At 38.6% G+C, this 518,868-nt stretch overlaps 2 protein-coding genes, 2 non-coding genes and 2 pseudogenes across 4 annotated transcripts; 4 read left to right on the top strand and 2 right to left on the bottom strand.

The window, feature by feature from the left end:
• The first annotated feature begins 54,476 nt into the window (after window positions 1-54,476).
• On the top strand, window positions 54,477-491,446 carry Ncl-ps2 (nucleolin, pseudogene 2; annotated as a pseudogene).
• Window positions 54,923-55,645, top strand: LOC134485279 (nucleolin-like; annotated as a pseudogene).
• Window positions 71,688-73,892, top strand: LOC120099767 (signal recognition particle subunit SRP72-like). Its single transcript, XM_039100814.2, is given in 2 exon segments — window positions 71,688-71,723; window positions 71,726-73,892. Coding segments are annotated over 2 exon segments (2,013 nt in total). The 3' UTR covers window positions 73,703-73,892.
• Window positions 79,578-146,592, top strand: Sult2a2 (sulfotransferase family 2A, dehydroepiandrosterone (DHEA)-preferring, member 2). The gene is made up of 6 exons (NM_001025131.2): window positions 79,578-79,742; window positions 81,090-81,298; window positions 94,880-95,006; window positions 134,503-134,597; window positions 139,197-139,374; window positions 146,375-146,592. Exons 1-6 carry the CDS (start codon window positions 79,607-79,609, stop codon window positions 146,485-146,487), a joined length of 858 nt encoding a protein of 285 aa, NP_001020302.1. The 5' UTR covers window positions 79,578-79,606; the 3' UTR covers window positions 146,488-146,592.
• On the bottom strand, window positions 117,636-117,742 carry LOC120100123 (U6 spliceosomal RNA). The gene has a single exon (XR_005499916.2). It is a non-coding gene; the product is annotated as a U6 spliceosomal RNA (small nuclear RNA).
• Trnag-acc2 (transfer RNA glycine (anticodon ACC) 2) lies at window positions 121,953-122,025 on the bottom strand. The gene has a single exon. It is a non-coding gene; the product is annotated as a tRNA-Gly (tRNA).
• Window positions 491,447-518,868: the final 27,422 nt, after the last annotated feature.

Raw genomic sequence — 518,868 nt, 5'->3', positions numbered from 1 at the left:
GTTTTTGGGCTGTCTGCCTCTCTCAAATCTGAAGAGTATGAATCTTTGAAGTTTCCAGACCTAATCACACTTTTTAAAAACACAAAATCAAAATATTTTCCCCAGAATACTGTGCTCCTCCGTCTGTAATGAGAAAAGCTTGTGTCTTGTACTCTCTCCCAGAGTAATAATATAACCAGAAAACTCAAAGTCACACCCATTATGAAGATTAAGCTGTTAGCTAGATTCCCTTAAGAAAAGGAAGTAAGCTAAACAATAGTGTTAAACAATGAGCCTGATAGACTTTTGTCACCTGTCTTATCAGGAAATTAACCCAAAATTCCCATGGAGTCCACATTAAGAGAACTTGAGCTTCCTGTTGTGATGAATATAAAAAATAACTTCAAACCTTCACTAGCTACATCAAGGTGCCAAATGGGCTTTGGTGTGATAATTTATGAAACAAACTAAACACCTTCTACCAATTCCAAAATCAATAAGCAACTTATCAAACCAGAATTTTAGCCCAAAATATATCAATCTGTCAAGCTCTCTTCCCCAAGCCACAGATTTTTATTTAATCCTAATAACTTGTAAATATCACAATAATCTACTTGGAGTCTGACTAATTCTCCTTATCTAAGTTGGTAACCCTGGGGAAAAAAATCTCTGTATGATCTAGCTAATCACTGTACTCTCTTCTCAAAAAGAAACTTAAATCACATTGTAATAATACCTGCCATTAAGAAGTAGCTTGTCTAACTAGGATTTCAACTAAAAATTCCCATGGAGTCCATGTTAAGAGGAATATGAGTGTCCTGAAAGGCTATTTAAAAAGCAGTTTTTATCTCTAACTCTCTGAGCTGTAACTACTTATCACACAGCAGGGAACCTACAACCTTCTAACCCAGGCTGTTTCCATTTCTTTATGTTCCCACTCTGGAGACATCACATGACTCAACATGGTGCTGGCATCCTCTTAGAAATTAAAACTTTCTCTCAACTCTTAGGATTACTAGTGGATTCTTGCCCAACATTTTGACACGCTGTCTTTTGAAAAATTGTAAAAAAAAAAAAAAAAAGGATGTCTTTTACCCCCACTAGGTCCAGCATTGCAGTGCCCCTAGATATCTTGCCAGAAACACATATCCCAAATCTGAGGCAGCCCAGTGTTTCTGCCAGCACACACTCTTCCAAACTCAATTCTCCACAAGAAAGAGCACACAACACAAAAATCTCTGATCCAATTGATAAGATATGATTGCCCACCTAAATATATAAAGCCCTGTACACATCCATGCCTTAAGAATATTCATAAATACCTATAAATACACAGAGTGGAAACTTAACCTCAGCCTCCATGTCCTCCCCGCGGCTTCTCTTCCAGTCTCCCCCAGTTTTCCACCCCTTCCGTTACATTCTCCTCTTCCCTCAAAGTATTCTCTTGTCCATCCTTACTTCACGTTCAATAATAGGCCTGTTCTATCTTGTATCTGCCTATACTTATGTGATGACATCATCCCACCAGGTGGGTGTCAAGTTGGCCAGTTGTTGGCTGGCCATGCCATTGAACTTTGTTCTATCTGTAACTTTTCATGACATGTAGGCAGGGAAAAATTTGGGTTGAAGGTATAGTGGGTGGGTTGGTATCCCACACCCTTCATTGGAATACTTGCCTGGCTATAGGAGGTAGCCACTCCAAGCTCCATGCCCCCTCTGGAAGGAGACTCAGATAGAGTCACCCTCGCATCCTCCCAAGAACCTCTCCAATTCCACGTCACCAGCTTGTTGCAGAGATGTCCCATTACCACCAATTTCACTTTTTCCTCTCAGGCGTCTACCTCAAACCCTAAACCCCCCATTTCTTTCTTTTTTTTTTATTAACTTGAGTATTTCTTATATACATTTCGAGTGTTATTCCCTTTCCCGGTTTCCGGGCAAACATCCCCCTCCCCCCTCCCCTTCCTTATGGGTATTCCCCTCCCAAACCTCCCCCCATTGCCGCCCTCCCCCCCCACAGTCTAGTTCACTGGGGGTCTAGGGTAATTCAAGCATTTGGGCTAATAGCCACTTATCAATGAGTGCATACCATGTATGTCTTTCTGTGATTGGGTTAGCTCACTCAGGATGATATTTTCCGGTTCCAACCATTTGCCTACGAATTTCATAAACTCGTTGTTTTTGATAGCTGAGTAATATTCCATTGTGTAGATGTACCACATTTTCTGTATCCATTCCTCTGTTGAAGGGCATCTCGGTTCTTTCCATTTTCTGGCTATTATAAATAAGGCTGCGATGAACATAGTGGAGCACGTGTCTCTTTTATATGTTGAGGCATCTTTTGGGTATATGCCCAAGAGAGGGATAGCTGGATCCTCAGGCAGTTCAATGTCCAATTTTCTGAGGAACCTCCAGACTGGTTTCCAGAATGGTTGTACCAGTCTGCAATCCCACCAACAATGGAGGAGTGTTCCTCTTTCTCCACATCCTTGCCAGCATCTGCTGTCACCTGAGTTTTTGATCTTAGCCATTCTCACTGGTGTGAGGTGAAATCTCAGGGTTGTTTTGATTTGCATTTCCCTTATGACTAAAGATGTTGAACATTTCTTTAGGTGTCTCTCAGCCATTTGGCATTCCTCAGCTGTGAATTCTTTGTTTAGCTCTGAACCCCATTTTTTTTTATTAACTTGAGTATTTCTTATATACATTTCAAGTGTTATTCCCTTTCCCGGTTTCCGGGCAAAATCCCCCTACCCCCTCCCCTTCCTTATGGGTGTTCCCCTCCCAACCCTCCCCCCATTGCCGCCCTCCCCCCATAGTCTAGTTCACTGGGGGTTCAGTCTTAGCAGGACCCAGGGCTTCCCCTTCCACTGGTGCTCTTACTAGGATATTCATTGCTACCTATGGGGTCAGAGTCCAGGGTCAGTCCATATATAGTCTTTAGGTAGTGGCTTAGTCCCTGGAAGCTCTGGTTGCTTGACATTGTTGTACTTTTGGGGTCTCGAGCCCCTTCAAGCTCTTCCAGTTCTTTCTCTGATTCCTTCAACGGGGGACCTATTCTCAGTTCAGTGGTTTGCTGCTGGCATTCGCCTCTGTATTTGCTGTATTCTGGCTGTGTCTCTCAGGAGCGATCTATATCCGGCTCCTGTCGGTCTGCACTTCTTTGCTTCATCCATCTTGTCCAATTGGGTGGCTGTATATGTATGGGCCACCTGTGGGGCAGGCTCTGAATGGGTGTTCCTTCAGTCTCTGTTTTAATCTTTGCCTCTCCCTTCCCAGCCAAGGGTATTCTTTTTCCTCATTTAAAGAAGGAGTGAAGCATTCACATTTTGATCATCCGTCTTGAGTTTCGTTTGTTCTAGGGATCTAGGGTAATTCAAGCATTTGGGCTAATAGCCACTTATCAATGAGTGCATACCATGTATGTCTTTCTGTGATTGGGTTAGCTCACTCAGGATGATATTTTCCAGTTCCAACCATTTGCCTACGAATTTCATAGACTCGTTGTTTTTGATAGCTGAGTAATAATCCATTGTGTAGATGTACCACATTTTCTGTATCCATTCCTCTGTTGAAGGGCATCTGGGTTCTTTCCATTTTCTGGCTATTATAAATAAGGCTGCGATGAACATAGTGGAGCACGTGTCTCTTTTATATGTTGAGGCATCTTTTGGGTATATGCCCAAGAGAGGTATAGCTGGATCCTCAGGCAGTTCAATGTCCAATTTTCTGAGGAACCTCCAGACTGATTTCCAGAATGGTTTTACCAGTCTGCAATCCCACCAACAATGGAGGAGTGTTCCTCTTTCTCCACATCCTCGCCAGCATCTGCTGTCACCTGAGTTTTTGATCTTAGCCATTCTCACTGGTGTGAGGTGAAATCTCAGGGTTGTTTTGATTTGCATTTCCCTTATGACTAAAGATGTTGAACATTTCTTTAGGTGTTTCTCAGCCATTCGGCATTCCTCAGCTGTGAATTCTTTGTTTAGCTCTGAACCCCATTTTTTAATAGGGTTATTTGTTTCCCTGCGGTCTAACTTCTTGAGTTATTTGTATATTTTGGATATAAGGCCTCTATCTGTTGTAGGATTGGTAAAGATCTTTTCCCAATCTGTTGGTTGCCGTTTTGTCCTAACCACCGTGTCCTTTCCCTTACAGAAGCTTTGCAGTTTTATGAGATCCCATTTGTCGATTCTTGATCTTAGAGCATAAGCCATTGGTGTTTTGTTCAGGAAATTTTTTCCAGTGCCCATGTGTTCCAGATGCTTCCCTAGTTTTTCTTCTATAAGTTTGAGTGTGTCTGGTTTGATGTGGAGGTCCTTGATCCACTTGGACTTAAGCTTTGTACAGGGTGATAAGCATGGATCGATCTGCATTCTTCTACATGTTGCCCTCCAGTTGAACCAGCACCATTTGCTGAAAATGCTATCTTTTTTCCATTGGATGGTTTTGGCTCCTTTGTCAAAAATCAAGTGACCATAGGTGTGTGGGTTCATTTCTGGGTCTTCAATTCTATTCCATTGGTCTATCTGTCTGTCTCTGTACCAATACCATGCAGTTTTTATCACTATTGCTCTGTAATACTGCTTGAGTTCAGGGATAGTGATTCCCCCTGAAGTCCTTTTATTGTTGAGGATAGCTTTAGCTATCCTGGGTTTTTTGTTATTCCAGATGAATTTGCAAATTGTTCTGTCTAACTCTTTGAAGAATTGGATTGGTATTTTGATGGGGATTGCATTGAATCTGTAGATTGCTTTTGGTAAAATGGCCATTTTTACTATATTAATCCTGCCAATCCATGAGCATGGGAGATCTTTCCATCTTCTGAGGTCTTCTTCAATTTCTTTCCTCAGTGTCTTGAAGTTCTTATTGTACAGATCTTTTACTTGCTTGGTTAAAGTCACACCGAGGTACTTTATATTATTTGGGTCTATTATGAAGGGTGTCGTTTCCCTAATTTCTTTCTCGGCTTGTTTCTCTTTTGTATAGAGGAAGGCTACTGATTTATTTGAGTTAATTTTATACCCAGCCACTTTGCTGAAGTTGTTTATCAGCTTTAGTAGTTCTCTGGTGGAACTTTTGGGATCACTTAAATATACTATCATGTCATCTGCAAATAGTGATATTTTGACTTCTTCTTTCCGATCTGTATCCCCTTGATCTCCTTTTGTTGTCTGATTGCTCTGGCTAGAACTTCAAGAACTATATTGAATAAGTAGGGAGAGAGTGGGCAGCCTTGTCTAGTCCCTGATTTTAGTGGGATTGCTTCAAGTTTCTCTCCATTTAGTTTAATGTTAGCAACTGGTTTGCTGTATATGGCTTTTACTATGTTTAGGTATGGGCCTTGAATTCCTATTCTTTCCAGGACTTTTATCATGAAGGGGTGTTGAATTTTGTCAAATGCTTTCTCAGCATCTAATGAAATGATCATGTGGTTTTGTTCTTTCAGTTTGTTTATATGATGGATCACGTTGATGGTTTTCCGTATATTAAACCATCCCTGCATGCCTGGGATGAAGCCTACTTGATCATGGTGGATGATTGTTTTGATGTGCTCTTGAATTCCGTTTGCCAGAATTTTATTGAGTATTTTTGCGTCGATATTCATAAGGGAAATTGGTCTGAAGTTCTCTTTCTTTGTTGTGTCTTTGTGTGGTTTAGGTATAAGAGTAATTGTGGCTTCGTAGAAGGAATTCGGTAGTGCTCCATCTGTTTCAATTTTGTCGAATAGTTTGGATAATATTGGTATGAGGTCTTCTATGAAGGTTTGATAGAATTCTGCACTAAACCCGTCTGGACCTGGGCTCTTTTTGGTTGGAAGAACTTTAATGACTGCTTCTATTTCCTTAGGAGTTATGGGGTTGTTTAACTGGTTTATCTGTTCCTGATTTAACTTCGATACCTGGTATCTGTCCAAGAAATTGTCCATTTCCTGAAGATTTTCAAATTTTGTTGAATATAGGTTTTTATAGTAAGATCTGATGATTTTTTGAATTTCCTCTGAATCTGTAGTTATGTCTCCCTTTTCATTTCTAATTTTGTTAATTTGGACGCACTCTCTGTGTCCTCTCGTTAGTCTGGCTAAGGGTTTATCTATCTTGTTGATTTTCTCAAAGTACCAACTTTTGGTTTTGTTGATTCTTTCTATGGTCCTTTTTGTTTCTACTTGGTTGATTTCAGCTCTGAGTTTGATTATTTCCTGCCTTCTACTCCTCCTGGGTGTATTTGCTTCTTTTTGTTCTAGAGCTTTTAGGTGTGCTGTCAAGCTGCTGACATATGCTCTTTCCTGTGTCTTTCTGCAGGCACTCAGCGCTATGAGTTTTCCTCTTAGCACAGCTTTCATTGTGTCCCATAAGTTTGGGTATGTTGTATCTTCATTTTCATTAAATTCTAAAAAGTTTTTAATTTCTTTCTTTATTTCTTCCTTGACCAGGTTATCATTGAGTAGAGCATTGTTCAATTTCCACGTATATGTGGGCATTCTTCCCTTATTGTTATTGAAGACCAGTTTTAGGCCGTGGTGGTCCGATAGCATGCATGGGATTATCTCTATCTTTCTGTACCTGTTGAGGCCCGTTTTTTGACCAATTATATGGTCAATTTTGGAGAAAGTACCATGAGGAGCTGAGAAGAAGGTATATCCTTTTGCTTTAGGATAGAATGTTCTATAAATATCCGTTAAGTCCATTTGGCTCATGACTTCTCTTAGTCTGTCGACATCACTGTTTAATTTCTGTTTCCATGATCTGTCCATTGATGAGAGTGGGGTGTTGAAGTCTCCCACTATTATTGTGTGAGGTGCAATGTGTGTTTTGAGCTTTAGTAAGGTTTCTTTTACATATGTAGGTGCCCTTGTATTTGGGGCATAGATATTTAGGATTGAGAGTTCATCTTGGTGGATTTTTCCTTTGATGAATATGAAGTGTCCTTCCTTATCTTTTTTGATGACTTTTAGTTGGAAATTGATTTTATTTGATATTAGAATGGCTACTCCAGCTTGCTTCTTCTGACCATTTGCTTGGAAAGTTGTTTTCCAGCCTTTCACTCTGAGGTAGTGTCTGTCTTTGTCTCTGAGGTGTGTTTCCTGTAGGCAGCAGAATGCAGGGTCCTCATTGCGTATCCAGTTTGTTAATCTATGTCTTTTTATTGGGGAGTTGAGGCCATTGATATTGAGAGATATTAAGGAATAGTGATTATTGCTTCCCTTTATATTCATATTTGGATGTGAGGTTATGTTTGTGTGCTTTCATTCTCTTTGTTTTGTTGCCAAGACGATTAGTTTCTTGCTTCTTCTAGGGTATAGCTTGCCTCCTTATGTTGGGCTTTACCATTTATTATCCTTTGTAGTGCTGGATTTGTAGAAAGATATTGTGTAAATTTGGTTTTGTCATGGAATATCTTGGTTTCTCCATCAATGTTAATTGAGAGTTTTGCTGGATACAGTAACCTGGGCTGGCATTTGTGTTCTCTTAGGGTCTGTATGACATCAGTCCAGGATCTTCTGGCCTTCATAGTTTCTGGCGAGAAGTCTGGTGTGATTCTGATAGGTCTCCCTTTATATGTTACTTGACCTTTTTCCCTTACTGCTTTTAATATTCTTTCTTTATTTTGTGCGTTTGGTGTTTTGACAATTATGTGACGGGAGGTGTTTCTTTTCTGGTCCAATCTATTTGGAGTTCTGTAGGCTTCTTGTATGTCTATGGGTATCTCTTTTTTTAGGTTAGGGAAGTTTTCTTCTATGATTTTGTTGAAGATATTTACTGGTCCTTTGAGCTGGGAGTCTTCACTCTCTTCTATACCTATTATCCTTAGGTTTGATCTTCTCATTGAGTCCTGGATTTCCTGTATGATTTGGACCAGTAGCTTTTTCCGCTTTACATTATCTTTGACAGTTGAGTCAATGATTTCTATGGAATCTTCTGCTCCTGAGATTCTCTCTTCCATCTCTTGAATTCTGTTGGTGAGGCTTGTATCTACAGCTCCTTGTCTCTTCTTTTGGTTTTCGTAATCCAGGGTTGTTTCCATGTGTTCTTTCTTGATTGCTTCTATTTCCATTTTTAATTCCTTCAACTGTTTGATTGTGTTTTCCTGGAATTCTTTCAGGGATTTTTGCGATTCCTCTCTGTAGGCTTTTACTTGTTTATTAATGTTTTCCTGTGCTTCCCTAAGTGTGTTCATGTCTTTCTTGAAGTCCTCCAGCATCATGATCAAATATGATTTTGTAACTAGATCTTGCTTTTCTGGTGTGTTTGGATATTCCATGTTTGTTTTGGTGGGAGAATTGGGCTCTGATGATGGCATGTAGTCTTGGTTTCTGTTGCTTGGGTTCCTGCGCTTGCCTCTCGCCATCAGATTATCTCTAGTGTTACTTTGTTCTGCTATTTCTGACAGTGGCTAGACTGTCCTATAAGCCTGTGTGACAGGAGTGCTGTAGACCTGTTTTCCTTTCTTTCAGTCAGTTATGGGGACAGAGTGTTCTGCTTTCTGGCGTGTAGTTTTTCCTCTCTACAGGTCTTCAGCTGTTCCTGTGGGCCTGTGTCTTGAGTTCACCAGGCAGCTTTCTTGCAGCAGAAAAGTTGGTCTTACCTGTGGTCCCGAGGCTCAGGTTCGCTCGTGGGGTGCTGCCCACGGGCTCTCTGCAGCGGCAGCAACCAGGAAGACCTGTGCCGCCCCTTCCAGGAACTTCAGTGCACCAGGGTTCCAGATGGTCTTTGGCTTTTTCCTCTGGCGTCCGAGATGTGTGTGCAGGGAGCAGTCACTTCTGGTTTCCCAGGCTTGTCTGCCTCTCTGAAGGTTTAGCTCTCCCTCCCACGGGATTTGGGTGCAGAGAACTGTTTATCCGGTCTGTTTCTTTCAGGTTCCGGCGGTGTCTCAGGCACAGGGGTCCTGCCGCTCCTGGGCCCTTCCCCACGGGAGCCCAGAGGCCTTATACAGTTTCCTCTTGGGCCAGGGATGTGGGCAGGGGTGAGCAGAGTTGGTGGTCTCTTCTGCTCTGCAGCCTCAGGAGTGCCCACCTGACCAGGCGGTTGGGTCTCTCTCTCACCGGGTCTGGGAGCAGAGAGCTGCTGCGGGCCGGGATCCACGGGTGTGGGACTTCTGGTAAACACAGAACGTGCCCGGTCCTAGAGAAATTCTGCTTTCTTGTGTCCCAAGCTCACCAGGCAGCTTTCTTGCAGCAGAAAATTTGGTCTTACCTGTGGTCCCGAGGCTCAGGTTCGCTCGTGGGGTGCTCCCCACGGGCTCTCTGCAGCCGCAGCAACCAGGAAGACCTGTGCCGCCCCTTCCGGGAGCTTCAGTGCACCAGGGTTCCAGATGGTCTTTGGCTTTTTCCTCTGGCGTCTGAGATGTGTGTGCAGGGAGCAGTCACTTCTGGTTTCCCTGGCTTGTCTGCCTCTCTGAAGGTTTAGTTCTCCCTCCCACGGGATTTGGGTGCAGAGAACTTGAACCCCATTTTTTAATAGGGTTATTTGTTTCCCTGCGGTCTAACTTCTTGAGTTCTTTGTATATTTTGAATATAAGGCCTCTATCTGTTGTAGGATTGGTAAAGATCTTTTCCCAATCTGTTGGTTGCCGTTTTGTCCAAACCACAGTGTCCTTTGCCTTACAGAAGCTTTGCAGTTTTATGAGATCCCGTTTGTCTATTCTTGATCTTAGAGCATAAGCCATTGGTGTTTTTTTCAGGAAATTTTTTCGAGTGCCCCTGTGTTCCAGATGCTTCTGTAGTTTTTCTTCTATTAGTTTGAGTGTGTCTGGTTTGATGTGGAGGTCCTTGATCCACTTGGACTTAAGCTTTGTACAGGGTGATAAGCATGGATCGATCTGCATTCTTCTACATGTTGACCTCCAGTTGAACCAGCACCATTTGCTGAAAATGCTATCTTTTTTCCATTGGATGGTTTTGGCTCCTTTGTCAAAAATCAAGTGACCATAGGTGTGTGGGTTCATTTCTGAAACCCCCCATTCTTGATTTCCTCCCCATACCTAAGCCTCGCCTCCTGTCCCATACAGTTTCCTCTTTTCATCCACTTTCTATGTCTATTTTATTTCCCCCTCTGACTGAGAATCCAACATCCTCTTTTCAGTCCTTCCTGTTAATTAGATTTTTGAGAATCTGTGAATCATAACATTCTTATCATGAACTTTAGGATTAAAATCACCTTACAAGGAAGTACATACCATTTTGGTATTTCTAGGTCTGGATTACCTCACTTAGGATGATCTTTGCCAATTACATCTATTTGCATGCAAACTGCATAATGTGTTTGTCATTAATAGCTGAATAGCATTCCATTGTTTAAATGTACAACATTTTTGTTATCCATTCTTCTATTGAGGAACATCTAGGTTGTTTTGACTTTCTGGCTATTATGAAATAATGCACCTATAAATATAATTGAACAAATGTTCTTGTCATATGGTGGAGCATCTTATAGATATCTGCCCAGGAGTGGTGAATCTGCATCTTGAGATAGAACTATTCCAAAATTTCTGAGAAACTGGCAAATTGATTTTCAAAGTGGTGGTGGAAGTTTGTAGTCTCCCAAGAAATGAAGAAGCATTCCCTTTGTCCTACTTTCTCACAAGCACTTGTTTTCCCTGGAGTTTTTGAACTTAGCAATTCTAATGAGTGTAAAATGGAATCTCAGAATCCTTTTGATTTGCATTTTCTTGATGATGTTGAACATTTGTTTAAGTGCCTTTTGAGATTCTTCTGTAGAGAATTATCTGTTTATGTAGGTACACCATTTTTTCCATCTTTATTAAATTGGGTATTTCTTATTTACATTTCAAATGTTATTCCCTTTCCTGCTTTCCAGGCCAACATCACTGTAAGCCCTCTCCATCACTTTCTATATGGGTATTCCTCTTCCTAATCTCCTCCCCACTCCGTTACAGCATTCCCCCAAAGAATACTGTTCACTGGGGATCCAGCTTTGGCAGGACCAAAGGATTCCCCTTCCACTGGTGCCCTTACTAGGCTATTCATTGCTACCTATGGAGTTGGAGCCCAGGGTCAGGCCATGTATAGTCTTTGGGTAGTGGCTTAGTCCCTGGAAGCTCGGGTTGGTTGGCATTGTTGTTCATATGGGGTCTCAATCCCCTACAGCTCTTTCAGTCCTTTCTCTGAGTCCTTCAATGGTGGTCCCGATCTCAGTTCAGTGGTTTGCTGCTGGCATTCGCCAATGTATTTGCTGTATTCAGGCTGTGTCTCTTAGGAGAGATCTCCATCCCATTCCTGTCAGTCTGCACTTCTTTGCTTCATCCATCGTCTCAAGTTTGGTGGTTGTATATGTGTGGGTCACATGTAGGGAAAGGTTTGAATGGGTGTTCCATCAGTCTCTGTTCTAAACTTTGCTTCCCTATTCGTCCCAAGGGTATTCTTGTTCCCCTTTTAAAGAAGGAGTGAAACATCCACATTTTGGTCATCATTCTTGAGTTTCATGTGTTCTGTGCATCTAGGGTAGTTCGAGCATTTGGGCTAGTATCCATTTATCAATGAGTGCATACAACGAGTGTTTTTCTGTGATTGTGTTACATAACTCAGGAAGATATTTTTCAGTTCCATTCACTTGCCTATGAATTCCATGAAGTCATTGTTTTGGATAGCAGAGTAGTATTCCATTGTGTAGATGTACCACGTTTTCTGTATCCATTCCTCTGTTGAAGGGCATCTGGGTTCTTTCCAGCTTCTGGCTATTATAAATAAGGGTGCTATGAACATAGTGGAGCATGAATCTTTGTTTTCTGTTGGGGCATCTTTTGGGTATATGCCCAAGAGAGGTATAGCTGGGTCCATGGGTAGTACAATGTCCAATTTTCTGAGGAACCTCCAGACTGATTTCCAGAATGGTAGTACCAGTTTTCAATCCCACCAAAAATGGAGGAGTGTTCCTCTCTCTCCATATCCTCGCTAGCATTTGCTGTAGCCAGACTTTTTGATCTGTTTGATCTTAGCCATTCTGACTGGTGTGAGGTAGAATCTCAGGGTTGTTTTGATTTGCATTTCCCTCATGACTAATGATGTTGAACATTTCTTTAGGTGCTTCTCAGCCATTTGATATTCCTCAGCAGTGAATTCCTTCTTTAGCTTGGAACCCCATTTTTTAATTAGGTTATCTGACTCCCTGCAGTCTAACTTCATGAGTTCTTTGTATATTTTGGATATAAACCCTCTATCAGTTGTAGGATTGGTAACAAACTTTTGCCAATCTGTTGGTTGCACTTTTGTCCTAACAACAGTGTACTTTGCCTTACAGAATCTTTGTAGTTTTATGAGATCCCTTGTTTTGATTCTTAAGCAATTGGTGTTTTGTTCAGGAAATTTTCTCCAGTGCCCTTGTGTTCTACATTGTTCCCCACCTTTTCTTCTCTTAGTTTGAGTGTATCTGGATTGATGTAGAGGTCCTTGATCCACTCGGACTTAAGCTTTGTACATGTTGATAAGCATGGATCGATCTGCATTACATGCTGACATTCAGTTGAACCAGCAACATTTGCTGAAAATGCTATCTTTTTTTCCATCAGATGGTTTTGGCACCTTTGTCAAAAGTCAAGTGACCATAGGTGTGTAGGTTCATTTCTGGGTCTTCAATTCTATTCCACTGGTCTATCTGTCTTTCTCTGTACCAATACCTTGCAGTTTTTATCACTATTGCTCAGTAATACAGCTTGAGATCAGGGATAGTGATTCCCCCAGAAGTTCTTTTATTGTTGATAATAGTTTTAGCTATCATGGGTTTTTTGTTATTCCAGATGAATTTGCACATTTTTCTGTCTAACTCTATGAAGAATTGGATTGGAATTTTGATGGGGATTCCATTGAATCTGTAGATCGCTTTTTGTAAAATGACGATTTTTGCTATATTAATCCTGCCAATCCATGAGCATGGGAGATCTTTCCATCTTCTGAGGTCTTCTTCAATTTCTTTCTTCAGAGTCTTGAAGTTCTTTTTTGTTTCTTTTTTCTTTTCTTTTCTTTTTTTTTTTTTTCGGAGCTGGGGACTGAACCCAGGGCCTTGCGGTTGCTAGGCAAGCACTCTACCACTGAGCTAAATCCCCAGCCCCTGAAGTTCTTATCATACAGGTCTTTCATTTGCTTGGTTAAAGTCACACCGAGGTATTTTATATTATTTGGGACTATTATGAAGGGTGTCGTTTCCCTAATTTCTTTCTCGGCTTGTTTCTCTTTTGTGTAGAGGAAGGCTACTGATTTATTTGAGTTATTTTTATACCCAGCCATTTCGCTGAAGGTGTTTATAAAGTTTAATAGTTCTTTGGTGGAACTTTTGGAACCACTTAAATATACTATCATATCATCTGCAAATAGTGATATTTTGACTTATTTCTTTCCAATCAGTATCGCTTTGATCTCCTTTTGTTGTCTGATTGCTCTGGCTAGAACTTCAAGAACTATATTGAATAAGTAGGGAGAGAGTGGGCAGCCTTGTCTAGTCCCTGATTTTAGTGGGATTGCTTCAAGTTTCTCTCCATTTAGTTTAATGTTAACTACTGGTTTGCTGTATACAGCTTTTACTCAGTTTAGGTATGGGCCTTGAATTTCTGTTCTTTCCAGGACTTTTATCCTGAAGGGTGTTAAATTTTGTCAAATGCTTTCTCAGCATCTACTGAAATGATTATGTGGTTTTTATCTTTCAGCTTATTTATATTGTGGATTACACTGATGGTTTTCAGTTTATTAAAACTGGGATGAAGCCTACTTAATCATGATGGATGATTGTTTTGATGCGTTCTTGGATTCTGTTTGCTATAATTTTATTGAGTATGTTTGTGTTAATATTCATAAGGGAAATTGGTCTGAAATTCTCTTTCTTTGTCGAGTCTTTCTGTGGTTTAGGTATAAGAGTAATTGTAGCTTCATAGAAGGAATTCAGTAGTGTTCTGTCTGATTCAGTTTTGTGGAAGAGTTTGGATAGGGTTGGTATGGGGTCTTTTATGAAGGTCTGATAGAATTTGGCACTGAACTAGCTTTTGATTCTGTTGATTCTTTGTATAGTCCTTTTTGTTTCTACTTGGTAGATTTTCAGCTATGAGTTTGATTATTTCCTGCCTTCTACTCCTACTGGGTGTATTTGATTCTTTCTGTTCTAGAGCTTTTAGGTGTGCTGTCAAGCAGCTGATATTTGCTCGCTCCTGTTTCTTTCTGCAGGTACTCAGATCTATGAGTTTTCCTCTTAGCAGAGCTTTCATTGTGTCCCATAAATTTGGATATGTTGTACCTTCATTTTCATTAAATTCTAAGAAGTCTTTAATTTTTTTATTTCTTCCTTGGCCAGGTTATCATTGAGTAGAGCACTGTTCAACTTCCATGTATAAGTGGGCCTTCTTTCCTTACTAAAGACCAGCTTTAGGCCATGGTTGTCTGGTAGGATGCATGGGATTATTTCTACCTTTCTGAATCTGTCGAGTCCTGTCCTACTACCTATTATATGGTCAAATTTGGAGAAAGTCCCTCGAGGTGGTGAGAAGAATGTATATCCTTTTGTTTGAGGATAGAATGTTCTATAAATATCTGTTAAGTCCATTTGGTTCATGACTTCTCTTGTCTGTCTATATCTCTGTTTAATTTCTCTTTCCATGATCTGTCCATTGATGAGAGTGGGGTGTTGAAATCTCCTACTATTATTGTGTGAGTTGCAATGTGTGTTTTGAGCTTTAGTAAGTTTTTTTTTTTTTAATGTATGTAGTTGTCCTTGTATTTGGAGCATAGATATTTAGGATTGACAGTTTATCTTCGTGGATTTTTCCTTTGATGAATATGAAGTGTCCTTCCTTATCTTTTTTGATGACTTTTGATTGAAAATCGATTTTAGTCGATAATGGAATGGCTACTCTAGCTTGCTTCTTCAGACCATTTTCTTGGAAAATTGTTTTCCAGCCTTTTACTCTGAGGTAGTGTCTGTCTTTGTCTCTGAGGTGTGTTTCTTGTAGGCAGCAAAATGCTGGGTTCTCATTGCATATCCAGTTTGTTAAACTGATTCTTTTTTTGAGGGAATTGAGTCAATTCATGTTGAGAGATATTAAGGAATAGTGACTGTTGCTTCCTGTTATCTTCATATTTGGAAGTGAGATTTTTTTGTGTGCTTGTCTTCTCTTTGTTTTGTTGCAAAACTATTTGCTTTTTGCATTTTCTAGGGTATAGCTTCCCTCCTTGTGTTGGGCTGTACCATTTATTATCCTTTGTAGGTCTGGATTTGTAGAAAGATAATGTGTAAATTTGGTTTTGTCATAGAATATCTTGGTTTCTCTATCTATGTTATTTGAGAGTTTTGCTGGATACAGTAACCTGGGCTAGCATTTGTGTTCTCTTATGGTCTATATGACATCTGTCCAGGATCTTCTAGCTTTCATAGTCTCTGGTGAGAAGTCTGGTTTAATTCTGATAGGTCTGCCTTTATATGTTACTTGACTTTTTCCCTTACTGCTTTTAATATTTTTCTTTGTTTTGTGCATTTTGTGTTTTTTTTACTATTATGTAATGAGAGGAGTTTCTTTTCTGGTCCAATCTATTTGGAGTTCTGTAGGCTTCTTGTATGTTTATGGGAATCTCTTTCTTTCAGCTAGGGAAGTTTTCTTCTGTGATTTTGTTGATGATATTTACTGGTATTTTGAGTTTGGAGTCTTCACTCTCTTCTATTCCTATTATCCTTAGGTTTGATCTTCTCATTGTCCCCTGGATTTCCTGTATGTTTTGGGCCAGGAGCCTTTTCTCATTTTACATTATCTTTGACAGTTGTGTCGATGATTTCTATGTATTCTTCTGCTCCTGAGAGTCTCTCTTCTATCTCTTGTATTCTGTTGGATATACTTATATCTACAGCTCCTTCTCTTTTCCTTTGGTTTTCAATATCCAGGGTTGTCTCCCTTTGTGCTTTCTTTATTGCTTCTATTTCCATTTTTAATTCCTTCACCTGTTTGATTGTGTTTTCCTGGAATTCTTTCAGGGATTTTTATGTTTCCTCTCTAAGGGCTTCTACTTGTTTACTTGTGTTTTCCTGCATTTCTCTAAGGGAGTTCTTTATGTCTTTCTTAAAGTCCTCGTTCATCATAATCTAAGGTGATTTAAAATCTAGATCTTGCTTTTCTGGTGTGTTTGGATATTCAGTGGTTGCTTTGGTGGGAGAATTGGGCTCTGATGATGCCATGTATACTTAATTTCTTTTGCTTGGGTTCCTGCGCTTGCCTCTCACCATCAGGTTGTCTCCGGCATTACCTTGTTTTGCTATTTCTGATGGTGGCTAGACTGTCCTATAGGCCTGTGTGTCAGTAGGGCTATAGACCTGTTTTCTTGTTTTCTTTCAGTCAGTTTGGGAACAGAGTGTTCTGCTTTCAGGTGTGTAGCCATTCCTGTCCACTGGCTTTCAGCTGTCTCAGTGGGTGGGAACCAGAAGGTCCTGCCCCTTCATCTCCTGGGTCCCTGTGTGTAGGGGACCCAGATAGTGCTAGATGTTTTCCTCTAGAGTTAGAAATGTGGACAGAGTGTAGTCTCCTCTGGTTACTCAGGTGTGTCTGATCCTCTGAAGGTCTAGTTCTCCCTTTCATGGGATTTGGGTGCAGGGAGCTGTTTGACCAGGTCCATTTAGTTCCTAGCGCAGTCTGGACTGCAGGGCTCCTGCAGCTTGACTGACCCTCTCTTCCTGTGCCCAGCAGCCATATACAGTTCCCTCTTGTGCCAGGGATGTGGTCAAAGGTGAACAGATGTGGCAGTCTCTCCTGCCCTGAAGTCTTAGGATTGCCCACACATCTGGGTTATCAGCTCTCTCTCCCACAGGGTTTGGGAGCAGGGAGCTGTGTGCAGGTATCAGCAAGGTTTGGGTGCCAGCTAGATATTGGACATGTATGGTCCCAGAGGAATTTTGCCTTTGTGTGTCCTTAGTCCACCAGGCAGGTCACTTGGAGCAGAAAAGTTGGTCTTACTTATGGTCTCAAGCCTGAAGTCGCTCCTCAGGGCTGGGTTTCAGCTCTCCATGAGGGCAGCAACCAGAAGGGCCTGCCCCTACTTCTCCTGGGTCCGTGTGCACAGGGGGCCCAGATGGTGCTAGGCATTTTCCTCCAGAGTCAGAAATGTGGGCAGAGATTAATCTCCTCTGGTTTCCTAGGCATGTCTGCCCCTCTGAAGGTCTGGCTCTATTTTTTAAATTTGCTTATGTGGTTTGTTGATGTTCAATTCTTGAGTTATATATGTATTTTGGATATAAGCTCTTTGTCAGGTTTTGGGTTGATGAATATACTTTCCTATTCAGTAGGCTGCCACTTTGTCTTTGTGATGCTGTCCTATGCCTAATAGAAACTTTTCTGACTTCATGAGGTTCCATCTATTAATTGTTTATACTAGTGCCTGGGCTGTCGAGGTATTTTGAAGAAGTCCTCTCCTATTCCAACTTGTTCAAGGAATTTGCTCATATTCTTTCCTATCAGATTTAGCATATCCAGTTTTACATTGAGGTCTTTGATCCACTTGGACATTCATTTTGTGTGAGGTGATAGATATGGGTCTATTTGCATTGTCCTACATACAGACTTCCGGTTATACCAGCACCACCTTCTTGGAGGTCCTTTCTTTTTTTATTGTATCATTTTGGATTCTATATCAAAAACCTAGTATCTGTCTCTGCGTAGGTTTACTTTTGGGTAAACAACTTATTCAACTTCAGTGAATTACTTGTTTGTTCTTATGTAGTGCCATGTGGTCTTTATTACTATTCCTTTGTAATAGAGATTGAAAGCAGGTGATACTTCCAGAAGTTCTTTAATTGTACATGACTGTTTAGCTATCCTGATACTTCTTTTAGCACATAGAGTGAAAAAATATGCTTTCGACGTGTGTAAAGAACTATGTTGGAATTTTGATGGGAATCACAGTGAATACATAGATTGCTTTTGGTAAGATCACCATTTTTACTAAGTTAATCCTACTGATACATGAGCAAGGTAGATGATGCCATCTTTGGATTTCTTCAATTTCTTTGCAGGCAGTTATAGTCGTTCATATAGATTTTTGAATTGCTTGGTTGCGGTTACATCAAGATATTTTATATTATTTGTGGTTATTGTGAGGGTTGTTGTTACCTAACTTCTTTCTCAGCCCATTTAACTTTTGTGTAAGGAAAGGTTGCTGATTTTTTGACTTAATTTTACATCCAGCCCCTTTGTTGAAGATGTTTATCAGCTGTAGGAGTTCTCTGATACTATTTTAGGGGTCACTTAAGTATACACTCATATTATCTACAAATAGTGATATTTTGACTTTTTCCTTTCCAACTTGTATCACCTTGTTGTCTTATTGCTCTATCAAGAAATTTGAGTACTACATTGAATAAATATGGAGAGCATGGATAGTATTATCTTGTATCTGATTTTAGTGGAATTGTTTAAGTTTTCTCTCATTTAATTTGATGATGGCTATTGGCTTGGTGTATATTACCTTCATTTTGTTTAAGTATGTGCTTTGTATCCCTGATAACTCTAAGACTTTTAAGATGAAGAATGGATGTTAGAGTTTGTCAAAGGCTTTTCAACATCTAATGAGGTGATCACGTATTTTTTTTCTATTCCCTTTGTTTATGTGGTAGAGTACATTGGTGGACTTTTGTATGTTGAACATCCCTGCATTTTTGCGATGTATAGGACTTGATCATGATCAATTATGGTTTTGATATGGTCTTTGATTGGTTTTGCTAATATTGTGTTGAGTACTTTTGCATCAATGATTATTAGGGAAATTAGTCTCTAATTCTCTTTCTTGGTTGAGTCTTTGTGTTGTATGGGAATCAGGGTAACTTTTGACTCATGAAATGAATTTGGCAGTATGCTGTCTGTTTCTCTTTTGTAGAATAATTTGAGAGAGTATCACTATTGCTCTTCTTTGGAAGTCTGGTAGAATTCTGTGCTAAAACCATCTCTTCTGGAGCTAGTGTGTTGTGGTACAAATAAAAAAGAGCATGACTGGTTCCCTCACTCTTTACTACTCCATGCTGTTCCCTTGGTATTCTCGGACCCAAGCGTTCAGTCAATGGCAGTAATTCTGGCAACATAGGGCCATATAAAGCTAATTTTCATTTATCTCAAAATCGGCTGGCTTCAGTGTGATACCATGCCATGTTATCCTAACTATCTTCTGGCCTCAGCAGTCTCTCCACTCCTACTGCTGGTCACACTGTCCAGCCTTAGCCAGCCTCCAGTCCCAGTTACCCAGTAATATCAACATTCAACATACTTTAACCTAACAACCAGATTTATATATTTAATACTCAATATACAATACATCTGCACGATAAACTTACAACCAATTGATAAGGATATAAACCACCCACCCAGATAAGATAAATTTGTCTACAGAAATTCATCCCAGCTACCTTGGCAATCGAGGATCACTAAGATGTGTATCATCCTTCTCTGTCTCTATTTTGATTCTCTCTCCTTTTCTCCCTCTCTACAAAACGTTTGTCTCCACCGTATTTTTTATTGTAAAATCAAGGCCTTGATCTAGATTGTATCAGTCTTCACCTGCATAATGACATCAACCTACAATTGTCTGTCCTATTTTGTAGCACAGAAGAGCTTAATGGCTGCTTTTGTTTCTATAGGGGTTATAAGTCTATTTAAATTGTTTACCTGATCTAAAGTTTCCTAAGTGTTATCTATCAAGATAATAATTGATTTTACTTTTATATTCCAATTTTTAAAGTAGATGTTTTTAAAGTAAGACTTAATGATTTTTTTGTATTTCCTAGGTATCTGTTGTTCTTTCCCTTTTCATTTCTGATTTTAATTTAAATATTCTTTCTCCATCTTTTAATTTGTCTGAGAACTTGTCTATTTTATAGATTTCCTCAAAGAATCAATTCTTTGCTTCATTGAGCCTTTTTATTGTACTCTTTGTTTCTAATTTATTGATTTCATCTTTGAGTTTGATTTTTTCCTCCCATCCTCTCCTTTTCAGTTCATTTGCTTCTTTATGTTTTAGTTCTTTCAGGTGTGCTCTTAAGTAGCAAGCATGAGACCTCTTCAATTTCTTTATCAAAGCATTTAGTGCTATGAATTTTCCTCCTAGCACTGCTTTCATTGGTTCTCATGAGCTTTGGTATGTTGTAGTTTCCTTTTTAAATAATTCTAGAATTTCTTTAATTTATTTTTTTATTCCTCCATGACCTAGTAGTCATTCAATAGAGAGTTTTCTGTCTCCTTGAGTTTGTAGGTTTTCTACTGTTTCTCTTGTTTTCGTTGAAGTCCAGCCTTAACCCACAGGGTTCTGATACCAGAGGTTATTTTAATATTTATGTATCTGTTGAGATTTGCTTTGTAACTGAATATATGGTTAATTTTTAAGAAAATTCTTTAATAGGATGAGAAGACAATATATTCTTTCATGTTTGAAAAAATGTTCTGTTGATATCTGTTAGGTACACTTGATTTAAGACGTCCGTTTGTTACATTATTCCTCTGTTTAGTTTCCGTCTACATAGCCAGCACATTGGTAAGAGTAAAGTGATGAAATCTTCCACTATTAATATGTGGGGTTCAGTGTGTGATTTAAGTTTTGGGAGTGTTGGGCTGGAGAGATGGCTCAGCCGTTAAAGGCTAGGCTCACAACCAAAAATATAAGTTTTGGGAGTGTTTCTTCTATAATTGTAATGCCCTTGTATTTGGGGAATGGAGATCCTTGATGGGTTTTTTTTTTTGATGACTATGAAGAGTACTTTCAATCTCTATATACATTTTGGTTGGGAGTCTATTTTATTAGATATTAGAATGGCTGTTTCAGTTTGATTCTTGGGTACATTTGCTTGAAAAACATTTTCCCTGCCCATTTTCCCCCTGAGTTAATGTCTACCTTTGTTGCTGAGGTGTGATTCTGTTGTATAACTGATTGATGGATCTTGTTTTAAAATGCATTGTGTTGGCCTGTGACTTTCTATTGGGCAGACAAATACATTGACTTTGAGAGACATTAAATATCAATGATTGTTTATTTATGTTGCAGTAAATTCACAGTCCCCATAAGCCCATGAATAAAACACACAACTCATTTACTAACTCATTAATCTAATTTGTACACTTAGATTGGACTGATCTACTACTATACTAATCTATTTCCCAGCTATGAGATCCCTAGCTACTTGTACCTTCTCCAGGTCATGTGTTTCTGTTCCATCTTCCTTCTTCCTCTTCTTCATCATCCTTCTTCATCATCCCACTACCCTTCTTCTATTCTCTAATCCTCTAGCCCACCTTCCATTCTACTGCCCAATCATAGGCTCCACCCTTTATTTGAGCAGGTACAATGGGGAGAATGTTCACATAAAATCACCTGAATCTTTGATCTTCTACTCATTGAGGTAGCCCCTCTTGAGTAAGCAAAATTAACATCAGAATACAAACAGAAAAAGGGCTACCCACAACATATTCCCCATTTGGTTCAACTAAAAGGCTCTTTTCTCTCAGAAATAAATAGAAAACAGCCATTACAATTACATAAATTATAAAGTATAAGATCTCTCAGTCCACTATATCTGTCAAATTCGATAAAGTACTCTACTATCTATTTTTAACTTAAAGAGCTTACAATTTTATACCTGAAATATATTTTGGTTTTGGCTTGTATTATCACCTGAATACTATCCCCTCACATCTGTATCATGGTATCATGAGATTGTAACTAGTCTTCTCCAGTGTCAGAATATTTGGAAAAATTAAACTTTTCCTGAAATAACCAATTTGTTGAAACTGCCGATTTCGTGGACAATTTCCGAAATGTTGGAAAATCAGTCTTCAGGGTTCTAGTCCAGGATCATCTGAAAGAACTTGTTAAAGAAGTGTTATGATGGACTTGTTTCTCTCTTTTGGCAGAGCTATCAGTCAACTATTTGACATAGTAGGTCCTTGTCCCAGTCAGTATTTTTTTCAGTAGATGAATTAAGATGATTTTTACTTAATAGATAACTTGCTATAACTGCACAACTCCATTACCACCCACATTTTCTTTTACACCAAGAAAAGGGTATTGTCAGGAACAGACATGTCTCTAGTTGAATGATTTTTAGTAACGAAATGGCCTGAAATATCATATTCTGTGGGGATCTGACAATTTTAAGACTATCTTTCTACATAAAGTATATCTGAATGTTTTTATTGGATTTTTTAAATTTATATTTCAAATGTTATTCCCTTTCCAGGTTTCCTATCCACAAGCACCCTATCACATCCTCATCCTCCATTTTTTATATGGCTGTTCCCTCACCCCAAACATGCTCCCCCTCTCCTGCCTCCCTGTACTAACATTCCCCTACAATGACAGGTCTGGCCTTTGCAGGACAAGAGGCTTCTCCTCTCATTGGTGCGCAACAAGGCAATTCTCTGCTACATACGCAGCTGGAGCCATAGGTCTGTCCGTGTGTACTCTTTGGGTAGTAGTTTAGTCCCCAGGAGTTGTTGTTGGTTGGTATTGCTGTTCTGATGGGGTTGCAAGCTCCTACGGCTACATCAGTCCTTTTTCTAACTCATCCAATGAGGACCCCATTCTCAGTTCAATGGATTGATGCATGCATTTGCCTCTGTATTTGTCATGTTCTGGCTGAGCCTTTCAGGAAACACCTATATCAGGGTCCTATCAACATGAACTACTTGGCTTCATCAAAATTGTTGAGATTTGGTGGCTGTGTGTAGATAGATAGATAGATAGATAGATAGATAGATAGATAAATAGATAGATAGGTTGGATGCTCAGTCTTAGAAGGACTTTTTAAGTACTTTTCAGAAAGACCGAAGCATCCAAACTTTGTTCATCCTTCTTCTTGAGCTTCATGTGCTCTGTGGATTGTGTCTTGGATACTTTGCGTTTTGGGCTAATATCCACTTATCTCTGAGTGTGTGTTCTTGTGATTGGGTTACCTCACTCAGGATGATATTTTCTAATTCTGTCCATTTGCCCAAGAATTTCATGAAGGCACTGTTTTTGATAGCTGAGTAGTACTCCATTGTGTAGATGTACCACACTTTTTGTATCCATTCCTCTATTGTATATTGTAGGGCATTTGGGTTCCTTCCTGCTTCTGGTTATTATAAATGAGACTGCTATGCACATAGAGGACTATGTGTCTTTGTTATATGATGGAGCATCATTTGAATATGTCCAAAGGAGAGGTATAGCTGGGTCCTCAGGTAGTACCATGTCTAATTTTCTGTGGAAACTCCAGACTGTTTTCCAGAGTCGTTGTACCAGCATGCAATTCCACCAACAATGGAGAAGTATTCTTCTTTGTCCACATTCTTGCCTGCATCTTCTGTCACTTGAGTTTTTAAATTTGTCCATTTGGATTGGTATGAGGTGGAATCTCAGGTTTGTTTTGTTTTGCATTTTACTCGTAAGAGTTTTTCCTATATTGTTGATTTTTAAAAAAGAACCAGCTCCTGTTCTTGTTGACTCTTTGTATACTTCATTTGGTTTTACATTTTTGATGTCAGTCTTGGTTTTAATTATTTCCTGCGATCTATTCGTCCTGGGTATATTTACATTTTTTGTTCTAGAAATTTTAGGTATGTTGTTAAGCTGCTAATTTATGCTCTGTCCAGTTTCTTTTTGGAAGCACTCAGAATTATGAGTTTCACTCTTAGAACAGCTTTCTTTGTGTCCCATACGTTTGTTTATGTTGCGCCTTCATTTTCACTGAATTCTAAAATGTCTTTAACTTCTTTCTTTATTTCATTTTTCCTCCACCAAGTTATCATGAGTGAGTCATTGCTCAATTTCCATGTCTATGTGTGCTTAGTTTTGTTTTTATTGTTATTGAAGACCCGCCTTAGTCTGTGTAATATGATAGGATGAATGAGATTATTTCAATCTTCTTGTATATGTAGAGGCCCATTTTGTGACTTATTGTGTGCTCAATATTGAAGAAGGTACCATGAGGTGCTTAGAAAAAGATATGTTCTTTTGTTTTAGGATGAAACATTCTATAAGTATCTGTTAAATCCCTTTTTTTCCAAACTTTTGTTAGTTTCTCTGTGTCTCTGTTAAGTTTGTGTTTCTATGTCTCTTCATTGATGAGAGTTGGGTGTTGAAAACTCCCACTATTATTGTGTGAGATGCAGTGTGTACTTTGGCACATATATATTCAGGATTGACAGTTCATCTTGTTGGATTTTTCCTTTGATGAACATGAAGTGTCCTTCCTTATCTTTTTTGATAACTTTTGGTTGTAAGTTGATATTATTCAATATTAAAATGGTTCCTCCAGGTTGTTAATTGGATCATTTGCTTAAAAATTTGTTTTCCAGCCTTATACTCTGAGGTAATGCCTGTCTTTGTAACTGTGTGTTTCTTGAATGTAGCATAATATTGTGTCCTCCTAATATATTCAGTATGTTTGTCAATGTCTTTATATTGGAAATGTTTATCCATTGATGCTAAGAGATATAAAGAAACAGTGATTGTTGTTTCCTGTTATTTTTGTTGTTAGAGAAAAAATGTTTGATTGGCTATCTTCTTTTGGTTTTGTTGTAAGGAGATTACTTTCTTGCTTTTTCTAGTATATATTTTCCCTTCTTGTGCTGGAGTTCCATCTATTAGCCTTCTGTAGGGCTAGATTTGTGGAACAATATTGTGTAAATTTGTTTTTGTCATGGAATATCTTGGTTTCTACATCTTTGTTAATTGAAAGTTTTGCTGGATACAGTGACCTAGGCTGGCATTTGTGTTCTCTTAAGGTCTGTATGACATCTGCCCAGGATCTCCTGGCCTTCATGGTCTATGGTGAGAAGTGTGATGTAATTCTGATAGGTCTGTTTTACATGTTTCTTTCCTTTTTCCCTTACTGCATATAATATTCTTTATTTGTTTTGTGTGTTTGGTGTTTTGACTATTATGTTGCAGGGGTGATTTCTTTTCTGGTCCAATCTACTTGGAGTTCTGTAGGCTTCTTGAATGATTATGAGCATCTCTTTCTTTAGTTGAGGGTATTTTCTTCTATAATTTTGTTGAAGATATTTACTATCCCTTTAGGTTGGGAATCTTTCCTCCCTTCTATAACTATTATATTTAGGTTTCATGTTCTCATTGTGTTCTGGATTGCATGGATGGTTTTAGTTTGGAGCCTGTTGTGTCTTACATTCTCATAAATGTTTGTATCAATAATTTATATGATATCTTCTATCCCTGAAATTCTCTCTTCTATCTCTTTTATTCTGTTGGTGATACTTGTGTCTATGACTCCTTGGTCTCTTTCCTAGTTTTTTCTATCTGCATCTTAGTCTATTTTTGTGATTTCTTCATTATTTTTATTTATGTTTTTAAATTTTGGATGGATTTGTTCAATTCTGTCACTTGTTTGGTTATGTTTTCCTGTAAGTCTTTAAGAGATTTTTGTGTTTCCTCTTTATGGCTTCAACTTGTTGACCAGTGTTGTCCTGTGTGTTTTAAAGGGCATTATATATGTTTTTCTTAAAGTCCTCTATTATCACCATGAGATGTTATGTTATATCCAAATGTTGCTTTTCTAGTATGTATGGATATCCAGTATTGTTTTGGTGGGAGAATTGGGCCTTGATAATGCCAAGTAGTTTTGGTTTCTGTTGCTCAGGTTCCCGTGCTTGCCTCCACCATCAGGTTGCCTCTGGTGTTTTCTTGCTTTTTCTGACAGTCGCTTGACCATCCTTTAAGCCTGTTTCAGCACTCCCATTGACCTGCTTTCAGCCAGATCTGTTTATAGAGTGTTGTGGGACCCAGTCAGCTCCAGAAGCTGGCAGAAATGGGAAGCGTCCAGTCCCAGACTGCTCCCAGGTTTATGTTTCCTGAGGCTTCAAGGAGGGTCACTTGGAGCAGAAGAGTTGGTCTTACTTACCTCATCTCTCAGGTGTATTAGTCATCCTAGTTATTGGCTTTCAGCTCCAAGTATAGGCAGAAAGCAGATGAGTCCTGCACCTGACTGCTCTTAGTTTCCTGTGCCTAGAGGGCATAGAGGGTACTAGGTGGGTTCTTCTTGGGCCAGAAATGTGAGCAGAAGTAGTTGTCTCCTCTGAGCTCTCAGGATTTTCCACACTTCTAAAAGTCTAACTTTCTCCCCCACATGATTTGGGTATAGAGAGCTGTGGACCTGAACTCTTAAACATAATTATTCTTAGTCATTTCTCTTTGAGTACATTTAAAACTCTTTAATATAATTAACTCATAATTAACTCAGAATCTAATGTAACCATGAGTTTACTATATGACCCTTGAATTGTGTTATTTAATTTTCCTAAAAATTTGTAATTGCAGTTATTAGAAAAATTGGATGTAAACCTTGTGTTCTCAAAGGAATTGTATAGACACAATACCTATCCAAGTGTAACAATGTTAATTTGAAATTGTATATCAATATTAGAAATTTGCACCAATGAAAACCTTACATCTGTATCAATCTATAAATTATGTACCAATGCAAAATTATAACTTCATTTTACATTAATTACAAAGATTTATGTCTATGTAAGATATCTCTATAAGATATTGTGTTCGGCAAGGGAAGCTCAGGAGAGAGTATGCAAGGAGATGCAAACCAAGTCCAAATTGTGAGGCACACCAAAGAAGTCAATAAGAGAAGGAGTTCCATGGAGGAAGGTTAAAGGTCCTCAGGTCCTTCTCATAGCCCATGGTTTCAGCATGAAATCTGGAACTTCCTGCAAGAGTGGTAAGTTGTTGCATATCAAATCAGTCACCCAGGCATGAAGATCAGCAAGAAGCTCAATTCCCTGTGCAAGTGCTTTGATCAGCGGGATCTAAGAAAGAGCTGGGATAGTTGCCTTCAACTTATGCTGAACATGAGGGTCCTGCACATAGCTCTGTGTAATGAGAGGCAAAAGAATGAACACTTGCTTTTTCCTTATGCAAAGGACATGACAAGCTCTTGGGCCTCAGTGTCCAAGTCCCAGTTGCTCAATATGATTGCTCTCATAACCCCCTGTTTTTCATGTACTCTGAAACTACAATAGTGACGCCATCTCCAATACACTACCCTTGGGATTCTGGTGTATCTGCAACTTCTGGACAGCTTCATAGGAACCATCACCAACAACACATCCTATTTGGAGAGTTTTTTCACTAAAATTCTTAGAATCATACAGCATTTAATGGATACTTAATTTCTCTATGTCAATAGAAAGGAATATATGAAATGAAATAAAATTACATGAATTAAAAAAGGAAAATTTAATAACCTACCCCTATTTTTATTCCTCTAATTTCTATGACAGTACTATATCCTCTTTTCTCTTCCATCCCCACTTCCTTTATGTAAGAAAGAAGGATAGAGAAGCAGAAAGGAAAGTTAGAAATCTCTGAGTCTATGCTCTTCAATTTCCTACCTGTCCAAAGCTACATTTGTGAATTATCCATTAAAATGACAACATATTTATAATTTATAAAATAGTAAGAATCATCCTCCCCAAGCTAAGGGACTGGAACAATGATATTCTTTTGCTTGCTTTTAGTTGAATTGGGGAGAATAATTCCCTGCTGCGGGCCCAAAGAGAAATAGAATTGGTTTTGCCAAAGGAGGGTTCATTTTACTTCCAGTTTCCATGTGTTGAGAAACTTCACAGCTTAGCTGACATTCTGACTATAACATCTGAAAGGTGCCTTGGGAAATGTCCTGGAAGCAAATCTTTAGATAAAACATCTTCAGTGTAGTTGAGGTAGAATCAAGCAAGGAGTAGGAATGAAAAGTCCTAGAATCTCTTCATTTTGGAGTGTGAATCTTGTCAGGCCTGTGTTCTTCTCTTTGATTCTGCAATAAATAAACCTTATACTAACACATCACTCTGTAAAGACATTCACATGGAATGTGTAGGATGCACAGATCAGTTAACGAAGATCAATAAAGAAAGCCAACTGTCTTTCTTTAGTGCTTATTTTGATCACACAGTCAAACTAAAATATAAATTTCTATTCATGTCATCCTAAAAGATTGTATGTAATAACAACTCCTGAGAATTTTGTCCCCAGTAGGTTTTTCTTTCTTCTTGTCTGTAGCTAAGATCTAAAGGAAGGTTCTTTTTGTCATATATGATTTTTACCAATTTGGAAGAAACTCATAGCTTTTTCTTTCCTTGTGGAAATACAGGCATAACACCTCCCCCAGCACAACATATTTCCCATTTACCATTCTGATGTTACAACATCCTTAAAATAAGCTGGGTGTTTTAGTTTAGCAGATTTTCTCTACAATCCAATGTTCTTTTGTAGCCATATATTTTGTTCACTAATGCTTAAAAATGTAAGGTTAATAAAGAACTATGTAATCTATCTCTGGGGATTTTTTGTTGTCCTCTTTTGTCTGTTGAGCATGTCCTTTAGAGTTTGATTAGATCTTTCTACAATTTCTTGTCTTGTAGGATTATGTGAAATGACTGCAACTTGTTTTATCTAATAATATGTAAAAAACAATCCATCTTTCATCTTATTAGAGATATGTTGGTCCATTGTCCATTTTAATTTATATGGGTATTCCCATGATTGTCACAAATTCTAACAAATATGTAAAAAATGTCCAAAGATATCCTGAATGTGTCTGTAGTATGGTGCACATATTTCAGTTTATCAAACTCTGTAAAATAGAACATATTCCTTTGCCTAATTTCATTTCTGTGGATACATTTAAGGTTAATTCCTGTAGGTAATAGAGTTTGGTTACATAATGAATGAGTAGGACAGAGCCTCACATTTTCCTTGGATTTTTGCCAAACAATAGAGTATTCTTTCTTTAGGCCTTTTCTGCTAACATGGTGTTTTTTTTTATTGAACTTTGAAGCCTCTCATATACTTCCTATCAATAGATGGTCAATTTCATTACGACATTTTCCTAGATGGCCTTGAAGAACTGCATGGGATATTATGTGTGTTATACATACTGGATGACTCTTACATCTGATAATTCGTCGAAGTTAAGTAAATAGTGAAGTCAGTTCAGACTCATCATGAATAAGTTCAGACATCTCTATGTGTAAAACAACCCTTTCTGCATATTGAGAGCCAATTAGTATATTAAGAGACTCTTGAAAATCTGACAACTCTGTGAATAATATATATAATTCAGATTCTTGAACCAACTTACAGGGAGTTTCTGCCACCTTACTTACATCTTTCTATTTATATTTTGTCTTTCTTGATTTATTTGCATCAGTGTAAAATGTAGGGGGCCCAGAAATTGGAGTTCATTTGATTATATGAAGGAGAATCCAATTAGTTCTTTAATGAACTGAAGAAACTTTTTTAAAATCTTCTTTTGTTAATCACTCCCAAGAAATTACTTCACACTATTTGCAATATTCATCTTGTGCCCACAATGAGACAATCTCTGTGTCAGTAAAAGGTACCATAGTTTCAGCTCTATCTATTCCAGATTAGTGTTAAAGTCTCATATTTTCCTTTTACTATCAATTTATAGACCTTCTCTATATAGGCTTTTAATATCTTACTCTGTTTATGTGCTAAAATATCTATTCTAAGCTATAATCTTCCTGATGTATGAGAATTCATGTAGTGGATTAGTAGAAGGTAAGATAACTAAAATGTAGGCTAATTTCAATTAATACAATATAGATGTGTATCCTGTAATTTTCTTTCTAGTAGAATTAACTCCTCAGCCTCAGCTGATAATTTCCTCTGGCTCTTTAAATCTTTATCACCTTGTAACGTATGAAATAAACTGTTTAACTCTTGAGTAGTCAAGGTAATAACAGGCTACACCCAGTTAATATATCCTAGTAACTTCTGAAACTTAGTTGGATTCTTATGATTTGTACCTTTTGTAGCCTAACCTTTTGTAGTTACCTTTTGTAACTTATTCTATATCCTAGATAATTAATAGAATTCCCTCTTTGTATTTGCTTCAGTAGTGATTAATAATCCCCAGGAAGGCAAGTATGTTTTTGCACTCCATCAAAAATCTTTCCAGGATATTTATATCTGAATCAGCAATAGGGTATCATCCATATAATGATAAACATTGGATTGCGGAAAATATTCATGAGGTCCCATGACTGGCAAACCTAAAATTCCACCTATGTCTTTCCTCCCCAGCTATTGACTGTGGGCATCCTTATCTACCAATTGCAATTAACTGGGTTCAGGTTCCTAGAGGTAATGTGCTGACTCCAAATCTTAACATTAGAATACAAGCAGCATTAGGCTAAGCTACTACAAATATGTGTCTATTTTCACTTTTCTATGTGAAGACATACAGTTAGAACAGCACCATGTGTTGGAGATTCTTTTCTTTTTACCAGTGTATGGATTTGGTTTCCTTGTCCCAAACCAAGTGTCCATAGGCCTGTTGATCTCTTTCTGGATTTTTTAGTTCTATTCTATTGATCAACCTCTATGATATTGGTATAAAATCAGACACATTTATCAATGAATAGTGGCTATAAGGGCCACATTGCCAGGACAGGACTGGGAGGAGTAGAGGGAGGGGCTGCAATTTGAATATTAAAAAAATAAATAATGAGTAAAAAAAGGAAACTTCCATATCCGGTGCTGTATTTCTCTCCTCACACCAATCCAATGAGGGAATTCAGACATTAAACCGGTAGGATTTAGAAAATGCAAAAGCTCTGACACACTCTCAAAATGTGGATGGAATCTTATTCATAATCCTAGCCTGAACTGAAGGTATTAGTTATGCTCTGAAGATCCCAAGAAATCAAATTTGCTATCCTTCTAATATCCTGTGTGTACTTCTCTGGCACCAACACATCAGTACTTTGCCAAAACCCTCAAACTGAGGGCATACTTTTCATTTCTCTTCAACTATAATTGTATATGAGTAAAGTGGCATTTGCTAGTACCACTAATTAGCCAATGTGATCCTGAGACCACCAAAATGATCTCCTCATATGACTTTGCAAAGTGCCCTTCTTCAATTTTGAGTAAGACCGGTGTGTGTGTGTATGTGTGTGTGTGTGTGTGTGTGTGTGTGTGTTTGTGTGTGTGTGTGTTTGTGTGTGTGTGTGTGTGTGTGTGTGTGTGTGTGTTTGTGAGGCCTGGTATTTATCTCCCATTTAAAACACTCCAAATGCTCAGATACATTTTACATCTTGATTATGTGTAACTATTTAATCATGTGCTTTTTCAAAAGTCATAAAACTCCATAGGTAATATAGCTAGGGTTTGTTTCATATAAATTATGCTTCAATAAACCTCACTTAAAGTTTTAAACATTAAAGTGTTTTTCCACATTTTTGATTCATTTAGTTACTTTTTACTTTATACCCTTCCCCACTCTCCTCCAAATCCTTCTCTCTTCTTCATTCTCCCCATCCTCCAGCCCCCCCTTTCTACTAAGAAGGTGGGAGACCTCCCATGGATATCAAGTTGCAGTAGGACACAACAAATCTCCTATCTTGGCTAGACAAGGCAAGCCAGTTAGGGAAACAGGAACCAAGCACAGGCATCAGAGTCAGACAGTCCATTTTCCTTCTGGTAGGAATCTCATATTAAGGTCAAGATATGTAACTGTTACATATGTGCAGACAGTCTAGATCTGTCCCCATCGGTGCTCCCTGTTTGTAAATTCTCTTACTCTGGGCCCCTGTGGACTCAGGTTAGTTGATTCTCTCAGTTTTCTTGTGGTGTCTTGGGCTCCTTCAATCCTTTCTCCCCCTCTTTCATAGAATTTTCCAAGTTCCATCTAATATTTGGCTTGGGGGATTTCCACATCAGTTTCCATCTGTTGTTGCATTAAACTTCTCAGATGCTAGGAACCTGTCTGAAAATATAGAAGAATATCATTTACTTTGTCAGTGGTGGTGATTCTGCTTTCATTACATCAGTCAGAAGCTCAGCTTCTCCCTCAATTTCAGGTCCTTCATTATCCTGCACCTTTTATAGGCAGGACACTTGCAGATCAAATTTCTTGTCACAGAGTTGGTGTTCTAATCCCTCCATTTTAAGTCTTTTCTGGATATGAGAATTGGCCATCATCTATGGTGATTGTGGCGGTTGGAATATGTTAGGCCCGAATAATCAAATCCACATTCTCCTAAATAAAAGCCTAGCGAGGCTAATTACATTAATATTGTAGTCCCTGGTACTATTTTCTGTCTTAGTTAAGATTTCCACTTTTGTGAGCAAGGCAATTCTTATAATGGACATTTAATTTTGAATACCTTACAGTTTCAGAGTCTTAGTCCATTTTCAGTGTGTTGAGAAGCATGGCAGTGTACAGGCACGTGTGTTGCTGAAGGAGGAGATGAGTGTTCTACACCTTGATTGGAACACAGCCAGGAGAAGACCGTCTTCCAGGAAGCTAGGCAGGCAGTCCCAATATCCATCCTTACAGTGACAATTCCTCCAACAATGCCACACCTTCTCCAACAAGAACATATCTCCTAAAGCACATACAAACCACAAAGGGGATTGAAATTTTTACTGGGTATAGTAGTCTGGGATGAAACTTGTGATATCTTAGAAACTGCAGCACATCTGTCCTGGCCCTTCTGTCTCTCAGAATCTCCATTGATAAGTCAGGTGTAGTTATAATAGGTCTGCCTTTATATGGTTGCCATGGACTAGCTTCATCGTGGAGAGGGAGTCCTGAAGAAGGGGTGTTCTGCAATGGCAAAGGAAATGAGTCAAAGTCAATAATGGGTGCATGCTGAGTCTTCTACCTGAGATGGTCGTCCAGATAAATATTCAGACAGCTTAGCTCTTGCAGAACAAATCCTAGACTTTTATTTGCATACTGATTAAATCATCTAGCCCAAGTTCCCTTTTGATTCTACCATGAATCAGCATTTTATTGACTAAACAACCTTGATTTTTAGAAAAGACAGTAAGTACATTTTTATAACATAGAAATTGAACTCATAGGTCCCCCTGCTTTTGTAAATACAAACAATACATTTAGCTGAGTGGGATATGGTCCTGAGATCACCATTTCCATGATGCCTGGACCTAAATTTGCTCTGTTTTGGGCAGAACTTAAACTCAGAAATCTGGCTGACTTTGTATTTTTCTGACAGGCTGGCACATTATTATAGTTGTCTTTGTTATTTCAGGTCCATAAAGCCTCTCATGCAATTTGTCTTGCACCCTTACATTTTGCCTCATTGAGAATATACATATTTTTGAACTAGTGTTTTTAGATTTCTTTCCTATACATTTAAGGACTTTCCTGAAGGTCACAGCATTCACAAGCTTGCAGAACACCAGACACACTCTGGCATCCTGGACTCATGGTATTTCTAATATCATGAAGTTATTAACCATGGCAGGAAGAATATTTTCAGAAGGAGGACATTTAAATTAAATTATGTACATTACTATATACAAAGAAGTCTTATACCTATAGAAAACATCAACAGTCATAAAGGTCCATGCCCTACTTGTTCTTATACAGGTATAGGACCATGTCTCACTGACCTTCCATGGCCATCATGAAGGACTCAGCATATCTTACTTTTTCCTTTCCCCTTGCAGTTTTTAATATTCTTTCTTGGTTCTTTTTTTTGTTGTTTTGTTTTTGTTTTTTTATTAACTTGAGTATTTCTTATATACATTTCAAGTGTTATTCCCTTTCCCAGTTTCCGGGCAAACATCCCCCTCCCCCCTCCCCTTCTTTATGGGTGTTCCCCTCCCAACCCTCCCACCATTGCCGCCCTCCCCCCATAGTCTAGTTCACTGGGGGTTCAGTCTAAGCAGGACCCAGGGCTTCCCCTTCCACTGGTGCTCTTACTAGGATATTCATTGCTACCTATGGGGTCAGAGTCCAGGGTCAGTCGATGTATAGTCTTTAGGTAGTGGCTTAGTCCCTGGAAGCTCTGGTTGCTTGACATTGTACTTTTGGGGTCTCGAGCCCCTTCAAGCTCTTCCAGTTCTTTCTCTGATTCCTTCAACGGGGGACCTATTCTCAGTTCAGTGGTTTGCTGCTGGCATTCGCCTCTGTATTTGCTGTATTCTGGCTGTGTCTCTCAGGAGCGATCTACATCCGGCTCCTGTCGGTCTGCACTTCTTTGCTTCATCCATCTTGTCTAATTGGGTGGCTGTATATGTATGGGCCAAATGTGGGGCAGGCTCTGAATGGGTGTTCCTTCTGTGTCTGTTTTAATCTTTGCCTCTCGCTTCCCTGCCAAGGGTATTCTTTTTCCTCATTTAAAGAAGGAGTGAAGCATTCACATTTTGATCATCCGTCTTGAGTTTCGTTTGTTCTAGGCATCTAGGGTAATTCAAGCAATTCGGCTAATAGCCACTTATCAATGAGTGCATACCATGTATGTCTTTCTGTGAATGGGTTAGCTCACTCAGGAAGATATTTTCCAGTTCCAACCATTTGCCTACGAATTTCATAAACTCGTTGTTTTTGATAGCTGAGTAATATTCCATTGTGTAGATGTACCACATTTTCTGTATCCATTCCTCTGTTAAAGGGCATCTGGGTTCTTTCCAGTTTCTGGCTATTATAAATAAGGCTGCGATGAACATAGTGGAGCACGTGTCTCTTTTATATGTTGAGGCATCTTTTGGGTATATGCCCAAGAGAGGTATAGCTGGATCCTCAGGCAGTTCAATGTCCAATTTTCTGAGGAACCTCCAGACTGATTTCCAGAATGGTTTTACCAGTCTGCAATCCCACCAACAATGGAGGAGTGTTCCTCTTTCTCCACATCCTCGCCAGCATCTGCTATCACCTGAGTTTTTGATCTTAGCCATTCTCACTGGTGTGAGGTGAAATCTCAGGGTTGTTTTGATTTGCATTTCCCTTATGACTAAAGATGTTGAACATTTCTTTAGGTGTTTCTCAGCCATTTGGCATTCCTCAGCTGTGAATTCTTTGTTTAGCTCTGAACCCCATTTTTTAATAGGGTTATTTGTTTCCCTGCGGTCTAACTTCTTGAGTTCTTTGTATATTTTGGATATAAGGCCTCTATCTGTTGTAGGATTGGTAAAGATCTTTTCCCAATCTGTTAGTTGCCGTTTTGTCCTAACCACAGTGTCCTTTGCCTTACAGAAGCTTTGCAGTTTTATGAGATCCCATTTGTCACTTCTTGATCTTAGAGCATAAGCCATTGGTGTTTTGTTCAGGAAATTTTTTCCAGTGCCCATGTGTTCCAGATGCTTCCCTAGTTTTTCTTCTATTAGTTTGAGTGTGTCTGGTTTGATGTGGAGGTCCTTGATCCACTTGGACTTAAGCTTTGTACAGGGTGATAAGCATGGATCGATCTGCATTCTTCTACATGTTGCCCTCCAGTTGAACCAGCACCATTTGCTGAAAATGCTATCTTTTTTCCATTGGATGGTTTTGGCTCCTTTGTCAAAAATCAAGTGACTATAGGTGTGTGGGTTCATTTCTGGGTCTTCAATTCTATTCCATTGGTCTATCTGTCTGTCTCTGTACCAATACCATGCAGTTTTTACCACTATTGCTCTGTAATACTGCTTGAGTTCAGGGATAGTGATTCCCCCTGAAGTCCTTTTATTGTTGAGGATAGCTTTAGCTATCCTGGGTTTTTTGTTATTCCAGATGAATTTGCAAATTTTTCTGTCTAACTCTTTGAAGAATTGGATTGGTATTTTGATGGGGATTGCATTGAATCTGTAGATTGCTTTTGGTAAAATGGCCATTTTTACTATATTAATCCTGCCAATCCATGAGCATGGGAGATCTTTGGATCTTCTGAGGTCTTCTTCAATTTCTTTCCTCAGTGTCTTGAAGTTCTTATTGTACAGATCTTTTACTTGCTTGGATAAAGTCACAACGAGGTACTTTATATTATTTGGGTCTATTATGAAGGGTGTCGTTTCCCTAATTTCTTTCTCGGCTTGTTTCTCTTTTGTGTACAGGAAGGCTACTGATTTATTTGAGTTAATTTTATACCCAGCCACTTTGCTGAAGTTGTTTATCAGCTTTAGTAGTTCTCTGGTGGAACTTTTGGGATCACTTAAATATACTATCATATCATCTGCAAATAGTGATATTTTGACCTCTCCTTTCCGATCTGTATCCCCTTGATCTCCTTTTGTTGTCTGATTGCTCTGGCTAGAACTTCAAGAACTATATTGAATAAGTAGGGAGAGAGTGGGCAGCCTTGTCTAGTCCCTGATTTTAGTGGGATTGCTTCAAGTTTCTCTCCATTTAGTTTAATGTTAGCAACTGGTTTGCTGTATATGGCTTTTACTATGTTTAGGTATGGGCCTTGAATTCCTATACTTTCCAGGACTTTTATCATGAAGGGGTGTTGAATTTTGTCAAATGCTTTCTCAGCATCTAATGAAATGATCATGTGGTTCTGTTCTTTCAGTTTTTTTATATGATGGATCACGTTGATGGTTTTCCGTATATTAAACCATCCCTGCATGCCTGGGATGAAGCCTACTTGATCATGGTGGATGATTGTTTTGATGTGCTCTTGAATTCGGTTTGCCAGAATTTTATTGAGTATTTTTGCGTCAATATTCATAAGGGAAATTGGTCTGAAGTTCTCTTTCTTTGTTGTGTCTTTGTGTGGTTTAGGTATAAGAGTAATTGTGGCTTCGTAGAAGGAATTCGGTAGTGCTCCATCTGTTTCAATTTTGTGGAATAGTTTGGATAATATTGGTATGAGGTCTTCTATGAAGGTTTGATAGAATTCTGCACTAAACCCGTCTGGACCTGGGCTCTTTTTGGTTGGGAGACCTTTAATGACTGCTTCTACTTCCTTAGGAGTTATGGGGTTGTTTAACTGGTTTATCTGTTCCTGATTTAACTTCGATACCTAGTATCTGTCTAGGAAATTGTCCATTTCCTGAAGATTTTCAAGTTTTGTTGAATATAGGTTTTTATAGTAAGATCTGATGATTTTTTGAATTTCCTCTGAATCTGTAGTTATGTCTCCCTTTTCATTTCTGATTTTGTTAATTTGGACGCACTCTCTGTGTCCTCTCGTTAGTCTGGCTAAGGGTTTATCTATCTTGTTGATTTTCTCAAAGAACCAACTTTTGGTTCTGTTGATTCTTTCTATGGTCCTTTTTGTTTCTACTTGGTTGATTTCAGCTCTGAGTTTGATTATTTCCTGCCTTCTACTCCTCCTGGGTGTATTTGCTTCTTTTTGTTCTAGAGCTTTTAGGTGTGCTGTCGAGCTGCTGACATATGCTCTTTCCTGTTTCTTTCTTTCTTTCTTTCTTTTTTTTTTTTTTAATTAACTTGAGTATTTCTTATATACATTTCGAGTGTTATTCCCTTTCCCGGTTTCCGGGCAAACATCCCCCTCCCCCCTCCCCTTCCTTATGTGTGTTCCCCTCCCAACCCTCCCACCATTGCCGCCCTCCCCCCATAGACTAGTTCACTGGGGGTTCAGTCTTAGCAGGACCCAGGGCTTCCCCTTCCACTGGTGCTCTTACTAGGATATTCATTGCTACCTATGGGGTCAGAGTCCAGGGTCAGTCCATGTATAGTCTTTAGGTAGTGGCTTAGTCCCTGGAAGCTCTGGTTGCTTGGCATTGTTGTACTTTTGGGGTCTCGAGCCCCTTCAAGCTCTTCCAGTTCTTTCTCTGATTCCTTCAATAGGGGACCTATTCTCAGTTCAGTGGTTTGCTGCTGGCATTCGCCTCTGTATTTGCTGTATTCTGGCTGTGTCTCTCAGGAGCGATCTACATCCGGCTCCTGTCGGTCTGCACTTCTTTGCTTCATCCATCTAGTCCAATTGGGTGGCTGTATATGTATGGGCCAAATGTGGGAAAGGCTCTGAATGGGTGTTCCTTCAGTCTCTGTTTTAATCTTTGCCTCTCCCTTCCCTGCCAAGGGTATTCTTTTTCCTCATTTAAAGAAGGAGTGAAGCATTCACATTTTGATCATCCGTCTTGAGTTTCGTTTGACCTAGGGATCTAGGGTAATTCAAGCATTTGGGCTAATAGCCACTTATCAATGAGTGCATACCATGTATGTCTTTCTGTGATTGGGTTAGTTCACTCAGGATGATATTTTCCAGTTCCAACCATTTGCCTACGAATTTCATAAACTCGTTGTTTTTGATAGCTGAGTAGTGTTCCATTGTGTAGATGTACCACATTTTCTGTATCCATTCCTCTGTTGAAGGGCATCTGGGTTCTTTCCATTTTCTGGCTATTATAAATAAGGCTGCGATGAACATAGTGGAGCACGTGTCTCTTTTATATGTTGAGGCATCTTTTGGGTATATGCCCAAGAGAGGTATAGCTGGATCCTCAGGCAGTTCAATGTCCAATTTTCTGAGGAACCTCCAGACTGATTTCCAGAATGGTTTTACCAGTCTGCAATCCCACCAACAATGGAGGAGTGTTCCTCTTTCTCCACATCCTCGCCAGCATCTGCTGTCACCTGAGTTTTTGATCTTAGCCATTCTCACTGGTGTGAGGTGAAATCTCAGGGTTGTTTTGATTTGCATTTCCCTTATGACTAAAGATGTTGAACATTTCTTTAGGTGTTTCTCAGCCATTCGGCATTCCTCAGCTGTGAATTCTTTGTTTAGCTCTGAACCCCATTTTTTAATAGGGTTATTTGTTTCCCTGCGGTCTAACTTCTTGAGTTCTTTGTATATTTTGGATATAAGGCCTCTATCTGTTGTAGGGTTGGTAAAGATCTTTTCCCAATCTGTTGGTTGCCGTTTTGTCCTAACCACAGTGTCCTTTGCCTTACAGAAGCTTTGCAGTTTTATGAGATCCCATTTGTCAATTCTTGATCTTAGAGCATAAGCCATTGGTGTTTTGTTCAGGAAATTTTTTCCAGTGCCCATGTGTTCCAGATGCTTCCCTAGTTTTTCTTCTATTAGTTTGAGTGTGTCTGGTTTGATGTGGAGGTCCTTGATCCACTTCGACTTAAGCTTTGTACAGGGTGATAAGCATGGATCGATCTGCATTCTTCTACATGTTGCCCTCCAGTTGAACCAGCACCATTTGCTGAAAATGCTATCTTTTTTCCATTGGATGGTTTTGGCTCCTTTGTCAAAAATCAAGTGACCATAGGTGTGTGGGTTCATTTCTGGGTCTTCAATTCTATTCCATTGGTCTATCTGTCTGTCTCTGTACCAATACCATGCAGTTTTTATCACTATTGCTCTGTAATACTGCTTGAGTTCAGGGATAGTGATTCCCCCTGAAGTCCTTTTATTGTTGAGGATAGCTTTAGCTATCCTGGGTTTTTTGTTATTCCAGATGAATTTGCAAATTTTTCTGTCTAACTCTTTGAAGAATTGGATTGGTATTTTGATGGGGATTGCATTGAATCTGTAGATCGCTTTTGGTAAAATGGCTATTTTTACTATATTAATCCTGCCAATCCATGAGCATGGGAGATCTTTCCATCTTCTGAGGTCTTCTTCAATTTCTTTCTTCAGTGTCTTGAAGTTCTTATTGTACAGATCTTTTACTTGCTTGGTTAAAGTCACACCGAGGTACTTTATATTATTTGGGTCTATTATGAAGGGTGTCGTTTCCCTAATTTCTTTCTCGGCTTGTTTCTCTTTTGTATAGAGGAAGGCAACTGATTTATTTGAGTTAATTTTATACCCAGCCACTTTGCTGAAGTTGTTTATCAGCTTTAGTAGTTCTCTGGTGGAACTTTTGGGATCACTTAAATATACTATCATATCATCTGCAAATAGTGATATTTTGACCTCTTCTTTTCCGATCTGTATCCCTTTGATCTCCTTTTGTTGTCTGATTGCTCTGGCTAGAACTTCAAGAACTATATTGAATAAGTAGGGAGAGAGTGGGCAGCCTTGTCTAGTCCCTGATTTTAGTGGGATTGCTTCAAGTTTCTCTCCATTTAGTTTAATGTTAGCAACTGGTTTGCTGTATATGGCTTTTACTATGTTTAGGTATGGGCCTTGAATTCCTATTCTTTCCAGGACTTTTATCATGAAGGGGTGTTGAATTTTGTCAAATGCTTTCTCAGCATCTAATGAAATGATCATGTGGTTCTGTTCTTTCAGTTTGTTTATATAATGGATCACGTTGATGGTTTTCCGTATATTAAACCATCCCTGCATGCCTGGGATGAAGCCTACTTGATCATGGTGGATGATTGTTTTGATGTGCTCTTGAATTCGGTTTGCCAGAATTTTATTGAGTATTTTTGCGTCAATATTCATAAGGGAAATTGGTCTGAAGTTCTCTTTCTTTGTTGTGTCTTTGTGTGGTTTAGGTATAAGAGTAATTGTAGATTCGTAGAAGGAATTCGGTAGGGCTCCATCTGTTTCAATTTTGTGGAATAGTTTGGATAATATTGGTATGAGGTCTTCTATGAAGGTTTGATAGAATTCTGCACTAAACCCATCTGGACCTGAGCTCTTTTTGGTTGGGAGACCTTTAATGACTGCTTCTATTTCCTTAGGAGTTATGGGGTTGTTTAACTGGTTTATCTGTTCCTGATTTAACTTTGATACCTGGTATCTGTCTAGGAAATTGTCCATTTCCTGAAGATTTTCAAATTTTGTTGAATATAGGTTTTTATAGTAAGATCTGATGATTTTTTGAATTTCCTCTGAATCTGTAGTTATGTCTCCCTTTTCATTTCTGATTTTGTTAATTTGGACGCACTCTCTGTGTCCTCTCGTTAGTCTGGCTAAGGGTTTATCTATCTTGTTGATTTTCTCAAAGAACCAACTTTTGGTCCTGTTGATTCTTTCTATGGTCCTTTTTGTTTCTACTTGGTTGATTTCAGCTCTGAGTTTGATTATTTCCTGCCTTCTACTCCTCCTGGGTGTATTTGCTTCTTTTTGTTCTAGAGCTTTTAGGTGTGCTGTCAAGCTGCTGACATATGCTCTTTCCTGTTTCTTTCTGCAGGCACTCAGCGCTATGAGTTTTCCTCTTAGCACAGCTTTCATTGTGTCCCATAAGTTTGGGTATGTTGTACCTTCATTTTCATTAAATTCTAAAAAGTTTTTAATTTCTTTCTTTATTTCTTCCTTGACCAGGTTATCATTGAGTAGAGCATTGTTCAATTTCCACGTATATGTGGGCATTCTTCCCTTATTGTTATTGAAGACCAGTTTTAGGCCGTGGTGGTCCGATAGCATGCATGGGATTATTTCTATCTTTCTGTACCTGTTGAGGCCCGTTTTTTGACCAATTATATGGTCAATTTTGTAGAAAGTTCCATGAGGAGCTGAGAAGAAGGTATATGCTTTTGCTTTAGGATAGAATGTTCTATAAATATACGTTAAGTCCATTTGGCTCATGACTTCTCTTAGTCTGTCGACATCACTGTTTAATTTCTGTTTCCATGATCTGTCCATTGATGAGAGTGGGGTGTTGAAATCTCCCACTGCTATTGTGTGAGGTGCAATGTGTGTTTTGAGCTTTAGTAAGGTTTCTTTTACGTATGTAGGTGCCCTTGTATTTGGGGCATAGATATTTAGGATTGAGAGTTCATCTTGGTGGATTTTTCCTTTGATGAATATGAAGGGTCCTTCCTTATCTTTTTTGATGACTTTTAGTTGGAAATTGATTTTATTTGATATTAGAATGGCTACTCCAGCTTGCTTCTTCTGACCATTTGCTTGGAAAGTTGTTTTCCAGCCTTTCACTCTGAGGTAGTGTCTGTCTTTGTCTCTGAGGTGTGTTTCCTGTAGGCAGCAGAATGCAGGGTCCTCGTTGCGTATCCAGTTTGTTAATCTATGTCTTTTTATTGGGGAGTTGAGGCCATTGATATTGAGAGATATTAAGGAATAGTGATTATTGCTTCCCGTTATATTCATATTTGGATGTGAGGTTATGTTTGTGTGCTTTCATTCTCCTTGTTTCGTTGCCAAGATGATTAGTTTCCTGCTTCTTCTAGGGTATAGCTTGCCTCCTTATGTTGGGCTTTACCATTTATTATCCTTTGTAGTGCTGGATTTGTAGAAAGATATTGTGTTAATTTGGTTTTGTCATGGAATATCTTGGTTTCTCCATCAATGTTAATTGAGAGTTTTGCTGGATACAGTAACCTGGGCTGGCATTTGTGTTCTCTTAGGGTCTGTATGACATCAGTCCAGGATCTTCTGGCCTTCATAGTTTCTGGCGAGAAGTCTGGTGTGATTCTGATAGGTCTGCCTTTATATGTTACTTGACCTTTTTCCCTTACTGCTTTTAATATTCTTTCTTTATTTTGTGCGTTTGGTGTTTTGACTATTATGTGACGGGAGGTGTTTCTTTTCTGGTCCAATCTATTTGGAGTTCTGTAGGCTTCTTGTATGTCTATGGGTATCTCTTTTTTTAGGTTAGGGAAGTTTTCTTCTATGATTTTGTTGAAGATATTTACTGGTCCTTTGAGCTGGGAGTCTTCACTCTCTTCTATACCTATTATCCTTAGGTTTGATCTTCTCATTGATTCTTGGATTTCCTGTATGTTTTGGACCAGTAGCTTTTTCCGCTTTACATTATCTTTGACAGTTGAGTCAATGATTTCTATGGAATCTTCTGCTCCTGAGATTCTCTCTTCCATCTCTTGTATTCTGTTGGTGAAGCTTGTATCTACAGCTCCTTGTCTCTTCTTTTGGTTTTCTATATCCAGGGTTGTTTCCATGTGTTCTTCCTTGATTGCTTCTATTTCCATTTTTAATTCCTTCAACTGTTTTATTGTGTTTTCCTGGAATTCTTTCAGGGATTTTTGTGTCTCCTCTCTATGGGCTTCTACTTGTTTATTTATGTTTTCCTGGAATTCTTTCAGGGATTTTTGTGTCTCCTCTCTATGGGGTTCTACTTGTTCTCTAAGGGAGTTCTTCACGTCTTTCTTGAAGTCCTCCAGCATCATGATCAAAAATGATTTTGAAACTAGATCTTGCTTTTCTGGTGTGTTTGGATATTCCATGTTTGTTTTGATGGGAGAATTGGGCTCCGATGGTGCCATGTAGTCTTGGTTTCTGTTGCTTGGGTTCCTGCGCTTGCCTCTCGCCATCAGATTATCTCTAGTGTTACTTTGTTCTGCTATTTCTGACAGTGGCTAGACTGTCGTATAAGCCTGTGTGTCAGGAGTGCTGTAGACCTGTTTTCCTCTCTTTCAGTCAGTTATGGGGACAGAGTGTTCTGCTTTCGGACGTGTAGTTTTTCCTCTCTACAGGTCTTCAGCTATTCCTGTGGGCCTGTGTCTTGAGTTCACCAGGCAGCTTTCTTGCAGCAGAAAATTTGGTCTTACCTGTGGTCCGAGGCTCAAGTTCGCTCGTGGGGTGCTGCCCACGGGCTCTCTGCAGCGGCAGCAACCTGGAAGACCTGTGCTGCCCCTTCTGGGAGCTTCAGTGCACCAGGGTTCCAGATGGTCTTTGGCTTTTTCCTCTGGCGTCCGAGATGTGTGTGCAGGGAGCAGTCTCTTCTGGTTTCCCAGGCTTGTCTGCCTCTCTGAAGGTTTAGCTCTCCCTCCCACGGGATTTGGGTGCAGAGAACTGTTTATCTGGTCTGTTTCCTTCAGGTTCCGGAGGTGTCTCAGGCAGGGGTCCTGCTGCTCCTGGGCCCTCCCCCACGGGAGCCCAGAGGCCTTACACAGTTTCTTCTTGGGCCAGGGATGTGGGCAGGGGTGAGCAGTGTTGGTGGTCTCTTCCGCTCTGCAGCCTCAGGAGTGCCCACCTGACCAGGCGGTTGGGTCTCTCTCTCACGGGGTCTGGGAGCAGAGAGCTGCTGCGGGCCGGGATCCTCGGGTGTGGGACTTCCGGTAAATACAGAACGTGCCCGGTCCTAGAGGAATTCTGCTTCCGTGAGTCCCAAGCTCACCAGGCAGCTTTCTTGCAGCAGAAAAGTTGGTCTTACCTGTGGTCCCGAGGCTCAAGTTCGCTCGTGGGGTGCTGCCCATGGGCTCTCTGCAGCGGCAGCAACCAGGAAGACCTGTGCCGCCCCTTCCGGGAGCTTCAGTGCACCAGGGTTCCAGATGGTCTTTGGCTTTTTCCTCTGGCGTCCGAGATGTGTGTGCAGAGAGCAGTCTCTTCTGGTTTCCCAGGCTTGTCTGCCTCTCTGAAGGTTTAGCTCTCCCTCCCACGGGATTTGGGTGCAGAGAACTGTTTATCTGGTCTGTTTCCTTCAGGTTCCGGCGGTGTCTCAGGCACGGTCCTGCCGCTCCTGGGCCCTCCCCCACGGGAGCCCAGAGGCCTTATACAGTTTCCTCTTGGGCCAGGGATGTGGGCAGGGGTGAGCAGTGTTGGTGGTCTCTTCCGCTCTGCAGCCTCAGGAGTGCCCACCTGACCAGGCAGTTGGGTCTCTCTCTCACGGGGTCTGGGAGCAGAGAGCTGCTGCGGGCCGGGATCCGCGGGTCCTTTCTTGGTTCTTTATGCTTAGAGTTTTGATTTTATGTGGCATGGGCCTCTCTTTTCTTGTCCAATCTATTTGGTGTTCTGTGTGCTTCTTGAACTTTTTTAGACATCTTCTTTAAATTAGGAGACTATTCTTCTATTATTTTACTGAAATTATTTTATGGGCCTTTGAGCTACCTTTCTTCATTTTTTTCTATTCTAGTATTCTTTTTTTTTTTTTGGTTCTTTTTTTCAGAGCTGGGGATCGAACCCAGGGCCTTGCGCTTCCTAGGCAAGCGCTCTACCACTGAGCTAAATCCCCAACCCCTATTCTAGTATTCTTACACTTGGTCTTTATATGCTGTCCTAGATTTCCTGGATAATTTGTGTCAGGAAATTTTTAGATTTGACAATTTTTTGACTGATGTATTCTTTTCTTTATCCTATCTTCAACTCCTGAGATTCTATCTTTCATTTCTTGTATTCTGTTCATAAAGTTCACCCCTATAATTCCTCTTCATATTTCTAAATTTTTCATTCCATTATTTCTTATGTTGGGTTTTTTTTATTAATTTTATTCCCAGTTTCATGGCTTGTTTAATTTTATTCACTTCCTTTCACTGTATAGATCTGTGTGTGTGTGTGTGTGTGTGTGTGTGTGTGTGTTTGTCTGTGTCTATCCGTCTGTCTTTTGGTCTATGTTTGTGCTTCACCAATGTTGGAATATTCAGCGCCTGCTCTGGTATAATATCTAGGCTCTAATAGAGATATGTTTCAATGGATGTTTTTGATTGTATTTGTGTGCTGTTATCTAGGCATCTGGGTTTGGTATGATTATATATTTAGATGTTGGTTTCTGGATATGCCTCTTTTGGATGATGTTTTGTTCCTTGATTTTTGCTTTTTCTCTGAATTTTGGAGAATGGGATGGCTGTGTGTTGTCTGTTTTCTTGGCAAGTTCTGATGGTGTGTTCAGAAGGAAGGCCCGCTATTGTTAGAGGCTATGATACTGGAATGTGTTAAGGAAAGAAAATTGGAGGTCACTGTGTTCCTTTAACAAGAAGGTCAGAAATAAATTTCAGACCACAGTATATTTCCTCTTATGGAGCTGGGCATATGACAGGGTTGATCAGATCTCAGGAAGAGTAGAAAATGTGTGGACCTTCCTATTTCCCACTTGTTTCCCTGGGAGAAACAGCCCTAAGTTAGGAAGCAGTATCTGCTGGAGTTGGGTTTTGGGGTCAAAGCAACAAGCCAGGTTGGAAAAGTTAGAAGGGAGATCTGTGGGCGTCTAAGGAGATGAAAGCAGGCTGGCAGGGAAAGCTGCCACAGGTGTTTTTCTGCAGAGCTGGGGATGCATCTGAGTAGTTAGATCTGAATGAACAATGGAAGATGGAAAGTACCGTGTGTAATGTTACTTGTTTTCTGGTAGGTCTGGCTAATGGGTCAACAAGGAAAGCATGCTGGATTTGGGGACTGAGCAAAAGCAAAAAATGTGGAAAAAGGGAAACATTGTGGTTAGAAAAGGAAGATTTGCCCTCCACAATAGATAGGGGGAAGGAAAGACTGCCACAAAGTATTCTGCTCCAGAATTTGAAATCATACTCAGTTAAGCTTCTGACTTGTGAAACAAAATTAAAGAAAAGCTTAGGTCCAGGTATGGCAGTAGATTCCTTTAATCTCAACACTCAGAATGTAGAGGCATGCAGATGTCTCAATTCAAGTCCAGCCAGGTCTGCAGAGCATGTTCCAGAACAGCCAAACTTAGGTGGAGAAGATAACTACCAAAAACAGAAAGCTAGTGAACAAGTACTTAAACACCATCTGTGTTCCAGCCCCAGGAAGCAGAAGAAATGGACAGCCTTGGTTACATGTTTCTAGCTTTTAAGTCAAAGATAGAAGAAAGGAATTACAGAATCTTCTTTCATAACTAAGGAAGTCTGCTGAGGCCAGGTGTGTGGCAGGAGTGATCTAGCATAAAAAGGTCATCATGTGAAGTTGTGAAGGTGAATCCTGGATTACTTTGCAGACCCCAGGATAAGAGAATTGTCAGATTCTTGGAATGCCTGCTAAGGTAAGATTATAACAGGTAGTGAAACCAACCCAAGAGAAAGAATTCTTCTGAAGCCAACAAAGATGAAAGGAGTTGAGACCTAAAGAGTATTTTGATATTGGATTCACATATGTAGAGTTTGGAGTTTACAATGCTAGTTTTTGGTCTTGCATTGGTGCAGTACATGTTTATTATCCCCCTTTCCTCCCTTTTGAAATGATAATATATTTCCTGTGTCATTATATGTTGGAAGTATGTAATCTGCTTTTTGACTTATATTTAATAGGACATTACAGTTAAGAGGTTGTATGAATCTCAAAAGTTATTTTGAACTTTGAACTTTTAATTATTGTTGAGACTCTGGTAGCCTATGGGGACTTTTAAAGTTAGACTAAGTGCACTTTGTAGTATTAAGTTATAATTATAAGCCTATGAGGAGTGGAATGTGGTGGTTTGAATAGGTATGGCCTATTTATGTGTTTGAAAGCTTGGTCCATAATCAGTGGTGCTATTAGGACATATGGTCTTTTTGGAGAATGTGTGGTATTGTTGGAGGATTTCATGCTCTTCTCCAGCACTATTTCACTTGCTTTCTTCCTGTAAGCCAACCCCATTAAACTTTTTTCCTTTACCATTACCATGGCCATAGTGTCTCTTTACATGAATAAAACTGTAACTAAGACAGTAAGGAAGCCTTTCTCTGAACCTAGCATTATAATAGCCCAAGTTTAATGTATTACTTATTCATTTTAAAGGCTTCCTAGGAAAATTGTTTCATGCCACTGATATCAAATAATCAGTTTCGTAGATGCGTATTACAGAAACAAATATCTTTCAAACAAACTAAGTAAGCAAATTGTTAAATCTCTACAACGAAAGAGTACATGGTAAAGAGTAATGAGTTCTGTCATTGCAGATGCTTTAGTGGTTCTGCTAAAGGTGTCAAGTGAGTAGCTCTAAGGACTCATGTCTTAAAGACTTTGAGAAAGAACAGAGACTTGATTCCAGACTACACACACACACACACACACACACACACACACACACACACACCATAAACACATGCAATGCTCATCTCTTCACTTACTCTCCTTTTGGGATAAGTATTATAATGAAGATACAAGAGTTAAAATGAGTATCATCATCCTGAGAATTTAAAAAAAGAGGCTAGTTTGTTATTGTAACAGTATCTAGAGTCAAGGGAAGCTGAGTGTTGGGAATAATTTGCCAAGGGATAAAAGTTTGCATTATACTACAATGCAGTGTATTGGTTCATTTCTGTTGCTATGATAAAATATGATGACTAAAAGTACACTAGAGGAGGAAGTTGTTTATTGTAAGTTATACTTCAGAAAACGATACAATCCAACATCAGGAGGAATGATCTTAGTGTGAAAGAAAGAATGCACAGTGATCATATTGCTTCTACACATGGGAAGAAGAAACAAGGAAATGGACATGGGGCCATAATATAAAATACATAAATTCTGTTCCCAGTGATATGTTTTCTCCAGCAAGACTACTCTCTCTAAAGCTTCCATAGGTTCCTCAAAAGGACCACCAATTGGGGGGTCAAGTTTTCCAATACAAGTTTCCATAGATGACAATTCTTTTTCATATCATATTCTGTCCCTATATAGGGAATGAGCCTATGTTGCCTTATAACAGAAAAATGCATTTAACCCAACTTTGAAGTAACCCTGGTCCTTAATAATCTTTCAAATGTTCAAATACATGTCTGAGATGATAGATTTGCCTGAAAAAACCTGATTAATGCTAGTTCTTAAGTATTGAAATGCCCAAAAACTTAATAAGAATGTAAAATACTGTAGGTCAATCTATAACACTTATCTATTTTTTAAAAGTCAGATCTCTCAATTTTGTGCATATATGTATTGCCACCGTGGAGAGGTAGATTTAGGGGGATCAAGAATTCAGGCTGTCATCAGCTACTTGATGTGATGTGATGGCCTCCCTGAGACACAGTCTCAAAAACAAATGCATATTGAGCATGGAATGATTTTTGCATGCAGAGATCTTTAAAGAATATAAACAACAGAAATATGTGTATTATGAGGTCATTACAATAGACATCGTCCTCTGACTATTATCCTCTAAGAAAGAAAAAATAAGATTGACACAGGTTTTGTCCTTCATACACACACATACACACACACACACACACACAAACTTTCTATTATTTTACTTTTGGTATGGCTCTGAAATCTCTTATATTCTCAGTCACTGTCTCTCTAACATGCATGTCTTCCATGTGTGTGAGCAAAAAATAGTGTAGGAGGTCACAAACATGCTATTATTACAGTGTGTGACTGATAAACACAGATACTAAGTGTCGTCTGCCACAGATAGAGATTTTAGAACAATCCCCACTGATTACCACTTGGTAGTTCTGTGATTTGGACATTCATCCCAGTAATGTGAAGATATTTTAAACAAATTATGGACCCACCTTCTTAATAAAGAGTAAAATGCAAATATGTTGCTATATTTATTCATTTTATGTGTTTTACATATACAACTCAACATTTTATACGGTCTATGTGTATTAGAATCGCTACTACCTTGAAATGTGGTATTCATATAAAAACTTTGTGATTCAATTTCAGCTCTGCCATTTTGTTAGTTTTACTTTGGTTAAAATTATTCTTTTAGCATTGGTTCAATCTACCTAATATGGTTGATTAAAAATATGAGTCCTGGTCCTGAGAAAATTATTAAACATCATGTTTAGTACAAGCAACCAGAGCCTCAGGACATATTAACTCTCCAGTTGAGCAAGAAAATAATAATGAGTTCCTCCGATACTTGTCACAGCTTTTACACAGGGTGAGATATTCTGGCTTCAGATCAAAATGTCCTTTAGCATGTAACACAAAGCAAATCTTTTTAGCATGCCTCACTCATTATGTACATGTTTAACATAATTTACATAGCTTCATGAATATTAAGGAACATAGCTTCCTGGTCTTTGGATAAAGACTCCAGTGGAGTCTGTGTGACACGAAGTTCTTGTGCTTCATTTCTATACAGAATAGAGGCATGTGCCTGAAATGGCTTGGCCTCCTGGAGGTCCCTGGGAGTCTCCCTACAAAAAGATGATGACTAGGGTCTATGATTGCCATGGAGGTGCCTTCTATGTTCTAGCCTTGGTGATCTTGGCAACTTTAAGCGTGTCAGCAATATCTGATTTTAAGAATATAGCAATGTGGGAAGATGGTCATGTACCTTTAAATGTTTCAGTAGCTGAAAGTTCAGAGAGGGAAACATCTCACACCACCATGATCCTGATGAACTCAACGGCTGCGATGAACTCAACTGTTGCACCCATTATTTCCCAGTAAATAGGAGAGAAATTAATTGCAGCTATTAAGAACATGACTGTTCCAGAAAAGTCTTTCCCCCCTTTTGGGAAAGTTTTGTTTAGCTTGATTCAGAATAGTAGTGACTCTTTTAGAAAGATCATGGATAAGATGAACAAACTTATCAAGGGTTAACTAGAAGGAAAAGAGAAACTAACATTGAGCAAGAAGTGAAGGAATTATAGAAATTAGGGTTAGAGACTAAAATGGAGAATGGAGTCCTGTTTATTAATGTTATTGGACAATAGTGGCAGCCTCCGAGATATAGAAGTCCTTATTATTACAAACCTACAGATTCACCACTTCCATGGACAGGGATTTATGATATAGACTTAACAAGGTGGGTAGTGGTGAATGGAAGAAAGACAAAGTATGTTACACGGAGTATGTGGGAAAGAACTAGGAGAGATTGACCTCTGTTGTGTGCGCTCTCAGAAGAGGAAAGGTTGCATTGTCTAAAAGGAGGTGGTCTGATATTTTTGGAAGACAATATGAAATGAAGGAAATCATAAAATGGTTACAAAAGTTTCCATATTATCTTGAGGGGCCATAAACATAGAGTTTAAACTTTATTAAAATAAAGGTAAGTGTTGAATGTATATCTGGTGCCCACAAGTCTGGCAGTATAACTGCAGTCTTCTAAACTATTGTCTACAGCTGAGAACTGTTTCCTGGACTGTACCTTCAGCTTTCCTCTTTGCAAGGGACATTTGTTGAGGTGATGAATAAGAGCAGGATGATTGCTTAAAACTCTGCCAATAAGTAAAACATTTTACAGCACCACACATCTTGAGTTTGTGTCTGTCTGTCGCCGTGAATCTGTTCTTTACCTGAAATCCAAGCCTTGGTCTTTCTGCTGGTACACTCCCCTGGATGGTCTGCAGCATAAAGTTATGGCCACAGCAAAGAATATTGGAAGAATATTTGTCAACAAAGCAGGAAAACAAGAAATAATTCAAGGTTGTGCTAACTCCCAGACACAAATATCTTTCTATAAATAAGAGGTATAAACAGGCCCTTTTATTCCTAGAAATGTATGTTTATTATATTATGACAGTTCTGATTTGCGATTGGGCTATGATGGTAAAATCACAATAAAAACACACACATTTCTCTCCCAAATTAAGTTCTAAATGTAAAATCAACTCTCTAGAATTATGGTTGGGTGGCAATGTTTAGAAAGAAAATAAAATTTTTCCTCTGAGTTGCAATTTTCTGGTTTTCTATACATATGGAATTAGTTCTGTAACTGCACAAAGTCAATGATTTCAGAAAATAGATGGCCATCACCTTTCTATTTTATGTCACAAAGAAAAAAGACAGAGATCAAACATAAAATAACAAAGCTGAAATATTTTCAGATTGGCTGTCATGGTAGCGAAACCAAAAGCTCCCCAAAACATAATACGGTGAGAATGACACCATAGAACATTCTAAGGTAGATGTTTCTAATGTGTTGAATCACTCTATGAAATTTAGGACAAGGAGAATTCACTGTGGAGGAAGGGTTTGTTAGCAGACCTAGTAGGAGGAACAGCAGGAGAAAGTATAAAGGCAGAGGCATGGTTTGTTACTGTGTGTGCCATCTACAGGTAACTGGAAGTGATGCGCCATCTTCTGGGCTGGATGTTGCTAGCTGTCTACATCTGTGAATTGAATTCAGGTGAGGTGAAAGAGGAGATGAGGATTGTAGTAGAAGAGTTGAGAGCAGGTGAGGAGAGTGTACAGCTGGAGATCAACTCTCTCTGATAACCTTTCATTCAAGCAAATAAAGAGCAGAGAGCCTTGGTTCTACTGGTGTTCTGTAACTCCTTTGTTGAGTGAACACTGATCAGGTGAATTTATCTATAAAGAAGCCTTGGTCTCAGTACTCATGCTGCAACAAAAAATTTTAATGAAAGGTGGAGAATATAATTAATTCATTTAGAAACTTCTGAAAAGTCTGGTGTTAACAAAGCAATGTCTAAAATAATGTAGGGACACAGTCTTCACATGAAGATAATTTATTAATGCCCTGTTAGCTGGCTGTTCACTGACAGTCTTTGTAAGTTTCAAGTGCATCTGATATTCTGAAGTGCTCTTACATTGTCTGGTTGTACCAGTCTCAGTAAGTTCTCTGAGGTTTTTATTCTGTTCACATACAGTAGAAAAATAGCCTGGCTAAGTGGACTTTTGATTAGTTATATTATTAGCTTGTAAAACAATGTTTTTTGTTGTCGTCATGGTTTCTTTAATGTGAATTTGTAATTATGAGATATAAATTATAAGGCATTTAAAATTATGATTTATTTTTACATATAAGTATTATGACATATAATGTTTTTATATAATATGACAAATGTCAATCACTCTCAACATAAGCTCATAAAAGTTAGCATAGTGAGTATATCACTATGTATTTTTCATGCCTCCTTGGTTTTGTCAATATTCTTCCATCATGGGGTTGGGGATTTAGCTCAATGGTAGAGCGCTTGCCTAGGAAGCGCAAGGCCCTGGGTTCGGTCCCCAGCTCCGAAAAAAAACAAAACAAAACAAAAAAAAAAAACAAAAAAAAATTCTTCCATCATTGGCCTCCTGTGTGCCTCTGTTCTCCTTTGTAAATCTCCTTCCTCTTCTCAATAGATGTCTTTATGATTTCATGTCACATATAATGTAGCTGGTGATTAATTATGTTTGTCAACTTAAGATGACCTACTGTTACATGGAAGACGTCTATTATAGATGATTCTGTGATGACTTATATAGATTGCATTATTCTCTAGGCACACTTGGGAAAAGTTATCTTGATTAGATTAATTAAAACAGAAGGATACAGCCTTAATGTACATGGCACCAATGGCTTGACTTGACTTATGGACTAAAAAACCAAGAAAGGACAAGAAAGGATTGTTGTAGCTAAGAACAAATATTCATCTCTTTCTGTTTCACAATTCTAGGTCCAGTGTGACCAATAAAATGTATAGATATGAGAAAATTTTCATTATTTGTTTTTGGATTGTGAGATTTTTCAATCCATTTCACTACAAGTGTAATAATTTCAGAACCACACCCACACACATAGAATATAAACAAACTCATATAGAAAGGATTAGTTAATCATAACTTTCCAGAAGATATCTGTTGAACTTTAAGTTGGCATCAGCCTGAGTATGAAGGACTGGAAACAAAACCCCAATATATCTGAAAATTCTCCTTACTTTTGATTTCACCTCCCCCCCTTGTCCTAGGTTCCTTACATATGGCTAACATTTACTATGACAACATTAATCCAATTGCAATATTCTCCTAATCCCCAATAAATGAACTTGTCTCTCAGAGAATATTTCTCAGTTTAAAGCTGTTGGACAACAATATGGGTAGAATATGAATTGTACTTAATATTGTAGATGAATCTATCCTAATATATAGGGAAGACATTTGGAAAAGAGCTCTCACCTGAGAAGGTAGAACTTCCTGGCTTTTAATACCTTGGCATGACATTTATTCAACACTAATTTGATATGACATTATGGAATGTTGTTATATATTTCATAGTTATTCAGGATATGCAGTGTTTGGGAGGTGACTTACATTTTGCCCATTAATTTCATTTTTCTAAATTGTTCTTTCATTTACATACTTCAAAAACACAAGGCAACCAACTTTATTGAGCAGCATCTTAATTATTAGCATCAACCTCCTATAAAGTGATCTTCATCATGGAGCAATACATTGTGAGAATGCACAGATATGCTGTTGCTGTTGCTGTGGCTGTTGACAGGATAAAGAATATTTGGAGAGGCAGTGGGGAACTTGGAGAGATGGTTTCGAAATCTGGGTAAGTCAAAGCAGATAATTAAAAAGATTCCAGAGTATGAATTGTAGAAATAAAGTCTCTTTCACTGCTAATGAAACTCCACTGAGTAAATCACCACTGTTTAGAGATTTGCTGATATTTTCTTTATAAGTATGAAAAACACAGATTGACACCAGCTGCACATGAATGGAAGTGAGGTCATAGAGAGATGTTCTGGGGGTCACAAAGCAAAGCAAGAGACCCATTACAACTCAAAACACCAAGTCATTGTAGCAAAGAGCAGATAATTTTAATCAGGCCATTATTAATCTATCTAGGATGCTGAAGTTCAACCATAAGCCAGAATGCTATACTATCTCAAAATCAATAATTATCTGTGCCAAATTATAGTTACATATTCCACCAATCAGTATTCAGACAGGGGTCTTTCCTAAGAACATGTCTTTGTGATAGGGATTGTCTTCTCATTGGTTGGTTTGCTCAACTTAAACTGAGTAACATGCCCATGATTTATCTTTCAACTTCCCAACCAGAATGTTTCTCATCCAGGGAGTTCTTGGGAACTTAAAACTTGTTTGCCTTCTATTCAAAAATAGTTTTGTTGAAAGTGGCTTCAGTTTGGTTCCTTCTAACATTGACGAAACACTGACACTGACCTGCTGAGAAAGAAATTGAGGGGAATGCCCTTCATGATAGTCACAAATAATCTAACATATCTTGGTGTAACTCTAATCAAGAAAGTGAAAGACTTTTATGACAAGAATCTCATGCCTCTGACCAAGAATTTGAAGAATGTATGAGAAGATGGAATGACTTCCCATGCTCATAAATTGGTAAGATTAACATAGTGAAAATGGCCATGTTACCAAAAGCAATGTATAGATTCAATGCCATTACCATCAAAATTCTAACACAGCTTTTGCCTCAGATGCTAGCTGTAGCTGGCAGGCAGTTGTATCTGTACCAGAATCTTCATTACCTGCCTCTGTACTCGACTTTGCATGGGTTCTGTTAAGCTGTTTTGAGTTGCTCGCTCTCCAAACATGCCATTGCCATAATCTGCATCATGGTGAAACTTGCAAAGGCTGGTAAAACCCATGATGATTCCAAGAAAATGGCTTCTCTTCCAAAGTATGTGGAAGAAGATACTAAGATGAAGAAATGTCAGAAAATGAAGATGACAGTAGTGGAGAAGAGGAGGTTGTTGTCCCTCAGAAAAAAGGCAAAAAGGCTACCACAACTCCAGCAAAGAAGGTGGTTCTTTCACAAACAAGAAAGGCCGTAGTTCCCACACCAGTTAAGAAAGCAGCTGTTACCCGAGGCAAAAAGGCAGCAGCCATACCAGCCAAAGAAGCAGTTAAACCAGCCAAAGTAATTCCAACAACTGGTAAGAAGGGAGACTCACAAGCAAAAACATTGGTACCAACTCCTGGTTAAAAGGCAGCATTAGTCCAGCCAATAGGACTAAGAATAGTAAGAATACCAAGAAGGAAGACAGTGATGAGGATAAAGATGAAGATGATGAGGAAGAGGATGAATTTGAGCTACCGGTAATAAAAGGAGTGAAGCCAGCAAAAGCATCTCCTCCTACTTCTGCCTCAGAGATTGAAGATGAGGAAGTTGATGAGCTGAAAAAAAAGAAAAGAAAAGCAAGAGAGAACTGCAAAGAATAGCACTTGGAGTGGTGAATCAGAGACTTTTATTTTAAGTAACTTTTCCTAAAGTGCAACAGAAGAAACTCTTCAGTAAGTATTTGAGGAAGCAATTTTTATTAAAGTGCCCAGAACTCACATGGCAAATCTAAAATTTATAGACTTTGCTTCATTTGAAGATGCTAAAGGAGCCTGATATTCTTGTAATTAAATGAAAATTCTAGGCAGAGCAATCATGCTGGAGTTGCAAGGACCCAGGGGATATCCTAATTCAAGAATTCAGCAATCCAAAACTCTGTCAAAGGTCTGTTTGAGGATACCACTGAAGAGATCTTAAAAAGAATCATTTGAGGGCTTTGTTAACACAAAAATAGTCACTGATTGGGAAGCTAATTCTTCTAAAGTGCTTTGTTTTCTAGATTTTAATAGTGAAAAAGATGTCAAAGTTGCCAAGGAGGCTATGAAAGATGGAGAAATTGATGGAAAGAAAGTTACCTTGGACTGGGCCAAACCTAAGGTAGGAGGTGGCTTTGTTGGTCAAGGTCGAGGCAGAGGAGGACTTGGAGGCAGAAGAGGCTTCTGAGGTAGCAGATGAGAAGGGGGGGACTTCAATCCACAAGGAAAGAAGACAAAGTTTGAATAGTTCCTTCCATCTCATTATTTCTCTCTTTCTTTTAATGAAAGGGCTCTAGGTTTTTTACTGTTATCTGGTCAAAGACAGAGCCTTCTAAGAATATTCCAAGACAGGAAAGATCCAAAACTCTTGTTGCCAGAAAAAATCCAACACAAGTGTTTTAAGCCTTGAAATAAATTCTCAACCTCATTTGGAAAAAGCAGAGCCTGTGCCACATTGGTATACAATATTTCTCTATCTCTCTCTCTATCTCTATATCTGCCTGTCATCTATCTATCTATCTATCTATCTATCTATCTATCTATCTATCTATCTATCTATCTATCATCTATCTATCTATCTATCTATCTATCTATTCCTACATCTACATCTATCTATATCCATATCTGTATAACTCTATCTCTTTTTATCTATCAATGTCTATCTATCTATATCTATATCTATATCTATATCTATATCTATATCTATATCTATATCTATATCTATATCTATATCTATATCTATATCTATACCTATACCTATACCTATATCTATATCTATATCTATATCTATATCTATATCTATCTATATCTATATCGCCCCCAAACTGCACAAGATTGATGAAGCTAAGAAGTGCATGCTGACAAGAGACTGATATAGCTGTCTCCTGAGAGGCACAGCCATAGCATGTCATATACAGAGGCGAATGCTAGCAGCAAACCATAGAAATGAGAATGAGATCCCTATTGGAGCACTTAGAGAAAGGATTGAAAGATCTTAAGGGGCTTGTAACCCCATAAGAACAAGAAAGCCAACCAACCAGAGCTCCCAGGTACTAAACCACTACCCAAAGTGTATACATGGACTGACCTATGGCTCCACTGGCATATGTATGGCCTTGTTAGGCAGGAATGGAAGGAGAAGCCCTTGGTCCTGCCAAGGCTGGACACCCAGGTGTAGGGGAATGTCGAGGAGGGCAGAAATGGAAGGTGGATGTGGATGGGAACCCCCTTATAGAAGAAGGGGAGGGGGATGAGATAGGGGGCTTATGTCCAGGAAACAGGGAAATGGAGTAACATTTGAAATGTAAATTTTAAAATCTCACAAAAGAGAAGAAAAAAAAAGAAAAAATCTGGGATAGCTAAAACAATTTTGTTTGATAGAAGAACTTCTGGAGGCGTCATCATACCTGTTCTCAACCTTTACTACAGAGAAATAATAATAAAAACCACATTTTATTCACATAAAAACAGGCTGGTCAATGAAGTTGAAGTGAGGACCCGAAAATGAGTCCCCACACACATGGACTCTTGATGTTTGACAAAAAAAGCCCAAACGATGCAATGGAAAAAAGAGAATAGCTCCAACAAATAATACTGCTCTAATTGTAAGTCTTTATGTAAAAAATGAAAATAGATTCACATTTATCACCCTATGCAAATAAAAGTCAGAGTGGATCAAATACCTCAACATTAAACTCAATATACTAAACCTAAGAGATAACAATGTTAGATTAGTGGTGAATCCGTGAGGTGTTTGTGAGTGAACTGAGATTCTTCTGCTGACTACAGAACTGGACTGCTGATTTACAGACAATAGAGATGGGAGTTGATCTAAAGAACCTTTCTAAACAGGTCCACTCCCAATACCTGTATACTCTCCTCTCTACTACCCCTGGAATTTGGTGAGCTATAGGAGATATTAAATAATTGAAAAACTATCATTAGAATTCATATTTGAAAAAAAATTAAAATCACAACTGTAGGTATGAGTTGAAGAAGGACAAGGTGAAAGTGTAGTAGAAGAGAAAAGCAGAGAGAGAGAGAGAGAGAGAGAGAGAGAGAGAGAGAGAGAGGGAGGGAGAGAGAGAGTGTGTTTCACAATGTCAGGAAGGCAGGGCAATCAAATATAACACAGGAGAGCCAAGATGCCATGTTAACCAAAGTAGAAAGACTGGAAAGGATCAACACAGCTGGGTTCAGCCTCAGTCTTAACATTGCTGGCCTATTCATGCATATACCTTGTTCATGCATCCATTCACATCATCACGGACTAAGGCTGGTCTTCAATAATGAGGTGGCAAGTTGTGAAAGGTAGCCTGATTCCTGGTTGAGACAGGACAAAACTCTGGAATCCCTAATAGGGATGGTAGGTGCATCCCCAGCATCCCAGATCAGGGTTTCACTAGCTGAAGCCCCCACAAACCTCAATAGAGAGGTTTGAGACAGACCAAGTTAGGTACAGAAGTGCCGCAAGCCCCTCCTCCACAAGTGTGGATGTGACCATAAGTCACATAGGCTTAAGACAAATCAGTTGTAGAGACAGGACCATGACTGTGAATATATAGATGAGGTGACCCAACCAAGAAACTGTATTTAATTCATGTCCAGAATTAAAGGTGTGCAAAGAATCACTCCATCATCTGAGAGCTACTGCCATAAGTGCTGTAACACTGCCACATGGGAAAGAGATTTTCCGTCCCCAAAGTCACCAGCAGAAGACACCCTGCACCCCTTGCTGTCTAATCCATCTCCTGCTCGATAAGCATGGCCTGAAACAGAGGCAGAACAACACCTGCCCCAGTTCTCTTCCTTTCTTCTGGACCTGAGAACCTAGCTGGACCAGAAATCTTGGCAAACCTCCAGCCTGGAGGACCACATTCAATAACAACAAAAAACAACAGAAAGCCCACAAAAACATGGAAGTTGAAAAACACTCTACTCAATGATAACTTGGTCAAGGAAGAAATACATAAACACTTTTTAAATTTTAATTTAAAAGAAGGTACATGCCCAAAATTATGGGACACAATAATAGCAGGGCTAATAGGAAATCTCATAGCTCTGAGTGTCTCCAAAAAGAAACTGGATAGAGCACACATTAGTAGCCTGACAGTACACCTAAAACCTTTAGAACAAAAGGAAACAAATACACACAGAGGACCAGCTGGAAGGAATTAATCAAACTCAGGGCTGAAATCAACCAAGTAGAAACAAAAAGAACTAAACAAAGAACCAACAAAATCAGGAGCTGGTTCTTTGAGAAAATCAACAAGATAAACAACCAGAAGGCACAGGGAATGTATCCAAATTAAGAAAATCAGAAATGAAAAGCAGAGATAACAAGAGAACCTGAGAAAAACCAAAAATTCATCAGATCCTACAACAAAAACACATATTCAACAAAGCTGGAAAATCTGGAGGAAATGGACAATTTTCTAGACATACGTCAGGTACCAAAGTTAAATCAGGAACAGATAAACCATCTGAACAACCGCATAACTCCTAAAGAAATAGAAGCAGGTATTAAAATTCTCCCAACCAAGAAAAGCCCAGGACCAGATATATTTAATGCAGGATTCTATCAGACCTTCATAGAAGACATAATACCAATACTGTCCAAATTATTTCACAAAATAGAAAGAAAAGGAACACTATACAATCCCTTCCATGAAGCCACATTTACTCTTATATCTAAAGCATACAAAGACCCAACAAAGGAAGAGAACTTCACACCAATTTCCCTTATGAATACTGACACAAATTTACTCCATAAAATTCTTGAAATTGAAATCCAAGAACACATCAAAACGGTCATCCATCATGATCAAGTAGGCTTCACCAAGGGATTCAGTGATTGCTAAATATATGGAATTTCTTCAATGTACTCCACTATGTAAACAAACTGAAAGTAAAAGAACTACATGATCACATCATTAGATGCTGAGAAAGCACTTGACAACATTCCACACCCCTACATATTAAAAGACTTGGAAGGATCAGGATTTCAAGGCCCATTCCTAAACATAGTAAAAACAGGATACAGAAAACCAGTGGACGACCTTGAACAGAATGGAGAGAAACTTGAAGCAATCCCACTAAAAATCAGGGACTAGACAAGGCTGACCACTCTCTTCTTATTTATTCAATTAGTACCTGAAGTCATAGCCACAGCAATCAGACAATAAACAGAGGTCAAAGGTATACAAATTGGAAAGGAATATTTCAAAATATCACTAATTCCAGATGGTACGATAGTATATTTCAGTGAGCCCAAAAGTTCCACCAGAGAACTATTAAGCCTGAAAAACAAACTCAGCAATGTGCTTGGATATAAAATTAACTCAAACAAATCAGTAGACTTCCTCTAGTCAAATGATAAACAGGCAAAAAAGAAATTACAGAAATGACACTTTCACACATTTCTAGACATATATCACAAATTACCTCGGTGCAACTCTAACCAAGCAAGTGAAAGTTCTGGATGACAGGAACTTAAGTCTATGAAAAGAAATTGAAGAAAATCTCAGAAGATGGAAAGATCTCCCATGCTCATGATTTGGCAGGATTAATATAGTAATAATGGACATTTTGTCAAAAGCAATCTACAGATTCAATGCAATTTCCATCAAAATTCCAAGTAAATTCTTCACAGAGTTAGAAAGAACAATTTGCAAAATCATTTGAAATAACAAAACAAACAGGATAGCCAAAACTATCCTAACCATTTATACGAGTTCTGGTAGAATCACCCTTCCTGACATCAAGCTGTATTACAAAGTAATACTGATAAAAAGTGCATGGTATTGGTACAGAGACAGGCAAGTAGATTGGTGGAAAAGAACTGAAGAGCCAGAAATGAACCCAAATATTGATCTTTGAGAAAGGAGCTAAAGCAATCCATTGGAAGAAAGCATTTTCATCAAATGGTGCTACTTTAATTGGAGGTCATCATGTAGAAGAATGCAAATTGTCCCATTCTTATCATCCTGTTCAAAGCTTAATTCCACGTGGATCAAGGAGCTCTCCAAAAATAAAAAACAAACTAAGAAACAAACAAACAAAAACAGATACAATCCAGGAATTAGAAGAAAAGTACGAATAGTCTGGACCCCATGGGTACTATGGAAGATTTCCTGAGCAAAACGCAAATGCTTTATGCTCTAACATAAACAATATACAAATAGGACCTCATAAAACTGCAAAAGCTATGTAAGGGAAAGGACACTGTTATTATGGCAAAACTGAATACAACAGATTGGGAAAAGATCTTTAGAATCCTACATCTTACAGATGGTTAATATCCATTATATACAAAGAACACAAGAAGATGGATTCCAAAGAGACAAATAAACCTATTGAAATTGGGGTGCAGAGCTAAACAAAGAATTCTCAGCTGAGGAATATCGAATACCTGAGAAGTACCTAAAGAAATGCTCAATATCTTTAGTCATCAGGGAAATGCAAATCTGAACAACCCTGAGATACCACCTTGCACCATTCATAATGGCTATCTTAAAATCTCAGTGACAACAGATGATTGTGAGGATATGGAGCAAGAGAAACAACCCTCCATAGTTTGTGCGATTTTAAGCTGGTGCAATCACTCTGAAAATTAGAATGGAGTTTCCTCAGAAAATTGGACATTGTACTACCTGAGGAGCCAGTTATTCAATTCCTGGGCATATACCCAAATGATGCTCCAACATACAACAAAAACATATGTTCCACTATGTTCATAGAAGCCCTAATTATAATAGTCAGGAGCTGAAAAGACTCCAGATGGTTAAAGGAAATGTGGTATGTCTACACAATAGAGTTCTACTCAGCTATCAAAAACAGTGAATTCATGAAATTCATAGGCAAATGGATGGAACTAGAAAATTTCATCCTGGCTGAGGTAACCCAATTCCAATACACACAAATGGTGTGCACTCACTTATAAGTGGTTATTAGGCCAAAACCTCAAATTACCAAAGATAAAATCCACAGACCACATGAAGCTCAAGGATGACTAAATGGCAGAAGCTTCAAACTTTCTTAAAAAGGGGAACAAAAATATTCATTATCTATATCTATATCTATATCTATATCTATATCTATATCTATATCTATATCTATATCTATATCTATATCTATATCTATATCTATATCTATATCTATATCTATATCTATATCTATATCTATATCTATATATCTATATCTATATCTATCTAATCTATATCTATATCTATATCTATATCTATATCTATATCTATATCTATATCTATATCTATATCTATATCTATATCTATATCTATATCTATATCTATATCATCTATATCATCATCTATCTATCTATCTATCTATCTATCTATCTATCTATAAACATATATCCAACAAATTTGACAATACTGATGAAACCAAGAAGTACATGCTGACAGGACACTGATGTAGCTGTCTCCTGAGAGGCTCAGCCAGAGCATGAAATACAGAGGCAAATCCTAGCAGCTAACCATTGAACTGAGAATGGAATCCCCATTTGCGGCATTAGAGAAAGAATTGAGGTGGCTGCAGGATCTTGCAAATCCATAAGAACAACAATACCAACAAACCAGAGCTCCCCGGAACTAAACCACGACTCAAAGAGTACACATTGGCAGACCCATGGCTCCTGCTACATATGTAGTAGAGAATGGCCTTGTTGGGCACTAATGGGAGGAGAAGCCCTTAGTCTTGCCCAGTTTAGAGAAATCACCCAGTTTAGAGAAATATTGGGGATGGGAATAGCAAATGGGTCTGGGGTGATTGGGGAGAAACAACACCCTTATAGAAGAAGAAAGATGGGGATGGCATATGGCTTTATGGGAGGGAAACCAGGAAAGGGAATATCATTTGGAATATAAATAAAAAATTTCCAATAAAAATAAAATAAAATAAATCTATCATAAAAAATATAATCAATGGTAAAGTCTTAGAACTTTGTTGCTATGTATTGGGAAGTGTTACTGATTCTGCAGACTTTTCATCTTTTCCTCTCACCCCATGATGCCAGTGCCTGGGAAGTTTTCTATATGTCAGAAGACTAAGAGTAGGCATGAACAGGATTCCTAGCCTTAATGAGAGGAGAAGATGGAATAAAACATCCAGTATAGAGTAACTAGAGGATGGCTTTCTCATTGTCTCCAGTGTCCATATTAGGTTTGGAAGTTAATATGACCTTCACAGTACATTCACACTAATACACTGTAACTAAAATAGACTCAGTAAAAGAAAGAAGTAGTGTGTGTGTGTGTGTGTGTGTGTGTGTGTGTGTGTATTGTATAAATGCATGAAATTCTCAACCAATAAAATTACCACTTAAAAATCAGATAAAAATATTTCCAATTTTCTGAGAAAACTCAAATTGATTTCCAGAGAGAGAACCAGTTTGCAATTCCATCAGCAATGAACGAGGGTTCCTCTTTCTCCATATCCTTGCCAAACTATGTTTTTACGTCAGGTTTCGATCTTACCCATTCTGACTGGTATTAGGTGGAATCTCAGGGTTGTTTTGATTCACATTTCTCTGACCACGTACATTCCTCAGAAAATTGGAAATATACCTACCTAAAAATTCTGAAATACCACTCTTTGGAATATATGCCAAAGATGCCTCACCATGCCACAGGGGCACATGTTCTACTATTTTCACAGTGGCCTTATTTGTGATAGCCTGAAGCTGTGAGCAACCCAGATGTCCCATGACAGAAGAATGGATACAGATAATGTGGTTAATTAACACAATGGAAAATTACTCAGCTATTAAGAATGAGGATATCCTGAGTTTTGCAGGTAAATGGATGGAACTAAAAAATGTCATCCTGAGTGAGGTAACTCAGACCCAAAAGTAAATAAATGGTATGTACTCACTAATAATTGGACATTAGTCCAAAAATATACAGAATAAATAAGATACAGTCCACAGAACTCAGAAAGGTCAACAAGCTAAAGGGCCCAAGCGAGGATGCAGCAATCCCATTTTGGAGGGAGAAGAAAGCAATCACAAGGGTGGAGGAAGGGAGTGACCTGAGTAAGAGAGGAGAAAGGAAGGGGAAGAGGGGAACATTATCTGGTATTGTGTGTGGGGAAAGAACTGAAGCCCTGACAGCTGACAGAAAGAATGGAAACAGGCAACCTCAAGAGGAACGAGGATGAGAAGACCCTCAAGAATAAAATAGTCATAGGAAGCAGATAGACAGAGGAAACTGTGTGAGAGTGGGGATTGGAAGGAGGAAGGGGAGTTCAGGATCAGATGTGGAGAGAGACAGGAGAGAGGGTCATAGTACCAGGAGAATGAGTGAAAATCTGCAGCTGGTGTGGGAGGTTGGGAGCATCTCTAGGACTTGTTATTAATATGGGATAGTGGAAGACCCCCAAAAATCAATGCAAGTGACCTTAGCTCAATGCAAACAGTGGAGATAAGGAACCAAAGGAGGCCAATGCCTGTAGCCAGGCAGGAACCACAGTGTAGTGTAAAGGACACAAATACATCCTCAAAACTTTTGGCCCAATATTTGTCCTACGTAAAAGAAATGCAAATGTAAAAGGGACAGAGATGGAGGGAAATACCAACCAATAACCAGCCCAACTTGAGACCCATCCCATGGGCAAGCACCAATCTCTGACACTATCAATGATACTCTCTTATGCTTGCAGATTGGAGCCTAGAATAACTGTCCTCTGTGAGATTTTACCAAGCACCTGACTGAAACAGATGCCAAAACCCACAGTCAAACATTAGACAGATTTCATGTACACTAATGAAAGAGCTGTGGGAAAGATGGAGGACCCTGAAGGGGATAGGATATCCACAGGGAGATCAACAGAATTGACTTCACTGGACCTTTGGTGGCTCTTAGAGATTGAGTTACCAAACACAGACCATAAAGGCCAACCAGGGCTGCTGACACAAATAGAGAGAATATGCAGCCCAGTCTTCAGGTTGGTTCCCCATCAAGTGGATTGGGATCTGTCCTTAAAGCTGTTGCTTTTCTGTGGCATCCATTTCTCAACTGGGCTGGGCTGCCATGTTTGGTCACAGTGGAAGAGGATGCACTTAAACCTGCAGAGACTTGATATCTCAGGTTGGTGGGGTGAAGATACCCAGCACTTCCCTAACCTTTCAGAGCAGAATGAAAAAGGAGTGGAGGATGGTTACTGTGAGGGGAAATTTGAAGAGCGGCATTGATCAAGATGTGATATGAATAAATAAATTAATGGGAAAAGCCAGAAGGTGATAGTCAATAAAATTTTAACGTCTCAAAATTTAAAATGTCTCAGTGCTGAACCAAAGAATTTCAGTTTGATTGCTGGAACACATGCAATAGAGGGAATGAATTGATTCTTGCAAGTTGTCCTTTGGCCTCCAGAACCTGAAATAGCCACTACAGCCTAGGACCTCATCCTTCTTCCTTTCATAGGTTGCAGGATTACCTGTGTGGAGTCATGTCCTGATGCTAAAAATCCCTGTTTTCATTTAGCATAAGGGCAAGCTTTAAACTTTGTATCATCTGCAGTACAATATTTGGCTTCAGCATTATATTATCTGGTGCTCCTTTTCTCTTCAAACTATACCTTTTGTACTCCTGTTTGTCTGTTTGCTCATTTCCACTACATAAGAGTGAATAATGGAAACCACATAAAAGACTCAATGCTTTGAAATCCCAGGAATGGACATTCTATGACCCCAGCCCACTTCATTCTTAGCAGAAGGGCAGCAAGTACATTTAAAAAAAATATTGCACAATAAATTTCCAAGTTCTGCTTGCCTTTGTAGAGGATAATATAGGTGGGTGGGATCCTGTCCTGAAATTACCATTCCTATCATACCTGGGCCTGGACCTAAACTCCCTCTGTCTCAGGATGACCTTGAACTCAGACTCTCTGTGCCTTTGTAAGAAGAAACAAACAAAACATAGCTGGGTGGGGTCTTGCCCTCTGACTACCACTCTGGATATCTTCATATCTCCTTCCTTAGTATCTTTCTGACAAGCTGGCTCATAGTGCAATTGCCTCTGTTCCTTTAGATCTGTGAAACTCCTTATATAATTCATATTGTACCCTTATATTTTACATTGTTGAGAAATTATATAATTTTCTGCATGTTTTCATGGTTCTTTACCACAGTCTTAGGAGGGGTCCTGAAGGTCACAGAGTTCTACCCTTTTAGTGTGACATTAGACACTCGCTGGACTTGTACTTCCTCTGATTATCATGAGAGCTATTAATTTTTTTCCTCAAAGGAAAAACATGGAAACGTGTGTGCGCGCGCGCGTGCGCGCGAATGCGCACACACACACAAACACACACACACACACACACACACACACACACACACACACCCCTTATTCTCACAGCAACCATCAATATTTATGGAGGCCCATGGCCTGCTGACTCTGATCCAAGGGCAGGAAACCTGTCATGTAGTCCCCTTTCACATGACCAAGCAAGATTCAGCCAGAGATCAACTCATACACATTATTCTCAGCATTATTGTCTTCTATACCTCTATTAGAATGGTCCATTAAAGTTCCACTTAAGTATTAATATAATTTTTTCAAAAATTTAAATATATGGGCCTCTTTGCTTTTGTTTTTATTTTTCATTTGTTTAACTTTTAATTTGTTCTTTATAAATGTCACATCAAACACCCTAATTCCACTCATCTCTTCCTTCCACATAGTTGAAGGACTCTAGTGGCATTTGCCTGCCTCATATCCACCTGCCTTAGGGTAAGGCTAAGCTAGGTTCCAGCTTCCTGCCTCCAACTGATGCTAATCCATGCTCCATTCTCCACCCATAGGAACATTCTTGAATCGAAAATTCACAGAATGTATTGACTGATGCTTGCTAGCTAATAGATTTATAAATCGAAATGTTTAGCCAAAAGTTTAAACTGTTACCTTGCTAATGTAACCTGTACCCTGAAAAAGTATTAAAAACTACTTGTTATTGCCATTCAGAGTCATTTTCTAGTTATTTGCTGTGAGGCAAGCCCGATTGAGGGTCGATCCTGAAGTACCAGAAAATAAATCCCATGCATTTGCATTGAACTCTGTTCTTGTGCTTCAATTAGGGAGGGTCTCCCAGTAGGTAAGACTCACTTCAAGTTGTACAATAATAATCTTATTCATATGAGAACACCTGGAGGAAAAAATTATCTCATGGATGAATCTACAGTGTGTCACAATGTGTCCCACAGTATAACCTTTGGTCCATACACCTTTGTTTGCAAATATTCATTGTAATGACTCTTCAATTTGGTGTGGGGCCTCTGACTTCTGATACTTTATTCTGCTACTTCCCAAATGCTGGAACCTCATTGGTACTCCTCTTAGATATCCTGTTGCTCCCCTGTGTCATGGACAGCCTGACACTTTGTTTAAGACAGACTACTTCATTCACTCCAGCCATTAATCAATGGTGTGGATGTTGGTGTAGACTAATTAAAAGCCCTGGATATGGGTTGAGAAGTTTCTGAGCTGGTCAACCAGCTGGCTCTCTGACTGTTGTTTACTCAGAGTCAACTCACCAGGAACTTCCACCACCAGGGTCAACTATACTGTGCTGCCTAGGCAGAGTAAAAGTACTGCTCTCTTGAGTGTTCTGGCTAGTAATGGACATGACAAATTTTCCACTTTCATGATTCTGGAGCAAGGTGTCCTGCCTGACATAGATGTTGAGGCATGAGGGAAGGGAGGAGAACATCTTTCCTTTGTCTGTGACACTGACACTGCCCAACAGATGAGAGGCAGAGCTCTGAGCTCTCCCATACTCATTGTGCTCAGAGCTGGCTTACTTGCAAACTCCACATCAAGGGCAATCTCTACAGTATTGCCAAGGTAAGGTGCAGTGTCTGCTTTCCCAAATGCTGCAGCATGTGAGGGATAAGAGCAGCTCTCCAGGTCTGACGAATTTGGGATCAGCTGTCCTGCCTGCTGTATGTGACAAGGTGTCAGGGGCAGTCATCTCACCCTTGACCATGTTACACATGTCAGATAAGTGGTGAGGCCCTTCTCTTCCATGGCCATGCACTTGCAGTTGGCTGATCTGAACTTCTGACACCAGGATCAACTCTAATGTGCTGACAGACTAGGTATAAGGCCCTTTCTTCTGAGTGCTGCAACTGAGAGGGCACAGATATCTCTCCTGCTCTTGTGACTCCAAGGCTAAGTATCCTACCTGATGCAGATGATGAGGGATAATTGCGGAGGAGGGTTCTCTCCCTTATCCATTCTACCCCACAGGAGATGAGTGGTAGGAACAGGTCTCCTGTAGTCATATCCTTAAGGGACAGCTCACTCACAACTCTAACAATGAACTAGGCAACTCTTTGGAGTACTGCAGCTGGCTAGAGGGAGAGTCAGCTCTACTGCTCTCATGGACCTAGGGTTAGAGTAAGTAAAGAAATCAGAAAAGTAAAAACTGACCAGTTGGGAGAGGAACTCTAGACACTGGAATAGCTCATAAGGTATTACAAAGGGAGAAATGGGAAAATGTGTTGGAATGCATTAGCTGTAGACAGGACATAGAGCTTAATACACAGTGACAGAAGAGAAGTAGGGATAAATAATACTAAGGATATTTGAAAAAAAACAAAATTATATTATCCAATATTTATCTAAAGTCACATATAGTCCAGATATGTGTGAAACATTAATATGTAGTTTAAAGATATTGTGCCCTTTGGCATGATAATGTTCTTTCCCAAGAACTATGGACTATATAACAAAACCACAATATCATGCATGAGGAACTTTCTCTTAAGTAGTTGGTCAGGAGACTCTAAGAGAAACCCCAAAACAACATCAACTATTGTTAACATTTTTATCTCCAAGAACTTAAAAAATTAATGAGGCTGAAGCCATAATGTACTTCAGATAGAGAATTTGGAGTAATTGAAATAGAATAGCTTGGAAATCTCTTCCATGTGAAGTGATTATCATAAAGTAAACTGATACTCAATATGCCAAGGGTCAGGAACAATCACTCAAACATATACTTCATACTCCAAGTATGAAGATTGTGAGGCACAAGAATGACATGATTGGAAAGACAACCACAGAAGCACAAAGCTATCTAACTGGACCTAATGCCTACTCAAAAAGAGGGAAGCCTTCATGATTTCTACCTGCTCCAGAAGCTAAACCTGTCCCACATCTCTATGTATCCAAATTTGTTGGGAGAGAGAGCTAGACTCTCAAATGTGTAGGCAAACCTGAGAGCTCAGAGAAGACTTTCACTTCTGCACACATTCCTGGCCAAAGAGGAACCCGTCTAGTTCCCTCTATGTCCTCTGGGAACAGGAACCTGGTAGCAGTCAGGCACAGGACACTTCTGGTGTCTGCCTGCATGCAGAGCTAAAAGCCATTCACCAGGAGCAAAGCAGAACTGACAGGAGAGGTAAGACCAGCTTTTCTGCTCTGAGTAACCTTCCTGGAGGGCTAAGGACACACAAACCCAGGAGCAGTCTGGGACAGGGCCCTTCCAGTTTCCAGCAGCTCCTGGAGCTGATCCTGTCCCACAGCTCTCTGTACCCAGATCTAGCTGAAAGAAAACAGATCTATAGGAGTGCTGATACACAGGCTTACAGGAGGGTAAAGCCACTGGCAGGGACAGCAAGACAAGCTATCGCCAGAGACAACCTGATGGAGAAAAGCAAGCACAAGAACCTAAGCTATAAAGACAAAGATTATTTGAAATCATCATAGCCCAGTTCTCCCATCAAAGCAAATACAGGATGTCCTAACACATTGGAGGGCAAGATTTGGATTTAAAAATGACAACTCATGATGAGGATGGAGACATTTAAGAAGAACATAAATAACTCCCTTAAAGAAATACAGGACAACACAAGTAAATAAGTAGAAACCCTTCAAGTGGAAACAAAAATCCCATTAAGAATGATAGGAAAACACAACCAAACAGGTGAAGGAATTTCACAAAACCATCCAGGATATAGAAATGGAAATAGAAACAATAAAAATAACAAAGTGAGGCAATCTGGAGAAAGAAAACCTAGGAAGGAGATAAGGAGTCATTGATGAAGCACAACCGACAGAATACAAGAGATAGAAGAGAGAATCTCAGAGGCAGAAGATACCATAGAAAATATTGACACAATTGTTAAAGAAAATATAAAACACAATAAGCTCCTAACTGAAAACATCCAGACAATCCAAGAAACAATGAGAAGATGAAACTGAAGGAAAATAAGTATAGAAGAGAACACAGACACCCAACTTAAAGGTCCAGGAATATCTTCAAAAAATTACAGAAGAAAATTTCCCTAACCTAAAGATAGTGGTGCCCATAAACTTACAAGAAGCCTACCAAACATGAAATAGATGAGAACAGAAACGGCATTTCTCTTATCACATAATAATCAAAACACCAAAGGCATAAAAAAGAGAAAGACTATTAAAAGGAGTAAGGGAAAATGGTCCAGTAACAAATAAATGCAGACCTGTCAGAATTACACCAGACTTCTCACCAGCGTGTATGAAAACCAGAAGATCCTGTGCAGATGTCATACAGATCTTTAGAGAACACAAATGCCAGCCCAGGCTACTATATTCAGCAAAACTCTCAGTTAACATAGATGGAGAAACCAAGATATCCCATGATAAAACCAACTTTATACAATATCTTCTCACAAATCCAGCCATATAAAGGATAAGAAATGGAAAATTCCAACACAAGTAGGGAAACTATACCTTAGAAAAAGCAGGAACATAAACTCCTTGCTAGGAAACCAAAATAAGACTGCCACACAAACATAATTCCACCTTTAATAACAAAAATAAGAGGAAGCAACACTATTCCTCAATATTTTTTTAATATTGATGGACTCAATTCCTCAATAAAAAACCATAGACTAACTGACGGGACAGGTCAAAAGACCCAGAATTGTGCTACATATAGGAAACGCAACTCAGTAACAATTATAGACACTACCTTAGTGTTCAAAGCCAAAAAAATTTTTTTCAAGCAAATGGTCCCAAGAAAGAAGCTAGAGTAGATATTATAATATCATATAAAATCGACCTTCAGCCAAGAGATCAAAAATGATAATGAAGGTAAATTCATATTCAAGGGAAAATCCGAGATGAACTATAAATCCTAAATGTCTATATGCAAAATGCAAGGGAACTACATTCATAAAAGAAAACTTACTAAAGCTCAAGGCACACACTGCATCTCACAGAGTAATGTAAGGCGATTTCAACACCCTACTCTCATCAATAGATAGATCATGGAAACAGCAATTAAATTGAGAAATCTCAAAACTAAAAGAAGTTATGAACCAAATGGGTTTAACAGATATTTATAGAATAATTCATCCTAAAACAAAAGAATTTACATTTTTCTCCGCACCTCAGGGTGGCTTCTTTAAATTTGACCATATAACTGGTTACAAAACGGGCCTCAACAGATACAGGAAGATTTAAATAATTCCATGCATCCTATTAGATCATTATGGGCTAATATTTGTATTCAATAGCAACAAAAATGACAGGAACCAATATAAACATGGAAGTTGAACAACACTCTACTCAAAGATACCTTGGACAAATTGAAATAAAGATAGAAATTAAAGACAATTTAGAATTTAATGAAAATGGCACAAGAAAGATATACAAGGTTATGGCTCATCATGAAAGGAGGTGTAAGAGGAAAACACATAGCTCTGAGTGCCTCCAAAAGGAACTGGAGATAGCATACATTAACACTTTGAGAGCACACCCAAAAACTCTAGAACAAAAACAAGCAAATAAACCCAAGAGAAGTAGATGGCAGGAAATAAACTCAGGGCTGAAATGAACCAAGTAGAAACAAAAAGAACTATACAAAGTAGCAACCAAACAAGGAGCTGCTTCTTTGAGAAAATCAACAGGATAGAAAATTCCTGAGCCACAATAACCAGGAGCACAAAGAGTGTATCCAAATTAACAAAATCAGAAATAAAATGGGAGACAGAAGAACAGAATATGAAGAAATTAAAAAAAAATCATTAGATCCTACTACAAAAGCCTATATTCAACAAAACTGGAAAATCTGCATGAAATGGACAATTTTCAGGACAGACATCAGTACCAAAGTTAAATCAGGATCACATAAAGCAGCTAAACAATCGCAAAACTCTTAGGGAAATAGAAGCAATTACTAAATGTTTCCCAAACAAAAAAAGCCCCACCTCCACCTTCTCAAAGATGGGGAGCGGCAGCAGCGGTGGGGTGTCAGTCCCTGCGCGCTGTGGAGTGAGGTGAACGGTTATGGGCAGAACAGCGACTTCTCGCGTGCCCTCAAGACCGTCAACAAAATATTGCAGATCAACAAGGATGATGTCACGGCCTTGCACTGTAAAGTTGTTTGCCTTATCCAGAATGGAAGTTTCAAAGAAGCCTTGAATGTCATCAATACTCACACCAAAGTGTTAGCCAATAACTCTCTGTCCTTTGAGAAGGCATATTGCCAGTACAGGTTGAACAGAATCGAGAATGCCTTGAAGACAATAGAAAGTGCCAACCAGCAGACAGACAAACTGAAGGAGCTTTATGGACAAGTTGTGTACCGCCTGGAACGCTACGATGAGTGCCTGGCAGTGTACCGAGATCTTGTCCGCAACTCCCAGTATGACTACGATGAGGAGAGGAAGACAAACCTGTCAGCGGTCGTTGCCGCTCAAAGCAACTGGGAAAAAGTGGTTCCCGAGAACTTAGGTCTCCAAGAAGGCACACACGAACTCTGTTACAACGCTGCGTGTGCACTGATAAGGCAAGGCCAGCTGACCCAGGCAATGAAAATCCTACAAAAGGCTGAAGATCTTTGTTGCCGTTCATTTTCAGAAGATTCAGATGGGACTGAGGAAGACCCTCAGACCGAGCTGGCCATCATTCACGATCAAATGGCTTACATCATGCAGCTTCAGGGGCGCATCGAGGAGGCTCTGCAGCTTTACAATCAGATAATAAAACTGAAGCCAACAGATGTGGCACTTCTTGCTGTAATTGCATATAATATCATTACCATTAATAAGGACCAAAATGTCTTTGACTCCAAGAAGAAAGTGAAATTAACCAATGCAGAAGGAGTGGAGTTTAAGCTCTCCAAAAGACAGCTTCAAGCCATAGAGTTCAACAAGGCTTTGCTTGCCATGTATACAAACCAGGCAGAACGGTGCCGAAAAATAGCTTCTAGCTTGCAGTCCCAGAGTCCTGAGCATCTCCTGCCTGTGCTGATCCAAGCTGCCCAGCTCTGTCGTGAAAAGCAGCATACAAAGGCAATAGAGCTGCTTCAGGAATTTTCTGATCAACATCCAGAAAATGCAGCTGAAATCAAGCTTACCATGGCTCAATTGAAAATTTCCCAAGGTAATATTTCCAAAGCGTGCCTAATACTGAGAAGCATAGAGGAATTAAAGCATAAGTCAGGCATGGTATCCGCGTTGGTGACCATGTACAGCCACGAGGAAGACTTTGAGAGTGCCATTGAAGTCTTCACACAGGCTATCCAGTGGTATCAAAGCCATCAGTCCAAGTCCCCTGCTCATTTGTCCTTGATAAGAGAGGCTGCAAAGTTCAAGCTCAAATATGAACGGAAGAAGGAGGCAGTTAGTGACCTAGAGCAGCTGTGGAAACAAAATTCAAAAGATATTCACACGCTAGCCCAGCTTATCTCTGCTTACTCGCTTGTGGATCCAGAGAAAGCAAAGGCTCTTAGTAAACACCTGCCCTCATCGGATAGTATGTCTCTAAAGGTAGATGTTGAGGCTCTTGAGAATTCTCCTGGTGCTACATACATTCGGAAGAAGGGTGGAAAAGTTACTGGAGATAATCAACCAAAGGAACAAGGACAGGGAGATTTGACAAAGAAGAAGAAAAAGAAAGGAAAACTGCCTAAGAATTATGACCCAAAAGTTACCCCAGATCCAGAAAGACGGCTACCAATGCGAGAGTGCTCTTACTACCGAGGAAGAAAGAAGGGCAAAAAGAAGGACCAGATCGGAAAAGGAACACAGGGAGCGATCGCAGGAGCCTCCTCTGAGTTGGACGCCAGTAAAACTGTGAGCAGCCCACCCACCTCCCCAAGACCCGGCAGTGCGGCAACGATGGCCTCCTCTACAAGTAACATTGTACCCCCAAGATACCAGAAACCCGCAGGGGCCCCAGCAACGAAAATGAAGCAGCAACAGAAGAAGAAGAAAGGAGGGAAAAGTGGTTGGTGATGGCAGTACACTTGTCACAGGCAGTTCTTAACCCAGTGTCAGCGACATTAGGGACATAATAAAGGTGACACAGCAAGAAGCACAGAGGTCCCTCCTCCATCCCCATAGTCCTGAAATGATTTCTTACACTTCAGATGGGAAAGCAGCACCCTCCTCAAACTGCCTAATCAAACTTGGCCTGCTGTACCAAATAGCTTTCCAGGGAGAGGCCTGCAGATGGCAGCATAAGACAAAGACAGGCTTTTTAGGGTTCGCGGGGCTTAAATTCTCTTGTGGGAAAATACATGCTCCTATCAAGTCTCACCTTAAATTGTGTCTTACAAGGCTAAACGTGGAACCTTCTGAGTATTCCAAGTATGTGTTTAGAGCTATCATGGATGAAAAAGGATCTGAGTAACCAAGTGGCCAGACTCGCCGTCTAAAATAATCTTAACCATAAATTCTGTCCTGTGATACTGGAACTGAGACGCTTTCACGTATGTGTGTGTATATTTCTGCACATCTGACTCCTTTGACCTTTGTCGTTTTCAATTTCGGATTATGTTAACATGTTGATTTAGTTCCACTGAAGACCTCAGAAACTGTATCAGTGTTCCAAGTAGTTGACTCTTAGACCCAGGGTTCTGAGGGCAAATGGGTTTGGGCTTCTCAATCAGAACACTTAATGGCTACTATCAAGAACATAAAAGTTGGCTTCTTTATCGTAAAAGGAAACAATGTCAGGTGGTATTGACATTCACAGGAGCATTTGGCCCCATTAATAATCAGATGGCTCCCCCTTCTGGTTATGGGACATGACCATCATTACCTTTTTCAAAGTGCCGTGGTCTGCAGTCATTCTGTGGCCTGAATGCTGCTCTCGTCTTTCATTGCTAGCAGGCCACTGTCACACTCAGCAGTCGTGAGACACACACGGGTGCCTCCCCATGCTTAGGACTCATTTATGCCACCTGAGGTATCATTCGTTTCACACCTATATTTCCTGTGGTAAGTTACTCTGTTCTTGTTAATAAATGTGCTGCTGTGCGGAGCATTATCTATTGAAACGTCTTCAGTGGGTTTTTGTAAGGCTCTCCTGCTCCATGGAATTAGAAATGGGGGTTGCTTTTCTGTTTGCCATAGTCAGTATGTGCAGTGGCGTCTAAGGAGGATTACACTGCTCTCCAGAGGACTGAATACCTGCTACAGGACTAGTGTTTAGGATTGCACCTCCTTTGCTTAAGCGGACCAACAGAATCTTGGTGTACTAAACCTTGAGAATTTCGTTCTAAGACATCGTGGTCAAGTACATACATAGTCCTCTTAGTTAGCATTGCTAGCATTTAATACTGTCATTGCTAAGCCACAGAAACCTCATTTCAAATAAGTTATTTATCTAAACTTCATCTGTATTAACACTCTAGTAACTATTTGGGGAGAAGTCTTTAACCAGTTCTCTCTCTCTCTCTCTCTCTCTCTCTCTCTCTCTTTCTGTGTGTGTGTGTGTGTGTGTGTGTGTGTGTGTGTGTGTGTGTGTGCGTGTGTGCATGGGTGCATTAATAAAAAAACTATGTGGATAACCTCATTCACTGTGTCACATTTTAAAATAAATATTAAAATAAACTAGTGGTGAGTGTGAAAAAAAAACCAAACAGAAAAAGCTGAGGACCAGATCAGTTTAGTGCAGAATTCTATTCCAACCTTCATAATAGACCTAATAACAACAGTGTCTAAGCTATTCCACACAATAGCATAAGAAAGAACACTTGCTCATTTCTTCTATAAAGCCAAAATTATGCTTATACCTACTCCACTCAAAGACCAAAAAAGTAAGGAAACTTCAGACCAAGTTCCTTTATGAATATTGGTGCAAAAATATTCAATAAAATTGTCATAAACTATATTCAAGAAGACATCAAAACGACCATATATCATAATCATGTAGGATTCATCCCAGCGATGCAAGGATGGTTCAATGTATGGAAATCAATCAATGTAAATTACTATGTAAACTAACTCAAACACAAAATCACAAGAGCAACCCATTAGAATCTTACAATCATTTGACAAACTTCAACACCCCTTTTTATTAGGTGTCTTGTAAATATTAGAAATTCAAGGCCCAGACCTAAACTTAGGAAATGCAATATACAGCAAATTAATAGCCAACATCAAACTAAATGGAGATAAATTATAGGTATTTCAACTACAATCAGGGATTAGACAAGGCTGTCAGCTCTCCCCTTACTTATTCAATATAGTACTTGGAGACCTTCACAAAGAAATCAGACAACAAAAGGAGGTTAAAGGGATACAAATTGGAAAGGAAGAAATCAAAATATCGCTATTTGCAGATAATACAATAGTATACTTAAGTGAGCTCAAATATTCCAGCAGATAAATACTAAGCCTGATAAACAAATTTAGCAGAATGGCTGGGTATAAAATTAACTCAAACAAATTAGTGGCCCTCCTCTACTTAAAGGATAAATGGGGTGAGAAAGAAATTAGGGAAACAAAACACTTCAGAATAGTCACAAATAACATAAAATACCTGGGTGTGAGTGTAACCAAGCAAGTGATAAATCTGTATGACAAAAACTTGACGTCTCTGTAGAAAGAAATTGAAGAAGATCTCAGAAGATGGAAAGATCTCTGGTGCTCATGGAGTGGCAGGATTAATATAGTAAAAGTGGCCATTTTGTCAAAAGCGATCTTCAGATTAACTGCAATCCCCATTAAAATTCCAACTCAATTATTTATAGAGTTTGAAAGATCAATTTGCAAATTCATTTGGAATAGCAAAAAACACAGGATAGCAAAAACTATCTTCAACAATAAAAGAACTTCTGTGGAAAATCACCATCCCAGACATCAAGATGTACTACAGAGCAATAGTGATAAAAAACTATATGGTATTGGTACAGAGACACGCACCTAGATAAATGTGATAGAATTGCAGTCCCAGAAATGAACCCACAAACCTCTGATCACTTGATCTTTGACAAAGGAGCTAAAACCATCCAGTAGAAAAAAGATTTCCTTTTCTATAAATGCTACTGGTTCAACTGGAGATCAGCATACTGAAATTGCAAATTGATTTGTTCTTATAGCCCTGTACAAAGCACAAGTCCAAGTGGAACAAGAACCTCTACATAAAACCATATACATTCAAAGTAATAGAAGAAAAAGTGTAGAAGAGTCTCGAACACATGTCCACTGTGGAGAATTTCTTGAGAAAAACACCAATGACATATGCTCTAAGATCAAGATTTGACAATTGGGACCTCATAAAATTGCAAAACTTGTGTAACGGAAAAGACACTCTCTTTAAGACAAAATGTCAACCAACAGATTGAGGAAAGATTTTTACCCATCCTGTATCCAATATAGGGCTATAGATACAAAGAACTCCAGAAGGTAGACTTCAGAGAGCCAAATAACCCTATTATAAATGGTACACAGAGCTAAACAAAGAATTCTCAGCTAAGAAATATTGAATAGCTGAAAAGTACCTAAAGAAATGTTCAACATCCTTATCAAGGAAATGAAAGTCAAAACAAACCTGAGATTTTACCTCATGCCAGTGAGAATGGCAAAGATCAAAAACTCATCTGACAACAGATGGAGGTGAGGATGTGTAGAAAGAGAAACGCACCTCCATTTTTGGTGGAATTCCAAGCTGGTACAGCCACCACTCTGGAAATAAGTCTGAAGGTTCCTCAGAAAATTGGACATTGTATTACTTGAAGACCCAGATATACCACTCCTGGGCATATACCCAAAAGATACTCCAACATATAAGAAGACACATAGTACACTATATTCATAGCAGCCTTATTTATCATAGTCAGAAGCTGTAAAGAACCCAGATGCCCTTCAACAGTGGAATGGATACAGAAAATATGGTACATCTACCCCATGGAGAACTACTCAGCTATCAAAAGTAATAACTTCATTAAATTCATAGGCAAATGGATAGAACTAGAAAATAACATCCCAAGTGTGGTAACCTAATTGCAATAAAAAACACACACGTTATATTCTCACTGATAAGTGGATGCTAGCCCCAAAGGTCAAATTACAAAGGATACAACCACAGACCACATGAAGATCAAGAAGAAGGATGACCAAAGTTCAGGTTCTGCAGTCCTTCTTAAAAGGGGAACAGAAATATTCATAGGAGGACATATGGAGGCAGAGTTTGAAGCAGAGATTGAAAGAATGTCCTTTCAGAGGCTGACTCGCCTGGGAATCCAGTCCTTATATATACAGCTTCGAAAGCTAGAGAATATTGACGAGTCCAAGAAGTGCATGATGGCAGGAGCCTGATATAGCTGTCTCCTGAGAGGCTCAGCCAGAGTATGCCATATACAGAGGCTAATGCAAACCATTGAACAGAGAACAGGGTAACCATTGGAGGAGTTATAGAAAGGTTTTAAGGTACTGAAGTGGCTTGAAACCCCATAAGAACAACAGTACCATCCAACCAGATCTCCAAGGGACTATACCACTACCCAAAGAGTAAACAGGGACAGACCCATGGCTCCAGCTGCGTATGTAGCAGAGGATGGCCTTTTTGGGCACCAATGGGAGGAGAGCCCTTGGTACTGCCAGTTCTGTACCCCCCCAATGTAGGAGAAAATCATGGCAGAGAGGCTGGAAGAGAGGGTGGTTGAGGAAGGGGAGCACACTAAAGTAAGAAGTGTGGAGGGATATGATTGTGTCTTATGCATGGGAACCTGGAAAATGGAATAGCATTTGAAATGTAAATAATAAATATTCAATTAAAAATACAATAAAATAGTTTTTAAAAGAGGGAAGTTATTTAAAATGTAGGCAGCCAGCTTGTACTGGAAGAGCAAAAACCCAAGAAACTCACTAAACCAGTATAATTTCCAGTTCTTTTGTAAATACTTGTTCTTATATGCACAGGTAAATTTTATTCTTCTTTTTACAACATATGGAGACTCTTCCATAGATGTACAATGGGCTAAAATGGAGTTAATAATTGATAGCAAGGTACCTAAGCCTAAGTAGTACAGCTTCAATATATCCTTTAAACCTAGGAGTCAAGGTAAACATCAGAGAGGACAGTACAGACATCCTCCAGTGTCCCAAGATTCCTCTTTGTAGAATATGTCTCTCAGACACAACAGAGAAAATAGACACAGGAACTGTTACAGTATAGTTATTCAAACAAATCAGCATAATAGCACGATTAGGCACACAAAAGAGGCCAGGAAAAATTCTATATGGTTATACCCTAGAAGAAGAAATACACCATATCAGTGGTTGCTAAGACATGGAGAATAAACTGTTTCTGAAGATGAAATCCCGCATTAATTTTCCAATCTCAACCACACACCTCAGCATACAAGCCCAACTGAATGGACTCAGTAGATTGACTATATATGTGTTATATGTGTGCATATATAAATAGAAAAATATTAAAGAGGAGATCATAAATATAAGAAACGGATGGAGGGCTTTGAGGGGAAGAAGAAAGGCAGCTAATGTACTATGAGCTTCTCAAAAGTACCTATAATTTAAATAAATTGTTATGAAAAGTTTCTGTATGATCACTGTCACTTTTCTGCATATTGAAATCATTCTAAAAGCTAAATTGTATTAGAATACAGTTTAAATTATCCTGCAATTTTATGTCCTATTATTTCTGAGTTTCTGTTCGGGGGTCATGAACTTGGGCGCACAAATGCAGCAGAATGTTCTTTGTATGAGTTCAAATTGCTCAATAAAATAATCCTTGTCTCTGTGTTACAATATTTATTTATTCCTATCAGTAGCTAGTTTCACAAGAGACTAGAGAATGTTAATGATTTTTTAATTGCACTATAAATCTTACCTCTCAGCATTTGCTATAAACAGAACAGGTGGCAAGGGCTGGAATACTAAAAGTTATTCATGATGTCAGACTATACTTGGTTTGAAGGAATACCTTTTCCTGCCTTTTGGTTTTCCAAAGAAATTCTGGAAAATAGTTGTAAGAAGTTTGTGGTAAAAGAAGACGACTTGATCATATTGACTTACCCCAAGTCAGGTAAGGACCTTCAGTAAGACTGATTCTGAATCGTATAAAGGAGGTTAGAGCTTTGATATTTATTTGTTTTGTGCGAGTAGTGGAGTCCTCTATATATCCAATGTGTAAAGTGGTTTGTGGGAATGGAGATTTATGTGTGTTCCACTCAGAGAAAGATTTCACATATGACCTATGTGAGGAGAGTTGATCAGCTGTGGCAATAGAACAATGAGAGTATACCCTGAATCAGAATCTCAAATGCATTTATATCTGTGGTGAAGAGGTAGAAAATAGGGAGAGTGATGAGAATAAAAAGAAGAAAGAGCATCAAGAGAAAAAGGACTGTATATGAGGTTATGTGGAGGAGAGGAAAGTGCCATGTAGACTTTCCATGGACCTTGTCCACGAACTGGCAACTGAAAACTCAAGAAATCAAAAATTGACAATATGGTGGTTTGGGGAATGGATGTTTGCACTGTGGAAGAAGTACAGAACTTGGGTAAATATTAGACTGCTGATATTGAAATCACAATGACACAGAAAATCTAAAAGCAGTGGGAATCCAGGAAAAGAAAGCCAGACAATATCAAACAAACACATAAACACAAATGTAACTGTGTGTGGTAAATGTACATGAGGGAATTAATTCATCCTAAAAAGAAATATTGTCATACATTGCAGCATTGTTGCATCTCAATGGCTGTAGCGCCCACCTCGACCAGCAAGGAAGACGCGACACCGTTGGATTCTTCTTAACAGCCTTTATTGCAGGAACACCTCATTGTTGATTCGAGGAACCCCGGGGAACAAAGGCACTCGCCTTAAATACAATACAAACAGTGGTTGTAAACTTGTCCTCTGGGGATTGGTGGAGTATGAAATGCCTTATTAGCATGAATATCACTCTGGCCTTGTAAATGCCAGATAACGCCAAAGACACACGCTTTGTGGTGTACCACAAACGACCACTCGATGTCAGTGCCGTCTTTAGCCGCTCCCAACAAATGGCAATGAATTAAAATCAGAAACGTAGTCTTAGAGGACAGATGGTATGACTTCATCACTGTGAAATATCTGGAAAAGTCAAATTCACTCCACCAGAATGTAGAATGATGGTGCCCCAGGGCTGGAGCAGATAATCCATTGGCAGTTTGGTGTTTACTGTGTATAGGGTCTCAGTTTTGTAAAATGAAGTCTTGAAATTAATGTTGAGTGAATACACTTTGCACTCACACAATGTGGATACTGTGAACACTACTCTATATGCTTGAAAGTGGGCAACACTTTAAATTTTATGGGTATATATTCTACTTGAGGCTTTTTTTTGCAGTACTGTTCAAATGAGTGACTTTTTTTCTTTTCATTCAGGAACGAACTGGCTGATCGAGATTGTCTGCTTGATTCAGACCAAGGGAGATCCCAAGTGGATCCAATCTATGCCCATCTGGGATCGCTCACCCTGGATAGAGACTGGTTCAGGATATGATAAATTAACCAAAATGGAAGGACCACGACTCATGACCTCCCATCTTCCCATGCATCTTTTCTCCAAGTCTCTCTTCAGTTCCAAGGCCAAGGTCAGTGTCCAATGGCTGAGATTTTCTTTGACTAATATTGTGTGAACTTATTTTACCCTGACAAGCCTTGGAGATCTTACAAAAGTATGAAGGTGGGATTCTTATGCATTAGGTGATGCTGATCTTTCCTTTCTTCAGAATAAATTAGACTATCAGGCTGTGGAGCATCACACAGAGATCCTGGGCGCTTTAAGAAAGAACGTGAAATATCACACTAGAACATTCAGAAACTACATGTGTAGGCCAAGCAGGGTTCAAACTTTAGCATATAGTGCAATATTACTGTACTCTTTTCATCAAAGTCAATGATCCAGTTATAACACATACCCCAAGCTCTGTGTGGGTAAATCACTGAAGACACAGTTGCTCATAGGAAAGCAGCCTGACAAGGCATCAATGTTCAAAGGTTAGTTGTACACACAGTGTTATGCTGTGTCTAGCTATCTATTGAGATTAGTAGCCACAGGAATCTGCCATGAAACTTAATGAGAATGACAAGTAGAATTCAGACATATCCACCTTCTCATCTATCATAGCTCCTAGTTAATAAGAAAGTTTTTTAAGTCCCTTTGCCATAGAATCTATAAATAGTTTATGCTGAAACTACAAAGACAAACTTAGAATGATCGCTATTTAAAATGTCACAATGAATTTGTGACTATTCAAATATATGCATATGTCTTATCTGGATTTGGTAAATGTTTGGCTAGGGAACTGAAGCTTAAAGAGATGAGTTCTAGAATAATTGGCACAAAATTATGAAGAATGATTATTTTAATTTATTTCTTTTATGTTTAAAATATAATAATGAAATATAGTTACATACTTCATTACCCCTTTCCCCATCCAAAAATACTGACATATTCCCCCTTTCTTTCAAATATTTGCCTTGTTTTTTAATAATTCATGTTGCATACACACACATATACATTCATAAATATATTCCTACATTTATATATTCCTACATAGATATATATCTATATTTTTCCTTTACTTTTATTGGACATTTTCTTTATTTACATTTCAAATGTTACCATTTTGCTGGTTTCCACACTGGAAATCCCCCACCTCACACTTCCCCCTGTTTCTATGATAGTGTTCCTCCACCCACCCATAGAGTCGCTCCCCATTCCATGTCATAATATTCCACTATATTGGAGCATTGAGACTTCACTGCCCCAAGTCCTCTTCTTCCCCAGATGCCCTCCCTACAAGGCCATCCTCTGCTACATATGTAGCCAGAGTCATGGGTTGATCCATGTGTACTCTCATTGGTGGTTTAGTCCATGGGAACTCTGACCTGTCTGATTGATTGATATTGTTGTTCTTCCTATGTAATTATCAATCCTTTCAGCTCCTTCAGTCTTTTCTCTAACTCCTCCTTCGAGGACTTATATTCTTTTCCGAATGGTTGCTTGTAAGCATCTGCTTCTGTATTTTTCAGGCTCTGGCAGAGCCTCTGAAGAGACAGCTATATCATGCTCCTCTCAGCCTGCACTTCTTGGCATCCACAATACAGTCTGGGTTTCGAGACTGTATAGGGGATAAATCACAATGTGGGGTAGTCTCTGGATAAATTTTCTTTCAGTCTCTGTCCCACACGTCCTCCAGTGAATATTTCATTCCCACTTTGAAGAAGGATTGAAGCATCCAGACTTTGGTCTTCCTTCTTTTTGAGCTACATGTGATCATGAATTGTGTCTTGGGTATTCTGAACTTTTTGGCTAATATTGACTTATCAGTGAGTCCATATCATGTGCATTTTTTATTTTATTTATTTATTTATTTTTGTGATTGAGCTACCTCACTGAGGATGATATTTTCTAGTTCAATCCATTAGCCTGTGAATTTCATGAAGTCATTGTATTTAATAGCTCCATAGTGTCAATGTACCAGATTTCCTGTACCCATTCCTCTGCTGAAGAGCATTGGTGTTGTTTCCAGAGGAATGGGTCAGTTTATTTGCTTCTATTGGCTGACCTACAGGTAAAGCAGCACCATCTGTTGAAAATGCTTTCTTTGTCCCACGGGATGGTTCTAACTCCTTTGTGAAAGACCAAGTGGCCATAGGTGTGTCAGTTCATTTCTGCCTCTCCAACTCTATTACATTTATCTACCTGACTGTCTCTGTACAATACCATGCAGGTTTTATCACTATTTCTCTCTAATACAATTTGAGGTTAGGGATTGTGATTCTCCAATAAGATTTTTTATTATTCACAATAATTTTTGTTATCTTGTTTTTTTTTTTGTTATTCCAAATGAATGGGCAAATTGCTCTTTCTAACTCTGTGAAGTATTGAGTTGGAATTTCAGTGGAGATTGAGTTGAATCTGTAGATTTCTTTTGACAAGATGGCCATTTTTATAATATTAATCCTGCCAATTAATTATGATGGGTGATTTCCCATCTCTTGAGGTCGTCTTTAATTTCTCCCTTCAGAGAAATTTTCTTTCCCTTGCTTGGTTAGAATCACATCACAGTTTTTATACTATTTGTGACTATTGTGAATGGTGTTGTTTCCCTAATTTCTTTCTCAATCTGTTGTGCTTTGAGTAGAAGGAGGCTACTGTTTTGTTTGAGTTAAGTTTGTATCTATACACTCTGCTGAAGTTGCTTATCAGGTTTAGGAGTTCTCCTGTGGAATTTTTGGGGCCACATAACCATATTCACTATCATCTGCAAATAGTGATATTTTTACTTCCTCCTTTCAAATTTGTATACTTTTGACCTCTTTTTGATGTTTACTTGTTTTGGCTAGGAGTTCAAGTACTATATTGAGTATGTAGGGAGAGAGTAGGCAGCCTTGTATAGGTCTAATTTTAGTGGGATTGCTCCAAGTTTCTCTCCATTTGGCTTGCTATCTACTTCTTTTACTATGTTTATGCATGGGCTTTGAATTTGTGATATTTCCAAATCTTTTATCATGAAGTGGTATTGAGTTTGGTCAAATGCTTTCTCCACATCAAATAAAATGATTGCATGTTTTTCTTTGAATTCATTTATAGTAGATTATGTTGATGTATTTCTGCATATTGAACCATCCCTGCATCCTTAGGATGAAGCCTACTTGAGGGATTGTTTTGATGTGTAATTGGAATCGGTTTGCTAGAATTTTATTGAGTATTTTTGCATTGATATACATAAGGGAAATTGGTCTGAAGTTCTCTTTCTTTGTTGGTGTTTGTATGGTTTAGATATAAGTGATATTATGGCTTCATAGAACAAATGGGTTAATGTTCTTTCTGTTTCTATTTTGTGGAATACTTCGAAGAGTATTGGTGATAAGTCTTCACTGAAGATCTGATAGAATTCTGCATTAGACCCTTCTGGTCCTGGGCTTCATTTGGTTTGAAGATTTTAATGATTTATTCTATTTCTTTAGAGCTTATGGAACTGTTTAGATTATTTTCCTGACCCTGATTTAACTTTAGTATTTGGTATTTGTTTAGAAATTTGTCCATTTCATCCAGATTTTATGCTTTTTTTAAGTACAGTCTTTTGTACAAGTATCTGATGATTTTTTAATTCCCTCAGTTTTTTGTTTTGTCTCTAATTTCATTTCTGATTTTGTTAATTTAGATGCTTTCTCTGTGCCCTTTCTTGTTGATTTTCTTAAAGTACTATCTCCTGGTTTTGTTGCTTTTTTTGTATATATCTTTTAATACTTTCTCGGTTGATTTCAGCCCTGAGTTTGATTTTTTCTGCAGTCTATTATTTCCACTTAGGTGTATTTGCTTCTTTTTTTTTCTAGAGCTTTTATGTGTGCTGTTAAGTTGTTAGTGTATGGTCTGTCCGGGATTTTTTTTTTTTTTATTTTTAGGCACTGAGGGCTTTGAGTTTTCTTCTTAGCACTGTTTTCCTTCTGTCTCAGAAATTTTGGGTTTGTTGTGCTTTCAATTGCCTGTATTTCTAAATAGTCCTGAATGTAGTTCTTTCTTGACCAAATTATCATTGAATAGTGCACTGTTCAGCTTTCATGTATATATGGGCTTTCTGTTGCTTTCTTGTGATTGAAGTCTAGCCCTTTTGCCTGGTTATTTCTTAGGATGCATGGGATTATTTCAAACTTCTTGCATCTGTTGAGGCCTGTTTTGTGATCAGGTATATGTTCAATATTGAAGAAGGGACTATGAGGTGTGGAGAAGTATATTCTCTTGTTTAGAATGAAATATTCTATCAATATCTGTTAAATCCATTTGATTCATAACTTCTTTTAGTTTCTCTCTGTCTCAGTTTAGTTTCTGTTTCCATGATATGTCCATTGATGGTAGTGGGTGTTGAAATATCCAACTATTATTGTGCAAGCTGCAATATGTGCTCGGAGCTTTAGTAAGGTTTCTTTTATGAATGTAAGTGCCCTTGCATTTGGAGCATAGAAATTCAGTATTGAGTGTTCATCTGAATATTTTTTCTTCTACAAGCATGAACTTCCTTATCTATTTTGAAAACTTTTGGTTGAAAGATCATTTTATTTGATAATAGAATGTCTACTCCAGCTTCATTCTGGTACCATTTGCTTGAAAACAAATTTCTGTCTTTTACTCTGAGTTAGTGTCATTGTCACTGTGGTATGTTTCCTATATGCAACACAATGCTGGGTCCTTTTAACCTGTCCTGTCAGTCTATGTCTTTTTATTGAGGAATTGAGTCCATTGATGTTATAAGATCTATTAAGGAAAAGTGTTGCTTCCTATTATTTTTGTTGTTAGAGATTGAATTATGTTTGTGTGGCTATCTTATTTTGTGTTTGGTGAAACATTACTTTCTTGCTTTTTCTAAAGTGTGATTTCCCTCCTTTTGTTGGGTTTTATATCTCTTATCCTTTGTTGAAATCCATTTGTGGAAAGAATTTGTTTTTGTCATGGAATACCTTGGTTTATCCATCTATGTTAATTGAGAGTTTTGCTGGATATATCAGCCTGTGCTGACATTTGTGTTCTCTGAGTGTTTGAATGAACTCTGTTCAGGATCTACTGATGTTTAGAACCTCTTTGGAGAACTCTGGTGTAATTCTGATCGGTCTGCCTTTATATGTCACTTGAATTTTTCCTTACTATTTTTAATATTCTTTGTTTTGTACATTTTGTGTTTTTATCATTATGTGACAGTATGAGTTTCTTTTCTGTACCAATATTTTTGGAGTTTTGTATGTTTCTTGTATGTTCATGGGTATCTTTTTCTTTAGGTGAGGGAATTTTTACTCTTTAATTTTGTTGAAGATATTTACTGGCCCTCTAAGTTGGGAATCTTCACTCTCTTCTGTACCTATTATACTTAGGTTTGGTTTTCTCATTTTGTCTTGGATTTTCTGGATGTCCTGGTTTAGGAGTTTTTGCATTTTTCATTTTCTTTGACTGTTTTTCCAATGTTTACTTTGGTATCTTCTGCACTTGATATTCTCCCTTCTATCTCTTATATTCTATTGGTGATGCTTGCTGATCTCTTGACTCCTGATCTCTTTCCTATGTTTTCTATATCCAGGGTTGCCTTTCTTTGTGATTTTGTTATTGTTTCTATTTCCTATTTTAGAACCTTGATGGTTTTGTTCAATCCATTCACCTTTTTTGCTTTTGTATTCTTGTAATTATTTTTTTTCACTTGCAATAATGAAAATTTTATTTCAAGATATTGTGATAGGTATATTTGCATAGAAATACATAAAATCCAGTAAGTATATTCATTAATAGATACAGTGACTAAATTTGAACATTTCACATTTATACTACTATCAAATATATCAAGTTTTATCATATTACTAAAATTTTAAAGGTACATTTTTTTTAGTTTTATGATCTACTTAGATACATTTGTGATTCTTTTATTTGATTAGTTTCTTAATCAGTAATAAATGTGTTAGTATAATATGTAAGTCTTACAACATAATTATTTTCTCAATTATATAAGTAGAAAGATTCATAAAGGGAAATTATGGAATGTATAAAACATAGTTTGTAAATACATCACAATATTGGGTCTCCAACATTAAAGTTATTGACCTTTGGATATGTAAATAACCTATATTCTTTTTTTTTATTAACTTGAGTATTTCTTATATACATTTCGAATGTTATTCCCTTTCCCGGTTTCAGGGCAAACATCCCCCTCCCCCCTCCCCTTCCTTATGGGTGTTCCCCTCCCCACCCTCCCCCCATTGCTGCCCATCCCCCAACAGTCTAGTTCACTGGGGTTTCAGTCTTAGCAGGACCAAGGGCTTCTCCTTTCGCTGGTGCTCTTACAAGAATATTCATTGCTACCTATGAGGTCAGAGTCCAAGGTCAGTCCATGTATAGTCTTTAGGTAGTGGCTTAGTCCCTGGAAGCTCTGGTTGCTTGGTATTGTTGTACATATGGGGTCTCGAGCCCCTTCAAGCTCTTCCAGTTCTTTCTCTGATTCCTTCAACGGGGGTCCTATTCTCAGTTCAGTGGTTTGCTGCTGGCATTCGTCTTTGTATTTGCTGTATTCTGGCTGTCTCTCTCAGGAGCGATTTACATCCGGCTCCTGTCGGTCTGCACTTCTTTGCTTCATCCATCTTGTCTAATTGGGTGGCTGTATATGTATGGGCCACATGTGGGGCAGGCTCTGAATGGGTGTTCCTTCTGTCTCTGTTTTAATCTTTGCCTCTCTATTCCCTGCCAAGGGTATTCTTGTTCCCCTTTTAAAGAAGGAGTGAAGCATTCACATTTTGATCATCTGTCTTGAGTTTAATTTGTGCTAGGCATCTAGGGTAATTCAAGCATTTGGGCTAATAGCCACTTATCAATGAGTACCTACTATGTGTGTCTTTCTGTATTGGGTTAGCTCACTCAGGATGATATTTTCCAGTTCCAACCATTTGCCTATGAATTTCATAAAGTCATTGTTTTTGATAGCTGAGTAATATTCCATTGTGTAGATGTACCACATTTTCTGTATCCATTCCTCTGTTGAAGGGCATCTGGGTTCTTTCCAGCTTCTGGCTATTATAAATAAGGCTAAGATGAACATAGTGGAGCACGTGTCTTTTTTATATGTTGGGGCATCTTTTGGGTATATGCCCAAGAGAGGGATAGCTGGATCCTCAGGCAGTTCAATATCCAATTTTTTGAGGAACCTCCAGACTGATTTCCAGAATGGTTGTATCAGTCTGCAACCCCACCAACAATGGAGGAGTGTTCCTCTTTCTCCACATCCTCTCCAGCATCTGCTGTCACCTGAGTTTTTGATCTTAGCCATTCTCACTGGTGTGAGGTGAAATCTAAGGGTTGTTTTGATTTGCATTTCCCTTATGACTAAAGATGTTGAACATTTCTTTAGGTGTTTCTCAGCCATTCGGCATTCCTCAGCTGTGAATTCTTTGTTTAGCTCTGAACCCCATTTTTTAATAGGGTTATTTGTCTCCCTACAGTCTAACTTCTTGAGTTCTTTGTATATTTTGGATATAAGGCCTCTATCTGTTGTAGGATTGGTAAAGATCTTTTCCCAATCTGTTGGTTGCCGTTTTGTCCTAACCACAGTGTCCTTTGCCTTACAGAAGCTTTGCAGTTTTATGAGATCCCATTTGTCAATTCTTGATCTTAGAGCATACGTCATTGATGTTTTGTTCAGGAAATTTTTTTCCAGTGCCCATGTGTTCCAGATGCTTCCCTAGTTTTTCTTCTATTAGTTTGAGTGTGTCTGGTTTGATGTGGAGGTCCTTGATCCACTTGGACTTAAGGTTGTACAGGGTGATAAGCATGGATCGATCTGCATTCTTCTACATGTTGACCTCCAGTTGAACCAGCACCATTTGCTGAAAATGCTATCTTTTTTCCATTGGATGGTTTTGACTCCTTTGTCAAAAATCAATTGACCATAGGTGTGTAGGTTCATTTCTGGGTCTTCAATTCTATTCCATTGGTCTATCTGTCTGTCTCTGTACCAATACCATGCAGTTTTTATCACTATTGCTCTGTAATACTGCTTGAGTTCAGGAATAGTGATTCCCCCTGAAGTCCTTTTATTGTTGAGGATAGTTTTAGCTATCCTGGGTTTTTTGTTATTCCAGATGAATTTGCAAATTGTTCTGTCTAACTCTTTGAAGAATTGGATTGGTATTTTGATGGGGATTGCATTGAATCTGTAGATTGCTTTTGGTAAAATGGCCATTTTTACTATATTAATCCTGCCAATCCATGAGCATGGGAGATCTTTCCATCTTCTGAGGTCTTCTTCAATTTCTTTCTTCAGTGTCTTGAAGTTCTTATTGTACAAATCTTATACTTGCTTGGTTAAAGTCACACCGAGGTACTTTATATTATTTGGGTCTATTATGAAGGGTGTCGTTTCCCTAATTTCTGTCTCGGCTTGTTTCTCTTTCGTGGAGAGGAAGGCTACTGATTTATTTGAGTTAATTTTATACCCAGCCACTTTGCTGAAGTTGTTTATCAGCTTTAGTAGTTCTCTGGTAGAACTTATGGGATCACTTAAATATACTATCATATCATCTGGAAATAGTGATATTTTGACTTCTTCTTTCTGATCTGTATCCCCTTGACCTCCTTTTGTTGTCTGATAGCTCTGGCTAGAACTTCAAGAACTATATTGAATAAGTAGGGAGAGAGTGGGCAGCCTTGTCTAGTCCCTGATTTTAGTGGGATTGCTTCAAGTTTCTCTCCATTTAGTTTAATGTTAGCAACTGGTTTGCTGTATATGGCTTTTACTATGTTTAGATATGGGCCTTGAATTCCTGTTCTTTCCAGGACGTATATCATGAAGGGGTGTTGAATTTTGTCAAATGCTTTCTCAGCATCTAATGAAATGATCATGTGGTTTTGTTCTTTCAGTTTGTTTATATAATGGATCACATTGATGGTTTTCCGTATATTAAGCCATCCCTGCATACCTGGGATGAAGCCTACTTTATCATGGTGGATGATTGTTTTGATGTGCTCTTGGATTCGGTTTGCCAGAATTTTATTGAGTATTTTTGCGTCGATATTCATAAGGGAAATTGGTCTGAAGTTCTCTTTCTTTGTTGTGTCTTTGTGTGGTTTAGGTATAAGAGTAATTGTGGCTTCGTAGAAAGAATTTGGTAGTGCTCCATCTGTTTCAATTTTTGTGGAATAGTTTGGATAATATTGGTATGAGGCCTTTTATGAAGGTCTGATAGAATTCTGCACTAAACCCGTGTGGACCTGGGCTCTTTTTGGTTGGGAGACCTTTAATGACTGCTTCTATTTCCTTAGGAGTTATGGGGTTGTTTAACTGGTTTATCTGTTCCTGATTTAACTTCCGTACCTGGTATCTGTCTAGGAAATTGTCCGTTTCCTGCAGATTTTCAAGTTTTGTTGAATATAGGCTTTTATAGTAAGATCTGATGATTTTTTGAATTTCCTCTGAATCTGTAGTTATGTCTCCCTTTTCATTTCTGATTATATTAATTTGGATACACTCTCTGTGTCCTCTCGTTAGTCTGGCTAAGTGTTTATCCATCTTGTTGATTTTGTCAAAGAACCAACTTTTGGTCCTGTTGATTCTTTCTATGGTCCTTTTTGTTTCTACTTGGTTGATTTCAGCTCTGAGTTAGATTATTTCCTGCCTTCTACTACTCCTGGGTGTATTTGCTTCTTTTTGTTCTAGAGCTTTTAGGTGTGCTGTCAAGCTGGTGACATATGCTTTTTCCTGTTTCTTTCTGCAGGCAGTCAGCGCTATGAATTTTCTCTTAGCACAGCTTTCATTGTGTCCCATAAGTTTGGGTATGTTATACCTTCATTTTCATTAAATTCTAAAAAGTTTTTAATTTCTTTATTTCTTCCTTGACCACGTTATCATTGAGTAGAGCATTGTTCAACTTCCACGTTATGGCATTGTTCAAATTCCCACGATATGTGGGCATTCTTCCCTTATTGTTATTGAAGACCAGTTTTAGGCCATGGTGGTCTGATAGCACGCACGGGATTAGTTCTATCATTCTGTCCCTGTTGAGGCCCGTTTTTTGACCAATTATATGGTCAATTTTGGAGAAAGTACCATGAGGAGCTGAGAAGAAGGTATATCCTTTTGCTTTAGGATAGAATGTTCTATAAATATCTGTTAAGTCCATTTGGCTCATGACTTCTCTTAGTCTGTCTACGTCTCTGTTTAATTTCTGTTTCCATGATCTGTCCATTGATGAGAGTGGGGTGTTGAAATCTCCCACTATTATTGTGTGAGGTCCAATGTGTGTTTTGATCTTTAGTAAGGTTTCTTTTACGTATGTAGGTGCCCTTGTATTTGGGGCATAGAGATTTAGGATTGAGAGTTCATCTTGGTGGATTTTTCCTTTGATGAATATGAAGTGTCATTCCTTATCTTTTTTGATGACTTTTAGTTGAAAATTGATTTTATTTGATATTAGAATGGCTACTCCAGCTTGCTTCTTCCGACCATTTGCTTGGAAAGTTGTTTTCCAGCCTTTCACTCTGAGGTAGTGTCTGTATTTGTCTCTGAGGTGTGTTTCCTGTAGGCAGCAGAATGCAGGGTCCTCGTTGCGTATCCAGTTTGTTAATCTATGTCTTTTTATTGGGGAGTTGAGGCCATTGATGTTGAGAGATATTAAGGAATAGTGATTATTACTTCCTGTTATATTCATGTTTGGGTGTGAGGTTATGTTTTTGTGCTTTTCTTCTCTTTGTTTTGTTGCCAAGACGATTAGTTTCTTGCTTCTTCTCGGGTATAGCTTGCCTCCTTATGTTGGGCTTTACCATTTATTATCCTTTGTAGTGCTGGATTTGTAGAAAGATATTGTGTAAATTTGGTTTCGTCATGGAATATCTTAGTTTCTCCATCTACTTTAATTGAGAATTTTGTAAGATACAGTAACCTGGGCTGGCATTTGTGTCCTCTTAGGGTCTGTATGACATCAGTCCAGGATCTTCTGGCCTTCATTGTTTCTGGTGAAAAGTCTGGTGTGATTCTGATATTTCTGCCTTTATATATTACTTCACCTTTTTCCCTTACTGCTTTTAATATTATTTCTTTATTATGTGCATTTGGTGTTTTGACTGTTATGTGACGGGAGGTGTTTCTTTTCTGGTCCAATCTATTTGGAGTTCTGTAGGCTTCTTGTATGCCTATGCGTATCTCTTTTTTTCGGTTAGGGAAGTTTTCTTCTATGATTTTGTTGAAGATATTTACTGGTCCTTTGAGCTGGGAGTCTTCACTCTCTTCTATACCTATTATCATTAGGTTTGATCTTCTCATTGAGTCCTGGATTTCCTGTATGTTTTGCACCAGTAGCTTTTTCCGCTTTACATTATTTTTGACAGTTGAGTCAATGATTTCTATGGAATCTTCCGCTCCTGAGATTCTCTCTTCCATCTCTTGTATTCTGTTGGTGAAGCTCGTATCTACAGCTCCTTGTCTCTTCTTTTGGTTTTCTATATCCAGGGTTGTTTCCATGTGTTCTTTCTTGATTGCTTCTATTTCCATTTTTAATTCCTTCAACTGTTTGATTGTGTTTTCCTGGAATTCTTTCAGGGATTTTTGTGACTCCTCTCTATGGGTTTCTACTTGTTTATTTATGTTTTCCTGGAATTCTTTCAGGGATTTTTGCGATTCCTCTCTGTAGGCTTGTACTTGTTTATTAATGTTTTCCTGTGTTTCTCTAAGGGAGTTCTTCACGTCTTTCTTGAAATCCTCCAGCATCCTGATCAAATATGATTTTGAAACTAGAACTTGCTTTTCTGGTGTGTGTGGATATTCCATGTTTGTTTTGATGGGAGAATTGGGCTCCGATGATGCCATGTAGTCTTGGTTTTTGTTGCTTGGGTTCCCGCGCTTGCCTCTCGCCATCAGATTATCTCTAGTGTTACTTGTTCTGCTATTTCTGACAGTGGCTAGACTGTCCTATAAGCCTGTGTGTCAGGAGTGCTGTAGACCTGTTTTCCTGTTTTCTTTCAGCCAGTTATGGGGACAGAGTGCTCTGCTTTCGGGCATGTAGTTTTTCCTGTCTGCAGGTCTTCAGCTGTTCCTGTGGGCCTGTGTCTTGAGTTCACCAGGCAGGTCACTTGCAGCAGAAAATTTTTTTTTACCTGTGGTCCCGAGGCTCAAGTTTGCTTGCGGGGTGCTGCCCACGAGCTCTCTGCCTATTCTTGTAATTCTTAAAAAGATTTTTTTGTTTCCTCTTTAAGGACTTTTCCCTGTTTACCTGTGTTCTCCTGTATTTCTCTAAAGGTATTAAATATGCCCTTCTTAAAGTCCTCTATCACAATCATGAGTTATGATTTTAAATCTGAATCTTTCTTTTCTGTTGCGATAATGTATCCAGGTCTTGCTGTAATGGGAGTACTCAGTTCTGATGATGCCAGGTAGTCTTGGTTTCTGCTGCTTATGTTCTTGTGATTGCCTCTCAACATCTGCTTACTTTTAGTGCTACCTGCTGTTTTGGGCTCTGACTTGAGACTGTCCATCTTGTGATCCTCGTTGTTTCAGAACTCCTCAGAATACAGCTGTCTCTGTGATGTTGTGATTCTGTGATTCTGTGATCCTTAGATCCTGGGTGTGTCAGAGCTCCTGGTATTCAAGCTGCCTCAGAGATCCTGAAATCCTGGTATGACCAAGGTTCTGAAGTCTTGTTGTGTCAGAGCTCCTGGGAATCACGTTTTCTCTGTGTGATGCATGAATGAGTAGAGAGTCTGAGCCCTAGATTAGTTCCTGGCACAGGTGTAAGCAAGAAGGAACCTGTGTCTCTGTCTCCGCAGTGTTTATGTTTCCCTGGTTCCTGTGGGTGTCCCATTTTCGCTGCCTTTTGAGAAATATGTTGTTGCCTCAACTGTTATCTTGAGTGTGTCAAAATTCTAGTGTTCCTGGGTGTGTCTGATGTACTTGGATTCGAGTTTCTTCCGTGATCCTATGATCCTGGGCATTTCAGACCACCTGGGCATTGAGCTCCCTCTGTGTTTTGTAGGAGTTTGTACAGAGCCAGCACTCCAGGTATGCTCTGGTACAGGTTCAAAATGGATAAACTGTGCCCCTCACCAGCCAGTAAGGGATTCCTGCATCCCTGGTATCCCTACATACATATTTCTAATATATATATATATATATATTATATTCCTAAATAAATGTTTATATTCTTAAATACTTTAGTACAATCTACTCTGTCAGTACAATGTTACTTGTATTTATAATTTAAGGGCTGGGCATTTGTTGTTGGATAAACAATTACTATTGTGATCTTCACAACTGTTCAATCACTCTGGTTTAGGTTTTATTTTTACATTATTAATAAACCAGTCATCTGTAGTTCTAGTTTTATAAATCAAATAAAATTTAAAAGGGGAATTACAACTATAGATTTCTTCACTCATGTATATGTTTTGTCCACATAAAAGTAATAAATATTTTTTGAAATCCGTGGATATTTGACTGATATTTGACATGGAAATTATGCCAGTTAATGTATATGAGTACACGGTCACTGTCTTCAGACACACCAGAAGAGGGCATTGGATCCCATTGCAGATGATTGTGAGCCACCATGTGGTTGCTGGGATTTGAACTCAGGACATTTGGAAGAGAATTATGCCAGTTAAAAATGAGCAATGAATACTCACCTTCACTTACATATTTCCCTTCAAGGTGATATATCTCATCAGAAATCCCAGAGATGTTCTTGTTTCTGCTTATTTTTTCTGGAGTAAGATCGCCCTGGAGAAGAAACCAGACTCGCTGGGAACTTACGTTGAATGGTTCCTCAAAGGAAATGGTTAGTATTCTGTAAAATATAGGAGATGGGGGAAACTCAGAGACATTTATTTCAATAATTTATTTATTTATTCATTTATATCACAATATCTAGCACCTCTCTCTTCCCAGTGCCCTCCAACATCTCCTTTTCTCACCTCTCTGTAATCTGAGAAGGGGTAGTTGTACCTAGGCTATCTTCCCATCATTGCACATCAAATCTCTGGAGGACCAGGTACATCGTCTCGCACTAGGTGGCCTAGTTAGGAAAACGAGTTCTACAGACAAAAAATAGATTCATGGACAAACCTGGTTCCAGTTTTTGAGTGACCTGTGTGAAGACCAACCTGCTATATATGTACAGGGCCCCTAGGTTTAGCTCATGCAACCATTTCCGGTTGGTATTTCAGTCTCTGATAGTGCCCAAAGGTTCAAGACAGTTGACTCTTTTGGTCTACCTCTGGAGTTCTTACTCTGTTTGGGTCCCTCACTCCTTTCTCCAACTCTCCCACAAGACTCCCAAAGCTCTATCTAATATTTTGCTGTGGATTACTACATTTGTTTTAGTCAGCTGCTAGGTGGGATTTCTCAGAGTACAGTTATTCTAGACTCTTGCCTGCAGGCATATCAGAGTATCTAATAGTGCTAGGGATTGTTTTTGCCCAAGGTGTATCTCAATTTGTCTAGTCATTGATTGCCATTCTCTCTGTGTCTGCAACAACTCTATTCATGCACGTCTTGTAGGCAAGGCACATTTAGGGACAAAGTTTTATGAGTGGATTGCTATTTTATCCCTCTACTGGAATCCTACCTTGCTATAGGGATCAGAAATTCAGGTTCCAAGAATACCCTTGGCAGGGAATAGAGAGGCAAAGATTAAAACAGAGACAGAAGGAACACCCATTCAGAGCCTGCCCCACATTTGGCCCATACATATACAGCCACCCAATTAGACAAGATGGATGAAGCAAAGAAGTGCAGGCCGACAGGAGCCGGGTGTAGATCTCTCCTGAGAGACACAGCCAGAATACAGCAAATACAGAGGCAAATGCCAGCAGCAAACCACTGAACTGAGAATAGGACCCCCGTTGAAGGAATCAGAGAAAGAACTGGAAGAGCTTGAAGGGGCTCGAGACCTCATATGAACAAGAATGCCAACCAACTAGAGCTTCCAGGGACTAAGCCACTACCCAAAGTCTATACACGAACTGACCCTGGACTCTGACCTCATAGGTAGCAATGAATATCCTAGTAAGAGCACCAGTGGAAGGGGAAGCCCTTGGTCCTGCTAAGACTGAACCCCCAGTGAACGTGATTGTTGCGGGGAGGGCGGTAATGGGGGGAGGATGGGGAGGGGAACACACATAAAGAAGGGGAGGGAGAGGGGTTAGGGGGATGTTTGCCTGGAAACCGGGAAAGGGAATAACATTCGAAATGTAAATAAGAAATACTCAAGTTAATAAAAAAAATTAAGAAAAAGAAATTCTAATGAAAAAAAAAGGAAATTCAGGTTCCATAACCCAACTGTTAAACGTCTCAGATAGAGTCACCCCTATTGATTAGGTTGACCTTGAACTGTCTGTATATCCAGGGATGACCTTGAATCTTGGCACTTCTTTCTGCTCCCTCTTGATTCCTAGGACTAAAAGTATCTACTGTATACACTATTTATTTGGTACTGGAGCTCAAACTCAACATTACATGTGTGCCACCTAACTTGCCTATACATCTAGCCCCTTAGTATCTTATGTAAGCTCTATTTTATCTGTATATGCAACCAGTCTTTAGGCTCCAGCTCATCATCATTGTAATTGTTTCTGTTCACACACACACCACCAAAGAAAAGGGCACAGCCACAGCTTGCCTCATGACATATCATTTCAGCACCATTTGGCTTAACTCGTCTTTCCAGATCTAACTTAGATAATGACATTAGTCATCATCTGAATAAGAAATTCCACAAATAGTCTCCCACATTTGATCACTTGGTTCCCAGTTGGTTGCACTTCTAGAGATAGTTTATGAGGCACAGCCTTGTTGGAGGATGTATTCCATTAAAGCTGGTCTTTGAGAGGTTAAACCCTTCAGCCACTTCTGGTGTACTCCTCCACTTCCTGCTTGTAGTTGAGGCAATGAAATCCCAGCATTCTGTTCCTATCACTCTATCTGCAACAACCATCTCTCTCTTCCTTTTTTAATTATTTATTTATTTTTCTGTAGCTGAGGACAGAACCAAGGGCCTTGCGCTCGCTAGGCAATCGCTGTACCACTGAGTTAAATCCCCAACTCCTTCTTTTATTTTTATGGGATATTTTTACTTACATTTCAAATGTTATCCCTTTTCCAGAAACCCACTCCAGAAACCCTCAATCTCCCCTTGCTTCAGTGAGGTTGCTCCCACACACATTCTCCCACTCCCTTTCACTTCCCTGCCTTGACATTTCGTACACTGGGGAATCAAGTCTTGACAGGACCAAGGACCTCTTCTCCCATTAATACCTGACAAGGCCATCCTCTGCTATATATATGGCTGGTACCATAGGTCCATCTGTGTATATGTGTGCGATGATGGTTTAGTTCCTGGAAGTTCTGTGGTTCTGGTTGATTGATATTAATCATCTTATGGGGTTGTAAACCCCTTCAGCCCCTTCAGGCCTTTCTCTAACTCCTGCATTGTGTACCCTTTTCTCAGTTAAATGATTCACTGTGAGCATCTGCCTCTGAATTCATGAAACAAACTCTATCTTCCTTAAGTTGCCTTGTACATGGTGTTGTATCACAACAACAAAAATATAACATATGTTATTTCTTCCTCTTGCGGTTCTCATTTGTGTATTTTCTTAGTCATTTTTGGAATGATTTCTTATAAATCTTATATATTTTCCTGATCATCCACCATTTTGTTAAAATGCATCTTTCTAAATATTGTAAATCCTAATGTCTTATATGTCTCCAGAATATTTTCAGAATTGGGAAAGAGGATTCTTTATATTTTGTTTTTATTTAAAATTCTCCTGCAATATATTAATTATATCTAAAAAGGTTATGTTATTGATATTTCCATTTATGTGTGCAGGTATTTTGATAGCAATAATAGCCCACATCATAGTTCTTACATCATTACCTACATTCTTCCTTGATGCTTTCTTAGTATTTATTGTAGTCTATAGATGTTTTATTTATGATGAGCACAAAAGGGCACTTATTCTTAGCACTTTGGTAAGTTTTGAGTCTCTGAAATTACCATTGCCTACTGCAAGAAGCATCTTTCGATCAAACTGACAGTAGAGATATATAAGCAAAAAAGGGCATGGCTATATAGAAATAATTTGATGTTCACATCATTTCCGATTAGATGAATAAGAATGACAGCTACAACACTAGGGTCTATTTCCTCCACAACGTGGACATTTGACCATGTAGACTAGCTGTGAACTCTTTTCAATTGCAGTCAAGAATTGGCTATTTACCCCAGAACACAATAGACATTATTGATCAGTAAGCATGTCTTGCAAGGCTGGTTGAAGTATAGGTCACAGTATCCACAGCTGAGTAATTTTTGAGGACAATTGCTTCTGTAAAATTTTGTAAAATCAAAGGCTGTCTTTTACATTCACTAGATCCAGCACCACAGTGCCCCAAGATATCAGATAGATATTGTAATCTCATTCAGGAAAGTGTCTACTCTGTTCTGCTACATCCCATAGCACACTGACAAAGGCCTCTCTCTGAGCCTGTCAATAATCTCTCTACCCATCTAGTGCCCAAAGAAGCCTTCACCATTCCAGAAATATACATCTTAATTGCATGGCAAACCAGTGTCTCTGCTACCAGACATTCTCCCAAACTCAAATCGCCAAAAGAAAGAACAGATAACACAATAATCTCTGATCCAATTGATGAGAGGTAATTGACCACCCAAATATACAAAGCCCCATACACATTCATCCCTTAAGAAAATTCATAACAACCTGTAACATACAGAGTAGAATCTTAACATCTGCCTCCATGTTCTCTTGGCTGCTTTCTGTCTACCCGTTCCAGTATCTTCCTCTTCCCTCAAACTTTTCTCCCACCCATCCTTCCTACTCACCCAATGACAGACCTCATTCTATCTTGTACATGCCTACACCTGCATAGTGACATCATCCTACATTTCACCATTTTTGTCTAATTAGCAAAACCTTTTCTCTCAAATATAAGCTGAGTACAACCATTATCATTTTGTAATTTAAATCATAAAATATATCTAACACCGAGTTCAATACATTATTAGTTAAACAGAACATTTAATTATCCATTGCAGCTAAAGAAAGGCTTAAAACCTATTTATAGCCTGGCTACCTTGTATAGTATCTGATAACTATCTAACAAAATATGTGCTTTCAGAGTTAAACAGCCTGATAAACTATGAGATTTAAATCAGTCTTCAACCCTGTCAGAAATCTGAGTATGACCAAATACCTTAGATATAGGAAGCCTAAGATGGTTTCCAGAATTTAGAGACCATAGAGACAAATCTCCACTAGCACAGTCCTATGTTAGCAGCATGTGAGTGCAAGTCTTTAGCCTTCTTGCCCAAAATCAACTGACAAACTCTTGACATGCAGAATCCTCGAAGGGCTGACAATTTTGGCTTGATAGAGATTATCAGTCAAGAACTATTCTGCATAAGGTGTCCCATTCTGGACAGTATACTCTGAAGATGAAACAGACAGTTTCTTCCCAGTGGTTACCCAGCCATAAAGCATTTTCACACCTGGAGGTTGAGATGCTCAATTTATTCATTAAAACTGTCAAATGGGAAATCCTAAGGGCAGATATGTCTCAACAAAATATAAATAACTTTAAATCTCTTATTTTGTGGATTTCTGTCATTTTTGAAAACCATCTATCTATATAAGTTAATCTGGAATATTTTCTGTTAATTATCTTATTATCTTGAAATTATTCTAACATACTTAGAGATATAAACTTGCTATTTGGCTCTTAATTCACATATGTAATCAATTCAGAAATTTGTAATGGCATCAATAGAAGGAATGACTTTAATCCTTTTACTTTTAAACTTTTTTAACTAATAAAATCTATACCAAGCAAAGATATGATTTTAGCTTAGTTACCAAATGAGATTATGACTCTACAACTCAAACTAGCCAATTCCTCCCTGTTAAATTACAACCATTTCTAAATTCCTCATAAAACAACCTTAGAATAACCACTTTCAGCCCCCCTAAAGTCCAGAGAATTAGAGTAATAACTCTTCAACAACTTTTCAAGTTGTATGTTGGTGTTGAGATATCCTTGTGGGTAGGAGGTAGAAATAATAAAGCAAATATTATAGCCAGATGTGGGTCTTGCCTGGATCAATGTGAAAGTCCTTGAGACCAGGAATCCAAGTAGGTACATTTTGCAAAAGATAATTCTCAACACAAATGTTTAGAATAGAGATATCTTTTTGTTTGATTCTCTTGAATCTAATTTTTCAGGACATCTCCCTCTCTCAAATCTGATCATTATAACTCTCTGAGGTTTCTGGAGCCTAATCAGACTTTAAAAAAACACAAAAACAAAACCATTTTCCCATAATAATGTGCTTCTTAGTCTCCAAACAGGAAAGTTTGTATCTTCCCTCTCTTCCAGAGTAATAATATAACCATAAAACTCAAAGTCAAGTACATTATGAAGATTAAGCGTTTTTTAAAAAGGAAGTAAGCTAAAAATAGTATATGAGCTTGGTAGTCTTTTGTAATCTGTCACATTAGGAAATTAACCCAAAATTCTGTGGAGCACATGTTAAGAGAATCTGAGCTTCCTGTTGTGGTCAATGTCAAAAATAACCACAGACACTTGCTAACTGGCATCAACAAGCCATATGGCCTTTAGTGGCATAATTCATAAAACAAACTAAACACCTATTAACTACAATATCCATAATCAACTTATTAAACCAGGATATTGCCACCAAATATATCAATCTGTCAAGCTCTCTACCTGGAGCCTCAGATGTTTATTTAACCTTAATACCTTTGAAATATCACAATTCTCTTCTTGAAGTCAGTGACTAATCTTTCCCTATGTAAGTTCTGAACTGTGGATGAAAATCCCAATGTGATTTGGCTAATCTCTGTACTTTTCTTAAAACAAACTAAATCACCTTCTAATTAATGCCTGTCATTAAGAAGTAACTTGTCTAACTAGGATTTCAACCCAAAATTCCTGTGGAGAGACATTAGGAGGTATATGAGTATCCTGAAAGACTTTCTTTCAAAAGCAGGTTTTATCTTTAACTCTCTGAGCTGTAACTCCTTATCACACAGCAGTCGACCTACACAGCCTGCCAGCCCAGCCCGTTTCTGTTTCTTTGCTTAAATTCCTGAGCTTGAGGATTGAGCTCACATGATTCAACATGGTGCTGGACTCCTCTTATGTAGAAAACAAAACTTTCTCTCAACTCTTAGGATTACTAGTGGATTCTCATCTAGCAGGTTTGTTTGCCATTTTGCACTCTCTTCCAGAGTAATAATATAAACATTGGGTGCCATCAGCTGCTGTGAAATTTAAAAAAATAATATGCTGCCTTTACCCCCACTAGATTCAGCACCATGGTGTCCCTAGATATCTGATAGATAAGTTAATCTCAGTCAGCAAAGCAAACGTCTTTGTCTTTCCTGCTCTGCTCCATCCTATTAAACACTGCTGAAGGCCTCTCTCTGAGCCTGTCAACAGTCTATGTATCCATCTAGTTCCAAAGCCAGTCTTCACCATGCTAGAAATATATATCCCAACTCTGTGACAGCCCAGTGTCTCTGCTGCCTGACATTCTCCCAAACCCATATCACCACAATAAAGAATGCATAACACAATAACCTCTTATCCAATTGATGACATATATTTGCCTCCCAAACATACAAAGACCCATACCCATTCATTCCTTAAGAAAATTCATAACAACTTGTAACGTACTGAGTAGAATCTTTTTTTTTTTTTATTAACTTGAGTATTTCTTATATACATTTCGAGTGTTATTCCCTTCCCCGGTTTCCGGGCAAACATCCCCCTCCCCCCTCCCCTTCCATATGGGTGTTCCCCTCCCAACCCTCCCCCCATTGCCGCCCTCCCCCCATAGACTAGTTCACTGTGGGTTCAGTCTTAGCAGGACCCAGGGCTTCCCCTTCCACTGGTGCTCTTACTAGGATATTCCTTGCTACCTATGGGGTCAGAGTCCAGGGTCAGTCCATGTATAGTCTTTAGGTAGTGGCTTAGTCCCTGGAAGCTCTGGTTGCTTGGCATTGTTGTACTTTTGGGGTCTCGAGCCCCTTCAAGCTCTTCCAGTTCTTTCTCTGATTCCTTCAATAGGGGACCTATTCTCAGTTCAGTGGTTTGCTGCTGGCATTCGCCTCTATATTTGCTGTATTCTGGCTGTGTCTCTCAGGAGCGATCTACATCCGGCTCCTGTCGGGCTGCACTTCTTTGCTTCATCCATCTTGTCTAATTGGGTGGCTGTATATGTATGGGCCACATGTGGGGCAGGCTCTGAATGGGTGTTCCTTCAGTCTCTGTTTTAATCTTTGCCTCTCCCTTCCCTGCCAAGGGTATTCTTTTTCCTCATTTAAAGAAGGAGTGAAGCATTCACATTTTGATCATCCGTCTTGAGTTTCGTTTGTTCTAGGGATCTAGGGTAATTCAAGCATTTGGGCTAATAGCCACTTATCAATGAGTGCATACCATGTATGTCTTTCTGTGATTGGGTTAGCTCACTCAGGATGATATTTTCCAGTTCCAACCATTTGCCTACGAATTTCATAAACTCGTTGTTTTTGATAGCTGAGTAATATTCCATTGTGTAGATGTACCACATTTTCTGTATCCATTCCTCTGTTGAAGGGCATCTGGGTTCTTTCCAGCTTCTGGCTATTATAAATAAGGCTGCGATGAACATAGTGGAGCACGTGTCTCTTTTATATGTTGAGGCATCTTTTGGGTATATGCCCAAGAGAGGTATAGCTGGATCCTCAGGCAGTTCAATGTGAGTAGAATCTTAACATCTCCCTCTATGTTCTCCTGGCTGCTTCTCTGCCTTCCCATTCCAATCTCCTCTTCTTCCCTCAAACTTTGTTCCCATACATTTTTCCTTCTCATCCAATGACAGGCCTCGTTCTATCTTTTAGCTGCCTTCACCTGTATAATGACATCATCCCACAGACAATCACCTAATATCAGCCTGCCTACTATTGTGAGGGCTACTTGACAGGATGACATAATCCAACCTACGCCCAGCTTTCTTTCTCTTTTTTTTTTGACTATTTTTAATTTACATTTCAAATGTTATTCACATTTCCGGTTTGCTGGCCATAAGCCCCAATTCCATTCTTGTCTCCTTCTAGGAGGGTTTTACCCTTCCCTAACCACCCCAATTCAAACCTGTCTGACATTCTTCTGCACTGGGGGGTCCAACAGGACCGTGTTTCTCCTCTCATTATTGCCCAACAATGCCATCTTCTGTTACATATGCAGCTGGAGTGATGGGTCTGATAATTTGTCTTCTATGGGTAGTGGTTTAGCCTCTCGGAGCTCTGCGTGGTTGGTATTGTTGTTCTTATGGGGTTGCAGTCCCTTTCAGCTACTTCAATTCTTTCTCTAATAATGCCAAAGGGGAACCAGTTCTCAGTCCAATGGTCTGCTGCTAGCATTCACCTCTTTATTTGACATGCTTTGGCTGAGCCTCTACGGAGACAACAATATCAGGCTCCTGTAAGCATGCATTTCTTGATTTCAGTTTTGGTGACTGTATATAATTGGGCTGTATATCTGGGTGGGCCAGGCTATGAATAGCCATTCCTACAGACTCTGCTGCAAACTTTTTCTCCATATCCCCTCCTATGAATATTTTTGTTCCATCTTTTAAAAAGGATGGAATCATCCACTTTCCTGATCCTTGTTCTGGAGGTTCCTGTAGTCTGTGGTTGTATCCTGGGTAATTCGAACTGTTGGGCTAATATCCACTTATCAGTGAGGGCATAGCATGTGTGTATTTTGTGATCGGGTTTCCTCACTCAGTATGATATTGCCCAGTTCCATCCACGTGCTTATGAATTTTATAAAGTCATTTTCTTTGACAACTGAATAGTATTCCATTTTGTAGATGGACTACATTTCTGTGTCCATTAATCTATTGATGGGCATCTGGGTTCTTTCCAGCTTCTGGCAATAATAAATAAGGCAGTATGAATGTAGTGAAGCTGTGTCCCTGTTGTATGTTAGAGCAACATTTAGGTATGTGTCCAGGAGAGATATACCTGTGTCTTCAGGTAGTGCAATGTCCAATATCCTGAGGAACCTCCAGACTGATTTCCAGAGTGGTTGTATCAGTTTGCAATTCCACCAACAATTGGGGAGTGTTCCTCTTTCTCAGTATCCTTGCCAGCATCTTTTGTTACATGAGTTCATGATCTTAGCCATTATGACTGGTGTGAGGTGAAATCTCAGGGTTGTTTTGATTTGCATTTCTCTGATGAATAAGGATTTTGAATGTTTCTTTAGGCACTTCTCAACCATTCACTATTCCTCAGCTGATAATTCATTGTTTAGCTCTGTATCCCATTTTAGTAGGGTTTTTTGGCTCTTTGGAGTTTAACTTCTTGAGTTTTTTGTATATTTTGTCTAATAGTCCTCTATTGGATGTAGGATTGGTAAAGAACTTTTCACAATCTGATGGTTGCCACTTTCTTTTAATGATAGTTTCCTTTGACTTATAGAAGCTTTTCAGTTTTATAATGTCCCATTTGTTGATTCTTGATCTAAGAACATAAGTCATCTTTGTTTTGTTCAGGAAATTTTCCTCAGTGCCCAAGCATTCGAGGCTCTGCCCCACTTTTTTCTTCTATTAGTTTAAGTGTATCTTGTTTTATCTAGAAGTCCTTGATCCACTTGTAGTTAAGCTTTGTACAAGGTGAAACGTATGGTTAGATTGACATTTTTCTACATTCTGACCTCCACTTGATCCAGCACCATTTGTTGATGATGCTATCTTTTTTATCCCCACTGGATACTTTTAGCTTTTTGTCAAAGAGCAAGTGACTATAGGTGAGGGTCTTCATTTCTATTCCACTGATGTACCTGCATGTTTCTGTAGTAATACCGTACACTTTTCATCACTATTGCTCTGTAATACTGCTTGAGGTCAGGGATGGCGATTCCCCCAGAAGTTTTTTATTGTTTAGTTTATTTTTTGCTATCCTGGATCTTTTGATATTCCAAATGAAGTTGCAAATTGCTCTTTCTAACTGTATGAATAATTGAGTATAAATTTTGATTGGAATTGCATTCAATGTGTTGATTGATTTTGGCAAGTGACCATTTTTAATATATTAATTCTGCCAATCTATGAACATGGGAGATCTTTCCATTTTCTGAGATCTTCTTCAATTTATTTCTTTGGAGACTTGAAGTTCTTGTCATACAGATTTTTCACGTGTTTGTTAAGAGTCACACATATGTGTTTTATGTTATTTGTGATTATTGTGAAGGGTGTCATTTCCTTAATTATTTCTCAGCCTATTTATCCTTTAAGTAGAGGAAGGCTACTGATTTGTTTGAGTTAATTTTATACCCAACCACTTCCTGAATTTTTTTTCCTGCTTAGTAGTTCTCTGGTGGAACTTTTGAGATCACTTAACTGTACTATCATGTCATCTGCAAATAGTGATATTTTGACAGTTTACTTTCTAATTTGTATCCCTTTGTCCTATGTTTTCTGATTGCTCTGGCTAGGACTTTGTGTATGATATTGAATAAGTAGGGAGAGAGTGGGGAGCCTTATCTAGTCCCTAACTTTAGTGGGATTGCTTCAAGTTTCTCTTCATTTTGTTTAATGTTGGCTACTGGTTTGATGTATATTGCTTTTACTATGTATACTTATAGGCCTTGAATTCCTGATCTTTCCCGGACTTTTATCATGAAGGGGTGTTGTTGAATTTTGTCAAATGCTTTCTCAGCAACTCGTAAAATGAACATGCATTTATTTCTTTGAGTTTTTTTTTTTTACATAGCTGGGTATGCGGATACATTTCTGTATATTGAAGCATTCCTGCATCCTTGGGATGAAGCCTACTTGATCATGATGTAAGATTGTTTTGATGTGTTCTTGGATGCGGTTTGTGAGAATTTTGAGTATTTTTTGTCGATATTCATAGGGAAAATTGGTCTGAATTTCTCTTTTTTGTTGAGTCTTTGTGTGGTGTAGGTACAAGTGTACTTGTGACTTCATAGAAGCAATTGTGTAGTGCTCCTTATATTTCTATTGTGTGGAATAGTTTGGACAGTATTGGTATGTAGTCTTCTTTGGAAATGTGGTAGATTTCTTCATTAAACTCATCTGGTCCTGGGCTCTTTTTGTTTGGGAGAATTTTAATAATTGCTTCTATACATTTAGGTGATATGGGATTGTTTAGATGGTTTATCTGAGCCTGATTTAACTTTGGTACCTGATATTTGTCCAGAAAATTGACCATTTCATCCAGATTTCCCAGTTCTGTTCATTATAGACTTTTGTAGTAGGTTCTGATGATTTTTTTGAATTTCCTCAGATTCTCTTATATTGTCTCCCTTTTCATTTCTGATTTTATTAAGTTGGATACCCTCTTTTTTCCTCTGGTTATTCTGGTTAAAGGCTTTTCTATGTTGTTGATTTTCTCCAAGAAGCAGCTCCTGCTTTTGGTGTTTTTTTTATACTTCTTTTTTTTTTTCTATTTGGTTGATTTCAACCCTGAGTTTGATTATATCCTACCTTCTACTCCTATTGGCTGTATTTTCCTCTTCTGTTTTAGAGGTTTTAGTTGTGTGCCCAAGCTGCTAATGTATGCTCTCTCTAGTTTCTTTTTGGAGGCACTCAGATATGAGTTTTCCTCTTAGCATTGCTTTCCTTGTGTCCTATAAGTTTGGATATCTTGTACCTTCAGTCTCATTAAATTCTAAAATGTCTTTAATTTTTTCTTTACTTCTTCCTTGACCAAGTTATCACTGAGTAGAACGTAGTCCAACTTCCATAAGTATGTGAGCTTTCTGTAGTTATATTTGTCTGTCTTGATCTGAAGGATGCATGGGATTATTTAAATCTACTTGTATCTGTTTAGTCATATTTTTTGACAAATTATAGGGTCAATGTTTGAGACGGTATTATAAGGTGCTGAGAGGAAGTCATATTGTTTGGTTTTAGGATGAAATATTCTATAAATATCTGTTAAATCCATTTGGTTCATAACTTCTATTATATTAACTGTGTCTGTGTTTATTTTCTCTTTCTATGGTCTTTCCATTGATGAGAGTGGGACATTGAATTCTCCTACTATTATCGTGTGAGGTGCAATGTGGGCTTTGAGATTTATTAAACTTTCTTTAATGAATGAATTTGTTCTTGCATTTGAAGTATAATTATTCAGGATTGAGAGTTCATCTTGGTCGATTTTTCCTCTGATGAGTATGAAGTGTCTTTCCTCATATTTTTGCTAACATTTACTTAAAAGTTGTTTTTACTCTATATTAGAATGTTTACCCCAGCTTTTGTCTTAGGACCATTTGCTAGGAAATTTGTTTTCCAGCCTTTTACTTTGAGATAGTGCCTGCCTTTCTAACTAAGGTGTGTTTCCTGCATGCAGCAAATTTCTGGGTCCTTTTAATATATCCAGTCTCTTAGTCTATGTTTTTTAATTTGGGAATTGAGTCCATTGATGTTAAGAGATATTAAGCAATAATGATTGCTATCTTCTGATTGTTTTCTCTTTCTTTTTTTTGTTGTCCTTCTTCTTTTAGGTGGAATTATGTTTCTCTGTCTCTCTTCTTTTGGATTCTTTGTAGGGAGATTATTTTCTTGTTTTTTCTATGGTGTAGTTTCCTTCCTTATGTTGGAGTTTTCTATCTATTATCCTTTGTAAGACCGAATTTGTAGAAAGATTTTGTAGAAACAATGATTTTATGAAATTCATAGGCAAATGGATGGAACTGGAAAATATCATCCTGAGTGAGGTAACCCAATCACAGAAAAACACACATGGTATGCACTCATTGATAAGTGGCTATTAGCCCAAATGCTTGAATTAACCTAGATGCACAGAACACATGAAACTCAAGAAGGATGACCACAATGTGAATGCTTCACTCCTTCTTTAAAAGGGAAACAAGAATACCCTTGGGAGGGAATAGGGAGGCAATGTTTAGAACAGAGGCAGAGCCTGCCCCACATGTAGCCCATACATATACAGCCACCAAACTAGATAAGATGAATGAAGCAAAGAAGTGCAGGCTGACAGGACCGGATGTAGATCACACCTGAGAGACACATCCAGAATACAGCAAATACATAGGCGAATGACAGCAGCAAACCACTGAACTGAGAATGGGACCCCCGTTGAAGGAATCAGAAAAGAACTGGAAGAGCTTGAAGGGGCTTGAGACCCCATATGAACAAGAATGCCAACCAACCAGAGCTTCCAGGGACTAACCCACTACCCAAAGACTATACATGGACTGACCCTGGGCTCCAACCTCATAGGTAGCAATAAATAGCCTAGTAAGAGCACCAGTAGAAGGGGAAGCCCTTGGCCCTGCCAAGACTGAACCCTCAGTGAACATGATTGTTTGGGGGGAGGGTGGTAATGGGGGAGGATGGGAAGGGGAACACCCATATAGAAGGGGAGGGAGAGGGGTTAGGGGGATGTTGGCCCAGAAACCGGGAAAGGGAATAACATTCGAAATGTAAATAAGAAATACTCATGTTAATAAAGATTAAGAAAAAGTAGAATGATTGCTATTTTTTGGGTTTTTTTGTTGTTCTTCTTCTTTTAGGTAGAATTATGTTTGTGTGTATCTCTTCTTTTGGATTCTTTGTAAGGAGATTACTCTCTTGTTTTTTCTATGGTGTAGTTTCTTTCCTTATGTTGGAGTTTTATATCTATTATTCTTTGTAGGGCTGAATTTGTAGAAAGATTTTGTAGAAATTTGCTTTTGTCATGGATATCTTGGTTTTTCCATTTATGCTAATTCAGAATTTTGGTGGCTATACTAGTCTGGGCTGGCATTTGTGTTCTCTTAGAGTCTGTATGACTTCTGCCTTATGATCTTCTGAATTTTATAGTCTCTGGTGAGAAGTATGGTATCAGTGTGTTAGGTCTGCCTTTTTTCATGACTTGACATTTTTCCCGCACTGCTTTTAATATTCTTTATTTTGTGCCTTTGGTGTTTTAATTATTTTATGACCTAATAACTATTTTGAAGACCTAATAACAACAGTTCTGGTTCAATCTATTCTGAGTTCTGTGGGCTTCTTGTATGTTAATGGGAACCTCTTTCTTTAGGTTAGGGAAGTTTTCTTCTATAATTTTGTTGAAGATATTTACTAGCTCTTTATGTGGGAATCTTTCCTCTCTTCTATAGCTATTATCCCTAGGTTTAATCTTTTCACTGTGTTATGGATTTCCTGGATGCTTTTGGTTGGAAGCCTTTTGCATTTATATTATCTTTGATGATTGTGTCAATGTTTTAAATGGTGATTCTGCCCCTGAGAATTTCTCATAAATGCCTTGTATTCTGTTGGTGATGCTTGCACTTATGTCTCCTGATCTCTTTCCTGGGTTTTCTATCTCCAGAGTTGTCTTCCTTTGTGCTTTCTTTATTGTTTCACTTTATCCATTTTTAAATCCTGGATGGTTTTCTTCAATCCTTCTGTTTGGTTGTGTTTTCCTGTAATTCTTTAAGGGATTTTTGTGTTTCCTCTTTAAGGTGTTCTACTTATTTACCTGTATTGTCGTATATTTCTTTAAGGGACTTATTAATGTTCTTCTTAAAGTCCTCTATCAGCATCTTGAGATGTGATTTTAAATAGAAATCTTTCTTTGAAGGTGTGTTGGGATATCCAATATTTTCTTTGGTGGGAGAACTGGCCTCTGATGATGCCAAGTAGTCTTGGTTGCTGTTGTTTTACTTCCTGTACTTGTCTCTCTCCATCAGTTTGTCTCTGGTGTTAGCTTGTTTTGTTGTCTCTGACAGCAGCTTGACCCTCCTGTAGGCCTGTGTTTCAGCAGTCATGTAGACCGGTTTTCTTTCAACTGGGAGCAGAGAGCTGCTCCTGTGTTTATGTGACCTGAAGCCTCCAGGCAGGTTGCTAAGTGCAGAAGAGTTGTTCTTACCTCTTCTCTCAGGTGTGTAGGAGTTGCTGGTGATTGGCTTCCACCTCTCAGCATAGGCAGAAACCTTAAGGTTCCTGATCCTGACTGCTCATACGATCCTGTGACCAGAATTCACAGAGGGAACTAGGCTGTCCCTCTTGGGTCAGGGATGTGAGCAGAAGTGGCAGTCTCCCCTGAAGTATCATGATTGTCTGCACTTCTGCGAGACCAGCTCTTTCCCCCATGGGATTTGGGTACAGGAGGCTGCTGGGACTGGTCCAGGTCAGTTTCAGGCACAGGCAGAAATAACCAGTAGGTTCCTGCTGCCAACTGCTCCTATATTCCTGTATCCAGAGGCCATTAGCCATGTTACTCTTGGGCTAGGAATGTGAACAGAAGTGGAGGTCTCTCCTGAGGTCTCATGATTTTCCACATTTCTGAGGGTCCAACTCTCTCTTCCATGGCAATTTGGTGCAAGGGACCTGTAGGACTCGTTCAGTTCAGTTGTGGGTACAGGCAGAATCCATCAGGTCCTCACAGTTTGCTTTCTCTATCTCCTGACTAGTATATAAGTATATCTTTAGTAATGGATATTACAAACTAATTTTTGTGGGCCTGACAAAAATGAAAATTGCCTTTAATATTTGGATACTCAGGCATTTTCAGGCAATCACTCCTAGGGAGATTCCCCAACACTAGCAATAAAGTTTTCATTTACCAACCTATAACTTCTACAAGCAGCATTTTCTACCTATGAAAGGTGCCTTGACTAATATATTAATGAGCTTACAAAATAATGAGTTTCCATAATGCATCTTCATATATTCTTGGTTTTGATTAATTATCCTTCATCTTACTACCCCATATTTCATAAACCACCTCATTCTCATATTCATTCCCTCCATTCCATTTTATAAGTATTTTTGTATCTCTCTTTCCTTAGGTATTTTGTTCTTGTTCTCCTTCTAATGGTCCCTTTCTAGATTTCTGTCCTTTATGTGAACTTCAGATTAAACGCACTAAGAATTTATCTAGAATGCTCATATGACAGAGAATATATACAACTTGTCTATCTTTCCCTGTGTTACTTCATTAAGTACATTTTTCACTTACATTTAGTTTCCTAAGAAGCTCATAGATTCATTCTTATAGCTGAATGTAATTTTATTATGTTTGCACATCACAATTTCATTATCTATTTTTTAGTTGATGGGCACATAGGCTGAACGTGTTTCCAAGCTACTGTGAGTTGAGTTGAAATTAGCACAGATTTTCAACTACTTGTTACTAGTAAATACCTAGGTGTGTAGGAGTATACACCTAGCTACATAGTAACATACACCCATGAATGTAGTATAACACACCTAAGTATATAAAAATGTACACCCATGAATGTAGTATAATACACCTAAGTATAGAATAATGTGTATTCTTTGGTTTGGTAGTATACACCTAAGTATATAGTGGTATATATCTAAGTAAGTAGTATACACCTAAGTACATAATAATATACACCAAGATATAGTACTATAAACCTAAGTAGTTTTTGTATATACTTAATATTTCATAATTGGGTCCAATAAAATATATTTTCAGGGTTTATGAGTAAAATACCCAGTGATTTCAATAGTTACTGTGTGACTATGTACTCCCACCAGTTTTTCCCCATATTTTTATTACAATTTTAAAAATAATATTATAAAATTTATTAAATTTTTCGTAAAGTAACTTTAAATAAAGTAAAATATACCAAAATTAATGATATCCAAAATCTATAAAAATGAATATATATATGTATATATATGCATATATATATATATATATGTTTATATATAGTCAAAAACACTCTGTAAAGCCTCACAATATATGTTACATTTTATTTTTCTTTGATTGGAATTTTTTATTGGATATTTTATGTACTTAAATATCAAATGTTATCCCCTTTTATGGTTTCCCCCTCTATCATCCCCTGACACCATGCTTCTATTAGGATGCTTGCCCTCCTACCAACCCACTCTCAGCTCATCACCCTGCCATTCTCACACACTGGGGAAATGAGCCTTCACACAACCAAGGGATTCTCCACCTATTGATGCTGGACAATGAGATCATCTGTACATATGCATCTGTAGCCATGGGTCCCTACATGTGTATTCTTTGGTTGGTGGTCTTAGACCCTGTGAGCTCTAGGGGTTCTGAATGATTGATATTGTTGTTTGTCCTATGGGCTTACAAATTCATTCAGCTACTTCATTCCTTTTTCCAAATCCTCCATTGGGGTTCCTGTGTTCAGTCTGAAGATTAGCTGCAAGCATCCTCGTCTGTGTCAGTGAGGCTCTAGAAGAGCCTCTCAGAAGACATTCATATCTGGCTCCTGTCAGCAAGTACTTCTTGGCATCAGCAATAGTGACTGGGTTTGTAGCTATAGATGGGATGTATCCCCAGGTGGGGAAATCTCTCGATGGCCTTTCTTTCATTCTCTCCTCCAGTATTTTTCCATGTATTTCCCACTGTATTTTGTAGTGCCTACAAAGGAGAACAAAAGCATCCATATTTTGGTCTTCCTTCTTCTTGAACTTCATGTGTTGTGAATTTTCTGTATCCATTCCTCTGTTGAAGGACATCTGGATTCTTTTCAGTTTCTGTTTATTATAAAAAATGTTGCTATGAGCATAGTGGAGCATGTGGACTTCTTAAATGTTGGAGCTTCTTTTAGGTATATGCCCAGGAGTGGTATAGCTGTTATCAGTAGCATTATGTTCAATTTTCAGAGGAACTTCGAGACCGATTGCCAGAGTGGTTGTACCAGCTTTCAATCCCAGCAACAATGGAGGATTGTTCCTCATTCTCCACAGCCTTGGCAGCATCTGCATTCACATGAGTCTCTAATCTTAGCCATTCTGACTGCTGTGAGGTAGAATATAAGGGGTTTTTACTTGCATTTCCCTGTTGACTAAGGATATTGAAAATTTCTTTAGGTGCTTCATGGTTATTTCACGTATCTCAGTTAAGAACTGTCTGTTTAGCTTTGTAGCCAATTTTTAAATAGGTTTATTTGGTTTGTGTCTAACTTCTTGAGTTCCTCGTATATATTGGATATTAGCCCTCTAATGGATATAGGCTTGGTAAGATCTTTTCTTAATCTGTTGGTTGTCATTCTGTCATCTGTCTTCCATAAGTTTTGCAATTTTATAAAGTCCTATTTGTTGGTTCTTAATCTTAAAGCATAAGTCATTGGTGTTCTATTCAGGAAAATTTCTCCTGTGCCCATATGTTCAAGTCTCTTCCTCAATTTCTGTTCTATTAGTTACAATGTATTTGGTTTTATTTGGTGGTCCTTGATTCAGTTGTACTTGAGCATTGTACAGAATAAAGAATGGATTGATTTGCATTCTTGTGCATGCTGACTTCCAATTGAACCAGCACCATTTGTTGAAAATTCTGTTTTTTTTCTACTTGATGGTACTAGCTCCTTTGTCAAAGATCAAGTGGCCATAGGTGTGTGGGTTTATTTCTGGGTCTTCAATTCTATTCCATTGATCTACTTGCCTGTCTGTGAACCAAAACAATGGATTTTATATCATGATTGCTCTGTAATACAGTCGGAGGTCAAGGATGGTGATTACCCTAAAAGTTCTTTTATGGTTGAAAATAGATTTTTTGTATCTAAGGTTTTTTGTTATTCAAAGTGAATTTGAAAATTGCTCTAACTCTTTGAATAATTGAGTTGGAATTTTTATGGAGATTGCACTGAGTGGGTAGATTGCTTTCGGAAGGATTGCAGTTTTCAGTATATTCATCCTGTGAATCCATGAGCATGAATAGTTTTCCTTCTTCTGATATCATGTTCAATTCTTTTTCTTCAGAGGCTTGGAGTTCTTGTCATAGAAATCTTTCTCTTGCTTGATTAGAGTCACACCAAGGCATCTACATTATTTGTGGCTATTTTGAAGGGTGTCACTTCCTTAATTTCTTTCTCAACTTATTTGTCATTTTTGGGTTTTTTTTTGAGTTAATTTTATATCCAGTCACATTGCTGAAATTGTTTATTATGTTTAGAAATTCTCTGGGGGAATTTTGTGGTAACTTAAGTATACTGTCATATGAACTACGAATAGTGATATTTTTAATTCTTTTTTTCCAATTTGTATTTCTTTGATCTCTTTTGTGTTATCTAATGGCTCTAACTAAGATTTCATGTACTATACTAAATGGTAGGGAAAGAGTAGACAGCTTTGTATAGTCCCTGTTTTAGTGGGATTGTTTCAATGTTTCCTCAATTTAGTTTGATGTTGGCTCCTGGCTTGTATATATTGCATTTTGTATGTTTCCATGTGGGCCTTGAATTTTTGATCTTTCCATGACCTTTATTATGAAGGGGTGTTGAATTTTGACAAATGCTTTGTTAGCCTCAATTGAGATGATCATGTGTTTTTTTTTCCTTTGATTTTCTTCACATAGTGGATTACACTGATGGATTTCTGTATATTGAAGCATTCTTGCATCCCTGAGATGAAGCCTCCTTGATCATCATGAATAATTGTTTTGATGTGTTTTGGATTTCATTTGTTTAAATATAATTGAATATTTTTGCAACAATATTATAAAGGGAAATTGGTCTCAAGTTCTCTTTTTTTGTTGGGTTTTTGTGTGGTTAGGTATGAGCATAATTATGGTTTTATAGAACAAATTGAACAGTATTCCTTCTGTTCCTGTTTTTTTGGAATATTTATAAAATTGTTGGTAGTAGGTCTTCTTTGAAGGTCTAATAGAATTTTGCATTAAATCCATCTGGTCCTAGGTGGTTTTCTGGTTGGGAGAATTTTCATTAGAGCTTCTCTTCCTTCAGGGGTTTCGGAACTTCTCAGATGGTTTATCTGATCCTGATTTAACTTTGGTACCTGGTATCTGTCTAGAAAATTGTTCATTTGATCCACAGTTTCCAGTTTTGTTGAATATAGCCTTTTGCAATAGGATCTGATAATTGTTTGTATTTCCTCAGTTTCTTTTGCTTTGTCTCCAATTTAATTTCTGACTTTCTTAATTTCTATAGTGTCTCTCTGCCCTCAAGTTAGTTTGGCTAACAGTTTATCTATCTTGTTGATTTTCTCAAAGAACCACCACCTGGTTTTGTTGATTCTTTGAATATTTCTTTTTTTTCTACTTGGTTGATTTCTGCTCTTAGTTTGATTATTTCATGGCCTCTATTCCTTTTGGGTGTATTAGCTTATTTTTGTTTTAGAGCTGTCAGGTGTGCAGTCAAGCTGTTAGTGTATGTACTTTCCAGTTTCATTTTGGAGGTTCATAGAACTCTGAGTTTTCTGCTTACCACTGCTTTCATGGTGTCTGATAAATTATAATATGTGGTGCCTTCATTCTCATTAAATTCTAAAACGTTCCAATTTCTTTCTTTTTTATTTTCCCTTGACAAAGTTATCATTGATTACAGCATTGTTCACCTTTCATGTTTATGTGGACTTTCTGTTGTTTTTGCTGTTATTTAGTCAATTGCAATCAGATAGGGTGCAAGGGATTATTTCAAACTGCTTCTATCTGTTGAGACCTGCTTTGTGAATATTTCTTTAAGTGCTTCTTGGCCATTCAAGGTTCCTCTGTTGTGAATTCTCTCTTTTGTTCTACACCCCATTTTTATTGGGTTGTTTGAGTTTTGGAAGTTAGCTTCTTGAGTTCTTTTTATGTTGGATATTAGCTCTCTATCAGCTGTGGTTTTACTGAAGATATTTTTCTCAATCAGTTTATTGATGCTTTGTCCTATTGACTGTATACTTTGCTTTACATAAGCTTTCTAATTTAATGAGGTTCAATTTATCAGTTCTTGATCTTAGAGCATGAGCTGCTGGAATTATATTTAGTAAATTTTCTACTGTGCCAATGTGTTCAAGGCTCTTTCATAACTAGATTTTTATTTGATTCAGTGTAATTTGTTTTATGTTGAAGTCCTTGATCCACTTGAACTTGAGCTTTGTACAGTGAGATAAAAATGAGTCTAAACCAATCAAACCCAGATACTTGTGCTGATGCCAAGAAGTACATGCCACCAGGAGACTGATATAGCTGTCTCCTGAGGATTCTCTGCCAAAGCATGAAATAAACAGAGCCTAATGCTAGCAGCCAACCATTGAGCTGAGAATGGGGTCCCATTGAATGAGTTAGAGAAAGGATTGAAGGAGCTGAAGGGGCTTGGAATGCCATAAGAACAAGAATACAAACCAATCAGAGCTCCCAGGGAATTAACCACCTACCAAAAAGTACACATGGACAGAGCCATGTCTCTATCTGCATGTGTAGCAGATAATGGCCTTGTTGTGCATCAGTGGGAGATAAAGCTCTTGGTTCTACCAAGGCTGGACCCCCTAGTGTAGGGTAATATCAGAGTGGGGAGGCAGGAGGCAGTGGGAGGTTGAGGGGAGCACCCTCACAGAAGAATGTGAAGGGGAATAGGATAGGGGGTTTATAAACAGAAAACCAAAACTGGGAAAGCAGATTACATTTGAAATATAACAAAACAAATATCCAGTAGAAGAAAAGAATGGGTCTATTTTAATTTTTCTACATACCAACTGCCAGTTAGACCTGCACCATTCATTGAAGATGCTTTCTTTTTTCCACTGTATATTTTTGGCTTCTTTGTCAAAGGTAAAGTGACCATAAGTGTGTTCTTTTAATTCCCGATCTTCAATTTTGTTTCAGTTATCAACTTGTCTCTGAAATAACACCATCGAGTTTTTATGACAGTTGCTCTCTAGTACAGCTGGAGGTCAGGGATTGTGATTCACTCAGAGGTCCTTTTTTGTTAATAATTGTTTTTACTATCCTGGTTTTTTGTTTATCTACATGAAATTGAGAATCGCTCTTTCCATGTCTTTGAAGAATTGTGTGGGATTTTGATGGGTTTAAATTAAATATGTAGATTGCTTTTGGTAGGGTTGTCATTTTTATAATTTCAATCAAGCCAATCCAGGATCCTATGTGATCTCTCAATTTTCTGAAGTCTTCTTTGATTTCTTTCTTGAGATACTTGAAGTTCTTTTTTTTTAATAATTTATTTTATTTATTTATTTATTTTTTTTTATTAACTTGAGTATTTCTTATATACATTTCGAGTGTTATTCCCTTTCCCGGTTTCCGGGCAAACATCCCCCTCCCCCCTCCCCTTCCTTATGGGTGTTCCCCTCCCAACCCTCCCCCCATTGCCGCCCTCCCCCCCACAGTCTAGTTCACTGGGGGTTCAGTCTTAGCAGGACCCAGGGCTTCCCCTTCCACTGGTGCTCTTACTAGGATATTCATTGCTACCTATGAGGTCAGAGTCCAGGGTCAGTCCATGTATAGTCTTTAGGTAGTGGCTTAGTCCCTGGAAGCTCTGGTTGCTTGGCATTGTGGTACATATGGGGTCCCGAGCCCCTTCAAGCTCTTCCAGTTCTTTCTCTGATTCCTTCAACGGGGGTCCTATTCTCAGTTCAGTGGTTTGCAAAAATATGGAACGCTTCACGAATTTGCGTGTCATCCTTGCGCAGGGGCCATGCTAATCTTCTCTGTATCGTTCCAATTTTAGTATATGTGCTGCCGAAGCGAGCACGAGATACTAGAAGTTCTTATCATACGTTATACAGGTTTTTATAGTTTGTATGTGCTTGTCGCAAGTTTTGACGCTATTAGAAGCTGTGGCACTGTTGTAATAGGTGTGCACTTGTTAGGTTGTGTGTGTACTTCTGGATTTGGGCTTTAAGATCCTCATCCTAAATGCATGGAAGCAGTGTTCTGCAAGCAGACTTCAGATGAAGATGTAGAATTCTTAGCTCCTCCTGTAACATGACCGCCTGGTTGCTATCATGTTCTCACCTTAATGAAAATGGCCTAAACCTCTACACCTGAAAATCCAGTCCCAATTAAATGTCATTTTTAAAGTGTTGCCTTGTTCATGATCTATTTACAGCTATAAAACATTAGTGAAGACACAGATCTTTTTCATGTTTGTTTGAGACATCCTAAGATATTTTAACTTATTTGTGATTACTATGAAGAGTGTTATTTGCCTACTTTCTTTCTCACCCGATTTATCATTTGTATAGAGGAAGGCTACTGATATGTTTGCATTCATTTTATGTCCACTCACTTGGCTGAAGTTGCTTATCAGCTGTAGAAATTCTATGGTTGAATGTTTGGAGTCGCTTATGTATACCAGCATATCACCTGTAAATAGGGATATCTGTTTTTCTTATTTGCCAACTTGATCTTTTTCTTGTCTTATTGCTCTAGCTAGAAATTTGAGTACCATACTGAAAAGATACAGGAAGAATGGGCCTCCTTCCCTTGTCCCTCACTTTAAAGAAATTGCTTCAAGTATCTCTCCATTTAATTTGATACTAGCTGCTTGTTTTCTGTATATTCCATTTATTATGTTTAGGTATGGGCCTTGAATTTCTGATCTCTCTATTCAACATGAATACGTGTTGTATTTTGTCAAATGCTTTTCAGCATCTAATAGGATTGTCATGGGAATGGATTAAATTAATGGATTTTTGTATACGGAAGCAAACTTGCATCCATGCCATGAAGCCTATATGGTTGTAAATGATAGTTTTTATGTATTCTTGGATTGGGTTTGCTAGAATTGCATTATTTTTGTATCAATTTTCATAAGTGAATCTGGTCAGAAGCTCTCTTTGTTGGGTCTTTGCATGGTTTAGGTATCAGAGTAATCATGGCTTCAGAGAATTAGTTATGTAATGTTCCTCCTGTTTCTATTTTATGGAACAGTTTGAGCAGTATTGGTATTAACTGTTCTTTGAAAGTCTGGTAGAATTCTGCTTTGAAGCCATCTGGCACTGGACTTTTTTTGATTGGGAGGCTTCTGACATTTCTTCTATGTCCATTGGGGATATGGGCCAGTTTACATAGCTTACTTGCACTCACTTTAACTTTGGTATGTGGTATCTACTAGAAAATCATCTATTTCATCTATATTTTCCAGTTTTTTGAGTATTGGCTTTTGTATTAGAATATGATGTTTTTTTGAATTTCCTCAGTTTCTGTCCTTTTCCTTTCTGATCTTGTAATTTTTAATTGGTTATTTTATTTATTGATATTTCAAATGTTATTTTCCTTCCTAACAACCCCCTTCGACTAGCCTGCTAACTCTCCTTCTCTGGTGGTGCTCACCCACTGGCCCACCACACTCCTGCATCAGGGCCCTAGCATCCCTGTATCCTAGGTCACCAAGCCTTCTCAGTACCAAGCGGATTTCTTCCTTTTGATTCCAGATAAGCCAATCCTCTTCTACATATCCAGCCATGTTTCTCACTATGTAAAAAGTTAGTTTTGTCCAAACTTCCCCATTGGGGTCCCTGGGCTCAGTCCGATGTTTGGGTGTGTACATCTGCATGTCCAGCTCTGGCAGAACCAGGGCTATTCTAGGCTCCTATTAATAAGCACATTTTGACATCAGCGATAGTGTCTGGGTTTGTTGTCATTTGATGGAAGAGATCCCTAGGTAGGGTAGTCTCTTCAGTTTCTGCTCTATTCTTTGGCTGTGCATTTTCTTTTGACAGGAGCAATTCTGTATTAATAAAATTGATGTGGGTTGGTGTGTCCTCAATCCTCAACTGGAGGCCATGCATATCTACTGGAAATGGTCTCTATAGGTTCACTATCCCATTTGTTGGGTATTTCAGTTAAAGTAATCCCCTTTTTATCCTGGGAACCTCTTGGGTCCCTGGTATCTGGGACTTTATAGTAGCTAGCCTCAGGTCCCATTCCCAACTGCTACATACCTACTTTCAAATTACTAAACCTCAGTACTTCTCCCCCATCTTCTCCCATAGCTGAACTGCCCCCCTTTTAATCTCCCCTTCCTCTCACATTCCATGATCCCATTCTCCCTCTACTTCCCAGAAATTATTCTCTTCCCCCTACTGAGTAGTACTGTAGCATCCACACTTTGATGTGATCTTCTTTTTTCCTGGCTTTCCTGTGATCTGTGAGTTTCATTGTAGGGATTCTGAGCTTCTTTTTGGCTATTATCCACTTATCAATGAGAACATACCATGAGTGCTCTTTTGTGATTGGGGTACCTCACTAAGGATAATATTTTCAACTTCTTTCTGTTTGCCTGCAAATTTCATGAAATCATTGTCTTTATTAACAGAGAGGTATTGCTTAGTGTAAATGTACCATATTTTATTTATCTATTTCTCTGTTGATGGACATCTGAGTTCTTTCCATCTTCTGGCTATTAAAAGTAAGGCTGCTATGGACATTGTGGAGCATGTGTCTTTTTTATATGTTGAAGCTTCTATTGGGCATATACTAGGAATAGTATATCTGGGTCCCCAGATGGCTCTATGTCCAATTTTCTAATGAACTGCCAGACCTATTTCAAGAGTAATTGTGTGAGCTTTCAATTACACAGGCAATGGAGAAGTGTTCCCCTTTCTCCACATCATCACCTGTCACGCCCACCTCGGCCGGCAAGGAAGAGGCAACACGGTTGGATTCTTCTCAACAGCCTTTACTGCAGGACACCTTCATTGTTGACACAGGGAGGCGGCGGCGGCAGCAGCCAGCCCTAAGTCTTACAGCTCTAAGTGTTACAGCTCCAAGTGTTACAGCTTCAAATGTTACCGCCCCCAAGCAGCAAAGCCGCTTGCCTTATATACACAGCAGTATGCTAATATTCTTTCAGGGATTGGTGGGGCACGAGTCACCCCACTGTCATCCCAGCTACTTGTCCTCCAGAGATTGGTGCGGCATGAACCTCCATTAGCATAGTACCGCCCCAGCCAGACTGACTTCAGGTGCAAAACCCCACGCATGCGCAGTACTGTTGTTCACCACAGGAGGGCGCCAGATTCACCTCATTATCATACAGCTGCCCTGACAGGGGAGATGCCTGTGCATGCGCGGTAAGTTATTCACATTCGGACGGGGCTGGCTGTCGGCGCCATCTTTACTTCGCCGCGCCATTCCCTACAATCACCAATGTCTGTCACTTGAGGTTTGATCTTAGCCTATCTGACTAATATGAAATGGAATCTCAGGGTTGTTTTGATATGCATTTCCCTGATGACTAAGTGTGTTGAACATTTCTGTAAGTTCTCAGCCATTTGAAATTCTTCAGTTAAAATGTCTCTGTTAATTCTGTATCCCATTTTAAATATGGTTATTTGATTCTCTGGAGCCTAACTTCTTGAATTCTTTGTATAATTTGGATTTTAGCCCTCTATTGGATTTAGGGGTGATAAACACCTTTTCTCAATTTTGGCTTGCTCTTTTGTCTTATTTACATTGTCTTTTGCCTTTCAGAAGCTTTTCAATTTTATGAGGTTCCATTTGTCAATTCTTGATCTTAAAGCATGAGGCATTGATAGTATGTTCAGAAAAATTCCCCCTATGCCAGTGATAGGGGAATATTCTAATAGATTCATTGTATCTGTCATTTTGTAGAGGTTCTTCATCCACTTGGGCTTGAGCTTTTTACAAGGAAATTGGAATAGTTAAATTTGGATTCTTCTACATGTTGACTGCCAGTTGCATCAGCACCATTTGTTGAAAAGGCTGTCTTTTTTCCACTGGATGATTTTGGCTCCTATGTCAAAGATCAAGGGACCATAGGTTTGTGGGTTCATTTCTGGGTCTTCAGTTGTATTTCATTGATCTGTGTGTCTCTTTAGCAATACCATATGGGTTTTCATCACTGTTTCTCTGTAGTATAACTTGAGGTCAGCTATGGTGATTCTCCCAGAAGTTTTCTTATTGTAGAGAATGGTCTTTTTTTTTTCTTTTCTTTTTTTGGAGCTGGGGACCGAACCCAGGGCCTTGTGCTTGGTAGGCAAGCGCTCTACCACTGAGCTAAATCCCCAACCCAAGAATGGTCTTTTACATACTTGTTTTCTTTCTTTCTTTTTTTTTGGCGGGGGGGGGGTTATTCCAGATTAAGTTGAAAATTTCTCTTTCTTTCTCGTTTTAGAATTTAGCTGGAATTTTGATGGGAAATGCATTGAATCTGTAGATTTCTTTAGGTAAGATGACCATTTTTACTATGTTAATCCTTCTGTGAGCATGGGAGAACTTTCCATATTTTGAGGTCTTCGATTTCTTTCTTCAGAGAATCCAATTTCTTTTCATACAGGCATTTTTCTGTTTTTTTTTTTGTTTTTTTTTTTGTTTTTTTTTTTTGTTTTTGTTTTTTTTTTTTTTTTGGCTAGGATCACACCTAGATATTTCATATTAATTTTGACCATTGTAAAGAATGTCATTTACCCAATTTCTTTTTCTGTCTATTTTCCCTTTGAGTAGAGGGATGCTACTGATTTGTTTGAGTTAATTTTATTTTCTATCCATTTGACTGCAGTTGTTTATCAAATTGAGGATTTTTCTCATGGATTTTTTTGGGTGACTTTTGTATACTATTTTATGATGAACAAAGTGTCATATCTTGACTTCCTCTTTTCCAATATGTATCCCTTTGATCTGCTTTTGTTGACTAATTCCTCTGGCTAGAAATTCAAGTAGTATATTGAGTAGATGATAGGAGAGTGGGCAGGCTCACCTTATCCTTGATTTTAGTCGCATTGCTTAAAGTTGCTCTCCATTTAGTTTGATGTTAGCTACTGTTTGCTGTATAATTGTATTTAGGTATGGAACACGAATTCCCATTTTTTACAATATTTTTACCACAAAGGGGTGTTGTATTTTTCAAAGGCTTTTTCAGCATCTAATGAGATGACCAGGTGTTTCTTTTTCTTTGAGTTTGTTTATATAATAGATTACATTGAAAGATTCTTGTATATTGAACCATCCCTGCATCCCAAGCATAAAGCCTACATGTTCACGGTGAATGATCATTATGATGTATTCAGGAATTTTATTTGCAAGAATTTTAATGATATTTCTTCATCAATATTCAGAATGGAAATTGGTCTGAAGTCTCTTTCTTTGTTGGGTCTTTGTGAGCTTTAGGTATTAGTGTAAATGTGACTTCATTGCATTTATTAGGTAGTATTCCTTCTGTTTCTATTTTATGTAATACTTTGAAAAATATTGATAATATATCTTCTTTGAATGTCTGATAGAACTCTGCGTTAAAACAATCTGGTCCTGATAATTTTTTGGTTGAGAGACTTTTAATGATTGCTTCTATTTCCTTAGGAAATAATTTAGATTGTTTATCTGCTCCTGATTAACTTTGATAACTGTTCATTTCAGTTTTGTTGAGTATAGACTTTTGTAGTAGGATCTGATTATTTTTATTTATCTCAATGTACTAGCTGTTGGTTTTGTTGATTCTTTGTATAGTTCTTTTGTTTCTACTAGGTTGATTTTAGCTCTGAGTTTGTTATTTCTTGCCATCTACTTCTATTTGCATGTATTTGTTCCTTTTCGTTCTAGAGCTTTCAGGTGTGCTGTCAAGCTGTTAGAATATGCTTTCTCCAGTTTTTTTGCATGCCCTCAGAGCTATCTTCAATATCACTTAAATAAAATCAATTATCCCCCACCAAAAGCAAACAGACTTAGAACTTTTCTTGATGTTGATTTTTTATCCTTTTTAGACTGTACACACACATTATATGGGGACATGAAACTTGCTATGGTTTTAACCCATTCTGTAGCCTGCATCTATACATGATTAATGTGTTTCATTGGACTATAGATGCCTTTTGACTTAGCAAGTTTCTACTTCTCCATTATTGGCATGGATTTCTGAGTGGAATGAGTCTTATTCAGAAAATCCTTCCTGTGCCTCTATACTACTATTTCCCTCAACACTTTCTTAGATTTTGAGTCTGCTCTTGAGGTTCGTGATCCAGGTGGGATTGATTCGTGTGTGTGTGTGTGTGTGTGTGTGTGTGTGTGTGTGTGTGTGTCTGTGTCTGTGTCTCTGTCTGTCTGTTTGTGTCTGTTGGTGTCTCTAGGTTTGCACACTCACTCTTCTACATATAGCATTCCAGTTTCCCAAGAACCATTTACCGAAGCTCTTGTTTTTCAAATGTATACTTCGGTCATTTTGTCAAACATAAGGAGCCTATAGTTTTGTGTCTTGCTTTTCTTTTCCGTTTATTTCTATGTCTGTTTTTATAGCAGTGGATTGTTGTTTTTAATTACTATATCTCTGTAGTATATCTTGATTTAAGGTACTTTTTTTAAAGATTGGTTTGAGTATATGGGAGATTTTTTGCTTTCATATGAATTTATTATTGAATTTATTTTTGGAAATTTTATACATGTATAAATTACATTCTGATTACTGAAACCCTTCATCCACACTAATCTCCCTCTGCCTTTATAAATCCCCTTTCCATATAGTTCTCTTTTAAAACCTTCATATCTCTATTTGTGATCCAGTATTATAACCATTATTAGGATCATCTGTGAGACTGTGGGTTGAAGCACTCATTCAAACCTAGTAGGAGCATCAGTTGGTATACAACTGAAGACCACGACTTCCTACCACCCAGAATCTTTCAGTATCTAGCACTTCAGCAGGGAATAGTGATGTTTCATGAGTCTCCTCCCCAATCTATGATTCACTCTTGATGAATGCCAAGTCTTGTGCACACCCATTCCCAACAGCTCGAGATGATTTTAATTGCTACGTTTATTTGCCATGTTCAGAAGACAGCATTATACAGCACTTCTCTTTTAACTCCTACATTTGCTCCACTCTCTCCTGCAATAATCTCTGAGCATTAGAGTGTTGTCGTATAAAGTATCCATTTAGAAATTAGCATTTAGCAAGTCTTAATGAATTTTATGATTTTTTATTAATTCTGTGGATAATGACATTAAAATTTTTATTGGGATCGTGCTGGATCTGTACATTGGCTTTGGTAGGATGGCAGCTTTTTTTAACACTAATTCTCCTAGTCTTTGAACAGAAGAAGATATTTCATGGCTTACTATATGCCTCACCATGTTGAGGTTTTTGTTCTGGAGGATACATCACCATTTTCTTGAATTCATTACCTTTCTATTGTTGTGATAAAAGATAATGAGCAAGGCAACATATAGAAGAAATGCTTTGGGGCTTATGGCTTTAGAGAGATAATGGTATATCATTACTATGGTTGGAAGTATGACACCATTCGAGTGTGCACAGTATTGGAGCAACATTTGAGATCTCAGACATTAATTCATAACCAGGAAACAGAGAGATAACTCAAAATGGTGCCAGTCTTTTAGAACCTTAAATCTCACTTCTAGTGAAAAATTTTCTCCAGCAAGTTCACAGCTTCTAATCTTCCCAAGTCATCCACCAAATGGGCACCTGATATTCAAATGCCTTAAACCTGTACAGGACATCTCTTTAAAGCAAGTACACTGTGTTATGTTTATTCTGGGATACTTTCTTGAGGCATCTGTAAACAGATTTATTTCTCTGTTTTGTTTCTCTATTTGTCATTGGTAGATAGAAAATCTATTAATGTTTATATGTTAATTAATTTTATATTTCGTGACTGTGATAAAAGGCTTTATCAGATCCAAATGTTTTCTGGAAAATTCTGAACTCTTATCAATAGAATTCTATCATCTAAAAGTAAAGGTACTTTGGTATGTAAATAATTCCATTGCATATTGCATATTGATATTGCATATTATCCATTACTCATTACATATTTCATATTTATGCTTATATTTATATTTATAATATACATCTCTCTCTCTCTCTCTCTCTCTCTCTGTGTATGTTTATAATATGGTAGTACATGAATGACTATGTAGGCAGATAGAGACATAAGGAAAACTTCTACCATGTGGATTTAAGTCGTCAAATTAGCTGCAAACAACTTTTCCTCTTGAGCCATTTCACTACCCTTTGAGGTGTTCATAAATTTGGTTAGAAAGCATTTTTCAATTTACTTTTCAATGGGATATTTTGTATATTTACATTTCAAATGTTATCCCCTTTCCTAGTTTCCCTTCTGCAAAATCTCTATTTCACTCCTCCTATCCCTGTTTCAATGAGGGTGCTCCCCACCCACTTACCAACTCCCACTTCACTGCCCTGGCATTTCCCTACACTGGGGCATCTGGGCTTCAGAGGATCAAGAGCCTGTCACCCCTTTGATGCCAGAATTGTTTTTGGTGGTTTTGGTGTCTCTATATGGGATGGATCCCTAGGTGTGGCAGTCTTCGAATGGCCTTTCAGTCAGTTTCTGTTCCATACATTGTCCCTGTATTTCTTTAGACAAAAGCAATTCTAGGTTAAAAATTTGGAGATGAGTAGGTTGCCACAGCATCCAACCAGTTTCCTTGCCTAACCTCTGAATATGGTCAATACAGGTTCTCCCTCCCCTTCATTGGGCATTTCAGCTAATCTCATCCCCATTGTGTCCTGGGAGCCTCTTGATTTCCTGGCACCTGGGACTTTTTGGTGGCTACCCACAGTTTCCCATCTCCATTGATATACACCTCTGTCCAACTTAATGACCTTCTGTATATAATCCACATCTCCTCTCATACATGATTGTGCCCCCATTTCCCCTGCCCCTCCTCTCTTCATTCCAGGTCTTTCCTACCACCTGCCTCCTGTGAGTATTTTGTTCCTCCTTCTTAAAAAGACTGCAGCATCCACACTTTGGTCTTTCTTTTTCTTGAGGTTCATATGGTCTATCAATTGTAACTTAGCTATTCTGAACTATTTGTCTAATATCCACTTATCAGTGAATACATACTATGCGTGTTCTTTTGTGTTTGGTTTGCCTCATTCAGGAATATTTTTTCTAGTTCCACCTGTTTGCCTAGAAATTTCATGAAGTCATTGTTTTCATTAGCTGAGTAGTACTCTATTGTGCAAATGTACCACACTACCGGTATTCACCCTCTGTTCAAGGACATCTGATTTCTTTTCAGCCTCTCTCTATTATAAATAAGGATGATATGCACATAGTGGAGCATGTGTCCTTGTAATATATGGGGCATATTTTGGGTATATGCCCCGTAGTGGTATAGATTGGTCCTCTGATAATACTGTGTCCAATTTTCTTTGGAACCAGCAGACTGATTTCCAGAGTGGTTGTACCAGCTGTAATCCCACCTACAATTAAGAAGTCTTTCTCTTTCTCCACATCCTTGTTTGCATCTTCTGTCACCTGAGTTTTTCATCTTAGCCATATTGATTGGTGTAAGGTAGACTCTCAGGGATATTTTTTCATTGAGAAATTTCCCATCCATGTTCATCATAGATTTTGTTCTACCCTTTTCTTTTTTGTTGAATATTTGTCTGATTTTGTATCTAGGTAATGTTTTAGAAAAACACTTTAGTTATGTGCCTTCTATTCCTTTTTTATGGAATTGTTTAAGAACCATAATGCTCTCTGAATGAATGTCTGGTAAAATTCACATGGAAATTATGTTAACATTTGAAAATGTTTTGCTTATTTTAAGCCTGTTCATATTTTGAGGTTTATTTTGTTTGATTGTGTAAGTGTTCTCCCTGCATATATGTGTGTTTGCTTTAGGTGTCAGGTATCTAGGTTTCAATAATTTATTGTGAGCTTCCAGATGAGTACTGGAAAATGATTCCTTGTCCTATAGAAGAACAGTGAATCCTTTTAACAGCCAAGCCACGTTCCATCTGTAATGGCTTAATTGTATTAAATGTTTTAGAATTTTCATTTTGGTAGGTTTTGTGTATGTAGAAACTCATCCATAACTTTTAGTTTTTAGGTTTAGTGGCATGATTTTCAAGGTAAACTCTAAAAAATTTCTGAATTTCATTTCTCCCTGTCATAATAACTCACCTTCAGTTTCTAATTGTATTAATTTTGGTGTTTGTTATTTCTTCTGGTTAGGTTAGGTAAGATTTGATCAATATTGATTATATTTTGAAGGAAAAAACATGTTTCATCAAGTCCCTATATTGGTTTTCTTTTTGCTCCTGTTTCCTTTTCTCTAATTTCTACACTGTTGTCACTGTTATCTTTCCACCTAATAAGTTTGGTATTTGCTTTTTTTCTCTTTCCAGAATCTGAAAATGAATCATAGCAGTTTCTTTGGTTTCTTAAGGGAGGTATTTTGAGCTTTAAATTTCTGTCTTAGGCAATTTTTTATTGTATCCCATAGGATAAAATTCGTTTTGTTTTCATCTTTATTTGTCTGTAAGAGTCTTTTTGTTCTTGACTTCTTCAAGGACTCATTTATTACTCAGTTGTGAGTACTTATATCTCTATGAGTTTGTTTGCATTCTGGAATTTCTCTTTTTATTTATTTGTAGTCATTTCATTGTTGTTAGGTAGAATATTAGAAATCATTTTGACTTATGTTGGTTAAGATATTTTATTTTGTGCTAAAAAATATCTATTTTAGTGATATTTCCATGAGCTGTTGAGAAAAATTTGTATTCTGTTCTGTTTAGATATAGTGTTCTATAAATATTTCTTAAGCCTGGGACATCATTTAATTGTGTTTTTTAAAGGGGATAATATTCAGAGTGAGACTACTATTTGTGATTTTATATTTTATATTCTCTGTGTAGAAGTGGGTTGATCTGCTATTAGAATTGCAATGACCTCAGCATGCATTAATCAATACAAAGTTATGTTTAACATTTCTCACCAGATTTTGATTCAAGTCTGTTGTGTCAGGTTAAATCAGCAACATTTGCTTGCATTCTGGTTCCATTTGCGTGGAACACTTTGTTTGATCATGTCATTATAAGGTCCCATCTATCTCTTATGATAGCATGCAGCAAATATATACTTCTTACTTTTTAATTTCTTTATTAGATATAATTCTTTACTTACATTTCAAATGGTAATCCCTTTCCCGGTTTCCTTTCCATAAGCCCGCATCCCCACCGCCTCTCTCATACAGGTGTTCCCCCATCCACTTCCCTTACTGCCCCCAAACATTCCGTTGCACCAAGGGCTTTGCCTGCCACTGGTGCCCCAACAAGGCTATTCTCTGCTACATATGCAGTTGGAGCCCTGGGCCAGTCCATGTATAGTCTTTCAGTAGTTGTTTAGTCCCTAGAAGCTCTGGTTGGTTGGCATTGCTGTTCTTATGGGGTTGCAAGTACCATCAGCTCTTTCAGTCCTTCCTCTAATTCCACTAAACGGCATGCTCTTCTCAGTTCAGTGATTTGCTGCTAGCATTGACCCCTGCACTGAGTATGCTCTGGATGTGTCTCTCAGGAGAGCTTTATATCTGGCCCCTTTCAGCATGTACTTTTTAGCTTCACCAATCTTATCTAGTTTTGGTGGCTGTATCTATATGAGCCACATGTGGGTCAGGCTCTGAATGGTCATTTCTTTCATCACTGCTATAAGCTTTGCTTCCATATCTTCTCCTATGGATAATTTCCCCCTTTCAGGAAGAATTGGGAGCATCCACATTTTGGTCATCCTTCTTCTTGAACTCCCTGTTGTCTGTGGATTTCATGTTTGATAATTGAAGATTTTGGGCTAATATCCACTTATCAATGAATGCATAACAAGTGTGTTTTTCTGTGATTGGGTTTCCTCATTCAAGATGATATTTTCTAGTTCATTGCATTTACTTATGAATTTCATGAAGTCACTGTTTTTAATGGCTGAAATACTCCATTTTGCAGATGTACCATATTTTTTGAATCCATTCCTCTGTTGATGGACATCTGGGTTCTTTGTAGCTTCTAGCTATTATAAATAAGGTTATTGTGAACTTAGTGGAGCATGTGTCTTTGTTGTATGTTGGAGCAACTTTTAGGTATATACCCAGGAGAGGTATGGTTGGGTCTTCAGGTAATGGAATGTCCAATTTTCTGAGGAACCTCCAGACTGATTTCCAGAGTGGTTGTACCAGTTTGCAATCCCACCAACAATGGAAGAGTGATCCTCCTTCTCCACATCCTCACTAGCCTCTGCTGTCATCTGAGTTTTTATCTTAGCCATTCTGACTGGTGTGAGGTAGAATCTCAGGGTTGTTTTGATTTCCATTTCCCTGATGAGTAAGGATGTTGACCATTTTTTTTAGGTGCTTTTCAGCCGTTCGATAATTCTCAGCTGAAATTTTTGGTTGGTAGTCTTTTAATAACTTCTTCTATTTCTTAGGGAGTTATGGGTTTCTTTAGATGGTTTATCTGTTCCTGACTTAACTTTGGTACATGGTATCTGTCTAGAAAATTGTTCATTTCCTCCAGATTTTCCAGTTTTGTTGAATATAGGCTTTTATAATAGGATCTGATGATTTTTTAATGTCCTCAAATTCTGTTGTTATGTCTCCCTTTTCACTTCTGATTTTGTTAATTTGGATACACTCTCTGTGACCTCTGGTTAATCTGGTTAAGGGTTTATCTATCTTGTTGCTTTTGGATGCAATCTATAAGCCTGTGTCTTTTGATTATAGATTTTACATTAATGAAATATTATCATTGAATGGTGCCTATTTTTTCAATATATTCATATTTGTTTGGATTATAAGAGACAGCAGAAATCCAGTCTCTAAAAAAGTCTTTTGAAAACATAATATGTAGTATGTGCCTTTTCAATATAACTGTGGTACAATAAAAAAAATCCATCTCTCCCCTTTTCTTTTCTTTTTCAAATTGAATATTATTTTATTTGTATTTCACATGTTATCCTCTTCCACAGTTTCCTGTCCATAAACTCCCTGCTCCTTCTCCCTCCCCTTTGTTCTATGAGAGTTCCCCCCCATCCACACACTCCTTTCCACCTCCTCATCCAGATGTTCCCCTACACTGGGGGATTCAACCTAGGCAGGGTCAAGGACTTGCCCAGGGGAGACCGACTAGGCCATCCTCAGCTACATATGCAGGTACGTTCATGGATCTGTCCATGTGTACTCTTTGGATGGTGGTTTATTCCTTTGGATCTCTGGTTGGTTGGTATAGTTGTTCTTATGGGTTTGCAATCCCATTCAGCTCTTTCAATCCTTTCCATAACTCCTCCATTGTGAATTGTATCTTGAGTAATCTGAGTTTTGGGCTGATGTTCCCTTATCATTGAATATATACCATGTGTGGGTTTTTTTTTTGTGATTGTATTACTTCACTCGGTATGATATTTTCTAGTTCCATCCATTTTCCTAAAATTTCATGAAGTCATTGTTTGAATAGCTGACTATTATGATATCTATTAATGCCTTTCATTTTGATTATTTTGTCAAGTTACTGAACCTGGTCTTTTATGTCTTATTCAACTATTGGTCTAGTTTGGTTTTTAGTTTTTCTGATAAAATACTGTTACCAGAAGAAACTGAGGAGCAGAAAGTGCTTATCTGATTTATACTTTCAGGTATAACATCTACCTACTGGTGACAGTATTTCGAGAAGGAATTGAAGTGAAACCTGTTTACAAATCTGCATACTGAATTACTCAGTGTCTCACTCTCAGTTAGTTTTCTCATACAGAACAGGTCCACGTTTATGCTGTAAGCCATACCACCTTAGTGATAAATAAAGACAATCTATCAAATACACAGCCACATGACAATATGATGGAGGCTTAACTGAGACTCGAAGGTTACATGCTGGGATGTACATTTAGTTTGTAGAACAGACGTGGTGACTATTAATTCATTTCACATATTTTACAAAATACAGCTTTTTGATTTCTTCTTCAGTTAGGTCAGACAACACTGTTAGGCATAGTACTCTTACTTGTAGTGGTTACCTTTTTAGAACTCGAAATGAAGATTTCCAGCCTTTCTACCTCTAAAATTGTAGTTGGTGATGTTTTAAAGATTTATAATATGACTTGGTGCCTTTTATCTTTACGTGTGTATGTTAATCGTGAAGTATGAATTACTCACAGTGGGCAGGAGTACATCAGATTGTGTACAAATGAAGTTACAGAAGATAGTAAGTCACAATGTTGGTAGTGGGGACTGAACAAAGATATTCTGTGGGAGTAACAAGTGCTTTTAACTCCTGAGCCATCTCTGAAGTCCTATCATTTTAAAAATCATCCATTCCAATTAATACTGCCTACATAATTTTGGATGTATGAATATCAAGTGGAGTTGTATAAACTCTCATAAAGTGAGCTGACTCTATTAAGGAAGTTATCAATCACTAGTAGCTCTAGGTGGCACATCATGACCAATCTCTTGCTTCACAATGGGACTAAGTCTGGCTTAAACTTCAGATCATATACACATTGCCACAACTGCTGAGCTCATATGTCAAACTGCCATGAAGTATCCAGAAAACACTGTTTTAGAAATTCATATACCACGTCTTCCTCTAGAGTATGTCTCATCCCCATTCAAGTTGATACCTGAAGCATGGAGAAAAAGGTTTAATATAGAAGCCCTATTTAGTTCTCACCATTCAAAAGTCTCTTATTGTCTGTACATTTAAGAGCTATAGGTCTATAAATTAATCACCGTTCACTACATGGATAAACTTTTCTGATGGTGAATGAGAAATGAAGTAGTCTATAATGAAAACTCATAATGAGTTGGTTTCTGAAGAATTTTTTTAAAAAGCCTATTCTTAGAATTAATAGGTTCTAGATATTAGAAATGGTGTCCTTCAGAAGTAAGTTGGATTAGTATCAAATGTTGGCTCGTCTTTCCTGAATTGTCTGCTGTTAGAATTTCAGTTAGAAAAGTAGTAGATCTTCCTACTACTTTTGTTTGTTCTTGATTTATTTTCATAAATTTTGTGTTTTTACATATTTTCAATCTTTGTAAATTTAAAAAGTAAATATAACTTGTTCTACTAAATTTGCCAGTATGCACTCCAGTATGCTATATATTCCCCAGTAAATCTATACCACAACTTAAACTTTTTTCAAAAAATACAACACACTCAAGCTAATTTGTGTTGCTCAAATATACATGGATGTGGTGCCATCCATGTGGGCATGAGAAACCTAAGTGTGGTCCTATACCAAAAGGGTGTGGGAGTCTTTCTCATCTAGCAGTTGTAAACTGCAAATAGATATTCAATCGGGAGTGGGGTCTCAGGACACACTCCCCCATCCATCTTGGGATAAAATCAGGCTTTATGTTATGTAGTTTTTCAATAGGCAAACATTGATGATATGACAACATGAACATAACAGCCAATTTATATTCAGAGGACAATATTCACTCTGGACACTTTTATAGCACTTCACTCCATTCTCTAGCTTTTACTTTCTAATTCCGGCTCCATAATATTTCCTGAGCCTTGCCTAGGGGATAAGAGAAATCATATCAGTGACTTCGAACTCACAATTATTCTGTACATTTTGATCACTTAATAGCCCCTGCATTAACTAATGCCACCTGCAAAAATTAATCTCTAACAAATGTAAAGAACAGCACAAATCCATAGGTATAAATACAAATATTTGAAGGTAGTTTGACAGTATGACCATTCAGTAAAATGGCAATAGGAACTCTACTTTGGAATTATGATATCTCCAGCCATGGGGTCATGACCAGGTTTATAGTACCAGGGATGTGTTTAACACCGCCCCCCCCAAGTATCCATCCTCAAATCCAATCAGACATCATTTCAGTTACTGCAAAACAATTTTATTATTATTGCACTACTATGCACATCTGGCTTGGCATATATGTGTTGTAGAATGTGAGACAAATGTAGGATAAGAGCATTATGTGCAAAATCAGGGGCTTAAATTTGAAAAGTACGATCTGGAAAAGATACCTCACATAGGGAGTTGCAGACATAGTTACGCTGAGTAGAGTGATTCCGTTTGAATTTCTCTGACTCTTGTCTTCCAAACTGGGCAGTGCATCATATATTTCTCATAATTAATAGATCAGCCTCTAGCACATATACTGTTTATTCTAAAACATGATAAGCATTCTCTCTCTCTCTCTCTCTCTCTCTCTCTCTCTCTCTTATACAAACACATACACACACACACAAGCACACACACACACATGCCTTATTACCTTCAACTGACATCATATAGCCTTGATTCATACCTCCATAAAATTTCACCATTAGGTTGCTGCTTTGGTGGAAATCTTTCTTTCCAACCCCATATAACATAACATTTTCCCATCTCTGTCATCACATCTTTCTGTCTTCCTAGTGCACCTCATCATGAAGCATAAGCTAACAGGAATACCCTCTCAATTCCAGTATTGGTGTGATAGATTTCTCCAAGTACACACTCCTGTCCTTGTAGCTTGACAGTAGGATATCTCCTCCTGTCATCAGTGATTTATCTGTATGGTGATGATTTTGTTAATGATCCTGATTTTACAACTTCTCTATATGTGTATTTGCCTCAAACACCATGTTTAATTCTATAAATACAGAGTAGTTCAATTTTTCTTAGTGAAGATTTTTGCTGCTGCTTTCACAAAAGTGAAGAAAGTCAAGCAGACCCTGTGTTAAGGCTTTATAACTGACAATTTACTTCTCCCTGAACACAGTTGCATATGGATCATGGTTTGAGCACATCCGTGGCTGGCTGTCTATGAGAGAATGGGACAACTTCTTGGTACTGTACTATGAAGACATGAAAAAGGTGAGCATCCATCTTACAATCACCACACAATTAAGAGCTAGACTCTAGCAATGAAAAAAGGTTACTGAGAACTGTGATTTTTCTTGTTCGTTTTGACTTTTTCAAAATTATCTTGTATTAATTAAAATAACTTTTAAATGTGAATGTATTTGATCATATTCACCCTCTCCCAGAGGCTTTCCAGATGATCTATGCCTCCTTATTCACCCAATTTTAAAGTTTTTCTACAAAACATGTAGTACAAGAACAAGCCTCCCAAATCAAGAAAAGAAAATATAGGAGAATGCAATATAAAATAATGTGCTGAATATTTGTACATGTGTCACAGGCTAGAAAAATTTGAGAGAAGCGAACTTTAATTAAGAAAATGTCTCCATAATATCTAGCTCTAGGCAGTTCTGCAAGCATTACCATAATCATTGATTGAAGGGGAAGGGCCCAACCCTCACAGGAGCTGTCATCCATGAGTTCTTTAAGAAAATAGGGTATACGTAGTATGGTAAAGGAGGCAGCAGGCAGCATGCTTCTATTGCCTAAGCATCATTTCCAACCACAAGGTTCCTGCACATTTTAACATCTTGTCCTGACATCCTGCAATGATGTATAATAGTGATATGTAAGTTCAAGTGAAATGAGATGTGATAAAAGAAAAACTATCATATAGAAATTAGAACAGTCAAAACAACAAAACTAATAGAATCTAATTAAAAGTACTAGGATCCAAGGTCCACACATTCACTCACTCAGGAATCTCGCGAAAACACTAAACTTGAGACAATGTTATAGACAGAGAGTATGTGGGACAGACACACCCAAGCTCTGTTCATGCTGCTTCCCTCTCCGTTAGTCCATACCACTTTGTGCTCTCAATTTTCTCTTTCTTTAACAATCTATTATGCCTTTCTTTTGCAGGGTTCCCTGATCTCTGAAAAGAGGGATTTGATAGAGATGTCCATTTAGGGTGTCTCACACTATTTAATTATTTATTATTTAATTTATTGCTGTAGGTTTCTATATTTGTCCCCGTTTGCTGCAAGAGAAAGTTTCTTTGATGATGCTTAAGCAAGGCACTGTTCAATGCATATAGGATAAAATAATGAGGAGTCATTTTACTACTTTTTTTTTCTTTTTAAGATCAATATTTTGTTCTACCACAGGGCCCTGGGCTGTCTAGTCTCAGGTCCATGGTTACCCATGTAGTTTATGATACAGACTCCATATCATGGAATGGGAATTAATTAAAATCAGTTATTGGTTTTATATTCCCATAAGCTTTGAGCCACCACTGACCTAACTTATCTCACAAGTAGTACAGCAGTATCAATAGAAGGATTTGTGTCCAGCTTGGTTTATATTTCTCTTTGTGAGCAGGCAAAGTGCCTTTCTGTACTAAAGGGACACTAGGATGTAAGGGTGGATGTTCTCTCTAGGGACCAACTTCACATTCATTTATTTGTATAGGTGTTGTCTTTATCAATTGGAGACTTGCTGTCAGTTTGTTGAGAGCAATTTCTAATCTTATCAACAGTCTGTTTTATTTTTTATCTTTGGTTGTTGTTGTTGATGGTGATTCGAGGGGATCCATTTAGACATCAGCACAATTAGATGTAACACAATCCTAATACTGGAATTTTTCATTCACTCATTCTCTTTCTTTGGAACAAGAGATGGCCATTATTTGGTGATTTCACTTTGAACACTTTCATATATGCATAGATTTTAGGAAGTTTCCACTGTTTTAGGTTTCAATTCTACCTCCCAAATGTCTCTTAATTTTACCTGTCTTTCCACATACTCCGTTTCAAAACCCCCTCTCCCTTCCCCTTTCCCACTTGATTCCTAAATCCTAGCTCTTGAACATGCTTTCATAGTTTGTTCTGTATATTTAATTTTTGAATTATTATGTGCTCAGGGAACTTTTTTCCTGGTCCAATCTACTTGGTGTTCTGTATGCTTCATGAATGTTGATAGGCATCTCTTTCTTCAGGTTAGTACTTTAGGCTTTATACTGGCTGGTTTTGTGTATTAATTTGAAACAAGCTGGAATTATAACAAATTTTAATGTCTCCCTTAAGGAAATGCCTCCATGAGATCCAGCTGTAAGGTATTTATCAATCCGTGATTATTGTGGGTGGACCCTTGTGCGTGGTACCAATCCTGGGCTGGTACTCATGGTTTCTGTAAGAAACCAAGCTGAACAAGCCAGGGGAAGCAAGCCTGTAAGTAACATCCTTTCATGGCCTCTGTATCAGCTCCTGCTTCTTGACCTGCAGATGTTCCACTCTTGACTTCCTTTGGTAATGAAATATAAATTGAATATACCCTTCTCTCCCAAATTTACTCCTTGGTCATGATTTTGTGCAGGAATAGACACTGTGACTAAGACAGGCATCTTAGATTAGGAAGATAATTAGTTTAGGTGCTGATAGCTTGCCTTGTCTTTATTGGGTGGGAGTTTTGTTTCCTGGTTTCTGTTTCACTCTGGTTATTAAGATAATGGGGTAGATTTATTTATTCTGTAGAAACTAAATTGCAGTACCAGATTTCAGTGTCTGTGAGTCATGGGACCTCAGAGTTAGGCATATATATGTACTGGACTCAATAGAGGGACTACACAAGAGGGAAGACAGCAAGATATTCCACCAGGATCTGTTTAGTATATCTCCTAGAAGTGGGGTCAGAGAGTGAGGAGAGGCCACAGAAGAAGGTTTGATAAAATGGTGGGGATGAGACTCACAGAATCGATTTGAAGAACGTTCAGGGAAATGAAGATGTGAAGTGGACACCTAATTGCTTCCCTGATCATAATTGGGTGTAGCTTCCTTGGGAGTCCATTCTGGAGTTGAGGGCTGGGGCAAAGCAATTCTCTTAACAAAGTTTTGTGTTTTGCTGCAGAGATAAGTAGGTGTCTGTGTCATTGGACTTAAGACATGTTGGGAGAAGTGAAAGATTTATCTGTAGATAGTCTACCTGTTTCTATAACCAGAGTATTCTGCTAATTTCCAGGAAGTGTTGAACTTGGGATCTGGAATAATGCAATAAGTGGAGGGCATAATTTTAGAAGGGAATGGTCTTTGGATCCACTAGAGAAGGAAAGTGTTGTCACGTTGTTTTTTTTTTTTTTGTTATTTTTTTTCTTTTTGTGTTTTGGATTGTTTTTGTTTTGTTTTGTTTATTTTGTCCTTTTTTGTTTTCCTTTTTTCTGCAGAACTGAGGATGAGACTTGGGCATGGGGTCTAGAAAAGCAGAGGGAAAGGTGAAGGTCTGCTGTCACCCTATCTGTTTCACTGAAAGGGTTGAGAAAAGTAATTATTGATAAAAAAGTACAACCATACAAAAAAAAACAAAACATGAAATTATCATAAAATAATTTGACCTCTTATTTTTCTCTCTCAGGAATCAGGAAGATTACATGTAAAAAAGAATTTTCATTACAGTCATTTTCTTATATCTAGAATCTTTTACTTAATCATCATGAAATTAAGTTTTCCCAAGGAAGCATCACTACTTAGCTGTCTGCTACACAGTAGTGCATATCCCCATTAGCCTCCTTTTTGACCATTCAACATTCTTTTCAGTTATTGTCATGATTGTTTTCTTTTGTATGAAATATTAAGTGGAACTGTGATAAATATATAAAAACAAGTTTTAAACCAAGAAATCTTCATGGCTCCATTCAAAGCACAACTTTTAATGTTCAAAGATTTTTATTTTTAATGCCTATCTCCTGCAAATAAACCCATTGCAGTAGTGCACAGATATTATTGTGAAAATTAGAGATTTGATATAAAAAATGTTAAATTTGATGCCCACCTGAGCTGCAACCTGAGAAACTTACTCAAAACGAAATCTCTCAGAATTACCCCAAGTAATTAATATTGACAATATTTTATGTAACTTCTTTAAAGCAGTATTGTTTACACTTAGCCTAAGCAAACAGTATTATGTGGCATAAACACTAAACTATGTCTAAGTCTTTGTACGCGTCCCTCCATTTGCCTTGATCATTGTCTAGCAGTATTTTATTAAGGTTCCTTAAATATCCCAGGGCAGGTTAGGTACAGTTGTATATACTTTCCATGCCAGGACTTGAAAGGAAAAAGCCAGTTAGATGTATCACTTATCTCTTTGAGCTTGAAGTACACTGGTCTCCATAGCAACTTCCACTGCATAAGACAAAACTCCATATTGAGGCAGTGTCTTAAAAAAATCTCAGTATACTTAGTGAGTTTATCAGCACGAATATTTTACAATGGCACTATGGAGATGGAGGTACAAGTGGCTGAAGTTCAATGTCTTTATTCTCTACAAAGCAAGTTTAAGTTTAACCTTGGTTCTATGATAACATAGCTCTAATATTTTTCCCTCCCTAAAAAGAAACAACATCCTTTGTCATTTTTCAATATATACATGTTTTTTATGTATTACCTGACTTTATTCCATATTGTTTTTAGCCTAAATCCCATTCATGCTCTCTCATTTATTGATGCCCCTTCTTTGCATCCATTTTCTCATTCTCCATTTACAGACTTCTTCTTCACATCGGTTATCTCAGAGCTTTCTGTTTATCACCTTCATTTCTGTTTCTTCTACTTTCAGGATACAATGGGATCCATAAAGAAGATATGTGACTTCCTGGGGAAAAAATTAGAGCCAGATGAGCTGAATTTGGTCCTCAAGTATAGTTCCTTCCAAGTCGTGAAAGAAAACAACATGTCCAATTATAGCCTCATGGAGAAGGAACTGATTCTTACTGGTTTTACTTTCATGAGAAAAGGTAATGAGATTGTCTCTCTTCAAAATATGTCAGAAAACATTAAGAACTTTTTGTGAAAAAGAATCTCTATGAAAGTGTTTGAAATGTACAAATAATCACTGTTCACCACTGATAGCTTCTCACAAATATTACAGATGAATAATTTTATGGAGAAGATGGTGGCATCAAACACTGTGAAAAGTTGATTTTTTCTGGGAGATGACCTTGGGATTGACGATAGGTCATGTTCATTAACTTTAGTGAAAAAAAATGGTAAAGTAGTCATGTTTGTATTGGGTATTGTAAAGTTCACTTTATTACAATCATAAACTCTAAAATATAAAAAATGCAATAGAGTAGACCAAATGTATCAAGGATGATAAATACAGAATGATAAAAATTACATTAACACCTGGAAAAGATGTTGAAGAGTACAATAGTGCAACCCTATAATAGGGCAGAGTAGACAAGAAAAAGACTAAGAAAATTCTCTAGGGTTAAAATCTGATGGTTTCAATTTATGTGTTGAGTACTCTGTTTGTGTCAGAAGAGGGCATGAAATTTCATTACAGATGCTTGTGAGCCATCATGTGGTGACTTTGAATTAAACTCAGGAACTCAAGAAAAGTAGTCAGTGCTCATAACACCTTAACAATCTCAGCAGCCTCTTTCTTAAATGGAGGAAAACTTGGAGCAATGTCACTAAGTTCAGAAACTAGACAAGGCTAAACAATCTAACCCTACCTTTTAAATATAGTGCTTCAGGTCCTAGGTTTAGCAATCAGACAACAAAAAGAGGTCAAAGGAATTAAAATTGGAAATGAAGAAGTTAAAACCGTACTAATTGCAGGTGATATGATGGTATATTTAAGTGACAGCAAAAATTCCACCAGAGAATTCGAAAACATGATAAACAACTTCAACAAAGGACTGGATATATCATTAAATTAAACAAAGACATACCCTTCTTCTACTAAAAGGATAAACAGGCAGAGAAAAGAAATTAGGAAAATAACACCCTTTTCAATAGTCACAAATAATATAAAATATCTTGAAGTGACTCTAACCAGGCAACTGAAAATCTGCATGATGAGAACTTCAAGCCTGTGAAAAAGGAAATGGGAGTTCTAAGAAGATAGAAAGATCTGCCATGCTCATGGATTGGCAGGACTAAGATAGTAAAAATGGCTATCTTGATGAAAGAATCTACACATTCAATACAATCTCCATAAAAATTCCAACTCAATTCTAAAAAAAGATTTAGAAAGATCAATTTTCAAATTCATTTGGAATAAAAAAAAAACAAGGAAAGGAAAATCTATTCACAACAATAAAAGACCTTCTGGGGGAATAAACACCCCTGACCTCATAATTTACTATAGAGCTATCAGGATTAAAAACTGAACTGTATTAGAACAAAGACAGGCAGGCAGATCATGGAATGTAATTGAAGATGCAGAAATGAATCCACAAAACTATTGTCACTTTATCTTTGAAAAAGAAGCTGAAACCCTCCATTGGAACAAAGACAGCCTTTTCAACAAATGAAGGACATCCATATAAAATCAGATACACTGAAACTAATTGAAAAGTAAGAGAGGAAAACCCTCAAACACTTAGGCACAAGGAAAAATTTCCTAAACATTACACCAGTAGCTTATGAGCTGAGATCAAGAATCAACAAATGGGACCTCATAAAATTGCCATTTTCTGTAAGGAAATGAATACTGTCAATAGGACAGAGAGGTAACAAATAAATTGGGAAAAGATCTGTACCAATCTTACATCTGAGAGAGGGCTAATGTCCAATATGCACAAATAACTCAAGAAGTTAGACCCCAGAGAATCAAATAACTCTATTAAAATGGGGTACAGTGCTAAACTAAGAATATTTTACTGAGGAATATGCGATGGCCATGAAGCCACAAATGACATCTCCAATATACTTTGCCATCCAGGAAATGCAAATCAAAACAACCCTGAGATTCCACCTCAAACCAGTCAAGATGGCTAAGGTCAAAACTTCATGAGGCAGTGCATGCTGGTGAGGATGTGGAGAAATAGGAACATTCCACCATTGCTGGTGGGAGTAAAAGCTGGTACAAACACTCTGGAAATCAATCTGGTGGTTCCTCAGAAAATTGGACATAGTACTACATGAAGGTTCAGCTAAACTACTCCTGGGCATATACCCACAAGATGTTCCAATATATAACAAGAACACATTCTCCACTATGTTCATTGCAGCCATATTTATAATATCTAGAAGCTATAAAGAACCAAGATGTCCTTGAACAGATGAATGGATACAGAAAATGAAGTACACTTACATAATGGAGTACTACTCAGCTTATTAAACCAATCATGTCATGGATTTCTTAAGCAAATGGATGGAACTAGAAAATATCTTCCTGAGTGAGGTAACCCAATCACAACAAAAACCCCAAATATGATGCACACTCACTAATAAGTCGATATAAGCCAAAAAGATGAGAATAACAAAGATACAATTCATATGAAGTTTAATAAGAAGGAAGACCTTAGTGTGTCTTATCAAGTCATTCATAGAAGGATGAACATAATATTCAACAGGAGGAAATATGAAGTCAAATTGTGGAGCAGGGACTGAAGGAAATTCCTTCAAGAGACTGCCCCACCTGAGGATTCATCCCGTTTAGAGTCATCAAACCTAGACTTCATTGCAAATGCCAAGAAGTACTTGCTGACAGAAGCCAGATATAGGTGTCTCCTGAGAGCCTATATCTGAGCCTGACAAATACAGAGACAGATTCTCACAACCAGCCATTGGACTGAGAACAGGGTACTTAATGAAGGAGTTAGAGAAAGAATTGAATGAGCGGAACATGCTTGCGTCTCCATAGGAAGAAATACAATATCAACCATCCAGAACCCCCAGAGCTGCCAGGTACTAAACCACCAAAGAGTAAACATGGAAAGACCCATGACTCCAGCTGGATGTCTAGCAGAGGACGGCCTTTTTGGGCTTCAATGGGGGGAGAGGCCTTGGTCCTGTGAAGGCTCAAAGCACTATTATAGGGGAATGTCAATGATGGGAGGCAGGATTGGGTTAGAGGGTAGAGAGGCAGCCTCAAAGAGGCAGGGGGAGGGGTAATGGAATATTGGGTATCTGGAGTGAAAACTGGGAAAAGGGATTACATTAGAAATGTAAATAAAGAAAATATCCAATAAAAAATCTGACAGCATTTGTCAACCTATGTTTGATTACTTTATGTTCATGACCCTTTTCTTTTTTGAATTGTCTCTCCTGGAAAGGGAATTTCATTTCTCTGCATGTCTCTGCCACATCTCTGTCCTGGGAACAGATTGTGTGTGTGTGTGTGTGTGTGTGTGTGTGTGTGTGTGTGTGTGTGTGTCATTTCATAGCTATGCAAATAACGTATGACTTTGCCAGAATGAATCAGACCTTGAGCCTTACCCAGACTTGATTAGGTTTTGATAGGTTAGATGAAACTGAGAGTAGAAGAAAAAGGGTGTTGGATTTAATAAGAAAAAGATATGGATTTAATTTTTTCCATAATTTAAGTGCATCAGCCTTTACCTTCAGTTCTCCTCTGCTTCAGAGTGAGATTTTATACTAGCAAAATAAGAATATCAGGAGTTTTCATAGATAATGAAATCAAATACTTACCAGATTGTATTTAATCTGATACTCTTAGTAACCTCATAATAGGAAATTTTGACACAAAATTAAGCACTATATGTCACCATTCACTACAAGAAAATGGGTATCTATATACTAGATATTAAGGCCCCTGGAAGAATACACTGCTGTTGCCATATTAACTCATACTCCTCCACTGCAGACTCAGTGGAGATATATTTCTCTGCACTAGAACTGAAGGACTCACCTAAAAGAAGTAGTCTGTTCTTAGATTACCTATAATGAATCAGAATTTGGCAGGGGTAAAACAGTATATGAATATAAAATTATGTTATCAAATACCTAAAATATCAAGAAGCTCTGCTAATATCAAAGGAATAAGGAAACTGACAAGCAAAAACTTTAGCGGAGACACATCAGAACAGATGGAAAATAAATTAAGACAAATTTCCATGACAACAATTATTATTTGTGCTTTTCCAGGAAGTTTCTTCTAGGATGAGACCGCACATGGATTTAATCTCTTCCAAATGTATATACTCTTTGTCATGCAGGATAGATTATAAGAGCAATACATACATACATACATACATACATACATACATACATACATGAATGCATGCATGAATGTATGCATAAGACCATAATATAATTCTGTCAAGTACTTGATCAGACTTCATAAATCTTTTGTATTTTAATTATCCTAGTGATTATATGTGGCATAATTTTGCATTTGAAAATAACTATTATTTTGGGGGATTATATTTTTTAAACTAGTGTGATGCATAGGTAGTAAGCCATGTACCTCTGGAAACCAAGTCACTAGTTGGGGATACCAAATTCATTAACAATCTGCTTCACTACCTTATAGAGGAAAATAAAATGGATATGAGTGGGAACAATTTTGAAAGGAAAAAGAATGTAAACATATTATTTTTCTTCTCAATTTCTATATCAGATTGGTGGTGTTTTTGAATCATCCATGTATGAACAAGTCAAATATTAATTCTAATCGCAATTTCATTATTTATCATTAGATAACCTAATTCCCTAAATCATAAATCTTTAAAATTCTGTATTAAATGTAGACTTGCCTTAGATTGAAATAAGTCACTACACTAATTTTCCCATATTCTTTAATTCTTCTTCCTGAGTCACAAATAAAATATATTTTATTGTCTCTGGAGAGCTACTTTTTCAGCTTTACCCAGTAGACTCGATCATTCAAGTTGATGAGATGAATGTGGATTTAACCTCTAAGCAATAATTTTCCACATGCAATTGTAGTCATTGTAATTCCACAATTATATACAGCAGGAAATGCAAACTAGAGATATGTTCACCATCATTCAATCCCTGTTTGATTGACGAGACTTTTGTAAAGGCAATACCACAATCAGGATATGTGTAGGAAGTATCTTCTGACAAACTTCAAAAGTCCAAGCCCTCATTACTTCACAGTGTATGTTTACTCTACAAAGTACTAGGGCCATTTACTCTTTTTACTGGTATTTTCAGAAGACAATGATCAGAGATGCAAAGGGAAGGTGACCGATGGAATGCAGAAGAAGCCTGCCATGTGCAGGCCAAAACGAAAAGTCTACAATGGTCTGAACAAAATACCATGATGTGAGAGCTGCACCCTCCAGAACTATGAGGAAAATCCTTTTCAACAAGAACTAACCTACCATATGTTTGGCTTATCCTGCCATCTGGCTAATCCTTCCATCTGAGGCACACAAGTTTGGGTAGATTTTTAGAAAATATTAATGAAAATAAATGTACATCTGTAAGGTGCAAAGGATTTTGACATAGGTGGACTTTGAACTCCATGTGTGTACCTCCAAAGATCTGTTTCTCTGATGGATTGCTTTATTCTATCGTGAAGCCAAATTGAGTTTGTTGAGATTCTTGTAGTCCAGTTTCTATCTGGTTTGGCTTATCAGGATCCAGACATGCTGTGGAAAACAGTAAGAAATCTTGGTTTAATAATGAATAATGTAAGAAACCTGAGAATAGCAATGGATACTGATAGGCACCCTTCTATTCAGAAGACATTTTATATTCATATTAGTTAATGGTATATTATTTGAATATGCTGTATTAGTGATTTACATTTTTACTACTTCTTTATATATTTTTTAATATGGACCACAGGGGGATTAAAATTAACTTATATGATAAAATAGAAAGAAAGAAATGTGATAAAGAAAAGCATGACTTCTATTGTCGATCTTTTTGGATTCCATTCCACATCCATCACTATCACACTGGGGAAATCTCAAAGACTAATTTTTCCTCATCAGCAAAGTTAGAGCACTGCCTATGACTTTCTCACAAAATCTTGAATTCAATAAAAAAAATTCCACACTGAGTTCGTCCTATACGTCTGTCACTCTTTGTGAAATGAATTATTTAGTAATTTAAGAAACACTTGCTTTTGAAATATATTAGATGCATGTTCTGTGCGTATATTTAAAGCAGAAATACATGGAACACATCACAGTGCCACAGCTAGGCAATACAGAAAGGATGGGTGCTGTGGGGTGGTAAATGGAAGAAAGATGGTATGAGAATTTTACTGCATCATTAGTAAGGACCAAGATGTAATTATATGAAAGATATTATGCCTCTGGTGTGAAGCAAGACACAACACAGCATGAGCAGTTGGACAATTTCTGTGGCTAAATTTAAAGACCTTCTGTAATGGAGTAGTGAAAACCAATGTGTGGTCAGAAGAGACAGTGCTGCAAAGGTTAGGACTGAAATTGTACAGATCTTCATGCATCACAAAACAACGTGGCTGAGTGAAACAGAACTCCTGCAATGTTGTCAGCTGGGAATGTCTGAGTAACCTGTTTCCTGTGGGAAAATCAAAGCAGCTGAACTTCTGCTCATAACTGTATATGCAGCACTCATGTAAACTCACACACATAAGTTTATCTTTTTAAAGATATTATTTGAATGTTGCTTGCATGCTGTGAAGAACTTCTATAAGTTAACACTAAAATGTAGATAGTACAGTTGAAGTCTGTTTTGATAATTGAGATGATAAACACTCTTAAGTTGGATAATGTGATAGAAACATTTGATGGGAAGTAGGAATAATCTGGATAAATAAAAAGGTCAAGTCAGTGTTGCTGCTCTTAGATTGTCTAGCATATAGGTTGGGTGAGGAAAAGGTAGGACATAATTTCCACAGAGGAAGAAGTCTGTATATATGATTTCAGAGATTAAGTATGTTTCTACAGAAAATGGTAGTTTGCTTTATTAACTGTGAGGTCTTTATCAAATAGATGGTAAGAGCATATGGTGGGAGGAGCCAGAGCAGTGTAAGTCCATTATTAACCCACCTATATGTTTGCTTCACATTTCCAGGCACAACTAATGACTGGAAGAATCACTTCACAGTAGCCCAAGCTGAAGCCTTTGATAAAGTGTTCCAGGAGAAAATGGCCGGTTTCCCTCCAGGGATGTTCCCATGGGAATAAATTTTCAAAAGTTTTAAATATTTTATGAACACTGATGTTTATGTTTATGTTGTTCTATGATGTCTGAATAACTGAATGTGATCATTGAATAAATCCTGTTGTGGAATTGTGAAAGTAATTTTTTAAAAGATAGTATTATTAATACTAGTAGTATCAGCGGTGGTGGTGGTGGTGGTGGTGGTGGTGGTGGTGGTGGTGGTGGTGGGTGTACCTTTCAGTTTGTAGTGCCTTTAGATGCCAGAACACTGCACTGGTACTAGGGACCTGCAGTTTCATTAAGCTGTAAACTTCTTGCTTTGGGTGCTAGAAACTGACCTCAGGTCCTCTGCCTAAACAATACAGTACTACTAATATCTCTCCATTTTTAGAGTCATGTCTTCAGCCTAGAATCATGGAGTCTTGAGTCATCAAATATTTGCTACTTTTATTAATGTTTTATAGTATATTATCAGCAAATTCCTATTTATTTACTAGAATTCCAGCTTTAAAACATTTTATTTTCTTTTATAAGTAATTTATTTGCGGTTTTATTTACTGGGAATGGATACAAGAAAACATTCTCAATGTGATGCTATGGAAATTAAACATGTATTAATTAGTACTTACATATTTATTATACTTTGCACAAATATCACCTTAAAACACACACATATATATATATATATATATATATATATATATTATTTTTCTCTTTTTTCATTTATTTATTTCCTTATTTATTCACTTTTCATGATTGTTGCAGCCATCTTTTCTCCTCTCCATCCCACACTGATAACTTCCTCCCTCTGCCTCCTCTTCTCTTCTCCTCAAGGAATGGGGGCCCTGCTATTCTCCCTCTTAGGGAAGAACCCACCGTGGCACATCAAATCGAATCAGGACTGACTTTCCTAATGAGTCCAGTGAAAGCAGCCCAACTATGAGAAAGTGATCCAAAGGCAGGGAACAGAGTCGAAGTCAGAGACTGCCCTTGCCTCAATTGGTTTTCTAGAGACTCACATGAAGACTAAGATTCACAATAGCTACTTACGTGTAGGCGGCCTAGGTCCAATTAGTGCATGGTTCAGTCTTTGGGAGCCAATATAGGCCCAGGTTACTTGCCTCTGTAGATCTTCTTCTGGTGATCTTGACCATTGCAGCTCCTTCAATCCTATACACAACTCTTCTTTAAGACTCCCTGAGCTTTGTCTAATGCTTGGATGTTGTTCTTGGTCTGTTTTCATCAAATGCTGGATAAAACCTCGAAGATATCAGATACAGTAGACTCTTATTTGCAAGAATAGCAGAGTATCATTAAATAGTGTCAAGGGTTTGCTATTTGCCCTATGGTGGTATTGTTGTAAAATTATAAAAAGGTTTGTCTTTTCCCCAACTAGGTCCAGCACTGCAGTGCCCAAAGATATCTAGTAGATATCTTGCCAGAAACGCACATCCCAATGCAGCCCAGTGTATCTGCCACCACACATACACCCAAACTCAATTCTCCACAAGAAAGAACACAAACACAAAAACCTCTGATCCAATTGATAAGATATAATTGCCCACCTAATCATACAAAGCTCTGTACACATCCATGCCTTAAGAATATTCATAAAAATATAGAAATACACAGAGTGGAATCTTAACATCATCTTCCATGTTCTCTCCGTGGCTTTTCTTCCAGCCTCCCCAGTCTTTCCCCATTTCCATCAGAGTCTCTTCCTCTTCCCTCAAACTTTTCTCCCTTCTATCCTTGCTCCTCTTTCAGTGACAGACCTCATTCTGTCTTGTACCTTCCTATACACGCGTGATGACATCATCCCAAAATTCACCCATTTTGTCTAACTTAAAAAAAACTTTCTCACAAATGTAAGCTGAGTACAACAATTATCACTTTGTAATTAAAAGCATAAAATATATATAGCACCCAGTCAAGCACTTTATCATTTAAATAGAACATTAATCCCTTACAGCTAAATAAAAGCTTAAAAAGACGGATACCAGGTACCAAAGTTAAATCAGGAACAAATAAACCATCTAAACAACTCCATAACTCCTAAAGAAATAGAAGCAGTTATTAACAGCCTCCCAACCAAAAAGAGCCCAGGTCCAGATGTGTTCAGTTCAGAATTCTATCAACCCTTCATAGAAGACCTCATACCGATACTGTCCAAAGTATTCCACAAAATAGAAACAGAGCACTACCAAATTCCTTCTATGAAGCCACAATTACTCTTATACTGAAACCTCACAAAGACCCAACAAAGAAAGAGAACTTCAGACCAATTTCCCTTATAAATATTGACACAAACATACATAGGATTTTTGCAAACTGAATCCAAGAACACATCAAAACGATCATCCATCATGATCAAGTAGGCTTCATTCCAGGGATGCAGGGATTATTTAATATATGAAAATCCATCAATATAATCCACCATATAAAAACCTCAAATGTAAGAACCACATGGTTATTTCATTAGATGCCGAGAAAGAATTTGACAAAATTCAACCTCCCTTCATTATAAAAGACCTGGACAGATGAGGAATTCAATGCCCATATCTAGACATAATAAAACCAATATACAGCAAACCAGTAGCTAATATCAAACTACTTGGGGAGAAACTTGAAGCAGTCCCATTAAAATCAGCAATTAGGCAAGGCTGCCTACTCTCTCCCTACTTATTCAATATAGTACTTGAAGTACTAGCCAGAGCAATTGGTCAGTGAAAGGAGGTCAAAGGAATACAAATTGGAAGGGAAGAAATCAAAATATCACCATTTGCCAATGATATGATAGTGTACTTAAGCAACCCCAAAATTCCACCAGAGAATTACTTAACCTGGTAAACAACTTCAGCAAATTGTCAGGGTACAAAATTTACTCAAACAAATCAGTAGCCTTCCTCTACTCACAGGATAAAGAGGCTCAGAAAGAAATTAAGGAAATGACACCATTCCCAATAATTCCAAATACCATAAAAGATCTTGGTGTGACTTTAACCAAGCAAGTGAAAGATCTTTATGACAAGAACTTCAAATTTCTGAAGAAAGAACTTGAGGAAGACTACAGAAGATGGAAAGATCTTCCATGCTCATGGATTGGCAGGATTAATATAGTAAAGATGGCCTTTTGTCAAAAGCAATATGCAGACTCAATGTAATCCCTATCAAAATTCCTACTCAATATTTTATAGAGATAGAAAGAACAATTTGCAAATTCATTTGGAATAACAACAAACCCAGGATTGTGAAAATTATACTCAACAATTAAAGAGCTTCTTGGGTAAATCAGCATCCCTGACTTCAAGCAGGAATACAGAGCAGTAGTCATAAAAACTGTATAGAATTGGTACAGAGATAGGCAGATTGATCAGTCGAACAGAATTGAAGACCTAGAAATGAACCCACACACCTATAGCCACTTGATATGTGTCAAAGGAGCTAAAGCCATACAATGAAAGGAAGATAGCATTTTCAACAAATGGCGCTGGGTCAACTGGCAGTCAGCATGTAGAAGAATGCATATTGGTCCATTCTTATCATGATGTACAAAGCTTAAGTCTAAGTGGATCAAGGACACCCATAAAAAACCAGATACTCTAAAGCTAATAGAATAAAAAGTGGGGAAGAGTCTTGAACACATGGGCACTGGGGAAAATTTCCTGAACAAAACACCAATGGCTTATTCTCTAAGATCAAGAATCGACAAATTGGACCTCACAAAATTACAAAGCTTTTTTTTTATTAACTTGAGTATTTCTTATTTACATTTCGAGTGTTATTCCCTTTCCCGGGTTCCGGGCCAACAACCCACTTATCACTCCCCCTCCCCTTCTTTATGGCTCTTTCCCTCCTGATCCTCCCCATTGCCACCCTCCCCCCAAGATTCACGTTCACTGGGGGTTCAGGCTTAGCAGGACCAAGGGCTTCCCCTTCCACTGATGATCTTACTAGGATATTCACTGCTACGTATGAGGTCAGAGTCCAGGGTCAGTCCATGTATAGTCTTTAGGTAGTGGCTTAGTCCCTGGAAGCTCTGGTTACTTGGCATTTTTTTTTATTAACTTGAGTATTTCTTATATACATTTCGAGTGTTATTCCCTTTCCCGGTTTCTGGGCAAACATCCCCCTCCCCCCTCCCCTTCCTTATGGGTGTTCCCCTCCCAACCCCCCGCATTGCCGCCCTCCCCCCCACAGTCTAGTTCACTGGGGGTTCAGTCTTAGCAGGACCCAGGGCTTCCCCTTCCACTGGTGCTCTTACTAGGATATTCATTGCTACCTATGAGGTCAGAGTCCAGGGTCAGTCCATGTATAGTCTTTAGGTAGTGGCTTAGTCCCTAGAAGCTCTGGTTGCTTGGCATTGTTGTACATATGGGGTCTCGAGCCCCTTCAAGCTCTTCCAGTTCTTTCTCTGATTCCTTCAACGGGGGTCCTATTCTCAGTTCAGTGGTTTGTTGCTGGCATTCGCCTCTGTATTTGCTGTATTCTGGCTGTGTCTCTCAGGAGCGATCTACATCCGGCTCCTGTCGGTCTGCACTTCTTTGCTTCATCCATCTTGTCTAATTGGGTGGCTGTATATGTATGGGCCACATGTGGAGCAGGCTCTGAATGGGTGTTACTTCAGTCTCTGTTTTAATCTTTGCCTCTCCCTTCCCTGCCAAGGGTATTCTTTTTCTTCATTTAAAGAAGGAGTGAAGCATTCACATTTTGATCATCCGTCTTGAGTTTCGTTTGTTCTAGGGATCTAGGGTAATTCAAGCATTTGGGCTAATAGCCACTTATCAATGAGTGCATACCATGTATGTCTTTCTGTGATTGGGTTAGCTCACTCAGGATGATATTTTCCGGTTCCAACCATTTGCCTACGAATTTCATAAACTCGTTGTTTTTGATAGCTGAGTAATATTCCATTGTGTAGATGTACCACATTTTCTGTATCCATTCCTCTGTTGAAGGGCATCTGGGTTCTTTCCATTTTCTGGCTATTATAAATAAGGCTGCGATGAACATAGTGGAGCACGTGTCTCTTTTATATGTTGAGGCATCTTTTGGGTATATGCCCAAGAGAGGTATAGCTGGATCCTCAGGCAGTTCAATGTCCAATTTTCTGAGGAACCTACAGACTGATTTCCAGAATGGTTTCACCAGTCTGCAATCCCACCAACAATGGAGGAGTGTTCCTCTTTCTCCACATCCTCGCCAGCTTCTGCTGTCACCTGAGTTTTTGATCTTAGCCATTCTCACTGGTGCGAGGTGAAATCTCAGGGTTGTTTTGATTTGCATTTCCCTTATGACTAAAGATGTTGAACATTTCTTTTTCTTTTTTTTTTTTTTTGCAATCAGCAAGAGGGTTTATTGGAAAACACAGGTACCTGTGGGCACACAGTCTCTTCGGAGGACTTGCGTGCCCAGCAGCTCCAGCATGGGGCTTTTATAGGGATTGGGGAAGCAGAAGCGGGCGTACAGAAGCAGATGCATAGTTACGGGGATTGGTGGATTCAAGCGAGGCCCATAGACATGTTCACATATGATTGGCTATTTCACATGATGAGGTAATAAGGTATAGCTATACACATTGGCAGGTTTGGGGCGTTGTGGATGTCGGGGGCTGGGGGCTTATCTCTTCCTGCCAGGTGGCCTGTGAGTCAGATCCGGTACTCCTGGTCTGTTCTGCATTCCTTTCCTTTTATGGTCTGTTAGTTCTAGCGGCAGGGCGGGGCTGCCTGGACTCGCTTTTCACAGTGTTTAGTCCTGAGTTGAAACATACTCTTTTAACTTCATATTTTTAAACCTAAAATCTGTATAATTTTCCTTTCATTCCCCTCTTCTTCTACTAAGTAATTCTAATCTTAGAATTTTGATATCAAGTCTCGTATTTGGTCTCACCAGTTGTCCTAACTGACTGGTACTGTTGTCTCAGAACCAGATGTTAAACATTTCTTTAGGTGTTTCTCAGCCATTCGGCATTCCTCAGCTGTGAATTCTTTGTTTAGCTCTGAACCCCATTTTTTAATAGGGTTATTTGTTTCCCTGCGGTCTAACTTCTTGAGTTCTTTGTATATTTTGGATATAAGGCCTCTATCTGTTGTAGGATTGGTAAAGATCTTTTCCCAATCTGTTGGTTGCCGTTTTGTCCTAACCACAGTGTCCTTTGCCTTACAGAAGCTTTGCAGTTTTTTGAGATCCCATTTGTCGATTCTTGATCTTAGAGCATAAGCCATTGGTGTTTTGTTCAGGAAATTTTTTCCTGTGCCCATGTGTTCCAGATGCTTCCCTAGTTTTTCTTCTATTAGTTTGAGTGTGTCTGGTTTGATGTGGAGGTCCTTGATCCACTTGGACTTAAGCTTTGTACAGGGTGATAAGCATGGATCGATCTGCATTCCTCTACATGTTGACCTCCAGTTGAACCAGCACCATTTGCTGAAAATGCTATCTTTTTTCCATTGGATGGTTTTGGCTCCTTTGTCAAAAATCAAGTGACCATAGGTGTGTGGGTTCATTTCTGGGTCTTCAATTCTATTCCATTGGTCTATCTGTCTGTCTCTGTACCAATACCATGCAGTTTTTATCACTATTGCTCTGTAATACTGCTTGAGTTCAGGGATAGTGATTCCCCATGAAGTCCTTTTATTGTTGAGGATAGCTTTAGCTATCCTGGGTTTTTTGTTATTCCAGATTTATCTGGCATTGTTGTTCATAAGGAGTCTCAAGCCCCTTCAAGCTCTTCCAGTTCTTTTTCTGATTCCTTCAACGGGGGTCCTGTTCTCAGTTCAGTCGTTTACTGCTGGCATTTGCCTCTGTATTTGCTGTATTCTGGATGTGTCTCTCAGGAAAGATTTACAACTGGCTCCTTTTGGCCTGCACTTCTTTACTTCATCCATCTTGTCTAATTGGGTGGCTGTATAAGTATGGGCCGCATGGGAGGCAGGCTCTGAGTGGGTGTTCCTTCTGTGTCTGTTTTAATCTTTGCCTCTCTATTCCCTGCCAAGGGTATTCTTGTTCCCCCTTTAAAGAAGGAGTGAAGCATTCACATTTTGATCATCTGTCTTGAGATTCATGTGTTCTATGCATCTAGGGTAATTCAAGCATTTGGGCTAATAGCCACTTATCAATGAGTGCATACCATGTGTATTTTTCTGTGATTGGGTTACCTCACATCAGGATGATATTTTCCAGTTCCAAACATTTGCCTATGAATTTCATTAAGGCATTGTTTTTGATAGCTGAGTAATATTCCATTGTGTAGATATACCACCTTTTCTCTATCCATTCCTCTGTTGAAGGGCATCTGGATTCTTTCCAGCTTCTGGCAATTATAAATAAGGCTTCTATGAACATAGTGGAGCACGTGCCTTTTTTATATGTTGGGGCATCTTTTGGGTATATGCCCAAGAGAGGTATAGCTGGATCCTCAGGTAGTTCAATGTCCAATTTTCTGAGGAACCTCGAGACTGATTTCCAGAATGGTTGTACCAGTCTGCAATCCCACCAAAAATGGAGGAGTGTTCCTCTTTCTCCACATCCTTGCCAGCATTTGCTGTCACCTGAGTTTTTGATCTTAGCCATTCTCACCGGTGTGAGGTGAAATCTCAGGGTTGTTTTGATTTGCATTTCCCTTATGACTAAAGATATTTAATATTTCTTTAGGTGTTTCTCAGCCATTTGGCATTCCTCAGCTGTGAATTCTTTGTTTAGCTATGAACCCCATATTTTTTTTTATTTTATTTTTTTTTATGAACCCCATATTTTAATAGGGTTATTTGTCTCCCTGCGGTCTAACTTCTTGAGTTCTTTGTATATTTAGGATATAAGCCCTCTATCTGTTGTAGGATTGATAAAGACCTTTTCTCAATCTGTTGGATTCCGTTTTGTCCTAACCACAGAAGTTTTAAGTGACCCCAAAAGTTTCACCAGAGAAATACTAAAGCTGATAAACAACTTCAGCCTTTGTCCTTTGCCTTACAGAAGATTTGCAGTTTTATGGAATGCCATTTGTCGATTCTTGGTCTTAGAGCATAAGCCATTGGTGTTTTGTTCAATAAATTTTTTCCAGTGCCCATGTGTTTGAGATGCCGCCCTAGTTTTTCTTCTATTATTTGAGTGTATCTGGTTTGATGTGGAGGTCCTTGATCCACTTGGATTTAAGCTTTGTACAGGGTGATAAGTATGGATCGATCTGCCTTCTTCTACATGTTGACCTACAGTTGAACTAGCACCATTTGCTGACAATGCTCTTCTTTCCATTGGATGGTTTTGGCTCCTTTTTCAAAAATCAGGTGACCATAGGTGGGTGGGTTCATTTCTGGGTCTTCAATTCTGTTCCATAGGTCTATCTGTCTGTCTCTGTACCAATACCATGCAGTTTTTATCACTATTGCTCTCTAATACTGCTTGAGTTCAGGGATAGTGATTCCCACTGAAGTCCTTTTATTGCTGAGGATAGTTTTAGCTATTCTGGATTTTTTGTTATTCCAGATGAATTTGTAAATTGTTCTGTCTAACTCTTTGAAGAATTGGATTGGTATTTTGATGGGGATTGCATTGAATCTGTAGATCGCTTTTGGTAAAATGGCCATCTTTACTATATTAATCCTGCCAATCCATGAGCATGGGAGATCTTTCCGTCTTCTGAGATCTTCTTCAATTTCTTTCTTCCGAGTCTTTAAGTTTTTATTGTACAGATATTTTACTTGCTTGGTTAAAGTCACACCGAGGTATTTTATATTATTTGGGTCTATTATGAATGGTGTCATTTCCCTAATTTCTTCCTCGGCTTGTTTCTCTTTTGTGTAGAGGAAGGCTACTGATTTATTTGAGTTAATTTTATACCCAGCCACTTTGCTGAAGTTGTTTATCAGCTTTAGTATTTCTCTGGTGAAACTTTTGGGGTCACTTAAAATACTATCGTATCATCTGCAAATAGTGATATTTTGACTTCTTCTTTTTCAATCTGTATCTGCTTGATCTCCTTTTGTTTTCTCATTGCTCTGGCTAGAACTTCAAGAGCTATACTGAATAAGTAGGGAGAGAGTGGGCAGCTTTGTCTAGTCCCTAATTTTAGTGGGATTGCTTCAAGTTTCTCTCCATTTAGTTTAATGTTAGCAACTGGTTTGCTGTATATAGCTTTTACTATGTTTAGGTATGGGCCTTGAATTCCTTTCCTTTCCAGGACTTTTATCATGAACGGGTGTTGAATTTTGTCAAATGATTTCTCAACATCTAATGAAATGATCATGTGGTTTTGTTCTTTCAGTTTCTTTATATAATAGATTACGTTGATGGTTTTCCATATATTAAACCATCCCTTATGCCTGGGATGAAGCCTACTTCATCATGGTGGTTGATTGTTTTGATGCCTCTTGGATTCTGTTTGCCAGAATTTTATTGAGTATTTTTGCGTCGATATTCATAAGGGAAATTGGTCTAAAGTGCTCTTTCTTTGTTGGGTCTTTGTGTGGTTTAGGTATAAGAGTAATTGTGGCTTCATGGAAGGAATTCAATAGTGTTCCATCTGTTTCAATTTTGTGGAATAGTTTGGATAGTATTGGTATGACGTCTTCTATGAAGGTCTGATAGAATTCTGCACTAAACCTGTCTGGGCCTGGGCTCTTTTTGGTTGGGAGACCTTTAATGACTGCTTCTATTTCCTTAGGAGTTATGGGGTTGTTTAACTGGTTTATCTGTTCCTGATTTAACTTCGGTACTTGGTATCTGTCTAGGAAATTGTCCATTTCCTGTAGATTTTCAAGTTTTGCTCAATATAGGCTTTTATAGTAAGATCTCATCATTTTTTGAATTTCCTTTGAATCTGTAGTAATGTCTCCCTTTTCATTTCTGATTTTGATAATTGGGATACACTCTGTGTGTCCTCTCGTTAGTCTGGCTTAGCGTTTATCTATCTTGTTGATTTTCTCAAAGAACCAACTTTTAGTTCTGTTGATTCTTTCTATGGTCCTTTTTGTTTCTACTTGGTTGATTTCAGCTCTGAGTTTGATTATTTCCTGCCTTCTACTAATCCTGGGTGTATTTGCTTCTTTTTGTTCTAGAGCTTTAAGGTGTGCTGTCAAGATGGTGACATATGCTCTCTCCTGTTTCTTTCTGCAGGCACTCAGAGGTATGAGTGTTCCTCTTAGCACAGCTTTCATTGTGTCCCAAAGTTTGGGTATGTTGGAACTTCATTTTCATTAAATTCTAAGAAGTCTTTAATTTTTTTCTTTATTTCTTCCTTGCCCAGGATATCGTTGAGTAGCATTGTTCAACTTCCACGTATATGTGGGCGTTCTTCCCTTATTGTTATTGAAGACCAGCTTTAGGCTGTGGTGGTCTGATAGCATGCATGGGATTACTTCTATCTTTCTGTACCTGTTTAGGCCCGTTTTTTTACCAATTTTATGGTCAGTTTTGGAGAAAGTACCATGAGGAACAGAGACGAATGTATATCCTTTTGCTTTAGGATAGAATGTTCTATAAATGTTCATGACTTCTCTTAGTCTGTCTATGTCTCTGTTTAATTTCTGTTTCCATGATCTGTCCATTGATGAGAGTGGGGTGTTGAAATCTCCTACTATAATTGTGTGAGGTGCAATGTGTGTTTTGGGCTTTAGTAAGGTTTCTTTTACATATGTAGGTGCCCTTGTATTTGGGGCATATATATTTAGGATTGAGAGTTCATCTTGGTGGATTTTTCCTTTGATGAATATGAAGTGTCCTTCCTTATTTTTTGATGGATTTTAGTTGAAAATTGATTTAATTTGATATTGGAATGGCTACTCCAGCTTGCTTCTTTAGACCATTTGCTTGGAAAATTATTTTCCAGCCTTTCACTCTGAGGTAGTGTCTGTCTTTGTCTCTGAGGTGGGTTTCCTGTAATCAGAAGAATGCAGGGTCTTCATTGCATATCCAGTTTGTTAATCTATGTCTTTTTATTGGGGAGTTGAGACCATTGATGGTGAGAGGTATTAAGGTATAGTGAATATTGCTTCCTGGTATATTCATATTTGTATGTGAGGTTATGTTTGTGTGCTTTTCTTCTCTTTGTTTTGTTGCCAAGATGTTTAGTTTCTTGCTTTTTCTAGGGTGTAGCTTGCCTCCTTATGTTGGCCTTTACCATTTATTATCCTTTGTAGCGCTGGATTTGTAGAAAAATATTGTGTAAATTTGTTTTTTTTCATCAAATATCTTGGATTCTCCATCCATGTTAATTGAGAGTTTTGCAGTATACAGTAACCTGGGCTGGAATTTGTCTTGTCTTAGGGTTTGTATGACATCTGTTCAGGATCTTCTGGCTTTCATAGTCTCTGGCGAAAAGTCTGGTGTGATTCTGATAGGTGTGCCTTTATATGTTACTTGACCTTTTTCCCATACTGCTTTTAATATTCTTTCTTTATGTTGTACATTTGGTATTTTGAGAATTATGTGATGGGAGGTGTTTCTTTTCTAGTCCAGTCTATTTGGAGTTCTGTAGGCTTCTTGTATGCTTATGCGTATCTCTTTCTTTAGGTTAGGGAAGTTTTCTTCTATGATTTTGTTGAAGATATTTACTGGTCCTTTGAGCTGGGAGTCTTCACTCTCTTCTATACCTATTATCCTTAGGTTTGATCTTCTCATTGAGTCCTGGATTTCCTGTATGTTTTGGACCAGTAGCTTTTTCAGCTTTACATTCTCTTTGACAGTTGAGTCAATGATTTCTATGGAATCTTCTGCTCCTGAGATTCTCTCTTCCATCTCTTGTATTCTGTTGGTGATGCTTGTATCTACGGCTTCTTGTCTCTTCCTTTGACTTTCTATATCTAGGGTTGTTTCCATGTGTTCTTTCTTGATTGCTTCTATTTCCATTTTTAATTCCTTCAACTGTTTGACTGTGTTTTCCTGGAATTCTTTCAGGGATTTTTGTGATTCCTCTGTGTAGGCTTCTACATGTTTATTTATGTTTTCCTTCATTTCTGTAAGGCAGTTCTTCATGTCTTTCTTGAAGCCATCCAGCATCATTATCAAATATGATTTTGAATCTAGATCTTGCTTTTCTGGTGTGTTTGGATATTCCGTGTTTGCTTTGGTGGGAGAATTGGGCTACGATGATGCCATTTAGTCTTGGTTTCTGTTGGTTGGGTTCCTGCACTTGCCTCTCGCCATTAGATTATCTCTAGTGTTACTTTGTTCTGCTATTTCTGACAGTGGCAAGACTGTCCTATAAGCCTGTGTGTCAGGAGTGCTGTAGACCTGTTTCCCTGTTTTCTTTCAGCCAGTTATGGGAACAGAGTGTTCTGCTTTTGGGCGTGTAGTTTTTCCTATCTACAGTTCTTCAGCTGTTCCTTTGGGCCTGTTCTCTGAGTTCACCAGGCAGGTCGCTTGGAGCAGAAAAGTTGATCTTACCTGTGGTCCTGAGGCTCAAGTTTGCTCGTGGGGTGTTGCTTATGAACTCTCCACGGGGGCAGCAACCAGGAGGACCTGAGCCGCCCTGGCCCGTGCACCAGAGGCCCAGATGGCATTTGGAATTTTCCTCTGGAGTCACAGATGTGGGCAGAGTGTAGTCTCTTCGGGCTTCCCAGGCGTGTCTGCCTCTCTAAAGGTTTTGCTCTGCCTCCCATGGGATTTGGGTGCACAGAACTGTTTATCCTGTCGGTCCCTTCAGTTTCCAGCGGTGTCTCAGATGCAGGGGTCTTGCTGCTCCTGTGCCCTTATCTGCGGGACCCCAGAGGCCGTATACAGTTTCCTCTTGGGCCAGGGATGTGGGCAGGGGTGGTCAGTGTTGGTGGTCTCTTCTGCTCTGCAGTCTCAGGAGTACCCACCTGTCAGGGCAGTGAGCTCTCTTTCCCATATGGTTTGGGAGCATTCCAAAACTTTTGTAAAAGAAAAGACACTGTCATTAGGATAAAACAGCAACCAACAGATTGGGAAAAGATGTTTACCAATACCTGATAGAGAACTAATATCAAAAATACACAAAGAACTCAAGAAGTTAGACTCAAGAGAGCCAAAGAACCCTATAAAAATTGGGGTATAGAGCTCATTCTCTCTGAGGATTATTGAATGGCCAAAAAGAACCTAAAGAAATGTTCAACATCCTTAGCCAACTGGGAAATGCAAATCAAAACAACCCTGAGATTCCACCTAACACCAGTCGGAATGGCAAAGATAAACTACTCAGGTGACAGCAGATGTTGCTGAGGACGTTGAGAAAGAGGAACACTCTTCCACTGTTGGTAGGATTGCAAACTGGTACAACCACTCTGTAAATTAGTCTGGAGGTTCCTCAGAAAATTGGACATTCTACTACCTGAGGACACAGCCATACCTCTCTTCGGTATATACTCAAAAGATGCTCAAACATACAACAAAGACATATGTTCCACTATGTTCATAGCAGCCTTATTTATAATAGCGAGAAGCTGGAAAGAACCCAGATGCCCTTCAATGGAGGAATGGATTAAAAAATGTGGCACATCTACACAATGGAATAATACTCAGTATCAAAAGCAATGACTTCATGAAATTCATAGCCAAATGGAATGAAGTATAAAATATCATCCTGAGTGAGGTTACTCAGTTACAGAAAAACATACTTGGTATGCACACATTCATAAGTGTATATTAGCCAAAAAGCCCAAATTACCCAAGATGTAATCCACAGACCACAGGAAGCTCAAGAAGAAGGATGACCAAAATGTGGATGCTCCCACTCCTTCTTAAAATGGGGAAAATATCCATAGGAGGGGATATAGAAGCAAAGTTTAGAGGAGCGACTCAAGGAATGGCCATTCGGGCCTGATCCACATGTGTTGCATATATGTACAGCCGCCAAAATTAGATAAGATTGATGAAGTTAGAAAATGCATGCTGAAAGGGACCAGATATGGATATTTCCTGAGAGACACATCCAGAGCATGTCAAATACATAGGTCAATGCTGGCAGCAAATCACCGAACTGAGAATAGGACCCACTTGGGGGCAATTAGCGGAATTATTGAAAGAGTTGAAGGAGTTTGCAACCCCATAAAAACAACAATGCCAACAAACCAGAGCTTCCAGTGGCTAAACCACTACTGAAAGATTGTACATGGACTGACCCAGGTCTCCATCTGCATTTGTAGCAGAGGATAGCCTCATTGGGGAATCAGGGGAAGGGGAAGCCCTTGGTCCTGCCAAAGTTGAATCCCCAGTGCAGGGGAATATGGCGGACAATAAGAGGGAGGTATAGGGGGAATACCTGTTTAGGGGAGGGAGAGGGGAAGGAATGAGGGCTTATGGACAGGACCTGGGAAGGGGAATAACCTTTGAAATGTAAATAAAGAAATATATCTAATAAAAATTGCAACAATATCTATGCTATATCCTGTTTATCCTGTATACTAACTGATAACTATCTAACTTAATATGTATTTTCAGATTTAAACAGCCCGATAGGCTATGAGACTATATTCATTCTTCAATCCTGTTAGAAACCTGAGAATGACCAAATATCATTCAAGAATCTGAGAATGACAGACTCTTGAAATGTAGAAATCTTGAAGGGCTAATAATTCTGGCTTGGAAAAATTATCAGTTAACTATTCTTCATAATGTGTCCCTTTTGGGCAGAATTAGTCTGCAGATGAAACAGGTAGTTTCTGTCCAGTGACTGTCTTGTCACAAATATAGCCTCACCTAGCGACAGATATGCTCAATTTCATCATTAAATCTGGCAAAGGGGAACTATTAGGAGGAAATATGTCTCAAGAAAAGATAAATAATTGCAAATCTCATATTTTCTGGATTTTTGGTGTTTTTGAAAACCATCGATCTACATAAGGTAATCTGGACAGCTGTCCATTAACTATTATCTTGAAATTATTCTAACAAACTTAGAGCCATGGTTTTGGTATTTGGCCCTTAACTCACATATGTAATCAACTCAGAATTTGTAAAGGCATTAATACAAGACTGGCTTTAAATCTTGTACTTTTAAACTTTTTTTAACAAATAAATAGTATACCAAAGCAAAGATATTATTTTAGATTGGCTACCAAATGAGATTATGACTATACAACTCAATCTAGTTAATTCCTCCCTGTTAAACAATAATTGTTAAATTACAATTCCTAAATTCTTCATAAAAACAAGCTTAGAAAAACCACTTTCAGCCCCTCAAAAGTTTAGGGAATTGGGGCAATGACTCTTCTATAACTTCTTCAAGCTCTTCTTGGGTGTTGAGAGATTCTTGAGGGTACAGGGTAGGAAGAATGAAGCAAATTCTGTAGCCAGATTTGTCCTGACTGGACCCAGCTGAAAGTCCTAGAGACCAGGAATCCGAGGAGGCACACTCTGCAAAATACGATTATCAAGACAAATGTTTAGAATTGAGATATCTTTTTGTTTGATTCTCTTGAATCTAGTTTTTCAGACGGTTTTCCTCTCTCAAATGTGATCAGTCTGACTCTTTGAGGTTTCCCGAGCCTAATCACACTTTTTAAAATGCAAAAACAAAATCTTTTCCCCAGAATACTGTACTCTTTAATTAGTCTGTAATTAGAAAAGTTCGTGTCTTGTATTCTCTCCCAGAGTAATAATATAACCAGAAAACTCAAGGTCACACCCATTATGAAGATTAAATAATTAGCTAGATTCCTTTAGTAAAAGAAAGTAAGCTAAACAGTAGTGTTAAACAATGAGCCTGATAGGCTTTTGTAACCTGTCATATCGGGAAATTAACCCAAATTTTCCATGGAGCCCACATAAAGAGAATTTGTTCTTCATATGGTGAATATAAAAAATAATCACAAACCCCCATTAGCTGGCCTCAATGTGCCATATGTCCTTTCACATGGTAATTTATGAAACAAACTAAACACCTTCTACCAATTCCAATATCAATAGGCAACTTACCAAACCAAGACTTTTGCCCAAAATATATAAATCTGTCAAGCACTTTACCCAGAGCCACAGATTTTTATTTAACTCTAATAACTTGTAAATATATCAATTCTCTACTTGGAGCCAGTGACTAATTCTCCATATCTATGTTGGAACCCTGGGCAAAAATCTCTACGTGATTCAGCTACTCACTACTCTATTCTTTTTTTTTTAAATGTAAATAAGAAATACCCAATTTAATAAAGATGGAGAAAAAAAGTTACAAAGACATTTCAGGGGGACTTGCTATAGATCCCCCTTCTGTTTTCCCCACCATGGACACCTTCCATCAGTGTGGTAGCAACTAATAACATGTAACCATGTGGTCGTTTCTTGCTCAAATTTCCTTATGTTTTAGCTCAGGCTTTCTGGGTTACAGGAGCCCAGTGGGATGGTCCTCATGTCTGTTTCATTGCACTTTTCTAGGTCATGACAGTTTCTCAAAGCTTTGATACATGCCTTAGGTTTTGTCATCCCCATTATGGATCATTAGAAACAATCAAATAGCACTATTTTTGGTTTACATACTTATTCCTTCCAAAATTCATGTTTCCATCCCTTTAATTTTGCTTTCCCCACTCCCTGCTAGATGTGAGATGTATACAATCATTCAGTATATATCCCTTTCATACTGGGTTCATTCGTTTACCACTATGTTGTTTGGAAAGTCATCTGTGCTCAGATGGTTTGATAACTTGTTATCTCTTATGTCTCAGTGATAAACTGATTTATGAACTTATTACAGTTTTGCTGTTCAACTATTGAACAACATCTTGATAGCATCCCATGCTCAGCATTATGAATGAAGCATCTGTATAATTCTAATGCTGGTAAAAAGTCAGTCCTCAGAATTTTCTCTTCTGATTACTTTAGTTTGGGGTGCAAATATTCATTTATTTTAATCAGGCACATTTTCATATGCATATTATAGGTACATATACACATATTTATGAGGTGTTATATGACATTTTGACTCTTTCCTGACATTTTCGTTACAGACATTCAAGAATTTTATGAGGTTACGCTATTAAATTCTCAAAAGAGTTGCGAACAGAAGATAGAAGAAGCCAATCAAGTTGCACAGAAATGGGAGAAGACTCTCGTTCTTGATTCGTGTCGTGATAGTCTTCAGAAGTCCTCAGAGGTATGGTACTGAAACTCCTCAGAGTTGAGAGATGGAGACTTACATTCGTAAAGGAGTGGGGCCATCATTCCAGCAGTATAGTTCTTGCTCCTGTCGAATGGCAGCAGTGATACACTTGCAGTCTAAATCCAGGAAAACATTTTTTCTAAGAGATAATTCAGACTACAAAAGGGCATGGTTTTTCATATTTGTGGATATGTGTTTTCAATTACATACATTAATTCTGTCAGGATTATTGTCTTAATTTGAGGTAGGTCAGGTTCATTCTTAAAAACAAACTTAAATCACCCTTTAATAATACCTGTCATTAAGAAGTAACTTGTCTAACTAGGATTTCAACCGCAATTTCCCATGGAGCCCATGTTAAAAGGAATATGGGTATCCTGAAAGAATTCATATAAAAAGCTTCACTTCCAGTCTACTCTAGCCTTCCCCATCCTTTCCATTCCATTCTCCTCCTATTCCCTTAAGCATTTCTCCCACCAATCCTTCCTTATTGTTCAATGACAGGCCTGTTCTGCGTTGTACCTGCCTACACCTTCATGATGACTTCATCCCACCGAGTGGGTCTCAAATTGTCGGGTTGTTCATTGGCCACTTCATCAAATTTGTTCTATCTTTAACCTTTCATGACCTGTAGGCAGGGAAAGTTTTGGGTGGAAGGTTTAATGGGTGGGTTGGTATGCCACTCCCTCAATTGGAATTCTTGCCTGGCTACAGGAGGTGACCACTCAAAGCTCCATGACTTCACTGCAAGAAGACTCAGATAGAGTCGCCCTCACATCCTCCCAGGAACCTCTCCCATTCCAGGTCTCCAGCTGGTCGCAGAGATGCCCCATTACCATCAATTTCACTTTTTCCTCCCGGGCCTCTACCTCAGACCCTAGACTCCCCATACTAAATTCCTCTGCAAACCTAAGCCCCATCTCCTCCCCCAAACACTTTTCTCTTTCCATCCACTTTTTATGTCTATTCTATTTCCCCTTCTGTCTGAGAATCCAGCATCCTCTCTTGAGTCCTTCCTGTTAATTAGCTTTTTGGGAATCTGTGTAACACTATTATCCTGAACTTTATGATCAGAATACACTTATAAGAAAGTACATAGTATTTTGGTCTTTCTGAGTCTGGATTACCTCACTTAGGATGATCTTCGGTTACATATATTTGCATGTAAATTGCATAATGTGCTTGTCCCTTAAGAGCTGAATAGCATTCCATTGTTTAAATGTACCACATTATTTCTTATCCATTCTTCTATTGAAAGACATCTAGATTGTTTTGACTTTCTGGCTATTATGAAATAATGCATCTATAAATATAATTGAACAAATGTTCTTGTCATATGATGGAGCATCTTTTGGGTATATGCCCAGGAGTGGTGAAACTCCATCTTGAGACAGAATTATTCTGAAATTTCTAAAATTGATTTTCAAAGTGGTATTAGAATTTTGCAGTTTTCCAAGCAATGAAGAAATGTTCCCTTTGCTACTTCCATACAAGCATGAGCTATCCCGGAGTTTTTGAACTTTGCAATTCTAATGAGTGTAAAATGGAATCTCAGGATTCTTTTGATTTGCATTTTCTTGATGATGTTAAACATTTCTTTAAGTGCCTTCTAAGATTCCTCTATAGAAATAACGTGTTTATATAGGTACACCATTTTTTAAATTTGCTTAAGTGGTTTGTTGATATTTAATTCTTGAGTTCTTTATGTATTTTGGATATAAACTCTTTGCCAGATATAGGGTTTATGAAGATATTTTCTTATTCAGTAGGCTGCCAATTTGTCCCTTTGATGCCATTCTATGCCTAATAGAAACTTTTCTGATTTCCTGGGGTTCCATCTATTAATTGTTGATATTAGTGACTGGGATGTTGGTGTAGGTTGAAGAAGTCCTCTCCTATGCCAATGTGTTCAAGGCATTTCCCCAAATTCTTTTCTATCAGATTTAGTGTATCCAGTTTTACATTGAGGCCTTTGAGCCACTTTGATATGCATTTTGTGTGGGGTGATAGTTATGGGTCTACTTGCATTGTCCTATCTACAGACTTCTGGTTATACCAGAATCATTTTCTTGAAGATGCTTTCATTTTTCCATTGTATCGTTTTGGATTCTATGTCAAAAACCTAGTATCTGTCTCTGTGTAGGTTTACTTCTGGGTAAACAACTTATTCTACTTCACTGAATTACTTGTCTGTTTTTATGTAGTGCCATGTGGTTTTTATTACTAGTCCTCTGTAATGAACACTGAAAGCAGGTGATACTTCCAGAAATTCTTTAATTGTACATGATGGTTTAGCTATCCTGACTCTTTTCTTTTAGCACATAGAGTCAAGAATTATCCTTTCAAGGTGTGTGAAGAACTGTGTTAGAATTTTGATGGGAATCACAATAAATACGTAGATTGCTATTCGTAAGTTGGGCATTTTTACTATGTTAATACTACTGATACCTGAGCATGGTAGACTATGTCATCTTTGGATTTCTTCAATTTCTTGGCAGACAGCTGAAGTTATTATCATACAGATCTTTCACTTGCTTGTTTAGAGTTACACCAAGATGTTTTATATTATTTGTGGCTATTGTGAGTTTTGTTGTTACCTACTTCTTTCTCAGTCCATTTAACTTTTGTGTAAAGAAGGGTTACTGATTTTTTGATGCTAATTTTATATCCAGTCCCTTTGCTGAAGATGTTTATCAGCTGTATGAGCTCCCTGATAATGTTTTAGGGATACTTAAGTATACTATCTTCATATTATTTTTAAATAGTGATATTTTGACTCTTTCCTTTCCAACTTGTATCACCTTGTTGTCTTATTGCTATATCAAGAAATTTGAGTACTACATTGAATAAATATGTAGAGCATGGATAGCTTTCTCTTGTATCTGATTTTAGTGGAATTGCTTAAGTTTTCCCTCCATTCAATTTGATGATGGCTATTGACCTGGTGTATATTATCTTCATTTTGTTTAAGTATGTGCCTTGTATCACTGATAACTCTAAGACATTTAAGATGAAGAAGGGATGTTGGATTTTTTCAACATCAATATATGAGGTGACCATATATTTTTCTACAATGTTTGTTTATACTGTAGAGTACATTGGTGGAATTTTATATGTTGAACATCCCTGTATTTCTGGGATGTTGAGTACTTGATCATGATCAATTATGGTTTTGATATGGTCTTTGAGTGGTCTTGCTAATATTGTGTTGAGGACTTTTGCATCAATGATTATTAGGGAAATTAGTCTCTAATTCTATTTCTTGGTGGAGTCTTTGTGTTGTGTAGGAATCAGGGTAACTGTTAACTCATGAAATGAATTTGGGAGTATGCCATCTGTTTCTCATTTGTAGAATAATTTGAGAGAGTATCACTATTGCTCTTCTTTGAAAGTCTGGTAGAATTCTGTGCTAAAACCATCTCTCCTGGAGCTAGTGAGTGGTGGTACAATTAAAAAAAAGCATGACTGGTTCCCTCACTCTTCATTATTCCATACTGTACTTTTGATACTCTTGTTCTCAAGTGTTCACTCAATTGCATTAATTCTGGCAACATAGGGCCATATAGAACTAACCTTCATTTATCTCAAAGGTGGTTGGTTTCATTGCAGCACCATACCATGTTAGCCTAGCTATCTTCTGGCACCAGCAGTCTCTCCACTCCCACTGCTAGTCATGCTGACCAGTCCTGGCCAGCCTTCCAGACCCAGCTATGCAGTAATATCAAGATTCAACATACTTAACCTAACAGCCAGATTTATATGTTTAATACTCAATTTGCAATACATCCACACAATAAACTTACAACCAATTGATAAGGATAAAAACTGTCAACCCAGAAAAGATAAAGTTGTCTACAGAAATCCATCCCAGCTACATTGGCAATTGAGGATCACCAAGATCTGGGTCATCCTTCACAGTCTTCATTTTGATTCTCCTTCCTTATCTCCCTCTCTCCAAAACCTTTGTCCCCTCCTTATTTTATACTGCCCAATCATGGCCTTGATCTAAATTGTGCCAGTGTTCACATGCATAATGACATCAACCTACACTTGTATCCTTTTTTAGCACAGAAGAGATTTATTACTACTTCTGTTTCTATAGGGGTTATATGTCTATTTAAATTGTTTACCTGATCTTAAGTTTGCTAAGTGTTATCTATCAAGAAAATTATTGATTTTACTTTTATATTCCATTTTTATGAAGTGGAGGTTTTTAAGTAAGACTTAACAGTTTTTTGTATTTTCTTAGTGTCTGTTGTTATGTTCCTCTTATAATTTCTGCTTTTAATTTAAATATTCTTTCTCTGTCTTTTAGTTAATTTGACTGAGAGCTTGTCTATTTTATTAATTTCCTCAAAGAAACAATTCTTTACTTCATTGATTTTTTTACTGCACTCTTTGTTTCTAATTTATTGATTTCATTTTTTTAGTTTGATTTTTGACTCCTGTCTTTTCCTCTTGAGTTCATTTGCTTCTTTATGTTTTAGTTCTTTCAGGTGTGATCTTAAGTAGCTAGCATGAGACATCATCAATTTCTTTATGAAAGCATTTAGTGCTGTAAATTTTCCCCCTAGCACTGCTTTCTTTGGTTCTCATGAGCTTTGGTGTGTTGTGGTTTCCTTTTTAAAGAATACTAGATTTTTTTAATATCTTTTATTTTTCATTCATGGCCTAGTAGTCATTCAATAGAGAGGTGTTCAGTCTACTTGAGTTGTAGGGTTTCTGCTGTTTCTCCTGATTTTGTTGAAGCCCAGCCTTCATGCACATGGGTCTGATATGAGAGGTTATTTTAATTTTTTTGTATCTGTTGAGATTTTCTTTGTGACTTAGTTTATGGTTAATTTTTAAGAAAGTCCTTTGACAGAATGAGAAGACAACATATTCTTTCATGTTTCAATAAACTCTTCTGTCCAACTGTTAGGTACACTTGATTTGTTAGATTATTTCTCTGATTATTTTCTGTCTACACAACCTGTACATTGGTAAGCATGAACTGATGAAGTCTTCCACTAATTATATTTGTGGTTTAATGTATGATTTAATTGTTGGTAGTGTTTCTATTATAAATGTACGGCCTTTATATTTGGGAATGGATATTCAGAATAGAGATATCATCTTGATGTGTTTTTTTCTTTGATGACTATGAAGCGTAATTCTCAATCTCTGTATTAATTTTGGTTGGGAGTCTATTCTGTTGCATATTAGAATGGCTGTTTCAGCTTGATTCTTGGGTACATTTGCTTGAAAAACTTTTTCCCAGCCCTTTCTTTCTGAGATAATGTATATCTTTGTTGCTGAAGTGTGCTTCTTTTGTGTAACTAATTTATGCATCTTGTTCTCAAATACATTCTGTTAGCCTGTGACTTTGTATTGGGCAGACAAATACATTGATGTTGAGAGATTTTAAATACCAATGATTGTTAATTCATGTTGCAATAAATTCCCAACCCCCATTAGCCCATGAAGAAAACACACAACTCAATTATTATAAGTTGTACATTTACATATTGGGCTGACCTACTACTATACTAATCTATTTCTCAGCTATGAGATCCCTAGCTACTTGTACCTTCTCCAGGTCATGTGTTTCTGCTCCATCTTCCTCCTACCTCTTCTTTCATCCTTCTTCATCATCCCCCTACCCTTCTTCCATTCTCTAAATCCTCCAGCTCACCTTTCCATTCTACTGCCCAATCAAAGGTTCCACCCTTTATTTGAGCAGGTACAATGGGGAGAATGTTCACATAAAATCACCTTAGTCTATGATCTACTACTCCTTGAGGTAGCCTCTCTTGAGTAAGCAAAATTAACAACAGGATACAAACAGCACCAAGGCTACCCACAACAAATCCCCCATTTGGATCAACTAAAAGACTCTTTTCTCCCAGATATAAATAGAAATTAACCATTACAGTTACACAAATTATAAAGTTTAAGATACACTTAACTCTCAGACTACCACATCTGTGAATTTCGATAAAGCACTCTACTATCTATTTTTTTTATTAACTTGAGTATTTCTTATATACATTTCGAGTGTTATTCCCTTTCCCGGTTTCCGGGCAAACATCCCCCTCCCCCCTCCCCTTCCTTATGGGTGTTCCCCTCCCAATCCTCCCCCCATTGCCGCCCTCCCCCCATAGACTAGTTCACTGGGGGTTCAGTCTTAGCAGGACCCAGGGCTTCCCCTTCCACTGGTGCTCTTACTAGGATATTCATTGCTACCTATGGGGTCAGAGTCCAGGGTCAGTCCATGTATAGTCTTTAGGTAGTGGCTTAGTCCCTGGAAGCTCTGGTTGCTTGGCATTGTTGTACTTTTGGGGTCTCGAGCCCCTTCAAGGTCTTCCAGTTCTTTCTCTGATTCCTTCAATAGGGGACCTATTCTCAGTTCAGTGGTTTGCTGCTGGCATTCGCCTCTATATTTGGTGTATTCTGGCTGTGTCTCTCAGGAGCGATCTACATCCGGCTCCTGTCGGTCTGCACTTCTTTGCTTCATCCATCTTGTCTAATTGGGTGGCTGTATATGTATGGGCCACATGTGGGGCATGCGCTGAATGGGTGTTCCTTCAGTCTCTGTTTTAATCTTTGCCTCTCCCTTCCCTGCCAAGGGTATTCTTTTTCCTCATTTAAAGAAGGAGTGAAGCATTCACATTTTGATCATCCGTCTTGAGTTTCGTTTGTTCTAGGGATCTAGGGTAATTCAAGCATTTGGGCTAATAGCCACTTATCAATGAGTGCATACCATGTATGTCTTTCTGTGATTGGGTTAGCTCACTCAGGATGATATTTTCCAGTTCCAACCATTTGCCTACGAATTTCATAAACTCGTTGTTTTTGATAGCTGAGTAATATTCCATTGTGTAGATGTACCACATTTTCTGTATCCATTCCTCTGTTGAAGGGCATCTGGGTTCTTTCCATTTTCTGGCTATTATAAATAAGGCTGCGATGAACATAGTGGAGCACGTGTCTCTTTTATATGTTGAGGCATCTTTTGGGTATATGCCCAAGAGAGGTATAGCTGGATCCTCAGGCAGTTCAATGTCCAATTTTCTGAGGAACCTCCAGACTGATTTCCAGAATGGTTTTACCAGTCTGCAATCCCACCAACAACGGAGGAGTGTTCCTCTTTCTCCACATCCTCGCCAGCATCTGCTGTCACCTGAGTTTTTGATCTTAGCCAATCGCACTAGTGTGAGGTGAAATCTCAGGGTTGTTTTGATTTGCATTTCCCTTATGACTAAAGATGTTGAACATTTCTTTAGGTGTTTCTCGGCCATTCGGCATTCCTCAGCTGTGAATTGTTTGTTTAGCTCTGAACCCCATTTTTTAATAGGGTTATTTGTTTCCCTGCTGTCTAACTTCTTGAGTTCTTTGTATATTTTGGATATAAGGCCTCTATCTGTTGTAGGATTGGTAAAGATCTTTTCCCAATCTGTTGGTTGCCGTTTTGTCCTAACCACAGTGTCCTTTGCCTTACAGAAGCTTTGCAGTTTTATGAGATCCCATTTTCGATTCTTGATCTTAGAGCATAAGCCATTGGTGTTTTGTTCAGGAAATTTTTTCCAGTGCCCATGTGTTCCAGATGCTTCCCTAGTTTTTCTTCTATTAGTTTGAGTGTGTCTGGTTTGATGTGGAGGACCTTGATCCACTTGGACTTAAGCTTTGTACAGGGTGATAAGCATGGATCGATCTGCATTCTTCTACATGTTGCCCTCCAGTTGAACCAGCACCATTTGCTGAAAATGCTATCTTTTTTCCATTGGATGGTTTTGGCTCCTTTGTCAAAAATCAAGTGACCATAGGTGTGTGGGTTCATTTCTGGGTCTTCAATTCTATTCCATTGGTCTATCTGTCTGTCTCTGTACCAATACCATGCAGTTTTTATCACTATTGCTCTGTAATACTGCTTGAGTTCAGGGATAGTGATTCCCCCTGAAGTCCTTTTATTGTTGAGGATAGCTTTAGCTATCCTGGGTTTTTTGTTATTCCAGATATATTTGCAAATTGTTCTGTCTAACTCTTTGAAGAATTGGATTGGTATTTTGATGGGGATTGCATTGAATCTGTAGATTGCTTTTGGTAAAATGGCCATTTTTACTATATTAATCCTGCCAATCCATGAGCATGGGAGATCTTTCCATCTTCTGAGGTCTTCTTCAATTTCTTTCCTCAGTGTCTTGAAGTTCTTATTGTACAGATCTTTTACTTGCTTGGTTAAAGTCACACCGAGGTACTTTATATTATTTGGGTCTATTATGAAGGGTGTCGTTTCCCTAATTTCTTTCTCGGCTTGTTTCTCTTTTGTATAGAGGAAGGCAACTGATTTATTTGAGTTAATTTTATACCCAGCCACTTTGCTGAAGTTGTTTATCAGCTTTAGTAGTTCTCTGGTGGAACTTTTTGGATCACTTAAATATACTATCATGTCATCTGCAAATAGTGATATTTTGACCTCTTCTTTTCCGATCTGTATCCCTTTGATCTCCTTTTGTTGTCTGATTGCTCTGGCTAGAACTTCAAGAACTATATTGAATAAGTAGGGAGAGAGTGGGCAGCCTTGTCTAGTACCTGATTTTAGTGGGATTGCTTCAAGTTTCTCTCCATTTAGTTTAATGTTAGCAACTGGTTTGCTGTATATGGCTTTTACTATGTTTAGGTATGGGCCTTGAATTCCTATTCTTTCCAGGACTTTTATCATGAAGGGGTGTTGAATTTTGTCAAATGCTTTCTCAGCATCTAATGAAATGATCATGTGGTTCTGTTCTTTCAGTTTGTTTATATGATGGATCACGTTGATGGTGTTCCGTATATTAAACCATCCCTGCATGCCTGGGATGAAGCCTACTTGATCATGGTGGATGATTGTTTTGATGTGCTCTTGAATTCGGTTTGCCAGAATTTTATTGAGTATTTTTGCGTGGATATTCATAAGGGAAATTGGTCTGAAGTTCTCTTTCTTTGTTGTGTCTTTGTGTGGTTTAGGTATAAGAGTAATTGTGGCTTCGTAGAAGGAATTCGGTAGGGCTCCATCTGTTTCAATTTTGTGGAATAGTTTGGATAATATTGGTATGAGGTCTTCTATGAAGGTTTGATAGAATTCTGCACTAAACCTGTCTGGACCTGGGCTCTTTTTGGTTGGGAGACCTTTAATGACTGCTTCTATTTCCTTAGGAGTTATGGGGTTGTTTAACTGGTTTATCTGTTCCTGATTTAACCTCGATACCTGGTATCTGTCTAGGAAATTGTCCATTTCCTGAAGATTTTCAAATTTTGTTGAATATAGGTTTTTATAGTAAGATCTGATGATTTTTTGAATTTCCTCCGAATCTGTAGTTATGTCTCCCTTTTCATTTCTGATTTTGTTAATTTGGACACACTCTCTGTGTCCTCTCGTTAGTCTGGCTAAGGGTTTATCTATCTTGTTGATTTTCTCAAAGAACCAACTTTTGGTTCTGTTGATTCTTTCTATGGTCCTTTTTGTTTCTACTTGGTTGATTTCAGCTCTGAGTTTGATTATTTCCTGCCTTCTACTCCTCCTGGGTGTATTTGCTTCTTTTTGTTCTAGAGCTTTTAGGTGTGCTGTCAAGCTGCTGACATATGCTCTTTCCTGTTTCTTTCTGCAGGCACTCAGCGCTATGAGTTTTCCTCTTAGCACAGCTTTCATTGTGTCCCATAAGTTTGAGTATGTTGTATCTTCATTTTCATTAAATTCTAAAAAGTTTTTAATTTCTTTCTTTATTTCTTCCTTGACCAGGTTATCATTGAGTAGAGCATTGTTCAATTTCCACGTATATGTGGGCATTCTTCCCTTATTGTTATTGAAGACCAGTTTTAGGCCGTGGTGGTCCGATAGCACGCATGGGATTATTTCTATCTTTCTGTACCTGTTGAGGCCCGTTTTTTGACCAATTATATGGTCAATTTTGGAGAAAGTACCATGAGGAGCTGAGAAGAAGGTACATCCTTTTGCTTTAGGATAGAATGTTCTATAAATATCCGTTAAGTCCATTTGGCTCATGACTTCTCTTAGTCTGTCTACATCACTGTTTAATTTCTGTTTCCATGATCTGTCCATTGATGAGAGTGGGGTGTTGAAATCTCCCACTATTATTGTGTGAGGTGCAATGTGTGTTTTGAGCTTTAGTAAGGTTTCTTTTACGTATGTAGGTGCCCTTGTATTTGGGGCATAGATATTTAGGATTGAGAGTTCATGTTGGTGGATTTTTCCTTTGATGAATATGAAGTGTCCTTCCTTATCTTTTTTGATGACTTTTAGTTGGAAATTGATTTTATTTGATATTAGAATGGCTACTCCAGCTTGCTTCTTCTGACCATTTGCTTGGAAAGTTGTTTTCCAGCCTTTCACTCTGAGGTAGTGTCTGTCTTTGTCTCTGAGGTGTGTTTCCTGTAGGCAGCAGAATGCAGGGTCCTCGTTGCGTATCCAGTTTGTTAATCTATGTCTTTTTATTGGGGAGTTGAGGCCATTGATATTGAGAGATATTAAGGAATAGTGATTATTGCTTCCCGTTATATTCATATTTGGATGTGAGGTTATGTTTGTGTGCTTTCATTCTCTTTGTTTTGTTGCCAAGACGCTTAGTTTCTTGCTTCTTCTAGGGTATAGCTTGCCTCCTTATGTTGGGCTTTACCATTTATTATCCTTTGTAGTGCTGGATTTGCAGAAAGATATTGTGTAAATTTGGTTGTGTCATGGAATATCTTGGTTTCTCCATCAATGTTAATTGAGAGTTTTGCTGGATACAGTAACCTGGACTGGCATTTGTGTTCTCTTAGGGTCTGTATAACATCAGTCCAGGATCTTCTGGCCTTCATAGTTTCTGGCGAGAAGTCTGGTGTGATTCTGATAGGTCTCCCTTTATATGTTACTTGACCTTTTTCCCTTACTGCTTTTAATATTCTTTCTTTATTTTGTGCGTTTTGTGTTTTGACAATTATATGACGGGAGGTGTTTCTTTTCTGGTCCAATCTGTTGGAGTTCTGTAGGCTTCTTGTATGTCTATGGGTATCTCTTTTTTTAGGTTAGGGAAGTTTTCTTCTATGATTTTGTTGAAGATATTTACTGGTCCTTTGAGCTGGTAGTCTTCACTCTCTTCTATACCTATTATCCTTAGGTTTGATCTTCTCATTGAGTCCTGGATTTCCTGTATGTTTTGGACCAGTAGCTTTTTCCGCTTTACATTATCTTTGACAGTTGAGTCAATGATTTCTATGGAATCTTCTGCTCCTGAGATTCTCTCTTCCATCTCTTGTATTCTGTTGGTGAAGCTTGTATCTACAGCTCCTTGTCTCTTCTTTTGGTTTTCTACATCCAGGGTTGTTTCCATGTGTTCTTTCTTGATTGCTTCTATTTCCATTTTTAATTCCTTCAACTGTTTGATTGTGTTTTCCTGGAATTCTTTCAGGGATTTTTGCGATTCCTCTCTGTAGGCTTTTACTTGTTTATTAATGTTTTCCTGTGCTTCCCTAAGTGTGTTCATGTCTTTCTCGAAGTCCTCCAGCATCATTATCAAATATGATTTTGAAACTAGATCTTGCTTTTCTGGTGTGTTTGGATATTCCATGTTTGTTTTGGTGGGAGAATTGGGCTCCCATGATGGCATGTAGTCTTGGTTTCTGTTGCTTGGGTTCCTGCGCTTGCCTCTCGCCATCAGATTATCTCTAGTGTTACTTTGTTCTGCTATTTCTGACAGTGGCTAGACTGTCCTATAAGCCTGTGTGTCAGGAGTGCTGTAGACCTGTTTTCCTCTCTTTCAGTCAGTTATGGGGACAGAGTGTTCTGCTTTCGGGCGTGTAGTTTTTCCTCTCTACAGGTCTTCAGCTGTTCCTGTGGGCCTGTGTCTTGAGTTCACCAGGCAGCTTTCTTGCAGCAGAAAATTTGGTCTTACCTGTGGTCCCGAGGCTCAGGTTCGCTCGTGGGGTGCTGCCCAGGGGCTCTCTGCAGCGGCAGCAACCAGGAAGACCTGTGCCGCCCCTTCCGGGAGCTTCAGTGCACCAGGGTTCCAGATGGTCTTTGGCTTTTTCCTCTGGCTTTCGAGATGTGTGTGCAGGGAGCAGTCTCTTCTGGTTTCCCAGGCTTGTCTCTACTATCTATTTTTAACTTAAAGATTATAATTTTATACCTGCATTATATTTTGGTTTTGGCTTGTATTGCCACCTGAATACTACCCCCTGAAATCTGTATCATGGCATCATGAGACTGTATCTAGGCTTCAACTCTGTTAGAATGGTTGTGCAACTTAAACATTACCTGAAATAACCAATTTGTCAAAATTGCTGACTACATGAACATTTCTCAAAATGTTGGAAAATCAGTCTTCAGGGTTCTGGTCCAGGATCATCTGAAAGAACTTGTCATAAGATGGACTTGTTACTCTGTTTTGTCAGAGCTATCAGTCTACTATTTGGAATAATAGGCCCTTATACCAGACAGTATTTTTGTCAGTAGATGAATTAAGATAAATTTTGTTCAATTGGTATCTTCCCATAACTGGCACAATTCCATTAATGCCCAAATTTTCTTTACACCAAGAAAAGGATTTTGTCAGGAAATGAATTAAGATAAATTTTGTTCAATTGGTATCTTCCCATAACTGGCACAATTCCATTAATGCCCAAATTTTCTTTACACCAAGAAAAGGATTTCGTCAGGAAGAGACATGTCTCTAGTTGAATGATCTTTAGTAAAGAAATGGCCTGAAATACCATATTCTGTGGTGATCTGACAATTTCTAAGACTATCTATAAAAAGTATATCTGAACTTTTTTATAAGAAATATTTTATTTATATATATTTATATTTATTTATAATTATATTTTATTTATATTTCAAATATTATTCCCTTTCCAGGTTTCCCATCTGTTATCACTCTATAGTATCCTAATCCTCCATTTTTTTTTGTAAACATGGCACTTATTCTACATCCCTGTGCTAATATTCCCCTATAAATGGGAGAGTCCAGCCTTGGCAGGACCAGAGACTTCTCCTCCCATTAGTGCCCAACAAGGCCATCCTCTGCTAAATATGCAGCTGGAGCCATCGGTTTGTCTATGTGTACACTTTGGGTAGTAGTTTAGTCCCCAGGAGCTCTTCTTGGTTGGTATTATTTTTCTTATGGAGTTGCAAGCCCGTTCAGCTACTTCAATTCTTTTTCTAACTCCTGAAATTGGGACCCTGCTCTTAGTTCAATGGATTGCTGCTTGTATTTGCCTTATCTGAATTTGTCCTGCTCTGGCTGAGTCTCTCAGGAAACACATATATCAGGCTCCTGCCAGCATGCACTTCTTGGCTCTATCAATATTGTTAAGGTTTATTGTCTGTGTGGAGAGAGAGAGAGAGAGAGAGAGAGAGAGAGAGAGAGAGAGAGAGAGAGAGAGAGAGAGAGAGAGAGATAGGCTGGATCCCAAGGGGGGTCAGGCTCTGAATGGCCATTCCTTGAGACTCTGTTCCAAACTTTTTCTTCATATCTTGTCCTATGAATATTTTTGTTACCCCTTTTAAGTCCACTTAAGAAGGACTGAAGCATCCATACTTTGCCCATCCTTCTTCATGAAGTTCATGTGGTCTGTGGATTGTGTCTTGGGTACTTTAAGCTTTTGGGATAATATCCACTCATCACTGAGTGTATACCATGTGTGTTTTTTGTGATTAGGTTACCTCATTAAGGATGATATTTTCTAGTTCCTTCCATTTGCCTATGAATTTCATGAAGGCATTGTTTTTGATAGATGAATAATATTCCATTGGATAGATGCACCACACTATATGTATCCATTACTCTATTGAAGGACATTTGTGTTCCTTCCAGCTTCTGGTTATTCTAAATAAGGCTGCTATGAACATAGAGGACTATGTGTCTGCGTTGTAAGTTGGAGCATCATTTGAGTATATGCCAAGAATGGTATAGCTGGGTCCACAGGTAGTACCATCTCTGATTTTCTGAGGAAACTCCAGACTGATTTTCAGAGTGGTTTTACCAGCATACAATCCCACCAACAATGGAGAAGTGTTCCTCTTTGTCTACATTTTTGCCTGCATCTTTTGTCACGTGAATTTTTAACTTACCCATTCTGATTGGTGTGGAATAGAATCTCAGTGTTGTTTTGATTTGCATTTTCCCAGGTAAAGGTTTTTCTATATTGTTGATTTTTTTGTAAGAACCAGCTCCTGCTTTTGTTGACTCTTTGAATACTTCATTTGGTTTTACTTGGTTGAATTCAGCCCTGAGTTTGATTATTTTCTATATATTCCACTTGGGGGTATTTACATTTTTTATTCTAGATGTTTTAGGTAGGTTGTCAAGCTGCTAATGTATGTTCTGTCCAGATACTTTTTGGAGGCACACAGAGCTATGAGCTTTACTCTTAGAACAGCTTTCATTGTGTCCCACATGTTTGTTTAAATTGTGCCTTCATTTACATTAAAATCTTAAATGTCTTTAACCTCTTCCTTTATTTCATTCTTCACCAAGTTATCATTGAGTAGATCATTGTTCAATTTCCATGTCTATGTGTGCTTAGTTTGTTTATTTATTGTTATTGAAGAACCACCTTAGTCTGTGATAATATGATAGGATGAATGAGATTATTTCACTCTTCTTGTACATGTATAGGCCCATTTTGTGACTTATTGGATGGTCAATTTTGAAGACGATACCATGAGGTGCTTAGAGGAAGGTACATTCTTTTGTTTTAGGATGAAATGTTCTATAAATATTGGTTAAATCCATTTTCCTAGCTTTTGTTAGTTCCTTTGTGTCTCTGTTTAGTTTGCGTTTCTATGATCTGTCCATTAATGAAAGTGGGTGTTGAAATCTCTCACTATTATTGTGTGAGAGGCACTGTGTGCTTTGAAGTTTAGTAAGGTTTCTTTTATTAATGTAGTTGCCCGTGCATATGGCACATATATATTCAGAATTGACAATTCATCTTAATAGATTTTTCCTATGATGAACATGAAGTGTCCTTCTTTATCTTTTTTGATAACTTTTCATTGAAAGTCGGTTTTATTTGAAATTAGAATTACTCTTCCAACTTGTTTCTTTTGATCATTTGCTTAGGAAATTGTTTTCCAGCCTTTTCCTCTGAGGTAGTGTCTGTCTGTGTCAGTGAGGTATGTTTTTTGAGTGCAGCATAATGCTGTGTCCTCCTCTTGTATCCAGTCTGTTAGTCAGTGTCTTTATATTGTAAAAATGCATCCATTGATGTTAAGAGATATTAAGGAACAGTGATTATTGTTTCCTGTTATTTTTGCTGTTAGAGATGGAATAATGTTTGTGTGGCTATCTTCTTTTGGTTTGTGTAAGGAGATTACTTTCTTGTTTTCCTAGTGTGTATGTTCCCTTCTTGTGTTGGAAATTTCCATCTATTAGATTTGTAGTCTTAGATTTGTGGATATTGTGTAAATTTGTTTTTGTCATGGAATATCTTAATTTTTCCATCTTTGGTAATTAAATATTTTGCTGGATACAGTGGCCTAGCCTGGCAGAATTGTGTTCTCTTAATGTCTGTATGACATCTGCCCAGGATCTGTTGTCTTTCATGGTCTCTGGTGAGAAGTCTGCTGTAATTCAGATAGGTCTGGCTTTACAAGTTACTTGTCCTTTATCCCTTACTGCATTTAATAGTCTTTATTTGTTTTATGTATTTGGTGTTTTGAGTATTGTATGACACGAGTAATTTTTTATGGTCCAATCTATTTGGAGTTCTGTGGGCTTCTTGAATGATTGTTGCCATCTCTTCCTTTAGGTGAGGGTAGTTTTCTTCTATAATTTTTTTGAAGATCTTCACTGTCCCTTTAAATTGGGAATCTTCCCTCTCATCTATACCTATTATATTTAGGATTCATGTACTCATTGTGCTCTGGAATTTATGGATGTTTTGAGTTTGGAGACTAGTATGCTTCACATTTTCTTTGGCGGTTGTATCAAAATTCTATATGGTATCTTCTGCCCCTGTGGTTGTCTCCTCTATCTCTTTTATTCTGTTGGTGATGCTTGTGTCTATGACTCTTTCATCTCTTTCCTAGTTTTTCTATCTCCACTGTTATCTCTTTTTGGGATTGCTTTATTAATTCTATGTCCATTTTTAAATTTTGGATGGATTTGTTCAATTCCTTCACTTGCCTGGTTATGTTTTCCTGTAAGTCTTTAAGGGATTTTTGTGTCTTCTGTTTAGGCTTTCAACTTGTTTACATGTGTTGTCCTGTGTGTTTTAAAGGGGGTTATTTATGTTTTTCTTAAAGTCCTCTATTATCATTATGAGATGTTGTTTTATATCCAAATGTTGCTTTTCTGGTGTATTTGTATATCCAGTATTTGTTTTGATGGGATATTGGGGCTCTGTTTATGACAAGAAATTTTGTCTTCTTTTGCTCAGGTTCCTGTGCTTGCCTCTTACCATCAGGTTGCCTCTGGTGTTGTCTTGCTATCTCTGACAGTCACTTGACCATCTTTTAAGCCTGTGTATCAGCACTCCTGTTGGCCTCTCTCTTTCAGCCATATCTTTCTATAGAGTGCTATGGTACCAGGTCAGCTCCAAAGCTGGCAGAAATGGGAAGAGTCCAGTCCTAGACTGCTCCCAGGTATGTGTTTCCTGAGGCCTCAAGGAGGGTCACTTGGAGAAGAAGAGTTGGTCTTACCTCTTCTCTCACATGTATTAGCACTCATGGTGATTGGCTTTCAGCTCCAGGTGTAGGCAGAAACCAGATGAGTCCTGTCACTGGTGGATCTTAGGTTCCTGTACCCAGAGGGCACCCAGGGCTCTAGGTGGGTTCCACTTGGGCTAGGAATGTGAGCAGTAGTAGTTGTCTCCTCTGAACTCTCAGAATTGCCCACACTTCTGAGAGTCCAGTTTTCTCCCCCACAGGATTCCACTATAGAGACCTGTGGACCTGAACTCTTCAACCTAATTATTCTTAGTCATTTCTCTTTGAGCACACTTAAAACTCTTTATTATAATTAAATCTGAATCTAATATAACTATGAGTTTACTATATGCCCCTTAAATTCTTTTACTTAATTATCCTAAAACGTTTGTAATGCCAGTTCTTATTCTAAGCCTTGTGTTCTCAAAGGAGTTGCATAGACACAATGCCTATCAACATGTACTAATATTAATTTGAAATTTTGTATCAATATAAGAAATTTCCACCAATGAGAACCTTACATCTGTGTCAATCAATAAATTCTGTACCAATGTAAAATTATAACTTAAATTTGCATTAATTACAAAGATTTCTGCCAGTGTAAGATATTTCTATAAAATGTTGTGTACGGCAAGAGAAGCCCAAGAGAGAAAATGATGGAAGATGCAAATGAAGCCCACATTGTGAGTCACACCAAAGAAGTCAATAGGAGATGGAGTTCCAGGGGGGAAGTCTGAAGGTCCTCAGGTCCTTCTGATAAACCTTGGTTTCTGCATGAAATCTGGAACTTCATTGAAGAGTGGTAAGTGGTTGCATATCAAATCAGTCACCCAGGCATGGAGATCAGGAAGAAGCTCAATTACCTTTGCAGGTGCCTTGATCAGTGATACATATGGAAGTTCTGGGATAGCTGCCTTCAACTGATGCTGAGCATGAGGGATCTGTGCAGGACTCTGTTTAATGAAAGACCATTGATCGAACCCTTGGATTTTCCTTAGGCATGGGACCTGTACAAGATCCTGGGCCACAGAGTCCAAGTCCCATGTGCTCAATATCATTGATCTCATAACTCCATACGTTTCATGTAACCTGAAATTCCAATCATGACAACATCTACAGTACACTAGCCTTGGGATTCTGGTGTATCTGAAACTTCTGGACAGATGCATAGGAACCATCACTGATGATAACCAGTCAGGATTCACTGGTTCCCAGTTCCACCTGTACCTCCTGCCTCCCTCCCCAGAACCCCCAAATTTGAGCTGCCTTGGTAAATTGGGATGACAGCCCAAGCCTCAGTGAAAACTTGTGGAGAATTGTTGCTTGAAATTTTTCAGATTCATACAGAATTTTATGGATAATAATTTTCTCTATCTCAATAGAGAGGAGAATATGAAATAAATATCCATAATTAACATAAGATTAACTTAACAACCTACCCCTTTTTTTATTCCTCTAATTTCTATGATATTTTATATCCCCTCTTTTCTCTTTTATCATTCATTCCTTTTTGTAAGAAGGAAGGATAGGAAGAGGAAAGGAAAGGTAGAAATCCCAGAGTCTAGGCTCTCTAATTTCCTCCCTGTCCAAAGCTACATTTGTGAATTATCCCTTAAAACGACAACATATCTATAAATCATAAAATATTAAGAGCTATCTACCCCAACCTAAGGGACTGGAACAACGATATTCTTTTGTTTGCTTTTAGCTGAATTGGAGAAAATAAACTCAGGGCTTTATCTTTTCTTGTGAAAATATAGGCATAACATCTCCCCAAGCACAGAACATTTCCCATTTCCCAATCTGATGTTGCATCATCCTTTAAATAAACTGCCTGGTTTAGTTTGGCAGATTTTCTCTACATTCCAATGTTCTTTAGTAGCCATAGGTTCTGTTCACTAGCATTGAAAACATATAAGTTTAATAAAGCACTATGGTATTTACCTCTGGGGACATTTTGTTGTCATCTTTTGTTTGTTAAGCACCTCCTTTAGAGTTTGATTAGATCTTTCTTTAATTTCTTGTCTTGTAGGTTTATGTGAAATGACTGCAAATTGTTTTATCTAATAATATGTAAAAAATCCTCTTTCATCTTATTAGAGGCATATGTCGGTCCATTGTTCATTTTAATATATATGAGTATTCCCATGATGGTCATAAATTCTAACAAATATGAAAAAAATGTCCAATGATATACTGAATGTGTCTGTAGTATGGTGCACATATTTCAGTTTATCAAACTCTGTAAAATAGAACATATCCATTTGCCTAATTTAATTTATTTGGATACATTTAAGGTTACATCCTGTAGGTAATAGAGTTTGGTTATATAAGAATGAATAGGAGAGTGCCTCACAATTTCCTTGGGTTGTTCCTAAGTAATGGAGCATTCTTTCTTTAAGCCTTTGCTGCTAACAAAGTGGGTTTTTAATTTCTGAAGCCTCTCATATACTTTCTATCAATAGATGGTCAATTTCATTACTATCTTTTGCTAGATGGCCATGAAGAACTGCCTGGGATTTTATGCGTGTTATATATACTGAATGACTCCTACTTCTGATATATTGTGAAATTTGAGTAAATAGTGAAGTCAATTCAGTATCATCATGAATAAGTTCAGCCAACTCTATGTGTAAAACAACCCTTTCTGCATATTGAGAGCCAGTTACTATACTAAGAGTCTCTTGAAAATCTGACAACACTGTGAGCATTATATATAATTCAGACTCCTGAACCAACGTACAGGGAGTTTCAGCCACTTTACATACATCTTCTGATTTGTATTTTGTCTTTTTTGATTTATTTCTAAAATGTAGGGGACCTAGAAATTGGAATTCATTTGATTATATGAGTGAGAATCCAATTAGTTCTTTTTACTAATTGAAGTAACTTGTTAAAAAAGTATCTGTTGTTAATAACTGTCAAGAAATTACTTCACACTCTTTGACAATATTCTTCTTGTGCCCAAAATGAGGCAATCTTTGTGTTAGTGAAAGGTACCACAGTTTCAGCTGGATCCATTCCAGATTAGTGTTGAAGTCTCATTTTTTCTTTTACTGTCAATTTATAGACATTCTTTGTATTGGCTTTTAATACCTGCCTCTATTTATGAGCTAAAATATCTATATTTTATAATCTTACTGATATATGAAAATTCTTGTAGTGAATGAGTGAATGTAAGATAACTAAACTGTGGGCCATTTTTCAATTAATAGAATCTAGATGTTTATCCTGTAATTTTCTTTCTAGCAGATCTAACTCCTTCTCAGCCTCAGCTGATAATTTCCTCTGGCTATTTAAATCTTTATCACCTTGTAATGTATGAAAATACCATTTAACTCTTGAGTAGCCAAGGCAATAACAGGTTGCAGCCAGTTAATATATCCTATTAACTTCTGAAATTTAGTCAGATTCTTATGATTTGTACCTTTTGTAGCCTAACGTTTTGTAGTTACATTTTGTAATCTATTCATATTTTAGATAATTAATAGAATTCCCTCTTTGTATTTTTTCATGGGTGATTTATAATCCCCAGAAAGGCAAATTCTTTTTCCTTCATCAAAATCTTTACTTATTTATATTTGAATCAGCAATAGGGTACCATCCATATAACGATAAACATTGGATTGGAGACATTGTTTATAAGGTCCCAAGCCTGGCAAAGCTAAAACCCCACCTATGTATCTCCAGCCCAACTATTGCCTGTGGACATCTGTATCTACCAATTGGAATTAACTGGGTTCAGGTTCCCAGAAGCTATGTGCTGACTCCAAATCTTTTTTTTTTGTTTGTTTGCTTTTCTTTTCTTTTCTTTTTTTTTTAACTTGAGTATTTCTTATATACATTTCGAGTGTTATTCCCTTTCCTGGTTTCCGGGCAAAAACCCCACTTCCCCCTCCCCTTCCTTATAGGTATTCCCCTCCCAACCCTCCCCCCATTGCTGCCCTCCCCCCAACAGGCTAGTTCACTGGGGGTTCAGTCTTAGCAGGACCCAGGGATTCCCCTTCCACTGGTGCTCTTACTAAGATGTTCATTGCTACCTATGTGGTCAGAGTCAAGGGTCAGTCCATGTATAGTCTTTAGGTAGTGGCTTAGTCCCTGGAAGCTCTGGTTGCTTGGCATTGTTGTACATATGGGGTCTCAAGCCCCTTCAAGCTCTTCCAGTTCTTTCTCTGATTCCTTCAACGGGGGTTCTATTCTCAGTTCAGTGGTTTGCTGCTGGCATTCGCCTCTGTATTTGCTGTATTCTGGCTGTGTCTCTCAGGAGCGATCTACATCCGGCTCCTGTCGGTCTGCACTTCTTTGCTTCATCCATCTTGTCTAATTGGGTGGCTGTATATGTATGGGCCACATGTGGGGCAGGCTCTGAATGGGTGTTACTTCAGTCTCTGTTTTAATCTTTGCCTCTCTCTTCCCTACCAAGGGTATTCTTGTTCCCCTTTTAAAGAGGGCGTGAAACATTCACATTTTGATCATCCGTCTTGAGTTTCATTTGTTCTAGGCATCTAGGGTAATTCAAGCATTTGGGCTAATAGCAACTTATCAATGAATGCATACCATGTATGTCTTTCTGTGATTGGGTTAGCTCACTCAGAATGATATTTTCCAGTTCCAACCATTTGCCTACGAATTTCATAAACTCGTTGTTTTTGATAGCTGAGTAATATTCCATTGTGTAGATGTACCACATTTTCTGTATCCATTCCTCTGTTAAAGGGCATCTGGGTTCTTTCCAGCTTCTGCATATTATAAATAAGGCTGCGATGAACATAGTGGAGCACGTGTCTCTTTTGTATGTTGAGGAAACTTTTGGGTATATGCCCAAGAGAGGTATAGCTGGATCCTCAGGCAGTTCAATGTCCAATTTTCTGAGGAACCTCCAGACTGATTTCCAGAATGGTTGTACCAGTCTGCAATCCCACCAACAATGGAGGAGTGTTCCTCTTTCTCCACATCCTCGCCAGCATTTGCTGTCACCTGAGTTTTTGATCTTAGCCATTCTCACTGGTGTGAGGTGAAATCTCAGGGTTGTTTTGATATGCAATTCCCTTATGACTAAAGATGTTGAACATTTCTTTAGGTGTTTCTCAGCCATTCGGCATTCCTCAGGTGTGAATTGTTTGTTTAGCTCTGAACCCCTTTTTTTAATAGGGTTATTTGTCTCCCTGTGGTCTAACTTCTTGAGTTCTTTGTATATTTTGGATATAAGGCCTCTATCTGTTGTAGGATTGGTAAAGATCTTTTCCCAATCTGTTGGTTGCTGTTTTGTCCTAACCACAGTGTCCTTTGCCTCACAGAAGCTTTGCAGTTTTATGAGATCCCATTTGTTGATTCTTGATCTTAGAGCATAAGCCATTGGTGTTTTCTTCAGGAAATTTTTTCCAGTGCCCATGTGTTCCAGATGCTTCCCTAGTTTTTCTTCTATTAGTTTGAGTGTGTCTGGTTTGATGTGGAGGTCCTTGATCCACTTGGACTTAAGCTTTGTACAGGGCGATAAGCATGGATTGATCTGCATTCTTCTACATATTGACCTCCAGTTGAACCAGCACCATTTGCTGAAAATGCTATCTTTTTTCCATTGGATGGTTTTGGCTCCTTTGTCAAAAATCAAGTGACCATAGGTGTGTAGGTTCATTTCTGGGTCTTCAATTCTATTCCATTGGTCTATCTGTCTGTCTCTGTACCAATACCATGCAGTTTTTATCACTATTGCTCTGTAATACTGCTTGAGTTCAGGGATAGTGATTTCCCCTGAAGTCCTTTTATTGTTGAGGATAGTTTTATCTATGGTGGGTTTTTTGTTATTCCAGATGAATTTGCAAATTGTTCAGTCTAACTCTTTGAAGAATTGGATTGGTATTTTGATGGGGATTGCATTGAATCTGTAGATCGCTTTTGGTAAAATGGCCATCTTTACTATATTAATCCTGCCAATCCATGAGCATGGGAGATCTTTCCGTCTTCTGAGATCTTCTTCAATTTCTTTCTTCCGAGTCTTTAAGTTTTTATTGTACAGATATTTTACTTGCTTGGTTAAAGTCACACCGAGGTATTTTATATTATTTGGGTCTATTATGAATGGTGTCATTTCCCTAATTTCTTCCTCGGCTTGTTTCTCTTTTGTGTAGAGGGAGGTTACTGATTTATTTGAGTTAATTTTATACCCAGCCACTTTGCTGAAGTTGTTTTTCAGCTTTAGTATTTCTCTGGTGAAACTTTTGGGGTCACTTAAAATACTATCGTATCATCTGCAAATAGTGATATTTTGACTTCTTCTTTTTCAATCTGTATCTGCTTGATCTCCTTTTGTTTTCTGATTGCTCTGGCTAGAACTTCAAGAGCTATACTGAATAAGTAGGGAGAGTGTGGGCAGCCTTGTCTAGTCCCTAATTTTAGTGGGATTGCTTCAAGTTTCTCTCCATTTAGTTTAATGTTAGCAACTGGTTTGCTGTATATGGCTTTTACTATGTTTAGGTATGGGCCTTGAATTCCTTTTCTTTCCATGACTTTTATCATGAAGGGGTGTTGAATTTTGTCAAATGCTTTCTCAGCATCTAATGAAATGATCATGTGGTTTTGTTCTTTCAGTTTGTTTATATAATGGATCACGTTAATGGATTTCCGTATGTTAAACCATCCCTGCATGCCTGGGATGAAGCCTACTTGATCATGGTGGATGATTGTTTTGATGTGCTCTTGGATTCGGTTTGCCAGAATTTTATTGAGTATTTTTGCGTCGATATTCATAAGGGAAATTGGTCTGAAGTTCTCTTTCTTTGTTGTGTCTTTGTGTGGTTTAGGTATAAGAGTAATTGTGGCTTCATCGAAGGAATTCGGTAGTGCTTCATCCGTTTCAATTTTGTGGAATAGTTTGGATAATATTGGTATGAGGTCTTCTATGAAGGTCTGATAGAATTCTGCACTAAACCCGTCTGGACCTGGAGTCTTTTTGGTTGGGAGACCTTTAATGACTGCTTCTATTTCCTTAGGAGTTATGGGGTTGTTTAACTGGTTTATCTGTTCCTGATTTAATTTCGGTACCTGGTATCTGTCTAGGAAATTGTTCATTTCCTGCAGATTTTCAAGTTCTGTTGAATATAGGCTTTTATAGTAGGATCTGATGATTTTTGAATTTCCTCTGAATCTGTAGTTATGTCTCCCTTTTCATTTCTGATTTTATTAATTTGGACACACTCTCTGTGTCCTCTCGTTAGTCTGGCTAAGGATTTATCTATCTTGTTGATTTTCTCAAAGAACCAACTTTTGGTTCTGTTGATTCTTTCTATCGTCCTTTTTGTTTCTACTTGGTTGACTTCAGCTCTGAGTTAGATTATTTCCTGCCTTCTACTCCTCCTGGGTGTATTTGCTTCATTTTGTTCTAGAGCTTTTAGGTGTTCTGTCAAGCTGCTGACATATGCTCTTTCCTGTTTCTTTCTGCAGGCACTCAGCGCTATGAATTTTCCTCTTAGCACAGCTTTCATTGTGTCCCATAAGTTTGGGTATGTTGTACCTTCATTTTCATTAAATTCTAAAAAGTCTTTAATTTCTTTCTTTATTTCTTCCTTGACCAGGTTATCATTGCGTAGAGCATTGTTCAATTTCCACGTATATGTGGGCATTCTTCCCTCATTGTTATTGAAGACCAGTTTTAGGCCGTGGTGGTCCGATAGCACGCATGGGATTATTTCTATCTTTCTGTACCTGTTGAGGCCCGTTTTTTGACCAATTATATGGTCAATTTTGGAGAAAGTACCATGAGGAGCTGAGAAGAAGGTATATCCTTTTGCTTTAGGATAGAATGTTCTATAAATATCCGTTAAGTCCATTTGGCTCATGACTTCTCTTAGTCTGTCTACGTCTCTGTTTAATTTCTGTTTCCATGATCTGTCCATTGATGAGAGTGGGGTGTTGAAATCTCCCACTATTATTGTATGAGGTGCAATGTGCGTTTTGAGCTTTAGTAAGGTTTCTTTTATGTATGTAGGTGCCCTTGTATTTGGGGGCATAGATATGTAGGATTGAGAGTTCATCTTGGTGGATTTTTCCTTTGATGAATATGAAGTGTCCTTCCTTATCTTTTTTGATGACTTTTAGTTGAAAATTGATTTTATCTGATATTAGAATGGCAACTCCAGCTTGCTTCTTCCGACCATTTGCTTGGAAAGTTGTTTTCCAGCCTTTCACTCTGAGGTAGTGTCTGTCTGTGTCTCTGAGGTGTGTTTCCTGTAGGCAGCAGAATGCAGGGTCCTCGTTGCGTATCCAGTTTGTTAATCTATGTCTCTTTATTGGGGAGTTGAGGCCATTGATGTTGAGAGATATTAAGGAATTTTGATTATTGCTTCCTGTCGTATTCATATTTGTATGTGAGTTTATGTTTGTGTGCTTTTCTTCTCTTTGTTTTGTTGCCAAGGTAATTAGTTTCTTGCTTCTTCTAGGGTATAGCTTGCCTCCTTATGTTGGGCTTTACCATTTATTATCCTTTGTAGTGCTGGATTTGTAGAAAGATATTGTGTAAATTTGTTTTTGTCATCAAATATCTTGGTTTCTCCATCTATGTTAATTTAGAGTTTTGCAGGATACAGTAACCTGGGCTGGCATTTGTGTTCTCTTAGGGTCTGTATGACGTCTGTCCAGGATCTTCAGGCCTTCCATAGTTTCTGGCGAAAAGTCTGGTGTGATTCTGATAGGTCTGCCTTTATATGTTACTTGACCTTTTTCCCTTACTGCTTTTAATATTCTTTCTTTATTTTGTGCGTTTGGTGTTTTGACTATTATGTGACTGGAGGTGTTTCTTTTCTGGTCCAATCTATTTGGAGTTCTGTTGGCTTCTTATATGCCTATGGGTATCTCTTTTTTTAGGTTAGGAAAGTGTTCTTTTGTTGAAGATATTTACTGGTCCTTTGAGCTGGGAGTCTTCACTCTCTTCTATACCTATTATCCTTAGGTTTGGTCTTCTCATTGAGTCCTGGATTTCCTGTATGTTTTGGACCAGTAGCTTTTTCAGCTTTACATTATCTTTGACAGTTGAGTCAATGATTTCTATGGAATCTTCTGCTCCTGAGATTCTCTCTTCCATCTCCTGTATTCTGTTGGTGAAGCTTGTATCTACAGCTCCTTGTCTCTTCTTTTGGTTTTCTATATCCAGGGTTGTTTCCATGCGTCTTTCTTGATTGCTTCTATTTCCATTTTTAATTCCTTCAACTGTTTGATTGTGTTTTCCTGGAATTCTTTCAGGGATTTTTGTGATTCTTTCAGGGATTTTTGCGATTCCTCTCTGTAGGCTTCTACTTGTTTATTAATGTTTTCCTGTGTTTCCCTAAGGGAGTTTTTCACGTCTTTCTTGAAGTCGTCTAGCATCATGATCAAATATGATTTTGAAACTGGATCTTGCTTTTCTGGTGTGTTTGGATACTCCATGTTTGTTTTGGTGGGAGAATTGGGCTCCGATGATACCATGTAGTCTTGATTTCTGTTGCTTGGGTTCCTGCGCTTGCCTCTCGCCATCAGATTATCCCTAGTGTTACTTTGTTCTGCTATTTCTGACAGTGGCTAGACTGTCCTATAAGCCTGTGTGTCAGGAGTGCTGTAGACCTGTTTTCCTCTCTTTCAGTCAGTTATGGGGACAGAGTGTTCTGCTTTCGGGCGTGTAGTTTTTCCTCTCTACAGGTCTTCAGCTGTTCCTGTGGGCCTGTGTCTTGAGTTCACCAGGCAGGTCACTTGCAGCAGAAAATTTGGTCTTACCTGTGGTCCCGAGGCTCAAGTTTGCTCGTGGGGTGCTGCCCATGAGCTCTCTGCGGTGGCAGCAAGCAGGAAGACCTGTGCCGTCCCTTCCGGGAGCTTCAGTGCACCAGGGTTCCAGATGGCCTTTGGTGTTTTCCTCTGGCGTCCGAGATGTGTGTACAGAGAGCAGACTCTTCTGGTTTCCCAGGCTTGTCTGCCTCTCTGAAGGTTTAGCTCTCCCTCCCACGGGATTTGGGTGCAGAGAACTGTTTATCCGGTCTGTTTCCTTCAGGTTCCTGCGGTGTCTCAGGCAGGGGTCCTGCCGCTCCAGGGCCCTCCCCCACGGGAGCCCAGAGGCCTTATACAGTTTCCTCTTGGGCCAGGGATGTGGGCAGGGGTGGGCAGTGTTGGTGGTCTCTTCCGCTCTGCAGCCTCAGGAGTGCCCACCTGACCAGGCCACTTTCCCAAGGGGTCTGGGAGCAGAGAGCTGCTGCGGGCCGGGATCCGCGGGTGTGGGACTCTTGGTTTGACTTTTTCACAATCGTCTTTTATTTTAATTAAAACGAGCTTTAAATGTGAATGTATTTGATCATATTCACCTCCTCCCAGAGGCTTTCCAGATGATCTAAGTCTCCGAATCCACCCAACTTTAAGGTTTTTCCACAAATAATCTAGTACATCAAGCCTCTCAAATCAAGAAAAGAAAATATAAAAGAATACAATATGAAATAATGTGCTGAATAGTTGTTTGTCAATGTGACACAAACTAGGATCACCTGAGAGGATGGAACTTTAATTATGAAAATATCTTCATAAGATCCAGGAGTAGGTAATCCTTCAAGGCATTTTGGTAATCATTGATTGAAGGGGAAGTGCCTAACCCCTTGTCAGAGCTGTCATACTTGGATTCTTTAAGAAAACAGGCTGTACATAATATGATAACGGAGTCATTGAGAATCATGCCTCTTTTGCCTCAGCATCATCTCCAGCCACCAGGTTCCTGCACTGTTTAACTTCTTGTCCTGACATCCTGCAAAGTTGTATAACAGCAATATGTAAGTGTATGTGAAATGATTTGTGATTAATAAAAAAAACTATCGCATAGAAATAAGACCATTTAAACCAACAGAACTAAGAGAATCTGATTGAAAGCACTAAGATTAGAGATCCACTCATTCACTCACTCACTCAGGAATCTCATGAAAACACTAAACTGTAGACAATGTTATAGACGGAGAGTATGTGGGACAGAAGAGCCCAAGATCTGTCCATGCTGCTTTACTCTCTGAGAGTTCATATCATGTGGTACTATCAATTTTCTCTTGCTTTTACAATCTATCAGCCTCTTCTTTTGCAGGGTTTCCCAATCTCTTCAAGTTAGGATTTGATAGAAATATCTAGTTAGTGTGTCTCACCCTATGTAATATATTGCTGAGGGTTTCTATATTTGTCCCCATTTGCTGCAAGAGGAAGTTTCTCTGATGATGCCTAAGCAAGGTACAGTTCAATATATAACAGAATATCATGAGGAGTCATTATGCTACTATTTTTTTTCTTTCTTCCTTTTTAAGAGCATTATTTTGTTTTACCACAGGTCCCTGGGCTATCTAGTTTTAAGTCCTTGTTCAACCATGTAGTTTATGATCCAGTCTACAGCTCGTGGAATGGGACTTAACTCAAGTCAGTTATTGATTGGTTATTCCCATTAGCTTTGAGCCACCACTGACCTAACTTATCTCACAAGTAGTACACCACTATCTGTAGGAGGATTTTTGTCCAGGTTAGTGTTTATATTTCTCTTTGTGAGCATGCAGGGTGCCGTTCTGTACTAAAGAAACTAGTATGTAAGGGTGGATATTCTCTGTAGGGACCAGTTTCACATTCATTAATTTGTATAGGTGTTGGCTTTAGCAGTGGGGAATTGCTGTCAGTTTATTGAGAGTGACTTCTAGTTTTATCAGCAGTCTGGATTTTTTGAATGGGATTCCATGTGGTCCATTTAGCCAACAGCTCAATTAGATGTAACTCAATCCTAGTACTGGAATTTTTGATTCATTCATTCTCATTCTTTGGAACAAGAGATGGCCATTATGTGGTGAATTCACTTTGAACACCTTTATATATCCATAGATTTTAGGAAAAGCCCACTGTATTAGGTTCCAATTCTACCTCTCAATGCCTCTTAATTTTACCTATCTCTCTCTGTACTCCCTTTCACAACCCCCATCCCTTCCCCTTTCCCACTTGATTCCTCCATCCTAGCTCTTGAACATGCCTTCATAATTTGTTCTTTACATTTAATGTTTTGATTTTTATGTGCTCAGGGAACTTTTTTCCTGGTCCAAACTACTTGGTGTTCTGTTTGCTTCATGAATACTAATAGGCATCTTTCTTCAGGTTATTATTTTTTCTATGATTCTGTTGAAAATATTTTCTGTGCCTTTGTCCTGGGATTCCTTTACATCTTTTTTTCCTATTATTCACAGAACTGGTCTTTTCATAGTAGTGACCCAGATTTTTTGGATACTATGTAACAGCAATTTAATATTTTAATATTTATTACATTAAATTTAATATTGAAATTAATATTTAATATAATGGGTTTAATATTTCTTTATTATTTTCTTTAATGTATTTCTTTCTTCTATAATGTCTAAATGACTCTAACCTATCTACTGTACTTTTTGGTGAAGGTTGCATCTGAGATACCTGTTTGAGCTCCAAAAATTTCCTTTTTGAGGTTTCCTTCAATTAGAACTTTCTGCATTGACTCTATTTCTGCTCAGGTGGAAATCTGTTTAAATCATTTTTTCAACTGTTTCTTTGTAGTTTTATAGATTTCTTGAAGGCATATATTAATTTCCTTTAAAAAGACTACTATTACATTGTACAAGCTGTTTTAAGGATTCTTATCTTTGTGCCACAGCAATGGTGAAATATCCAGGACCTGCTATGTTATGATTGCTGGGATCTAGTGGGTATATGTTATATGCATATATCTAGTGCATATATCTATATGTTATTGATTGTTTCTATACTGGGCTTTAGGCATTATATTGGCTGGTTCTGTGTGTCAACATAACACAAGCTGGAGTTATCCCAAAGAAAGCAGCCTCCCTTGAGGAAATGCCTCCATGATATCTAGCTGCAATGCATTTGTCAATCAGTGATCAAGTGGGGAGGACCCTTGTTGGTGGTACCATTCCTGGGCTGGTAGTCTTCATTTCTGAACGAATGCAAGCTGAGCAAGCCATGAGAAGCAAGCCTGTAAGTAACATCCCTCCATGGCCTCTGCATCAGCTTCTGCTTCCTGACCTACTTGAATTCCACTCCTGACTTCCTTTAATGATGAAGTATAAGCTGAATAAACCCTTTCCTTCCTAAGTTACTTCTCGGTCATGATGTTTGTGCAGGAATAGAAATCTTGACTAAGACAAGCATCTTAGATTAGGAAGATAATTGGCCTAGGTGCTGACAGCTCTTCTGGTCTTTTTTTGTGTGGGAGCTTTGTTTCCTGGATTCTCTTTCACTCTGGTTATTAAGAGAATGAAGTGGATTTATATGTGTTGTACAAACTAAATTGCAGTAACAGGTAAGATGTGTTTATGAGGTGTTGGACCTGAGAATTAGGAATGGAGATGGACTGGACTCAATAAAGGGACTACAAAAGAGGGAGGAGAGCAAAGCATTCCAACAGGATCCACTAAGTCAATCTCCTGGAACTGGAAGTCAGAGTGAGGAGAGGCCACAGAATGAGGTTTGATAAAGAGGGGATGGGACTCACAAACTGGATTTTAAGAATGTAGGGGGTCATGAAGATATGATGTTGTAACCTAATTGCTTCCCTTGTCATAATGGGGTGTAGCTTCTCCAGGAGTGCATTCTGGAGTTGGGGACTTGGGCAAAGCAATTCACACACCAAAGTTGTGAGGAGCTGTCCGAGGAGCTGTCCTCACAGATGTGAGGAGTTGTCCGAGGAGCTGTCCTCACAAACTCCAAGATGGCTCTGGCATCCGGCAGAACGCACCTAGTAAAAAGGGCAATACGCAGGCGCCTGGTAACTTCCCTACTCAAAGGGACACGTACGTTTTGGTACGTCATCTGGCATAATTGGCAGCGACCAGTCAGAGAGTGACACGTCCTAGGCGAGGATAGTTTCCTATATAAGGGACGGTTATTCCTCACTCGGCGTCTCCGCATTGAATGCTCTCCCTCTCAAGACGCATTAAAGCTTTTCTGCAGTAGGATCCTGTGTGTGCCGCATCGTTCCTGCTGGCGAGACGTAGCGCAGGACATCTGGTGCCAAAAACCCGGGAAAGACCTCGCCATCGTCAGCAACTTCGAGATCCCTTGGCGACAAGGAGGACATTGTGGCTAACGCCACAGTTCTCTATGGTGGTGGCCTTACATTGCGTTAATGGTAGCTGCACTGATCTTACGCCCATGGCGATGCTACTTGGAGGAAAGGACGAAAAGGGACGGTTGTCATTTTCCTGGACGGGGAACATCAAACCTGCTGCCTCTGTCTGGACAGCTACTCATATAAAATATCGCAGTAGTTACCCGCATGCCTCGCTTTATCCTGATCCCTGTTGATACCTCGGGGACCATGACCTTATTTAGAGGAAAAAGAGATTTTGGTACTTCTGCAATTATTGCTGGCATTATTGCTACGACAGCAGTCGCTGCCTCGGTTACTGCCTCGGCATTGGCCTTGTCAAATTCAGTACAGACAACCCAAACTATCAATGATTTACCGGCCACCATCTCTGTGGCTCGGGACAGACAGGCCTCGGCCAATACTCAGATATAGGGAGGCCTTATGCTTGTCAACCAACGTATAGATCTGGTCCGAGAGCAATTAGACATTCTATGGCAACTGGCCCAGCTTGGCTGTGAGCAAAATCTCCCAGGCCTTTGTGTCACCTCCATATAATATGACAAATTTACCCGAGGTGCTAATCTGTCTAAGAGTCTTTCACAGCATCTGTTACCTCGGAGTTTGAATAGACACTTCAAGAGCTGAGAGCGACCATCATTCAAGTAAATTCTACCCGACTGGACCTGTCTTTGACGGAGGGATTGTCGTCCTGGATCACCTCAGCAGTCTCTTATTTCAAGGAATGGGTGGGAGTGGGACTTTTTGGAGTGATCCTCTGCTGTGGATTAGTGTTACTCCTCTGGTTGCTTTGCAAATTGAGATCTCAAACAAGAAAGGACAAAGTAGTGATCGCCCAGGTGCTTGTAGCCCTTGAACAAGGAGCGTCAGCCGATATCTGGTTGACCATGCTCAAGCAACAGGTCGCCGGCTGGACAGCTCTTGCACTCCTAGAGCCTCGGTTCATTGCACAGGATTAGAGTGTCCGGCTTGAGCAGCCCATGAGGGGTGACGAGCTTAGCATCGCACAGGGAAGTTCTACCAAATACGCTCCCTGGAAGGCATGTCATATTACATGAGGGTTTCTGCCCCAGTTTTCCCTCCCTCGAAAAATGGCAGTGCGACGGGTCGGGAGTGCCCTGGGTCCCAACAACAGCCTAAGGGCATCTCTCTTGTACAGGTTCGCCAACTTTGTATGAGGATATGACCTCTGTCTTCGCCCTCCTATATCTGGGTGTCCTGTTTGCTTAAAAAAACAGAAAAGGGGGAGATGTGAGGAGCTGTCCAAGGAGCTGTCCTCACAGATGTGAGGAGCTGTCCTCACAAACTCCATTACAAGATGGCACCAGCATCCGGCAGAACGCACATAGTAAAAAGGGCAATACGCAGGCACCTGGTAACTTCCCTACTCAAAGGGACACGTATGTTTTGGTACGTCATCTGGCATAATTGGCAGCGACCAGTCAGAGAGTGACACGTGCTAGGCGAGGATAGTTTCCTATATAAGGGACGGTTATTCCTCACTCGGCGTCTCTGCATTGTAAACTTATGCTCTCCCTCTCAAGAAGCATTAAAGCTTTTCTGCAGTAGGATCCTGTGTGTGCCGCGTCGTTCCTGCTGGCGAGACGTAGTGCGGGACACAAAGTTTTATGTTTCGATGCAGAGATAAGTACATGTCTGGGTAATTGGACTTGAGACATGTTGGGAGAAATGAAGATTTATCTGCAGATAGCTTATCTGTTTCCCTGGTTAAAGTAGTCAGCTATTTCCCACAGAGAGCTGAACTTGGGGGCTTGAATCATGCAATGACTGGAGAGAACAATTTTAGAATGGAATGCTCTTTCAATCCATTAGAGAAGGGATATGTTAGCACATTTTGTTTGGGTTTTTTTATTTTTGCTCTTGTTTTTTTGTTTGTTTTGGGTTTTTTGCTGTATAACTAAGAATGAAGCTTGAGCAAGGGATCTGGAAAAACAGAGGGTAAGGTGAAGGTTCGCTGTCAGCCTACATGCTTCAATGAAAGGACTGAGAAAAATTATTATTGATGAAAATTAAAATGCAAACAAACAAAAACCAGAAGATGAAATTATCCCTAAATTATTTGATCTCTTAGTGTTCTCTCTCAGGAAGCAGAATAATTACATGTAAGAAAAATCTTTCATTACACTTTTTCCCCATATATAGAATCTTTTACTTAATCATCATGAAGTTAAGTTTTCCCTAGGAAGGATTATTACCTAGCTGTAGGCTGCACATTAGTGCACCTTCCCATTATTCTCCTTTCTGGCCACTTAATATTATTCTCAGTTATTGTCATAATTGTTTTCTTTTGTATGAAATATTAACTGGGACTATGAGAAATATGTAAAAACAAGTTTTAAGGCAATAAAATCTTATGGTCCCATTCAAAGCACAAGTTTTGATGTTCTAAGATTTTTCCATGTAATGACTATCTCCTACAATTTAACTAATTGTAATAGTACACAGATATTATTGTGAAAATTGTGGATCTGATACAGAAAACTGTTAAATTTGATGCCCACCTGAACTGCAACCTGAGGTGTTTACACAAACAAAATTTCTCAGAATTACCCCAAGTAATCAATATTGATAACATTTTATGAAACTGTTTATTTAATTAGATATATTTCTTTACTTATATTTTAAATGTTATTCCCTTTCCCAGTTTCCTCTCCAAAATCCCCCATCACCTTCCCCTCCCCCATAAGGGTATTTCCCCAATCCATCCCCCTTACTGACCCCTGATATTACACTGCACTGGGGGTCCCAACTCTCCTGAACCAAGTGCTTCTCCTTCCACTGGTGCCCCAACAAGGTTATTCTCTGCTACATATGCAGTTGGAACCCTGTGTCAGTTCATGCATAGCCCTTTGGTCGTGGTTTAGTCCCTGGAAGCTCTAGTTCATTGGCATTGTTGTCCTTATGGGTTGCAAACTCCTTCAACTCTTTTAATCCTTCCTCTAATTCCCCAAGGGGTCCTGTTCTCAGTTCAGTGGTTTGCTGCTATCATTGACCTCTGTATTGGACATGCTCTGGATGTGTCTCTCAGGAGATATCTATATCCAGTCCCTTTCAGCATGCATTTTTAGCTTCATCAATCTTATCTAGTTTTGGTGGCTGTATATGTATGGGCCACATGTAGGGAAGGCTCTGAACAGCCATTCCTTGAGTCGCTGCTCTACACTTTGCTTCCATATCCCCTCCTATGGATATTTTCCCCTTTTAAGAAGGAGTAGGAGCAATTGTGTTTTGGTCATTCTTCTTGAGCTTCCTATGATCTGTGGATTGCATCTTGGGTAATTTCAACTTTTGGGCTAATATCCATTATCAATGAGTGCAATATGATGTGTGTTTTTCTGTGACTGGATTACATCACTCAGGATGATATTTTCTAGTTCATTCCATTTGCCTATGAATTTCATGAAGTCATTGTTTTTGATAGCTGAGTAGTACTCCATTGTATAGATGTACCACATCTTTTGAATCCATTCCTCTGTTGAAGGGCAACTGGGTGTTTTGCAGCTTCTGGCTATTATAAATAGGCTGCTATGAACATAGTGGAACAGGTGACTTTGTTGTATGATGGAGCATCTTTTGGGTACATGCCCAGGAGAGGTATAGCTGGGTCCTCCGGTAATGGAATACTCAATTTTTTGAGGAAACTCTAGACTGAATTGTAGAGTGGTTGTACCAGTTTGCAATCCCACCATTGAAACAATGGAGGAGTGTTACTCTTTCTCCACATTTGTGCCAGCATGTGCTGTCACCTGAGTTTTTCATCTAACCCATTCTGACAGGTGTAAGGTAGAATCTCAGGGTTGTTTTGATTTGCATTTCCCTGATGACTGGGGATGTTGAACATTTCTTTAGCTCCTTTTTGGCCATTCAATAATTCTCAGCAGAGAATGTTTTGTTTATCTCTGTATCCCATTTATTATTAGGCTTATTTGACTCTCTTGAGTCTAACTTCTTGAGTTTTGTTTTGTTTTTTTTTTTTTTTTTTGGATAAAAGCCCTATATCAGATGTAGGATTGGTAAAGATCTTTTCCAAATTTTTGGTTACCCTTTTCTCCTAACTACAGTGTCCTTTGCCATACAGAAGCATTGCAGTTTAATGAGGTCCCATTTAGTGACTCTTGATCTCAGAGCATAAGCCATTGGGGTTTTGTTCAGGAAAATTTCCCCAGTGCTCATGTGTTTGAGACTCTTCCCCACATTTTCATCTATTAGTCTGAGTGTATCTGGTTTGATATGTATGTGCTTGATCCACTTGGACTTAAGCTTTATACCTGGTGATAAGAATGGATCAATTTGCATTCTTGTACATGCTAACCTCCAGTTGAACCAGCTCCATTTGCTGAAAATCCTATCTTTCTTCTATTGGAAGGTTTTAGATTCTTTGTCATAATCAATTGAGTATAGGTGTGTTGGTTCATGCCTGAGTCTTCAATTCTGTTTCACTGATCTATCTGCCTGTCCCTGTGGCAATACCATACAACTTTTGTATGATTATTGCTCTGTAATACTGCTTGAAGTCAGGGATGTGGATTCTGAACAGAAGTTCCTTTATTGTTGAGTGTAGTTTTCGCTATCCTGGATTTTTTGTTATTGCAAATTGCTCTTTCTACCTCTATAAAAGATTGAGTAGGAATTTTGATTGGGATTGCATTGAATATGTAGATTGTTTTTGGCAAAATGGCCATCTTTACTATATGAATCCTGCCAATTCGTGTGCATGGGAGATCTTTCCATCTTCTGAGATCTTCCTCAATTTCTTTCTTCAGAAACTTGAAGTTCTTGTCATAGAGTTCATTCCCTTGCTTGGTTAAAGTCACACCAATATATTTTATATTATTTGGGACTGTTGTGAAGGGTGCAATTTTTCCAATTTCTTTCTCAGACTGTCCTTTGAGTGGAGGAAGGCTACTGATTTGTTTGAGTTAATTTTATACCTTGACACTTTGCTGAAGTTGTTTTTCAGGTGAAGTAGTTGTCTGGGGGGAAATTTTGAGATCACATAAGTACACTATCATATCATCTGCAAACAGTGATAATTGGATTTCTTCCATTCCAACCTATATTCCTTTATCCTCCTTTTGCTGTCTGATTACTCTTGCTAGGACTTCAAGTACTATATTGAATAAAGTATAAAGAGAGTGGGCAGCCTTGTCTAGTCCCTGATTTTAGTGGGATTGCTTCAGGTTTCTCTCCATTTGGTTTGATGTTAGATACTGGTTTGATGTATATTGTTTTTACTATGTTTACATATGGGCCTTCAATTCCTGATCTTTCTAGGACTTTTATCATGAATGGGTGTTGAATTTTGTCCAATGCTTTCTCAGCTTCTAATGAACTGTTCATGTGCTTCTTATCTTTGAGTTTGTTTATATAGTGGATTATATTGATGGATTTTTGTATGTTAAAGCATCCTTGCATCCCTGGGATGCAGGCTACTTTATCATGAAGGAAGATCATTTTGATGGGTTCTTGGAACAGTTTTCCAAGAATTTTATTGAGTATTTTGGTGTCAATATCCATAAGGGAAATTGGTCTGAAGTTCTCTTTCTTTGTTTGGGCTCTGTGTGGTTTTGGTATAAGAGTAACTGTGGCTTCATAGAAGGAAGGAATTTGGTAGTATTTTGTCTGTTTCTATTTTGTGACATAGTTTGGACATTATTTGTATGAGGTGTTCTCTAAAGGTATGATAGAATTCTGTACTAAAACCACCTGGTCCTGGGCTCTTTTCCTTTGAGAAACTTTTAGTAACTGCTTCTATTTGTTTAGGAGTTAGGGGGTCATATAGATGGCTTATTTATTCCTGATTTAACTTTGGTACCTGGTATCTGTCTAGAAAATTGTCCATTTCCTCCAGATTTTCCAGTTTTGTTGAATATAGGCTTTTGTAGTAAGAAATGATGATTTTTTAAAATTTTTTCAGATTCTGTTCTCATGTCTTCCTTCTCATTTTTAACTTTGTTAATTTGGATACACACTCTGTGACTTCTGTTAAGTATGGCTAAGGGTTTATCTATCCTGTTGATTTTCTCAAAGAACCAACTCCTGGTTTTATTGATTCTTTGTATAGTCCTTTTCTTTTCTACTTGGTTGATTGCAGCTCTGAGTTTGATTATTTCCTGCCTTCTACTCCTCTTTGGTTCATTTATTTCTTTTTGTTCTAGAGCTTTTATGTGTTCTGTCAAGCTGCTGACATATGCTCTCTCCTGTTTCTTTTTGCAAGGAAACAGAGCTATGGTTTTTTCCTCGTAGCCCTACTTTCATTGTGTTCCATAAGTTAGGGAATGTTTTATCTTTATTTTCGTTAAATTCTAAGAAGTCTTTAATTTCATTATTTCTTCCTTGACCAAGTTATCATTGAGTAGAGCATTGTTCAACTTCCATGTACATGTGGACTTTCTCTCATTATTATTGTTATTGAAGACCAGTCTTAGTGTGTGGTGATCTGATAGGATGTACAGAATTATTTATGTTTTCCTGTATCTGTTTATGCCTGTTTTGTGAATGATTATATGGTCAGTTTTGGAGAAGGTACGAGGTGCTGAGAAGAAGGTATATCCTTTTGATTTAGGATGGAATGTTCTATAAATATCTATTAAATCCATCTGTTTCATAATATCTTTCAGTTTATCTATGTTTCTGTTTAATTTTTTCAGATTCAATTGATAATATATAATTGCCCACCTAAACATACAAAGCCCAGTACCATCCATCCCTTAAGAACATTAGTAACAACTTGTAAATACACAGAAAGAGACCTTTATGTCAGCCTCCCTTGTCCTTCCATGGCTTCTTGGCCTCTCCTCCTCTCTTCCTCTCCAGTCTCCTTCTCTTCCGTCAAACTTTTCTCCTGCCCATCCTTCCTTCTCATCCAATAACAGGCCTCCCTCTATCTTGTACCTGCCACACCTGTGACATCATCCCACATTTCACCCTTTTTGTCTAATTAAAAACTTTTCTATCATATATAACCTGAGCACAACTATTATTATTTTGTAGTTAAAAGCTTAAAATATATCTAACTCCCAGTCCAACACTATATCAGTTAAACAGAACATTTATTTAACGTTCCAGCTTAAGAAAGGCTTAAAATCTATATTATATCTTGGCAGGCTTGTAAACTATCTGATCACTATCTAATAAAATATGTATATTCAGACTTAAACAGCCTGATAGGCTATGAGTCTATAATCAGTCTTCAACCCAATCAGAAATCTGAGAATGATCAAATGTCTGTACACATAGGAAAACTAACAAAGCTTCTGTAACTGAGAGGTTGTATAGACAAATCTCCACTAGCACAGTGGAGATTAGAAACATGTTAGAAACATGTGAGTGCAAGTCTTCAGCCTTCTGGCCAAAAATCAACTGATAGACTCTTGAAATGCAGATTTTGTAGGGTTGATCACCCTGTCTTGGCAGAGTTTATTAGTCAACTATTCTGCATAATTTGTCCTTTTGTGGACAGTATTATTCTGCAGATGAAACAGGCAGTTTTCCTAGTGGCTGCCTAGCCACAAAGTATTGCCTCATCTGGAGGTAGAGGTGTTCAAATTCTTTCTTAAATCCACCAAAGGTGAACTGTTAGGAGCAGATATATTTCAGCAATAGACAAATAACTTTAAATCTCAATTTTGTGGATTTCTGACATTTTGGAAAACTACCTATATAAGACAATCTGTACTGTCGTCTTTATATCCTAATAATATCTTGAAAGTACTCTTGCAAAGTGAGCAAAATGTTTGCTATTTGGCTCGTAACTCACATGTATAATCCACTCAGAAGTTTGTAATGACAGCAATAGAAGGATTGGCTCTAAACCTTTTACTTTTAAACTTTTAACAAATAAATTCTATATCAAAGCAAAGATATGATTTTAGCTTAGTTAACAAATGAGATTATGACTGTATAACTCAATCTAGATAATTCCTCTCTGTCAAATTACAATCATCTCTAAATTCCTCATAAAAACAACTTTAGAATAACCACTTTCAGCCCCACAAAGTCCGGGGAGTTGAGGCGATGACTCCACTATAACTTCTTCAAGCTGTACATGGGCATTGAGATATCCTTGGGGGTAGAGGGTAGGAAGAATGAAGCAAATGCTGTAGCCGATGTGTCCTGACTAGACGCAGCTGAAAGTCCTTGAGACCAGGACAACAAGTAGGCACAATCTGTACAATACAATGCTCAAGAACAAAGTTTAGAATCAAAATTTCTTTTTGTTTGATTCTCCTGCATTAATTTTTCAGGTGGTCTACCTCTGTCTACTCTGATCGGTATGACTCTGTGAGGTTTCCAAAGTCTAATCACACTTTTTAAAAACATGAAGACAAAATCTTTCTCCCAAAATACTGTGTTCCTTAAGCCAGAAAAGCTTGTATCTTGCACTCTCTCCCAGAGGAATAATATAACCATAAAACTCAGTCACATCCATTATGAAGATTAAACAATTTTTTTAAAAATGAAGTAAGCTAAACAATGAGCCTGATTGGCTTTTGTACTCTGTGATAACAGGAAATTTACCCCAAATTCCTGTGGAGCCCATGTTAAGAGAATCTGAGCTTCCCGTTGTGGTAGATATAAAAAATAACCACAAACCCTCACTAGAAGGCATCAACGAGCCATATGGCCTTTAGCAGGGTAATTCATAAAACAAACTAAATACCTTCTATCGATTCTAATATCAATAAGCAACATGTCAAACCAGGACTTTAGCCAAATATATCCATCTGTTAAGCTCTCTACCCAGAGCCACAGATTTTTCTTTAACCTTAATAACTTCTATAATGTATGTCTGCATTCACTCTCCTTGGTGTTACAGATATTCATCACAACACTCTACTTGGAGGTAGTGACTAATTTTTCATTATCTAAGTTCTGAACCGTGGAAGAAAATTCCTACCTGATTCATATAATCTCTTTACTCTCTTCTTTCTAAAAACAAACTTAGCCACCTTCTAATAATACCTGTAATTAATAAGTAGCTTGTCTAACTTGGATTTCAACCCAAAATTCCCGTGGAGCCCACGTTAAAAAGAATATGAGTATACTGAAAGACTTTCTGAACAATTTTCTTTTAAAATCAGCTTTAATCACTAACTCTCTGAGATGCCATTATTTATTACACAGCCTGGAACCTACAGCCTGCCAGCCCAGGTTACTTCCGTGTTTCTTGGTTAAATTCCCCGCCCTTGAGAGATCACATGATTTAACAAGGTGCTGGCCTCCTCTTTCTTAGAAAATAAAAATTTTCTCTCAACTCTTAGGATTACTACTGGATTCTTGCCCATCACATTGGTTCACCATCTTTTGTTGTAGAATATAAAAAATAAAAAAAGGTATAGTTGTCTTTTACCTCGCTAGGTCTGGCACCATAGTGACTGCAGACATCTGCTAGATATCTTGGCAGAAACACAACCCAACTCCTTGGTTGTGCAGTGTCTCCTGCTGCTGCACACTTGGCTACACACAAAAGAACATACAACATAATAACCTTAGATTCAATTGATAATATATAATTGCCCACCTAAACATACAAAGCCCAGTACCATTCATCCCTTAAGAACATGGATAACAGCCTGTAAATACACAGAGCAAGATCTGTATGTCAGCCTCCATTTTCCTGTCACAGCTTCTCCTCTGTTTAATTTTTTTCATTGTCTGTCCACTGATGAGAGTGTGGTGTTGAAATGTCCTGCTATTATTGTGTGAGGTGCAATGTGTGCTTTGAGCTTTAGTAAGGTTTCTTTTATGAATGTAGGTGCTCTTGTACTTGGAGCATAGATAGTGATTGTCACTGTTATTTTCGTGGTTAGAGTTGGAACTATGTTTGTTTTTCTCTCTATTGGTTTCATTGCAAAGAACTTATATTCTTGCTTTCTGTACAGTATAGTTTCTCTCCTTGTGTTTGATTTTTCCATCTATTATCCTCTGTAGGGGTGGATTTGTATAAAGATATTGTGTAAATTTGGTTTTGTCATGGAATATTTTGGTTTCTCCTTCTATGTTAATTGAGAGTTTGCTGGATACAGTAACTTGGGCTGGCGTTTGTGTTCTCTTAGGGTCTGTATGACATCTATCCAGGATCTTCTGGCTTTCATAGTCTCTAGTGAGAAATCTGGTGTAATTCTTGTAGGTCTGCCTTTATAGGTCACTGGACCTTTTTCCCTTACTGCATTTAATATTCTTTCTTTCTTTTGTGCATGTAGTGTTTTAACTATTATGTGGCAGGACAAATTTCTCTTCTTGCCAATCTATTTGGAATTCTGCAGGCTTCTTTTATGTTTATGGGCATCTCTTTCTTTAGGTTAGTGAAGTTTTCTTCTATAATTTTGTTGAAGATACTTACTGGTTCTTTAAGTTGGGAGTCTTCACTTTATTCTATATGTATTATCCTTAAGTTTGAACTTCTCATTGTGTGCTGGAGTTCCTGTATGTTTTGGGTTAGGAGCTTTTTGCGTTTTACATTATCTTTGACAGTTGTGTTGGTGATATCTATGGTATCGTCTGCCCCTCAGATTCTCCTTTTTATCTCTTGTATTCTGTTGGTGATGCTTACTTCTATGGTGACTTTTCTCTTTTTTTGGTTTTGTATATCCAGGGTTGTTTCCTTTTGTGCTTTCTTTATTGTTTCTATTTCCATTTTCAATTCCTTCACCTGTTTCGTTGTGTTTTCCTGTAATTTTTTCAGGGATTTTTGTGTTTCCTCTCTAAGAGCTTCTACTTGTCTACTTGTGTTTTTTCTGTATTTTAAGGGAGTTTTTTAATGTCTTTATTAAGTCCTCCATCATTATCAATAAATGTGATTTTTAAATCTAAATCTTGCTTTTCTGGTCTGTTTCAATATCCAGTATATTCTTTGATGGGAGAACTGGGCTCTGATGATGTCAAGTATTCTTGGTTTCTGTTGCTTAGGTTCTTATGCGTGCCTCAAGGCATTGAGTTATCTCTGGTGTTTGCTTGTCTTGCTGTCTCTGAGAGTGACTTGACCCTGCTGTAGCCCTCTGTGCCAGCACTCTAGTTGAAATGTTTCCCTGTTTTCTTTCAGGATTTTCTGAGAACAGGTGCACTGATTTTAGGGGTGTCAGTGATTCTGGATACTCTTTTTCAGCTCTAGGCATAGGCAGGAATAAAGGTTTCTGCCCCTGATTGCTCCTTGGTCCTTAAGCCCAAGGGGCACAGTTGGCAGTAGGTGATTCCCTCTTGGGTCTGGACTGTGGGCAGAGGGTACTCTCCTCTGATTTCTCAAGAGTGTCCCCAATTATGAGGGTCCAGGTCTCTCCCCCACGGTATTTGGGTGCAGGGAGCTATTTGAACAGTTAATTTCAGTCCTGGGCACAGACCAGAACTTTGGTACTGATGGCTGTCTGTTCCTATATCCCTGTGTCCAGAGGCACTGTGCAGCTTCCCCTTGGACCGGGAATGTTGGCAGAGGTGTGCAGAGGTGGCAGTCTGTCCTGCAAGCTCAGGATGTCTGTACTCCTGGGTGTTCAGCTCTGTGAAACTGTTTTAAAGCTGTATTATTTAGACTTAGCCTAAGCAAACAGTATTATCCGGCATAAACATTAAACTATGTTGAGGTCTTTCTTCAGGTTCCTGCATTTGCTTTTATCATTGTCTAACAGTATTTCTGAATGGTTCTTTTTATCATCCCTGGTCCTGTTAGGTATAATAGTAACTACATTCAATACCACAACTTGAAAGGAAAAAGCCAGATAGATGAATCACTGATTTTTGAGAACTTAAGGTATACTGGTCTCCATAGCAACTTATACTGTAAAAGACAAACTCCATTTTGAGGCCCTGTCTCAAAAAAATTTCTCAGTATACTTAGTGAGTGTATCATCACAAGCATTTTACCATAGTACTATGGAAATGGAGGCATGAGTGTCTGAAATTCAATGTCATTATCCTCTACAAAGCAATTTAAGTTTAACTTTGTTTCTATGAGAACCTCTGTCTAATATTTTCTCCTACCTAAAACGAAACCTTCTGTCCTTTCTCAATATAAATGTTGTGTGTTACCTGCCTTTATTCCATTGCTTTTTCTTGCCTACACCCCATTCATGCCCTTTCATTCATTGATGACCTTTCTTCACATCCCTTTACTCATTCCCCGTTTACAGATTTGTTTGCTGCCTCTGTTATCGCACAGGTCTTTGTTTATCAACTTCATTTTTGTTTCTTCTTCTTTCCGGATACAAAGGGAACCAAAAAGAGAATATGTGGCTTCCTGGGGAAAAAGTAGAGCCAGATGATTTGGATTTGATCCTAAAGTATAGTTACTTCCCAGTTATGAAAGAAAAGAACATGTCTAATTTCAGTCTCATCCAGAAAGAATTGAATATCACTGGATTGAACCTCATGAGAAAAGATAAAGAGATTGCCTAGTTGTACAATATGTCACAAAACATTAAGGGTTTGTAGTGACACTGATGAAACTGTAAGAAAGTGTTGGAAATATATTGAGAATCACTGCTTAACACTGATAGCTTCTCACAAATATTAGAGGAGAATGTTTTTATGGAAAAGATTGTGGCATCAGTCAATCTGAAATGTTGATTTAGTCTGGGAGAGGATCTTGGGATCAAAGATAGATATGTTCATTAACTTCAGTGAAAAAAATGGGAAACTAGTCATGTTTACATTAGGTATTGTAAAGTTACGTGTATCATAATCCTAAACTCTAAAATATAAAAAAAATGCAATGGGTTCACCACAGAACCACACCTGCAAAAGATGTTGAACAATTCAATATTGCTGTCCTAGTATAGGGCAGATTAGACAACAAAAGGACTAAGAAAATTCTCTAGTATTAAAATCTGATGGTATTATTTTATGTGTATGAGTGTTCTATGTGTGCCAGAAGATGGCATGAAATCTCATTGCAGATGGTTGTGAGCAATCATGTGGTAGCTGGGAATTGAACTCAGGTAGTCTAGTAGAGTAGTCAGTGATCATAACACCAGAACTATCTCACCAGCCACTTTCTTAGAATAAATGGAGGGAAACTTGAAACAATTTCACTAAATTCAGGAACTAAACAAGGTTCCACAATCTATCCCTACATATTAATATAGTAGTTGAGGTACTAGCTAGAGCAATTACACAACAAAAAGAGGTCAACAATACACTTGTAAAGGAAGAAATACAATACAATACAAATTGTAAAGGAAGAAGCTAAAATATCACTATTTGGAGATGATATGATGGTATACTTACGTGACAGCAAAATTCTACCATAGAATTCCTAAACACGAAAAACAACATCAACAAAGGGGCTGGATAAAAAATTAACTGAAACAAATCAATACCCTTCCTCTACACAAATGATAAACAGCCAGGGAAAGAAATTAGGAAAATAACACACTTTTCAATGGTCATGAATAATATAAAATAGCTTGGTGTGACTCTAACCAGGCAAGTGAAAATCTGTATGACAAGAACTTCAAGTCTGTGAAAAAGGAAACTGAAGATATCAGAAGATGGAAAAATCTGCCATGCTCATGGATTGGCAGGGTTAATATAGTAAAAATGGCTATCTGGCTGAAAGAAACTACACATTCAGTGTAATACCCTTGAAAATTCTAACTCAATTTTTTTTTTTGGCATTATTTTTTTTTTATTTTTTTTATTAACTTGAGTATTTCTTATATACATTTCAAGTGTTATTCCCTTTCCCGGTTTCCGGACAAACATCACCCTCCCCCCTCCCCTTCCTTATGGGTGTTCCCCTCCCAAACCTCCCCCCATTGCCACCCTCCCCGCATAGTCTAGTTCACTGGGGGTTCAGTCTTAGCAGGACCCAGGGCTTCCCCTTCCACTGGTGCTCTTACTAGGATATTCATTGCTACCTATGGGGACAGAGTCCAGGGTCAGTCCATGGATAGTCTTTAGGTAGTGGCTTAGTCCCTGGAAGCTCTGGTTGCTTGACATTGTTGTACTTTTGGGGTCTCGAGCCCCTTCAAGCTCTTCCAGTTCTTTCTCTGATTCCTTCAACGGGGGACCTATTCTCAGTTCAGTGGTTTGCTGCTGGCATTCGCCTCTGTATTTGCTGTATTCTGGCTGTGTCTCTCAGGAGCGATCTACATCCGGCTCCTGTCGGTCTGCACTTCTTTGCTTCATCCATCTTGTCTAATTGGGTGGCTGTATATGTATGGGCCAGCTGTGGGGCAGGCTCTGAATGGGTGTTCCTTCAGTCTCTGTTTTAATCTTTGCCTCTCCCTTCCCTGCCAAGGGTATTCTTTTTCCTCATTTAAAGAAGGAGTGAAGCATTCACATTTTGATCATCCGTCTTGAGTTTCGTTTGTTCTAGGGATCTAGGGTAATTCAAGCATTTGGGCTAATAGCCACTTATCAATGAGTGCACACCATGTATGTCTTTCTGTGAGTGGGTTAGCTCACTCAGGATGATATTTTCCAGTTCCAACCATTTGCCTACGAATTTCATAAACTCGTTGTTTTTGATAGCTGAGTAATATTCCATTGTGTAGATGTACCACATTTTCTGTATCCATTCCTCTGTTGAAGGGCATCTGGGTTCTTTCCAGTTTCTGGCTATTATAAATAAGGCTGCGATGAACATAGTGGAGCACGTGTCTCTTTTATATGTTGAGGCATCTTTTGGGTATATGCCCAAGAGAGGTATGGCTGGATCCTCAGGCAGATCAATGTCCAATTTTCTGAGGAACCTCCAGACTGATTTCCAGAATGGTTTTACCAGTCTGCAATCCCACCAACAATGGAGGAGTGTTCCTCTTTCTCCACATCCTCGCCAGCATCTGCTGTCACCTGAGTTTTTGATCTTAGCCATTCTCACTGGTGTGAGGTGAAATCTCAGGGTTGTTTTGATTTGCATTTCCCTTATGACTAAAGATGTTGAACATTTCTTTAGGTGTTTCTCAGCCATTCGGCATTCCTAAGCTGTGAATTCTTTGTTTAGCTCTGAACCCCATTTTTTAATAGGGTTATTTGTTTCCCTGCAGTCTAACTTCTTGAGTTCTCTGTATATTTTGGATATAAGGCCTCTATCTGTTATAGGATTGGTAAAGATCTTTTCCCAATCTGTTGGTTGCCGTTTTGTCCTAACCACAGTGTCCTTTGCCTTACAGAAGCTTTGCAGTTTTATGAGATCCCATTTGTCGATTCTTGATCTTAGAGCATAAGCCATTGGTGTTTTGTTCAGGAAATTTTTTCCAGTGCCCATGTGTTCCAGATGCTTCCCTAGTTTTTCTTCTATTAGTTTGAGTGTGTCTGGTTAGATGTGGAGGTCCTTGATCCACTTGGACTTAAGCTTTGTACAGGGTGATAAGCATGGATCGATCTGCATTCTTCTACATGTTGCCCTCCAGTTGAACCAGCACCATTTGCTGAAAATGCTATCTTTTTTCCATTGGATGGTTTTGGCTCCTTTGTCAAAAATCAAGTGACCGTAGGTGTGTGGGTTCATTTCTGGGTCTTCAATTCTATTCCATTGGTCTATCTGTCTGTCTCTGTACCAATACCATGCAGTTTTTATCACTATTGCTCTGTAATACTGCTTGAGTTCAGGGATAGTGATTCCCCCTGAAGTCCTTTTATTGTTGAGGATAGCTTTAGCTATCCTGGGTTTTTTGTTATTCCAGATGAATTTGCAAATTGTTCTGTCTAACTCTTTGAAGAATTGGATTGGTATTTTGATGGGGATTGCATTGAATCTGTAGATTGCTTTTGGTAAAATGGCCATTTTTACTATATTAATCCTGCCAATCCATGAGCATGGGAGATCTTTCCATCTTCTGAGGTCTTCTTCAATTTCTTTCCTCAGTGTCTTGAAGTTCTTATTGTACAAATCTTTTACTTGCTTGGTTAAAGTCACACCGAGGTACTTCATATTATTTGGGTCTATTATGAAGGGTATCGTTTCCCTAATTTCTTTCTCGGCTTGTTTCTCTTTTGTATAGAGGAAGGCAACTGATTTATTTGAGTTAATTTTATACCCAGCCACTTTGCTGAAGTTGTTTATCAGCTTTAGTAGTTCTCTGGTGGAACTTTTGGGATCACTTAAATATACTATCATGTCGTCTGCAAATAGTGATATTTTGACCTCTTCTTTTCCGATCTGTATCCCCTTGATCTCCTTTTGTTGTCTGATTGCTCTGGCTAGAACTTCAAGAACTATATTGAATAAGTAGGGAGAGAGTGGGCAGCCTTGTCTAGTCCCTGATTTTAGTGGGATTGCTTCAAGTTTCTCTCCATTTAGTTTAATGTTAGCAACTGGTTTGCTGTATATGGCTTTTACTATGTTTAGGTATGGGCCTTGAATACCTATTCTTTCCAGGACTTTTATCATGAAGGGGTGTTGAATTTTGTCAAATGCTTTCTCAGCATCTAATGAAATGATCATGTGGTTCTGTTCTTTCAGTTTGTTTATATGATGGATCACGTTGATGGTTTTCCTTATATTAAACCATCCCTGCATGCCTGGGATGAAGCCTACTTGATCATGGTGGATGATTGTTTTGATGTGCTCTTGAATTCGGTTTGCCAGAATTTTATTGAGTATTTTTGCGTCGATATTCATAAGGGAAATTGGTCTGAAGTTCTCTTTCTTTGTTGTGTCTTTGTGTGGTTTAGGTATAAGAGTAATTGTGGCTTCATAGAAGGAATTCGGTAGGGCTCCATCTGTTTCAATTTTGTGGAATAGTTTGGATAATATTGGTATAAGGTCTTCTATGAAGGTTTGATAGAATTCTGCACTAAACCCGTCTGGACCTGGGCTCTTTTTGGTTGGGAGACCTTTAATGACTGCTTTTATTTCCTTAGGAGTTATGGGGTTGTTTAACTGGTTTATCTGTTCCTGATTTAACTTCGATACCTGGTATCTGTCTAGGAAATTGTCCATTTCCTGAAGATTTTCAAGTTTTGTTGAATACAGGTTTTTATAGTAAGATCTGATGATTTTTTGAATTTCCTCTGAATCTGTAGTTATGTCTCCCTTTTCATTTCTGATTTTGTTAATTTGGACGCACTCTCTGTGTCCTCTCGTTAGTCTGGCTAAGGGTTTATCTATCTTGTTGATTTTCTCAAAGAACCAACTTTTGGTTCTGTTGATTCTTTCTATGGTCCTTTTTGTTTCTACTTGGTTGATTTCAGCTCTGAGTTTGATTATTTCCTGCCTTCTACTCCTCCTGGGTGTATTTGCTTCTTTTTGTTCTAGAGCTTTTAGGTGTGCTGTCAAGCTGCTGACATATGCTCTTTCCTGTTTCTTTCTGCAGGCACTCAGCGCTATGAGTTTTCCTCTTAGCACAGCTTTCATTGTGTCCCATAAGTTTGGGTATGTTGTACCTTCATTTTCATTAAATTCTAAAAAGTTTTTAATTTCTTTCTTTATTTCTTCCTTGACCAGGTTATCATTGAGTAGAGCATTGTTCAATTTCCACGTATATGTGGGCATTCTTCCCTTATTGTTATTGAAGACCAGTTTTAGGCCGTGGTGGTCCGATAGCACGCATGGGATTTTTTCTATCTTTCTGTACCTGTTGAGGCCCGTTTTTTGACCAATTATATGGTCAATTTTGGAGAAAGTACCATGAGGAGCTGAGAAGAAGGTATATCCTTTTGCTTTAGGATAGAATGTTCTATAAATATCCGTTAAGTCCATTTGGCTCATGACTTCTCTTAGTCTGTCTACATCTCTGTTTAATTTCTGTTTCCATGATCTGTCCATTGATGAGAGTGGGGTGTTGAAATCTCCCACTATTATTGTGTGAGGTGCAATGTGTGTTTTGAGCTTTAGTAAGGTTTCTTTTACATATGTAGGTGCCCTTGTATTTGGGGCATAGATATTTAGGATTGAGACTTCATCTTGGTGGATTTTTCCTTTGATGAATATGAAGTGTCCTTCCTTATCTTTTTTGATGACTTTTAGTTGAAAATTGATTTTATTTGATATTAGAATGGCTACTCCAGCTTGCTTCTTCTGACCATTTGCTTGGAAAATTGTTTTCCAGCCTTTCACTCTGAGGTAATGTCTGTCTTTGTCTCTGAGGTGTGTTTCCTGTAGGCAGCAGAATGCAGGGTCCTCGTTGTGTATCCAGTTTGTTAATCTATGTCTTTTTATTGGGGAGTTGAGGCCATTGATATTGAGAGATATTAAGGAATAGTGATTATTGCTTCCCGTTATATTCATATTTGGAAGTGAGGTTATGTTTGTGTGCTTTCATTCTCTTTGTTTTGTTGCCAAGACGTTTAGTTTCTTGCTTCTAGGGTATAGCTTGCCTCCTTATGTTGGGCTTTACCCTTTATTATCCTTTGTAGTGCTGGACTTGTAGAAAGATATTGTGTAAATTTGGTTTTGTCATGGAATATCTTGGTTTCTCCATCTATGTTAATTGAGAGTTTTGCAGGATACAGTAACCTGGGCTGGCATTTGTGTTCTCTTAGGGTCTGTATGACATCTGTCCAGGATCTTCTGGCCTTCATAGTTTCTGGCGAAAAGTCTGGTGTGATTCTGATAGGTCTGCCTTTATATGTTACTTGACCTTTTTCCCTTACTGCTTTTAATATTCTTTCTTTATTTTGTGCGTTTGGTGTTTTGACAATTGTGTGACGGGAGGTGTTTCTTTTCTGGTCCAATCTATTTGGAGTTCTGTAGGCTTCTTGTATGCCTATGGGTATCTCTTTTTTTAGGTTAGGGAAGTTTTCTTCTATGAGTTTGTTGAAGATATTTACTGGTCCTTTGAGCTGGGAATCTTCACTCTCTTCTATACCTATTATCCTTAGGTTTGATCTTCTCATTGAGTCCTGGATTTCCTGTATGTTTTGGACCAGTAGCTTTTTCCGCTTTACATTATCTTTGACAGTTGAGTCAATGATTTCTATGGAATCTTCTGCTCCCGAGATTCTCTCTTCCATCTCTTGAATTCTGTTGGTGAAGCTTGTATCTACAGCTCCTTGTCTTTTCTTTTGATTTTCTATGTCCAGGGTTGTTTCCATGTGTTCTTTCTTGATTGCTTCTATTTCCATTTTTAATTCCTTCAACTGTTTGATTGTGTTTTCCTGGAATTCTTTCAGGGATTTTTGCGATTCCTCTCTGTAGGCTTCTACTTGTTCTCTAAGGGAGTTCTTTATGTCTTTCCTGAAGTCCTCCAGCATCATGATCAAATATGATTTTGAAACTAGGTCTTGCTTTTCTGGTGTGTTTGGATATTCCGTGTTTGCTTTGGTGGGAGAATTGGGCTCCGATGATGCCATGTAGTCTTGGTTTCTGTTGCTTGGGTTCCTGTGCTTGCCTCTCGCCATCAGATTATCTCTAGTGTTACTTTGTTCTGCTATTTCTGACAGTGGCTAGACTGTCCTATAACCTGTGTGTCAGGAGTGCTGTAGACCTGTTTTCCTGTTTTCTTTCAGCCAGTTATGGGGACAGAGTGTTCTGCTTTCGGGCGTGTAGTTTTTCCTCTCTACAGGTCTTCAGCTGTTCCTGTGGGCCTGTGTCTTGAGTTCACCAGGCAGGTTTCTTGCAGGGGAAAAGTTGGTCCTACCTGCGGTTCCAAGGCTCAAGTTTGCTCGTGGGGTACTGCCTAAGTCCTCTCCGCTGTGGCAGCAACCGGGAAGATCTGGGCCGCTCTTTCCGGGAGCCTCCGTGCACCAGGGTTCCAGATGGCGTTTGGTGTTTTCCTCTGGCGCCTGGATGTGCACAGAGTGCAGTCTCTTCTGGTTTCCCAGGCGTGTCCGCCTCTCTGAAGGTTCAGCTCTCCCTCCCACAGGATTTGGGTGCAGAGAACTGTTTATCCGGTCTGTTTCCTTCAGGTTCCGGCAGTGTCTCAGGCACAGGGGTCCTGCCGCTCCCGGGCCCTCCCCTACGGGAACCCAGAGGCCTTATACAGTTGCCTCTTGGGCCAGGGATGTGGGCAGGGGTGGGCAGTGTTGGTGGTCTCCTCCGCTCTGCAGCCTCAGGAGTGCCCACCTGATCAGGCGGTGAGGTCTCTCTCCCACGGGTTTTGGGAGCAGAGAGCTGCTGCGGTCCGGGATCCGCCGGTCCTAACTCAATTTTTTAAAGAGTTAGAAAGATCAATTTTCAAATTCATTTTGCATAACAATATCAGGATTCGAGAAACTATTCTCAAAAATAAAAGAACTGGAGGAATCAACATCCCTGATCTCAAATGCTACTACAGAGCAATCATGATAAAAACTGTATTTTATTAGATCAAAGACAGGCAGGTAAATCAATAGAATAGAATTGAAGATGCAGATGGGCACAGGCAAAAATTTCTTGAACGTTACACCAATAGCTTATTCACTACAATCCAGAATCAACAAATGTGACCTAAAAAATTGCACATTTTCTGTAAGGAAAAGAACACTGTCAACAGACTAGAGAAGTAAACAATACATTGGGAAAATATCTTTACCTCTAAAAAAGGCTATTATCCAATATGTACAAAATCCTCAAGAAGTTAGATTTCAGAGAATCAAATAACCATATTAAAAATGGGATGCACGGTTAAACCAAGGATTTTTACCTGAAGACCTTAGAATGGCCATGAAGCACCTAAAGATATCTACAATACCCTTTGTCATCATGGAAATGCAAATCAAAACAACCATGAGATTCCATTTCACAACCGTCATGATGGCTAAGATCGAAATCTCAGGTGACAGTACATGCTGGTGAGGATGTGGACAAATATTAACACTCCTCAATTATTGGTGGGAATGCAAGCTGGTACAAACACTCTGGAAATCAATCTGGTGGTCCTCAGAAAATTGGACATAGTACTACATAAACACCCAGCTATACCACTCCTGGCCTTATACCCAAATGATGTTCCAATATATAGCAAGAACACATTCTCCACCATGTTCATAGCAGCCTTATTTATCATATCCAGAAGGTGGAAAGAAACAAGATGTCCTTGAAAAGAGGAATGGATACAGAAAATGTGGTACAATTACACAGTAGAGTACTCCGCAGCTTATTAAAAACAATGAATTCTTGAAATCCTTAAGCAAATAGATGGAACTACAAAATATTTCCCTGAGTGAGGTAACCAAATCACAAAAAAACATATGTGACACACAACCACTAATAAGTCGATATTAGCTAAAAAGATCAAAATAACCAAAATATAATTCACAGGCCATATGAAGCTGAAGACCTAAGTGTGCATTATCCAGTCCTTCACAGAAGGGGGACTAAATATGCAAGAGAAAGAAATATGAAGTCAAATTGTGGAGTAGAGACTGAAGGAAAGTAAGCAAGAGGAGGAAATATGAAGTCAAATTGTGGCGCAGTTACTGAAGGAAAGTCCATCAAGAGACTGCCCCAGATGGGGATCCATACCATTTACAGTCATCAAACTTAGATATAATTGCAAATACCAAGAAGTGCTTGCTGACAGGAGTCAGATATCACTCTCTCCTGAGAGCTTCTGCTAGAGCCTGACAAATACAGAGGCAGATTCTCACAGTCAACCATTGGACTAAGAACAGTATAGTCCATGAAGGAGATAGGGAAAGAATTGAAGGATCAGAATGGGCTTGCCAATCCATGAGAAGAAGAACCATATCAATCATCCAGAATGCACAGAGCTGCCAGGTTCTAAACCACAAAGAGTACACATGGAATGACCCATGATTCCAGCTGCATATCTATTAAAGGATGGCCTTGTTGGGCATCAATGGGAAGAGAGGCCCTTGGTCCTGTGAAAGCTTGATGCCTCTTGTAAGTTAATGTCAAGGATGGGAAATAGGATCGGGTTATAGGCTGGAGAAGCAACCTCCCAGTGGCAGAGGGAGGGGGCAATGGCATAGGGGGTTTATGGATTTAAAACTGGGAAAGGGGATAACCTTTGAAAAGTAAATGAAGAAAATATCCAATAAAAATCTGACAGAATTTGTCAACCTATGTTTGATTATTTTAGGTTCACAACCCTTTTCCTTTTTTGTATTGCATCTCCTGGAAGGGGAATTTCAATTTTTTATATGTCTGTGCCACATCTCTATGCTGGAAGCCGATTGTGTGGGTCATTACATAGCTGTGCAGGTAAGGTCTGACTTTACCACAATGAATCTGACCTTAAGCCTTACCCAGATCTGATTAGGTAGTGATGAGTGAGATGAAACGCAGAGTAAAAGAAAAAGGGTGTCAGTTATCAGATATTTAATAATGAATATGAACATGGGTATAAGCAATGGAGGTAAAGAGTTACAGATTTAATTTTTTTATCAATACTTTAAATGCATCAGCTCTTTCCTTCAGTCCTCCTCTGCTCCAGAGTGAGTTTGGGTACTAGCAATATAAGGATATCAGGACTTTTCATAGATGCAATGAAATCAAATAGTTAACAGATTGTATTTAATCCGATAATCTTAGAAGCCTCATAATAGGAAATTTAGACTCAAATTTAAGCATGATATCTCACCACTCACCACAAGAAAATGGGTATATATACACTAAAGAATAAGGCCTCTGGAAGAAGACAGTGCTGTTGCCATATGACCTCCTGAACTCCAGACTCTATAGAGACATATTTCTCTGCACTTGAACTGAAGATCTCACCAAAAAGAAGTTGTATGTCCTTAGATTTAGCACAATGAATCAGAATTTGGAAGAACTAAAGCAGTATATGAACATAAATTTATGTGCCTAAATAACTAAAAAAATCAAGAAGCTCTGTTAATATCATAGGTATAAGGAAACTGACACGCAGAAACTTTAGCAGAGATACATCAGATCCAATGGAAAAGAATTTAAGACAAAATTCAATGAGAACATTATTTCTCCTTTCTGGGAAGTTTCTTCTAGGATGAGACCACACTTGGATTCATTCTCTGAAATGTACATTCTATTTGTCATATAGATGATAGGATCAATAAGTATACATACATACATACATACATACATACATACATACAACCAGTAATCATACTAAGTTCTGTCCAAATACTTGATCAGACTTCATAAGTCTTTTATATTTTAATTATCCTAGTGATTATATGTGGTGTAATTTTTTCCATTTGAAGACAACTGTTATTTTGGGGGATTAATTTTCTGATACAATTGTGATGCATAGCTAGTAAGTCATGTACCTCTGCAAACCAGGTCACTAATTATGGATACAAAATTCATTACCCACCTGGTTCACTACTTTATGATACAGGATAATAAATGGATATGACTGTAAACAATTTTGAAAGGAAAATGTATATAAATATAATATTTGTTTCTCAATTCCTATGTCAGATTGGTGGCACTATTGAATCATCCAAGTATTAGCAAATCAAATATTAATTCTAAACCCAATTTCATTATTTTCCATTAGATAATCTAATTCCCTAAATCAAAAATCATTAAAATGCTGTTAAGTGTTAGACATGCCTTATCGTGAAAGAATTCACTAGACCTTTTGGGAACCATAAGAGGACAAGCTAATAACTAGCAGTTGATCATGCTGAGATGGCCAGCCTCAGATTATTATATCATCTGTGACTGGTTTGCCCTCATTAAGCAAGGCTATAAGGGATTCTTTTAGGAAACATTCCTTCTACTAAAAGGCTTTTCCTGTTATTATTAGACATACATAACAAACATTAAGTAATAGCACACCCCTTTGGAGCAGATTTCTGCAGACTTACAAAGGTGTACTGTCTCATAGTGATGCTATATAGACAAATAGATGACTTCTTAAGTCTTAATGATGATCCTATAAGAATTCCTAAAATTATATGAGTGATTAAGCTATTCTATAGTGGGACTGCTGTCAAGTCTTTTTCTGATCGTCAAAACTGCAGTGAGAACTCTGCCAGTCTCCCAAGTGTCACCAGTTAATTGTTCTTAGATAGTAACCAGACTTTCTCCTACTCAGAGCACATTTCAAGAGGTTGCAACAGAATTATCCAAAGGCCATAAAGAGTGAACTAAGGATTTATTATAGGTGCTAGGAGAGAGAATAAAATATTGACTGGGTTTATCTATACAAAACTTCACCAATAACTTCGTTCTGGTTTCAAACTTTCAGTGAACCTCTGGAGCTGTGGCAGGTGATGGATGGTTAGTGAGATAATTACTCCTGATGGATATGCATGTAAAAATTCTCTCCTGTAAACTTCTATTTCAATTTATGGCTTGATCTTTCATATGAACCTGTGATGAACTTTGTAACATGTGATCATGTACTCTGAAAGATGATTAAGTGCCAAGGACTGAGGTGAAGAATAGGGACAGCTGGATGGGACTGAGCTGGGAAAGGACAGAGCTGGAGAAGAACTGAGATGGAGAGGAATGAGCTCAAGGGTCAGGACTGTGTGAAGGAGAACTGAGCTCAATTTAGTTAAGGAGAACTGAGCTAAAATTATTTGGGTTGAGAAGAAATGATGATTGAAATAACTTAGAGACTATAGGTAACTTAAAATACTAAGAGAACAATGTACAGATTACAGAGGAAAAGAGGGAAAAGGAAAGAGCTGAAGACAGCAGAAGGATCAGGCAGGTTTTTTTTTCTTACCATGAGACAGAACAGGTCATTTCTTAATAGCAAGACCGGATTAGCCTTATTAAAATGAACAAGCCTTTTCTCTTACAAACTTGGGTTTAATTCATTTAGCATTAAAACGGTAGAAGCTATCACTTTCTCTATGCAATAAAGACTGGAGCCCATCTTTCATCCTGAATGAGTGAATTCTTTCTGCACCGGTGCTTGGTCTTTAGGTCCATAATCATATGTAAGTATGGATATATAAGTATGTGATCATGAGAATGTATGCATGTGTATGTGTAAAAATGTAAATGTGAGAATGTATGTAAGCTAGGCTCAACTGATAGAAGCACAAATGTATAAATTCACATTTATGAATCTGTATATGACGTTATATACATTTATGGATATTTGAATATATAAACGTTTTTCCTTCTGCAAGCGCTATTCACTTCTCTTGGTTCAATAGAAGTTTATTGCCCCATAGCCTGACAAGCAAGAGGCATAGGGACAAAAGGCAAAAGGCTCTAGTAATTAATCCTCTACTTTATCTCCTGCTGTTTTAAAATTTGGTGCTAAATGCCAGAGACTGCAGTTTCTGTCCTCAGAGAAATACAGAAAGTGGGTCAGTTACAGTAGCAGAGCATAGTGACTTACACATAGATAAGTAAGTCAGCTATAGTAACATAGTAACTTAGACTTAGATAAATAAACTTATTATTATACAGCAACCCTAAATATCTCATAAGACAAAGTCTTACCCTCTGCTGATGCTCTTACACCTCTGCTACCTCAAGAAGAACCAACACAAGAAAAAAGACTAATCCTGTGACTGGCCCCTGGCATTTTCCCATATCCCTTAATTGTTCTTCTTCTTGAGACACAATTAAAATATCTAAAATATCTTTTTATTGCCTCTGGAGTGCTACTTTGCCAGCCTTATCCAGTAGACTCAATCATTCAAGTTGATGAGTCTGGTTTTAACATCCAACCAATAATTTTACACATGCAATTATAGTCATTGTAATTCCACAATTATGCACTGCAGGAAATACAGACTAGAGATATGTTTACCATCATTCAACCCCTGTTTAGTTGACAAGACTTTTATAAAGGCAATGCCACAATCTGGATATGTGTAGGAAGTATCTTCTGACAAACCTCAAAAGTCACAGCCCTTATTACTTCACAGTGTATGTGTACTCTACAATGTACTTGGGCCATTATTCATTTTCAGGGATATCTTTAGAAGACATTAATTGGAGTCACTAAGGGAAGATGACCTACGAATAGAGGAAGAAGCCAGCCATGTGCAGGCCAAAAAGAAAATCCTACAAAGATCTGAACAAACAACCATGATGTGAGACCTGCAGCCTCCAGAAATATGAGGAAGTTCCTTTACAATAAGAATTAAGATACCATATATTTGGCTTATCCTGCCATCTGCGGCACACAAGTTTGGGGAGATTTTTATAAAAAAGGAATGCAAATAAATATAAGGTGCACAGGATTTTGACATAGGTGGACTGAGAACTCCATGCGTATACCTCCAAAGTTGGGATTTTCTCAGATGAAATGTTTATTCTATTGAGAAGCCAAATTGAATTTGTTGAGATTCTTGTAGTCCAGCATCTATCTGATTTGGCTTATGATGATCCACACATGCTGTGAAAAACAATACGAAAACATGGTCTAATAATGAAGAACATAAGAAACCTGATAGTAGCAATGGATACTGATAGGAACCCATATTATCAGAAGATATCTTATATTCATATTAATTAATGTTTCACTATTTGAATATTCTCCATTAGTGGTTTAAATTTTTATGAATTCTTCATATGTTCTTTAATATAGTCCGCAGGGGAATAAAAATTATCTTATGTGATACTACAGAAAGAAAGTAATGTGATAAAGAAAACATGAATTCTATTTTAAATCTTTTTGGATTCAATTTCACATCCATCATTATCACACATCTCAAGGACTAAGTTTTCCTCACCAGCAATGTTTGGGCAATGCCTATGCCTTTCTCACACATTCATTAACTCATTAAAAAAATTCCACCTTCAGTATGTCATACTGAAGAAAAAGTTCATTTCTTTTTGAAATGAACAATTTATTAATTTTAGAAACACTTGCTTTCAAATACATTAGATGCGTATTCCACGTGAATAATTAATGCAGAAATGCATGGAACACATCACAGTGCCATAGCTATGAAATAAAACAAGGATGGCGGCTGCTGGGTTATAAATTGAAGAAATCTGCTACAAGAATGTTAAAGTGTCATGAATAAGGAGCAAGATGTAATTATATGAAAAATATTATCCCTCTCGGGTGAAGGAAGAAACAACACAGCATGAGCAGTTGAACAATCTCTAAGGCTAAATCTAAAGACCTTCTGTAATGCAGTGGTAGTCAGAAGAGACAGTGCTACAAAGGTAAGGGGCTGAAATTATATAGATCATGCATCACAAAACAACATGGCTGAATGAAACAGAAGTCCTACAATGTTGTCAGCTGGGAATGGCTGGGGCACCTGTATCTTGAGGCTCAAATCTTGCTCATAAATGCACCTGCAGAACTCATGTAAACCCACACACATGTAAGTAAATATTCTTTAAGATATTATTTGAAAGTTGCTTGCACGCTGTGAAAAGCTTCTATAAGTGAAAACTAAAATGTAGACTGTACAGCTGAAGTCTGTTTGGATAATTGAGATGATAAATACGGTTGAGTTTGCTAGTGTGATGGAAACAGATTTGATGGGAAGAATGAATAATCTGGATAAATAAAATGATCAAGTCATTGTTGCTGCTGTTAGATTGTCTAGCTTATAAGTTGAGTGAGGAAAAGATAGGACATAATTTCCACAGTGGGACAAGTCTGTATAAATGATTTCAGGGATTAAGTAAGTTTCTACGAAAATGGTAGTTTGCTTTATTAACTGTGTGGCCTTTATCAAACAGATGGTAAAAGCATATGGTGGGAGGAGCTAGAGCAGTGTAAGTCCACTGTTAATCCACATATAGGTGCTTCCCATTTTCCAGGCACGAATTTGGACTGGAAGAATCACTTCACAGTAGCCCAAGCTGAAGACTTCAATAAGGTGTTCCAGGTGAAAATGGCCAGTTTCCCTTCAGGGATGTTCCCATGAGAATAAATTTTCAAACTTTTAACTATTTTAGGAACACTGATGTTAATGCTTCTGTTGTTCTATATCTGAAAAACTGAATGTGGTAATTGAATAAATCCTATTGTGGAATTGGGAAAGTAATTTTTCAAAACATGGTGCTACTAATGCTATTAGTAACAATGGTGGTGGTGGTGGTGGTGGTGGTGGTGGTGGTGGTGGTGGTGTGTGTGTACATTTCTATTTGTGGTGCCTTCAGATGCTAGAAGAGTGCACTAGTACTAGGGACCTGCAGTTTGATGAAACTGTAAACTTCCTGCTTTGGGTCCTAAGAACTAATCTCAGGCCCTCTGCCCAACCAAAACAGTACTACTAATATTTGTGCATTTTTTGAGAGTCATCTTTTTAGGTAGAATCATGGAGTCATGAGTCATCAAATATTTGCTACTTTTATTAATGTTTTGTTGTATATTATCAGTAAATTCCAATTTACTTTCTAGAATTCCAGGTTTAAAACATTTTATTTTCATTCATAAGTCACTTATTTGGGTTTTATTTACTGAGATTGGATATGACAAATGTTTCTAAGTGTGATGTTTTGAAAATTAAACAAGTATTACTCATTATTTATCATACTTTGCACAAATACCAGCTTAAATTTTGCTAAAGAAACATCCATATTCTTAGTTTTTCTCTTTTTTCTTCCTTTCAATTTATTTACTTATTTATTTACATTACGTTCTGGTTGCAGCCATCTCCTTTCCTATGCATCCCACACTGATAACTTCCTCCCTCTGTCTCCTCTTCTCTGCTCCTCAAGGAAAGGGGGCCCTCCCATCCACCCACCCAGGAGTGAAACCAACCTGACACATCAAATCACAACAGGACTAAGTGCTTCCTCTTCTACTGAGGCCAGAGAAAGCATCCCAACTGTGGGAAAGGAACTCAAATGCAGGCACCAGTGTCCCAGTCAGAGTAGCCCCTGCTTCAATTGGTCTTTATGAGACTCACAGGAAGACTAAGATTCATAACAGCTACATATGTATAGGGGGGCTAGTTCCAATCAGTACATACTCTTTGGTATGTGATTCAATCTCTGTGGGTCCACATAAGCCCAGGTTACTTTCCTCTGTAGGTCTTCTTCTGGTGATCTTGATCATTGCAGCTCCTTCAATCCTATCCACAAATCTTCCATAGGACTCCCTGAGCTCTGTCTAATGTTTGGCTGTGGATCTTTGTGTGTTTTCATCAGCTGCTGGATAAAACCTCTTAAATTGCAGATATGGTGGGCTCTTATATGCATGAATAGCAGAGTATCATTATTTAGTGTTCAGAGTTGCCTATCTGCCCTGGGGTGGTGTTGTGGTAAAATTATAAAACCGGCTGTCTTTTACACCCACAAAATCTGGCACTGCTTTGCCCCAAGATATCTGCTAGATATCTTGCTAGAAACACATATCCCAACTAAAAGGTAACCCAGTGCCTCTCCCACTTCACACTCTCCCAAACTCAATTCTCCACAAGAACACACAACACAAAAACCTCTGATCCAGTTGATAAGATATAATTGCCCACCTAAACATACAAAGCCCTGTACACATCCATCACTTAGGAATATAAATAACAACCTGTAAATACACAGAGTGGAATCTTAACATCAGCTTCCATGTTTTATCCCTGGCTTCTCTTCCGGTCTCCTCCAGGATTACCCACAACCAATTCTAGTCTTCTCCTCTTCACTCAATCTTTTCTCCTGCCAATCCTTCATTCTCGTTCAATGACAGGCCTGTTCTGTCTTATACCTACCTACACCTGCGTGATGACATACCACAGGGTGGATCACAAGTTCACATGTTGTTGTTGGCCATTCCATCAATCTTCGTTCTATCTTTAACCTCTCATGACCGGGAACATTCTGGGTTGAAGTTAGAGTGGGTGGCTTGCTATCCCACAGACTCCATTGGAATTTTTGGCTGGCTACAGGAGGTGGTCATTCCAAGATCCATGCCCGTACTACAAGAAGCGTTAGATAGAATCCCTGTCATGTCGTCCCAGAAACCTCTCCAATTGCTGGTCTCCAGCTTGTCTCAGAGATGCCCCATTACCACCAATTTCCCTTTTTCCTCCAAGCCCTCTATTTCAAACTGTAAAGTATCAATACTTGATTTCCTCTCCACGTCTAAGCCTCACCTCTTCTCTTTAAATGCACTTTTTACATTTATTTTATTTCCCCTTCTGATGGAGAATCCAACATCTTCTCTTAAGCACTCCCTGTTAATTAGCTTTTTGGGAATCTGTTATTTGTAACACTGTTATCCTGAACTTCATGACTAAAATCTACTTATAAGAGAGTACATACCATTTTTGTCTTTCTGGTTCTGGATTACCTCACTTAGGATGGTCTTTTCCATTTACATCTATTTGAAAGCAAATTCCATAATGTGTTTGTCCTTAATAGCTGAATAGCATTACACTGTTTAAACATCACATTATTCTTATCCATTCTACTATTCAGGGACATGTATGTTGTTTTGACTTTCTGGGCATTATGAAAGAAAGCATCTATAAATATAACTGAACAGATCTTCTTTTCATATGGTGGAGCATCTTTTGGATATATGCCCAGGAGTAGTGAAGCTGCAACTTGAGATAGAACTATTATGAAATTTCTGAAAAACTGGCAAATTGATTTTCAAAATGGTGTTAGAAATTTCCAATCTCACAAGCAATGAAGAAGTGTTCTCTTTGTCTCACTTACTCACAAGCATGAGCTTTCCCTGGAGTTTTTGAACTTAGCAAATCTAATTAGTGTAAAATGTAATATCAGAATCCTTTAGATTTGCTTTTTCTTGATGATGTTGAACATTTCTTTAAATACCTTTTGAGATTCCTCTGTAGAGAATTCTCTTTATATAGGTATACCATATTAAATTGGGTTACATGATTTATTGATGTTTAATTCTTGAGTTCTTTATGTATTTTGGGTATAAGTCCTCTCTCAGATATAGGGTTGATGAAGATCTTTTTCTACTCAGTAGGCTGCTATTTTGTCCTTTTGATGCTGCCCTATGCCTAAATGAATCTTTTCTGATTGCATGAGATTCCATGTATTAATTGTTGATTTTAGTGCCTGGGATATTGGTGTATGTTGAAGAAGTCCTCTCCTATGCCAACATTTCAGAGTAGTCCCCCACTTTCTTTTCTACCATATTTATTATATCCAGTGTTACACTGAGGTCTTTGATCCACTTGGACATACATTTTGTGCGGAGAGATAAATATGGATCTATTTGCATTCTCCTACATGCAGACATCTGGTTATACCAGTGCCATTTTCTTGAAGATGCTTTCTTTTTTCCATTGTATCATTTTGAATTCTATGTCAAAAATCAGTAATTGGCAGATCATCCTGGTTTCTGCCCCAGCGGAGAGCTCGTAGGCAGCACCTCATGAGCAAACTTGAGCCTCGGGACCACAGGTAAGACAAACCTTCCTACTCCAAGCAACCTGCCTGGTGAACTCAGGACACACAGAGGCAAAATTCCTCTAGGACCAGACACCTCCGGTTTTTAGCGGGATTCCCAAACCTGTGGATCCCTGCCCAAAGCAGCTCCCTGCTCCCAAACCCCGTGGGAGAGAGACCTCACCACCTGGAGAGGTGGGCACTCCTGAGACTGCAGAGCGGAAGAGACCACCAACACTGCCCACATCCCTGGCCCAAGAGGAAACTGTATATGGTCTCTGGGTTCCCTTGGATAAGGGCACAGCAGCAGCAGGTTCCCTGCATCTGAGACACCACCAGATAAACAGTTCTCTGCACCCAAATCCCATGGGAGTGAGAGCTAAACCTCCAGAGAGGCAGACACGCCTGGGAAACCAGAAGAGACTACACTCTTCCCACATTACTGATTCCAGAGGAAAACACCAAACACCATCTGGAACCCTGGTGCACAGAAGCTCCCAGAAAGTGCGGCGCAGATCTTCCTGGTTGCTGCCCCCACGGAGAGCTCATAAACAACACCCCATGAGCAAACTTGAGCCTCGGGACCATAGGTAAGACAAACCTTCCTACTCCAAGTGACCTGCCTAGTGAACTCAAGACACAGGCCCACAGGAACAGCTGAAGACCCGTAGATAGGAAAAACTACACGCCCGAAAGCAGAACACTCTGTTTCCATAACTGGCTGAAAGAAGACAGGAAAACAGGTCTACAGCAACCCTGAAACACAGGCTTATAGGGCAGTCTAGCCACTGTCAGAAACAGAAGAACAACCTAACAAGAGAGATAACCTGATGGCGAGAGGCAAATGCAGGTATCCAACCAACCGAAACCAAGACTGCATGGCATCATCGGAGCCCAATTCTCCCACCAAGGCAAACACGGAATATCCAAACACACCAGAAAAGCAATCTAGTTTCAAAATCATATTTGATCATGATGCTGGAGGACTTCAAGAAAGACGTGAAGAACTCCCTTAAAGAAACACAGGAAAACATAAATAAACAAGTAGAAGCCTACAGAGAGGAATCAGAAAAATCCCTGAAAGAATTCCAGGAAAACATAAATAAACAGGTAGAAGCCTATAGAGAGGAATCACAAAAATCCCTGAAAGAATTCCAAGAAAACACAATCAAACAATTGAAGGAATTAAAAATGGAAATAGAAGCAATCAAGAAAGAACACAGGGAAACAACCCTGGATATAGAAAGCCAAAGGAAGAGACAGGGAGCCATAGATACAAGCATCACCAACAGAATACAAGAGATAGAAGAGAGAATCTCAGGAGCAGAAGATTCCATAGAAACCATTGACACGACTGTCAAAGATAATGTAAAACAGAAAAAGCTACTGGTTCAAAACATACAGGAAATCCAGGACTCAATGAGAAGATCAAACTTAAGGATAATAGGTATAGAAGAGATCGAAGACCCCCAGCTCAAAGGACCAGGAAATATCTTCAACAAACTCATAGAAGAAAACTTCCCTAACCTAAAGAAAGAGATGCCCATAAGCAAACAAGAAGCATAGAGAACTCCAAATAGATTAGATCAGAAAAGAAACTCCTCCTGTCACATAATAGTCAAAACACCAAATGCACAAAATAAAGAAAGAATATTAAAAGCAGTAAGGGAAAAAGGTCAAGTAACATATAAAGGCAGACCTATGAGAATTACACCAGACTTCTACCCAGAGACTATGAAAGCCAGAAGATCCTGGACAGATGTCATACAGACCCTAAGAGAACACAAATGCCAGCCCAGATTACTGTATCCTGCAAAACTCTCAATTAACATAGATGGAGAAACCACGATATTCCATGACAAAACCAAATTTACACAGAATCTTTCTACAAATCCAGTACTACAAAGGATAATACATGGTAAAGCCCAACGTAAGGAGGCAAGCTACACCCTAGAAAAGTCAAGAAATTAATTGACTTGGCAACAAAACAAGGAGAAGAAAAGCACACAAACAGAGCCTCGCATCCAAATATGAATATAACAGGAAGAAATGAACACTATTCCTTAATATCTCTCAATATCAATGGCCTCAACTCCCCAATAAAGAGACATAGATTAACAAACTGGATACGCAACGAGGACCCTGCATTCTGCTGCCTACCTTAAACACACCTCAGAGACAAAGACAGACACTACCTCAGAGTGAAAGGCTGGAAAACAACTTTCCAAGCAAATGTTCGGAAGAAGCAAGCTGGAGTAGCCATTGTAATATCAAATAAAATCAGTTTTCAACTAAAAGTCATCAAAAAAGGTAAGGAAGGACACTCCATATTCATCAAAGGAAAAATCCACCAAGATGAACTCTCAATCCCAAATATCTATGCCCCAAATACAAGAGCACCTACATACGTAAAAGAAACCTACTAAAGCTCAAAACACACATTGGACCTCACACAATAATAGTAGGAGATTTCAACACCCCACTATCATCAATGGACAGATCATGGAAACAGAAATTCAACAGACGTAGACAGACTAAGAGAAGTCATGAACCAAATGGACTTAACAGATATTTATAGAACATTCTATCCTAAAGCAAAAGGACATACCTTCTTCTCAGCTCCTCATGGTAGTTTCTCCAAAATAGACCATATAATTGGTCAAAAAACGGGCCTCAACAGGTACAGAAAGACAGAAATAATCCAATGCGTGCTATCAGATGACCACAGCCTAAAGCTGGTCTTCAATAACAATAAGGGAAGAATCCCCACATATACGTGGAAGTTGAACAATGCTCTACTCACCGATACCTTGGTCAAGGAAGAAATAAAGAAAGAAATTAAATACTTTTTAGAACTTAATGAAAATTAAGGTACAACATACCCAAACTAATGGGACACAAGGAAAGCTGTACTAAGAGGAAAACTCTTAGCTCTGAGTGCCTGCAGAAAAAAAAAAAAGGAAAGAGCATATGTCAGCAGCTTGACAGCACACCTAAAAGCTCTAGAACAAAAAGAAGCAAATACACCCAGGAGGAGTAGAAGTCAGGAAATAATCAAAATCAGAGCTGAAATCAACCAAGTAGAAACAAAAAGGACCATAGAAAGAATCAACAGAACCAAAAGTTCGTTCTTTGTGAAAATCAACAAGATAGATAAACCCTTCGTGAGATTAACAAGAGGACACCGAGAGTGTGTCCAAATTAACAAAATCAGAAATGAAAGGGGAGACATAACTACACATTCAGAGGAAATTCAAAAAATCATCAGATCTTACTCTAAAAGCCTATATTCAACAAAATTTGAAAATCTGCAGGAAATGGACAATTTCCTAGCAGATACCAGGTACTAAACTTAAATCAGGAACAGATAAACCAGTTAAACAACCCCATAACTCCTAAGGAAATAGAAGCAGTCATTAAAGGTCTCCCAACCAAAAAGAGTCCAGTCCAGACAGGTTTAGTGCAGAATTCTATCAGACCTCCATAGAAGACCTCATACCAATATTATCCAAACAATTACATAAAATTGAAACAGATGGAGGACTACCGAATTCCTTCTGTGAAGCCACATTACTCTTATACCTAAACCACACAAAGACCCAACAAAGAAAGAGAACTTCAGACCAATTTCCCTTATGAATTTCGACGCAAAAATACTCAATGAAATTCTCACAAACTGAATCCAAGAGCACATCAAAACAATCATCCACCATGATCAAGTAGGCTTCATCCCAGGCATGCAGGGATGGTTTAATATATGGAAAACCATCAACATGATCCATTATATAAACAAATTGAAAGAACAAAACTACATGATCATTTCATTAGATGCTGAGAATACATTTGACAAAATTCAACACCCCTTCATGATAAAAGTCCTGGAAAGAATAGGAATTCAAGACCCATACCTAAACACAGTAAAAGCCATATACAGCAAACCAGTTGCTAACATTAAACTAAATGGAGAGAAACTTGAAGCAATCCCACTAAAATCAGGGACTAGACAAGGCTGCCCACTCTCTCCCTACTTATTCAATATAGTTGTTGAAGTTCTAGCCAGCGCAATCAGAAAACAAAAGGAGATCAAGTGGATACAGATTGGAAAAGAAGAAGTCAAAATATCACTATTTGCAGATGATATGATAGTATATTTAAGTGATCCCAAAAGTTCCACCAGCGAACTACTACAGCTGATAAACAACTTCAGCAAAGTGTCTGGGTATAAAATTAATTCAAATAAATCAGTAGCCTTCCTCTACACAAAAGAGAAACAAGCCGAGAAAGAAATTAATGAAATGACACCCTTCATAATAGACCCAAATAATATAAAAAACCTCGGTGTGACTTTAACCAAGCAAGTAAAAGATCTGTACAATAAGAACTTCAAGCCTCTGAAGAAAGAATTTGAAGAAGATCTCAGAATATGGAAAGATCTCCCATGCTCATGGATTGGCAGTATTAATATAGTAAAAATGGCCATTTTAGCAAAAGGGATCTACAGATTCAATGCAATCCCCATCAAAATACCAATCCAATTCTTCAAAGAGTTAGACAGAACAATCTGCAAATTCTTCTGGAATGACAAAAAAACCAGGATAGCTAAAACTATCCTCAAGAATAAAAGGACTTCAGGGGGAATCACTATCCCTGAACTCAAGCAGTATTACAGAGCAATAGTGATAAAAACTGCATGGTATTGTTACAGAGGTGGACACATATACCAATGGAACAGATTTGAAGACCCAGAAATGAACCTATTGTCACTTGATTTTTGATAAAGGAGCCAAAACCATCCAATGGAAAAAAGATAGCATTTTCAGCAAATGGTGCTGGTTCAACTGGAGGTCACCATATAGAAGAATGCAGATTGATCCATGCTTATCACCCTGTACAAACTTAAGTCCAAGTGGATCAAGGACCTCCACATCAAACCAGATACACTCAAACTAATAGAAGAAAAACTAGGGCAGCATCTCGAACATATGGGCCCTGGAAAAAATTTCCTGAAGAAAACACCAATGACTTATGCTCTAAGATCAAGAATCGACAAATGGGATCTCATAAAACTGCAAAGCTTCTGTAAGGCAAAGGACACTGTGGTTAGGCCAAAATGGCAACCAGGAGATTGGGAAAAGATCTTTACCAACCCTATAATAGATAGAGGGCTTACATCCAAAATATACAAAAACTCAAGAGGTTATACCGCAGGGAGACCAATTACCCTATCAAAAATGGGGTTCAGAGCTAAACTAAGAATTCACAGCTGAAGAATGCCAAATGGCTGAGAAAAACCTAAAGAAATGTTCGACATCTTTAGTCATAAGGGAAATGCAAATCAAAACAACCCTGAGATTTCACCTCACACAAGTGAGAATGGCTAAGATCAAAAGCTCAGGTGACAGCAAATGCTGGCGAGGTTGTGGAGAAAGGGGAACACTCCTCCATTGTTGGTGGGATTGTAGACTGGTAAAACCATCCTGGAAATCAGTCTGGAGGTTCTTCAGAAAATTGGACATTGATCTACCTGAGGATCCAGCTATACCTCTCTTGGGCATATACCCAAAAGATGCCCCAACATATAACAAAGACACATGCTCCACTATGTTCATAGCAGCCTTATTTATAATAGCCAGAAGCTGGAAAGAACCCAGATGCCCTTCACCAGAGGATTGGATAAAGTTAATGTGGTACATCTACACAATGGAATATTACTCAGCTATCAAAAACAATGCCTTTATGAAATTCATAGGCAAATGGAATCAACTGGAAAATATCATCCTGAGTGAGGTAACCCAATCACAGAAAGACATACATGGTATGCACTCATTGATAAGTGGCTAGTAGCCCAAATGCTTGAAATACCCTAGATGCATAGAACACATGAAAATCAAGCCGGATGATCAAAATGTGAATGCTTCACTCCTTCTTTAAAAGGGGAACAAGAATACCTTTGGCAGGGAATAGAGGCAAAGATTAAAACAGAGACAGAAGGAACACCCACTCAGAGCCTGCCCCCCATGTGGCCCATACTTATACAGCCACCCAATTAGACAAGATGGATGAAGCAAAGAAGTGCAGGCCGACAGGAGCTGGACGTAGATCTCTCCTGAGAGACACAGCCAGAATACAGAAAATACAGAGGCGAATGCCAGCAGCAAACCACTGAACTGAGAACAGTACCCCCGTTGAAGGAATCAGAGAAACATCTGGTAGAGATTGAAGGGTCTTGAGACCCCATATGAACAACAATGCCAAGCAACCAGAGCTTCCAGGGACTAAGCCTCTACCTAAAAACTATACATAGACTGACCCTGGACTCTGACCTCATAGGTAGCAATGAATATCATAGTGAGCTCTCCAATGGAAGGGGAAGCCCTTGGTCCTGCTAAAACTGAACCCCCAGTGAATGTGATTCTTGGAGGGAGGGCGGCAATGGGGGGAGGATTGGCAGGGGAACACCGATAAATAGGGGAGTGGAAGGGGTTAGGGGGATGTTGGCCCGGAAACCGGGAAAGGAATAACACTCGAAATGTAAATAAGAAATAATCAATTTAATAAAAAACGTGTATATAAGCCATTATAGATTTCAAAACATTGTTTTATTCTGTCCCTTGATTTTATTGCATCAGCCTTTACTGTACCTAGGAAGTACTGGGATACATCCAGGAAATACAAAATTACTGGTATTTGAGTGTCAAAAAAAAAGAATAAAGTAATAGTAATATTTAAAAAAAACACTATTCTATTTTAAATCTTTAAGTGAGTTCTTTCAAGGCTAAAGAGATGGCTGAGTGGTTAAGAACTCATATTTTTATTGCATAGGATCCATGTCCAGTTCTAAGCACCCCAGTGTGGCAACTCACAATTTCTTGTAACTCAGGCTCCAGGGAAGATCCTATACATCTGGCCTCCAAAGGCATTTGCACTCACATGAGCACACCCAAATTCAGACACAAACACATACACAACTAATAGCTAAATGTAACTTTTCTAAAAGGTGAGTTATTCCTCAGAATCCTTTACTTTAAAGATCAAAGCCTCTATTAGAACTGTGATCACCATTGTGAAAAAACAGGCAGGACCTTCGTCTCAGGTTTCTATTGCTGTGAAGGGACACCACGAACATGGCACCTCTTATAAAGGAAACATTTCTTTGGGTTTACAATTTCAGAGGTTTAGTCCCTTATTGTCATGAAGCCAGCAAGGCAACATGCGGGTAGATATGGTGCAGGAGAAGGAGCTGAGAATTCTACATCTGGATTGGCATGTAGCACAACCTGAACTGACTTGAGTTTCTAAGACTTCAAAGTCTGCTGTCTAGTGACCGATTCCAACAAGGGCATACCTACTCCAGCAAGGCCACAAGTCTTAATAGTAGCACTCCCTTTGAGACTATGGGGGTCATTTTTATTCGAACTACCACAACCTGAATCCCACAAGTATTAAAAAAATACTACTTATTTGATTCAACCTAGGTCAATACCATGTTTTTTATATTGAAACATCTACAATATGGTTAGACAACTGATTATAAGACAACATATTTTTCTCCTTAAGTATTGTTTTGTTTGCAATATCCCAAATTATTACTGGCTGATTTTATATGATTTTTTAAAATCTAGCATTCCCTTTTAGAATGGCAGAAAATTAAAAGTATACATTTTTAGTGCTGGGTAAGGATTCATGGAGGCATATTTCACTCTTTTATCTATTTAAAAGGGAAATATGCAGTGTTTTATGAAAAAAGAGAAAAACTTACTAGAAACAAAATCACTGAGTTCACATTTTTATGGAATCAGAGGAGAACACGCAGGGACTAAAGAGATAGCTCAGTGATTAGGAGCACTGGATGCTCTTCCAAAGGACTTGGGTTCAGTTGTCAGAACCCTATATCACTTCTCAAAACCATTTGTAACTTCAGTTCTATGGAATATGGTGCCTTCTTCTGGCCTCCACTGACAGTAGGCATTCATGTGGTGAACATACATACAGACAGGCAAAACACCCATACACATAAAATTAAAATAAAGAAAACATTTAAAGATAGCAAGCATACATTAATAAAGAAATTTTCTGATTAACTTACCTTCTGTCTCTGGATTTCTAATTACAGACTCTGAAAAATAAATATTTAAGTAAAGTTGATTTCATTCATAGGGTTTAACACAGACTCTTCTGGCAAATGACATTAATAGATATGTTAGTCTTAGGAAATGCAGTATTGACATGAGATTGTGTCAAGGAAGAATCACATGACCACAGCAACTCTTCTGAAAAAAAAACATACTTAATTGGGACTGGCTTACAGTTTCAGAGGTCTAGTCCATTATAATCATGATAAGAAGGAAGATAGTGCATGGGTAGACATGGTCCTGGAGAAAGAGCTGAGAATTTTACATCATGATGCACAAACAGCAGAAGACTGTATATCATACTGGGTACAGCTTTGGCATAGGAGACTTTAAAGCCTACCCCCACAGTGACACACTTCCATTTAGCAAGGCCACATTTACTTCAATAATGTCACACTTCCTAATGATGCCACCCACCATGGGCCCCACATTCAAACACATGAGTCTATGGGAAGCATACCTATTCAAACCATAATAGATACCATACATATTCTATTTTCAGATCTAGTTTTATGCTCCTGAAATAATTTACTGTTTAGAAATCCTACAATCCTACATCTTTTTCATTGCTAGTGATTGAACCTCCAGACCCTCACTTGGGAAATTCTTGGCAGGCTCTCTACTTATCCTATACATTTCTTAATGACTTCATTATCCAGGTAAAACAGAATAGTACTTCCTCTTTTATCAGTTTCTGAATGGCTCTTAATGTTAACTATCCAGAAAAAGTATTTATAATATATTTATCCTATATCAGCCACAAAGCCAGATTCTAGTAATTTCTGCGAGGTTGACTAGTAGCCTATTGTTTTATATCAGCTTATACATTATTTCTCATTCAAAATATCATATATAGTAGAAGTTCCCACTCTAGTCAAGTTAACTAGTATTTTTGACAATATATAATCCTGTGTTTTTTGGTTTAGTTGGAATGGCATTCTAACTAAAATTCCAATATGATTACAAATCACAACTGGTCAAATTGCAAAGAGTAAGTGTCTATGGAGTGTTCAGCCACAGACAAAACATCTATGACATATACTCCTCCCCTGAGGCTCAAGGAACATCATGGTTGAGGGAAGGAAAATTTGTAACATTCAAAGAACAGGTAAGACTGAAGCAGAGAATCTAATGCTCTCTCCTGGCCTCAGTGGGCACCAGCACTAATATATACATACCCACAGGCAGACATACACACATATGCACAACTAAAACTGAAATAACTCTTGTTAAAACAGTAAATTAAAAATAAAATATCAATCAGAAAGGGAATTTTAAAGAAAAATATTTTTATAATATATTACCAAAAGTGTTACCAAAAATGACCATAGAAACACATACAGAAAAAGAGTCTGATTTGTTACTTTTTGAAGAATTCAGTCTTTGAGAAAAGAAAATAACAGTTTGATGTATCCATAATGACACATTTCATTGCTCTGTCAGAGGTATATTTTCCTTTTAGCCCACAACTCAACCCAGGGCAGAGACTGCACTCCAGGTTAGAGTGCAGCTAACCTCCAACACCTAGAGACAGCTTGACAGCCAGGGATCCATCACAACCAAGCTCACAGGAGGGTCAGGATCTAGTCAGAAACAGTGAGGGCAATTAACACTTGAGATACTAGATGGTGAGAGGCAAGCACATAAACATAAGTAACAGAAACAAATGCCACTTAGCAATATCAGAACCCAATTCTCCCTCCATAGAAAGCCTTGGATACCCCAACATACCTGAAAATCAAGATTCTGATCTAAAATCGCATATCATGAAGATGATAAGACAACCTTAAGGAGGACATAAATAACTCCCTTAAAGAAATACAGGAGAACACAAGTAAACAGGTAGAAGCCCTTCAAGAGGAAATACATAAATCTCTTATACAGAAAACACAATCAAACATGTGAAGAAATTGAATAAAACAGCTGAGGATCTAAAAATGGAAATAAACAATAAAGAAATCACAAAGGAAAGCAACCCTAGAGATGGAAAAACTAGGAGGGTGATCAGGAGATACAGATGCAAGCACCCCCAACAGAATACAAGGGATAGAGAGAATCTAAACTATAAAAGATACAATAGAATATACTGGCACAAGAGTTAGAAAATTACTAAGCACAATATGCTTCTAACCCAAAACATCTAGGAAATTAAGGATACAATGAAAACACCAAACCTAAGAATAATAGGAACACAATAGAGTGAAGATTCCCAATTCAAAAGACCAAGAAACAACTTCAACAAAATCATAGAAGAAAACTTTTCTAACCTGAAGAAAGAGATGATCATAAATATACAAGAATCCCACAGAACACCAAATAGATTGTACCAAAAATATTCCTCCCATCACAATATATTCAAATTAGGAAATACACATAACAAGGAAACATATTAAAAGCTGTAAGAGAAAAAATCCAAGTAACATACAAAGGCAGATCTATCAAATTACAACAGACTTCTCATCAGAGACTCTACAAGCTAGAAGATCTTGGAAAGATGTTATGCAGTTCATCAGAGAACACAAATGCCAGCCAATGCTACTATATCCAGCAAACCTCTCAATTAATATAGATGGAGAAACCAAGATATTCCACAACAAAAATAAATTTAAACAATATCATTCCACTAATCCAACCCCACAGAAGATGATAGAAGGAAAACCCCAACACATGGAGGAAAAATATACTGAAGACAAACCACGAAATTAATAACCTCACAAGAAACCAAAAAGAAGAGAACCACACAAATATAATACCACATTTAAACAAAAATAACAGTAACAAAGAATGATTGCTCTTTGATATCTCTCAACATCAGTGAACTCAATTCCCCAATAAAAACACATACGCTAACAGACTGGCTACATAAATAGCATCCAGCATTTTGTTGTATTCAAGAAACACACATCAGTGACAAAGACAGACATAACCTCGGAGTAAAAGGCTGGAAAAAATTTCCCAAGCAAATGGTTTAAAGAAACAAGCTGGAATAACCACTGTAATACACAAAAAATAAACTTTAAACCAAAAGTTATTAAAAGAGATGAGAAAGGACACTTTTTACTAATCAAAGGAAAAATCCACCAAGACGAACTTTCAAATCTGAATATCTACCACCAAATGCAAGGGCACCCATATTTTTAAAAGAAATGTTACTAAACTTCAAAACACACATTGAATCCCCCACAATGATAGTGGGAGACTTCAACACCCCACTCTCAACAAGAGAAAGATCATGGAAACTGAAACTAAACAGAGATACACAGAAACTAACAGGAGTTATGAATCAAATGGATTTAACAGATATCTAAAGAGCATTTCAACCTAAAACAAAAGAATATGTCTTCTTCTCAACACCTCATGATACTGTCTCCAAAACTAACCATATAATGGGACAGAAAACAAGCCTCAAAAGACACAAGAAAATTAAAATAATCCCATACATTCTATCAGACCTCCACAGAATAAGAACCATCTTCAATAACAACAAAACAACAGGAAGTCCACATACCCATGGAAAGTGAATAACTCTCTACTTGGTGATAACTTGGTCAGGTAAGAAATAAGGAAAGAAATTAATGACTTTAGAATTTGATGAAAATGAAGGCAGAGCATACATAAACTGATGAGTCACAGTGAAAGCAGTGCAAAGGGGAAAATTCATAGCATGGAGTACCTTAATAAAAAAAAAAGTGGAAAGAACATACATTAACAACTTAACAGAACATCTGAAAGTTCTAGAACAAAAGAAGCAAATACACCCAGGAGGAGTATACAACAGGACATAATCAAACTCAGGACTGAAATCAACCAATTAGAAACAAGGAGAAGTATAGAAAGAATCAACAGTACCAAGAGCTGGTTCTTTAATAAAATCAACACAATAAACTCTTAGCCAGAAGAAATAAAGGGCACAGAGAGAGTATCCAAATTAATGAAATCAAAAATGAAAAGGTAGACATAACAATAGAAACTGAGAAAATTGAAAAAAATCAGATCTTATTACAAAAGCCTATGCTCAACAAAACTGGAAAATCTAAACGAAATGGAATTCTTATATACGTATTCCCTATACTGAAGTTGAGTTAATACCAGATAAACTATCTAAACAGTCTTATAACCCCTAAGGAAATATTAGCAATCATTAAAAGTCTCTCCCCACCTCCCAAATGCCCAGAGCCAGATGTTTTTTTTGCAGAAATCTATCAGACCTTCAAAGAAGCCCTAATATCAATACTCTTCAAACTATTCCACAAAATAGAAACAGAATGAATACTGCATAATTCATTTTATGAAGCCACAGTTAGGCTGATAACTCAACCAGATGAAGACTCAACAAAAAAGATCTTCGGACAAATCTTGCTTAGGAATATGAATGCAAAATACACAATAAAATTCTCACAAATCAAATCCAAAAACAAAACAAAATGATAATTTACCATGATCAAGTAAGTTTCATCCAAGGGATGCAGGAATGATTAAATATATAGAAATTGATCAATGTAAATCACTATATAAACAAACTCAAGGAACAAAATCATACAATCATTTCATTAGATGTTCAAAAAGCCTTTGACAAAATACTACACCTCTTCATATTACAAGTCTTGGAAAGAACAGGAATTCAAGACCCATACATAAACACAATAAAAGCAATATCCAGCAAACCAACAGCCACAGTCAAATTAAATGGAGAGAAATTTGAAGCAAACCCTCTAAAATCAGGGACAAGGCTGCCCATTCTCTCTTTCCCTATTTAATATAGTACTCAAAAGTTCTAGCTAGAGCAATTAGAAAACAAAAGGAGATCAAGGGGATACAAATTGGAAAGGAAGATGTCAAAACATCACTATTTTCAGGTGATATGATAGTATACATAAGCAAATCCCAAAATGTTACCAGGGAACTCCTACAGCTGATTAACAATGTCAGCAAATTAGCTGTATACAAAATAAACTCAAACAAATAAGTAACCTTCTTCTACACAAAGGATAAATGAGCTGAGAAAGAAATTAGGGAAACAACACCCTTTGTAATAGTTACAAATAATATAAAATATCTTGGCATAACTCTAAACAAGCAAGTGAAAGACCTGTATGACAAGAAATTCAAGTCTCTGAAAAAAGAGTTTGAAGAAGACCTCAGAAGTTTGATCTCCCATGCTGACAGATTGGCAGGACTAGAGTAGTAAAAATGGACATCTTACGAAAATCAAACTTCAGACTCAATGCAATTCCTGTAAAAATTCCAACTCAATTCTTCAAAGAGATAGAAAGAACATTTCTCAACATCATATGGAATAACAAAAAGTCCAGGATAACTAAAATAATCTGCAACAATAAAAGAACTAAGGGAATCACCATCTCTGATCTCAAGCTGTACTAAACAGCAATATTGATAAAAACTGAATGATGTTGGTACAAAGACAGGCAGGCAGATGAATGAAATAGAATTGAAGACCCAGAAATGAACCCACACACCTATGATCACTTGATCTTTGACGAAGAAGCCAAAAACATAGAGTGGGGTAAAAGACAACATCTTCAACAAATGGTGCTGATGTAACTGAGATTCTGCATGTAGAAAAATACAAATTAATCCATTTTATCTCTTTGGACAAAGATCAAGTACATGTGGATCAAGAATCTCCACATGAAACCAGATACAATGAATCTAATAGTAGAAAAAGTGGGGGAATAGCTGAGAAATACCTAAAGAAATGTTCAACATCCTTACTCATCAGGGAAAGGAAAAGCAAAACAACCTTGAGATTCTACCTCACACAAGTCAGAATAGCAAAGATAAAACACTCAGGTGACGGCAGATGCTAGTGAGGATGTGGAGAAAGAGGAACACTCCTCCATTGTTGGGGGGATTGCAATCTGGTATAACCACTCTGGAAATCAGTCTGGAGGTTCCTCAGAAAATTGGACACTACGCTACCTGAGGACCCAGCTATACCTCTCCTGGGCATACACCCGAAAGATGCTCATACATACAATAAAGACACATGCTCTACTATGTTCATAGCAGCCTTACTTATAATAACCAAAGTTGGAAAGAACCCAGATGCCCTTCAACAGAGGAATGGATACAGAAAATGTGGTACATCTACACAGTGGAATACTACTCAGCTATCAAAAATAATGACTTCATGAAATTCAGAGTCAAATGAATTGAACTAGAACATATCATCATGAGTGAGGTAACACAATCACAGAAAAAACACACATGGTATGCACTCATTGATAAGTGGATATTAGCCTAAATGCTCTAGCTACTCAAGATGCAGTCTACAGACCACATGAGGCTCAAGAAGGATGATGGAAATGAGGATGCCTCACTCCTTAAAAGGGGGATATGGAGGCAAAGTTTAGAACAGAGACTGAAGAAATGGCCATTCAGAGCCTGCCCCACTTGTGGCCCATATATATACAGCCACCAAAACTAGATAAGATTGATGAAACTAAGAAGTGCAAGCTGACAGAAACTGGATATAGATCTCTCCTGGGAGACACAACCAGAGCATGTCAAATACAGAGGTGAATGCTGGCAGCAAACCACTGAACTGAGAATGGGACACCCATTTTAGAATTATAGAAAGGATTGAAATTGTGGAAGGGGCTTTCAACCCCATAACAACAACATTGTCAATCAACCAGAGCTTCCAGGGACTAAACCACTACTCAAAGATGATACATAGACTGACCCATGGCTCCAACTGCATATGTAGCAGAAGATGGCCTTGTTGGGCACCAATGGAAGAGAAGCCCTTGGTCCTGTCAAGGTTGGACCGTGGTGTAAGGGAATATGGGGGGGGGAGTAAGTGGGATGGATCAGGAGGGGAACACCCTTATAGAAGAAGGGGAGTGGAGGGAATAGGGGACTTATGGACAGGAAACTGGGAAAGGGAATTCCATTTCAAATGTAAATAAAGAAGTATCCAATTTTAAAAACAAAAGAAAGAAAAAGTGTGGGAAAGCCTTAAACACATCAGCACAAGAGAAATTTTCTTGAACAGAACACCAATATAGCAGGCTTTAAGATCAACAATAGACAAATGGGACCCAATGAAACTGGAAAGCTTCTGTCAGGCAAAGGACACTGTCAAAAGGACAAAATGGCAACCTGTTGCTTGGGAAAAGGTTTTTAGCAAGCCTAGATCTGATAGAGGGTTAATATCCAAAATATACAGAGAACTCAAGAAGTTACACTCTAGAAAACTAAATAACCCAATTAAAAATGGCGTACAAGATATAAACAAAGATTTCTCAACTGAGGAATACTGAATGGCTGAGAAGCACCTAAAGAAATGTTCAACATCCTTAGTCATCAGGGAAATACAAATCAAAACAACCCTGAAATTCCACATCCCAACAGTCAGAATGGCTAAGATCAAAAACTCAGGTAACAGTAGATCCTGACAAGAATATGGAGAAAGAGGAATACTCCTTCATTTTAGGTAGGATGGCAAGCTAGTAAAACCACTTGGAAAATTAGCAGTATTTCTTTCTGAAGACAGAGGTATACCACTACTGGACATTCAGCCAAAAGATGCTGCAGGACACATGCTCCACTACGCTCATAGCAGCCTTATGTATAACAGCCAGAATGTGGAATCAAACCAGATGTCCCTCAATGGAAAAATTGATACAGAAAATGTGAAACTTTATAGAATGAGATAATACTCACCTATTAAAAATGACAATTTCATGAACTTTGTAGGCAAATAGATGAAACTAAAAAATATCATGCTGAGTGACGTTAACCCATACCCAAAATGACATACGTGGTATGTACTCATTGATAAGTGAATATTAGTCCTATATCTCAGAACACCCATGATACAACTCATAGACCATATGAAGTTTAGCAAGAAGGAACACCAAAGTGTGGATGTTCCAACCCATTTAGAAAGGGTAACTAAATAATCATGGGAGTCAGGGTGAGGGACCTAGGTGGAAGAGGGCAGGGGGAGGGAAAAAGGGAAGCAGACCATGAATTTGTAGAGACAGGATAGAAGTTTAGAGGGCCAGGAGAATAAATAGAAATAAGTAACAGTGGAGTGTGGGGAAGGTGGAGAACTACTAGAAAGTTCCAGACACCAGAGATGTGAGACATCTCCAGAACCCAATGTGAATGACATTAACTGAAATACCCAACACTGGGGAAAGAGAACCTAAATGGATCACTTTCAGTAGATAGACATGTCCCCCAGTGGAGGGATGGGGCCACCCACCCATCAAAAAATTTCTAACCCAGATTTGTCCTTGTCTAAAGAAAATGCAGAAACAAAAATGGAGCAGAGACTGAAGGAATCTTGAGATCTATCCATCTGTAGACACCAAACCCCAACACTCACTATTGCTGATGCCAAGATGTGCTTGCAGACAGGAGTGTGGTATGGCTGTCCTCTGAGGGGCTCTGGCAGCACCTAACTAAGAAAGATGCAGATATTCTCATCCCATCATTCACTGAGCCTGGGGACCTCAATGGAAGAGTTAGGGGAAGGGATGAAGGAGCTGAAGGGGGGATTGCAACCCCATAGGAAGAATAACAATATCAACTAACTCGACCCCTCAGAGCTCCCAGGCACTAAACCAACAACCAAAGATTATATGGGCCTGTTCATGGCTTCCACTACATATGTAACAGAGGACTGCATCAGTGGGAGGGCATGCACTTGGTCCTGTGGAGTTTGATGCCACAGAAAGGGGGGATGTTAGAGGGATGAGATGGGAGTAGGTTGGCGGATGGGTAGGGGAGCATTCTCTTAGAGTCAAAGAGGAGGAGGATGGGAAATATGGAGGGAAGACAGGGAATTGGGATAATATATGAAACATAAACAAACAAAATGATTAATGAATTTAAAAAATATTGTCAGAGGGAGATGCACTCGACAAATATAGAGTGTTTTCCATACATCGTAGGACTGTTACATATTTGAACTCACAGCTACTGTGACAACATGCACAAGACCCATGCAAATTCAAACCATAAAAAAAAACCCTTACCTATTTTAAAGGAGCTTACTTTTCATTGTATAGTATATATACATAAAATGATATTTTATCCTTTAAAAATATGAAATATCCATTGATATCACTTACTAGAACATTTTTACAACCTCTAATAAAAGGTTTTTAAAAAGCAAATTCACCTATAGTTGCTGCATAATATTCTGAAAATACAAATAGGAACAAATATTTATTTCACTATTTTTTTTAACATTTAGAATTAGAGACAAAAATATCTCGCTAAATTTATGCAAAATTTTTTATTCCTATATTGTACATTTGAACTCACAGTGGTTGTAACAGCATGCACAAGACCCGTGCAAGTTCAAGTCACCCAAAATTTTTAACTACTTTAAAATTAAGTATTAAAGTATCATGGCTTCTACAAGACAAGAGAGTACCCTGAGTGACTATGAATCTAGCTCAGTGTCCTTAGAGGTTAGTGCATGGATTAGCTTTGGCTCTAGTGCTCAGGGTCTAATAAATAAGTGGAGCTTTTCATAGAGACTAAAGTGGCAATCATGAAACCTGCATGAGTCTAAGGTAGGTCCTGTTCATATGTGTTATGGTTGTTGGCTTGGTGTTTTTATGGGACTCCTAATGGGAGTGGGGACTATCAGATTGTTTCACCTGTTCAGGGGACCTTTTCCTCCTTCAGGGCTACATCACTTAACCTTGATATGAGGGTTTGTGCCTAGATTTTTGTATCTTGTTATGCCATTTTCAATTGATATCCCTGGAGACCTGCTCTTTTTCTGAATGAAAATGGAGGAGGAGTGGAGGTTCCAGGGGTGCTGGGGAACCAAGAGGAGTGGAGGGAAGGGAAACTTCAGCTGGAATATATTGAGAGAGAGAGAGAGAGAGAGAGAGAGAGAGAGAGAGAGAGAGAGAGAGAGAGAGAGAGAGAGAGAGAGAGAAGAGTGTGTTTTTTTAAATTGAGTTTTGGTCTCTTGGGTCATTGTGAGAGTATTCATCCCATTCCAATTGTTGCTGAAGAAACTTAACTCTATACAACTGTGGTTTCAGATGTTATACTGAGCCTGTGGCTCTAACCATAGTTCCCAGTGAGTAGACATACTTTGCTGGACCTGAAATGGGTTTCCTGTCTCCAGAAGATTTCTAGAACCCAAAGTGTAACAGGTTTTGACTCCACCTAGTCACCTTGGTGCTGATTGTCCAGTCTCACCCTTGATCCTATTGACACATAGGCAATATAGGATGATGTCAGCAATCCATGTGCAACACTGTGTTTCATCAGCCTCCTAGATTAACTGCATGGAGATATTCCTCTGCAACGAGTCACAGAAAACACAATATTCTTATAGGCTCAGGAGAAGAGGAAGCCATAACACTTTCCACAAGTGCATAAAACAAACAAAGCAACACAGAAACCTCTACTAGTGTCCATTGCCTACCAACCAACTCTACTATATGGTGATCCAAAGTTACAGAAATTAAAAAGAGAAATATCTTTCAAGAAGAGTAAGTTTGGAGGTGCTCGCTAGGATTAACATCAAAATACGAGTAATGAGAGCTTTGAAACAAGAAAACATAGCTATTAAGTGCTCAGCCCTAAATGGGATATCTATATCAAGCCCCTCTCAATGGAGCTTCAGAAACAATGCAGAAAAAGAAACAGAAAGAATAGAAGAGCCAAAGTGTAGGGAGAAGTGTGAAATGATGTTCTCTGGACATGGTATGGTTTGGCTATCACACTCGTAGCAGCTGTAGATATCTTGCAAATGATCAATATAACCAAAGCTCCAGCATAGACAGGGGAGACGTGGTAGGTGAACTCTAGGCACATGTCTTACTGGGAAGCTATTGACAGCCAGAAGCTTCTGTGAGAGAGCATTATTCTTTTTTGAGGGTATAGCTACTGATAGGAGTCCATGGCTTCCAGGTCCGAATTGCCTATACCCATGCTCAAATGTGTTCCATAAACTAGACTTAATGAATTTTTTTTTTAAAATTGGGCTTCCAGTCTCGACATGCGCCTAGAACTGGGGCTGTTCCACAGCACTCCAGACATAAAACCTGCTCTCAGAAAGCTGGTCTGCCAGGAGTGCTCTCACTCCTCAGCCCAGAGGTAGAACCCCGCGTTTGCTCCACTCACTGTCTAAGACCAAAATGTGAATGCTTCAGTCCTTCTTAGAAGGGAGAACAAAACACACATTGGAGAAAATACAGGGACAAAGAGTGGAGCAGTGACTGAATAAAAGGTCATCCAGAGACTGCCCCACCTGGGGATCCATCCCATAGACAGCCACCAAAATCAATAACTATTGCTGGTGCTAAGAAGTACTTGGTGACAGGAGCCTGATATGAATGTCTCCTGAGAGGCTCTGCAAGAGCCTTACAGATACAGATGAGGATGCTTGCATCTAATCATCGGGCAGAGCATGGAGACTGCAGTGGTGGAGATAGAGAAAGGACTGAAAGAGTTGAAGTGGTTTGCAACCCCATAGGAAGAACAACAATATCAACAAAGCTGACCCTCTTAGAGCTCCCGGAGACTAAACCACCAACCAATGAGTACACATGGAGGAACCCACGGCTCCAGCCACATATGTAGCAGAGGATTAGCATTGTCTGGCATCAGTAGGAGAAGCCCTTGGTCCTCTGAAGGCTAGTTTCACCAGTGTAGGGGAATGCCAGGGCATTGAGTTGGGATTCGGTGGGTGCGAGTGGTAACATCTTCTTAGAAACAGGGGTAGGACATACTCCACTATGCTCATGGCAGCCTTATTTATAATAGCCAGAAGCTGGAAAGAACCCAGATGTCCTTCAACAGAGGAATGGATACAGAAAATGTGGTACATCTACACAATGGAGTACTACTCCACTGTCAAAAACGATGACTTTATAAAATTCATAGGCAAATGGATGGAACTGGAAAATATTATCCTGAGTGAGGTAACCCAATCACAGAAAAACACACATGGTATGCACTCAATGATAAGTGGATATTAGCCCAAATGCTCTAATTACCCTAAATGCACAGAACACATGAAACTCAAGAAGGATGACCAAAATGTGAATGCTTCATTCCTTCTTTAAAATGGGAACAGGAATACCCTTGGGAGGGAATAGGGAGGCAAAGTTTAGAACAGAGGCTGAAGGAATGCCCATTCAGAGCCTGCCCCATATGTGGCCCATACATATACAGCCACCAAACTAGATAAGATGGATGAAGAAAAGAAGTGCAGACTGACAGGAACCGGATGTAGATCTCTCCTGAGAGACACAGCCAGAATACAGCAAATACATAGGCAAATGCCAGCAGCAAACCACTTAACTGAGAACGGGAACCCCGTTGAAGGAATCAGAGAAAGGACTTGCAGAGCTTGAAGGGGCTCGAAACCCCATATGAACAACAGTGCCAACCAACCAGAGCTTCCAGGGGCTAAGCCACTACCCAAATTCTATACATGGACTGACCCTGGGCTCCAACTGCATAGGTAGCAGTGAATAGCCTAGTAAGAGCACCAGTGGAAGGGAAAGCCCTTGGTCCTGCCAAGACTGAACCCCCAGTGAACGGGATTGTTGGGAGGAGGGCGGCAATGGGTGGAGGGTCAGGATGGGAACACCTATATAGAAGGGGAGAGGGAGGGGTTAGGGGGATGTTGGCCTGGAAATCAGGAAAGGGAATAACAATTGAAATGTAAATAAGAAATACCCAATTTAATAAAGGTGGAGGGGGAAAAAAGAAACTGGAGTAGGGGAATGGGAGGGGGGATAACCTTTGAAATGTAAATACATAAAATATCCAATAAAATAAACACAAAAAATGTTTGGGATCACAGGCATTAGAAGACACTCAGGCCTCCTTGCTTTCATGGACAAGTCGTGGGCACAATTATGAAGAGCAAATACGTGATTGAGAGATTGGAAAGATAGAAAAAAAGGAGAAAAATCTGCTTCTTGCACTGTGGAAATAGACAGATCTGGAGACGTGACGAGATGCAGCAGCACTGAGAACCAGGCTGATGTGAGTGGACTGCACTGCCACCTAACACCATGGTAATGTCTGTATCTGTGCTACCTCCAAAGGCTATGTTCTATGTCATACTGTATCTATGGTCCTACTGTATTGAGGGCCTCTGTTGATGTCTGTTGTCCATGTTACCACAAAAGGCCATGCAGATGACTATGGTCTGTACTACCTCCTGAAACCATATTGAATTCCATGGGCCATACTATTGTTGGGGTCACATGGATCTGAATAATCTGAACTGCCACCTAAGGCAATAGTGATGTCTGTGCTACTGTTGTCCTCAAGGGCCATGGCTGGACTTTTGGTCTTGAAGATATGGAGTTTGTGTTGATGTCCATAGCCTGCAATAACACCAAAGTGCTTCAGATGTCCATTTCCATCCAAAGCCATGCTGATGTTTGGGAACTGTGCTTCATCAGGGAGACATATTTTATCTGAATGGCCTGTGCTGCCACGTGAGGCCATGGTGATTTTCTGATCCATACTGACACTGAGCAGTATTCCTGGGCCCATGGTCCTACCAAAGCCAGCGTCTATGTTGATATCCATGATCTATGTTACTACCAAAAACCATGTGAATGCTTGTGGTCAGTGTTGTAGCCTGGGTCCATGTTGATACCTGTGGACCATCCTACTACAGGGGACCATATTGTTGTGGGTGGCCTGGGCTGTCATCTGAAGCCATGGTGATATTTGATTCATGCTGCTACCAAGGACCATGTCTGGGTCAGAGGTCCTACTGTATCCTGGGTCTGTTTGTGGTCAATGTTGCCACCAAAGAGCATGAGGATGTCCATGATCTGAACTGCCACCAAATCCATGTTTATGTTCATGAACCTTGCTGCCACTGGGGGCCATGTTGATGTGAATAGTTTTCATGACCATCTGAAACCATGGTGATTTCTGAAGTTCAGGTTGCCTTTAAGGGCCTTGTATATGTCTTTGGGCCTATTGCACTCTAAGGCCATGTTCATTGTCCGTACAGTCACTAGAAGCTATGTGGAAGCCCATGGTCCATGTTCCAGCTGACTGTAAAGACCAAAAAAGCTACTTCTGCAGTTATATCAATGACTGTTAATGCATAGTTGAGAAAGAGGGACATGAAAGGCTTCTATGACAACCTTTACCATATCCCCAACCACCACCTCCTCCCCAAAATAGTAGCAGCCTAATATTGAGCCATTGAAGAGAACTATTAAAGTGTGATAAGAATGCTGGTGTTAGTTCTCCACAATTGATGGCTTCTGGTATGGAGTGTGAGAGAGAAACAATTCAGTTCTATTTAAGGGGCAGGCTAAGAGAGATTGACCATGTTCCAGTGAGTATAGAAATAACACAAATTGGACTTGGTTATTTTAGTGGGGTCACAAGAGGGAGGGTATACAGGGGAGGACTGGGAAATAGGTGTGATGTGGTACATGACATAAAATTCCTAAAAAATTTTCAGAAAAAATAATACGTTTTAAAAAAGATTTGTGAATAGGACATGTAGGTGTAAATCAAAGAGTAAAATTATTTTTACTGTATGTATGTATGAAATTCTTAAAAATAATTACAATTCTAAACAAAAGTAGAAGAAATAGTTTACAGGAGGGGTTACCATTTGCAAGCTATTGATTATATAGTTTATTCCTAAAATAATAATTTCAGCCCTGGAAATAGATCACTCAAACCAGCCCTCTGTGAAGTGTTTCCAACTCTTACTTCTCCATCTTCAGACTATAATCATAATGGTTTCGGTATCAAATCCTGTTTCTTCTGTCTTCCCACTTGCCTATTCAATCATTGACTAAAGATATTTGTGATGTTTAATTTTTCACTCCAAATCCTACCATGATATCACTGCCAAAGTGCTACGATTTGATGATTTTCATTATTGGATTTCTCTGAAAGCATAATGCTTCTAACTTCTGATCATATTCTTTCATCTTTAGACTGGCTATTACACTAATATGATCTTTACAGCCCACACTGACTAGAGTTAGCACCACAAGCCTTCAGTATGCACTTCAGTGGCTCAAACAAAAGGCCTGTAGGCACTTCCCACCAAGCCAAGTCTGAGGACACAAATCAGATCCCTAGAACCCACATAGTGGAAAGAAGAGATTGGGATCTCACAAGTTGTCTTCTGATCACCACTATGATGAGATACAACTCCCCCAAAAAGACAACATGATACAAAAACTGAGGTGACACCTGGGGATGGCTCTGTGTTTAAGAGCCCTCACTGCTTTTGCAGGGGACTTGAATTCAGTTTTCAGGATCCACATGGCAACTCACAACCATCTGTAATGCCAGTTCCAGGGCATATCTTCCACTCTTCATGGTCACCAGGCATGCACATGGTATATGTATAATCCTGAAGCCAAAACACTCATACATATAAAATAAGTCTTTTGGGAAAAAAGGCAATGATGGTATCCTTTGTGGTATCCTCCAAAAGCAAATGTTTGTAAGCTGTCTAAAGGAGGATCATAAATAAGCAATAATTGGATGACTAAAAACAAAACATCACTGCATCATTTTAAGTTCAGGATAACATGAAAAAAGTCTTAGGAACATCTTAAGTAGTTTATTGGATTATGTACTGTGTGTACATGATAAAAGAGAGAACCGAGCCAACAGCATGGCTCAGGGGATAGAGGTGCTTGCTGACAAAGCTGATGGCCTGAGTGTAGTCCCCCAGAATCTATATAGTGGAAGGAGAGAACAGACTCCTGCAAGTTTTCCTTTGATCTCTATATGCGCACTATGATATACAAGTGTACATGCACATACACAAATAAATATAATTTAAGTTTTTCAAATAAAAATATATAGCTACGGAAAAAAGTGCTGCCTTTCAATAATAATAAAATAGGAATTCCAGTTGATATAAACGTGGTTATACAAAGAGCATCTTCCTTTTTTCTCTTTCACTTTTAAAGATTTATCCACTCTTTTAATTATTTTTAGATGCAAAGATGTGCTGAGGAGTACTTAAGTGACTCTTAGCCACTCCATAAAGCATAGTTTGCAGAGCTCTGCACAGTCCTCACAACACTAAGACAGGAACTGGAAAGCAATCCTTCAGTAAATAGCCATTTCAGAGTCACTCAGGACAACACAATTTAAATAAGGGAGTAGAATAGACTTTACAAAACTCAGTCTCCTTTTCACCTTATGTAGCCATGTCAAACATATCAAAATGAAGAGAATACTTGTTCTGTCATGTGATTTCTGCCACAAGAATACCCCAATTATCATTCTCATTCTTTCTCTCCTGTTAGTTTTTTTCTTGCTAGGTTTGAGCCTTTTGTAAGATCATGTTTTGTAGAGAACTTGCCTTTCCTTTTCATTTATTAGAACACACGAAATCAGAATGGCCTCTCCCCTCCAGGACATCTCAGAGTTTGTTATGTATGACAATGATATACCAGGCTGCTTCATCAAAAATCCACCACAAGACACACTCACTTCACTCCCTTACCTTCTTCTTGAAAACTGAAAAGGCTGTGAAACAGGCAGATTGAAACCAATAGAAAACCGACATGCAGGGTCATGTTCCTCCTGTCAGGTTGGCAAATGTAGCTCACTCTGAAGATCTTACAGGCCTGGGATCCAATTATACCTTCTGTCTCCTCCTTGTTACATAATCTCTTCCCTCCTCCCTCCTCTTCCCACTCTTTTCTTTCCACAACTAGACTCAGTCTGGTACTATTTCTTATATTTTTGTATTGAAAATGACTGCTTGCCTTCCTCTCTTCCTTCTTCCTTCCTCTCTTCTTCCTCTAATGCTTTTTCTCCCCCACCTCATCCATTTCCATCTCTTCTTCCTCACCATCTGCTCCACTCACTCCATTTCTAACTCCAGTTCATATTGTCTTCTACCACCTTCTTCCTCTAATCCCTTCAATGCCTCCTATATTTTCACCCCCTGTTCTACTTCCCCTTCTTCTCTCCATTCCCCTCCTTCAACTTCCTCTACTGCAGACTCTGATTCTCCATCTGCCCCTCCACTTTCTTCTCTCCATCATCTTTCCCTCTCTCCAGACTACAAAACTAAGCACCTAGCCTTGCAATTGAATATATACATTAAAAGAAACACTTCATATCAATGGCACTAAGTGTAAACAAAGAAATTCAAGGTGTTCCCAGGAAGAAAATCATCCACATCACATGGGGAATCATGTGTATAAAGATACCTTAATCTATCTTCTTATGCCAGAGTTGAGGAATGTGTTGTAGAAACCCAGGAAAGTTTCTTGTTCCAGAGTCCTATGACTTAATACATTGGTAGAAGAGTGGCCAGATAGATCCCTGAATTGTGTTCTTTTCATGCTGCACAAAGTATTTAAAATCAGGGACTAGGCAAAGCCTCCCACTCTCTTCCGACATATTCGATATAGTACTCAAAGTCTTAGTGAGAGCAAGTAGACAACAAAAGAAGATCAAAGGTATTCAAATTGGAGAGCTCCCAAGGACTAAACCACAAACCAATGAGTGCAGATGGAGGAAACCATGGCACCAGCTGCATATGTAGCAGAGGACAGCATTGTCCAGCATGATTAGAAGGAGAAGCCTTTGCCCCTGTAATGGCTCCTTTCCCCAATGCCAGGTCATTGAGGTGAGAGTGTGTGGGAGTTAAAGCATCTTCATAGAAGCAGGAAGAGGGAAGAGGGGATAGGGGAAAGGGGGAAAAGGGAATAACATTTGAAATGTAAATACATAAAATATCCAAGAAATACAAAATATTAAGAAAAGGAAGAAGTCAAAATATAACTATTTGCTGATGATATGATACTGTACATAAGTGACCCTAAAATTCTACCAGAGAAATCCTAAATGTGAGAAACAACTTCAGCAAAGTCTTTGGATATATAATTAATTCTAACGAATCAGTAGCCTTGCTCTACTCAAAAGATAAACAGGTTGTGAAAGAAATTAGACAAATGACATCCTTCACAAATAATATAAAACACCTTTGTGTGATGGTAACCCAGCAATGGAAAGATCTGTATGACAAGAACTTCAAGTTTCTAAAAGAAGAAATCAAAGATCTCAAAATATAGAAAGCTCCCCCATGCTCATGGATTGCCAGGATTAATATAGTAAAAGTGTAAGTCTTGCCAAAAAACTATCTACAGAATCATTGCAGTCACCACCAAAATTCAACTCAGTTCTTCATAGATATAGGAAGAGCAATTTTCAAACTCATTTGGAATAACAAATAACAAAAACCCAGGATAGCAAAACTATTCTCAACAATAAAAGAACTTCTGAGGAAATCACTATCCCTGAGATCAAGCTGTATTGCAGAACAATCATAATGGTATCAGTACAGAGACAGGCAGGTAGATCAATGAAATAGAATTGAAGATCCAGAAATGAACCCACACACCTATGGTCACTTGATCTTTGACAAAGGAGCTGATACCATCCAGTGGAAAACACACAGCATTTTCTTTACTTTCTTAATTTATTTTTGGTTTTATTGGATATTTTCTTTAATTAAATGTAAAATGTTTTCCCCATTCCTGGTTACCCCTTCAGCAACCACCTATCCCATCCACCATCCCCTTGCTTCAGTGAGGATGCTCACCCACCCACCCACCCATCTACTCCCAGGACCCTGCCCTGGCAATCCACTACACTGGGACATCGAGCCTTTACAGGACAAAGGGTCTCTACTATCATTGATGCCCAACAAAGCCATTGTCTGCTATATATGCAGCGGGAGCCATGTCTTGCTCCTTCTGTGCTTTTTGGTTGGTAGTTTAGTCCCTGGGGGCTCTGTGGTGTCTGGTTTGTTGATATTGTTTTTCTCCTAGAGGGTTGTTCCTGAAGGTAACCCCTTCAGCTCCTATGGTTTTTTTCTCTAACTCCTCCATTAAGGACCACATTTTAGTGCTGGTTCAACTGGAGGTCAGCATGGAGAAGAATGCATATCAACCAATTATTACCTCCTTCTACAATGCTCAAGTCCAAGTGTATTAAAGATATCCACATAAAACCAGATACACTGAAACTAATAGAAGGTAAACTGGGGAAGAGCCTAGAACACATAGGCACAGGGGAAATTTTCTTGAACATAACACCAGTGGCTTATGCTCTAAAATCAATAATCAACAAATGTGACCTCATGTAAATGCAAAGCTTCTGTAAGGCAAATGACACTGTCAATAGGACAAAATGGCAACCAACAGATTGGGAAAAGATCTTTACCAATCCTACATCTGATAGAGGGCTAAAATATAAAGCACTGAAGAAGATAGAGTCCGTAGAGCCATATAATCCTATTAAAAATGGGATAAAGAGATAAAGAATTCTCAACTGAGGAATATCGAAAGGCTGAGAAGCACCTAAAGAAATGTTCAACATCCTTAGTCATCAGGGAAATGCAAATCAAAATGACCCTGAGATTCCACCTCCCACCAGTGAAAGTGGCTAACATCAAAAACTCAGGTGAAAACAGATGCTGGCAAAGATGTGGAGAAAGAAGAACACTCTTCCATTGTTGGTGTGATTGCAAGCTAGTACAACCACTGTTGAAATCAATCTGCCATTTCCTCACAAAACTGGACATAGTACTACCTGAGGAACCTGCTATACCACTCCTGGGCATGTACCCAAAAGATGTTCTAACATATAACAAGAACATATGTTCCACTATGTTCATAGTAGCCTTATTTATAATAGCCAGAAGCTGGGATGAACCCAGATGTCCTTCAGCAGAAGAATGGATATAAAAAAATGTGCTACATTTACACAATGGAGTATTACTCAACTATTGAAAACAATGACTTCATGAAATTCTTAAGCAAATAGACGGATCTAGAGAATATCATTCTAGGTGAGGTAACCCAGTCACAAAAGAACACACATAGTATGCACTCACTGATAAGCTTGGAACACCCAAGATAAAATTCACAGACCATATGAAGTTCAAGAAAAAGGAAGACCAAAGTACAGATTCATCAGTCCTTCTTAGAACAGATGAGAAAATATTCATGGGAGGAAATACAGGGACAATGAGTGGAGCAGAGACTGAAGGAAAGGCCATCTAGAGACTGCCTCATCAGTGGATCCATCCCATATGCAGCCATCAAACCCAGTTACTATTGCTGATGCTAAGAAGTACTTGCTAACAGGAGCCTGACTTGGATGTCTCATGAGAAGCTCTGCCAGAGCCTTACTTAAACAGATGAGGATGCTTGCAGCTAACCATCAGACTGAGCACTGGGACCTCCATGGAAGAGTTAGAGAAAGGACTGAAAGACCTGAAGGAATTTGCAACCCCATAGGAAAAACAACAATATCAAACATCCAGATACCCCATAGCTCCCAGGAAATAAACCACCAACCAACCAATGAGTACACATGGAGCAACCCATGGCTCCAGCTACATATGTAGCAGAGATTCAGCATCAATAGGAGGAGAAGCCCTTGGTCCTCTAATGGCACCTTTTCCCAATGTAGGGGAATGCCATGGCATTGAGATGAGAGGGCAACTCGGAAAGAGGATAGCAGTCGAAATGCAAATACATAATCTACCCAATAAAAAATTAATCAAGAAAGCTACTACCTTCAAAACATATTTGTGAACAATGTACTGAAAGTCTCCTTTTTTAATTTATTTATTCACTTTATATCCTGATTACTGCCCCCCCATTCAAGTTCTCCCTCACACAGTCCCTTTCTTACCTCCATACCCTTCTCCACTGAGACAGTGGTAACCTTCCTGGGTATCCCCCCTTAACATTGCACATTAAGTCTCTGCAGGACTAAAAACATCCTTTCCTACTGATGTCAGACAGGACAGCACAGTTAGGAGGGTATATTCCACAGAAAGCTTTAGGGATGGCTCCCATTCCAGTTATTGAGGGATCCACATGACAATCAAGCTCCATATCTGCTACAGATGTAGAGAGGGGCATAAGTCCACCCCGCATATGCTCTATTGATAATATTGAATTTTGTCAAAGGCTTTTTCAGCATTTAATGATATGGTCATGTGATTTTGTCTTTCAATTCATTTAGATGGTGGGTTACATTGATGTATTTTCATATATTGGTCCATACATCCTGGATTGAAGTATACTTGATCATATTTTTTGATATGTTCCTGGATTTGTTTTGTATTTTATTGAGTATTTTTGCATCAATATTTACAAAAGAATTCAGTCTGAAATTCTCTTTCTTTGTTGAGTCTTTGTGTGGTTTAAGTTTCAAGATAACTGTTACCTCATGGAATGAGTTTGGCAGTATTCCTTCTGTTTCTATCTTGTGGAACAATTTGAGGATTGTTGATATTAGCTCTTCTTTGAAAGTCTAATAGAATTTTGTGCTAAAATCATCTGGACCTGGACATTTTTGGTTGTGAGACTTTTGATGATTGCCTCTATTTCCATAGGGGTTATATGGGTGTTTAAATAGTTTAGTTTACCTTATCTCTATTTAACTTTGGTAAGTGGTATCTGTCTAGAAAGTTATCCATTTCATTCAGATTTTCCAATCTTGTGGAGTACAGACTTTTGAAGTAAGATCTAATGATTCTTTGAATGTCCTCACTGTCTATTGTTCTGTCTCCCTTTTTATTTATAATTGGTTTATTTGGCTACTGTCTTTTTTTAGTTAGTTTGGCTATCTCATTGATTTTCTTAAAGAACCAGATCTTGGCTTTGTTACCTCTTTGTAATGTTTGTTTGTTTGTTTGTTTCTAATTGGTTGAGTTCAGCCCTGAGTTTGACTATTTCCTGTCTTCTACTCCTCTTTAGTGTGTTTGCTTCTTTTTTTCTAGAGCTTTCAGGGTTGGGGATTTAGCTAAGTGGTAGAGTGCTTGCCCTGGGTTTGGTCCCCAGCTCCAAAAAAAAAAAAAAGAAAAGAAAAAAATTGAAGTTTTCTAGAGCTTGCAGGTGTACTTTTAAATTGCTGGTTTGAGAACTGTGTAATTTCTTTATGGAGATAGTACTATGAATTTTCATCTTATGGCTGCTTTTATTGTATCCCATAAATTTGGGTATCAAGTGCCTTCAATTTCATTGAATTCTCAAAAGCCTTTTATTTCTTCTCTGACCCAGAGATCACTGAGTAGAGAGTCATTCAATTTTCATTCTTATGTTGCTGTTGTTGAAGTCCAGCCTTAAACCATGGTGGACTGATAAGAAACAAGATGTTATTTTAACTTTGAGGTTTGCTATGTGATTGATTATACAGTTAATTATGGAGAAGGCTTATGAGGTGCTGAGAAGAGAGATATTCTTTTATGTTCAGTGAATTATTTTGTAAATGTTGGGTTCATTTGGTTTATAATCTCTGTTACTTTCATCATTTCTCTGTTTAGTTTTTGTCTGGATGACTTGTTTGGTGAGATTATGATTGGTGAGAGTGGGATGTTGAAGTCTCTGTCTATTAATATGTGTGGGTCAATGAGAAATTTAAGCTTTAGCAATGTTTCTTTTACAAATGTGGCTGTCTTTGTGTTTGAGGCATAGATGTTCAGAATTGAGGTGTCATCTTGACAGATTTTTTTTCCTTTGGATAACTTTGAAGTGTCCATTTCTATAGTTTTTGATTAATTTTGGTTGGAAATCTATTTTATGGGGCTGGAGAGATAGCTCAGCTGTTAAGAACACTGATTGCTCTTTCAGGGGTCCTGAGTTCAATTTCCAGCAACTATATGGTGGCTCACAACCATCTACTTTGAGATCTGAGGCCCTCTTCTGGTGCGTCTAAAGACAGCAACACTGTACTCATGCATAAAATAAATAATATCCTTTTAAAAATCTACTTTAGTAGATACTAGAAGATACTATCCAGCTTCCTTCTAGGATATGTTTGCTTAGATGCTTCTTTCCAGACTCTGAGGTAATGTCTATCTTTAAGCTGAGGTTTGTTTCTTGTATGCAGCAGAATGCTGTTTTGACAACCATCCTGTTAGCCCACCATTTTTACTGGGGAATTGAGTCCATTGATGCTAAGAGATTTTAATGACCAGTGATTGTTAATTTCTGTTGTTTTGATGTTGGGGGTGGTGGTGGTGGTGATGGTGGTGGTGGTGGTGGTGGTGGTGGTGGTGGTGGTGGTGGTGGTGGAGGTGGTGGTGGTGGTGGTGGTGTGTTTGTAAGGGGGGGAAGACAGAGACACAGAGAGTGCCTCCCTTGTTTTGCTGATATGGAATTACTTATTTCCCGTGTTTTCTTGGATGTAGTTATCATCCTTGGCTAGGCATTTTCCTTCTAGTATTTTCTGTAGGGCAGTATTTGTGGATAGACACTATTTGAATTTAAATTTGCCTTGAAATATCTTGTTTTCTCCATCTAAGGTAATTGAGAGTTTTGCTGAATAGAGTAGTCTAGGTTGACATCTGTGGTTTTTTGTTTTTGTTTTTGTTTTTCAGTCTGCAAAATATCTATCCAGGCCCTTCTAGCTATTAGAGTCTCAAGAATTTGAGTGCGTATCTAATAGATTTGCCTTGGTATGTTACCTGGCATTTTTCCCTTGATGCTTTTAATATTCTTTCTTTGGTTTATAGATTTTGTGATTTTATTGTGTGCCAAGAGTATTTTCTTTTTTCACTCTAATTGGTGTTCTGTAAGCTTCTTTCATGTTTATGTGCATCTCTTTCTTTAGATTAGGAATGCTTTCTTCTATGATTCCTTGAAAATATTTTTCTAAACCTTGGAGCAAGGAATCTTCACCATCTATTTCTACTATTCTGAGGTTAGGTATTTGCATGATATCCCAGAATTCCTGGATGTTTTGTGTTGCTGCGGAATTATAAAAAAAATGCTGTCTTTTATGTCACAATAGATTCCGCTGTAATGCTCCAAGAAATCTGGTAGACATCTTCATCTCAGTTGGCAAAGCCTCTTACCCGCTTTGCTCTATCCCATATCACACTGCTGATGACTTCTCTCTGACCCTGGCAACAAATCTCTCTACCCATCTAGTTCCCAAGGCAGGTTGCTACCATACCAGACATACATATGCCTCCAGCCACCACATACTCTCTTAAACTGAAATTGCCACATGGAAGAACACACAACACAATAACCTCTGATCCCGTTGATATGATATAATTGCCCACCTAGACATACAAAGCCCCGTACACATCCTTCCCTTAAAAATATTCCTAACAACCTGTAAATGTGCAGAGAGGAATCTTTAACATCTGCCTCCATGTTCTCTTGACTGCTCCCTCCACCGTCTCCATCTCCCCCTTTGCTCCCATCACCTTCCCCTCTCTAAAAGTTTTCTCCCTCCCATCTTTCCTTCTCATCAAATGACAGGCCTCATTCTATCTTGTACCTGCCTTCACCGGCATAATGACATTATTGTACAGGGTTTTTTTGTCAGAAATATTTTAGATTTGATATTTTCTTTGACTGGTGCATCAATTTCTTCTATTTTATCTCTACACCTGAGATTCTCTCTTTCATCTCTTGCATTCTATTGGTAATGCTTGCATCTGCTGTTCCTGTTTTATTCCCTAGGTATTCCATCTCCAGGATTTTCTCAGTTTATGGTTTTCTATTGCCTCTATTTCCATTTTCAAGTCTTGAGAACAGTTATATTCATTTCCTTTTCCAACTTAATTGTATTTTCCTTTATTCCTATGAGGTTTTTTCCCCTTCTTAAATTGAATCTAACTGTTTGATTGTACTTTCTTGTGTTTCTGAAGGGTATTTATTCATTTCCTATTTAAAGACTCCTATCATCTTTATAAGATGGTATTTAAGGTCATTTTCTTGTGTTTCAGTTGTTGCCAGGTATCCAGGGATTGCTGTAGTAGGATAGTTGTGCTCTGGTGGTGTTATACTGCACGGACTTTATTTGTTCTTTCTTTGGACTTTAGCCATCGAGAAAGCTTTAGTCCCTGGATGTTCATGTTATAGGAAGAATTGGGAGAGAGGTTAATATCAATGACTCTGGTGTGGTAAACCTCTGATGAATATTTTTTGGTTGTAAGGCTCCAGATCAGCAAGAACATATGTTTCTGAATCACCAGGTCTGATAAAAGTGGGTGAAGAAACACTGGGAGACTAGAGGTACAGTGGGGTAACTGCCTGCATAGTGCAGCTGTTCCTGCTATAGAGGAGTCAGAAGTAGGTGGAGGAAATGGGTTCAGGAAGGGAATCTAACCAATATGCTTTTGGACAAGCATGTTAATAAGGGGTCCAGAGAGGTGGCAGGAGAGTGAAGGGCCAGCAGGGTTGGAAACCTGCTCAGGACTGGTGGGTGGGTAAGTCCCAGAGGACAGGATTGCTGAAATTTCTTTAATGTAATGCCGATTTTTTTCATGTTTCTTAACTTGGGTATTTCTTATTTACATTTCAATTGTTATTCCCCTTCCCGGTTTCCAGACCAACATCCCCTAGCCCCTCCACCTCCTCTTCTTTATGGGTGTTCCACTACCCATCCTCCCCCCATTATCACCCTCCCTGCAACAATTCCTTTCCCTGGGGTTTCAGTCTTGGCAGGACCAAGGATTTCACCTTCCACTTGTGCTCTTACTATGCTATTCATTGCTACCTATGCAGTTGCAGCCCAGGGTCAGTCCATGTTATAGTCTTTGGGTAGTGGTTTAGTGCCTGGAAGCTCTGGTTGGTTGGTATTGTTGTTTATATGAGATCTCAAGCCCCTTCAACTCTCTTTCAGTCCTTTCTCTGGATCCTTCAACGTGGGTCCTGTTCTCACTTCCATGGTTTGCTGCTGGCATTCAACCATGTATTTGCCATACTGGCTGTGTCTCTCAGGACAGATTTACATCCATTTCCTGTCGGCCTGTACTTCTTCGCTTCATCCATTTTATCTAATTGGGTGGCCACATGTATGGGCCACATGTAGGGCAGGCTCTGAATGTATGTTCCTTCTGTCTCTGTTCTAAACTTTGCCTCCCTGTTCCCTGCCAAGGGTATACTTGTTCCCCTTTTAAAGAAGGAATGAAGCATTTGCATTTTGGTCATCCTTCTTCAGTTTCATGTGTTCTGTGCATCTAGGGTAATTCAAGCATTTGGGATAATATCCACTTTTCAATGAGTGCATACCATGTGTGTCTTTCTGTGATTGAGTTACTTCACTAAGGATGATATTTTCCAGTTCCATCCATTTACCTATGAATTTCATAAAGTCATTGTTTCTGATAACTGAGTAATATTCCATTGTGTGGATGTACCATATTTTCTGTATCTATTCCTCTGGTGAAGGGCATCAGGGTTCTTTCTAGCTTCTGGCCCTTATAAATAAGGCTGCTATGAACATAGTGGAGCACGTGTCTTTGTTATATGTTGGGGCATCTTTTGGGTATATGTTGAAGAGAGGTATACCTGGGTCCTCAGGTAGTTCAATGTCCAGTTTTCTGAGGAACATCCAGACTGATTTCCAGAATAGTTGTATCAGTGTGCAATCTCACCAACAATGGAGGAGTGTTTCTCTTTCCCCTCATGGTTGCCTGCATTTGCTGTCACCTGAGTTTTTGACCTTAGCCATTCTCACTGGTGTGAGGTGAAATCTCAGGGTAGTTTTGATTTGCATTTCCCATGACTAAAGATGTTGAATATTTCTTTAGGTGTTTCTCAGTCATTCAACATTCCTCAGCTGTGAATTCTTTGTTTAGCGCTGAACCCCTTTTTTTAAATAAGGTTATATGTCTCCCTGCAGTCTAACTTCTTGAGTTCTTTGTATATTTTGGCTATAAGCCCTCTATCAATTGTAGGATTGGTAAAAATCTTTTCCCAATCTGTTGGTTGTGGTTTTGTCCTAACAACAATATCCTTTGCCTTACAGAAGCTTTGCAGTTATATGAGATCCCATTTGTTGATTCTTGATCTTAGAATATAAGCCATTGTTGTTTTGTTCAGGAAATTTTCTCCAGTGCCCATGTGTTGGAGATGCTTCCCCATTTTTTCATCTATTAGTTTGAGTGTATCTGGTTTAATGTGCAGGTCCTTGATCCACTTGGACTTAAGCTTTGTACAGGGTGATAAGCATGGATCGATCTGCATCCTTCTACATGCTGACCTCCAGTTGAACGAGCACCATTTGCTGAAAATGCTATCTTTTTCCCATTGGATGGTTTTGGCTCCTTTGTCAAAAATCAGGTGACCATGTGTGTGTGGGTTCATTTCTGGGTCTTCAAATCTGTTCCATTGGTATATGTGTCTGTCTCTGTACCAATTCCATGCAGTTTTTATCACTATTGCTCTGTAATATTGCATGAGTTCAGGGATAGTGATTCCCCCTGAAGTCCTTTTATTGTTGAGGGTAGTTTTAGCTATCCTGGGTTTTTTGTCATTCCAGATGAATTTGCAGATTGTTCTGTATAACCCTTTGAAGAACTGGATTGGAATTTTGATGGGGATTGCATTGAATCTCTAGATCGCTTTTGGTAAAATGGCCAGTTTTACTATATTAATCCTGCCAATCCATGAGCATGGGAGATCTTTGGATCTTCTGAGGTCTTCTTCAATTTCTTTCTTCAGAGTCTTGAAGTTCTTATTGTACAGATCTTTTACTTGTTTGGTTAAAGTCACACCGAGGTACTTTATATTATTTGGGACTATTATGAAGGGTGTCATTTCCCTAATTTCTTTCTCGGCTTGTTTCTCTTTTGTGGAGAGGAAGGCTATTGATTTATTTGAGTTAATTTTATACCCAGCCCCTTTGCTGAAGTTGTTTATCAGGTTTAGTTGTTCTCTGGTGGAACTTTTGGGATCACTTAAATATACTATCATATCATCTGCAAATAGTGGTATTTTGTCTTCTGATTTTCCATTCTGTATCCCCTTGATCTCGTTTTGTTGTCTGATTGCGCTGGCTAGAACTTCAAGAACTATATTGAATAAGTAGGGAGAGAGTGGGCAGCCTTGTCTAGTCCCTGATTTTAGTGGGATTGCTTCAAGTTTCTCAACAGTTAGTTTAATGTCAGCAACCGGTTTGCTGTATATGGCTTTTACTATGTTTAGGTATGGACCTTGAATTCCTATTCTTTCCAGGACTTTTATCATGAAGGAGTGTTAAATTTTGTCAAATGCTTTCTCAGCATCTAATGAAATGATCATGTGGTTCTGTTCTTTCAGTTTGTTTATATAATGGATCACGTTGATTGTTTTCTGTATATTAAACCATCCCTGCATGCCTGGGATGAAGCCTACTTGATCATGGTGGATGATTGTTTTGATGTGCTCTTGGATTCGGTTTGCCAGAATTTTATTGAGTATTTTTGCATTGATATTCATAAGGGAAATTGGTCTGAACTTCTTTTTCTTTGTTGGGTCTTTGTGTGGTTTAGGTATAAGAGTAATTCTGGCTTCACAGAAGGAATTCGGGAGTGCTTCGTCTGTTTCAATTTTGTGGAATAGTTTGGATAGTATTGGTATGAGATCTTCTGTGAAGGTCTGATAGAATTCTGCACTAAACCCATCTGGGCCTGGCCTCGTTTTGTTGGGAGACCTTTAATGACTGCCTCTATTTCGTGAGGAGTTATGGGGTTGTTTAACTGGTTTATCTGTTCCTGATTTAACTTCGTACTTTTATCTGTCTAGGAAATGGTCCATTTACTGCAGATTTTCAAGTTTTGTTGAATATAGGCTTTTGTAGTAAGATCTGATGAATTTTTGAATTTCCTCTGATTCTGTAGTTATGTCTCCCTCTTCATTTCTGATTTTGTTAATTTGGACACACTCTCTGTGTCCTCTCGTTAGTCTGGCTAAGGGTTTATCTATCTTGTTGATTTTCTCAAAGAACGAACTTTTGGTTCTGTTGATTCTTTCTATGTCCCTTTTTGTTTCTTCTCGGTTGATTTCAGCTCTGAGTTTGATTATTTCCTGCCTTCTACTCCTCCTGGCTTCATTTGCTTCTCTTTGTCCTAGAGCTTTTACGTGTGCTGTCAAGCTGGTGACATGTGCTCTCTCCTGTTTCTTTCTGCAGGCACTCAGAGCTAAGAGTTTTCCTCTTAGCACAGCTTTCATTGTGTCCCATAAGTTTGGGTATGTTGTGCCTTCATTTTCATTAAATTCTAAGAAGTCTTTAATTTCTTTCTTTATTTCTTCCTTGACCAGGTTATCATTGAGTAGAGCATTGTTCAATTTCCACCTATATGTGGGCTTTCTTCCCTTATTTTTATTGAAGATCAGCTTTAGTTCGTGGTGGTCTGATAGCACGCATGGGATTATTTCTCTTTCTGTACCTGTAGAGGCCCGATTTTTTTTGACCAATTATATGGTCAATTTTGGAGAAAGTACCATGAGGAGCTGAGAAGAATGTATATCCTTTTGCTTCAGGATAGAATGTTATATAAATATCCGTTAAGTCCATTTGGCTCATGACTTCTCTTAGTCTGTCTACGTCTCTGTTTAATTTCTGTTTCCATGATCTGTCCATTGATGGGAGTGGGGTGTTGAAATCTCCTACTATTATTGTGTGAGGTGCAAGGTGTGTTTTGAGCTTTAATATGGTTTCTTTTACGTATGTAGGTGCTCTTGTATTTGGGGCATATATATTTAGGATTGAGAGTTCATCTTGGTGGATTTTTCCTTTGATGAATATGAAGTGTCCTTCCTTATCTTTTTTGATGACTTTTAGTTGAAAATTGATTTTATTTGATATTAGAATGGCTACTCCAGCTTGCTTCTTCTGACCATATGCTTGGAAAGTGGTTTTCCAGCCTTTCACTCTGAGGTAGTGTCTGTCTTTGTCTCTGAGGTGTGTTTCCTGTAGGCAGCAGAATGCAGGGTCCTCATTGTGTATCCAGTTTGTTAATCTATGTCTTTGTATTGGGGAGTTGAGACCATTGATGTTGAGAGACATTAAGGAATAGTGATTATTGCTTCCTGTTATATTCATATTTGGATGTGATGTTATGTTTATGTGCTTTTCTTCTCTTTGTTTTGTTGCCAAATGATTGATTTCTTGCTTTTTCTAGGGTGTAGCTTGCCTCCTTATGTTGGGCTTTATCATTTATTACCCTTTGTAGCGCTGGATTTGTAGAAAGATTTGTGTAAATTTGGTTTTGTCATGGAATGTCTTGGTTTCTCCATCTATGCTAATTGAGCGTTTTCCAGGATACAGTAACCTGGGCTGGCATTTGTGTTCTCTTAGGGTCTGTATGACATCCGTCCAGGATCTTCTGGCTTTCCTAGTCTCTGGCGAAAAATCTGGTTTGATTCTGATAGGTCTGCCTCCATATGTTACTTGACCTTTTTCCCTTGCTGCTTTTAATATTCCTTCTTTATTTTGTGCATTTGGTGTTTTGACTATTATGTGACGGGAGGAGTTTCTTTTCTGGTCCAATCTATTTGGAGTTCTCTAGGCTTCTTGTTTGCTTATGTGCATCTCTTTCTTTAGGTTAGGGAATTTTCTTTTCTGATTTTGTTGAAGATATTTACTGGTCCTTTGGGCTGGGAGTCTTCACTTTCTTCTATCCCTATTATCATTAGGTTTGATCTTCTCATTGAGTCCTGGATTTCCTGTATGTTTTGGACCAGTAGCTTTTTCTGCTTTACATTATCTTTGACAGTTGTGTCGGTGATTTCTATGGAATCTTCTGCTCCTGAAATTCTCTCTTCTATCTCTTGTATTCTGTTGGTGATGCTTGTATCTACAGCTCTTTGTCTCTTCCTTTGGTTTTCTATATCCAGGGTTGTTTCCCTGTGTTCTTTCTTTATTGCTTCTTTTTCCATTTTTAATTCCTTCAACTGTTTGCTTGTGTTTTCCTGGAATTCTTTCAGGGATTTTTGTGATTCCTCTCTATACTCTTATACTTCTCTCTATACTCTTCTACTTGTTTATTTATGTTTTCCTTTCTTTCTCTAAGGGAGTTCTTCATGCCTTTCTTGAAGTACTCCAGCATCAGGATCAAATATGATTTTGATTTTCTGATGTGTTTGGATATCCAGTGTTTGCTTTGGTGGGAGAATTGGGCTCTGATGATGCCATGTAGTCTTGGTTTCTGTTGCTTGGGTTCCTGGGCTTGCCTCTCCCCATCAGATTTTTGCTGCTGTTACTTTGTTCTGCTATTTCTGACAGTGGCTAGACTGTCCTATAAGCCTGTTTATTAGGAGTGCTGTAGACCTGTTTTCCTGTTTTCTTTCAGCCAGTTATGGGAATAGAGTGTTCTGCTTTCGGGCATGTTGTTTTTCCTACCTACAGGTCTTCAGCTGTTCCTGTGGACCTGTGTCCTGTGTTCACCGGGCAGGTCGCTTGTTGCAGGAAAGTTGGTCTTACCTGTGGTCCTGAGGCTCAAGTTTGCTCGTGGGGTGTTGCTTATGAGCTCTCCTCAAGGGCAGCAACCAGGAGGACGTGCACTGCCCTTTCCGGGAGCCCCCGTGCACCAGGGTCCCAGATGGCATTTGGTGTTTTCCTCTGGAGTCAGAAATGTGGGCAGAGTGTACTCTCCTCTGGCTTCCCAGGCGTGTGCCTCTCTGAAGGTTTAGCTCTCCCTCCCACGGGATTCGGGTGCAAAGAACTGTTTATTCGGTCAGTCCCTTCAGGTTCCGGCGGTGTCTTGGGCACAGGGGCACAATGTCTTTTTTAAAATCTGCTTTTGTGACTTCAATAAAAGACTAGGACAAGAGAAAGGCTAGTGAGCATGTTAAGATTGAGTGGAGAACATGTGAAGAGCAAGTAGAGAATGAGTGGAGAGAATGAAGTTGCATGAGGTGTGAGTGAGGTGAAAATAGAGTGAGAGAAAGAATATGGGAGTTTCAGAAGTGTGTATACATGAGAGAAAGACAGAGGCAGCAAGACAGAGAGAATGTGAAGAGAGAATGAAGAGAGGTGTGTATGGAGAATGTATGTTTGAGTGAAAGAAGAGTGCATGTGGTATGTGTGAGATATATATAAATAGTGTATGCGTGAGTGAAAGGGCAGCACACAGAGATGTAAGTGTACAGGAGAAAAGCAGAGTTCACATGACAATGCAGAGTGTGTGCAACCTCAAGCTGAGAGGAGAGAGAGAAAGAGAGAGAAAGAGAGAGAAAGAGAAGAGAGAGAGAGAGAGAGAGAACGCAAGTACTTTAGGACTTGAAAATTGGCCTGTCATTTTGTGCCCAGAAAGCAGTCTGTGTCTTTTTTTAATGCACTTTCCAGATATTCCTGCTTCCAGTTGAGAACTCTGATCCTGTGTTGAGTCTCAACCTCTTGCAGTTGATTTTCTGGCTTAGGTCATGAACCCAGTCTCACAAATAGTGTGGTATTATCTCCCAATGAGTTCACAATTGCTTAATCAAGCGTTGACTCTAGGTTACAACATGTATTTCTTCTTATCCGTAGGTAGTTTCACAACAAATTGTGATGTCAACAATTATTTGACTGCATTATATATTTTTCATCTCATCATTTGCTGCAAGCTGCAGAGGTGGCCAAGCCTGGAGTAAATCCCACAAAGCATTCTTTACAATGTCATCAGACTACATTTGGTTTGAAGGAATCCCTTTTGCCTGCATAGGGTTTCACAAAGATTCATTGACAAGATTAATCATGATTTTGTTATGACAGAAGACACAGTCATACTCTCTTATCCCAATTCAGGTAATGCTCCTCGGTGGCAATGACACTGAACTTTATGAGGAGGGCTTTGATCCTGAATCATTTGGGAGATGATTGGAGTGTGTTTGTGTGTGTGTGTGTGTGTGTGTGTGTGTGTGTGTGTGTGTGGTCCCACATGCACACACATGTAATAGTTTGTATATGCTTGGACCAGGTAGTGGCACCATTTCAAAGTGTGGTCTTGTTAGAGTTGGTGTGTCATTGTGGGCTCTAAGACCTTTGTCCTTGTTGCCTGGAAGGTAGTCTTCTAGTATCATTCCATGAAAATGTGGAACTCTCAGTTCCTTCTGCACCATGCTTGCCTAAACATTGCCGTGCTCCTGTCTTCATGATAATAGACTGAACCTCTAAGTCTGTAAGACAGCCACAATTAAATATCATCCTTATAAGAGTTGCCTTGATTGTGGTTTTTATTCACATCAGTAAAATCCTAACTGAGACACCTCTCTCTCTCTCTCTTTCTCTCTCTTTCTCTCTCTCTCTCTCCATTGCTTTTTGACATGGAGATCTGTGCATGAGACCATTTCAATTCAGACCTAGATCACTAACCTTAAATGCATAGTCAGAGCTGATCACCTAAGGCACAAGAACAATGACAGTAGATCTTAAGGCAGACTCTGTAAGTTTTCTGCCTCTGTGGAGAGTAGAGAGTGAAAGATGGAGAATTAAGAGAATAAACAGAAGAAGTATCAAGAGATAAAGGCATGGATGTGACAATATTGGAGGAGAGGACAGTGTCAGGTAGTGTAAAAAAAGTCTGAAAACTCAAAAAATCAAATAATCTTTATGGACTTTTGGGAGAGGTGTGTTTGCTGAGTGGCAGAAACAGAAAATATTGGGTAAGTATTAGGTTTCTCTCATTGAAAGCACAAGGGAAACTAAGGGCCGTGAGAATTCAGGAAAAGGATTCAGAAGACTGATTAGAAATGTCATGGATGAATAGACATTGTACTTATGGGTATGTATATACCATGTAGTTAGAGTGAACACTATTTGTCTCTGTGCTTGAAAACAGTGTCACTATAAATTGTACGGCCATGTGTTCCACTTGAGTTTTTTTTTTTTCACATATACTGTTGATGTAACTGACAGTCACTTTTCCTTCTTGTTCAGGAACGAACTTGCTGATTCAGATTGTCTGCTTGATTCAGTCCAAGGAAGATCCCAAGTGGATCCAATCTGTGCCCATCTGGGAATGCTCACCCTGGATAGAGATTCACATAGGATATTCCACATTAATCAATAAGGAAGGGCCATGACTCATGAGCTCCCACATTTCAATTTATTTTTTCCACACATCTCTCTTTAGTTCCAAGACCAAGGTCAGTGTCTAGTGGTTAAAGAATGTTTGATCAAATGCTATTTGAACTTATTCTACCCTGACTGGCCCTGGAACTCTTACTAAAATTCACTCTCATTGTATAGTTTAGGGGAGAGAGGTTGAGGTTCTATGCATTAGGTATTGCTGATTTGTCCACTGCTCAGAGTATGTTAGAGTACTAGCATATGTAACACCCCATAGTGATCCTGGGAAGCTTTAAGATAGAAAGTGAAATGTCACACTGCAACCTTCAGAAACAACATATATATGTCAAGAAGTGTTCAAACTCTAGGGTATAGTAAGTATTTCTGTATTAGTCATTATCAAATTTTATTAGCTAATGAAGATTCTACAAATATCCTGTGCCATGTGGGTGAATCTTTCAAGGCCTATTGGTTCATAGGGGAAGCAGACTATTCAGGAATCAATGCTCTAATCTGGAGGATTGTTCAACATTCATGTCTCATTTGTATACACTGTATCTTGCTGTATCTAGCTGTATTTTAAGAATAGTACCCAGAGGAATCTTCAGTGTCTCTGGTAGAGGACCACCAGAAGTGATCAGAGATATCTAGGTTCTGACCTGTCATATCTCCTTGTTAGTAAGATGTCTTTTCTTGATATCTTTCTACCATGGAATATAAAAATAGCTTTTGTTTGAACAATATATACAATAAAAATCTAAAAATCTATACTTTATAACACATAACATAATATATAAATCATGTATAATACATGATATATTATAAAATGTGTATATATTGTATCATTTATATTATATATTTACACTGTATTAATTATATTAATGCATATTCATATATAACACATTATATCTAAATACATTATTCATTATATATGTATATATATGTAATTAATATAAAATATATTATATGCTGATGAAATAGTGAGTTTCCATATGGCATTTTTATGTATTCTTGTATTTGGTGAGTGCTAACTAACATCTCCTCACTACATCTCTACATAAATCTACTCACTCTCATAGTCTCTACCTTCACTTACATACTATAGGTTTTCTGAAACTTCTCCTTCCTTGCAGTATTTTTCCTTGTTCCCTTATAAAGGTCCGTTTTAACTCTCCTGTTCTTTATATGCACTTTAAGTTAAAATACTAACAATTTGTCTAGTATACTCATATGAGAGAGAACATGCAGTATTCATGTATCATTGCCTGAGTTTCTGATTAAGCATATATTTTATTTTATTTCTTATAATTTCATTTTTACAGATGAAAATAATTTCATTGCTTTCCTCTCATTCATATATCACAATTTCATTATTATTATTTAGTTGATGGCCATCTAGTCAAAATCTATTTCCTATCTATTGTAAATAGAGCTGCAATGAGTACAAATCTTCAAGTACCTATATAGTAGTATATACCTAAGTGCATAGTAGTATTAAGTTCAGGACATAGTAGTATATAACTAAGTAGTTTGAGTATGTACCTAAAATTCTATAAGTGGACCATATGGAAGTTCTACTTTCCAATTTTTGAGTAAATTCCACAGTAATTTAAATAATGTATATGTCAAGTTCCACCAGAGTTTTCCTTTCTTCATATTTTTTCAAATTTAAAATAACTAAATTTTATTATAAAATATTGCAAATAAATAAAAAAAGATATGTGGAAAGTACTGAGATGTAAAGTCTATATCACTTAATGAATTTATATACAATTATAATTGGTACTCAAAAGACAATCTGTGATGATTCACATTAATTGTTATATGTTTAACATCACTTATATAATACTGAATTATCTAAGGAATAACAAAAACCTATGACAAAATTTGAACTAAAAAATTTTTCCCTTATATTCTCTGTCAACACTGTTGTCCACTTTCTGCATCTCTTTATATTTAGATTACTCTTTTCTCATCTCATTATATTTAGATTTTCTTCACTTTTATCAATATTTCAAACTTATTTTTCACAATTTTTTCTTGACAATAGCCACTGTGACTGGGGTAAGGTTTTATTTCTATTTCCTTGATGATTAATAATTTTGAGGTTTTCAAAATGTGTACAAGTTATTTGTCTTTCAGCTCCGTTGAGTTTGATAGCCTAAATTTTACACCAGATGTTTCTTTTTTTTCTTTTCATTTTTTTTATTAACTTGAGTATTTCTTATTTACATTTCGAATGTTATTCCCTTTCCCGGTTTCCAGGCAAACATCCCCCTAATCCCTCCCCCTCCCCTTCTTTATGGGTGTTCCCTTCCCCACCCCCCGATTGCCACCCTGCCCCCAACAATCACGTTCACTGGGGGTTCAGTCTTAGCAGGACCAAGGGCTTCCCCTTCCACTGGTGATCTTACTAGGCTATTCATTGCTACCTATGAGGTCAGAGTCCAGGGTCAGTCCATGTATAGTCTTTGGGTAGTGGCTTAGTCCTTGGAATCTCTGGTTGCTTGGCATTGTTGTTCATATGGGTTCTGTATTCGGGCATGTATCTACAGGTCTTCAGCTGTTCCTGTGGACCTGTGTCCTGAGTTCAACAGGTAGGTCGCTTGGAGCAGAAAAGTTGGTCTTACCTGTGGTCCTGAGGCTCAAGTTTGCTCGTGGGCTGTTGCTTATGAGCTCTCCATGAGTGCAGCAACCAGGAGGACCTGTGCTGGGCTTTCCGGGAGCCCCCGTGCACTAGGGTACCAGACGGCATTTGGTGTTTTCCTCTGGAGTCAGAAATGTGGGCAGAGTGTAGTCTCTTCTGGCTTCCCAGGAGTGTCTGCCTCTCTGAAGTTTTAGCTCTCTTTCCCACCGGATTTCGGTGCAGAGAACTCTTTTTCCAGTTGGTCCCTTCAAGTTCTGGGTTTCTCAGTCGCAGGGGACCTGCTGCTCCTGTGACCTTTTCTTCGGGAACCCAGAGGCCGTATACAGTTTCCTCTTGGGCCAGGGATGTGGGTAGGCGTGGGCAGTGTTGGTGGTTTCTTCCGCTCTGCAGTCTCAGGAGTGCCTACCTGTACAGGAGGTGAGTTCTCTCTCCCACTGTGTTTGGGAGCCGTGAGCTGTGGGCCGGGATTACGAGGGGTCCTGCTGCTCCTGTGCCCTTATCTCACACTAGTTGTTTCTTAAAAGTGAGTTTTACATTCATGTTGCATACTACATGGGCTTTCTTTTTCAGCATACTGCTGCCAAAAGATTTTTCTCTCATACTATAGGCTGCACTTTTATATTCTTTTGGTTGACATAAGACTTTTAACTTCATGAGGTCCAATTTTAAAATGACATGAATCACCTACTTTACCTCTTATTCTGTCTCAATGTGAAATTTCTCCTCTTTCTTCCAGGACTTTCAGTGTTTCAGATTTTCTTTTGAGGATCTTGATCCACTAAGGATTGGTGCCTGAAGCCTGAATTAGTGTGTGTGTGTGTGTGTGTGTGTGTGTGTGTGTGTGTGTGTATGCACAAATGCATGTATGTGCATGTGCATAATGAGGTATTAAGATCTAAATTCATTCTACAAGTAGATATCCACTTTTCTTTTCTTTTTTTTTTTTTTTTAATTTACTTGAGTATTTCTTATATACATTTCGGGTGTTATTCCCTTTCCCGGTTTCCGGGCAAACATCCCCCTCCCCCCTCCCCTTCCTTATGGGTGTTCCCCTCCCAACCCTCCCCCCATTGCCGCCCTCCCCCCATAGACTAGTTCACTGGGGGTTCAGTCTTAGCAGGACCCAGGGCTTCCCCTTCCACTGGTGCTCTTACTACGATATTCATTGCTACCTATGGGGTCAGAGTCCAGGGTCAGTCCATGTATAGTCTTTAGGTAGTGGCTTAGTCCCTGGAAGCTCTGGTTGCTTGGCATTGTTGTACTTTTGGGGTCTCGAGCCCCTTCAAGCTCTTCCAGTTCTTTCTCTGATTCCTTCAATAGGGGACCTATTCTCAGTTCAGTGGTTTGCTGCTGGCATTCGCCTCTATATTTGCTGTATTCTGGCTGTGTCTCTCAGGAGCGATCTACATCCGGCTCCTGTCGGTCTGCACTTCTTTGCTTCATCCATCTTGTCTAATTGGGTGGCTGTATATGTATGGGCCACATGTGGGGCAGGCTCTGAATGGGTGTTCCTTCAGTCTCTGTTTTAATCTTTGCCTCTCCCTTCCCTGCCAAGGGTATTCTTTTTCCTCATTTAAAGAAGGAGTGAAGCATTCACATTTTGATCATCCGTCTTGAGTTTCGTTTGTTCTAGGGATCTAGGGTAATTCAAGCATTTGGGCTAATAGCCACTTATCAATGAGTGCATACCATGTATGTCTTTCTGTGATTGGGTTAGCTCACTCAGGATGATATTTTCCAGTTCCAACCATTTGCCTACGAATTTCATAAACTCGTTGTTTTTGATAGCTGAGTAATATTCCATTGTGTAGATGTACCACATTTTCTGTATCCATTCCTCTGTTGAAGGGCATCTGGGTTCTTTCCATTTTCTGGCTATTATAAATAAGGCTGCGATGAACATAGTGGAGCACGTGTCTCTTTTATATGTTGAAGCATCTTTTGGGTATATGCCCAAGAGAGGTATAGCTGGATCCTCAGGCAGTTCAATGTCCAATTTTCTGAGGAACCTCCAGACTGATTTCCAGAATGGTTTTACCAGTCTGCAATCCCACCAACAATGGAGGAGTGTTCCTCTTTCTCCACATCCTCGCCAGCATCTGCTGTCACCTGAGTTTTTGATCTTAGCCAATCGCACTGGTGTGAGGTGAAATCTCAGGGTTGTTTTGATTTGCATTTCCCTTATGACTAAAGATGTTGAACATTTCTTTAGGTGTTTCTCAGCCATTCGGCATTCCTCAGGTGTGAATTGTTTGTTTAGCTCTGAACCCCATTTTTTAATAGGGTTATTTGTTTCCCTGCGGTCTAACTTCTTGAGTTCTTTGTATATTTTGGAAATAAGGCCTCTATCTGTTGTAGGATTGGTAAAGATCTTTTCCCAATCTGTTGGTTGCCGTTTTGTCCTAACCACAGTGTCCTTTGCCTTACAGAAGCTTTGCAGTTTTATGAGATCCCATTTGTCGATTCTTGATCTTAGAGCATAAGCCATTGGTGTTTTGTTCAGGAAATTTTTTCCAGTGCCCATGTGTTCCAGATGCTTCCCTAGTTTTTCTTCTATTAGTTTGAGTGTGTCTGGTTTGATGTGGAGGTCCTTGATCCACTTGGACTTAAGCTTTGTACAGGGTGATAAGGATGGATCGATCTGCATTCTTCTACATGTTGCCCTCCAGTTGAACCAGCACCATTTGCTGAAAATGCTATCTTTTTTCCATTGGATGGTTTTGGCTCCTTTGTCAAAAATCAAGTGACCATAGGTGTGTGGGTTCATTTCTGGGTCTTCAATTCTATTCCATTGGTCTATCTGTCTGTCTCTGTACCAATACCATGCAGTTTTTATCACTATTGCTCTGTAATACTGCTTGAGTTCAGGGATAGTGATTCCCCCTGAAGTCCTTTTATTGTTGAGGATAGCTTTAGCTATCCTGGGTTTTTTGTTATTCCAGATGAATTTGCAAATTGTTCTGTCTAACTCTTTGAAGAATTGGATTGGTATTTTGATGGGGATTGCATTGAATCTGTAGATTGCTTTTGGTAAAATGGCCATTTTTACTATATTAATCCTGCCAATCCATGAGCATGGGAGATCTTTCCATCTTCTGAGGTCTTCTTCAATTTCTTTCCTCAGTGTCTTGAAGTTCTTATTGTACAGATCTTTTACTTGCTTGGTTAAAGTCAGACCGAGGTACTTTATATTATTTGGGTCTATTATGAAGGGTGTCGTTTCCCTAATTTCTTTCTCGGCTTGTTTCTCTTTTGTATAGAGGAAGGCAACTGATTTATTTGAGTTAATTTTATACCCAGCCACTTTGCTGAAGTTGTTTATCAGCTTTAGTAGTTCTCTGGTGGAACTTTTGGGATCACTTAAATATACTATCATGTCATCTGCAAATAGTGATATTTTGACCTCTTCTTTTCCGATCTGTATCCCTTTGATCTCCTTTTGTTGTCTGATTGCTCTGGCTAGAACTTCAAGAACTATATTGAATAAGTAGGGAGAGAGTGGGCAGCCTTGTCTAGTACCTGATTTTAGTGGGATTGCTTCAAGTTTCTCTCCATTTAGTTTAATGTTAGCAACTGGTTTGCTGTATATGGCTTTTACTATGTTTAGGTATGGGCCTTGAATTCCTATTCTTTCCAGGACTTTTATCATGAAGGGGTGTTGAATTTTGTCAAATGCTTTCTCAGCATCTAATGAAATGATCATGTGGTTCTGTTCTTTCAGTTTGTTTATATGATGGATCACGTTGATGGTTTTCCGTATATTAAACCATCCCTGCATGCCTGGGATGAAGCCTACTTGATCATGGTGGATGATTGTTTTGATGTGCTCTTGAATTCGGTTTGCCAGAATTTTATTGAGTATTTTTGCGTCGATTTTCATAAGGGAAATTGGTCTGAAGTTCTCTTTCTTTGTTGTGTCTTTGTGTGGTTTAGGTATAAGAGTAATTGTGGCTTCGTAGAAGGAATTCGGTAGTGCTCCATCTGTTTCAATTTTGTGGAATAGTTTGGATAATATTGGTATGAGGTCTTCTATGAAGGTTTGATAGAATTCTGCACTAAACCCGTCTGGACCTGGGCTCTTTTTGGTTGGGAGACCTTTAATGACTGCTTCTATTTCCTTAGGAGTTATGGGGTTGTTTAACTGGTTTATCTATTCCTGATTTAACCTCGATTCCTGGTATCTGTCTAGGAAATTGTCCATTTCCTGAAGATTTTCAAATTTTGTTGAATATAGGTTTTTATAGTAAGATCTGATGATTTTTTGAATTTCCTCCGAATCTGTAGTTATGTCTCCCTTTTCATTTCTGATTTTGTTAATTTGGACACACTCTCTGTGTCCTCTCGTTAGTCTGGCTAAGGGTTTATCTATCTTGTTGATTTTCTCAAAGAACCAACTTTTGGTTCTGTTGATTCTTTCTATGGTCCTTTTTGTTTCTACTTGGTTGATTTCAGCTCTGAGTTTGATTATTTCCTGCCTTCTACTCCTCCTGGGTGTATTTGCTTCTTTTTGTTCTAGAGCTTTTAGGTGTGCTGTCAAGCTGCTGACATATGCTCTTTCCTGTTTCTTTCTGCAGGCACTCAGCGCTATGAGTTTTCCTCTTAGCACAGCTTTCATTGTGTCCCATAAGTTTGAGTATGTTGTATCTTCATTTTCATTAAATTCTAAAAAGTTTTTAATTTCTTTCTTTATTTCTTCCTTGACCAGGTTATCATTGAGTAGAGCATTGTTCAATTTCCACGTATATGTGGGCATTCTTCCCTTATTGTTATTGAAGACCAACTTTAGGCCGTGGTGGTCCGATAGCACGCATGGGATTATTTCTATCTTTCTGTACCTGTTGAGGCCCGTTTTTTGACCAATTATATGGTCAATTTTGGAGAAAGTACCATGAGGAGCTGAGAAGAAGGTATATCCTTTTGCTTTAGGATAGAATGTTCTATAAATATCCGTTAAGTCCATTTGGCTCATGACTTCTCTTAGTCTGTCGACATCACTGTTTAATTTCTGTTTCCATGATCTGTCCATTGATGAGAGTGGGGTGTTGAAATCTCCCACTATTATTGTGTGAGGTGCAATGTGTGTTTTGAGCTTTAGTAAGGTTTCTTTTACATATGTAGGTGCCCTTGTATTTGGGGCATAGATATTTAGGATTGAGAGTTCATCTTGGTTGATTTTTCCTTTGATGAATATGAAGTGTTCTTCCTTATCTTTTTTGATGACTTTTAGTTGGAAATTGATTTTATTTGATATTAGAATGGCTACTCCAGCTTGCTTCTTCTGACCATTTGCTTGGAAAGTTGTTTTCCAGCCTTTCACTCTGAGATAGTGTCTGTCTTTGTCTCTGAGGTGTGTTTCCTGTAGGCAGCAGAATGCAGGGTCCTCGTTGCGTATCCAGTTTGTTAATCTATGTCTTTTTATTGGGGAGTTGAGGCCATTGATATTGAGAGATATTAAGGAATAGTGATTATTGCTTCCTGTTATATTCATATTTGATGTGAGGTTATGTTTGTGTGCTTTCATTCTCTTTGTTTTGTTGCCAAGACGATTAGTTTCTTGCTTCTTCTAGGGTATAGCTTGCCTCCTTATGTTGGGCTTTACCATTTATTATCCTTTGTAGTGCTGGATTTGTAGAAAGATATTGTGTAAATTTGGTTTTGTCATGGAATATCTTGGTTTCTCCATCGATGTTAATTGAGAGTTTTGCTGGATACAGTAATCTGGGCTGGCATTTGTGTTCTCTTAGGGTCTGTATGACATCAGTCCAGGATCTTCTGGCCTTCATAGTTTCTGGCGAGAAGTCTGGTGTGATTCTGATAGGTCTCCCTTTATATGTTACTTGACCTTTTTCCCTTACTGCTTTTAATATTCTTTCTTTATTTTGTGCGTTTGGTGTTTTGACAATTATATGACGGGAGGTGTTTCTTTTCTGGTCCAATCTATTTGGAGTTCTGTAGGCTTCCTGTATGTCTATGGGTATCTCTTTTTTTAGGTTAGGGAAGTTTTCTTCTATGATTTTGTTGAAGATATTTACTGGTCCTTTGAGCTGGGAGTCTTCACTCTCTTCTATACCTATTATCCTTAGGTTTGATCTTCTCATTGAGTCCTGGATTTCCTGTATGTTTTGGACCAGTAGCTTTTTCCGCTTTACATTATCTTTGACAGTTGAGTCAATGATTTCTATGGAATCTTCTGCTCCTGAGATTCTCTCTTCCATCTCTTGTATTCTGTTGGTGAAGCTTGTATCTACAGCTCCTTGTCTCTTCTTTTGGTTTTCTATATCCAGGGTTGTTTCCATGTGTTCTTTCTTGATTGCTTCTATTTCCATTTTTAATTCCTTCAACTGTTTGATTGTGTTTTCCTGGAATTCTTTCAGGGATTTTTGCGATTCCTCTCTGTAGGCTTTTACTTGTTTATTAATGTTTTCCTGTGCTTCCCTAAGTGTGTTCAGGTCTTTCCTGAAGTCCTCCAGCATCATGATCAAATATGATTTTGAAACTAGATCTTGCTTTTCTGGTGTGTTTGGATATTCCATGTTTGTTTTGGTGGGAGAATTGGGCTCCGATGATGGCATGTAGTCTTGGTTTCTGTTGCTTGGGTTCCTGCGCTTGCCTCTCGCCATCAGATTATCTCTAGTGTTACTTTGTTCTGCTATTTCTGACAGTGGCTAGACTGTCCTATAAGCCTGTGTGTCAGGAGTGCTGTAGACCTGTTTTCCTCTCTTTCAGTCAGTTATGGGGACAGAGTGTTCTGCTTTCGGGCGTGTAGTTTTTCCTCTCTACAGGTCTTCAGCTGTTCCTGTGGGCCTGTGTCTTGAGTTCACCAGGCAGCTTTCTTGCAGCTGAAAATTTGGTCTTACCTGTGATCCCGAGGCTCAAGTTTGCTCGTGGGGTGCTGCCCAGGGGCTCTCCTCAGCGGCAGCAACCAGGAAGACCTGTGCCGCCCCTTCCGGGAGCTTCAGTGCACCAGGGTTCCAGATGGTCTTTGGCTTTTTCCTCTGGCGTCCGAGATGTGTGTGCAGGGAGCAGTCTCTTCTGGTTTCCCAGGCCTGTCTGCCTCTCTGAAGGTTTAGCTCTCCCTCCCACGGGATTTGGGTGCAGAGAACTGTTTATCCGGTCTGTTTCCTTCAGGGTCCGGCGGTGTCTGTGGCAGGGGTCCTGCCGCTCCTGGGCCCTCCCCCACGGGAGCCCAGAGGCCTTATACAGTTTCCTCTTGGGCCAGGGATGTGGGCAGGGGTGAGCAGTGTTTGTGGTCTCTTCCGCTCTGCAGCCTCAGGAGTGCCCACCTGACCAGGCGGTTGGGTCTCTCTCTCACCGGGTCTGGGAGCAGAGAGCTGCTGCGGGCCGGGATCCGCGGGTGTGGGACTTCCGGTAAACACAGAACGTGCCCGGTTCTAGAGAAATTCTGCTTCCGTGTGTCCCAAGCTCACCAGGCAGCTTTCTTGCAGCAGAAAATTTGGTCTTACCTGTGATCCCGAGGCTCAAGTTCGCTCGTGGGGTGCTGCCCAGGGGCTCTCTACAGCGGCAGCAACCAGGAAGACCTGTGCCGCCCCTTCCGGGAGCTTCAGTGCACCAGGGTTCCAGATGGTCTTTGGCTTTTTCCTCTGGCGTCCGAGATGTGTGTGCAGGGAGCAGTCTCTTCTGGTTTCCCAGGCCTGTCTGCCTCTCTGAAGGTTTAGCTCTCCCTCCCACGGGATTTGGGTGCAGAGAACTGTTTATCCGGTCTGTTTCCTTCAGGGTCCGGCGGTGTCTGTGGCAGGGGTCCTGCCGCTCCTGGGCCCTCCCCCACGGGAGCCCAGAGGCCTTATACAGTTTCCTCTTGGGCCAGGGATGTGGGCAGGGGTGAGCAGTGTTGGTGGTCTCTTCCGCTCTGCAGCCTCAGGAGTGATATCCACTTTTCAAAGCACAATGTACTGAAGTCTTTTTTTTTCTCCAGCCTATTCTTGACATTTTGCCAAAAAATCAGGTGTCTGCAATTGTGTGAACTTATGTCTTGTTTTATATTCCATTAATTTACATGTCTGTATTTTTATTTGTGAAATGCTGTTTTTTTATTCTGTGCCTGTATTGTAATTTTAAATAAGCTACAGTGTCTGTGGGATCGGTTTGATTTTCTAGGATTTAGTGTTTTCATATAAATTTGGCATTGATTTGTTTTTTGGAAATTTTATATCTGTATAATGTATAAATATAAATGATTATCAAAACCATTAACACTCTCTATTCTCACTCTTAGTACCATTAACCTCCATTCCCTGTAGTTCTCCTTTAAAACATTTGTGTCTACTTATTTGTCATTCGTTTAATTTAACCATTATTAGACTCATCAGTGGAACTGTGGATTTTTAACTACCCATTGAACCCTAATAGGCATCTCAGTGGGAACACAACTGATAACAGTGACTTCTTGTCATGTAGAATACTTCAAAAATCAGGACTACAGCAGGGTATAATAGTATCCCCTGAGAATCATCCCAAAAATCATAATAGAACAGACTTGTTAGAGCCCATTAGAAGAAGGTTCAGTTGCTTTGTGGTCATGACTCCATTTGCTCTGTCCTGTCCACATGTTAGCATTTTACAGCTCTTCTCTATTTCTTTTTCAGATTCAACATTTCTCACTCATTTTTTTAAAATTTTATTTTTCTTGTATATTTCATGTATTTACATTTCAAATGTTATTCCCCTTTCCCCCTCTCATCCTGTTTCTATGAGGATGCTCCCAATCTCACCTACCCATTCCCAAATCATTGCCCTGGCATTCTCCTACACTGGGGAAAGGAGCCTTCGCAGGATTAAGGACTTTTCCTTCTAGTGATGCTGAACAATGCCATCCTCTGCAACATATGCAGCTGGAGCCATGGGTCACTCCATATGCTCTTATTGGTTGGTCGTTTAGTTGCTGGAAATCTGGTGGGGTCTGGTTGGTTGGTACTGTTGTTCTTCCTATGGGGTTATAAACTCATTTAGCTTCTTCAGTCCTTTCTCTAACTCCTCCATAAGTTTTCTGTAACGATCTCTAAGCCTTAGAGTTTGGTTGTATAAGGTTCCATTTTGGTATGAGCATCTAAATATTCTGTAGGAATTTTAATATTTATTTCCTGTGGATGATGTCATTAAATTTTTGATTTGCATTTTGTTTAAAATGTATACTCCTTTTGGTAGCATGGCTATTTACATAACATTAATTCTCCTAGTCTATGAATAGGGTAAGTTTTACCTTCTAATGTCTGCCTATGTTTCATTCTTTAGTGAGTTCTTTTTACTATAGATGAGTTAGTATCCTTAGTGTATGCATTACTCTATTACTGTGATAAAACACCATGAATAAGAAACAATTATTAATGGAATGATCCATTGCGTGTTTAAGTTTCAGAAAGATAAGGGTCCAGCATCATAACGGAAGAATGTGTGGTATAAGAAAAGCAGCAATTGCATTGGGTCATCAACCAATATCTCACACCTGTTTGTGGAAAGAGGAAACAAAGAGGGGAACACTGATCTTTTGAAAGCTTAAGTGCCACCCATGGTAATATATTTTCTTTAGCAAGTTTCCATCTGATAATTGTCCTGAACCATTTACCAACTAGAAACCAAGTATTCGAATGTCTGCAACTTGTAGCGGTCATCTCTATTTCACACACACACTCACACACACACACACACACACACACACACACACTCAAACACACACACACACTTGATGAAGTTGATTCTGACATGTGTTCTTGAGATAATTGGGAACAGAATTATTTCTGTGATTTGTTTCTCATTTTTTTGTCACTATTAGGTAGGGAAACTACTGATGCTTGTATATTAATTTTGTATCTATCTTGTAGGTTTGATAAAATTTTCATTTTATCTAAATCTTTTCTGGTAAACTCTTTTAGATCTCTTAGTAGTACAATTGTCAAAACTAAAGGTACTTTGACTTCTCTCTTTCTTATTGTATTCTTTTTTCCCCCTTTGTCTTTTTGGCTTTTGTCTTTTTGTTATAGCTTATGCTTTATGAATGTTTGCTTCATGTAAATCTGGAGGAAGAGGGCACTGTGAGCTACTATGTGGCCATATTCAATTGAATCCTGATTTCCCAAAGAGAACAGTGAAAGCTTTTAACTTTCTTTGATTGTTATCTCTGTCACTATGTGTTTAAATTTTAAAATGTCATTTGGTTTAATTTTCATAGTTTTTATTTGTGTAGAAATTCATTCACTTTTTAAAGATTGTACATATTATTGAAATGTTTTTTAAGGTAAAATTTAATAATTTTCTGTATTTCACTTGTGTTTGTTATAATGTCTCATTTTAATGTTTTACTCCATTAGCTTTGAAATGCACTTTGTCTTTTGGTTAATTTATCTAACATTTTGAAAGAACCAACTGTATTTCAAAACCTTGCTATATTTATTTTGTTCCATTAGTTTTTTCATTTCACTAATCAATATCAGTGATTTCTTTTCAGCCACTGATTTTAGTGTTTGTCTTGTTTTTTCCAAAGCCTATACTAGAAATATCTTTGATTTATTAATGTAGGTACTTTGAGGTTGAAACAACTTTAGTAGAACTGTTTTCATTGCATTCTACAGACTAAAGAATGCTTTGTTTTTGTTTTTTTAGGTGTGTTTTTTTTTCTTGATTTGTTCTTTGATTCATAAAGTTGAGTTGTTTCAGCTCCTCGAATTAGTTTGCATTCTAGAGTTTTTAATTTTTGTCAGATAGAATATAAGGGATAATTTTAGCTTCCCATGTTTTTAAGACTTTCTTTGTGTTATACTATACTATCTTCTTTATAGGAAATTCAATGTGTTAACTGAGAACAACACATATTCTAGGGTGTTTGGATAAAATGCTTTATAGAAATATGTTAAATCCATTTTGTCTATGATATCATATAATTTTTTATTTTTCTATCAGGATGACCGGTCTATGGTTGAGTTTGAGACTACTATGGTGACTGGTGATAACTTGTTACTGTATATCTAGTAGCATCTTTTTTTTTTTCCTTTGGGTAGAAATGGGTGACCTCTGTTTAGAGTTGTACAGTCATCTCCAGAATATTCCCTCAATCAGTAGAAAGAGATGTTTATTGTTTCTCACCAAATTTGGTTTCAAGTCTGTTTTGTCAGATTAGAACAGCAACACCTCCTGCTTTTTAGCATCATTTACCCAAATCACCTTTTTCATCATTACACTGTAACATTTGTCATTTATACTAAAATGCAATAACTCAATACTTCCTACTCTTTATATCCAATCTGCTAGCCTTTGTCGTTTCATTACTGAATTGACACTATACATATTCATTTACTACGAAATGGTGTCTATTGATTTTTTTCATTTTGATGATTTTGCCAAGGAGCTTGAGCTTTTTCCCCCTCTTCATCTTTTTACTTAACAGTTGTACTACTTTGACTTATGGTTTTCCTGATAAAATACTTCATACCAGAAGCAATTTAGGCAAAAATGGTGTTTATTTGGCTTATACTTTCTTTTCTTTTTTCTTTTTTCTTAATTACTTCACTTGTTTACATTTCAAATGATATCTCCCTTCCCAGTTACCCCTCCACAACGCCCTATCCTCTTCCCACTCTCCCCCTTTTCCTTTGCCTCAGTGAAGGTGCTCCTCCACTCCCTCACCCACTCCCACCCCACTACCCTATAACATTCCCCTATACTTGGTTATTCAGCCTCCTGGAACAAGGGGCTTTCCTCCCAGTGATGCCAGATAAGGCCATCCTCTGTTACATATGCAGCTAGAGCTATGGGTCCCAACAAGTGTATTCTTCATTGCCAGTTTAGTCCCTGGGGTCTCTGAGGTGTCTGGTTGTTTTTTGGTATTTTTGTTCTTCCTATGAGGTTGCAAAACCCTTCATCTCCTCCATTCCTTTCTGTAACTTCTCCATTGGGAGTGTTCAGGCAGATAATTGACAGCAGCATCCTCATTTGCAGGCTCTGGCAGAGGCTCTCAGGAGACAGAAATAACATGCTCCAGACAGCAAGCACTTCTTGGCATCAACAATAGTGACTGGATTTGGTGGCTGTATAAAAGAAGAATCTCCTGGTAGGACAGTCTCTGGATGGCCTCTCCTTCAGTCTCTGTTCTACTCTTTCTCCCTGTAAGTCTTTGAGACAAGAGCAATTCTGTGTTAAAATGAAAATTTTTTGCAAAGCATGGGTGGCCCCATCCCTTAATCGGGGGCCATGCCCACCTGCTAGATATAGTCTATACAGGTTCTCTCTCTCCTTTGGTGGGTTTTTGGCTAATGTCATCCCCGTTGGGTTGGCAGAGACTCTTGCTTTCATGGCATCTAGGACTATCTACCGGGTCCCTCCATTTCCCATCCCCCATTGCTACACACCTTTTCAATTTTCTGACCCTCTGTACATCCCCCCTCTCTCCTTCCACACTGGATCCTGTTGCTCTATTTTCTTCTTTCCTTCATCTCTTCCTCCTAAGTCCCTCCTAACCTCTACCTCCAGTGATTATTTTGTGCCCCCTTATAAGTAGGACTGAAGCATCCACAATTTGATCTTCCTACTTGAGCTTTATATGGCTAGTAAGTTGTATTATGAGTATTACAAGCTTTTTTCCTAATATCCACTTAGAGTGAATACATACCATATGTGCTTTTTTGTGATTGGGTTACCTCATTCAGAATGATATTTTCTAATTCCTTCCATTTACCTGAGAATATCACCAAGTCATTGTTTTGAATGGCTGAGTAGTACACCATTATGTAAATGCACCACATTTTTCTGTATCCATTACTCTGTTGAGGGACATCTGGGTTGTTTTTAGCATCTGGCTATTATAAATTAAGGCTGCTATGAACACACTGGAGCATGTATCCTTGTTATAAGTTGGAAATCTTTTGGGTATATGCTCAGGAGTGATATAGCTGGTTCCTCTGATAGATATATCCAATTTTCTGAGGAACTGCCAGACTGATTTCCAGAGTGGTTGTACTAGATTGTAATCCCACCAGCAATGGAGGTGTGTTCCTCTTTCTCCACATTCTCACCAGCTTCTTCAAGGATTTGTATCCACCATTGACATTTGTGTATCTATGTATTAATCATTATTTACTGGAGAAAGTTTTCTGTTAATGGTTGAGAGATGCACTAAAATATAGGGATAGATATAATGAAAAATGATTTTGAGCCTATGCTGAAGCATATTCAAAAAGCTCACTCTTAGAATAAGTAGGTGTTAGATACAAGAACTGGTACCCTTCAGGATTTATGGTAATTATGAGGAGCATGTAGCTCTGGCAGTGCAACCTCTCAGGAAGATGTTCCTGCATAGAATCAGGGCTACGTAAGTCTTTGAACATATGAGTTTACTAATGAAATTAATTGTATCTGTTTACTCCTCTCTCTCTTTCTCTCTCTCTCTCTCTCTCTCTCTCTCTCTCTCTCTTTTTCTGTCTATCAATGTGGTAGTTATCTCAAAACACTTGATCTGAATTCATAAGTCATTTATAGTTTATTAATTATAGTGGTTATATGAGGCATATATATATGCAGATATATATGTATTTGGCATTTGCAGATACATTTTTATCCTTGAGCATTATGTTCCTTATACCAGTGTTGTAACTCACAGTTAATAAGCTCCAAGTTCCATTGAAAACCAAGGCTCTGCATGAGGACACAAACATCATTACCCTGTGATTAACTACTTTAGTATAGAGAATTCTGAGATGGATATGCTGGTAAACACTTTTGAAAGAATAAAATGCATTGCATAATATTTGTCCTCCCAAATACTTCATCATATGGATGTTGCTTTTTAATTTTTGAGGTATTAATAGATCAAAGAATTATTTCATTTGGTGGGGTTAAGATCCTGGTTTTAAGATTTAAGCAATAATTTTCCATATACCAGTATGCTTATTTTGATTTTTATATTCAGACACTACAGAATAACATGCTAATTTCAGTCACTATTTGCTTGATAGAAATTTTGTAAAGACATTGTCACAATCAATTCACATGTCTGAGAATGTCTTCTGACAAACTTCAGTGGTCCTACCCCTCTAATACTTCACACTTGGTGTTTCCTTGACAGTGGTCAGACCATTAATCATGGTTACTAACGTCCTTAGAATACACAGAGGAAAAATGACCTGAGGATTGAGGGAAAATCCCACTAACTGCTAGCCAAAATAAAATCCTGAGAAGGTTTGAAAAACACTCTTTTTTGAGAACTGCAGCCTCTAGAATTATGAGACTTTCCTTTCTCACAAGAGTTAATCCACCACATATTAGGGTTATCTTGTTGTTTGACACACTAAATTTTACAGAGATATTTACACAGAAAGAATGAAGAGAAATGTATGTCTAATGGGTGTATATGCAAAGACACGGTTCTCTTATCTGGACTAATTCATTCCAATGGAAACCTTATTGAATTTGCTGAGATTCTTATACCACAGTTTATAGTCTGGCTTATTAGGATTCAAGTATGCTATAGGAAACAATAATGAAATATGCTCTAATAATAAATATAGTAACGAATCTGAGAGAAACAATAAATACTGACAGGTGCCCCTCTCATCATATGTCACTTTTATTGTTATATCAATTAATTGTGTTTTATTTGAATATGGTGTATCAATAATTACTCTTTAATTATGGTTTTATACATGTTTGTTAATCTATCCTACTGAGGAATTAAGAATAATTTATATAGTACCTAAAGAAAGTAATGTAACAAGTTAAAGCATTACTTGTCTTGTCAATATTTTGAGCTTCAACTATTTATCTATCACTGTTATGCCAGGTAACATATCAAGGACTAATTATACCTCATCGACAAAATGAGATCAATACAGGCACCTTGCTTACTCATTCACGAATGCTTTCAACAATTCCATATTGAGTATGTTTTATAGGTCTGATATTCTTTCACAAATGACCCATCCCAGCTAAAGAAAAAAGTTATCTTTCACAAATATTAGCTACATGATCATTCCATTCATATATACAACATGGAAGTGCACGGAGTATATTGAAGTGTTACAGTTAGTATATAGGAGATAAAATACATGAAAACGGGGGCTGCAGTTATATATGTGATATAGAGATTGGAATAATTGATTACAGTGACATAAATAAGAAAGCCAATAAAAATATGTTTATATAGAAGACATCAGCACTCCGGAATGAATAAGCATGCAACTTATGAGGAATGATTAAATAATTTGAAGTCTCTAAGGTCAAAACCAAAAGACTACTGGAATGCTGTGATGAGAGCTAGCATATGTTCAAAGAAGACAGAGATAGAAAGAATAGGGGATATGATCATGAACATCTTCATGCATCACTAAATACAGTAGTTGTGTGAAAACAGAAGTCCTGGGATATTCTGAGCTGGAAGTCACTTGGATTCCTGCATTTGTTGGAAGCATCAAGATGACTACCATGCAGCTCACACTGTGTGCATCTCCAGTTCCAGGGCATCTGATGCTTCCATCCTCCATAGGCATCTTTATTAATTTGTACCAAAACACACACACACACACACACACACACACACACACACACACGCACGCACACACATGCACCATTATGTTTAACTTTATATATTTGTAAATATTGCTTATATCCTGTGAAGAACGTACATAACTAAACACTAAAACATAGAAAAAAACAAATGAAGTTTGTTTAGATAATTAAGATGAGAAACTCTTTTGGGTAAGATAGGGTGATGGATTCAGGCAAAATGGGAAGCAGGAATAATCTGAACATGTAAAAAAAGAGACACAGTGTTGCTTCTAATAGATGGTATGGATTATAAATCAGGAAGGAAAATGTGGTACATTATTTCCAAAGAGGAAAAAGTCTTTATGTATATTATTTTATGACATAAAAAGTGTTTTCTAGAGAACCACTGAAAGTTGGATTTTATTAACTGTGTGGTCCTTGTGAAGTAGATAGTAAAGCATGTGAAGTAAGGAGTGAGAACAGTGTTAAGATTATCATTAGCCCACCTATATATCTGATTCACATTTTGTGGGGTACACCTGGGCACTGGAAGAATTAATTTATGCTAGCCCAAGCTGAAACCTTTGATAAAGTATACCAGGAGAAAATGGTGCGTTTCCCTACAGGGCTGTTCCCATGGGAACGAGTTCTTTGAACTTTTAAATCTGTATATGATTTTCCTGTCCTTGTATATATGAATGATTGGAGTGTTCATAGAATAAATATTGTTATTGAATTGTATTTTCTCATTATTTTCTTCATTTCATAACCTATTCACAGCCCTTATCTCCTTTTTTCCAGTCCCACCCTTACACACTCCTTCCCCTGTTTTTTCCTTTCCTCCTCAGAGAAAGGGAGACCCTCCATTAGTACCAACTTGTTTGGGCATATCCCGTCACAGTCACAGAAGACCAAGTGCATCATCTCCCACTGAGGTCGGACAAGGTAGCCCAGCTAGGTAAAGGAATCAAAATGCAGGCAACAGAGTCAGAGACCAGTTCTACTCCATTTGTTAGATGACACATGTAGAAGAAGATACACATCTATTACATATTTGTAGGGGCTCTATGTCAGTCTATGCATACTCTTTTGCTGGTCATTCAGTCTGTGTTAACACCCATGTTTGTTTACTCTGAAGATCTTGTTGTGATGTCCTTGACTCCTCCAGCTCCCTCAATCCTCCTACTCTTCCACAAGGCCCCATTAAATCTGCCTATTCTTTAGCAGTGGGTTATTCTTAGTTAGGGTTTTACTGCTATGGACAGATACCATGATCAAGGCAACTCTTGTGAAAATAAAGTTTAATTGGGGTGGACTTATAGGCTCAGAGTTTCAGTCCATTATCATCAAGGCAGGAACATGGAAACATCCAGGCAGGCATGTTGCAGAAGGAGGTGAGAGTTCTGCATTTTTTCCTGAAGGCTGCTAGCAGAATACAGGCTTCAAGGCAGCTAAGATGAGGGTTTTAAAGCACACATCCACAGTGACAAACTTACACCAACAAGGCTACACCTTATAATAATGCCATTCCCTGGGCCAAGCCATCACATGGTCTCTGCATCTGTTTCCATCAGGTTCTTGACAAAGCATCACAAAAGACAGGTATCCTAGGCTCCTGTCTGTAAGCATAAAAAGGTATCATTAATAGTATAATGCATTTTCTTTCTCCCATGCGATGGGTCTCAAGATGAGTCAGTCATTGCTTAGTGATTCTTTCAATCTCTGCTCTTTCATTATCCCTTTATATTCTAGGTTGTAGAAATTTTTGTTTGAAGCATGCTGGTCCCTCCCTTCACTGAAAGGAGTAACTACTTCAGGATCCATATCACTCACTGCTAATCTCACCCCCATAGATTCCATAACTGGGTTTTATCATCAAATAAATCCTGTTGTTGAATTGTCAAGCTTTTTTAAAAGATCATATTGGCAGTAATAATTGTGATGGCAGCAACAAAAGTAGTAGTAGTAGTAGTAGTAGTAGTAGTAGTAGTAGTAGTAGTAGTAGTAGTTTTGTGTGTGTGTGTGAATGTGTGTATACCAATTTTTGTGCATAGTGCCTTTAAAAGTCAGAAGAGTGTAGTTACATGCAGCTATCTCTTAGCAGCATGTTTTGGGTCCTAGGAACTGAACTCAGGCCCTTTATAAGAGCAATACAGACCTTTTAACCTCTGATTCATTTTTCCAGCCTCAATTCTTAGTTCTTGGGTCATCAAATGTCAGCTACTTTTATTACTGGTGTGTTATAGATTCCCATCTAGTCCCAAATTGGTTTATGAAATTCTATCTTAAAAATATTTAACCATAAAATTACCACAAACTGAAATATTTTTACTCTATAGAATTGAGCAAAAAATGTCTTCATAGAGATTCTGAAATGTTATCCAAATATCCTATCATTTAAGACATTTATAAACTTACATTTCTGTTCAGAATTTTTAAATTGTATATCACTTTTTCTTCATTTTTGGTAATTTCTAGTGAGTGTATAAAATAATGTGTCTCATTATAAAACATTGATATATATATATATATATATATATATATATATATATATATATATAATTTACTCAGTATTGAACTCTACTGCCTAGGCATGATTGTTCCTATGATGTACCCTGACTGTTTTTATGTAATATAGATACACTTATATATGAATACAGATGTGCATATGGAAGAAGGATTGCAACATTTTCTTCTGTTTTCTGTGGTTGAGGAGATTTTTCCTATAGTTTTGATGGAGAATAGAGACAGTGACAGGTAAAATACAGTTCAAAGCATAAACACAGTCTAATAGACTGAACACAGCTGCCCAAATAAGCAAGGCCAAATGGTGGTAGTGATAAAGGAAGACCAAGAATAGGGAAAATGGGGAGAAAGGGGACAAGAAGACCGACAGAGCCAAGAGGGCACATGATTGCAATATCAGAGTTATGTAGGAACTAAAAACTGGAGAATGGAAGCTCATGATCTGGAGAAGTTTGGTGAAAGGGTAGGGTAATAAGGGCTGAGGAAACTCAGGATGCCAACATGGATTCTGTTATAGGTACTTGCTAACAAAGCCAGGAGGCCAGCATGGATGTTTATATGCCAATAGACATCAAAGTTATCTATTTGTCCTGAATTTCTTTTATGCCTGACATTCTAGCCTTACTGTAGATGGTAAGCAGCAATGTTATCTCCTTCTGTAACTACTTCTTTGCTGAGTAAGGATTTCAATCTGACATACCTGGCTAATAAATATTGTAAGGAAAGAGAGGTGTACAAGGTAGAGAAGATTGATGACATCTGCTTTATTTGCTTCACAGGTTCTGTGTGACCAGCAGGAGCTAGCAAATTTCAGGCAGCTTTGGAGAAGTCTGAAATTCTGAAATTCTGGTTCAAACCAGAATCTCAAGCCAGTTGGAAATTTCATCAGAAAAATCTAGTTTATGGTTTTTTAATAAGTCCAGTGATAGAGATTTTTATTTAGAGAAATTTTCAGTCTTCAGGTGAGTATAAATCTGCTAAGACAGATGCAGATATACTGTAGGTACAGAAGGTAAAGTTCAGATGCTTAGGGTAACTCTTATATTGGGTACGTTCTTGAAATTTCCAGAACTGTGATTCTGGTATTTGGGGTTTGGAAGAAGTCCAGCCTAGCAGTATCATAGAGATAGAGATATAGATGGAGGTAGAAATGGAGATGATAGAGATACATGGATGGATAGATAGGTAGAATCCACAAAGGAATAGGTAGTAGGATGATCCCTCTGCCTCTCCTTTAACCCCATCAGACTTCTGAACCATACAGAAAAAGCTTCCTTTCCTTCACCATCTTACCTGCTCTCTGATATCTCTGGGCCAAGCCAAGCTGCCCTAAGTACACTGCAATCCAAGGGAGACTACCATTCTTCAGTTGCTGCTACTCCCTCCTCTATCATAACTGCGACTCCTGAACCAAACAGGCTATCTTCCCTTCCCCCACATCTATCCTGCTGAGCCTGAGCCCCAGTTTTCTTCTGGTTTGCACCTTACCTGAACCCATGGCACATTAACATGTTCTCCTCCCTGCAAAGCCTAGCTGTCTGCCCTAGCTAGAAACAGAGGTGATACCATTGCCCCAATACCCACAGCAGCTAGAACCCTCATAGAGCATAGCAGATGTGGTATCAATACCATTCTGCTTGAACCCCATAGTCCTTTAGATCTGTACCTCCACCTGAGCCAATGACAGATTGATGTGTCAGTCTTCTGAGTCCAAAGTCTTCTCATCTCCCAGGATGTCTGCCCTAACCAGGGACAGAGGGAAATAGTGATACAGTGCACAGGGGTACCATAACAAAGGGACAGATGATGCTTGCCATAACCATGCCTACAGGAGTCCTGCCAAAAACAGAAATAGCACTGCCTGCCTCCTAGGAAGTCTGCTGTAACCCAGGTTACATTGCTGTACTTGCTACCAAGGAGGCCTTCTCCAGCCTGAAAAACTCAGGCAATTTAGCACCTTAGATAACCAGATGGCCAATACCAACTGCAAGAACATAAGCAACAGGAGCCAATGTAATTTTGGCCTCTTAGAACACATTTCTCCTACCACAGCAAGCCCTGGCTACCCTAATACACTTTAAGACCATGATAAATCCCATCTCATGAAGATGATACAGGCATTTAAGAAGGATAGGATTTCTTTAACCCCCTTAAAGAAATACAGAAAAACACAGGCAAACACGTGGATGACCTAAAAGAGGAAACAAAGAAATCACCTTAAGAAATACAGGAAAATACTGTCAAACAGGTGAAATAATCAAACAATATGGTCCAAGACCCAAAAATGTAAAGAGAAACAATAAAGAAATCACAAATGGAAGCAACCCTGGAGATGGAAAACCCAGTAAAGAAATTAGCAGAATACAAAATGGGAGAGTTGGAAGAAAGTGTCTCGGGCATAGAAGTGGTGTGAATGCTTGCAGCCAACCATCAGACAGAGCATGGGGATCCCAGTGGAAGAATTCGGAGAAGGACCAAAGGAGCTCTTGCAACCCCATAGGAAGAACAGCAATATCAACAAACCAGTCCCCCCAGAACTCCCAGGGAATTAACCACCAATCAAAGAGTACACATGGAAGGACCTATGGCTCCAGCTGCATATGTAGCAGAGGATAGCATTATTTGGAATCAACTGAAGGGAGGCCCTTGTTCCTATGAAATCTCAATGACGCTGTGTAGGGGAATGACAGGGCAGTGAGGTGGGAGTGGGTGGGTCTGGGAGCACCCTCATGGGAGCAGGGTAAGGGAGTGGGATAGGGGTTTTTGGAGGAGAAATTGGAAAGGGGATAACATTTGAACTCTAAATAAATAAAATATCTAATAAAAAATAAAAAGAAAAAAGAAAATGAACGGAGCAGAGACAAATAATATGAGACACAAAGTTAAGAAGAAAATTCAAACAGCTAAATGCCTTCAGGAAGGAATTGGAGCCTTATGATTCTGCCTGTGCCCAGAGCTGACCCCTGCCCACAGATCTCTGTAACCAAATCTTATGGAGGAGAGACCTAGACTCTCAGAGGTGCAGACAATCCTGAGAGTTCAGAGGAGACCTCTACTTCTGCTCATATTCCTGGCCCAAAAGGAACCCACCTAAAGCTCTAAGGACACAGAATCCTAGTAGTAGTCAGGAAAAGGATCCTTCCAGACTTTGCCTGTGTTCAAAGCTGAAAGCCAGTGGCCAGGAGCGCTGACACACCTGGGAGCACAGTTAAGACAAATTTGTCTGCTCTAACTGACCAGCCTGAAGCCTGCAGAAGCAGTATGGGATAGGACACTTCTGGTTTCTATTTCACCTGAAACTGACACAGCTCTGCAGTTCTCTGAACCCAGATGCCACTGGGAGAAAAGAGGTGTATAGGAGTGCTGACACACAGTCTTACAGGAGGACCAAGCCACTGTCAGAGACAGAAAGACAAGCTAAAACCAGGACAACTTGATGGCAAAAGGCAAATGCAGAAACCAAGGCTACTTAGTATCATTGGAAACAAGTTCTCCCACCAAGGCAAATGCAGGATACCCCAATATACTGGAAAAGCAAGATTTGGATTTAAATCACATTTCATGGGGATGATAGAGGATTTTAAGAATGATAAAAATAAATCCCTTAAACAAAATCAAGACAACACAGGTAAACAAGTAGAAGCCCTTAAAGAGGAAACACAAAAATCGCATAAAGAATAACAGGAAAACAGAACCAAACAGGTGAAGGAATTGAAATATACCATCCAGGGCCAACAGTTCCCTGCTCCCAAATCCTGTGGGAAAGAGAGCTCACCACCCTGAGAGGAGGGCACTCCTGAGACTGCAGAGTGGGAGAGACCAACAATACTGCCTACCCCTGCCCACATCCCTGACATAAGAGGAAACAGTACAGGGCCTCTGGGAACAGGAAAATAGGGGCACTCAAGCGGAAGTTACCCTGAGGTCCAAACACCACTTGGACCAGAAGAGTCCTGATCAACAGCTCCCTACACCCAAATCCTGAGGGAGGGAGAGCTAAACATTCAGAGGGGCAGACACACCTGGGAAGCCAGAAGAGACCACACTCTGCCCACATTTCTGTGACTCCAGAGGAAAACACTAAATGCCATCTGGGACCCAGGTGCACGAGGGCCTGGGGAAAAGGTGGCGCAGGGCCTCTTGGTTTCTGCCCTCACGGAGTGCTCCAAAGCAGCCCGCCAGGAGCAACTTCAGCCATGGGACCACAGGTAAGACCAAATTTTCTGCTCCAAGCAACCTGCATGGTGGACTCAGGACACAAGCCCACAGCAACCGCTGAAGACCAGTAGACAGGAAAGACTACACGCCTGAAAGCAGAACACTCTGTTACCATAACTGGCTGAAAGAAAACAGGAAAAGAGGCCTACAGCACTCCTAACACTCAGGCATATAGGACGGTATAGCCACTGTCAGAAATAGAAGAACAAGGTAACACCAGAGAAAACCTGATGGTGAGAGGCAAGCACAGGAACTCAGTCAACAGAAACCAAGACTACATGGTATCATTGGAGCCCAATTCTTCCACCAAAGCAAACACTAAATATCCAAACACACCAGAAAAGCAAGACCTAGATTTAAAATCACATTTGATCATGATGATATAGGACTTTAAGAAAGACATTAAGAACTCCCTTAGAGAAATGCAAGAAAACACAAATAAACAAGTAGAAGCCCACAGAGAGGAATCACAAAAATCCCTGAAAGAATTCCAGGAAAACAAAATCAAAGAGGTGAAGGAATTAAAAATGGAAATAGAAGCAATCAGGAAAGCACAAAGGGAGACAATCCTGGATATACAAAATCAAAGGAAGAGACAAGGAGCTGTAGATACAAGCATCACCAACAGAATACAAGAGATAGAAGACAGAATCTCAGGAGCAGAAGATTCCATAGAAATCATGGACACAACTGTCAAAGATAATGTAAAATGGAAAAAGCTACTGGTCCAAAACATAAAGGAAATCCAGGACTCAATGAGAAGATCAAACCTAAGGATAATAGGGATAGAAGAGAGTGAAGACTCCCAGCTCAAAGGACCAGTAAATATCTTCAACAAAATCATAGAAGAAAAATTCCCTAACCTAAAGAAAGAGATGCACATAAGCAAACAAGAAGCCTAGAGAACTCCAAATAGATTGGACCAGAAAAGAAACTCCTCTCGTCACATAATAGTCAAAACACCAAATGCACAAAATAAAGAAAGAATATTAAAAGCAGTAAGGGAAAAAGGTCAAGTAACATATGAAGGCAGACCTATCAGAATCAAACCAGACTTTTCGCCAGAGACTAGGAAAGCCAGAAGATCCTGGACAGATGTCATACAGACCCTAAGAGAACACAAATGCCAGCCCAGGTTACTGTAACCTGCAAAACTCTCAATTAGCATACATGGAGAAACCAAGATATTCCATGACAAAACCAAATTTACACAATATCTTTCTACAAATCCAGCGCTACAAATGATAATAAATGGTAAAGCCCAACATAAGGAGGCAAGCTACACCCTAGAAAAACCAAGAAACTAATTGTCTTGTAACAAAAAAAAAGAGAGAAGAAAAGCACATAAACATAACCTCACATCCACATACCAATATTACAGGAAGCAACGATCACTATTCCTTAATATCTCTCAACATCAATGGACTCAACTCACCAATAAAAAGACATAGATTAAGAAACTGGATATGCAATGAGGACCCTGCATTCTGCTGCCTACAGGAAACACACCTCAGAGACAAAGACAGACACTACCTCAGAGTGAAAGGCTAGAGAACAATTTTCCAAGCAAATGGCCTGAAGAAGCAAGCTGGAGTAGCCATTCTAATATCGAATAAAATCGATTTTCATACAAAAGTCATCAAAATGATAAGGAAGGACACTTCATATTCATCAAAGGAAAAATCCACCAAGATGAACTCTGAATCCTATATATCTATGCTCCAAATACAAGGGCACCTACATACATAAAAGAAACCCTACTAAAGCTCAAAGCACACATTGCACCTCAAACAAAAATAGTAGAAATCTTCAACACCCCACACTCATCAATGGACAGATTATGGAAACAGAACTTAAACAGAGACATAGACAGACTAAGAGAAGTCATGAACCAAATGGACTTAACAGATATTTATAGAACATTCTATCCTAAAACAAAAGGTTATACCTTCTTCTCACCACCTCATGGTACTTTCTCCAAAATTGACCATATAATTGGTCATAAAATAGGCCTCAATAGATACAGAAAGATAGGCATAATCCCATGCGTCCTATCAGACCACTGCAGGCTCAAGCTGGTCTTCAACAGCAATAAGGGAAGAATGCCCATATACACATTGGAAATTGAAGAATGCGCCACGCAATGATAATTGGGTCATGGAAGAAATAAAGAAATTAAAGACTTTTTAGATTTTAATGAAAATTAAGGTATAAAATACCCGAACTTATGGGACACAATGAAAGTTGTGCTAAGAGGAAAACTCATAGTTCTGTGTGCCTGCAGAAAGCAACAGATAAGAGCATATATCAGCAGCTGGACAGCACACGTAAAGGCTCTAGAACAAAAAGAAGCAAATACACCCAGAAGTAGAAGGCAGTAAATAATCAAACTCAGAGCTGAAATCAACCAAGTAGAAACAAAAAGGATCATAAAAAGAATCAACAGAACCAAAAGTTGGTTGTTTGAGAAAATCAACAAGATAGATAAACCCATAGCCAGACCATCGAGAGGACACAGAGAGTGTGTCCAAATTAATAGAACCGAAATGAAGAGGGAGACATAACTACAGAATCAGAGGAAATTCAAAAATTCATCAGATCTTACTACAAAAGCCTACATTCAACAAAACTTGAAAATCTTCAAGAAATGGACAATTTCCTAGACAGATACCAGATACCAAAGTTAAATCAGGAACAGATAAATCATTTAAACAATCCCTTACCTCTTCAAGAAATAGAAGTGAAAGATCCCACGCAGAGAGACCCTTACTCAAGTCTTGGGAAATCGCGGACCCCAGACACAGAGAGACCATTTTGGATGTAATAAGCAAAGGCGAGGTTTATTACAGAGACCTATTGCAGAGATCTCTGGGCCGACACGTATCCCACTCAGGAGACAGAGGTGTCGGCCCTGAAAGGCTGGGAGAAAGAGCATTTAAAGGCAGAGGCTGTGAGCCCAGGGGATGGGGGATGTCAAAGAGGAAGGCACCACAAGTTACAGGATTGTTTTATGGCTCCAGGAGATAAGGGGACGCCAGAAGGTTTTATGGCCCCCTGGTTCCTGGAACAGAGCTACTAAATCAGGAGAAGGGTCGGGTCTTCAGGTCCTCATTATTTTTAAAAGTTTGTCAAAATTGATGAAGCATCTGTATTTGAAACACCTCTGGTTAGGCTTGGGCCACTGGTTTCTTGGAGTGCTCTCTGTAGGACGCAATGGCTGGAAAGCAAAAGTAGGGGCTTAAATAAACATCACAGGGGCAGAACAAAGAACAGTTACTCACACCGGGTGATAAGCAAAGTAGTTCTCTTGTATTTTTTTTTCTTTATCTTTATGGCCTGCTGCTCTTGAGTTTGTGGCTTTTGGGGCTTACTTTTTTAATTTTATATTTTTAAACCTTAAATTTGTATAATTTCCTTTCAGAAGCAGTCATTAAAAGTTCCCAACCAAGAAGAGCCCAGGTACAGATGGGTTCAGTGCAGAATTCTATCAGACCTTCATAGAAGACCTCACACCAATTTTATCCAAACTATTCCACAAAATTGAAACAGATGGAGCACTCCCGAATTCCTTCTATGAAGCCACAGTTACTCTTATACCTAAACCACACAAAGACCTAACAAAGAAAGAGAACGTCAGACAAATTTCCCTTATGAATATCGATTAAAAAATGCTCAATAAAATTGTAGCAAACTGAATCCAAGAGCACACCAAAACAATCATCCATCATGTTCACATAGGCTTCAACCCAGGCATTCAGGGACGGTTTAGTATATGTAAAACCATCAACATAATCCACTATAAAAACAAACTGAAAGATAAAACCACATGATCATTTCATTAGATGCTGAGAAAGCATTTGACAAAATTCAACACCACTTCATGATAAAAGTCCTGGATAGAATAGGAATTCAAGGCCCATAACTAAACATAGTAAAAGCCCTATACAGCAAACCAGTAGCTAACATTAAACTAAATGGAGAGAAACTTGAAGCAATCCCACTAAAATCAGGGACTAGACAAGGTTGCCCACTCTCTTCCTACATATTCAATATAGTTCTTGAAGTTCTAGCCAGAGCAATCAGACAACAAAAGGAGATCAAGCGGATACAGTTTGGAAAAGAAGAAGTCAAAATGTCACTATTTGCAGATGACATGATAGTATACTTAAGTGATCCCAAAAGTTCCACCAGAGAACTACTAAACCTGATAAACACCTTCAGCAAAGTGGCTGGGTATAAAATTAACTCAAATAAATCAGTAGCCTTCCTCTACAAGAAACAAGCCAAGAAAGAAATTAGGGAAAGGACACTCTCCGTAATAGTCCCAAATAATATAAAATACCTAGGTGTGATTTAAACAAGCAAGTGAAAGATCTGTATGATAAGAACTTCAAGCCTCTGAAGAAAGCAATTGAAGAAGATCTCAGAGGATGGAAAGATCTCCCATGCTCATGGGTTTGGCAGCATTAATATAGTAAAGTGGTCATTTTACCACAAGCAATCTTCAGATTCAATGTAATCCCCATCATAATACCAATCCAACTTTTCAGAGTGTTAGACAGAATAATTTCTAATTCTTCTGGAATAACAAAAAACCCAGGATAGCTAAAACTATCCTCAACAATGAAAGGACTTCTGGGGGGAATCATTATCCCTGAACTCAAGCAGTATTACAGAGCAATAGTGATAAAAACTGCATGGTATTGGTACAGAGACAGGCAGATAGACCAGTGGAATAGACTTGAAGACCAAGAAATGAACCCATACACCTACAGTCACTTGATATATGACAAAGGAGCCAAAACCATACAATGGAAAAAATATAGCATTTTCAGCAAATCGTGATGCTTCAACTGGATGTCAGCATGTAGAAGAATGCAGTTGATCCATGTTTATTACCATGTACAGAGCTTAAGTCCAAGTGTATCACGGACCTCCACATCAAACCAGATACACTCAAACTAATAGAAGAAAAAGTGGGGAAGCATCTCGAACACATGGGCACAGGAGAAAATTTCCTGTACAATACACCAATGGCTTATGCTCTAAGATCATGATTTGACAAATGGGATCTTATGAAACTGCAAAGCTTTTGTAAGGCAAAGGACACTGTCATTAGGATAAAATGGCAACCAAAATATTGGGAAAAAGATCTTTACCAATTCTACAACTGATAGATGGCTTATATCTAAAATATACAAAGAACTCAAGAAGTTAGACTGCAAGGAGACAAATAACCCTATAAAAATGGGGTTCCTAGCTAAACAAAGAATTCACAGCTGAGGAATGCCAAATGGCTGAGAAACACCTAAAGAAATGTTAAACGTCTTTAGTCATAAGGGAAATGCAAATCAAAACAACCTTGAGATTTCACCTCAGAGCAATGAGAATGGCTAAGATCAAAAACGCAGGTGACAGCAGATGCTGGTGAGCATGTAGAGAAAGAGGAATTCTCCTCCATTGTTGGTGGGATTGCAGACTGGTACAACCATTCTTGAAATCAGTCTGGAGGTTCCTCAGAAAATTGGACATTGAACTACCTGAGGACTCAGGTATACTTCTCTTGGGCATGTACCCACAAGATGCCCCAACATATAAAAAAGCCACATGCTCCACTATGTTCATAGCAGCCTTCTTTATAATTGCCAGAAGCTGGAAAAAACCCAGATGCCCTTCAACAGAGGAATGGATACAGAAAATGTGTTACATCTACACAATGGAATATTACTCAGCTATCAAAAACAGTAGCTTCATGAAATTCGTAGGCAAATGGAGGGAACTGGAAAATATCATCCTGAGTGAGGTAACCCAATCACAGAAAAACACACATGCCATGCACTCATTGATAAGTGGCTATTAGCCCAAATGCTCGAATTACCGTAAATGGACAGAACACATGAAACTCAAGCAGGATGACCAAAATGCGAATGCTTCACTCCTTCTTTGAAAGTGGAACAGGAATACTCATGGGAGGGAATAGGGAGGCAATGTTTAGAACAGAGGGAGAAGGATCACCCATTCAGAGCCTGCCCCACATGTGGCCATACATATGCAGCCAGCAAACTAGATAAGATGAATGAAGCTGTAGAACTAGAGTTTCATAAAGGTTACTCATTGTCAGGGCCCGAATGTGCAGAACTAAAGTTTCATAAAGGTTGCTCATTGTCAGAGTCCAGATGTGCAGGGCCGGACGTGCCTGAGGGAGAGCCAGAGATAGGACTTGCCAAACCAGCTATTAGCCCCAAGGACACTGACCATCCGTAGCCACCCCCTCCCCTTCCTTCACCCCCCTGAGTGAGATGAGCCACCCTACCTGCCTGCCGAGCTGCTAGATAACACATACTCCTTGCTGATGTCATTTCGCGCCAAAAGTAACCGTGCACCTTTTGAATTGACCAATCATGTGTAATCGTGCGAATGCCCCTTACCTCCCCTATATAAACCCCCGAGTTTGGAAGCTCGGGGTCGATTCCTCTGTCTCCTGTGTGAGATACGTGTCGACCCGGGATCCCGCTAAGACCCGGGATCTCGTTAATAAAGCTACCTCTTGCTGTTACATCAAGAATGGCTACTCGTGATTCCTGGGGGCACCCCACCCCGCGATCGGAGCGAGAGACTCGGCTCCCCGTTTTGGGGTTCGCTCTTTCAAAGCAAAGTGTTGCAGGCTGACAGGAACTGGATGTAGATCTCTCCTGAGAGACATAGCCCGAATACAGCAAATACATAGGCGAATGCCATCGTTAAACCACTGAACTGAGAACGGGACCCCCGTTGAAGGAATCAGAGAAAGGCTAAAAGAGCTTGAAGGGGCTAGAGACCCCACATGAACAACAATGCCAACCAACCAGAGCTTCAAGGGTCTAAGCCACTACTCAAAGTCTATACACAGACTGACCCTGGGCTCCAACCTCATAGGTAACAATGAATAGCCTAGTAAGAGCACCAGTGGAAGAGGAAGCCCATGGTCCTCCAATGAACCCCCAATGAACGTGATTGTTGGGGGAAGGGCAGTAATGTGGGGAGGATGGGGAGGGGAACACCCATAGAGAAGGAGAGGGGTAGGGATTAGGGTGATGTTAGCCCGGAAACCGGGAAAGCGAATAACAATCGAAATGTAAATAAAAAATACCCAATTTAATAAAGAAGAAAAAAAAGTAAAAAAAAAGTAAAAGCAAAATATCATCCAGGATCTAAAAATGGAAATAGAAACAATAAAGAAATTGCAAAGGATACAACCTTCAAGATAGAAAACCTAGAGAGAAGATCAGGGTCTTAGACACAAGCATCTCCGACAGAATAGAAGAGATTGAATAGAGAATCTCAGGGGCAGAAGATACCATAAAGAATCACTAATACAACCATCAAGGAAAAGGTAAAACACAAAGAGATCCTAACCAAAACACCCAAAAAGTCCAGGACACAATGAGAAGATCAATCCTAAGGATAATAGCTATTAAAGAGAGTGAAGAACAGAGCCACACATGCATAATTCCACCTCTAACAACAAAAATAACAGGAAACAAGAACCAATAATTCTATCTCTTAACATCAATGGACTCAATTCCCCAAAAAGACATAGATTACCAGACTGAATACTTAAAAAGGAACCAGCATTTTGCTATATACAGGAAACATAACTCAGTGATAAAGACATAAACTACCTCAGAGGTAAAAGGCTAGAAAACATTTTCCAAGCAAAAAGTCCAAAGAAATCAGCTGAAGTAACTATTCTAATATCGAATAAAATTAACTTTCAACCATAAGTTATCAAAAAAGCTAAGGAACACTTCATATTCGAAAAAGGAAAATCCACCAAGGTGAACTCTGTTTTGAATATCAATGCTCCAAATTCAAGGACACCTACATTCATAAAAGAAACCTTACTAAAGCTGTAAGTACAGATTGCACCTCACACAATAATAGTGGGAAATTTCAACACCCTACTCTCATCAATGGACAGATCATGGAAACAGAAACTAAACAGAGACATAGAGAAACTAACAGAAATTTTGAACTAAATGGATTTAACCGATAGTTATAGCACATTTCATCCTAAAACAAAAGAATATAGCTTCTTCTCAGTAATTCATGGTACCTCTCCAACATTGACCATACAACCAGTCACAAAACAGGCATCAACAGATACAAGAAGATTGAAATAATCCCATGCATCATATCGGATCAGCACAGATTAAGTCTGATCTTCAACAACAACAAAAATGACAAACAGCCTACATCCACATGAAAGTTGAATAACACTCCACTCAATCATACCTTGATCAAGGAAGAAATAAAGAACAAAATTAAAGACTTTTTAGATTTTAAAGAAAATAAAGGCACAATATACCCAAACTTATGAGACACAAGAAATGTAGCGCTCAGAGGAAAACTCATAGTTCAACAAACCTAAAAGCTCTAGTGCAAAAAGAAGCAAATACACCCAAAGGACTAGTCTGAAGGAAATAATCAAACTTGGGGCTGAAATCAACAAAGTAGAAACAAAAAGAAGTATCCCAAAATCAACAAAACCAGGAGGTGGTTATTTGAGAAATCAACAAGATAGATAAACACTTAGCCAGACTAACCAGAGGGCAAAGACCAAGTATCCAAATTAACAAAATCAGTAATGAAAAGGGAGACATAACAACAGCATCTGAGGAAATTAAAAAAAAAAATCATCAGATCCTACTACAAAAGCTGATAATCAACAAAACTGGAGAATCTGGACAAAATGGACAATTTTCTAGACAGATACCATGTACCAAAGTTAAATCAACATCAGATAAACCATCTAAACTGTTCCATAACTCCTAAAGAGATTGAAGCAGTTATTAAAAGTCTCCCAACCAACAAAGCCCAGGACCAGATGGGTTTAGAGGAGAATTCTATCAGACCTTCAAAGAAGACATAATACCATTACTTTAAACAATTCCACAAAATAGAAACAGAAGGAATATTACTAATTTCTTCTATGAAGCCACAATTATGCTTATACCTAAACTGCACAAAGACCCAACAAAGAAAGAGCATTGAAAACTCTTACAAATATAGACCCAAATATTGATGCAAAAATTCTAAATAAAATTCTTGCAGACCAAATGCATAAACACATCAAAACCATAATCCATCATGACAAAGTAGGGTTTATTCCAGGGATGCAGGAATGGTTCAATATATGGCAATCCATCAACATTCTCCACTATATAAGCAAAATCAAAGAAAAAAACCCACATTACATGCTGTGAAATCATGACAAAATTCAACACCTCTTCATGTTAAAAGTCAAGAAAGATCAGGAACTCAAGGCCCATACTTAAATGTAGTAAAAACAATATACAGCAAACCAGTAGCCAACATCAAAGTAAATGGAGTGAAATTTGAAATAATCCCACTAAAATCAGGGACTAGACAAGGCTGCCAACACTCTCCATACTCATTCAATATAGTATTCAAAGCCCTAGCCAGACAATAAAAGGAAGTTAAAGTGATACAAATTGAAAAGGAAGAAGTCAAACTATCACTATTTGCTGATGATATGATAGTATACTTAAGTGAGCCAAAAGTTCAACCAGAGAACTAGTAAGCCTGATTAACAACTTTAGCAAAGTGGCTGGGCATAAAATTACTCAAACAAATCAGTAGCCTTCCTCTACTCAAAGAATAAACAGGCTGAGAAAGAAATTACGGAAATGACACCCTTCACATAGTCACAAATAACATAAAATACCTCGCTGTTACTCAAATCAAGCAAGTAAAAGACGTGTATGAAAAGAATTTCAAGTCTCTGAAGAAAGAATTTGAAGATCTCAGAAGATGGAAAGATCTCCTATGCTTATGGATTTGCCAGAATAATATAGTAAAAATGGCCATTTTGCCAAAGGCTATTTACTGATTCAGTGCAATCCCAATCAAAATTTAAACTCAATTCTTCATAAAGTTAGAAAGAGCAATTTGCAAATTCATTTGGAATAACAAAAGGCACAGGATAATAAAAATTATCCTCAACAATAAAAGACCTTCTGGGGGAATCACCATCCCTGACCTCAAGCAGTATTACAGAGCAATAGTTATAAAACTGTATGGTACAAAGAGAAACAGGTAATTCAAAAGAATTGAAATGAAGACCCAGAAGTGAACCCACACACCAGCATCTGTTGTTATCTCTGTTTTTGTTCTTAGCCAGTCTGATGCATGTGAGGTAGAATCTCAGGTTTATTTTGATTTGTATTTCCCTGATGACTAAGGAAGTTCATCATTTCTTTAGGTGCTTCTCAGCTATTCAAGCTAAGAATTCTTTGTTTAGCACTATGGCCCATTTTTAATAGAGTTATTAGATTCTCTGGAGTCTAACTTCTCGAGTTCTTTGTATATATTGGATATTAACCCTCTATCAGATGTAAGATTGTTAAAGATATTTTCCTAATCTGTGGGTTGCAGTTTTGTTCTGATGACAGTGTGCTTGCCTTACAGAAGCTTTGCAATTTTATGAAGTTCTATTTACCAATTCTTGAACTTAGAGCATAAACTATTGTTCTGTTGAGGAAATTTTCCCTTTTGCTCATGTGATCAAGGCTCTTCTGCACTTTTTCTTCTATTAGTTTGAGTGTATCTGGTTTTATATGGAGGTCTTTGACCAACTTGGATTGATGCTTTGTACAGGGTGATAAGAAAGAAGGATCAATTTGCATTTTTCTACATGCTGACCTCCAGTTGAATCAGCACCATTTGTTGAAAACACTAGCTTTTTTCCACTAGATGGTTTTAGGTCCTTTGTCAAAGATCAAGTGACCATAGGTGTGTGGGTTCATTTCTGGGTCTTCAATTCTATTCCATTGATCTACCTGCCTGTCGCTGTTCCAATACCATACACTATTATCACTATTTCTCTGGAATACAGTTTGAGGTCAGGGATGGTGATTCTCCCAGAAGTTCTTTTATGTTTCAGGATAGTTTTCACTATCCTGGTTTTTTTTATTTCAAATGAATTTGCAAATTGCTCTTTTGAACTCCATGAAGAACTGAGTTGAAATTTTGATGGGCATTGCATTGAATCTGTATGTAGCTTTTGGCAGAATAGTCACTTTTACTGTATTAATCTTCCCAATCCAAGAGCACGAGAGGTCTTTCCATAGTCTGAGATCTTCCTCAATTTCTTTCTTTAGAGACTTGAAGTACTTGTGATGCAGATTTTCACTTGCTTAGTTAGAGTCATACTAAGGTGTTTTATGTTATTTGTGACTATGTGAAGGGCGTCATTTTCATAATTTCTTTCTCAGCCTGTTTTTTCTTTGAGTAGAGGAAGGCTACTTATTTGCTTGAATTGAGTTTATTTCCAGCCACTTTGCTGAAGTTATCAGGCTTAGTAGTTCTCTGGTGGAATTTTTGGGGTCACATAAGTATACTATCATACCCTATGCAAATAGTGATGTTTTGACTTCTTTCTTTCCACCATCCAGTTTGCTTGCAGAAGAAGTGTTAGTCTTACTTCTGATCTCAGGTTTGTAGGTGCTCCTGGTAACTGGCTTTTGTCTTTCAACACAGGCAAAAACTGGAGGGTTGTTGCCTCTGACTGCTCCTTGGTACCTGTGCCCAGAGAGCACAGAGGGCATTATGCTTGTTCCTCTTTGGTCAAGTATGTAGTTGTTTCATCTGAGCTCTCAATAGTGTCTGGACTTCTGTAAGACCAGCTCTATCCCCAACAGGATTTGGGTATAGAGGGCTGTGGGACTGGTTCTGTTCAGTTCCAGATGCAGGGAGAATGCAAAGTTTCTTGCCACTGATTGCTCCTATATTTATGTATCCAGAGGGCACTAGGCAGGTTCCACTTGCACTAGGAATGTGAGAAGAAGTGGCAGTCTTCCCTGAGTTCTCAAGTTTGTCCACACTTCTGAGAGTCCATCTCTCTCCCCAATTGGATTTGACTACAGAGGAATATGTCAGTTACCTTGATAATGCATATGATTTATATTGCTCAAATTCATATCAAAGTGTTGGGAACAATCATATTTAATCATTGAGCCATGAAGTTGGCACTGAAATCATGGTTTGATCCTGTTGACTTTCAGTTTCTTATGTCTTCCACCCTGGGCCACTTAGAACAAGGTTTGAGCATACACAGGTAGATGCCCGTGAAAGAGAGAAAACATCCTTCTGCTGAATCAGATAATCAAAGTGGCACCATTATTTTTAGAGTCCACACAGCCTCTCCCCACCTTGAGGATGCAATAGCCTGAATCCTCAGTGTCCTCATTAAACCTTCTGCATCAGTGTTAGTCTAATGAAGATTCTCAAGGAAGAGCTTTGCTTTCTCAATTATCCTGCTTTAGGTTAGTCCTTTCCAAGATTCACACTCTTTATTCATGTCTTTCTACTTGCATTTTAAAATAGTAAAAGAATTTTTTCTATGCAATGCTGACACCCAGTTGCACATCTATGTTTCTGTGCTAGGAATGGAGAAATAATTCAATTGATAAGAGCCTTGTTGATCCAACATAAGTTTCTGAGTTTCAATTTAATTTAATGGTACTCAAATTCATATTTTTGCAAATTTTAGAAACTTTATTTTTGCATAAGCTGACTATACTCCCACTGTGCTTATATGTACCATATTATTAATCTCTGTATTGAGGATATCTAGGTTGTTTCTGTTTTATTACAATTTTGAATAATGTAGTAGTGAAAATGGTTGAGAAACATTATTATCTGTTTCTGGACACAGACATCTTTGCAAATATACATAGAAAGAATAAATCTGGGTCATATCATGCACCTGTCATTTTTTTAAAAAAACTTCCACACAGAAGTGAACAAAGGCATTTTTTTATACTGCCACATTTTCAGTTAAATGCATTGAAATATGTAGGGTTGACCTTTTCCCATATTTTCACCAGCACTTGATGCACATTTTTCCTTCATAAAGACAATTTAGATTATGTTAAAACAAAATAAAGTATTTTAAATTTTCATATCTATTATAGGTATGTAGAACATATTAGGTGCCAGTTATGTTTCTTCTGTGAAAATCCCCCTGTTTTGTTTGTTTCTTTGTTTATCTATTGTTTTTCACGTCTCACTATATAGCCCTGGCTGAGCTGAAATTCACTCTGTAGACTAGGTAAGCCCAGAGACCACAGAGATGGGACATTTCCTGATTCCCAAATGGTGAATATAAGGCATTCATCTGTAAGCCTGGCTCATCAGCTTATAAACTGGCTGATATTTTAAATTCTTTTTAGTGTATGTATCAGCATTGATCATTGTCCCTGTGAGAGAAGCTCATGTGTCCTTAACCAGGAATATATTCATGGTATTATTGTAGATTCCAGACACTTGGAGAATTGATTTCATCTAGAGAGGGGAATTCATTAGGATGGAGTCATATTGGTGTTACCCTTCAGGAGTTAAGCCTAGAAAATCTCCCTGAACAAGTGAACATAAAACAGCAATAGGTAAATTGAATGGAATACAAGAAAGGAGAAACTTTGATATGAGACACTCTGGTGAATGATGCCAGCTATATATAACCTGAATATGTTGAACAAACCCTTTATTCTAGCACTTTTATGAGGAAGGTATAAGGATAAGCAACCAAGATTATTCTTGGCTATAAAGCAATTTGCAGAATAGTCTAGGCAATAAGAGAACCTATGCCATCAAACAAATAAAATAAAAAATATATTCCAATGAATGAAGATGAGATGACTCAACAGATTAAAAGTTCTTGCCACCAAGCTGGATAACCAAAATTGACTCCCTCAAATTTCAGAGTAAAAGGAGAGAACTGGCTATGCAACTTGACTTCTGACCTGCAAAGGAACACCATGGGACCTGAGCATGTGTACACACACACACACACACACACACACACACACACACACACACACATTCAAAAATAATACATTTTAGTAAAATTACAGTGACTTTAAGCAGACAAAACCTCTCTTGCCTTCCCAAAACTATTTGTACAATATTTTTATTTTATATAGAGAGGTGATTGACTTGTATGATTTACTGCAATGTTTGCTTGCAGTACAGTGTTTTGAGATGCTTCTTTATTTCCATTTTAAATATTATTCCCTTTCCCAATTTCCTGTCCATAAACACCCTATCTCCTCCCTCTCCCCTTCTTCTATAAGGGAGTTACCATCCCCATCCACCCCCTTAAAACCCCCTGACCTTCTCTTACACTGGAGGTCCAATGTTGGCAGGACCAAGAGCTTCTCATTCCATTATTGCCTAACAAGGTCATCCTCTGCTACATATGCAGTTAGAGCCATGGGTCAGTCCATGTATAGTCTTAAGGTAGTGGTTTAGTCCCTGGACGCTCTGGTTAGTTGTCATTGTTTTTCTTATGGGGTTGTAAGCCCCTTCAGCTCTTTCAATCCTTGCTCTAATTTCTCCAATGAGTGCCCTGTGTTCAGATCAGTGGTTTGCTGCTACCATTCGCCTCTGTATTTAACTCGTTCTGGCTTTGTCTCTCAGGAGATATCTACATCAAATTCCTGTTAACATGCACTTCTTAGCTTCATCACTCTCATCTAGTTTTGGTGGCTGTGTGTGTGTGTGTGTGTGTGTGTGTGTGTATGTGCCACATATGGGGGAGGCTTTGAAGGACCATTCCTTCAGTTTCTGCTCTAAACTTTGCTTCCATATCTCCTCCTCTGGATATTTTTATTCCTTCTTTTAAGAAGGAGTGAATCATCCACACTTTGGTCATCCTTCTTGAGCTTCATGTAGTCTGTCGATTGCATCTTGGGTAATTCAAGCTTTTGGGGTAATATCCACTTATCAGTGAGTGCATACCATGTGTTTTTTCTGTGATTGGGTTATCACACTTCGGATGATATTTTCTAGTTCAATCCATTTGCCTATTAATTTCATGAAATCATTGTTTTTGATAGCTGAGTAGTATTCCAGTGAGTATATGTACCACATTTTTTGTATCTATTCCTCTGTTGAAGAGCATCTGGGTTCTTTCCAGCTTTTGGCTATTGAACAAGGCTACTATGAACATAGTGGAGCATGTGTCTTTGTTGTAAGTTGGAGCATCTTTTGGTTATATGACTAGGAGAGGTATAGCTGGCTTCTCAGGTAGTGGAATGTCCAATTATCTGGGGAAACCTCAGACTGATTTCCATAGTGGTTGTACCAGTTTGCAATCCCACCAACAATGGAGTACTCCTCTTTCTCCACATCCTTTTCAGCATCTGCTTTCACCTAAGGTTTTTATTTTAGCCATTCTGACTGTTGTGAGGTAGAATCTCAGGTTCGTTTTGATTTGTATTTCCCTGATGTCTAAGGATGTTTAACATTTCTTTAGGTGCTTCCCAGCCATTTGACATTCCTCAGCTTAAAATTATTTGCTTAGTTCTGCACCCTATATTTGATAGGGTTATTTTGCTCTCTGGAGCCTAATTTCTTGAGTTCTTTGTATATTTTGGATGGTAGCCTGCTATTGGATATAGGGCTGGTAAAGACCTTTCCCAATCTGTTGGTTGCCAATTTGTCCTAATGATAGTGTCCTTTGCCTTAATAGAAGCTTTATAGTTTTATGAGGTCACATTTGTCAATTCTTGATCTTAGAGCATATGCCAATGGTGTTTTGTTCAGGAAATTTTCCCCAGTGCCCATGTGTTTGAGACTCTTACCCACGTTTTCTTCTATTAGCTTGAGTATATCTGGTTTGATGTGGAGGTCCTTGATCCACTTCGACTTAAGCTTTGTACATGGTGATAAGAATGGATCAATTTGCATTCTTCTACATGCTGACCTCCAGTCGAACCATCGCCATTTGCTGAAAATGCTATATTTCTTCCATTGGATGGTTTTAGCTCCTTTGTCAAAGATCAAGTGACCATAGGTGTGTGGGTTCATTTCTGGGTCTCCAATTCTATTCCACTGATCTACCTACCTGTCTCTGTACTAATACCATACACTTTTTATCACTATTGCTGTGTAATACTTCTTGAGGTCAGGGATGGTGATTCCCCCAGAAGTTCTTTTATTGTTGAGTATAGTTTTTGCTGTCCTTGATTTTTTTATTGCAAATGAATTTGCAAATTCCTCTTTCTAACTCTGTGAAGAATTGAGTCAGAATTTTGATGGGGATGGCATTGAATCTGTATATTGTTTTTGGCAAAATGGCCATTTTTACTATATTAATCCTGCCAATCCATGAGCATGGGAGGACCTTCCGTCATCTGAGATCTTCAATTTTTTCCTTAGAGACTTGAAATTCTTGTCAAAAAGATCTTTCTCTTGCTTTGTTAAAGTCACACCAAGGTCTTTTATATTATTTGGGACTATTGTGCAGGTTGTCATTCCTGTAATTTCTTTCTCAGCCTATTCATCTTTTGAGTAGAGGAAGGCTACTGACTTGTTTGAGTTAATTTTATACTTAGTCAATTTACTGAAGTTGTTTATCAGGCTTAGTAGTTTTCTGGTGAAACTTATTGGATCTCACACACACACACACACACACACACACACACATATATATATATATATATATATATATATATATCATCTGCAAATAGTGATATTTTTACTTCTTCCTTTCCAATTTGTATCTCTTTGACCTCCTTTCATTGTCTGATTGCTCTGGCTAGGACCTCGAGAACTATATTGATGCAGTACTCTTATAGAATAGAAGAGGATGTATAATTTCATAAAATTGGAGTTTCACAACGCTATGGTCCTCTATGTAGAACCTGAAAGTTGATATTCAGTCCTCAGAAAGATACATAATTGGTTGTAACCACAGGACAATCTCTACAGGCCCTATATTACAAACTAAACACACTATCAAGAGAAAAATGGACAGAGCCTAAGCAATACTTACAAATAAAATAAAGTATCTTGTTGTGACTCTAACCAAGCAAATAAAAGATCTGTATGATAAGAACTTCAAGTCTTTGAAGAAGCTCTAGAAGTCCCCAGAAGATCGAAAGACCTGCCATGCTCACTGACTGGAAGGATTAATATAGTAAAAAAGGCCATCTTACCAAAAGCAATGTACAGATTCAATTCAATCCCCATCAAAATTCCAACTCAATTCTTCTCAGAGATAGAAAGAGCAATCCTCAAATTTATTTGAAACAACCAAAAAACCCAGAATAATTGAAAGCTATTCTCAACTATAGGAGAACTCCTGGGGTAATCACCATCCCTAACCTCAAGCAACACTATAGTGTAAAAGTGATAAAAACCGCATGGCATTGGTACAGAGACATATATATATATATATATATATATATATATATATATATATATATATATATATATATATATGTCAGACGAAAAAAACTGAAGACCCACACACCTATGGTCATTTGACTTTGACAAAGAAGCTAAAACCATCCAATGGAAAAAAGGCAGCATATTCAACAAATGCTGCTGGCTCAAGTGGTGGTCAGCATGGAGAAGAATGCAAATTGACCCATTCTTATATCCTTGTACAAAGCTCAAGTTCAAGTGTACCCAGTACCTCCACATAAAACCAGATACACCAAATCTAATAAAAGAGAAAATGAGAAAGGGCCGTGGACACATGGACACAGGGTAAATTTTCCTAAACAAAACCCTATTGGCTAATGCCCTAAAATCAACGATCGATAAATGGAACCTCATAAACTTGAACAGCATCTATAAAGCAAAGAACACTGTCAATAAGACAACACGGAAACCCACAGATTGGGAAAATATCTTTACCAACACTCCATTCAATAGTAGGCTAATTCCAGAATATAAAGAGAACTCAAGGACCCTCAGTGCAGGGGAATGTTGGGTGGGGGGGTTAGGGTGGTAGACAGAGGGAGAACACCCTTATGGGGGAGGGGGAGAAGATGGGGGATTATGGACAGGAAACTGGGAAAGGGAATAACATTTGAAATATATACAATGAAATATGAACATTAAAAAAATGAGAGAAACTCAGAAAAAAAAGAGAGAACTCCAGAAATTAGTCTCCTGAAAACCAGATAACCCTATTTAAAAATGGGGTACAGAGCAAACAGAATTTTTAACTGAGGAATCATGAATGGCAGAGAAGCACTTAAATGTTCAACATTCTTAGTCATCAGGAAAATGAAAATCAAAATGAACCTGAGATTACACCTCATGACAGTCAGAATGGCTAAGATCAATAAGTTGGGTAGGAGCAGAGAGTTGGGAGAAAGAGGACCACTCCTCATTGTTGGTGGGGTTGCTAGCTGGTACAACCAGTCTGGAAATCAGTCTGGTGGTTTTTCAGAAAATTTGGACATAATACTACCTGATGAGCCAGCTATACCACTCCTGGGCACATACCCAAAAGATGGTGCAATATTAAACAAGGACGCATGCTCCACTATGTTTATAGCAGCCATGTTTATAATAACCAGTAATTGGATACAACCAAATGTCCCTCAAAAGAGTAATGGTACAGAAAATATGGTACATTTACACAATGGATTACTACTTAGCCATTAAAATCAATGATTACATTAAATTGCCAGGTAATGATTGGACCTAGAAAATATCATCCTGAGTAAGGTGACCTAATCAGAAAAGGACACACATTGTATATACTCACTAATAAATGGATATTAGAAAAAAAGCTCAGAATACCCATGATAAAATTTATAGATTATATGAAGCTCAAAAAGAAAGGAAGACCAAAGTGTGGATGCCTCAGTCCTCCTTAGAAGAGGGGAGAAAATAATCTTGGGAGGTAGTGGGTTGGAGAGACCTGGGAGAAAGGGAGAAGAGGGGAAAGTGAAGAAAAGTGTCAGGGTCAGGTTTTGGAGGAGATGGAGAGAAGTACAAATGGTCGGGAAATTGAACAGTGGAGTGTAGCAATGGAGGATGGGGAACTGCATGTACCCAACGGAAAGTCCCAGAAGCCAAGAAAGCAAGAGGCTCCCAGGAACCAATGAGGATGACACTAGCTGCAATACCCAATAAAGGGGAGGGTGAACCTGTAGAGACCATATCCAGAGGGTAGGCACAGCCCCTGGTTGAGGGATAGGGTCACCCACCCTTCTTAAATTTTTAACACAGAATTGCTCCTATCAAAAGCAAAAAACAGGGACAAATAGTGAAGCAGAGACAGAAGGCAAGACCGTCCATAGACTGCACGAATTGGAGAATCCTTATCATATACAGACACCAAACCCAGGGACTATTTCTGATGACAAGAAGTGCTTGCTGATAGAAACCTGATATGGATGTCCCCTGATCGGCTCAACCAGAGCCTTACTGATACAGATATGGATTCATGCAACCAACCAACCATCCGACAGAGTACAGGGACCCCAGTACAGGAGTTGAGTAAAGGAATGAAGGAGTTGAAGGAGTTTGCAACCCCATAGGAAGAACAACAATATGAACAAACCAGACACCCCAAGAGCTCCCAGGGACTAAACTATCAACCAAGGAATACACATGGAGGGACAAATGGCTCCAGATGCATATGTAGCAGAGGGTGGCATTGTCTGACATCAATGGCAGGGGAAGCCCTTGGTCCTCTGAAGGGGAATGTTAAGGTGGTGAGGCAGGAAGGGGTGGGTGGTGGGGGAGCACTCTCATAGAAGCAGGGGCAAGGATTTGCGATAGGGGGTTTTCAGAGGGAAACCAGAAAGGGGGATAATATTTGAAATGTACACAACCAAAATAACAAATAAAAAATTACAAAAAGAAAATAAAAGTAATACAATAAAAATACAGTAACTTTAAGCAGATGAAAGCTCACTTGCCTTCCCCCAAATTATATTTTATAATATTTTTACTGTTTTTATACACAAACTTATACAACCTGCTTGATTGACTGCAATGTGTACTGACAGTGCTCTTAGTGGACAAAACAGGATTGTGATCTCATAACATTGAAGTTTCATATTCTTGTGAGCCTCTATTTAGGAGCTGAAACTTGATCCCTGATCAACAGATAGAGTAAAAAATTTGTTCTTAACCACAGGACCATCTCCATAAGCCCTCCTTGTCAAAAGAGAGTCAAGATATAAAGAAAAAAAGGAGAGAAAGAGAGAGAGAGAGAGAGAGAGAGAGAGAGAGAGAGAGAGAGAGAGAGAGAGAAATGAAAAGAAATTCTATATGCCATTCAACTACCTGGAACGATAAGCTGTTAAACCATGGCATAAAAACACTAGGTGATTAACAATGCCTTCAGAGATTTGGTAGGACTTTATGTCACAAATAAGAAACATAGAGTATTGAAACTAAGCATTATCCTTCAACATTCAATCCGAATAAATGCATTCAAACTGACTGTTCAGCTCCCTTTCAAGTCCTTTATACAGTTCAGGTTCCAATCCCAGAGATTAAAGCCTTCAGACTTCATCTTCCCACACCAACAAATAAATCCAGAAAATTCTTCAAAAATATCCATATTGGTCTATTTGATCAAGACAATTCCTCATTGCCACTCTCTTCCCGTGTCATTTCAGATTGTGTGAAGTTGACAAGTAGAAGTACACATCACTGCATAAAATCTTTGCAACACACGGATACCCTATACATTACTTAATATCACCTTAATGTAATAATAGATTTCATTTTTTGTTTTCAAAGTTTTGTTAATATTCAGACTCCTGAATCTATAGATACCATTTCTTCTTAGTATTTTACATAATTGTTAGAGCTTTTCTTCAGTACATGTTTAAATTATGTCATATATTCATATACACAATGCTAAACAGCACTTTTGATGAGCAATATAGACATGTCTTTGACATGTTCCAGGGAACAGAATGTTCTTGTAACACACTGTGATTCTTTGCTTCCTTGAGAACAATCTTGCTGTGTTTTCTTTTCTGTTTTTCAAGTTTACAGTGGAAATGAAACACACTTAGCCTCTGATGAAGTACTTATCATACATGCGAACCTAGAGGACAAACTCAAGTATTCTCTACAATATGTATATGAACCATCTCTTCTTTTGAATGCTTTTCTATAATCTGGGAAGAAAATAAAGTCAATAAATTACAAAAGTCTCAATTGTGGTATTCATAAAAAAATGATTGGACCAGAGACATGTTTGCATTTTTCCATGTGGCTAGTGGCTGTTGCAATGCATATGAAGAAATGGGTATTTTGCCAGAGATGGCAGTTTTCACTGCTTCTGCCTGCATACTGCTCAGGGTGAAACATCGTCTGCGTACTTGTTATGGTGTTTCTTGTCTAAGAAGCAAATTATCTCCTTTAAAAGTTCATAAACCAAAATAAATCCTTTATCTGTATCTATTGAAATTTATTTGAAGAACTGAATATTCTGATGGATTGTTGTGTGACTAAGAGTGAAATAAGCAGTATTTTCTTTGTGGTAATGTTTTCACACCCATTATTCAAGTAAGAAGCAGAGAATTTGACTTCGAGTGTCCTCTTCCCTTGAACCAAGTGTTCCCCTCTATCAATTGCCACTTAATATATACTGTCCCAAATATTTACTTTTCTGGGAAATATTACTTCCTTCCATTTCCCATCATTGCAATTTCTTCTCCATGAACACAACACTATATTTAAAAAGTAAACTGCGTTCCTGGGTGTCATTATGTAGTGGCATTGTTCTGAAAGTGAACGTGCTGGTAAAGTATCTTCAGAGAGAGAAAGCAAGAGGGTAAACCAAGTACACAGTCTGCAACTAAAATATTCATGGCTTCATTGTGGTCATGATTTTTCTCATGTTAGTTTTCTACTTTTTGTGCATGTTTTCTGCATTTCAATTTGTATGTGTGCAGATACAAATATCTATTTCATTGCCTATATTACATTTGATATCTACTTAAGGCTGTCTCATTAACTGCCCTGAATGAGATAAACTAAAATCCAAAATCAAAGATAAAACACACAAATCTGGGGAAGGCTTATGTAGTCAATATTTGCCATTTTTTGGATTCCTTTCTCATTCAGTCTTTCCTCCTTTTTTCTTCCGCATTTCAATCCTGATAGAAGAGAAAAAAGAATAGAAAGGAATGTTGCAACTACTTCCTGCTGATTAGGGGCATTGAGTTTCTCAAGGCAAGTTTGATATTCACTCTTAGCATATCTAATTCCTTTTTGTGTTTTCTCTTTGGACATGAGTATTTAAAAACATGGGATAGTGACCAAGAGCAATAAACCAACAACCCACCATACTTCTTGTGGCATTGATATACCCTCTAAAATGTCCCCAGAAATCCAATCATCTCATAATCATAGAAATAATCTCCAGCTGGCAATATCATGTTCTTGCAAGAGCATGAAGCACATCATAGTCAACTGCTATAGGCAATCTGAAGCAGCTCATATCCCATGCCTGGGATTAAAATGAAAACATTCTTATAATATTTTTCTGCTTTGCAAAGAAACAAAAATTCCAAAATTATGACGACATGCTTGTAACATTCTGTAACTGATTAGTCATTAGAATAGTTCCTCCTTTAGGAAATTATCCTTGAGCAATGACATATATCATTTACCAAATCTCAAACTTTAGTGTTTTTTCTATAGCCTAATGTGAAGTCTCCATCTTAACCTTATTTAAAATATTGTTTTTTTTTTTTGGTTCTTTTTTTTTCGGAGCTGGGGACTAAAATATTGTTTTAATCTCTTGTTTTTTATGCTTTCTGAGAATGCTGTAAGTGATTACTGCATTTTATTCTTTTTAACCCCTCTCTATTTGCATTAATTCCAATCCTCCTGTTTTTCCCAAATCCCTCTCAAATCCAGGGCCCTGTCCTCATTAATCATTGTTATAGACATACAACATTTTACATAAAAATAAAATACTACTATACATTCTAACATGTATATTTTCTGAGCTGATAATTAGATGTAGATGTGTTTAAGAGTAATGATGTAGATGAAGAGCCATAATAAAACAAACAAATAAATGAATAGGAAACAGCTCTGTTTCTTTTTCTAGGAAAAACACAGAGATATAAGAGAAGAAAAGGACTGTATCCAGCATTCCTGACTGAATAGAGTTACTTTTTTTGTACAGAAATGGCAAGCTGGACATAGCAATTGATTATTCACTGAAAAAAAACAACCAATAGACAACATCAAAAACTATACAGAAGATGATTAGTTTCTTGTGAAACTAGAGTTATATTCCAGCAGCATCGGAGAAGAGGGAAAAATTGTGAAAATATCCCCAACAAACAGGACTTTAGTCAAATCCGAAGGCTATCTTCTTAATTAATGATTGATGTGAAATGGCTCAGGTCAATAGTGTTGGATGTATGAGCCCTGGGCAGCTGATACTGCATTCTATAATTAAAAAGACTGAGGAAACCCTGAAGAGGAAGCCAGGAACAATTGATTTTCTATGGTCTCTGCAGTTTTCTCTTGCAACATGATCTTCACTGCTTGTTTTAGGGTTTGTGTTCCTGCTCAGCACATCATGACCATGAAACAAGTTGGGGAGGAAAGGCTTTATTCAGTTTATACTTCCACATTGCTGTTCATCACCAAAAGAAGTCAGGCCAGAAACTCACACAGGGCAGGAACTTGGAGGTAGGGGCTGATGCAGATGGTATGGAGTGGTGCTACTTACAGAATTGCTTTCCATGACTTTCTTGGCTTGCTTTTTATAGAACCCAGGACTATCAGCCTAAGGATTGCACCTCCCAAAATTGGCCTTCCCACACCCTTTATCACTAATTGAGAAGACATCTGGTGGATGCATCTCACAAAGGCATTTCCTCAAGGGAGGCTTTTTTTTCCTCTGTGATAACTCCAGCTTGTGTCAAGTTTACCACAAAACAAGCCAGTACACTGATATATATGCTCAAACAGTTAGTTCTGTTTAATGTAGATGAAATGGTTCCATTTAGAAACCTGTAATCTCAATTTCTGTAAAACTTTCTTAGCTCTAGAAAAGAAAATTTTCTGGAGAAGAAAAGAAAATTCTCCCCTAGGATGGTAAAGGGGAGAAGTTTTCTTGTCCTGTTTTAAGTCACTGCTAGACATCTCAATTTAGGCACTAGAAGTTTTGGTATCTCTTTTTATCCATAGCTACTTTTGATCTTTTTTTTGTCCTGCTTCAGTTCTTGTCTTGAGATTTTTGTACCGATTTCCATCCAGGATGGATTTATAAAGTATAACAAATGCTTCCTCCACATGCTGTTTTTGGTCAGAGTTTTTCCACATGCTGTTTATCAGAGCAGTGGAAAGCAAACTTTGACATGTAATATAGAATGGAGTCCAATATTTACACATGGTGGCTTGTAAGGTTTGCTCAATAGCTTAAAGGTCATATTGTATTTGATCAATTCTGGTTTAGGCACAGAATGACATGAAAGCAATATGCAAACTTAGGAATGCAGCTCAGTGGTAAGAAGCTTATCTAGAATCCAGGTATCTCTCAGTTCAATCCTCAGTGGCATATAAATCAGATGTGCTATACACATATGTAATCTAAGCTCTTAGTAAGTTGAAGCAGATGGATGAATCATTCTGGGTTATGCCATGAGTTTGTATACAGCCAGAGTAACAATAAAACCTGCAAAAACCAAACACATTTAGGCAATTGTGTGTACATATACATATGGTTATGGATGTGCACATATGTGTAAGCATATGTTATAGGTAACACATGTAGTATTTATACATGATTATGTTTGTGTTATTCACATGTGTATGTGCTTGAGGAATGTGTTAGCAAGTTTGACTATGTATGCTCACGTGTGTATGACAGAGTAGCATGTGGACTTGTGAGTGTATGTCTTCAGACATGATATCCCTTATGTAGAGGATGTAGGTAGATGTAGAATATCTTTCGCATTCACTCTTTTACGTTTTTTTTCAAGGCATCCAAACTCACTGTTTTTAGTCTGAATTTCCAGTGAGTCCCTGAATGCTTCCATTTCTCTACCACAGTGGAGAGGTTACATGCTTCTTGAACAATTTCTGTATTTAATGTGAGTGCTGAAATATTAAATAAATTTGAATTGGCACAGTCTACATCTACACTGTCTTTCAACTGCTGGCGTGTATTTAAGAGCTGGTTGTACATATCCAAAGCTACATGAACTTGACACATGGAAACAACAATCTATCTGAGAGAAGTCCCCATGAGGATCTGGTATTGATAGAGTAGCCGAAGCCAGAGTACTTGTACCAGACTAAGGAGTCATCGCAATGAACATTTGTAAGCAAAGTGGTGTGGACAAATGATTATATTGTGGGACAGAGTGTGAGACACTACAGCTTCTACAATGAGATTTCTTTTCTCTGTTGGGGTGAAGTTGCAAAGTTGGATGGTAGGTATGAGGGGAGGGGAAAATGAGTGGGATTGGGGTGCACAATGTGAAATTGACAGAATGGAAACAAAGCATCTTCAAGAAATGGTGCTGGTCGAATTAGATGTTTCATGAGGTCTCATTTGTCAATTGTAGATCTTAGAGCCTGAGACATTGCTGTTTCATTCAGAAAAATTTCCTCTGTGCCAATGTGATCAAGGCTATTTCCTACTATCTCTTCCATTAGATTCAGTGAACCTGGTTTTATGTTGAGTTCCTTGATCCACTTCGACTTGAGCTTTTTGCAAAGTGATAAATATGGGACAATTTACATTCTTCTACATGCAGACCATCAGGTAGAGCAGCACCATTTGTTGAAGTTGCTTTGGTTTTTCCACTGTATGGTTTTGACTTCTTTGTCAAAGATCAAGTAGCCATAGGTATATGGGTTTATTTCTGGTTCTTCAGTTCTATTCCATTGATTGACTGGTCTGTCTCCAATACCATGCAGTATTTATTACTATTGCCTGATATAGTGATTCCCCCAGAAGATCTTTATTGTTGAGAATTGTTTACACTACTCTTCCCATGTCTGTGAAGAATTGAGTTGGAATTTTGATTGGGATTACATTCAATATGTAGATTGATTTTAGTAGAATGACCATTTTTACTACATCAATTCTACCAATCCATGATCCTGAGAAATCTTTCCATCTTCTGAGTTCTTCTTTGATTTCTTTCTCTATGGAATGAGGCCCTTGTCATACATATCTTTACTTGCTTGATTAGTTATGCCACAATGTTTTATAATAATTGTGGCTATTATGAAGGATGTTTTTCCCTGATTTCTTTCTCATCCCATTTATCAATTGTATGAAGGAAGGCTACTGATGTGTTTGAGTTAATTTTATATTCAGCTACTTTGCTGAAGTTGTTTATAAGCTTTACATATTCTCTGATAACATTTATGGGGTTGTTTATATAAACTACCCTATCACCTGCAAATAGTGGTATCTTGACTTCTTCCTTTCCAATTTATATCCCTTTCATCTCCTTTTACTTTCTAATTTCCGTACCTAGAATTTCAAGTACTATACTGAATAGATAGTGAGAGAGTGGGCAGCTGTGTCTCATCCCAAATTTCAGTGGTATTGCTTTAAGTTCTCTCCATTTAATTTGATGTTGCCTGTTGGTTTGCTGTATATTGCTTCAGTAATGTTTATGTATGTGCCATAAATTCCTGGTCTCTCCAACACTTTTAAAGGAAGGAGTGTTGTATTTTGTCAAAGGCTTTTTCAGTATCTCATGTGATAATCCTCTGATTCTTTTTCTTTTAATTTGTTTATATATAGTGGATTACTTGACAGATACTCATATTGGACCATCAGTACATGCCTGAGATGAAGCTTACTTGGTAGTGTTGAATGGTGTTTTTCTGTGTTCTTCGATTCAGCTTGTGAGAATTTTATTGAGAATTTTTTGCATCAGTATCTATAAGTGAAATTGGCCTGGACTGCTACCAAAGATGATGATCATGTCTGAAGCTTGTACAGTGCCAGAGGGCTAAATTAATGTCTCCAAGATGTAATGCCTCCATTAAAGTCAGCAATATGTGCTGATTCCAGGGACTATGTGGATATCCAAGGTCTCCATTGTCACAAGAAACAATGTGTAAGTACATGAATGATCTATATTCATACTGAATGTGACATCCATGAGATATATTTTTGCCATGTTCATGACTACTGACTCTGAGATGAGAAAGAGGGACACAGAGTTCTTAATTGACAACTACTACTCCACCAAATAATATGTTAGATAGAAAGCCATCACTGTGAATTCTTAAAAGTTCTTCTATATATGAAAGCCAATTTTGGAACTGTTACTTTTTTTCCTTCTTTTTTTTTGGGGGGAGGGGGCGTGGTCTCAATGGACTGGAAGGCAGAACTGGGAGGGTTAAGAACAGGGTACTTGGGGTGCATGAAGTGAAATTTTCAAATTATCGATAATATTATTTTGAAATAAAATCAGACATAAAAATCTTAGAGAAGAGTTTATTTCAACACATACTTCCTGGGTCAAGGGGCCAGGAAATTAAAACAGTTAGTCACACCCATACTCAAGAGTTGAGAGTAAATGCATGATTAAATAATTACTGCTCAGCTCTCTGTTTGAATCACTTATTCAGTTCAGTATTCAAACCCATATATTGTTGGCAGAGACTTTCAGGCTTGTTCTTTCCATGTAAATAATTGCAATGCAAATAATTCTACATGGACATAACTATGGGCCCAATGGATCAATATATTCCCCCATGGACACTCTTCTGCCATGCCATTCCTTATTGTGTCAACTTGACAAATAGCAGTAATCATCACTAAATAAATCCTTTGTCTTTTATTTTCCATCATTTTATTGTACTAGCAGGTATTTTCTGTTTGTTTGTGTGTATTTGAATTAAGTTACTCTCAACGATCATCTGACTCTGATCATGACTCTGCACGACTGTGGAAACCATTTTACTTTAGTGTTAGAAACTTTATTCAATGAATGGTTAAATTAAAGCATGAGAGTTTATTCACAGTGCTATTACACTCGATAAAAAGTAGAGACATAAAATGAAAAAAGTTCCTTTGAACCCCTGGTATTGCATTATTTTCTGTATCATTTCATTAACATATCATATCTCCACAGGTGGCCTAGGATGAAAGTCTTGTTTGTTTTCTTCTTTTCAATTTCTGCAACTTTACAGTGGAAATAGAAAACCACAGTTATACATCATTCTCAGCAACAGGACTAAACATCCATGTCAGATACAACTTATAGCCTAGAGGCAAAATACAAGGATTTTCTCCACCTGAGTGAACAATCTCTCCTTTGAATGCTTTTCTATGAACTAAAATGAAAACAAACAAAAAACTTACTAAATTACAAGAATCTCACATTTCAGGAATCAACAAAATTAGAATTGCAATACAGTCATTGTCTTAGTTAGGGTTTTACTGCTGCAAACATACACCCTGACCAAGGCAAGTCCTATAAAGGACAACATTTAATTGGGGCTGACTTACAGGTTCAGATGTTCAGTCAGAGGAGGAAATGAGAATTCTACATATTTATCTGAAAGCTGCTGGCAGAAAACTGAATCCCAGGCAGCTAGGACTTAAAGCCCAAACCTACAGTGACATGCCTACTCCAATAAGGTCACACCTATTTCATCATGGTTCTACTTCTTGTTCCAAGCATATACAATCTATCATAGTCATCTTATTTCTTTCTGCATGGCTGTTGTCTACAATTGTACAGCAGTGGGAGAATTGGATATTTTATCAGAGATTTTGTATTTATTCCTGAGACAAGTTTAAGAATTTGCCTAAACAGAGGTCACTTGGAACTTATCTCAAAGTTTGTAACAGTCTTTCTTGACCTAGAGTAACATATTTGTCTATATAGTTAAAAAGAAACTACCTGTTCCTGTATTTATTTCAATAGAAGAACTACATATTATGTTTGACTGCATGGCATTCTGACATGGAAACATGTATTAGGTCCTTAATTGGAAATGTTATCCCACCCTTAAAAAAGTTACAAGCACTAATTTGAACCTCATGTGCCCCTCTTTATTCATCCAACTATTCTTCTCTAATGTTTGGCACTTTTCCATATTTTCCCTAACTTCTCACACTCCAGGGGATTATTTTCCCCATGTTCCATCTTACTGTAATTGTTGACCCATGAAAACAGCTAAGATTCAAGTTATATCCTTGTTAGGTTCACATATGGGTTTGAATTTCTCTGAAGGACACTTTAAAAGTGCCTTAATAGAGGCTCAAGAGAAGAAAGTAAAAACAGTGTGAAGGTTAAATATCAATGAACCATAGAAGATCATGCTTATTGTTCTTTTCTCTAAAGAAAGTACTTTACTTTTTATTTGCATATTCTCCCATTACTATTTCACATGTCTGTATGTATCTAGAAAGGACAGACGACACAATTGTATCCAGTAAATTATTATCAATAAATTAGCCAAAGCAAATTATTAATGTGGAATTGTTCACAGATAAAGTCGATTTTCAAACACCCATCATACTGCCTGTGCCACAGTTTGTGTATTACCAGTCCCAAATAAAGGCATAGCTTGTTTCACTGCTCGGACTATGGTGAAGAAAATTAAGCACATGTGTATGGAAGTCTTCCATCAAACTAGAGCTGGCCAAACTAGAATTACTACTATTCAAGGAACTTAGCCACAACACCCCAAATACAATTTCCACTCCTTATTCCATAAAATTATTCCATCTTCCCTCTGCCATATTTCCACTCTAAATCTGTTGACTTTCAGAAAGGATCAGGCTTCCAAGGGACAAGAAACAAACAAAACAAAATAAGATATAATACTGCTAACACACACCCATATCAACACATGAAAAGATAAGCCAAAAGAAGGAAGAGTCCCATAAACAGGCAAATGAATCAAAGACAGAATTACTCCCACTTTTAGGAGTCACTTGAACATGTTCAGTTACTAGGTATAACATATATACAGAGGACATGTTTGATATTCATGCAGGCCTGTGCTTGCTGCTTCATTCTCTGTTAGCCCATGTGAGATCTTCTGAGTTGATACAGTGGGACATGTTGTCCTCACATCTTTCATCATCTCTTACTCATATAATTAATTCTTTATTCTTTAGTATTCCCTGAGATACAAGGGTAGAGACCCATTGGATCTGCCCCTCTAATTTAAACTCTCTCTCCAAATAAGGTCTGGCTGTAGATCTCTCATCTGACTCCCATCTTCTGGTAGTGGAAGCCTCTATAATGATGACTGGACAGGTCCTTGGTCAATGAAGATAGAAGAATATCATTAAAACTAATTTTATCTCAAGGACCTCCACATAATATACTCAACCTAATAAAAGAAAAAGTAGGGAGGAGCCTAGAACACTTGGGCACTGGAGAAAATTTCCTGAACAAAACGCCTGTTTTATGCTCTAAGATCAACAAAAGACAATGGGACATCATAAAACTTCAAAATTTCTCTAAGGCAAAGGACACTCTCATTAAGACAGAACAGCTACGATCCAATTGTGCAAAGATCTTTAACAATCCTATATCTGATAGAGGACTAACATCCAAAATATACAAAGAACTCAAGAAGTTAATTTCCAGAGAATCAAATAAATCTTTTAAAATGGGCTACAAAGCTAAACAAAAAATTCTTAGCTGAGAAATATTGAGTGGTTGTGAAGTACCTAGAGAAATGTTCAACATTCTTAGTCATCAGGGAAATGCAAGTCAAAACAACCCTGCTATTCCAACTCATACAAATCAGAATGGCTAAGAAAAAACTCAGGTGACAATAGATGCTGGCTAGGATATGGAGAAAGAGAAACACTTCTCCATTTTTGGTGAGATTACAAAGTGGTACAACCACTCCAGAACCAGTTTGGAGCTTCCTCAGAGAAGTGGACATTGCAGTACCTGAGGACCCAGCTATACCTCTCCTGGGCATATACTCAAATGATGCTCCAACATACAATAAAGACACATGTCCCACCATGTTCATAGCAGCCTTATATATAATAGCCAGAAGCCTGAAAAAACCCAGATGTCCTTCAACAGAGGAATGGATACAGAAAATGTGGTACATAAACAGCTACCAAAAACAATGACTTCATGAAATTTATAGGCAAATGTATGGAATTAGAAAATACCATCCTGAGTGAGGTAACCCAATCTCAAAAATACACACATGGTATGCACTCACTGATAAGTAGATATTAGCCCCAATGCTGGAATAGTTCAAGTTACAATCCACAGACCACATGAAGGTCATGAAGGATGATCAAAGTGTGGATGCTTCAGTAGTTCTTAAAAGGGGGAACAAAAATTTTGGTAGGAGGGGATATGGAGACAAAATTTGGAACAGTGACCGAAGGAATGGCCATTCAGAGCTTGCCCCAACTGGGGATATAGCCAGTACATATACAGACACCAAAACTAGACAATATTCACGAAGCCAAGAAATACCTGCTGACAGGAGCTTGACAGGTTCAGCTAGAGCATGTCAAATACAGAGGCGAATGTTAGCAGCAAATCGTTGAACTGAGAACTGGGTTCCCGCTGGAGGAATTAGAGAAAGGATTGAAGGAGATGACGGGGCTTGCAATGCCATAAGAATAATAATACAAACCAACCAAAACTCCCAGAGACTAAAGCACTACCCAAAGACTACACAAGGACAGACCCATGGTTCCAGCTGCATATGTATCAGAGCATGGCCTTGTTGGACACAAATAGGAGTAGAAGCCCTTGGTCCTGTCAAAGCTGGACCCCCAGTGTAGGGGAATTTCAGAGGCGGAGACAAGAAGGGGGTGGTTGGGGAGGTGTACCACCATTATAGAAGAATGGGAGGTGAATGGGATAGGGGGCTTACGGCCGGGAAACTGGGAAAGGGATTAACAAATGAAATGTAAATAAAAATATCTAATAATAAAAAATAATTCTCTCTCTCCCTGTCGATCATCCATCTATCTATCTATCTATCTATCTATCTATCTATCTATCTATCTATCTATCTATTATTGAACAATTGTGTTTTGTTCTACCTATGTCTCTGGGCTATTCTGTTTACAGGTGCTGGTCATTCATGCAAAGTAGGAAATAGACTCCTCATGAAATGGTCTTCAATTTAAACCAGTCATTGGCCACTTCCACAATTTCTGTACGATATTTTAACATCTCTCCCTCCTTGCCACGTCTACTCTTTCTTTGTTCACCAATATGCTGTCAAATTCAAGATCTTTTCTAAATCATTGTATATGTATGTGATATATGAGAAATATAAACTATTGTGTACACACACACACACACACACACACACACACACACACGTTCAAAATTTTGAAGTTGATTTAATGGGGCTCATTTGTATTTGGATTGACCACCTTGAATTTGACAATTTAGATGAGGAGTTTCAGCAAAACAAAGAAACTAAGAAAAATTAATAGATAAGGCTACAGTTTATGAAAAGGAACACAGAGATGAAAGAAGAAATGCAGTTGTCTATCAGAGATTATTGAATAGATTAGTTTTAATTAAGTAATGACTGGTTATACATAAATAAACTGATTCAAATATTACTGACTCAATGAAAACTGATATGTACTGTTTACTTTTAGTTTTTCTTTTGTTTTGTTTTATTTAACAACTGCATATGATCTGGGGTCATATGCAATGTTGGGATGACTATTCTGAAAATATCTAAAATTGGCTGGCATGTAGTCAGATCTGGAGGTCCTTTACTTGATTAATAATTGGTATGAGAATCCCCAGACCAATGGTGTTAGATGTTTCAATTCTGGGATCTTCAAGCTCACCCACACTGTGACATACTTCCTCCAACATGATCATACTTCCAAATACTGCCACCCTCTATGGATCTATCATACTGAAACCACCACATTCCTCAAGTTGCTTTTTTTCAAGAATGCTTATTACAACATTTGAAAATGAGCTAGGACATGTAATGTAAGGATCTGGAATCTAATGTTGATATAAATTTGGTATTTGGGTTTGATCTCATATTCAGAGCAAAAATACATTTGTTCCATCATGTTTTTGACACAGAATGAATTTAAATATGCATCCTCAAAGGTTGGGAGGAAGGATCTTCTGGAAAGTAACAGAGACCTGGGAGGTGAGAGACTCTCAGGATTGAAAGGGAGGGACTTTCAATAAAATGTATAGTATTGGGGACAGGGAAATGATAGAGTCCACCTCTAGTAGAAAGAGAGTGTGTCAAGTGAGGAATGGGGTTGTTTTCACACAGCCAAAACTCTAACGCATAGTTGTTCCTGTCTGAAGAACTGCAAGGATGGAAATGGAGAAGAGACTGAAGAAACGAAGGTCCAGCAACAGGCTAAAAGTGAGATCCAGCTCAAGGGGAGGCACCAAGGCCTGACACCATTACTCATGCTAATGTGTACTTACAGACAGGATGCTAGCATGGCTGCACTCTGAGACTCACAACAAATAGCTGACTGAAACAGAAACAGATATTTATACTCAACTAATGAATTAAGTCAGGAACTCCTGTGGTTGAATTAAGGAAAGGCTGAAGAAGCTGAGGAGGAGGGTAACCCCATAGAAAGACCATCAATCTCAACTAAACTGAACCCCTGAGATCTTTCAGATACTGAACTACCAATGAGGCAGCATATACTAGCTGGTCTGAGGTCTCAAACACATATACAGCAGAGGACTGCCTGGTCTAGCCTCAGTGAGAGAAGATGAACTATCCTCATGAAAAAAGAAAAGAAAAATCAAGGAAAGAAAAATGGGGAGATCTGTATCAGGAAATGCTATGATTGTTGGTAAATTTTGACTGGATATTTTAATTAGGTTTGTCAAAATAACCAATTTTGAATGATGGGCTTCAAAATTTTGATATTTGGACCTTGGTGATCAGCCTCAAAAATAACTGGCCAAATGAGGAAATAAAAGTAGTTTGGGGTTGGGGATTTAGCTCAGTGGTAGAGAGCTTGCCTAGCAAGCACAAGGCCCTGGGTTCGGTCCCCAGGTCTGAAAAAAAAAGAAAAAAAATCTAGCAGTTTATCAAGTGGGAGAAGGGTAGAAAGTAAGAGCTGAAGTCCCCATGTTTGGCATTCACAGGTCTGTGTTTGCCACCATGCTTGGGTCTTTTTGAGAGTCCTTCATTTCCACCATTTGACTTAATTATTGGGCCCTTAGGTGTGGGATAAATGACTGTGTTCTTCTGACTATTTCCTGATGAATAGGAGCCAATAATAAGAAAAGATGAGTCATTAGTAGAATCAAATGCAAGGGAAAATGTAGAAAAAGATGGAAAGTACAAAGTTCCATAAACTCTGGTATAAGGAGTTGGAAGCTTCCTTGAATTTAGAGGTCAGTAATTGAATCATAGAAGTCATGTGGTTCATGGAAGGGCATTCACAGAAGCCAAGACTACTCCTGAAGGCCACCATGGAATTAACCCCATGCTCATATATGATGTTCATGGGCAAGAGGAGGAAATGCTGTCATATTTGGTTGTGAAAGCGTATTAGTATATGAAAGGGGGTGATTCAAACATTAGTAATTTCTTTGTTATTCTTTTCTTCTTAGAAAAGAGGAGAGGTTGTTTAGGAATGGAGGGGGGGCAAAAAGTAATAGCGCAACATTACTAACAAGGAGTTCATTCCCCAGGACTGGAATCATCTGATTAACCTGGAATGAAAGAGGAAATTTCATTTTAGCAGATCCTCACCAAGGCCATTTTCCTCGTAAATATTTTCCTCTCCCAACCAGATTCATTGATGTAATAGCAAGTCTTCTTGTCTTCTTTGTGGAACAGAGAAGTTTCTCTAGTAATAACTGCTCCTAATAGATCTAAGGCCTGGTCATTCTGGAGAGAGACTCAGGCCAGTGAGGTTAGTTATTATTAGAGGGACTCTAGAGATTGAAGCATGGAGTTTAAAGAGACCTATAATTTGGCTTAACAGTCTTGACTTGTGAGTACAACATTGTCAACTACCCATAGCTCTCTCACTTAAGGTAGGCTTATGGCCTCAGTTGCCTAGAGAAAGGCATCCCTCATAAATTAGTTCTTAAGAGAAGTCGATAGAATTCAGGTTATCTCTATTGTCAACTGGTACACTACTGCCATCAAAAAAGAAGAGAGTCCAGTATCATTGGAGAAAATATAATTTGAAAGGCTCCCATCCATTACACCAAAATAGCCTTCACTGGAGTGTCCAGGTTGGCTATGAATGAGACTTTTTGAGTCTATGGATGATTTGGGAGGCTTTTGTTAAATGGTGAAAGGGAGAATTGGTAAAAAAATTTTTGAAATCATGTGAAAATGTTGAGAAAAAATTTTTCCTTGTTCTCCAAGGGGAACTCAGGAGGCTGGGACAAGTGGTCGATACTGGTATGTGGGAAATTGTTAACACAAGTGCACAAGTGGGAGGAACCATAGGTAAGGGAAGACATTGAAGGGAGGCAAAGAGATAACATTGGAGTACATAGAATAATCAATTGGTGAAATTGAGAAGAAAGAGAGATTTCTAGATGATTTCCACCCAAATGATGTTTTGTTCATGAAGAGTTGCATCAAATAGAAAACTATTGGGAAGGTTTGGGTTTAGTTATGTCTTATTAATGGGATTATAGGTCCTTTTCAGAAAATTTGATGTCTGGAGACACCAGGACTGCCAAGGCTATCTGGCAGTGAATAGTAGTTGTGCCTCTGCCCAAGGAATAAATGGACAGGTGTGTTTTCCTAGGTATATCTTGGACTACAGTTGCCAATTTGTTCTTCAATGTTTCTTGGTTATGTAGTAGGAAAGTGTGAACTTTAGTGATATATAGGTGTACAGATCCTGTGAGTGGCTTTCAAAAGATATTCCACTATATGGTACCAGTGGCCCAATGGACTTTAGAGAACCAGTGAGGACATTACCCAAATTCAGAGTAAATAAATCAGTGTGATGGTTTGGGTATGTAAAGCCCTGGCAGTGGCACTATTTGGAGATGTGGTTTTGCTGGAGTACGTGTGACCTTGTTGGAGTAGGTATACAACTTTGGGCTTGGGCTTTAAGATCCTCATGCTAGTTCTCTCTAGAAGCCAGTCTTCTCCTGTTTGCCTTTGAAACAAGATATAGAACATAGAACTCTCAGCTCCCCCCACACCATAACTGCCTGCCTGACCACAACAACCATTGATTCGAAGTAGCTGCTGTCTGTATTAAAAGTATAGGCAGAAGTATCTAGAAGACTCTCTTGTTTGTGAAAGAAGTAAAGGATTTGGTCTTTGAGTATTTGTACAGTTGTGATTAGGGGCTAGGGAATGTTGTTGCGGTAAACAGATAAATGTAAAGGGATTAAAGGAAGAAAAGATAAATTTGAATAAGAGAAATTTGGAAGGAGAGAATCCAAAACTCTGGAGGGGGTTGAATTCCTCTGTAAATTATGAGAGAGAGAGAGACAGAGAGAGAGAGAGAGAGAGAGAGAGAGAGAGAGAGAGAGAGAGGTGAGAATACATTGTGAGGGAGTAATACCATGATTCATTTCTTAGATTTAGATATGAACAAAGAGGCTGTATCAAAAGTGCATAGACAGGGTGGTCAGTTACCAACTTTGTTGTCTAGGGTTTTAGAGAGAGAGGTAAATGTTGGTCTAAGAAAGAATACAAAGCCTCTAGAGGCCTATCCTTTTTGTTGATTTTTTTCTTTTGGAATTTTAAACATGGTAATGTCTGCATAGACCTGGAACCAGAGGATTGGGCTGAAGTGAGAACATATTTGAGTTTAAACAGTTGTTTCTTAGTGTGAGAAAGAGGCATATCCTGAGAGCCAGAAGCGACTTGGTAGAGGATGGACTAAACATGAATATCCAAAGAAGCATGAGCAGCACAAAATTGCCATCTACCTAAAGCTCTTCATACAATGAGTGGAAGAAATCAAGATGGCCTAAAGTCAAGTATATGTGGGTTCAGGTTAGACAGAATGCAAGATAACTATTTTTTAAGACTTTTTTGAGAGGAGAGTTGAGTGCGGAAAGTGAGAAAGCTGAAGCATGGTAAATTAAGCAGTGTGGTTAGTGTCAGATTGGTTATTGGAGAGTGAAATATTGCAAAGAAAGAGCTCATCAGAAATCATATTGATAAGGCTATTAATTCATGAGGACAACTGAAAACCAGGAGTCGCATCTCAAAGCCTATACTTATAACTTTAGAGCTTACTTTAATCACTGGACCATGAAAGATAAGATGGAGTAAGTTTCAAAGGTAAAATAATCTTCAAGAGTACACCCATAGTAGCCTACCATTTTTCTAGAAAGTTCCTTCCCCTGGATGTTGTTTAACCTTCTATTGTTTCTAAGGATGACAACATATTCTTTAACTTATAAGTTTTAGGATACAGTTCCCATTTAAAAAATATATCTCTGGGCAGGGAAGATGGTGTGATGGTTAAAATGCTTGCTACCCGAATCCACACAGTGATAGAGAACAAGGTCTAACAAGGTTTTTTTCTGACTTCCACAATTGTAGTACAGGCAGAATAAATGTAAAAGTGAGTGTTTAGTGAGGAAAAGGAATTCTATGTCTTTTCAAAAAAGAACTGTTTAGATTGTGTTCAGTCAATAATTAGGGTTAAAATGTAAAAATGAACATTTGTAGTGATTGTCCAGCTAGAAATGTGGCTTTTTCTAAATAGAATATTTCTAAGTGTGATCATTGTCTAAGTATAAGAAGTCTGACTCTGGTAACAATGTGAGGAAGTATCATGAAAACTACTTTAGTTCTAATGGGGTTTATTCAAATTAATGTGCATAACTCATGACAAGGCCAAAGGAATGCTACCCATAGAAAGAGATTTCAGCACTCAGCTACTTCTGCTGTTATTTTAATTTTTGTGGAGTATTCTTTTTAATTATGTATTAATATACTTCATATTGTATTTTATGCAAGTGAGTGATTTGCCTGCATATATGTCTGTGTATCATATCGAATACATGATGCTTGCAGAGGCCAGCAGAATGTTTCTGAGCCCCTCAAACTGGATTTGAAAATGATATATTAACTGCCATATGGATGCTAAGAATTGAAGCCTGGACCTCTGGAATAGCAGTTCTTGCTCTTCATCACTCAATCATCTCTCCACTTCCTATTTTTAAATCTTATTATGTGTGTCTGTTTGTACACATGTTACAGCATGTGTGGAGTGATAAAGGATCCCAGGAGAAGGCCTAGGAAGCATGGGAAAATTACAGGTATTTTTCAATTACATGATGAGGGAGTTTAGATTCTTTGAAAAAAGAAGTGAGTGCACTTAACTACTGAGCCATCTCTCCGACTATATGTTGTTGTGATGATTTGTATATACTTGCCCCATGGACTGGCACTATTAGAAGATGTAGTCATGTTGGAATAGGTGGGTCACTGTATGTGTGGGCTTTAAGATATATATCCTAGCTGCCTGGAAGCCATTCTTCCAATAGCAGCCTTCAGATGAAGAGGTAGAGCTATCAGCTCTGCCTGCATCATGTTTGCTTAGATGCTGCCCTGATCCCTCCTTGATGATGATAGATTGAATCTATAAGCCACCCCAATTAAATATTGTCCTTTATAAGAATTGTCATGGTCATGATATCTATTCACAACAATAAAACTTTAACTAAGACAGACGTTGGTATCAGCAACTGGGGTATTGCTCTGATAGGCCTGACCATGCTTTTTTTTGGAAGAATGCATATTTTGGGACTTTGGATTTGGAAAGCAGTGGAATGCTTTAAATGGGGCTTAATGGGCTCTCCTAGTAGGAATATACAAATACTTTGTGACTGAGAGTGATTTGAACTCTTTGGACCTGGCCCAAGTTGGTTCAGTGGAGAAGAATTTGAGTATGTAGCTTAGAAACTGTTTTACTGGTATTTTGGGGCAATATGTAGTTGCTTTTTGCCATTGTTCAAAGAGTCTACTGAGGGTAAAGTTAAGAGATTTAAACTTTTGCTTGAGAAAGGAAGTCTCAAAACAAACTGATGTAAATTCTGTTGTGTGGTTACTAAAAATCACTCTCCTGAAGAGCATTTGAGTGAAAAGGCGCAAGTTGAGAAAGGAAAAATACAAATACATGATCTGAGTATTTAGGGAGACCAGGAAGTGAAATTGAGCTGAATCCTGTATTCAAGGATATTAAAATAAATTAAGGGATTTATGACTTTGGGACAAGATCCTATCCAGTTAAATTTAGATCCAGCCATGGTGGTACACAGCTTTAATCTCAGGAGATACAGCCAGAGATAACAAATTCTAGGTAACAAAACTTAAATCTGGGCTTGGTGGATCACACGTTTAATCCCAGTGCTTAGGAGACAGGCATGCAGATCTGAGTTTAAATTTAGTCTATAGAGCAAGTTACAGACAGCCAGGCTTAGGGAGTGTAGGAGTTGGAAAACAGAAAGTTAGTGATAATCTAATAGAAAAAGGAGGCCATGTTCCAGCCCCAGCAAGCAGCAGAATTTTGCACATTTGCCCTTGTGGCTCTGACTTTAGAGTCCAGAACAGAAAGCACTACTGGGTCAATTGATGCTGGATACCTGAAGTAAGAAAGTGGTGGTGATTAAGAAGAGACCATCATGAAAGAGATAAAATCTTATGGGAAACATTTTCTGAGAGCACAAACAAGCTGAGTTCCAGAGATAGCCAACATTGGTGGTGTTAGTTTTGAAGCCTTGAAGGGGTCATGAATAACAACTGAGGCTTGGTAACCAGAAGGGCCTGCCCCACCTTTTCTCCAGACCCCCATGCACTAGGGTTCCAGATGGCGTTAGGTGTTTTCCTCTGGAGTCAGAAATGTGGGCAGAGTGTAGTCTCTTCTGGGTTCCCAGGCATGTCTGTCCTAAATTAGAGTTGTCATATTAGCAATGCAGAAGTACACCTAAATGATCTAGTATAAGAAAAGAACAACCAGTTTCTGATCAGGAGCTGTCCCTGTGCCACAGTTCATGCTACTCAGATCCCTTCAGGAAAGAGCTAGTCTCCCAGGAGTGCTGACACACGGACTTACTGGAGGGTCAAGCCACTGTCACAGATAGCAAGTCAGTTAATACTATAGATAGCTAGATGACCAGAGGAAAGTACAAGAACCTAAGAAGCAGAAAACCAGTTTTCCCAACACACCATAGCAAAGTCTAGATTCCTCAACACACTGGAAAAGCAAGATTCTGATTTAAAATCACATCTCATGATGGTGTTAGAAGACTTTAAGAAGGACATAAATAACTTCCTTAAAGAAATACAGGACAACAGAGGTAAACAAGTAAAAGCCCTTAAAGAAACACAAAAATTCCTTAAAGAATTATAGGAAAACACAAATAAACAGGTGAAGGATTTGACCAAGCCATTAATTACTTAAAAATTGAAGTAGAATCAATAAAGAAATCACAAAGGACAACAACCCTGGAGATAGAAACCCCAGGAAAGAGATCAGGAGTCACAGATGTAAGCATGACCAACAGAATACAAGAAATAGAAAAGAGACTCTCAGGGACAGAAGGTACCATAGAAAATATTGACACAACAGTTAAAGTAAATGCAAAATGCAAAAAATCCAAACCCAAAACATCCAGGAAATCCAGAAAACAATGAGAGGATCAAACCTAAGGATAAAAGGTATAGAAGATAGTGAAGATTCCCAACTTAAAAGGAAAACTGCACCGTAGAAAAAGCAAGAAAGTAATCTCTTACAACTAATCCAAAAAAACAAAACCAAGAACTGGTTCTTTGAAAAAATCAACAAGATAGATAAACCCTTAGCCAGATTAACCGAAGGCAAAGAGACAGTATCTAAATTAACAAAATCAGAAATGAAAATGGAGAAATAACAACAGAATCTGAGGAAATCCAAAAAATCATCAGATCCTACTCTAAAAGCTTATCTACTCAACAAAACTGTACAATCTGGATGAAATGGGCAATTTCTCAACAGATATGAGAAACCAAATTTAAATTAGGATCATATAAACCATCTAAACAGTCCCAGAACTCCTAAAGAAATAGAAGCAGTCATTAAAACTTTGCCAACCAAAAAAGTGTTTAGTGTTGAATTCTATCAGACTTTCATAGAAGACAGTATATTTCATAGAATAATAGTATTGTCCAAATTATTACAAGAAATAGAAACAGAATGAACCCAACCTAATTTGTTCTGTGGATCCACAATTACACTTATACCTAAACCGAACAATTTCCCAACAAGAGCACTTCAGACCAATTTCCCTTATATATTGATGCAAAAATACTCAATAAAATTTCTGCAAACCAAATCCAACAGCATATCAAGACAATCATCTATCATGATCAAGTAGGCTTCATCCCAGTGATTTTGGGATGATTCAATATATAAAAATCCATCAATGTAATCGATTGTATAAAAAATTGACAGAAAAAATCCACATGATCCCCTCATTAGAGTCTTAGAAAACATTTGACAAAATTCAACAGCCATTCATAATGAAAGTCTTGGAAAGATAAGGAATTCAAGAATCATACTTAAACATAAAATATACAGCAAACCTGTAGCCAACATCAAACTAAATGAAGAGAATATTGAAGCAATCCTACTAAAATCTTGGACTAGACAGTGCTGCCTGCTTTTTCCTTATGACTCAGTATAGCACTTGACCTCCTAGCCAGAGCAATTAGACAACAAAAAGAATTCAAAGGGATCCACATTGGAAAGGAAGAAATCAAAATACCACTATTTGCAGATTATATGATAGTACACTTAAGTGACTTCAAACATTCCACCAGAGAACTCCAAAACCTGGTACACAATTTCAGCACAGTGTATGGGTATAAAATTAACTCAAAGAAATCAGTAGCCTTCTTCTACTCCAAGGATAAACAGGCTGAAAAGGAAAGCAGGACTATGATGCCACTCACAATAATCACAGATCATATAAAATAGCTTGCTGTTATTCTAGCTAGCAAGTGATAGATTTGTGTGAGAGAAATTCACGTCTCTGAAGAAAGAAATTGAAGAAGATCTAAGAAGATGGAAAGATCTCCCATGCTCCTGGATTGACAAGATTAATATAGTAAAAATGGCCAATTTGCCAAAAGCAATCTACAGATTCCGTGCAATCCACATCAAAATTCCAAGTCAATTCTTCACAAAGATACAAAGAGCAATTTGCAAATTTATTTGGAATAACAAAAAAAAAAAACAGGATAGTGATAACTATTCTCAACAATAAAAGAATTTCTGGGAGAATCACCACCCCTAATGTCCAGCTATATTGCAAAGCAATAGTGATCAAAATTGTATAGTATTAGTACAGAGACAGGCACATAGATCAATGGAATAGCATTGAAAACCCAGAAATAAACCAACACTCCTATGGTCACTTGATCTTTGACAAAGGTGCTAAAACCATCTAGTCGAAAAAAGTTAGCATTTTCAACAAATAGTTCTAGTTCAACTGGAGGTCAGCATGTTGAAGAATGCAAATAAGTCCATTGTTATCACTCTGTAGAAAGATCAAGTCCAAGTGGATCTTGGGCCTCCACATAAAACCAGGCATACTAAAACTAATAGAAGAGAAAGAGTAGTCAAAACTTAACAGTTCAGATAAACATTATAGAAATACATAATCTTTAAAACATCATAAGTCCTCAGAAAATGTCATTTATAGTCATTTCATCAGATTTTTGACTAAGAGACATGTAAGCTCCTGACAGTATCCCCTCTTCAGTTCAATGAGGATATTGAGCATAATAACCTGTATATGGAGTTGCTCCAGCTCTGGAAAGGCAGCCACTGAGCAAGAATTTCCCTAAATAATCTACAGAAAAAAATAGTGTCCAGAAAAGGACACACAATGTGAGATAGTCAACAGTTTAGCCCTGCCAATACAGGAAATTGTTTCTGAGTAGGTTGCTTTTGTTCATGTTGTATATTTTTTCAGATAAAGAAAACAAACTACAACAATACAAAATGAAGTGAGATGGAATATTGCAAGCATAAACATTAATTATATTTGGTTAATAGCTTGGTTAATACCTTTGGTTAATACATAATTTCTTTCTCAGCTTGTTTATTCATTGAGTAGAGGTAAGCTACTGATTTATTCGAGTTAATTTTATATCCAGTCACTTTGCTGAAGTTTTTCAGGCTTAGCAGTTCTCCGCTGAACTTTTGGGTTCATTTAGTTCACTTAAGTATACTATCATATCATCTGCAGATAGTAATATTTTGACTCTTTCCTTCTAGTTTGTGTCTCTTTGACCTACTTTTTTTTGTCTGATTGCTCTTGCTAGTATTTTGAGTATTATATTCAATAAGTAGGCAGAAAGGGGGCCTTGTTTACTCCCTGATCTTCGTGGGATTGCTTCAAGTTTCTCTCCACTTAGTTTGACTTTGGCTACTGGTTTGCTGTATATTGCTTTTACTGTGTTTAGGTATGGGTCTTGAATTCCTGATCTTCCCAAGCCTTTTATTATGAAGGGCTGTTGATTTTTGTCAAATGCTTTCTTAGCATCTAATGAAATGATCATGTGTTTTTTATCTTTGAATTTTCTGATACAGTGGTTTATGTTTATGGATGTCTATATATTGATCATCCCTGGATCCCTAGAGATGGTGGTTGATGGAAAGGCTTTTATATATGAGGAAGGGGCTTTGGGACTTCCCTAATTTATTTCTCTTTAAAGATATGCACACAGGATATATGCACACAGATGATATTCTGGCTGAATGGTGCTATAGCTAGGAATGTGTAAGAATAAACAGGCACTCCTCCTGAAGGAGATAATCAATCTTAGGGCTGAAATCAAGCTATTAGAAACAAAGAGAAAAAATATAAAGTATCAACGAAACATGGTATTTTGAGTAAATCGACCAGGCAGGCAAACCCTTAGCCAAACTAATTAAAAGACACTGAAACACAGTATTGTTTTTCGGTCTACTTCGTATTTTTTTTCCAGAAAATATTGAAGTTGTTCCCAGGATCTCACCAGATCATAGACAATTCTGGGGCAATAGGCTCACAAGATCCTATTTGGTTAAATGTGTGCTCAATTTTGTGGTTAAGTTTAATCCTCAGTCAATGTGAAGAAAGATTTTCAGGATGCTTAGGGCTCTCAGTGACTGAACCTCCATCCATGTCCATAAGCTGGACATAGGCCTCTCCACAAATATGTTGCAGATTTGCAGCTTGTTCTTCATGTGGGTCTGAAATAACTGGAGGAAAAATTATCCCCAAAACTGTTCCCTGTATGTGGGATATCTTCTAGTTCAGCTGCCTTGTCTTGTTTCAGTGGGAGAGGACATATTACTGGAGAAAATTGAAGTGTCAGGGTTGGGAGATACCTATGTAGACCTACAACCTCCTCAGAGAACATGGGGATGGAAGGTGCAGGATGGGGATGGGGATTGTGGGAGGGATGATGGGAAGGAAGGAAGTGAGCAAGATGTAAAGTGAATAAGTGGAAGATAAAATTAAAGCCTGGAGTGATGGCTCAGAGGTTAAGAACACTGACTTCTCTTCTAGAATTCCTGAGGCCAAGTCCCAGCAGCAACATGGTGGTTCACAAGTATCTGTTTTGGGATATGATGCCCCCTACTGGTGTGTCTGAAGAGAGCAACAGTGTACTCCTATGTAGCGCCCACCTCGACCAGCAAGGAAGGCACAACACCGTTTTGCAGCCTTTATTGCAGGAACACCTCATTCCTGATACGAGGGACCCCAGGGAACAAAGGCACTCGCATTAAGTACAAAACAGACAGTGGCTGTAAATTTGTCCTCTGGGGATTGGTGGAGTATGAGATACCTTATTAACATGCATATCACCCTGGCCTTGTAAATGCCAGAGGAAGGCCAGGGACACGGCTATAATGGTTGTAAACCACAAACGACCACTAGATGTCAGTGCCTTCTATAGCCGCTCCCAACACTCATATACATAAAATAAACAAATCTTTAAAAAGTTAAATTAAATAAAAGAGACAACAAAAATTAAAGCTCTAAAAGTTCAAGCTTTAACCAGTATGGCACCAAAGGGTGGATAAGGATAATTGATTTGAATATCTGCATGGTGGGAGGAGCCAAAGTGTGGGAGGGGCACTGTATTTCAAGTTTGGAGAGATATTTAACTGCAGGTACTTTGAGTAGAAGTGAAAGAGACAGAGGTATAGGCAAATTACAGCAACCCTCTGGATTTCAGGTGAGTTGCTGTGCTGTATGAAATGTTTAAAGTTGTGTAAAATGGAAATCATAGTGGGGAAAATTAGGACACAGTGAAGGAGGAGCCTTGCTAACATCCTGTAACTTGTATGGTTGTTTGATTGGTGAAATCTAAAATATGCCCTGTAAAGAGGCAAAAGGTATTGCGTAAATTTATGAGCTATTTAAGATTATCCCATACATGTCAACACTGGGGACCTGTCAAGTAACAAGGATTGGATCAGTCTGTGAATGAGCATTCAGGAGACCCCTGGGTGCTCTATTCTCCATTCTAGGCACAGGCCTGAGCCATGTGTTGTGCAAAAAGCCTGGATCAATTGTTCAGAGGCATTACTGTAGGACTTGGGAATTTTGGGGTTTCTCTGATTTATTTATCTTTAAACCTGTGCATATAGGACTAGGAAAAGTGTATGTTTTTTTGGATCTGGGTTACCTCACTCAGGATTATATTTTCTAGTTCCATTAATTTGCCTGAAAAATTCATGGTCATTGTTTTTAATAGCTGAAAAGTATTCCATTTTGTAAATGAACCACATTTTTTGTTTCCATTCTTCAGTTGGTAGACCTCAATTATATATAATAAAATTCTTTAAAATAATAAATACAAGTCTAAATAATATGTAATATCTGAGTGAAGATAACTCCTTCAAGGCAGATTTTCTGTGGTTTCTCAATATCAAACCTTAATGTGAGGACAGCACCAGCTTTTTAATATATATATATATATATATTCAAATATATATTCAAAATTATATATATCTAATATATATATATATATACATTAGACAAACAGGCAGACAGACAAGAAAAAAAGATAATGGCTAGTAAAGGAGCTGGTGACAGAGCACTTGCTTGGTATGTAGAGTATGTAGAATGACTTAAGGATTCAAGAAACTTGATATGTTTATTCATAAAGTTTGTATAAGATGGATTAAAGTCATTTGGCAACTTTACTTTTCTGTGGTGATAAAGCTCAAAGGCTTCAGGAACACATAGTACTAAAAGACCTCAGAAAGGATCAAAGAGACCATAGAGACTGAGATTTTCCACCAAATACTGCAGAGCATTCATCTTTCCCTTGAATGAAAGCCTCAAAATATCCTTCCAATGATTCTGGTCTCCTACTTTAATTGATGGCACACCAGAAGTGATAGCTTGACACTATACTTCCCTGAGATTTATGAAGAAATAACCTTCCACACGAGAACAGGAGGATGGAAAACCTATGCACTCAGTTGTCAACATCTTCATTTTATTTCCCAAGCAACTTAATAAAACACCTTCCAACTATTGATATATTATTTATTTACATTTGATGCATGGAATCACTCACTGGCCAGTGCTGATCTCAGTACTCAGTTACTCGGGTGAAAACAGCTGTGATTCGTCTCATGAAACATATTCCAATTGTTCCTCAGTTGATCTGAAGAATATTTTTGACATAACAAAAAATCTCTACTCAATGAGGGACACTTCCTATCTTCCCCTCCATCGGCCCCTGACAGACACATTTCTCTCTTGTTCCTGTGATTCTGTTTACTACACTTATTTTATGCTGGTGACATTACTCAGCATCTCTTCTTTGGGGATCAGATTATCTTACAGAGAACAACAACCTCAGAATCTAAATTGTATTCTCTTCTATCATGTGTCAGGTGTTCTTCCTATTGAATGTCTCTCTCTCTCTCTCTCTCTCTCTCTCTCTCTCTCTCTCTCTCTCTCTGTGTGTGTGTGTGTGTGTGTGTGTGTGTGTGTGTGTGTGTGATGCCTGTGTCTGTTTCTGTATATATCTGTGTTTATGTCTCTGTGTGGCTATGTGTGTCTGTGTCTCTGTCTCTGTGGCTGTGTTTGTCTGTTTGTGTGTTTTTGTGTATATATATATATATGTGTGTTTATCTTCTCATTTGGAGTAGACCTTTTTTTAGGTATTCTCTGAAACCAAATATTTCTGTTTTTGTTTTTGAGAAAAGATTTCATGGAATGCAGATTGAATGCCTTTGCACTCATCATTTAGATTTTATATCTGAGGTGCTGTGGTTTAAGTCATACTACACACATCTGATTCTGAAAACTTTTTTTTTAATTTTAAAGATTCACTTTGTTAATATGGATACTCTCTGTGCCCTATGGTTAGTCTGGCTAGGGTTTATCTGGATACAGAAAATGTGGTACATCTACTCAATGAGTATTACTCAGCTGTCAAAAATAATGACTTCATGAAATTCATAGGCGAATAAATGGAGCTAGAAAATATCATTCTGAGTGAGGTAACCCAATCACAAAAAGCCACACATACTATACACTCGCTGATAAGTGGATATTATCCCAAATGCTCAAAATACCCAAACATACAATCCACAGACCACATGTGCCAAAGTATAGATGCTCCAGTTCTTCTTAAAAGGGGAAACAAAAATGTTCATAGGAGGAGATATGGAGACTGAACAAATTGCCAGTCCGAGCCTGCCCCACCTGGGGATCTAGCCTGTATTCCCAGACAATATTGCTGATGCCAAGAAGTGCATGCTGACAGGAACCTGTTTTAACTGCCCCCTGAGAGGATCTGCCAGAGCATGGAAATTACAGAGGCAGATGGTCACAGCCAACCATTGAAGTGAGATTGGCATCCTCATTGGAAGAGTTAGAGAAAGGTTTGAAGGAGCTGAAGGGGTTTGCATCTCCTTAAGAACAGCAATACTAACCAACCAGAGCTCCAAGGGAATAAACCACCATCCTAAGAGTACACACAGACAGATCCATGATTCTAGCTGCATATGTGGCTGAGGATGGCCTTGTTGGGCATCCTTGGTCCTGCCAAGGATGGACCCCCAAAGTGTAGGGGAATGTCAGGGGGAGCCAGAAGGGGGGTGTTTGGGGAGGGGGAACACTGTCATAGAAGAAGGGAAGACAGATGGGATAGGGGACTTATGGCCAGGAAACCAGGCAAGGGGATAACATTTGAAATGTAAATAAAAATTATCCAATTAAGAAAAACTTCTAAATACATTAAAAAAATCTAATCACAGGAGCCTGTTAGTGAAAAAGAGTCCTGTGAATTAGTCATCCACTGGTTTTCTTACTAAATGGAAAATTCTCAGATGAAGATTTTCGTTATGTATTATCCAAGATTGGTCATTTTTTTCAGAAGGGCTGGCATTTGTTTGTTTGTTTTGGTAAATTTCAGCAATACTGTCAGCATTTTTTAAAAGTATTTAACTAGAATACAATAGTTGTTACAATTATTTCAATATCATGTGTCCCTTACGTTTTGACAACTTCAGATGCCAATGTTAAAAATATCTAATAAATTACTCTTTTTAACAGAATGTTCCATTGCTTTTCCTACAATTTGGATTTTAAAACAAGGGTAAAGGCAAAGACAAGCAGCCCATACCTTAAGTAGTTGTAACAACCCCTTGGCAGCTGGTGTAGGAAGACCATGAGCTGGAAGTCCACATGAGAACACTGGAACCTTCAAGATGCTGGGAGTATTTGTTGAAGTGAGTCTGAAAGCAAAACTCAATGGATATAAACAGATTTCCCTACCAAAACTTCTTTCTCAGAAGAGGAGATTACTTCCCTACATTGTTCCTACTACTTGCAAGTATGAAACTTTAGAACTTAATCCTTTTACTTTTAATGATTTGCATTTTTATGTGATACTTAGCCAAAATAAAGAAAAAAGAAAAAAAATATAAAAGCACATTGAAATGCAATAATACATAGTAACACGATTTATTAAAGTTTTGGTACTTAAAATTTCTGGATATATCTTAGTACATTATATAGTTTTGAACTAAAATATTGGTTGTTCATTTTTCACTTGAATATAGGAAATTTTTTGATAAAATGGTATCTATTAAAAATCGATAAATTCTTGGTTCATTAATTAGTCCTTATTTACCTAAAAACTATCATTTTATTATATAAATAAATAAAGAAATGTTGCATTATTTTAAAAAATTCACTCTAAAAATTTTATTTATCTTATTTTATGTATACATTTGTGTGTGCCTGACTCTATTTCTGTTTACCTTGGGCATGCAGCAACCTACAGAGGTGAAAAGAAGTATCTTATCCATGGAAACCAGGGTTACAGAGGTTATAAACCCATGTGAATTCTGGGAACAAAACTCTGTCTTGAGGAACAGTTCTGACCTGCAGAACTACCTCTGGGCCCATTTAATTAATTTTACTTTTATTAGCTGCGTGAATGAGCCTATGCAACAGAAGTCTGCCAAGACTCATAGGCTATGGAAAGATTTTATATATTTAGAGCAATTTATGAGTTACTGAAAGAGAGTGTTAATTAACCAACTTCATCCTCTGAAATAGCATCCAGTGCTCTTAACCATTGAGCTGTCTATCTAGATGTGAAATGCTTTTCAGATAATTTTTTGTTGCTCTCAACACTGGTATATTTTTCAATGCTAACACCTTCCAGTTCTGTGAATTTGCTGGGTTATGTGTCACTCTCTACTCACCATCCGTGATGACATTTCTGCCAGAACAGTCTTCCTTACCTAACAACCCACATTCCTTCTTCTCATTTGGAGGTGGTTTCTTTCATTAGGTGCATATCCTTTTTACTAAGACCCTGGATCAGTTCTTGATAGTCTCCTTCTGCCCCTACATCTCTTCCCATGGACTCATCTAATTCCTTATATTGTCTCCTGAACTGTCACTTCACCATATCTTTTGATACTGGAACCTTCTCTATAGATAGTAAATGGTGTTCTTCTATGTTCCCTGTTCCCCAGAAATAGAATCTGGTTATAAAGAAGGTGGCCAGAATGTACCGAGTAAGTGAAGACACAGTCAAGACTCTTCAAAGGACAGTTCATTTACAATTTCCACCAGGATTTTCTGGGCTACAAAGTGAAAGAGATGGGGGTTGGAAATGAATAAGGCAAGAGATAGAGTGAAGAAGGAAGTCAAGTAGCTGAAGAGGATGGGGTAGGAGGCAAAAATGAAACACATGATAGGTAAAATAAAACAAAATGAAGGGCAAGACCTGGCAGGATTGAATCCAGTTCTCTCTTAGTGTAGATGTGATTTCAATTATTCTGGGAACTGAGATAGCCAGGGAATAAATGAAGATCCTTGTTTAGGCAGATGGATATGCAGAAAGGACTCCTGGGCAGGCATTACTCTGTACTTAATGTCCTGCAGCCAGCATATCTAGCTAACCTGAAGGTTCTTTCTCTTGCCTGCATACAGTCACCCCTATGAATCATGGCCAGGAGTGTTCCACATTTACCAGGAGCCAAGTGGGAGAAATTGGAGGCCCTGTTCACCAAGATCCAATCCCCAGATATCTATGAAACAGAAGGTAGTTCTCACCATGAACTTACCTGAGTCCAGGGCACAGGTAGGATGATCTTTTCTCTGGATCCCTCATACAGTTAATATAATCTTCTGTGGGCCCTTGTCAGATCCAGAGTGAATGAAGGAGAGAGGAAAAGGATAGCATCCACATTTATGAAGTGGCCTAAAAGCCTCCCATGCCCCTTCTTATAGCATCAATCTTCTTATATAATGCCTTCTCACAACACTGTCCTCTAAGAGTTCTCCTTCCCTTTGTACTTTTTGTTTCTGTTTAGGGTTTCATATATGCAGAAGTGACCTACCACTGAGATATATCATCAGCCCTCAATTTTTTAAATTTGATAAAAATTTATTTTTGAGACAAGGTCTTAATATGTAAACTATGCTGGCTTCGAACTCATCAAAGATCCCCCTGTCTCTGATTCCCAGGTGCTGATATTAAAGCCACTGCATAAGACTAGAGATTCAGTTTAATTGTGTGTTTGTGTGGGGGGTGTATAACCTGACACACAAAACTGCAGTTTCAGAAGAGGCCAGATGATGACATTAGATGCCCTTGAGCTAGAGTTGTAGAAAGTTGAGAGCCAGGAAATGTGGATGCTGGAAACTGAACTCAGATCCTCTACAAGAGTACTATGTACTCTTAATCATTAAGCCATATCTCTCTAGCATATTTTGTTATCTTAATTTTAAAAATATTATTTTGTTTGGAAGAAGAAAAGAAAGGTAAAAATAATGTAATTATACTGTAATTTCAAAAACTAAGCAATGAAATTATTGTTAATTTTATACAATGAGAGAATGCACTGATGTCATATCTACCCCATTCTCTACCTTTGCTTCTTCTTGGACACCCTTCATTTCCCTTTCAATTTCATTCGTGCCTCTTTTGTTTTTCTCCTCCTCCCTCTCTCTTTCTCCTCCTCTTTAAAACAAACTAGGTCATATTACACTTCCCATATGCACATCAGTGTAGAATCATATTTTTAAGAATTAGTATTGGGAGACAGTTTCCCAGACAGGGCTTGAACTCACATTGCATCCCAGGCAGACCTTGATCTTTAGATCTTCTTGCCTCCTCCCTCTCCTCCTGAAGAGCAACATTATAACTCGTCTGTGCTATTGGGCCTAGGTTCAGAGAACTTGCCCCATCATCATGGTTATTGAGCAATCAGCCAATCAATCAAGTCATATTATAAACTAAGGAGACTCACATGATTCACAGAGCTTTGCCAGTGAAACTTCTATGCCAGTGAATTTTACTTGACAGTGTTTCCCAGGAACTACTAGTTCTAGAATAACATGCTAAACATGATAACTCACACCTTTAACCCTAGAATTTGGGAAGCTGAGGCAGAGGGTTAGCTTTGAGCTTGAAGTCAGTCTAGACTATATATTGGGCCTCCACCCTAAGTGGCTTATACACTTATGCCAACACTAGTATTCCTCACCAAAACAGAATACTAATCCCTCTGATGTCCCCTTTAAATAGTAAAGGCGTGGTAATGCATGATTATTAGGTGACTGAGAGGATTAGTGGGTAAGAGAAATGTGTGTGTGTGTGTGTGTGTGTGTGTGTGTGTGTGTAGGTGTGTTCTGCTATGTGTGGAATATAATTCAGACCCTTGTACATGCCAGGAAAATGATCTATACATAGATGTATGTGTGCATGTATTATATGTGAGTATAATGTATGCATGTTTGCATGTTCATAGTCATGAGCAGGAACATGTTAACACAATATATGCATACTACATGACTATGTATGGAAGGTGAGTAGATTGTATTAAGTAAGTATAGTGTAGCTTAGAGTCCAGGAGAGTAGCTCTCAGCAAGCACCAGGAAGTAACAATACTGGAAAAAGTGATGAACAATTCAGCCTTAGGTGCAGTCCACCCTCATCTCCATTAGAGAGTTTAGCTCTTTTACAGCTTACCCCAAGCTAAAGATAAAGAGTATGTTATATGATGCCACCCCAGCCTTGTGTGTGGTTTCCTGGGATGTTGGTCTTTCGTAGACTAAGTGAGTAAGGATTTGGCAGCGACAACCAGAAACAAACACAGAGGTTTGAATCTGAGTGTATTTTGCAGCCTTCAAACTGGGGCTTTTGTGCAAGAAAAACAGGTATTACAATTCTAAAAGATGTGTTCATTGGAGCAGCTACAAAGAACAATTATCATCTGGCACAAGAAAATAGAAAACATTTTGGTATTACAATTTCTAAATAGTGGGTTCAAAGAATCAAGTACAAATAAAATAAACAACATCATTATCACTTAACCGAACAAAGTACAAAAAAAATCACTTATAGTTAATAGCAAACTTCCAGGAATGGGTTCAAAAGATTTTCAGGGGCACTTGGTTATGACCTGTAGGTCCTGAACAAGTTAATAAATTTCCATGGGTAAACTTTTTCTGACATGTAGCTCCTGTCTTAGTAAAAGTCCTTGAAATTCAATTTAAAACTGTACTTAAAAACAATACTTTTTATATCAAAATGTCAGAGTCCACCTCAATTACATACTATAGCCATGTAAGTTCATATGTTGTTGGGAGGATTTCCATCAAAGTACTATTTTGTAATTATGTAAATGATTATGAAGCAAAGCACTGGATCTCTTGGAGAAAAGGTCATGGCTAGTGACCCCAACTCAAAGGGTGCCTTCTCATCCAATTTTCTCACTTAAAATCTTAGCCCAGGCTATCAAGAACATCTCATAAATATAGAAAAGGAATAGAAGAAAGTAAAGCAACAAACTGCCATAAGAACTACAGCTCAATATTTTTATCCTAGAGAGTTCCGCAACCGGTTCCAGGAGACCTCCTTTCTTTGGAATCTAACACCTCAGTCTGTGGAACTTGTTACACAGTATCTACTGAGGTTGGTGTGGCCACATGAGCCCTTGTCGCCCTAATCTCAAGTTCTCAGTGTCAGGAGAAGGCACCAGTGCTGGAGTTTTTCAGGTATCTATAGGAATTGAATCTCATTAAGAGTTTTGAAGACCTACCTATTCATGGGCCTTCCTGGTAGAGAGGTCTTTCAGAGGTCCACAGAGTATGTCCAATAGTCTATTTCATAGGCCAAGTGTGGTGTTTCATCTTTGTGATTTCAAAATGAGGAAGATTGAAGCAGGGGGATTGAGGTAGGGTGCATTGCAAATGTATGGCCTTGGGTCCATAAGACCTATCTCAATACCCTGCCTTTTCCCACAAAATTTTACTTTCAACTCACAAGTCTGACAAAGCAAATGGCCACAAAATAAGGTCCCCTAATTTGATGTTAGCTTCTCTGTTCTCTCCTTTACTACTCACTGATATCTCGGGTCCTCCCTCCCAAGCTATTAAAAATAAAACTGATTTAAAATGATGGATATTACTTAAGTCTGAGTGATATTTTTTTCTTTTTGATTCTATGTGATTTCTTTGAAGGGTAAACTTTGTTAGGTGGAAAGAGTTAAGTTTTGTTCTGCCCTTTCTACCTATAGTGTGCACCTGGGATTTTTTTTTTCTGTTTGGAAAATGCCTTTCTCCAAATGTGCTGGGAGTGAACTAAGAAGGAACACAGGACCACGTCAGGTAAAGCATACCCAGGAATCCCAGCACTGGGGAACAGAGAGGAAGGATCTCAAGTTTAAGAACTGCCTACAAAATTTAATTAGATCCTGTCATAGGTAAGTTTTAGAGGGGTCCAGCAGTGTAGGTCAGTTGTAGATCACCTGCCTAGAATTCTAGTGAAAGGCTGAGTACATAGCTCAGTGACACAGTCTAAACAGTTGTCTAAAATGTAGGCGGCACTAAATTCAATCCCTAGTACAACAAAAAGGAAATAAGTCAGTCATAACTGTAGACATCATCATAGCAATGCATCTGATAGACATTCATTATTATAGGTGAGGGAAGTCACAATACTCACCACATCTCAAATCTGTGAGAGGACAGAACTGGGCATTGTTGGTCCTTCCTTGGAATGTGGAGTTCCTCACATTACACAGACAAACACACACACACACACACACACACACACACACACACACACACACACACACGTCTGTGAACCATCTGTGTACAATGTTCATAGAGACCAGAAGAGAGCACCCAATCCCCTGAAACTGGAATTACAAAGGATTGTACGGGGTCATGTGGGTGCTGGTTATGAAACCTGAGTCCTCTGGAAGAGCAGTCAGTTCTTTTAACCACTGAGTCATCTCTCCTCCTCCTCCTCCTCCTCCTCCTCCTCGTCCTCCTCCTCCTCCTCCTCCTCCTCCTCCTCCTCCACCACCACCACTACCACCACGACAACCACACTTTTAAGGCAGGATTTAACTGTATAGGTAAACTCATAGTAATCTGACTCCCATCTGCTGTGATTACAGACATGTACTCAGTCTTCTGTACTTTTTGGTCATCTCCCTTCCACTTTTTTTCATTTCTGTCCTTACCCCTGCAGCTGTTTGTCTTTTTTATCCTTTACCCTTTCTACCTCATGTGTTCGTTCTGTTTGCTATGTCCCTGAACAGGATTAATTTAGTAATACAATGGTCCAGACTCAGCAATTTAGGCTCAGCTTCAGGACCTGTTGGGGAAGAGACTTTGTGATACAACCATCTTTTAAAAACTATATAACATCTATTCCTCACATTAATCCTTCCACCTGAACACAGGTATATATGTGTGCACCATAATAATATTAACATGAGTTTGCTGCTATTAACATGTGTGTGTGTGTGTGTGTGTGTGTGCATGTGTTTGTGTTCTTGTGTGCATGACCACGTACTTGGACATAGTGAAGTCAGAGGAAGACATCGAATGTCTCCCTCTATCTCTGCCTTTTTATTTATTGGTATTTTTGATTTATTGATTTTATTTAATGTGTGAGTGTTTTGCCTGAATATAAATGTGTCTACCATGTGTGTCTAATGCTCTGAGACTAGAACAGCCCCAGAACAAATTTTTGATTGCATTCCATTTATTTTGTATGTGGGTGAAAATGAATGCACACACAGTGAGTATAAGAACCCAATTTGGGGTTAGAGAGTTGATTGTTTCCTTCAACCATGAGAAAATGGTTGGTGGTTAGGCTTGATGGAAAGCATTTTTACCCACCTCATGAGCTTATAAAAATCATGTCTCATAAGTCCCAATATTTTCTCAACAAGAGAGGCCCCCAGTGACCCAGAAAATATGACTTGAGTGAACGTTATGGTATTCACAGGTCATAACTATGTCTATTTTGCTATTGGGTAAATTATGAATGTATGCAATCTTGTCTGATTGATTCTTGGAAACTAAGAATTTTGTAATTCATATTTAGGAAGGACAACTCACAGGTCTGACCAGATTGAAGCTTAAAGAGGGCATGATGGAGACGCCCATTCTCTGAGAGGACCTTGATCAGAGGAAGAACACTTTAATGTTTTGTTTTTCATTAATTTATTTATTCACTTTACATCCCAATAACATACCCCCAAAAATCCTAGCACCTCTCTCCCAGCTCCTTCACCTTTCCTCTTAGCCTTTTTCTAAAAGACTTATTTGAGATTTGAGCGATGGCTCAGTATTTAAGAGTATGTGCTCCTCTTCTAGAGGGCATGCACATGATATACCAACATACATGTAGACAGAACACTGATACACTTGAAATAAAATAAAAACTAACAAAACATATATTTTGCTGGAAGTTCCAGCACAGACAAAACTTTATAGTGAGAACCTGTTAAAAATTATGATGTGAACTGTGTGTTGACAGTAAATGCCTTTCATGCTATCACTAGGGAGATAGAGGCAAGCAGATCTGTGTAACTCTGAGGCCAGCCTAGTCAACAGAGGTAGTTTTAGGACATGGCTACACAGTGAAAATCTGTCTCAAAAATTTTAGATATGCAAAAAGTATTTCATTTTCTTGCATTTGTTTCTTTGATGTCACTATTGGGAACTGACCCCAGGTTATTCCCACAAATTTCAGCAAATGCTTTGCTACCATGCCACACGCTAGTGGAGCTTTCTTCACCTTGAGTTGGATTTTGTATTGTATTTTCCTTTGCTTTCATTTCAATGAACATTCCCCAAACTTGGTATTTAGAATATAATTTTCCCTGTCACAGGTTTTCTATGATACTCAAGAAGTTTAGGCTTCTGTTCCTCTGCATTTCTATCTAGTTGGAAGTGCATGGACTGCTGAGAAGCAAACTGAGAGGTTCCAAATATGGAATGAAGTAAGTTCAGTCCCTCACAAGAAGATGTCAATAGCTGCCATCAAAATATTCATTCAGCCTAAGGACAATCTAAGGACAAACATCTGAGCCTCTATCTAAAGAATACATTAACCCATTTGTGTAGAAGCTTTCAGAAACTCTGGGTAGAGACCAGGGGATCTGTAGTGAACTTGGAGAGCAGAGTCAGGCTCTGAATAGCTGAGATAAGCAGGTGTGTATGGAGAAGTTAAAAGGAAGATGAAAAACTGAGCAGGCACTTAACTTTCAATAAGGAGTCCCCAACAATGGAAAGGAATGAGGAAGACCTGTGGGCAGCAGGCTGAGTATAGTTCCATTTTTGAGATGGTCAACAAACATGGAGATCAAATTTCTTCTGGGCTGGAGCCCTAAGATATCAGGAAATCCTACAGAGGAGTGTCAAGTCTCTGTTAACATTTTCCAGCTCTCAAAAAAATCATTCCTGTATATGCCTGTTCAATAAAGAATGGTGTACTTAACAGGGCCAAGCTTCCATAGGATGGTGCTACAGAATGAATGGGGCCACAGACTGAGAGGATTCTGCTGTATATGAAGGTATCTTAGTTAGGATTAATATTGCTTCGATGAAATACCGTGGCTAACAAAATTTTGGAAAAAAAATTTATTTGACTTAGGTTTCCATATCACTTTTTATCATGAATGGAAGCCAGGACAGGAATGTAACCAGGGCAGTAACCTAGAGTAAGGAGCTGATACAGAGGCCATTGAGGGGTTTGGCTAGCTGGTTTGCTTTTCATGGCTTGCTGAGCTTGCTTTCTTATAGAACAAAGAACTATCAGCTGAGGAATGGCACCAATCACAAAACCTGAGTCCTCCCCCATCAAACACTTATTAGGAAAGTTCTCTAAAGTCTTGACTATATCCAGATGTTACAGAGATGCTTTTTTAATTGAGATCCTCCCTCCCCCCAGATATCTTCTGCTGGTGTCAAGTCGACCTAAAACTAATACAAATGACTCCTTGTCAACTTCACACACAAATACAACTCCATTAAGCCACAACATTTTTATCTCATTCATTTCTATGATCTTACACTGAAAACATAAAGTACTTTAGAGGCTCCACAGTCTTTACAAATTCAGATTGAAAGTCCTGTATCTTTAAAATATCCCTCCACTATAAAACTCCAAATCTTTTAAAAGCTGAATTCCCTCAATTGCAGCCTCCTGTAAATGTAAATGAATATGTATAGAAGAGAGTTAAGACTCCCAACTTAAATGGCCAGTAAATATATTCAACAAAATTGCAGAAAACTTCCCTAACTTGAAGAAAGAGATGCCTGTAAACATACAAGAAGCCTACTGAACTCCAAATAAATTGAACCAGAAGAAAAATTCCCCCCGTCGCAAAATAGTTAAAACATCAAACGTACAAAAGAAAGAAAAAGTATTAAAAGCAGTAAGAGAAAACGGTAAAATGACATATAAAGGCAGACCTATCAGAATTACACTAGACTTCTCACCAGAGACTATGAAAGCCAGAAGATCCTGGACAGATGTCATACAGACCCTAAGAGAACACAAATGACAGCCCAGGCTACTATATCCAGCAAACTCTCAATTAGCGTAGATGAAGAAACCAAGATATTCCATGACAAAACTGAATACACAATATCTTTCTACAAATCCAGCCCTACAAAGGATAATAGATGGAAAACTCCAAGATAAGGAGAGAAACAATGTCATACAGAAAGCAAGATGATAATCTCCTTGCAATGAAGTCAAAAGAGAGACACACAAACATATTTCCACCTCAAGCAAGGGAAACAATAGGAAGTGACAATCACTGTTCCTTAATATCTCTCAACATCAACGGACTCAATTCCCCAATAAAAGGACATAGACTCGACAGGAACCGGATGTAGATCTCTCCTGAGAGACACAGCCAGAATACAGCAAATACATAGGGGAATGCCATCATTAAACCACTGAACTGAGAACGGGAACCCCGTTGAAGGAATCAGAGAAAGGACTGAAAGAGCTTGAAGGAGCTTGATACCCCATATGAACAACAATGCCAAGCAACTAGAGCTTCCAGGGACTAAGCCCCTACCCGAAGAGTATACATGGACTGACCCTGGGCTCCAACCTCATAGGTAGCAATGAATAGCCTAGTAAGAGCACCAGTTGAAGGGGAAGCCCTTGGTCCTGCCAAGACTGAACGCCCAGTGAATGTGATTGTTGGGGGCAGGGCAGTAATGGGGGGGAGGATGCGGAGGGGAACACCCATAGAGAAGGAGAGGGGTAGGGGTAGGGGGATTTGGCCTGGAAACCGGGAAAGGGAATAATAATCAAAATGTAAATAAGAAATACCCATTAATAAAGATGAAAAAAATTTTAACAACAACAACAAAAACAAAGACATTGACTAACAGACTGGATACATAAAGAGGACCCAGCTTTTTGCTGCATAAAGGAAACATGCCTCAGAGACAAAGACAGACACTATCTCAGTGTAAATGTCTGAATGGTGGAGGGTCCCTTGGTTATCCCTCCTTCAACCCTGGCACAACAAGTCTCTGCAGTTTTACTCACTTCCTCTCCTAGTGAGGCCATACAACACAGCCCAGATAGAATAACATTCTACAGACAGCTTTTGGTGTAGCCCTGGAACCAGTTGTTTGGAACTCATATAAACACCAAACTGGACTTCTGCTACATATATGCCATGGGGTGTGGTCTAGCTCCAGCTTCTGTTCTTGGTTGATGTTTCAGTCATTGAGAACCTCAAGTGTTTAGGATAGTTGACTCTGTTGGTCTTCAGCATTGTTCCTCTCCCTTTTTTGATTCCTCAATTCTTCCCCCAACTTCCATAAGAGCTCCAACTTTCATCCTCTGTTTGGGTGTGGGTCTTTGCATTTATCCGAATCAGCTGCCATGTGGAGACTCTCAGACAACAGTTATGATAGACTCCTGTCTGCAAGCATAGCAGAGTATCATTAATAGTGTCAGAAATTGATACCCATGGGATGTGTCTCTAGTTGTGTTGGTTATTGGTTGGCCATTTCTTCAGACTCTGCTCCATCTTCCCTGCCTACATTTCTTGTAGACAGGATAAATTTTGGGTCAAAAGCTTTGTAGGCAGATTGGTGTACCTACACTCCATTGGGGTTCCCACATGGCTATAGGAGGTGACATTTACAGGTTCCATATCTCTGAAGCTACAAGTCATATTTTGAATTCCTCCCCTAACCCAGATCTCTGGCATGTCCTCCAGATGCTACCATCTTCCTACCCTTGTTAGTTGCAGATTTCCATTCATTCTCATTGCTATCTGGCCATCTCCCCTGTCCTTCCTCACACCTGATCCTGAACCCCACTTTACTCTCCCCATCCCCTCTCTACCAACTTCCTTACCACCATCTTGCTCCATGACTCTTTTGTTCCCCCTCTAAGTAAGATTCAAACTTCTTAACTTGGGCTTTCCTTCTTGTTTAGCTTCTTTGGAAGATACCATTGTTTAAAAACACCTAAAAGATGATACAAGATGGGAAGACATCACCACATACCATTCATGGATTGGCAAAATCAATATTATGAAAATGACTAAATTACCAAAGGAAATCTACAGACTCAGTGTAATTACAATACTAATTGCATTCCGTAAAAAGAAACAATGCACCTTAAATTTACTTTTATGTGTGTGAGTGCATTCATGTCTGTGCACCTCATGCATGCTTGGTGCCTATAGAAGCCAGAATAGATCATTGAATTCCATGGAGCTGTAGTTACAAATTGTGGTAATTGGCATATGGCAGATGAGAATGGAACCTGGATCTTCTGGAAGAGCAGCAATTGCTTTTAACCATTGAGTAATATCCCATTTCTCCAATTTCAGGATTTCTTTGTAAAATGAAAAATCTTGTCCAACAAGATTTGCTTTTGCTGTGAATTCTATGAAATACTGGTTCTCAGTGGTCTGGTCTCTTGTTCCTTCCCCCATAATAATCAAATCTGGTATCTGAGAAGAGAAAATTTGTTAGAAATGAATTTAAAATGACATTCTATTCTGATCTGATTTATTCTGTAGTGTTTATATCCATTATTTTCCACAAAATGAAATCTGGTAGAATATCAAAATAAGAGGTCAATTCAAATTTTTATCCACAAATAATAATTTAGATATTGAGAACTGTGTTTTCCCTCAATTAGTACTGTAGACATTTTGAAAAGGTATATCTAAATTTTATTCATTAGAAGCTTTCTAAAATAAATAAAAAGTACTTAAATTATGATATATGGGGCAGACAATGCCCCAACTAGAAAACATATACTACCAAGTAAAATCTCTAGGATTAGGAATTGGTTACATTTTGTGAGTTGTTGGCCCAGTGGGTCTAATGTAACCTGCTAAACATTATAGGCTACTGTCAATGTTATTTATTTTTTTACATTCCATTCCATGATGGTAAGGTCCTATTTATGAACAAGTTAACTGATACCATTGGACATGGAGAGATTGAGCTGGTGTCTAACCAGATGTTTCAACCCTACTACTTGTCATCAATAGTGCTGGAATATAGTGTACATACTAAAGGAGAAGCACAGAGATCATCAATCTCACATAATGATGAACCCTGTGACCTATAACACTGACTACAAGATATATTAGTTTTAACGATGGCATAGTGTTATGGGAGTAATCAACAACAATTTGATTGGCTCTAAATCCAATTATGTGAGATGGAACCCATACCTGACACTAGTTATGGGGCCAAGACTCTTATTCTAGAGAGATCATGGGCCCACAGGAAAATTTGTTACGATTATTCTGCTAAACTAACATAGCAATAAAATGAGTCCTAATAAGATATCTCTACAGCCATAGTATGGTGCGTTGCTCAACTCTCATCAGAGAAGTTTTTTTTTCCCATCAGATTGTAATTAAAACACACACTCCCATCTGGACAATACCCAGTGAAAACTTGAAGCATTCAGTCTCCATCAAATCTATCTCAAGGCTTAAGAATCAATGAAAGAGCTAGAAAGATGGTTAAGAGGCAGAAGTGTAGAGAGAATAGGAAGTGGACACAACATTCCACTTTTAATCGAGAAGCTTCTTGCAACTGATACCTTCTCGGAAAAGTAAAGCTAGTTTTGTTTGAAGCAGTGTCACTGGGGTTATCAACCACATTCCAGGACAATCCCCATACCTAGGTAGTTAGTCAACACGGAACAATCTTCTTGTTTTTTTAAGGGAAGACAGACTTTTATTTCATTCTGGTTTAGATTTTTTGTTTGTTTTTATTTTTATTTTTTATTTAAAGGGAGAAGGGAGGAGAAAGACTGATAGTGTAATGTTGCTGCAGTAGGGAGTTACAGACAAGACGCAAAAGAGACAGGCAAACAGTCCATGTGAAAACAAGACTTCATTAAAAACTGCCCTTTACCGTCATTCTTCTCTTGAGAAGAAATAAAAATAAGTAAGATATATCCCTTAATTGGTCAAAATCTTTAGCAATTAAGGACATAAAAGTTAAACTACTTTGAGATTTAATCTACTCTAATCAGAAATACTATGACCAAGGAAACCATATGCTGGTAAGATAAATGCTTGTGCAAATGTGTGGAAAAGGGTATACTCATTCACTTAGTTGCATATGAAACTGATGTAGTTACTCTAAAATCAGTGTTAAAACCTATCATGTGGCACAGATACAATACTACTTGGCATATGCTGAAAGGGCTTGATATTTTACTCCACAAAAATTATCTCAGCCATGTTCATTACTTTTCTCCTCATAATAACTAGAAAATGAAAACAACTCAAATGTACTTTGATGAATATATAACTAATGAAAAAGTGTGGCATATGTACAATGAAATTCTACTTAGCTTTGAAGATAAATGAAATCATGAAAATTTCAGGCAAATGGGTAGAACTAGAAAAGCCTACACTGAGGTAGGTAACCCAGACCAAGAAAGACAAGTGTGAAATTTTCTTTTTTAATTGTGCTTTCTGACTTTGAATCTGTAGATGTGCATGCATTTATGACCTGGAGTAATCACAGAAACCAGGAAAGTGAAAAAGGACCAATTGGGAGATGAGCTTTAGACACTGGAATGCTGGAATAGTTCAGAGGTGCTACAAAGGGAGAAATGGGAAAATTAGTTGGATTGCATTAGCTGTAGATAGAACACAGAGCTTATTACACAGTGACAGAAGAGAAGTAGCAATAAATAATTCCAGGAATATTTGAAAAGACATAGAAAATCATATTATCCACTATTTATCTAAAATCACACATAGATATGTGTGAAACATTAATATGTAGTTTAAAGATATTGTGCCATTTGGAATGATAATTTTCTTCCCCAAGAACTGTGGACTATAAAACATAACCACAATATCATGCATGAGAAACTTTCTCTTAAGTAGTTGGTTAGGAGAGTCTAAGAGAAACCCCAAAACGACATCAGCTATTGTTGACATTTGTTATCTCCAAGAACTTAAAAAAATAATGATGCTGAAGCTACAATGTACTTCAGATAGAACATTTGGAGGAATTGAAATAGAATAGCTTGGAAATCTCTTCGAAGTGAAGTGATTCTTATGAAGTAAAATGTTACTCACTATGCCAAGGGAGAGGAAAAATCACTCAAACAATGCATATATGAAGACTGTGAGACAAGAATGACATTATTGGAAAGACAACCACAGGAGCACAATGGTTGCACTTTCATCTTGAGGGAATAAAAGGCTATCTAATTGGACCTAATGCCAACTCAAAAAAGGGGAAGCCCTTCTGATTTTTGCCTGTTTCAGAAGCTATAGATGTCCCACAGCTCTCTATATCTAAATTTGGTGGGGAAAGGAGCTAGACTTTCTGAAGTGCATGTAATCATGAGAGTTCAGGGAAGACCTTCACCTCTGCACACATTTCTGGCCTAAGAGTAACCTGCCTAGTGTTCTCTGTGCCCTCTGGACACAGAAACTTAGTAGCAGTCAGGGGCAGGAACCTTCCAGTTTCTGCCTGTATCCAGAGTTGAAAGCCAGTCACCAGAATCAAAGCACACCTGAGAGCAGAAGAAAGACCAGCTTTTCTGCTCGTAGGAACCTGCCTGGAGGCCTAAGGACATACAAACCGAGGAGCAGTCTGGGACAGGACCATTCCATTTTCTGGCATGTTCTGGAGCTGACTCAGTCCACAGCTCTCCATATCCAGATCTAGCTGAAAGAAAACAGATCTAAAGGAGTGCTGACACACAGTCTTACAAGAGGGTAAAGACACTGTTAGGGACAGCAAGACAAGCTAACACCAGAGACAACCTGATGGGAGAGGCAAGCACAACAACCTAAGCTACAGAAACAAAGATTGTTTGAAATTATCAGAGCACAGGTCACCCAACAATGCAAATACTGGATGTCCCAACACCGGAAAGCCAAAATTTGGACTTAAAATCACATCTCATGATGAGGATAGAGGCATTTAAGGACATAAATACCTCCCTTAAAGAAATACAGGACAACAAAAGTAAGTAAGTAGAAACCCTTAAAGAGGAAACACAAACATTCCATAAAAAAATGATAGGAAAACACAAGCAAATGGGTGAAGGTACTGCACAAAACTATCCAGGGTCTAAAAATGGAAATAGAAACAATAAAGAAATAACAAAAGGAGACAACCTGGAGAAAGAAAACCTAGGAAAGAGATAAGAAGTCATTGATGAAGCACCACCAAGAGAATACAAGAGTTAGAAGAGAGAATCTCAGAGGCAGAAGATACCATAGAATACATTGACACAACTGTGAAAGAAAATATAAAACACATAAAGTTCCTAACCCCAAATATCCAGGCAATCAAAGACACAATGAGAAGATGAAACTGAAGGACAATAGCTATAGAAAAGAGCAAAGACTTTCCAACTTAAAGTGATAGGAAATTTCTTCAACAAAATTATAGAAGAAAAATTCCCTAACCTAAATATAGAGTTGCCCATAAACATACAAGAAGCCTACCAACACCAGGTAGATTAGAACAGAAAAGAAATTTCTCTCATCACATAATTGGCAAAACACCAAACACACAAAAAGAGAAAGAATATTAAAAGGAGTAAGGGAGAAAAAGGTCCAGTAACATATAAATGCAGATCTATCAGAATTACACCAGACTTCTCACCAGAGACTATGAAAACCAGAAGTTCCTGGGTGGATGTGATACTAATCCTAAGAGAACACAAATGCCAGCACAGGCTACTATATACAGAAAAAACTCAATTAACATAGATGGAGAAACCAAAAATTCCATGACAAAACCAACGTCATACAATATCTTTCCACATTTCCAGCTCCCCAAAGAATTATGGATGGAAAGTTCGAACACAGGGAGGGAAACTACATCTTAGAAAAAGCAAGAAAGTAATTTCCTTGCAACAAAACCAAAATAAGATAGCCACACAAACAAAATTCCTCCTCTAACAACAAAAATCACAGGAAACAACACTTTCCCTTAATGTATCTAAACACCAATGGGCTCAATTCCTCAATAAAAAGACACAGACTAACTGACAGGACAAGTCAAAAGACCCAGCATTGTGCTGCATATAGGAAACGCACCTCAGTGGCAATGACAGACACTACCTCAGAGTTCAAAGCTGAAAAAATAAAGCAAATGATCCAAGAAAGAAGCTGGAGCAGACGTTCTAATAGTAAATAAAATCAATCTTCAACCAAGAGATATCAAAAAGATAAGGAAGGACACTTCATATATATCGAAAGAAAAATCCACCAAGATGAACTCTAAATCCTAAATGTCTACAGTCCAAATGTAAGGGCAACTACATTCATAAAAGAAACCTGACTAAAGCTCAAGACACACATTGCATCTCACACAATAATAGAGGGAGATTTCAGTTCCCCACTCTCATCAATAGCCAGATCATAAAAACAGAAACTAAACTGAGAAACAGAGAAACTAAAAGAAATTATGAACCAAATAGATTTAACCAATATTTATAGAATTTTTCATCCTAAAACAAAAGAATATACCATATTCTCCACACTTCATTGTACCTTCTTTAAACTTGACCATATAACTAATCAAAAAAAACGGACCTCAACAGATACAGGAAGATTGAAATGATTACATGCATCCTATTATATCACCATGGGCTAATGCTGGTCTTCAATAACAACAAAAATTACAGAAACCAATATACATATGGAAGTTAAACAATGATACCTGGACAAAGATGAAATAAAGAAAGAAATTAAAGACTTTTTAGAATTTAATGAAAATGGCACAACATACTCAAGTTTATGGGACATAATGAAATGAGTTTTAAGAGGAAAACTCATAGCCCTGAGTGCCTCCAACAAGAAACTGGAGAAGGCATACATTGGCAGCTTGGCAGCACTCCTAAAATCTCTAGAACAAAAACAAACAAATACACACCAGAGAAGTAGAAGGCAGGAAATAATCAAACTCAGGGCGGAAATCAATGAAGTAGAAACAAAAAGAACTATACAAATTATCAACAAAACAAGGAGCTGCTTCTTTCAGAAAATTAACAAGATAGAAAAACACATAGCCAGAATAGCCAGAAGGCACAGAGAGTATATCCAAATTAACAAAATCAGAAATGAAATGGGAGACAGAAGAACAGAATCTGAAGAAATTCAAAAAATCATTAGATCCTACTACAAAAGCCTACATTCAACAAAACTGGAAAATCTGCATGAAGTGGACAATTTTCTAGACAGACACAAGTACCAAAATTAAATCAGGATCAGATAGAGCATCTAAACAATCCTATAACTCTTAGAGAAATAGAAGCAATTACTAAATGTCTCCCAACCAAAAAAAGTTCAGGACCAGATGGGTTTAGTGCAGAATTCTATCAAACCTTCATAGCAGACCTAAAAACAACACTGTCTAAGCTGTTCCACAAAATAACAACAGAAAGAACATTATCCACTTTTCTTCTATAAAGCCAAAATTATGCTTATACCTAAACTACTCAAAGACCCAAAAGGAACTAAAACTTTAGACCAAATTCCCTTTATGAATATTGATGCAAAATACTTAATAAAATTGATACAAACCGAATCCAAGAACACATCAAAATGATCATACATCATGATTAAGTAAGATCCATCTCAGGGATGAAGGGATGGTTCAATATATGGAAATCAATCAACGTAAATTACTATGTAAATAAACTAAAATATAAAACCACAAGTTCATCTCATTAGAAACTGACAAAGCATTTAACAAACTTCAACACCCCTTAATATTGAAAGTCTTACAAAGACCAGAAATTCAAGGCCCATACCTAAACATAGTAAAAGCAATATGCAGCAAACCAGTAGCCAACATCAAACTAAATGGAGAGAAACTTAAAGTAATCCCCCTAAAATCAGGGACTAGACAAGGCTGTCCACTCTCTCCTTACTTATTCAATATAGTACTTGTAGTCCTTCACAGAGCAATCAGACAACAAAAGGAGGTTAAAGGGATACAAATTGGAAAGGTAAAAATCAAAATAACACTATTTGAAGATATTACAATAGTATACTTAGGTGAGCTCAAAAGTTCCACCAGATAACTTCTAAGCCTGATAAACAACTTCAACAGAGTTGCTGGGTATAAAATTAACTCAAACAAATCAGTAGCCTTCCTCTACTCAAAGGATACATAGGGTCAGAAAGAAATTAGGGAAACAATACATTTAATAATAGTCACAAATAACATGAAATACCTGGGAGTCTAACCAAGCAAGTGAAAGATCTGTGTGACAAGAACTTCAAGTCTCTGAAGGAAGAAATTGAAGATGATCTAAGGAGATGGAAAGATCTCCCATGCTCATGGACTGGCATGATTTACAAAGTAAAAATGGTCATTTTGCCAAAAGCAATCTTCAGGCTCACTGCATACCCCATAAAAATTCCAACTCAATTATTCATAGAGTTTAAAAGATTGATTTGCAAATTCATTTGAAATAACAGAAAACCCAGGATAGCAAAAATTATCTTCAATAATAAAGGAACTTCTGGGGAAAATCACCGTCCCAGACATCAAGCTGTACTATGTAGCAATAGTGATAAAAACTATGTGGTATTGGCATAGAGACAGGCACCTAGATGAATGTGATAGAACTGAAGTCCCAGAAATGAACACACACACCTCTGATCTCTTGATCTTTGACAAAGGAGCTAAAACCTTCCAGTGGAAAAAAGATTTCCTTTTCGACAAATGCTACTGGTTCAACTGGAGGTCAGCATATTGAAATTGTAAATTGATCCATTCTTATAGCACTGTACAAAGCACAAGTCCAAATGTAACAAGAAGCTCCATGTAAAATCATATACATTCAAACTAATAGAAGAAAAAGTGGAGAAGAATTTCAAACACATGTGCACTGGGGAAAATTTTCTGAACAAAACATAAAATTGCAAAACTTGTGTAATGGAAAATACACTCTCTTTAGGGCAAAATATCGGCAAAGATTGGGGAAAGATTTTTACCAATCCTACATCCAATAGAGGGCTATGTTGAATATAGCGAGGAAGGTAGATTTCAGAGAGCCAAATAACCCTATTATAAATGTACACAGAGCTAAACAAAGAATTCTCAGCTGAGGAATATCAAATATCTGAGAAGCATTTAAAGAAATGTTCAACATCCTTATCAAGGAAATGCAAGTCAAAACAACCCTGAGATTTTTACCTCATGTCAGTCAGAATGGCAAAGATCAAAAACTCAGTTGACAACAGGTGCTGGTGAGGATGTGTAGAAACAGGAACACACCTCAATTGTTGGTGGAATTGCCAGCTGGTTCAACCACCACTCTGGTAATCAGTCTGAAGTTTCCTCAGAAAACTGGATATTGTAGTACCTGAGGACCAAGATATACCACTCCTGGACTTATACCCAAAAGATGCTCCAAAATATAAGAAGACACATAGTTCACTATGTTCTTGGCAGCCTTATATATAATAGGCAGAATCTGGAAAGAACCGAAACTGAAAAGCCCTTTAACAGTGGAATGGATAAAAAAATGAGGTACATCTACACAATGGAATACTACTCAGCTAACAAAAACAAAGACTTTGTGAAATTCATAGGCAAATGGATGGAACCAGAAAATATTTTCCTGAGTGTGGTAACCAAATTACCAAAAAACACACATGTTATATGCTCACTGATAAGTGGACATTAGTCCCAAAGCTCAAATTACCCAGGGTACAATCCACAGATCACATAAAACTCAAGAAGAAGGATGAACAAAGTGCAGGTTCTGCTGTCCTTCTTAAAAGAGGGAACAGAAATATTCATAGGAGGGCATATGGAGGCAACGTTTGGAGCAGAGACTGAAGGAATGTCCATTCAGAGTCTGCCGTACCTGGGGATTCAGCCCTTATGTATACAGCCTCCATAACTAGACAGTAGGGATGAGTCCATGAAGTGCGTGATGACAGAAACCTGATATAGCTGTCTCCTGAGAGACTCAGCCAGTGAACTGAGATCAGGGTATGCATTGGAGGAGTTATAGAAGGGAACTGAAAGGGCTTGAAATCCCATCAGAACAACAATACCAACAAACCAAAACTCTCAGGGACAAGACCACTACCAAAAGAGTACACATGGACAGGCTCATGGTTCCAGTTGCATATGTAGCAGAGGATGGCCTTTTTGGGCACCAATGGGAGGAGAAGCTCTTGGTCCTGCCAGTTCTGTACCCCTCAATGTAGGAGAAAATCATGGTGGAGAGGCTGGAAGAGAGGGTGGTTGAGGAGAGGGAACACTCTCAAATAAGTGTCGGGGGATTGGATTGTGGCTAATGGATGGGAACTTGGGAAGGGAATAACATTTGAAATGTAAATAATAAATATACAGTTAAAATACAATAAAATATTTTTTAAAAAGAGGGAAGTTATGGCTTGCATTTTAAATGTAGGCAAACAACTGGTACTAGAAGGGCAAAAACTCAAAAAGCTCACCAAACCAGTATAATTTCCAGTTCTTTTCTAAATACGTGTTCTAATATGCACAGGTAAATTTGATTCTCAACCCTTGTTAAAGATTCTTCTTTTTACAACGTATGGAGACTCTTCTATAGATGCACAATAGGCTAAAATGGAGGTAATAATTGATAGCAAGGTGCCTAAGCCTAAGTAGTACAGCTTCAATTTATCCTTTTAACCTAGGACTCAAGGTAAATATCATAGAGGAGGGTACAGACATCCTCCAGTGTTCGAAGATTCCTTCTGGTAGAGTCTCTCTTAGACACAGCAGAGAAAATAGACACAGGAACTCTTTTTTTGTTTGTTTGTTTGTTTGTTTTTTATCTTTATTAACTTGATTATTTCTTAAGTACATTTTGATTGTTATTCCCCTTCCCGGTTTCCGGGTCAACATCCCCCTAACCCCTCCTCCTCCCCTTCTCTATGGGTGTTCCCCTCACTATCCTCCCCCCATTACTGCCCTGCCCCCAACAATCATGTTCACTGGGGGCTCAGTCTTGGCAGGACCAAGGGCTTCCCCTTCCACTGGTGCTCTAACTAGGCTATTCATTGCTACCTATGCGGTTGGAGCCCAGGGTCAGTCCATGTATAGTCTTTGGGTAGTGGCTTAGTCCCTGGAAGCTCTGGTTGGTTGGCATTGTTGTTCATATGGGGTATCAAGCCCCTTCAAGCTCTTCCAGTCCTTTCTCTGATTCCTTCAATGGGGGTCCCGTTCTCAGTTCAGTGGTTTGCTGCTGGCATTCGCCTATGTATTTGCTGTATTCTGGCTGTGTCTCTCAGGAGAGATCAACATCCGGTTCCTGTCAGCCTGCACTTCATTGCTTCATCCATCTTATCTGATTGGGTTGCTATATATGTATGAGTCACATGTGGGGCAGGCTCTGAATGGGTGTTCCTTCTGCCTCTGTTCTAAACTTTCCCTCCTATTCCCTGCCAAGGGTATTCTTGTTCCTCTTTAAAAAAAAAGAGTGAAGCATTGGCATTTCGGTCATCCTTCTTGAGTTTCGTGTGTTCTGTGCATCTAGGGTAATTCAAGCATTTGGGCTAATAGCCAGTTATCAATGAGTGCATACCATGTGTGTTTTTCTGTGATTGGGTTACCTCATTCAGGATGATATTTTCCAGTTCCATCCATTTGCCTATGAATTACATAAAGTCATTGTTTTTGATAGCTGAGTATTATTCCATTGGACACACAAACTCTTAGCAGTATAGTTATCCAAACAATCAAGCATAATAGCACTATTAGGTGCACCAAAAAGGCCAGGGAAAATTCTACATGGTTATACCATAGAAGATGAAGTACATCATATCAGTCATTGCAAAGACATGGAGAATAAGCAGTGTCTGAAGATGAAATCCCACATTAATTTTCCAATCTCAACCACACAACTCAGCATACAAGCCCAGCTGAATGGACTCAGTAGGTTGACTTTATATGTGTACACATATAAGGAGAAAATATTAAAGAAGAGATCATAAATATAAGAAATGGAGGGAGGGCTTTGAGGGTAAGAAGAAAGGCAGCTAATATCTATGAGTTTCTCAAAACCACAAGTAAAAAAAAAAGAATTGTCTTGAAAAGTTTCTGTATCCTCTTTGTCACTTTTTTGCACATTTAAAATCCTTCTGAAAGGTAAATTGTTTTAGAAGACATTTTAAATTATCCTGCAATTTTATGTCCTACTACTTTTTACTGAGTTTCTGTGTGAGGTCATGAACTTGGGCTCAGAAAAGCTGCAGAATGTTCTTTGTATGAGTTCAAAATTGCTCAATACAGTAACATTTGGCTGGGTGTTACAATATTTACTTATTCCTATCAGTAGCTAGCTTCACAACAAACTAGAGAATATTAGTGATTTTTTAACTGCCCTCTAAATCTTACCTCTCAGCATTTGCTATAAGCTGGAAAGGTGGCCAGGGCTGGAATCCTAAAAGCACCACACAGAGTTATTCATTATTTCAGACTAAGTTTGAAGGAATACTTTTTCTTACCTTTTGGGTTTCAAAAGAAATTCTGGAAAGGTTTGTAATAAGTGGTTGAAGAAGATTTGATCGTATTCACTTATCCCAAGTCAGGGAAGGACAATCAGTAAGATCGATTCTGAATTGTGTAAAGGAGGTTAGGGCTTTGATCTTCATTTACTTTGGGAGTAGTGCTCTATAGATCCAATGTGTAAAATTATTTGTGGGAATGGAGATTTGTCTGTGTTCCATGCAGAGAAAGAGTCCACTTATGACCTATGTCAGGAGAGGTGATCAGTTATGGCACTAGAACGATGATAGTATAACCTGAGTCAGAATTTCAAACTGGTCTTTATCTGTGGTGAAGAGATAGAAGAAGAGAAAGAGTGATGAGAATAAAGAGAATAAATAGCACCAAGAGATAAAGGACTATATTTGAGGATATGTGGAGGAGAGGACACTGCCAGGTAGAATTCCCATGGATCTTGTCCAGGAAGTAGAATCTGAAAACTCCAGAAATCAAAAAGTGACATTATGGTGGTTTGGAGAATGGATGTTTGCTCTGTGGAAGAAGCACTGATCTTGGGTAAGTATTAGGCTGCTAACATTGAAATCACAATGACACAGAAAATCAAAAAGCAATGGAAATCCAGGAAGAGACAACCAGACAATAACAAATGAACACTTAAACACAAATGTAACTGTGTGTGGTAAATATACATGAGGAAATTAATTTACCTTAAAAAGAAGTACTCAGTCATACACTGTAGCTTTATTGCATCTCAGTGAATTAAACTCAGAAAGGTAGTCTCAGAGGACAGCTACTATGACTTCATCACTGTGAAATATCTGGAAAAGTCAAATTCACTCCACCAGAATGTAGAATGATAGTTGCCCAGGGCTGGAGGAGATAATCCACTGGACGTTTGCTTTTTATTGAGTATAGGGACTCAGCGTTGTAAAATCATGTCTTAAAATTATGTTGAGTGAATATACTTTGTAGTTACACCATTTTAACACTGTGAACACAAGTTTGTGTGCTTGAAAGTGGGCAGCACTGTAAATTTTATGGGTATATATTCTACTTGAGGCTTTTTTGCAAGTACTGTTGAAATGAGTGACACTTGTTCTTTCAGGAATGAACTGGCTGATTGAGATTGTCTGCTTGATTCAGACCAAGGGAGATCCCAAGTGGACCCAATCTCTGCCCATCTGGGATCGCTCACCCTGGATAGAGACTGATGTAGGATATGATACATTAATCAAAAAGGAATGACCACGACTCATGATCTCACATCTTCCCAATCATCATTTCTCCAAGTCTCTCTTCAGTTCCAAGACCAAGGTCAGTGTCCAATGGTTGAGATTTTCTTTTACTCACATTCTTTGAACTTATTTTACCCTGACAGGATTTGAAGCTCTTACAGAAGTATGAAGGTGGGATTCTCATGCACTATGTGATGCTGATGTTTCCTTACTTCAGACTAAATTAGAGTATCACGATGTGGACCATCACACACTGATCCTGGGCAGCTTTGAGAAAGAAAGTGAAATACCACACTAGAACTTTTAGAAACTACATATGTAGGCCAAGCAGAGTACAATCTTTAGTATACAGTGCAATATTGCTATATTTTTTTCATCAAAGTCAATGAGCCAGTTATACCATATACCCCAAGCTCTGTGTGTGTAAGTCACTGAAGACATAGATGTTCTTAGGGAAAGCAGCCTGATAAGGCATCAATGTTCAAAGGTCAGTTGTATACACAGTGTCATGCTATGTCTAGCTATCTACTGACATTAGTAGGCACTGGAATTTCCTATGAAAGTGAATGAGAATGTCTAGTAGATTCAGACATATCCACATTCTGATCTATCATAGCTCTTAGTTAGTAAGAAAGGTTTTTTTTTTTTGCAAGTCCCTCCACCATAGAATATATAAATAGTTTTTGCTGAAACTATAAAGACAAAGTTAGAATGATCTCTCTTTAAAATGTCACAATGAATTTGTGACTATTTAAATATATGCATGTGTCTTATCTGCATTTGATAAACTTTTGGCTAGGGCACTGAAGCTGAAAGAGACAAATTCTAGAATAATTGGCAAAAAATTATGAAGAATGATTACTTTTAATTTATTTCTTTTATTTTCCCCTTTCCTCCTTCTCCCTCCAAAACCACTGCCAGATTCCCCAATTTCTTTCTTTCAAATATTTGGCTTGTTTTTTAATAAATTCAGTTTGCATACACACACACACACACACACACACACACACACACACACACACACACACACACACATTCCTAAATATATTCCTACATTTATATATTCCTACATAGATATATCTAAGTTTCTTTTTTTTCCTTTCTTTTCACTTGATATTTTCTATTTTTACATTTCAAATGTTATCCCCTCTGCTGGGCTTCATTCTGGAAAATCCACTCCCATCATGCCTCCCCATACTTCTATGATAGTGCTCCTCTACCCACCCATACGGTCCTTTCCCCCTTTCTGTCATAATGTCCCACTACACTGCAGCATTAAGCCTTCACCAAACCAAGGTCCTCTTCTTTCACTTCTGCGCTCCATACAAGGCCATCCTCTGCTAGATATGTGGCTGCAGTCATGGGTCGCTCCACATATACTCTTGTTGGTGGTTCAGTCTGAGGGAACTCTGACCTGTCTGGTTGATTGACATTGTTGTTCTTCCTATGTGATTGTCAATCCTTTCAGCTCCTTCAGTCCTTTCTCTGACTCCTTAATTGTGGACTATATTCTCAACCCAATGATTGGTTTTAAGCATCTGCTTCTGTATTTGTCAGACTACTGCAGAGCCTCTGAGGAGACAGCTATATCAGGTTCCTGTTAGCATGCACTTCTTGGCATCCACAACACTGTCTGAGTTTCTTGACTGTATACGGGATATAACCCAATGTGGGGTAGTCTTTGTATAAACTTTCTTCAGTCTCTGCTCTACATGTCCTCCAGTGAGTATTTTGTTTTCCTTTTGAAGAAGGACTGAAGCATCCAGATTTTGGTCTTCCTTCTTCTTGCGCTTTTTGTGGTCGTGGATTGTACCTTGGGTACTCTGAACTTTTGGACTAATACCCACCTATTAGTGAGTACATATCATGTGAGATGTTTCTGTGATTTAGCTACCTCACTCAGGATGATTATTTTCTAGTTCAATCCATTAGCCTGTGAATTTCATGAAGTCATTGATTTAATAGCTGAGTAGTACTCCATAGTGTCAATGTACCACATTTTCTGTATCCATTCCTCTGTTGAGGAGCATCTTAGTTGTTTCCAGAAGAATGGGTCAATTAGCTTTCTTTTATATGCTGACCTCCAGTTGAAGCAGCACCACCATCTGTTCAAAATGCTTTTTTACCCCATTGGATGGTTCTAAGTCCTTTGTGAAAGATCAAGTGGCCATAGGTGTGTGAGTTTATTTCTGCCTCTCCAACTCTATTACATTTATCTACCTGACTATCTCTGTACGAATTCCATGTGGGTTTTATCACTATTTCTCTCTAATACAACTTGAGGTTAGGGATTGTGATTCTCCAAGAAGGTCTTTTATTATTCAGAATAGTTTTTGCTATCCTGTTTTTTTGTTTTTTGTTTTTTGTTTTTTTGTTTTTTTTTTTTTTTTGGTTATTCCAAATGAATGGGCAAATTGCTTTTCTAACTCTGTGAAGAATTAAGTTGGAATTTTGGTGGCGATTGCGTTGAATCTGTAGATTGTTTTTGACAAGATGGCCATTTTTACAATATTAATCCTGCCAATCGATTAACATGGGTGATTTCTCTTGCGGTTTTTTTAAATTTCTTTCTTCAGAGACTTTAAGTTCTTGTCATAAAGATCTTTCCCTTGCTTGGTTAGAATCACACCATGGTTCATATATTATTTGTGACTATTGTGAATGGTGTTGTTTCCCTAATTTTTTTCTCAACTTGTTGTGCTTTGAGTAGAAAAGGCCACTGTCATATTTGAGTTAAGTTTGTATCCAGACACTCTGCTGAAGTTGTTTATCAAGTTTAGGATTTCTCCTGTGGAATTCATGGGGTTACTTAAGTATATTATCTTATCATCTGCAAATAGTGATATTTTTACTTCTTCCTTTCAAATTTGTATCCACTTTACCTCTTTTTTGATGTTTAATTGCTCTGGTTAGTACTTCAAGTACTATATTGAGTATGTAGGGAGAGAGTGGGCAGCCTTGTCTAGGTCTGATTTTAGTGGGATTGCCTCAAGTTTCTCTCCATTTAGTTTGATGCTTGCTATTAGTTTGTTGTCTATTGCCTTTACTAAATTTATGCATGGACCTTGAATTTGTGATCTTTCCAAACCTTTTATCATGAAGGGGTGTTGAATTTGGTCAAATATTGTCTCCTCATCAAATAAGATGATCGTATGTTATTTTTCTTTGATTTCACTTATATAGTAGATTATGTTGATGGATTTCTGTATTTTGAACCATCCCTGCAACCCTAGGATGAAACCTACTTGATCATGTTGAATGCTTGTTTTGATGTGCAACTGGAATCGCTTTGATAGAATTTTATTGAGTATTTTTCCATTGATATTTATAAAGGAAATTGGTCTGAAGTTCTCTTTCTTTGTTGGGGTTTGTGTGGTTTAGGTATAAGTGATATTATGGCTTCACTCTATTTTGTGGAATACTTTGAAGAGTATTGGTGTTAGGTCTTTGTTGAATATCTGATAGAATATTGTGGTAAACCAATCTGGTCCCAGGCTTTTTTACGTTGGAAGACTTTTCATGATTTATTCTATTATTTTAGGGGTTATTGAATTGTTTAGATTGTTTATCTGATCCTGGTTTAATTTTAGTATTTGGTATTTGTATAGAAACTTGTCCATTTCATCCAGGTTTTCTGGGTTTTTTGAGTATAGTCTTTTGTGGGAGTATCTGATGATTTTTTTAATTGTCTCAGTTTTTTTTGTTATGTCCCCAATTTCCTTTTAGATTTTTAAAATCTAAATTGTGATTGGAGTCTAGCCCTCGTGCATGGTTATCTCTTATGATGCATTGAACTATTTCAAACTTCTTGTATCTGTTGAGGCCTGTTTTGTGACCAATTATATGGTCAATATTGAAGAAAGCACTATGAGGTGCAGAGAAGGTATATTCTTTTGTTTAGGATAAAATATTCTATAAATGTTAAATTCATTTGATTCATGAGTTCTTTTAGTTTCTATGTGTCTCAGTTTAGTTTCTGTCCATTGATGAGAGTGGGGTGTTGAAATCTCTGTGCCCTATGGTAATCTCGCTAAGGGTTTAATCTAGCTTGTTGATTTATCTTAAAGAACCATCTCCTTGTTTTGTTGCTTCTTTCTATAGATCTTTTAATAACTACTTTGTTGATTTCAGCCCTGAGTTTGATTATTTCATGCAGTGTATTACTTCCTTCTAGGCATATTTGATTCTTCATGTTATAGAACTTTCATGTGTTCTATCAAGTTGTTAGTGTATGGTCTGTCTAGTTTGCAGTTTTTGGGGTTTTTTTTGTTTTTGTTTTTGTTTTTTTTTGTTCGTTTGGGTTTTTTTTGTTTGTTTTTTTTTGTTTGTTTGTTTTTTTTTCTTTTTTTTTGGCGCTGAGAGCTTTGAGTTTTCCTCTTAGCACAATTTTCATTGTGTCTCATAATTTTTGGTTTGTTGTACCTTCAATTGCATGTAATTATAAATAGTTATGAATTGAGCTCTTCCTTGACCAAATTATCATTGTTCAGCTTTCATGTATATATGGGCTTTCTGTTGTCTTTCTTGTGATTGGAGTCTAGCCCTCGTGCATGGTTATCTCTTATGATGCATTGAACTATTTCAAACTTCTTGTATCTGTTGAGGCCTGTTTTGTGACCAATTATATGGTCAATATTGAAGAAAGCACTATGAGGTGCAGAGAAGGTATATTCTTTTGTTTAGGATAAAATATTCTATAAATGTTAAATTCATTTGATTCATGAGTTCTTTTAGTTTCTATGTGTCTCAGTTTAGTTTCTGTCCATTGATGAGAGTGGGGTGTTGAAATCTCCTACTATTATTGGTAAGGTGCAATGTGTACTTTGAGATTTAGTAAGGTTTCTTTAATGAATGTAGGTCTCTTACATTTGGAGCATAGATATTCAAAATTGAGAAGTCATCTGTGAAGATTTTTTCTTCATCTTTATTAATATGGGTATTTCTTATTTACCTTTCAATTGTTATTCCCTAACGTGGTTTCCAGGCCAACATCTCCCTAACCCCTCTCCCTACCCTTCTCTATAGGTGTTCCCCTTCCCATCCTCCCCCCATTAGTGCTCTCCCCCCAAACAATCACGTTCACTGGGGGTTCAGTCTTGGCAGGACCAAGGGCTTCCCCTTCCACTGGTGCTCTAACTAGGTTATTCATTGCTATCTATGAGGTTGGAGCCCAGGGTCAGTCCATGTATAGTCTTTGGTAGTGGCTTAGTCCCTGGAAGCTCTGTTTGGTTGGCATTGTTGTTCATATGGGGTCTCAAGCCCTTTCAAACTCTTCCAGTCCTTTCTCTGATTCCTTCAATGGGGTTCCTGTTCTCAGTTCAGTGGTTTGCTGCTGGCATTTGCCTATGTATTTGCCATAAACTGGCTGTGTCTCTCAATAGAGATCTACATCTGGTTCCTGTCGGCCTGCACTTCTTTGCTTCATCCATCTTATCTAGTTTGGTGGCTGTATATGTATGAGACAAATGTGGGGCAGGCTCTGAATGGGTGTTCCTTCAGCCTCTACTTTAAACTTTGCCTCCCTATTCCCTGCCAAGGGTATTCTTATTCCCCTTTTAAAGAAGGAGTGAAGCATTCGCATTTTGGTCATCCTTCTTGAGTTTCATGTGTTCTGTGCATCTAGGGCAATGCGAGCTTTTGGGCTAATATCGACTTATCAATGAGTGCATACCATGTGTGTTTTTTGGTGATTGGGTTGCTTCACTCAGGAAGATATTTTCCAGTTCTATCCATTTGCCTAGGAATTTCATAAAGTCATTGATTTTGATAGCTGAGTAGTATTCCATTGTGTAGATGTACCACATTTTCTGAATCCATTCCTCTGTTGAAGGGCATCTGGGTTATTTCCATCTTCTGGCTATTATAAATAAGGCTGCTATGAACATAGTGGAGCACGTGTCTTTTTTATATGTTGGGGCATCTTGTGGGTATATGCCCAAGAGAGGTATAGCTGGATCCTCAGGTAGTTCAATGTCCAATTTTCTGAGGAACCTCCAGACTGAATTCCAGAATGTTTGTACCTGCCTGCAATCCCATCAACAATGGGGGAGTGTTCTTTCTCCACATCCTTGCCAGCATCTGCTGTCACCTGAGTTTTTGACCTTAGCCATTCTGACTGGTGTGAACTGGAATCTCAGGGTTGTTATGATTTGCATTTCCCTTATGACTAAAGATGTTGAACATTTCTTTAGGTGTTTCTCAGCCATTCGGCATTCCTAAGCTGTGAATTCTTTGTTTAGCTCTGAGCCCCAGTTTTAATAGGTTATTTTTCTCCCTGCAGTTTAACTTCTTGAGTTCTTTGTATATTTTGGATATAAGCCCTCTATCAGTTGTAGGATTGGTAAAGATCTTTTCCCAATCTGTTGGTTGCCGTTTTGTCCTAGCAACAGTGTCCTTTGCCTCACAGAGGCTTTGCATTTTTATGAGATCCCTTTTGTCGATACTTGATGTTAGAGCATAAGCCATTGGTGTTTTGTTCAGGAAATTTTCCTCAGTGCCAATGTGTTCGAGATTGTTCCCTACTTTTTCTTCTGCTATTTTCAGTGTATTTTGTTGAAGATATTTACTAGCACATTATCTGGGAATCTTTCCCCTTTTCTATATGTATTATCCCTAGGTTTCATCTTCTCATTGTGTTCTGAATTTCCTCTATGTTTTTGGTTAGGAGCTTTCTTCATTTTCTATTATCTTTGATGGTTCTGTCTATGTTTTTAATGGTATATTGTGCCCCTGAAACTCTCTATTCTTTCTCTTGTGTTCTGTTGGTGATACTTGCATCTATGTCTCCTGATCTCTTTCCTAGGTTTTCTATCTCCAGGGTTGTCATCCTTTGTGCTTTCTTTATTGTTTCACTTTATTCACTTAAATATCCTGGATGGGCTTTTCAATCCTTCTTCTTTTTGGTTGTGTTTTCCTGTAATTCTTTAAGGGATTTTTGTGTTTTCTCTTTAAGGGCTTCTGCTTCTTTACCTGTGTTGTCCTATATTTCTTAATTTCTATATTTATCTCCTTCTTAAAATCCTCTATCATCATCATGATATGTGATTTTTAATCCAAATCTTATTTTGATGGTGTGTTGGGATATCCAATATTTGCTTGGGTAGGAGATCTGGGCTCTGATGATGCTAAGTAGTCTGGGTTTCTGTTGCTTTGCTTCCTGTGCTTGTCTCTTATGGGGTTGCAATCCCCTTCAGCTCTTTCAATCCTTTCCATAACTCCTCCATTCCGGACCCTCTTTTCAGTTCGATGGTTGACTGATAACATTTGTCTCTGTATTTGTCTTGCTCTGGCAAAGTCTCTCAGGAGACATCTCTATCATGCTCCTGTCAGCATGTACTTCTTGGCATCAACAATATTGCAATTGTGTTACCCCACTTAGTATGATATCTTCGAGTTTCATCCATTTCCTAAGAATTTATTTTCATGAATTTTGTGTTTTTTTACATATTTTATTCTTCAAAAATTTAGAAAGTGAATATATTGTATCATGTTCTACTCAATTTGCCTCTGTGCACTCCAGTACACTATATATTCCCCAATATTCCAGACCACAACTTATTCTTTTTTCAAAAAATACAACACACTGAGGCTAATTTGTGATGCTCAAATGTACATGGTTGTGGGACCATCCATGTGGGCATGAGAAACTTAACAGCGGTCCTATACCAGAAGGGTGTGAGAGTCTTTCTCATCTAGCTGTCATAAACTGCAAGTAGATCTTGAATCAGGAGTAGGGTCTTAGGATATCCTCCCCATCCATCCTGGAATATTATCAGGCTTATGTTATGCAGTTTTTCAATAGGCAACCATTGATGATATGAAAACATTAGCATAACAGCCAAATAATGTTCAGAGGACAATATGCACGGTGGACAATTTCATAGCACTCCACTCCATTCTCTAGCTTTTACTTTCTACTCCTTGTTTCATGATATTTCCTGAGCCTTGGTTAGGGGATAATAGAAATCACATCGATGACTGAGCACTCACAATTTTCTGTACTTTTTGATTACTTAATAGTCTCTGCGTTAACTAACACCAGCTGCAAAAAAAAATAATCTCTAGCAAACATAAAGGACAGCACAAATTCATAGGTATAAATACAAATATTTAGAAGGTAGTTTGACAATATGACCATTTAGTAAAATGACAGTAGGAACACTACTTTGGAACTATAATCTCTCCAGTCATTGGGTCATGACCAGGTTTGTAGTACCAAGCATGAGTTTCATACTCCCCCCACCAAGTATCAATTCTCAAATCCAATCAGACATCATTTAAGTTACCCCATAACAATTTTATCATCATTGTACTACTATGCACATCTGACCTGGCACATATTTATTGTAGCATGTGAGATCAATGCAGGATAAGAGCAATATGTGCAAAATCCGGGGCTGAAAATTGAAAAGTAGGAAATGGAAAGAATATCCCCCATAAGGAGTTATAGAAATAAGTATGCTGAGTAGAGAGATTCAGTTTAAATTCCTCTGCCTCTTGTCTTCCAAACTGGGCAGTGCCTTATATATTTCTCATAATCAATAGATCTGCCTCTAATACATATGCTAAGTCGATTCCTAAACCTGATAAGCATTCTCTCTCTCTCTCTCTCTCTCTCTCTCTCTCTCTATTTCACACACACCACACACACACACACACACACACACACACACACACACACACACACGCCTTATTCCCCTCACTCACTTTGTTAGTGAGATTATTATTGATGTCATATGGCCTTGATTCATAGGTCCATAACATTTCAGCCATTAGGCTGTTGTTTTGTTTTGTTTTTTGTTTTGTTTTGTTTTGTTTTGTTTTTCCGGAGCTGGGGACTGAACCCAGGGCCTTGCACTTGCTAGGCAAGCGCTCTAACACTGAGCTAAATCCCCAACCCCTAGGCTGTTGTTTTGATAGGAATCTTTCTTTCCAACACCATATAACATACCATTTTCCAATCTCTGCTATAAAATCTATCTGTCTTCCTGGTGCACCACACCAGGAAGCAGGTGCTTATATGAATCCTCTCTGGATTCCTGTACTGGTGTGGTAGATTTCTCCCAGCACTTCTGTACTTGTAGCTTGGCAGTAGGATATCTCCTCATACTATCAGTGATAAATCTGTGTGGTGATGATTTTGTTAATGAACTTGATTTTATAAGTTCTTTATGTGTGCATTTGCCTCAAACATCATGTTTAATGCAGTAAATACAAACTAGTTAGGTTTTTCTTTGTGAAGTGTTTTGCTGCTGCTTTCAGAAATGTGAAGAAAGTCAAGCAGACCATGTGTTAAGCTTAATAATTGACATTTTACTTCTCCCTGAACACAGTTGTAGGTGGATCATGGTTTGAGCACATCTGTGACTGGCTGTCCATGAGAGAACGGGCAACTTCTTGGTACTGCACTATGAAGACATGAAAAGATGAGCATCCAACTTACTATCATTTACACAGTTAAGAACTCGATCGTAGTAATTAAAAAGGTTACTAAGAACTGTGATTTTTGTCTTAATTTTTTCATAATTATCTTTTATTAATTAAAACAACTTTTAAATGTGAATATATTTGATCATATTCATCTTCTCCCAGAGGCTTTCCAGATGATCTATGCCTCCTTATCCTCCCAACTTTAAAGTTTTTCTACAACAAATCTAGTTCAGCAACAAGCCTCCCAAATCAAGAAAATATAAAACCATGCAATATGAAGTAATGTACTGAACACTTGTTTGTAAATGTGTCATAAGTTAGAATCATGTGAAAGGAGGCAACTACAGTTATGAAAATATCTCCATAAGATCCATCGGTAGGCAATCTTATAAGGCATTTCTGTACTCATTGATTGAAGGGGATGTACCTAACCCCTCGTGAGAGCTGCCATCCTTGAGTTCTTTAAGAAAACAGGCTGAGCATACTATGGTAAAGGAGACATCAAGCAGCATGCCTCTATTGCCTCAGCATCATTTCCAGACTCCAGGTTCCTGTACTTTTTTACCTCTTGCCCTGGTATCCTGCAATGATGTATAATAACAACATGTAAGTGCAAGTGAAATGATGTGAAAAAAACTATCACATAGAAATTAGACCAGTCAAACCAACAAAACTAAGAGAATTTGATTGAAAACACTAGGATCAGAGATCCACTCATTCACTCACTTGGGGATCTCATGAAAAAACTATACTGGACAGAATTTTATAGACAGAGCATATGTGGGTCAGTGGCACCCAAGATCTGTCCATGCTGCTTCACTCTCTGAGAATTTATATCACTTGGTGCTATCAATTTTCTCTTGCTTTAGCAGTCTATCAGCCTCTTCTTCTGCAGGGTTTCCTGATCTCTGGAAGGAAGGATTTGATAGAGATATCCATTTATGGTGTCTCATTCTCTACAATGTATTGCTGTAGGTTTCTGTATTTGTCCCTGTTTGCTACAAGAGGAAGTTTCTCTGATGATGCCTAAGCAAGGCACTATTCAATGTGTATAGCAGAATATCATGAGGAGACATTTTTCTACTATTTTTTTTCTTTTTTCTTTTTAATAAAATTATTTTGTTTTATCATAGGGCCCTGGCCTATCTAGTCCAAGGTCCTTGGTCACCCATGTAGTTTATGATACAGGCTCCATGTCACAGAATGGGACTTAAGTTAAATCAGTTATTGGTTGAATATTCCCATAAGCTTTGAGCTACCACTGACCTAACTTATCTCACAAGTAGTACACCGCTATCGATAGGACTTTTGTCCAGCTTGGTGTTTATATTTCTCTTGTGAGCATGGAAAGTGCCCTTCTGTACTAAAGACACTAGGATGTAAGGGTGAATGGTCTCTGTAGGGACCAGCTTCACATACATTAATTTGTATAGGTGTTGTCTTTAGCAATTGAGGACTTGCTGTCAGTTTGTTGAGAGCAACTTCTAATCTTATTAACAGTCTGAGTTTTTTGATGGGGATTCTCACGGGGTCCATTTAGACAACATCTCAATTAGATGTAACCCAATCCTAGTACTGGAATTTTTCTTTCATTCATTTTCTTTATTTGGAACAAGAGATGGGCAATATGTGGTGATTTCACTTTGAACACTTTCATATGTGCATAGATTTTAGGAAGTTTCCACTGTATTAGGTTTCAACTCTACCTCTCTAATGCCTATTAATTTTATGTTTCTCTCCCTGTACTCCCTTTCAAAAACCCCTCTTCCTTCCCCTTTCCAATTGACTCCTCCATCCTAGCTCTTGAACTTCCCTTCATAATTTGTTCTGTACATTTAATGTTTTGATTATTATGTGCTCAGGGGACTTTTTTCCTTGTCCAATCTATTTGGTCTTCTGTATGTTTCATGAATGTTGATAGGCATCTCTTTCTTCAGGTTAGTATTTTTTCTATGATTTTGTTGAAAATATTTGCTGTTCCTTTGTCCTGGGCTTCCTTTTCTTCTTCTATTCCTATTATTCATAGATCTGGCCATATTATGTGCCATGAGTTTAATTTTTAGTACTTATAATTTAATATTATTAGTATTTAATATTTTTTTTATTAACTTGAGTATTTCTTATATACATTTCGAGTGTTATTCCCTTTCCTGGTTTCCGGGCAAACATCCCCCTCCCCCCTCCCCTTCCTTATGGGTGTTACCCTCCCAACCCTCCCACCATTGCCGCCCTCCCCCCATAGACTAGTTCACTGGGGGTTCAGTCTTAGCAGGACCCAGGGCTTCCCCTTCCACTGGTGCTCTTACTAGGATATTCATTGCTACCTATGGGGTCAGAGTCCAGGGTCAGTCCATGTATAGTCTTTAGGTAGTGGCTTAGTCCCTGGAAGCTCTGGTTGCTTGGCATTGTTGTACATTTGGGGTCTCAAGCCCCTTCAAGCTCTTCCAGTTCTTTCTCTGATTCCTTCAATAGGGGACCTATTCTCAGTTCAGTGGTTTGCTGCTGGCATTCGCCTCTGTATTTGCTGTATTCTGGCTGTGTCTCTCAGGAGCGATCTACATCCGGCTCCTGTCGGTCTGCACTTCTTTGCTTCATCCATCTAGTCCAATTGGGTGGCTGTATATGTATGGGCCAAATGTGGGACAGGCTCTGAATGGGTGTTCCTTCAGTCTCTGTTTTAATCTTTGCCTCTCCCTTCCCTGCCAAGGGTATTCTTTTTCCTCATTTAAAGAAGGAGTGAAGCATTCACATTTTGATCATCCGTCTTGAGTTTCGTTTGTTCTAGGGATCTAGGGTAATTCAAGCATTTGGGCTAATAGCCACTTATCAATGAGTGCATACCATGTATGTCTTTCTGTGATTGGGTTAGTTCACTCAGGATGATATTTTCCAGTTCCAACCATTTGCCTACGAATTTCATAAACTCGTTGTTTTTGATAGCTGAGTAGTATTCCATTGTGTAGATGTACCACATTTTCTGTATCCATTCCTCTGTTGAAGGGCATCTGGGTTCTTTCCATTTTCTGGCTATTATAAATAAGGCTGCGATGAACATAGTGGAGCATGTGTCTCTTTTATATGTTGAGGCATCTTTTGGGTATATGCCCAAGAGAGGTATAGCTGGATCCTCAGGCAGTTCAATGTCCAATTTTCTGAGGACCTCCAGACTGATTTCCAGAATGGTTTTACCATTCTGCAATCCCACCAACAATGGAGGAGTGTTCCTCTTTCTCCACAACCTCGCCAGCATCTGCTGTCACCTGAGTTTTTGATCTTAGCCAATCGCACTGGTGTGAGGTGAAATCTCAGGGTTGTTTTGATTTGCATTTCCCTTATGACTAAAGATGTTGAACATTTCTTTAGGTGTTTCTCAGCCATTCGGCATTCCTCAGCTGTGAATTCTTTGTTTAGCTCTGAACCCCATTTTTTAATAGGGTTATTTGTTTCCCTGCGGTCTAACTTCTTGAGTTCTTTGTATATTTTGGATATAAGGCCTCTATCTGTTGTAGGGTTGGTAAAGATCTTTTCCCAATCTGTTGGTTGCCGTTTTGTCCTAACCACAGTGTCCTTTGCCTTACAGAAGCTTTGCAGTTTTATGAGATCCCATTTGTCGATTCTTGATCTTAGAGCATAAGCCATTGGTGTTTTGTTCAGGAAATTTTTTCCAGTGCCCATGTGTTCCAGATGCTTCCCTAGTTTTTCTTCTATTAGTTTGAGTGTGTCTGGTTTGATGTGGAGGTCCTTGATCCACTTGGACTTAAGCTTTGTACAGGGTGATAAGCATGGATCGATCTGCATTCTTCTACATGTTGCCCTCCAGTTGAACCAGCACCATTTGCTGAAAATGCTATCTTTTTTCCATTGGATGGTTTTGGCTCCTTTGTCAAAAATCAAGTGACCATAGGTGTGTGGGTTCATTTCTGGGTCTTCAATTCTATTCCATTGGTCTATCTGTCTGTCTCTGTACCAATACCATGCAGTTTTTATCACTATTGCTCTGTAATACTGCTTGAGTTCAGGGATAGTGATTCCCCCTGAAGTCCTTTTATTGTTGAGGATAGTTTTAGCTATCCTGGGTTTTTTGTTATTCCAGATGAATTTGCAAATTGTTCTGTCTAACTCTTTGAAGAATTGGATTGGTATTTTGATGGGGATTGCATTGAATCTGTAGATTGCTTTTGGTAAAATGGCCATTTTTACTATATTAATCCTGCCAATCCATGAGCATGGGAGATCTTTCCATCTTCTGAGGTCTTCTTCAATTTCTTTCCTCAGTGTCTTGAAGTTCTTATTGTACAGATCTTTTACTTGCTTGGTTAAAGTCACACCGAGGTACTTTATATTATTTGGGTCTATTATGAAGGGTGTCGTTTCCCTAATTTCTTTCTCGGCTTGTTTCTCTTTAGTATAGAGGAAGGCAACTGATTTATTTGAGTTAATTTTATACCCAGCCACTTTGCTGAAGTTGTTTATCAGCTTTAGTAGTTCTCTGGTGGAACTTTTGGGATCACTTAAATATACTATCATATCATCTGCAAATAGTGATATTTTGACCTCTTCTTTTCCGATCTGTATCCCTTTGATCTCCTTTTGTTGTCTGATTGCTCTGGCTAGAACTTCAAGAACTATATTGAATAAGTAGGGAGAGAGTGGGCAGCCTTGTCTAGTCCCTGATTTTAGTGGGATTGCTTCAAGTTTCTCTCCATTTAGTTTAATGTTAGCAACTGGTTTGCTGTATATGGCTTTTACTATGTTTAGGTATGGGCCTTGAATTCCTATTCTTTCCAGGACTTTTATCATGAAGGGGTGTTGAATTTTGTCAAATGCTTTCTCAGCATCTAATGAAATGATCATGTGGTTCTGTTCTTTCAGTTTGTTTATATAATGGATCACGTTGATGGTTTTCCTTATATTAAACCATCCCTGCATGCCTGGGATGAAGCCTACTTGATCATGGTGGATGATTGTTTTGATGTGCTCTTGAATTCGGTTTGCCAGAATTTTATTGAGTATTTTTGCGTCGATATTCATAAGGGAAATTGGTCTGAAGTTCTCTTTCTTTGTTGTGTCTTTGTGTGGTTTAGGTATAAGAGTAATTGTAGCTTCGTAGAAGGAATTCGGTAGGGCTCCATCTGTTTCAATTTTGTGGAATAGTTTGGATAATATTGGTATGAGGTCTTCTATGAAGGTTTGATAGAATTCTGCACTAAACCCATCTGGACCTGGGCTCTTTTGGTTGGGAGACCTTTAATGACTGCTTCTATTTCCTTAGGAGTTATGGGGTTGTTTAACTGGTTTATCTGTTCCTGATTTAACTTTGATACCTGGTATCTGTCTAGGAAATTGTCCATTTCCTGAAGATTTTCAAATTTTGTTTAATATAGGTTTTTATAGCAAGATCTGATGATTTTTTGAATTTCCTCTGAATCTGTAGTTATGTCTCCCTTTTCATTTCTGATTTTGTTAATTTGGATGCACTCTCTGTGTCCTCTCGTTAGTCTGGCTAAGGGTTTATCTATCTTGTTGATTTTCTCAAAGAACCAACTTTTGGTCCTGTTGATTCTTTCTATGGTCCTTTTTGTTTCTACTTGGTTGATTTCAGCTCTGAGTTTGATTATTTCCTGCCTTCTACTCCTCCTGGGTGTATTTGCTTCTTTTTGTTCTAGAGCTTTTAGGTGTGCTGTCAAGCTGCTGACATATGCTCTTTCCTGTTTCTTTCTGCAGGCACTCAGCGCTATGAGTTTTCCTCTTAGCACAGCTTTCATTGTGTCCCATAAGTTTGAGTATGTTGTATCTTCATTTTCATTAAATTCTAAAAAGTTTTTAATTTCTTTCTTTATTTCTTCCTTGACCAGGTTATCATTGAGTAGAGCATTGTTCAATTTCCACGTATATGTGGGCATTCTTCCCTTATTGTTATTGAAGACCAGTTTTAGGCCGTGGTGGTCCGATAGCACGCATGGGATTATTTCTATCTTTCTGTACCTGTTGATGCCCGTTTTTTGACCAATTATATGGTCAATTTTGGAGAAAGTACCATGAGGAGCTGAGAAGAAGGTATATCCTTTTGCTTTAGGATAGAATGTTCTATAAATATCCGTTAAGTCCATTTGGCTCATGACTTCTCTTAGTCTGTCGACATCACTGTTTAATTTCTGTTTCCATGATCTGTCCATTGATGAGAGTGGGGTGTTAAAATCTCCCACTATTATTGTGTGAGGTGCAATGTGTGTTTTGAGCTTTAGTAAGGTTTCTTTTACGTATGTAGGTGCCCTTGTATTTGGGGCATAGATATTTAGGATTGAGAGTTCATCTTGGTGGATTTTTCCTTTGATGAATATGAAGTGTCCTTCCTTATCTTTTTTGATGACTTTTAGTTGGAAATTGATTTTATTTGATATTAGAATGGCTACTCCAGCTTGCTTCTTCTGACCATTTGCTTGGAAAGTTGTTTTCCAGCCTTTCACTCTGAGGTAGTGTCTGTCTTTGTCTCTGAGGTGTGTTTCCTGTAGGCAGCAGAATGCAGGGTCCTCGTTGCGTATCCAGTTTGTTAATCTATGTCTTTTTATTGGGGAGTTGAGGCCATTGATATTGAGAGATATTAAGGAATAGTGATTATTGTTTCCCTTTATATTCATATTTGGATGTGAGGTTATGTTTGTGTGCTTTCATTCTCTTTGTTTTGTTGCCAAGACGATTAGTTTCTTGCTTCTTCTAGGGTATAGCTTGCCTCCTTATGTTGGGCTTTACCATTTATTATCCTTTGTAGTGCTGGATTTGTAGAAAGATATTGTGTAAATTTGGTTTTGTCATGGAATATCTTGGTTTCTCCATCAATGTTAATTGAGAGTTTTGCTGGATACAGTAACCTGGGCTGGCATTTGTGTTCTCTTAGGGTCTGTATGACATCAGTCCAGGATCTTCTGGCCTTCATAGTTTCTGGCGAGAAGTCTGGTGTGATTCTGATAGGTCTCCCTTTATATGTTACTTGGCCTTTTTCCCTTACTGCTTTTAATATCCTTTCTTTATTTTGTGCGTTTGGTGTTTTGACAATTATGTGACGGGAGGTGTTTCTTTTCTGGTCCAATCTATTTGGAGTTCTGTAGGCTTCTTGTATGCCTATGGGTATCTCTTTTTTTAGGTTAGGGAAGTTTTCTTCTATGATTTTGTTGAAGATATTTACTGGTCCTTTGAGCTGGGAGTCTTCACTCTCTTCTATACCTATTATCCTTAGGTTTGATCTTCTCATTGAGTCCTGGATTTCCTGTATGTTTTGGACCAGTAGCTTTTTCCGCTTTACATTATCTTTGACAGTTGAGTCAATGATTTCTATGGAATCTTCTGCTCCTGAGATTCTCTCTTCCATCTCTTGTATTCTGTTGGTGAAGCTTGTATCTACAGCTCCTTGTCTCTTCTTTTGGTTTTCTATATCCAGGGTTGTTTCCATGTGTTCTTTCTTGATTGCTTCTATTTCCATTTTTAATTCCTTCATCTGTTTGATTGTGTTTTCCTGGAATTCTTTCAGGGATTTTTGCCATTCCTCTCTGTAGGCTTCTACTTGTTTATTAATGATTTCCTGTGTTTCCCTAAGTGTGTTCATGTCTTTCTTGAAGTCCTCCAGCATCATGATCAAATATGATTTTGAAACTAGATCTTGCTTTTCTGGTGTGTTTGGATATTCCATGTTTGTTTTGGTGGGAGAATTGGGCTCCGATGAAGGCATGCAGTCTTGGTTTCTATTGCTTGGGTTCCTGCGCTTGCCTCTCGCCATCAGATTATCTCTAGTGTTACTTTGTTCTGCTATTTCTGACAGTGGCTAGACTGACCTATAAGCCTGTGTGTCAGGAGTGCTGTAGACCTGTTTTCCTCTCTTTCAGTCAGTTATGGGGACAGTGTGTTCTGCTTTCGGGCGTGTAGTTTTTCCTCTCTACAGGTCTTCAGCTGTTCCTGTGGGCCTGTGTCTTGAGTTCACCAGGCAGCTTTCTTGCAGCAGAAAATTTGGTCTTACCTGTGGTCCCGAGGCTCAGGTTCGCTCGTGGGGTGCTGCCCAGGGGCTCTCTGCAGCGGCAGCAACCAGGAAGACCTGTGCTGCCCCTTCCGGGAGCTTCAGTGCACCAGGGTTCCAGATGGTCTTTGGCTTTTTCCTCTGGCGTCCGAGATGTGTGTGCAGGGAGCAGTCTCTTCTGGTTTCCCAGGCTTGTCTGCCTCTCTGAAGGTTTAGCTCTCCCTCCCACGGGATTTGGGTGCAGAGAACTGTTTATCCGGTCTGTTTCTTTCAGGTTCCGGCGGTGTCTCAGGCGCAGAAGTCCCGCTGCTCCTGGGCCCTCCCCCACGGGAGCCCAGAGGCCTTATACAGTTTCCTCTTGGGCCAGGGATGTGGGCAGGGGTGAGCAGTGTTGGTGATCTCTTCCGCTCTGCAGCCTCAGGAGTGCCCACCTGACCAGGCGGTTGGGTCTCTCTCTCACCGGGTCTGGGAGCAGAGAGCTGCTGCGGTCCGGGATCCGCGGGTGTGGGCAGTATTTAATATTTTTAATATTTTATTTGATATATATATATATCTTTATTCTATAATGTCTTCAATATCTAAAGTTCTCTAGTCTATTGATTTTACTTGGTGGTAAAGCTTACCTCTGAGATACTTGTTTGAGCCCTGAAAATTTCCTTTATGAGTTTTCCTTCATTTTGGATTTTCTTCATTGATTCTATTTCAACTCAAGGGGAAATCAGTTCACATTTTTTCCTACCATTTCTTTGTGGTTTCATAGTTTTCTTTAAGGGATATATTAATTTCCTTTAAAAAGACCAGTATCAGCACTCCAGCAGCAGGAGCCTTGCATTTCAGACTGTGCCTGGATCTAAAGGTACCTGGTCGAACAGATCCCTGTACCAAATTCTGTGGGAAGGAGAGCTAGACTTTCAGAGGGGCAGATATGCCTGGGAAACCAGAGGAGACTACACTCTGCCCACATTTCTAACTCTAGAGGAAAATGCCTAGTACCATCTGGTCCCCCTGTGCACAGGGACCCGAGAGAAGGAAGGGCAGGCCCTTCTGGTTACTGCCCTCAAAACGAGCAGAAACCTAGCCCTGAGGAGTGACTTGAGGCCCAAGCCCAGAGGTAAGACCAACTATTCTGCTTTAAGTGACCTGCCAGGTGGACTCAGGACACACACCCACACACCCACAGGAATAGCTAAAAGTCAGTAGACATGAATGACTACATGCCTGAAAGCAGAACACTCTGTTCCCATAACTGGCTGAAAGAAAACAGAAAAAGAGGTCCATAGAACTCCTGACACACAGGCCTATAGGACGTCCTAGCCATTATCAGAAATAGCAGAATAAGGTAGCATCAGAAACAACCTGATGTTGAGAGGCAAGTGCAGGGAACCCAAGCAATAGAAACCAAGACTACATGGCATCATCGGAGCCCAATTCTCGCACCAAAGCAAACACTGAATATCCAAACACACAAGAAAAGCAAGATCTAGATTTAAAATTACATTTGATCATGATGATGGAGGACTTCAAGAAAGTCATAAAGAACTCCCTTAGAGAAATGGAGGAAAACACAAGTAAACAAGTAGAAGCCCTTAGAGAGGAAACACAAAAATGCCTAAAAGAATTACAGGAAAACACAATCAAACAGGTGAAGGAATTGAAAGTGGAAAGAGAAACAATAAAGAAAGCACAAAGGGAGAAAACCCTGCATATAGAAAAACAAAGGAAGAGACAAGGAGCCATAGATACAAGCATTAGCTACAGAATACAAGAGATAGAAGAGAGAAACTCAGGAGCAGAAGATTCCGTAGAAATCATTGACAGAACTGGCAAAGATAATGTAAAACAGAAAAAGTAACTAGCCCAAAAGATACAGGAAATCCTGGACACAGTGAGAGGATCAAACTTAAGGTTAATAGGTATAGAAGAGAGCGAAGACTCCCAACTGAAAGGACCAGTAAATATCTTCAACAAAATCATGGAAAACTTCCCTAACCTAAAGAAAGAGATGCCCATAAACATACAAGAAGCCTACAGAACTTCAAACAGATTGGACCAGAAAAGAAACTCCTCCCCTCACATAATAGTCAAAATGCCAAATGCACAAAACAAAGAAAAATATTAAAAGTAGTAAGGGAAAAAGGTCAAGTAACATATAAAGGCAGACCTATCAGAATTACACCAGACTTCTCACCAGAGACTATGAAAGCCAGAAGATCCTGGACAGATGTCATACAGATCCTAAGAGAACACAAATGCCAGCCCAGGTTACTGTATGCAGCAAAACTCTCAATTAAGATAGATGGAGAAACCAACATAGTCCATGACAAAACCAAATTTACACAATATCTTTCTACAAATCCAGCACTACAAAGGATAATATGTGGTAAAGCCTAATGCAAGAAGGCAAACTATACCCTAGAAAAAGCAAGAAACTAATCGTTTTGCAACAAAACAAAGAAAAGACAAGCAAACAAACATAATCTCACCTCCAAATATGAAGATAACAGAAAGCAACGATCATTGTTCCTTAATATCTTCTGAACATCAATGGACTCAAAGACATAGATTAACAAACTGGATACACAATGAGTACCCAGCATTTTGCTGCCTACAGGAAATATACCTCAGAGAAAACGACAGACACTACTTCATAGTAAAAGGCTGGAAATCAACTTTCCAAGCACATGGTCTGAAGAAGCAAGCTGAAGTAGCCATTGCAACATCAAATAAAATTGATTTTCAAAAAAATAGTCATCAAAAAAGATAAGGAAGGACAGACACTTCATACTCTTCAAAGAAAAAATCCACCAAAATGAACTCTCAATCCTAAATATTTGTGCTCTAAACACAAGGACACCTACATACATAAAATATACCTTACTAAAGCTCAAAGCACACATTGTACCTCACACAATATTAGTAGGAGATTTCACTATCCCACTCTCATCAATAGACAGATCGTGGAAACAAAAATTAAACAGAGACATAGACAGACTAAGAAAAGTCATGAACCAAATGGGCTTAGCAGATATTTATAGAACATTCTATCCTAAAACAAAAGGATATACCTTCTCACCACCTCATGGTACTTTCTCCAAAATTGACCATATAATTGGTCAAAAAAATAGGCCTCAATAGATACAGACAGATAGAAATAATCCCATGAGTCCTATCAGACCACCACACGCTAAAGCCAATCTTCAACAACAATAAGGAAAGAACACCCACATATACATGGAAATTGAACAATGCTCTATTCAATGATAACCTGGTCAAGGAGGAAATAAAGAAAGAAGTTAAAGACTTCTTAGTATTTAATGAAAATGAAGGTACAACATACCCAATAATATTAACGTACTAGGATGTTGAAAGAGTTTTTTAAAAATGCCTAGAACCCCAATTCCAAAGTTCCCAGTTGGAAAGACCTTTTCTCATTCTGGCCAATGTCAGAAGTTGGACAGTTACAGCAGGCAAATCATGAATGAGCCCATTTGACACTATGTAATTAAACTGTGTCAGACTGACTAATTCTTATGTCTTTGTATGCCATATTTGGGCATCCCCTCAAAGCCTATTAGATCACTTTTCACATCTGATTTACATCATGGCTCCAATACTGCACTGGACTTAATGGTCCTTTTTTTTAATAAAGCCATATTTCTCACTTGACTCTGGAAAATATGTGTCAAGATACATGGTGAGACAAGAACTAAGCAGGTGCACTGGGTCCTATAGCTGCCACCAACATTCCAATCTCAACTCTAGGCTGAGACCTACTGTACTACAATGAACTTCTTACATTACAGCCTGGGACATGGCTCAGTAGGGAGAGTGCTTCCTGTTTCATGCACTGCATTCAATTCCCAGCACATCTGGAATCTGCAATGGCGACATTTGTTTATAACAGAGCACTGGGAAGCAAGTGTCAGTAGAATTATCTCAAGATACTCCTGTCCTATCTAGGATGTATGGTCTATCCTAGTTCACATAAGACTCTCCTTTGGAATAATATGAAAAGTATAAGTGTTTTCAAAATGGGAGATTTTCATAACTTATCATTTCCTTTTCTCTAATTTCAGGACTGTTTCCATGTCACCATCCAGAACACTATGGTGACTGTCACAGTTTTGAACCAGTGGAAGGGAAAGCCCTTGGTCCTGCCAAGACTGAACCCCCAGTGAACGTGATTGTTGGGGGGAGGGTGGTAATGGGGGGAGGATGGGGAGGGGAACACCAATATAGAAGGGGAGGGGGAGGGGCTAGGGGGATGTTGGCCTGGAAACCAGGAAGGTGAATAACAATTGGAATGTAAATAAGAAATACTCAAGTTAATAAAGATGAAAAAAAAGAAATGAATCGAATCCCACAGACTTTCATCAGTAGGAGTGTGTGTGTGTGTGTGTGTGTGTGTGTGTCTGTGTGTGTGTACGTGTGTGTGTGTGTGTGTGTATGTATGTCTCTGTGTGTGTTTATATATATGTAACTATGGTATATGTATGACTGTAGGATGGTATAGATATCTGTGTATGTTCAATGTGTGTTATGCATGTTGCTTCAATGAATATTGCCCCTGTGTCATGTATGTTTACCACTGTATGGAAGTCTCACTGTGGTCCTATATGGTACCCAGAAGAAAATACTGTCTATGTAAGGATTGTTTACAGGCATTTTTAAAGATAGAATTGTATATTAGTAGTTCATAACAGTTAGAAATTGATTTTATTATATAACATATTTATTAAGATATTAAGAAAATATTTCTTTGACCATGAACTAATATGTGTCTAAGGACCCAGTGCACCAAACGCTGGTCTGCCTCACTTGCCACAGGATGGAAAGGAGGAATAGGTTGTAATGTCAACACCCACTAACCAACTGCAGGAGAGAAATGTTTCAAAGGTTCCAGAAATTGGCCTACAGTTTTTCGTCTACTCAACAGTGTTGTCCTACATTTTTGAAGAAATAAGAAAATTTTCTGACTGAAGTGAACCATCTTTGCTTTTGGATTGAATTTAATCTGAGATGAGGCTACCACCAACATTCACTTTCTAATACAAACAGCATGATATGATGTCCCCCTACATTAGATTCATTACTATAGTCTGGTCCCCCAATATGGAAAACTGAAAAAGGTGTATTTCCTGGAAAATATCCTATTGATGAGTGTTTCTGCTGTGGGCTCCCAGAAAAACCCTTGAGGATGCTGTCTGAGGCTTATACTATTGAAGTGGGGAGCGTTGGACTTTCATGGTCACTGCATATTGAATCTGCAGTGCATCATAGGTGTGAAAATAACTTTGGAACAAAGTGACCACCTCAAAAGCCCTGGAAGACCAGAGGAGATGACTACAGCTCTATGGAAGGTGTCACATTTATATCATATAAATAAGATGAGGAATCCTTACTCTAGTCCTCATACACCATGTCAGTCACTCCAATTTTTTCACTCCTGCAATTAAATTGTCCTAATGTCCATACTACACACTGATCAATATGGCCACATAAAACATAATACACCGGGAAAGTCTGTTTAGCCTAGAAGGAGTAAGGTACCTACGTGAACATGTTTCCTATAGCATGTGCTTTCTCTGCAATTTTAATCACTGCACCACTGAGGTTTACATCCACCTCACACAAAGATACTGTCCTGAACAAGGAATGAGAGGACAAATTCACTGTTGGTGACAGAGTCACAAAAAGAGGCTATGACCTGTGAGTGAATGACCATTCCCTTCAATGCTTCTCACTTTGAAATGAAGCTACTCAGAACATATTGATGTTTCCCACAAATTTCACAGAATCTCTCATTCATGTAAGTATAATTTCAAACAGATTTATAGTTTCTGTAAAACGCTATTTAAATTATACAGTAAAGTTGACTGTTGTGTCGAGCTCTTGAGTCTTGTCTCAGATCAGGTGTCCCATAAATATGTTAAAGGAGAGGTCTGAGAGGCAGCAATTAGAATTGGCAGGTGCTGGGGGACGACATTGTCCAGGTTCTTATTTACTTCTCTTCTCTGTCATTTCTCTCTTTTCTGTCTCCCTTGTAATCCATTGTGACTTGATTTCAGAGTTAAGTGTTTTCTGAAAGTCACTATGTAGTCCAGGCTTACATGGAACTTAAAAAAATCTATTCCTGCCTCCCAGGTGCTGAGATTAATGTCTTTTTGATCACTATGTTTGTAAAACTTAAAATTTATCTTCTGACATTGACTCAACACTTGCTCTCAATACCTGAGGAGTAAATAAGCCTATGCATTAAACCATATCCATGTGAAAGGAGTCTACAATGTATCCTGATCACATTTACTCCTCCCTGTTTCTTGCATGCTCTGCCAAGCCCATCTGAAACCCCAATTCTAAAAAGAGAAAAATCTGTCCTACTATAATGTCTTTTTTTCCATTTTTATTAAATTGGGTATTTCTTATTTATATTTCAAATATTATTCCTTTGCCTGGTTTCCTGTCCATAAGCCCAGTTTGTGGAGGTGCATGCAGGTAGGGTTTGCTGAAGGAGGTAGAGGCAGGAGGACCACGAGTTTGAGGTATAATGTCTTGTTAAAATGTACATTTATTCTCTCTCTCTCTCTCTCTCTCTCTCTCTCTCTCTCTCTCTCTCTCTGTGTGTGTGTGTGTGTGTGTGTGTGTGTGTGTGTGTGTGTTTATGTGTGTTCACTGAGTTTCTATGTGGAAGTATGCTGTAGGTTCTTTGGAATTCAGTAAAACTTGTAAGTGTTAGGTATTTTTCCACTACTATGTGAGATCCCATGATTAAACTCTGCTTGTCAGGCTTGGTGCAAAGGCCTTGTCCCCGGAAGCCCAGTGACCTGAACCTGCTGTGTTTAATCACGCTATCTTGCATGTCTTGTTTTTTACATCCTTTGGATCCTGAGCAAATTCCAAATCTCTATACCCCTAAAAATGACTCCTTGTTATCAATATTTCTTCTACTGAGGCTGGAGCAGGAGCTTCTATCATATGCATGGTAGAATACTGAAAGAGCTTTACTTTGTGAAGCTGTAGTCAATGTAATGACAGTAGCTGGGCTCTTTTGAATGTACTGGTTGTCTGGAACAGAGGTTTTTTTTTTTATACTATTCCTCCTGCTACACCTCTTTTACTGTTTTTGTCTCATGTTACACCATGCCTTCTGAGTGGTGAGGTTCGTTGTGGGTTTGTAAGATATAAATGTCTCACTTGGGGTCAAACACTCAACATTTGTCCTCAACAACTTGAGGAGTAAATAAGTCTATGCATTAACAAATTCCCATGGTAAAGGATTTTCTCTGACCATTGGGAAAAGCCGCACGGATCTATACACACAAACATATTTAGGAGGCAGTTTGACATGTCCAAAATGACAGTAGTATGTCTCCTCGTGGTCTGGAAAACAACAGTGTGCTTAAGACCAGATTTAGAACAACAGATATGAATTCCATTCTGTTAAATGACCACAAACTCAACCAGAATGTGTTGGTTACTTTTATAGCAACAGTGCCGTGATTGTATCTGTAGGCATATCCTCCCCAACTGGTCAACATTACAGCATAGCAAATCTACTGCTGGTCTGAACACTGATGACTGTTTTCTCCCAGAACTCTGCAAAAAACCACCCTGCACAGAGAAAGCTAGGCAGCAGGGAGAAAGTTTGCCAGTAACTTTCAGAATATTTCTCAATGTGCCAAGATCAAATGGTGTTGTCTATAACAGTAGGACCTTGCCATCCACTTGTGGTATGAAACCAAGAGAAACAGTACAAGTCTATATTGTTTAGGAAGCTTCAGCCTTCCCTGAATAAAAAGTACATAGGTTTCTTACACGTGGGACTGAATTTTTTCAGTCATAATCAATAGTTGGTGAAAGTAACTTGAAGGGTTCTCCCCCAGGGATCTTCCCTTTTTCTTAAGACTCCTTGTCTTCAGCTTGGACACTGAATCATGTTAAGAGTGCCTGAATACGTATAACATAATGGTTCATTTGCCTAGACATTCAGCTTCCTAAATTAACCTGTTGACTCTTAGGTCTTAGATCTTAGACTAAGATGGTGCAAAGCTGGAGACAATACTAGACTTTTCTTTCTGAACTGAACTTGTTTTCCAAGGTTGCCTAGAAAATTTGAATATGACAAGAATGAATATCTTGTGTACAGAATGATTCCTACTGGATTCTCAAGTGTAGACAGAGGCTCATGAGTCATTACTGCTTGAGAATAATGTGCTCTCACCTATTTCCACAAGTCCACACTCAGCAAGTGGATCATACATGGAAACTATACTGATCATCATTCCACCACTATAGGGCACAGTTTTCTTACCACTGTCTCTTGGATGTCTCTGCTTTGATAAGTGCAGGAATTGAATCTGTAAGTGTCCTCTTTGCAATGCTCACATTCCAGTCCACATCTGTTCCAGAAACACATTTTCTCCACTTTAGTTCTAGGAAATCTCATTCCCTCTGGTGGCCACAACTGCCATCAGGAATGCATGTACCTACCTGTAGAACAAACACTCAAATGTCTTGCAGAAAAGCAAAAAAAAAAAAAAAGGAAATCCATAAATGTGGGATTCTATAACCTGGACCTGCTCATGAGTCTCCATAGGTTTCCTCAGTTTTGATGCAGATCCCTCAAGGAATGTGGGATGGCACCTTTGTCTGTGAAACCATGGAGAAGTGGAGAGTTTGGAGTTCTAGTGGACTCATAATGTGACTGAATGCAAGGCAAGAAGAAATGGAGAACATGGAATATTTTAGCCAAGTTTCTATGGACTTTCTCCTCAGCTACCAGTTCTCCCTGATTTGCACCACGCAAAGCACAATTGCTCTCATGTTGTGAGGATTGAATGAGTTTTTATGGGGATACCTTGGGGCTGCCTGTTGAGAATCTGAAGGAAAAAATAATAATTAAGACACCTTGTCAAACCTCTTATTGTTTATTGTACTGAGTGCAGACCCTCAGGCTTTGCTCTGGCAGTTTAGTCTGACTGGGATAAACTTTATGTACATATGTTCTAGTCTGAGTTAAATACCAAATTTAAACTGTGTCTGAAGGTGAATGAAATGAGGAAATTTAGCAATAAGGAAAGAACATATGTGCTGGGATTCCTGAAGTTTTAGGTAAAAGGTTGCTAATATCTTTTGTTTCCTTTCACTGAGGCTCAAGGTAATTAGGTAACTCATCTAGAAGACAAAAACACATGTTTTCTGGGTGTGCCAGCCTACGTCTGAAGTCCTGCTACTTGGAATAGAAGCAGGATTACCAGGACTTCTAGCCTGTCTATATTACATAGTGAAACCTTGTTTCAAATAAATCCAATTCTGGAGAGAGGGGAGTCACCTGCTGATATGTTGGTGCTCCTTCATCAACAAGTGCAAAGAACCACTCAGGTGCTTTCCATAACACAGGTGACCATGGAGCTGTTTCTGTTCCTCCTGATGATGACATTTTTCTTTTTTTTCTTTTTTTTCTTTTTTTTACCTTTTTGAAATATTATTTAATTAATTTGTTCCCATTGTAGATTATTTTTTATTGTTATTATTTTTATTAACTTGAGTATTTCTTATTTACATTTCGAATGTTATTCCCTTTCCCGGTTTCCAGGCAAACATCCCCTTAATCCCTCCCCCTCCCCTTCTTTATGGGTGTTCCCCTCCCCACCCTCCCCCCATTGCTGCCCTCCCCCCAACAATCACGTTCACTGGGGGTTTAGTCTTAGCAGGACCAAGGGCTTCCCCTTCCACTGGTGATCTTACTAGGATATTCATTGCTACCTATGAGGTCAGAGTCCAGAGTCAGTCCATATATAGTCTTTAGGTAGTGAAATTTTTCTAGTAGCATTGGAAATAATATTAGAAATCTAAGAGAAGTGAGGCATAGAGACATTTCTGAACAGACATTTAGTCCTGTAGTTTTTGAGGTAGGATATCTACATGAGGCAGACTAGTTACATGCTTTTCTTGCCTCAGCTTCACAGAGCTTTGAGTGACAGTGATATTGGTGTTCTGTTTAGGCCAGAGCTGGAGATCTAGGATGCTCAATTCTGGATTGCCAAATCCCACAAATCATCACTATAGCGGCCAGAAGCTAAAAATACTACACAGGCAGGGAAAGGCACATGTAGCTAAAGAAATTCTGATTGCTCATAGCCCAGGGTCAATGCCTCGCTCTCTCTGGTCACTTACCTTTCTATTGTCATGAGAGATTTAGAGGCAGCAGAGGATTGAAGTTCTTCATAGACTGACTGGAGCCACCTGAGGATACAGAGATTCTAGGCTGATTGAGTGAAGTGACATACATGTTGCTTCTTGTTAAATGCTTCTCCCTTGCCTGCCCTGTGGGAGTCCCATGCATCTACCTCCATTGGTGACATGGGCTTCTTGATAGTAGTAGCAGGCTGAAACACTGGCTACCACATTGGTTGTGCTGTTGGCATTCTAGCCCCTTAGCTTTTTTGATCCAAGAATATCTGAAAGAGAACATGATTGGACAGCTGTTTGGTTCCCTAACATTGTGATAGAAGTCTAGGAAAAGGAGGAAGCCATAGATCTAGAGTTATCATAAACTGACACGCAGGCCTACTTCCATGGTGACAAGGGACAGTTTCTCTAGCAAAAGAGTGCACAGTAAAGGAAATGGTAACAGAGTTATAAAAAAATCCTGTTAAAGCATGTGTATATGCATGTGCCTTTATCCCAAATGATATGAGTGAGATATGAGTATGTATACAGGTGAGGGTCTTAATGAGTGTGAGCATATACTGGTAGGTGAGAGCGTTCATACATGTGTGCTTGGCTCTGTGTGTGCTTTCCCTGCCTCTGTGCACAGAGCACATGAGAATAAAGCAAAGATCCCTTGTTGTCAAGGGATCTACTGCTGCCCTGGGAACTTTTTACCACAGCTCAAAGACATTCGAGCAGGAGAGAGATATGAAGGCTGGGCTGCACTTGGAAGGCAGGAAGGTCAATGGTCTTTGCAAGAGGGATGGACACTTGTCTGGATCCTCTCTGTAGGAATAGGCTGAAAGTGTCTACTTCTCAGCTTTCTCCTCCATATACCCAAAGAAGCTGCATCACATCCCCTTTTGGGGGTGTGCATTGTTGTAGGCATGAGTGAAAGCAGGGCTTTTCACAGATCAGTTTACGGTATTAATGAAGCAGAGACTTCTCTGTAGGGCAAAGCTGTTTACATATTGATAGGACAGACTCTCAGATGGTGCATTTAATCTTACCTTAACTTGTAGAACAACCTGTCTAGCCCTGTGGTTCTTACTATCTGCTCTGTTCCCTATCTTCTTCTTCCTTCAGTACCTTTTGATTCTCCTGCATCTTCTTTTGTCCCTTTGGTCTCTTTCCTGAGCAGGTAAAACCCCAATGCTTTCTGCCCTAGCTATTGGCTGTCTGATATTTACTATTATCTGTCAGCAGTAAGACTGTGCCAGAACATCCTTTCAGTTACCTTCAGGCAATGACATTCATGTTTTGAGCAGGTGAGTAAGGATGAAATTTATAGATCTGAAACCTATGATGGGTCTTAGAAATGACAATATCAAAATCCTGCCATCACTTATCTCTTTGCCAGTACAGAATTAACAACTGAAAATACAGAGACGCACCTTCATACAAAGTAAGAAATGTCACCCAAACAATGGATAAATGTGCACAGCATGCAGACGTGGAGCTCAGAGACAAACTCAGATGTTGCTTTTCGGGTACCTTCCAGTTTCCCAATTGTGAGGCACCTGTTGTGCAGCTAGAAACTGAAGTCACCTCTTCTGCAACAGCAATATATGCTTTTCATCACTGAAGCATCCAGTCCTTATTGAAGATACACGCTGTTGGTTGGTTGGTTTGTTTGTTTGTTCTGGGGCAGTAAATGTATGAAATTTGCATGTCAGAGGACAATTTAGTGAAGAGGATTCTCTTCTTTAATCTTTAATAAAGATTAAAATTTGATAATGAAACTTAGGCTGTCAAACAGAAAGTCATCACAATAAAGTAGGACTTTTCAAACCAACAGAAGAAAAAGATCTTAAGACACAAGAATATCAGACACATTTTTACACATTCTGGAGTCCGTTAAAAACATTAAATTAAAAGGTGTGTTTGTGGAGGACCTCTTTACAGAGCCCCGTAGGCCCTATGGTTGCTGTTTCAATCTCCATGTGTACATATAAACTCTAATCAGTGGACTTAGAGGTCTTTGTTCTCCTTACGTCTAATCTCTCCTCTGGCAATTACACTATCTCTGCTTCATTTTCTACTTCTGGGTTCCTTGAGCTCTGAAAAGGACTATTTACTGTATATTCCATTTTTTGTTGTTCTCTCTCTCTCTCTCTCTCTCTCTCTCTCTCTCAATCTGTCTCTCTCTGTGTCTCTCTCTTCCTCTCTGATTCTGTCTCAGTCTGTGTGTGTGTGTGTGTGTGTGTGTGTGTGCATGTTTGTGTGTATGTCTGTTTGTCTCTGTGCCTGCATTTATTACTGTCAGCTACAGGAGAAGCCTTCTCTTATAACTGAATAAGACACTGAACTATGAGTATAACAGAATATCATAAGAAACAACTATGTAGTTATTTGTATTTTTTCATTTTTAGATCTGTAGGATTGATTATTAACCTAAGTATTTTGGGTATCTAGACCCTGTTTCTTAGCCTCCCAAATAGTGTCAGATATTCCTGTAAATCCCTTGAGGCGCAGGAGTGGCTAAACCTCTCCTGAGAGCACTACCAACTGCCAGATTCCACACACAGAACACTCTGCCCTACAGGCCATCCTCAGCCTTCCCCATTCTTACAGAGAATCCCAAGTCAAAATCCCCTGAATCCCCAACCTGAAAAGCTTTGTCCCAGCCCCAAGAATACACATATATCCTTGTCTTCTACTTAGTTCTCTGTTGTTTCTCAACTGAGATGAGGCAGTTTCTCCTGAAGAGGTTAAGGATGGGTCTTCCTCCCAGTCCCATGTTCCCAGGAGTAAGATTCAGACTCAAAATATATTTACAATTACCTAGTCATATATCTAGGCTCATCTACGACTAGATCGTAACAAAAATTAACCCATTTATCCAAATCTACATTTTGCCATGTAGCTGCTTACTTGTGCTCCAGTACCATATGCCTGTCTTGTCACATTTTCTCAGATGAATCTTCCACCTGGCACTGTCCCAGAATCCTTTCTGCCTCCTGGATGCCCCACCTCCTATGTTCTGCCTAAGCTATAGGCCATCAGATTTTTATTTACAGATGCCTTATTCATAGAGACGCAAGATATTCTTCCCACACATCCCTCTGGGTTTTTCCCACCCAATAAATCTCTGGTGTGAGGTTTGTTGTATTGTGTGACTCCGTGGTATTCCTTCCCTTCTGACTGCCAGGATACCTTTGTAACCTTGTGGCAACACACACTGTGGGTTCTATCTCATATGGCTTTGCTTTGTCTCAGATTGTTTGTTTACTCCCACATGTTTTGTGCCACCATTGCACTACCATAATTTGTAGTCAGGATATTAAAACTATTTTTAATATTTTTGGTGTTTTGAGCACAAGCGTTTTGCATGAATGTGTATGCTCCATATGTGTCTCTATTGACTATAGAGGTCAGAAGGTCATTTCCAATAACCTTGGAAAAACATGGAGTTAGAGGCAATTGTGAACCATTTTATGAGTGCTGGAAACCAAATCTAGGTCTTCTACAACAACAGCAGTGCTTTTAATCACTGAGCCAATACTCCAACATATTTCTATTGTTGTTCTGAGTCAACAGAAAGAAATCATATTTTTATTTAAACAGAATATTTGTGCTTTCTTGTATTGGACCTCCCCGATAGAAAAACATGAGTATATGGGTTGCCTAAAATTAGCAGTCATGATAACATCCATAGGAGGTAATTATATTTAGCCATACTGCGGATGCTGTTTTTACTCTATGTTAGATATCAATGACTAATTTTGTGAATTTTTCACTTCATGGAGAAACTTGCTAAATTTTCCTTCTCACGAGGAACAGGAATAATAATAAATTCAGATATGTTTGAAACTCATTTTCTATGAACAGGATGCCATTATCATCAAATTATTCTTGGCTTTAAAATAATGAATGCAGCAGAGTTCTTCCGTTGATTTCAAAGTTTATGGTTCTTCTATTGTAACAGAATGTATCTATTTTAATAAGTGTAGGATCCAGAATATCAGCTGCCAATCATGAAACAACTACTTCATAAACACATATCTTCCTTATGATGGAGAGTAATTATTTCAGGGCAGAGACTGCTAGGAGCATATTTACATAATGTGCCTTTCATTGTTATGCTGCTGAATGACTGACATCATAATACAAACAAACCTACATTTTAATTCAAATAGTTTGTATAGTTGCTATTGCTCCTTTAGTCTAAAATGATAATGCCTTAGTTAACTTACAGTATGTGGTCATCATAAAATGGCAATGAAGTCAAAAGGCATGTACCCTTTAACCTTAGTAAAGATGGATGTCAGCCATGTGCTTGTTATTTAACACATCTACTTTATCTTTTAGTAAATCTGTTTTTTTAAAGAAAGTTGAATTAAAGTTTCATTTACAGTATATGTTAAATAAGAGTTTAAATATTTAATAAAATTACAGGTGCATAGATTTTTAACTGAGAGTCTTTTGTTACAATTTTATACCAATTTTTGTAGTAAATGTCTTCTTTATACATAATTTTTTGATTAATTTTCTTTACACCCTGACTATAGTTTCTCCTCCCCATTCTCCTCCCAGTTCTTATCCCTGATCTTCCCTGGCCTCATTCACTCTTCCTTCCTTCTTTTCCAGAATGGGGGAGGCCTCCATGGATATCATCCAGCCATGGTTTACAAGCTGTAGTAAGCCTGAGCACATTGTGTTTTATTGAGGACACACAATAAGATAAAAGGATCCCAGTAAGAGAAAAGTATCCCAAAAGTAGGCAACAGAATCAGAGACGGGCTATGCTCTGCTGCAGGGATCCTACTTGAGGACCGATCTACACAATTATAACATATGTACAGAAGGCCTAGCTCACTCCCATTTAGGTGTCTAGTTGGCCCTTCAATCTCTGTGAACACCTATGGGCCCAGGTTAGTTGGTTCTGTAATCGTGCTCTTGATCTCTCTGGCTCTAAAAGTCTTCCTTCCCCTTTTCCATGGGATTCCACAAGCTCCAACTAAGGTTTTGCTGGAAGTCTCTGCATCTATTACTATCAGTTGCTGGGTGAAACCTCTCTGATGACAATTATGCTAGGTTTCTATCTGTAAGTATAGCAAAAATATCACTAATAGTATCAGGAGTGAGATCCCTTTCATGGCATGTGTCTTGATCTAGACCAGCCGTTGATTGACCATTGTCTAAATTTCTCTTCCCTTTACACCTTGTAAGCAGAACAAATCATAGGTCAAAGGTTTTGTGGCTGGGTTAGGTTCGAGTCCCACCATTGGAAGTCTTGTTTTGTTATAAGAGATGGTGGGTTCAGGCTACATATTCCTCATTGCTAGGAGTTTTAGTAAGGGTCACTCTCCTAGATTCCTGGGAAATTCCATTGCCCTTGGTTTCTAGATTGTCCCAAGAAGGAACTCCTACCTCAATTTTAGTTGTCTCTTTGTTGCAGAATTCTTAGTCATACTGAATGTACTTAAAAACACTGAGTTAGAGTTTACAGCATAGTCTTAAGAGGTTTTTTGTTTGGGGGGAGGCAGACTCACAAACTCCTATAGGGATAAAAGATTTTTCCTAGTGGGAAGTAGAGAAACATTACAAATAAGAAAACATTGGAAGGATAGAACAGAGTAAATTTAGATATGAGATAGTTTGGACTCATTTGTTTGTGCAGGGGTAGAAGTCATTAAGATGAGTGAATTTGAAAATTGAACATGCCATTTCTTGGCTATACACCTGTAAGGAGGCCAAATTCTTTTTAGTGTAAGGTGGAGAGCAGGAGGGAGCACAAAGAAATTCCCTGGACAGATTTATATAGGCTTCAAAATGGAAGCGAGGGATCACAGTGGCACAGATAGGATTGGAGAAGCTGTGGGACTATTAGCAGGGAGATGAGACACAGAGAACAAGGTCACAGAGCACAGAAGCTCTGCCTGGGAGTAAAGAGGACTAGGTACTTTAAGGAAGAGACAGAGCAGGCAGCTCAAATAGGGACATGAAAAAGAAAAAGCTGTGCAGCTACAGGCAGCTCCTAGAGGGAGGAAGTAAGCCAAGGGTTGCAGGTGCTCTCAGGCAAGTGCAGTGGGTCAGGGGCCTTCAAGGGCACATGAAAGAAGAGCTAATCTGAAGTGGGTCAAGGGTGGTGACAAGAATTTTTATGTGGATAATCCCCAAGTGAAACGGGTAACTTGTCAAAAAGAAAAGTTCTAAATTATTTTGAAACCTTTGTCCCTTGTCTTTGTGATTGGGGCTCAGTGGAAAGACAAGCAGATGCCTGGAACAGTCGTGTGGCTTTTTTAGTAGGAACAGTAGACAAAGCAGGCAGCTCCATGTTGACACTTACCCGGAACACAAAAGCCATGTTGTTATAAGAGGGAGAGAAGAAAGCAGCTGGAGAGGTAGATTGGGAGAGGGTTTTTGGGGAAAAGGGATGGGTTTAGTAGAGGGAGAGGAAGTGTCTTAGTAAGGCAGATGCCCAGGCTGCCATGTTGATAGGTTCCAGGAGCCAGAGACAAACTTACTGAGTAGTAGAGGAAAGTCAGTTGGTTAGAGTAGGTGGAAGAGAGGTTTATTATGTGTCACAAGTCAACAGAAGCAAGTGATCTGCACACTCTTTAGGAGAGTCAGAATAGTAGCTCGTTTCCAACCTGCCAAATGTATTAGAAGGTAGCTCTTCTATGTCACCCTGAAGTTTCAGGATGGCAAAGACAAAAACAACCCCCCCCTGAAAAAAAAAACTCCTAATTTAAAATGATGGTATGAATGACTCTAAGGGCTTGAACATTTTATTATAGATATAAGGAAGAGTGCAATTAGGACAAGAGGTATCTGGGAGATCCTTGAGTGAACATAACTGGCAAATTAAACTGTGCCATTTGAGGAGAGGGAGAAAGAAGCTGGAGAATGGTAAGCTGGAGGGAATAGGGAGGCAAAGTTTAGAACAGAGGCAGAAGGAACACCCATTCAGAGCCTGCCCCACATGTGGCCCATACATATGCAGCCACCCAATTAGATAATATGGATGAAACAAAGAAGTGCAGGCCGACAGGAACTGGATGTAGGTCTCTCCTGAGAGAGACACAGCAAGAATATAGCAAATACATAGGCGAATGCCAGCAGCAAACCACTGAACTGAGAATGGGAACCACATTGAAGGAATCAGAGAAAGGACTCAAAAAGCTTAAAGGGGCTTGAGACCCCATATTAACAACAATGCCAACCAACCAGAGCTTCCAGGACAAAGCCACTACCCAAACACTATACATGGACTGATCCTGGGCTCCAACCTCATAGGCAGCAATGAATAGCCTAGTAAGAGCACCAGTTGTAGGGGAATCCCTTGGTCCTGCCAAGACTGAACTCCCAGTGAACGTTATTGTTGGTGGAGAGGGTGGTAATGGGGGGAGGATGGGGAGGGGAACACCCATACAGAAGGAGAGGGAGAGGGGTTAGCGGGTTGGCTGGGAAACCAGGAAGGGGAATAACAATCAAAATGTAAATAAGAAATACTCAAGTTAATAAAGATAGGGAAAAAAAGATGGAAATCAGGAGCAGCAGCCAAAGGGGCAAAAGAACAAAAAGTAAAAAAGGCCACTTAATCAAAAGTGCTGGGTTTTATAGCAAGGAACAGCTGGGAAAAGGACAAGCTATTCCTGTTCCTGGGATGGAGACTTCAGTAAAGAGTTTATGTCAACTAGGGTGACTCTGTAATGAGTAGGGACTGAGAGTTACTGAGAGAATCTGCCAGCCAATAGCTAGGTGATAATGTTAACAGCTGTCTCAGACATTTGTCTGAGATTTGCTATATAACATTTATCACTGGTACAGGGGTTTTCTGGTAGAGTCTTTAGAATTTTTTATGTAGATTTATATCATTTTCAAATAAGAATACTTTGACATCTTCCTTTCCTATTCTTTCCTTTGATCTCCTTCTTTTGTATTATTACTTTAGCTAAAACTTTTTTTTTTGGTTCTTTTTTTTTTGGAGCTGGGGACTGAACCCAGGGCCTTGCGCTTCCTAGGCAAGCGCTCTACCACTGAGCTAAATCCCCAACCAGCTAAAACTTTAATTGTATATTAAACAGTAATGATGAGATCTTCTTAAGCTTCATATGGTCTGTGAGTATCCTGGATATTCTGAGATTTTTTTTCCTAATATTCACTTATCAATGAGTGGATATCATGTGTGTTCTTTTATGACTGTGTTACCTCACTCAGGATGATATTTTCTAGTTACATCCATTTGCCTGCAAACTTCATGAGGTCATTGTTTTTAATAGTATTCTATTGGGTTCTACATTTTCTGTATCCACTCTTCTGTTGAAGAACATCTGGGTTTTTACCAGCTTCTGGCTATTATAAATAAGGCTGCTATGCACCTAGTGGAGCATGTGTTCTTGTTATATGATGTAGCATCTTTTGGGTATATGCCCAGGAGTGGTATAGCTGGGGATGTTTCAATCCTACTTAGAATGGGGAACAAAATAGTCAAGGGAGGTAAGAGGGAGAAACCTGTGAGGGAGAGATGGGGGGAGGCAAAAAGGGGTGTTGGGTCAGGTATAGAAGGAGACTGGGGAGAAGTACAGAGGGTCAGTAAATTGAATGGTGGTGGGTAGTAGTGGGGGATGGGGAATTGGAAGTAGCCACTAGAAAGTATCAGATGTCAGAAACACAAGAAGCTCCCAGGACTCAACATGAAGGATAAATAACTTTCTCTGTACTCACCATTCCTTGCCCATTTACATTGGCAAACTGCAGTATTTAGAGTTTGGTGTAAATTTGGGGTTAAGTGAAAGGGACTCACATTTGATTGTCAAGATTTAAGTGTAAAATATCAATACTAAGGTCCATGCTGTGTAACTTTTCTTTGCTTTATAGGGTTAAGATCTTATCTGTGAATATTGCCACTGGAAAAACTTCTCCAGTTATGGATATAAAAGTATCATGAAAATGATTCATATGTTCATGTAGAGCCATTTAAACAAAATACTTTTGTTCTTTGGGATTAAAATGTTTATACTAATTTATACTATGCTTTTCATAAATGTCAACTTTGACTAGCTAAAGCTTTTTTCAAAGTATGTTGTGATCATAGACTGCAAAGCAAATGTAAAAAGGTATAACAACAATGTCCATATTGCAAATACAGTATGAATTCGTAAAGAATTATATTCTAATAGTTTACTGAAATGCCACATTCCTAATAAGCAATAGTATATCTCCTCTTTTATTACAATAAAGGTTCTGTTTTATTACAACAAAACTAGTGGTCATCTTTAAGTTCTTAATAAATTTCACACTATAGTAAATTGTAGAATATTTTACTTCTTTTAACAGTTGAAAGTGCAATAAAATATTAACTTTTTACTGTACTTTCATTGAGTATTGAGCATTTCATTAACTTTTTAGTATATCAAAATGTTAAGTATTCTTTTAACAGCACTTAATAAATATTTTGAAGTCATAGCTTTCATCTTGAAAGTGAAGTTTTTAATTAGGTTACTTGGTTTAATGTAAAAAAGGGACATTCAGCATAGCATGTATCAAATCAAGGACAATTATATGTTACTTATGTATAACTACTTTTAGTATTACTATAATGCAATAATATGAAAATTTATTATACACTGTTAGGAAATCTGTGTTTTTTATACAATCAGAATATATTAAAAGTTTAGTAATGCAAAGATATGGCATGTCTCAAATCTTTGAAACCATTAATGTTTGTTTTCTAGAAGTGGAATATATTGATTATTTGACATTTTATTTTCTATTATATATTCAATTAAATCTCTTAAAATGTGTAAGAATATGAAAGGACTGCTGCATCTAGTACTATAATGCACTAATACGTATAATAATACATGAAAAAAGAGAAAAGCAATGGTAATTTACATTGTTACAGAAAGTATAGTAGGCAGTCTAAAAAAGAGCCCTTCAATATCTCTAAATTTAGAACGAGAAGAAAATGTAAGTATTAAACTCCATATATGTTACCATGGTAGAACTGAAGCATGTGTAGTTGAGTGATTTATTTTCAAAACTAAAAAAAAATTAATGGAGATATTTGGTATATAGGCCATATTTCTTGCTGGCCACCCTCTTTGTTTGCGACCTACAGCTCTTTCTCCACTGTGCTAAGCACCTTTGATGCCATCTGGGGCCACATGTGAGCCCAAAGAGGGTCAACAGCGGTAGACATTAAAAACCTGGTTTGCATTCTAAGAAGGGACTATATGGTCCTTTTAGGAGGTGAGAGCATAGACTGCACAGATGCCAAACATACTTTGGTCATTTTTTATCGCTTCTGACATTAGGGAAGAGAATGGTTGACTATGTTAGAAAGTTTCTAACATTTCATATTTTCTGCCAATTCAGACTTCAAAAATAATATGAGTACTCCCACCCAATCTTCAGTGACTTTGCAAAGCAGCTTTTTTTCTCTGTTGTCTCTTGTCTTCCATTCCCCACCTCTGTGTTGGATGGGATTAAAATCCTTGATAGATATGTATAAATCAACCAGTGGATGTGCTTCTTTCACTGAAACATTGAGGGGAGGGCATAGATGTCAGGGATTACCAAAAGAGTCTTTAAGAAGCCATGATAGCTGTGTACAAAAATCCATGTTTCAGTTCTGCAATGAGGAAATTGAACAACCCTGCTGAAGACTGGTGGAAATAGTCCGAGCCTGTGTGGTGAATATTACAACCTGAGACAAAGCAGAATTCTGTGGGGAAGAACCTTGATCACTGCATTTCCCCTGTGATTAGAGTGAGATGGTGACCATCACAAAGTTTCTCACCACCAACTTCAGGTAAGTGAATGCTATGCCCACAGTGTAGAGGTAAACACAGGACTATGGAGCATAGGTGGGTGAAAGTGTGGTCCTGCATCTCCACAGTATCTAAGACGGATGCTTCCAAGGTAATTCAGGAACTAAAAACCTAATAGGAATTCCAGAATTTTTCTGAGAAATTAAACGAGACCTGGTTGTTGGACATGGATCACACATGGGAGAAATATTAGACAGAAATATGTGATTATCCTGATAAATGACTCCCCTTTCCTAACCTTCTTCTCCTTGACAGTGTTTCAGGGGGGAAAGCATGTATATAAGAAATATAAAACCAAAGAAAAATTTAAGAGGAGAGAAAGACAGACAAGGAGACACACAGAAAGAGTAAGAGACAATTATTATCTATAAATTAACTCTTACTCTTATGGTGAGAATGCTTAAACCTCTTTACAACATAAATAAAATACATTGTGAACTTTCATTGTTTGATTGATGGAAAAATGAAGTGACTTCATCAAAATGTACACACACACACAAACACACACACAAACACACATATACACCTCTAGTCATCTCCTTCCACACTGCCCCCTGTGTGGATTTACTGTCTTAATCTACTTAGAGTCACTTCAAGTAAACAGGGCAGTTCACACAGAGGCAGTAAATAGAGGTTGATATTAGAGACTCTATTTCTACTATAAAATACTTGGCAAGCAAGTTATTTTCAAAAGTCAACAATAAAAACCCAGTGATAAGAAATATAACAGATTAATCTAAAATCAAATTTCCTAACAGTAAATAAATTAAAATAAACTCTTGGTATACGGCCTCTGGGCTCCCTTAGATAAGGGCACAGGAGCAGCAGGTCCCCTGTGTCTGAGATGCCGCAGGAACATGAAGGGACCGACCAGATAAACAGTTCTCTACACCCAAATCCCGTGGAGGGAGAGCTAAACCTTCAGAGAGGCAGACACGCCTGGGAAGCCAGAAGAGACTACACTCTGCCCACATTACTCATTCCAGAGGAAAACACGAAACGCCATCTGGAACCCTGGTGCATGGATGCTCCCAGAAAGGGCAGCACATGTCCTCCTGGTTGCTGCCCTCATGGAGAGCTCATAAGCAACACCCGACGAGCAAACTTGAGCCTCGGGACCACAGGTAAGATCAACCTTCCTGCTCCAAGTGACCTGCCTGGTGAACTAAAGACACAGGCCCACAGGAACAGTTGAAGACCTGTAGATAGGAGAAACTACACGCCTGAAAGCAGAACACTCTGTTCTCATAACAGACTGAAAGAAAACAGGAAAACAGGCCTTCAGCACTCCTAACACACAGGCTTATAGGACAGTCTAGCCACTGTCAGAAATAGCAGAACAAAGTAACACTAGAGATAATCTGATGGCGAGAGGCAAGCGCAGGAACCCAAGCAACAGAAACCAAGACTACATGGCATCATCAGAGCCCAATTCTCCCACCAAAGCAGACACGGAATATCCAAACACACCAGAAAACCAAGATCAAGATTCAAAATCATATCTGATCATGATGCTGGAGTACTTCAAGAAAGGCATGAAGAACACCTTTAGAGAAACACAGGAAAACATAAATAAACAAGTAGAAGCCTACAGAGAGGAATCACAAAAGTCTCTGCAAGAATTCCAGGAAAACACAATCAAACAGTTGAAGGAATTAAAAATGGAAATAGAAGTAATCAAGAAAGAACACATGGAAACAACCCAGGATAGAGAAAACCAAAGGAAGAGACAAGGAGCCATAGATACAAGCATCACCAACAGAATACAAGAGATAGAAGAGAGTATCTCAGGAGCAGAAGATTCCATCGAAATCATGGACTCAACTGTCAAAGATAATGTAAAGCAGAAAAAGCTACTGGTCCAAAAAATACAGGAAATCCAGGACTCAATGAGAAGATCAAACCTAAGGATAATAGGTATAGAAGGGAGTGAAGACTCCCAGCTCAAAGGTCCAGTAAATATCATCAACAAAATCATAGAAGAAAACTTCCCTAACCTAAAGAAAGAGATACCCATAAGCATACAAGAAGCCTAGAGAACTCCAAATAGATTGGACCAGAAAAGAAACTACTCCCGTCACATAATTGTCAAAACACCAAATGCACTAAAAAAGAAAGAATATTAAAAGCAGTAAGGGAAAAAGTCAAGTGACATATAAAGGCAGACCTAGCAGAATCACACCAGACATTTCGCCAGAGCCTACGAAAGCCAGTAGATCCTGGACAGATGTCATACATACTCTAAGAGAACACAAATGCCATCCCACTGTATCCTGCAAAACTCTCAATTAACATAGATGGAGAATCCAAGATATCCCATGACAAAACCAAATTTACACAATATTTTTCTACACATCCGGCCCTACAAATTATAATAAATGGTAAAGCCCAAAATAAATAGGCAAGCTAAACCCTAGAAAAAGCAAGAAACTAATCCTCTTGTCAACAAAACAAAGAGAAGAAAAGTACACAAACATAACCTCACATCCATAATGAATATAACAGAAGAAACAATCACTATTCCTTAATATCTCTCAACATCAATGGATTCAACTCCCCAATACAAAGACATAGATTAACAAACTGGATACACAATGAGGATCCTGCATTCTGCTGCCTACAGGAAACACACCTCAGAGACAAAGACAGACACTACCTCAGGGTGAAAGGCTGGAAAACAACTTTCCAAGCAAATGGTCGGAAGAAGCGAGCTGGAGTAGCCATTCTAATATCAAATAAAATCAATTTTCAACTAAAAGTCATCAAAAAAGATAAGGAAGGACACTTCATATTCATCAAAGGAAAAATCCACCAAGATGAACTCTGAATCCTAAATATCTATGGCCCAAATACAAGGGCACCTACATATGTAAAAGAAACATTATTAAAGCTCAAAACATACATTGCACCTCACACAATAATAGTAGGAGATTTCAACACCCCACTCTCATCAATGGACAGATCATGGAAATGGAAATTAAACAGAGATGTAGACAGACTAAGAGAAGTCATGAACCAAATGGACTTAACAGATATTTATAGAACATTCTATCCTAAAGCAAAAGGATATACCTTCTTCTCAGCTCCTCATGGTACTTTCTCCAAAATTGACCATATATTTGGTCAAAAAACGGGCCTCAACAGGTACAGAAAGACAGAAATAATCCCATGCGTGCTATCAGACCACCACGGCCTAAAGCTGGTCTTCAATAACAATAAGGGAAGAACGCCCACATTGAAGACATGGAAGTTGAACAATGCTCTACTCAACGATAACCTGGTCAAGGAAGAAATAAAGAAAGAAATTAAAGACTTCTTAGAATTAAATGAAAATGAAGGTACAACATACCCAAACTTATGGGACACAATGAAAGTTCTGCTAAGAGGAAAACTCATAGCTCTGAGTGCCTGCAGAAAGAAACAGGAGAGAGCATATGTAACCAGCTTGACAGCACACCTAAAAGCTCTAGAACAAAAAGAAGCAAATACACCCAGGAGGAGTAGAAGGCAGGAAATAATCAAACTCAGAGCTGAAATCAACCAAGTAGAAACAAAAATCACTATACAAAGAATCAACAGAACCAAAAGCTGGTTCTTTGAGAAAATCAACAAGATAGATAAACCCGTAGCCCGACTAACAAGGGGACACAGAGAGTGTGTCCAAATTACCAAATCAGATATGAAAAGGGAAACATAAGAAGTGAACCAGAGGAAATTCAAAAATTCATCAGATCCTACTACAAAAGCCTGTATTCAACAAAACTTGAAAATCTGGAGGAAATGTACAATTTCATAGACAGATACCAAATACTGAAATTAAATTAGGAACAGATAAATCATTTAAACAACCCATAACTCCTAATGAATTAGAAGCAGTCATTAAAAGTCTCCCAACCGAAAAGACCCCAGGTCCAGATGGGTTAAGTGCAGAATTCTATCAGTCCTTCATAGAAGACATCATACCAATACTATCCAAACTATTCCACAGAAATGAAACAGATGGAGCGTTACAGAATTCCTTCGATGAAGCTACAATTACTTTTATACCTAAACCACACAAAGACCCAACAAAGAAACAGAACTTCAGACCAATTTCCCTTATGATTATCGACGCAAAAATACTCAATAAAATTCTTACAAACCGAACCCAAGAGCACATCAATCCATCATTCATCATGATCAAGTAGGCTTCCTCCCAGGTATGCAGGGATGGTTTAATATATAGAAAATCATCAACTTAATCTACTATATAAAGAAACTGAAAGAAAAAAATCACATGATCATTTGATTAGATGGTGATAAATCATTTGACAAAATTCAGCACCCCTTCATGATAAAAGTCCTGGAAAGAACAGGAATTCAAGGCCCATATGTAAACATAGTAAATGTCATATACAGCAAACCAGCAGGTAATATTAAACTAAATGGTGAGAAACTTGAAGCAATACCACTAAAATCAGGGACTAGACAAGGTTGCCCACTCTCTCTCTACTTATTCAATATAGTTCTTGAAGTCCTAGCCAGAGCAGTCAGACAGCGAAAGGAAATCAAATGAATACATATTAGAAAGGAAGAAGTCTAAATATCACTATTTGCAGATGATATGATAGTATATTTAAGTGATCCTAAAAGTTTCAGGCGATACCTACTAAACCTGATAAACACCTTCAGCAAAGTGTCTGGGTATAAAACTAACTAAAATAAATCAATAGCCTTCCTCTACACAAAGGAGAAAGAACCTGAGAAAGAAATAAGGGGAATGCCACCCTTCATAGTAGTCCCAAATAACGTACCTCGGTGTGACTGTACCCAAGCAAGTGAACGATCTGTATGATAAGAACTTCAAGCCTCTGAAGAAAGAAACTGAAGATGGAAAGATCTCCCATGCTCATGCATTGGCAGGATTACTATAGTAAAAATGGCCATTTTACTGAAAATGATTTACAGATTCAATGCAATCCCCATCAAATTTCCAATCCAATTCTTCAGAGAGTTGGACAGAACAATTTGCAAATTCATCTGGAATAACAAAAGACCGAGGATAGCTAAAACTATCATGAACAATAAAAGGACTTCCAGTGTAATCACCATCCCTGAACTCAACAAGTATTACAGAGCAATAATGATAAAAACTTTATGGTATTGGTACAGAGACAGTCAGATAGACCAGTGGAATAGAATGGAAGATCCAGAAATCAAACCACACACCTATGGTCACTTGATTTTTGACAAAGGAGCCAAAACCATCCAACGGAAAAAACATAGCATTTTCAGCAAATTTGCTGGTTCAAGTGGAGGTCAGCACGTAGAAGAATTCAGATCAATCCATTCTTATCACCCTGTACAAATCTTAAGTACAAGTGGATCAAGGATCTCCACATCAAACCAGATACACTCAAACCAATAAAAGAATATCGAACACATGCTCACTGGAGAAAATTTCCTGAACAAAACACCAATGGCTTATGCTCTAAGATCAAGAATCGGCAAATGGGATCTCATAAAATTACAAAGCTTCTGTAAGACAAAGGACACTTTTGTTAGAACAAAACAGCAACCAACAGATTGGGAAAGATCTTTACCAATCCTACAACTCATAGTGGGTTTATATAAAAAATGTACAAAGAACTCATGAAATTACACTGCAGGGAGTCAAATAACCCTATTAAAAAGTTTGGTTCAGCTAAACAAAAAATTCAGAGCTGAGGAATGAACAATGACTGAGAAGCACCTAAAGAAATAGTCATTTGGGAAATGGAAATCAAAACAACCCAGAGATTCCACCTCACACCAGTGAGAATGGCTAAGATCAAAAACTCAGGTGACAGCAGATGCTGTCCAGGATGTGGAGAAAGAGTAACACTCCTCCATTGTTAGTGGGATTGCAGACTCTACAACCATTCTAGAAATCAGTCTGGAGGTTTCTCAGAAAATTGGACACGGCACTACCTGAAGACTCAGCTGTACTTCTCTTGAGCATATACCCAAAATGTGCTCCAACATATAACAAAGACACATGCTCCACTATGTTCATAGCAGTCTTATTTATAATAGCCAGAAGATGGAAAGAACCCAGATGCCCTTCAACAGAGGAGTGGATACAGAAATTGTGGTACATCTACACAATGGAATACTACTCAGCTATCAACCTCAATGACTTTATGAAATTCCTAGGCAAATGCATGGAACTGGAAAATATCATCTTGAGTGAGGTAACCCAATCATAGAAAAACACACATGGCATGCACTCATTGATAAGTGGATATTAGCCCAAATGCTCGAATTACCCTAAATGCACAGAACACATGAAACTCAAGAAGGATGACCAAAATGCAGATTCTTCACTCCTTCTTTAAAAGGGGAACAAGAATACCCTTGGGAGGGAATAAGGAGGCAAAAATTTGAACAGATAATGAAGGACCGCCCATTCAGAACCTGCCCCACATGTGGCCTATACATATACAGTCACCAAATTTATAAGGTGGATGAAGCAAAGAAGTGTAGGCTGACAGGACCAGATGTAGATCTCTCCTGAGAAACATAGCCATAATATGGCAAATACATAGGAAAATGCCAGCAGCAAACCACTGAACTGAGAATGGGACCCATGTTGAAAGAGTCAGAGAAAGGATTGAAAGAGTTAAAGGCGCTTTAGACCACATATGAACAACAATGCTTTCCAACAAGAGATTCCAGGGACTGAGCTACTACCTAAAGATTATACATGGACTGACGATGGGCTCCAATTGCATAGGTAGCAATGAATAGCCTAGTAAGGGCACCAATGGAAGGGGAAGCCCTTGGTCTTGCCAAGGCTGGACCCCCAGTGAATGAGATTCTTTTCGAGAGGGCAGCAATGGGGGGAGGGTTGGTAGGGGAATTCCCAAGTAGGTGGGGAGTGGGAGGGGCTAGGGGGATGTTGGCAGGGAAACCATGAATGGGAATAACATTTGAAATGTAAATAAGAAGTACCCCACTTAATAAAGATGGATAAAAGGTAAAAAAAAGCAAAAAAAAAAGACCACTACCATATTTACAACGTGTTTGAAGAATTTTTGCTTGTGCCTCAGCTATGGTGAAAAATTCAGAACCAGCTGTGTATTAATTGCTGGGCTCTAGTGGATATATATTGTCCTGGTTGTTATTGATTGTTTTTCACTGGCATTCAGGCATTATGCTGGCTGGTGTTGTATGTCAACTTGAAACAAGCTGAAGTTATCACCAAGAACGGAGCCTCCGTTGAGGAAGTGCCTCCATGAGATCCAACTGTAAGGCATTTGTCAATTAGTGATCTAAGGGGTAAGGACCCTTGTGGGTGGTACCATCCCTGGGTTGGTAGTCTTGGTTTCTATAAGAAAGCAAGCTGAGCAAGCCAGTGGAAATAAGCTTGTAAGTAACACCCCTCAATGGCCTCTGACTTCCTTTGGTGATGAATTGTAAGCTGAATAATCCCTTTCCTCTCCAATTTACTTCTTGGTCATGATGTTTCTGCAGGAATAGAAACCCTGACTAAGACAGGCATTGTAGATTAGGAAGATAGTCAGTCTAACTGCTGAGCTGGTTTAGTCTTTATTAGATGGGAATTTTGTTTACTGGTTTCTGTTTCACTCTGCTTATTAAGAGAATGAGGTAGATTTATATATCCTGTAGAAACTAAATTACAGTACCAGATAAGATGTGTTTATGAGTTGTGGGACCTGAGACTTAGGAATGGATATGGACTGGACTCGATAGAGGAAATACAAAGAGGGATCAAAGCAAATCATTCCACCAGGATCTACTTAGTCAATCTTCTGTAAATGGGGTCAGAGAGTGAGGAGAGGCCACAGAAGGAGGTTTGATAAAAGGTAGGGATGAGACTCACAGATTGGACTTGAAGAATGTAGGGGAATGAAGATATGAAGTTGTAACCTAATTGCTTCCCTTGTCCTGATGGGCTGTAGCTATCTCGGGATGGCATTCTGAAGTTGGGGGCTGGGGCAAAGCAATACACCCACCAACGTTTGCTGTTTTGCTGCCAAGATAAGTAGGTATCTGGGTGATTGGACTTGAGACATATTGGGAGATGTAAAGATTTATGTGAAGATAGCCTTCCTGTTTCTCTGGCCAGAGTGGTCCACTAGTTCCCAGAGAGTGCTGAATTTTGGGGCTGCACTAATGCAATGAGTGAAGGGAGCAATTTTAGAAGGGAATGGCCTTTGGATCCACTAGAGAAGGGAAGTGTTGCCACTTTTTTTGCTGCACAACTAATTATGAGACTTGTGCATGGGATCTAGAAGAGCAGAGGGAAAGGTGAAGGACTGCTGTCAGCCTATCTGCTTTACTCAAAGGACTGAGGAAAATAATTATTGATAAAATTAAAGTGTAACCAAACAAAAACAAAACATGAAATTATCCCAAAATAGTTTGGCCTCTTAGTGTTCTCTCTCAGGAAACAGAAAATTTACATGTAAAAAAAAACCTTTTCATTGCACTCTTTTTTTCCATATGTAGAATCTTTTACTTAGTCATCATGAAATTAAGTTTTCTCCGGGAAGGATCACTACCCAGCTGTCTGCTGCACACTAGTGCACATTTCCATTGGCCTTCTTTCTCACGATTTAATGTTCTTTTCACTTATTGTCATGATTGTTTTTTTTTTTGTATGAAATAATAAGTGGAGCTGTAGTAAATACGTAAAAACAAGTTTTAAGCCAATAAAACTTCAGGGCTCCATCCAAAGCACAATTTTGGATGTTCTTATATTTTGCCTTGTAATTACTATCTCTTACGATTAAACTAACTATAGTAGTACACACATATTATGGAGAAAATTTGGGATGTGATACAGAAAAATGTTAAATTTGATGCCCACCTGAACTGCAACCTGAGATACTTACTCAAAACAAAATCTCTGAATTACCCCAAGTAATTAATTTTGACAACATTTTATGAAATTCTTTTAAAGCTGTATTGTTTACACTTAGGCTAAGCAAACAGTATTATCTAGCCTAAACATTAAATTATGTCGAGGTCTTTGTATAGGTTCCTCCTCTTGCTTTTATCATTGTCTAACAGTATTTCTGTAAGGTTCTTTAAGCATCCCAGTTTATGTTAGGTATAGTTGTACATACTTTCAGTGCCAGGACTTGAAAGGAAAAAGCCAGATAGAAGGATCACAGATCTTTGTGAGCTTGAGGTATACTGGTCTCCATAGCAACTTCTACTGCATAAGACAAAACTCCATATTGAGGTCCTGTGTTATAAAAATCTCAGTATACTTAGTGAGTGTATCAGCACAAGCATTTTATCATAGCACTATGGAGATGGAGGCCCGAGTATCTGAAATCAATGTCATTATCCTTTACCAAGCAAATTTAAGTTTAACATTGGTTCCATGAGAACTTCTCTCTAATGTTTTCTCCTCCCTAAAAAGAAACTTCATCCTGTCCTTTCTCAATATAAAGATATTGTGTGTGTGTGTGTGTGCTATCTGCCTTTATTCCATTGCTTTTTCTTGCCTACACCCCATTCATGCTCTCTCGTTTATTGGTGCCCTTTCTTCACATCCTTTTACTCATTCCCCATTTACAGATTTCTTCTTTCATCTGTTATCTCAGAGCTCTTGGTTTATCACCTTCATTTCTGTTTCTTCTTCTTTCAGGATATAAAGGGAACCAGAAAGGAAAAATGTGACTTCCTGGGGAAAACATTAGAGCCAGATGAACTGGATTTGGTCCTCAGATACAGTTCCTTCCAAATCATGAAAGAAAATAACACGTCCATTATCAGTCTCATCAAGAAATAATTGCATATTACTGGATTAAACCTCATGAGAAAAGGTAAAGATTTTGCCTAGCTTCAGAATATGTCACAAAACATTAAGGGCTTGTAGTGCTGCCAATGAATCTCTAAGAAAGTGTTGGAAATGTACTGAGAATCACTGCTTAACACTGATAGTTTCTCACAAATATTATAAGAGAATATTTATGTGGAAAGACTGTGGCATCAGACATTCTGAAAAGTTGATTTATTCTGGGAGATGATCTTGGGATTGAAGATAGTCATATCATTAACTTCAGTGAAAAAAAATGGGAAAGTAGTCATGTTTACATTAGGTATTGTAAAGTTCCCTTTATCATAATCCTAAATTCTAAAATATAAAAATTCAGTGGAGTAGACCAAATATATCTAAGATGATAACTACAGAACCACAAAAATTACATTAACACCTGGAAAAGGTGTGCAACAGTTCAATAGTGCTACCTTATAGTAGGGCAGTGTAGATAAGAAAAGGACTAAGAAAATTCTTTATGGTTAAAATCTGATGTTATTATTTTATGTGTATAGTGCTCTGTGGGTGCAAGAAGAGGGCATGAAATCTCATTACAGATGGTTGTGAGCCCTCATCTGGTGCCTAGGCATTAAATTCAGGAACTCTAGAAGAGTAGTCTGTGCTTATAACAGCTGAACCTTCTGACTGGACCCTTCATAAAAATTAATGGAGGGAAACATGAAGCAATCTCAATAAATTCAGGGGCTACACAAGACTGCACAATGTATCCCTACCTTTTAAAAAAAGTACTCGTGGTCCTAGCTAGAACAATAGAAAAACAAAAAGAGGTCAAAGTAATATAAATTGGAAAGGAAGCAGTCAAAATATAACAATTTGCAGATGATATGATGGTATATTTAAATGACAGCATAAATTCTACTACAGAATTCCAAACATAGTAAACAACTTCAACAAAAGGGCTCAATATAAGTTTCAGTCAAACAAATGAGTACACTTCCTCTACTCAAAGGATAAATGGGAAGAAAAAGAAATTAGGACAATAACACCCTTTTCAATAGTCACAAATAATATAAAATACCTTGGTGTGACTCTAACCAATCAAATGAAAATCTGTATGACAAGAACATTAAGTCTACGAAAAAAGAAATTGATGATCTCAGAAGAAGGAAGGATCTGCCATGCTCATGGATTGGCAGAAATAATATAGTACAAATGGCTAACTTCACAAAAGAATCTACACATTCAATGCAATCCCCATGAAAATTCCAGCTCAATTCTTCAAAGAGTTAGAAAGATCAATTTTCAAATTCATTTGGAATAACAAAACCAGGATAAGGAAAAATTCTCAACAATAAATGACCTTCTGGAGGAATCAACATACCTGAACTCAAACTCTACTACAGAGCACTCATGATAAAAACTGAATTTTATTAGAACAAAGACAGGCAGGTAGATAAATGGAGTAGAATTGAAGATGGAGAAATGAAGCCACACAATTATTGTTACTTTATCTTGGACAAGGAGCTAAAATCATCCAGTGGAAAAATGACAGAATTTTCAACAAACGGTGTTGGTTTAAATGGAGGTCAGCATATAGAAGAATTCAAATCAATCCATTTTTATGTCCTTTTGTAAAGCTTAAGTCTTAGTTGGATGAAGGACCTCCACTTAAAATCAGATACACTGAAAATGATAGAAAAAGAAGTGAGGAAGACCCTCAAACACTTGGGCACAGGGAAAAATTTTCTGAACATTACACCAATAGCTTATGCTCTAAGATCAAGAATCAACAAATGCGACCTCATAAAATTGCAAATATTCTGTAAGGAAAAGAACTTGGTCAATAGGACAGAGAGGTAACTAATAAACTGGGAAAAGTTCTTTACCAATCCTACCCCTGTTAGAGGGCTAATATCCAATATGTACAAAGAACTCCAGAAGTTAGACTCTAGAGAACCAAATAACTCTATTAAAATGGGGTACAGGTCTAAACCAAGAATGCTTAACTGAAGAATTTGGAATGGCCTTGAAACACCTACAGAAATTTACAATATTCTTTGTCATCAGGGAAATGCAAATCAAAACAACCCTGAGATTCCTACACACACCAGTCAGGATGGCTAAGATCAAAATCTCAGGTCACAGTATATGCTGGTGAGGATGTGGAGAAATAGGAACACTCCACCATTGCTGGTGGGAGTGCAAGTTGGTATAAACACTCTGGAAATCAATCTGGTGGTTCCTCAGAAAATTGGACATAGTACTACCTGGAGACATAGCTATACCACTCCTGGGCATATTCCCAAAAGATGTTCCAATATATAACAAGAACACATTCTCCACTATGTTCATATCAGCCTTATTTATAATAGCCAGAAGCTAGAAAGAAACAAAATGTCCTTGAACAGAGGAGTGGCTACAGAAAATGTGGTACACTTAAATATTGGAGTACTACTCAGCTTATTATAAACAATGGTTTCATGAAGTACTTAGGCAAATAGACCAGAATAACCAAGATACAATTCACAGACCATATAAAGCTAAAGAAGGGTAACCTAACTGTGCCTTATCCAATCCTTCATAGAAGGGGGAACATAATGCTCAACAGGAAGAAATATGAAGTCAAATTGTGGAGCAGAGACTACACCACATGAGGATCCATCCCAATTCCAATCATCAAACCTAGACATTATTTCAAATGCCAAGAAGTGCTCGCTGACAGCAGCCAGATATAGCTGTCTCCTGAGAGTCTCTGACAGAGCCTGACGAATATAGGCAGATTTTTCACAGCCAACCATTGGACTGAGAACAGGGTAGTCAATTAAGAGTCAGAGAAATAACTGAAGGAGCAGAATGGGCTTGCCACTCCATAGGAAGAAGAACAATATCAACCATCCAGAACCGCCAGAGCTACGAGGTACTAAATCATCAACAAAAGAGTACGCATGGAAAGACCCCTGAGTGCAGCCACTTATCTAACAGAGGAGGGCCTTTTTGTGCATAAATGGGAGAAGAGGCCCTTGGTCCTGTGAAGGCTTGAGGCCCTATTTTAGGGAATGTCAATGATGGGAGGCATAATTGGATTAGAGGTTGGAGAGGCATCTTCAAAGAGGCAGGAGTAGGGGCAATAGATAGGGGGTTTCTGGAGTGAAACCTGGGAAAGGGGATTTCATAAAGAAAATATACAATAAAAATATGACAGTATTTCTCAACCTATGTTTGATTACTTTAGGTTCATGACACTTTTCTTTTTTTTTTTTTTGAATCTTCTCTCCTGGAAGGGGAATTTCAACTCTCTCTATGGCTCTGCCAACACTCTCTGCTAGGAACAGATTGTGTCATTTCATAGCTGTGCAGATAAGGTATGAATTTGCCAGAATGAATCATATATTTAGCCTTACCCAGACCTGATTAGGTAGTGATAGATGAGGTTAAACTCAGAGTAGAAGAAAATGAGTGTCAGATCAGATAATTAACAATGAATATGGACATGGTTATAAGCAAAGAAAGTAAAGAATTATGGTTTTATGTTTTAGCCATAATTTAAATGCATCAGACTTTACCTTCATTCCTCCTCTGCTCCAGAGTGAGATTTGGATACTAGCAATATAAGGATATCAGGAGTTTTCATAGATAAAATGAAATCAAATACTCACCAGATTGTATTTAATCCGATACTCTTAGTAGCCTCATAATAGGAAATTTGACTCAAATTTAAGCATGTCACCACTCACTACATGAAAATGGGTATCTATACACTAAAGATTAAGTCCTCTGTAAGAATACACTGCTGTTGCCATATGACCTCATAGTCCTGCACTCCAGACTCAGTGGAGACATATTTCTCTGCACTAGAACTGAAGTTCTCACCTAAAAGAGATGATCTGTTCTTAGATTTCCTATAATGAAACAGAATTTGGCAGAGGTTAAACAGTATATGAACATAAAATTATGTTATTAAAACCCTAAAAAATAAAGAAGCTCTGCTAATATCAAAGGAATAAGGAAACTGATGAACCAAAGCTTTAGCAGAGACACATCAGAGAAGATGGAATAGAATTTAAGACCAAAATCTATGAGGACAATTATTATTTCTGCTTTTCCAGGAAGTTTCTTCTTGGATGAGACCACACATGGATTTAATATCTTCCAAATATACATACTATTTGTCATACAGGGTAGATGGTAGGAACAGTACATACGTATGTACGTACATACATACATATATACATACATACATAAATTAATACATACATGCATGCATGCATGCATAAAATCAGTAATTATAATGTTCTGTCAAATTACTTGATTGAACTTCATAAATCTTGTGTATTTTTATTATCATAGTGATTATATGTGGCATATTTTTTTGCATTTGAAAACAACTAATATTTTGGGGTATTATCTTTCTTATACTAGTGTGATGCATATTTAGTAAGCCATGTACGTCTGGAAACCAGGTCACTAATTGGGGATACCGAATTAATTACCAAACTGCTTCCCTAACTTATTATAGAGGAAAATGAAACAGATATGACTGGAAACAATTTTGAAAAGAAAAAGTATGTAAACATAATACTTGTCTTCTCAATTCCTATATCAGATTTGTGGCATTTTTGAATCATCCAAATATGAGAAAATCAAATAATAATTCTAAACACAATTTCACTACTTAACATTAGATAACCTAATTTCCTAAATCATCAATCATTAAAGTGCTGTACTAAGCATTAGACTTGTCTTAGTTTGAAAGAATTCACTGACTAATTTTCCCATACCCTTTAATTATTCTTCTTGAGACACAAGTAAAATATCTTTTATTGCATCTGGAGAGCTACTTTGTCAGCTTCACCCAGTAGACTCAATCATTCAAGTTGATGAGATGAATCTGGTTTTAACCTCCAAACAATAATTTTTCACATACAATTGTAGTCATTGTAATTCCACAATTATGCACTGTAGGAAATGTAGACTAGAGATATGTTCACTATCATTGAACCCCTGTTTGGTTGACAAGACTTCTGTAAAGGCAATGCCACAATTGGGACATGTGTAGGAAGTACCTTCTGACAAACCTCAAAAGTCCCAGTCCTCATTACTTCACAGTGTATGTTTACTCTACAAAGTACTTGGGTCATTAATCATTTTCACTGGTATCTTCAGAAGACATTAATCAGAGACGCAAAGGGAAGATGACTTATAAAGGGAGTAAGAAGCCTGCCATGTGCAGGGCAAACAGAAAAACCGACGGTGATCAGAACAAAACACCATGTTGTGAGACCTGCAGCTTCCAGAACTATGAGGAAGTTCCTTTTCAACGAGAATTAAACTACCATATGTTTGGCTTATACTGCCATCTGAAGCACACATGTTTGGGGATATTTTTATAAAAAATGAATGAAAATAAATGTACAGAATTTCGACATAGGTGGACTTAGAAATCCATGTGTGTACCTCCAAAAATGTGGTTTTCTCAGATGGACTCTTTTATTCTATTATGAAACCAAATCGAATTTGTTGAGATTCCGTTGGGACAGGTTGGGGATTTAGCTCAGTGGTAGAGCGCTTGCCTAGCAAGCGCAAGGCCCTGGGTTCAGTCCCCAGCTGTGAAAAAAAAAGAGGTTCCATTGGGAGTGATGCCCTTGAAACCCTCCATTACTGATGTTATTATAAGTAGGACTGGGTTCATGGAAAATCCCGAGCCAGCTACAGAAGACTAATACAAATCTGGTGGTCAGGATGAATAACGATATAATAAAGTTCTGAACTTGCTGAGAAATACATCTGACGTCAAGTTACCCAATGTGATGACCTGTAACCTTTCTGAAAAACCAACATCCTGTTGACATCAGCTGACCACACGAATATTGTGTCCTTGGCCTGCGTAAATGTTTTCCACTTGTCCCCTCTCTCTGTTACCCCTGTTATGGTATAAATTCAGCCTTGGGAAAAAATAAAATTGTTGTCTTGATCAGACTCTTGTATTGGCATCCTTCTTCATGTTTGTTGTCGCGCATTCTCTTCCAGGTACCCTCAGCATTGTCGCTGACAATGGCGCCTAATGTGGGGCTGTTTGGAGGTCTCCTGGAGGAGAATGCCATCCCCTGTGAATAGACAGGCCTGTCTTCCTCCTTTGTCAGAGCCTTTGCTCCCCCGCCGAGCCTTTGCTGCCCTGCTTCTGGCAACTATAGACTGCCCGACCTTGAATCAGAGGCTTGGTGTGTTTTTCTCCCCAGACGATGCAGATCTCAGTGGTGAGTGATGGGGCATGCATTCTACAGTCACCTTTTGTGACCAGACTCAGGGAGTCACTCAGGACATGAAGAATAGGATTAAGAAAAAAGATTTAAAGAAATTCTTATGCTTTGTAGGAAACATTTGTCCATAGTTCCCCCAGGAGGGAACAATTGATACAAAAAGATAGTCCAGAGTTAGTGATTATTTTATGGGCCAGCTAACCCTGCTGTTGAAGTCTGCCCTCTGTAATGAATAAAAGTTGTGTGCTTTTTGGGTTTGAGGTTGCCTCTCCCTGTGTGAATGAGCAACTCCACCTATGTGGGTTAAAAATCCTTATACCCTCATGCTATTGCAGTGGTCACTTTGTCAATCTGTGCTTTGTGGGTTGCCTTCCTGAGGTAAGGGCACTATGGGGACTTACAACATTTTGGTGCATTGTTTGGGAACTGCACTCTCCCCAAACCACAACTGGCGAGGAGATTGGAGGTAAGCTCGAGCAAATCTGTGTTTTGTGTTCTGTGTTACTTTCTGTTTTGTCTTTGTGTCATGTTGTCTTGTCTTTGTTTCATGTTGTCTTGCATTGTTCATGTCTGCTGTCTGAAAGGTTTGAGACCCTTCGGAGAGGGGTTTGAGTTCCCCCTGGAGAGGAGTTAGAGTCCCCTCAGTGGCTGCTGTGGGTCCCGTGAAGGGCTTACGGCTGTGACAGGCAGACATGCTAGTTGTCACAGGCCACAGGCCCTAGAGGATGCTCTAGGAGGAGAAAGAAATCTAGAGGATGCTCTAGAATCCCGTTGGGAGGTGGGATCGGGTGGTCTGTCTCATCCCAGAAGCTGCAGTTTGGGCCAGGTACTGAAGGTATCAGGCATCTGTGGAAATAGCTTATAGGATGCCTTGTCTTGGTCTTATTTGTCTAATTTGTTTTCTGTGGTATTGTCATGTCTTTTTGGCTTTTGTTTCATTTTTGTTCTTGGACTGATAATAGTGTTTGAAATCATGGACTGAAAACTGTGTTTAAAATCATGGAACTGCCTGTTTTGTTTGTCAAAGAGTTTTACTTGGTCCTCTTGGTGCTTAACTTGGAAATAATTTGCTTGAGAGAAATTGTTTTCTGCCATGGAGTTTTGTCTTTCTCTGTTGAGCCTCCCCCCCAAGGAGAGATGCCCCTCCATTTGCTCCCCTTGTCCAGTCTTGCTGCTGTTAACAGTTCATCACAAATGTGTATGAAGGACTCCAGGTTAGCGAGTGACCCTGTCTGAAGCAGGCATTAATAAGGACCTGGAAGCTTTGCCTTGGATCCTGAAGAAAGGATCTCCCTGTTGCTTAGGCATTCACAGCTTCTAAAGAAGAGACAGCACAGAGTAGGGAAGTGTGGATCTAAGGGTGGCAGGTTCATGGGCTGCTAGCAATCAAGTGGAAGCTGCGTGTGCAGTGCATGTGGTGCAGCTCAGGCCAAGTCAGCATAAGAGGAGTTTCAAGGTGATGAGGCCGGCTGGGGCTGACACTTTGATAGCAAAAAGATAGTGGAGAGTTAGTGATTATTTTAAAGACTATTCAGAGACTTTTGGCCCTGAAAAAAATTCCAGTCGCTGCCTTCAGTGGCCAGACCTTAAACACTTGCTCACAGAAGGAGTGTGTTCATTACAAGAAGTTCGTTAAGGGAGCCTGCCTTATCTGTTGACCCTATTCCAAGAGAACAGTTGATCTCCAGCATTAAGTCACCTTCCCCATTAGTCACCATTGACAGAGAGATTGCCTCTGATCCTATCCACCCAGCAGTCAGTTCCTACCCCTGTGGTCAAAATACCCCAGGATGGGGGGCAAGGGAGCCCCTAAAGTAGTTTCAGAAAGAGTCACGAGGAACTTTGTTTTGCCAGACAGAACAGGCTTTACTCTAGGATGATAAAAGTAGAAAGTCTTGGCACCAACTCTTCAGCTTACTCCAACTGGAGGCTGTGCCAAAGGTCAGGATCAATGTTTTCTTTTCCATGGGCCTTTAACCCAGTGAGACAGCTTGGTGAAGGGCTGCTACTGCAGTCCTGGAACTCCGAGGTATAGGGAGGGCTGTAGTTCTATTAAAGGTTAGTACTCCAGTGTTAGCAATCTCTTTATTGGATGTAAGATGCAGGAAGCCCAGTTCAACTTTGACTCCTGCCTCAGGAATGGCAGTAGAAAAAGTCCTAAAAGTCCCAGGTGAACCGATTACAATTCTTTTGTCATCCATTTGGCATCTAGCACCCAGGCCCTAACCATCTCTCCATCATTTTGTTATTAGTTCTTACTGGAAGCCTAGTGTCCTTTAGAGACTGCGTCTCTTGAGAGGCAGAGCCATCAAGCTGACACTGAAGGTAGTTACTCCTTAAGGGAGAATCTAAGTCCAGAGAGACAGCCAGTAACAGACGCCAGCTGCCCCTCTGTTCACCTTTCTGTTTCACAGGCACAAAGCTTGCAATTATTTTTGCACTGGCATTTTCATCCCAAGAAAGCTTCCTCATTTAGCTGTGTGACTGAATGCTATTTGTCACCTGATCTGGTTGTTCCACCCGCTCTCAATGGGCCACTCCCTAGCTTTCTTGCCTGGCCTTTTCCCCCTGTTCTTAAGAATTTTATCGCCTAATATATTGCATTGTTTGAGTTTTAATACCTCCTGTCCTGCTAATATACATGTCCCAGATTCCAATTGTAAAGGTTCTAATTCTATAACAAGGGGATGGTGCATCCCCCTAAATATTAAATATACCCCCATGGGCCGAAACCAGGATTGAACATGTGGATATATTTAGTGCCTTAGATTGTTTCAATCAGGTGCTGATACAGGGATTATATTTACCATAAAATTGTTAAAAGAGCCTGTGTATTCCTACCCCACCCCCACTTTTGGGGCCTGACCCCAAGAAGAAGCCAATGGAAGCACTGAACATGGCGCAGGGTACACGCGACTTCATCTACAGCCTGCACTTCACTGAGAAGAGCTGCTTGCTCAAAGAACTGCACTACTTCAAGTCCATTGCCACCACACAAGAAGAATTGGAAGCTCTACCACCCACTCCAGGATAGCTGAGATATGTATTCTTCCACAATGAGATACATTTTGTAGGGTTTGCTTTTTGGATAATGCAATTATGATTGTTGCAGGAACCCAAATTGAATAGCCTATTTGATTTATTTTGAGAATTTCAACAACGTCAATCAACATGTTACTTTTCCTTCTATGTATCAACATATTATTTAATTTCCAGTTTTTGATACTGTACTGTACTGAGTTGGAGTTTGCTTATTTCTGACATGCATGGGATAGCTATTTATGTCTTTATTTTTTCCTGATGGTTAAAAATCAATGCTGAGGTTTCTCCAAATTATTTAAGATGTTTAATATTAGTTAAAATTGTAATACTTTGCCTGGTGGCATCCCTTCTGTGATATTTCATGGTAAATATTTACAATCATATAAATTCATTCATTTTTTAAACTTCCACATCTATCCAAAATGGAGCAGTGTTTTAAATATATCTGACTATTTTAATTTTGACCAACACTGTCTTTAAGGGTCAGAAGTTAATCAGAAAGAACAATTGTGTGGACCCCTCTTTTACATAAACCATACATGCTAACAAGTGTACTTATTTCAGATTGGCTTTTTACCTTTAATTTCCAAACTTTGAGCAATCACAGTGAATTCTGCTTTGTGAGAGAAAGGCAGTGCTTGGATACTTCCTGTGTCTTAGAATATGGTTAAAAAAAGCATGAAACAGGTCAGAAAAGTCTTAGAAAAGAGAAAATGAGAAAGAGAAAAAGCTGAGAGGTGATATCAAAATTGGTTCTCCACTTCCCCTTGGTTGTCCACCCTTCTTGCCTCTCTGTTGGTGCCCCTAGTAGGCTTTCTTTTGCTTATATCTTTGGCCCTTGGGCATTTAATCATTTAATCAGCTTTATTAAACAACAGGTAGATAATATGGCAGCAAAACCTGTTCAGGTATATTATCATAGGCTAGCTATGGAGGATGCCTTTGGTGAGGGCCAAGCTTACCTACACAACTCCTCCCAGCCCAGGCAAGGACATTTTTGTCCTTAAGCCAAATGAGGCCAACATTCTTTTCTGCCTGCTCTCCTGCTGTTTTTGCTGAAACATCAACAAATTGTCACCCCTGCATGCTGAGCTGGACAGTAAATGATGGGTAAGAGAGTGATATATTCACAAATAAAGGGTCTAAGACAGGAGGGCTGCCATTAGCTGCTGCCTTATCCCATGACGGACCGTCGCCACTAGATTCTCTTGGCCATGTGACAAATATCAATCCAACCTAAGACAGACACAGTTACCGTGGGGCTCATTCCAGGACAGCAGGGCCATTTGGTCACCTTTTCATTTGATTATAAGGAAGGGGGAGATGTTGGGAGCAATGCCCTTGAAACCCTCCATTATTAATGTTATTGTTATGATTAGAGTTAAGTATGACTGGATTCATGGAAAATTCCCAGCCAGCTGCAGAAGACTAATACAAATCTGGTGGTCAGGATGAATAATGATATAATAAAGTTCTGAACTTGCTGAGAAATACATCTGACGTCAAGATACCCAATGTGATGACCTGTAACCTTTCTGAAAAGCCAACATCCTGTTGACATCAGCTGACCACACAAATATTGTGTCCTTGACCTGCGTAAATGTTTTCCACTTGTCCCCTCTCTCTGTTATGGTATAAATTCAGCCTTGGGAAAAAATAAAATTGTTGTCTTGATCAGACTCTTGTATTGGCATCCTTCTTCGTGTCTCTTGTCGCCCATTCTCTTCCAGGTACCCTCAGCACTGTCGCTGACAAGATTTTTGTAGTCCATCATCTATCCGGTTTGGCTTATCAAGATCCAGAAATGCTGTAGAAAACAGTAAGAATATGGTCTAATAATGAAGAACGTAAGAAACTTGGAGTAGCAATGGATACTGATAGGGACCCATGTTATCAGAAGACATTTTATATTTGTATTAGTTAATGGTGTATTATTTGAATATGCTGTATTAGAGATTTACCTTTTATGAGTTCTTTCTATGTTCTTTAATACAGCCCACAGGGGAATTAAAATTCACTTATATGATGATACAGGAAGTAATGTGATAAAGAAAGCATGACTTCTATTGTAAATCTTTTTGGATTCAATTCCACATCCATCACTATCATATTGGGTAACATCTCAAAGACTAATTTTTCTTCATCAACAAAGTTTGAACACTGTCTATACCTTTCTCACACATTCATGAATTCATTAAAAAATTCCACCTTGTGTATGTCCTATACGTCTGGCACGCTTTGTGAAATGAACAATTTAGTAATTTAAGAAACACTTGCTTTTCAAATATATTAGATGCATATTCTACATGTATATTTAAAGGAGAAATGCATGGAACACATTGCAGTGTCACAGCTAGGAAATATAGCAAGGATGGGGGCTGCTGGATTATAAATGGAAGAAAGATGGTACAAGAAGTTTACAGTGTCATTAATAAGGAGCATGGTGTAATTATATAAAAGATATTATGCCTCTGGGGTGAAGGAAGACACAATACAGCACAAGCAGATGGACAATTTCTAAGGTTAAATCTAAAGATCTCCTGTAATGGAGTGGTGAAAACCAATGTGTGGTCAGAAGAGAAAGTGCTACAAATTATACAGATCCTCACGCATCACAAAACTACATATCTGAGTGAAATAGAGGTCTTGCAATCTTTTCAGCTGGGAGTGACTAGGTTCCCTGTATCTTGTGGGAAAATCAAGACAGCTGAAATTCAGCTAACAACTGTATCTGCAGCACTCATGTGAACCCACACACACACATAAGTAAATCTTTTTTAAGATATCAATTGAAAGTTGCTTGCATGCTTTGAAGAACTTCTATAAGTAAACACTAAAATGTAGACAACACAATTGAAGTCTGTTTGGATAATTGAGATGATAAAAATGGTTTAGTTGGCTAGGGTGATAGAACCAGATTTGATTGGAAGTAGGAATAATCTGGATAAATAAAAAGATCAAGTCAGGCTTTCTTGTTCTCTCTTGTTCTTGTTCTTGCCTTCCTGCTCCTGCTTTCTTCATTCCCTTTCTCTCTCTCTCTCCACATGCTCATGGCTTCTCTCTCTCTTTCTCTCTCTCTCTCTGCCTTTCTCTGCCCCTACTAGCCTCTTAACTCCCCTCCCCATGCCCTGAATAAATTCTGTTCTATACTAACAAAAAAAAAGATCAAGTCAGTGTTGCTGCTGTTAGATTGTCTACCATATAGGTTGAGTGAGAAAAAGGTAGGACATAATTTCCCAGAGGGAAAAGTCTGTATATATGATTTCAGGGATTAAATAGGTTTCTACAGAAAATGGTAGTTTGCTTTATTAACTGCGTGGTCTTTATCAAACAGATGGTAAGATCATATGATGGGAGGAGCTAGAACAGAACTAGTCCATTATTAACCCACTTACGTGTGTGCTTCCATTTTCCAGGCACAACTGGGGACTGGAAGAATCACTTCACAGTAGCCCAAGCTGAAGCCTTCAATAAAGTGTTCTAGGAGAAAATAGCTGGTTTCCCTCCAGGGATGTTCCCATGGAAATATATTTTCAAGAGTTTTAAATATTTTGTGAACACTAATGTTTATGTTTCTGTTGTTCTATACCTGAAAAATTGAATGTAGTCATTGAATAAATCCTGTTGTGGATTTGTGAAAGTGATTTTTTAAGAACAGTGTTAATAATACTAGTAGTATCAACTGTGGTGGTGGTGGTGGTGGTGGTGGTGGTGGTGGTGGTGGTGGTGGTGGTGGTATGTGTATGTTTCTGTTTGCATTGCCTTCATAGGCCAGAAGAGTGCACTGGTACTAGGGACCTGCACTTTCATGAAGCTGTAAACTTCCTTCTTTGGGTCCTAGAAACTGATCTCAGGTCCTCTGCCTAAGCAATACAGTACTACTAATATCTCTCCATTTTTTGAGAGTCATCTCTTTAGCCTAGAATCATGGAGTCTTGAGTCATCAAATATTTGCTACTTTTATTAATGTTTGTTGTGTATTATCAGAAAATTCCAATTTACTTCCTAGAATTCCAGCTTTAAAACATTATCTTTTCATACATAAGTTATTTATTTGGGGTTTTATTTACTGGGAATGGACATGACAAAAGCTTCTAAGCGTGATGCTATGGAAACTAAACAGGTATTACTCAGTATTTATGTGTTTACCTTACTTTGTACAAATACAACCTTAAATTTTGCTGAACAAACATGTATGTGTATACTTAGTTTTTTTCATTTATTTATTTACTTATTTATTCACTTTACATGCTGGTTGCAGCCATCTCCTCTCCTCTTCATTCCACACTCATAACTTCCTCCCTCTGTCTTCTCTCCTCTCCTCTCCTCTCCTCTCCTCTCCTCTCCTCTTCTCTTCTTTTCTCTTCAAGGAAGGGGGGCTCTCCCATCCACCATCCCAGGGATGATCCCACCCTGGAAAATCACATCAGGACTAAGTGCATCCTCTCCTCCTAAGGCCAGAGAAAGCACTCCAACTATGGGAAAGCGATCCAAAGGCAGGCAAAAGAGTCCAAATCAGAGACAGCCCCTGCTTCAATTGGTTTTCATGAGACTCATATGAAGACTAAGATTCATAACAGCTACACTCTCCCAAACTCAATTCTCCACAAGAAAGAACACACAACACAATAACCTCTGATCCAGTTGATAAGGTATAATTGCCCACCTAAACATACAAAGCTGTGTACACATCCATCCCTTAAGAATCTCAACATCAGCCTCCAAGTTCTCTTCACGATTTCTCTTCCCGTCTGCTTCAGTCTCCCCAACCTTCACAGCCCCCTTTCTGTTACAGTCTCCTCCTCTTCCATAAGACTTTTCTTTTGCCCCTCCTTCCTTCTTGTTCAATGACAGGCTTTTGCTTGTACCTGCCTATACCTAAGTGATGATATCATCTTACAGGGTGGGTCTCAGGTTGGCCTGTGTTGGTTTGCCATTCCATCAAACTTTTCTGGGTTGAAGGTTTAGTGGGTAGGCTGGTAACCCATGCCCTTCATTGGAATTCTTTCCTGGCTACAGGAGGTGGCCACTCCAATCTTCATGCCCCCATGCAAGGAGAATCAGATAGAGTCACTCTCACATCCTCCCAGGAATCTCTCCCATTCCGGGTGTCCAGCTTGTTTCAGAGTTGCTCCATTACCACCAATTTCTCTCTTTCCTTGCAGCCCTCTACTTCAAACCCTGAACTCCCCATACTTGATTTTCTCCCCAAACCTAAGCCGCAGCACCTCTCCCACACAATTTCCTCTTTACATTTACTTTTGATGTCTATTTTATTTCCCCTTCTGACTGAGAATCCAGCATCCTCCCTTGAGTCATCCTGTTACTTAATTTTTTGGGAATCTGTGAATTGTAACATGGTTATCCTGAACTTTATGATTAAAATCCAATTATAAGAGAGTACATATCATTTTTGTCTTTCCAGGTCTGGGTTACCTCACTTAGGATGATCTTTTCCAGTTATATTTATTTGCATGCAAATTGCATAATGTGTTTGTGTTTAATAGTGGAATAGCATTCCATAGTTTAAATGTACCACATTTTTGTATCCATTCTTCCTTTGAGGGTCATCTAGATTGTTTTGACTTTCTGTCTATTATGAAATAAAGCATCTATAACTATAACTGAACAAATGTTCTTGTCATATGGTGGAGCATCTTTTGGATATCTATCCAGGAGTGGTGAAGCTGCATCTTGAGCTAGAACTATTCCAAAATTTTTGAGAAACTGGCAAATTGATTTTCAAAATGGCAGTAGAAGTGTGCAGTTTCCCAAGCAATAAAAAAGTGTTCCCTTTGTCCCACTTCCTCAACTGCATGAGATTTCCCTCGAGTTTTTGAACTTAGCCATTCTAATGAGTGTAAAATAGAATCTCAGAATCATTTTTTATTTGCATTTTCTTGATGATGTTGAACATTTCTTTAAGTGCCTTGTGAGATTCTTCTGTAGAGAATTCTCTGTTTACATAAGTTCACCATTTTTTAAATTAGCTTACGTGGTTTGTTGATATTTAATTCTTGAGTTCTTTAAGCATTTTAGATATAAACCCACTGTCAGATATAGTGTTAATAAAGATCTTTTCCTATTCAGTAGGGTAACATTTTGTCCTTTTTATGCTGTCCTTTGCCTAATAGAAACTGTTCGGATTTCATGAGGTTCCATCTATTAAATGTTGGTATTAGTGTCTGGGCTGTTGGTGTATGTTGAGGAAGTCCTCTCCTATACCAATGTGTTCAAGGAAGTTCCCCACTTTCTTTTCTATCAGATTTAGTGTATCTAGTTTTACATTGAGGTCTTTGATCCACTTGGACATGCATTTTGTGTGGGGTGATAGATATGGGTCTACTTGCATTCTCCTACATGCAGACATCCAGTTATACCAGCACCACTGATGTTTTCAGTTTTCCATTGTATCATTTTGGATTCTCTGTCAAAAAACTAGTATCCGTGTGTAGGTTTACCTCTGGGTAAGCAACTTATTCAATTCAAGGAATTACTTGTCTGTTTTTATGTAATGCCATGTGGTTGTTATTACTATTCCCTGTAGTAGAGATTGAAATCAGGTGATAATTCTAGAAGTTCTTTAATTGTACATGATTGTTTAGCTATCCTGACTCTTTTCCTTTAGCACATAGAGTGAAGAATCATTCCTTCAAGGTTTGGAAAGAACTGTGTTAGAATTTTGATGGGAATTACAGTGAATACATAGATTGCTTTTGGTAAGATGGCCATTTTTACTATGTTAATCCTACTGATATATGAGCATATTAGGTGATGTCATCTTCTGATTTATTCGATTTCTTGGTAGACACCTGAAGTTATTGTCATACAGACCTTTCACTTACTTGTGTAGAGTCACACCAAGATGTTTCATATTACCTGTGGCTATTTTGGGGGTTGCTGTTTCCTAACTTCTTTTTCAGCCCATTTAACATTTCTGTAAAGAAACGTTACTGATTTTTTGAGTTAATTTTATATCTAGCCCTTTTGCTGAAGATGTTTATCAGCTGCAAGAGTTCTATGATAGAATCTTAGGTGTCATTTAAATATACTATCATATTATCTGCAAATAGTGATATTTTGACTCTTTCACTTCCAATTTGTATCACCTTGTTGTTTTATTGTTCTATCAAGAATTTTGAGTACAACATTGAATAAATTTGGAGAGCATGAATAGCCTTATCTTGTATCTGATTTTAGTGGAATTGTTTAAGGTTTCTCTCCATTTAATTTGATGATGGCTATTGGTCTAGTGTATAGTACCATCATTGTCTTTAACTATGTGCCTGTATCCCTGATAATTCTAAGATTTTAAGATGAAGAAGGGATGTTAGATTTTGTCAAATGCTTTTCTTTTTTTTATTATTAACTTGAGTATTTCCTATTTACATTTCGAGTGTTATTCCCTTTCCCGGTTTACGGGCCAATATCCCCCTAACCCTTCCCCCTCCCCTTCTTTATGGGTGCTCCCCTCCGCATCCTACCCGCATTGCCGCTCTCCCCCCAACAATCAACGTTCACTGGGGGTTCAGTCTTAGCAGGATCCAGGGCTTCCCCTTCCACTGGTGATCTTACTAGGATATTCATTGCTTCCTATGCAGTTGGAGTCCAGGGTCAGTCCATGTATAGTCTTTAGGTAGTGGCTTAGTCCCTGGAAGCTCTGGTTGCTTGGCATTGTTGTACATATGGGGTCTCAAGCCCCTTCAAGCTTTCCAGTTCTTTCTCTGATTCCTTCAACAGGGGTCCTGTTCTCAGTTCAGTCCTTTGCTGCTGGCATTCGCCTCTGTATTTGCTGTATTCTGGCTGTGTCTCTCAGGAGAGATCGACATCCGGCTCCTGTCGGTCTGCACTTCTTTGCTTCATCCATCTTGTCTAATTGGATGGTTGTATATGTATGGGCCACATGTGGGGCAGGCTGTGAATGGGTGTTCCTTCTGTGTCTGTTTTAATCTTTGCCTCTCTATTCCCTGCCAAGGATATTCTTGTTCCCCTTTTAAAGAAAGATTGAAGCATTCACAATTTGATCATCCGTCTTGAGTTTCATGTGTTCTAGGCATCTAGGGTAATTCAAGCATTTGGGCTAATAGCCACTTATCAATGAGTGCATACCATGTATGTTTTTCTGTGATTGGGTTACCTCACTCAAGATGATATTTTCCAGTTCCAACCATTTGCGTACGAATTTCATAAAGTCATTGTTTTTGATAGCTGAGTAATATTCCATTGTGTAGATGTACCACATTTTTTGTATCCATTCCTCTGTTGAAGGGCATCTGGGTTGTTTCCAGCTTCTGGCTATTATAAATAAGGCTGCTATGAACATAGTGGAGCACCTGTCTTTTTGTATGTTGGGGCATCTTTTGGGTATATGCCCAAGAGAGGTATAGCTGGATCCCCAGGCAGTTCAATATCCAATTTTCTGAGGAACCTCCAGACTGATTTCCAGAATGGTTGTAACAGTCTGCAATCCCACCAACAATGGAGGAGTGTTCCTCTATCTCCACATCCTCACCAGCATTTGCTGTTACCTGAGTTTTTGATCGTAGCCATTCTCAGTGGTGTAAGGTGAAATCTCAGGGTTGTTTTGATTTGCATTTCCCTTATGACTAAAGATGTTGAACATTTCTTTAGGAGTTTCTCAGCCATTCGGCATTCCTCAGCTGTGAATTCTTTGTTTAGCTCTGAACCCTATTTTTTTTTATTAACTTGAGTATTTCTTATATACATTTCGAGTGTTATTCCCTTTCCCGGTTTCCAGGCAAACATCCCCCTCACCCCTCCCCTTTTTTATGGGTGTTCCCCTCCTCATCCTTCCCCCCTTGTTGCCCTCCCCCCAACAATCTAGTTCACTGGGGGTTCAGGCTTAGCAGGACCCAGAGCTTCCCCTTCCACTGGTGCTCTTACTAGGATATTCATTGCTACCTATGAGGTCAGAGTCCAGGGTCAGTCCATGTATAGTCTTTAGGTAGTGGCTTAGTCCCTGGAAGCTCTGGTTGCTTGGCATTGTTGTACATATGGGGTCTCGAGCCCCTTCAAACTCTTCCACTTCTTTCTCTGATTCCTTCAACTGGGGTCCTATTCTCAGTTCAGTGGTTTGCTGCTGGCATACGCCTCTGTGTTTGCTGTATTCTGGCTGTGTCTCTCAGGAGCGATCTACATCCGGCTCCTGTTGGCCTGCACTTCTTTGCTTCATCCATCTTGTCCAATTGGGTGGCTGTATATGCATGGGCCACATGTGGGGCAGGCTCTGAATGGGTGTTCCTTCTGTGTCTGTTTTAATCTTTGCCTCTCTATTCCCTGCCAAGGGTATTCTTGTTCCCCTTTTAAAGGAGCAAAGCAATCACATTTGATCATCCGTGTTGAGTTTCATTTGTTCTATGCATCTAGGGTAATTCAAGCATTTGGGCTAATAGCCACTTATCAATGAGTGCATACCATGTGTGTTTTTCTGTGATTGGGTTACCTCACTCAGGATGATATTTTCCAGTTCCGACCATTTGCCTACGAATTTCATAAAGTCATTGTTTTTGATAGCTGAGTAATATTCCATTGTGTAGATGTACCACATTCTCTGTATCCATTCCTCCGTTGAAGGGCATTTGGGTTGTTTCCAGCTTCTGGCTATAATAAATAAGGCTGCGATGAACATAGTGGAGCACGTGACTTTTTTATATGTTGAGGCATCTTTTGGGTATATGCCCAAGAGAGGTATAGCTGGATCCTCAGGCAGTTCAATATCTAATTTTCTGAAGAACCTCCAAACTGATTTCCAGAATGGTTGCACCAGTCTGCAATCCCACCTCCAATGGAGGAGTGTTCCACTTTCTCCGCATCCTTGCCAGCATCTGCTGTCACCTGAGTTTTTGATCTTAGCCATTCTCACTGGTGTGAGGTGAAATATCAGGATTGTTTTGATTTGCATTTCCCTTATGACTAAAGATGTTGAACATTTCATTAGGTGTTTCTCAGCCATTCAGCATTCCTCAGCTGTGAATTCTTTGTTTAGCTCTGAACCCCATTTTTGAATAGGGTTATTTGTCTCCCTGCAGTCTAACTTCTTGAGTTCTTTGTATATTTTGGATATAAGGCCTCTATCTGTTGTAAGATTGGTAAAGATCTTTTCCCAATCTGTTGGTTGCCGTTGTGTCCTAACCACAGTGTCCTTTGCCTTACAGAAGCTTTGCAGTTTTATGATATCCCATTTGTCTATTCTTGATCTTAGAGCATAAGCCATTGGTGTTTTTTTCAGGAAATTTTTTCCAGTGCCCATGTGTTCCAGATGCTTCCCTAGTTTTTCTTCTATTAGTTTGAGTGTATCTGGTTTGAAGTGGAGGTCCTTGATCCACTTGGACTTAAGCTTTGTACAGGGTGATAAGCATGGATGGATCTGCCTTCTTCTGCATGTTGACCTCCAGTCGAACCAGCACCATTTGTTGAAAATGCTGTCTTTTTTTTATTTGATGGTTTTGGCTCCTTTGTCAAAAATCAGGTGCCCATAGGTGTGTGGGTTCATTTCTGGGTCTTCAATTCTGTTCCATTGGTCTATCTGTGTGTCTCTGTACCAATACCACGCAGTTTTTATCACTATTGCTCTGTAATACTGCTTGAGTTCAGGGATAGTGATTCCCCCTGAAGTCCTTTTATTGTTGAGGATAGTTCTAGCTATCCTGGGTTTTTTGTTATTCCAGATGAATTTGCAAATTGTTCTGTCTAACTCTTTGAAGATTTGGATTGGTATTTTGATGGGGATTGCATTGAGTCTGTAGATCGCTTTTGGTAGAATGGCCATTTTTACTATATTAATCCTGCCAATCCATGAGCATGGGAGATCTTTCCATCTTCTGAGGTCATCTTCAATTTCTTTCTTCAGAGTCTTGAAGTTCTTATTGTACAGATCTTTTACTTGCTTGGTTAAAGTCACACCGAGGTACTTTGTATTATTTGGGTCTATTATGAAGGGTGTCGTTTCCCTAATTTCTTTCTCGGCTTGTTTCTCTTTTGTGTAGAGGAAGGCTACTGATTTATTTGAGTTAATTTTATACACAGCCACTTTGCTGAAGTTGTTTATCAGCTTTAGTAGTTCTCCGGTGGAACTTTTGTGATCACTTAAGTATACTATCATATCATCTGCAAATAGTGATATTTTGACTTCTTCTTTTCCGATCTGTATCCCCTTCATCTCCTTTTGTTGTCTGATTGCTCTCTCTAGAACTTCAAGAACTATACTGAATAAGTAGGGAGAGAGTGGGCAGCCTGTCTAGTCCCTGATTTTAGTGGGATTGCTTCAAGTTTCTCTCCATTTAGTTTAATGTTAGCAACTGGATTGCTGTATATGGCTTTTACTATGTTTAGGTATGGGCCTTGAATTCCTATTCTTTCCAGGACTTTTATCATGAAGGGGTGTTGGATATTGTCAAATGCTTTCTCAGCATCTAATGAAATGATCATGTGGTTTTGTTCTTTCAGTTTGTTTATATAATGGATCACTTTGATGGTTTTCTGTATATTAAACCATCCCTGCATGCCTGGGATGAAGCCTACTTGATCATGGTGGATGATTGTTTTGATGCGCTTTTTGATTCGGTTTGCCAGAATTTTATTGAGTATTTTTGCGTTGATATTCATAAGGGAAACTGGTATGAAGTTCTCTTTCTTTGTTGGGTCTTTGTGTGGTTTAGGTATAAGTGTAATTGTGGCTTCATAGAAGGAATTTGGTAGTGCTCCATCTGTTTCAATTTTGTGGAATAGTTTGGATAGTATTAGTATGAGGTGTTCTATGAAGGTCTGATAGAATTCTGCACTAAACCTGTCTGGGCCTGGGTTCTTTTTGGTTGGGAGAGCTTTAATGACTGCTTCTATTTCCTTAGGAGTTATGGGGTTGTTTAACTGGTTTGTCTCTTCCTGATTTAACTTATGTACCTAGTATTTGTTTAGGAAATTGTCCATTTCCTGCAGATTTTCAAGTTTTGTTGAATATAGGCTTTTATAGTAAGATCTGATGATTTTTTGAATTTCCTCTGAATCTGTAGTTAATTTTCCCTTTTCATTTCTCATTTTCTTAATTTGGACACACTCTCTGTGTCCTCTCATTAGTCTGGCTAAAGGTTTATCTATCTTGTTGATTTTCTCAACGAACCAACTTTTGGTTTTGTTGATTCTTTCTATGGTCCTTTTTGTTTCGACTTGGTTGATTTCAGCTCTCAGTTTGATTATTTCCTGCCTTCTACTCCTCCTGGGTGTATTTGCTTCTTTTTGTTCTAGAGCTTTTAGGTGTGCTGTCAGTCTGGTGACATGTGCTCTTTCCTGTTTCTTTCTGCAGCAGCTCAGAGCTATGAGTTTTCCCCCTAGCACAGCTTTCATTGTGTCCCATAAGTTTGGGTACGTTGTACCTTCATTTTCATTAAATTTTAAAAAGTCTTTAATTTCTTTCTTCATTTTTTCCTTGACCAGGTTATCGTTGAGTAGAGCATTGTTCAACTTCCACGTATATGTGGGCGTTCTTCCCTTATTGTTATTGAAGACCAGCTTTAGGCCGTGGTGGTCTGATAGCACACATGGGATTATTTCTGTCTTTCTGTACCTGTTGAGGCCCGTTTTGTGACCAATTATATGGTCAATTTTGGAGAAAGTACCATGAGGAGCTGAGAAGTACGTATATCCTTTTGCTTTAGGATAGAATGTTCTATAAATATCTGTTAAGTCCATTTGGTTCATGACTTCTCTTAGTCTGTCTACGTCTCTGTTTAATTTCTGTTTCCATGACCTGTCCATTGATGAGAGTGGGGTGTTGAAATCTCCTACTATTATTGTGTGAGGTGCAATGTGTGTTTTGAGCTTTAGTAAGGTTTCTTTTATGTATGTAGGTGCCCTTGTATTTGGGGCATAAATATTTAGGATTGAGAGTTCATCTTGGTGGATTTTTCCTTTGATGAATATGAAGTGTCCTTCCTTATCTTTTTTGATGACTTTTAGTTGAAAATTGATTTTATTTGATATTAGAATGGCTACTCCAGCTTGCTTCTTCTGACCATTTGCTTGGAAAGTTTTTTTCCAGCCTTTCACTCTGAGGTAGTGTCTGTATTTGTCTCTGAGGTCCATTTCTTGTAGGCAGCAGAATGCAGGGTCCTCGTTGCGTATCTGGTTTGTTAGTCTATGTCTTTTTATTGCGGAGTTGAGGCAATTGATGTTGAGAGATATTAAGGAATAGTGATTATTGCTTCCTGTTATATTCATATTTGGATATGAGGTTATCTTTGTGTGCTTTTCTTCTCTTTGTTTTGTTGCCAAGACGATTAATTTCTTGCTTCTTCTAGGGTGTAGCTTGCCTCCTTATGTTGGGCTTTACCATTTTTTAGCCTTTGTAGTGGTGGATTTGTAGAAAGATATTGTGTAAATTTGGTTTTGTCATGGAATATCTTTTTTTCTCCATCTATGTTAATTGAGAGTTTTGCAGGATACAGTAACCTGGGCTGGCATTTGTGTTCTCTTAGGGTCTGTATGACATCTGTCCAGGATCTTCTGGCTTTCATAGTCTCTGGTGAAAAGTCAGGTGTGATTATGATAGGTCTGCCTTTATATGTTACTTGACCTTTTTCCCTTACTTCTTTTAATATTCTTTCCTTATTTTGTGCAGTCAAATGCTTTTCAACATCTAATGATGAGATCGTGTTTTTTTTTTTTCTATTCAGTTTTTATATGATAGTGTACAATGGTGGACTTTTGTATGTTGAACATCCCTGCATTCCTGGGAAGAAGACTACTTGCTACTGATCAATCATGGTTTTGTTATGGTCTTTGGATTTGCAAATATTGTGTTGAGTATTTTTGCATCAATGCTTATAAGGGAAATTAGTGTGTAATTTTCTTTCTTGGTTGAGTGTTTGTGTTGTGTAGGAATTTGGGTTACTGTTGACTAATGAAATGAATTTGGCAGTATGCTGTCTGTTTCTCTTTTGTAGAATAATTTTAGAAAGTATCAGTAATGCTCTTCTTTGAAAGTCTGGTAGAATTCTATGCTAAAACCATCTCTCCTGGAGCTTGTGTGTTGGGGTATAATTTAAAAAGAGCATGACTGATTCCCTCATGCTTCCCTTCTTCATGCTGGGCCCCTGCGACTCTTGGAGTCAGGTGTTCACTCACTGGCATTAGTTCCGGCACCAGAGGGCCATATAGGACTAACCTTAATTTATCTCAGAAGTGGTTGCTTTCAGTGAGGCACCACACCATATTAGTCTAGCTATCTTCTTGCTGTAGCAGTCTCTCCACTCCCCTTGCTAGTCATACTGGACAGCCCTGACCAGCCTCCCAGTTTCAGATACCCAGTAATATCAAGACTCAACATTCTTTAACCCAATAATCAGTTGTATATGTTTAATACTCAATGTACAGTATATCCACACAATACATTTACAACCAATTGATAAGGATATAAATTGCCCACACAGATAAGATAAATTAGTCTACAGAAATCTGTCCCAGGTACCTTGGCAATTGACTATCATCAAGATCTGGGTCAACCTTCTCAGTCTTATTTTGATTCTCCCTCTCTACAAAAATTTTGTCCCCACCTTATTCTTTTACTGTCCAATCATGGCCTTGATCTAACTTGTGTGAGTCCTCACCTGCATAATGACAACAACCTACACTTGTGTCCTTTTTTACCATAGAAGAGCTTTATGACTGCTTCTGTTTCTTTAAGGGTTATAAGTGTATTTAAATTGTTTACCTGATCATAAATTTGGTAAGTGGTATCTATCAAGTAAATAATTGACTTTACTTTTATATCCAATTTTATGAAGTAGAGGTTTTTAAAGTAAGATTTAATGAATTTTTTTGTATTTCCTAGGTGTCTGTTGTTATGTTCCCCTTTTCATATCTGATTTTAAATTAAATATTCTTTCTTTATCTTTTAGCTAATTTGGCTGAGAGCTAGTCTATTTTTGTTGATTTCCTCAAAGAAACAATTCTTTGCTTCATTGAGCCTTTTTATTGCACTCTTTGTTTCTAATTTATTGATTTCATCTTTGAATTTGATTTTTGCCTCCCATCCTCTCCTCTTGAGTTCATTTACTTCATTGTTTTAGTTCTTTCAGGTGTGCTATTAAGTCCCTAGCATGAGACAGCATCAATTTCTTTTTGGAAGCACTTAGTGCTATGAATTATCCTCCTAGCATTGCTTTCATTGGTTCTCATAAGCTTTGGTATGTTGAGGTTTCCTTTTTAAAGAATTCTAGAAATTCTTTAATATCTTTTTCATTTCATCCATGACTTAGTAGTCGTTTAGTGGAGTTGTTCAGTCTCCTTGAGTTTGTAGGCTTTCTGCTGTTTCTCTTGTTTTTTTTTTTGTTTTTGTTTTTGAAGCACAGTCTTATCCCACAGGGGTCTGATAAGATGCCAGAGGTTAGTTTAACTTTTTTTGTATCTGTTTAGATTTGCTTTGTGACTGAGTATATGGTTAATTTTTAAGAAAGTTCTTTGATAGAATGAGAAGACAATATATTCTTTCATGTTTGAATAAAATGTTCTGTAGATGTCTGTTAGGTACACTTGATTTATAACATGTTTGTTTCATTATTTATCTCTTTAGTTTCTGTCTACATAGCATGCACATTAGTAAGAGTAAAGTGATGAAACCTTCCACTATTAATATTTGGGGTTCAATGTATGATTTCAGTTTTGGTAGGGCTCCTTTTATAAATGCAGGGCCCTTGTCTTTGGGGAATGGACATTCAGAATTGAGCTATCATCTTGATTGGTTTTTTTCTTTGATGACTATGAAGAGTACTATTCAATCTCTGTATAAATTTTGGTTGGGAGTCTATTTAATTAGATATTAGATAGACTGTTTCAGCTTCATTTTTGGGTACATTTGCTTGAAAAACATTTTCCCAGCCCCTTTTCTGAGGTAATGTCTATCTTTGTTGCTGAGGTGTGCTTATTTTGTGTAACTGATTGATGGATCTTGTTTTCAAATACATTCTGTTAGCCTGTCACTTTGTATTGGCGAGACAAATACATTGATGTTGAGAGATATTAAATAGAAATGATTGTTAATTCATATTTTAGTAAATTCCCAACTCACATAAGAAAACACACAACACAATTTTTATATTTATAAGTTGTACACTTATATTGGGCTGATCTACTACTATACTAATCTATTTCCCAGCTATGGTATCACTTGCTTCTGGCAGCTTCTCCAGGTCATGTGTTTCTGCTCCATCTTCCTCCTACCTCTTCTTCCTCCATCCTTCTTTATCATCCCTTACCCTTCTTCCATTCTCTAAATCCTCTAGCCCCACCTTTCCATTCTACTGCCCAATCACAGGCTCTACCCTTTATTTGAGCAGTTACAATGGGGAGATTGTTCACATAAAGTCACCTGATTCTGTGATCTACTACTCATTAAGGTAGCCCCTTTTGAGTATGCAAAACTAACGTCAGAATACAAACAGCACCAGGTCTACCCACAACATATCCCCCATTTGGTTCGATTAAAAGGCTTTTTCTCTCAGATATAAATAGAAAACAACTATTACAATTACATTAATTGTAAGGTATAAGATACACTTAACTCTCAGTCTATCATATCTGTCAATTTCAGTAAAGCACTCTACTATCTATTTTAAGTTAAGGAGTTTACAATCTGATATCTGAATTATGTTTAGGTCTTGGCTTGTATTACTACCTGGATGTTATCTCCTCAAATCTGTATCATGGCACCATGAGACTATAATTAGTCTTCAACCCTGTCAGAATGTTTGGACTACTTAAACATTACCTGAAATAGCCAATTTGTTGACACTGCTTACTACTGGGACATTTCCCAAAATGTTGGAAAACCAGTCTATAGGGTTCTGGTCCAGGATCATTTGAAAGAACTTGGTAAAAAGAGTTATGATGGACTTTTTACTCTGTGTTGGCAGAGATATCAGTCAACTATTTGGCATAATAGGCCCTTGTCCCAGACAGTATTTTTGTCAGAAGATGAAGTAAGATAATTTTTGCTCAATAGGTATCTTGCCACAACTGGCAAAACTCCACTAATGCCCAAATTTTTCTTTACATCAAGAACAGGGTATTGTCATCAAGAAACATGCCTCTAGTTGAATGATCTTTAGTAATGAAATGACCTGAAATATCATATTCTGTGGGGATCTGACAAATTTTAAATCTATCTATCTATATAAAATATACCTGAATTTTTTTATTGGAAAATTTTAATTTATATTTCAAATGTTATTCCCTTTCCAGGTTTGCTATCCAAAAGCACTCTACCGCATCCTCATCCTCCATTTTTAATAAGGTTGTTCCCTCTCCCCAGATATGCCCCACTATCGTGCCTTCTGGCACTGACATTCCCCTACAATGGAGGGGGTCCTCTCTAGGCAGGAACAGAGGCTTCTTCTCCCATTGGTGCCCAACAAGGCCATCCTCTGCTTCATATGCAGCTGGAGCCATGGGTCTGTCCATGTGTACTATTTGGGTAGTAGTTTAATCCCCAGGAGCTCTGGTTGGTTGGTACTATGTTCTTATGGGGTTGCAAGCCCCTTCAGCTTCTTCAATGGGGACCCTGTTCTTAGTTCAATTGATTGCTTCTAGCATTTGCATCTGTCTTTGTCGTGCTCTGGCTGAGCCTTTCAGAAAACACCTATATCAGTCTCCTGTCAGAATGCACTTCTTGGTTTTGTCAATATTGTTGAGGTTTGGTGGCTGTGTGTAGATAGATAGATAGATAGATAGATAGATAGATAGATAGATAGATAGATAGATAGATAGATAGATAAATAGGCTGGATCCCCAGGAGGGGCAGTCTCTGAATGGCCATTCCTTAAGACTCTGCTCCAAACTTTGTCTCCATATCTCCTCCTATGAATGTGTTTGTTACTCTTTTTAAGTCCTCTTCAGAAGGATTGAATCATCCACCCTTTGGTCATCCTTCTTCTTGAGCTTCATGTGGTCTGTGGATTGTGTCTTGGGAACTTCAAGGTTTTGGATTAATATCCACTTATCGGTAAATGCATACCATGGGTGTTTTTGTGATTGGGTTATCACACTAAGGATGATATTTTCTAGTTCCACCCATTTGCCTATGAATTTCATGAAGGCATTGTTTTTGATAGTGGAGTAGCACTCCATTGTGTATATTTACCAAATTTTCTGTGTCAATTCCTCTATTGAAGGACATTTGGGTTAGTTCCAGCTTCTGGTTTTTATAAATAAGGCTGCTATGAACATAGAGGATGATGTGTCTTTGTTGTAAGTTGGAGCACAATTTGAGTGGTATATCTGGGTCCTCAAGTAGTACAATGTCTAATTTTCTGAGAAAACTCCAGACTGATTTCCAGAGTGGTTATACCAGCATGCAATCCCACCAACAATGGAGGAATGTTCCTCTTTGCCCACATCCTTGCCTGAATGTTCTGTCACTTGAGTTTTTAAACTTATCCATTCTGATTGGTATGAGGTGGAAACTCAGGGTTGTTTTGATTTGCTGTTTCCTGATGTTGAGCATTTCTTAGGTACTTCTCAGTCATTTGATATTTCTTAGCTGCAAATTCTTTGTTTGGCTCTGTACACCACTTTTATAGGTTTATTTGACTCTCTGGTGTCTAACTTCTTGAATATTTTGTATGTATTGGATATTAGCCCTCTATCAGATGTAGGACTGGTAAAAATCTTACTCAATCTGTTCCTTGCTGCTTTGTGCTAATGACAATGTCCTTTGCCTTATGGAAGCTTTTCAGTTTTATGAGGTCCCATTTGTTGGCTCTTGATCTTAGAGTACAAGCTATTGGTGTTTTGTTCAGGAAATTTTCCCCAGTGCCAATGTGTTCAAGGCTCTTCTCTACTTTTTCTTCTACTAATTTGAATGTATCTGGTTTTGTGTAGTGGTCCTTCAACCACATGAACTTAAGCTTTGTACACTGAAATAAATATGGATTGATTTTCATTCTACATGCTGACCTCAAGTTTAACAAGCAGCATTTGTTGAAAATGCTATCTTTTTTTCCCACTGTGTAGTTTTAGCTCCTTTGTCAAAGATCAAGTGGCCATAGGTATGTGGTTTCATTTCTGAGTACTCAGTTATATTCCACTGATCTGCTTGCTTGTCTCTGTACCAAATATCATAAAATTTTTATCACTATTGCGCTGTAATACACCCGGAGGTAAGGGATGGTGATTCCCACAGAAATACTGTTATTGTTGAAATAAGTTTACAATATGCTGGGATTTTTGTAATTCCAAAAGAATTTGCAAATTTCTCTTACTAACTCTATGAAGAATTGATTTGGAATTTTGATGGAGAGTGATTTCAATCTGTAGATTGCTTTCACCAAGATGGTCAAATTTACTATATTAATCCTACCAACCCATGAGCATGGGAGATCTTTCTATCTTCTGAGATCCTCTTCAATTTCTTTCTTCAGAGACTTGAAGTTCTTGTCATACAGATCTTTCACTTGCTTGGTTAGAGTCATATCAAGCATATTATTTGGGAATATTATGAAGGGTATTATTTTCCTAATTTCATTCTCAGTCTGTTTATCCTTTTGTAGAAGAAGGCTACTGATTTGTTTGAGTTAACTATATACTCAGTCACTTTGCTGAAATTGTTCTCTGGTGAAACTTTTGTGGTCACCTAAGTATACTATCATCTGCACATAGCGATATTTTCACTACTTCCTTTCCAATTTGTATCTCTTTGACCTCCTTTTGTTGTCTGATTGCTTTGGCTATGATTTTGAGTACCATATTGAATAAGTAGGGAGAGAGGGGGCAGCGTTTTCTAGTCCCTGATTTTAGTGGGATTGCTTCAAGTTTCTCTCCATTTAGTTTGATGTTGGCTACTGGTTTGCTGAATATTGCTTTTACTATGTTTAGGTATTGGCCTAGAATTGTTGATCTTTCTAGGATTTTTGACATAAAGACGTGTTGAAACTTGTCAAATGCTTGCTAAGCATCTAATGAAATGATCATGTAGTTTTTCTTTTGAGTTTGTTTACATACTGGATTTCATTATTTGATTTACATATATTGAACCATTTCTGCATCCTTGGGATTTAGCGTACTTGTGCATGATTGATGACCATTTTGATGTATTCTTGGATATGGTTTATGAGAAATTTATTAAGTAGTTGTGCATCATTATTTTTAATGACAATTTGAAGTATTCTTTCTTTGTTGGGTCATTGTGTAATCTAGGTATAAGCGTAATTGTGGCTTCATAGAAGGAATTGGGTAGTGCTCCTTCTGTTTCAATTTTGTTGAATAATTTAGACAGTATTGGTATTAGGTGATCTACGAAGTTCTGATATAATTCTGTAGTAAACCCATCTGGGTCCTGGGCTGTTTTAGTTAGGAGACTTTTAATAAATGCATCTATTTCCTTACGAGGTATGGGACTGTTTAGATGGTTTATCTGATTTTGATTTAACTTTGGTACCTGTTATCTGTCTAGAAAATTATCCATTTCTTCTGGATTTTCCACTGTATTTGAGTGAAGGCTTTAGTAGTAGGAACTGATGACTGTTTGAATTTCCTCAGATTCTGTTGTTATGCCTGTCTTTTCCCTTCTGATTTGGTTAAGTTGGATAAAGTCTCTGTGACTTCTAGTTAGTCTGGTAAGAATTTTTCTATATTCTTGGTATTTTGTAAGAACCAGTTCCTGCTTTTGTTGATTCTTTGTATAATTTATTTGATCTTACTTGTTTGATGTCAGCCCTGAGTTTAAGTATTTCCTGCCATCTATTCCTCTTGGGTGTATTCCCCCCTTCTTGTTCTAGAGATTTTAGGTGTATTGTCAAGCTGCTAATGTATGCTCTGTCCAGTTTCTTTTTGCAGGCACTCAGATCTATGAGTTTTATTCTTAACACTGCTTTCATTGTGTCCCATACATTTATGTTGTACCTTCGCTTTCATTAAATTCTAAATCATCTTTAATTTCTTACTTTATTTCATCCTTCACCAAGTTATCACTTAGTAGATCATTGTTCAACTTCCATGTCTATGTGTCCTTTCTTTCATTTCTATTGTTATCGAAGACCAGTCTTAGTCCTTGGTAATATGATAGGATGGTATGAGATTATTTCAATCTTCTTGTATCTATAGAGACCCATTTTGTGACTGATTGTATGGTCAATTTTGAATAAGGTATGATTAGGTACTTAGAAGAAGGTAGATTCTTTTGTTTTAAGAAGAAATTTTCTATAACTATCTGTTAAATCTATTTTTCCTAACTTTTGCTAATTTCTCTGTGTCTCTGTTTATTTTGTGTTTATATGATTTGTCCATTGATGAGAGTGGGGTGTTGAAATATCACACTATTATTGTGTGAAGTGCAGTGTGTGTTTTGACCTTCAGTAAGGTATCTTTTATGAATGTAGTTGCCCTTGCATTTGCCACATGTATATTCAGGATTGATAGTTCATCTTGGTGTATTTTTCTTTTGATGAACATGAAGTGTTCTTCTTTATCTTGTTTGATAACTTTTGGTTGAAAGATAATTATATTTGATATTATAATGGCTACTCCAGCTTGTTTCTTGGGATCATTTGCTTGGAAAATTGTTTTCCAGCCATTTATTCTGAGGTATTGTCTGTCTTTGTCACTGACGTGTGTATGCAGCATAATTCTGGGTCTTCCTCATGTATCCAGTCTGCTAGTCAATGTCTTTTTATTGGAAAATTGCATCCATTGATGTTACTAGATATTAAGGACCAGTGATTGTTGTTTTCTGTTATTTTTGTTGTTAGAGATGGAATGATGTTTGTGTGGCTATCTTCTTTTGGTTTTGTGGTAAGGAGATTACTTTCTTGGTTTTTACTAGTGTTTATTTCCCCTTCTTGTGTTGGAAAATTTCATCTATTATCCATTGTAGGGCTGGATTTGTGGAGAGATATTATGTAATTTTTTTGTCATGGAATATCTTGGTTTCTCCATCTTTGGGAATTGAATGCTTTGCTGAATACAGTCACCTGGGCTGGCATTTGTGTTTTCTTAGGGTCTGTATGACATCTGCCCAGGAACTGCTGGCTTTCAAGGTCTCCGGTGAGAAGGTTGGTATAATGCTAGTAAGTCTGCCTTTACATGTTACTTGACATTTTCCTTACTGCATTTAATATTCTTTGTTTTGTGTGTTTTGTATTTTGACTATTACATGACAGGAGTAATTTCTTTTCTGGTCCAATCTATTTGTAGTTCTGTAGGCTTCTTGAATGATTATGAGCATTTCTTTCTTTAGGTGAGCATAGTTTTCTTCTAGAATTTTGTAGATATTTACTGTTCCTTTAAGTTGGGAATCTTTCCCCTCTTCTATACCTATTATATTGATTTCATGTTCTCATTGTGTTCTAGATTTCATGGATGTTTTGAATTAGGAGCCTTTTGTGTTTTATATTTTCTTTGTTGGCTGTGTTAATGTATTCTATGGTATCTTCTGCCCCTGAGATTCTCTCTTCTATCTCTTTATTCTGTTGGTGATGCTTGTGTCTATGATCTCTTGATCTCTTCCCTAGGTTTTCTATCTACACCTTTGTCTCCCTTTGTGATTATTTTATTGTTTCTATTTCCATTTTTCAATTTTGGATGGTTTGTTCAATTCCTTCACCTGTTTGGATGTGTTTTCCTATAATATGTTAAGGGATTTCCTCTTTATGGCTTCAACTTGTTTACCAGTGTTGTCCTGTGTGTTTTAAAGGGATGTAATACACTATATAAACAAACTCAAAGATCAGAATCACATGATCATTTCACTAGATGCTGAGAAAACATTTGACAAAATTCAACACACCTTCATGATAAAAGTCCTGGAAAGATCAAGAATTCAAGGCCCATATCTAATCATAGTAAAAGCAATATACAGCAAACCAGTAGTTAACATCAAACTAAATGGAGAGAAACTTGAAGCAATCCCACTAAAATTGGGGACTAGACAAGGTTTCCCACTCTCCCCCTACTTAATCAATATGGTACTTGAAGTCCTAGCCAGAGTAATCAGACAGCGAAAGGAGATCAAAGGGATAGAAATTGGAAGGGAAGAAATCAAAATATCACTATTTGCAGATGATATGATAGTTTACTTAAGTGACCCCAAAAGTTCCACCAGAGAACTACTCAACCTGATAAACAACTTCAGCAAAGTGGCTGGGTATAAAAATAACTCAAACAGATCAGTAGCCTCCCTCTACTCAAAGGTTGAACAGTCTGAGAAAGAAATTAGGGAAATGACACCCTTCACAATAGTCCCAAATAACATAAAATATCTTGGTATGACTTTAACTAGGCAAGTGAAAGATCGGTATGATAAGAACTTCAAATTTCTGAAGAAAGAAATTGAGGAAGATCTCAGAAGATGGAAAGATCTTCCATGCTCAAGGATTGGTAGGATTAATATAGTTAAGATGGCCATTTTGCCAAAAGCAATCTACAGATTCAATGCAATCCCCATCAAAATTCCTACTCTATTTTTTATAGAGATCTAAAGAACAGTTTGCAATTTCATTTGGAATAACAAAAATCCAGAATAGCAAACGCTATACTCAACAGTAAAAGAACTTTTGGGGGAATCACTATCCCTGAACTCAAGCAGTGTTACAGAGCAATAGTGGTAAAAACTGCATGGTATTGGTACAGAGACAGACAGATAGACCAGTGGAATAGAATTGAAGACCCCAGAAATGAACCCACACACCTACAGCCACTTGATCTTTGACAAAGGAGCTAAAATCATCCAATGGAAAAAATATAGCATTTTCAAAAAATGGTGCTGGTTCACCTGGAAGTCAGTATGTAGAAGAATGCAAATCCATCTATTCTTATCACCATGTTCAAAGCTTAAGTCCAAGTGGATTAAGGACCTCCACAGCAAAGCAGATACACTCAAAGTAATAGAAGAAAAAGAAAAAGAGGTGAATAATCTCGAACAGGCGGACAACAGTGGCTTATGCTCTAAGATCAAGAATTGACAAGTGGGACCTTATAAAACTGCAAAGCTTTTGTAAAGCAAAAGACACTGTCATCAGGACAAAACAGCAACCAACAGATTGGCAAATCTTTAGTCCATCTGATAGAGGGCTAATAGCCAAAATATACAAAAAAATCAAGAAGTTAGACTCCAGAGAGCCAAATCACCCTATTAAAAATGGGGTACAGAGCTAAACAAAACGTTCTCAGCTGAGGATTATCTTATGGCCAAAAAGCAACTAAAGAAATGTTCAACATTCTTCGTCATCAGGAAATTGCAAATCAAATCAACCCTGAGAGTCCACGTCACATGAGTCAGAATGGCTAAGATAAAAAAAAAAAAAAACCTCAGGTGACAGCAGATGGTGGTGAGGAGGTGGAGAAAGAGGAATACTCCTCCATTGTTGGTGGGATTGCAAACTGGTGCAACCACTTTGGATATCAGTCTGGAGGTTCCTCAGAAAATTGGACATTCCACTACCTCCCCAGCTATACCTCTCTTGGGCATATACCCAAAATATGCTCCAATATACAACAAAGGCAAATGGTCCACTATGTTCATAGCAGCCTTATTTATAATAGTCTGAAGCTGAAAAGAACCCAAACGCCCTACAGCAGAGGAATGGATACAGAAAATGTGCTCCATCTACGCAATGGAATACTACTCAGCTATCAAAAACGATGACTTTATGAAATTCATAGGCAAATGGATGGAACTGGAAAATATCCTGAGTGAGGTAACCCAATCATAGAAAAACACACATGGTATGCACTCGTCGATTAGTGGATATTATCCAAAAAGTTCAAATTACCCAAGATGCAATCTACAGACCACAAGAAGCTCAAGAAGAAGGACGACTAAAATGCAGATGCTCCCACTCCTTCTTAAAAGGGGGAAAATATTCATAAGAGGGGATAGGGAAGCAAAGTTTAGAGAAGCGACTCAAGGAATGGGCATTCAGTGCCTGACCCACATGTAGCCCATATAAATACAGCCAACAAAATTAGATAAGATTGATGAAGCTAAAAAATGCATGCTGAAAGGGAGTGGATATAGATCTCTCCTGAGAGACACATCTAGAGCATGTCCAATACAGAAGTCAATGCTAGCAGCAAACCACTGAACTGAGAATAGGACCCCCTTGGGGGGAATTATAGGAAGTATTGAAAGAGTTGAAGGAGCTTGCAACCCCATAAAGCAACAATGCCAACCAACTAGAGCTTCCAGGGACTATACCACTAGCAAAAGACTATACATGAACTGACCCAGGACTCCAACTGCATGTGTAGCAGAGAATAGCCTTGTTGGGGCACCAGTGGAAGGGAAAACCCTTGGTCTTACCACGATTGGGAATATGGGGGAGGGCAATGAGGGGGATGTATAAGGAAAATACCTGTGTGGGAGAGGGTGAGGGTAGGGAATAGGGGCTTATAAGCAGGAAACTGGGAAAGGGAATAACCTTTGAAATGTAAGTAAAGAAATGTATAAAAATAATTAAAAAATAAAATATTATTGCAACAAAAATAAGGTTCTCCAGAAAAATTCTTACTTGTTAAAATAAAAGTGTTCATTTGTAAAAACCAAAAAATGGGAGTTATTCATATTTTTCTTAAAGTCCTCTATCATTATCATGAGATATTATTTTAAATACAAACCTGGCTTCCATTTGTGTTTGTATATCTAGTGTTTGTTTTGGTAGGAAAACTGGGCTCTGAAGATGCCAAGTAGTTTTGGTTTCTGTTGCTTAGGTTCCTGTGCTTGCCTCTCATCATCAGGTTGCCTCTGATGTAGTCTTTCTGTCTCTGCCAGTGGGTTGACCCTCATTTAAGCCTGTGTGTTAGCACTCCTGTTGACCACCTTTCTTTCAGCCAAATCTGGGTATAGAGTGCTGTGGAACCAGGTCAGCTCCAGGAGATGGCAGAAATGGGAAGGGTCCTGTCCCAGACTGCTCCCAGGCTTTTGTTTCCTGAGGCCTCCAGGAGAGTCACATGGAGTAGAAGAGTGGGTCTTACCTCTGCTTTCAGGGGTATTATCACTGTTGGCGATTGCCTTTTAGCTCCGGGTGTAGGCAGAAACTAGATGAGTCCTGCCTCTTACTGCTCTTAGGTTCCTGTGCCCAGAGAGCACAGAGGGCTCTAGGTGGGTTCCTCTTGGGCCAGGAATGTTAGCAGAAGTAGTTGTCTCCTCTTAGCTGTCAGGATTGTCCACACATCTGAAAGTCCAGCTTTCTCCCCCATGGGATTTTAGTATAGAGAGATGTGGGCCTAAATTCTTAAATCTAATTATTCTTAGTCATTTCTCTTTGAGTACAGTTAAAACACTTTATTATAATTAAATCAGAATCAAATATAACCGTGAGTTTACTATAAGGACCTTAACTTGTGTTACTTAATTATCCTAAAAAGTTTGTAAAGCCAGTTCATAGTCTAAGCCTTGTTTTCTCAAAGGAGTTGCATAGACACAATGCCTATCAAAGTGTAACAATATTAATATGAAATTTTGTATCAATATAAGAAATTTGCCCCAATCACAACCTTACATTTGTATCAATCAATAAATTCTGTACCAATGTAAAATTATAACTATAATTTGCATTAATTACAAAGATTTCTGCCAATGTAATATATCTCTATAAGATGTTGTGTTCAGCAAGGGAAGCTCAGGAGGGAAAATGCAAGGAGATGCAAACTAAGTCCAAATTGTGAGGCACACCAAAGCAGTGAATAGGAGAAGTCTAAGGAAGGAAGGATGAAGGTCTTCAGGTCCTTCTGATAGCCATTGTTTTCAGCATGAAATCTGAAACTTCCTGCAAGAGTGGGAAGTAGTCGAATAGCAAATCAGCCATCCAGGCAAGAAGATCAAAAAGAAGCTCAATTCCCTTTGTAGGCACCTTGATCAATAGGGTCTAAGGAAGAGCTGGGATAGCTGCATTCAACTGATGCTGAACATGAGGGACCTGCAGAGAGCTCTCTTAATGAGAGGCCAACAACTGAACCCTTGCTTCTTCCTTATGCATAGGAATTATACATGATACTTGGACACAGAATCCAAGTCTCAGGTGGTCTTATAATGCCCTGCTTTTCATGTACCATGAAACTCCAATGGTGATGCGATTTCCAGTACACTAGCCTTGGAATTCTGGTGTATTTGCATCTTCTGCACAGCTTCATGGGAACCATCACTGATGATGTCCAGTCAGGATTCACTTGTTCCCAGATGGGAAGCCTGGAGTGCCAGGTGTCCATTCACAGTTCCACCTGTACTTCCTGCCTCTGTCCCTGGAAACACCAACTTTCAGCTGCTGTGGTCAACTTGGGTTGACAACCCAAATCCTCAGTGAAGCCACATGGAGATTTTTTCTCTAAAATGCTCAGAATCATACAGAATTTTATGGATACTCAATTTCTCTATCTCAACAGAGAGGAAAATATGAAAAGAAATAAATTTCCACAATTTAAAACAAGAATAAATTTAATAACCTACATGTTTTTGTTCCTCTAATTTCTATGATATTACTATATCCCCATTTTTCTCTTCTATCCCCCTTCCTTTATGTAAAAAGGAAGGATAGAGAAGAGGAAAGGAAAGGTAGAAATCCCTGAGTCTAAGCTCTGTAATTTCCTTCCTGTCCAAAGCTACATTTGTGAATTATCCCTTAAAATGACAACATATATATAATTCATAAAATAGTAAGAACCATCCACCATAAACTAAGGGACTGGAGCAACAATATTATTTTGCTTGCTTTTAGCTGAATTGGGGAGAACAATTCCTTTCTGGGGGATCAAAGAGAAATAGGAGAATTGGTTTTGCCAAAGGAGGGCTCATTTTTCTTCCATTCTCTATGTGTTGAGAAAATTCATAGGTTAGCTGACATTCTGACTATAACATCTGAAAGCTGCTCTGGAAATGTCCTGGAAGCAAGTCTTTAGAGGAAACATCTTCAGTATAGTTGAGGTAGAATCAAGCAAGGAGCTGGAATGGAAAGTTCCAGAATCTCAGCATTTTAGAGTGTGAATATTTTCAGGCCTGTGTTCTCCTATTCAATTCTGCATTATATAAACCTTACAAGCAACGCATAGCTCTGTAAAGACATTCATATGGAATGTGTAGGGTGCACAGATCAGTTAATGGAGATCAATAAAGAAAGCCAGCTGTCTTTCTTTAGAGGTTAGTTTGATCACATAATTAAACTAAAATATAAATTTCTATTCATGCCATCCTAAAGGATTGTATGTAATAAAAATTCATGAGAATTTTGTACCAAATAGTGGTTATTGTCTGTATATAGACATTTAAACTCAACTGTTTCTCTCTCTCTCTCTCTCTCTCTCTCTCTCTCTCTCTCTCTCTCTCTCTCTCATATATATGTATATATATATCACCACATATACATCACATATCTTGTTGATCTTGTTTATCTCTTTCTTCTTGTCTGTAGCAAAGGCCTATAGGAGGTCTTTTTTATCATCAAGAATTTTTATCAATTTGGAAGAAACTCATAGCTTTTTATTTCCTTGTGGATATACAGGCATAACACCCCCTTGAGCACAACACATTTCCCATTTACAATCCTGATGTTACAACATCCTTAAAACAAACTGGCTGGTTTAGTTTAGCAGATTTTTTCTACAATCCAATGTTTTTTTAGTAGCCATAGGTTTTCTTCACTAGCATTTAAAAATATAAGGTTAATAAAGCCCTATGTAATCTACCTCTGGGGATTTTTTGTTTTCCTCTTTTGTCTGTTAAGTATCTCCTTTAGAGTTCGATTAGAACTTTCTGCAATTTTTTGTCTTGTAGGATTATGTGAAATGACTGTAACATGTTTTCTCTAATAATTTGTAAAAAAACTCTCTAATCTTATTAGAGACATATCCATTTTAATTTATATGGGTATTCCCATAATGGTCGTAAATTCTAACAAATGTATGTGTCTATAGTATGATGCACATATTTCAGTTTCTCAAACTCTGTAAAATAGAACATATTCCTTTGCCAAATTTCATCTCTTTGGATACATTTAAGTTTACTCCCTGTAGGTAATAGAGTTTGGCTATATAATGAACGAGTAGGACATTGTGTCACTATTTCCTTGGAATGTTGCCAATTAATAGAGCATTCATTCTTTAAGCCTTTGCTGCTAACATGAAGATTTTTTCTTGAACTCTGAAGCCTCTCATACACTTCCTATGAATAGGTGGTCAATTTCATTACTACCTTTTGCTATATGGCCTTGAAAAACTTTATGGGGTCTTCTGTATGTTATGTATACTGGATGACTCCTACTTCTGTTCATTTGTCAAAGTGGACTAAATAGTGAAATCAATTCAGAATCATCATGAATAAGTTCAGCCATCTCTTTGTGTAAAACAACCCTTTCTGCATATTGAGAGCAAGTTACTATACTAAGAGACTCTTACATCTTCTGATTTATATTTTGTCTTTTTTGATTTATTTGCATTAATGGAAAATATAGGGGGGGCAAGAAATTGGAATTCATTTGACTATATGAGGGAGAATCCAATTAGTTCTTTTTATGAACTGAAGTAAATTTTTTAAAAAAGTTTCTGTTGTTAATCACTCTAAAGAAATTACTTCACACTCAGCCAATATTCATCTTGTTCCCACAATGAGTCAATCTCTGTGTTAGTAAAAGGTACCACAGTTTCAGCTGAATCCATTCAGGATAATTTTTGAAGTCTCATTTTTTTCTTTTACTATCAATTTAGTGACCTTCTCTATATAGGTTTTTAATATCTTACACTGTTTATGTGCTAAAATATCTACTCTAAGTTCTAATATTCCTGATGTATGAGAATTCTTGTAGTGATTTAATAGAAGGTAAGATAACTAAAATATAGGCCATTTTTCAATTTATACAGTCTATATATGTATTCTATTATTTCCTTTCTAGCAGAACTAACTCCTTCTCAGCCTCAGCTGATAAGTTCCTATGGCTTTTTAAATCTTTATCACCATGTAATGTATTAAATAAATTGTTTAGCTCTTAAGTAGTCAATGCAACAACAGGCTGCACTCTGTAAATATATCACAGTAACTTCTGAAAAATCATTGAGGGTCCTTAGTTGGTTTTTATGATTTATGCCTTTTGTAGCCTAACCATTTTTAGACTTATTCTATATCCCAGATAATTAATAGAATTCCATTTTTGAATATTTTCAGGGTTGATTTATAATACCCCAGGGAGGCACATTTTTGTTTTTTACTTCATCAAATTCTTTCCAGGTTATTTATATCTGAATCAGCAATAGGGTATCATCTGTAAAATGATAAATATTGGATTGGGGGAGTTGTCTGTGAGGTCCCAAGTCTGGAAAACTGAAAATCCCACTTATGTGTCTCATTCCCACCTATTGGTTGTGGGCATCTTTATCTACTAATTGGAATTAACTGGGGTCAGGTTACCTGAAACTATGTACTGACTTCAAAACTTAACATTAGAATACAAACATTAGGCTAACCTACTACAAATATGTGTCTATTTTCACTCTTCTACATGAAGAGATACAGTTTGAAGAGCACCATGTGTTGGAATTTCTTTTCTTTTTTCCAATGTGTGGTTTTGACTTCTTTGTCCAAAACCAAGTGTCCATAGGCCTGTGGGTCTCTTTCTGGATTTTTCAATTCTATTCTATTGATCAACCTATATGGTATTGGCATAAAAACAAACACATTTTTTCAATGAATAATTGCTATAAGAGCCACATTACCAGGATAGGACTGGGAGAAGTTGAGGGAGGGGCTGCACTTTGAATATTAAAAAAACAAATAATGCATAAAAAAGGAAACTCCCTGGAGGTGCCAATACCATCTCTGGTGCTGTATTTCTCTTCTCGCATTAATCCAATGAGGGAATTCAGACATTAAACCGGTAGAATTTAGAAAATACAAAACCTCTTCACCCTCTCAAAATGTGGATGGAATCAGACCACTTATTGGTAATCCTAGCTTGAGCCGAAAGTATTAGTTATATTCTGGAGCTTCCAAGAAATCAGACTTGGTATCTTTTTAATATCGTGTGTGTTCTTCTCTGGCACCAATACATCAATTTCAGGTCCATCACTATCCTGCACCTCTTAGAGGCAGGACAAATTGTGGATAAAGCAAAGTTCTTGTGGCTAAGTTGGTGTTCTAATCCCTCCATTTTAAGTCTTTTCTGGATGCTAGAAATCGCCATCATCTGTGGTTATTAGGGCAGTTGGAATATGTTAGGTCCAAAGTCATCAAATATACATTCTTCTAAACAAAACCTGGCCAGGCCTTTTGCATCAATACACTGGTTCCTGGAACCAACTTCTGTCCTAGTTAAGGTTTCCATTTTTGTTAACAGACACTGTGACTAAGGCAACTCTTATAATGGACATTTAATTTAGACTGGCTTACAGTTTCAGAGTCTTAGTCCACTGTCAGTATGGTGAGAAGCATGGCAGTGTGCAGGAACATGTGCTGCTGAAGGAGGAATTGAGAGTCCTACATCTTGATCTGATAACAGCCAGAAGACCATTTTCCTGGAAGCTAAACAGGCAGTATCAATATACACCTTTACAGTGACACTTCCTCCAATAATGCCACACCTTCTCCAACAAGGCCATAACTCCCAACACTGACACACCATGGGCCAAGCATATACACACCAACATGGTGATTGAAAGTTATATTGAGTGTAGTAGTCTGGCCTGGAACCTGTGATCTCTTAGACACTGCAGCACTTCTGTCTCTCAGTGTCTCCATTGATAAGTCATGTGTAGTTATAATAGTTCTGCCTTTATATGTTTACTATGTACTAGCTGTATCTTGGAGAGGGGGCCCTAAGGAGGGAGTGCTCAAGAGTGGAAAAGGAAATGACGCAAAGTCAATAATGGGTGCAAGCTGACAGCCTAGTCTTTTATCTGAGATGGCTGTTCAGATAGATATACAGACAGCTGAGCTCTTGCAGAACAAATCCTAGACTTTCATTTGCACACTGATTAAATCATCTACCCCAGGTTCCATTTTGATTCTACCATGAATCAGCAATTTATTAACTAAACAACCTTGATTTTCAGAATAGACAGCAAGTACATTTTTCTAATATAGCAATTGAACTCATAGATCCTCCTGCTTTTGTAAACACAAACATTATATTTAGCTGAGTGGGATATGGCCCTGAGATATGGCCCATGAAGCCTGGACCTAAATTTTCTCTGTCCTGGGCTGAACATAACTCAGAAATCTGCCTGACTTTGTATTTTTCTAACAAGCTGGCTCATTATTTTTTTTCTTTCTTTTTTTTTGTTCCTTTCTTTTTTTTTTTTATTAACTTGAGTATTTCTTATATACATTTCGAGTGTTATTCCCTTTCCCGTTTCCGGACAAACATCCCCCTCCCCCCCTTCCTTATGGGTGTTCCCCTCCCAACCCTCCCCCCATTGCCGCCCTCCCCCCATAGTCTAGTTCACTGGGGGTTCAGTCTTAGCAGGACCCAGGGCTTCCCCTTCAACTGGTGCTCTTACTAGGATATTCATTGCTACCTATGGGGTCAGAGTCCAGGGTCAGTCCATGTATAGTCTTTAGGTAGTGGCTTAGTCCCTGGAAGCTCTGGTTGCTTGACATTGTTGTACTTTGGGGGTCTCGAGCACCTTCAAGCTCTTCCAGTTCTTTCTCTGATTCCTTCAACAGGGGACCTATTCTCAGTTCAGTGGTTTGCTGCTGGCATTCACCTCTGTATTTGCTGTATTCTGGCTGTGTCTCTCAGGAGCGATCTACATCCGGCTCCTGTCGGTCTGCACTTCTTTGCTTCATCCATCTTGTCTAATTGGGTGGCTGTATATGTATGGGCCACATGTTGGGCAGGCTCTGAATGGGTGTTCCTTCAGTCTCTGTATTAATCTTTGCCTCTCCCTTCCCTGCCAAGGGTATTCTTTTTCCTTATTTAAGGAAGGAGTGAAGCATTCACATTTTGATCATCCGACTTGAGTTTTGTTTGTTCTAGGGATCAAGGGTAATTCAAGCATTTGGGCTAATAGCCACTTATCAATGAGTGCATACCATGTATGTCTTTCTGTGATTGGGTTAGCTCACTCAGGATGATATTTTCCAGTTCCAACCATTTGCCTACGAATTTCATAAACTCGTTGTTTTTGATAGCTGAGTAATATTCCATTGCGTAGATGTACCACATTTTCTGTATCCATTCCTCTGTTGAAGGGTATCTGGGTTCTTTCCAGTTTCTGGCTATAATAAATAAGGCTGCGATGAACATAGTGGAGCACGTGTCTCTTTTATATGTTGAGGCATCTTTTGGGTATATGCCCAAGAGAGGTATAGCTGGATCCTCAGGCAGTTCAATGTCCAATTTTCTGAGGAACCTCCAGACTGATTTCCAGAATGGTTTTACCAGTCTGCAATCCCACCAACAATGGAGGAGTGTTCCTCTTTCTCCACATCCTCGCCAGCATCTGCTGTCACCTGAGTTTTTGATCTTAGCCAATCGCACTGGTGTGAGGTGAAATCTCAGGGTTGTTTTGATTTGCATTTCCCTTATGACTAAAGATGTTGAACATTTCTTTAGGTGTTTCTCAGCCATTCGGCATTCCTCAGCTGTGAATTCTTTGTTTAGGTCTGAACCCCATTTTTTAATAGGGTTATTTGTTTCCCTGCGGTCTAACTTCTTGAGTTCTTTGTATATTTTGGATATAAGGCCTCTATCTGTTGTAGGATTGGTAAAGATCTTTTCCCAATCTGTTGGTTGCCGTTTTGTCCTAACCACAGTGTCCTTTGCCTTACAGAAGCTTTGCAGTTTTATGAGATCCCATTTGTCGATTCTTGATCTTAGAGCATAAGACATTTGTGTTTTGTTCAGGAAATTCTTTCCAGTGCCCATGTGTTCCAGATGCTTCCCTAGTTTTTCTTCTATTAGTTTGAGTGTGTCTGGTTTGATGTGGAGGTCCTTGATCCACTTGGACTTAAGCTTTGTACAGGGTGATAAGGATGGATCGATCTGCATTCTTCTACATGTTGCCCTCCAGTTGAACCAGCACCATTTGATGAAAATGCTATCTTTTTTTCCATTGGATGGTTTTGGCTCCTTTGTCAAAAATCAAGTGACCATAGGTGTGTGGGTTCATTTCTGGGTCTTCAATTCTATTCCATTGGTCTATCTGTCTGTCTCTGTACCAATACCATGCAGTTTTTATCACTATTGCTCTGTAATACTGCTTGAGTTCAGGGATAGTGATTCCCCCTGAAGTCCTCTTATTGTTGAGGATAGCTTTAGCTATCCTGGGTTTTTTGTTATTCCAGATGAATTTGCAAATTGTTCTGTCTAACTCTTTGAAGAATTGGATTGGTATTTTGATGGGGATTGCATTGAATCTGTAGATTGCTTTTGGTAAAATGGCCATTTTTACTATATTAATCCTGCCAATCCATGAGCATGGGAGATCTTTCCATCTTCTGAGGTCTTCTTCAATTTCTTTCCTCAGTGTCTTGAAGTTCTTATTGTACAGATCTTTTACTTGCTTGGTTAAAGTCACACCGAGGTACTTTATATTATTTGGGTCTATTATGAAGGGTGTCGTTTCCCTAATTTCTTTCTCGGCTTGTTTCTCTTTTGTATAGAGGAAGGCAACTGATTTATTTGAGTTAATTTTATACACAGCCACTTTGCTGAAGTTGTTTATCAGCTTTAGTAGTTCTCTGGTGGAACTTTTGGGATCACTTAAATATACTATCATGTCGTGTGCAAATAGTGATATTTTGACCTCTTCTTTTCTGATCTGTATCCCCTTGATCTCCTTTTGTTGTCTGATTGCTCTGGCTAGAACTTCAAGAACTATATTGAATAAGTAGGGAGAGAGTGGGCAGCCTTGTCTAGTCCCTGATTTTAGTGGGATTGCTTCAAGTTTCTCTCCATTTAGTTTAATGTTAGCAACTGGTTTGCTGTATATGGCTTTTACTATGTTTAGGTATGGGCCTTGAATTCCTATTCTTTCCAGGACTTTTATCATGAAGGGGTGTTGAATTTTGTCAAATGCTTTCTCAGCATCTAATGAAATGATCATGTGGTTCTGTTCTTTCAGTTTTTTTATATGATGGATCACGTTGATGGTTTTCCCTATATTAAACCATCCCTGCATGCCTGGGATGAAGCCTACTTGATCATGGTGGATGATTGTTTTGATGTGCTCTTGAATTCGGTTTGCCAGAATTTTATTGAGTATTTTTGCGTCGATATTCATAAGGGAAATTGGTCTGAAGTTCTCTTTCTTTGTTGTGTCTTTTTGTGGTTTAGGTATAAGAGTAATTGTGGCTTCATAGAAGGAATTCGGTAGGGCTCCATCTGTTTCAATTTTGTGGAATAGTTTGGATAATATTGGTATGAGGTCTTCTATGAAGGTTTGATAGAATTCTGCACTAAACCCGTCTGGACCTGGGCTCTTTTTGGTTGGGAGACCTTTAATGACTGCTTCTATTTCCTTAGGAGTTATGGGGTTGTTTAACTGGTTTATCTGTTCCTGATTTAACTTCGATACCTAGTATCTGTCTAGGAAATTGTCCATTTCCTGAAGATTTTCAAATTTTGTTGAATATAGGTTTTTATAGTAAGATCTGATGATTTTTTGAATTTCCTCTGAATCTGTAGTTATGTCTCCCTTTTCATTTCTGATTTTGTTAATTTGGACGCACTCTCTGTGTCCTCTCGTTAGTCTGGCTAAGGGTTTATCTATCTTGTTGATTTTCTCAAAGAACCAACTTTTGGTTCTGTTGATTCTTTCTATGGTCCTTTTTGTTTCTACTTGATTGATTTCAGCTCTGAGTTTGATTATTTCCTGCCTTCTACTCCTCCCGGGTGTATTTGCTTCTTTTTGTTCTAGAGCTTTTAGGTTTGCTGTCAAGCTGCTGACATATGCTCTTTCCTGTTTCTTTCTGCAGGCACTCAGCGCTATGAGTTTTCCTCTTAGCACAGCTTTCACTGTGTCCCATAAGTTTGGGTATGTTGTACCTTCATTTTCTTTAAATTCTAAAAAGTTTTTTTTTTATTTTATTTTTTTTTTTATTAACTTGAGTATTTCTTATATACATTTCGAGTGTTATTCCCTTTCCCGGTTTCCGGGCAAACATCCCCCTCCCCCCTCCCCTTCCTTATGGGTGTTCACCTCCCAACCCTCCCCCCATTGCCGCCCTCCCCCCATAGACTAGTTCACTGTGGGTTCAGTCTTAGCAGGACCCAGGGCTTCCCCTTCCACTGGTGCTCTTACTAGGATATTCATTGCTACCTATGGGGTCAGAGTCCAGGGTCAGTCCATGTATAGTCTTTAGGTAGTGGCTTAGTCCCTGGAAGCTCTGGTTGCTTGGCATTGTTGTACTTTTGGGGTCTCGAGCCCCTTCAATCTCTTCCAGTTCTTTCTCTGATTCCTTCAACAGGGGACCTATTCTCAGTTCAGTGGTTTGCTGCTGGCATTCGCCTCTATATTTGCTGTATTCTGGCTGTGTCTCTCAGGAGCGATCTACATCCGGCTCCTGTCGGTCTGCACTTCTTTGCTTCATCCATCTTGTCTAATTGGGTGGCTGTATATGTATGGGCCACATGTTGGGCAGGCTCTGAATGGGTGTTCCTTCAGTCTCTGTATTAATCTTTGCCTCTCCCTTCCCTGCCAAGGGTATTCTTTTTCCTTATTTAAGGAAGGAGTGAAGCATTCACATTTTGATCATCCGACTTGAGTTTTGTTTGTTCTAGGGATCAAGGGTAATTCAAGCATTTGGGCTAATAGCCACTTATCAATGAGTGCATACCATGTATGTCTTTCTGTGATTGGGTTAGCTCACTCAGGATGATATTTTCCAGTTCCAACCATTTGCCTACGAATTTCATAAACTCGTTGTTTTTGATAGCTGAGTAACATTCCATTGCGTAGATGTACCACATTTTCTGTATCCATTCCTCTGTTGAAGGGCATCTGGGTTCTTTCCAGTTTCTGGCTATAATAAATAAGGCTGCGATGAACATAGTGGAGCACGTGTCTCTTTTATATGTTGAGGCATCTTTTGGGTATATGCCCAAGAGAGGTATAGCTGGATCCTCAGGCAGTTCAATGTCCAATTTTCTGAGGAACCTCCAGACTGATTTCCAGAATGGTTTTACCAGTCTGCAATCCCACCAACAATGGAGGAGTGTTCCTCTTTCTCCACATCCTCGCCAGCATCTGCTGTCACCTGAGTTTTTGATCTTAGCCAATCGCACTGGTGTGAGGTGAAATCTCAGGGTTGTTTTGATTTGCATTTCCCTTATGACTAAAGATGTTGAACATTTCTTTAGGTGTTTCTCAGCCATTCGGCATTCCTCAGCTGTGAATTCTTTGTTTAGGTCTGAACCCCATTTTTTAATAGGGTTATTTGTTTCCCTGCGGTCTAACTTCTTGAGTTCTTTGTATATTTTGGATATAAGGCCTCTATCTGTTGTAGGATTGGTAAAGATCTTTTCCCAATCTGTTGGTTGCCGTTTTGTCCTAACCACAGTGTCCTTTGCCTTACAGAAGCTTTGCAGTTTTATGAGATCCCATTTGTCGATTCTTGATCTTAGAGCATAAGACATTTGTGTTTTGTTCAGGAAATTCTTTCCAGTGCCCATGTGTTCCAGATGCTTCCCTAGTTTTTCTTCTATTAGTTTGAGTGTGTCTGGTTTGATGTGGAGGTCCTTGATCCACTTGGACTTAAGCTTTGTACAGGGTGATAAGGATGGATCGATCTGCATTCTTCTACATGTTGCCCTCCAGTTGAACCAGCACCATTTGATGAAAATGCTATCTTTTTTTCCATTGGATGGTTTTGGATCCTTTGTCAAAAATCAAGTGACCATAGGTGTGTGGGTTCATTTCTGGGTCTTCAATTCTATTCCATTGGTCTATCTGTCTGTCTCTGTACCAATACCATGCAGTTTTTATCACTATTGCTCTGTAATACTGCTTGAGTTCAGGGATAGTGATTCCCCCTGAAGTCCTCTTATTGTTGAGGATAGCTTTAGCTATCCTGGGTTTTTTGTTATTCCAGATGAATTTGCAAATTGTTCTGTCTAACTCTTTGAAGAATTGGATTGGTATTTTGATGGGGATTGCATTGAATCTGTAGATTGCTTTTGGTAAAATGGCCATTTTTACTATATTAATCCTGCCAATCCATGAGCATGGGAGATCTTTCCATCTTCTGAGGTCTTCTTCAATTTCTTTCCTCAGTGTCTTGAAGTTCTTATTGTACAGATCTTTTACTTGCTTGGTTAAAGTCACACCGAGGTACTTTATATTATTTGGGTCTATTATGAAGGGTGTCGTTTCCCTAATTTCTTTCTCGGCTTGTTTCTCTTTTGTATAGAGGAAGGCAACTGATTTATTTGAGTTAATTTTATACACAGCCACTTTGCTGAAGTTGTTTATCAGCTTTAGTAGTTCTCTGGTGGAACTTTTGGGATCACTTAAATATACTATCATGTCGTGTGCAAATAGTGATATTTTGACCTCTTCTTTTCTGATCTGTATCCCCTTGATCTCCTTTTGTTGTCTGATTGCTCTGGCTAGAACTTCAAGAACTATATTGAATAAGTAGGGAGAGAGTGGGCAGCCTTGTCTAGTCCCTGATTTTAGTGGGATTGCTTCAAGTTTCTCTCCATTTAGTTTAATGTTAGCAACTGGTTTGCTGTATATGGCTTTTACTATGTTTAGGTATGGGCCTTGAATTCCTATTCTTTCCAGGACTTTTATCATGAAGGGGTGTTGAATTTTGTCAAATGCTTTCTCAGCATCTAATGAAATGATCATGTGGTTCTGTTCTTTCAGTTTTTTTATATGATGGATCACGTTGATGGTTTTCCCTATATTAAACCATCCCTGCATGCCTGGGATGAAGCCTACTTGATCATGGTGGATGATTGTTTTGATGTGCTCTTGAATTCGGTTTGCCAGAATTTTATTGAGTATTTTTGCGTCGATATTCATAAGGGAAATTGGTCTGAAGTTCTCTTTCTTTGTTGTGTCTTTTTGTGGTTTAGGTATAAGAGTAATTGTGGCTTCATAGAAGGAATTCGGTAGGGCTCCATCTGTTTCAATTTTGTGGAATAGTTTGGATAATATTGGTATGAGGTCTTCTATGAAGGTTTGATAGAATTCTGCACTAAACCCGTCTGGACCTGGGCTCTTTTTGGTTGGGAGACCTTTAATGACTGCTTCTATTTCCTTAGGAGTTATGGGGTTGTTTAACTGGTTTATCTGTTCCTGATTTAACTTCGATACCTAGTATCTGTCTAGGAAATTGTCCATTTCCTGAAGATTTTCAAATTTTGTTGAATATAGGTTTTTATAGTAAGATCTGATGATTTTTTGAATTTCCTCTGAATCTGTAGTTATGTCTCCCTTTTCATTTCTGATTTTGTTAATTTGGACGCACTCTCTGTGTCCTCTCGTTAGTCTGGCTAAGGGTTTATCTATCTTGTTGATTTTCTCAAAGAACCAACTTTTGGTTCTGTTGATTCTTTCTATGGTCCTTTTTGTTTCTACTTGATTGATTTCAGCTCTGAGTTTGATTATTTCCTGCCTTCTACTCCTCCCGGGTGTATTTGCTTCTTTTTGTTCTAGAGCTTTTAGGTTTGCTGTCAAGCTGCTGACATATGCTCTTTCCTGTTTCTTTCTGCAGGCACTCAGCGCTATGAGTTTTCCTCTTAGCACAGCTTTCACTGTGTCCCATAAGTTTGGGTATGTTGTACCTTCATTTTCTTTAAATTCTAAAAAGTTTTTTTTTTATTTTATTTTTTTTTTTATTAACTTGAGTATTTCTTATATACATTTCGAGTGTTATTCCCTTTCCCGGTTTCCGGGCAAACATCCCCCTCCCCCCTCCCCTTCCTTATGGGTGTTCACCTCCCAACCCTCCCCCCATTGCCGCCCTCCCCCCATAGACTAGTTCACTGTGGGTTCAGTCTTAGCAGGACCCAGGGCTTCCCCTTCCACTGGTGCTCTTACTAGGATATTCATTGCTACCTATGGGGTCAGAGTCCAGGGTCAGTCCATGTATAGTCTTTAGGTAGTGGCTTAGTCCCTGGAAGCTCTGGTTGCTTGGCATTGTTGTACTTTTGGGGTCTCGAGCCCCTTCAATCTCTTCCAGTTCTTTCTCTGATTCCTTCAACAGGGGACCTATTCTCAGTTCAGTGGTTTGCTGCTGGCATTCGCCTCTATATTTGCTGTATTCTGGCTGTGTCTCTCAGGAGCGATCTACATCCGGCTCCTGTCGGTCTGCACTTCTTTGCTTCATCCATCTTGTCTAATTGGGTGGCTGTATATGTATGGGCCACATGTTGGGCAGGCTCTGAATGGGTGTTCCTTCAGTCTCTGTATTAATCTTTGCCTCTCCCTTCCCTGCCAAGGGTATTCTTTTTCCTTATTTAAGGAAGGAGTGAAGCATTCACATTTTGATCATCCGACTTGAGTTTTGTTTGTTCTAGGGATCAAGGGTAATTCAAGCATTTGGGCTAATAGCCACTTATCAATGAGTGCATACCATGTATGTCTTTCTGTGATTGGGTTAGCTCACTCAGGATGATATTTTCCAGTTCCAACCATTTGCCTACGAATTTCATAAACTCGTTGTTTTTGATAGCTGAGTAACATTCCATTGCGTAGATGTACCACATTTTCTGTATCCATTCCTCTGTTGAAGGGCATCTGGGTTCTTTCCAGTTTCTGGCTATAATAAATAAGGCTGCGATGAACATAGTGGAGCACGTGTCTCTTTTATATGTTGAGGCATCTTTTGGGTATATGCCCAAGAGAGGTATAGCTGGATCCTCAGGCAGTTCAATGTCCAATTTTCTGAGGAACCTCCAGACTGATTTCCAGAATGGTTTTACCAGTCTGCAATCCCACCAACAATGGAGGAGTGTTCCTCTTTCTCCACATCCTCGCCAGCATCTGCTGTCACCTGAGTTTTTGATCTTAGCCAATCGCACTGGTGTGAGGTGAAATCTCAGGGTTGTTTTGATTTGCATTTCCCTTATGACTAAAGATGTTGAACATTTCTTTAGGTGTTTCTCAGCCATTCGGCATTCCTCAGCTGTGAATTCTTTGTTTAGGTCTGAACCCCATTTTTTAATAGGGTTATTTGTTTCCCTGCGGTCTAACTTCTTGAGTTCTTTGTATATTTTGGATATAAGGCCTCTATCTGTTGTAGGATTGGTAAAGATCTTTTCCCAATCTGTTGGTTGCCGTTTTGTCCTAACCACAGTGTCCTTTGCCTTACAGAAGCTTTGCAGTTTTATGAGATCCCATTTGTCGATTCTTGATCTTAGAGCATAAGACATTTGTGTTTTGTTCAGGAAATTCTTTCCAGTGCCCATGTGTTCCAGATGCTTCCCTAGTTTTTCTTCTATTAGTTTGAGTGTGTCTGGTTTGATGTGGAGGTCCTTGATCCACTTGGACTTAAGCTTTGTACAGGGTGATAAGGATGGATCGATCTGCATTCTTCTACATGTTGCCCTCCAGTTGAACCAGCACCATTTGATGAAAATGCTATCTTTTTTTCCATTGGATGGTTTTGGCTCCTTTGTCAAAAATCAAGTGACCATAGGTGTGTGGGTTCATTTCTGGGTCTTCAATTCTATTCCATTGGTCTATCTGTCTGTCTCTGTACCAATACCATGCAGTTTTTATCACTATTGCTCTGTAATACTGCTTGAGTTCAGGGATAGTGATTCCCCCTGAAGTCCTCTTATTGTTGAGGATAGCTTTAGCTATCCTGGGTTTTTTGTTATTCCAGATGAATTTGCAAATTGTTCTGTCTAACTCTTTGAAGAATTGGATTGGTATTTTGATGGGGATTGCATTGAATCTGTAGATTGCTTTTGGTAAAATGGCCATTTTTACTATATTAATCCTGCCAATCCATGAGCATGGGAGATCTTTCCATCTTCTGAGGTCTTCTTCAATTTCTTTCCTCAGTGTCTTGAAGTTCTTATTGTACAGATCTTTTACTTGCTTGGTTAAAGTCACACCGAGGTACTTTATATTATTTGGGTCTATTATGAAGGGTGTCGTTTCCCTAATTTCTTTCTCGGCTTGTTTCTCTTTTGTATAGAGGAAGGCAACTGATTTATTTGAGTTAATTTTATACACAGCCACTTTGCTGAAGTTGTTTATCAGCTTTAGTAGTTCTCTGGTGGAACTTTTGGGATCACTTAAATATACTATCATGTCGTGTGCAAATAGTGATATTTTGACCTCTTCTTTTCTGATCTGTATCCCCTTGATCTCCTTTTGTTGTCTGATTGCTCTGGCTAGAACTTCAAGAACTATATTGAATAAGTAGGGAGAGAGTGGGCAGCCTTGTCTAGTCCCTGATTTTAGTGGGATTGCTTCAAGTTTCTCTCCATTTAGTTTAATGTTAGCAACTGGTTTGCTGTATATGGCTTTTACTATGTTTAGGTATGGGCCTTGAATTCCTATTCTTTCCAGGACTTTTATCATGAAGGGGTGTTGAATTTTGTCAAATGCTTTCTCAGCATCTAATGAAATGATCATGTGGTTCTGTTCTTTCAGTTTTTTTATATGATGGATCACGTTGATGGTTTTCCCTATATTAAACCATCCCTGCATGCCTGGGATGAAGCCTACTTGATCATGGTGGATGATTGTTTTGATGTGCTCTTGAATTCGGTTTGCCAGAATTTTATTGAGTATTTTTGCGTCGATATTCATAAGGGAAATTGGTCTGAAGTTCTCTTTCTTTGTTGTGTCTTTTTGTGGTTTAGGTATAAGAGTAATTGTGGCTTCATAGAAGGAATTCGGTAGGGCTCCATCTGTTTCAATTTTGTGGAATAGTTTGGATAATATTGGTATGAGGTCTTCTATGAAGGTTTGATAGAATTCTGCACTAAACCCGTCTGGACCTGGGCTCTTTTTGGTTGGGAGACCTTTAATGACTGCTTCTATTTCCTTAGGAGTTATGGGGTTGTTTAACTGGTTTATCTGTTCCTGATTTAACTTCGATACCTAGTATCTGTCTAGGAAATTGTCCATTTCCTGAAGATTTTCAAATTTTGTTGAATATAGGTTTTTATAGTAAGATCTGATGATTTTTTGAATTTCCTCTGAATCTGTAGTTATGTCTCCCTTTTCATTTCTGATTTTGTTAATTTGGACGCACTCTCTGTGTCCTCTCGTTAGTCTGGCTAAGGGTTTATCTATCTTGTTGATTTTCTCAAAGAACCAACTTTTGGTTCTGTTGATTCTTTCTATGGTCCTTTTTGTTTCTACTTGATTGATTTCAGCTCTGAGTTTGATTATTTCCTGCCTTCTACTCCTCCCGGGTGTATTTGCTTCTTTTTGTTCTAGAGCTTTTAGGTTTGCTGTCAAGCTGCTGACATATGCTCTTTCCTGTTTCTTTCTGCAGGCACTCAGCGCTATGAGTTTTCCTCTTAGCACAGCTTTCACTGTGTCCCATAAGTTTGGGTATGTTGTACCTTCATTTTCTTTAAATTCTAAAAAGTTTTTTTTTTATTTTATTTTTTTTTTATTAACTTGAGTATTTCTTATATACATTTCGAGTGTTATTCCCTTTCCCGGTTTCCGGGCAAACATCCCCCTCCCCCCTCCCCTTCCTTATGGGTGTTCACCTCCCAACCCTCCCCCCATTGCCGCCCTCCCCCCATAGACTAGTTCACTGTGGGTTCAGTCTTAGCAGGACCCAGGGCTTCCCCTTCCACTGGTGCTCTTACTAGGATATTCATTGCTACCTATGGGGTCAGAGTCCAGGGTCAGTCCATGTATAGTCTTTAGGTAGTGGCTTAGTCCCTGGAAGCTCTGGTTGCTTGGCATTGTTGTACTTTTGGGGTCTCGAGCCCCTTCAATCTCTTCCAGTTCTTTCTCTGATTCCTTCAATAGGGGACCTATTCTCAGTTCAGTGGTTTGCTGCTGGCATTCGCCTCTATATTTGCTGTATTCTGGCTGTGTCTCTCAGGAGCGATCTACATCCGGCTCCTGTCGGTCTGCACTTCTTTGCTTCATCCATCTTGTCTAATTGGGTGGCTGTATATGTATGGGCCACATGTGGGGCAGGCTCTGAATGGGTGTTCCTTCAGTCTCTGTTTTAATCTTTGCCTCTCCCTTCCCTGCCAAGGGTATTCTTTTTCCTCATTTAAAGAAGGAGTGAAGCATTCACATTTTGATCATCCGTCTTGAGTTTCGTTTGTTCTAGGGATCTAGGGTAATTCAAGCATTTGGGCTAATAGCCACTTATCAATGAGTGCATACCATGTATGTCTTTCTGTGATTGGGTTAGCTCACTCAGGATGATATTTTCCAGTTCCAACCATTTGCCTACGAATTTCATAAACTCGTTGTTTTTGATAGCTGAGTAACATTCCATTGTGTAGATGTACCACATTTTCTGTATCCATTCCTCTGTTGAAGGGCATCTGGGTTCTTTCCAGGTTCTGGCTATTATAAATAAGGCTGCGATGAACATAGTGGAGCACGTGTCTCTTTTATATGTTGAGGCATCTTTTGGGTATATGCCCAAGAGAGGTATAGCTGGATCATCAGGCAGTTCAATGTCCAATTTTCTGAGGAACCTCCAGACTGATTTCCAGAATGGTTTTACCAGTCTGCAATCCCACCAACAATGGAGGGGTGTTCCTCTTTCTCCACATCCTCGCCAGCATCTGCTGTCACCTGAGTTTTTGATCTTAGCCAATCGCACTGGTGTGAGGTGAAATCTCAGGGTTGTTTTGATTTGCATTTCCCTTATGACTAAAGATGTTGAACATTTCTTTAGGTGTTTCTCAGCCATTTGGCATTCCTCAGCTGTGAATTCTTTGTTTAGGTCTGAACCCCATTTTTTAATAGGGTTATTTGTTTCCCTGCGGTCTAACTTCTTGAGTTCTTTGTATATTTTGGAAATAAGGCCTCTATCTGTTGTAGGATTGGTAAAGATCTTTTCCCAATCTGTTGGTTGCCGTTTTGTCCTAACCACAGTGTCCTTTGCCTTACAGAAGCTTTGCAGTTTTATGAGATCCCATTTGTCGATTCTTGATCTTAGAGCATAAGCCATTGGTGTTTTGTTCAGGAAATTTTTTCCAGTGCCCATGTGTTCCAGATGCTTCCCTAGTTTTTCTTCTATTAGTTTGAGTGTGTCTGGTTTGATGTGGAGTTCCTTGATCCACTTGGACTTAAGCTTTGTACAGGGTGATAAGGATGGATCGATCTGCATTCTTCTACATGTTGCCCTCCAGTTGAACCAGCACCATTTGCTGAAAATACTATCTTTTTTCCATTGGATGGTTTTGGCTCCTTTGTCAAAAATCAACTGACCATAGGTGTGTGGGTTCATTTCTGGGTCTTCAATTCTATTCCATTGGTCTATCTGTCTGTCTCTGTACCAATACCATGCAGTTTTTATCACTATTGCTCTGTAATACTGCTTGAGTTCAGGGATAGTGATTCCCCCTGAAGTCCTTTTATTGTTGAGGATAGCTTTAGCTATCCTGGGTTTTTTGTTATTCCAGATGAATTTGCAAATTGTTCTGTCTAACTCTTTGAAGAATTGGATTGGTATTTTGATGGGGATTGCATTGAATCTGTAGATTGCTTTTGGTAAAATGGCCATTTTTACCATATTAATCCTGCCAATCCATGAGCATGGGAGATCTTTCCATCTTCTGAGGTCTTCTTCAATTTCTTTCCTCAGTGTCTTGAAGTTCTTATTGTACAGATCTTTTACTTGCTTGGTTAAAGTCACACCGAGGTACTTTATATTATTTGGGTCTATTATGAAGGGTGTCGTTTCCCTAATTTCTTTCTCGGCTTGTTTCTCTTTTGTATAGAGGAAGGCAACTGATTTATTTGAGTTAATTTTATACCCAGCCACTTTGCTGAAGTTGTTTATCAGCTTTAGTAGTTCTCTGGTGGAACTTTTGGGATCACTTAAATATACTATCATGTCATCTGCAAATAGTGATATTTTGACCTCTTCTTTTCCGATATGTATCCCTTTGATCTCCTTTTGTTGTCTGATTGCTCTGGCTAGAACTTCAAGAACTATATTGAATAAGTAGGGAGAGAGTGGGCAGCCTTGTCTAGTCCCTGATTTTAGTGGGATTGCTTCAAGTTTCTCTCCATTTAGTTTAATGTTAGCAACTGGTTTGCTGTATATGGCTTTTACTATGTTTAGGTATGGGCCTTGAATTCCTATTCTTTCCAGGACTTTTATCATGAAGGGGTGTTGAATTTTGTCAAATGCTTTCTCAGCATCTAATGAAATGATCATGTGGTTCTGTTCTTTCAGTTTTTTTATATAATGGATCACGTTGATGGTTTTCCGTATATTAAACCATCCCTGCATGCCTGGGATGAAGCCTACTTGATCATGGTGGATGATTGTTTTGATGTGCTCTTGAATTCGGTTTGCCAGAATTTTATTGAGTATTTTTGCGTCGATATTCATAAGGGAAATTGGTCTGAAGTTCTCTTTCTTTTTGTGTCTTTGTGTGGTTTAGGTATAAGAGTAATTGTGGCTTCGTAGAAGGAATTCGGTAGGGCTCCATCTGTTTCAATTTTGTGGAATAGTTTGGATAATATTGGTATGAGGTCTTCTATGAAGGTTTGATAGAATTCTGCACTAAACCCGTCTGGACCTGGGCTCTTTTTGGTTGGGAGACCTTTAATGACTGCTTCTATTTCCTTAGGAGTTATGGGGTTGTTTAACTGGTTTATCTGTTCCTGATTTAACTTCGATACCTGGTATCTGTCTAGGAAATTGTCCATTTCCTGAAGATTTTCAAATTTTGTTGAATATAGGTTTTTATAGTAAGATCTGATGATTTTTTGAATTTCCTCCGAATCTGTAGTTATGTCTCCCTTTTCATTTCTGATTTTGTTAATTTGGACACACTCTCTGTGTCCTCTCGTTAGTCTGGCTAAGTGTTTATCCATCTTGTTGATTTTCTCAAAGAACCAACTATGGGTTCTGTTGATTCTTTCTATGGTCCTTTTTGTTTCTACTTGGTTGATTTCAGCTCTGAGTTTGATTATTTCCTGCCTTCTACTCCTCCTGGGTGTATTTGCTTCTTTTTGTTCTAGAGCTTTTAGGTGTGCTGTCAAGCTGCTGACATATGCTCTTTCCTGTTTCTTTCTGCAGGCACTCAGCGCTATGAGTTTTCCTCTTAGCACAGCTTTCATTGTGTCCCATAAGTTTGAGTATGTTGTATCTTCATTTTCATTAAATTCTAAAAAGTTTTTAATTTCTTTCTTTATTTCTTCCTTGACTAGGTTATCATTGAGTAGAGCATTGTTCAATTTCCACGTATATGTGGGCATTCTTCCCTTATTGTTATTGAAGACCAGTTTTAGGCCGTGGTGGTCCGATAGCACGCATGGGATTATTTCTATCTTTCTGTACCTGTTGAGGCCCGTTTTTTGACCAATTATATGGTCAATTTTGGAGAAAGTACCATGAGGAGCTGAGAAGAAGGTATATCCTTTTGATTTAGGATAGAATGTTCTATAAATATCCGTTAAGTCCATTTGGCTCATGACTTCTCTTAGTCTGTCTACATCACTGTTTAATTTCTGTTTCCATGATCTGTCCATTGATGAGAGTGGGGTGTTGAAATCTCCCACTATTATTGTGTGAGGTGCAATGTGTGTTTTGAGCTTTAGTAAGGTTTCTTTTACATATGTAGGTGCCCTTGTATTTGGGGCATAGATATTTAGGATTGAGAGTTCACCTTGGTGGATTTTTCCTTTGATGAATATGAAGTGTCCTTCCTTATCTTTTTTGATGACTTTTAGTTGGAAATTGATTTTATTTGATATTAGAATGGCTACTCCAGCTTGCTTCTTCTGACCATTTGCTTGGAAAGTTGTTTTCCAGCCTTTCACTCTGAGGTAGTGTCTGTCTTTGTCTCTGAGGTGTGTTTCCTGTAGGCGGCAGAATGCAGGGTCCTCGTTGTGTATCCAGTTTGTTAATCTATGTCTTTTTATTGGGGAGTTGAGGCCATTGATATTGAGAGATATTAAGGAATAGTGATTATTGCTTCCGGTTATATTCATATTTGGAAGTGAGGTTATGTTTTTGTGCTTTCATTCTCTTTGTTTTGTTGCCAAGACGATTAGTTTCTTGCTTCTTCTAGGGTATAGCTTGCCTCCTCATGTTGGGCTTTACCATTTATTATCCTTTGTAGTGCTGGATTTGTAGAAAGATATTGTGTAAATTTGGTTTTGTCATGGAATATCTTGGTTTCTCCATCAATGTTAATTGAGAGTTTTGCTGGATACAGTAACCTGGGCTGGCATTTGTGTTCTCTTAGGGTCTGTATGACATCAGTCAAGCATCTTCTGGCCTTCATAGTTTCTGGCGAGAAGTCTGGTGTAATTCTGATCGGTCTGCCTTTATATGTTACTTGACCTTTTTCCCTTACTGCTTTTAATATCCTTTCTTTATTTTGTGCGTTTGGTGTTTTGACAATTATGTGACGGGAGGTGTTTCTTTTCTGGTCCAATCTATTTGGAGTTCTGTAGGCTTCTTGTATGTCTATGGGTATCTCTTTTTTTAGGTTAGGGAAGTTTTCTTCTATGATTTTGTTGAAGATATTTACTGGTCCTTTGAGCTGGGAGTCTTCACTCTCTTCTATACCTATTATCCTTAGGTTTGATCTTCTCATTGAGTCCTGGATTTCCTGTATGTTTTGGACCAGTAGCTTTTTCCTCTTTACATTATCTTTGACAGTTGAGTCAATGATTTCTATGGAATCTTCTGCTCCTGAGATTCTCTCTTCCATCTCTTGTATTCTGTTGGTGAAGCTTGTATCTACAGCTCCTTGTCTCTTCTTTTGGTTTTCTATATCCAGGGTTGTTTCCATGTGTTCTTTCTTGATTGCTTCTATTTCCATTTTTAATTCCTTCAACTGTTTTATTGTGTTTTCCTGGAATTCTTTCAGGGATTTTTGTGTCTCCTCTCTATGGGCTTCTACTTGTTTATTTATGTTTTCCTGGAATTCTTTCAGGCATTTTTGCGATTCCACTCTGTAGGCTTCTACTTGTTCTCTAAGGGAGTTCTTCACGTCTTTCGTGAAGTCCTCCAGCATCATGATCAAAAATGATTTTGAAACTAGATCTTGCTTTTCTGGTGTGTTTGGATATTCCATGTTTGTTTTGATGGGAGAATTGGGCTCCGATGGTGCCATGTGGTCTTGGTTTCTGTTGCTTGGGTTCCTGCGCTTGCCTCTCGCCATCAGATTATCTCTAGTGTTACTTTGTTCTGCTATTTCTCACAGTGGCTAGACTGTCCTATAAGCCTGTGTGTCAGGAGTGCTGTAGACCTGTTTTCCTCTCTTTCAGTTAGTTATGGGGACAGAGTGTTCTGCTTTCGGGCGTGTAGTTTTTTCTCTCTACAGGTCTTCAGCTGTTCCTGTGGGCCTGTGTCTTGAGTTCACCAGGCAGCCTTCTTGCAGCAGAAAATTTGGTCTTACCTGTGGTCCCGAGGATCAAGTTCGCTAGTGGGGTGCTGCCCACGGGCTCTCTGCAGCGGCAGCAACCAGGAAGACCTGTGCTGCCCCTTCCGGGAGCTTCAGTGCACCAGGGTTCCAGATGGTCTTTGGCTCTTTTCTCTGGCGTCCGAGATGTGTGTGCAGAGAGCAGTCTCTTCTGGTTTCCCAGGCTTGTCTGCCTCTCTGAAGGTTTAGCTCTCCCTCCCACGGGATTTGGGTACAGAGAACTGTTTATCTGGTCTGTTTCCTTCAGGTTCCGGCGGTGTCTCAGGCAGGGGTCCTCCCGCTCCTGGGCCCTCCCCCATGGGATCCCAGAGGCCTTATACAGTTTCCTCTTGGGCCAGGGATGTGGGCAAGGGTGAGCAGTGTTGGTGGTCTCTTCCGCTCTGCAGCCTAAGGAGTGCCCACCTGACCAGGCGGTTGGGTCTCTCTCTCTCACGGGGTCTGGGAGCAGAGACCTGCTGCGGGCCGGAATCCGAGGGTGTGGGACTTCCGGTAAACACAGAACGTGCCCGGTCCTAGAGGAATTCTGCTTCCGTGTATCCCAAGCTCACCAGGCAGCTTTCTTGCAGCAGAAAAGTTGGTCTTACCTGTGGTCCCGAGGCTCAAGTTCGCTCGTGGGGTGCTGCCCACGGGCTCTCTGCAGCAACCAGGGAGACCTGTGCCGCCCCTTCCGGGAGCTTCAGTGCACCAGGGTTCCAGATGGTCTTTTGTGTTTTCCTCTGGCATCCGAGATGTGTGTGCAGAGAGCAGTCTCTTCTGGTTTCCCAGGCTTGTCTGCCTCTCTGAAGGTTTAGCTCTCCCTCCCACGGGATTTGGGTGCAGAGAACTGTTTATCCGGTTTGTTTCCTTCAGGTTCCGGCGGTGTCTCAGGCAGGGGTCCTGCCGCTCCTGGGCCCTCCCCCACGGGAGCCCAGAGGCCTTATATAGTTTCCTCTTGGGCCAGGGATGTGGGCAGGTGTGAGCAGTGTTGGTGGTCTCTTCCGCTCTGCAGCCTCAGGAGTGCCCACCTGACCAGGCGGTTGGGTCTCTCTCTCTCACGGGGTCTGGGAGCGGAGAGCTGCTGCGGGCCGGGAAGCTGGCTCATTATTACAGTTGTCTTTGACCTTTCAAGTCCATGAAGCCTCTCATAAAATTCATATTGCAACCTTATATCTCTATTGGTTTATTTCTGATACTATGATAAAACACTATGACTCTAAGTACACTAGATGAGAAAGTAGTTTATTGTAAGTTATACTTCAGAAAAGGATACAAACCGACATGAAGAGAAGGCATAGCATCAGGATGAGCATGATCCCAGTGTGAAAGTAAGAATGTACAGTGATCATCTTGCATCTATGCGTGGGAAGAAGAGACAAGGAATAGGAAGTGGAGTCATAATATAAAAACCACACATCCTGTTCCCAGTGATATGTTTTCTCCAGCAAGACTACTCTCTCTGAAGATTCCATAGTTTCCTCTTAAGGACCACCAAGTGGGCACCAAGTTTTCCAATATAAGTTTCTACAGGTGACATTTCTCGTTCACATCATATTCTGCAGCTAGCCAACATAGGCTCATTGCCTGTCTTGTTCTATAACAGAAAAATACATTTAACCTAACTTCAAAGCAGCCCTGGTTCTTCATAGTCTTTGAAATGTTCAAATACATGTCTGAGATGATAGATTTGCCAATACAAAACCTGATAAATGCACCTTCTTAAGTATTGAAATGCCCCAAAACTTAAAAAGGGTGTAAAATTACTGCAGGTCAATCTACAACACTTATTTATTTTTCAAAAGTTAGATGTCTGAATTTGGTGCATACATCTATTGCCACTCTTGAGAGGTAGATTTAGGAGTACCCAGAATTCAGGGGTGTCCTCTGCTACTTGATGTGATAGCATGGCCTCCCTGAGACACAGTCTCAAAAAATAAATGAATATTAAGTCGTGGAATGATTTCTGCATGAAGAGATCTTTAAAGAATATAAAAAGTGTGTGCATTATGAGGTCATTAAAATTGATATTGTCCTCTGTTATCTTCTAAGAAAGAAAAAAATAAGATAGACAAAGGCTTTGTCCTTCACACACACACACACACACACACACACACACACACACACACACACAAACTTTCTATTATTTTTCTTTGGGTATTTCTCTGAAATCTCTTATACTCTCAAACACTCTCTTTCTTACATCCATGTCTTCCATGTGCGTGAGCAAAAAATACTCAAGGATGTCAAGAACATGATATTATTACAGTGTGTGACTAATAAACACAGATAGCAAATGTTCTCTGCCACAGATAGAGTTTTTAGAACAATCCCCACTAATTAAGACTTGGTAGTTCTGTGATTTTGACATTTCTCTGTATTCCAGTAATGTGAATATATTTTAAATAAATTATGGACCCATCATTTTAATAAAGAGTAAAATGCAAATGTATTGCTATATTTATTCATTTTTATGTGTTTTCCATATACTATTCAACCCTTTATATGGTCTATGTGTATTAGAATCACTGCTAATTGCCATCAACCTTGAAATGTGGTATTCATATAAAAACTTTGTGATTCAATTTCAGCTCTGCCATTTAGTTAGATTTTTGCCTTAGGTAAAAATTTTCTTTTAAGATTGATTTAATCTACCTAATACTATTGATTAAATATGAGTCCGGGTCCTGAGAAAATTAGAGAACATTATGTTTAGTACAAGCAACCAGATCCTCAGGACATATTAACTCTCCAGTTGAACAAGGATGTAATAATGGGTTCCTCTGATATTTTTCACAGGTTTTACACAGGATGAGATATTCTGGCCTCACATCAAAATGTCCTTTAGCATGTAACACAAGGCGATCTTTGGAGCATGCCTCACTCATTATGTACATGTTTAACATAATTTACATAGATTCATGAATATTCAGGAACATATTTGCATGGTTTTGGGGTAAAGTTATGGCCACAGTAATGAAGGCTAAAAGAATATTTGTCAACAAAGCAGGAAATAGATAAATAATTCAAGGTTGTGCTAACTTCCAGCCACAAATATCTTTTTATAAATAAGAGGTATAAAGAGGCCCTTTTATTCCCAGAAATGATGTTTATTATATTGCAATAGTTCTGATGTGCGATTGTGCTATGATGGAAAAATCATAATAAAAAAATCACCCATTTCTCTCCCAAATTAGATTCCAAATGTAAAATCAACTCTCTAGTGTTATGGTTGGGTGGCAAAGTTTAAAAAGAAACTAAATTTTTTCTTCTGAGATGCTATTTTCTGGTTTTCTATACATATGGAATGAGTACTGTATCTGGACAAAGTCAGTGATTTCAAAAGAATAGATAGGCATCACTTTACTATTTTATGTCACAAAGAGAAAAAGACAGAGATCAAACATAAAATAATAAGGTTGAAATGTTTTCAGATTGGCTGTCATTTTAGCGAAACCAAAAGCTCCCCAAAACATAACACGGTGAGATTGACACCATAGAACATTCTAAGGTAGATGTTTGTAATGTGTTGAATCACTCCATGAAATTTAGGACAAGGAGAATTCACTGTTGAGAATGGGTGTGTTAGCAGACCGAGTAGGAGGAACAGAAACAGAAAGTACAAAGGCAGAGGCAAGGTTTGCTTCTGTGTGTGCCATCTACATGCAACTGGAAGTGATGAGCCACCTTCTGGGCTGGGTGTTGCTAGCTGTCTACATCTGTGGATTGAATTCAGGTGAGGTGAAAGAGGAGATGAGGATTATAGTAGGAGAGTCCAGAGCAAGTGAGGATTGTGTACAGCTGGAGATCAACTCTCTCTGCTAGCTTTTCATTCAAGCAAATCAAGAGCAGGTAGCCTTGGTTCTACTGGTGTTCAATACCTCCTTTGTTGAGTGAACACTGATCAGGTGACTTTACCTATGAAGGAGCCTTGGTCTCAGTATTCAGGCTGTGTTAATACATAGAGAAGCAGCTCCCAGGCAGGGTCAAGTAATAACTGGTGACAGGTACAAGTAAGGGCTGGAATGCCATCCTTGAGAAGAAAATGTTTTTTTTCACTTGGCATTAAACTATGTTCTGCTCTGTTCTGTTACTGTGGAAGCAGTTCTCACACTCTCTTGGTAATGGTGAGTATACTTTGACAATAAGAAGAGGTGTGATTTGTTACGTGAATATTTTGAGAAGAAACCTTTGTTTAGTTGTATTTCTTTGTTTAGTCTTTCTTCAGTTGTTCCTGGTATTGTGGGAATAATGATCTTATGGTATCTTACCAAAATGGAAATTGAAGTAATGCATATTCATATCTATATAAGGATTAATGAAGCTTGCAACTGTGTGCAGTTGCTTTGCACCCTCTGTGTCCTGGTTGTGTGAGACCATAACCAGGGCCCCCTACGCACTAGATGTTGACAAATGGCACCTGAACAGCAACCCTCAAGGTAAGTCAGGATGGTCGGGTAAGGTAAGTATATTTTATTACAGGAAATGGGACAAGATGAATCTTTTTTTTCTTTTTTTCGGAGCTGGGGACCGAACCCAGGGCCTTGCGCTTGCTAGGCAAGCGCTCTACCACTGAGCTAAATCCCCAACCCAAGATAAATCTTTTATTCATCTTTCTAAGCTTAAACATCTTATAAAAGTGCAAGCAATTCATATATCTCAGTCTGATTTAGAAATGTGTTTAGAGACAGTAAGAGAATATAATCCTTGGTTCCTTGATGAGGGTTCCAGAAATTCTGATATCTGAGTCAAAGTTAAAGGTAATGTGGAAAAGGCTGTCAGGCAGGGCAAAAAGGTTCCAATTAGTTTCTGGTCTATTTGGGCTGCTATATTTACTGTTTTCAAGGCCATGAATGAAGAAATGGTGATAATGAATATAGAATAGGAAGCTATGCCTTCAATAAAGGATTTAAATTTAGATGAGGAAGTCAAGGAACAGATAAATATGAATAAACAAGAATTATTAACCCAGAAAGTCTGACACTACCTTTGTATGATGCTTCTGAGTCTTTTAAACAATTGTCAGGGAAGATTGATCAGTTGCAGAAAGATTTTAATTCTTTAAAACTAACTGTGCCACGAACGACACAAGCAAAAGTAAAAGTTTCATCATCTGCACTACTGCCTAAAACAGTTTTTTTCTACATTATTTCCCGAGGATGACATGTTAATGATAAGAATCAGATGATGATGATGAATTACCTGCTTTTTCTTTTCCTATAATTAGGCAAGAATTGGTTCAAAGTGCGGCCCAACCGGACTAATACAAAGAATTCCTGTTGATGATATTGGTCGTTTGAAAAAGGCACTAACTTTATATGAACCATACATTAAGTTTTTTTCTCTTGGCCAGTACTTTATTAACCATTCGGCATACAAAGCATTCATTATGTAGTCCAAGGACAAGTGTTTCCATTTTCAGTTCTTTCCTAGGAGTTTAAACTTAATACCAACTACTCTTTCTTTTTTTTAGGTGTATGTATGCAGGTTTTTTTAATTTTTATTTTCTCCATCTTTATTAAATTGGGTATGTCTTCTTTACATTTCAATTGTTATTCCCTTTCCCGGTTTCCCAGCCTGCCAACATACCCCTAACCCCTCCCCCTACTCTTCTATACTGGTGTTCCCCTCCCCATCCTGCCCCCATTACCACCCTTCCCCCAACAATCACATTCACTGGGGGTTCAGTCTTGGCAGGACCAAGGGCTACCCCTTCCACTGGTGCTCTTACTAGACTATTCATTGCTACCCATGTGGTTTGAGCCAAGGAGTCCATGTTTTGTCTTTGGGTAGTGGCTTAGTCCCTGGAAGCTGTAGTTGGTTGGCATTGCTGTTCATAAGGGGTCTTGAGCCCCTTGAACCTCTTTCAGTCCTTTCTTTGATTCCTTCAACGGGGGTCCTATTCTCAGTTCAGTAGTTTGCTGCTGGCATTTGCCTATGCATTTGTTTTTTTCTGGCTCTGTCTCTCAGGAGAGATCTATATCCAGTTCCTGTCAGCCTGCACTTCTTTGCTTAATAGATCTTATCTAGTCTTGTGCCTGTATATATATGGGCCACATATGGGGCAGGCTCTGAATGGGTGTTCCTTCTGGCTCTGTTCTACACTTTCCTATTCCCTCCCAAGGGAATTCTTGTTCCCCTTTTAAAGAAGGAGTGAAGCTTTCACAATTTGGTCATCCTTCTTGAGTTTCATGTGTTCTGTGCATCTAGGGTAATTGGAGCATTTGGGCTAATATCCACTTATCAATGAGTGCATACCTTGTGTGTTTTCATGTGATTGGATTACCTCACTCAAGATGATATTTTCCAGTTTCATCCATTTGCCTATGAATTTCACAAAGTCATTGTTTTTGATAGCTGAGTAGTATTCCATTGTGTAGATGTACCACATTTTCTGTATCCATACCTCTGTTGAAGGGCATCTGGGTTCTTTCCAGCTTCTGGCTATTATAAATAAGGGTATTATGAACATAGTGGAGCATGTGACTTTGTTATATGTTTGGGCATCTTTTGGGTATATGCCCAAGAGAGGTATAGCTGGGTCTTCAGGTAGTTCAATGTCCAATTTTCTGAGCAACCTCTAGCCTGATTTCGAGAATGGTTGTGCCAGTCTACAATCCCACCAACAATGGAGTAGAGTTCCTCTTTCTCCACCTCCTCACCAGCATCTGCTGTCTCCTGAGTTTTTCATCTTAGCCATTCTGACTGGTGTTAGGTGGAATCTCAGGGTTGTTTTCATTTGCATTTCCCTTATTACTAAAGATGTTGAACATTTCTTTAGGTGTTTCTCAGCCATTTGGCATTTCTCATCTGTGAATTCCTTGTTTAGCTCTGAACCCCATTTTTCAATAGGGTTATTTGTCTCCCTGCCACCTAAGTTCTTGAGTTCTTTGTATATTTTGGATACAAGCCCTCTATCAGTTGTAGGATTAGTAAAGATATTTTCCTAATCTGTTGGTTGCCATTTTTTCCTCACAACAGTGTCTCTTGCCTTACAGAAGCTTTGTAGTTTTATGAGATCCCATTTGAAAATTCTTGATCTTAGAGCATAAGCCATTGGTGTTTTGTTCAGGAAATTTTCTCCAGTGCCCATGTGTTCCAGATGCTTCCCCACTTTTTCTTCTATTAGTTTGAGTGTATCTGGTTTGATGTGGTAGTCCTTGATCCACTTGGACTTAAGCTTTGTACAGGGTGATAAGCATGGATCGATCTGCCTTCTTCTACATGCTGACCACCAGTTGAACCAGCACCATTTGCTGAAAATGCTATCTTTTTTCCATTGGATGGTTTTGGCTCCTTTGTCACAAATCAAGTGACCAGAGGTGTGTCGGTTCATTGCTGGATCTTTGATTCTGTTCCACTGGTCTATCTGCCTGTCTCTGTACCAATACCATGCAGTTTTTATCACTATTGCTCTGTAATGAAGCTTGAATTCAGGAATAGTGATTCCCCCGAATCACTATTATTGTTGAGGATAGTTTTAGCTATCCTGGGTTTTTTGTTATTCCAGATGAATTTGCAAATTGTTCTGTCTAACTCTCTGAAGAATTGGTTTGGTATTTTGATGGGCATTGCATTCAATCTGCAGAGCGCTTTTGGTAAAATGGCCATTTTTACTATATCATTCCTGCCAATTCATGAGCATGGGAGATCTTTCCATCTTCTGAGATTTTCTTCAATTTCTTTCTTCAGAGATTTGAATTTCTTGTCATTATGATCTCTCAGTTGCTTGGTTGAAGTCACACCGAGGTATTTTATATCATTTGGGACTATTATGAAGGGTGTCCTTTCCTAATTTCTTTCTCGGCTTGTTTCTCTTTTGTGTAGAGGAAGGCTACTGATTTATTTGAGTTAATTTCATACCCAGCCACTTTGCTGAAGGGATTTATCAGGTTTAGTAGTTCTCTGGTGGAACTTTTGGGATCACTTAAATATACTATCATATCATCTGCAAAGAGTGATACTTTGACTCCTTCCTTTACTATCTGTATCACTTTGATCTCCTTTTGTTGTCTGATTGCTCTGGCTAGAACCTTGAGAACTATATTGAATAAGTAGGGAGAGAGTGAGTAGCATTGTCTAGTCCCTGATTTTAGTGGGATTGCTTCAAATTTCTCTCCATTCAGTTTAATATTAGCTACTAATTTGCTGTATATGGCTTTTACTTTTTATGTTTAGGTATGGGCCTTGAATTCCTATTCTTTCCAGGACTTTTATCATGAAGGGGAGTTGAATATTGTCAAATGCTTTCTCAGCATATAATGAAATGATCATGTTGTTTTTATCTTTCAGTTTTTTATATAGTGGATTACATTGATGGTTTCCATATATAAAACCATCCCTGCATCCCTGGGATGAAGCCTACTATATCATGATGGATGCTAGTTTTGATGTGCTCTTGGATTCGGTTTTCAAGAATTTTTTTGAGTATTTTTGCGTCGATATTCATAAGGGAAATTGGTCTGAATTTCTCTTTCTTTGTAGGGTCTTTGCGAGGTTTAGTTATACTAGTAATTATGGCTTCATAGAAGAAATTCAGTAGCACTCCATCTATTTCAATTTTGTGGAATAGTTTGGAAAGTATTGGTATGAGGTCCTCTATGAAGGTCTGATAGAATTCTGTACTGAACCCATCTGGACCTGGGCTCTTTTTGGTTGGGAGACCTTTAATGACTGCTTCTATTTCATTAGGAGTTATGGGTTTGTTTAAATGGTTTATCTGTTCCTGGTTTAAATTTGGTACCTGGAATCTGTCTAGGAAATTGTCCATTTCCTGCAGCTTTTGAATTTTTGTTGAATATAGGTTTTGTAGTAGGATCTGATGATATTTTGAATTTCCTCTGGCTTTGTTGTTATGTCTCCCTTTTCATTTCTGATATTGTTAATTTGGACACATTCTCTGGGTCCTCTGGTTAGTCTGGCTAAGGGTTTTTCTATCTCGTTTATTTTCCCAAAGAACCAGCTTTTGGTTCTGTTGATTCTTCGTATAGTGCTTTTTGTTTCTACTTGGTTGATTTCAGTTCTGAGTTTGATTTTTTCCTTCCTTCTACTCCTACAGGGTTTATTTGCTTCTTTTTGTTCTAGAGCTTTTAGGTGTGCTGTCAAGCTACTGCTATATGCTTTCTCCTGTTTCTTTCTGCAGGTACTCAGAGCTATGTGTTTTCCTCTTAGCACAGCTTTCATTGTGTCCCACAAGTTTGTTTATGTTGTACCTTCATTTTCATTAAATTCCAAGAAGTCTTTAATTTCGTTATTTCTTCCTTGACCAGGTTATCATTGAGTAGGACATTGTTCAACTACCATGTATATGTTGATGTTCTTTCCTTATTTTTTTTGAAGTCCAGCTTCAGCCCATGGTGGTCTGATAAGACACATGGGATTATTTCTATCTTTCTGTGTCTGTCGATGCCTGTTTTATGACCTATTATATGGTCAATTTTTGAGACAGTACCATGAGGTGTTGAGAAGAACATATATCCTTTTGTTTTAGGATAGAATATTCTATAAATATCTGTGAAGTCCATTTAGTTCAAGACTTCTCTTACTCTGTCTATGTCTCTCTTTAATTTCTGTTTCCATGATCTGTCCATTGATGAGAGTGGGGTGTTGAAATCTCCTACTATTATTGTGCGAGGTGCAATGTGTTTCTTTTATGTATGTCGGTGCCCTTATATTTGGAGCATAGATATTTAGGATTGAGAATTCATCTCGGTGGATTTTTCCTTTGATGAATATGAAGTGTCCTTCCTTATCTTTTTTGATGACTTTTGGCTAAACATCGATTTTATTCAATATTAGAATGGCTACTCCACTTGCTTCTTTAGACCATATGCTAGGAAAGTTGTTTTCCAGCCTTTCACTCTGAGGTAGTGTCTGTCTTTGTCTCTGAGGTGTGTTTCCTGTAGGCAGCAGAATGCTCAGTCCTCATTGTGTATCCACTTTTTAAATCTGTGTCTTTTTATTAGGGAATTCAGTCCATTGATTTTGAGAGATATTAATGAATACTGATTGTTGCTTCCTGTTATATTTGTATTTGGATGTGGGATTATATTTGTGTGCTTGTCTTCTCTTTGTTTTGTTGCAAAATGATCAGTTATTTGCCTTTTCTAGGGTATAGCTTGCCTCTTTGTTTTGGGCTTTACCATTTATTATCCTTTATAGGGCTGGGTTTGTAGAAAGATATTGTATAAATTTGGTTTTGTCATGGAATATCTTGGTTTCTCTATCTATGTTAATTGAGAGGTTTGCTGGATATAGTAACTTGGGCTGGCATTTGCGTTCTCTTAGGTTCTGTATGATATCTGTCCAGGATCTTCTGGCTTTCATATTCTCTGGTGAGAAGTCTGGTGTAATACTGATAGGTCTACCTTTATATTTTACTTGACCTTTTGCCCTTACTGCTTTTAATATTCTTTCTCTTTTTATGCATTTAGTGTTTTGACTATTTTGTGACAGGAAGAGTTTCTTTTCTGGTCCAATCTATTTTCAGTTCTGTATGTTTCTTGTATGTTTGTGGGCATCTCTTTCTTTAGGTTATTGAAGTTTTCTTCTATGATTTTGTTGAAGATATTTACTGGTACTTATTGTCCTTAGGTTTGATCTTCTCATTGAGTCCTGGATTTCCTGTATGTTTTGGGCCAGTAGCTTTTTCTGTTTTACATTATCTTTAACAGTTGTGTCTATAATTTCTATCGAATCTTCTGCTCCTGAGATTCTCTCTTCTATCTCTTGTATTCTGTTGGTGATGCTTGTATCTGTGGCTCCTTGTCTCTTTCTTTGGTTTTCTTTATCCAGTGGTGTCTCCCTTTGTGTCTGCACCCCCAAAGGTTTATCTCTCCCTCCCATAGGATTTGGGTGCAGGGAGCTGTTTGACCGGGTCCCTTCAGATCCAGGCAGTGTCTGAATTGCAGTGGACCTGCAGCTTGAGTGCCCCTATCTTCCTGTTCTCAGAGGCCCTATACATTTTCCTCTTGGGTCAGTGATGTGGGCAAGGGTTTGCAGTACTGGTGTTCTCTCATGCCCTGGAGTCTCAGGACTGCCCAACTGTCTGGGCTGTGAGCTGTTTCTCCCACGGGTTTGGGAGCAGGGAGTTGTGGGCCGGGATCAGCGAGGTTCCATATATATTAAGTTTTTACCTATACTAAAATTAACATTGGAGACAACAGTTATAAAAGAGGAAGCTAGAGGTCAACTCCTGAAAATGCTTCCTTTTGAAAATGCTAATGAAGACTATGAGAGTGCATTATTACTTATAAAGGAGACAGGAGATATTAATGCTTATATGAAGGCATGCAAGAATATCTTTTCTTAAAATGGAAAAATACATTTTTGGCATGCCTTGATCAAAATAGAGCTATTAAATTTTATTTTAAATACTTTTGAATATTATACAGGCATTTTAGCTCAAGATGAGTTGCCTTTAGAATGGATATATACTAAATATAAATTTAGTAAAACATTAACCACTTATGAGGAACAAATTTCTTCATTTGTTAAACAAGGCAGAGAAAGACCTGAAACACTGTGGTGGTAATGATTGTGCTGCTATTTTTTCCCATTAAGTAAAGATAAAATTGAATATTTAATGCAGATGTCTGATGTTTTTCAATGAGCCATGTGTTCCTAACTGGAAATATTGAATTTCATTTTCCCCATAGTAAATTGTAGGATTGCTTAGAAAACAAAAATTTGTGATAAATACACTAATTTCTATTGATCCATTACCATCTGTCTTTACTGTGTTTACTGATGGCTCTAGAACCAAGAGTGATTATTGGACCAAAGATAAATCTTGGGTATAAGAAACTTCTTTTGGGTCAGTACAATAAAATTGAATGTTAGCAGTAATTAATGTATTGCAGGATTTTACCCATGATGTAAATATTATAGCTGATTCAGCTTATGTTGTGGGAGCAGTACAAAATATTCCAACTGCTGTTATTTCTACATATATGCCTATATTAAATATGTTGTTTTCACATATTAAAGGACTAAAGGACAAAACTCTAGAACATTTATTACACATATTAGATCACATTCAAACTTGCCAGTACCTTTAACATTTGGCAATCATATGGTAGATCAATTAGTGGCATTTGCTACCCTAGAAGAACATAGTCATAATCATGCCACTGCAGGATATTTACATATTAAATATAAGATTCCCTATTCTCAAGCCAAACAAATTATTGCTAATTGTCTTACATGTAAGCCTTTACATATAAGATGTATGTCTAGGACTAATCCCAGAGGAATGCAACCTAATGAATTGTGGAAAATGGATGTAACCTGTATTTTGAGTTTGGCCCCCTTTCATATACACATGTAAGCATAGATACTTTTTCAAAATTTTATGAGCTACGTCATTGCCTGGAGAATGCACTGCTCATACAGCATCTATTGGAAACTTTTGCTGTTACAGGACTACCCTCTAAAATTAAAACTGATAATGTACCAACATATATTTCTTAAAAATTTAAACAATTTTGTCAACAGTATCATATTGTATATATTACTGATATAGAATATAATTCACAAGACAAGCTTTTCTTGAAAAAGAACACCATACCCTGAAACAACAAATTACAAAATTAAAAAGGAGGAAAAGAGATGACTTTACACAGCTTCAATAGAGTTTTGCAGACTAATCACAGAGCTATATTGGCACAAGCATCATTTCTTATTAATTTTCTTAATTTACCACAAGGTGAAGTTTTATCAAGAGCAGATAGTCACTTTATTGATCTTCCCCCTGAAGTCATGGAACAGCCAGTATAGATAAAAACTGCCCAAGTTGCTGAATGACAGGGAGGGACATTACTGTATTTAGGTAGGGGATAGGGTTGTGTCTCATTTCAGGATGGGATACAATTCTGGTTATGCAAGAGATGGATCCAAGCATGGACTGATAAGATCTGAGCCTTACTCTCACAGGAATCCAATTATACCAGCTGTATTTTCTCCTGATGGAAGTCCTTCAGAGATCAAGGAGGTGTCCTCCATTACTAAGGCCATGAATTCTCTTAAGGTTGATAAACAACAATTGCAAAGGATATGTGCAGTGACAACCCCATTACCTATGTGGGGTCAGGTGAAGCATTTAACCACTGAAGGACAAAAAAATGTTGTCTTGTATGTGAAAGTCCTTTACTGCTGAGCATTTACTTTTAGCAATGTGTGCTTTACTCACAGTAGCTTCTCCTGAGGCCAATGTGAGTTATTGGGCTTATACTCCTAATCTACCTTTATTTGAGCCTGCTACTTGGGGGGAAACAGATGTGGTATTATACACCACTCCAAAAATTTTATCATCTCCTTGGAATAATTTGACTAATTTGAATAAGCATGATGGAGCTTTGTATAATTTTACTCATGCTGGCTCAAAGATGCTTTTATGTTTAGGACAGAAACCGTACCTATAAATGGGCTATCAAACAAAGTTGGCTATTAGCAGGAATAAATGTTTCAGTCTCCAGGACTTGCTTGCAGCAATTGATAGCTTGGTCTATAAACCAAAATTGAAATAACATTTCATTTGTTAGCGAATCAGTATATTGTGCTCAATTTACTTATGTAGGCTTAAAATATTGCTCATTCATTTGGAACATGCCTTGGCACGTTTGGAAAAATTATTTCAAATAGATGGATAAATTGGGGTCCTTATGGTCAATTTATTACTACATGTTCAGAATAGAATGTTACCACTTGTGATTTATCTAATGTTACCAGGATGAGCATAGAGTAGAATTACACCTTAATGGATCCTTGCTGATGGAATAGGGAGGTGGTGGCATTGCTGATAATCGACTGGCCTCTGTGGAAGATTCTACTGTGTTTCAGACTCATTTGTGGAAGACTGCTGCTGCATTAAAAGAAGTTGTGCTTGCTAATGGAAGCTTTTCTGGGACTGCTCAATCTGACTCTCAGTATAATTTTACCACATTTAAGAAAGAAAGGGTTACTACTTGTATTTCTATGCCATACTTGTTTTTAATAGGCAGATTTAATTTTACTAATGGATTTGCTTGTATTAACTGTCATTTGTATTCATGTATTAATTCATCTATTCAGTTTGATATGAATCAAGATTCTATTATGATTATTCACCAAAATTATATGTATGGATGCCTGTTAATTTTGGACGTCATTGGTCTCAAGATTCTCTTAATCATGTGGTTATTGAATTTTTAATAATATGCTGAAGAGAAGTAAAAGAATTTTTGGAGTCATTGAGCTACTATTTTAAGTCTTATTTCTGTTGATACTTTGGCAGCAGTTTCCAGCATAGGATTAAAAACATCTATTTAGACAAAACATTTTGCTGAAGTCTAGCATAAAGATTCACATGAGTTATGGATAGAGCAAGCTAAAAGTGATAGTAAACTTCAACATCAAGTAAACATTTTAAAACAAACAGTATAATGGGTCATAAGATGTTATCTATTGAAAAATACGTGGATTTAAGATGTGATTAAAATTCTACTACTTTTTGTGTTACTGAATATATGTATAATTATACAGAACATGATTGGAAGTTAATTCAAGCCTATTTAGAAGATAATGATAGTGCTACCAAAGTAATTAATGCCTTGAAATATGATGTTCGAATGTCTTTTTCAAACAGCTAGAAGATAATAGACCTGAGGAAAGAGCTAAATTATTTACTGATCAACTGACTGCATTGGATCCCAAATATTGGCCTCAAAGTTTTTTCCATAGCTTGGGAGGAGCTAGTTCTGCCATAATATTATATGTATTATGTAATATGTTGCTTTATTTTTGCATGTTTAAACCCCTTCAAGGACATTTAGCTATGTTTTAGAAAGTATTACTTTTAAAACAAAAGAAAAAGAAGGAATTGTTAAGACAAAGAGTTGCAGCTCCCAGGCAGGGTCAAGTAATGACTGGTGACAGGTACAAGTAAGGGCTGGAATGCCGCCCTTGAGAAGAAAATATTTTTTTTCACTTGGCATTAAACTAAGTTCTGCTCTGTTCTGTTACTGTGGAAACAGTTCTCACACTCTCTTGGTAATGGTGAGTATACTTTGACAATAAGAAGAGGTGTGATTTGTTACGTGAATATTTTGAGAAGAAACCTTTGTTTAGTTGTATTTCTTTGTTTAGTCTTTCTTCAGTTGTTCCTGGTATTGTGGAAATAGTGATCTTATGGTATCTTGCCAAAATGGAAATTGAAATAATGCATATTCATATCTATATAAGGATTAATGAAGCTTGCAAATGTGTGCAGTTGCTTCTGCCTTTGCTCTCCACACCCTGTGTCCTGATTGTGTGCGACCGTACCTAGAGACCCCAACGCACTAGACATTGACAATACTGTAACAAAAATTTTAATGAAAGATGGGGAATATAATTAATTGATTTGGAAATTTCTGAAAGGTCTGGTGTTAACAAAGCAATGTCTAAAATAGTTTAGGGACTCAGTCTTTTCGTTAAGATAATTTATTAATGTCCTTTTAGCTGGCTGTTCACTGACAGTCTTTGTAAGTTTCGAATGCACATGGCATTCTGAAGTGCTCTTACATTGTCTGGTTGTACCAGTCTGAGTAAGTTCTCTGAGATTATTATTCTGTTCATATAAAGTAGAAAAATAGCCTGGCTATATTGACTCTTTTGGTTATTTATATTATTAGCGTGCAAAATAATATTTTTTGTTAGCATCATGGTTTCTCTAATGTGAATTTGTATGAGTTATAAATTATAAGGCATTTAAATAGCATGATTAATATTTATGTATAAGTATTATGAAGTATAACGTTTGTTACATAATGTGACAATTGTCTATCACTCTCAACATAACTCATAAAAGTTAGCATTATGAGTACATCACTGTGTATTTTTCATGCCTCCTTGGTTTTTGTCAATATTCTTCCATCATTGGCCTCCTGTGTGCTTCTGTTCTCTTTTGTAAACCTCCTTACTCTTCACAATAGATGATTTCATGTCAGGTATAATCTGGGTGGGGATTAATTATGTTTCTCAACTTAAGATGATCTACTGTCACACGGAAGACAAGACTATTGTAGATGATTCTGTGATGAATTATATAGTTTACATTATTCTCTAGGCACACTTGGGAAAAGTTATCTTGATTAGATTAAGTATAACAGACGGATATACCCTTAATGTACATGACACCAATGACGGGACTTGGCTTATGGACTGAAAACATAAGAAAGGGTAGCTAAGAACAAATATTTATCTTTCTGTGTCACAATTCTAGGTCCAGTGTGACCAACATAATATATACATATGAGAAATTTTTCATTATTTGTTTTTGGAATATGAGATTGTTTAATCCATTTGACTACAAGTGTAATGATTTAAGAACCACAACTGCACATAAAGACTATAAACAAACTCATTTAGAAAAGATCAGTTAATCACAATTTTCCAAAAGACATCTGTTGAACTTTGATTTGGTATCAGCCTGGGTCTGAAGTTCTAGAGACAATTACAATCCTGATTTATGAGAAAATCCTCCTAACTTTTGACTTCACTTTTCCCCCATGCCCTAGGTTCCTTACATATGGCTAACATTTGCTATGACACCATTAATCCAACTGCAATATTCTCCTAATTCCTAATAAATAAACTTGTCTCTCAGAGAATATTTACTCAGTTGAAAGCTGTTGGACAACAATAAGTGGGTAGAATATGAATTGTTCTTAATATTGTCGCTGAATCTATCCTAATATATAGGGAAGACATTTGGAAAAGAACTCTCATCTGGCTTTTAATACCTTGGCATGACATTTTCAGGGTAGATATTCAACACTAATTTGATATGAAATTATGGAATGTTTTTATGTATTCCATAATTATTCAGGATATGCAGTGTTTGGGAGATGGCTTACATTTTTCACATTCATTTCAACTTTCAGAATTGTTCTTTCATTTTCATTCTCCAAAAGCATAAGGCAATTAACTTAGCATCTTAATTATTAGCCTCAACCCCTTATAAAGTGCCCTTCATCATGGAGCAATACATTGTGAGAAGAAACAGATATGCTGCTGCTTCTACTGTGGCTGTTAACAGGATAAAGAATATTTGTGGAGGTAGTGGGGAACTTGGAGAGATATTTTGGAAATCTGGGAAAGTAAAAGCAGATGATTAAAAAAGGTTCTAGAGTATGAATTGTAGAAATGAGTTTGTTTCACTGTTAATGGAACTCCACTGAGGAAATCACTGTCTTTTAGAGATTTGCTGATATTTTCTTCATAAGTAGGAAAGACAGAGATTGACACCAGCTGCACATGAATGGAAATGAGGTCATAGAGAGATATTCTGGGAGTCACAAAGCAAAGCAAGAGATTTATTTTTCCATGTAAAGAAAAGATATGTTGTAGTTAATGTCTGTTAATGTGATGCTATTGGGGTCCTTTTGTACCCAACACAAATCAAATACCAAGTCATTGTAGCAAAGAGCAGTTAATTTTAATCAAGCCATTATCAATCTATCTAGGATGCTGAAGTTCAACCATAAGCCAGAATGCTATACTATCTCAAAATCAATAATTATCTGTGCCAAATTATAGTTACATATTCCACCAATCAGTATTCAGACCCTGAACTTTCCTGAGAACATTTCTTTGTGGTACTGATTGTTTTCCCATTGGTTGGTTTGCTTGACTGTGGCTGAGTAACATGCCCATGATTTGGGTTTCAACTTGCCAACCAGAATGTTTCTCATCCAGGGAGTTCTTGGGAACATAAAACTTGTTTGCCTCCTATTCAAAAAATAGTTTTATTAAAAGTGGATTCAGTTTGCTTCCTTCTAACATTGATAAAACACTGACACTGACCTGCTGAGAAAGAAATTGAGCGAAATGCCCTTCACAATAGTCACAAATAATCTTAGATATTGTGGTGTAACCATGACTAAGAATGGTAAGGATACCAAGAAGGAAGACATTGATGAGGATTAAGATGAAGTGGATGAAGATGACAGCGCTGAGGATGAAGATGTTGAGGAAGCAGATGATTTTGAGCCACCGGTAATAAAAGGAGTGAAGCCAGCAAAAGCAGCTCCTGCTACCTCTGTCTCAGAGGATGAAGATGAGGAAGATGATGATGACAATGAAGAAGATGATGATGAAAAAAAGGAGGAGGATGACTCCAATGAAGAAATTATGGAGATCACGCCAGCTAAAATAAGATACCTCCTGCAAAAGTAGTTTCTGTGAATGCGAAGAGTGTTGCTGAGGAGGATGATGACAAGGAAGAGGATTAAGATGAAGAAGAAGATGATGATGGAGAGGAGGAATATGAGGAAGTTGAGGAGGGGGATGAAGAGGAGGAAAACCTGATAAATTAGCACCTGCGAAATGGAAGAAGGATAGACCAGACAGACACCCTGAAGCCAAAAAACAAAATGTAAAAGGCTCAGAACCAACTACACCTTTCAATCTGTTCATTGGAAACCTTAATCTAAACAAGTCTGTTGCTGAATTAAAATTTGCCATATGTGAACTTTTTACTAAAAATGTCCTTGTTCTTGTGGATATCAGAAATGGTACAAATAGGAAATTCGATTATGTGAACTTTGAGTCCGTTGAAGACCTAGAAAAGGCTTTGGATCTCACCGGTTTAAAAGTGTTTGGCAATGACATTAAACTAGAAAAACCAAAAGGAAGAGATAGTAAGAAAGTTAAAGCTGCAAGAACACTTTTGGCCAAAAAACCTCTCTTTCAACATCACCGAGGACGAACTAAAAGAAGTGTGCGAGGATGCCATGGAGAACAGATTACTCAGCCAGGATGGGCAAAGTAAAAGAATTGTGTGCATTGAATTTAAGGCTGAGGCAAATGTAGAGAAATCTTGGAAGAAAATCGGGGGGCAGAAATTGAAGGATGACCTGTTTCACTCTACTACACTGGAGAGAAAGGACAAAGGCAAGAAAGAACTGCAAAGAATAGCACTTCGAGTGGTGAATCAGAGACTTTTATTTTAAGTAATTTCCTATAGTGTAATAGAAGAAACTCTTCAGGAAGTATTTGAGAAAGCAATTTTTATTAAAGTGCCCAGAACTCACATGGCATATCTAAAATTTATAGAATTTGCTTCATTTGAAGATGCTAAAGGAGCCTGAAATTCTTGTAATTAAATGAAAATTCAGGGCAGAGCAATCAGGCTGGAGTTGCAAGGACCCAGGGGATATCCTAATTCAAGAATTCAGCAATCCAAAACTCTGTCAAAGATCTGTTTGAGGATACCACTGAAGAGATCTTAAAAAGAATCATTTGAGGGCTATGTTCACACAAGAATAGTCACTAATTTGGAAACTACTTTTTCTAAATTGCTCGGTTTTCTAGATTTTAATAGTGAAGAAGATGTCAAAGCTGTCAAGGAGGCTATGGAAGATGGAGAAATTGATGGAAAGAAAGTTACCTTGGACTGGGCCAAACCTACGGTAGGAGGTAGCTTTGTTGGTCAAGGTCGAGGCAGAGGTGGACTTGGAGGCAGAAGAGGCTGCTGAGGTGGCAGAGGAGAAGGTGGAGACTTCAATCCACAAGGAAAGAAAACAAAATTTGAATAGTTCCTTCCATCTCATTTTTCCCTCTTTCTTTAAAGAAAGGACTCTGGGTTTTTTACTCTGTTATGTCCAAAGACAGAGCCTTCTAAGTATATTCCAAGATAGGAGAGATCCAAAACCCTTGTGGCCAGAAAAATATTCCAACACAAATGTTTTGCAAGCTTTTAAATAAATTAACATCTTCATTTGAAAAAAAAACAGAGCCTACCTCATATGGGTATACAGCATGCATATATATATATATATATATATATATATATATATATATATATATCCCAAAACTGGACAAGATTGATAAAGCTAATAAATGCATGCTGACAAGAGCCTGATATACCTGTGTCCTGACAGACACAGGCAGAGTATGTCATATACAGAGGTGAATGCTAGCAGCAAACCTTTGAACTGAGAATGAGATCCTTATTGGAGTAATTAGAGAAAGGATTGGAAGAACTGTAGGGGCTTGCAATCCCATAAGAACAAGAAAGCCAACCAATCAGAGTTCTCAGGGACTAAACCACTACCCAAAGTCTATACATGGACTGACCTATGGCTCCAGTGGCATATATAGCTGAGGATGGCTTTGTTAGGCAGGAATGGAAGGAGAAGCCCTTGGTCCTGTCAAGGCTGGACCCCCAGGTGTAGGGGAATGTCGTGGGGACAGGAAGGGGAAGGGAATGGGGATGGGAACACCCTTATAGAAGAAGGGGATGGGGATGAGGTAAGGGCTTATGTCCAGAAAACAAGGAAAGGAAATAATATTTGAAATGTAAATTTAAAAACTAACAAAAAAAGTAAAAAAACTGGGATAGCTAAAATAATTTTTTATGATAGAAGAACTTCTGGAGGTATCATCATATCTGTTCTCAACCTTTATTACAGAGAAATAATTATAAAAACCACAGGATATTCACATAAAAAGAGGCAGATCAATGAAATTTAAGTGAGGAACCAGAAATAAGCCCACACACCTGTGGACTCTGGATGTTTGACAAAGAAAGCCCAAACGATGCAATGGAAAAAAAAGAGAATATCTCCAATAAATGCCACTGTTCTAATTGTAAGTCTTCTTATTAAAAAATGAAAATAGATCCACATTTCTCACCCTACACAATACACTAGTCAAAGTGGATCAAATGCCTCAATATCAAACTCAATATACTAAACCTAATAGAAGAGAATGCTAGATTACTGGTGAATCCATGAGGTGTTTGGAAGTGGACTAAACTGCTTCTGCTGACCATTGAACTGAACTGCTGATTTCCAGACAATACAGATGGGAGTTGATCTAAAGAACTTTTCTAAACAGGTCCACGCCACTCCCCAATCCTTGTATAGTATCCTTTCTTCAATCCCTGGTGTTTGGTGAGCTACAAGAGATATTAAAGCATTTAAAAACTACAATTAAAATTCGTATTTGAAAAAATTAAAATCACAACACTAGCTGTGAGTTGGGAAGAACCAGGTGAAAGTGAATGTAGAAGAGAAAAGCAGAGAGAGGGGGGAGTGTTTGACAATGTCAGGAAGGTAGGGCAACCAAATGCAACCCATGAGAGCCAAGATGCCATGTTAACCAAAGAAGAACGACTGGAAAGAATTAACAGAGCTGGGTTCAGCCTCACTCTTAAAATTGATGGCCTATTCATGCATATACCTTGTTCATGCATCCATTCACATCATCACAGACTAAGACTCGTGAATTTATGGGGTGGCGAATTGTGAAAGGTAGCCTGATTCTTGTTTGAGACAGGTCGAATCCCAGGAAACCCTAATAAGAATGGTAGGCACATTCCCAGTCTCCCAGATTAGGGTCTCACTAGCAGCAGCCATAACAAACCTCAATAGTGAGGTTTGAGACAGACCAAGTCAGGTACCACAATGCCCCAAGCCCCTCCTCCACAGGTGAGGATGTGACCATAGGTAACATAGACTTAAAACAGATCAGTTGTAGAGACAGGACCATGACACTGAATATGTAGATGAGCTGGCCCAACCAAAAAACTGCATTTAATTCCTGCCCAGAATTAAGGGTGTGCAAAGAATCACTCCATCATCTGAGAGCTTCTGCCTTAAATGCTGTAACACTGCCACTTGGGAAAGAGATCGTCTCTCCCCAAAATCACCAGCAGTAGCTACCCTGCCCCCTTGCTGTCTAGACCATCTCCTGCTCAATAAGCATGACCTGAAACAGAGGCAGAACCTCACCTGCCCCAGTTCTCTTCCTTTCATTTGGACCTGAGAAGCTAGCTGGACCAGAAATCTTCTTGGCAAAATTCCAGCATGGAGGCCCACATTCAGTAACAACAAAACAACAGAAAGCCCACAAATGCATAGAAATTGAAAAACATTCTACTCAAATGATAACTTGGTCAAGGAAGAAATAAATAAACACGTTTTACAATTTAATGTAAAAGAAGGTACATGCCCAAAATTATGGGACACAATGATAGCAGGGCTAAGAGGAAAACTCATAGCTCTGAGTGTCTCCAAAAAGAAAGTGGATAGAGCATACATTAGTAGCCTGACAGCATACCTAAAACCTTTAGAACAAAAGGAAACAAATACACATGGAGGACTAATCAGAAGGAAATAATCAAACTCAGGACTGAAATCAACCAAATAGAAACAAAAAGAACTAAACAAAGAACCAACAGAATCAGGAGCTGGTTCTTTGAGAAAGTCAACAAGATAAACAACCCCTTAGCCAAACTAAACAGAAGGCACAGATAATGTATCCAAATTATGAAAATCAGAAAAAAGGAGACATAACAAGAGAATCCAAGGAAAACCAAAAAAATCATCAGATCATACTACAAAAACATATATTCAAAAAAGCTGGAAAATGTGGAGGAAAAGGACAATTTTCTGGACATATACCAGGTACCAAAGTTAAATCAGGAACAGACAAACCATCTAAACAACCACATAACTCCTAAAGAAATAGAAGCAGGTATTAAAAGTCTCCCAACCAAAAAGAGTCCAAGACCAGATGGGTTTAGTGCAGAATTCTATCAGACCTTCATAGAAGACTTAATACCAATACTGTCCAAATTATTTCAAAAAATATTACCATAAGGAACACTATACAATTCCTTCCATGCAGACACATTTACTGTTATATCTAAAGCACACAAAGACCCAACAAAGAAACAGAACTTCAGATCATTTTCCCTTATGAATATTGACACAAAAATACTCCATAAAATCCTTGAAATTGGAATCCAAGAACACATCAAAAGGTCATTAAACCTGATCAAGTAGACTCATCCCAGGGATTCAGTGATGGCTAAATATACGGAATTTCATCAAAGTACTCCACTATGTAAATAAACTCAAAGTAAAAGAACCACATGATCATCTTATTAAATTCTGAGAAAGTATTTGACACAATTCAACACCCCTTAATATTAATAGAGTTGAAAGTATCAGGATTTCAAGGTCCATACCTAAACATAGTAAAAAACAATATATAAGAAAAGCAATAGCCAACCTCGAAGTGAATGGAGAGAAACTTGAAGCAATCCCAGTAAAAATCATGGACTACCCAAGGCTGACCACTCTCTCCCTATTTATTCAATATAGTAACTGAAGTCATAGCCAGAGCAATCAGACAATAAACGGAGGTCAAAGGGATACAAATTGGAAAGAAAGCATTCAAAATATCACTATTTGCAGGTGATATGTATGATAGTATAGTTAAGTGTCCGCAAAAGTTCCACCAGAAAACTACTAAACCTGATAAACAACTTCAGCCAAGTGCCTGGATATAAAATTAACTTAAACAAATCAGTAGCCTTCCTCTACTCAAGTCATAAACAGGCAAAGAAAGACATTAAAGAAATGACACCTTCACAATAGTCACAAATAACATAAATTACCTCTGTGCCACTCTAACCAAGCAAGTGAAAGATCTGGAAAACAAGAACTTCAAGTATATGAAAAAGAAATTGAAGAAAATCTCAGAAGATGCAAAGATCTCCCATGCTCATTAATTGACAGTATTAATATAGGAAAAATGGACATTTCGCTAAAAGCAATCTACAGATTCAATGCAATTCCCATAAAAATTCCAAGTAAATTCTTCATAGAGTTAGAAAGAAGAATTTGCAAAATCATTTGAAAAAATGAAAAAACCAGGATAGCCAAAACTATCCTAATCAATAATAGCAGTTCTGGTGGAATCAACCTCCCTGACCTCAAGCAGTGTTACCGAGCAATACTGATAAAAAGTTCATGGTATTGGTACAGAGATAGGCAGGTAGATCAATGGAACAGAACTGAGGACCCAGAAATGAACCCAAATATTGATCTTTGACAAAGGAGCTAAATCAATCCAGTGGAAACAAGCATTTTCAACAAATGGTGATGGTATAACTGGAGGTCAGCATGTAGAAGAATGCCAATTGACCCATTGTTATCATCCTGTTCATAGCTTAATTCCAAGTGGATCAAGGAGTGTAGGGAGCTGCGACGTGCCGCGCCTCAAAGATGGCGCTGGTTTCCGCCTTCCACCCTCCCGACTTGTAGTAAACAAGTCCTTATTTGGCTATGCCTGCTTGGCCTGCTAGATTCCGCATAGTGACAGCCTATCTGCATGACCTACGTGGCACGTTGGGGTTGGTACTTAAGCTGATGTAGAGCGTTCCCCGGGGTAGTAGTAGAAGATGGTATCAAGGTTCCTGAGTAAACTGCTTGAAGAAGATCTTTTCTGGTCGTGTGTACCTTGCTGATCGAGGTTGGTCGAGAAAAGTGGTGGCCTGTACGGGGACCTCCTGAGATTAGAACTTCTTACAGTCAGGGCAGTGCTGGTAAGTTCCCAAAGTAAGGTGGGACCAAAAAGACCTCAGGAAATAACTGGCCATAAAGTCTCAGGGTAGTGAGCAAGAAAGTTCGCGGTAGCAGCGAACCGAAAATAAAGATTCGCGGCAGCAGCGAACCAAAAGTAGCAAGACAAGTGGTGAATTTAGCCATAGCAACATAGAAAGTTTTTGTCATAACAGTCTCATCTAATTTTTCTGGCTCTTCAAGAGCTGTTAGAGCCCTGTCTCCAGCTCACTGCTCCCAAACCCCGTGGGAGAGAGAGCTCACCGCCCGGACAGGTGGGCACTCCTGAGACTGCAGACCAGAAGAGACCACCAACACTGACAACCCCTGCCCACATCCCTGGCCCAAGAGGAAACTGTATACGGCCTCTGGGTTCCCATAGATGAGGGCCTAGGAGCAGCAGGTCCGCTGCATCTGAGACACCGCAGCAGCAGGTCCGCTGTGTCTCAGACATCGCTGGAACCTGAAGGGACTGACAGGATAAACATTTCTCTGCACCCAAATCCTGTGGGAGGGAGAGCTAAACCTTTAGAGAGGCAGACACACATGGGAAACCAGAAGAGACTACACTCTGACCACATCTCTGACTCCAGAGGATAACACCAAAGGCCATCAGGGACTCTGGTGCACAGGGTCTCCTGGAAAGGGCGGCACAGGTCCTCCTGGTTGCTACCCCCATGAAGAGCTCATAAGCAACACCCCACGAGCAAACTTGAGCCTCAGGACCACAGGTAAGACCAACTTTTCTGCTCCAATCGACCTGCCTGGTGAACTCAGGGCACAGGCCCATAGGAAAAGCTGAAGACCTGTAGATAGGAAAAACTACACGCACGAAAGCAGAACACTCTTTTCCCATAACTGACTGAAAGAAAACAGGAAAATAGGTCTACAGCACTCCTGACACACAGGCTTATAGGACAGTCTAGCCACTGTCGGAAGAGCAGAAAAAAGTAACACTAGAGATAATCTGATGGCGAGAGGCAAGCACAGGAACCCAAGCAACAGAAACCAAGACTACATGGAATCATTGGAGCCCAATTCTCCCACCAAAGCAAACATGGAATATCCAAACAGACCAGAAAAGCAAGATCTAGTTTCAAAATCACATTTGATAATGATGCTAGAGGACTTCAAGAAAGACATGAAGAACTCCCTTAGAGAAATGCAGGAAAACATAAATAAACAAGTAGAAGCCTACAGAGAGGAATCACAAAAATCCCTGAAAGAATTCCAGGAAAACACAATCAAACAGTTGAAGGAATTAAAAATGGAAATAGAAGCAATCAAGAAAGAACACATGGAAACAACTTTGGATATAGAAAACCAAAGGAAGAGACAAGGAACTGTAGATACAAGCATCACCAACAGAATACAAGAGATAGAAGAGAGAATCTCAGGAGCAGAAGATTCCATAGAAATCATGGACTCAACCATCAAAGATAATGTAAAGAGGAAAAAGTTACTGGTCCAAAACATACGGGAAATCCAGGACTCAATGAGAAGATCAAACCTAAGGATAATAGGTGTAGAAGCGAGTGAAGACTCCCAGTTCAAAGGACCAGTAAATATCTTCAACAAAATCATAGTCAAAAGCTTCCCTAACCTAAAGAAAGAGATGCCCATAAGCATACAAGAAGACTACAGAACTCCAAATAGATTGGACCAGAAAAGAAACACCTCCCATCACATAATAGTCAAAACACCAAATGCACAAAATAAAGAAAGAATATTAAAAGCAATAAGGGGAAAAGGTCAAGGAACATATAAAGGCAGACCTATCAGAATTACACCAGACTTTTCGCCAGAGACTATGAAAGCCAGAAGATCCTGGACAGATGTCATACAGACCCTAAGAGAACACAAATGCCAGCCCAGGTTACTGTATACTGCAAAACTCTCAATTAACATAGATGGAGAAACCAAGATATTCCATGACAAAACCAAATTTACACAATATCTTTCTACAAATCCCGCCCTACAAAGGACAAAAAATGGTAAAGCCCAACAGAAGGAGGCAAGTTACATCCTAGAAAAAGCAAGAAACTAATCGTCTTGGCAACAAAACAAAGAGAAGAAAAGCACACAATCCTAACCTCACATTCAAATATGAATATAACGGAAACAATAATCACTATTCCTTAATATCTCTCAACATCAATGGTCTCAACTCCCCAATAAAAAGACATAGATTAACAAACTGGATACGCAATGGGGACCCTGCATTGTGCTGCCTACAGGAAACACACCTCAGAGACAAAGACAGACACTACCTCAGAGTGAAAGGCTGGAAAACAACTTTCCAAGCAAATGGTGGGAAGAAGCAAGCTGGAATAGCCATTCTAATATCAAATAAAATCAATTTTCAACTAAAAGTCATCAAAAAAGATAAGGAAGGACACTTCATATTCATCAAAGGAAAAATCCACCAAGCTGAACTCTCAATCCTAAATATCTGTAGAAAGAATCAACAGAACCAAAAGTTGGTTCTTTGAGACAATCAACAAGATAGATAAACCCTTAGCCAGACTAATGAGAGGACACAGAGAGTGTGCCCAAATACAAGGGCACCTACATACGTAAAAGAAACCTCACTAAAGTTCAAAACATACATTGCACCTCACACAATAATAGTAGGAGATTTCAACACCCCACTCTCATCAATGGACAGATCATGGAAACAGAAATTAAACAGAGACGTAGACAGACTAAGAGAAGTCAGATAATGGAGTTAACAGATATTTATAGAACATTCTATTGTAAAGCAAAAGGATATACCTTCTAGGCTCCTCATGGTACTTTCTCCAAAATTGACCATATAATTGGTCAAAAAACGGGCCTCAACAGGTACAGAAAGATAGAAATAATCCCATGCGTGCTATCAGACCACCGCGGCCTAAAGCTGGTCTTCAATAACAATAAGCGAAGAACGCCCACATATACGTGGAAGTTGAACAATGCTTTACTCAACGATAACCTTGTCAAGGAAGAAATGAATAAAGAAATTAAAGACTTCTTAGAACTTAATGAAAATGAAGGTACAACATACCCAAACTTATGGAACACAATGAAAGCTGTGCTAAGAGGAAAACTCATAGCTGGGAGTGCCTGCAGAAAGAAACAGGAGAGAGTATATGTCAGAAACTTGACTGCACACCTAAAAGCTCTAGAACAAAAAGAAGCAAATATACCCAGGAGGAGTAGAAGGCAGGAAATAATCAAACTCAGAGCTGAAATCAACCAAGTAGAAACAAAAAGGACCATAGAAAGAATTAACAGAACCAAAAGTTGGTACATTGAGAAAATCAACAAGATAGATAAACCCTTAGCCAGACTAAGGAGAGGACACAGAGAGTGTATCCAAGTTAACAAAATCAGAAATGAAAAGGGAGACATAACTACAGATTCAGAGGAAATTCAAAAAATCATCAGATCTTACTATAAAGCCTATATTAAAGAAAACTTGAAAATCTGTAGGAAATGGACAATTTCCTAGACAGATACCAGGTACCGAAGTTAAATCAGGAACAGATAAACCAGTTAAACAACCCCATAACTCCTAAGGAAATAGAAGCAGTCATTAAAAGTCTCCCAACCAAAAAGAGCCCAGGCCCAGACGGGTTTAGTGCAGAATTCTATCATAACTTCATAGAAGACCTCATACCCATACTATCCAAGCTATTCCACAAAATTGAAACAGATGGAGCACTGCTGAATTCCTTCTATGAAGCCACAATTACTCTTATACCTAAACCACACAAAGACCCAAAAAAGAAAGAGGACTTCAGACCAATTTCCCTTGTGAATATCGACACAAAAATACTCAATAAAATTCTGGCAAACAGAATCAAAAAGCACATCAAAACAATCATCCACCATGATCAAGTAGGCTTCATCCCCGGCAAGCAGGGATTGTTTAATATACGGAAAACCATCAACGTGATCCATTATATAAACAAACTGAAAGAACAAAACCACATGGTCATTTCATTAGATGCTGAGAAAACATTTGACTAAATTCAACACCCCTCCATGATAAAAGTCCTGGAAAGCATAGGAATTCAAGGCCCGTAGCTAAACATAATAAAAGCTATATACAGCAATCGAGTTGCTAACATTAAACTAAATTGAGAGAAACCTGAAGCAATCCCACTAAAATCAGGCACTGGACAAGGCTGCCCACTCTCTCCCTACTTATTCAATATAGTTCTTGCAGTTCTAGCCAGAGCAATCAGACTACAAAAGGAGGTCAAAAGGATACAGATTGGAACAGAAGAGGTCAAAATATCACTCTTTGCAGATGATATGATAGTATATTTAAGTGATCCCAAAAGTTCCACCAGAGAACTACTAAAGCTGATAAACAACTTCAGTAAAGTGGCTGGGTATAAAATTAACTCAAATAAATCAGTAGCCTTCCTCTACACAAAAGAGAAACAAGCTGAGAAAGAAATTAGGGAAACGACACCCTTCATAATAGACCCAAATAATATAAAGTACCTTGGCATGACTGTAACCAAGCAAGTAAAAGATCTGTACAATAAGAACTTCAAGACTCTGAAGAAAGAAATTGAAGAAGACCTCAAAAGATGGAAAGATCTCCCATGCTCATGGATTGGCAGGATTAATATAGTAAAAATGGCCATTTTATGAAAAACGATCGACAGATTCAATGCAATCCCCATCAAAATACCAATCCAATTCTTCAAAGAGTTAGACAGAACAATTTGCAAATTCATCTGGAATAACAAAAAACCCAGGATAGCTAAAACTATTCTCAACAATAAAAGGACTTCAGGGGGAATCACTATCCCTGAACTCAAGCAGTATTACAGAGCAATAGTGATAAATATGCATGGTATTGGTACAGAGAGAGACAGATAGACCAATGGAACAGAATTGAAGACCAAGAAATGAACCCACACACCTAAGGGCCTTTGATTTTTTGACAAAGGGGCCAAAACCATCCAATGGAAAAAAGATAGCATTTTCAGCAAATGGTGCTCGTTCAACTGGAGGTCAACATGTAGAAGAAAGCAGATCGATCCATGCTTATCCCCTTGTACAAAGCTGAAGTCCAAGTGGATCAAGGACCTCCACATCAAACCAGACACTCAAAGTAATAGAAGAAAAACTAGGGCAGCATCTGGAACACATGGGCACTGGAAAAAATTTCCTGAACAAAACACCAATGGCTTATGCTCTAAGATCAAGAATCGACAATGGGATCTCATAAAACTGCAAAGCTTCTGTAAGGCAAAGGACACTGTGGTTAGGACAAAACAGCAACCAACAGATTGGGAAAGGATCTTTACCAATCCTACAACTGATAGAGGCCTTATATCCAAAATATACAAAGAACTCAAGAAGTTAGACCGCAGGGAGACAAATAACCCTATTAAAAATGGGGTTCAGAGCTAAACAAAGAATTCACAGCTGAGGAATGCCGAATGGCTGAGAAACACCTAAAGAAATGTTCAACATATTTGGTCATAAGGGAAATGCAAATCAAAACAACCCTGAGATTTCATCTCACACCAGTGAGAATGGCTAAGATCAAAAACTCAGGTGACAGCAAATGCTGGAGAGGATGTGGAGAAAGAGGAACACTCCTCCATTGTTGGTGGGATTGCATACTGGAAATCAGTCTGGAGGTTCCTCAGAAAATTGCATATTGAACTGCCTGAGGATCCAGCTATACCAATCTGGGCATATACCCAAAAGATGCCCCAACGCATAAAAAGACATGTGCTCCACTATGTTTATAGCAGCCTTATTTATAATAGCCAGAAGCTAGTACGAACCCAGATACCCTTCAACAGAGGAATGGATACAGAAAATGTGGTACATCTACACAATGGAATATTACTCAGCTATCAGAAACAATGCCTTTATGAAAGTCATAGGCAAATGGTTGGAACTGTAAAATATCATCCTGAGTGAGGTAATCCAATCACAGAACAACACACATGGTATGCACTCATTGATAAGTGGCTATTAGCCCAAATGCTTGAATTACCCTTGATGCATAGAACAAATGAAACTCAACACGGATGATCAAATGTGAATGCTTTGCTCCTTTAAAAGGGGAACAAGAATACCCTTGGCAGGGAATAGAGAGGCAAAGATTAAAACAGACACAGAAGGAACACCCATTCAGAGCCTGCCCCACATGTGGCCCATACATATACAGCCATCCAATTAGACAAGATGGATGAAGCAAAGAATTGCAGGCCGACAGGAGCTCGATGTAGATCTCTCCTGAGAGACACAGCCAGAATACAGCAAATACAGAGGCGAATGCCAGCAGCAAACTACTGAACTGAGAACAGGACCCCTGTTGAATGAATCAGAGAAAGAACTGGAAGAGCAGAGAAAGAACTGGAAGAGCTTGAAGGGGCTCAAGACCCCATATGAACAACAATGTCAAGCAACTAGATCTTCCAGGGACTAAGCCACTACCTAAAGACTATACATGGACTGACCCTGGACTCTGACCTCATAGGTAGCAATGAATATCCTAGTAAGATCACCAGTGTAAGGGGAAGCCCTGGGTCCTGCTAAGACTCAACCCCCAGTGAACGTGATTGTTGGGGGGAGGGTGGCAATGGGGGGAGGATGGGGAGGGGAACACCCATAAAGAAGGCGAGGGGGAAGTGTTAGGGGGATGTTGGCCCGGAAACCGGGAAAGGCAATAATACTCGAAATGTAAATAAGAAATACTTAAGTTAATAAAAAATGAATAAGAAAAAAAAAGAATGTGTTTGTAGTTCCAGAGACAAGGAAGGGAAAGAGAGAAAGGAGTGAAAAGAGATTCTCATCTGTCTCTAGGGGGCTCTAATTAAAGATAGCTTTGTTCAGCTTGAGGTTGGAATGTAAAAGTATCCTTCAGGCATAAATTTTACTGAATAATCAGTTACTCATAATTTAAGCATTGTTAAACTTTGAGGAGTTTGGATTATGTGGCATTTTTTCATTAAAGCAGCCAATGTGCACACACACACAAAAAAGAGCTGTTCGAGCGAAAGAAACTAAAAATAAAAAGGAGCACTATAGAGAGATTTTTGAGCGAATACGATTCCATTGCACCTTGGTTCGCAGTCTCCAGTAATCTGATGGTGGTGATCTGGGACAAGTTAGGCAGAGACCTTGACTTTTCCTGGGAACAAAGGACACTGAAACATGGGGTCCGTCCCGTGTGGCGCTTAGTGCGTCGTTGCCTTGAGGATCAGAAATGTTGTCAGGCAGCTATAGAGAAGGGGCAAGCTGCCCTAGAAGTGCTTCAAGAGGAGAGGTCAGAAAAGCAGGGAAGCACAAAGGAGACAGACTCAGAAAAGACAGATACAGAGGAGAAAACAGAAGAAACAGATTCAGAAGAAGAGTTACAAGAGTTGATAGATCAAATGTGGAAACAGTCTCTAAGGAATAGACAGAAGAAGAAAAGGAAAAAGCCTAAAATGGTGGAGGAACCTCCTGGGCAGTTCCCCTCGGCTCCTCCCTGCAATGTTGTAGAGGGAGGAAGTAGAGTTTCCGGTAGTACATTCTGCCCTGAAGTGTGGAGAGCAGTTCGTACTGAGCTGCATTTGGCCTATCCTGTCTATGTGGATGCTAATCAACAAAGATATCATGAGCCTCTTGATTTCAAGGTGATTAAAGCCTTGACTGAGTCAGTGAGAACATATGGTATCACTGCCTCCTTTACTATTGCTCAGATAGAGGTTCTGCACAGATTTTGCATGACTCCTAATGATTGGACCAACCTGGCGTACCTCAGCCCAGGGAAGTATCTAGATTGGAGAGCTTTTCTAATTGAATATGCCAATGAACAGGATGTTGCCAATTTGGCGGCGGGAGGCGGGCAGGCTACCTGGGATAGAGACATGCTATTGGGACAGGTGTAACTTATTTAGGAGCAAAAGTAAATCCTTATACCATTATCCCCCAGAAGGTTGAATTGAGGAAAGATAATCTTAAGACTCTTAATGATTTTCAAAAATTACTAGGAGATATTAATTGGGTCAGATGTTATTTAAAATTACCAAATTATATATTAAAACTGTTGTATAATATTTTGGCTGGGGATTCGGCCTTGGATGCTCCTAGACAATTAACTGATGAAGCAAGGGAAGCTTTAAAGAAGGCTGAAAAAAGATCACGAAGTGCCGGTTTACATCGATGGAAGGAGAGTGCAGACATCATATTATGCATTCTAGCCACCTACATGCAGCCCACAGGATTGTTGTGGCAAGATGGCCCTCTGCTTTGGGTTTATCCCAAGGCTTCTCCAGCTAGATCAATAGAGTACTATCCTACAGCCGTGGCAGAATTAGCCCTTAATGGGATCCAACAATGCATTCATTTCTTTGGTGTGTCCCCTACCTCGATTGTAATGACCTATACAAGTCAGCAGATAAAGATCTTATGGGGCACTGTGGATGATTGGGCCATATTATGCTGTGGGTTCCATGGAAAGATAAATAACCATTATCCAAAACATCCTTTGCTATCATTTTTTAAGGAACATCCCGTAATTTTTCCTAAGGCTACTTCCAGTGTTCCCATACAGGGGGCTCCATTTTTACAGATGGATCCAAAATTGGCTGTGGAGCCTATATGGTTGACCATCAAGAGTCAATTTTGTGTCAATATCAACCTGGCTCTCCACAAGTAATTGAGCTCAAGATTGTGCTGGAAGTGTTTAAAAATTGTTCTTTTCCCTTTAATTTGCTCTCTGATTCATCATATGTTGTTAATGCAGTTAAGATATTAGAAGTGGCTGGCCCTATTAAAATTAGCAGTATGGTATGACAGCTATTGAGGGAACTTCAGGAATTGATCTGGGGAAGAGATCACAAGTTTTTTTGTCCAGCATATCAGAGCTCATACAGGCTTGCCTGGTCCTCTAAGTAAGGGAAATGATCTTGTGGATCGATGTACCCAAATGGAGTGTATCTTCTTAAGCTCATCATTGGATCAGGCCTGACAGTTCCATCAACAATTTCATGTGCCTACAAAACCTTACAGCAGAAGTTTCCTCTGTCACGAGCAGATGCTCGACAGATAGTTTTAGGATGTCAACAGTGTATCACTTTTCACCATCCCCCTAGTGTAGGGGTTAATCCTAGAGGCCTCTTGCCCCTAAAGATTTGGCAAATGGACATAACTCACATATCTGGATTAGGGACTCTAAAATACATTAACGTTTTCTGTGGATACCTGCTCAGGTGTCATTCATGCTTCCCCTATGAGTAGGGAAAAGGCACGCAATGTTATTGGACACTGCCTAGAAGCCGGGGCTGCTTGGGGAAAGCCCCAACACTTAAAGACTGATAATGGCCCAGCGTACACTGCCCACTCTTTCAAATCCTTTTGCAAACAGATGGATATGCAGTTGAGCCATGGCCTGCCTTATAATCCCCAAGGTCAAGGTATTGTTGAGCGAGCACATCGTACCTTGAAGGAATACGTAATTAAACAAAAAGGGGGAATAAGCCATGGCAGAACTCCCAAGGAACAGATATCCTAACCCTTTTCACTCTTAATTTTTTGATTATGGATGATGATGGCCTTTCTTCCGCTGACCGACACCAGTCGGGCACATTGAAAGGTTATGTGAAGTGGAAAGATGTGCTCACTGGCTTATGGCATGGGCCAGATCCTGTGGTGGCGTGGGCGAGAGGGTCTGTTTGTGTGTTTCCCCAGGACTGGCAAGATCCGTTGTGGGTCCCCGAGAGATTGACCAGGAGTTGCAGCAAGAATGAAGATCCTGCTGTTGCTGACACTTCTCAGTGTGACCCAAGTGCTGGTCAAAACAGAGCCCTGGTGGACCCATGCCGATACACCATGACCTTTAAGCCCACTCCTCTAATCTGTCTAAACAGATTGTCAAGTTATCTTCTGGGTAATTGGACTGGAGAATTCGATTTCTTAATGGATCAGCTACATGTAGCAATTGTGACCGTGAACTCCACATGTGCAGATGCTAGACTGGCTATGGGATTGTCATCTTGGATTGCTGCTGCTATGAATCATCTTAGAGAGTGGGTGGGTATGGGAACCCTAGCTGGACTCTTGCTGCTGTTCTCCCTAGTGAGCCTGTGGTGTCTCTGTAGAATGAGGTTTGTCCAGAGGCGGCACGTGGCTATTGTGGTACAGGCATTTGCAGCCATTGAGGCAGGACAGTCCCCTCAAGCCTGGCTTATGGTCATTCAGAAGACCTAGTTGCACCTCGCCCCTGAGTATGTGTGAGTGACCCTGCCCAGTGACGGGCAACTTCCCTTCTACCTAAGGCATGGGAACCTTGTGGGTGACGAGGTGTCCTAAGACGGGTTTAATGAAGGGATGATCCTAAGATGGGGGTCGACACGCTCAGCGGTGCCTTTGCTTGCTTGATTAATTAAACAAAAAGGGGGAACTGTAGGGAACTGCGATGTGCCACGCCTCAAAGATGGCGCTGGTTTCTGCCTTCCACCCTCCCGACGGTGAGCGCTCCTTGTAGTAAACAAGTCCTTATTTGGCTATTCCTGCCTGGTCTGCTAGGTTTTGCATAGTGACAGTCTGTCTGCATGACCCACGTGGCACGTTGGGGTTGGTTGGAGTTGGGTACTTAAGCTGATGTAGGGCGTTCCCCGGGGTAGTAGTAGAAGATTGTATCAAGGTTCCTGAGCAAACTGCTTGAAGAAGATCTCCTCTGGTCGTGTCTTCCTTGCTGGTCGAGGTTGGTCGAGACAAAGGAGCTCTTAAAAAAAACACAGATACAATCAAGGAAATAGAAGAAAAGTAGGGAAGAGTCTGGACCCCATGGGTTCTATGGAAAATTTCCTGAGCAAAATACCAAAGCTTTATGCTCTAAGATTGAAAATAGACAAGTAGGACCTCATAAAACTGCAAAGATTCTGTAAGGCAAAGGACACTGTCATTACACACACACACACACACACACACACACACACACACACACACACAAACCAACAAAAAACAGAATCCAACAGATTGGGAAAAGATCTTTATAATCCTACATCTGATAGACGGTTAATATCCATTATATACAAAGAACACAAGAAGATGGATTACAAAGAGCCAAATAACCCTATTGAAAATGAGGTGCAGAGCTAAACAAAGAATTCTCAGTTGAGGAATAGCGAAGGGCTGAGAAGTACCTAAGAAATGTTCAACATCCTTGGTCATCAGGGAAATGCAAATCTAAACAACCCTGAGAAACCACCTTGCACCATTCAGAATGGCTAAGTTAAAATCTCAGGTGACAACAGATGCTTGTGAGAATATGGAGAAAGAGAAACAATCCTCCATAGTTTGTGGGATTGTAAGCTGGTACAAACACTCTGAAAATCAGTCTGGAGGTTCCTCAGAAAATTGGACATTGTCCTACCCGAGGACCAAGCTATATGACTCCTGGGCATATATCCAAATGATGCTCCAACATACAACAAAGACACATGTTCCACTGTGTTCATAGAAGCCCTAATTTTAATAGTCAGGGGCTGGAAAGAACCCCGATGGTAACAGGAAGTGTGATAATCTACACAATGGAGTTCTACTCAGCTTTCAAAACAGTGAATTCATGCAAATGAATGGAATTAGAAAACATTGCCCTGACTGAGGTAACCCAATTCCAAAACACACACATGGTATATATTCAGATATAAGTGGTTATTAGCTCAAAAGCTCAAATTACCCAAGATACAATCCACAGACCACATGAAGCTCAAGAAGGATGACCAAACTGCAGATGTTTCTGTCCTTCGTAAAAGGGAGAACAAAAATATTCATAGGAGTAGATATGGAGACTAGGTTTGGAGCAGAGACTGAAGAAATGGCCATTCAGAACCTGCCCCACCTAGCATATATATCTATATCTATATCTATCCAAAAAATGACAATATTGATGAAACCAAGAAGTGCATGTGGACAGGACCCTGATATAGCTGTTTCCTGAGAGGTTCAGCCAGAGCATGACAAATACAGAGGAAAATCCTAGGAGCCAACCATTGAAGTGAGAATGGAGTCCCCATTGGAGAAGTTAGAGAAAGAATTGAAGTGGCTGCAGGGTCTTGCAAATCCATAAGAACAACAATATCAACAAAGCAGAGCTCCCAGAAACTAAACCATGACTCAAAGAGTACACATGGGCAGACCCATGGCTCCAGCTGCATATGTAGCAGAGGATGGCCTTGTTGGGTGCTAATGGGAGGAGAAGCCCTTAGTCTTGCCAAGGCTGGATGGCCCAGTCTAGAGAAATATCAGGGATGGGAATAGCGAATGGACCAGGGGTGACTGGGGAGAAGCAACACCCTTATAGAAGAAGAAGGAGGGGGATAGGATAGGGGTTTGTGGAAGGAAAACCAGGTAAGAGAATAACATTTGAAATATCAATAAAAATATCAATAAAAATAAAATAATCTAGCTAGCGGATATCTATGTCGCATGTTCTCTATCAGTTTCCTACCTGTGTTTTGCACTTATTTTAAAAGTTATTTACCATGGAAGATAGTGCCTATATCCACCTCCTAAATTAACTCCCAGCTTTTTACCTGTGCCAAAAGATTTGTAGCATGATTTTGTTATTAGTCATTTTCAGTGACAATACTCATATGAACCTGTAAGTCCATGGCAAAAAGACCTTGCTTATTTTATGTGAAGTGGCATTTTCTCAATAAAACTGACACCCAATGAATGCTAAAAAAATAAAATAAAGTAAAGTAAATCTATCATAAAAAATACAACCAATTGCAAAATTTAGAACTTTGCTGCCAAGTATTGGGAAGTGTTACTGATTCTGCAAACTTCTCATCTTTTCCTCTCACCCCATGAAGTCAGTGCCTGGGGAGTTTTCTATATGTCAGAAGACTGACTAAGAGTAGAGATAAACAGGATTCCTAGCCTTAATGGGAGGAGATGAGGGAATAAAACATCCAGTATAGAGTAACTAGAGGATGACTTTCTCAGTGTCTCCAGTATCCACAGTAGGTTTGGAAGTTAGTATGAACTTCACAGTACATTCATACTAATAAAATGTAACTAAAGTAGACTCAGTAAAAGAAAGAAGTAGGGTGTGTGTGGGGGGGTATTTCATAAATACATGAAATTCTCAACCAATAAATAAAAATACCACTTAAAAATCAGATGAAAAGTATTTCCAATTTTCTGAGAAAACTCAAATTGATTTCCAGAGTGGTAGATCCAGTTTGCAATTCCATCAGCAATCGAGGAGTGTTCCTCTTTTTCCAAATCCTCGCCAACAAGTGTTTTCACCTCAGATTTCAATCTTAGCCATTCTAACTGGTATTAGGTGGAATCTCAGGGTCCTTTTGATTCCTGTTTCTCTGACCACATATGTTCCTCAGAAAATTGAAAATAGACCTAGTTAAAAATTCTGAAATACCGCTCTTTGGAATAATCCTCAAAGATGCCTCATCATGTCATAGGAGCACATGTTGTACTATTTTCATAGCAGCCTTATTTGTGATAGCCAGAAGCTGAAAACACCCCAGATGTTCCATGACAGAAGAATGGATATAGAAAATGTGGTTCATTTACACAATGGAATATTACTCAGCTATTAAGAATGAGGACATCCTGAGTTTTGCAGGTAAATGGATAGAACTAAAAAATGTTATCCTGAGTGAGGTACCTCAGACCCAAAAGGACAGGAATGGTATGCACTCACTAATATGTGAATATTAGCCCCAAAATGTAGAGAATAAACAAGATACAATCCACAGAACTCAAAAAGATCAACCACAAGCTAAAGTGCCCAAGAGAGGATGCCTCAGTTCCATTTTGGATGGAGAAGAAAGCAATCACAGGGGTGGAGGAAGAGAGTGACCTGAGTAGGAAAGGAGACAGGAAGGGGAAGAGGGGAACATTATCTGGTATTGTGTGTAGTAAAAGAACTGAAGCCCTGACAGCCAATAGAAAGAATGGAAACAGGCAACCTCAAGAGGATGGAGGATTGGAAGACACTCAAGAATAAAATAGTCATAGGAGGCAGATAGATAGAGAAAACTGGGTGAGACTCGGGATTGGAAGGAGGAAGGGGAGTTCAGGATCATTTGTGGAGAGAGACAGACGAGAGGCCCATAGGACCAGGAGAATGAATGTCGGTCTCTCATCTTCCCTGATCTTCACTTCATTGAGAGGCACAGTGGAGAACTCCTGGCATTCAAGCTAGTCCTGATCACTCCTGCTGACTCATGCCATTTTGGCAGAGGCTGAACAGTTTCAAAAGGGTCATGCCACTGTTACTGATCTGTTTTTGGTGAAACTTTTGAACTGGACTGTTGGTATCTTGACACTAATGACTTGGACGGCTAGTATACTCACAAACAAAGATGGAATCACCTCAAAGAACTACTTCTAAACAGGTCCACATTTCCTTGACATATTTGCCATATTTTCTCCCCTACCATTGGACTGTGGGCTAGAAAGGAAGTGAAACGCATTTGAGAAACCTTATTAAAGTAGGTTTTGAAAAATCTAAGCTGTCAAAAACATGTTCTGATTTACTTAGGACAGGGTGTGACCTTTAATATATCCAAGGACAAGAGAAGTAAAATACCTTGGCTTTCCAAATTCATGTGTATAGACTATCTTGCTATTTCCAGAAGACATTGTTTTATCTTATTCAGTTACCATTTCTGATTTTAACCCTTATTCTTTCTTCTCTTCCACAGTGATCTCTGATCCTTTAGAGGACAAAGTATTAAACAGAAGTCCCATTTATAGCTCCATATTATTGAGTCTCTTGTTTATTGCACTTTGGCTAGCAGTGGGTGTCTGTTTTGGTTTTCATCTATTGCAAATAGAAACTTGACTGATAAGGACTGGGAGACGCGTTAGTCTGTAAGTATAACAAAAATGTCATTAAGGGTTGGCTTACTACTATGTCAACTTAGCAGAATTTTAAGTTCTCCACTAAAACCTATGACACATCGAAGCACAAACGACTGGCCCAGTAATGGTCCCATTTTGGGTTTCATCTTGTGCAGTGGGACTTAAATCCAATCAGAAAGAGGTTGGTCACTATTTACTCAGTGCACCTGCTTCCAGGCTAGTATTTTGGTAGGTCACATTGTCCACAATGGGGTAAGAATGAATGAAAAAATATAATGTATATTTACACGTAATAATATAATTTTGGTTTTAAGAAAATTGAAATCAACATGTAAATGAATAGACCTGGAAACAATCACTTTGAGTGAGATAACACATGTTCAGAAAGACAAATTGATGGGAGCCTGCCCAGCCTGGAATGTGTTTAAAGTAGGATACAGAGTTGGACATTCCTTTAAAGACTGATGGTCTCTGTCCTTCTAGCTCTCTGACTGTACTGAAGATTTGCTGATAATTTCTAAAAGATTCTTCAAACTTTCTTGCTTTTTCTATGGTAACACTTTTCTTTAACACTTTGCTTTACTAGCCATTATAACTCTCTGTGCTTTATTTAACTCTTTATGTTTAAATAAGTGCTAGAGAAACTTTACTTTTACTGGTCTTAATTGTGCTTTAATACGTGTTAATATCTGGCAATTAAAACATACTGTTTAGCAGTGGAGAGTTAAGGGAGAGGAGTGCTGGTGCTCCTTTCTCTAGTGATCAGCCAGAAGCCTCTCTAGCTAAACTGTTTAAATATTTGTGAACTAGCGAGGAAGTAAGGGGAATGAATTAAGATGATTTATATAGGTAAATATACACGGACACATATATATTCAAACATTCATAGACCCACACTCTGGCTGGGCCAGATTTCACAGTCAACTTCCAAAGTATTCATGCATGCCTACATGTATACACATATACCTACACACAAATGTATAGGTAACAGACATACACATTTTGATGGATGGATTGAAAGATGGAAGAATGGATGGATGGATGATAGATGATAGATGGATGGATGGATGGACAGATGGATGGGGCAAAACTCCCAAAGGAAAACCATTCAACCAAGAACTTTGTTTCCTTTCTCTGGTAAGTTCTTCCTCCTTAGACAAAAAGTCTTTTTAGAAAATTACCTCAGAGATAAACTGTTACATAAACTGACAGTTAAGGAACGATGTTGATATTAAGTTCAAAACAGGGTTTCATTATAATATATTCATTATACATTCAGAGCAACAGGTTTTTTTCTTAGTATATAGCCAAAATATTTTCTTATTTATTTATTTATAGATTGTATATTTTTATTTACATTTCCACACATAAGTCCCCTATCTCTTCCCCCCTCACCTTTTATATAAGGGTGTTCCCCCTCCCCAAACACACTCCCTTATAGCTCCCCCCAATTCCCTGCACTGGGGAATCCAGCCTTGGCAGAAGCAAAGGCTTCTTCTTCTATTGTTGCCCAATAAGGTCATGCTCTGCTACACATGCACCTGAAGCCATTGGTCTGTCCATGTGGAATCATTGGGTAGTGGCTTAGTCCCTCAGAGCTAATGTTGTTGGCATTGTACTTTTGGGTTTGCAAGCCCCTTCAGTTCCTCCAATCCCTTTTCTAACTCCTCCAATGGGGACTCTGTTCTCAGTTAAATGGTTTGCTACTAGAATTTCCCTCTGTATTTCACATGCTCTGGCTGAGACTCACAGGAGACAGCTATGTCAGGCTCCTGCCAGCATCCACTTCTTGGCTTTATTAATATTATGTAGTTTTGGTGGATGTATATATCTGCATCCCCAGGTTGGGAACGCTCTGAATGACAGCCTGTTTCTCCATATCTCCTCCTATTAATATTTTTGTTCCCTCTTTTAAGAAGTAGTGAAGCATCTGAACCTAATTTGCATTCTTCTTGAGCTTCATGTGGCCTATGGATGGCATGTTGTTAATTAATTGTTTTGAACTGAGCAGGATTGTTGTTAGAGGTATAGTTCTGAGTCTGTTGAATAGGGTCTTCACTAGTTGTTTAGTTGGTATTGGGGGAGTAGTATTTTACATTGATCTGCTACATTGAAGCATGAAATTGCTGTCATGCATCCCCTGGAAAAACTTTTGGAGAAATAATCATTATAGATCTGTAAACAGATTATTTGTTTACAGAGTAAAACCAGACGATGGTGTATGGGGAGGTAGGGGTAGAAGATTCAGAGTGAGCCAGTGAGTGGAAGTGTGTGTAGAGATGATTCAGTGTAACACTGACTAGTTCCACCACTAGGAGCAAAGTATGTGAAATTAACAATCACAAGATCCTCAGAAGCTTGCAATGGACCTCCTCCAGGAAGCCATGGCAACCATTCATAAAATTCAAAGCAATGGAGACTACACATCTTAAATTTCCAAGGAAGTATAAAGAGATAGAAGATAGACTATGACTGGAGCCAGAACTTCAACAAAATAGAAGATTCTGTAAACTCTTCCCTGTATTTTTCTTGATTATGATCAGATAGACATAGCAGAAACTGACAAATTTTCTGCTTGCTTGGGCTGCAATTTGGCCCCCTTTTTGAGTTACATTTGGATACAATTTCTGTTGTTGTTTAGGCCTGTGTATTAGCCAGGGTTCTCTAGAGTCACAGAACTTATGGATAGTCTCTATACAGTATGGGAATTTGTTATCATGACTTACAGTGCATAGTCCAACTCTCCAACAATGATCAATTGTAAATGCAACTCCCAAAAATGACCAATTGTGAATGCAAAATCAAAGGATCTAATAGTGGCTCAGTCCCACAAGGTTAGTAGATTCAAGAAATATGCTAGCAAGTAAATACAAGCAGGCAAGAAAGGCAAAATTTCCTTCTTCCAATGTCCTTATGGAAGGGCAGAAGGTGTGGTCCAGAATAAAGGTGTGTAACACCATTCCTGGATATTGGACTTGCTTTGTTCAAGGGTCATCTTGAAATCAGAGATCACCTTACCTTAGTCTACTGGGATTTATAGCCACTATTCCTCAAGATCTCCATGCCAAGATCTAGGTCAGAAACCTGTATCTCCCAGCCTCAGGAAATAGAACGCAGTTGATACTTCCAATTCTGGATCATAGTCCATTCCAGATATAGTCAAGTTGACAACCTGAAATAGCCATTACAGTCTAAGACTTCATCTTTCTTCCTTTCACAGGTTGCAGGATTACCTATGTGGAGTCATGCCCTGATGCTACAAACCCCTGTTTTCATTTAGCATGAGACCAATCTTTAAACTTTGTATCTTCTACAGTACAAGATTTGGCTTTAGCATTGCATTATCTCGTACTCCTTTTCTCCTCAAACTATACCTTTTGTAAACCTTTTTGTTTATTCACACTATACAAGTAAACCATGAAAACCATGTAAAAGATTCAATGCTTTGAAATCCCAGGATTCAACATTCTATGACCCAGCCCACTTCATTTTTAGGAGAAGGACACCAAGTACATTTTTTAATATTGCAAAATAAATTTCCAAGATATGCCTGCCTTTGTAGATGATAATATAGGTGGGTGAGATCCTCCCCTAAAATTACCATTCCTATTATATCTGGGCCTGGACCTAAACTCCCTTGGTTGGAGGCTGACCATGAACTCAGGAATCTCTGTGTCTTTGTAAGAATAAACAGACAAAATGTAGCTGGGTGGGGTCTTGCCTTGTGATTACCAATTTGGATATCTCTGTATCTCCTTTCTTAGTATCTTTTTGACAAGCTGACTCATACTGCATTTGCCTCTGTTCCTTTTGTCTGTGAAGTTCCTTATATAATTTATATTGTACCCTTATAGTTTACATAATTGAGAAATTATATAATTTTGAACATGTTTTCAGTGCTTTTTCCCACAGCCTTAAGAGGTGTCCCAAAGGTCACAGAGTTCTACCATTTTGCTGAGACATTAGACACTCTATGCCCCCTGGACTTGTACTTCCTTTGATTATCATGAGAGTCATTAATTTTGTTATTCCTCATAAGAAAAACATGACCCTCCACACACAAGCCTTACTCTTACAGCAACTACCAATATTTGTGGAGGCCCATTCCCTGCTGACTCTGTTCGAAGGGCAGGAAACCTGTCATGTAGTCACTTTTCACATGACCAAGGAAGATTCAGCAACAGATCAACTCATCCAATTTTTTTTCTCAGCATTATTGTCTTCTATACATCTATTAGAATGGCCCATTAATGTTTCACTTAAGTATTAATATCATTTTTTCAAAAATTTAAATATATGGGCCTCTTTGTTTTTATTTTTCATTTGTTTAACTTTTCATTTGTTCTTTATAAATATCACATCATGCACCCCAATTACACTTATCTCTTCCTCCACATAGCTGAAGGATCCTAGTGGCATTTACCAGTGTTATATCCACCTGCCTCGGGATGAGGCTAGGCTGGTTCCAGCTTCCTGCCTCCAACTGATGATAGAACAAGTTCCATTCTCCACCCATATAAACATTATTGAGTCAAAATTTCACAGAATGTATTGACTGATGCTTGCTAGCCAATAGAATTATAAGTCAATATCTTGGCAAATATGTTTAAACTGATACCTTGCTAATGTAACCTGCAACTAGAGTTCCTCTCCCAATTGGTCACTTTTTATATTCCTGTTTTCTGTGGTTACCCTAACGCTAGGGCCATGAGAGCAGGAGAACTAGTAACCTGTAACCCTAAAAAGTATAAAAACTGATTGTGATAGCCATTCAGAGTCATCTTCTCACTACTTGCCATGAGGCAAGTCTGATTGAGGGTGAACCCTGAAGTGCTAGAACATAAATCTCTTGCATTTGCATTGAACTCTGTTCTTGTGCTTCAATTGGGGAGGGTCTCCCAGTAGTTAAGACTCACTTCAAGTTTTACAATAGCAATCTTATTCCTATGCAAATACCTGGAAGAAAAAATAAAATATCCCATGGAGGAATCTATAGTGTGTCACAATGTGTCCCACAGTGTACTCTTTGGCCCATACATCTTTGTTGGCAAATATTCATTGCAGTGACTCTTCGATTTGGTATGGAACCTCTGGCTTCTGATACTTTATTCTGTTACTTCCCAAATTCTAGAACTCCTATTGGATATCCTGTTGTCCTGTGTCATGGAGATCCTTTTCTTTTGGATCTGTTCAAGACAGACCCCTCATGCACTTCAGCAGTTCATCAATTGTGTGGATGTTGGTGTAGACTAATTCAAAGTCATGGATCTGGGTCGAGAAGTTTCTGAGCTGGTCAACCAGCTGGCTCTCCCACTCTCATGTGCTTAGCGTCAGCTCACCAGAAACTTCTACCACCAGGATCAACTCTACTGTGCTGCCCAAGCAGAATAGAAGCCCTGCTCTTTTGAGTATCCTAGCTAGTAATAGATATTACAATTTTTTCCACTCTCATGATTCTGGAGCAAGGTGTCCTGCCTGAAATATATCTTGAGGTATGAGGGAAAGGAGGAAAGCACCTCTACTTTGTTTCTGACACTGCCAAACAGATGAGAGGAAGGGCTGACTCTCCCAAACTCACTGGCTTACTTGCAACCTCCACATCAAAGGCCAGCTCTACAGTATTGCCCATGTGAGATGCAGTGCCTGCTTTCCCAAATGCTGCAGCAGGTGAGGGACAAGAACAGCTCACAAGCTCTGATGAATTAGGGATCAGCTGTCCTTCCTGCTGTATGTGACAACAGGTCAGGGGGGCAGTCATCTCCCCCTTGACCATGTTACAAATGTCAAAAAAGTGGTGAGGCCATTCTCTTCCATGACCATGCCCTTAGAGTTGGCTGATCTGGACTCCTGACACCAGGGTCAACTCTAATGTGCTGACAGACACTGTATAAGGCCCTCCCTTCTGAGTGTTGGAACTGTGAGGGCAGAGACATCACTTTTGCTCTTGTGACTCCATGGCTAGCTCTCCCAACTGATGCAGATGGTGAGGGATAATCGAGGAGGATGGTTCTCTCCCTTATCCATTCTACCCGACAGGAGATGAGTGGTTGTGCCACGTCTCCTATACTCATATTTTCACGGGACAGCTCACTCACAACTCCTACAATGCATGAGACCACTACTTTGAGTACGGCAGCTGGCTAGAGGGAGAGTCAGTTCCCCTGCTCCTATGGCCCTAGGGTCAGAGTAACCATAGAAAACAGGAATGTAAAAAGTGACCAATTGTGAGAGGAACTCTAGACAGTGGAATAGCTCATAAGGTGCTACAAAGGGAGAAATGGGAAAATGGGTTGGATTGCATTAGCTATAGACAGGACATAAAGCTTAATACACAGTGACAGAAGAGAAGCAGGGATGAATAATACTAAGGATATTTGAAAAGATATAGAAAATACTATTATCCAATATTTATCTAAAATAACATATAGTACAGATATATGTGTGAAATATCAATTTGTAGTTTAAGGATATTGTGCCCTTTGGCGTGGTAATGTTCTTTCCCAAGAACTATGAACTACATAACAAAACCACAATGTCATGCATGAGGAACTTTCTCTTAGGTCATTGGTCAGGAGACTATATGAGAAACCCCAAAACAACACCAGCTATTGTTAACATTTGTTATCTCTAAGAATTAAAAAGAAATAATGATGCTGAAGCCACAATGTACTTCAGATAGACCATTTGGAGGAATTGAAATAGAATAGCTTGGAAATCTCTTCCCAGTGAAGGGATTCTCATAAAGTAAAATGTTACTCAATATGCCAAGAGAGAGAAAAAATCACTCAAATTATGCAGGTATGAAGCCTGTGAGGCTCAAGAATGACATGATTGGGAAAACAACCACAGGAACACAAAGCTATCTAATTGGACCTAATGCCTACTCAAAAAAAGGGAAGCCCTTCTGATTTCTCCCTGCTCCAGAAGCTAAACATGTCCCACAGCTGTATCCAAATTTGGTGGGGGAGGGAGGTAGACTCTCAGAAGTGCCAGCAATCCTGAGAGCTCAGGGAAGACTTTCATTTCTGCATATTCCAGGCCCAAGAGGAACCTGCCTAATTGCCCTTGTGCCCTCTGTGCCCAGGAACCTGGTAGCAGTAAGGGGCAGGACCCTTCCAGTTTCTGCCTGCATCCAGCGCTAAAAGCCAGTTGCCAGGAGCAAAGGTAAGATCAGCTTTTCTCTTCTGAGTAACCTTCCTGGAGGCCTAAGAACACACAGACCCAGAAGCAGTCTGGGACAGGTACTTTCCAGTTTCTGGCAGCTCCTGGATCTGACCCAGTCCCACAGTTCTTTGTGCCCAGATCTAGATGAAAGAAAACAGATCTACAGGAATGCTGATACACAGGCTTACAGGAGGGTAAAGCCACTGTTATGGACAGTAAGACAAGGTAACTTCAGAGACAACCTGATGGAGAGAGGCAAGCGCAAGAACCTAAGCTATAAAAACAAAGATTATTTGAAATCATCAGAGCCCAGTTCTCCCATCAAAGCAAATACTGGATGTCCCAACACACTGGAAAGGAAAGATTTGGATTTAAAAATGACATCTCATGATAAGGATAGAGGCATTTAAGAACATAAATAACCCCCTTAAAGAAATACAGGACAACAAAAATATAAATAAATAGAAACCCTTCAAGGGGAAACACAAAATTCCTATAAAGAATGATAGAAAAACACAAACAAACAGGTGAAGGAATTTCACAAAGCCATCCTGGATCTAAAAATGGAAATAGAAACAATAAAGAAATAA

The sequence above is a fragment of the Rattus norvegicus genome, chromosome 1 (genome assembly GCF_036323735.1).
Source record: "Rattus norvegicus strain BN/NHsdMcwi chromosome 1, GRCr8, whole genome shotgun sequence".
NCBI lineage: Eukaryota > Metazoa > Chordata > Mammalia > Rodentia > Muridae > Rattus > Rattus norvegicus.
The sequence above is the reverse complement of the archived record's forward strand: the minus strand, read 5'-3'. Positions and strand labels throughout refer to the sequence as shown.

Bases quoted from the DNA above. Each gene is read 5' to 3' on its own strand.
- Sult2a2 (NM_001025131.2), top strand. From the start codon at position 79,607: ATGATGTCAGACTATACTTGGTTTGAAGGAATACCTTTTCCTGCCTTT. The intron at 95,007-134,502 runs GTTAGTATTCTG...CCCTGAACACAG, and splicing joins ATGGTTCCTCAAAGGAAATG to TTGCATATGGATCATGGTTT. The intron at 139,375-146,374 runs GTAATGAGATTG...TCACATTTCCAG, and splicing joins TTTTACTTTCATGAGAAAAG to GCACAACTAATGACTGGAAG.